Source organism: Syngnathus leptorhynchus, chromosome 7, assembly GCF_054491065.1.
Source record: "Syngnathus leptorhynchus isolate UIUO chromosome 7, UIUO_Slep, whole genome shotgun sequence".
Taxonomy (NCBI): Eukaryota; Metazoa; Chordata; class Actinopteri; order Syngnathiformes; family Syngnathidae; genus Syngnathus; species Syngnathus leptorhynchus.
Window position 1 is genome coordinate 6462435 of NC_141201.1, and position 565510 is coordinate 7027944.

The 565510-nt window shown below is 40.5% G+C and overlaps 38 protein-coding genes, 3 long non-coding RNA genes and 1 other non-coding gene across 78 annotated transcripts; 23 read left to right on the forward strand and 19 right to left on the reverse strand.

Moving 5' to 3' along the window:
* The first annotated feature begins 744 nt into the window (after positions 1-744).
* Positions 745-3536, forward strand: fzd9b (frizzled class receptor 9b). The gene has a single exon (XM_085917099.1). The coding sequence runs from the start codon at positions 1030-1032 to the stop codon at positions 2821-2823; it is 1794 nt and encodes a 597-aa protein (XP_085773225.1). The 5' UTR covers positions 745-1029; the 3' UTR covers positions 2824-3536.
* Positions 3537-12278: 8742 nt separating this feature from the next.
* trnai-uau (transfer RNA isoleucine (anticodon UAU)) lies at positions 12279-12372 on the reverse strand. The gene is made up of 2 exons: positions 12335-12372; positions 12279-12314 (listed from the first exon to the last, which is right to left on the reverse strand). It is a non-coding gene; the product is annotated as a tRNA-Ile (tRNA).
* Positions 12373-15324: 2952 nt separating this feature from the next.
* On the reverse strand, positions 15325-26112 carry baz1b (bromodomain adjacent to zinc finger domain, 1B). Of its 3 annotated transcripts, XM_085915538.1 has the most exons (22): positions 25338-26112; positions 24444-24560; positions 23496-23640; positions 23129-23321; positions 22675-22796; positions 22354-22551; positions 22086-22274; positions 21918-21981; positions 20688-21830; positions 20397-20552; positions 20151-20289; positions 19933-20060; positions 19743-19854; positions 19536-19634; positions 19270-19447; positions 18967-19149; positions 18612-18759; positions 18348-18495; positions 18161-18270; positions 17724-17854; positions 17514-17620; positions 15325-17347 (listed from the first exon to the last, which is right to left on the reverse strand). In XM_085915538.1, exons 1-22 carry the CDS (start codon positions 25454-25456, stop codon positions 16699-16701), a joined length of 4578 nt encoding a protein of 1525 aa, XP_085771664.1. In that variant the 5' UTR covers positions 25457-26112; the 3' UTR covers positions 15325-16698. The 3 variants fall into 3 exon arrangements, with proteins under 3 accessions (XP_085771664.1, XP_085771663.1, XP_085771662.1); XM_085915537.1 differs by having other exon boundaries at positions 20688-21981; positions 25338-26111; XM_085915536.1 differs by having other exon boundaries at positions 19743-20060; positions 20688-21981.
* Positions 26113-27469: 1357 nt separating this feature from the next.
* bcl7bb (BAF chromatin remodeling complex subunit BCL7B b) lies at positions 27470-29171 on the reverse strand. The gene is made up of 6 exons (XM_085915540.1): positions 29012-29171; positions 28532-28607; positions 28360-28447; positions 28092-28250; positions 27847-27950; positions 27470-27751 (listed from the first exon to the last, which is right to left on the reverse strand). The coding sequence occupies exons 1-6, from the start codon at positions 29101-29103 to the stop codon at positions 27680-27682; spliced, it is 591 nt and encodes a 196-aa protein (XP_085771666.1). The 5' UTR covers positions 29104-29171; the 3' UTR covers positions 27470-27679.
* Positions 29172-41581: 12410 nt separating this feature from the next.
* hip1 (huntingtin interacting protein 1) lies at positions 41582-54649 on the forward strand. The gene is made up of 29 exons (XM_085915539.1): positions 41582-41743; positions 41912-41968; positions 42842-42922; positions 43319-43395; positions 43644-43705; positions 44716-44856; positions 45067-45124; positions 45240-45315; positions 45832-45975; positions 46162-46259; positions 46653-46725; positions 46847-47030; positions 47254-47342; positions 47419-47535; positions 47821-47922; positions 48786-48980; positions 49073-49220; positions 49298-49384; positions 49493-49600; positions 49734-49870; positions 49966-50076; positions 50181-50239; positions 50358-50451; positions 50650-50750; positions 50939-51044; positions 51223-51346; positions 51474-51535; positions 52234-52351; positions 52810-54649. Exons 2-29 carry the CDS (start codon positions 41927-41929, stop codon positions 52812-52814), a joined length of 2799 nt encoding a protein of 932 aa, XP_085771665.1. The 5' UTR covers positions 41582-41743; positions 41912-41926; the 3' UTR covers positions 52815-54649.
* A 1218-nt stretch (positions 54650-55867) lies between these two features.
* LOC147054447 (uncharacterized) lies at positions 55868-61273 on the forward strand. 4 transcript variants are annotated; one of them, XR_015066656.1, is made up of 4 exons: positions 55868-56090; positions 56183-56236; positions 57200-57708; positions 59349-61273. It is a non-coding gene; the product is annotated as an uncharacterized LOC147054447 (long non-coding RNA). The 4 variants fall into 4 exon arrangements; XR_015066657.1 differs by having other exon boundaries at positions 55868-56120; positions 57200-61273; XR_015066655.1 differs by having other exon boundaries at positions 56159-56236; positions 57200-61273.
* ypel2b (yippee-like 2b) lies at positions 60003-66030 on the reverse strand. 3 transcript variants are annotated; one of them, XM_085916037.1, is made up of 5 exons: positions 65848-66030; positions 62189-62420; positions 61910-61953; positions 61381-61489; positions 60003-60144 (listed from the first exon to the last, which is right to left on the reverse strand). In XM_085916037.1, the coding sequence occupies exons 2-5, from the start codon at positions 62303-62305 to the stop codon at positions 60055-60057; spliced, it is 360 nt and encodes a 119-aa protein (XP_085772163.1). In that variant the 5' UTR covers positions 62306-62420; positions 65848-66030; the 3' UTR covers positions 60003-60054. The 3 variants fall into 3 exon arrangements, with proteins under 3 accessions (XP_085772163.1, XP_085772164.1, XP_085772162.1); XM_085916038.1 differs by lacking the exon at positions 65848-66030 and adding an exon at positions 65429-65514; XM_085916036.1 differs by lacking the exon at positions 65848-66030 and having other exon boundaries at positions 61910-62315.
* Positions 62304-73555, forward strand: LOC147054449 (transmembrane protein 120A-like). The gene is made up of 13 exons (XM_085916400.1): positions 62304-62381; positions 70949-70987; positions 71121-71239; positions 71342-71452; positions 71609-71668; positions 71737-71832; positions 71915-72004; positions 72093-72158; positions 72252-72313; positions 72396-72488; positions 72587-72651; positions 72869-72937; positions 73295-73555. The coding sequence occupies exons 1-13, from the start codon at positions 62304-62306 to the stop codon at positions 73406-73408; spliced, it is 1062 nt and encodes a 353-aa protein (XP_085772526.1). The 3' UTR covers positions 73409-73555.
* Positions 66983-70251, reverse strand: gdpd1 (glycerophosphodiester phosphodiesterase domain containing 1). Its single transcript, XM_085916035.1, has 10 exons — positions 69810-70251; positions 69600-69642; positions 69390-69525; positions 69061-69106; positions 68762-68883; positions 68534-68623; positions 68298-68431; positions 68043-68102; positions 67857-67908; positions 66983-67708 (listed from the first exon to the last, which is right to left on the reverse strand). The coding sequence occupies exons 1-10, from the start codon at positions 69946-69948 to the stop codon at positions 67574-67576; spliced, it is 957 nt and encodes a 318-aa protein (XP_085772161.1). The 5' UTR covers positions 69949-70251; the 3' UTR covers positions 66983-67573.
* A 621-nt stretch (positions 73556-74176) lies between the features above and the next one.
* On the forward strand, positions 74177-86245 carry porb (P450 (cytochrome) oxidoreductase b). The gene is made up of 16 exons (XM_085916720.1): positions 74177-74331; positions 76651-76832; positions 80081-80129; positions 80284-80412; positions 80506-80658; positions 81397-81521; positions 81664-81753; positions 81949-82047; positions 82262-82378; positions 82498-82616; positions 82766-82947; positions 83104-83253; positions 83330-83597; positions 83898-84043; positions 84289-84374; positions 84607-86245. The coding sequence occupies exons 2-16, from the start codon at positions 76654-76656 to the stop codon at positions 84749-84751; spliced, it is 2037 nt and encodes a 678-aa protein (XP_085772846.1). The 5' UTR covers positions 74177-74331; positions 76651-76653; the 3' UTR covers positions 84752-86245.
* A 304-nt stretch (positions 86246-86549) lies between these two features.
* On the forward strand, positions 86550-93302 carry taf15 (TAF15 RNA polymerase II, TATA box binding protein (TBP)-associated factor). Of its 2 annotated transcripts, XM_085916655.1 has the most exons (16): positions 86550-86697; positions 87352-87385; positions 87465-87498; positions 87581-87668; positions 87761-87833; positions 87959-88095; positions 88176-88368; positions 90672-90706; positions 91213-91245; positions 91366-91475; positions 91689-91818; positions 91893-92006; positions 92078-92147; positions 92232-92320; positions 92412-92553; positions 92951-93302. In XM_085916655.1, exons 1-16 carry the CDS (start codon positions 86688-86690, stop codon positions 92988-92990), a joined length of 1332 nt encoding a protein of 443 aa, XP_085772781.1. In that variant the 5' UTR covers positions 86550-86687; the 3' UTR covers positions 92991-93302. The 2 variants fall into 2 exon arrangements, with proteins under 2 accessions (XP_085772781.1, XP_085772782.1); XM_085916656.1 differs by lacking the exon at positions 90672-90706.
* A 291-nt stretch (positions 93303-93593) lies between these two features.
* mmp28 (matrix metallopeptidase 28) lies at positions 93594-102299 on the forward strand. 4 transcript variants are annotated; one of them, XM_085917197.1, is made up of 9 exons: positions 93746-93811; positions 94873-94949; positions 95034-95219; positions 95350-95549; positions 98287-98520; positions 98739-98984; positions 100077-100229; positions 101039-101206; positions 101289-102299. In XM_085917197.1, exons 4-9 carry the CDS (start codon positions 95414-95416, stop codon positions 101681-101683), a joined length of 1332 nt encoding a protein of 443 aa, XP_085773323.1. In that variant the 5' UTR covers positions 93746-93811; positions 94873-94949; positions 95034-95219; positions 95350-95413; the 3' UTR covers positions 101684-102299. The 4 variants fall into 4 exon arrangements, with proteins under 4 accessions (XP_085773320.1, XP_085773322.1, XP_085773323.1 ...); XM_085917198.1 differs by having other exon boundaries at positions 93754-93811; positions 95140-95219; XM_085917194.1 differs by lacking the exon at positions 95034-95219 and having other exon boundaries at positions 93594-93811; positions 101289-102298.
* A 2697-nt stretch (positions 102300-104996) lies between these two features.
* fam124b (family with sequence similarity 124B) lies at positions 104997-109317 on the reverse strand. Of its 3 annotated transcripts, XM_085916350.1 has the most exons (8): positions 108816-109312; positions 108428-108459; positions 107933-108142; positions 107273-107668; positions 106996-107192; positions 106669-106834; positions 106054-106579; positions 104997-105931 (listed from the first exon to the last, which is right to left on the reverse strand). In XM_085916350.1, exons 1-7 carry the CDS (start codon positions 108884-108886, stop codon positions 106101-106103), a joined length of 1551 nt encoding a protein of 516 aa, XP_085772476.1. In that variant the 5' UTR covers positions 108887-109312; the 3' UTR covers positions 104997-105931; positions 106054-106100. The 3 variants fall into 3 exon arrangements, with proteins under 3 accessions (XP_085772476.1, XP_085772477.1, XP_085772475.1); XM_085916351.1 differs by having other exon boundaries at positions 104997-106579; positions 106669-106744; positions 108816-109317; XM_085916349.1 differs by having other exon boundaries at positions 104997-106579; positions 108816-109311.
* A 610-nt stretch (positions 109318-109927) lies between these two features.
* cul3b (cullin 3b) lies at positions 109928-118593 on the reverse strand. The gene is made up of 16 exons (XM_085916348.1): positions 118308-118593; positions 116196-116393; positions 115591-115704; positions 115321-115481; positions 115096-115210; positions 114659-114887; positions 114041-114186; positions 113377-113553; positions 113136-113306; positions 112847-112954; positions 112577-112701; positions 112266-112362; positions 111812-111946; positions 111492-111678; positions 111158-111303; positions 109928-111077 (listed from the first exon to the last, which is right to left on the reverse strand). The coding sequence occupies exons 1-16, from the start codon at positions 118368-118370 to the stop codon at positions 110946-110948; spliced, it is 2304 nt and encodes a 767-aa protein (XP_085772474.1). The 5' UTR covers positions 118371-118593; the 3' UTR covers positions 109928-110945.
* Positions 118594-121487: 2894 nt separating this feature from the next.
* On the reverse strand, positions 121488-226176 carry pde2a (phosphodiesterase 2A). 4 transcript variants are annotated; one of them, XM_085917151.1, is made up of 34 exons: positions 225888-226176; positions 225624-225759; positions 222750-222902; positions 211465-211730; positions 186186-186276; positions 140160-140249; positions 139705-139793; positions 135654-135763; positions 135209-135264; positions 135011-135070; positions 134663-134819; positions 134082-134134; positions 133272-133346; positions 133123-133164; positions 132861-132929; positions 132651-132781; positions 130626-130737; positions 130498-130537; positions 129954-130017; positions 129716-129797; positions 129282-129456; positions 128673-128785; positions 127466-127543; positions 127243-127365; positions 127099-127169; positions 126270-126392; positions 126091-126178; positions 125642-125689; positions 125125-125199; positions 124947-125046; positions 124321-124433; positions 123678-123716; positions 123472-123578; positions 121488-122362 (listed from the first exon to the last, which is right to left on the reverse strand). In XM_085917151.1, exons 4-34 carry the CDS (start codon positions 211521-211523, stop codon positions 122128-122130), a joined length of 2868 nt encoding a protein of 955 aa, XP_085773277.1. In that variant the 5' UTR covers positions 211524-211730; positions 222750-222902; positions 225624-225759; positions 225888-226176; the 3' UTR covers positions 121488-122127. The 4 variants fall into 4 exon arrangements, with proteins under 4 accessions (XP_085773277.1, XP_085773276.1, XP_085773275.1 ...); XM_085917150.1 differs by lacking the exon at positions 222750-222902 and having other exon boundaries at positions 211465-211667; XM_085917149.1 differs by lacking the exon at positions 222750-222902.
* A 1569-nt stretch (positions 226177-227745) lies between these two features.
* arap1 (ArfGAP with RhoGAP domain, ankyrin repeat and PH domain 1) lies at positions 227746-256110 on the reverse strand. 8 transcript variants are annotated; one of them, XR_015066651.1, is made up of 36 exons: positions 255955-256110; positions 254691-254802; positions 251177-252225; positions 248893-249056; positions 248641-248729; positions 248483-248565; positions 247579-247758; positions 246780-246849; positions 246562-246682; positions 246259-246443; positions 245997-246103; positions 245078-245277; positions 244708-244793; positions 244386-244568; positions 239180-239354; positions 238771-238905; positions 238534-238669; positions 238359-238461; positions 237387-237579; positions 237263-237308; positions 236992-237158; positions 236499-236711; positions 236306-236411; positions 236056-236203; positions 235745-235828; positions 235472-235549; positions 235238-235355; positions 234693-234806; positions 234476-234621; positions 234305-234387; positions 233659-233718; positions 232149-232212; positions 231780-231938; positions 231359-231425; positions 230476-231265; positions 227746-228984 (listed from the first exon to the last, which is right to left on the reverse strand). XR_015066651.1 is itself a non-coding variant. In XM_085916032.1 (35 exons), exons 3-34 carry the CDS (start codon positions 252181-252183, stop codon positions 230493-230495), a joined length of 4797 nt encoding a protein of 1598 aa, XP_085772158.1. In that variant the 5' UTR covers positions 252184-252225; positions 254691-254802; positions 255955-256110; the 3' UTR covers positions 227746-228984; positions 230476-230492. The 8 variants fall into 8 exon arrangements, 3 of the variants coding, with proteins under 3 accessions (XP_085772158.1, XP_085772159.1, XP_085772157.1); XR_015066653.1 differs by having other exon boundaries at positions 230476-231425; positions 236992-237155; positions 247579-247734; XR_015066652.1 differs by having other exon boundaries at positions 230476-231425; positions 247579-247734.
* A 2027-nt stretch (positions 256111-258137) lies between these two features.
* stard10 (StAR related lipid transfer domain containing 10) lies at positions 258138-267342 on the reverse strand. Of its 3 annotated transcripts, none has more exons than XM_085915861.1 (8): positions 267153-267342; positions 266900-267016; positions 266607-266769; positions 262463-262610; positions 262271-262374; positions 260360-260477; positions 260188-260240; positions 258138-259458 (listed from the first exon to the last, which is right to left on the reverse strand). In XM_085915861.1, exons 3-8 carry the CDS (start codon positions 266763-266765, stop codon positions 259252-259254), a joined length of 789 nt encoding a protein of 262 aa, XP_085771987.1. In that variant the 5' UTR covers positions 266766-266769; positions 266900-267016; positions 267153-267342; the 3' UTR covers positions 258138-259251. The 3 variants fall into 3 exon arrangements, with proteins under 3 accessions (XP_085771987.1, XP_085771986.1, XP_085771988.1); XM_085915860.1 differs by having other exon boundaries at positions 266936-267016; positions 267153-267341; XM_085915862.1 differs by lacking the exon at positions 266900-267016 and having other exon boundaries at positions 267153-267341.
* A 1032-nt stretch (positions 267343-268374) lies between these two features.
* clpb (ClpB family mitochondrial disaggregase) lies at positions 268375-288157 on the forward strand. 2 transcript variants are annotated; one of them, XM_085915858.1, is made up of 17 exons: positions 268375-268533; positions 268596-269008; positions 269127-269178; positions 270873-270959; positions 275250-275353; positions 276564-276692; positions 279518-279615; positions 280013-280127; positions 283473-283550; positions 284274-284329; positions 284769-284813; positions 284939-285100; positions 285178-285334; positions 285459-285532; positions 285605-285724; positions 286498-286602; positions 286869-288157. In XM_085915858.1, exons 2-17 carry the CDS (start codon positions 268864-268866, stop codon positions 287064-287066), a joined length of 1725 nt encoding a protein of 574 aa, XP_085771984.1. In that variant the 5' UTR covers positions 268375-268533; positions 268596-268863; the 3' UTR covers positions 287067-288157. The 2 variants fall into 2 exon arrangements, with proteins under 2 accessions (XP_085771984.1, XP_085771983.1); XM_085915857.1 differs by having other exon boundaries at positions 268375-269008.
* LOC147054460 (uncharacterized) lies at positions 284481-289643 on the reverse strand. The gene is made up of 5 exons (XR_015066635.1): positions 289514-289643; positions 289264-289360; positions 288274-288359; positions 286434-286548; positions 284481-285550 (listed from the first exon to the last, which is right to left on the reverse strand). It is a non-coding gene; the product is annotated as an uncharacterized LOC147054460 (long non-coding RNA).
* Positions 289644-295715: 6072 nt separating this feature from the next.
* phox2a (paired like homeobox 2A) lies at positions 295716-297246 on the forward strand. Its single transcript, XM_085915859.1, has 3 exons — positions 295716-295938; positions 296486-296673; positions 296764-297246. Exons 1-3 carry the CDS (start codon positions 295716-295718, stop codon positions 297244-297246), a joined length of 894 nt encoding a protein of 297 aa, XP_085771985.1.
* Positions 297247-298403: 1157 nt separating this feature from the next.
* Positions 298404-315929, reverse strand: inppl1a (inositol polyphosphate phosphatase-like 1a). Its single transcript, XM_085916094.1, has 27 exons — positions 313816-315929; positions 310565-310628; positions 309818-309965; positions 309658-309739; positions 308992-309138; positions 308724-308814; positions 308307-308396; positions 307927-308025; positions 306941-307091; positions 306699-306805; positions 306384-306486; positions 305996-306192; positions 305510-305627; positions 304890-304986; positions 304235-304373; positions 304054-304153; positions 303639-303727; positions 303439-303520; positions 303252-303341; positions 302906-303019; positions 302384-302560; positions 302104-302259; positions 301906-301990; positions 301618-301704; positions 300500-301250; positions 300169-300302; positions 298404-300071 (listed from the first exon to the last, which is right to left on the reverse strand). Exons 1-27 carry the CDS (start codon positions 313992-313994, stop codon positions 299975-299977), a joined length of 3774 nt encoding a protein of 1257 aa, XP_085772220.1. The 5' UTR covers positions 313995-315929; the 3' UTR covers positions 298404-299974.
* Positions 315930-316091: 162 nt separating this feature from the next.
* Positions 316092-318172, reverse strand: folr (folate receptor). Its single transcript, XM_085916095.1, has 5 exons — positions 318022-318172; positions 317253-317388; positions 316959-317147; positions 316671-316806; positions 316092-316500 (listed from the first exon to the last, which is right to left on the reverse strand). Exons 1-5 carry the CDS (start codon positions 318024-318026, stop codon positions 316229-316231), a joined length of 738 nt encoding a protein of 245 aa, XP_085772221.1. The 5' UTR covers positions 318027-318172; the 3' UTR covers positions 316092-316228.
* A 617-nt stretch (positions 318173-318789) lies between these two features.
* Positions 318790-320385, forward strand: anapc15 (anaphase promoting complex subunit 15). Its single transcript, XM_085916204.1, has 4 exons — positions 318790-319033; positions 319110-319169; positions 319453-319596; positions 319685-320385. Exons 1-4 carry the CDS (start codon positions 318914-318916, stop codon positions 319730-319732), a joined length of 372 nt encoding a protein of 123 aa, XP_085772330.1. The 5' UTR covers positions 318790-318913; the 3' UTR covers positions 319733-320385.
* Positions 320386-320403: 18 nt separating this feature from the next.
* tomt (transmembrane O-methyltransferase) lies at positions 320404-321481 on the reverse strand. The gene is made up of 4 exons (XM_085916403.1): positions 321220-321481; positions 320913-321109; positions 320687-320809; positions 320404-320601 (listed from the first exon to the last, which is right to left on the reverse strand). Exons 1-4 carry the CDS (start codon positions 321479-321481, stop codon positions 320404-320406), a joined length of 780 nt encoding a protein of 259 aa, XP_085772529.1.
* Positions 321482-322356: 875 nt separating this feature from the next.
* sfrp2l (secreted frizzled-related protein 2 like) lies at positions 322357-324627 on the reverse strand. Its single transcript, XM_085916561.1, has 3 exons — positions 323895-324627; positions 323609-323689; positions 322357-323461 (listed from the first exon to the last, which is right to left on the reverse strand). The coding sequence occupies exons 1-3, from the start codon at positions 324556-324558 to the stop codon at positions 323070-323072; spliced, it is 1137 nt and encodes a 378-aa protein (XP_085772687.1). The 5' UTR covers positions 324559-324627; the 3' UTR covers positions 322357-323069.
* A 1695-nt stretch (positions 324628-326322) lies between these two features.
* Positions 326323-329507, forward strand: lamtor1 (late endosomal/lysosomal adaptor, MAPK and MTOR activator 1). Its single transcript, XM_085917262.1, has 5 exons — positions 326323-326554; positions 327517-327659; positions 327738-327815; positions 328096-328219; positions 328337-329507. The coding sequence occupies exons 1-5, from the start codon at positions 326513-326515 to the stop codon at positions 328427-328429; spliced, it is 480 nt and encodes a 159-aa protein (XP_085773388.1). The 5' UTR covers positions 326323-326512; the 3' UTR covers positions 328430-329507.
* A 785-nt stretch (positions 329508-330292) lies between these two features.
* On the forward strand, positions 330293-337881 carry bco2b (beta-carotene oxygenase 2b). The gene is made up of 13 exons (XM_085915752.1): positions 330293-330438; positions 330556-334181; positions 334277-334475; positions 334548-334759; positions 334860-334975; positions 335079-335181; positions 335268-335396; positions 335563-335723; positions 336189-336356; positions 336436-336573; positions 336738-336920; positions 337053-337163; positions 337433-337881. The coding sequence occupies exons 2-13, from the start codon at positions 334145-334147 to the stop codon at positions 337547-337549; spliced, it is 1674 nt and encodes a 557-aa protein (XP_085771878.1). The 5' UTR covers positions 330293-330438; positions 330556-334144; the 3' UTR covers positions 337550-337881.
* Positions 337882-340806: 2925 nt separating this feature from the next.
* sorl1 (sortilin-related receptor, L(DLR class) A repeats containing) lies at positions 340807-372013 on the forward strand. The gene is made up of 48 exons (XM_085915751.1): positions 340807-341128; positions 345999-346115; positions 346826-346960; positions 347560-347721; positions 348816-348883; positions 350697-350877; positions 352188-352286; positions 352410-352579; positions 352744-352936; positions 353106-353223; positions 354980-355053; positions 355307-355395; positions 355869-356047; positions 356484-356670; positions 357217-357345; positions 357658-357743; positions 358152-358324; positions 358563-358694; positions 358883-358974; positions 359279-359525; positions 359607-359745; positions 360217-360390; positions 360497-360610; positions 361493-361615; positions 361939-362058; positions 362244-362369; positions 362750-362860; positions 362958-363089; positions 363325-363456; positions 363583-363717; positions 364028-364180; positions 364289-364456; positions 364872-365000; positions 365230-365356; positions 365600-365769; positions 365921-366033; positions 366276-366380; positions 366723-366789; positions 366887-366969; positions 367046-367136; positions 367394-367581; positions 367814-367933; positions 368079-368243; positions 368325-368499; positions 368801-368907; positions 368997-369189; positions 369475-369687; positions 369894-372013. The coding sequence occupies exons 1-48, from the start codon at positions 340808-340810 to the stop codon at positions 369959-369961; spliced, it is 6693 nt and encodes a 2230-aa protein (XP_085771877.1). The 5' UTR covers position 340807; the 3' UTR covers positions 369962-372013.
* Positions 372014-384492: 12479 nt separating this feature from the next.
* On the reverse strand, positions 384493-435835 carry LOC147054470 (uncharacterized). Its single transcript, XR_015066596.1, has 3 exons — positions 435613-435835; positions 411247-411301; positions 384493-384734 (listed from the first exon to the last, which is right to left on the reverse strand). It is a non-coding gene; the product is annotated as an uncharacterized LOC147054470 (long non-coding RNA).
* A 2738-nt stretch (positions 435836-438573) lies between these two features.
* On the reverse strand, positions 438574-442045 carry LOC147054471 (filamin-A-interacting protein 1-like). Its single transcript, XM_085916633.1, has 5 exons — positions 441671-442045; positions 441356-441532; positions 441112-441290; positions 439778-441040; positions 438574-439693 (listed from the first exon to the last, which is right to left on the reverse strand). Exons 1-5 carry the CDS (start codon positions 441878-441880, stop codon positions 438574-438576), a joined length of 2949 nt encoding a protein of 982 aa, XP_085772759.1. The 5' UTR covers positions 441881-442045.
* A 700-nt stretch (positions 442046-442745) lies between these two features.
* LOC147054472 (alpha-2-macroglobulin-like) lies at positions 442746-459166 on the forward strand. Of its 2 annotated transcripts, none has more exons than XM_085915546.1 (37): positions 442746-442888; positions 444822-444949; positions 445037-445217; positions 445659-445818; positions 446415-446467; positions 446946-446966; positions 447143-447308; positions 447410-447494; positions 447574-447703; positions 448106-448223; positions 448307-448416; positions 448497-448664; positions 449232-449456; positions 449911-449974; positions 450148-450293; positions 450367-450516; positions 451588-451731; positions 451809-451899; positions 451974-452124; positions 452477-452702; positions 452853-452979; positions 453070-453191; positions 453283-453334; positions 453943-454026; positions 454148-454324; positions 454827-454902; positions 455054-455210; positions 455290-455364; positions 456032-456194; positions 456657-456844; positions 457227-457439; positions 457779-457903; positions 458206-458296; positions 458375-458443; positions 458529-458634; positions 458803-458844; positions 459000-459166. In XM_085915546.1, exons 2-37 carry the CDS (start codon positions 444864-444866, stop codon positions 459002-459004), a joined length of 4347 nt encoding a protein of 1448 aa, XP_085771672.1. In that variant the 5' UTR covers positions 442746-442888; positions 444822-444863; the 3' UTR covers positions 459005-459166. The 2 variants fall into 2 exon arrangements, with proteins under 2 accessions (XP_085771672.1, XP_085771673.1); XM_085915547.1 differs by lacking the exon at positions 442746-442888 and adding an exon at positions 442978-442996.
* Positions 459167-459312: 146 nt separating this feature from the next.
* tbcela (tubulin folding cofactor E-like a) lies at positions 459313-468754 on the forward strand. 2 transcript variants are annotated; one of them, XM_085915549.1, is made up of 11 exons: positions 459313-460186; positions 461350-461402; positions 462510-462668; positions 463084-463223; positions 463419-463600; positions 463676-463793; positions 463869-463932; positions 464629-464755; positions 464834-464950; positions 465070-465181; positions 465387-468754. In XM_085915549.1, exons 3-11 carry the CDS (start codon positions 462518-462520, stop codon positions 465591-465593), a joined length of 1218 nt encoding a protein of 405 aa, XP_085771675.1. In that variant the 5' UTR covers positions 459313-460186; positions 461350-461402; positions 462510-462517; the 3' UTR covers positions 465594-468754. The 2 variants fall into 2 exon arrangements, with proteins under 2 accessions (XP_085771675.1, XP_085771674.1); XM_085915548.1 differs by having other exon boundaries at positions 463676-463932.
* Positions 468755-469351: 597 nt separating this feature from the next.
* On the forward strand, positions 469352-491888 carry usp2a (ubiquitin specific peptidase 2a). 6 transcript variants are annotated; one of them, XM_085916663.1, is made up of 14 exons: positions 469352-469563; positions 472613-472718; positions 476680-477487; positions 485383-485433; positions 486547-486670; positions 486794-486905; positions 487013-487123; positions 488547-488611; positions 488689-488792; positions 489086-489166; positions 489243-489321; positions 489691-489795; positions 489927-490047; positions 490549-491888. In XM_085916663.1, exons 3-14 carry the CDS (start codon positions 476741-476743, stop codon positions 490631-490633), a joined length of 1785 nt encoding a protein of 594 aa, XP_085772789.1. In that variant the 5' UTR covers positions 469352-469563; positions 472613-472718; positions 476680-476740; the 3' UTR covers positions 490634-491888. The 6 variants fall into 6 exon arrangements, with proteins under 6 accessions (XP_085772789.1, XP_085772794.1, XP_085772790.1 ...); XM_085916668.1 differs by having other exon boundaries at positions 489089-489166; XM_085916664.1 differs by lacking the exon at positions 472613-472718.
* A 459-nt stretch (positions 491889-492347) lies between these two features.
* LOC147054475 (TLC domain-containing protein 3A-like) lies at positions 492348-495368 on the forward strand. Its single transcript, XM_085916289.1, has 5 exons — positions 492348-492627; positions 493012-493095; positions 494074-494293; positions 494377-494472; positions 494586-495368. The coding sequence occupies exons 1-5, from the start codon at positions 492503-492505 to the stop codon at positions 494847-494849; spliced, it is 789 nt and encodes a 262-aa protein (XP_085772415.1). The 5' UTR covers positions 492348-492502; the 3' UTR covers positions 494850-495368.
* Positions 495369-498132: 2764 nt separating this feature from the next.
* Positions 498133-500237, forward strand: LOC147054476 (ceramide synthase-like). The gene is made up of 5 exons (XM_085916074.1): positions 498133-498390; positions 498823-498906; positions 498986-499202; positions 499290-499385; positions 499479-500237. Exons 1-5 carry the CDS (start codon positions 498269-498271, stop codon positions 499734-499736), a joined length of 777 nt encoding a protein of 258 aa, XP_085772200.1. The 5' UTR covers positions 498133-498268; the 3' UTR covers positions 499737-500237.
* Positions 498485-506103, reverse strand: gemin4 (gem (nuclear organelle) associated protein 4). The gene is made up of 8 exons (XM_085916072.1): positions 505511-506103; positions 503026-505014; positions 502423-502582; positions 501757-502027; positions 500985-501665; positions 500431-500644; positions 498964-500389; positions 498485-498872 (listed from the first exon to the last, which is right to left on the reverse strand). Exons 1-6 carry the CDS (start codon positions 505524-505526, stop codon positions 500435-500437), a joined length of 3327 nt encoding a protein of 1108 aa, XP_085772198.1. The 5' UTR covers positions 505527-506103; the 3' UTR covers positions 498485-498872; positions 498964-500389; positions 500431-500434.
* dhrs13b.2 (dehydrogenase/reductase (SDR family) member 13b.2) lies at positions 505789-509650 on the forward strand. The gene is made up of 8 exons (XM_085916073.1): positions 505789-506098; positions 506608-506784; positions 506861-507136; positions 507268-507597; positions 507757-508104; positions 508181-508273; positions 508372-508391; positions 508493-509650. Exons 1-8 carry the CDS (start codon positions 506053-506055, stop codon positions 508505-508507), a joined length of 1305 nt encoding a protein of 434 aa, XP_085772199.1. The 5' UTR covers positions 505789-506052; the 3' UTR covers positions 508508-509650.
* A 6444-nt stretch (positions 509651-516094) lies between these two features.
* Positions 516095-530885, forward strand: smtnl2 (smoothelin like 2). Its single transcript, XM_085917142.1, has 10 exons — positions 516095-516171; positions 516427-517251; positions 526300-526381; positions 526960-527217; positions 527289-527351; positions 527428-527488; positions 527554-527703; positions 527779-527902; positions 529813-529964; positions 530187-530885. Exons 2-10 carry the CDS (start codon positions 516628-516630, stop codon positions 530311-530313), a joined length of 1641 nt encoding a protein of 546 aa, XP_085773268.1. The 5' UTR covers positions 516095-516171; positions 516427-516627; the 3' UTR covers positions 530314-530885.
* Positions 530886-531443: 558 nt separating this feature from the next.
* Positions 531444-533805, forward strand: sebox (SEBOX homeobox). Of its 2 annotated transcripts, XM_085917065.1 has the most exons (4): positions 531444-531604; positions 531833-532038; positions 532170-532178; positions 532699-533805. In XM_085917065.1, exons 1-4 carry the CDS (start codon positions 531502-531504, stop codon positions 533383-533385), a joined length of 1005 nt encoding a protein of 334 aa, XP_085773191.1. In that variant the 5' UTR covers positions 531444-531501; the 3' UTR covers positions 533386-533805. The 2 variants fall into 2 exon arrangements, with proteins under 2 accessions (XP_085773191.1, XP_085773192.1); XM_085917066.1 differs by lacking the exon at positions 532170-532178.
* A 2967-nt stretch (positions 533806-536772) lies between these two features.
* On the reverse strand, positions 536773-539367 carry vma12 (vacuolar ATPase assembly factor VMA12). Its single transcript, XM_085916674.1, has 6 exons — positions 538509-539367; positions 538228-538301; positions 537823-537912; positions 537685-537727; positions 537329-537441; positions 536773-537189 (listed from the first exon to the last, which is right to left on the reverse strand). The coding sequence occupies exons 1-6, from the start codon at positions 538690-538692 to the stop codon at positions 537094-537096; spliced, it is 600 nt and encodes a 199-aa protein (XP_085772800.1). The 5' UTR covers positions 538693-539367; the 3' UTR covers positions 536773-537093.
* Positions 539346-545926, forward strand: poldip2 (polymerase (DNA-directed), delta interacting protein 2). Of its 2 annotated transcripts, none has more exons than XM_085916672.1 (11): positions 539346-539562; positions 541446-541527; positions 541792-541889; positions 542037-542136; positions 542805-542880; positions 542957-543064; positions 543209-543345; positions 543763-543789; positions 543889-544014; positions 544444-544523; positions 544626-545926. In XM_085916672.1, exons 1-11 carry the CDS (start codon positions 539384-539386, stop codon positions 544738-544740), a joined length of 1128 nt encoding a protein of 375 aa, XP_085772798.1. In that variant the 5' UTR covers positions 539346-539383; the 3' UTR covers positions 544741-545926. The 2 variants fall into 2 exon arrangements, with proteins under 2 accessions (XP_085772798.1, XP_085772799.1); XM_085916673.1 differs by having other exon boundaries at positions 541452-541527.
* Positions 545927-546535: 609 nt separating this feature from the next.
* On the forward strand, positions 546536-563277 carry lrrc75a (leucine rich repeat containing 75A). Of its 2 annotated transcripts, none has more exons than XM_085916342.1 (5): positions 546536-547721; positions 552313-552441; positions 555205-555317; positions 561320-561593; positions 561794-563277. In XM_085916342.1, exons 1-5 carry the CDS (start codon positions 547473-547475, stop codon positions 562373-562375), a joined length of 1347 nt encoding a protein of 448 aa, XP_085772468.1. In that variant the 5' UTR covers positions 546536-547472; the 3' UTR covers positions 562376-563277. The 2 variants fall into 2 exon arrangements, with proteins under 2 accessions (XP_085772468.1, XP_085772470.1); XM_085916344.1 differs by lacking the exon at positions 546536-547721 and adding an exon at positions 551045-551108.
* The last annotated feature ends 2233 nt before the right edge of the window (positions 563278-565510 follow it).

The window sequence follows — 565510 nt, forward strand, 5'->3', positions numbered from 1 at the left end:
TTATAATTTTGCACCCCAAAATACAAGATGCGCTTTTTTTTTCTAGTGTATGATCTCAAAACGTTAAAAAAAATCAATATTTCTAAAGTTCTTTAGCCTTAAAGTTATCTAAGGAACAGCTGACGAACTGTTACCAATAAATCAGTGTCATGTTAAACTGTCTCGAACAGTCGGCCTTCTAATAAAGACAATATGAACTTGACAGTCAATTCAGTGCTGCGGGGCAAGAGGCCAAAATTCTCGAGTTCCAGTTCTGTTGGAGAAAAGATCAAATGCTCCTTGCAACAGCTGTGACATATGCATGCTCTGCATATTCAACCACTAGATGGAAACAATTGTCCATACTGACTAACTTCACTGTGTAGCTACTACTATGTGGCTTTCATTTGGATTTGATGCAATGATTTTCAAACATCCTTATCATCTGGTGAATAAAACAAAGAGAAATTTCATTTATTTCTAAGAGAGAGAAAGAGAGAGAACTAAGTTGCAGATATTATAGATCTTATATTACTCCATAGATATTTATGAAGCAAGAGCGCATGCAGTATTGTCACACCAGAAGTATTTGAGCGTCCCCCGCCATCTGTGCAGTCTTCCCCCGCGTGGGGTGCCTCCGCTGAAACGTGAGAGGCACGCAGCGGACTCACGCCCCCTCCTCTCCTTTCCCCCTCCACACCCTCTCCTTCCCCCCCAGACACAAGCCCTCCACCACGGCTCTCCCGTCTCAGTGTGCGGCAGGCAGCCTAGAAGCGGCAGCACAAGCAATCGAAGACCGGAACGCTTTATCCGTCGTCTCCTCTCGCGCTGCGGAGCTGACTGTCATGTGAAGGACTCCCCCCTCGGCTTTTTTTGAAGACTTATTTTGAATCGTTTTGCTTCTTCTTCTTTTTGAAAAATCACGGACTTTTATTCAGACTTGGTGTGATTTGAAGTGTTTGCTGAACGGAGTGACTCCAGCTTTCGATATGGGGAAATAGCGAGGCTCTGACCCTGTTCCAGCCCCCCCACTTCGATCTTAATGTATATATGAAGCGACCTCTATTTTTGACCTCCACGATGAGCATGGATGGTTGTCCGCTGAAGGTGGTGATTTTTCTGTGGTGCCTGCTGGTGATTTCTGGCTCCAGCTTTGAGATTGGCTCGTACGAGCTGGAGCGAGGAAGACCGGCCAAGTGCGAGCCCATCACCATCCCCATGTGCGAGGGCATCGGCTACAACCTGACGCGCATGCCCAACTTCATGGACCACGACGACCAGAAGGAAGCTGCCATCAAACTGAATGAGTTTGCCCCTCTGGTGGCTTACGGCTGTGACGTGCACCTCCGCTTCTTTCTGTGCTCCCTCTACGCACCCATGTGCACCGACAAAGTGTCCACCTCCATCCCTGCCTGCAGACCCATGTGCGAGCAAGCGCGGGAAAAATGCGCCCCCATCATGAAGAAGTTCAGCTACACCTGGCCCGACTCGCTGGACTGCTCCAAACTCCCCACGAGGAACGATCCCAACGCTCTGTGCATGGAAGCCCCCGAGAACGAGACCAGAACCGAGGGCAAGAAAGGTGAGGGCATGCTTCCTGTGCCCCCTCGGCCCCGACAGGCGGGAACCGGCGGCGGGCGCTCCTCGAGCGGTGGCGGCGCCGGCTCCTGCGAGAACCCCGATAAGTTCCAGTTTGTGGAGAAGAGTCAGTCGTGCGCGCCGCGCTGCTCGCCTACCGTGGACGTGTTCTGGTCCAGGCGAGACAAAGACTTTGCCTTCATTTGGATGACAGTGTGGTCCATCCTGTGTTTTGTATCCACCGCTTTCACCGTGCTCACTTTCCTACTGGAGCCGCACCGCTTCCAGTACCCGGAACGGCCAATCATCTTCCTCTCCATGTGCTACAACGTCTACTCGGTGGCTTTCATCATCCGCTCGGTGGCGGGCGCCGAGAACATCGCCTGCGACCGGGAGCACGGCGAGCTGTACATCATCCAGGAAGGGCTGGAATCCACAGGGTGCACCATCGTCTTCCTCATCCTCTACTACTTCGGAATGGCCTCCTCCATCTGGTGGGTCATCCTCACCCTCACCTGGTTTCTGGCCGCGGGGAAGAAATGGGGTCACGAAGCCATCGAGGCGCACAGCAACTACTTTCACATGGCGGCGTGGGGCATCCCGGCTCTTAAGACCATCGTCATCCTCACCATGAGGAAGGTGGCTGGAGATGAGCTGACGGGCCTCTGCTATGTGGGTAGCATGGACTCTGGGGCGCTCACCGGCTTCGTCCTCATCCCCCTCTCATGCTACCTGGTCATCGGCACGTCCTTCATCCTCACCGGCTTCGTAGCGCTCTTCCACATCCGCAAGGTGATGAAAACCGAGGGGACCAACACAGAGAAGTTGGAGAAGCTCATGGTGAAAATCGGCATCTACTCCATCCTCTACACGGTGCCCGCCACGTGCGTCATCGTCTGCTACTTCTACGAGAGGCTCAACATGGACTACTGGAAGCTGAGAGGAAGGAAAGCCACGTGCGGCTCCTTCAACGGCCACGCCGGCGACTGTTCTCTGCAGGACTCTGTGCCCACCGTGGCTATCTTCATGCTGAAGATCTTCATGTCTCTGGTGGTGGGCATCACCAGCGGTGTGTGGGTGTGGAGCTCCAAGACCTTGCAGACGTGGCAGGGTTTATGCAGCAGGAAGCTGGCGGACAGGACTAGCAGCAGGAAGCCCTGCAGCGGTGTCAGCTGCAGCAGCACCCACTGCCATTACAAATCGCCCGCCGTGGTCCAGCACATGGCCAAGACGGAATTGCATGCAGATACTCCCACTCATGTCTGACACACGCATGCACGCAAAAGGAGCTGCTAAAAAGACACCTGGGGGGGGCGGGGGGGTCAAGATGGTTTGCAGAAAGGGACATGTTCAGTATTGCTATTAGCCATATTGTTCCGTGTAGTGGACCGTTAGAAGCGATTGTGGGATTTTTCTTCTACAAAGCAGCACAATTAAATGTAGAAATCTGTATAAATGTTTATTTATTGTAAATATATTTAATTTAAATTCATCTTTTTTTTGCCCTCACCCGATGTTGTGTTTGGATGCATTTATTCAAAAGAGATGAAGTGCCTTTTGTAAGAACACCGGCTCTCGACTTTATTTTTGGATGACAAATAATAAATTTGTAAAAGTTCAGTTCAACTCCGAGCGCCTGGCTTGTTGTCGTTTTGGAAACAATTTTGTCGCCTCTCGTGATGAATATTTCAGAGTTGAATGAGAGAATTAATATGTCACAAGTGAGCGCTCATGTCTTGTTTTGCTGATTTCTCTCTCTGGGAATGTCTCCGCAGCGGCTCTCGTCTCCAAATGCGTCCCAGAGGCGTCTCCGAAGATAATCCTCAAAGAGACTCGCTGATGAAAAGAGGGACAGACTGTGGCAAGAATGAACGTTTGCATCACGCCTTTTTTCAAATGCAGCAGCAGTGCACAGAAGAATATGTTTAATTAATAGCTGGTTTAATCACCGCTGTTGCTCTTTGCTGCTCTGCTTGAGCCCGGGAAAACGCTTTGATCATGCAAGACGCATCACAGGAGCATTTCACCCTCATTGCCTGGCACCATTTTGGCACCACTTCTCATATTTGTGTGATTTGAGCAAGATGATGTAAGATTGGTATTTATTTGTGGTTTGCCGTCGTGTCGATTGTGCTGAAGCTACTGAGCGGCGGCTAAATTTCCACATAAAACTGCAAGGCATTATCTTTATTTGACCCAAACAATGCACCTTTTATTCTCACGTTGAAATAATCACGAGAAAAAGCCACGCTTGGCGTTATTTTCATGATGAAAATAGCCCAATTTGGGTCCTGCAAATAACTTCTCGGTAATGACGCCAATTTTATTACACACCTCCATGTTGGCGCACGAGCCGTCAAATAGAATAAATAGTTTTGCATCACAGGACTTCGACAATTTAAGCACTAATGTGAATTACAACCATAGTAAAACAGTTGGGGGGGGAGGCTAAACATGATTGACAGCAGCGAGACCGATTGTTTCATGACTGTGTAGCGTATTCGAGTGATAGCATGGAAAAACATGATAACCAGGACATTATTTTTATGTGGAGCGCCATTCTGAGAACATTGCCTTCAAGTTGGAAGCAGGAGTGGAGCATTTGCATTCCAGCAAAGTTAAAGTATCATTCTTGTATGACGGATTGTTCGCTACGCATTGGAGTTTATGTGTTAATGAATTCTAAATTCTTAGTTATAAATCAAAAAAGATGTCAACTAGGTGCAGTGTTCTGTGGATATGTGTCATGCCTGAGTTAGCCTCAATTACTTTCTCCAGAACAAGATGGGAGGGGGGCGAGGAAGGGGGGGGGTGATCATCCTCCCCTTTGTGTGTTTTATTACCGGGCCAATGCAGACAGCGGTTCACGGCTTGGACTCTGGTACTGTGCAGATCACATTTAACTATTAAAAAGAGGTGTTTTGCTTGGAGGGAGTTCACAGCCGGAGACTCGGTTGGTGGTGTTTAAGCCGCATGTTCCACTTCATGGATGCCTGAACGGGGGCGCGTGCTCCGTCCCAAGATTACACTCCAGTGACATGACCCGGAGAAGCCCAGCACTTGCTGTGTGAGACACAAAGCAGCTTGTTCCACCTGCAGCCAGCACTTCAGATAAGACTGGAGCAGTTGTTTTTGGACTCACTTTCTTCATTTGTTTCAGCTGAAGACATAAATTGGAAATGTGCTACCGGCTCGGGAGGAACTTACTTGACCTGGTTTTTTTTTTTCGCCAACTTTTACTGCTCTTTTTTAAACTGTGTCATTTTTAGACAAAAGCACAGTATGTTGTGATGAAATTTAGTAATTAGACATTAAACAGAAGATTGAATGTTATTGGGCCAAAATGACATCTGCTAGAAGTAGGCCAGGCCCAGGTCAAGGTATTCTATATCAGGAGGTACATGTTTTTGGTACTTATGGTTGATAAACTAAGGATTGATACAAATGTGTATTTAATAAACGTTCATTTCACAATTGAGTCACTGCTCTGTATTTAATACAAAAAAAATGTGAATAATTCCAAAGAAACAGCGCCATCTATCTTTAATCTCCTTAATAACATGAGATAAGCAGGATGTTATTGTTTCTTTTTCCACCAATATGCTCTCAATCAGCACATACATACTGTCGTTCCAGCTCATTAGAAGCTAAATTTAGTTTCTCGTTTTACCAAAGGAAGAGAAATCACACAGCACAACATTTCAGATAGACGCAAAAAGGAAGGTTCAGTCCAAAAACAGAGTTTGTTTGAGCTGCGGCTACTTTGGCGCCAGAGACGTGTCTGCCGGGAACACCTTCAAAACTCTCACACACACACACACACACGAGTGTACACAAATACACACACACACCTGAGGTCTGCAGTTTGGGAAAGGAGCCATCCAATCATCACTAGGCTCATTCTGGAGAAAACTCCACCCCAGAATGTCCACTTTCAGCCTGGATCGAAACATTTAGTTTGGCTGAGACTCCACACTGTTTTTCTTCTCTTGCTCTGGCTCACGCAGGAGGTTTAATAGTGTCAGCATCAATTGCACTGGGCAGCTCATTTGTCTGGGTCAAAAGTTAAACTAAAAGTTAAAGGTGGTGCACTCCCTCGTAGATCTGTCAGAGAATGTTTCATTCTATCTACAAGAGTCTTCAAAATGTACTTTGAAATGCAGAGTGAGATTATTTGGATTAGGATTAGCAACATTTGTTTGGATGAAAATTCTTAAAACACCCGCAGCAGTTTATCTGCTGACACCATGTTATTGTCTGCACAGGAGAAATCCACGCAGCTGCTCATGGGTCTGATTAAAGTCCATCATTATGGCATCAATGTGCCTCCCTCATAGACTCCATCCCTTTGCCCCCTGGAAAGAAAAAAAAAAAAAAACAGGAGAAAATAAAGCATCCTTCATTGGCCTGCCCTCCCTCCCCCGGCAGTCCCCCCCCCCCCCCCCCTCCTTGAGCACTATCCCTTTCCTGGCTTGTTTTGATGTGCAAATGAGTTCATTGAAAACCTGCAGGCCCCCAAAGAGACGCTTACCATGAAAATGTGCTAGTCGGAGAACACCCGAGTTCACACAGCTCGTCACACCACGCAACTGGACTCTAATTAGACACCCAGTCTGCCACTGCTGCTACACCGTGACCCCCCCGCCACTCACACACACACACAGTGACTCCCATCATGCCGCACACACAAACACTGACGCAGTCATCTCAAAGGTGAATCGTGGGTGAAAGCACACTGGCGTAAATTTGGCTTGACATTGATTTTCTGAAATGAGGATCAAGAGATCAAATTGTTAGTTTGAGAGGTTGTCGCATCAGAGGAACGGAAGCACACAAATATGGGAAGTTTGCTGAAAGGCTTTGAACGAGTGTTCTGATTAGCAATGGCACTTTTAAATTGATATATCAATTCTTCTTTTGGGTCGAAGATTTCTCATTTTATATGCTGTCTAAAAATGTTTAAAATGGTTTACCCAGTTTTGGATCAAATATACAAACCATTAGCTTGTCACTATCATTATTCACTTTTATTATTTGTTTTGAAAGCTTAAATAGAGAAAAAAGTTTTTTCAGTGCAAATATTCTGCTTCATAACTGAACTTGAGCTAATTCAAAGTTTTTGCTCACCAACATGAGTTTCAAATTTCACTTTTTAAACTCTGAACTCTAATTTATTGAGATGCACCTGTATTTGGAAAATGTCACCTGGCATTTACTTTTAGTTCAACTTAACGTGCATCTAAAGAAAAACTTTCAAATATGTATTCATTGTATTTTTTTTTCTTTTTTCAGAATGATACTTTTCTCTCATGTCCTTTGATCAGAAAGCAGAAAACAGAGAAGTAAAACTGTTTCCTCCCTCTCTGTGGCTGAGTCTGCTCTCTGAAGCCCACAGCCTTGCTGTGATCACTCTTAATCTCCTTTGCCACTCTGCTGCCATCTCCCCACATATGCATTCATCTCATTTCCAAAAAGGCTTCTCTGCCTCTTCTTCCTTTCTAATTAGGCAGCGTCAAGATTTCACAAGTCACGCTTTGGTGAGGAACAGCAGGAGAGCGAGGTGGCTCTTTAGGAAGAGGGGGGGGGGGTCACCGACGGCGAATGTTTGTTTGAGGGTTAAATCACGGCGGGCCTTTCATCATGTTGTTGTGTTGTATGATCAGAGCTTTGGGATTATGTAGGTCAGACATTTGAGAGTGAGAGCGCCGCTTTTGTTACTGCCATTTTTTATTCAGTTGCTAGGCAGCACCAGCTCTAATCTCTTGTTCCAAAGAGTGTCTCCCCAGAGAAAAAGCCACGGAGCAGGAGTTAAAAAGGATGAAAAAAAATGTGAAAAACAGCATCAACAAAGAACACAAACGCAATGCAAAGGGGCTGCTTTGGGGGGCTGACTAAAAGGTGGGAGTGGGAAAGGACAGGACGTGGGCGTTTGGAACTTGTCATGTGAGGCCACGGAAAATCACTTTTTTATCTCAGTGCCATCGATTGACTCAACAATTAATCACTTCACCGCTACATCACAATCTTCATTCATCTTGACTCAGTGATGCCACCAGGGCCATCCCAGTCAGTGGATGAGCACCTGAGTTAGTTTGCTAACATTAGCTGCTGCTTTTTTGATGTCATTTTCAGACATTGAAGAGAAAATCCACAGACATAACTTCTTAGAAGGTAATCGTACATTTATTTGGGGGTCACGGAAAGAAACCACAACTACAAAGTACGATGCGGCCTGCAAACGAAAATGAGTTTGACGCCGCCTTGGTATAATAATATTAAAACGATCAAGTCCGAGAGATGCCTGAATTTAAAAGCGTAGCGCAAGGGGGAGGTCACACTATATTAACTCCCACCTTAGCATTTTTACATTTGTTGATAGCAACGACAACTTTTGCACATATGTGGAAATGGACTTCAGGCTTAGGAGTAAAGCTTACGGTTAAGAAGGACGGTTTAAGTGGTTGGTTAGCCGGAAATAAAATGGATCAGAGGCGCTTGGATTTGAGGCTGGCTTGTCTGTGAAATGCGTCTGCTGGCTCAGTGTAGCTGCAGTGCATCCTAAAAATGTGCTCTTGTCACACACAGTCATCAAAGGCTCACCCGTGGGCTCTGTGTTCTGACGGAGGAGACACAATCCTGCCTGCGCAATGCATAGATCTGATATTCTCCCTTGCACAGTCTTTGATTTGGAGTTTTCAACTTTTTGTTCTTGTCTGCTTTTTTCCCCCCCACTTTTTGACTTGGTGGTTACCTTTCAGTTTGAGTGGCTTTCTTCCTGAAGTTTCTAGACGACGCTCAAACTTGGAGCTGACTCCCGTGTCGCTTTAAACCATTTGACTGCTTTTAATCATCGTCTTGTCTTGTTAACGCTGACAGTAAATGGAGCTTTTAACTGGGAATAGGTTGTTGTTTTTTTTGTCTTGAGTTTCAGATGTGTTACAAGAGTGAAAACTTGGTGTCATTTATGTTCTTGTAGAAGAAGAATATATAAAATATCACTTCGTTGAATGAATTTTATATTCAGTTGGCTATTCCATTTCTTTATCCCAATCCAGAGTTTCCCCATATCGGTAATATGCCATCTAGCATCCCCTGTCAAACACACAAAAAAATTACAATTAATCTATTGCTTTAATAATAATAATAATAATAATCATCATCATCATCATCATCATCATCATCATCATCATCATCATCATCATCCAACCATCCACAATAATAATAATATTAATAATATTTTTTTATAATGCAAGCTAAGCTGTTCCATGCAGTGGTAACAGTCCTCTGGTCAAACAGATATAAGTTTACATTTTTGCCAATGATGCAAACATTTGGCTTTGAAAGTTGTATTCATACCATGGATGTAAATTACATGAATTAAGCAGTAGACACATTTTGGTCAAACATTCCGTCTGAACAATATAAAAGTCCTTTTTGAATAAGCTCCCGCGTTCCCATGAAGGATGTTAAGAGCTAATTAAGGGATAGGCGATGGATGGAGGTGGTAGCCGTGGGGAAGAATGGGGGGCCCTCATTGCACGGCCGGCTGAAACTTGCTTTGTGCAAATGAAACTGTTAATGAACGTCTGCGCATGTTGTGAGTAACCAGTGAGGTTGTCCAGTGTTGTTTGTCTTTTGTGGAGCAAATGAGACAGAAAATTCAATGGGACACTTTGGGACAGTTCAAACACATTTGGCGCATAAATTTCCCATCATCAATTAAGTTTCTTTTTCCGGCCAGGACTGTTGACTCAAGCTGATCACTGTACATTAGCCAGTCTGTGTGGTAAAAGGAACCAGCTGGGGCCACTCACACTCAAACACTGGACCTTTTGTCAAAAACTCAGCCCCCTCGCAAGTCAAATATAAACCTTGTTTCACGAGAGAGATACTCAGTGCGGAGGCAGATATTGTTCCTATTGTGGCGTGTCAAAGCTGACACACCAAGTCCAACACGGTACTGAATAAACTGTGGTTTGTGTATATTGTGTAACCGTAAGCTGTGGAAAAGGAGCACAGGCAGCAGTCTGTGATGATCTTGGCTGCCAGTAAAAAAATTGGCACGCAAAGCAAGACCTGGAACGGCAGCCTCCGCATGCGGCCCTTCCCCTCAGGATAAGAAGTTCTAGTCAAGCAGGGGGAACCAACCTGCAGGGATCAGCCTTCCTGTTCGCACCCCGTCACGCAGACGCGGCGTTGTGTTGTTACAGCACGAGACATTTCCTGTGCTTGTGTTAAGGGTTTGCATCTGGCCTTGTTTACTAGCCAGGCTACAGGCTCATTAAGAGCTCCTAGGCGGATGTTTGGCGGCTCAAAGCTTATTAACAGGCTTCAAACCAGAACCCAACTGGGCAGCGTGTTGTAATGCTACAAATGGTTTTCAAAGCACGGACAGGCAGGCCCATGTAGTGCTCATGTGTCCCTCTTCCATCATATTGCATGTCATTGAAGTTCCCCCCCCCTTTGGAAGTCAAAGATAGTAACAGGCAACTCTCTTCTCCTCTTTAATATATTCAATAAACTTCATGAATGGACCAAAACCAACATGACTCATCTGGATACTTTATTGTAGTGATCACTCCTCTTTTGTCGTATTTCCAAACCAAGCAACTGAATATTACCGACAGTCCCAACTGTATAGTTCCTGTTTTAAAATTCAAATTATTTCCTGAAAAACAGAACACAGCAGTGTTCAAGTTTTTTTTATTATTATTATTATTGCTAAGCTCTGAATAATACATTTGTTGGAGACTATATTTAGCCACAGGTTACTAAATGTGGTTCTCCAGTGAATAATTACAGGTGGTGTATGCAAAGATGACGTCAAACCTGATAGAAGTGATAGCTCAGGATCTGCATCGCAAATATGACTTGGCACTTTCCATGCACCCTTATAACGAGGAATGTTCTTCCTGAGAGTTTTAGATCGTATGTTTACATGATAGTTGTTATCCTTCCTACCTGTGTCTTCTCAAAAGTTAGAATGACGCAAGTCCTTCCATTTTCTACAGTGTCAAACTTATTGTAGTCATAGTTTCCTTCGGAGGGCCATTAAAATTGATAACCCAAATAAATGTATGAACGGCTCATATTATTAATTGTATAGGCAACAAACTGATGAATAACTACTTTTCAAACCAGAGACTAATATAAATTGTTCAAATATTTAACAAATATGAATGGGAATAAAAAATGTCAGCAATATCTCTATTTTATTTTAAAGTAAAAACAATTTGTTATTTTAGTATTGACATATGAATTCGATATGAATTTGTCTTCGCGGGCCATATAAAATGATGTGGTGGGCTGTATGTGACCCCCGGGCCTTGAGTTTGACACCTGTGTTCTGCACTTCAAGCAAAAGACAAAACACAGTGCAGCAGAGGACAAAGCGAGGAAGGATTGAGCGACCTTCACCTCCCTGCAAACACGCACGCACGCACATACTATGTAACGCTCAACATAATCAAACACTCACACGGCGTGACACGCAAAACAACCAAACACTCATGTGGGGCTGCGCTACTAAAACAAACCCCACGCTGGAACCCCCGAAGAAAGTGGCGTTGGAGCTGAAGGAGGCGGATGTGAGGACAGCCAAGAGCTTTGGCTGTTTATGCTGAACAGCCAGAGAGTGGGAAACGCACGGAACGCGATCCTCATGTTTTCCTTACCCCGGCTAATCCGACAAAACGACAGACGAGTAGATTCCCTTACAGAAAAAGCTGCCACTTAGATATTTATCCTCGCAAAGGCAAACTTCAGACCCTGGCGGGCTCTTTTCATATGAGTGGGTGTGAAACTTTGTAACATTTATTTGGGTGCACGGTTTTAATTAAAAAGGGAAAAGTGATGCCCGCCAGGCAACCTCCTCCAGATTCGTTTCTCCTCTGAGCTCCATCTGAGCATGGACTGGAGAAAAAAAAAGTTGTTATGAGAGAAAAATGAGTCAGATTAAAAAAAAAAAAAAAACGACGGAAGGAATTCACAAGATAAGATACAAGGAGTACCTTTGGGTGCTCAGTATATGGAATTTGTTTGCTTCCTCCATTTTGTCGGTTACACGACATTTGTCAGCTCAGCGATATTAACTTATTCCAAGATTTTTGAATGATATGATTTTCTACTTGGTGTTAAATGTGTGTCAGAAAATGAGTGCCCTTGAGACAATTTTGTGCTTGTGTTAAAATACTGTATATTGCATTGTGGTCACGGTGAGAGCAGCCGTTCACGAGTGAGCTCATGTTATGTTCTGCCTCTGGATACAAGTACTAGGCCCACATTTATGATCTGGCACATAGAATTCCTTATCATGTTACACTAAAAAAAAGCAGACTGTATGTACAATGTGTTTATAGCAACACAGGTAATAAAACCAAACCTCCCATCTATCATTTGTGATTGGCTCGAGTACAGTAAATGTGTCTATGAAGCCTTGTGTCGTAACATAATTTGTTTTTTTTTTACATCTACATTTGCAATGCTGCCAAACCTCCACCCTTCCTCTATGTAAAAAAATAATAATACATATACTGTATGTGAAGTGGATTACAAAAGAGCTATATTGTCATTGTACAAGTGATTCACAACGAAATTAAGAGATTCTAACCGTGGGAGCAATTCAGGGTTCGGCGTCTTACTCAAGGACACTTTGACATCAGCGATGAGGATTGAACCTGTAACCTTGGAGACAAACACTGAGCGACACGGCCTTAAAATTCTGCTCCAGGTGAGGTTCGAACTCACAACCTCGGCATTGCTCTACAATGTACTGTCATATAAGTACCGCGCGCTAACCGATTGCGCCACTGGAGCTTGTGTGAATACTTTTGCTATATACTGTGGGCCCTTGTCAACCATGCATCTGCCTCCCCTGATTTGGACTCCTGTCGCCATCGTAGTGAAGGGCCACTCAACCTGGGTGGATATTCTTTCGCTCACATCTGCTATGAATTTAGCAGAGGCCAGCCATTCAAAGGCTCCTTTATGGAACCATCGGCAGCACAACAGCCGGCCTCCTATTAAGACCCAAGCACACCTTTTGCACACACATTGCCCGGTTGACATTCACACTTCCATCGAAATGGATACATTTATGTTATGATGTGTCGCACTTTTCAGTTCTGTTGCTGTCTTTGCCTTGATGGTGTAAACATATACACACACACCTCCCTTCTTTTTCACTCAAGTAAAAATTAAGACTGAACTGAAGTTAGCCCTGACAGCTGCAACTTTTTTTTTTTTCAAGTGAGTCATTCGCCGGAGAGACGAAGGAGTGGTTAGTGGTCCATTGCACACTTTAATCTATTTATTGCGGACGCCCCCCCCCCCCATCCCCCCGCCACAAGGCATATGCACACTGTACGACTTCAGAAACATGAGATGGTAGAACAGCAGGCTATCATGTACTGTAACTACTCTGCAGTACAGCAAGATGGAGAAAAAGGAGAAAGTTATACACATACAAATGTATTTGAATTGTGTGTTTACAAATTGCTTATTCTCTTGTTTTTGCATTTTGGCTCACAATGGAAATGTTCTGCCACCCTAGTAAATCACAATTAAGGTACTAGAAGTTAACTCTATTCATGGGATCAACATATCTCAATGGCTTTTTGTGATATATTGTGTGTTTCACAATTAAGGATTAATGACAAGATGCTAATTGCAGAAACACAATGTGGGTCGGTCAGACAAACAACTTTTGATTTTTGCTCTGCACTCCAGAATTGAGGTCTATTTATTATTCTTTCCTCTTACATAAAACATTGGGATATTTCCTTATTGAAAAGAAAAAGGGAATAAAAGCGTGATGTGGTTGATAGATGTGTTGTGAAAAGGAACTGAAGCACACAAGCATTGGAGTAAGTTAATTACATTCTGCTAAGCTTTAAAAAGAATTGCGAGATATATTTTGGAGCTTGACTGAGCAGGAAGATGAAGCCTCAGTATGAATCATGAAAGGGCCTCATCCCACTTATTACATCGACAAGTCTGACTGCCTTTCATCTCTCCCACAGCACGCTCATCCAATTGTTTCCGCCACCGTATCTGGATCCCTGAGTTCAAAGAAATCCTCGGGTGACTGGCTTTATTCTCCCGCTTCCTTTTGCTTATTTGCTTATTTTATCAACATGTTTCAGGAGGACCCACAAAGTTGTGAACAGCAATACCTTGCACGTAGTGTAGTCGTTTGATGCCAGGGCCAGACGTGTGTGCATCGTCGTGTTGAGAGGATAAATGACTGATATGCAAATATGCTGTTTTGAGGGGGTGGTGGGGGGAGTTCAGTCTAAGAGAAGATTTCTTTCAGACGAGTGCCGGATCCCTTTTGGGATGAAAACTCCCGAGAGAAAATGGCATCCTCTGAACTCCTCCGTTTCTGCTCTCACCCACTTTTCTTCCTTCGTGTTTTGGTTATATCATCAAAGCAAGAGGAAGCACATCAGTGGAGAAAATTGGGGGAATTTTTTTTTTTTTTTGAAATAATGCATTAATAATAACATGCACTTGCAAGCAAAAAGCAGAGGGAAATTTAGGGCATTTCACTTCTCGGTCATGTGAGTTGACACGTAGTTTTCAGGGCACCTTTATGCTCTGTAAGGGAATGTGTGACTTCTTTTTTTGGCACACTGTTGACAGAGCTCAGTTTGCTGTGCCTTAAATCACATTTACGTTCAGAGCTTCATCATGACATCTTGACTCTCTGTGATTGGTGGGACAAGTTGTACGAAAAAGCCATAGGCTTATTGTGACCCCAATTTGGATTTGCATTAGCTGCTTTAGAGCTACATTTCTTCAACTCAATGAGGCCTAGGACAAGGACGAGCATTATTTTTTTTCTAAGAATTCCTTTACAATTTAAGTAACGCTGACTTCTGATTGACAGATGTGATATTTTTATGAACTAAGTTGCATAGAAAATAATTGATAGGTAGTTGCGGTTGCAGTTGTGTATAAGCATACTGCATCACATCGAAAAGTTTATTCCTGGATATCACCATTTATCTATACAGTTGCTGAACAAATGACCCAAAATGCTGATATGTAAATGAAAAAAACTGTAACACGTGTCAATAAAATGAAGTGTTATTTTTGAAGAAACATTTTAGATACAGCTGTTGTATTAGATTTTAGAATTGGCAAGTGGTAGCCTGTTGTTGTCTGTTTTGTGTTGATTATTTTCAGAATAAAAGAAGCTAAACATGACTGTAGAGCATTTAGCATCATGTCTGGCAAGTCAACACACACTTGTTCTCTCCTCACCGTACACCACAACTGACTTTGACCTCAGGTAAATATTTGCTGGGCAACTCACTCCTCCGCGTCCACAACCACATGCCCTCGTTGTCAGTTTGTGCAGAGTTCAGAGGTCAATTTGAGCACAGCCAGTGGTTTTTTTTTTTTTTTTGAGAGCGGACCCACCTGCTGCTAATTTTCACTTCTTTTGGAAGCAGAGTCCATTTGAAAGTTGAAAACTGCATTCATTGCTGTTCTTTCCTTCAAATGAATTGACAAAAAAAAAAAAAAAAACACTGAATTTGTACCTCTTTAATCGCTAATCACAGTTAAGCCGCTGTTTTGTCCACTGCATAAACTTTTAAGGCTTTGGCTCCATTTGGTTTTCACCATAGGAAGAAACTTGTTTAAAATACATTTTTTGGAAGGATGAAACTATCCTTCCAAAAATGTATATTAATCAAAAATTAAACTATAAAGGAAGTCACTCAAATTTTTATTTATTGACAAATACAAGGACAACTCCAGTCTTGCTCATAGCCTTTATTGGAAAACCTTTACACATAATTACAACTTAAATCTGCCTAAACTATAAATACACATATAAAAAGAACTGTGTAAAAGAGTCAGCTCTCAACTTGAGGGGGCAGTCAAATTTCACTCATTGGTTGTAAGAATGGAGTAAAGCAGAAACACCCAAAAATTAAGTCATGAGGGGGAAGAAAACACTACGAAGAAATTACATCACAGGATGAACACGGGAAAGCTATAGGGCAGCGTCTAGGCTGGTCATGTGACAGAAAACCTACACAGGAGAATATTCAAGTGAAGTGTAAATGACATTTTACATTCCCTGTATAAAAAAAAAAAGTGGCTACATAGGCATGAGCAAAACTGTGACTGAATCTGAAGACAGGAGAGAAGCGCCACCTGGTGGCTCACTGAACACGTCCACCGAAGAGCTGCATTTTGATTGTAGTAAATGGTTGCTGAGGTGTTCTGAGGTGTTCTTTACAAAAAAATCGGCCACTTTTGCCAGTAAACAGTTTAAAAAAAAAAAAATACCAAACATGTTCTCTGCACAAATAGAAGAATCCTGATTGAACATTGATGCAGAATCCTGATTTAACATTAAACGCAGATTTGCCTTATAAACCCCAAATGAAATGTGCAAAAAATATTAACTCTTCAAAAATACCCATATTTGTTGTTTTACAAATGTTTATGCACATTTTTATCAAAGTGGTCCTGCAGTTGCTGGCTTGTTTGGTACATTTGACACAAAGTAGTGCACTTCACAGAACCTTGAGGTACCGCTTTGTTTTAAAGTGGCAGGCCACTACAGAACAAAAGATCCAAATGATGACACTTGCATTGGTCAGCCTGCTGGTTCCAAAGTCACATTTGGGCAGTAAAGTACAACGGCAGCATGTGACCAAAGGATTTGCGAAATTAAGAAAACAAATGTATTGTACAAAATTTGCATTTGACTGAGGCCTCCCGCAGAGATATTAAGTATGTCATTGTACATGATTTAAAGTGTTCATGGTGTGCATAAGGGGTTGTAGCCACACGTACACCAACTAGGTACCCCACTCAAAGAATGAAAATCGCTGCACAACTGTGACATTGGGACATTTTTAAAAGCCCTACGAAAGTGACAAGGCTCCATGTGCTTCTTGTCCATGTCTAATTTTTAAATGAGAGGAAAAAAAACAAAAACAACCCACCAATAATACAGATTACAAATATAAATCCTTTTTGAAAATTATGAACAGAAATTCAAGAAGACAAAGAGTCATTGTGAAGTTTGATTCCCTGCTGGCTGATGGAAAGGAGTCTGATCACTTGGACAAGAAATAAAAACTCAAAAAGAAGAAGAAGCCAAACACACCCTGGGCTTCATGAGCGCTTCTGTCTCTTGGAATGTCGCTGTCGACCCGGCACCTCGTCATCGCTGCTTTCCTCGTCGACCTCCAGCCGGCCCCGCTGCTGCCGAGTTCTACGAGTGCTCCGCTCACTATTGCAATCCTGCTCCCTGTAATCCTTCCTGGCTGCTTTGGAAGCGGTCCTCTTACTTCTCCTCTTTCCGCTGTCCTCCTCTTCTTCATCCTCGCTCTCATCATCCTGTGCAGCTGCCCGGGTGTTTCTGCTTTTCTTTGCGCCTGACTTGCCATTCTGAATTCTTTTCCGCGCAAGTGCCCGATCCTCTTCCTCCTCTTCTTCCCCCTCCTCTTCTTCTTCCTCCTCAGACGATACGGGAGCTCGACTGACGCGCTTGCGTGTGCGTCGTCGGAGGTAGCTGAGGCCGGGTAGCAGCTTCTGGAGCAGCTCCGTGAAGGCCGTCTCTGTCTTGGTCATGCAGGAGAGCACGGTGCTGCCCTGCTCATTGTACTCCTCTGCATTGGAGAAGACCAGCTTCATGTCCTCCATGAAGTCTTGGCCGTGGCGATAGGAGCCTTGGCTGAACTTTTTCTGCATGGTCTGAAAATCCATGGGCTGCGAAATGATGTCCAGATAGTCCTCAGCTTCTTCTGTGGACACGGGGTCCCTGAGTGGAGTAAGAGCACCCAAGGTCAAACCGTTAGGAGTATGAAATCACTATTATTGCATATTATACGTAGATTCCATTTTCATCCCAAAAGTAATGTAGACTGCTTAAGAACGGTGGGGAAAAAGGTCAAATGACTGAAACACCAATCACGTCAGTAACTCACCTGAAGGGCCAGCTGTATCGAAACTTGACCAGTTTTTTAAGGATTTCCTCACATTTCTCCAGCTCCAGTGCTTGTCTGCGCACTCCTGACTGAGAGCTTTGGCGAACCTTCAGAAATGTCACATAAACAATTCATAGTGTTCAGAATTTTGAAGAAAAAAAACCCCACACAGAATTGCAGAGAGAGAGAGTACAAGGACTGGTTTCTCACCAGTTCATCGATGTCTGCAGGGCTGCTGGGGCCAGTCCTCTGCTTGCTGCTCTGACTAGTAGAGGACGCCTTCTTTTTGGGTTTACTTTTCTGCGCGGCTGAAGTTTGCTTCCTCTTCTTTCTTGGCCTCACTGTCAAGCAAAAATAAGATACAAATAAGACGCGTTACTCTATCGGGGAAATGGTGCATTTTGGATGCTGGGGGATGTTGTTGGAAGTCCTTGGGAGCTTATGGCACCCCCATTATACCACCCATGACAAACAGGTCGTGGATTGTCTAAACTGGTTTGGATTGTCTGCCTTTTTTCTTTTCTTTTTTTAATTGAGTGCAGTTTCACTTCCAATGCAATACAGGAAAAAAAATAGCAAGTTCATTTTATTCTCCACCCACTTTGTGACCACGTCTAGACTAAGTGTTCCTTTTTTCTCATACTCACAGCTGTGGCCCATGGCCTTGTATTCACACTCTTCCTCATCCTCTTCCTCCTCGTCAGAGTCTTCCTCTTCACACTCCTCATCTTCTTCATCGCTGTCTTGTTTGTAATTCCTGTAGAGGACAACTCTATTGCTGACAATTTCACGGCAGCGGCGGTTTGAAATTTGAAGCAAAATAGTCACACTTGCCTTGAACGCGTGCCCCGTCTGGCCAATGTGGGCTGACAGGCCGTGCACAACCACTCGCCTTCAGGAATGCGGTGCAGCACTGGCCTCAGGCAGAAGAGATGGAAAGCCTTGTTGCATTCGTCACACAGGATAAGTTTCTCATCATCACCTGAGAAGGATTCAAAGTTTGACTCTTTCAAACAAAGACGACTTTAAGTCATTCTCTCACAGTACACTAAAGTATGTTAACGCACACAATTTGGCGAGACCAATTTATCATTTTACCTTTTTTCCGACAGACTTTACAACGGGCATTCTCGGCAGACATGTCCCACTTGATGCAGGCGTCCAACATTCCTAGCAGCACATGCATGCGGGAGAAGGTTTGGGCTTCCCGGATAGACGTCCTCCACTTCTCTAATGCTGTTGCCACCTAAGGGGGAAATATTTGAAATAAACAAAAGTTAGACCGCACCTGGTTATTAAATAAGGCTGGGTGGCACAACAACAAATAGCAGTAGGCAACGGTTGTTTTATGTGGCAACACTTGACATGTGAAGCCAGATTCAATTGGCTCGGGGGAGCGTTTCGATCCCAATTCAATTTATTTTTCTTTCGCTATTTTGACCTATTTTCTTACCTTGGCCTCCTCCGCCAGTTTCTTTTCCTCATCCACCTCTTCGGCTTTGCTTTCTTCCCCTCCTTGCTTCCTCTTCATTTTCTGCTTGGGGGCCATGAATCCTTGCAAGAACTTCTTGATCACACATGCCTGAATGGTGATGATGGACTCTCCTAATTCTTTCAAGTTGTCCATTTTTTCCAGCTGTATGCAGATGATACAACGGACAATCAATATCAGGTCATTTATGCAAAATTTGATGACCACGCATGATGTCAGACCTTCGTAACTGCAGGTTACCATACACAATAAAAACCTGCTCACCTGATCTTCCATGTCCACGTCATCATCAAAGTAACCCAAGCCACCCTTCAGGAGGCGTGAGGCTATCTCCTGAATATCACTTCGTAAAAATTTCAGTAGCTCCGCATCCTCGTCAGGGACTCCTAGACCCACTTTGTCCTTTCGGGTCAAGTTGATGGAGTGTATGATGTCCTGGTAACTGTTCAAGGGCAATAACAACATAGTTACTTACCTACAAGGTAGATAGAAATAGATTTACAAGCGAAATAAAATACACAACTATTCACCTGCTTTCTATCTTTGCCTTCAGTTCACTCTCTCTAACTCCATGAGGATGTAGACTGTCCACCAATTCTTCCAGTTCGGCAGGACTGTCACAGATGAACCTGGCAATATTAGGAGATTAGAAATCAGATAGGGCTGGGGGGGGGGGAAAACGATACACAAATTCTGAAACCAAAAGGCCAAGATAGAGTTGAATGTAAAAGACTAACCAGAGATTCTGTCCCTGCTTAGGACATGTCGTTTCTATACAGACGTCCGTTGCTGGCCCCAGTTGGGCTCCTTCATTATTAGCACCATCCACGCTTCCATTGTCATCAGCCTCTACAAAAGGCATTTTGATAAGTTTGGCATGCTTATGGCTACAGAAATATTTTCTTCCTAATGTCCCAGCAGCCTCACCGTCGTCCTCGTCATCCACATCAGGCTCGTTTTTTTCCTCAAGAGGTGTGAAGCTATAGTCTATGCCGTCATGCACCCAGCCTTTCTCGATGTAGAGTCCAGGAACAACATCAGAGAAAAACCAATATCTGGAAAAATGGACATATTATATTATTATAATATTATAGTCGATTTTGTCATGTTTGCCAATATTTAATGGTTAAAAGAATTCCACTGACCTGTTGTGATTTCTGTCGGTGCCCAGTGGAGTTCTACGTAGGACCAGTTTGGCCTTTGTTATACCCTCTTGAAAATTCTTCTCCATGGTCGCTCTTTGTTTGCGTTGTCGCTCTTCTTCGGCCGCCACTTCCATGCGTTCTTGGGGATGACAATTTCGAAACAAATGAGTCCGCGAACCCAATTGCACTTGCCTACTTGACTGATAAGTGAAGAAGTGAGTAAGCATCAAGGAAAGCAGGGCTCACCTTTGTTTTGTTTGTCCATCTCCTCTCTTTCTCTCTTGGCCTGCATGCTCATGAGCTGCCTGCTCTTGACGGAGCTGATCATGTCCACCAACTCTATTTTTACCTCTTTTTTGAGCTCCTTCTTTGGATCCTCCTTTTTTTTCTTCTCATCTTGAGCTGCGAAAAAAAAATCAACCATGTTTAATAAGCGATACCAATGTTTTATTGAAGGTATTTTAAATTAAATCCATTTTTATAATCATCGATGGCATTTTCAGTTCACACTTTGGTTCTCATACAATTGCAATTTACCTTTGCCCTCAACCTCTTTTTGCTTTTTCTTCTCAGCCTTCTTGCGATTGACTTCTTTCAGCATTGCCACGCGCTCCTTCCACAGTTCAGCGGTGCGTTGCTGCATGCCATCCACGTGGTCTTCCACCGAGTACGTCATGAGAATGCGGTGGCACAGGGCTACCAGCAAGCTGACTTTTTCTTCTGGCTCAAGCTCAAACACCTCGACAGTTTCGAGCTTTTCCAGAAACTCGCTCGTCACCACATCATCGAAGCCGCTCATGGCCATGTCCACGGACCCCTGACCGCTCTCCTCACCTTGAGCATCAAAAGGACGCAAGCACAACCTCGCCAACTCCGATACAGAGTGCAAGGTAAGGGGGATCTCCGATAAAGGGATATCGAGCTCGCTGTAGCCCTCTGCGAGCTCGTCTTGCAGCAGCGTCTGAAGCAGCACCACCAGCACGCGGTTCAGGTAGTGGAAACCAGAGCGTACGCCGGCCAACGATTCCATCAGAGCCGTAGATGTGATGGGATACTTGTCATCTGGCATAAGCAGGCCTGCGTAGCAGTGAAGGAACTCCACGACCATAGCCACATCCCCAAACAGGGTGTTGGGCAGCCCCTCGGGCATGTCGACGAGCTTAAAGGTCGGCAACGTCTTGCCACCTTTGATTTCCTGGTCCTCGTATCGACGGGACTGTTCGAGACGGAGTAGCATTTCCCTCTCGCGACGTTCCTTGGCTTTTTCCCGAAGTTTTTCTTTGAGATCATTCCGCCGCTTCTTCATTTCTTCTTGCTTTTCCTCTTCGCTCATGGCTGCCCAGCGTTTCTTTTGCTCCAGTCTCTCCCAGCGTTTTTCAACCAACTCTTTCAGCTCATCGGGTAGTCTGCCACGGTCATCTGGTGACAAGGCCTTGGCAGCCTTTGAGATGAGGCCAGAGAGAACACTCTTTTTGTCCTCTTTGCCGTTGTTCTCCTTATAATAACGAAGGAGGTGGAGAGCCATTGGATGTAATGGCTTGCCTAGTTTGGGAGTGCCTGTGGAACTGCTGCGAGCTCGCTTTTTGGGGCTGCCGGCAGCGGGACTCTTAGCGAGATGCAGCAGGGTCATCTGCTTCATCTTAGGTGTCTTGGAACTTGCCTTTGCATCTTTTCTAGAAGCTTTAAGAATATTCTTATCACCACTCTTTCCAGGTTTCTTTCCGGATTTTTTCACAGTTTTCAGACTAGAGGGACCTGAGCTTTTACCTTCTTCTTTCTTGGTGGTTCCAGAGTTCTTTACTTTTAATGGTGAACCATTCATTTTTATTTTCTATGTTCGGGGAAAAGCAGAGAAGACACAAGCACATTAGCGCTTTAAAGAGGAACGCCCCAAAATATCCGGTTGTGTCAACGTTGGCATGCAATAAAACCTACCTGCACATGACCCCAGATGGTGGGACTAAGGGGCTTCCCGAGAACATCTTTCTTGCTTTTTCCTTTCTTCTCCCCTTTTTCATTTTCTATGTGCTCTCCTGGTGTACCAGGTGTCTTTGACTTCTTTCTAGGTTTACCTTCAGGAGAAGTCAAGCTCTTGCGCTTGGTAGAGGGATTCCCTGCTAAAAACTTGAGTCAAACAAAAGTGTGAGATGAGATGATATCATTCACAACAGTATAAAGAAGAAATTACCAGTGCCGTTTGTACCTTGTGTGGGTCGAGAAGAAAGTCGCTGAATTTACTAGGCAAATTAAACTTTTTCACCAGTTCATCTTCAACCACCCAAGGTGCACTCTCCCCCATGCCCAGCCTCTGCGCATAGTGTCTGATGAAGTAACGGATGATCTCTTTGGTCGGCGGGCGCTCCGTTCTGAAAAGACTGTCTGCTGGCACAGCACTGATTACCTGCGGCACCGGTCAGAAAGATTGGTCTTCTTTTAGTGTTTACGTATGCAACAAAACATTTCAAAGACCACATAAATCATTGTCTTTGTTGACATAAAAACAAACCAAGAAACGACAACATACCTTGTCCTCACTGACGAGCTTGACGTCATACTTATGAGGAAGAAACTTGGGAAGCGCCCACCTCTTCTTTTCTTCCTTCATGGCAGTGGGAAGTTTTCTTGGTGACCGCCGTGCCCTATCACCTGAAAAAGAAGAAAACGGTTCAGTAATGAAGCAAAACCAACAGTAAAAGATGCATTGCGATGTTTGGCTGTGCACATTTATTTATTAAACAGATTAGGATTGTGTTTTTTTTTTTTTTTAATAAACACTTCAAACACACAAACAAGCATGCAAGGAGAGTCACAATAGGGCTCAAACATGTGCTGTATACGGAAGGGGTTGATGGCTTGCTCAAGGGCACCTTGATAATGTATTACGAAACATTTTGCTTTTGTCATTCACATTTCCAAAACAATCCTTAAAACCTGTAAAAACATTTTCAAAGCGCTCAGCTCTTACTGTTTCTACTTACTGAGACTCTCTCTCCTGCTCTCCTCCTCTCTATGGGCAGGTTCCTTCCTCTGGTTTTCTTGACTGGCATTCTCTTTGTCACTGGATGGAGAATCACATGCACCTTCAAGCTTCTTCTCTGCAGCTTCACCCTCAGGGTGCTCGAGAGGATGGATCTTTGCCACCTTCGCTCGTAGACTTTTGTCTTGGCTCACCTTAAATAAAACATGTTCAAAAATATAACAAGCATCAAAATGTGATCACGTTTCCGCTAACTGGGTCAATAAATAAATAAACAAATAGACGAACTAATAATGGATCAATAAAAATAGTGCTTGAGAGGAACTATCTTTCAAAACGTACAAGAAATAACTGCAAATTAAACTGACCGTGAAGTCACACTCTTCGTCAACAGCATACTTTGTGAGGATTTCTAACCAGGCCATTTCAACCAGTTTGTCTAAAGACACTGTGTTGTGGTGGACCATCTCCAGGATGGGCTTCTCAAACCAGTGAGGATATTCCTCTTGAAGCCTGCACAGATAGAACAGTTAGCCCATTCGGTGGTTTGTAATAAAGAAACAAAAAAAGAATATGCATTATATTCTACTATTAGTACAATTATGTCAGAATAGATTCACGGTGGCCCGAGACCACCCATTTTATCGGTGTGCAATATCAGAGAACACCCATGTAGTGTTTATGCAAACACAATAAGATCCTTCGTTGGTGATGAGTTATGTAATTGTCTAACACATACTGTCTAAGCTTGCAACTGCCTCATCTGATTTATTTTTGTTGACCCTTAGTTCTAGTTTAATTAAACAAGAGAGAAAGAATATCACTTGGTGTTATTTTAAATCCAGCAGCTCCTGATCTGGAACAACCTCTTCATCACCACATTGCTGTGCTTTGTCATAACGTATCATTTCCCCTCATGTCTTTCTACTCTGTGCACTCTGTTCTTTTAAAGTGTTAATTTCTATTTCGCTGATTCTAATGAGCGAGCTTTTCTAAGACCAGTGTGGTTAGAATGACTCAATCACACGCACATCCTCCAAAATAGAAAGAGAGGCGGAGCACCAGCTTTATCCAATCACAGAACCGCTTTAAGCCTCATGACCGTCACTGGTCTGAGAGTATGGCTTTGTCTTCACACTTCTAAAATATGTCACAACACTGAATTTAAAATGAGAGATACTGGAAATTGTGGATACAATTGCACCCTAGTCAATTAAAGTTTAGTCTCATTGTGACATCTGCTCTAACTATCTGGGTCACAGGCACACCTCTACCACTCAGAATATTAAGAAAGTAACTTATCAATCAATACTTACAATTCTGTGACTTCTTGTTCCTCCTCCCATGCTTCTTTATGCGTCAGCTGAATGCTTCCTGTACTCTTGCACGTCCAGATGCGTTCTTCATACCTCTGCAAGCGGGCCTCATACTCACTATTAACATTTTGTCAAGGACAACTTCAGCATACATGACCCATCTAGGATTTGTGTCGTCACAAACCATATTAGTCAAAATATGAAGGAGACAATTAACTTGTTAAGCACTTGAATGTTGTATTCAGTTCGATGAAACAATAAGTCTATAGCCAGAAAAATAAATGTGCATAAGACTCACATTGAATTCACAAAGTATCTAATGGTTTCACAGCGTGAAAGCTCATCTGCAATTTGTCACTGGAGACTAGGTGTATTTTTTTTTTTTTTTTTTTTACTCAAGTGGGAAATAAACGGTACCTCAATAAGTCATGCACACGTCTCTCTTTGGAACTTATGGTTGCTATATCACACTGAGCCTATGCGTTAACATATGTGAACGTGCTATTGTGACATAACACCTACATTAGCATTGGGACTAGCATGCCCGGCTGGCGATATTGGTTGACAGCCGATTCGCAGAAACTAAAAGTAAATGGAACGCTTGCGGAACATATCCAATAAAGTGACTAAACATAACAGATAGATCTAATAGGTTCTAAGGGTCGGGATTTTGTTTTTAGCAATTGTTAGGCTAACACTCTTGTCAACGAGAACAGTGCATGAGTGAAAGCTAAAACGACAGAAAATGTCAGATCATAACAAATAAACAGCTGCGCGAATTTTTACAAGGGTATGTGTGTTGTAATACCGTCATTAAGAGAGAAAATGCTCAAATAAGCTACTGATGTACGGCCCCAAGTCGACACGATTAACCGCATCACATTTGGAGGATACTCTTTGTTCCTGAAGGCCTCCTTGGTGTGCTCGATGATGTAGACCTCCTCTCCCGGGCCTAGCGGCTCGGCTAGCGGCTTAGCTAATGGGTAAGGCTTCCGACCCAAAAGCGGTGCCATTATAAATCAAATGGCGGTCGCGGAATCAAATAATCACTTTAATACCAGTGTAAAAATAATACGACCTTAACTTGTATCCCGGTGGCTGATAGCATGTATCACGCTTTTACCGGTAGGCCTGTAACTCAACGTGTAGCAGCTAACGGGCTAGTTAGCAGCCCGGATTGCTATCGCGTTGCAAAACAAAACAGTGTCCCCTTCTTCCTCGCCTCTTCATCGAATGCCTCTTCTCTGCTTGAGCGGGGACGCCATAGCTGTTGAAAGTAAGGTTCCAAATCCACAAAGTTTTTTTTTTTTTTTCAACTCGTGTCGAGATATTTGGCGAACTTTTATTTTCCCGGTTGAACTGTCAGGATGCAATCCGGTCCCCAAGTCAAATTCGCGGCAACAGCTCCACAGTCCAGCAGGCGGTCTGGCGCGAAGAGCAATTCGCTTATCAACTCAGCTGGACACGCTGAGGTCTCGATCTTTCTTTTACTTTCCTACTAATCCTTCTTCGTTTTACGAAAGTAAAACAATGCTGGTAATGCTTGAAAATAATGTCTCGAAGAGGTTAATTCCTTGTCGAAATGGCGGGAGTTTCTCGAACACCGGCACAATTTCGCGCACCCTCAACTCTCCCGGGTCGTTTCCCCGGCAGCAAGCGGCGTAGCAACCAGGCCCCGCCCTTCCTTGGCAGCCATTGGCTCTTTTTGCTAGGCGCTCTCGTAATAGTGGCCGGAAATGACGTCCCATTGGCTAACCCAACAATTAGACCATGCCTACTGTACATTGCATTTCAGACTTTACGTTCAGTGGCTGAATTAACTGTAACTGTACTTTGGTTTATAATCAAGTTGTTTCATAAATTAATAGGACAGCCGGTGCCATCAAATGTAAGTTGTTTTTCCATCATATGTTTAAAAACAAATCCAAGTTTAATTGAAATGAAGCCAGTTTATTATGGTTTAAAGCATTTCTTTAGACAAGCGCAAATTTGATACAGTAATAAATATTTTTTACAAAGCATTTTGATCTTTTGTTAAGCCAAAAAGATGTGCTCGCCCATAGTTTTAATATGTCTAAAAGCATTAGCTCCACATTTGTCATTTTCAAAATGTACTGTGACTAAAAACAACAATGCACATTGATTTGGAAATCCACAAAGCCAAACGTCAAGAACATAAAAGTACACTTACAGCTATAGTTTCAAAAAGTGTCTTTTACAATACGTAAATACCAAGCACAGTTCACTGCCCATGTTCATCAGTTTAAAAATGAGTCAACACGCTTTAACATTAGCAGGGAATGTTGCGTTGTCAATTCAGTATAGCAATGAATAGCACTGCTTGTTCTATCTACACTCACCTACCACAATATTAGGTGTTGCACAATCTAATGACCAGAATCAAAAATGTCTTCACATAGAAAATAATGCTCGTTTTTGTGTACAGTGCCAAATACACATTAAATTGCTGATTGTAATTTGCAGTGCTAAAATTCTTTCATCACAGAGGTGTCTCTAATCTAGTGCAGTTAAGACCACAAGGCCACAATTGCCTGTTTTTATGATGTAATTCATCTTTAAAGTGCTGTGAACTACAATAATATTGTACTATTAAATTACATTTGAAAATGGTTAGCTTAGAATATTATCTCACCATAAAGGCCGATGTCTTCGACTAGACTGCATTGCTTTAATATTAGTTCATAGCCAGCTATTATCCCCTCCCAGAGTGACATTTGCATTCTGGGTTTAAGTAAATGGACAAACAGGAGAAACAAAGCAGTCTTCAAATATTACAAGTGTGGTCAAACAAAATCTCATTTGTGGTTCCTTTTTAATCTAACAATTTTTATCTCATCCTTGCATGTACATTTGAGCATCATGCATTCTGTGAGAAGCAGACAGTCAAAGAGTCCAATCCTGCTGTGGCCCAAAATGTGGAAGTTTGGAGTATTTGATGGAGAGATGCTTGCCCACTTACAAATAATTGACAAGGTACTCACACGCAAGGCACTAAACCAACACTGTTGCATAAAATCTTCCCACTTGACTGTGAATCCAATACTTGTAGTCTAGTACAAATAATGTGTGCATAGAGCATAGAATAGATTGTGCAGGCGTGCCAAATGAAGTGCAAGGTGAGTGTATGTGAAGCATACAACAAAGCCTTAAAACCTGAACGTTGAACACTTAGCTGAAGTGAAAATAACTATGGATAGGTTTCTTCACATTGTAAACTATCTTAACACTGCATTTTCTCCTGTGCAAATCTTCTTTAAAGGAGGGGCTCCTGATTCCTCAGATTCCTCCTGTAGAATGAAAAAAATGGTGGCTTAACATCGCCTAACTGAGACAAAATTGTTTTGGCGCGTATTTAAACCACTTTAGGAAAGTGGTCTGAAACCTGTGTGTGTATGGCGCTTCGTCTGGCACTTGCTGATGACAGAAGGTCCTCCTTGATCAGAGTTGGGGGCTCATCTGCTCCATCCTGTCCAGAGTGAACTGGATCTGGATTCATTAGGGTACAACATCAGAAATTAGATGACGACAGTGAAAAAAGTCCCCGCCCCCTCCCCCCAAAAAAAGAAATACTAAATCTACTTTTCTTTTGGATAATTGTGTTAATCTATGATAAAGGTATTGACATACCATCTACACTCTCTTGACCAAGCATTGGTGGTTGGGAGTCTTCAGTTCGGAGGCTAGAGGTATGCGGAGGGCTAACCTGCTGCGAGCTAGAGTTGCTGCTGCTGTTATCCATTTTAGGATGGTAAACATCAGACAGAAAGCTCTGGTTGCTGTTTTCATCTGATGTAAAGAGAACATTCATACTGAGCATAAAAAAAAAGAAAAACTCTTGCATTTGGTCCTATTTTACTTCTCATCTTCAAACTATTTACCCCCCCTTGAGACTCACCAGTCAAATCTGGCAAAGAGTTAGTGTTTTCAAGGACCACGTCTTTTAGCCCTCTGGCTTCTCCACCAGTAGATTTGGTGCGATAGATCTGATATCAGAAGTGAACAGTGATACAAGTCACGCACACATACATAGTTGAGTTTCCTCAAAGAACACATTATTGAGACGCCACCTGCTTTGTTTCTGTCACTGGCACCCACTTGAATATGCGCAAGGACGTGTCTCCAACTGTCACCCATTTCTTCTCCCTGGAGATTAAGGTAGTTGTGCTATTTTTAGACAAAAGCTAACAATGATCTCCTCTAATCGGTTGAATTTGATCCTCGACATACAGAAGATGGCCGCGTTTTCTGCCTACCTAGGTACAGAATTGATCGCTACAATGAATGTCACACTGATAATTATTCATGTTTATTACCGTCATTGTAAAACGTCAACTGGATCTTGTTGTGCAGCGATGCAGCCATATTGACAGTGCATGGCGGAAAAAAAAAACCGATAGCCCCGCCCTTTTTCCCCCAAAACGCGGACACCGATTGGCTACAAGCTATGTCAATTATCTAACTTTTCCGACTGAAGTTAGTTGAGCGACGTAGCAGCTAACGTCTGCTAAAACATTTCCTCCATATTGTAGTCTAGACAGCCAACGTACCATTTGCGCACTTTCTCGATTGCGGCCAGAACCTTTTTAATGTCATCCTTGGCGCGACTCCGGGTCTCAGCGCGGCCTGAACGTCCCGACATCTTGACGCTGATACTGTATGAATCATCTAATGATGCATGAGGAAAACTTAAGACCTAGCCCCTGCTTTTCTATACTGTGGTAGTCTCGCGAGAGTTTCATTTGAACACTTTATCCTATCACCCCCCCCCCCCCCTTCTCTTTCTCTCGCCCAGTATTTAAAGTACAGTATTCGATATATTAAAGTACACATACTATGTCCCATTTTCATCAGACCACTGTGGTGGGGATGATGTCACGAGTTTGTGTAGCAATTATCGTAAATTGGCACTGGTTGTATTTTAATTTGGTAAAAATATTACAAATTATTTTCTTACTTTTGTTCTGGTTTGTAAATTTAACATGCGGATGAATTGTGGTAACGTTGAAATCAAATCTATATCCATGTATTAATATAGGTTCCAGAGATGCAAAATCTATGTACATTATTAGTATTCGTTATTTTTAAGAAATTAATCTAAAAAAATAGTCTATGACGTATACGTTGTCGGGTGTGTTAATGGACATGAGACGGACTCGCCCACTAAAGTAGCTGACATGACAGAGTTCAGAATCAAGGTAAACTTAAAAGCCATGTGCCAGATTACTTTCGATTCTTTGCCATCATTGCCTCTTCCATCTTAAAATGAAGGTACAGTATGATGCTCGGCTCACAAATATAATTCGTACATCGATTATCACAGCATAGGTATGCGACGTTAGCTTGCCATTTGCTAGGAAGACTGTTATGCTGTTTTAATTACAAACCTAGCAGTCACCAGCAAATATTCATCACATGAAAGTATTTTTAACAACGAAAAAAGAGAGACTGAGTACAGTACAACTTTTCTTACTACAATAGGAACCACCATCTTGGAAATTAAGGATTATGGGGGCGTTCAAGTGGTATGTTTTTGCTACATATGCGTGTATTCATGGGAAGAACCGCAAATAGTATATGCTTCAGTCCTCAACTTGGTCCATTTATGATGTTTCTCCAGGTGAGGGTAGCATTGAGCCATGTGGAGTGGAACTGTAGAAGTAACTGTTTCAAATCAGAACTTTATCTGGTATTTGAAATATGCTGGAAAAAATAGTCATTTACTTGTAGACATCATCCCTGCATGTTACTATGTTTGTCAGAGGCAGTAAATTTCAGGCTGCTCTAATAAAATACTAATTAAAAATGAACAATAACGAAAAACTTTTAAAAACTATTAATTAGTAAGGCTCATTTGGAAACGTTGGTGGCCAATTCGATACGGAAAAGTGGCAAAATATATTCACACAAATACATACAATCATTGTAGATGGAACCATAAGATAGCGACCAATCAGAAGATCCTATGTGGGCGGGAAGTGTTCTGCCTCCCACCGCTGGGAGGGATCTGCCCGTTTCTTGAGGGGAAAACGTCTCCGAAAAGCGATCTTAGCCACTAAATGCCCATACGCTGGTATTTTTAAAAATATATATTTTGCACGGGATTCTATTTTTTTAAGCGGTCAGAGGTCGTGCACGTGTGTTTTGCTCGCTGCACGCAGCAATGAGCATGTGGTGGGATTTTGTTAAGTCAGCAGAAGGTGAATACACTAACTCGTTCCGATTTGGCAGTTTGGCCTCACAAAGTAAAGTCATTTAAAAAAATACTGTAATTCAAAGCACAAACCCACCATAAAGAAAATGAACCTTTTAGTTTTCTTTGACCGTTATCACGAGCCACATATATTTACTACTTCTTTGGTAACTCCTAAACAATCAACAGCAGTGTTTACTTAAGCGCACCAATGGGTGTAGACTTTTATTTTGAAATCACAAGGTGGAAAAAGCATTCACTATTGTGGCGTGTACTCGAATCACTGCTGTCATTGACATGGGTGTTATTTTATAGAGGCCAAATGCGCCGCCGAACGGAACGACAAGTCCAGTACAATATGGACTTCCCTCCGCCATAGTTAATGTAGCTTTCTTGTTTTTACACTCGAGTTTCTTAACGTATTGTTGTTCCGTTGCGGTGTTTTGATAGACGATGGATCGAGTAAAAAGCTCCATGCAGCAAGTACCCAACGCCATCCCTAAAGTGATTCGACGCACCGGAGGAGCTAACAGTCTGGAGCTGGAGAGGGAAAACTTTGAGAGAGGGCAGGTGTGTTACACAACTTGACAACACATTTTCTCGCCTGTGTGTTACATTTGCATTGTATACTGGAGATGGACGATTACATAACAAATGTGTCTCAAATTAGGGAGAACCTCCTCATATTTTATGACTGCATATTTCGCAGACTTTCTGTGCTAATCATGTCGGTCCGGTGTTCAGTGTCAGTCACTGTGTGTGATCAGCAGATACCAGTGAGTGTCCACAACAAAAGAGCTGTTGAAATGTAGGTCAGTGGCCTTTCGAATTCAGATAATTGTACTGTTTAGCCTACCAGCTGGATACAAACCATGTAGGAGCTTTGCAAATGACTTTCCACCCTCACTACACAAGGATCTATGCCTAGTCAGACTTGCATTATCATAAGGGCAATGAATGAACATGTTCTGTTCAGACAAAAAATGCATAGCAAAAACAAAGCTCTAACTTGATCACGCACGCTCCCGATGAGTATGCAGGCTGCTGTTGTGTTGTGGATCCTGCTGTTTCCTGCCTGGTGTGTCCCCTGACTCGTTCCCACAGACCAGGCACAGGGAGGGGGGGGGGGGGGGGGGGGTTAAGTAGGTCAAATGAATCAAGGCAGCCAAACTGCTGTGATAATTCCGATTATAGACAGTATTTTAGACAACAGCTATCTGGTTTGCCTGTGCATAGTGTGTGTCATGCAGTTTGACCCACGGCACCACCTGCACTCACATTTTGTCTCAGGCAAGACAGCAGCAGCACGGATTAGAAGGATTGTATGTTCCAAGCCACGCATGGTCACTAGGTCACTGTCAGGCTCCTATGTAGCATCCTATGGAACATTAAATTTCTAGCACTTATTTTAACGTTCACTGGTGAAGTGCATTTTATCCCAGCACCTTTGGGTAAGAGGCAGGGTGCACTCTGCTCTGACCATGATCCAATAACAGGGCTCATGCTGTAAAGACAAACATTCACATCTATGGGCAATTTTTTAGTCTTGATGTTTTTTTTTTTTCTGCTGTCTGAAGAGACCAGTGCAAGCAAGAGGAGAACATGCAATGATGCATGATAGGGCAGTATTTCCTTAACCTTTAGATTGGACTGTGGCGTCCTTGTATTCTTGGCATACTACATGTGGAGCATCACAATTGATCGAATTTGAATCGTTTTGGCAGCCATGATTAAATTAACTCGACGATAATTAGATTGCAAATGCAGGCTCTGCTGCATATCTAATGAAGTATTTCCTCAACCACTAGGGGCAGAACTCACAATGAAGGTTTCATTAAGCAGCCTAAAAACAAAGCAAACTCACTCTGCCATAACCCTAACAATATTGATAAAAGATTTTGGCTTTATTGTTTTGGCCGTAATCTTGCAGCGCCGTGTACTGTACATGTTTATTTATTTATTTTTTGCCTCCTGGTTGATTTTTGACTGTTGAACTGAAGCAAGTGATGGCAGGAATCAACGAATCCGCTTTTTACTTGGCAGAGGATCAACTAGAGATAATCCATCTGATCTGTTTTGTTCTAAAGCCACCTAAATCTGTTGTGTAGTCGATTTCACCTCTTTTGTTGCAAATCAAATAAATCTCTTGTGTGGTTTAGATCTCTGCCTTGCCTGCGATTAAGTACAATCAGAGGAAATATAGCGTTTGTACGAAACCTATCAGAAGTTTCGTAAAAAAAAATGTCAAAAATTATAAGATCGGTCAATGTGGTTTACATAACTATTGTTTGACAAAGAGAGTCACTGGCATTTGGACTGTAGTTGAGATGATTTGAGACACAATGGCAAACAGTAGCTGCTTGTGTCCACCAGTTTAAATCCAAAACTGTTGAGCATTGTTAGTCTAGTGCAAGCCCACACAGGGATTGGCACTGTCGTGGCTGCTCAGTCCAGCTCCTTGTTAATCATTTCTATTTCCTTTTCGACTTGGTTCGAGTCAAGATGCCAACAAATGTTTTGTCACACTGTTATTAATTGGCTGATATTATCTAACTTAAATTCAATTTTATGAACTTGTGCACCAAGCTACGCTCTACTGAATGATAATGATAATGTTAATGTTTTTTTTTCTCCCCAGACATCTTATGTTCTGTGTGTGTGTGTGTTTGGGGGGGGGGGTCCTCTATTGTTTGTAAGTATAGGCATATGTGATGTAACTGCTTTGTTTGTTGTTTATGTTGGAGATGTTTCGTCACCCGTAGATTGCAAAACAGCTCCGTAAACTATTTTTTATTTGGGCACTTGTGTAGGTAGTAATCTTTGGATACATGAACCATAATTAAAGCTTGTGGAAGGCATCTGGGGCACGAGTTTTGCAGCTGAAGTTTGCAGTGTGAACCACTGGCTAACATCACATTGTGTGTTGCAAAATAAAGGCCTTAAAATTAGACTACCTACCAGCTAAGGATGGGTTATTATGGGGAAAGAAATGAGGAAATTGGCCAATGTACACGTGTCAGTAATCCAAAGACAATTTTTCATACTGTATTCACTGAACTTACAGTATGTGCAGAGAAAACGTTTCAACACGTTTATTAATAAATGTCCTTGTTTACATCCTCTAAATCAAAATACAGCGGGGTTACAGATGGATGACTGTGTATCCTCAGAAAGCAAGCGTGAAAGAACAAGACTTAAATGTACTGAGACAGCAGAAACAGCAGGCAGTGATGGTGGCCTCATTGCACTGACTGGACACAGAATAGAAATGGTGAACAGTGGCCGATCATTTTGTGCAACAAAGTGCACCGATGGGTCCCTGGTGACTCGAACACTGACTTTGCCTTTCTAATTTCTTTGTACATACCATTGTCTTATATTTCTTCTTGTGTTAAATTTCTTCTGTGGATTTTGGACTGGTACCTTTGAAGTGCTACACTCATATTGTGTAATATTTATTATTTGATGTCACTGTTGTTGGACTTTGCTTCAGAGCTGATAGGAAGCGATAAATGAGAGAAGGAAGCTTACTGTGTAGGAGTACACAGTGTTTATAAAAAGTCAACACACCGCCGCACAAATCTCATGTTGAAAAGGAGTCTAAATATTTCCTACAATTTAAAGTGTGCCTCTGATTAACCCCGATTAAAGTTTAGATGTTCTAGTAAGGGTTTGTCTGATGTTGTTACAGTCGTATGATCCAGCACAAGTTAGGGTCTGAAATGTATTTAAAACAATCATTATGTGGAAATTCAACATTTTGGTATAGGACCTGGCTAACGTGGAGTTTAAAAAAATCTGTTGTGTTGGTCAAAGTTAAATTATAACCCGAATCAAAACCTAGAGGGCATAGAAAGAATTTTCACTTTTTCAAGGTTGAGGATCTCCGAGAATCCAGATGGGGGCATCATTTACCTAAAGTTGCTCTAATGCTATGAATTGAGTTTTTGTTCCTGAAGCTTCTACACAAACAACAATCCAACAGCCAGACAGAAATGACATACCTGCTAACATTCTCGTTACAAACCTCATACTTTTCCTTGTAAAACATTCCAAAATGCTCACAGATGGCTGTTCACATGCAGAAATGATATTGTATACTCAGAAGTCTTTAGAGGTCACATTTTTGTAAGGATTAAAATATTTTGGATACATTCAAGGGACAGTTTCTAGTGTAACAGGTAAGCAGGGGAAAGCAAATTAAATGCATTCCTCTTTTTCCGGAAGATTGTTTTGGAAAGCAAAAATAGTACGCCCGTCAAACCCCCCCCTACCCCGCCCCCTATCTTTACAGGACCCCTGGTGGGCCCCGGAACCCAGTTTGAGAACCTCCGGTTTCGAGCCATCCTCGTCTGCAACCTCCCGTGCAGCTATTGTCTCAAATAGAAGCGGGCTATTTGCAAAATAAAGCTAACACGAGAGTCTGTGTAGGGACATGTTGGCGGGCGGGATGTAAAATGTGCGGTCGTCCTCGCTGCTCGAGTCCCGGACACTTCAGTTTCTCCGTGGTCGCATGTTGCCTGGAGCTTGCAGGGAGAAAGAGAGAGAGCAGGGACGCCGAAGGAATAAAGGAAGGAAGTGGGGACAGAGAAGCATTTTAATACCAAATCGGGACACATGTTGAGCTAACGTCGCGCTCCTCCACCCCCCACCCCCACTTCTTCTCCCAAAACACGTTCGTTGCCTCCCCGCTTCTCGCGTTTGGATCAAGCCAGCGGATCTTCGGGCCGCCGCTGTCGGGAAGGACCATGGATCTCAGTAAAATTGTAAGTGCTCAATGGTAGATGGATTTCAATGTCATTGGAGACCGCTATAGGACGGCGTTGTTTTTAGGTGGAAGGTAGGCTGGCGTGTAACAAGTCAAAGAAGGTGTTCCTCTTTGCAAGTAGGGGCTTGTTGTCTACATGCAGCTAAATGTGCCAATGAGAAGTTTTGCAATTTTATTGTGGGCTAAAAGACATGCATGTGCTTTTCAAAGAAAAGAGACCCACTTCTTCAGTTAAACGCAAGAAGCATCGATCGTTGCCATCACGAGCCTAACAGCACCACAGAGCATCCCTGTGTTATTACAAACATGAGGTTTTTGCTGCTTGATGTTTTGCTTCTCTGGGTCTGTTTTCGGGTAGAAGAATAAAATGCACTTTAAGTGTCCAGCTTGTGGTGTGAGGAGAAAGTAAGGAACTGACAGACTACTGCAGCAAATTGGTTAAAAAAACAACAACCAGTCATGTCCAAACAAGTTCTAACTTGCATGAAAGCGAATCTCGAAGCAATATGCGTGTGTTTTAATCTACTACGACACACACACAACAAATCAATGCCAATGTTTTACTTCCGTTCTCACAGCAAAAATAGTCCTATTAAGCAATCAAATTTTTTTCTATAGTAGTTCAAAATAATTTTTAAGGCAATGCAATTTAAGACAAAGAACAGTGAGTGTATAAAAAATAAAGCAAGTGAATACGTGCAGTGTAATTTGAAAGGTGGTGTATTATAGACATCTGGAAAAAATGCATGACTTGTGGCAGTAAATGCTGCGATGGGGACAAGCGGGCCGTGTTCTGAATACACTAGAGCAGGTGCATTAAGAAACAAGAGCAGCCTTTCATTGGAAACATGGATGGGATGTGCACTTGTAGGAGTGGGGGGAGGATGGGAGGTGAACGAACACCTACAACACACCTTTTTTATTCCACTCAAAGAGGGAGGGCTATTGCTTGTGTGTGAGCAGATGGTATAAGGTCAAATGTACATAAAGGATCACGATGACCACCAACAACAACAAAATGCACGTTTTGTCGACTAAGTCTTTAGTAACAAGATAAGGTGAAGTGTACACAACATCTGCTGTGATAGCAATTTATGTTATTGTGAAAGAGTTTCATCACGAATGCAATTCTCACAGCTGGATGTTCCTTGTGGTTGTCTGTGTTTTGGTTATTGAGTTTGTCTAGATTTGGTGTGGAATGAAAACAAGTCCAATAAATACGTTGCCAGTGTTCATAATTCCCATAATGTCGATTGCGGTGGGTTTGCCACAGGGAGCATCTTAGTGCCTGTGGGAACCAGGTAGCCCACAGGGACCACCTGAGTAGCCAGTGGGCCTATTCTATAAATAGCTCATCAGTGATGGGACATTGTGCTTCAGCACGGTAATGTTCTTCTCGACCTGTCTCGTGCATTGTGAGCAAGCGTGTTGCCATGGTGAAGCAGCCACAAGTTGTCCTGCAATATTCTCTTGCCTCTTCTCATACATTCAATGAAGCAAACGCTGCAGGATGTCACTGTCAATGTCCTGGTTGATCCAGGACCCCACTCTAAAGCGGAAAACTCATAGTTCGGGTTTTAAAGGTATCCGCTGTGATGCTAGTCCTGGAATGTTTCTGACACACTATCTCTAACTTACTGTAATGTATTGCACTTATGTGATATTTGAGTTTGTTCAAATGTTCTTTTGGATTGACCAAATTTAGTTGCAAACTATCATGTGGGAACTATGAAAAAAAAAAATGAAGCGATAAATGCTGTTGATGTTGTGACTGACTTACCACATGCTGGTGCCTCCCCACATCACTAATCCAAAACGGCATACTCACAGAAGATCAAATTCATTGGAGGTTTTATCGATGCTACGTGATGTCTTTTACACTTGCTGGGTGGTTGTTGGTCACAACATAATTCCAATCATTTCCTGTGTGTGTGTGTGTGGGGGGGGGGCACACCCACGCAGGGAGTCTGTGATGGATGGCCGCACGTGATTGGTGGTGGGGGTGCTTTGACAAAGTGGCCTGAGCAGCTTCATTGAGCTGCACAGATGTTCTTTTTTTATGATGTGTCCACATGACATCAACAGTCCTCCCACAAGTAAAGCTTTCGAGCCTAGGCTTCACTCGAGGCTGCAGAAAGACATCCCATTAGGAAGGGGGGGGGTCATAAACATGCCGCAGGGGTGTCTGTCTAACAGTTTAATTATGCTCAACTCCGGCCGTCTGCACCGTTTATCTATCTTTAACTAGCTTCTACTTGTCTTCCATGTGTGTTGCCAACATTTGGGGTACTTTAAATATGGCACATTGCCATATGTTTTCATGCCTTTTTTAATAGGGTCTTAAGAGCCAAGACTTGAATGACATGATTTACAGTGCGCTCAGTGTGGGTAATTCCCTTCAGACTTCATACATTAGCTAAAATGACCTTGTGATTAGGTCTTAAATCAACATCGAATGTTTCCAAAGTGGTGATGTTGATTCTGTGTTGAATGGTATTGCAGCCTTTCCTGTTTGTAATGACTTGTGTGAGTTTTTGCAAGTTCCATTCATTTGGGTTAAGTACTCCAAAGCGGACTGTTTTCCACTACCTTCCTCTCTTCAGTGCTCGCCTTTCAAGAGGTGCGGAGTGACGTTGTAGGAGAACGGATGTTTGTGGCGGATGCAACAAGTAAAATGGTCCTTAGACAAGCAACACAGGGGTCTCTTGTTCAGAGGAATGACTTTAACATGGAGTGGAGTCGCATTTGGAAATGCATCATAGACCCACATTGATTTTTTTTGTGTCATTTTTTTCCCCCCCCCTGAAAAGAACTTCTGATTATGTTGTGTGTGTTTGAGAATCGCGTTGTGTTTTGATATGAGTGGCATGTTGCAACAGGAAGATGGGTGTGTTATGTCTAAAAAAGAATGACTAATTGTAAGCCAGCCAACCTAATTTAGCTGTGGTCTAATTTGAGCCCACTCAAAAGGAGAGACCGAATCGCTCATGTTGTTGACCGAAGAGCATTTTTAAAACAATGTCCAAGTTTATATTTTGCTATGCCCCTTTGTGTGATACCTTGTCTGTAATGATGAGCTTAATGTAAACCTACCTGGAGAGTCTGCAAGCAACGTAATGATGACGAGGGATAGAAGTGTTTCACTCTGGTGAACCTGCCACTGTCTGGGGGGGGATTTAACATGATTTTTAGCTTGAGAAGTGGAGCAGTGTATTTTTCAGCCAAAGCTGGCCAGGAAATGGGCAGTGCTGGGTGTGTCAAGACAGGAAGCATGACAGAGCACTTGCAAACCTTTAGAACCACAATTTTTTTTTTGTTAAAAGACATAAAACAGCTGATTGGAAAAAGTGAGAATTGGTGTCATTCATTTACGTTTAGTTAGGGTTTGTGAGTTTTGAAAGGGATGACTTTTGCCAATGTAGCTTATAATGTGCAAAATTGTTGAAATGTGGAAAAATGTCTCATTTCATGTTAGATATTTTTCTTGACCATCAACCAGTTCCAGACTTCCTTAATCACCAAGTTCTAAATGTAGTATTTCCAATTTAATTCAGTTTGCCACCGCCATTAAAGTTATATTGTCTTTGGATACAATATCAACTGAAAATATTCGGATGAGATGTTGTTTTTCCACAATCATCAGTACTGGAGAGCATTCATTCCCCATGGTTTGAATTAGAACTCACAATTGCACAATAGAATGAGTCACTTTGAGGCAAAGAAGAGACTAACCGCACTTAACTATCTTTCCACTTATCTATACCTGGAAAACAATTTTCCATATCAGACAGTCAGGGTCAGAGTGAGAGTCATTTTCAACTCTGGACTTTCCCACTTCACAATCTTTTCATGACGATTAGAAGATTATTTGTGTATCGGTCTAAAGTAATTTACCATTCCCTCCAAGAATATTCATATTATTGTGTATTTGATCAAAAATCTCAATTCCAGTTGAATGTGCTTCTAAGATCTGACACTGACTTTCTGATTATCACACATAATCACAGACTGAATCCACAACATCCTTTTTTCATCCCATGCTCTGAAAATCCTTGAACCTTTTCACAATTCTACAAAATATTCTGTGGTCATATAAGAAGACTACTGAGTTGTTGCATTCAGTAGGCAGTTGATACTTCCTCCCTGTAGCAGTACAGCTAGCCTACCATCAGCATAACAATGGCTTGCTTTTTTATGCTTAATCAGGCCTGCAAGGACCAAGTTAACGTGGCCTAAACAGTTGGTTTTACAACTATGCCTGAAATAAAATGTTCTAAAAAAAAAAAAATGTGATGGTTACCTAGAAAGTCATTGGTGTATCAAGTTTTTTAAACGGGTAAGGAAAAAAATAGAGGCAGACTGGGAGTCTTGGAAAAAAATAAAGATGAAGTCGTGAACAAGGGTAATCCCCCCCTTTTTTTAAAAAAAAATCATCACAAACCACAACTCACCTCTAAATATTTTATGTATGTATTTTTGTTCCGTCTCTTCGCTTGAATTTGGCAGTCAGAACATCAGTTGCAATGTGAGGAGCTAATTGACTATTGATGCCAGTCAGCCTCCTCAGCCAATTCAAGGAGTCCTGGGCAGCTGCCTTTCTCTTTCAACCCAAAGTACAAAGTGTCTCTGTGGACTAACTGGGTCATCCTTTTTGTGGGAAGTAGTTGCAGTGGGATACTATGAGATTTTAAATGGAGGTGAAAATTCATCCAAAAGTTTAACTTGTGCAAAACACATGAGAGCTCACATAATAAGATATTTCTGTACAAGCTGATGGAACTGAGCTTGGTCCTCCTCTTGTGATCTTTACTTCCTCTCCTGACTACTTGCATACTAGCACATAGCAGCTTCAGGACATCTGTGGGATGTGAGATTATGAAACCTCCCTCCCGTGCTCTCCTGACCCCAGCTGCCGTACAACAATTAAATATAAATTCACAGAATGCCATTTGTGATTTATTTTCTCAACTTGACATTCCGCATTGTCTTTTAAAATCTCATACTTATGCATCATAAGAGTGATTAAGCTCCTCTCCTAGTTTGTGCAATCTTGCAATAGTACCAGACCTTTGTCTGTAACAGCTTACCGTCAAAGATTTTCTTTTTGCAGAACAGGAAATTGCATAAAAGTATCCAGTAAAGCATCGTAAACCCCAGGAGCACACAGGAACAAATAGTTTACCCCCCCCCCCCTACTTTCAAATCAACAACCACAGAATTTATGTGTGGGCACGAGGTGCTTCCCAAAATAGGATGCATATCAACAGAGTTTACTTCAGGTCATTTTGATAAGCCTCCCCTTCAGATATTTAGGGTTTATATCTCATTTTAGTGGTGACTTTACAGTAGAGTCAGGTAAACTGTCTCAAACTGTTTGCTGTCAGGCTACCATAATCATCCAATGCAGAGAAGAGCTCAGTCGGGCATCTCGGCTGCTGCCTTGAATACCAACTCGACAGAAAATAGGTCAATCACCTTCACTCAAACTTCACTGACTCTCAATCTCTGGGCATCTTGAAAGAGAAAAGAGACTTTTGTGAAAGATTAAGGGTGTCAAATGAAACGCATAAAAGTTTTTGAAAATGTATATTTTGGCTGACTTTATATTTCCTCTTCCTCACAGGCAGTCAGCATCAACAAGGCCATCAACACACAGGAGGTTGCTGTCAAAGAGAAGCATGCCAGGAATATCCTCTTATTTTGTCTGCACACAAATATGTGTGTGTGTGGTGAAGTTGTGATTCCCATGTGACAGTATTCTCCAGTTGAGATTATGTTAGTGTAAGATCAAAACAACAAATTGAGGCTAGCCTCATCTGTGCTGAAGCTAATTTAATCCTGTGGGAGTTAAAATAGAAGGCAAGACAGTTTGTGCAGTTCTGGATTTCATTTACAGTAATATAGAGCAGCATGAGATTCAAATGAAAGTTCTTGGATTCTTGCCTGGAACTATGTTGTACTAAACTTTGTACATTGAATCAATGAATTACAAAGCCGTGTTCCACTGAACCATTGTTACGGTTAGCAGTTTTGATGCCAGTCCTCATTGGGCTAAATTATTATGAGTCAAAGTAGCCGCTAACAACACTGCGGCTGTTAGATTTGGGAGAATTTTTTTTATTTTTGAGTTTGTCACAATGATATGAATATTGAAGCTGCTGGTCCTTGACTGTGTCACCTTGCATTTTGGGGACTCATCATGAGAAAGGAGCCCACACTTTCTGGGCAGCGGTCAACCGGCTTCCTCTCTCCAGCAATGCAGTCCTTTGCTGGAAGTTCTGCCATGTTTTTCACAAGCTACTACGAGACGGACATCCAAATGTACGTAAAGACGCCATCGCTTTCCACCACTACATTTTTCCACTATGTATTTAACTCTGAATGCCTGTAATTTCTTCAAATTGGAAGTAATCACTCTTTTTTTTTTGTGTGTGCTGACTTTTTTCTCCCCCTCTCTCCTTTCCTGTGTTGCTGTTGCCACCGTTCTAGGTGATAAAAGACTCTATGAGGAATAAGGCTGATTTGACGGATATGAGCAGGATGTGGGTAAGGAAGCGCACCCGACTGTCGGTTGCCATCAGAGCATGTCGCTGCTGTTGATTGAAATGACAATTAAGACTTGACCAAACAATATGTGGTGTTGTTAATGTAAACATGCCGTCTAATTCTTTCGAGGTCTTCTTCTTTTCATTTTGAACAGTGGGAAAAAAAATGGATTGTGATGGAAGGGGGACCTTTAAAATGTAAATCACAAGTCTGAAACCAAAAATACATATGATACTTTTGGAAATACCGACACTTCCTGAGTTGTGACCAAAAGAGCAACATGTGTGAAAATGTTGAAGTGGAACGGAAGTTGCCTGCAGGCGTGTAATTCACTTGACTGCTCCAAACATCTAATTAACTGTGTAGTATCCGCAGTACTACTTTAGCTGCCAAGTGACAGACTTGTATGTGTCTGCACTCCCCATCACTCACGCAGACTCATCCTCTGGCTTATTTGGAGTACACTCTCGGTTGAGTCACTGTAACCTTGTTTTGGAATTTTTCCACCACATTTTGGGAAATTGAAATCTTAAATGTAATCAACTGGTGAAGAAGTGTAGTTCTTGTAGAGTATTTCAACTTTGCTCCCATTCTTGGAGCAAAGAAATGCTCTTACATATGAGAAGCAACTTAACCAGCTCCAGTTAACTCATCCTATTTGAATTCCACGGTTTTAGTTCTGCTCCAACAGAGGAAGTTGCTCACATTTTGAATGTTAATTAAACAGCGCCACAGGCCAATGTGTCATCTCAAATTTCCCCGTGTTCTTTAATCAGCCAGCTTACTGGCCAAAGTCGGGAGATACTGTTTCTACCTTTGGCCATGTCTCCATATGTTGATCTCCCTTTGTGATTCAGCCTCTTGTACCTCCAGGGTCACCTGAGTGAAGGCTATGGGAAGCTCTGCAGCATCTACCTCAAACTGCTCATCACCAAAATGGAGTTCCACATTAAAGTGAGTTGGCATGGCCTATAAAACCCAATGAGACTCTCTCGTCACTCATTATCTATGCCTGAAGTCTGTTTTTATTGCCATCGTTTTGCCGTGGGGGCAGTGGGTCCTCACAGAACATTCCGGCTGCGATTCTAATGGCTTCTCAAGGATCTATAAATGAAGCTTCCTTTAATGGGACAACTGAGGCGAGTCGTTGATAAACAGGAAATCGTGAATATTGCCTGATTGGGTCTCTTTGTTTTTTAATGCTAGGAATGTAAAGAGATGGAGGAGCAGGTTTTCAGCAGGAGTGCAAACCTCACAATTATTGTGATTCAGTCACGTGTCAATCAGATGGACCATGGTGTGCCACTCGTGTTATTTGAGCTTCCACCTTTTATATGGTTTCTCTTTCAGAACCCTCGGTTCCCTGGCAACCTGCAGATGTCAAACAGACAACTTGAAGAGGCAGGAGAAAATGATGTCAACAACTTGTAAGTAAGGCAAGCTGTCACATTATTTACAAGATGGATCCCGAAAGATCATCTTTGGAATAGTCAAACGTAAAAACAATTGAAGAGAGGGTGAAGAGGAATGTGGGGGACAGATCAATATTTCAAGATTAGTCTATTGATATGTATTGAATATTATTATTATTTTCTCTGAGGGAAAAAAACTGAATTTAATCAAAACAGAACCTTTCAAGTTGTGTGACGTGCGTTTTTCTTTGTGTTCCCTCCAGCTTTCAATTAACAGTGGAGATGTTTGATTACCTCGAGTGTGAACTCAACCTCTTCCTTGGAGGTAAGATCTTTAGGACTAACAAGATAGTCTGCTGTGAACACGCATTCATTCGGGGCACAAAGTTCCAACTTGGGCAGACAGGAGGATTGAGTGATAAAGTTCTAATGCTGTACAAAAATAGATACTTTTATCATCAGAACCGTGAGTGGCTGCAGACTGTTATTGTCGTTGGGGTGACTCATCATAGGTGCAAGTGTCTTACAGTATATGGACATATTATAGCTAAAAATAGGCTGCAGGGATGTGATGTGTGCCAAGAGGAATTGCTGGCAAAGCTGCTCTCCTCTTCTCCTAAATGAATTGAAGGAAATTACATTCTGGTTTCTTTTTATCATGGCCTTCAGTCTGCATCCTGTGCATAGTATTTTCACACAATTCCTTTTTAGTTGGGGCTCCTTAGAGAGGAGTTTCTCATTTCTGATTGCGAATGGATGATTTATCAAGGCATAAACACGTTATCACGTTAATGTTCACTACAACACAACAACAGCCTTGTGACAGTTTTCATGTTTAATTCTTGCCGCTCCATTTTTAGTTTGAGAGTGTAGCTCAAGTCTCTCCTCTCAGTTCTGACCTATTTCCACAATGTTTCATCATTCAAGGTTTAAGAGGCAAGTCCAATTTGTCTGTGTTTCTGTACAAAAAAAAACATGTATTAATAATACTGAATGTTTTTAAATCAGTGAGGAAACCACATTACTGCCAGGTTCTCAGGATTTGGCTTCACGGATAATGGGTAGGAGAGCTTTAATGATTGAGGGCGAGCGAGAGAAGAGAAACAATCTTTTTAGTATTGACATTACAGCTGCCTTTCTTTTAGACTCTATTCCCAACCTTTTTATGGAGCCAGGACTTTGTGATAATCAAAGCAAACAGGGATATCTCTTCAGATTTGCGTTTACAGGGGTGTAACTAACATGAAAACCAGCGGGCGGTAATTGTAAAGCTGAGATATGGCGTAGCATGTGTCCAAGCTACTAAACAATATTGTTTGTGTTTCTCTCTCCCAGTATTCAGCTCGCTAGATATGTCTCGGTCAGTTTCAGTGACTGCTGCAGGCCAATGTCGTCTGGCTCCGCTCATTCAAGTCATCTTGGACTCCAGCCACCTATACGACTACACAGTCAAGCTGCTGTTTAAACTGCACTCATGTGAGTAACACGTAACTCTGGCGTTCACTCAATTTGTCATTCACTTATCCTTGTAGTTCTCTATTAATTTAACACCATACTTTAGTATATTCAATTACAGTCTTGGTGGTTTAAAAAAATTGATTCATGTAGAGTGCATGTAAAGTTGGTGAGGATGTGTTAACTGATTTGTGTGGGTGTGTGTGTTTATTTTTATTTTTTTGTATGCAGGCCTTCCAGCAGACACTCTCCAAGGCCACCGAGATCGCTTTCAGGAACAGTTTAAGAAGTATGTACGGCCAATGGTGCCCAAACCAAAACCTTGTCGGTCAAACACATAAGTAACCGCTGAGTACGCTGCTCAAATTTCATTCTCACACACTTTAATTTTTGTCTTATTGCAGGTTAAAGAGTCTGTTTTATCGCTCCAGTAACTTGCAGTACTTCAAGCGGTTGATTCAGATTCCACAGTTGCCTGAGGTGATGATTGACATGACACAAATGTCCATATTAACTGTATGGAGAAAAGTATTTGAAAATGATCAGCCATTATCAGACTACAGTAGAGTGAAATGTTCTTTTGTATTTTGTCCTAAAAGAGTTTGACCGGGTTGAGGTCAGGGTTCAGTTGAGTTTTTTCAAAATAAACGTCTTACAAGCATAGCTTTATGAACCTTGCGTTTTGCACTGGGCACAGCCATGCTCAACTAGAAAAAGACTGCTCTAATATTAGCAATATAATATTTCAAAACTGAATCAGAGGGAGCTTTTCCAACTCAGACTGATTAATAAATAAAAAGGTCTGTCCAAAATGTCTTAAACACGTCCATCTTTTCGCCGTCTGAATTGATGGTAGTTTCAGATTCCCAAGAAGTATGTTCTTTTTGCTCAGTATGTTGAAAAACTGGGCATGGAAAGTCAAATATGCATTTTTATTTTTCTTGACACCAGAGAAGCCAAACAATATTTTCAAATGAATGAAATGTTTTCTCTCAGAATCCTCCAAACTTCCTACGTGCATCTGCCCTGTCAGAGCACATCAGCCCCGTGGTTGTAATCCCTGCCGAGTCGTCTTCTCCAGAGTCGGAACATATGGTGGAAACTGACGACCTGGTGGACACAGACCTCCCTGTCCTTCCGGTAAAAAGTGGAAAAATGTCCAAAGAGAATTTACAACAAGGCAATGAACCAACAACAATGAGTGCTGAAGTAATGAATCACTTTTTGTACCCAATTCAGAGCTCTGAATGTTTTCAGAGCAATTTATGTTGTAAATTAAGCGCTTTGGATCTTCCCTTTTTATATCTTGTGGCTTTGACTTCTTAGGCTCCAGTGGAGACAAAATTTGATGACCTCTTTGGCACCTCTGCTGCAATTGACCCCTTCAACTTCAACAATCAGAATGGAATGCGCAAGGATGATAAGTACGTTTTTTGAAGACATTGTCTATACGAAACCTTTGGTCAACTACTGTAGATGCGTACAGTACTTTTAATGCTAAAATATACTGCAACCATCATTCATTTAATTTTAAAATGTACTTTATTTTAACCCCAAAAAATTAACAAATGTTTCTTTATATTATCATTATAATTGCCATTATTATTACAAATGTGTCAAACCTGAAAGCAATACTTGGAGATTGTGCCAGTAGCACAAAACTAACTACACTAAGTCTTTACAGATGACAGGAACTATTTTATACATTAATTTAATTGATGATAAATACATTCTCAATTTAAAAAACAAATTTAATGGTAGAAAGAAATATTGTTGGCGCTTTTGATTCACAAGCGTTGTCTTTCTCTATTCGCTAGAGACCGACTGATTGAACAGCTGACAAGGGAGATCCAGGCCCTTAAGGACGAGTTGGAAGCATTCCGATTGGAGGTAAAAAGGAATACCCTCCTCCCCAATCCGTAATTTAATCCAAGTGTACGATAAATGTATATTTGCTCAGGATTCCCTTGATAAAGCAACTGTAATTCACCACCATTTCTCCATCTGCCAGAGTGGACGCTTATGTCAGGCTTTGAGAGGCCGTGTCAATGAGCTGGAGGCAGAGCTAGCAGAGCAGAGTCACCTCAGGCTCCAGGCAGCAGGGGAGAGTGAGTTCCTGATAGCCGAGCTTGATGACCTGAGGAGGGTCAGGCAAGACACAGAGAAAGAGCAGCGGAGTCTGACGGAGATAGAAAGTAAGCCCCCTTATATTTTATGACCTGATAGTGTGGAGACAGATGTTAAATGGAGTAAAATAATTCTGAACTAGTGACAAATATACTAGCAAAGTACTGTATGATACACACATGACCATGAAGCTGAAGATGTCAAAGAAGGTTTCTAAAGAATCAACACAATATTGGAACAAGTGAGAATAATAGATTATTATTCCTTACTGTATCCTTGGTTACTGTGTAGAAAAAGCTCAAGCCAATGAGCAACGCTACACCAAGCTGAAGGAGAAGTATACAGAGTTGGTACAAGGCCATGCTGAATTGCTGAGGAAGGTGAGAAAAACATCTTTGTTCGTATTAAAAACTCCTTTTCGTTGTGACCTAAGTTTTTGTTTGTTTGTGGGTCCAGAATGCAGAGGTGACCCGGCAGATGACGGTGGCTCGGATAGCGCAGGATGAAATAGATGCAGTGAGGAAAGAGATGCAGGACAAGGTGAAAGCCGCTCAAGATTTTGCAGACAGACAGGTAGGTCACCTTAATTTTGCTTGTTAGGTTTTTTTTTTTCTTTAATTTATTTTTTAATCTAGCTCATAAATTGGCTTGTATAATATTTTTAGCTGTGATTCCCAAACACTGTACTGTAGCAGACATGTATTGTTAAAATTAATATGGTGTGCCACGCAATGTCATCTAATTGGCCAAGTTTGAAAATTATAATTGAATAGCTGTGTAATGTAAAATATATGCCTTGGCTCAACATAGATGGGGAAACATTGATCTAAAAAAAAATGTGACATTTCATTAACCCAGGAACGAGCGCAGCGGGAGCACGTTGGAGAGTTGCAGAGAGAGCTGGAGTCCAGCAGGGCCGAGCTGGATTCCCTCAAGATCACCATGGGCTCCTCACAACAGGTCTGAGGTTATTCATCGTGACAGCAAAATCAACCTGCTGTCCTTTAAGCCCTTTGTCAAAATCGTTCAAAGCAACGCATGTTGACCCAAAGATTTGTGTATATATAAAAAGGAAGAAAAAAGATAAGATATGATTCATTTGCTTTTACGCTATGTTCAGTTCACGTCCCCCTAAAATATAAACAAGTGCATGAACCTTTGGTTTTTTTTGTACTCATTCAGGTATAATTCTGGTTGTATATTTTCAATATTCTTGGTAAATTAAAAGTAATTTGCTCTCAATAAGAATGCACTGGAATTCTGATGCTGTATTGTCAAAAAGTCATAGTTTGTAGAAAATATGTCCATATATATATATCTATCTATATATAAAAATTTTTTACTGTGTCGACAGCCCTACTTGGGGACCATCTGTGTCACAGCTCTCATCATGTTAGACCCCAATGCCAATTTACTTCATTTCCAAAATCAGACTATTTACTCACTCTGTAAGTCACTTCCATATTTTTTGTGAGCTCATTCCAGCGATTTGCAAAGCATGTTCACAAGCCCCTTAAGACACACAACATGCAGGATCTGACGAAACTTCACTCTGTTGTCATAGTTTGTTCTGCCAAGTTTCACAACCACACTTTCCCACTTGACCGCAACGCAGTGCTCTTTGGAGACTATGCACCTAGCCACAAACGATAAAAAAGCTGTGGTGTTATAATCTATGTTTACAACTGGAGGTCACTTGAGTCATCAAGTACAACATTCCCACAGCCTCACATTGTCCTGGTCAAGACTTCCCATCAAATCGTGTTGTTTTGCAATTGTTCTTATGTGCTGTAACACATCGTTTATTTTTTATTGTTTTGCAGTCCAATGAGGTGCTCGGCACTCAACTGGCTGCGATGGAATCTCAGAAAGCAGTACTCGTTGAGTCATTGTCCAAAGTGGAGACGGAGCTTGCCGTTCAAGGGGAGAAGCTTGAGCGTCTACAAAGTTCATTGGCCAGTGAAAGGGAAACTGGTGTGAAGACAGCCGAAGCTCTGCAAAATCAACTTAATGACAAGGTCAAATGTTTGTTTTAAAATCAATAAATAAATTGGAGAGGCCATATCGCCCAGCCTAAATGACAGGAACACGGATGTTTGTGTCCCTATAGGAGAGCAGGGAGCAGGCGTTAGAAAGCCAACTAGTAGCGGCCCGCTGGTCCAGTCTGCAGGGGGCTGTTGAAGAAGCAGAGAGGATCATCCAAGACTCACTGGCCCAGATCGATGACCCAGCCCACATCAGCTGCACTAGCTCAGCAGGTTACCGCGGGGTTCTTATTAGTGTGTGAGTGTGCGTGTGTTAGTTAAGTAACTTCCAATAATGCCTACCTCTGCAGACTACCTGGCATCCAGATGTCAAGCATCCTTAGACTGTGTAGAGCAGCTCCATCCTGCCAGAGACGCCTTTCTAGCCGATGACACAGGTAAGCAGCTTGCTAATATTGAATGTTGTCTTGCATAGCATACTTCCGGGGTGCCAAGCCCACGAGGAAGTGAGATAAATTCTCTTTTGTTCTTTTCTTATTACACAGGTGTCTCTCAGTTGCTTAAAGTGGTGACTCAATGTGGCCACCTAGTGGGCGACACCATTGTTCAAGGCAGTGCAACCTCTCACATGGTGCCTGTGGAGCAGGCTGATGGTAAAATGTTTGATTTATTCTACCTCTTATGCCTCATGCAAATCAGCCACTGCTCACCTCCTTGTGTTTTTTGTAGCCATTTTCATAAAATGGTAACTAGGATTTTGGTTGTCTAATGTGCATTCTGTAACAGTTCTTTCAGAAAGTGTGAAGGCATGTGGTGCTGAGGCTCTGCTTTTGTTGGGCCGCATGAAAAAGAAGGAGGACATAACAAAAGCAGACAACTGCAAACTAAAGGAGGCACTCCAGTCCATATTGGCTTCTGCAGAGGTTGGTACTGGTCTTAATGTTGTTCTTGTGTGCTAGTGACCAATGGCTGCAATAATGAAAACTTTGACTTATGATGTCTTCAATCCTGAATTCAGAAACTGCGTCCTCGAGGTCTGGAACTGCAGCAGGGAGAGCTGGGAGATCTAGTGGAGCAAGAAATGGCAGCCACATCTGCAGCTGTGGAATCAGCTGCCGCAAGGATAGAGGTGTGGATCACAAGCACGCACTTCTTTACAATGAGAACCGATAATCACCAGTTTCACTTTGCAGTCGTACTAGCTTGAAAGTTCTCCCCTGTGTCCCCCTATAGGAAATGCTCAACAAGTCTCGAGCAGTTGATACAGGCATCAAGATGGAGGTCAATGAGAGGTAATAAAATTAAATCTCAATATAGTAATATATATATATATATATAATATTTTTTAATTGTCAATTAACTTGTGACAAGTCCAGTGTCAATATTGTGTATCCTGTCGCCTCCTTTCAGGATCTTAGCTTCGTGTACAGAATTGATGACAGCCATCAAAGCTCTTGTTCTGTCCTCCAAAGATCTGCAAAGGGACATTGTAGAGAGTGGCAGGGTACGTTTGGATTTTATTTGGAATAAGTTTGAATATTATAGCTTACAGGTAAGAGAAACCCCAAAATGTAACTTTTCAATAAACCAGACCATTGATAATCATTTTTCAAAAAACATTCAAGATGGTTTTTCCCCCCCATGTAAATAATAATAATTGCCCTTCACTTGAGTTGAATACATTTCTCTATTTGTCCACCAGGGCGCAGCATCCACCAAGGAATTTTATGCCAAGAATTCTCGTTGGACGGAGGGCCTGATTTCTGCTTCTAAAGCCGTTGGATGGGGCGCCACTGTCATGGTGTAAGTAGTATCTGACTTTCAAATGAAATGACTTTTCAAGAGGTGAATGAAGGTCTGATCTCAACAGGAACAAAGCAAGTGAACCCGATCTCTTGTGTAACATTGTAACCACCACTCCCGCTCCTGTTAACGTTTGAATAATTCATCAGAAGACTAGAAATGTAATCCACTGTGTTTTGTCATTTCAGGGATGCGGCTGATCTTGTGGTGCAGGGAAAAGGGAAGTTTGAGGAGTTGATGGTGTGTTCCCGCGAAATTGCGGCCAGCACAGCGCAACTTGTTGCTGCTTCAAAGGCGAGTCCCAAGTGCATCCATTCATCCATCATCTGAACCGCTTCATTCTCACAAGGGTCACGGGTGCGCTGGAGCCTATCCATGCCATCTTTGGGCAGCGCAGACAAATGTTATGTTTGGGTTCATAATCATAGGAGGAAGGTATTCAAAATATGCTCCGTGCTTGTGTTGTCCCCAGGTTAAAGCGGACAAAGACAGTACCAACTTGCACCGCCTGCAGCATGCATCCCGAGGCGTCACCCAGGCAACTGCCGCTGTTGTGGCCTCCACCAAGTCTGGGCAGTCCCAAATTGAAGACAAAGGTAAGCTTGGGTTTTTTAGCAACATTGTAAGTCTAACCTTAAGTAGTGTATCATTCTATATTTGGTACTGCTTACAAACAATTGATTTTTTTTTTTTTTCTTCCCTTTGCCTCTGATCGCTTCACAGATACAATGGATTTCTCAAGCATGACGCTCATCCAGATCAAGCGACAAGAGATGGACGCCCAGGTTGGCAGCAACATGCACACACCAAGCAAAAGTCAAAACGATAAGCAGACCTGTTTAGGAATGTGCTCATTGTTCCACATTTGACACTTCATTGTTTTTCATCCACTAGGAAGTTGAACTTAAAGCTAGACAAATAGCACACACAAGCAAGTATGTCTGTGGCTGCCTTTCCCCCCCTACAGTGAAAGGAAAACTAAAACGGGCGGACCTTTGTCACATATGCACAAGCGCCCACAAACATTAAATAGTGAGCTGCTATTGGTAGAGTGCTTTAAGCATATTTACACGACCTTACTTTGAGTAAATAAGATCCTAAAACACACTTGAGCCACTCATCAGTGTTCTTTTTTGTTTGCTTTTTTGGTGAGCATTTTCACATGCCAAGAAACTCCAAACAACCAAAATTGTAATGCAAAGAAATGAAAATAGATGGATGGATGGATGGATTATTTGTTAGTAACTCACCAGCCATTAGAGCCGTGAGACCTAAACAGTAATGCTGTTATCCTAAATAAAAAGACTCCTTTGTTCACTCTTTGTCACTGCCCAGAACGTAATTTCCTCTACATGACTCATAAAAATAACCCTTTCAGAACTGTTGGTTTTCCACTGTTTGCAAAGGGAAACTTTGTGACAAGGCTGTGTCTGTCCTCCCCCTTCGTTCATGCGTGCGTGTGTGTGTGTGTGTGTTTGTACAGGTTCTGGTGTTGGAGCTGGAGACGCGTCTGCAGAAGGAGCGCGAGCGTCTCGGGGAGCTGAGGAAGAAACACTATGAGCTAGCAGGGGTAGCGGAGGGCTGGGGGGGCGATGAGGAGGGTGAGGGCAAGACACTAATACATTGTGGAATCTTTAAGCCAGTGTTTCTCAATGTTTTTGGTTTTTTTTTGGTCCAAGGCACATTAGGTAACTACATTTTTTTGTTGCTGTTCTGAAGTTTAATTGCACATCCACTACAGTAGGTGGCAGTGGTGTGCTCATTGTCAGTGTGCACAGTATACAAAATGTAAACAGCTATTCCGAAGATTATTTTTATTTTTTATGCCTTTCAGTTTATATTACTTTTATTATTATTATTATTATTATTATTATTATTATTATTATTACAATAACCAAAGAGTACAACTAATTTTGTCCAAGTGCGACCCTTCTGCCATTTGGTGTGTTATTTGTTGTAATTAAATAATTTTGTCGAGGTCAACACTTTTTGAGATGTTTTTGTTGGAAGTCCAAATTGTAGAAGAGACCTTTAACCTTGCTGTTTTCTTCCCCTGCAGGTTAAGATTGACCCCGCCCCCGTCATGGCCTTCGTCTGGAAGAAACTTGTATTTATACACTCTTCTCCATCTCTGTCTGGCTAGTTTTCCCCGCTCTTGTTTGTTTGTTAATCAAGCCAAATGAAACGGTGCTTGCTCTCTCACATCCATGTCTGGAGTCTTCTGCGCAGACGTCGGGCGCCAAGGGCTCAGCCACAAGGAACGATGCTCGACTGGAAGGACCACCCGAATTCACAGACAGCATCACACCTCCTCTTCAAACAGAGTGTATGTATAGAGCAGTCTATCACTTATTTATTATCTGCGCTCCATGCTTCAAATTAGTAACGAGCACACTCAACTGATGAACGCTAGTTGCACGTCTCGAAACGGCAAGGACCAGAGATCCGAGCCCACAAATTACGTCAGTGGAACAAAGAGGACTAAAAAAAAAAAGCCTCTCGTAATCAAGTGTGCTTACAAGTCGCACGAGCTGGAGTTCAATGTGACGGATGTCTCAAATTATTAGGTCCACAGCGCCTCAACTGGACTCCCTGCCTTTTTGTCACTGTAACAAACCGGACTGTTCAATCATGCTGAACTGCCATCTTAGTTTGTTTTTTAAATAGTCATAGAAAACTGCTCCAAACTGCCGTGGGGGGGGGGGGGCCCTCACAACTCTTATTCTATCTAAACCATAAGAGATCAAAAGTAGCATTACGCACACGAAACATGATTAATCGACAGTTTGCAGTTTGAGTAACTGCAGGAAGAAGGGATATGTCTAGCTGAAAAAAAAAAAAAAAGCAACAGCACATTAGGCTCTGCCGCCTTTTTTGTCTAGCAAGTCTGCAGAGATTCATTTCGTAAACAAATAGTTTTGTTTTTATAAAGACGCCTCTTATTAAAGAATCCGAGTCATTTTTTGACAAACTACAGCTTCAACAACACACTTGGAGATCAAAGTCCAGAAATGATTCCTCTGTTTTTAATATTGAAACATCATCCAACTCGTACGCTTTTTTTCCCCCTCCCTGTGAAATCTTCATTACCTGTTGCCCTTTATAAATATTTTCAAAGTTCAGGTTAACTAGTCAGAGTGCTTCCTGCCAGGATGCCACACCACAGCGTGTGACCTAAGCTTCCCGCAGACCATGTAGCTCTGTATAATTGTCACACACACACACACACCTCCAACTGCATCAATATTTGTCTTTCACTGAGTCAGCCTTCATCTCATCTGAATAGAGGGAGTGCAAAGCGGTCCAGGCCTAAACCAATAGGTGTCATCTTTTTGTCATTTAACACGGAGCCTCGTGACCATGTTGCGAAATGAATGAGCTTTGTGTGTCTTAAACTTAATTGGGTCACCGAAAGGGGGTATTTAAATGCCGATGATTCTTCAACAACTGTAAGGAGCAGATGATGTCGTTTTTAGAAAAAAAATAGTTTTAAATAAGACAAGGCAAAGTAATGATTAGGCAAGTGTTACTGCAGTGTTGTGATTCATACTTGCTTCAGTTGTGGACACATCACATCACACACTTGTTGACAGTAAATCAAATAGGAAATACTTTGCCAATGATATGGAGATGAACTGAAACGCACCTTGTGTAATGAATGAGTGTATTTTTTTTTTCTTTTTTCTGTCAAAATATTCTTTATTAACCTGTCTCGGGTCCGACGTCGTACCAGCTCAGCCAGCCTTTCAAACTGCCTCACACTGTAGTTAAAGAAACTACTCACTCACATAGCGACATTGACATGAGTCTTTGTATCGTGTACTAAATCTATGTTGGTGGGTTTGCTTTTATTTTATTTTTCAGTTTTTAAAAATAAATATTTCAACTTGTTAATACAATCCAGGGTGTGTGTGGTTTTTAGTTGAATTCTGCATTGTGATTTTTTTAATAGGTACACAAGTGCCTGTTGTGTTCATGTCTAATTCAAAGCCAAATTCTAATGCACCTTTATTGATTTTTATCTTTTTTTTTTTAAGGGTGCTGTTAGTTTCCCACTAAAAGCATCGACTCCTTTTTAAGTGCTGGGTTTTGTTTTAAACTCAAGATGCAGCTGCAGTTAGTGACACAGATCAACTTTGTAGGCTTCCTGTTGCTCAAGTGTTGTGTAATCTGAAAACAATGTCCAGATGACACAATACTTCTCTTCAAGGATCAATATCACCTTTATTATTGTTAACATTGAGTGGGTATCCTCAATCAACATATGAGTGTCATTGTAACTCGATTGCAACTGACCTGATTCTCTGTATACGTATAAAGTTGTGTGTATAAAATCTGAATGAGCAGCTAGCTACCCATACTCAAATGTGAAGCTGAAGCATTTGTTTATTTCAGTGGTTCTTCCAGGGGAGCTGCTGTTAGGCAGCTCAGTTTAGGACTGCAGAGACTATAAATAGATCAGCTTGTCTTTCTCCCAGGCGCCACCCACCACATTACCCATGTGACACAACAGCAGCCCTGCATACTGCGCTGGTGCTGTATGCAATCACGTCACAGGCAAACATCCCGCTTGATATAGTGAAGGCCCTTAATCACTGAGCTGGTCACTTCATGAAGACGATAAACCACACAATCGAGTTACTCTACTGTAAGTCGATAAGTATTTGCCCAATGGTAGCATTTTCATGAATTTGCCTTTAGACACTAAAATCTCGGGTTTTAAGTTATTTTAAATGGCATATATGATTAAAGTCTACATCCTCCACAAAATTATATAGATTTTTTTTATACTATTCGAATGTTTATGATTACTGTATATAAAATTGAAAAAAACTTGAAATGCTTTCTTACTCTGGGAATACAAAACACCTTATACTGTTATAAAAACATGTTTTATAACCAGAGGAGGACAAGTTCGACACATTAAAATTACTTAATACTGGCGGAAGCATTAATGGCAAACGGATAGAAATTATTTACAGTTAATAACAAACATGGCCTTCGAATCTGATCAAATCATCATATGACTTTGTTGATGACTGATTCACTCTTGTTTTCCAACCAGGGGAGAGACTGAAAATAGATTAACTTTCTCAGATAAATTATGAAACAGACTCTCGTCTACAGTCTATCTAAAAATAAGCTGCATTTCGTAATGCTTGGATCTCATTGAATGCAGTGGTTATGTTTGTCAGAATCAATTTTCAACAACTGCTATGACTGTAAAATCTAATAATGCCTAAATTTCATGTCTAGTTGCCGAAAGTACTCGCAACCAGTTCTGACTTGAACCTTGAACGGAATGAAAGGAGCTGCAGTGAAGAGTTCTCTAGAGAAAAGGTCGGATTACCTCCCAAGGAGTCGTCACTAGTAAGGCCTTTGAATGCGTCATTAAATTGTCACTGCAGACCCTGACCTGCCAGATTTGGCAGATATACTGTGGACAGGAAGAAGAAACACATTCCCCTCTTTGCTGATGCATGCAGGTAAAAACAAACTACAAAAAGACAGCACTTTCCTTCCCCCAGAGGCAAATGATTCCTTTCATAGAAGAGATGGAGCTCTCGGCTGCTCCAGGGCTCTTTATTGATTAGCAATGTCTGGAAATAGAGTCACTTGGGTACAAAACCCAAAAAACAAAGCGAAAGACCCATCCATCCATTTTCTGTACCACTTATCCTCACTAGGGTCAAAATAAGAGACAAAAGTGGAGAACTGGAATCTGCAGCTAATTTAAGCCAGGCTTCGGTTAAAGTGATAAAGTGCCCCTTGTGTCATGTACAGAAAGAAAATGAAAGCAATTCATCAGAAGTTGCATCGTGACATATAGTATTAGGTTCTTCTTATGAATTGTTTTACGTCTGTTTTTGTGCTATTTGGAAATGAACAATGCTATAAAATAAAAGGGGGGGGTCAAATGTCTGGCCTATGGACCGTAAATGGCCCTTCAGGTGCTCCAATCCGGCCTATGGGGATGGAACATATCTGATTTTTCAAAAAAAAAAAAAAAAAAAAAGACTGTTGTGCTGCTGTGTTCTATTACTTACTGTTCAAATAATAAAAGGTCATTGAACTAACTTAAGCTAGTTATAGCCTAACAAACACTTCTGTTGTAATATTGCTTAGATCACCTGACAAAAAATGTGGCAAAAGTGCACCAGAGTGACCCAAATGGCTTCTATTATTAATCATTTATGATGGCAGTGCTCAAGTTGGGGCAGACTGAATGTCTGCACATGATGATGTGCTGCTGTTTGGATGAAAGAAGGAACTGGAATGTTTCCTCCTGCGGTGATGGAGACATGAAATCATTTTCATCTACATGCAGACATTCAAGTGCCATAAAATGTGGAAAGAACTTCTTAATCACTAACTGACTCCACCATCGTTAGTTACACTTGTAAACATGAAAGTCACATCAGGTTACTAATCACTTTTTTTTTCTGCAGGATAAAGGAGAACACGTTGTCCGTGTCCTGCTTTGCTCGACTTACACGTCACATGGAATCAATACGCACCACGACGAGCCAGACAACCAGCCAGCCAGCCAGCCAGCCAGCCAGCCAGCCAGCTAACTCCCTCCCTGCCCTGGATTTTCTACATGCAGACAAATGTAAACAGAGCGCAACAGTCCGGTCAGTGAAAAAAAAAACACAGGGCCAGGATGAGCATGGCACATCCAGGCGGCGCGTGACTCCTCTCTCTCTCTTCTGCTCTGCTTTCTCACTGGGAATGAGGGGAAAAAAAAGAAAAGAAAAACACAGTGAGATGGGGTTGCTAGGAGACCCGGCCCGATGCAAACACTGCACCATCTGCTGCGGAGAGATTTGCGGCGGTTAAGCCAAGTCGGACCGAGCAGGACGGAGAGCCCCGGAGTATCGTTGAAAACAACAACAAAAGGAAGACACAGTTCTTGGACATGCAGCGTGGGAGGGGGGCAGGAGAGACAACACGGCAAGTGAGTGGAAACTGATCATGGAGTAGGAGGCATAACAAGTGCAACATGAAATGAAATTCATGTGTGACTAACAGGTGGGACTCTTTTATCGCCCACTCATCATCCGCCTCCACATACATGTGCAGTAGGACACTCATGTACTCATGCAACCTACGCTCTCAGTGTTTACCTTTTCACTAAGGCCTTCTGCCCCCCCCCCCCCCGAACTCCTCGGATAGTAAAACAAAACAAAAAACAGTCAGATATCAACGTCGCATTTTATTAGATGATGATCATATAACATGAAGTCAACGTCGGCATCCCTCTTTACAAAAGACATTAAAATTGTAACATTTTGGGTAAAAAAAAGTCTTTTTGTACAGCCAACCAGAGAGAAAGCCTGACATGACCCTAATCAAATTCATTCATCATCGCCGGAGTTTTGTTGATCAAACATGACACATTGACATTATTTACATATTGTAACACGGAAGTTGACATGAATGGTATTCCTCATGGCAAATACAGTCAATACAATAGATTCATATATTAAGATCTGTTGTTGATAAAATAAAAAGATGTCAAATATATATGACGGACAAGTACGATCCACAGCCTTGGCTTTCAGCTATACACACCCTCGCATTTCTTTCCCCCCCACCCCAAGCAAAATGGGATGTTGTGCTTGGTTAGGTTCATGCTGATGGGTGCTTTCTTTGGTTGTGATGGGTTTTAAGATGACCTTCTACTGCAGAGGTTGGAACAACTGTCACTGAAAGATGACACATTCTACCGCTCTTCATCTGGATCGGATTTAGGTCTCCTTTGGATATGATGCAGATGGATCCGAAACGGTGCCGTTGGCAGTAACTCTCTCAGCTGGGACCAAGCTGAGACTCAAAGCCAACTGGCACTTTAGATCATGCATACTGTATACTTGTGGTGCATTCCACCAGATGGAAAATCCAATGGATTCACTCATTTGAAAAAAAAAAAGCAGGTTTCCATCAGAGAAGCACTCCATTCGAAGAGGACTGAGGAGCTGCTCTTTTTGCGGGTGGAATATCGAGTCGAGTAAGGGCGGCAGACACGAGTAGAAAAAAAAAAAAAGAATCTCAGAACATTAGGGAGAGAAACCCATGAGTCTTCTCAGAAAAAACTGCTTCATGTTGCCAGGTGTGTTCTTTATGGAGTGTTAGGACCACTTAAACGTGACAGCAATAGATTGAACGCATGTAAATGTCACCCGCTGGAGTGTGAACACAAAAAAAAAAAAAAAGATAGTATAGTATTCAAACTATAGTTGGACATAATGATCATTGCCCTGGGAATTTATATCAGTTACATTTGTGTGTGTGTGTGAGTGTAAAGCAGATGAACATAAAGTCAGTCCAAGTCAAGGAAGTCATTTCCTCTAAATTGCCATTGCACAAACACGGCACACACCACTATGTGAATCATTAGCTTCTTTTTTTTAGCATCCACGGTACATTTCATTGTAGTCATGGAAATAAAAGACATGAAATGTCATAGCATTTCTCTACATCATGATCACAGCTCACCATCCAACTGAAGCTTTCTTGCCTAGTCAGCCTACAAGAGAACCATGGGGACCACAACGAGATCTTTTCTGTGCTTACCCACGGAAATCTAATCCGCAGGTGACTTTGGAGGGATTTCAACCAGAAGAGAAGCTGGAAGCTGTTTGTCATTCAAAGGGGCCGCCCTGAGCTGGACCGGCTCTCAGCCAGAAGCCGTCGAAGCTCCCGCATTACTGGAACACTATCTTCCACTCACCCCACCCTCCTCCTCCTTTTTGGGTTTTAGTGAACGGTCCGCTGAGCGTCAATCCCCGCACCCGCCTGTGCCAAGCCTCATCACTGACCCAGCTGGCACCGCCCCAATCATGTCGATTTGTTATAATCATCTTAGGTCATCGCTATCAGCGTGGGGTGGGGCAGAACAGCCGAACAAGGCTGACTGCTGGTTGCGTTTCCTCTGAGCTGGTTTTGAAACACAAGCGCGTGCTCTAGTGGTGCGCGAAGATCCTAAAGATACAGAATCGGGTTTCGGTAAGAAAAGGAGAGCTGTCGTCTCATCCGAGGTCAAAGGTCATCCGCCGCAGCTTCCCGGCTTGGATGTCAACGACCTGACGCGTGTGAGTGTCGGTGTGTGCAAGAGGCGTCGTAGGGGAGGAATGGGCAGGGACTTACAGAGGTTAATGGTAAATCAGCCAAACCAAAGTCACACACTCACCCACTGCAACCCCCCCTCCCCCCCCTAACACCCTCCCCGCCCTCCCCCATCCATCCATTCACCCAACCCTCTCCCCCTTCCGCTGTGCTCGTGTCCCGGCCGGCTTGTTGCTCAGTCCCAGCCGTTGTCCTTAATCATGTGGGCCAGCTCGATGATGAACTTGCCCTCTTTATACTTCTGACTGCTCTCAAAGGCATGTTCCTGGAAGAGTCCACAACAAATTGGTTGTCATTTATGTGGCTTGAAAGACTTTGGACAATTGTCACATAACTATACTGTGAATCAGGGCCCAGTTTGGAGCATATGTTAAGACCTGGCCGGTCATGTGACCATACTGAGCCACAATGACTGTTGCTTGCTAATCCGTCATTTTCATCAAGTGCCATGTCACAAATCCCCAATTTAACGATGGCATTGTTGTAGCAAGAAACCAAAAACGGAATAAATCTAGCAACCAAAAGTCACAATTTGAGGATAATCGTGTTAGCAGATACAGAAATGTATTTGACTGCGCATTATTTTGTATGTGTGGATTTGAAGTGACTTGATCGGATTTCTGTTATATAAGGGCAGTGGGTCAAGGCCCCGTCACAGAACTTTGATGACGGGAGAAAAATCAACATAGCTGCAACTGATACCTATGTCTTGACCGCCGACCCCCAATTACACGTGTGTGGGCGTGCACTAGCCATGTGTTCTCCACCTAGTGGGGTCGGGACGGGAATAGAACCGTGGTCGAAAAATTAACCGCCCGTATCTTTGACCAGGGAAAATGTTCATCCTGGGAAAGTTACATATGGAGGTGAAGCTCAATGGAGCCCTCTCAGGTGCTGAACAACAAGGATATTGTGTGTTCGTACGAGTTCACCGCCAAGAAATACGCTCACGTGTCCTACAGTGTAAATTCTCACCTCCGTGCTGACAGAGTTCACCTCTGACAACTCAGTCAGAAGGAAGATAACATGTGTGCTGCCTAATTCATTCCCTTGACATGCGACCTAAAATACCACCCAGGCTAAATAAATACTGCAAATGTATTTGGACTAGTTAATTGTCTTTGACATTAGCGGAACACATTGGTTGGGGGGTAACGCAAAGTATCTCGGAATGTAAGATTGTGTCTGTCTTGGCAAAATAAATACTTGATTTAGTAAAAAGAAAAATACTAACGTTCAACCAGATGTCATCTTATTACAGCAAAGGTCATCAATGCTCTCAAGTTACATGTTATACTTTATTCCCAAGCTGCCAAATAGTGCCCCCAAAGATAAATAAAGATGCCTATTACTGAACCCTCCCTGCAGCTTCACTGATTCCGAATGAGGAGGTGGTCCAAATATAATAGGTGTAAATAAAATTAGGACCTGGCTGTTAATCACCTCGCAACCTTTGAAGCTGTTTGCGTGCGGTACTGAAAAATCAGCCAAGGGCACTCACGTATTTCCAGCCCAGGGTGGTCTTACAGTTCTCACAGTAGATATCTGCCACGGCGTGCAGGCCTGTGAGCAGAACTCTCTCCTCTGCAGGACCACACCCCACGTTCACCCTGCAAGAACAAGAATGGGTCCAGACAGAGAGAGCGAGTGAGAGAGAGAGAGACAGACAGGAGCGAGTTCTACTTGCTCGCTTTCATACAGAGTGTAATGTGCACAGAGTAAGTGAGTCACTGAATCCCACCCACTCGCTTTCAGAGCATTGACGTGAATATCCTTATCCCCCCCCCCAGGACTTGAATATCCTTATCCCCCCCCCAGGCACGCTTGTTCCGTCCACACTGCAGCTGAAAAACAACAAAAAAACAATGTGCCAACCCCGCCGCATCGCAAACTTCCTTAAATAACAGCGTATGGAAAACGGCTCGTCTCCCGAGGGGTAGCGTGCGTTGGAGCTCATTTCCGAGCAGCCCAAGTTAAGCCAATTGAAAGCAGATGGAAAGAGGAACAAAGAACAAAAGACGGACACTCACACTGAGTTGAACAGGTAGGCTCTGCCCTGGCTGCCCTGGAACGACTGCAGAGGAGAGGAAAAAAGAAAAGCGAGATGACACACATCCGTCCCTTTTATATTGCTATGATGGCCAGAACTGTACAAAACATTCAAACATGGGAAGTGTTTTAAATGCTTGCCGTGTAAGATGGAACATATTAAACACATCTGTAAAGCCCCCCCCCCCTTTTTTTTTTTTTTTATTGCGCCATTTAAATGCAATACAGGTGCTGCAAAATGGCTGCCAGTTGCCGGTTACCTTGGAGATGAGCTCGTCATGGTTGGCTAAATGGGCCCGGCAGTGGATGCAGCTGTATGTCCGGTGGCAGCTAGGCAGGTAGGCCTGGAAAGTCTTGGAGCGCGTCATTCTGACCATGGGCGGTGTTGGCGGGCGGTGCAAGAAGGGACTGCCAGCCCAGGTCGGCTCACAAGGGAAGCACCGCAACACACAGGTGAGGGCCGTGGTGGGCGCTGGGTCGGGAGGCAAACACCTGCCAGCGGAGAGTTTTCAAATTGGATTTGCATGATTCTTTCACGATAATGACCAAGTTGTTGGCTCCAAAAGGCAGATTACGACTCAGTTTCAAGCCAGCTCCGGCAGGCTCCAGCCATTTCCGGACCTCCTCCCCGAGCAGCTGCATTGGAGTTGTTTGTCCACAGTTGCAGGCACACTTCCCATTTAGCCAACCAAAGTAGGCAGGAAAGCTAGCTCACACAGAGGTCTAGCATGAGGCTACGGAGTTAATCTGCTTAGCCGAACACAACTGTGAGCCTCACGCTGAACTCACTCCGTGATACCGAAGTGACCAAGCCCTTAAAATACTTGTGTTACTGAGAAGATTAGTGAACTGGCCTGGACGGACTGTTCCATAGGTTTGGCCAAATTTGCATGATCTAGGTAAAAATTGAGTGCACCAAATTGGTGTTGCATGGCAAATCAGACTTTTCTGTAGTCAAATTAGAAAATTCAATCCAATTTATTTGACATCAGTAGAATCATAGAAGCTCCGTTAGCTAGAAAAATGATAAAAATGGCATGCTTGTTCCCCAGTGTAAATTCTCACGAGGTAGAAGAGCAGTCATTGAAATCTAACTACACGCCACTAATGAGAACGCAACGAGCCGCACCATTTGGTGTCTCCTTCCTGTCGGCCTTAAAGGAACCATCTGGAAAAACTAATAAAGCTCTGAATGGAAGGGATGGCTGTCAGTCCAGGAGAAGTAGAAACAAAGGCCATTTTATTAGCCTCCTGAAATCTGATTGTTTTTAATACTGGCCACAAACCAATAAAGTTTCAAGTGATGAAGGGAGTGGGGGATTATATCCTGTACATGGAAATAAATAAAGCCGAGAGACATGCCCTTTTTGCCTTTGTCTGACTTGGTGCAAGCTGAGTGGGATGGGGGCACAAAGCGGTGCTCAGTACAGATGACTGTCAGCCCTCCCCCATCGCTACCCCCCCCCCCCCCCCACACACACACACACTCACAGGCAATGAAAAAAATGTCAACATATAGTCAGAAAGATGTTTAATATGTCTTTATAAGTGTATACTGTATATGTTCACTTTAACCTATCTGACCTCTAAGTCTGTTTAACTCAAATCTCCGTCGCAAACAAATGCTGCAATCATTTGTAAGCTTCATCAGAAATCTGATTTGGTTGCTTTGTGGGTGGCTCCCATTGGAGCAGTTCCATGCATGTCCAGCTGGTAGAGCACCCGAGGGTAGATTCACAAGACGCTACTTAACACCTCTGATTCCCTGAGGAGTAGCAATAAAATGTTGTTGAGGAGATGGGACACCTGGACCCAGTTTTAGTCAGGGTCGACAGTTTTCCAATGTCGTAGCATTGTCATGACTCAAAATGATACATCTTGATTTATATGTGTGTTTATGTCAATGGGGGGAATCCCATTTGTAAATTGGTTTTGAATTTAAAAAGTTTTCATGGTGGAAAATGATACAAGGAAAAATGGTCAGCAACTATGATTGCTACCAAACACAGAACCTTAGATTGTCATATTGGTGTTTGTCCACTTCCGATCATTGTCTATTTTCACCCCCCCCCCCCTCCTCCTCCTCCCGCTTGTGTTCTCTTTGTCTAAAGGCCTCGCCTCACAATTGAATTAGTTTTTTGCTGTGCTGCCACTGTCTATTCATCAGTCCTACCGTGAAATCGTTTGAGGTCACAGCGCTGGCCGTTCTGGTCATTTCGGAGTGTCATCACAAAAGGCTACGTGCCATGAGTCTCCCTGGCCGAAAGGGTCCTTGTATATCCCAACAAAAAAAAAACCTTTCTTATATAACCCACTGATGCCGCCGCCGACGACGATTGAGGCAAAGCGAGGCACGCGAGTCAGACAGTGACAGAGAGAGAAGTAGAAGCGTGCGTTTCATGCTGCGCACGAGCTGCACCCACGAGCACAAATCAGCACTCTACCTACTTTTCATCGTGTTCCTCAATCGGTGTTACCCAAGCCAGAAGCATACAGCAGAATGACATCGCTTTAACTCCCCGCATATCTCATACGAGTGTGATGATGCTCAAGAAACTCGGCCATAACTCATACGGAGAAAGGCTGCCATTATCACTGGCCGAACAGATTTCATAAATCGGTTCACGGAGCATCAATCAATTAGCATTCGGCTAAAGGTGTTGTCATCAGTGTTTGGCGTACACTGCTGACATGGCTGTAAGGTAGTTGTCAGACTGGTGACGTAGTGTTGGTGTCATCGCATTGGACACATTTTCTTGAATAAAAGTGCAGAGGCATCGGTTTTAGTGTGTTTCGAAATCAAAGGTTGAGCTGGAGTGAGAGCAGAAGATGCAGTGATCATGTATGCTTGTAATGTGACAATATTGTTTGTTATTGTTTGCTTTTCTTAAAGGGACAGGCACTGGAAATAAACATTCATTTTTAGCATTTGCAATATGATATATTTTTTTAATTATCTTCATTGTAGCATCTGTCCCTACTGAAATAAACATGTCAAGTCAAATATATTTAAATAACTCCTAATAACATAAAGGGCTTCACATTAACCAGTACTTAAACAACAGTGAAGTTTTGACTGACAATGTGATTAATAACAACGGAATAGCTGCATGATGACGCAATATGACGAGGCTGCAAGTTTTTTGGCAACATTAAAACTTGTGCAGCGCTTTAAAAGGTTTTGGAAAAGCCTGCCCAAAACGTGCACTGGAAGGAAAGCCTATGCGCCACCATTTGGTGTTACGCATCAATGAACACAAGGAAATTGTGAATTAGTGGGTTCGCTGAAAGCCTGCAATGTGTGTATTGGATTGCCGACTGTATGAATCAGGTCACAGGCAGTGGCACACTTTATCTGGGCCAGAACTTTAGCCACCACACGGAGCCCAGATGGCAGGGATGCCTGAGCTCAGCAATCCTGTGTGCGCGCGCACATGCACGCAGACACACATGACATACACATTCACACACGCACGCACACATTGCCACCCGACACTCACTTGAAAAGCTGCAGTGACCTGACAGGTCACGTGAGAGGGCCATAGGCAAACTTGCATCGATCACGGATGGTCGAGGCAATGGAACGTTCACGACAAATGGCCGTGTGCACGGGTACGGTGGCGCACGCGCTAGGGACGGACGCCACAAAACAATATGTGAGGATGAAGTGGATGACAGTGTAAACGTCACTTAAAAGTCGAAATAAATCAATGTACAGTTATGGGACGAGCCAATAAATGGATAATATGTTTAGGGGGAGATTGCCGATTGTGTTGATAAATATCTGTAAGCACCACAGACTTTATGATCGGACATCGACACTAGAATAATCTCCATAGAATAACAGTGATTAAATGCAGTGTGCAGCAAGAGATGCACTAAAGTGACAACAACAACAAGCCATGACAAATAGTTTTACCTTTGTGGGGGAGAAAAAGGAACCTCCGCGTAGACTAAAAATGTCGCACCTCCTCGTTTTCTTCGTGGCAGGGCAATTTTAAATGTGTATTGGCGCTTCTTCCCAGGCAAAAAGATTTTCTCGTCTTCTTGTCTCTTGTCTCTGCTCTCTTGGGCCCTGGCAAGTCGTGCATAGACGCAATGTTTTGACGCGCAACGATGTCCAGCACAGTTTGGAGGAGGAAGGAAAAGAGTCTAGACATTGCCAGCCGGAGCAAGAGAGTTACCCTCTATGACATTCGCCTTCGCTGTAAACAACTATAACAATTATAAACGAGAAGTCGTATATATTTTTTTTTTTTTTAAATCGTTGCAGCAACATCTGTGGTGTGTCAACATACACGTGCACAAAAACAATTATTTGGTGTATGCAATATATTCCTGGAAAAGAATTAAGTCCGATTTGCTGAAACGAAATTTTGACATACATTAATGTATCATAAGCTGTATTAGTACATCTGTTGCTTTTAAAAGCCCTAACATGAACTGTCCAGGCAATGCTAATTTCCAATCACAAAATATACAATTTCATTTTAACGAAGAATCAACGGTGGCTGTAACTAAATTGCATCTGACATATCTCATAAAACATCAAAACATTTTTTTTAACGTCAGGGATGAAGGGTGCCTATTTCAACTTGACTGTTAGATCTTTGGCAAGGGATGGATTGAAGACTGATTGGCATGTCAAAAGGCCAATCATGTAAGTAAAACAGCATAGCAACACTGCGCTCATTGGTTTAGAAAGACAGCTCGTTAACTACGAGTTTATTGACTCTAGGTTCACATTTAACCGAATCATCTCGTAAATGAAATACATTTTTTAAATGAAGAATTATAAAGAACCGTTTTCTTCATCAGGCATACAGTAAGTTTTGATTAAGAAAGCCTGAACGTGTTTATACTGGTCATGACGCATTGTTTTCTGTCAGGACTTTACCATCGTACTCCTTTATGTCGCGCTCTCGCCCTCTAGTGGCAGAAAACGATACCAATTTCTGTGGCGGTGTCACTAGTGTTAAATTGATACCATTTACCATATCAATACCAGTTTCTACAGTGGTACGATTATATTTACACGAGAAATAGACTTCTTTCAAAATAGATCGCGTGGCTTTTATTGTTACTAAAATATATACTTACATTTATGTAGGTGAGACACCACAAACCTTCTGTCACTTGTGTAAACACGACAAAATTCAATTGTCAACATCACGGTCAAGTCACAAAAATACCAGTGAATAATCAAGTGTGCATGCAACAATCAAATACAGCCATACAAATAATATACATACATGACATTTAGATGTATACATTTCAGTTATTTTAAGATCTGCAATACAGGTACATCATAAAACAGGAGTGTACGCCATCAATAAATACCAATGAATATAAAAGCTGAATTGACAACACTTAACAGCAAATGGCAAAAATCCGTTCGATGATAACGCAAGATGCTCGGGTCACCCATGCTCTCTGACAGTAGCTCAATTCCTATCCTGACCAAGTTAAATAAAATTCAGTGTTGTTATCAGTGCACACACGCAGGTAGATTTAAAAATGGGACTGTAAATTGTGATTGCCAGCTTAATTTGCTGGTGTTTTTGCGTGTAAAATCAACTATTTGAGAAGCCTTCGCTCAAACACAATTATTCTATATTGGGGTTGTTGATGCGGCTACAGAAAAGTCACTGAAGCTTGGAAAGGCCATTTTGATCCAAGTAGTCTTTAAGCTTGGTGGGAAAATCTGTCATAACTCCTGTCGCTCCCAAGTCAAATGCCCTTTGGAAGTCTTCTTCATCATTCAGCACCCAAACGTACACCTGAAACCAAATGCAACCGCAGTATTTACACTATGGTATTTCGGAACATATAAACTCGATGTTTCCATTGCATGCATAGAAAATAGGACAGGATGGGTAAATAACTGTGAGATATGGTTTTCCCAATCAGCCAGTTTTCAATCCTCACCTGTATTCCCCGAGCAGTGAGATGCTTGAAGAGTGCTTTCCTCATCAACAAGCTACAAAGGGAAAAAAAATGTATTGTGCATTAGCAAACCAGATAAAATAGCAAAGGATGATGTCAAGCGTAGCTAAATCTGACAATGAGACACAAAGTCCAATAATAACTGATTTACTGACAAAAGTCACTCACCTGTCTGCCATCCAGGCGATGAGGCGTTGACTCTTGGTTATTCTCTTTGGATCATAAAGTCTGTACATTGAAACGTTGATTACAAAACAGTTTTAAAAAAGGGTATTAAGATGTAATTCTGTAATAATAATAATAATAACAACACTGATGTGGTAGTGTAACAAAATGTGGGGAAAATAAATGACGACAAGTATCTCTGGTTATGTTTTATATCCAAACAAAGATTCTGTCTACTTTTCCATCCGTAATACTTACTTGTTAACAATATTGGGCATTGGAATCTCTAAAAACTGTTCCTTTAAGGGAACAAAAGGGAGAAGGCCAGTATAGAAGAGGCCCAACAACTGCAGCACTCTGGGAAAGCTAAACAACACAGGAATGCGAGGGTTCTGCAAAACATGAATCCAAGATGCTCAGCGATAACTATGAAGTCTCACAGCCATTTGTTTTGACTGAAGGGTGATGCGGAAGCAGCAGACATACAAACGTACCTCTTTGTAGCACTTCCTGACTATCTGGTTGCTGGCATTGCCCCACACCGTTAGATGCTCTCTGTCATATTTTACTACCAGTTCGGATACCTGCCACACAAATAGCAAAAATATGTCGACATAATCTGAGCGTAGAAGGAAATGTGTGTAAAACACTGAGCTGTCACAGACAAAATTAAAGAGGCTTTCATAATTGCTCTAGAGGAACATCGGTACACGCGTAGGCACCTTCTTGATGAGCGTGTCGTCGTTGACCTTGATGTCAATGTTGACGGGGGTGTTGGGAAAGGCTTCAAAAACATCCTTGAGCAGAGGAATGCGTTTGTCCTCTCCGCCCTCGCAAATACACTCTGTACACACAAGGACACGTTGATAACAGGGTCAGTTTCAGACGACGTGACGGTCGAGGCCGCTCCGACGATATAAAAAAATGATTGTCATTATGTAATAGAACCTGTGTGGGATGTTTATCGCTTAACAGTGGCGGCGGTCTGATGAATTGCTCCGACAGACTAGTGAGCACTCACCCCTTTGAAAGGTTACAGGCAGCTTGCAGAGGTATGGTGGCAACTCCTGCACAGAGCAAATAGCATAAAGCAGAGAAGGTCATTAGGTCAAACATGGAGGTGAATTGAGTGAGTAAATAACAGCTAATATTGAAAATGGAAAAAAAAAAAAGAATGAATGTGTAATAACAATAGTAATGACAAAATGAGTCAGATTTAATATTTTGGTCAGGTGATTGTGCACATGTGTATTGTTCAACCAGAACATGGACACATTCAACTTGCTATAAAGGGATTGTTTTTATGTTCTTGTGGGGGAAAAAATACTTTGTTCTAAAGCAGCTACTTACCGCATATGCCATTTCAGAAATGCAGGCATTAATACCAGTTGATCGCTGGAGATGTGGATCATGTGACACCACAACCTGCTCATCCTTGGTCAGGTGACAGTCAAGCTCCAACATGTCTGTGCCAAGAGCCACGGCGCTGAGGACCAACGCACACACACATTGCTCATCTGCAGACTTTCACCTGGCGCTGTGGTTCGAAGTTCAACTTACTGTTTGAAAGCCGCCATTGTGTTCTCAAGGTTCTCCGCTGCTCCTATCATGCAAACAAGAGTGCCACAATATTAGGAACATCAAACTGAAGCAGCTTCATTGATTTTGAAGAACAATTTCCAAGTCTTTTACTTTTATACTTAAGTGACTTGTATCATCACACAAATTAAATCATACACTTTAATGGAGAGATTACCTCAACTCACTTACCTCCACGATGAGAAATATGCTTACTATGGAACCTTTCCTTCTTCTTCCGGTGCAGTAGAGTAGGACATTTGAGCAGCAGCGCAGATGTGAGGACGTAGCCCGTCACCGTGGACAGGACGTAAACAGCAGCACTATACATTCCGCCACAATTACCGGGAAGGCGCACACGAATTGTTACGAGCACCCAAATGTCATCAAATTGTTTAAATACATTTCTGAAGTCGTATTAGATGGCAAGCATCCCAGTCAAGTTTATCAGGTCTGAATCTCGTAATGTCCCTTCTATATGTAAACATCGATCGTTTCAGTCCCGGATCTAGTTGGTAAATGTCCAAATGTGTGTGCAGAGTATTTATCGTTTCGGTAAGTCCGCTTCTTCCTTGTCCAATCAGTTGTGTGTGACAGTCCGATGTTTGCGTAATGAGGCTCTTTCTTCTTCTTGGACTGCGTAAAAAAAGGGCGCACTAGCACCCCGTACTGGATGAAAAAGGTAATGAATTGCCCCAGAGTGGCGACCGGTTCATTTGGGTAAAGGTTAGGGTAAGGTCCCAGTTCATACTAAAGAAAACCAGCCCAAAAATATGATATAAATGTAGCTTTAACAATTATGGACAAAGAGTTCAAACTTTGTTTTTATCATCAAACCATGTCACAATTTCCCATTTGCTAGAAATTCCTGCAACTCTTTCAATGTTGTGATCAGCCTACCTGATCAATTTTCTTTTTATTGTTTCATCAATTTTGGAGGCTTGACACATTCATGATATCACCGTTGGGCCTAATTTACTGCACTTGATAATCTCTTCCATGGTATATTTAATTCTATGTGATTTTGTAAAGATTACCAGGCCGTTATAAGTGTGTTTAATAATAGCACACAGAGCTAAAAAGAGAAATTCCATTTGAACAATGTCTGAATTTTCAACATGCATACCAGTCAAAGTTCACTCGGTGCAATAAACCATCTATGATAATGACACACACACCCTGACGAATAATACTTCGCCACATTATGTGCTAGCCATTTAATGTGGAGAAAAAAAATACATATTTACATTTGAAGCAAATAATTTGGAGTCAATTTAAGCGGATAGAAAATGACTCACAAAATGGCGCAAAGTTTAACAGATGTCCTCCAGCAGTGCGAAAGTCTGGAAGAAGAGTATCAGCATGCACAGGTAAGTAAGCATAAATAACCCTTTGTGCTTCATGTTAAATATTACATGTTTATAGTTTTGTAGAGGAAATATCAGCAACATCAATTAACTGTGCACAGTATAAATTCCTGAAGTTGTATTTGTTGACAATCAGGAGACACACAAATTATACCTACAAAAACTGGATGAGATTTCCAAACTCCAAAAGAGCTGTTCTTCCTCCATTTGCTGTCACCAAACACGACTCAAGGAGATGTCCTCTCTTGTGAAAAAGTAACTGACAACAACAACAACAACAACACAAACTTTGACCAACACACTTAAACTCAGATGTGTCGGCGATAACCCTGATGGTCTTTTTATATCATCAACCAGGTGCAGCAAAGGACAGTCAGAAGAAGATGTCCTTGGTGGAATAAAAGAGAAAATAAAGATGCAAACCAATGCTTTATTGGAAATGGAAGCCTTCCTCCCAAGAAAAAATGGGTGACAAATTCAATGAAGCTAACCTTGCTAAAAATACAAAAATTTAGATAGATACCGAAACATATTGCTCCTAAAATAGATCAAATCATATTCTTGCATTGTATTCCTAGTTATATTAAAAATGGGGGAGTGATTCAATATGATTTTGTATTTCAGGCTGTACCTCAGTTTGGTTCTAGGAAATGTGAATGTCACTCTGCTCAGCAAACAGTTAAAGTAAGTTTTTTTGTTCTTTTTCTTTCTAAAAAGTTATTTCTACTTTGAACATTTTGAAAACTCATCAGATTTGCCTACAAAGACGAATATGAGAAGTTCAAGCTGTACCTCACGTTCATCCTGCTGCTATTTTCCTTTACGTGCTATTTCTTTACAAACTACAGGTAAGCATTTCCAGAAAAACTGTCCTTCCCATATATCAGTGGAACATTTATATTTAATTTCTATATATTTCTATGGCTGCAGATTTCTTGATGCTATTCTCAACTTCCTGCTAGTGTGGTATTACTGCACATTAACAATCAGGGAAAGTATCCTCATCACCAATGGCTCCAGGTCAGCTCTATATAAAGTTTGGAAGAAATTCTACTTTTAAAAACTTCATTTTGCAAATGAATTCTCCCCCATCTTGCCGAGATTACAGAATTAAAGGCTGGTGGGTTTTCCATCATTACATCTCAGCTTTTCTGTCTGGTGTAATGCTGACATGGTGAGTAAATGTGTGAAACACATGCAGACTATCTTTGAACTGTGTCTTTTTTTGGCACTACATAGTTGAAATGTCCTCCTTTCTTGACTCAAGGCCAGATGGCAACTTGTACAAGATATTCAGGAACCAATTCCTGGCTTACTCACTGTATCAAAGTAAGGTCAAGTCTTTGGAAAAAGTCAATTAAAGTAGATCTTTCTGATGCTCTCATCTAAACATCTGCTCATGAACATGCAGGTTTTGTTCAATGTCTGCAGTGTTATTATCAGAGTGGATGTCTATACAGACTCAGAACACTGGGAGAAAGACACAACATGGATCTGACCGTGGGTGAGGTCATGGTCATTGAATAAATATGCTGTCTGCATCACATAGAAAATCATTTTGGAACTTTAATGTAATGCTGACATGTTGATTTTGATTCTTAGAAGGATTTCAGTCATGGATGTGGAAAGGGCTGACATTTCTTTTGCCCTTCCTGTTTTTCGGTCATGTGAGTATACTGTCAATTGAACATCTGCAAATGAGTTTTGCATGAGTTTGCATTAACAGTTATGCTTTGTCATGGTTTCGACAATCGAGTGTCTTGCATGTTTACATGATGAACTCGAGTAAGGTTTGATATTTTTGTGTAACATTTGGCGTCTTCCAATTTGTTGTATTTGTCTCACATAAAAACACACACCATTCTAAAACCTGTTCTCTTGTAGTTCTGGCAGCTCTTCAATAGCCTCTCTCTCTTCAGAATGACTCAGCTCCCAGACTGCAAAGAATGGCAGGTCAGGACTCTTACAGTCCAGTTTTTATTCTTTCTTATTGCTTTTGTTAAACATTTAGACTCATTAATTCAAAAAGCATGACTTACTCACGGTATATTTAGGCGACCACTTTGAGTTGAAATGTAGTTTGGACTTCCAAGTTTACTTTTCAAGATAAAAAGCTCGTTCGGAGTGCGCTACAATGTTTGAGCAAACCAAATCAAGATTTTGTATCTGAAAGTCTCGGACTACTCTCTTTTTTTTTTGGTAGTGGTCAGTTTAAGTTATAATTATCTTAATGCCTCTTTATTATCTATGTTTCAGAACGTGGAAATCAACCAAAGCAGTAATTCACATTCTTTCTATAATTAATTCCAGGTCTTGCTGTGCAGCCTATGCTTCTTTATTCTGTTCATGGGAAATTTCTTCACGACTCTTGCTGTGGTTCATCAGAAGCTTAAGAGGAGGAATCAGAAAACCAAGATCCAATAATTCACAGTGTACTAGTAGTTTATCTCATGCAGTGTTCTGTGGCACACTAGTGAGTAATTAAAAATCATCCAATTTTACCAATAAGTTGCCATGAGATTTTTGCAATGGAAAAATGTATGTTTTCGCTACATTCGAGATGTAACATGATCCGCCTTGTCTGTTTCACTACTTAGAAACAAAACATGAGCATCACAAAAAATAAATCATTTAAAAAATATATTTGTATGCAGTTTTTTTTTCCTCGAAATACCATGTTTGTACTTGAATCTCTCTACTTTAAAACTTTTTTAGACTAGGTATTAGGAATTAAATCAGCGTAAATCAGAGTATGGGTAAGTACTTTTATTGATTTTATAATGCATGACGCTGCACTTTTTTCATTTGTTTTGGTGATGCTTCTTCACTGATTTAGACTGCTAATGCGGATAGTGATGGGGTAATCGCAGACTGGGTTATTCGTCAAATGTGTTAGGAACATAAACACTCACAAATTTGGAGGACAACTTTGAATAGTCAGTGTCTTAGTTTGTCAGTGATACACAGTGTGTTCTGTTGCCTAGATTACATAACCATGACCCCTGCTCTCAAATAGCTCAGCAGTTATATATTATGGTAGGTTACAATAGTATAATGACATTAGGTAATGGGTTTCTAAGGGAGGGGTCGTCTTTTAAAACGCATCATCTTTCAGGTGTTCGAACTATAAAGAATACTTTTGATGCCACACACAGTCACGTGTATTTTTGCACTAGAATAATATACTAAAGTGCAAAAATAGTGCAGAAACGCCACGTTTTAGGGAATTAACTTTGACTACCCAACGTGCGCACCCCCGCTGTAGGAACTGAGTTGGTATCGTCTCGCATGGCGTAAAGTTTCCTTCCGCGTTGTGAGCACTGAACGTGAGTTTGAGAGGCGAGGAGGTAAGCTTCAATATAGACTCTTATTTATTGATTAATCTTTATTTTGAGTAAGTGGCAGTTAAATGAAATCACATATAGGGTTAATACGATCAATATAAGCCTTAATACATTGAGTAAATATTCCGTTTTAGACCCAAAATAGCTTAAAGATGTGATGTCTAGTTACGCAATGTGAGGCTAAAGTAAGGTTTTTGCTATCTTTGTTTGCAATGAACACCTTATGCCATGTGGTAGCTAACAAATTTGTCACCATTCTAGTGTTTTCTATGGCGCAAATTTGTTTTTGAGCTAGCTAGTTGCTGAAATTGTGTTTGTGTACCTTAGCAATTACATGCAAATCGAAGTGGTTGAGAGTAACGTATTAACATTTTATCAGCACGTTCACTGTTGCTCAAACATATGTTATATTTGATCTTGTGGATGAACTATGTCACATGTGTCCAATTCATCGTTCTGTTGAACACACCGATGGCAAGAGACTTTTCAAGCTTCTTTTATTGAATTTTAATTAGCAACAAACCGAAGTTTCACATGATGCTGAATCCATCCCTTGTTGGGATACTTATCTATGAATGAGTCCTTTAACATTTATGACTGGTACTGATTAGTGCTTCACTTTGGACTAATGTGACTGATATCCTTGTGATTTTAGTCACAAAAGGTATTTTGGCCAAATCATATCGTTTTATGAATGTATTAATGAATCTAGATTAAGATAATCTATCATCAGAAGTATTCAAATTGTTTCATCAAATAATGTGGAGGTACGCACCATGTTATACTTGTTTTTGAATTTTTAACCTCAGAGTTGTGTCCTAGCATTTCTATTAAATAATCCAATGCTTGTAAAGTCAGTTACGCTATGCAAGAAAAACTGTTATTTTTTTCGTTGTTGTCGTGGGCTTGGAAGGAACTACTTTGGAGTTGGAAGGAATAAATACACAATAAAGTGTGAGTGTGAAAAAATTCTGAATTGGAATTGTCATCTGTTAGCATCTCTATACAGCAAGGTAATTGATTCATTAAAAGCAACTTTCCTGGTTCTTACGTGTAAGCACACTCTTGTTCAAATACCAGGCTGTTATCATCAATCAATAAGAATTCAACTTTACTTTCCTCTAACACTTTCTTCTTTTCACAGCTTAATTTTATTCTCTTCTCGTTCACATTGTTGTCGTTGTTTTCATTTTCCCAAAACGGATTTATTCTGGCTTCAGTCTGGTGTGTGCTCACTTTCTATTACCTTTGTACCCCTTCCAAGGCTGACAGTCCTCTGTTGATAATCTTTAATAGGAATTCATACTATGTCCTACCCTTTAACCGATATTATGTGAGTGCATTTGTTAGTGGGTGTGCCAAAACTGTGCAACTACGCTTCCGAGAGGATTTTGTTAGCGACATTGGGATCCAGTTTCTGTGAGACATGTTACTCTGGCACCTTGTAGGTGGACCTTGAGATAGAAAATCAAAGCATGAAAAAGTGAAGCTATTCAACAAACAGTTCCCAAGTGGTTGCGTTCAGCAGAATTTTAAGCACACGTTTTTGGACTTTGCAATTCTATAATTCTATAGATCTATCAATTCTATTTAATAATTTGGAGTAACATTTTTTTTCTCAGTTAATTCCGGACACGTGACCCTGAACAGGATAAACTGTTGATGTATGAATGAATGAATGGAAGATGAAAATGGGCAACTGTCAAGTCAGCCTGTTTTGTTTTTTTTTTGTCTTTTTTTTTTTTATATATATAAATAATATAAATACAAAGGTTCACCCATGGACTTGAAACATGAGCTGAGAGCAAAACATCTTGCACTCATTAAAAAAAGAAAAAAAAAAAGATCTTTTTGAAGCTGGACTGGAGATTCCTGTTGCTTTTCAGCCAATTGTCTTGTAGTGCTTGCACAAGAGCAGCCATTGTATGACGAAAGTAAAGAAAAAAAAAAAAAAAAGCTTTGGCCACATCTGTTAACCATCATATTACCCAGTGCAGGTTAACTGGTTCTGTGCCGCTATCCCTCTTTGTTCACTTGGACTATTTCTTTCTAGAAATTATACTCCCATCTCCCAACTAATCAATCATATTAGGTATTATTGACTCAGGTTTTTAATTATTATTAATTAATTAAGTCACGTAGCCCAAAATGAATATCATGTAGCTTTATTATAACAGAACAAAATATTTTGATTTGTCTAAACCAAAAGGATTAATTATTGACTTTTAGTTTGCAGAGTATGTCAGTTAAAATGATTTTGTGATAAATTATAATGATTTTAACATTTGAGCGATTTTCTTTTTTTTTTTTGTTGTTGTCTAGAGGATGGCAGACATGGACCCCACCACAGCCACCCAAACAGAACCCATGGCCGACGAGGACGAGCCTCTTTTCAGCAACCTCGACCTCTTCCTCTTCTCTCTGATCGTTGGCCTTGTCATCTATTGGTTCATGTCTCGCAAGAAGCCCGAACCCATCCCTGAATTTAAGAAACTTGAAACAATGTGAGTCATCTTCGCTTTAATTTTTTTTTTTTCATTTTGAGAGTATTATCAAGTAGTAGTGTCTCCTGTGGGGGAGCAAAAAAAAAAAAAATCTTTCAAAGGAACATCCACTACATTTTTGTTAATGTTTCATGACTATGATGATCATCTGGTTCAGTAGTTCGAAATCTCATCCAAAAATCTGTTAAAATGAGTACAGTGGGGTCATGGTTGGTAGATTATTGAACTGGTTGCACAAACAGTGCAAACTGCAATCAAGCAATGGGACTGTCCCATAATTGTTTTAACAAGTGACATTAGAAGAAAAGTTGCACAAGAACTGTGAGGGAGACACGCTGCATCGGAGGAAAGTGGGAAGTCAAATTTATCTCATTCAAGGGGCTCACTGATCTGAAAGTCTAATCGAAATTGATCCATTTCGTGGTCATTTCCTGTTCCTGAAGGAAACATCCACATGGAAGCACTTCAGGCCCGTGTTTGTTTTGGAACCCAATTTGTCTCTGTGTCATCAATTCAATACACATCAGAGTTCTCCCGCGTTAAGCTTAAACATTTGCCTTCAGCTTTCATGTCGCGTTAAGCTTAAACATTTGCCTTCAGCTTTCATATCATCTTTCTTGACTTTGGGTCTGTCCCCCCCCCCCTCCCCCTTATGTCAAAGCTTTCCCTGGATTGTTCCCTCCTTACGTCACAGCAGACGAGGGATGGAAGCTCGGTTTGTTTCCACTGAACTCTAAAGGAACTGGCTGCGTTTGTAGACCCTCCCCAACCACAACACAAATGACTTAACCACCCAAAACTATGCTCTTTGAGCGGTTGAGGTTTTCGTCACCGAAAGAACGGTCGAGTTTGTGAGCTCTCGACTTTGTTGGTCACGAGCGGAATGACCATCGGGAAGCATTTTTGTTACTTTTTGTCCATCTGTGGAGGGGAGGGGCTGCAGGAAGGGAGCATAAAATGACACGAGCGCAAGCAAGGATGGTCTGCTCTCCCATTTAAGAGCGCGGCGATTACCCAACTGTTTTGGAGGAGGCGTAGTCTCCCTGTATTTCCTGCGCTTTTGTTTTTTGGCCCCGAAATCATGCGAAAGTTGCCAGCCGAGCTTCTTTTGTGATGGGCCTTTACAAAATTTGGACGTTGGGCAAAAAAAACAAACAAGAGACCCTTTCTTCACCCTGACTTACTTTTCCCCTCAATCTTTCCCCTCTCCCCTTGCTTATTCTTTTGTGTATGTGCGTTCGATGAGCTCCTCTACTATTGGGCCTTGTCACAAACGGAATCCTTTTATGATAAATGAGGTTGCCATAGCAATGGCATTCCCCTCTCTCCTCCAGTGATGTGGGGGCGGGGGACAGAAACCTACCATTCAGCTCGTTCCCCGCTTTTTTAGTGGTCCACGGAGGAGTGGCTTTGCTTAGTTGACTAGCCAAATCCTGAGAATGGATCTTGTAGACTTTTTCGTGCCTAACACCTTTCAGGCCGGAGAGGAAAAGGGGGCGGGCCGGAGGGGGAAGGCTTTTCAGCCCCAGAAGTGGTTCAGTGTGTGCTGGTGTGAGTCAAAAGTGTGGGTCTGCAGCTTTTGCTACATTTTATGGGAAAGTCAGTTTCCCACCATTGTGTTCAGACACTGACAGTGGCTGCAGCGTGCATGTGCCGTGCGGCTGAGTATGAGAAACAGACTGGATTCAGAGAGCAGCACAGGAAGAGGCCGAGAGTTCAGATAACACCGGAGAGGTGAAAGCAGAGTGTCTTCCTCGGGCTGGGCTCGTTTTTTTTTTGTCTGCTCGAGGCTGCCGAGCGTTGACATCCTGCTATTAAAGACGGAGCCTGGCGGTTCACGGTGCCTAGTCGGAGGTGATCGTGGCTGTGCTGAGCCACAGGGCTACATGCCATGGGCTGTGTTTTCTCCCTGCCAGAAGACAGGAGAGATGCTGCCGAAAGGTCAGTAACCTGCTTGCCTATCAAACGGTGCACGTTAGCCGCGAGAAGTGAATTCCTAATGTGGCAATAATGGCTTAAAAAATGTCCCAGTGTTTCCAGATATGGAGTAATCATTCAATGATTTTTTTTAAACCACTAATTGCAGTGTTCATTTGCCGCCAGTAATGAGTCACTTCAAAAAAGAAATAGAAAAGGTTGGCCTGACATCGCGGCCACGCTGCATGGGTCAATGAGCTTAGATTGCTTGTGATTTAGGGCTATACAAATAAATAAATGAGCTTTTTTTTTACGTCAAAAGTGGCTCACAGTGGGTGTTTGAAATTGCGTCATTATACATCGGACAATTAACTTCAAACTATCCTGTAACTTTCATGTGTGCTGCGATTCCATTTCATTTTGTGACAGATAGACATAAGAATGTCAAAGAGGGGGGGGGGGGGGCTCATGAAAGAATAATATTTGAGATGGCTATTGCACAAAAAAACTCAGCTTTAAGACTTTCTTATGAGATGGCTGCGTGTTTTCAATGCGCTCAGGTTTGCTGCTTTTTATGCAGACATTTCCAAGACCATCCGTTTATGTTCTTTGACTCTTTATTAGATCTGACAGGAATGCTTGAGCTCGGGGGCAAACGTCTGCTTTTAGATTTCCATCTGGAGTTATCTTTGCTCCCGAGTACAAGTGTTAACCACGGGAGACTGTTTTATGGCGTGTTTGGCATCAGATTCTCTCGCTTGAATTCTAATCGGTTTCTTACGTTTACAGTTGTCTGGCTTAGCGGGGTTGGGGGCTACATATGAGCGAGCATTGTATGATAGCTTCATATATTCCGTTGACAGATAAGTCATGAACATCTTCATGTTTAGTATTCAATGTTGTTGTAGTTTGCCTGATGAATGATTGTATGTGATTAATAGTGACGTTTTGAAGGGAAAATGAGTATCAAATGAGGACTCGAAGAGTGGCACAAACAAGTTGAATATTTTTGTGGCACCACAATCCCAAGGGGAAGATAATAGTGCAGGAAAGCACATGAATGATGTGACTGAAAGAGGAGAACATGACCTGTGTGACCATTGAGAGGCTGGCTAGCTGGCAGGGTGAGGACCTTGATGCTCAGTGGGTCAATATGTTTGGAGTATTTTGAGCACAGACTGTGTCATGTTTCTGATATGCTCACCAAACTTTGTGACTCTGTAATGCAATATAAATACAAATAAAATGTCATGAAATAATGGTTACAAAAAAAGTTCATAGCTTAGGAATATCACATCAGCTTTACCATTTTAACATTTTGTCTTCTCCAGAGCACCCACAACAAGAGAAACGAGTTTCATCGAGAAAATGAAGAAAACGGTAAGTTCTGTTCTTTCCAACAATGTCACAGTGAATTGGTGTTGGAGATGAAAGTATTGGCGAATTTGTTGGTAACAATGCAGGAGTGTATTGAAGTGGTCGATCTATTTTTGGTTCATCACAACGTTTTTTTTCTGTCTATTGTCTCCCTCAGGGAAAGAACATCATTGTGTTCTACGGCTCCCAGACTGGCACAGCAGAGGAGTTTGCCAACAGACTCTCCAGAGATGCTCAGCGTTACGGCATGAAAGGAATGGCTGCTGATCCAGAGGAATATGAAATGGTAACTTAAAACCGTATACATGTTTCTTGCTTTTTTTATTTGAATGCATTTCAGCAGGGGAAACTTACTTAACACTTTTGTCATGTTCTTCAGGGTGAACTGTCTCGTTTGTCTGAGATCAAAAACTCGCTAGCCATATTCTGCATGGCCACCTATGGAGAAGGAGACCCGACAGATAATGCCCAGGATTTTTATGACTGGCTGCAGGAAAATGATGACGAGGACCTCTCCGGACTCAACTACACGGTGAGGTCTATTATAGCGCTGTTCCACACAGTTCAAGTATGAACCGGCATGCTAATGTTTTTTTAAAGGGTGATTCTGTTTTTGCCCAACTCTGAAGTTGCTGAATGTTGCTACCATTGTTTCTGTTTGTCTCCAGGGTTACTCTGAAGAATTCAAACAATTTCCTACTGAGAACGGACAATTATTTCTAGCCCATTGAGAGGGATACATTGGATTTATAGTCACTGCAACCACAATAATTTTCTAAACTTGTGTTACCGTTAAATTTGGAACGGCTTGACATTTTTCATCTTTATAGCGGTACATGAGATTTAATTGGCCATAATTTAAATGTCCTTCATTTCTTACATTGAATTATTACTTTTTGGGCTCAATGTTAGTTATGCATTTCAGGCATCCATTTAATGTTTTTAAAAACATAGCTGTGAGTACAGTATTTATTAGTGGAGCTGCATCAGAGATGGGCAGCTTTGATCAGAAGAATATTTTATGCGTACCCCAGTGGACCAGACTGAGAAATGCCAGAGAATAATAATCACAGGCATATACGGCGAGCATTCATTCAGTTATTTGCATTTCCATGGTAATTTACATGAAATAACAGACAGAAACTTCCATAATGAAGAGCAACACTATTATGTACAGTATATTGGAGAACAAAACAGAGACCGAGGTGTAATGCCTTGCAAAGATGCCAATTTCAATGCCTGATGGGAATTTCTTTTTTTTTTTTTGCAGGTATTTTCTTTGGGCAACAAGACATATGAGCATTATAACGCCATGGGGAAATACGTGGACAAAAGATTGGAGGAACTTGGGGCCAAGCGCATCTTTGACCTCGGTTTAGGAGATGATGATGCCAAGTAAGTGAGAAAAAAAAAATCATTCCTTTCCATTTGTGATGATGTTAAGGGTTTAGATTTCAGAAATAATTATCAGGAATATTTTTGACTGAGTCCAACTTTTAACTTTGGCTTGCCTGACATTTCTTTGTTTTTCTCTCAGTTTGGAGGAGGACTTTGTCTCGTGGCGAGAGCAGTTTTGGCCAGCTGTCTGTGAGCACTTTGGAGTGGAAGCCTTGGGAGATGACTCAAGGTAACATTTTTTATTGTTCCTGTTCTTTTGACTAGATTGTTACAGGTAACAGGTACCTTATCTTATCACATAATGTCACAATAGAAACAATTTATACCTTTAGTATGTGCATGATTGTCAATTGTTTGTGGAAAATAAATACATTTATTTTAAGTTTATGTAAAGTATAACTTGAAGTACTGTTTGGTCTCATAGCATCCGGCAGTATGAGCTGAAGGATCACCCTGACATCAACATGAACAAAGTGTTCACCGGAGAGATTGGCCGTCTGAAAAGTTTTGAGGTCCAGAAGCCGTAAGTACTGTAGCAGAAAAATCAGCCTTCAGCAAAGTTTACTGCAGGTCATTAAAGACTTGCTGCCTCCTAGTGGACAAAATATGCACAATAAAATGTGTTGAACTTTAAGATCAAACCAAGAGGAAAATGTAACTTGTGATTTGACATTTCTTTCCTAAACATTTTTTAAAATCATTACTGTGTGGCTAAATTTGTGTACTCTGATTGACAGGCCGTATGATTCTAAAAATCCCTTTTTGGCCCCAGTCACTGTCAACCGTCAACTCAACAAAGGTGGTCAGAGGCATCTGATGCACCTTGAATTAGACATTTCAGGCTCCAAGATCAGGTGAGATTTGCGCTTGATGAGTACACAGTACTGCTTAAATGAAGCTGATAAAACGGAATGCTTCTCATGTTTCTATCATATGGCCAAAGTCTAATGTGATTATAATAACGCGATTGCAGATATGAGTCGGGAGACCATGTGGCTGTTTTCCCTACTAATGATGCAGCTTTGGTGAATAAGTTGGGACAAGTCCTTGGTGTGGACCTTGATGTGGTTATCTCTCTGAACAACCTTGATGGTATGTTGGCATTGAAATGTGCTCCTCCCTTCAGTTCATCATGAAAAATTCCTCTGTTATCTGCACTTGTACAATCAGCTCATTTGTAAATGCTGCAATTCATTATGAATGTATAACTAATGTATGCATATCAAATCTCGGCTTTTCAGAGGAGTCCAATAAGAAGCACCCATTCCCTTGTCCAACAACGTACCGCACAGCTCTGACTCACTACCTCGACATCTCGCACCCTCCTCGTACCAATGTCCTCTATGAGCTGGCACAGTATGCTTCGGACCCCAAAGAACAGGAGAATATGCGCAAAATGGCCTCCTCCTCTCCTCAGGGCAAGGTCAGTGTGTGTGGGTTGTTTTTTTTTTGGGGGGGGGGGACCTTGAAAATGCTCAGCTCGGTGGCGATTGAATAAAATAATTTTTTTGTGAGCCTGCTGTGCTTTTATCATTCATTCTTTATTGAGCGTTGTCTTGTGTTTTTTGTTTCTTTTCAGGCACTCTACCAGAGTTGGGTATTGGAGCCCTGCAGAAACATTCTTGCCATTCTGGAGGACATGCCCTCTTTAAAGCCCCCCATTGACCACCTGTGTGAGCTAATGCCTCGTCTCCAAGCTCGCTATTACTCCATAGCCTCCTCCTCTAAAGTAAGTCCATTTTTAATAACTAGATGAATGAAGCACTTTCGTTCTATGCACAAATCGTATCTTCCTTGTGCCACAGGTTCACCCGAACAGCGTCCACATCTGCGCCGTGGTGGTGGAATACAAGACCAAGACGAACCGTATTAACAAGGGAGTGGCCACTAACTGGCTGAAGAATAAACTTGTCACCGACAATGGCCACAAATCTACCGTTCCCATGTATATCCGCAAGTCTCAGTTCCGCCTACCCTTCAAGGCCAGCGTCCCGGTGATCATGATTGGTCCTGGGACAGGAATCGCTCCCTTCATGGGCTTTATCCAGGAGAGGGGCTGGCTCAAACAGCAAGGTATTTATAGTTGTCGTCTGGCCTCGGTTGTCTAAACTTTCTAGTCAGTCATTTGCCTTCACAGATAAGCGAGTCACCAGTGCCATGAGCAGTAACACAACTCAATACCATCACAGATGCTGGCTTTTGAACTGATAACAAATCTGAATGGTCCTCTTTATTTTATGGCCTCAATTTCTTGGTATTGGTGTTTGTGCTTGATGCCCATTGTGTAAAATCGAGAACCGTCAAATAAATGACAAGTGTGAAAAAAAATAGCTAGCGCATTGTTGATGTTTTGTCTATGCTGTGTGTGTACAGGCAAGGAGGTCGGGGAGACAGTGTTGTTCTATGGCTGCAGACATAAGAATGAAGATTATCTTTACCAAGAGGAGCTCGAGGAGGCTGAGACGAACCAAGTCCTGACACGGCTTAATGTTGCCTTCTCCCGAGACCAGGAGCACAAGGTACAATCTGAGACGCTCCTATCCCTTGCTTGGATAAGTCATTCTCATGTGACTTTAGTCTGACTTGTTCTAGTTTGTGTAACAGCACACAAGATCAAATTTTTATTTATTTTTTTTATTTCTGTGAGTGTCTTTAATCTTCTATATGTTGTATAGTTTGTATGTACAGACTTTATCTTTTGATATCTATCTGCAACCAATACAAAGTTTTCTTGTTTGATTTATTTCTTTTTTCTACAATTAAGGTTTATGTGCAACACCTCATGAAGGAAAATAAAGAGGACATCTGGAAGCTCGTTCACTCAGAAAATGCCCATATCTACATTTGCGGGTATGCTTTATTCATCGTTAGTTCATGGTTTGAATAATTGACAAATTTTTGTTATTTTGTTTTTTTGCCAGTATTAACAGGAAATGAAAAGATGTATATGCATTAAGCTACTGTGCTGTGAAAATTGTTAAAACCGCTATCTCCTTTGTTGATGGATATATGAAACTTCACAATTAAAAAACCCCTGAATGCAAAAAGACCACAACTCTAAGCAGATGTGTCTTGATTTCAGGGATGCAAGGAACATGGCGAAAGATGTGCAGACAGCCTTCTATGAGATAGCAGAAGAGCTTGAAGGCATGACACGCACGCAGGCCACAGACTACATCAAGAAACTGATGACCAAGGGACGATACTCGCAAGATGTGTGGAGTTAAAACTCACCACCCCGGCCTTAATCTCACTACTCAAGTGGTTGTTTTTAATTTGTGGCTTTTTTTTTTTTTTATTGTGACTGAATATGAAAATATTTAACATTCTTTCATTGTCATTCTGGTTCATGAAGCTAAAGATGGAAGCCCAAGCTCTGCAGGTTATTTTGGGAACTCATTGCACAGATTTAGCCGACCACTCATCTATGAAATATTGTGTGACTGGATCCCCAGCACTTGTCCTCCAGCTTCCTAAAGCACTCTGCGGGTCCCCTGTGCTGTGAAAATTGACTGGCTGTAACAAAATACTCAGGAAGGTTTCCCATTACTCTTTAAATAGGAAAGGAACACGATGCAAATGAAGTTACCGTTTTAAATCTTATCATGATGCATTTTAGTGAGTGAATTTGCAAAGTCACAGTTTTTATTTTATACACTCTTGAAAGAGTGCAAGCATAATCACTACAGTCGACCCCCACTATTTGTGGGGGAAAGTCTTTGAATAATTGATGCCCATTGAAATGCTTTGCGGGAGAGAGAGAATTTATCTACAGATCTCCAAAAATTCTTCAAAAAAACACTGATAGACATTTTATGTATGTATGTGATGTATGGGGAAATTGGAGGGGGGGGGTTCCAAAGAAAAATAAACTGAAATATGTCAAATTTGGGGAGAAAAAAAAAATCTTAATTCCCAGGTGCTAAACCGCAAGTATACGGTAGTTGACTGTATACATTACTTTCCCTCAGCGACAAATACTATCAAACATGTTAGAAAACATGACGATTTTAAGGGACATATTTTTCGCTAACTGACTGCACAATTTAATGTTCAGCTTTATGTTTTGTCAAGGGACTTCTACTGCTTGGTCTAATCAGTAATTAACTTGAGATGCAGGTAGGTGATGCAAAGGGGATTCTTTACTGTATTTTATTTCATGCAGCATGCAATTAAAAAAAAAAGAGAATGTATAGGTACAATGATAAGTGTTAGAGCTTTTTAAATTTTGTCCAGTAACAGTGTCTGGCCTCGGACATGTTTTTTTTTGTTTTTTTTTTAATGCATTTGACTGAAAAAAAATACTATAAAGTTTGTCCAGTGGCAGTGACACTGGAACATAGCTGGTTGTACATTTGAATGCAACTGATGTATATATTGTCCAGTCGCTTATGCACCGTAATATAGAGAAAACATTTCTGTCTACCTGCTCTATGGGTTCCCTGCAAATTTTGTGTCGTATGGATTTAAAGATGAATAAAATGCCATTCTGCCAGCCAGCTAGAGTGCAGCCTGTGCCTTCAAAATATTGCTTTACAAATTGGATTTGTAAACATCACTTCAACTTTTTTTCTTCTTCTTTCTGAATGTTTCATGTGCTTTAACCAGGCTGAGACACTTTACTGAGTACTGTCACTTTTGTTCATTCCTCTTTTTTGCTGAAATTGTTTGATCTCAAGGCCTGCCTTTTCTAAATATGTAAATTAAATAAAATTTGAAAATTTGTCATCTTGATTTCTTTATTGTAATTTAATGGTAATGAGCCTTACACTGTAAGATATGTTTTGTTTACTATACTATATTTATTAGTAACTTACATTTGGCTGAGGACCAGTCCATGGTTTAACTTTGTCTTTAAAGCCCCTAATTAAAATAAGAAAGACAATATACATACTGGTGTTTTGGAAATCTAAAACTATACTAATGTGTCGAAATGGGCCATGAGCTATGGTGCGCGGTACTTATCTTTGGCAGTAGGTGGCAGTAGTACAATAGAAAGTTGGATAACTGACGCCTTTATGAAGTGATCGAAGAAGAGTACCCATTAGGGAAGTGAAGTAGGTTGGCCTAGCACCAGCACCCAACCTAGCAGCGTTCGATAGTCACCGGGTGATTTTAATAGATTCTCTGGAGAAACACGCCGTCCAATTTTAGGATAGCATAATGGCCACCGGTAAGAATCCCATTATATATTTGAATGACATTTGGATTGAGTTATTCCATGTGAATTCAACATGAAAATAACTAAATAACTGGCCTGCTCACCGTGAGGCCTAAGGTGGTTGGGGGGGTGCGTCTACTTCTTGGGTTCGTCCTTTTGAATTGCAGAACTACATCAGTTTCGATTATTCTAGCTTTCTTAACTTTTTGTTGAGTAAAATTCGTTAATTTCACTTCGTCTGCGATTTTCAACCTGCGTATTCCCACTAAATATCAAATATGCCTGGCAATGGCGTTCTTCCCGAGGCGCCCGATGGGGCTGCATGAATGTCTCTTTGTTTATAACTCAGCGTTGTCTCAAGGTTTAAAGTCGACACGTAAACGTGAATATCCATATTGGCACAAATATGCAACGCTCCATTTCAGCACGCACAATCAGTGAACCAGGTGCTCAGTTTGTTAGAATCCGTTCGTTTTCTGTTTGAAAACGTTACCGTCAATCCATGATTTAGTCGTAGCCGCATTTGACCGCCATTTTCACCGGAACAGCGTGATGGGAGGCGTGCTCAGCCTTTGGGTTACTTGACTGAGGATTCCTTTGACAACTAAGAGCTTTCTACTTTTCTATTTGTTATTTGAATATTTATCAAACATTCCACTCTTACAGATTCTGGTTATGGACAGCATGGTGGCTCACAGGGGTAAGTTTCCATTTCCATCTTTTCATGTGAAGGTTGGAAATCTTTAGGAATATTAAGCTATCTTACAATTGTCTTGCAGTTATGGCTCTTATGGTGGTCAGCAGGGTGGACAGGTAAGATCTAATTTACCCCTTGATTATTAATTAAATTTATATCCAATTGTATACTTAATGTCTCATTGCTCTTATGTTACAGAGTTATGGTCAAGGACAAGGAAATGGTGGAAGTAGTTATGGGGCCCAAAGCTATGGTGCTTATGGAGGTCAGCAATCTGGAACACAAGGTGGGTTGTATAATGATTCATGTACAAACAGAATTGACTTTGTACAAGACCAAATGATGCCAATTGTTTTTTTATATGACTTTATTTGACAGAGGGATTTGGCCAGTCCCAGGGAGTTTATGGGCAGCAACAGTCTTTTGATAATTTTGGCCAGGATTCATCTAGGTGAGCCTGTTAATAACACAAAAGTTGAACAAGATTGATTGTTTTTATTTATTCACATTCCTTTCTATATGAGGTGAAGCTAACCTTCGCGTTTTGTTAACGGATGTCTTTGTGTCATTGTACAGCGAGAAGTCATTTGGACAATCGGCGTCATATGGTGGTCAAGGGCAAACTGGAGAGAGCTTTAGCCAACAAGGATCATTCAGTGCCCAGGGACAAGGTGGTGGAGGTGGTGGCAGTGGTTACGGAAGATGGAGTGAAGGTAAAGAAGTCACTGTATTTGTCGATTTTTGTATTGCTGAAGAACAGTGGGTCTCACTTGTCTTTCTGTCAATATGGTAGGCGAAAGTGGTGGACAGGGTAGCCGGTATGGCCGTGACCAAGGAGACCGACCAGAAGGAGGCGGTGGTTACAGAGGCCGAGGTCGTGGCGGCTACGACCGAGGCGGTTACGAACGTGGCGGTTATGACCGCAGTGGTGGCTATGACCGTGGTGGCTATGACCGTGGTGGAAGAGGCGGACAGCCTGGTATGGGGTAAGTTCCACAGTGCCACTGCATCTAAGGTACTTTAAATGTTTTGTAAAGTGGAAACACAACTTCGTCCATCAAACCTCAAATCAAACAGCATGCATTAGGCCTGAAAACCTGACTTCTATATGCATCTTTTAATATAGTATTAGCTTGTATACAGGGGGTCCTTGGTTCACGATGGCGTTCTGTTATGATGAGGTAATCTCAAGTAGAAACGCGCCATAATGGAGTCGTAAAATCGCAATTACAGTGAACGCGTTTTAGCTATAGGACGATTGAATGAAAAATGGTAAGTACCGTAGTGCCTTGTGACACAGTCGTCCTTCTATGAAAACAAAACCCTTTTATGGTGTTTGTAACCTTGACATTTGGTATAAAAAAAACTCAGAGGCTAAATATGAACCAGTCAAATGGAAATTTGCTAAATATGGCAGAAAATGTTTGTTTTCTCGTGCCATGCCCGCGACAGTTGTTATCCCGAGGCCCTCTGTATGCAATACCCTTGTAAAGGTTAAATGGTCACTTCACACTCAGAACTGCTGACTTGCTCGCAACTGCATTTAAAAAAAAAAAAACAAAAAAAAAAAAAAAAAAACCATGTTGGGTGTTGTCATTACAGGGTTGTATGGTAAAACAATTGTGCCTACATGACAGCTTTAAGCAGGGATTTTATCAACATGGAATAAACCATAATGCCTGCCATGGAAGACAATTGGTGGAACATGTTTCACACATTTTAGATTTGGGAAAACATTTGATATCTTATTAAGCAGCTGCAAGAAGGCGCGGTAACTGTGTGCTTTATTTGAATATAATTCACTATGCACAGTTAATTATCCCTCTTCTTAGAGAGGCTTGGACTTTTTTTCTTTCCCCCCCCAAAAAAAGATGGTTTAGCCAGTTTCATTTTTGACTCTGCACAAGGTTCCTAGTGGATATCAGCAGTTTCATGTTATGGTTTTGTCCAGATGGTGAAATGTGCTAAATAGAGCACGAGTCAGATCAACAATAAACTGTCAGCAAATGGGGATGTGAGAAATGACTGTTTATCAATTGTGACCCAGCATGGCAAAATGACACGCAGTGACCCATATTTCCAAAATCATCAGGTTTAATAAAAAAAATAAAAATCTCAGCCTTCCAATGATAATCCAACTATTGCACTACTCTACTCATAACATCATTCCTCAGAGGTAAATATAACGCACTCCCTCTCAGATGCGTCTACGCTAGGCCGGGATGGGTCAAAGTTTGACAGCAAAGTCCATGTGTGGATAGCATGAAAAGAAAAGGGCCAAGGATGCTGCATACAACACCACACCATTATTTCAAAGGACACTGTGACTTATTGAACAAGGTAGAAGTTTGACATACTGTACCAGTACAGTATTGCCTCATATCTTGGAATCTACCTGTGAGTTCCTACTCATTTTGCTATGCCAGGTCACAATTAACGAATTTTTTTTTTTTTTATATATATATTTTAAAGAACTTTTTTTTAATAGAAATTTAAGTTGGTAAACACCGTCACGTGAATACATGACATGAACCCACAAGTCTGAGACTTGCGCAAATAAAACTGCACGGCCAGGGAGGAGCGTTAACATGCCAATAACTCAGCCTTTCAAAGGTTCCATCGAATCTAGAGAGGAAGTGTGAGAGAAACACTTTGGTCTGTCCGCGTTCGGCAGATCATGTAGCTTTTGAACAAGGAACTCTTGGCTGAAACACTGCAGTTAGACCTGGAGCGACGTCGTCAGCTGCTTCGCATTCAACAGGTTTCATTCAACTATTGTATGTTTGACAATGGCCAACATGTGTGCTCTGTTAACATGGATCTACATTTTATACTACAGGTGTTGACAGTGGTTGAACTATAACAAGGACCTCAGTTAAAGGATGTCAAAACCGCACTCAGTGGAAGATTGCGTATCAAGCCCCTCTCACCAATTTGGCCTCTTATGTTAAAAGACAAATTTGCCTGACGTTGCTATTTCGACACCATCTAATTTCTTTTTTTTTTTTTTTTTTTTTTTTTTTTGGATGGAAAACAGCAACAAGTATCAAATTGGTTAAACTCTTGTGACCAAGCGACGTGTGATAACTGCCTTCACACGTCTGCCTGTGTCAGAACTACCTGGTCATCTTGTCCACTGATAATTGTCAAAAACTAACACTCCTCGTGTGAGACATTCCACGTAGTCACACACCCTGGCAGGAGTGCAAACTGGTGGGATGTAGGGGAGCTTTGAGCTCCTGGTTGGGACAAAGGAAAAGCCATCAATTCTCCAATTTTTCCTCTGCAGAGGTGGTGACCGTGGTGGCTTCAAAAATTTCGGTGGTAAGTGACGAGCATCAGAACTGTGTCGGTGGGGGAGGAAAGAACTTGAGTTAGCACAAAAAGGAAACATGGGGTTAAAACAACTCTGAATGCCACCAATTTCATGTCAAGATCGCAAGGGCTTCAACTTATACTTATTTGGATTTCTCTTTAGCCTACAGATACGGTAACAGACATGGGGCCTGAGATGTAAAATAATGGTAATGGTTGCATGAAGACAACGCTTTATTATTAACGTGGCTGGTGGTCCTGGGATGAAGAGGTAAAACTGTCTAGAAGTTGGTGGTTAAAAAAAAAAGAAAAAAAAGAAAAGGGAATGAGTCCGTTTCCCATTGAAAGGTGACTGTGAGCCTACGGTATGAAAACACCAAACACAGCTGTAAACATGGACTTTCTTAAATTTCTATATTGCATTACTCTGCTAGGATGTCATTGATGAATAATGAGAGTCCAGATGTTGGTGATCCCTTGCTCATGTGCTTTTGGTCCTCTTACCTGTTTTCCAGGCTCTCGAGACTACGGCTCAAGGGATGAATCGGGTAAATATTACTTCTGCTGGATTGTATTGATTACACTCACTATTAACCCGAGATTGAGTTTGCTTTTAACAAAATAAGCCGAGTTGATTGAAGATGCTCATGTTGTCTTTTTCTCCACAGGTGGGGATCAGGACAACTCTGACAACAACACCATTTTTGTCCAAGGCCTGGGCGAAGAGGCCACGGTACAGGAAGTGGGCGACTTCTTCAAGCAAATTGGCATTATTAAGGTATTGACTTTGTTGTTTACACTGGCTAACCTTCATCTTGCCATCCTAAATGTTTCCGACTGTTGTGTGAGTGGTTAGCAATAGTTACTTGATGCCTGAAGGGCTGACAGTCAAGTTTACTTAATATCCCTTAATGACAAAAAAGTCCCACCTCAGATCTAGAAGTGGGAAACTCCAAACGGAAGTTGAAATTGTCCATTTTGGTACTTCCAGGTCAACAAGAAGACTGGTCAGCCAATGATCAACCTCTACTCTGACAAGGCCACTGGCCAGCCAAAGGGTGAAGCTACAGTGTCCTTTGACGACCCGCCTTCTGCCAAAGCTGCCATTGACTGGTTCGATGGTAATGGCACCCCCATACGGACCAATTTCCATTCCATTATTCGGTGTCCTCTAACTCCCGTTTTGTCTTGGCAGGCAAAGAATTCCACGGCAAACCCATCAAAGTATCATTTGCCACCCGCAGAGCTGAGTTCACGCAGCGGGGCGGAGGACGAGGGGGTGGAAGAGGAGGAGGAGGAGGAGGAGGAGGTCGGTGGAGGTCGTAGGAAATCTTTCACACAGCTACCCTCGGTATTAATATTTTCCCCTTATTGTCTCAGGATTCAGAGGTCGCGGTGGTGGAGGTCCCAGCTTTGACATGAAGGGAGGAGACTGGCCTTGTCCAAACAGGTTTGTGTGCAATGGACAACATCCATGTACGTGATGCTCATCTCTGATTTACTGACTTCTTCCTGTCTTTTGTGTTGAGCTCAGCTCGTGCGGCAACATGAATTTTGCACGGCGGCAAGAGTGTAACAAGTGCGGCGCTCCCAAACCTGGAGATGCTGGAGGCGGATTTGGAGGTGCCAGATTCTCTTTTGCAATCGTCACCTGCTTCTTTTTGTGTACCTGCGTACATATGTGGAAAGTTCAAGCAAATCATTTGTGTTCCAGATCGTGGAGGCAGAGGTGGTTATGGTGGCGATAGAGGGGGTGGATTCCGCGGACGTGGAGGATTCCGGGGTGGAGACCGGGGTGGCTATGGTGGTGACCGTGGTGGTGGTGGATATGGAGGGGGATACAAAATGGGAGGAAGGTTGGTGTTTTTATTTTTTCCTTTTGACTGAAATTCCTTTCTGTTGATAAAAAAAAATGTTTTTAGAGCTCTTATTTAACAATTAAAGTGAAGGAGTAGTAACAACAGCTGTATGCAGTCATGTGCCAGCAGAGGGCAGCATCCACTTGATGGATAAGCTCCTTAAAATCAGTGAAAGCCCAAATTGGTGTTTAATATGAAAGGCAGCAGTTTTTTACTGTATGTTCTGCTGTCGTGCGTGGGGAATGTGAAACTTAACATAGCTTCATGGCATTTCATTTGTTACCTGTTCAAACAAATGCTGGATTCATGATGTTTCACGCTTTTTTTTTTTGGTTGTCAACTTAAATATAAATCCTTATTCTATCTAAATATGAATCTTGAATCTGTCTTTCAGAGGTGACCGGAGGGATGACAGAAGAGAGCGGCCATATTAAAGTGTTGAGCAGATGAACATGACTCCAGCCACAGAGTCCACCATAGTCGGAGCTTTGTCAAAGTGGGATAAAATAAAGACATTTTGACTTGGGCCCATTTTTCATAGACTGCAGCAAGTCATGAATATTGTTCAATCTATATGTGCGGCAATTTGTACTATGACGAAGACTCACTGGCTGTGGCATGTGCTCAAAAAATGTTTTATTTTCTTTGTACGTGTGGTAGACTTCGTACCTTTTGTTTTGTATGAACGGAGCAAAATGTTTTACTTTGTTTCTCTTCTCCCAACAAATATTAAACTGTGATCTTTCCTTTTGTGTTCAGTACTTCCATTGCTTTATTCACTGGGGGAAAAAAATATGAAAATCTTGATAAATAAAATAATTTTGAATCTGGAAGTTAACATTTCCTCATACAAAATTAAACAATTTAGCCACCAAAATATAAAGATAATTTTGGATCAACAAAGCACAAATATGTGGCGAGGTTTAGAATAGTCAAAAGAAGCTCAGCTGATCGAGTAACGAGAGGGGCGGGGCCGCCCCCCCCCCCCCCCCTTCTCGGCGCCTACTCAAGTCACTTATCACGGGGATGGACTCTAGATGGCCAACACAGTCGTCCAGCTTGTTCCAACCTAACAACCGCTGCTGTCATGAGGGGTCCGTCTGTTTTCCAGTAATGCGCCGTGTGCCGACACGGTGGTCGCTCCACGATGAACCGGTACCGGGCTGGAAGCAACGCGAAGCCCGCCTGGTTCCTGGCTGTGACTTTTTTGATCAGCGTGCGCAACACCTGCGGCTCCTCGCTGCTTGACCCAGAGGTACTCGCTTGACCGTCTTACCTCATAACGCCTTGTTGATTTTATTTCTTTAGACCAAGGGTTCAGGTTCAAACTTTTTAACCAAATGTATCATGTTTATATGACAAAAGAACACTTCATTTGATTGATACAAAGTTTGTAAAGAAATGAACATCATTTGTCGTTTCTGAATGGCCGACATTATTATTATTATTTTGACCCACCCCGTTACAATTTCGGAGCTCTCCTGGGTCTTCATTAACCTAACCGTCACACCAACACAGGAAATGCACTTGCTGTTGTTGCCTTGATTGTGGCTGTAGTTAACTTTTTCAAATCCTCCAGTATAACACTTAATAATCCCCAAAAGTATACACAATAATGCAAACACAAAGCACATCACAAGATAATAAAGTATTATGGTGGTAGTTTTAAATAGCGGTCAGTGTTTGCACAAATCTTTCAGACCCCTTGCGAGAAAACACAAAAAAAACATGAAGGCCTCCAAAATAAATGAATACATATAGGTCACATTAATGGCCAAAGTTATGAAATCCTTAATTTTGGTCTCACAATAACTTTTGAATAGGGGTGTGCAGACTTTCTGTTTTGTTTTTCAAGCCTCATCTCTGTGCTCCTTGCATGCTTACTTCTCCCCGCCATTAAACAATACCCTCTGGCATCATTCTTTGCGTGTAGACAGACAAAGGGACGCTTATATTGTACACATTCCTTCAACCACATCTGTAATCACCAAGCCTGTGTTAGTGTCTGAGCAAGCACTGTGATTAACAAATCGTAAGTCAAACCTAATGCATCACTCTCTTACCATGTACCAAGTTACTCCTTACTTTGTGTTTGCGTGCTTATGTGATTCAGAGAGTAGAGGGGCATGCCACGGAGTTCTGATGGGTGGTCTAGTTACACACCATAAAACAGATTACATCTTCAGGCATGACGTTTGACTCATTGGGGAATGCAATTCTTACTTTATTTCCTCATGGGATAATTTGGGGGGAAATAGTGTAATATAAGGTTTAGAAATAAGCAATATTTTTTTTGTTTTGTCATATGAATTGCAGGTATTTCTCGAAAAATATGGCTACCTTCACGATGACAACTTCATTCACAATGCTGTCGAGATGCAGGCAGCGATCCGGTAAGTTATAGTCACACAATCATGATGTAATGTGACAGATTTATTTGTGGCGATGAGAGCCAAATTGTACCCTGTGCTAATCAGTGGGTGGAGGCTCGACATGGTAAAAGGCCCCCAAGCTCTGTAAAACCCTCCGCTCACTCGTATCTAAACTACAAACATCTCCTGAACCTTTCCTGAACCATCCAAGAATTTCAGGAACCTCGCCTCCTGGGCTGCTCGCTTGCTTGTCAGTACACAGTAATGGAAAAAGATTGAACATGCTCACAGGTAGGCTTAGACTTGGCCTCGGTTCAATAAAAATATGCAGTTGATGTTTGGCTGTAGGGCGATTCATGTTATTCAAATATTTTTTGAAGAAAGTAAGTCTTCATGATGCAAACGTGTGCTCTCTTCTCAGGGAGTTCCAGCGGTTGTCTCGCCTACCAGTGACAGGTGAATTAGACAGCGCCACCCTCAGGCAGATGGCCGAACCGCGCTGCGGCGTGTCGGATAAGGGCAGCCAACAGGTGTGGGCCCAGAGGGTAAACGTTATCTTCACTGCAAGGAGTTCTGCAGCAGGACCACCGTGGCGACGTAGGAAGCGCTTCGCAGTAAAAGGTTGTGTGTTTATTGTCAAACGTGCATCGCAGACGGGGGGGGCGTTTTTGTCCCTGCGCAATGTTTTTGTGCGCTGCAGCGGGCCTTCAGGGAAATATCCTAATGTTCTGCTTTGAATGTCCAGTATGTAAAAAGAATTTATGGTCGGGAAGGTCAGTGCAATTCAACATGACTAAACACTGCCGCGTGTTTAATGGTAGTTTGTAATGACCTTGAAACGGGAAATTTCTTGCAGATGTTTTGAAATAATGTCCTCTGTTGCTTGTTTAGTGTACTTTGAAAAACATTAGTGATGGTTGCACTTGCCTGCTCTCCTAAAAGTTTACACATGCACATTTCCTGGCCAAAAATTAAAACATCAAGACATGGACAGAAATGGTCATTTCAAATAATACTCTGTGAAGTTTGACTTTTAAATGTATTAATTAAAATACATCGCCACCTTCTTAAGAAATGAAAAAAATAAGAAGAAAAAAATGAATTCTACACCAAATTTCCATAATCCATATTTGGTTCCTTTTTTTTGTGCTTTTTTAAAAAACAAGCAAACCAAAAAGATTCAAGCTATTATTTTAGCAAGGTGAAAATTGCTATAAAGTTGTGGTCACAACGTTTTTTATGTGATTAAAAAATGTAATTAATACACTTTTTCGAGCATCATCCTAATATCTCCTGAGAATGGGTTGGAGTGTTTATGCCCCCCTTGCCTTTCCTCACATCTCCTCTGGGAGTGCCCTTGAGTATGGTTGCCTTGGAAACCAGCGGTTTGTTGCTGCAGCCTTGTGATGTGTGAAGTCGTCACATTCCCCAGTGGCACATAAAGACTTGGCTAATGTTTGGGGAATGCACTGATGGCTGATGTGCAGCTCGTTGCCTCTTCATGTTGGTACCTGACATGTTCCATCTGGCAAATACATTCAACAATGTTTTGCTCAAGTGTGGCCGTGGTTGCATCACAGCCTGCATGTATGCGAGCAATTGCTTCTTTGAGCTTTTTATACAATACTGTATGTGGATGGTTTAACTCTAGTATAACCAGCGGGGGACTCCATTTAAGTCTCAAAAATCATTTCAAATAATCCACTCCAGAACTGAAATGGTATGACTAATATTTCAAAGTTGTCATTAAGTCCAATTATGTTGATCTGTAGCCACAAAAGTCACTCGTGGATTACAAAGAATCTTGAGCAACTTCAAATTATTAAAAAGGTTGATTTAAAAAAAACATTTTAAATTAATTAAAAGAGTGATTTTATGATTATAATTTTTTTTATTGATTTAAAACATTTCCCGGAATGCACATAATGGTGCATAACTAGTATTAATTAGTGTAGTATACTAAAACTAGTGCTCCTCAGGAACACAACATGATTTCACTTGCATTGATTTCTCTCCGTGTGAAGTAGCAAAACAAACCTTGACTTGTGTGCTGGGCTGGATTTGGATTTGGATTCCCACTAATATTTACAGAGCTAACATTCCACCCACCCACATTTTAGATAAGTGCTACAAAAGTGATAAGTGTATATGGGAACCATGGAGCCGTCGCTGCTTGGGCCCTAATAATGACAATATATTTATATATCACTTTTCAAGCAGTCCACTACAAAATGCTTTACAAACAAAAAAAAAATCCATAAAAGCAATTGAACAGACAGACATGATGAAATTACGGAATGAAACGTGTTCAAAATGTTCTCAGTCCTCTTTCTCTTCCATTTTCCACAAAGTTAAGTCAGTTAAGTTCACCCATGTCAGTTGTCAGATCGTACCCAAACAATAAGTCCTGTTATCTGCTCATCGGGGTCACTTCTTAATGTCAGCGATAACAACAACGCCGCCGCAACACCGGGCATCATTGCAATTGCTTCCATAAGGGAAGTGGAGGAATGTCGTGTGTATCTGACTTCCTGGCTTCACAGCTGTCCACGGGGACCTCGCGGTGGGCGAGAGAGAAGGCGCCTGGACTCAAATCATACATACTCTAGCCTACTTATCAACCCTCGCCTTTTGGTAGCTTGTTCTTTTGTTCTGTTTTCTTTAGGCGACTGTGTTGTTCCATATTTGATCAGTTTGAGAACATCACCTTTATTTGTCATTCAGCAATTGGTTGAGACCTTAATGTGATTTTTTTTGTGTGTGTGTGATGTGTAAACCTTCATTGAAAATCAATGATCATTTAAAACAATGCGGAGTTATAATGGAGAAAAAGTTGCACATTTTGATCATGTACTTGAAGCTTTTCAGTATTTGAAAGAGGTCATAATAATAATGGATTAGCCTCCACTTCCACGTTTACCCCGACGTTACGTCATGCAACTTGACAACTGCCAGAACTCCATATCGTACAGTGGACAAATCAACCTTGAGTTGAGATACTAAAAATCTTGAAGTCTTAAACAGTTCCTCGCTCACCGCCAGCAACACGTAAATCTAAAGATTGTTTCCTGTCATGTAGCCGCTGTGTCTGCGTACTACGGGATGTGTACTACATGCCTGGCTGCGTTTGTGTGTTTGCACCGGTTGCAGATTGTCGTGTTGTGTACACTGCAAGATTGCTTGTGTAAATGAAAAAAAGCATCTGAATGTCCCGTCTTTCCGCCACCTCTGTTTCGTATATTTATGAGCGTATGCACTTAGAAGATGTGTGAGCTGTGATAACCTGAGACATTTAGTCAGCTTTTAACAGATCATATTTCACTTGAATTCACGTCTCATTTGTTTTTGATTTATGTAGCCGACAAGTGGTACAAGCGTCACCTGACCTACCAGATTGTAAACTGGCCAAGCCACCTGTCACTGGGCTCAGTGCGACTGGCAGTGAGCGCCGCTTTCCAGCTGTGGAGCAATGTGTCAGGCTTGGCGTTCCAAGAGGCCCCACAAGGGCCCGCAGACATCCGGCTGGCCTTTTACGAGGGCGAGCACAACGACGGGACCGGCAACGCCTTTGACGGGCCAGGTCTGGGACAAAGTGAATTTCCTCCTGATAATTATTAGAACCTCCGCAATAGATGGAATTTACCGTCTTCTCCGTTTTGATTTTGTGCAGTATTGTTTGTTTTAGTTGTGTTCATAACAAATGTTATCTCAAGGTACTTTACTTATAGTGTAGGCTTAGAAACAATATGTTCCAGTGCAGGGGAATGAGAGGAAGAAAATGTGACCTTGTGTGACATCTTTGCCTTTCAGGGGGAACCCTGGCTCACGCATTCCTGCCCCGCCGAGGGGAAGCCCACTTTGACAAAGCGGAGAGGTGGACCCTAAACGGACATAAGGGCCATAATCTGTTCATGGTGATGGCCCACGAGATCGGACACACTCTGGGTCTGGAGCACTCGCCCGTGCGTCACGCTCTTATGTCGCCCTACTACAAGAAGCTGGGTCGCAATCTGGTCATGAGCTGGGACGACATCCTGGCCGTGCAGCAGCTGTACGGTGAGATGACACTCCACAGGACCACATTTGACACCGACCAAATCATTTGAGACCAGGTTATCCTTAGTCCATGATACAGAAAACCATTTGTGACCATTTTGCTCAGGTAACAATTGGCAAAAGGTGGACTTTATTTTTTATTTAAAAAAAAATTCTGTATATCTTTTATATATTTGTTTGTACTCCTGTGTTTATTTATTTTTCGATAATTAAAAAAAATATTTGTCTTTACTTTCACTTTTATTTAATTTTTTCCTTCTGGCAGTTTTTGTCCTCCATAGTATAATACAGTCATAAATAATTACTATTAATTTCCAAATTGCAATATAAAACAAGAGACGATTGGACATTCTGTCGTCTGCCTCCTAAAATGCTAGGTAGCACGTCACCTGACATTTAGTGCACAGTTCCAATCGTAATTTTACCACATACTGCCCTGAAGCTATTATGATGTTTGAAACGCGTTCATTCTTGTTTGTTAATTCAGAAACACAGACAGACACACAAAACAACTTTCTGGTGAGGTAAAATTGTTGTTTTCTTCCCACTGTTTTAAAACAAGCCAAGACATCTCTCCTCTTTTCTTCAAGTAGCTGAACACGTCTTCCAGGTATTTGTGTTCAGGTACAATCCAGCTGATGGCTCACAAAATAAAAGCCGTGTTGATTTTCGTTCTCTTTCAAAGTAATTGTGACATCAACAATGTCACGTGTGCACATTGCAGCTGCTTCCACTTCAAATGTAAACTGACAAAGACAAGAAACACAGCTGTGAACATGTCATAGCTGCTTCCAGTTGTGTGTGTGTGTGTTTGTGTGTGTGTGTGCGCTTGAATAGTAATAGTAAACAGAAATGTGAGGCCATGACAATACACCTGTGTGTCTGGTGTTGCTGACCTCTAGATTGCACGCAGTAAAAAAAAAAAATGGAAGTGTACAGTTTTGAGAATCACAGTCCTTATAAGACAATGTTTTGTTTTATTTAAGATTTGTTGGGAAACATCACAGTAAAGTCACGAACTCTACTGTAAGCGTTTCTCAGGATCCTTGGCAATTTTCAAAAGTTTGATGCCTTCTTTGATGCACGTTTCAGGTAAGCCGCAGGGTGATCGGCTGGTGCGGCTGCCAGGTGAGGTTCTGCACGCTTCCCTGCAGGAGTGGGAGTTCATGGATGTCCACAAGGCTGATGAAGGCAGCGGTCCGCCTCACTACTGCCGGTCTGGTGTGTTTGATGCCATCACTGTGGGTGAGTTATGACTAGGAATGAGACGGAACTATCATCACTTACAAAGTATATTGCCTTATATGGGCCTGTTTGAATTTTTAGCAGTGTAGCAGTATCTACCAAAAAACAATTTGAGAATCCATTTTAATTACATTCAATTGAATGCACTACAGAGACAAGGTATGTAGCAAGAAATGTCCCAAATGCTTATCCAAGGAAAGGTAATGTAACACCCATGGCCTGTCTGGCTCAGCTTTCTTTTAAGCATTGTGCATGCATAAAAAAAATAAGTGAATAAAAAAAAAAAAGGCACTCATTTTGAACATTTTGTCCTTCTAGTGCATTTATATGTAGGTTGAAACGAATTTGCAGGTCATTGCTTTCTGTATTTATGAACGTTTGTGGTTTGTAGTAGTGCTACTGCGCCCTCTGCTGGGAAATCTTTGGAATGACATTCAATAATGACTCATACGTACTGCATGCAGTAATGAATGAGCCAAAAAAAGAATAAAACCAATACATTTGGAGAAAATGAAAACCAAAAGCCTTACTATCCATGGTCACTTTTTTTTCTTTATTATAAAATAAAAGCCTTACTACACATGGTCAATGTTTTTTTTTTTTTTTACAAAAAAACCCAAACCTTACTATACATGGTCATTCTTAAAATTAAAGCCTTACTTTTTATGATCACTTCAAAAAATAAAAATTCTGACAGTGTTTTCAAAAAGAGTATTTTGCGTGATTTTACTTTTCTTTTTAGGGTCACCGAAGGCTGGCGTATATCCCAGTCAATTTCCTAAATATATATGTTATTGTGTTGAATCCAGACCCAAACGGGACAGTGATGGTGTTCCGAGGCAGCGCGTACTGGAGCGTCTCAGCGGAGGGGCACGTGAGCGGCCCGCTGCCTCTCCGTCAGCGTTGGGCTGAACTCCCATCGGCCATCGAAGCGGCCACCTTCTCGCCTCTGGACACAAAGTGGTACTTCTTTAAAGGTACTCGCTTCTTTTTGGGGATAAAGTTGATGCATTGTTGTGTAGGTCTGTTTGAAAACATTAATTGTTATCTTCTTGTCAGGGAGGCGTATTTGGCGCTACACGGGCCAAGTACTTGACACAGGCTTCCCCCGGCAAAGCACTGATTTGGGCCTACCTCGCCACTTGGATTGCACCTTCTTCTATGCCCCTCTGGGTCATATGGTACTGCTTAAGGGCTCCCGATATTTTGTTCTTAACCTGCAAACCCTGAGCCCAGAGCTCTACTATCCTCGCAAGCTTAAAGACTGGACTGGTGTACCGCAGGGTACCAACGGGGCGTTGAGCCGTCCGGATGGGCGCCTCTATCTTTTCAGGGAGCGACACTTCTGGAGGTTTGACCCAGTAAAAGTGCGAGTCACCAGAGTGGGCCAGTGGGCCAAAGAGCTGAGTTGGACTGGTTGTAGTAAAGCTACTCAAAGCAATGAAATTCTTTGACCAGTAGAGGAAGCGCTACTAAGTGCTTTATCTTGTTTTCTGGGACATTTGAAGTAGTTATGTGGATTCCAGTTCTTTTAAGTGAACTGAATCTTTAATCAGTTCACTCTAAAGATTTGTTCAAACGAATCGTTCAAGGAATCGCCCCCCCCCCATACACACTGATCCGTTTTTGTTGTTAATTTTTTACTTAAATAATACACAACTAAGCAATACACTTCACAATACACCAGAGAGAAAAAAAAACAAAAAACAATAAAGTAAACACGGTAATGTTGACAACAACGCACACATTTTTCTCTATATTACAACATCCCGTGTAAACAACCCATATACCTCAAACTACAAAAAATAAAAATAAAATAAAGAATAATTGGCTCGGGTAATTCACACGTTTCTTTCTATAATACAACACCTACACACTGATTCGTTGGCAATAGTCTCTCACGAGTGTTGGCTCGTGAGTGAACGATTCGTTCAAAGCAACGATTCTTTTCACTTACGTGTTTTTAAATAACGTGTATACATATGTACGCCTAAATATTGTTATCCAATGTATCTACTGCAATTTCACATTAGATTGCTGGTTTGAAATTTATTTGTATTATTATTTTAATAAACATTTGTGTTAAAACTTGTCTGGTGTTTTATTCCTTGTTTTTATATTTGCCAATTAAAACATAATAATCAGACATTTGGTTAACTACTTTATATGACAATGTGTTTTACGTTGTTATATGAGTTGGTGTCCCCCAAAATAACAAATGTCGGCATAACGTACCTAATGAGTGTCCGAGTGACATCACAGATCATACAGCCAATCAGAAAGTGGGGGTGAGGGCGGGTGTGGCACTTTGACCGTCATTTTTCCCTAATGAAGTGGCCTGTGATTAGGAACCCCTGAAAATGGCGGTGTACCTAATGGAGCGTCCGTGTGACGTCACAGATCAACCAGCCAATCAGAAAGTGGGGGGTTGTTTGGGTGTGGCACTTTTCACTTTCATTTAAATTTTGACCATGATTTTTCCCTAATGAAGTGGCCTGTGATTAGGAACCCCTGAAAATGGCGGTGTACCTAATGGAGTGTCCTTGTGACGTCACAGATCAAACAGCCAATCAGAAAGTGGGGGGTTGTTTGGGTGTGGCACTTTTCACTTTCATTTAAATTTTGACCATGATTTTTCCCTAATGAAGTGGCCTGTGATTAGGAACCCCTGAAAATGGCGGTGTACCTAATGGAGCGTCCGTGTGACGTCACAGATCAACCAGCCAATCAGAAAGTGGGGGGTTGTTTGGGTGTGGCACTTTTCACTTTCATTTAAATTTTGACCATGATTTTTCCCTAATGAAGTGGCCTGTGATTAGGTACACCTGAAAATGGCGGTGTACCTAATGGAGTGTCCTTGTGACGTCACAGATCAACCAGCCAATCAGAAAGTGGGGGGTTGTTTGGGTGTGGCACTTTTCACTTTCATTTAAATTTTGACCATGATTTTTCCCTAATGAAGTGGCCTGTGATTAGGTACACCTGAAAATGGCGGTGTACCTAATGGAGTGTCCTTGTGACGTCACAGATCAAACAGCCAATCAGAAAGTGGGGGGTTGTTTGGGTGTGGCACTTTTCACTTTCATTTAAATTTTGACCATGATTTTTCCCTAATGAAGTGGCCTGTGATTAGGAACCCCTGAAAATGGCGGTGTACCTAATGGAGCGTCCGTGTGACGTCACAGATCAACCAGCCAATCAGAAAGTGGGGGGTTGTTTGGGTGTGGCACTTTTCACTTTCATTTAAATTTTGACCATGATTTTTCCCTAATGAAGTGGAAAGTGAAAAGTGCCACACCCAAACAACCCCCCACTTTCTGATTGGCTGGTTGATCTGTGACGTCACACGGACGCTCCATTAGGTACACCGCCATTTTCAGGGGTTCCTAATCACAGGCCACTTCATTAGGGAAAAATCATGGTCAAAATTTAAATGAAAGTGAAAAGTGCCACACCCAAACAACCCCCCACTTTCTGATTGGCTGTTTGATCTGTGACGTCACAAGGACACTCCATTAGGTACACCGCCATTTTCAGGGGTTCCTAATCACAGGCCACTTCATTAGGGAAAAATCATGGTCAAAATTTAAATGAAAGTGAAAAGTGCCACACCCAAACAACCCCCCACTTTCTGATTGGCTGGTTGATCTGTGACGTCACACGGACGCTCCATTAGGTACACCGCCATTTTCAGGGGTTCCTAATCACAGGCCACTTCATTAGGGAAAAATCATGGTCAAAATTTAAATGAAAGTGAAAAGTGCCACACCCAAACAACCCCCCACTTTCTGATTGGCTGGTTGATCTGTGACGTCACAAGGACACTCCATTAGGTACACCGCCATTTTCAGGTGTACCTAATCACAGGCCACTTCATTAGGGAAAAATCATGGTCAAAATTTAAATGAAAGTGAAAAGTGCCACACCCAAACAACCCCCCACTTTCTGATTGGCTGGTTGATCTGTGACGTCACAAGGACACTCCATTAGGTACGCCGCCATTTTCAGGTGTACCTAATCACAGGCCACTTCATTAGGGAAAAATCATGGTCAAAATTTAAATGAAAGTGAAAAGTGCCACACCCAAACAACCCCCCACTTTCTGATTGGCTGTTTGATCTGTGACGTCACAAGGACACTCCATTAGGTACGCCGCCATTTTCAGGTGTACCTAATCACAGGCCACTTCATTAGGGAAAAATCATGGTCAAAATTTAAATGAAAGTGAAAAGTGCCACACCCAAACAACCCCCCACTTTCTGATTGGCTGGTTGATCTGTGACGTCACAAGGACACTCCATTAGGTACACCGCCATTTTCAGGTGTACCTAATCACAGGCCACTTCATTAGGGAAAAATCATGGTCAAAATTTAAATGAAAGTGAAAAGTGCCACACCCAAACAACCCCCCACTTTCTGATTGGCTGGTTGATCTGTGACGTCACACGGACACAGGTGTACCTAATCACTTCATTAGGGAAAAAGTTTAAGTGACAGTGAAAAGTGCCACACCCGCCCTCACCCCCACTTTCTGATTGGCTGTTTGATCTGTGACGTCATTCGGACACTATATTAGGTACGCCACCTTTCAGGGTTCGTTCTTGAAGATTCACGAGTGATCGACAGACAGAGTTGCTGCTATGCCAGCCGACACGTGATACCGACATTGATGTTTTAATTTTGTATTTGTTGGATTGTATTCCTTGTACATGGAAAGACTTCAGGGGGAAAAAAACTTAGTTTACATATTTTAAACACAAAGTGATACAAAAATGAAATGCAAAGATGTGCAACTGTACCCATGTTTGAACAATAGTGTAGACTGTGCACTTAAGTGAACACAAGTTGCTCCAACCATGTCACACATTAATATTTGAAATACTTTATTTGATGGACATGTATAATACTAGTCTGTTGGTGTGCAATTTGACACAACTTAGCAAACATAACTGTGAAGAGTACTACAACAATAAGGTCTGGTTTTGAAGGTTAAGAAGCAGCACTTTGAAAACAATGATGCATGTACAAGCACAAGTTAGGAAACAATACTTGACATCAATAGTCACAAAATTCATTTATGGTAGACCTATGAAATAAATAAAAATATGTTTTATCTTGGAATTCATTTCTAACAGTTCATATTGAAATACAGTCTATTACACCCGCAAAGTTGGTCATCGAGTGCATTTTTTGTTCACAATGTATTTTACACATCTCCTAAACATAAAAACAATACAATTTATTATATGTAAGAACAAATACTGCAAGTATTTATTTTTGTACAAACACTATTCGCTAATTTCCATGACAAAGCTGCTGTGCTGTTTGTTTGTCTGTTGTTATAAAGAGTTTTAAAATGATTTCCTATTCATAGAATAAAACATTCAAACACATCATTAGTTCTATCTAGCTACCCAAAAATCTCGGACCACCCATTTTCTATAGTGCTTCTGATTAAGGTCATAACCTGAGGGTGCGATTGAGCCTATGTCACTTGACTTTGCGTGAAAAAAGGATAAACCCTGGACAAACAACAACTTGCACAATAACATTAAAACAAATTGGACTGAAAACTGCCACTGCCAGGAATTGAGTAGGCACTTCCCAAGTCATCTGTATTAACCATTGTGACCCCAACGACTTGCTAAAAAAAAAAAAAAAAAACACTTGGAAAAATGTGTTTCCATCATGTTGAATGCCAGCTGTGGAAGGGATCATTAAAAGACGTTTATTTTACATTATTTACTTTGAATGTACTGTATTTAATCATACTGGTAAAACTTGTGGGATATTGATAATGTACAGTTGGAGGCAGGATTTATACCTTGAATTCCTTGAACAACGGGTAGGCAGCCCTAACTACTGTTGTCTTCAGATGAAGAACTCAACGGCCGGATCCTCGGAATTTGCGTGCGATGACGGCTGCTTGGCAAAAACCACTGCGGCGGTGCCACTGGCCTCGACGTAAGAGGAACCAGTCGCACGAGGCGATCTTAAATTCCTGACGTTGTCGCCGCAAGGGGCGCAAGAGGGGCTCCGCACTTTGGCTGAGGGTGTCCGAGCTTGACACAAACTCAAATGCTCCACCGGTGAAGAGCGAGTCAGGTCAGCGGTCACAGCGATGCCTGTGTCCACGTTGGTCTCCCCCTCTTCTTCGTCCTCCTCCGGCAGTAGACCGGACAGCGAACGGGTGAGTGAGGGGCGCAGGGGGGAGTCGGAGGAAAGGGGCGGGCCCGGGCTGCTGCGCTGGGATGAGTAACAAGAGCTGCCCGGAGGAGAGCTGCAGCGGCTACCTGATCCTTGGCTCCCCGGAAGCTTCTCTAGAGTGGTCTCTCCCATGACCTTTGGACCTGCGGACAAGTCACGGCCACTCAGGACAAGCCACATTGATGCATCTCGTCGGCAAGTGACGGGCCGGTGGCGACTGCAGCTTTCTTACCGTGTTTGTGGCTTTGCCAGGTTGGCGGAGAGTGGAGGTTGTTGCTAGGTGAAAGGTTTCGGGCGTGTCCTCCGCTCTTCAGTTGCATGGCCCGAGGAGGCACGGCGGGACAGGTGAGGGGGAAAGCACAGGTCAAAGGTGGCTTGGCTTGGGTTAGGGTTTTCACCTACAGCCCAAAAGCAATAGAGGGATTACAATAGAGGGATTTTCAAGCAAGATAAGTGAGCAGACATGGAGAATTAACAAACATACGGCAGCTTTGAGGGCTTTAAGCTGCTGTGATTGACACACTTGAATGCACGGAGTTGTGAGCTTCTCGTGACCAACCTGGAAGAGAACCTTGTTTCCGTCCAGGTCTTCGGTCTGCCAGCGTGAGGTGCTGATAGGCGTACAGGGGTTGGGCAACAGGGGCACCAACTGGCCAATTTCATCCACACCAAACTGCAGCACGGCAGAGTTGCATGGCTCCACGCGGACCCCCGCTGACACCTGCTTGATTGCCAGCTGCAGGCTAAGCCCAGGCTCTGTATGGAGCAAGAAAGCACATCGTTGACAAGCCCGGATCCAGAAATCCAAGTTAGCCGTGAAGAATGGCGTGTCTTGCCCGTGTGGAGGGTGAACCAGCAGAAGCCCGTCTTCTGCTCCTCGGCCTGTTGCTGCAGCACCGTCTCATAGAAGCGCACGGCGTCGTCGTAGTTATCGTAGGCGCTGTTGAGCGTCACGCGCAGGATCTCCCCGCCGCAGTGCACCGGGCGGACCCCCCACACGGGCATCCCCGCACCCAGGCTGTAAAAGTCCCGACTGGGCAGGAGGTAGGGCCGCAGCAGGGCGTTGACGGCCGAGCTGCCAGAGGAGATGTGGAGCCCGGCTGGTTTGCTGCCGGAGCTCTCAGTGTGGTGGTACTGCCAGGGTGGCCGCTGGAAAAAGTCCAGAACTTTGAGGATTCGCTCTTCTCCATAGGCCTCGTGGAGAAAGAAAGTGATTGCCAGAGAAGGGGAGCCTAGAAAACAAAATGGAAAGCCATTGGTGAACGGAAAGTGAGTCATTTCATGGTAACCTAAAGACTACCCATCCATACATTTTTATAGCCTGAAAGATGTCGTTTTTCTAAGCAAAGCTAAATCATTGATAATGCTGTGTTTTAACAAATTGGGTACTCATGGACGTTACCGATACCAACTGCCGATACCAGCCAGTACATTCAAAAGAGCGAACAAAATGTGCGGTTTAGGACTTAAGCACAGAAGCTCGGCATGACCCCTACCAGCCTGCGAACCGAGACGAGCCTGGCCTCTATGGGGTGAAGCCCTCTCAGACACGTGGAAGATGTGGAGACTCGGGCAGAGCCAGCGGAGCAAACGGTCCAGGCTGTGCTGCAGCAGCAGAGACTCTCCAGGGTTGGCCAGCAGATGCAAGTTGAGAACTAAGAGACGCTGCTGGAGCTGCACGCGGGCTCGCCGGCTCATCAGCTCAGCTAAGGAAGAAAAATTCAAATATGACGAGTCAGTAGGAGCTCCATGCAAATATTAAACAAAGTACAGTAGTTTGTGTACTACATGGAACATAACTATCACAAAGGAAATGCTACTTTTAGCATTACAATATTTCAAAAGCTTATCACATAAATGCCATTGGTGTTTGATTGAAATTTTAAAATGCAAATTTTCTAGATACAATCTCATGTCTCATGATAATCACACGAAATGAGCCCGTCTTCAGTTAAGCTGTTCAGGTTGGAGGAACAATGAAGTACACTTACCCGTAGTTGTTAACATCCTACTGGAGTCGGAGCTAAAATCAAACATAAGAACATCATTTAAATATTGAAAACAACGTGCCTCCATCTTGTGGCTTTGGACACCTGCAGCTTCCGTCAGGTCGCCATGACAACGCATTGTTAGCTATCAGGAGCTCGTAAACTTCAACGACAATGAATTTAAATGCAAACAATGCGTACACAAGAGGCCTTACATACGCTTTAAACGCGGAGCCGGGGGTAAAGATAACTTTTTTAATGTTGCAAGATAATGGAAGGAGATTCAACAAAGTTACTTTCCATTGTGGCTGCGGTTAAACAGCGAAATTGACTAGCTGGCGTTAGCCCGAAGCTACCTTCAAGCGAACCACGAGCAAGGGCTTCAACTCACTTGGTACTTTCAGCTCCAGAGTCCACGTTATCATCTTTTGTCCTCTTGAACAGCACCGCTTTTGACAACATGGCTTAGCACACCATTTACACGCAGACCAAGTCTCAGCGAGGACTGCTGACACGCTGCAGTGCAAGAAGAGCGCATCCTGGATGATTTCTTCCAGGACCGACCGACGACTGACCGCTGCTTGTTGCTTGCTCCCAAAGAATGGGAGCAGAAGTGGGGCGATGACGTCACTGGGCAACCAGACACCGTTCCGTTCAACTAAACACACTGTAATGTTATTAACTCGACTAGCCCGCATAAAGAAAAATAGTATGAATCGTCCATGTTGAGTTATAGTTGAGGCTAGGCGAAAGGAAACGGCTTGAAGTGTTAAAGCCGTTGTTAACACGGAGAACAGATGGCGTGCGACGAGACAAAAGAGTCCAGACGGCATGTACAGATTGAAAAGTGCATGGAAGCCTTCATCTTAATGCCATTGTTAAGACCTCGCTAAGAGCATTACAGCCCACTTTTAGCTCGCTTTTCGGAAAACTTTAGTTACCACGTTCACCGACCACAACATTAGGTACATCAACACTTGGAAAACAAAAAGCCTCGTTACTTCAATAATCACTCTGTGGGAGAAGTTTGGGGTGATGGAAAACAATTCAAACGTTGTTTATTTGATTTGATTTTTTTTCTCCTGTCTTGCCGCTAAATAAAAAGCGAATAAAACAATTAGTACTACTTTAAAGATTGAACCTATGCATTAATCAAGCAATAATTTACTAAGTTAGATGGAATTTGTACTTCCTTTATTTTGCTTTGTAACTTCACATCCACTGACTTTTGCCAACATTTGCTTGACCTTGTGACCTCCTTTGCTAAATTGGAATATTTGTATCCAAGTTAATTCAGTGTTTTTAAAAATTTCAAACGTGACTAGTGTACTTGAAAACAAACCGTTACCGAGTTGCACTTGGTTGGTGAGATTCCTGCAGAGCTCCTCCATTGTAGTCAGATGAATGGGTGGCTCTCTCTTTATGGACATTTAATTGATGGTTGCAAAGCCATTTGACATGTTCTCAGCCCTTCATGTTGGAAGAAGCTCAAAAGAGAGAACATTTGTTTTCTTCTACATTTATTATGATGAAAACAAGGCCCTGTACAATCCACCTTTGCAGTGAGTACAATAATTATTTTACAATTTGTACACATTAGAACATGGTGCTCATTAGGTTCCACCCATTCAAAATGCAACCAAGGATGAACACACACACACGCACACAAAATTATTGAAACCTGCACCACAGGGATTTAGCCATTCAGAAAGCTGGCGCCATTTTGTGGTCACTCATACAGGCCTGAGTCATATGCTGTGATGAACCAAAACATCTCAAGGGACTTTATAACTGTCTAATACCCATGAAGGAACCGGGTGATAAAAATGTGGTGGTATAGCCTCTGAAAAATATTGGATGTGAGATTGGCGTTTAACAGCATAAAGAGGAGCAATGAACTACTTTCAGGCAATGAACAATCTCAAAAACAAACCGATTTGCAAAATAAATTAAGCACTTGTCAAGTTTTCTCAAGTACTCAAAGTGAATTTGACTGCTATCGCTGTAAGCCAGTAAACACTTTGCCCTCTTTGCTCCACTTCACGTCCTCGGAGAGGGGAAAGAGTGTCTGTACAGCCATTGTTGTGCCACAAAACACAAACATAACACAGACATTAACAATTAAACAGGGGCGTGAATGCAAACGTTTTCTCAAGTCTCTGTGTAGCCACAACATGTCTGCTTAGTAACCACCGAGCAACACTCCTCCTGCAACCTTTTGAACAAAAAGGCTTTCAAAATTCTCTCCAAAGGCCACAAGAAACATACTTTTGTACAAAACCAGAACTTGCGGCCGTTTTTGTTAGCAGAAGAAATCTAATATTGCTAGAAAACTTCCCCATCGTTTGCATGATATTTTTTTTTTTTCTCCTAACATTTTTTATGGAAGAAAGGTTAAACTTCCCAGTGTATCCCAGAATCAACGATGAGAGCACTTCCAAGTTCACTCAAACGCATAGCAGTCCACAAAAACAAGGCTCGCTGTTTCTCCCGTCTCTATGGTGCACTGAATTCACGTGGTTTACGCTACATATGTGTACACTTTGCGGTCCTCCGGCGTTCGTGCCAAATATTCCCTCTCAATGAGTCCTTCAATACGCTTCTTGATGACTACGGGACTGGGGAGGAATCGTGCTCGCAACTGCTGTGTGACCTGAGGAGTAAACACAAAAAGCGGTGAGTAGAAGCTCAACTGTGCTTTTTCTCGAGAGGAGGCGAACGCTAGCAGCTCACCTCTGCTACTAAGACATTGTGCTGCATTTTCTTCCTCGACTTCATGATGCGAACAATAGCAGCTTCAATCTCGTGCTTCCTGTCATCGTCCACCTTCTGTCGGGTCTCTTTTCTCTCTGGGTCGGACTCCCCTTGTTTAGCAGCCACTAGGGGGCAGACATGACGTGTACGGGATCAGCACTCAAGGATGACGTTGAAAAGTATTTCACAAGCTTTGAATTGACTTGATGCATCAAGAAAAATCTTTATGTGACCCTCCATATAAAAAGGGGAAAAAAAAGATTCCCCTGCTCCTTAATAGCACAGCTCTTATTAACTTAACAGATTGGTGTACCTGTCTGGATTTTGACCCGATGCAGTTTGGAGGTAAACTGGTCATTGACTGTAAACACGTGACCATTCTCAATCTCCTTGGACTTGGGCTCCTTGGTGAGTACTCTCTGAGTGGGCTTCCCACAGGCCAGCGACTGTAGCGCCCGCACCAGCTCCCTCTCTGGAATATCTGTCTCCTGCTGGATCTCCTACACGGTTGGGAGACCAACAGATGGACGCACACATTAGAGTCCAGAATCAGCCATAAAGACACAACACATCCGTGTTCTTAAACTTGTACAAACGAGGGGGGGAAAAAAAACTGGAAAGACAATTGATGACCTCAAAGGTGGATTTCTCTCTGTTGTTGAACAGCATAAGGATGGTCATCTGGAAGGTGGACACCTGCAAGATGTGCTTCCTGGTGTTGGAACCAGTTACTTGGGCTCCCCCAACGCCGACCTCTGACCCATCCTCCTGTTGACACAAATTCTGTTATCACTTCAGTACACAGCAGCTATTCATTTGGTCTCTTAAAACATTTTTTCCCCCCCATTTTAAAATTAGTTAACAATAGAGGTTGAATTTTACTCAGCTGTACAGTATCATTGGAAGGAGAACGTGCATGTGAGGCTGCCTCTACGATGCATAACATACAATTTGTTGCATATAATCCATCAACTGTGCGACCAGGAACAGAGCGTGAGAAAAGTCAAGAAAAATGTAGGAATCAAGCAAAGTTGATGGCCCTTGAAACTCTTTGACTTTAACGTAACATGCCATGTTTTACACATACCTTTTTAATGGGCCCGTAGAAGGTGGCGTTTAGATCCGCAGAGCCCATGTGGTGCTGCAGTGTGAGTTGTCTGCCGCTGTGCTTCCCAAGATAAAACCTGCATGCAGAATGAAGTCACATGAGGTAAACGTCAAAGAGCAGCCACGGTGGCTTGGTTTATCTCCTTTATCAAACTCCACCGGTTGTACAATCTGATCTAATTCCAGCCATCTCGGGTTGGATGATTTCAATCATTACATTTAAACAATGCTTAAATGTTAACAAAATGGGGAGGGAAAAGGCAGAGAAAATGACCCGTTCCACGGACTGACCTTCTGAAGACTTCAAAAGCATGTCGAGGTGAAGGGGGGATATTGCATTTGGGTGTTGCCGACTGTGTCGGCCAGTAGCCTGTTGTCAACACCCTCACAGTGAGATCGACCCCTCCGAGAGACACCTGAGGTTCAAACACAGGCGGACGATTCATTTGCCGCTAAAGGCAATTGCATTTATTTTGACTTTATGTCTTTACATAAAGCGCTAGATTGTAATATATTGCTGAGATGTTATAGGTTGAATTATGGCGTTATGTGTCTGCTCACCCCGGTGGTCTGCAGATGTTGTCTAAATTCATCCATGGTGGTGTTGGAGATGCTCATATCTCGGAACATGCCTTCCAGTTTGGACGTGAACTGACAGCCACACTCAGTCTGAGAAAAAAAATGACCAAAAGCATTAGGTTTGGAAATGGTATATAACAATACTTTATGAAATGCAATTGGCTGAGTATTGCCGAATTATTCTGTTGTATTTGCAATATAGAGGGGGGAAAAAATAAACACATGTCCAAAGGCAAATCTTACTCCATGCCGGTCGGTATATGTCACACACCTTGAGTTTGGAGATCATGTTCTTCTCCGAGTCATCCGACACGCTCTTGTTGGTGAGCAGCCTGCGGGCCAGATGTTGCTTGTAGTAGCGCTCAAACACATCCTTCTCCTGCATGAAGCGGAACAGCACCATGGCCTTGTCTAGTATGGACTCCACCTCCTGCTCCGTCAGCTGGAGAAAAGCAAAACAAAATGAGCGCGACGACGACTCTTGTGGACAATGAGGCGACAATCGTGCTCACCCCTTTTACTCCTTTTTTCAGTTTGTCGTCGATAAAGAGTGAGAGGTACTCGGGCGAGCGCGAGTTGAGGTTGAGGAAGTACTCAAAGTCGCCAGCAATCGTTTGTTTGAAGAGACGGTCGTTACTGAAAGATTCCTGGAGGAAGCGGTCAAAACGCAGCTTCAGGTCCAGTAAGCCCTGTGGAAAGGAGAGAGAACCGAGAGGACATACAATCAAAGAGACAGTAACCTCACATACTGTTAGAAAACACCATACCCAAAATACCCAAGTTAATTCAAACGACGCAACGTGGGAGGTTAGACACTACATTGTTTATAGAGACCACAAAATTGGGGGCCGTTGGTTGGATCCCAGTTGAATTCTGTTTTGAGAAGACTTAAGATCCTGGAATGGATTTGCACGCATGTGTTTAAGATTGACCAAAACACATTTCTTTACGTTGACTTGCCTTCTTTTGTTTATAACCACAAAATGAGAGCGACTCAGGCTCTCTGACTCATGTCATAAATGCAATCAAACCTACTGAACGCCAATCATCACTACGCTTCATTAAAATTGCATTTACGCTAGTATCAGATATAATTAAAAACCGTGGCGACCGTTTTATTGGCTGGGATAAGAAAACGCTTGCAAGTTGGAGTGGCAGTGTGCTGCTAAGGTGTACCTGGATGTAGTCCACAGGGTTCTTCCCTTCTCCCTCCTCGGAGACGAGAGCCTTGCCTTGCTCCCGAAGGTACGAGCTCATGCACTCGCACATGGTCTTCAGTCCATTTGGAACTCGACTGAACAGCTTGTACATACACGCCAGATCTGGGGATTGACGCACACAGGAACACCACATACATTAAAACGGGAATTTTAGCAGCTGACAAGCACTTTTAATATACAAATGGGTTTCTAATTTGTGAGAATTCAGAATATAGCGAAGCTAAAACTAATTGTTTGCTCTACGTTCAGTCAGATTATGCACGTCTGATGTAAAGAGCGCCATTTTTTTCCCCGCCTCCTCACTCATGGGCTTCTTGTGAGGAAATCCAGTAGGCGCTGCATTTGGTTTGAGCCTGACACATCACTGAGCACTCTCATGAGATCATAGCCGTGGGTCGTTGAGCAGGCGGACTCTTCCAACCACATCCTCCCACTGTTTTCTTAACTTTCTTTCCTTAGTCAAACTACATAGGCTGCACTCATTTAATTGACTAGAAATTACACGTAAACACTCCACAATTTAGCATTTGGAGACTATTTTTGCTGTTGCTAGCAGCTGAAACAGTTCACTTACCATCAGTCTTGCCATTCTTGAGCATGTGGACCAAACCAGAATTCTCCATCTCCACAATTGTCTTCATGTGCTTGGATATGAGCTCCCGCTCCACTACCTTGACAATGGGCTCCTCTGTGGATTTATCCAGGCAGTGCATCACCCGCTCAATCTCCTCGTTAATCCTGGCCTCCACCTTCTTTATGTACACACTTGCACTGTTTTCTGCAAGGAACTTCTGGCTCTCCATCTGAGAGAAACATGAAATGCAACGTTAGTGGGCCTCATGGGTTTTCTTTTATCTATTCACTCTATTTAATATTTCAGTTAAATGATTATGTGTTCAATAAAAAATAGCGTGATTTTATGACATTAAAGAAATTTCCCCAAACCAAATATTTGGAGAGGTATCGAGTGAACAGCACAGCACGGTAGACCATTGTATTGATTTGACAGACCTGGAAAAACTCTGCCGACATTTCCAAGAAAGGTGCTTCAAAGTCCTCTTCATAAACTGATCTGCCTTCAAGACCAAGGATCATCAACATTTGGCAGGCATTTCTGATGGCGCCCCTAATGGAGATCAGAAGCGGAGCCACCATTAGATCCATTGCCATTAGCGCCAAATCAGTTCTGTTCACTCCAAAAGAAGTAATTGCACAAAATGATGTTTGATCTTCTACCTGTCCACCACCTCCCCTTTCCTTTCACGTGCGATCATGTCCAGTAGGGTTTGTCGAAGGTGGTCTCTGATACAGCCGTAGCGGACAACCTGATCTCTAAATATGATGAGACCCAAATTGTAGACATTCTCTACGTTATTCTGCTGCACATATACTCGGTCCTGTGAACAAGTAGAAAACAAAGAAGTGTGTTTTTGATGTGCAAACTAAGTGGCGGGCAGTTTCCAGGTGCTCGGTCGATGAGGCTAAAAAAAAACAAAAAAAACTGACCATGTACATCAGGATGTCCCGAATCATCACCATTGCAGTCTGATGATCATTCCAAGCCTGGTTTAGGGTTTGGAGGAAGTTATTGTTCAGAGAGTTGAGGACATCTTCTCGTACCTTTGAGGAGGAAAAAAAGGAAATTAAAATGTGGATGTTTCCGCATGCTATGCGATGAATGTGACCACATTTGAAGAGAAAATAGCAATGCCTTCCTTAAAAGAGATGACACTTTGCTATATCTTACTAGCAGACATTCAGCAGTGTGATAGGAGTCCCTGCAGTGTGACTCAGCAGAAAAGAAAAAAAAAAAAAAAAAAAAAGAAGAAAAAAAAATTCAAACGTCACAGCAGAATTTAAGGTCACGCTGACCTCTGCTATTTCTTTCCTACTGGAGTGTTGATGAATAATCACAGGTGCTCCTTCAGTTTCGTGAGATCAAACTACACGAACCATTTTCACATCCACACAAGATGTCCTGCTGACTAATCTGATTAGGCAGTCAAGAGGAATATAGTTTTCGTATTAAATGGAAAAAGTCTGTCATGAAAATGTGCGGACCTACTGTGTGGAAAAAGTGATAGCGATAAGTACAACCATGTGTATCTTACTTTGTTGATCAGATGTTCTGTGACAACCTCCCGCAGGCCGGTGTAAAGCTTCTCTCCGTGTTTGTGGAGGACCATGGTGTAGGCGTTTCTGTAGAGCTCCTCAAAGCTCAAACCACTGTTGTTCTTCCTCTGAATCTCCTGAATGGCATTCTTCAGGAGGTCCCATATATTGTTCACATACTTCTCATCCATGGTCATCTGCAAGGTAATAGTATGTCAACGTTTTCGTACTTCTAAGCGAGTACTTCAAGTATGTTTTGTCATAATTCATAATTAACGATATTCATTTTCAAACATGGATCAGGTTAATGTCTCAACTTTTTTTTGATAAATCTCTGCTAGTGTTAGTGTTTTTAAATGATAATTTCTAGAGCGTTCATAGAACATCACCATGAGAGCTATTTTTACAATAGCCCCACAGGCTATTCATGTGGTGGGCGTGAGCAACCTGGTGCCCGCGGGCATCACAATGGTGACCCTTGATTTAGTGTTTAATTACCTAACATACATGATAAGGGAGCTTTTGCATTCAATGGTCTGTCTGACTAAACTCACCTTAATTCATTCTCAGATTGTTTTCTTTTTAACGTTGTCCAAACATTTGGTATTGGTTGGGTTATTGAACAAACAAACAACTTATCAGGCCCCGCCCATACATATGTATGTATGTATAATATATGTTATATTCATACAACCCCTTTGTACAGAATTAATGAGCTAACTTAACAAAAGTGTTTACTCCAGTAAATGCAGCAAATGAGAGCTTGCTCACGTCACAGTCATATTATGACTCATCTTAATTAAACTAACAGTTCACTAATAAACAGACAGTTGCCTGTTGTTGCCGAAAACATTAGTCTAACCATCCATTTTCTTTTACGCCTATTCCATGGACCGGTTACTAGCCAATTGCAGAGCACATATAAACAAAACCATACACACTGACAATTAAGGAATACATTTTGGGTCTCCAATTAACCTATGATGCATGTTTTTAGAACGTGGGAGGAAGTGCAAAATAGCACAAGAACATTGAGACCAGGGTAAAATTGACATATGAAGGCCAGAGCCTAAATTCCAACCCTAACCTTTGGACAACTGTGTTGTCTACATACTCCAGCATTTTACCTATTGGAAAAATTAACCACAAAACTGTGTGAATGTGAGCTGAATGCCTGAATAATAAATCCAACTGCGATTTTTTTTTTTAATAGGAGGGTGTGGGGGCATTCACACCTTTAGTGTATCTTGCCAAGAAACAAGCCCATACATACACGATACCACTGGGCCTTATCAACAGGTTCACCCAGATCAAGTTAACGACAGTTAGTGTGAGGCCACGGTCACGCAGTTCAAGCCATCAATAGAACACTAACAGTAGCCAGAAATCCATTTGGATGATATACAAGCTCCCTCAGCGAGTTCCACGAATGAATTTCTACTTTGTTAAATGAGGTCAGCCGAATACGAGGTCTTCCGATGACTTGCAGACAAAGGGAGTGTCAGGTGGACGGTTAAGATTCCTCCAACACCACTGCAATTTGAAAATATCGATCTACTGAGTTAGTATCTTGTATCCATTACAGAATTTACAAGCCCAAAACGATGCTAACTGCTCAAATAATTGTTAGCGTCGATCTAAATGTTGTGACGCCTGTTTATTCATGTACGTCGCTGATGGGCAACCTGACATGATAGCGCACATATGTCAGTTATAAGAAACGTTCAAGTAAAGTTGTATCGGCGTTGGACATTTTATTGTCAAAGCCAAAATATAACCAAAACAACAAGTATCACGAGTCAAGCTAGCGTTAGCGTCAACGACCCATCCGAGCGGCGAGCTAACATTAGAGAGCTTTTCAAGCTAATAGACCAAATAACAGACATGAAACGCTTTGATGAAAGGTCCTCAATATAACAATCCACATATGTCAGCAAACGAGCTACAATATGTGTATGGAGAGAGACGACATTTGACGGTGCCGCTGTTTACTCCTAGTCATCTCCAGCTCAGCTGGTTAGCTTCTTAGCTAGCAGCCAGCAGCCTCAAACCACGGCGATCGAGTCAACCCCAGGCGGACGGGCATGGCATCGTCTCCGGCGTCCACTTACAGGAAAGGCCCGTATCCTCATTTTGGTGTCCTTCTTGGTACCGCCTTTGCTGAGATTGGACATGGTTGCCTCGTCCGTGGGCTCTGTATTCACATTAAAAAGTTCTCCAGGGAGGGACAGGGCGACTACTGGTTACCGGAGCCGCCAACTAGCTTTCACTCGACCTCGGAGCTCCGCGTCCCGGCGCAGTAAGTTTATTGTTGACAGCCAAATTCACCAGTAGTACTTGGCTCAGCAATGGCGGACGGGCTACAAGTCTCATTGCGCAGAGCTCACGCGCTCCAACTCACGCGAGATTTGCAGACAATATTGCAATATTGAATATGTATGTACGTATTTTTCTACATCATTTGTACCAGACGTTGACGTTACATACGTTGGTATGGTTATGTATTCAAAAACCATTTAAGTTTTTATTTTTTACCTGATGGTTGAATTTCTTACTCAAATTGCACAATTACATCTGCAGCATCGTAAGTTAATGAGTTAATGTAATTATTTCACGCTATTAAATCAATTATCTGCAGTGAGATGTGTAATCAGAAAAAAGTGCTTTGTGTGTGTGTGTGTGTGTATATATATATATATATATATATATATATATATATATATATATATATATATATATAAAAAATACCCAATAATTACTTCTAACTACTTATATTATCATGTGCTCCTCCCCAAAACTTTGTTGAGGCCACTTTTGTGTATGATCAGCGATGTTATATTGTTAACTTGGGATGTTTGCATTTTAAATTCGAAGAATGAAGCTTGCACCTTCTGTTCTTTTAATAATGCTCTGTGACTAGGAGTGTAATTTATTGGCAGTTTAAGTGAAATCCTTATCAAATTGCATTGTTTTGGGGAAAAATGCGCTCATATAGAAATATGACCAAATTAGTGTCATAGCTTAGCCACGTCAAAGCTCTCATTTACATTCTCAGGCTCGAAGGCCAAATAATGTTGCTTGCTAAAGCAAATCTTGTGCATAAACCTCTATGATTTTTGCTAAACTCGACCATTTCATTTATACATTAACTTGAACTGTTATCCTTGACTTTTGATTTAAAAATGGATTCTCAATTTGTTGTGATGAGGTTATTATTTATATAGTTTTATGCCCCTCTGAGGGAAACTCTAACTACACCACTGACTTAAAAGAATAATAAAAAATAAAAAAAAGTGACTCACTTATGTTAACACCTTTCATCACATTTATTCCACAAATGAACTAAGTCATCCATTTGCCGCCCATCCCAAATATATCATTGTTCATTGAAAGTCAAGCTCTCAGACTCAACAAAACAGCAAAAAAAGAAAAGAAACAAATGACAGTATTTTGCTTCGTGAAAGCATCTTTTATACAGTGTCGGAATAGATTGGGTTTCTGTTTCAGAATACACGGTTTTCTTTTCTCGTGTCTCATGAAAGTTGTTTGGAGGGGAAAAAACTCAAAAGAAGCACTTTTAATTACATAGAAAATATTTCCCATTGTTAGAATGATAGACATTGTAACATATCCTTCTTGACCCCTTCCTATTTACAGAAATCTTTTTGCCACTGTTACCATGTAAGTCACAGATGAGTATTGCGATGGCCTTATCGCAAGTTAGAATCCTGCTGCTTTGTAATGGAGACAAAGATTGGCTTTAAACATCGAAGGGGACATTTCAAGGCTGACAAAGATGTAGCAGAAAAACAAAAAGACATTCAACAATTGCCCACGTCATTAACTATATAATTAGACAATGAAGAAATAAGTGTACGTTTGACGCTGAAGCTCTCGGCCAAGAAGTCCAAATTCTTCACCTGTCACAAATAGCCCTGACTGTAAAAGCGACACAATGACAGATACACACTCCAAAGTTGAGATCTGAACTTTCTGAGGCATTCTATCATTAAAACAGTCACACTTCACTCACCCTGACCTCAAAAGCCTCAGCCAGCTCAAAGCTCAGGAAATAAATTAACAAGAGACATTTCACAGGCAGACATTTCATATTGCACATGAAAAAGGCAGATGCTTCAGATGAGCTTACATGGTATGGAATCATTTAAAAGAAAAACTCGAGTAGGAGGGAAAAAAACTGTTAAAACACATGTAATATATGCCCTTTGAAAACATCTTAGTAGAAAACCCTAACCAAGGCAGTCAACTCATACCACACACACACACGCACACGCACACGCCCTGATTGCATTATTCTATACTTTCCTCCACCCCGCTGGCATTATTGGGAACATATCATTTCAAATGCGCTGAAAAGACTGCACTAGCTTAATTGGAATCTCTCTTTCCCTGCTACCCACACAGTCACACTTTTTATGCACTCATTTGGTCATGAACTCTCTTCCATCTATCCACGCATGCACACACACGCAGCCCACATACAGTGTTCTCCATTACAGATAGTTATGTTGTGTAACTCAGTGGTTGGCTTCACAAAAGCTGCAGCATTTCCTATTTAAAACAAGGTAAAAGTGGTGCAACATTTAACACAGAACTCCCAACATTTCTAAATGAGGTACAATCTGAGAGCTGAAAAAAAAAAAAAAACTTTCAAAACTTTTCCTTTGGGAATAATTTCATCGATGGCTACATCTCTGATTCCTTTCTTTCAACCTCACTGACAACACTTGACCAGTAATAACAGCCAAATGATGATTTTGATATTTGAAACCAAAACAGGTGAAATGACAACTGTCTTTACAAAGGTTATTTCACAAATCTACATTGTCTTGAGTGTGGTGGTCCTTCAGTCAACACACTGATAGTCAAGCTATGCCTATAACAAATACACAATAATAAACAGGCTCTTATGTTTCAGTTGGTATATATTAAAAGCTCTAAGAAAGGCAGCAAAGATGCACAATAAGGCAGATCCATATGACACACTTGGTGGAGCACACTCAGCTATGGCTCATTTACACGACAGGTGGGATGGATCGTTTTAAAGGGCTTCTCTTCATCTATATTGATTCTGGGAGGATAGTAAGAAAAAAAGTTGGCAAATGATGGTGAAGACATTATTAAATCAATTGTGGTGTGCGTTTGAATTTCATTTTTATTTTTTTAATGTACTATGACGGTAGTTGGGGAGTGATTGTCAACCTGTTTTGCCCAAAGGCTTGAGAAGTCAAAGCAAATTGCCCTTGTGGATTTTTGTGGCAATGTAGGAATGAAATGCTCTATTGTTTAATTCCAACTATTCAATACAAAAATATTCCTATTATATTGAAACATAGACTGCGTTGTCACTTTGAATAAATTAATAGTGACGAAAAAAGTAAAAAAAAAACAAAAACCAACACATCACAAGCACTCTTGAATTGATGGCAGTCGCTTGTGTGCGAACGACGCTCGGTGATTCGAATCAATATCCACATTCATGGAACCTGACACTCAAATAATAAGCACTTTATGTTTGCATGACAACATATCCCCCCCCCCAAAAAAGGTTTCTGTAAAGACAGACGTTCATGTGTGTCATTGTGTTTGTACAATCTTAATCAGGATGAGTACTGCACGTATGAACTTGTAAAACATCTCGTTGAAGTTGTCACTGCACCGACTTCTGCGCTCAAGAACTGGGCACATGAGCAACATGAAGCATGTGATCACCAAAAACCACTTCAGACGTTTCAGATCGATCGTCTCATTGGATTTTTTTTTTAGAAATGTTCTTCTGTCCGTTCTGCATGGCTGCTAAGCTTCAAAGTGACTGACCTCCTCCCTCTCAGGCCACTAAAAGGTGTCCTCAGCCTCTTTATTGGACCACAAAAAAAACAACTTCATGACCCCAAAGATGGGCTACTAGTGTCACTGGCCGTGCCCCCCTTCACAATCGTCAAGGCAGCCGTTAAGGCAGAGGTGGTCGCTTCCGAAAGCGCCCTGGGACTGCAGTAGCTCATATTCCTGGTCCAAGAAGTCTAGGCTGTTGTTGCTAGGCAACCCCCGGATGGTGAACTTGTGGGACACTTTGGTCCACTGCTCTCGATTCGCCGCCACTCTTTCGTAGAGCTCGGTGGCCCCAGGAAATAGTTCAGACAGCAGCCTAATGGAACACAATGAATGAAAGAAGTCACTTTTAGAGGTAACTGAGGTGTTTTCATTGGTATACTTTGGAGGGACCGGGACAGATTGGACGCTAGAGAATCTAAAGTACAATTGAACTAACCTACAGCGGGCACGCAAGCATTAAGTACACCTGCACAATATTTTGAGATGCAATACAAGAGCGTAACTAAAAAGTCCACCTTTACAAAAATAATACTTGGTTTTGATCATTTTTGAAAACGACCATCTTCTGCTCTCATCATCCACAGATTTTGGAGAAAAAAAAAAGCCCACATTATAAAAATCAAGACTAAATAATGATATATAAAAGTTAACTCGACCCAACAAATACTCTGGTAAAGTACAGCTACCTAAACAAAACTACAGGGACCAAGTATTTGTATTTTGTTACTTCTCACCTCCATAAAAGCGGCACAATATTAATCATCTTAAAGTATGATAGAGTGCAACATTATGAGTTTTATAGTGTCTACAAAGCATCTTATTTAGATATCTTCAGTATTGGATGTCATTGACCTGAGCAGGTTTATGTACTGCGCAGACATTGTAGCCATAAAATGCGGCGCCACCTGCTATACACGGATTTGGCCAGTAGGGGGCAACAGAGTTTAAAAATCACTGTTTAATATCATCACTGATATTGCTTCATGTGTTGGCAGATGGTGGCTGCATAATCAGCCAAATGAATCTGAGCCAAAAAAGCTCTCTCGTTTAGACAAATGCGAGTCCAACATTTATTCTCCTTTTCGGTCCTTTCTGCCAAGCTTTGAGAAAATTATCTCGATATTTGGCAATAAACGCTCCACTGTGTTCACATTTTACTTTGGCTCTTGCTTGGTACTGGGGACCGAGATGCTGTTTTACATAATTACACAAATGGCTTTTTTCACTGATCTCCTGGTATATTAACGAGAAATGCCCATTTGCACATGACCATAGCGCAATTCACTTGATAACTTTTGGATTTGCTAATGCATGTGAAAAAAATAGTCCTAATTTCTCCACCACTTTATTGAATTTATTAAAAAGTTTTGTTTTGAAGGAGATTCCAAAGTTGACCCTGATCGAGTTTTGTTTGGTACGCACTTGTAAATGGGCATGGCGATGTGCTCCATGAAGCTGATCTGTAGTTCTGGGATGTACGCTTTTTCCCTGTCCATCATCTCACTGGGCCTGTTCCCCATGGCTTTTTCCTATACACACAGCCAAGATTTATTGTGTTAAATCACACAGCCTGGAGACAACTTGATAAATATGTCAAATTTGTTATTCAACAGTGTCCGGGCACATACCAGATCTCCTTGAGAGAAGAATTCTTTATAGATAAGTTCCTGTAGATAACACAGAGTGATGTGTCATTGTTCATTCAGCATACTTTATGTACATGATACATCATTTTCTTTTTAAAAAGTGTTTAACTAAAGCATTACCAGGGTAGAAATTATTTATTTTATCTATGTTTTAGAATCAGTCCATGTTGATTTAAAGATGGACATCCCAAAAGTCACATAAAAAAAAAAAGGATGCATTTTCCGTGTTTGACCCTTCTGGTTTAAGTAGTGTCATGGCAATACAGTAAAGTACTGTAATACAAATAAAAACCAATATTTTAGGTCTGTTTGGATTCAGTCAGGGATTTGGTGTTGAAAAGGGGACAGAGCAAGATTAAACATAATCCTACATGCATTGCCATCCCTTGAAATAAAGCACTACATGCTGGTACACAACTAAGCAGTTGGTAATCTCTTATTTTGTCAGAAATGATTTAGTGTTGCTGTGTAATCACGTATATTCGAAGGAATGTTGATAACACTGTTAATGTGCTAGCAACACCTGCATAATTAGTTCCATGTCATTAAAATGAAGAATTTTAGCGACAAACTTTGCTTTACATCAACATGTTACATGCATCACAAAATAGAAAGAAACACTAACAGCAATCTTGCGAGTGGTTTTCCAGCCCTTGGTTTGGTCTGACAGGTCACATGATGTCATCAGCAGGCACAGCAGCAAAGAGTGGTGGGTACTGCTTTTAGGATCATAACCATCTAAAGCCATCGACGCACAAACACACAGTCACCGTATTATTTCAAAGGTAACATTTCAATGCAATACAATCAATTTCTAAAGTTTCCAACTCCAAAAAAGGAAAAAAACAACAACCCTGTATGGCCATGACTGACAGGCAGGCACTCAACATTTTGAATGCTTGGAAATTGGCTCCATTTTGTAGACATTCAACCAGGATGACTTTTAATTGATTGCATTCACTCTGAAGTTACACATCACCGGTCAAGAGGTAATAGGCAATTATAGAATGCAAAACTACAGTAAGTTACTGCTTGTGCAAGCTCAAGTAGCAATCTGCTAGAATGTTAAAGGTTCTCACTTTATGTTGTATTCATATTTCTTCTACACTATATCCAGTTATAAAGTGTTTTTTGGAGTAATTCGGGCGCTGTTATTCTAAGTAAATAGGCTCACACTGCCGATTAATTAATTAAAGGTTAAAATAATAATTGATGATGATGATGTCACATCCCCCACCATCTGGTACCCACCATCAGCCATCTTCTGTAAGTCTCTGAATATGCGAAGGTGATGAGCCAGGTCTGTAGCCAGAATGATTTCCCTCATCAAGTCTAGCATGCGCTGGTAATCCTAAAATCGGCACAATACGACACATCAAGTTAATAACAGTGAACACAGATACATGTAAAGATTCTTTTTAGATGGCACCTTTCTGGAGAACTTCTCAAAAATGTTGCAGCCTTGAGTATTCAGAATGGCGATGGCCTGTGCAAAATGATGTCTCTGTGAAAAAAAAAAGACAAATAAATAATCCTGAAAGGATCACTGCGAAATCATGTTAAAAAAGTGTACGTTATGACCACTAGATGTCGCAAAACACACAATGACTCCCGTTTGCAATTGAGCTTTAGAATTATTTTCCCCATTACAAATAATGAAAAGTGTCACAATAATTTTTTTTTACACACAATTACAATTTTAAGCAACACTTTATCACAGTTCACTATCAAGTAAGTGTATAAAGACCCAATACAAGTAACCATCAACAGTTAGAGAAGAGCTGCCTTGTCTCATCTCCTGTTCATTTGTCTTTGGAATTGTTATTTCAATTTTCCTCAAGCTCTTGGAACCAATTCTGAGTCTTGACTGTACACAAAGCAGTAGTCTAATACTATATGGCATTCACAACATGCCTACATCTCACACATTCCTGCTGTGCCTTTACCTCCATCACAGATCCCTCTGAGCTGTAGAGAGCAGCCAGCACAGATTGCTGAAAATAGAGACAGTCAACAAATGAAACACAGTCTTTCATCGCATATGTTGCATTGATTTAAAAGCAACAAGAGCCTCCTAGCCCTCAAGCCATAAGCCTTTCATTGAAGACTGTGAGTCGCTTTTACGATGAATCTTGAAATAGCAAGTGAGTGTACATGATGAGGGTGGAACATACAAACATGCTTCCAATCACAATGACAATTTTGTGTCTCATGGAGGTGAGACACAATCCCATAGGGCATCACTGACAAACACTTTTTGTTTCTACTCCTACTCATAACCCACAAGTGGAGATGCATTACAAAATTTCATTGTATGACTCATGCTCAGGAGGTGTACTCCTTTTAACCATCAGTGTGCGTCATTGCATCGACTAGTTTAGATTCATGTTCTCACTGAGGCCACTTGGAATGAATTGTTGGTCCCGCGATGATCCAGGTCATGGCACAGACAGGAGACAAAGAGAGCTAAAATCTCTATATCCCTACAAATGAAAGAAGGGGAAATGGATTTCATAACAGGCAACAAGTGGCGTGACTGTCAAGGCTTATTCTGGGTCACGGGTGGAGACTCACTCGAGGTAGTTGGACAGCCCAAGGTTTTTGTAGAGCAGGTAGCAGAAGTGGGAGACAGAGAATGCGTGCATCCAATTGTGGTAGGGCGGGTCCCTGTAGCCTTTCTTGACCATTAAACAAAACCTATAAAAAGGAAATAAACAAGAATTCAGAACAGCCAGTGTGAGATACTCCTCTTCATCTATCATTAGATAAAAAGCTGAAAATCACATTTGTAGTGCTTCAAGTGCTGCAAAATTATGAGATGATACAGGTAGTCTTCAACTTATGAACGTTCGTAGAGTGCCCCCCCGCCAAGACCAGATAAATGGACTTTAGGGATTTTGTTTCCCATATTTTTCCTCAGCTGCTGTACAGAACATGAATTGAAGGTTTTTATCAGCATTTTCTGAAGAATGTTTTGGTTTTGTAACACATTTTTGTTTCGCAGAACCCTTAAGGTATCCATTACTGTATTGTGTGACAATTTTATTCATTTTATTTTTATTTAATTTATATTAAGACAGTATATGTGTAAACAGTATCTACTCTGTATAATCTAATTAATTTAATACTTTAAATATTATTTATAATTATATATATATAATTTAAATATTATGCAAATATTATTTGTTTTAATTTAAAAAAATACATGTAAAAATATTTGATAACATTTATCTACAGCTAATTAATTTAATACTTTAAATGCTTTATATGTTTGAATTGAATAAAATTGAATTTCAAAACAAAAAGTATTGACCTACAATTCGACTCATAACCTCCCAGAGCCCATGATGTTCCTAAATTGAAGACTACCTATACTGCAAATACAAGGCTGAGAATATCCAACCTGGCAAGAGTCTGCCTGTCGATCTTGTACGTGTTGATGAAACCCATGTCTTCAAACATACTGAGGACACACTGCAGACACACACGGCAAAATCATTTTCCTTCTATTTGTTCCATACAGCTTGACTCATATTGCTCTTCTTACCATCGGTGTGGTCTCATCAGGTAGCGAGCGCGGCGTGTAGGTGAACTCAGCAAAACAAGGATGGATCTTCTTTACCGGCTCAATTCCTACTACCAGCAGTTTACACACCTCGTCCTCTGAAAGCTGTAGCACACACACACTGAATAATGTTGCGTAAAACAGCACCAAGGTTCAAACCAGTGGCCCTCTGTGTGAGAGTGAGCTCCATGTAATTTAAGTTTACCTTCATATGGTACTTCATCATTTCATTGGCCAGGTGAGATCTGAACTGTGCTTCATGGACCTTCTTGTACAGCAACGACTATAGACACAGCAAATAGTTACTACATAAATTGCATCTTTCACAAGGCCCCACATTTGCACTTTATCCTTCCTCTAAAATTAATGTGTGGAGTAAAAATGCATTTGACCTCTCACAATCTCAGATGTATTTTCAAGTGAAGTGAAAAAAATTAATTCATTGCTGAAAAGCAGTAACCTTCCACATTGAGGACATCCAAATGACCCTCTTTTTTTTTTTTTTTCCATCTTCCCCGCATTCATGTAATGCCTTTAAAATTCAACCTTCTCTACCTTCAAGTGCCAAAAGTAATAGAAATGCATTCTCACATTATTTTAATGACCTAATCCACTTTTGCAGATCCATGGTCATTCTGTAAAACTTCCAAACCGGAGGTCGATTACATTTCGGTGTAGTCCTTAGCACGATTAACTGTTGATGAATCGTGCAACTTGCTCTTGTTTAAATACTAAATGAACTGCCTGGAGGGCAAATATTTTTCAAACTAAAAATCATACAGTTAGACAAACTATCAAACACCTGCAGTCATTATAAATCATACATTGGAAGAATTTTGAATATCAAGGCGAACCTACTAAATTTATTCTACAATATTTATTACATCACTGATGGGTGCTTTTATCATTATGACTGAACTATAAAGTCATTCAAGTCCATTTCAATAAATTAGTTGTTCAAATAAAAAAAAAAAACCCTCACATTCTTTATTTGTTTCTCACGTAGGCTTTATGAGATAATCCTTACTAACGCAAGCACTGTCTTCAATATAATCTTTGACAACTCCATCAGATTGAGTTTAATGGGTGTGCAGCCTCTGCACTACAACATAAAAGCTGCTTGCTTCTATCACGTCCTGGAATCTCTTCAAATTTCCCCGGAGACCTCCATTCGCGCTCGACTCCGACTCTACTCGACTCAGCATTTCCCTCTGATCTGATTCTGGCTTATCAGACAATATCGATATTCTCAAGTGCATTCAGCAAGGTACTAATTTACAGCCGTGATCACGGTAAATACTGCAAAAATAATTTCCTTGACAAGCCAATCAATCAGAGGATATGAGCAATTTGAAATCAGATAAATCCAAATTCCTTGTAACAGTTCAGTAAATGTGTGAGAAGAGACTTACATGGGCAATGCTAATACCACAGTAGATGGAAAAAGCTGTGGCCAAATCCTCATCAAAGCGGTTGAACCACGGCCCGTTCATTTTATTCACCAACTCAGCAACCCCGATCACCTCTGAGGAATATTAAGGGGGGATTACAAATAGAGGTAAGTCAGATCATCAACATGCACGGGCAAAGGTGAGCAGGATGGTTTCTAATGAAGGAAGAAGATGAGTGACAAAAAAAGAAGAAGAAAGTAACAAGGTTGGGGAAACTGCACACGCATAAAAATCCTGTCAAAAGTCTTTCTTGAAGCTTCGAAATGATAACGTACAATTGACATTATTTTCGTTGTTGATTCCTGGAGGTGTTCTAGTCTGTTACAAAATTCATACTTATTTTTACATTTTCACCCGCACCTAAAAAAAAATCATGAATTCCAACTCTGGATAAAATATTCAAATCTACAAGACAGCTCTAGGTTTTCTACCTCGACTGACATGAGGCAGATACGAACAGAAAAACTATTCCCTCAGCATGGGTATTTTTTTTTAACCTTTCCAAAGTCGAGCAGAACTATCCTGGGACACAGTTTTTTTTCAAGAAGAGAATTCTAAATCACAGCTCACCATCGTTCTCATCTTTGATGGGGAAGCAGAGGATGTTGCGAGTCCTGAAACCGGTACTGTCGTCCACACCACGGTAGAAAAGAGGATGGGAGTAGGCGTCCTTAATATTCAGGATTTGACCTGTGGTTGCCACATGGCCTGCAATACCCTGATCTGCTGGGATACGGAATTCCTTCTGCAGGGAAAGCATACATGAAACCTTGTGTTACATTTCATCCATAGTTCTTTCTCAACCATCTCCATTCAAGTCTGGCACTGTCAACAAACAAAATCAAAGCAATTGAACAAGGGTGTGTAGACCTTTTATATTCACAATACACAATGACTTAGTTGTTTCAAATGTTGACATTACATTCAATGCATGTCAATGTGGCCATAAGAATAAAAACTAAACTAGGCTAGGTCATCCAACTGCAGATTGTTTCAAAACCTACCTCTTCATCACTAACCACACCACCGTCAAACACTTTGGCCACTAACTCGTGGCTATGGCGATCCAGTAAGAACACTGAACAGCTGAAAAGACACACAGAGAAAAGTTCAGAGAAGGACAAAGCCGCCAAAATGCCATTTATTCCATTTCATCTCAGGTCATTTTGGACCCTCATTAAACGAGGCAAGATAGCATTTTGCAAAAAGGGATGAAGGCATTCACACTGTTCGCTGACTTACATCTCTGCACCACTGAGGTTCCTGGCCTCCACTATAATTTCCTGTAAGAGCACTGACACATCATCTGAAAGTATAAAGGAGAGGCAGGATGAGAGGAAATAAAAATAAAATGGGAGGGGAAATTACAGCAATTAAAGGACTAGATAAATAATGGGAGATTGAAGCACGAGTAACGGTGATTCATTTATTCGAGCCGATAAGCTTTTTTGTTAACAACGCTCGATGCCAAGAGGTGGGTGCCATTTGTTTCACAGATTGATCGAATCCGCTGTCGCAGCAATCGTGATGGCTGAGCAAAGACTAATTGTACTGATGGGGCTTACTGTTTAAGACATTTGAAATATATGAAGCCTTCACTTTTAATGCGCTTGTAATTTGATGGCTGCGGGTGTAAAATCACCTTTAGCATCTTTAATATTTTTCTCCATTACACGCACCATGTGTTTCATTTGGCACTTTTTTATATGTGTCGGACATTAATTTGAAATGTTCTGCAATGTCCTGTGTCATGAAATACAGACAGGAATGCAGAGGAGCATCATACCCAAATGTGTGAAGAGATTTTTGGCCACTTGCAAGAGTGCCTATGTGGAGAAAAAGTATACAGAAAAAACTTCAGATTGTGTATTAATGCATACAAATAGGATCGGTGTTTGTGCATGGGCATATTACCTGGCACTCTACTTTCAGTTTCTGTTCCTTCTGGAAGGCCAAAGTTGAGGTGAGGACAGTTGAAGTGTAGCAGAAACAGTGTTGGATGGCGTGCTCGTCCGCCTCCGTGTGTCTGTGGGCAACATGTGGACTCGGTTCTTACGTGAACATTTACGACAAGCCAACAAAGAGGATAAACCACTCAATGAAAAACATGTGTCCTTTCGAAACATAATCCTCCGTTTTTCTACACTGCCACAGAGGTATGATTATTTGACGCATAATTCAATCGTTTCAGTGGAAATACATCAGCTTCGTTTGCTCCCGTATCCAATCAAGTCACAAACTTAAACAGGCAAAAAAAAAAAAAAAGATTTGCTAACAGATTCTGACCTCTGAGATCATTGCCTGCAGTTGTCTCTTCTTGTCTAGAGAGGGCAGTGGCACATTATTGGGCAAATGTAAATTGTGAAGAATAGCCCCGGGGCTTTCTTGCCCTTAGCTGTAGCCTTGTGGGAAACCTGCGAAGGAGGCATGAATCATATCCAACCTAAAACATGCCTCGGAACAAGAGAAATGAAGTTCGCTCCCGTAATAGAAACTAGCCGCTGTCTGTGATTGACATGTGATAGAGCACAAGGCAGTGGTCTTGAGTCTCCTCCCCCTCTTTCTTTCCTTTCTTTAAACATATACTGCATCTTGTTTCTTTCTTCCCACTAGAGAAAATAGCCTTGAAGTACATGGAACAGATTTGAAGGCCAGGCAGCTCTGCTTCCAAAGACCAGACACACCGAGTACTCTTTCCACAAAGGAAATGGCACACAAAGAGCTCACCGAACGTACAGTATAGCAGCACACGCTGAGACGCTTTCTCGAAGGCTCTTTGTAATTTGTTGAAAAGAAAAATTCACAAGCAAGATTGGTCTACGACACCAATTATATTCCAAAGGCTAATAGAACTGCTACAATATGACATTTAAACCCGGTAAACTCTCGGCATATAGATTATGAAAAATTCAATTTCAAACACCATCTTCATCCCACTCTGCAGTTGTGCCTCAAACAAAATTATGTTTGTGTTGACTACTTGTACACTCCAAAAACAGGACGACCAAAATATGTTTATTCATTCATCCTTTGTCTCAGGGCATTTAAATCTAAATTTAACACTTAAAAGGGGAGAATGCCTGACTTTGGTGGAGGCACAGTCTGTTCAGTTCTCACTCAATGCTTATCTGTCTCTAGATGTGCCCTGCAACTAACTGTCAAGGGTGTAGTCCGGCTTTCGTCTGGTGTCGGTCCACCTCCCCATGACCTTGAACACGATAAGCCGTATAGAAACAGTAAGGATGTTGAGGAAGTGAGGAAAAAATTCACAACTTCCAAAATCCTGCGGTTGTTACTATAGTAATGAGGTACCAAGAAATGAATGGACATCATTTTTGTCCCATCTAGCGCAGGCTGCAGAGCGAGTGTGTTTATAAAAAAAGCAGCGTATACGTGTGTGTATGTCTTGTTAGTGCAGTTAGAAGAACAGATACGGAAAACTCCGATATAGGTGACGGATTTATCCGGCACATAGGGAGAGGTCAGATTCCTGCCAATTACACGTCCACACACAAGTAGGGAGCTGACATATCGCCCAGCTTGATACGATCTATTCATGTGGGCTGTGCAGTGCATCCTGCTGGTTTGGGGGATTCATTGAAACAGCAGTGAAAACATCAAGTGAACGAATGGTTGGTCTGTTTGCCATCACAGTAAGCTTGAAAATACGGAAGAATTTCAAAATGGAGAATTTTTCATGTGGATTTTGGGGAATGTATGGGAATTTAAAAGAATGGAATAAAGTGCAGGATTTCCAGTTACAAAAGAGAATTTACATACAGAATGAATACATAAATATTCAGCTGCAAAAATATATATTTTTTTTACAGCTTGGTGATGTGTAATTAAGAAATAGGATCAAGACAAATCTGATTTAATTACTGTCCTATTCAAATAAGTTGGAATGATTAATTAATTTTGATTCAGCCACTAACATACCTCTGTCCACCCTGCTTGTTGAAGGCGCACGCCAGAGCCACCACTTGGCCCGTAGCCCTGCTCACAACGGGGACGCACAGCATGGAGGAGATCTCACAGGCCAACATACTGGACAGCTGCCTACGCTCCTCCTGAGGGATTGAACCAGCGTGCACCCAGAATCAACACGCAAAACTGATAGACAGTTGGAAAGAGATTATTTTTCCTTACAGCACTGATGTCTTGAAGCGTAATTGACTTCTTCTTCTCGACAACCTGACCGAAACGTCCAAACATCAGCTGTAAACAGAAGGGGAAATGATTCGTCATGTGAAAGGTCAGCTATTTGATTCAAACAGTTGGCATAAAATCACAAAAAGGTGTGTTACGTAATAGAACTTTGAAGTAGCTCTCCTAGCAAATCCAGGTCCGATTGTGTAATATTTTCTGTACACACACATCACTCACTGACAAACATGATTGCTGGCCTCACCGGGAAACTGATCTCCTCCTCCAGAACTTTGTCTCCAACTACCTAAAGGTCAGAGGATATCACATAATTGTAAGAGAAATCAATACATTTTTCAAATGAATCACAAAAAAAACAGCTGTTGACATTTCATATTCCTTTTGTGAACGTACCTGGCAAAAAAGCTGGTGGTTGTCCTCAGACACTAACAGCAGACAACAACACTGTGACCGAGTCTGCTGCTGCAGCTACGTAGACACAAACACACATGAGAAATGTTAATATGGACACACACGGCAATATATGTGTGTGTGTGTGTGTGTGTGTGTGTGTGTGTGAGTGTGGTAGACCAATAAATCATCAAACGCACAATCAGGTTCAATTTACGTGTGTCCGTCCGTCTTACTGATTTTCCTCTTACTGTAATTTGGTTGCCCGTGCACATTAGAGCACACACACTGTATGCGTGCACATCCACCCACACGTTCCGATATCATAATGGCAATGTATCTTCACACTCCTGTAATCCACAAAGCTGGCTTCAGGACAAGATTAAATGCCAACACACTCATCCCCCATTAACACACTATTGTACAAATATAAGAAGGCCCTTTGGCCCATTTTCCCCAAAATAAAATCCGATGAGAACCACCACAAGCTCCCCCCAACAAATAGATCATTCTTTCGAAATAACTTTTTTTTTTTCTGCTAATTGGTCATCTCTTACCCATTCTCACCTCATTTCTACTTTAGAACACTATGTGACTTTCTCCATATGTTCTTCCTTTAATCTTCCTTTCAGTCCACCAATCAATCACATTTCTCTTTGTTTTACGACTCTGCATGGATGTGATCAGCAGGTTAACGTCAACATCTGTAGTGTTATCATAATTTGTGGTGCAGATAGGAAGGTTTTCATGTTTGGCAGGTATAGTGTGTATGTGAACGTACGTGAGAGTGCATGACTGATGACAAGCCCTTACATAATTGATGACTTTGAGCTGGAGAGACGCTGCGTCAAGGTCATAGAGCTCACCTACAAGACAGGGCAGAGAGGAAGAGTGATGACTGTAAAAACAAAGAAGAGCGAGGGCAAAGAAGGAAAGAAAGGAAAAAAAAAAAAAGGTCCGAGGCAGGAATGCAGAACATGTACGCAATTGGACAGAAAGCAATCCCCAGAGAGAGGCTCTGTGACAGAGCCAGGTCAGGGAGGGGTGAATAGGAACCGGCAAACAGATACGGGAATAATGAAGACAAGTGAAGAGTGCAAGGAAGGAAGAAGCCAAGGTTTGACAGAGAGGCAGCAAGACAAAATGTGGGCCGAGACCCCATGGCAACTCTCATTTGTTGATAATTAGAGATGAGCAAATAAAGCTGATCTATGCTTGTGTTCCTGGGAGTAGTGTTATCAAATTCCATTATGCATGAAGTTCTTGTCTTAGCAAAAGCCTTCAGTTTTCTACACCCAAGTTGATCAAAATTCATAGATCTCTTAATTGGCACGTCACGCTCTCTTTGGATTTCTCACTTCACTCTATGTGTATGTCCGTGTATGTTGACGTACCACAAAGTTGGAGGATGTTGCAGTCCAACTCGCTGTAGTCCTGGTCTGAGACATTGAGGTGCAACAATGCATTGTGGGATTGAATAGGAGAGGGGCTGAGTGGGGGCCTCTGGTAGGACGCCTGAACCAGATGGACGCGGACGCATGCCACCGAGGCCTGCCGTGTCACGCGCGAGAACAAAAAAGCGGTAGGCTTACCAAAAGGTCGTTCATGAATCGATACCAGTTAACTTTCAGATGAGAAGACAAAACTACTTGAATGGGTTTATAAAGTACGTGCAAGGTTTTTTCATATGCCTGATATGCATCATGGAAAACAATAAGGTCAAAACAAGAACTGTTACGTACATGTTTTTCCAGCGTGTTAAGATGCGCTTCATCCTGATCGGAGAGAGGACTACAGCCCACCTACAACACATATAAAAGCAAAGAACAACATTCAGTGCAATCTACTGTCTATCTGCAAATATCTTATGTGACACTCCACCAATAAACATCAGTTTTGATTCACCATCCTGTGTGTGTTTTGTAAAAGCAAGGACTGACCAGTAAGACAGCGATGGCCTTGGTCCGCTCTTGATCCAAGATAGGAATAACAACAGCTGAGAGGAAAAACAAGGAAGGAAAGAAGGCAGGAGAGAAAGAAGATATCTTCATTTAAATTCACTCCTTTGAGCACCCTTTCATTTTCCCCTCTATGTCCTTGTCTCGTTCTTAATCTTTTTTTTATCCAGTTTTTTTTTTTTCGTGTAATGGAAATGCGTGAATGGAACATGAAATATGAATTCAACAAGGGACACCATCAACGCCCTTGCGCAACACTGTTATTACCCTCTTTGCAGAAAGAGAAGCGGCATCAGCATATTATTGAAAAAAAATAAAAAAATAGACATATTCATGAAGCTGCAAATTTCTGAACATGTAGGAAAATAACTACATGATCCATTTGTCCGTTTGTCCATCCATCCGCAATTTAATATTCTCTACATACCTCTTTGGTGTGCCTTTAGTGGGGCTGCAAGAGAATGTTTGTACTTTTCTGGCACTTCCGATGAAGGAAAGCCGGCACACTGACATCGTTTCAGCTGCTCGACAACACTCCTGTTAAGAAAAGAGAAAAGCTTTGATTGAAGTAGAACAAATGCAGTTAACTCACAGAGAGCCAAAGATCGACTAAATCTAGTCTAATCAAATTTATTTATATCGCCCTTAATCACAGAAATGTCTCGAAGGACTTCACATGCCCACAGTTGACAACTATCAACCTAAATCCCCTAAAAAACTAAAAAAAAAAAAAAAGAAAAAACTGGAGAAGGATTCTAAACCTTGAGTAAGACATTTAGAGGAGATGGTGATTGATTGATTGGTTTGAAATCAAAAGATGAGATGAGACAAAGCGCTCAGCTTTTATTTCTAGGTATTTCCATCTTGAGGATTCCTAACAGTTGTTTTACTTTCAAGCTACCTTTTCTTGGTATATCAGTGATTTTTTTCTTCTTCAGAACATTTCAAAAGCTTGTATTGGAAATGGAAAATACAAACTTGTTGTGATGCCTCTCACTGATTTTCCATCTTCTCTCAGCTGGTTTTGCTAACCCCAAAAAATATCTCATTTATATGCCATTTACACCTCAAAATAGTATTTTTGTAGTCTTCACAAGCAAAACCTAAATGTAAATCTGAAGCTGACTGTAAACATTTCGCAATATGACAACATTTTACGCTTCAATCGCTTCCACGCCAATATGGAAATGAGTAATAAAAAATGTAAGAAGGTAAATTCATCATCATCTGTGCTTCATTTAATAATGTCCCGAACTCTCCAGCAGTGACTCACACAACACAAAACACCCATTACATGCTCAAAGCGTCTGAATTCCGCTTCTAGCGTTGCACTCAAATGTGTATGGTGCATTGACTTTTAAATGGCCATTTATTTCAGCTCACCAAGGATTGGTCCGTTTCAGTAAAAAAAACCATTATTGGCGTAGTTTACGATGGGACTGCCCTTTACGTAATGCCCGGCTTTACTATACGATCACACATGGGAGGGCAAAAGCTAATGCAGTGGTTCCGATGGGAGGTCAACTCCACTATCATTTAGTTGGTACCTGACAGTAAAATGGGATTAGACGGGGAAAAGACTTGGATTGAGATGGCATGTTTACAGCGGTGCAGTCAAATGCCATCCAGATTACAATAATGCACCTTTGAGTGTATGTGGGAGTGAGGACTTCATCATGTCATCAACCACACCAGGGTGGCTCAAATGACATTGAATCCTGCTTAAATAACACTGTGAGCTTCTTTACTACACAGCTATCAGTGAAACACACTGAGGGTGTGTTACAAGTTGGAGACAGGGGTCACTGGCCTTCTTGGAGGTGAGAGCTGCTACTCATGAATAGGTCCTGATTGATTGATTGATTGATTTGGCGGCGTATTGTTAATATCCATTTTTGCATTTTAAGACAGGAACTAATTCAGATTCATATGTAGAATATATAACTACACACATGACATGTAGAAACCATTTGGTCACATTGGTTTACATTCGTTGGACAACCTGATTAATATATATAATTTATGACATTAAGACACATTTTCATTTGAAATATAGTAGAATATATAAAGTAATGTGTATTAGTCAACAGTTGCTTATTTTATTAAGTAAATCCCATAAAACTGATATAGATGGTTTAACAAAACAAATACTAAGAAAATTTGGAATTATTGTTTAAATTGCAGAATCTTATAGTTTATTAAATTGTTATTATATGATATTGAATCGTATAAATACTGTATTATTTCTTTTGACTTTAATGTAGTTATTGCTACAATCAGTCACACTGCATGACAAGAAGATATAAAGAGCTCAAAAAACAATTCCACACAAAAACTGAGCAAAATTACGTTTCACAAATGTTTACTGAATGTCATACACCTTTCATATTTTTAATTAACGCTAACTATTAAATGCAACACTTTCATTAAGTAGTTCATCGATCCCTAGCAATTCAATTATTTTACCCAGTCTGTGATGCTAAACTAAGAATGAGGTTGCTGGCACACATTTTGCAGCAGTAAAAAAACGAATTCATTTTGAATAAACATGAAACATTTTTCAAAAACACTTTTCATTAACAATTTCATTACCAGTTTAAGAATTAATTAACAGCACCGACTGATGTCTGCAACCCCAGGCCAAATAAATTTAGCTCAGCCTGGGCTAGTCAATTTTGACCAGTTTCTGGTTCTATACTAATTTTATTAGATATTAATTTTACACCGTTTGCGTGACCGACCTTGATGATTATTTTCTAGCTGTGTTCTATAAAAAAACAATACGTTTATATTGCACAGCTGGATAGCTACAGTATTACCTATATGTGTTCGTCAAGAAGTTCTAAAATTAAACATGAGCGGTCAAAAACTTCAAAAGTAGAAAACTTTCAGATTGTGCAGACATTGCACGCGAGCGAGCTGAGCTTCTTCAGTAAATTTTCAGAAATTTCTCCCAACTTGGTAAAACATGAAATGAATACCATGACAACTCCTGTGTCCAGAGTGCCAGGCGAGCGCTAGTTCTTGGATTAAAACCAGCTCTGACAATGTGTCTGCCTGAGGAGAAGGTGACTTGATTAATGCGGCTCGCAAGCTGTGAAAAAGGCCTGCAAGAGTTTAACCCTTTCAAATGCACTCATTAAAATTCTTAGAAATTCTAAACTTTAACCCAAGGAAATTATTCAAGTACAACAAAAGACTATTTCTGGTAAAATAACTTTTTTTTTTTCCCCAAGTCAGGGGTTGTCAACTGTAGGTCCGCGGCCCCCTAATAATCAGTGGCGTTATTGCAGGTGGTCCATAAAATTGAAAATGGAAAATAATTGTAACATTTTTAAAACAACAATTATTTAGACTTGATTAATTTTGTGAATCATTTACCTATCCAAATGATGTCAAATGTAGCTGAGATTTCCAAAATAGACATACAGATACAAATAAATACCCTGTGTAGGTTTATCCTCCTTTGGTGCAAAATAAAATACTATTCCGCCAAAGCAGTGGTCCTTGAGTTGCTTCTTGGTTATAATGGTGGTCAAAACCAGTTAAAAAAAAAAAAAAAGATTTAGACAAATTAGCATCTGCACTCATTCTCGCCTACGGACAACACGGAGTCTTCACTTAAGTTGCCACACGTTAGGTTCCAAATATTTTTGACTCATTTGTGTCAGTAATCGATATAATCTACTGTGAACTGTAATCACGTTAAGATGAATGGATAAAATAACCTCTATTGTACACGGGACGTGTGTGTACCATTTTTGTGCGTATGTGTCACAGTGAGGTGTTGTTAAAGGAGCCTCTTGTCTGACAAAGAGAGAGTTTCATCAATAATGTAGTGTTGGGTTTTAGCGCATGGGTAGCCACGGTAGTAGCACAAAGCTTCTCGAGAGCACTTAAGACGACATTAACTGGGGCCTCTTTTGGAACTCGAGCATTGTCACCTCCACGAGCCCTGCAGTCTTCCAGCCGCTGAAGACGAGGGAGTGGAGCATCAAGTAGAGGAAAGTGGAGCGGACAGATCGAAACTTAGAAGGTTCAATACCACGATCAAGTGCCTTTGGCGTCTCGTCACAATCACTCAGTCATCATGAAATGTAGCAAAATGATGAAATGCTGAGGGCTTATTAGGGGTGGCCAAATGACCACTTCATTTTATACCCAACAAATCCCAACTTTTGACAGTGAATTGAGGAACACCTTATGGCGTTCTCGTGTTTCTCGGCTCCTCGGTTGCTCCGAGGTAAAAGGGGAAACGTGGAGGTTGTCATGGCAGACTGAGCGGTATGAAGCGAGGCCAGCGTGTGACGTGATTGAGCGTTGAGCAGCTCATAATCATCCTTCTTCCCTCCCTTATTGCAATGCCTCTCAGGGCACCACCTCTCTCGACAAAGGCGCAGCAAATCAACGCACAGCAGTCAGCCACTCAAAGAAAACATCTGCGGCGTGCTGCACACACACACATAAACAGCACGCACCTGATCTTGCCCTCCTGTGGCAGCTCGTGCGGCGGGTCGTCCGACAGCAGCCTTGAGTTTCCATCTAGTGTGTACACACATACACACTCCTAGAATGAAAACCACATTTATTAGAAGTCTGAATTCAGACTTGTGTTGGACAATGCAATAATCTGGCCAGCAATGAAGTCTATTGGAAGAAAATGTAGCAGAATTCAGAGCAAGAAGAAGGGGGAGAAAAGACCAACTATGGAGCTCTTTGTTCCCAAAGAGCAGAGAAAATGTCCGAGTATTGTTGATCGCTCTATTTGTATGTGTGTGTTAATGAAGCAGTTGTTTTCATATTTTTTCTCTTTTCTTTTTACCTATGGATGTGGAACATGTGATTCACTATAATGTGATTTTTCTGTTCTTATAAAATTGGCATTAACTCCACCACTCAAATTTGAAATGTGTGTGTGGTTTTTTTTTAATACCGTGTGGGGTAACAGCGTCTGCACGCCATCTCGAAGGGCCACTCGCAGCGAGCGCACATCGACAACGGCTGCCAGCTGCAGCAGAGCATCCTGTGGAAGGAGACAAACATATGCCCTTGTTTCTCTTTTGGCTCCTCATTACAAATAAACATCGGGATCTTAAAGTCGGAGCCCTGAGCTAAAGTTCTCTCATTTGGTGTTATGTGCAAGTTCTATGTCACAAACTACTTAACAAGCTGCAAAACTCTCTAGGCTACATTCAAACACTGACACATTGGAGGCACTTAAAAACTATTTTTGAGGATTAGGTTTGCTCTCCTGGACATTTGATGAATTTGATGCATGCACAGTGAAAACCAATTCACTCGCAGCGTTTCTTAAAAAAGGAAAACACATAAATATTATTATTATTAATGATAATATTAATATTAACATATTAATTAGATTATATCTTAATAATTAATACATGTATTGATATTAATATAGATATTTATTAATATTATTACAAATAATAATATTTGTATTAATATGAGTAATAATAGTAATAATAATGCATTTAATCCATGATGCATTGCACACTGGTGGTAATCTTTTCGTGGTTCATCGTCTCTTTAGAACAAGGTTAAAGTGATCATCAGGGCAACTGGGATCTAATCAGTGCTGAAACAAACAAGGAAGTTTCTTTTTGTTCACAAGCCTAAACATTTAGAGCTGATCAAGTTTCAATATCCTCAAAATTAGAGTTGATAGGAATGACATGAATAAAATATGTGGCCCAATGAAAAACAGGTTTGTGCAAAGAATCTAAAAACAACTTGACTCTGAATCATCCCAAGCATGATAACAGACAAAATCTTTAGTGATAAAAGGTACGCAATCGGGCCTTTCTTTTTCCCTAATAAAAGCGTGCTCCCCTCCCTTTTCAATTTCCTAGCAAAGAGTGGAAAAATCTTGATGAAAGCTTCATGCATATGCAAGAGGCTGCTTATCCATAAAGGTGTACGATTAGGTGCTAATCCCTGCGCTGCACACTGTTGTCCAGGACTTTGTAGTTTGTAGAGAAGATGGCTTTCTTTGAGGCTTGTTTCAGTTCAACGTCTTCAAAGCAAATTAAGATGGAAGACAACACGTTTCGACGTTGCCTCGAGAATCTTTGCATGATCGCGCTCCAAAAACCTGAGCAAAAGCCTGGGTCACAACTTCAACTCAGATGTTGCACACTGGGTGTCATTTATTTTTATTCCTTCCACTTATCACTCTGCATTATTCCAACATTTTAGGGAAAGTGCATCTCAGCAGGACATCAAAATCTGATCAAAGTATTGAGAAATAGTGGAAGAAATCTAAGATGCTTAACACACAGCTGCTTTCTAGACGGCGAGCGGGGTGAATATAAATAGGAAAGTTGAACATCATGTTCAAAATATTGTCTGTGAGTGCCAGATCATATTCAGCTTGTCCTGATAAAGCTGTGTTAGTCACAGAGAACATCTTGTTTCTCTCTGGAATGCCTGCAAGGCCTTTACCAAGGATGTCCAAACTTTAAAAACTCCCCCTCAACCTATTCTATCTTCTTGTCTGCCACTTACTCGCACTCAGAATTTTTAATAAACAGGAAAGACAAGGACGTGTGTGTGCGCATGTGTGTGTGTATGGGAAGGGAATTCTGCTAGGCGGGGTGGGTCAGAGTGTGAAGGATGCGAGCTGAGCGAAAAAATGGGAGTCGAGGGGAGAGTTTAGCCATCCCTTAGCTATCTGGTGCTTTTTACATATGATTGAATGTGATTAGCTTTGATCACTCAATCAGACGGCCATGGTGGTGTCGTAATGAAGTTGGACCTGGGCTAACCACAGAGAATGGCTTTCAATCAGAGTGGGTTGCATCATCAGCCAAAGAGCATGAAATGCTTGCGGAAATCGTTCGAAGGGATGTTTGATTGGAAACGGAGTGCAAACTAATATATTATCTGTCACTCTTGGTCTGTGAACGCACGCATTACCAAGTAGAGCTATGCTTGGGTAAATGTCAAAAGTCTGTCTTATGACCTTTCGCAATCATTTCTCACAATAACCCACAACACATCTTTTATATCAAATCATCTGCTAGTCACGCCTCATCAGATGCGCTATTATTTGTCAATTTAATGAATAAGGGCATTTCATTTTTCAAGGACTCAAGGAATTTAATTTTCATACATTTTCACGATACGGCACAAAATAGCCCACAAAGTCCCACGATATGTGAAAATAAAAAAGCAATTGGAATAATTAAATAAATACGATACTAAGATAAACACGATGCTTATTCATGGTTTAAATTGTGTGAAAAATGATGCAGAAGAATGAAAATGCAAGAGGCTTGAATTGCTCCTGGTATTGACAAGGTCATGTTGTACTCGACAAAAATAATACAAAAAGAAAAGTTTTGACGTGCAGAGATAAATAGTCATAGGAAGTGAGGGGTGTTGATCTTGAGGCTACAGAGCATTGTTTGACGTTAACAGTGCTAAAAACCTGGCGGAAAGAAGCTGCTCCTCCCCCGGGTGATAAAGCTCCAGATGTTCCGTAACCTCCTGCCTGAGGGAAAGGTATGAAAGAGGGTGTCTTTGGTTGAGGGTTATTCCCCACAGTCATCTGAACAGCCATTTGAAGAGATTTAATTTTTGGAGCCCTCAGTCCTCAGAAAGGTGTGCTTGTAATTTGGACACCAATTCCAGCACTGCTCTGCGGTTCTTGAAGTCCGCCATCATTCTACTTGGTCGTCTTCATACGGATACAGAGCGCTTTGCGCCAGTCCACTAGATGTTTTATTTCCTTTCTGTACACAGATTAATCATCATCCCCAAACTTTATGACATAAATTTGGTAATTGTGCAGAGCAGTTATAAGTCATTAGTGTGAACAGGACGGGGCTTAGTACATAGCCCTGGGGAAACCCGGTGCTGAACTATGAACTGTGTCTATATTGTCTGAAAAACCTTGACTTATTGTTCCAGAAAATCATGGTCGTGTGGATATTAGTACAAATGGAAGGGGCAGTCTTCAAATTTGTGAACAGAGAAAGAGACATCATTTCATTACGCTAACAAGATTATGTTTTTTTCCAATGCCATTTCATTTTGAGTTAATTTGGACAAAGCTTTTATCGGAATTGAAAATGCCATGACAACGCTATCATCTCCTGCTAACATGATTATGATAATGGTGTATTGTCCTTATTGTATTTATTTGCTATTTTATCTTTTAAATAGATATTTCTTCTCGACAATTTGCTTCTGCATGAGTAACCCAAGCCTCAAAATCGAAATGTTAAACTGAATCATACTAATACATGAAGTAATTTGTTGGCTTTGTCTTTTCCTTGCCATAAAATTGCCTCATTCCATCTCTCCACGCTTTCCTCACATATTTCCTTTGTCTGTTTTTTTTTTAATCACCAGCATTTGTCATCTCACTAAGAGCTATGACATTTTGGATGGCACCTCTGATGAGCACAACTAAACAAATCCCTCTCATTAGGATTTTATAGCCTCCACCTACTGCCCAGAAATTTACCAATTCTGTCACCCTCATACACACAGTGTTATTTGTGCCATGTGTACTGCCCAAATAATCAGGATTGCAGAAAAAAGATCACAGTGAATTCTTCAGACACATATTCTGTTTGACTATTATTCACTGAACATCCCGTTAACGCAAGACCCTCACTTGAAATTGTTCACAACTAAAAAACAAAACTGGAAAAAAAAGAAGAGATGTGATCTGAGAGATCACATGGAAGAACAAACTGTATGAAGACCTTTCATTGTGTATATCATGATATAAATTCGAGGGTAAAAATGTCTTAATCTCATAATAAATCAATAAATGAATAATTTCTGAACATTATTGTCCTTTACTGGAGCTAAATTGATAAAATAAAATGAAAGAATAAAATAATAACATAAACTAGAATAACATTTATTGTGCAAATGCCAAATCAAAATCAAAAGTGAGAACTCGGGTGCAAAAAAGTGCAAACCAAAAATAATTCATTCATCTTCTAATTCCGAACCACTAATCCCAATACTTCTAATATTTCAAATTAAAAGAGTACAACTGGCTTTTTAATTGACTACTTTACAATTCATTGGAACATATTTAGTAAAGAAAGAACATGCATCCAATTAGAGAACTCGCATATCAAAACGCTCATACTCGAATAATAAAAAAATAAAATAAAAAATGAGAAAAGTTGAGAAGATATACATCAGCTGAAGTACATACTTCTCCCGTAAGAGCCACACTCAGAGCCCACCTGAAGAGCAAATGAGTCTAAAATATCGACGGGGCAGGTGTAAAAATCTGTCAACATAGCAGTCAGCACAAGCGTGTGATAGCGGACCAATGAGGTAAAGAAAAATGTTGCTTTTCTCCCTTTCCCTGAACTACTATCATGTCATTTCCAAGTTAATGAAAAACGAGGTAGACGTCTAGAGCAGCTCTGTGGGGACAGCTACCTCTGCAAAGTTTAATCAAGTCTACACCTGGGAGCGCACTAGTGGGCGCCATGAAGCCCGAAAAAGCTCGGTATAATGTCAATATAATTTCCCACTGCGGAAGAGTAGTAGGAATATATTTGTACAGGCAGTCAATATTTTCCCAACTCATATAGCTGCTCGAATTTGGGTTTAGTGTTAACTTTTCACTTTCCCCCATCTTCCAGTTTATTTCTTCCATAAAACAGGCAGTTAGCACATCTGCCACACTGTTCTTAGTTTTTTTTTCTTTTCTTTAAAATTGTTTGTAGGTGTGAATGGCTGTTTAGATGTGGCCTGCGATTGGCTGGCGACCAATTAATTTCATCCACTTGTCACCTCAAGTCAAATGGAATATAGGAAATAGAAAATGGCTGTTTCCATAAAACACCCCGAGGCGTATGCCTTTGACGGCTCATCCTGATGGCTTTTACAGACCTAGAGGTATTCGTTAAGTTTCATATCTCGTCAAAAGTCGGATGGTGAAAGAAAATGACACAAATAGGAACATTGTTGTCGTTGGCCACTGTGGGGTAGGCTCATCATATGAAGCAATGAAGGGGGATCCAGACAGCTCGGGTGCTCAGCAGCAGTGAGGAAGGTAATGTGCATGCTCGAAATGTAAAGAACTACTATTAATATACTCCGATAACGAGATGATGCAGGAGAAACGCCAGTGAGCAGCACAACAATGCGTGATTTTCATTGCTATTTGACTGGCCTCTATTTATCCGAGATCAGGAATGAACAACTTAAATGATGGAAGGGGCAACACTTTGTCATCAGCGCTACTGGTGGGCATACTCACATTCCAAACACAACCAATCCAAGTCTGCCATCTAGTGGTGAATGGGGATATTACAACTTAAACCTATACAATTGACCGCATTATTTGTAGGAGATATTGATCAAGCCAGCCTGCAAATACTAAAAATCTGTGTTTAACTAACACCCATAGACATGAAAATATATTTTTCTTCACTCGACATTTTGGCTGCATTTTGTTTTGAGTCAGCACATTTGTCCGGAATATTCAACTGTTACTAAATTGCTGTTTATGCTCCATTTGTCAACTCTCATCAAGTGCAGATATGCATTATTCATTGAATTCAACTAAACTCACAGTGTAATGCTAATTTTGCAACACAATGTTTTTTTTCCAAGTTTAATTCAAAGTCAGTAAAAAAAAACATGAGCTAATATTTAACAAACGAGCAAACATGGTGATGTTTGAATTTTAGGATTAGTGTGGGAGCCTTGAGGGCCACATTTCTTATCTACTGCACTGTTTAAAGAGCTGTTTTACTTATTCAAATCTGAATTTCAACAGCTTGTCATTTTGACCTTGATCAAACACCTTGAGGATGAAGGGCAATGGAGACAGCGTACGATTATAGTCACCCTCATTTATGCCAGAAGATTTTTATGTAAATTTCATCCACATGATCAGATTAGCGCTGAGATGCCTTCAAGGAGATCTTTAGTGTTCACTCCCTCACCAGCTGCATATTTATGCCGGGGACATTCTAACAATGCATTTTTCTTGCATTTTTTTGGTTCAGAAGTATTTGGACTGTGACATTTTCTTTTAAACTGTATTCTGCTAATATACACACCACAGCAATAGTGCAAAAAAATAGATGAATGTGATTTAGGTACATGACTACAATATTACTACTAATACGTCTTTATCCAAATAAGTGCAGACATCACTCTTAAGTTGTATCAGTTACAAAATCAGATATGCAGTCTGGGGGGGAAAAAAAAAAAAAAAAAAAAGCAAATAGCACACACCGAAAGACTCATGTCCCCAGTGCAAGGTGGCCGGAGGGACCTGGTAGTGATGCAATGGGTCCTGGTTGTTATTCCAACAGAGCTGGGTCTCCAGTAGCATCACTAACATACTGGAGACACATGCACTGTAGAATACAGCCAAGCCATGAAGACAGGCCCCTCCACGCTTGGAAATAAATAAGCATGTTTTTACTTTACTCCTCATCAGAAAAATCCATCAAGTGACCCCCCCCCCCCCACACACACACACACACCCTCACCAGAAAAATCCATCAAGTGACCCCCCCCAAGTCACCATCTAGTGCACAGGTGTCAAAGTCAAAGCCCGGGGGCCAGATATCATTTTATGTGGCTCGCGAAGACAAATTGTGCATCAAATTCGTGTGTCATTACTAGAATTGCAAATCATCTTCACTTTTAAAAATATCTTCTTTTTTAAATATTTCATCAGTTTTTACTCGTCTGATTTGAAAATGAGTTATTTGTCAGTTTGTTTTGTAGCTTTTACAGTATATGAGGTGATCATACATTTATTTGGGTTGACAGTCATAATGGCCTTATGACTACAATGCGGCCCGTAAAAAAAATGAGTTTGACATCCCTGATCTAGTGTAAAGGCAACTAGAAAACCATAATGGTGTAAAACAATGGCATAAAAACATAAGTATTGTGTCGAAGCATCCAGCATTTTTTTAAGCACGCATAGTGTTAAATGATCAATTTTACAACATATTATAGCTTGTGCCAGTTAACTAACATCAACCTTGCTTTTAAATTCCAATGCATGTAAAGAGGAAAGGTGGCAAGAACAAACAATCAGTAACACAATTAATTGACATTGAGTCAACAACTAATGCAACCCTAACCCCAAGGGGGAATAGATAAAGTGCAATTTTCTGACGGAAAAGAAAATCTGCCAGCCCTTCTCTCTTTGTGAGGCCTTAATCTCCTAGGGAGACAAACAGAGACAAGACAGTTGTTTCTGTCTGGCTTCATCTCTATAAACCTTTAATTAAAAACAAGCAAGCAAAGGGTGGGGGTGGTGGTGGTGGTGGTGGTGGTGGGGGGGGGGGGGCAGATGAGATATATGACAGCCACTAATTGCACTAGCCAGTAATTTCATTTTCTTCACTACTTGTTCCCATTGGGGTCAAGGGTGAGTTGAAACCTATTAAGACCCATATGGACAATGAGAAATACTAGAAATAGTCATGGAATAAACATGGAGAAAATCTGTGAAAAAATGTGTTGAAAATGTGGGTTATATTTCATATTCAAAATTATATAAAAAAAAATTTGCATCTCTGGAAAAAATACAATAATATAGTATATATAATATACATATTTGTTTTGAAGCAGAACTTCCAAATGAGATGTTATTCCCAGTGTCCTTACGACAGTGAGCTGATCTCATGTTGAATAAACAAGCCATGTAAATTGAGTCAAACTGTGACATGTTAATCATGCTGACAAATTAATTGGTAACATTAAAGGATAATGTGAAGTGAGTTGTTCATTATTGTGAAAAGCCCACAGACAGAGAGACGTCTGACTCCAGCCCTTTCAGATCAAAAATTAAGAGCATTTTAATGCGCTATGTGTCATGAAGTGAATTCACTGCCCTAAATTCAGGCTGATTTTATTACCTACCTACTCATCTTCGTTAGCTATTATTATGGGGAGGAGGTATTTAAACAAAAGCTTTTCTTCATTATCTGCTCACAATTAAAAAAAACAACAACTTACACAAAGGTTGTTCATATTTTTCTTACGTGATATATGTTTTGAATTGAACTTAACCCACTTACAATAATGCCTCATTCCTTTTGTAGCCAGCCTAGTCTGTCGCTCCTCTTTAGACCTGTTGATGAGTGTGAAATTAATGTGAGCAAATTAATTCGTCCCATTGCTGCCGCATAAAGACGTGTCATGTTTCATTCGCTTCTTTGAATGAACAACATCGCTTTGTACTGGGTGACTCTTGCGCTCTTATTAAATTCGGAGCTTGTCATTCTCCATGTGATGTTACGACAAAGTAAATCATTGCCATCACTGATGACAGCTATCTGACGCTCATGATGCCATTTTACGCTTAGAGTTGAATTGTGTTCAACTACACTATAGGGACAAAAACATTGAGACAAACTTTCAACCATTCTTTGGTGTCATATGCACATACAGAGTTTAAGGACCGATCGTGTATCAGGGGAATAAATAAGTAGGCTTGGCCGCAAATTTGCTCCAAAGATGCCTGGCGCCCACATTTCATTCTCGACAGAACTTAAAAAATGTGTCAGAGCTCGAACGTAAGAAACGTGGCGCACCCCATCAGAATGTGTCATGCCAGGAGGGAACACGGTGACGTTCGTGGTCGACCGCAGGCTGAACCACTGTGCACCTTAGAGCCTCGGGGGACTCAGCAGCCCCTTCCCCCTCAGCCTGTCACTGACATTCTGATAGACCATGAGAATATTTAGCAAGACTTGAATATAAAAGAAGAAATTGCCAGAATCCCACGGTGCACCGACGTCCGAGCAAACGTGAAAAACAAACGTTTTATTTGTTGACTCCAGCAATGGTGCCATGAAATACAAAGCACCACCTCACATTTCAAAGCGTTTGATTATAAGGATTTGTCACAACTAGACAGGCCTCACCTCAATTGCTAACAATTGCCAATCGGGGCTGTCTAAAAAAAATCACCGCTGTGCACAAATGACCTTGTGGAAAGTGTATGATTGGAACCTTTGTTTGAAACAATGCTCGGGTGTGCTTAGAGTGTGAGGTGACTTTAAAGAGGAAGTCAACCCCGACATTTTCTTTGTAATAATAATATATTTTGTGCGGCGCAATTAGTCGAAACAGAGTGTTCTGATTAGTTTTGTTTGTGGAATATAATTGAAACAGACAAAATCCACCTGTTTTTATCCCTCTTTGTTACTCTCAAACTTTTCTTTATCTGTAATAATTCTGGCCAAATCCTGCAATTAACATCAATCCTTCCCGTTGCTGACTTGTCTTTTGGATCTCATTGGCTATCGTTCGTTCTCGGTTGCAGGTGTTTGGCTGTCTGGCTCTCGTTGTATGGCTATTGTTCTATTTTAATCACGCTCTTCTGTTCAAGTCTTGACAACCACGTGCTGTCATCGTTCACTTGGCTTCCCTTCACACTCAACTTCACTCTCCATCCATCCATCCTTCCTTCTTTACACCATATGTATATATTTATAAATATACAGTATATAAAGGCAGAGGTTCACTTATGAGCCCTTTAGTTACATGTTCAAGAACTTCCAGGATTTCCCAAGTATTCAACCATAAAAGGCCACTGCCTTGGAAACGGACAGCAAAAGCAGATTAGTGGATCTCCATGGTTACAGTTATCGTAGTTGGATCTTGTTATTGTCAAATGCAAGTCTGTCGCTCTCAGTGTTGACCTGAAGTAGTCCCAATTTCACATGGAAATCATTTTTGAAATGGTGTAGAATTACTTCTGCACAGATCAAAACTGATGCAGGTGTTACTTTTGGGAATGGGAATTTACTGGGTGATTTTGTAATTTTTGCCTCTTCTTGGTTTAAAAGGGAATACTGAGTACCACATTTTGTTCTTAATTACATTTAGTGTTTCTTAAAGCCTGGAAGTTGTTATTTTACAACACCATTAGTTTTGTGTAAAATCTGTGATACATATTTTTTTGTCAACTTAATGAACATCCTCAGGACAGATGATTCCATTATTTATTTTTTTTCCTGTTGTTGGAGTCAGCTTTCATGTTTCCTCTTGCGCAAAGAGAGCATCTCAATCAAAACTAGGCTGAATGTGTCATTGTCTTCACAGATAATGACATTGGGAAGAGATAAAATGATTCATAAAAACACCAAAAGTCTTTTGTATGACTTCATGTTCAACAAAGTATTCAGAAAAAATATGTGGCTTTATTCACCAAAGAGCGTTAGGGTTAGTGTTGCACAGAAATTCAACACATTTGGAAATTAAAGCTAATTAGACACACACCACACTATGGTGAGTGTTTGTGTATACACACAAAAAATGCAAAGTGACAAAAAAGCTCATAAAGACAAACAAGGTCCAAGCGTAGCAAATTGATTGAATGTTCAGTGCCAGTCTTTGGAGATTTATAGACTATCTACTGTACGTGTGTGCGTGTGTGGCTGTTCCTGTATCGTATCAGCGCGCACTGTGCCATTGTTTAGAGGTAGAGAACATTTCCTGTTGAAAATTCCAGGATGGACTCCTCACCGAGCACTTCCGTGTTTATCTGTTCTCTTGAAGAACACGCACACAGAGAAACACAATGTGGCATCTAAGTGACCTTTTGACCTTTCACCCGTGCCGTGAATCAGTGTGCGCCTGCACTGGGTCATCTCCTGTCCCCAAACACCATTCACACCCTTCCTATGACCTCGTATTTTCCCTTTTAAACCCTGGTGGGTCCTCCATATATCAACATAAATACTCTCCAGAGGTATTGGAACAGCGAGGCGAATTTCTTTACTGTCGTGTTTGTGTTTGACATCAAAAAATGAATCGAAAACTTATTTTTGAAGTTGTGTCATTATATTTTTGATTGATGAAGGAGGTTCCAGGTAGCTTGGTTGCATCATTTTTTCTTCTTCTTCTAAATATCCAGAAAAAATATTCATTCTGCTGCTGCCAACACAACACTTAGTTACATCAGTGATGATTAATGAGCCCGTCTAAGAAGAAGCCATGAAAGCCCAAGCTGTGACATTACCTCGACTGTGTTTAATGTTCTGTCACACGGGAAAACCTGTTCCAACATAATAAGGCATAAAGTTCACGTTTAGGATCATGGGCAGATCTTTCCTTGTTTTTTTGGGGAAAGGTTCATCTTATCAGTGGACAAATTCCAGCTTGTGGAAGCCTATGTACTCTTGTTCATCAATAACCCAATAAATTGTGACAGTCTCACTCGTGCTCTTTGGAGGTTATAGTTGATGTCACACTTGTTTATTTCCTTGTATTGCTGGTATGTCTATTGATTGCGCATTGGCTCTGATTTGCAATCAAAGAATAAATCTCAGTTCTTACCAGAGCTAGCTATTGAATACCTGGAAACAAAACTCATAATCTCTTGTTTGATACTTTTGATATCAGCATAAATACAATCTACAATTTTATATTTGACAGTTACAGCCTTGTCATGTTGCATTTTAAAGTTATGTATAAATAATCAAACTAGAGAAATTCATTATGCAACATTCCTGGCACATCACCCAAGGTTACTGTTGCAGTTGGCAACGGGCAGAACTCACAAGTGTAATTATAACCCCCCGATAGCAACAACATGATGTGAAACATGACCGAGAAGGCTAATCGCATGCTGGCAGGATGGGTTTATTAATTGAAGTGAGTTTATTTTGCATACTGAAACATCAGAGGAAAAATGGTTGGAACCAAATAAAAATGGAATTTCTGATTGGCTATGAGTTGCTGGTAAAATCCTAAAATGATGTTTGCCACCTTTGTCTCTTTCATACCGAGGTCTAATATCACTTTCTGCTTATGATAATAATATTAAATTAATATTTCTTTTTCTAATGTGGACTCGAAGTACATGTTTTACATCAGAGGTAAATATTCTTTTCTTTATAACTATCATAAATAAATTATATATTTTTTAGCATTGTTTGAATAAGAATGCAATTTAGAATAGAAAAAGTGAGTCTTTCAGTGAGTATGCTAAACTGCATTTCTGATTCCTCATAACTGAATTTCTTGTGGCTCTAAAAGGAGGACAAACAGGAGCTAACTGAAAGGAAGAAAAAGGTCATGGTGGGTGAAGGTAACGATTTAAATCAACACACACAGGGAAGAGGAGGAAGCGGATGAGGAGGGGGGGGGCACAGAGACCTATTTCTACTAAGGCTAACTGTGCTCTGACAACGAAGCACCGGGCACTCGATCAATGCTGACCCCGGTGGTCACAAACACGCATGCACACACACACACACAAGCAGCATGAAAGTGCGGATCTGACTAAAGGATTCCCGCCACGGACAGTGCAGACTGGACAAAATATGTGCCGTGGTATATTTACAGCTAAAACATCCAAACACACAAAATCGTATATTCCCCATCTTTGTGAAGACGTGACAAAATCTCATTTGGATTCAACGCTCGTACAAAGTACAATCATATCACGTAACCGAGCGGTGTCAACTTAAGGGTTACAAGACAAACTGTTTTAAGACAGCTGTACACATTGAACACATATTCATGCACTAAATCTTCGGTGAAGTCTACTCCACTGATTGGACAAGAAGTGATTGATCGGGAGGTTAGTGATGGATGGCCGTCCCTTCATTAAGAAAGCGCCGTGGCTCCATAGTGCGAGCGAGATCCTACTTACAGTTGAGCGCCGTGTCCTTGAGAAAAATAATTCTTCATTCAAAATCCCATGGTTTATCTTTCATATTTTTTTTGCCCCCCCCCCCCCCCCCCCCAAGCAGGAAGATTAATGTAACTGCAATGACACGTGCACAGGGACACAAAACCGAGCGAAGTGGCAACAAATAATTTTATATTAGTCAGATATTTCTTATCGGCATATTCCAGAGGTCCTGTTTTGAATTTCAAACAGACAACATCCACTGTGTGAAAACGACATTGCTTTCACATTTAATTCAAAAAAGCCGCTCGCAATTACTCTGTCAACCATTGAAGAGTGCGTTGCTGAGCTCAGCACAAATTGTACAAGCGAGCTATGCATACTTGTGACATGCAGATGCATATATATTTTTTTCCAAACAACATTTAACCTTGTAAATGGTGCGAGGATGTTTGCACTTTCACAGTTAGGAAAATTACAATATGTAGATGTGTGAGGTTGGGGAAAAAAAAGATTGCATCATTGAAATGTGTGGCGCTCATTTAAATACAAAGATGTCACACATTTGTGCCACTCGCATGCGAACCGAGGTAGGCAAACTACATGCCATCATAAATATTAATATTTATTTTCTGTCACATTACATCTACTGGCACGCCCAGAGACTAAAGTATTTGTACCCTGTTATCAGCCAGGCTAATTGCATGTCTATTAACCGCAGCAAATTCACAGCTGTATATGTGTACCGACTGTTTACGTTTGAATGATGCGATCTGCATTTATTTATTTAATGTGCTACTACACAGCGGATAACACATTTTGTGTCAAAGGTGTATACAGCATTTGCAATGTACACCCTCCGGGGCGCCTTAAGCTTCTAAAATACTGAATAGCACACGAGGATAAATTGTTGTAATCCGACTTTACACAAATGTGAACACATTTTTAAATATCAAGTAAAGCCAAAATTGTTTATAAAAAAAAAAAAAAAGAGAGCAAGTGCAGGGTTAAGAGGATTAAGTAAATAGTTTACAACGCAGACACGTTTATAGATTGATGCAATTGCACAAGGAAACGGTAAACAAAGTGCTATGCAGGACACTTGAACTTTAACCCTGGCTGCGATCAATTCCCCAATAAACCTGATTGCGAAAATTGTGGTGCAGGTGGAAAGAGTAGCGAAAGAATAATGGAGAGGGGAAAGAGGACACAGCAAACAGGATCTGTAAAAGGGGTGTAGCAATTCCCAATTAAGAGTACTTCTGTGATTAGGATCAACATTGAAGTCCCCTCAGACTTTCGTTCAAACTTGTAAACAGTATGTAGCAACCTCAATAATGTAAATCTGAAGGATTGCAATTACTTTGATATAATGCACAATTAAAGGCAGTTTAATAGTGACACAGTCTGTCTGCTGTATTTATAACAGGACGATTTCTTTCCAATATTTTATAATGTTGTTTTTTTTTGTACATCCACCCCTTCCACAATTTCCCTGCCTGGTGGCATGGGGTATCCAAGGCTATTTTAGGGGATCTGCAAAAAAAAGATTTAAAAACCCAACAAATTCTTCAGACAAACAATGACAAACATTCATAATATATGTTGCCTACGGGGGGAAATGTGGGGGGTAAAAAAAATTCCCAGAAAAATCGTAAAATACCCAAAAGTCAATTATCTGGCCTGGCACCTGGGGGGTGTCCAATTATATTTCAGAAGGGGCCAGTGCCCCCATATACCTCCTCTCTCCAGGATGTTAGATCGATAGATAAACAGGAGATTATTGTGGTCAAATTAGGGTGAATCCAACGCTTCACCCTGTTGTCTTATTCATAAAAAAAAAAATGAAAGCAAAGGCAGCCATGGGAGCTCATTAAGCAGATCAATCAACACTGGTCTCATCTGTGTGCATGGTTGACGGGTTATTGCATATCCTTAAGCTTCCACTATTTTCTAAATTGGTTGTTTAACTCGACATATATTAACTCATTTTTCACTATCCTCTCAGAGCCTAACAACATAGTGATGTCTGAATATTGCAGAATCAAATCCTCACGTTCACACTCGGATGAGCTTTCCAAAGGTGTAGTCATTATTTAATTGACATAAATTTCTACATCATAGGGAAGGATTTATAATTATTGCTATGAATGTAAGCAATTTGACTGAAGAGTATAAAAATACACTTGCATGTGCTGGCACGGCTCTCTTCCAGGCCAGCTGGTATGTGATGGCGCAACCATGGCAACAGAGGAAAGCCATAAGGGGCAAAATGTCTTGCTAACAAATTGGTAGACATGTCTGTCTTTCTATCGCATCCTTTTATTCAGCTTATCATCTTTGTTCTGTGCTATCATCCATTCATTCGTATCAGTCAGAGTGTTATCTCTTACCTGATAGTAACAGGTCATCAGCAGAGGAAAGAAAGAAAAACATAAATGAGCAAGACAAGGAAAGAAAGAAAGAAAGACAGAGAAATACAGCAGTTAGTAGAGAACAAGGTCATTAAAAAAAAAAATCACAATGTGTGTTTGACCGCTTTGAAATTTGGTCTAATGGGCTTAAACGAGAAGCTTTGTGGATAATAATGACCTAATAAAAATGCAAAATGTTTGTGTTAAGTCTATAAAATTCAGTGCATGCTGTTGGTGGGTGGTGTTGAGGTGAATTACGAAGATTGAAATCTTTCACTCATAACCTCGCACAGCAGGTGTTAAATTGCAATTTCACTAACAAAAAGAGCAGAACATATAAGTCATGTTTTTCTTTTTTTTTAACGTATTCCAAGTGGCCATCCTGCATAACAACTTGAGGCAGCACACCTGAAAAACTGCTAAAATGTTTTGTCATAGGTGGCGTGGCATGACACTTTTTTTTTTTACGACTTTTTTTGTGACTGGCTTCAAGTCAGCACTTGATCATTCAGAATTTCCCGAAATTGCATTGATGAATCGACCATATGCCAAGATAATAAGACCAAATGTGATAGACCAGGAGGTGTCATCACAGACTTACAAAATGAAAACATTTTTTTTCCTCAAAGAGTGTTTGGAAGTATTTATTGTTCTATTCTAATGTGCAAGGGAGGAAAAACGTCTGCTGATCGGTCATTGTTAAGTTGAGAGTGTGCAAATGGAATGCGTGAGGGTTTCACATTAGGACCTTCTAGTCACTTGTCATTTTCTTCTTGGTTCTTATCAATAATGCAGTGCAGTTGGGAAGAAATATTTCCCAACTGTATCTTCAGACTCACTTATCAACACCTTCCTTAATGGCCTTCTATAGGAGACAAATGTGAATGCTCCAGCGCCACTTGCCACACAGCCATAAGGGCATACTATTATTTTGTTGTTTGTTTTACCAACAGAGCAAACTCCTATGGCTTCATTCGTCTAAAGATCTATAAAAAGATTTATTTTTTTATTTTTTTTAGGCCCTTTGGCAAAAGCGTTGTTGTGGGATACGACAGGGAGGATTTAAAGACGGCTGTGTTTTGAGTGTTTTTTTCTTATTTTTTTTATTCACTGTCAAGTTACAGACCAACCTGGGGCGATGGTGTCTCACTCTTTATGTTCATACAGCTGTTGTCCTGCCATCAGCAAGAGCAATCCAAATTAGTGTACCTTGCCAAACTGTGTCTATAGTACTAAAGGTATTCATGAACGGTCTGTTATTTTGTTCTTGAAGCAAAACAAGTATTTATTTGTTCAAGCGACCAGAGGTGTCAAATGATCGTTGTAAGCTAAACTGTAGCAGGGTTTTTACTTTTCGGGATTTGACACCGCGTCTATTAAAATAGATGCCGCTGTAAGAGAATATACTCCAAGTGCTTATTTTTTTTTTTGCAGTCACTTTTTGTTTTAAGATATAATTGAATACTGTCATTGTTTTTGCACATCTGCATTCATCTTCAGGTGTGAGTGAATATACAACATATAATGTGTAGGTTGGCAGGGTCAACTCTAGAGAAAATGGTCCATTGAACAAAAATCGCATTCCACCGCCAAGGACTCTCAGCTTTGACTTTTGCCTTTTCTATGGAGCTTTACGTAAAACTGCTGAGCCCACACACACATACGCACACACACACATATACATACACACTTGTAGAAGAGAGGATAGAGAGAGATGGAGAGCAAAAGTGGAGGCGGTGTGACTAATCTTCTTTTCCTCTGTTCAGAAAGACTGGAGGAGATGAGTGTGAGCTGCAGGAATCGTTTTGATGGGGAGGATTACGACTCGCACATGCACATAAACAGGTACCTCCTTTCTGGCTCGCAGACATGTAACCAAACGAGCCAAGTTTGGCTTCATCATTTCTCACACGTATTTTTAACACGTTGACATACATTTTTTTGCTCTCACACAAACAAATATCCAAAAGGCACCTGGCATTAACGTGCATCATCCAACCATACTGTTTGTAGAGGCAGCAAGATTTTAATTACACCTGCCTTTCATTTGGCGTTCCTTAACATAGTTTGTCACACCACTTGGTCTTCTAAGAAAAACACTGAAAGAGTCCATGTCATTCAATTTACATGTTTCTAAGGGGGCTTAGCACTATTCCCCACATCAATGGGCTTGAGTTCAATTTTTTTTTTATACGATACATTTGAATGCTGATTTAAGCTGCAAGTAGGAATGCACCCTTGTATAAACTGTTCGTGATTACTCGTACTGATAAAAAAGTGCTCCGATACTAAAACGCTGATACAACTTCACCAGCCTGATACGGTAGAGATGGATGAAAACACTCAACTTCTAATTATGCTCTGTCATTAAATGAACTGCTCCTTTGATTACGAGTCATTACTTGTTAAAGATGTAATTAAATATCACTTGAGTTGTCCGGCTACAAATTCATTTTAGAACAAAAATACAGTGTTACGAGCTGTGTAACTGCCACATATGGCTAGACTGTTAAAAACATACAGTTGGATGTTAAAAGGTCAGGATTAAAAAACTGTTATTCTTAAAATGTTGATTGAAGTGAAATTTTTGCCATTTGCCAGTAGTAAAATAAAATTCATATAGGTAATGATATGCAGCACTGTATTAGCCCATCTGTCATTCTTATCTCGAGTATCTTGCGGCCAATTCTAAACTGTCAGCTCCACGTTTGTCATCGATCTATATTTGTGAACACCAACTAGCACCTCCTCATCTCATCAGCACCACCGTTACTGTTCATTATTCCTACCTTAAAAAAAAAAACCACCTTCGCTGTGGCTCCACTCGAGTATCTATCAGCTTTCATTCACCACCTTCTGCATCTTACTCCTCGGGAAGATTCCAATTACCTTCTAATATAGAGACTTTTATTGACCGGAGAGCACACCTAAACTCTTCCTCTGTTCTTAACAGAAGAAATGTCACTCGAAAAATTCAGGTATTTTTCTTGTCGTATCATAAAAAGTCACACGGAATGAAATCATCACCATCATCAGAAAATGGGTTTATGCCGTTGATGAATCCAGTAGATAGCCTGAGGTTAAACATATAGATATTCACCCTCCATTATTCACACATCAGTCACACATCGTGTTCATCTGACGATGCCACAAAAAGAGAAATGCGAGCACGATCTAGTTCTGGTACGTCTGTTTCCTGTCAGATCAGTCAAAGAAATAGATGTCTCTGATCAAACTGTCTTGTAGCAGTCAGTCTGTCTTTCATGCACAGCCGTGTGTGTGCTTGGAAGATCTGATGGCTGTTCAAATACATTGGATGCAGTCTTGCCTTTCCCACTGGATCAATGGTAAAATGCCAAATACATAATTAACATTTATTCTATGTTCTGTGGCGATAAGCAAACTAATTCAGCTGACATTTGCCTCAACTCAATATTTATAAATTTTATCTTCACCCTTTTTTTTTTTTAATAACAGCTTGATTTGTGGAGAAGAAATATCTGAATCGTTCCAGTAAAATGACAAAATCTAAGTAGGTAAGTGGAGAAGAGATTATTTGTTTTGAAAATTTAAAAAACCTGCAAAATTTTTTGAAAATGTGTATTTTATATGCTTCACCCACACACAACTTTGATTCCAAATATTTTGTGTCCTTGCTCTGACAGAGAAATAATTAAATGTTCAATCATTTCTAAAGTTTTTTCACGTGGGTGCGTCGTACGCTTTTCTGCCCATCTGTTCTACGTAACCAGCCAAGGCCCGAGAACGTGACATATTCCAGGGATACGTTCTTGTTACTCTTCTTTCAGACTATCTTTCAAGTTCATTGAAAGCAAATTGGCACTTCACAGCAAATCGCATTCAGCAAAATAATATGCTCAAGCAGGTTTCAAGGTTCTTAGCAGCCTGCAAACAAAAGCAATGACAAGACCATAACTTTTACTTTAGGATTTGCTTTTCAAATATTTGATCCATTATGTGAAAGTCAACCAATTGTCGGGAGGTCGTCAAGCCACTCAGGTGACAACTAAAACCTCTTTCAAAGGCACTGCCTCTTTATAAACCAAGCTCAAGGCTAGAGAAAAAAAAAATACCCTGGACCACATCGCCACCGAGGGATTTCAAGTTCTGCTAGTTTTAACAAGTATATCGCAGTTGTTTACGTGTACAAATTAATTGCGATACAGCCTTTCTATGTTCTTTCCATTTGTTTACTCTTCCACGTTAATTGCACTATATAATTAAGGACCATGCCATTGCCTGGCAACTAGTCCGTGATGTACACCGAAGCAACAGCTTGGATCGGCTTGGAAAGGCTCCAGCGGTAGCCATGACCTTCACGAGGGCTTGCGTTTTCTAAAATAGCCGGATGGATGAAATCGAACTAATTTACGTATGCCAGGTGACACCGATGCTCCCTTTTAGCTCAAGCGCATCAAAATATGAAAACAACGGTTGGTTGTTTGGTAATTAGTCGAAGCTATGCAGTTGAAGGGAAAACTTTGTGGTAAAACTTAATTATGAAGGGCCTGATCAAAAAGTATGGACTGTTTTAAAATTCTGATGGCTTGCTTGATTTATACAAAGTTTTTCCTCTGGGCAAATCATTATTTTAAATGCCTTCGTTGATTAAATGTTCATGACACTGATTAAACTGCGTTGAGTTCGTTGAACAAATGAAGTTTGATTTGCCGACCGACTACGTGGATGATGCCATTTGTACTTATTGATGATTATCTCGGGATCAATTGTACTGTCACAAGTCGAAGGTTTATCATCTGGAAATGACTAAATACCATTTGTGAGGCAATAATGTAATGGAAGATGGACAATACTGTAGTCCTAAACTGATTGATTAGCTAAATCTTGGCTCCAATCTGTCATTAACTGATGTGGACATTTTGGCAGGCTTTCAAAACCATGGCTCGATTAATATCACATACGCAAAACAATACGAAGCCATCAGTCAAACTCGTCTTTGCAGCCCAGAGAAACCATATTTAGCTACTTGAGTGGGTGTTTAAAGTGATTCCTCCCTGACAATCAATGATGAATTATTGTTTATCATGATTAATTAATAGGGATGTGCGCCAGATCTTGAGAATTTACTACCATTCAAATCCTTACGGAATCACTCTCTTTTAAGTTGGACGTGTTTTTCTTACAATATTTGCAGCAGTTCTTTGCATTGAATACCTGCCTGGGGCTTTCTTGCAGTAATACATTTTTGGACATATTTTTGACATCATGTTGGATGAGTGAAAGAAAAGAAACAAACATTAATTGAATTCTAAAAATGCGCTGTATCTAGAGTGAGCTGATTGTTGTGACTCAGAGGTCAGCGTAGTTCTCCCCCACTCACAGCAGCGCTGGTACTAATCTTTCACACCCACGAAACCCGCACTCACTATTAGATCTTTGCGCCGAGCGGGCAGCAGTGTGGAAGGCAGAATTAGGCTCGGCAAAACAAATGCACAGGAACAATCATTTGCATAATTATTGGATCCATCAAGCTGTTCCACTGCAAGGAGGAGAGCGTCGATTAATTCCTCCATCTGCTTTCATTTTCCTTAGTTTGACAGAGACGTGGGTAAGTGGCGACCTGTGGACTGCATGTGGCACACAACCTCACTCAGTACCGCCTGGAGGTGGACACCATAAATCAGGCGGCTTGGTGACCCGTAATGATTTAAATCATTTATAACGGCAGCTTGGCACACCCAGGTGTTGTTAGATATGGAGCCTACCCGATTCGGCTGAAAGGGACTCATTGCCAAGGTCGGGGGACCCCATATTGCGCGTTTTTGCATCGTTGCCAATAAAGTTTGGCAAGATTTGCCAAAATGTTTTTGTTTTGTTATTTACAGCGCAATTGACAATGAAGTGCGTACATTGGTGGAGCGAGAGGTGGGGCCGGGCGGGCACTGCTCCCCTCCCACTGAAATATGCTGAAATAAGGCACCCAGGTGCCATTTGCTTTTTTTTTTCTGATTTGTATAGGAATTTTTATATTTATCAGTGAAGAATTTTAGGAATTAGTATTATTATTATTTTTTTTTGCTTTGTCAGACTATAATTTTCCTTGCCATGGTCCCCATATGTAAAAAAAAAAAAAAAAAGAAATCCTAGCTCTGTAGTTGAAGAAATTACATATAGAGAAGCATTATGTATATGTAAAAGAAATGGTCATACATACCACCATACACCATCACACACACACACACACACACACACACACACACACACACACACACACACACACACACACACACACACACACACACACACACACACACACACACACACACACACACACACACACACACAGACACACACACACACACACACACACACACAAAGAAATATTTCCATGATAATAAGGCTTTCTATCATTCCAGCACCAATTGTATGAATCTCCAATCATGTCACTCCTGATTCTGTTCCCAAGGTGACGGCCGGCAATATTACAGCCCTCGTGGCCGTTTCTACGGTTACAAGGAGATGACTAAACAGCGAACAACAGGTGTCCTTTCTCTCCTTTCTCGAGATGCCCTGCTTCCTCTTCTATCCGCTCACTCACTCACTCACTCACTCACTCACTCACTCACTCACTCACTCACTCACTCACTCACTCACTCACTCACTCACTCACTCACTCACGGCATTTTTTTTTTGGGCAGGGATCAAATAATCACATTTGATATTTTGGTTTGAACTGCTGAGCTCTTCTCGTAAGAGCTTACAGCACTCGAGCCTTAGCAGCGGGACTGTGTGAAGCGAAGTGGGGTAGTGTGGCAGATGGGAGGCAATTGTAATCCACAACAGCAGCTTGTGTAGAGATGCTTCTTGCATTGCAAACAGACCATTACAAAATGGAACAATGTCTCAAAAGTTAGTCGTTTCTGTAATTTTATTAACGATTCCGTTCAGGGATCATTTATATTGGAATTGTACCACAGAGAAACAAAATGGACCAAAAGGTAATGAGTGACTGATGTGCAGTCACTTTTTTTGACAGCAATGACTGTTCAATTTCTTTTAGAACTAGTATGACCAAAAAAAAAAAAAAGATGAATTGATAAATAAATAGGGATCATTATGATGATTTAAGATTGTTTTGACAGTTTTAAAACACCGGTAATGAAAACTAAAATCACTAGAGTGTACTTCCACATTTTATTAACAGGAAGCAAGATCAGCACAATGACGTAAAACAACAAAAGCTCTGAAGCAGCATTGCGCAAAAACCACCCACAACATGTTGCAGCACTTTGCAAAGCTTCAGGAGAGATGAGCTCCATATGCTTTGGACACTGAATGGAGAAACGGAAAGGTCACATGACTGTAGCGTGTGGAGGTGAGGTCACAAAGCTCAGGCGGACTGATGGCAATTTGATCAGAGAGGGTCGAGGACACTGGAAGTGTGACGCATGCTTCAACATGAAAACAAAGTAGTGATGCAGAGTTCACAGAGCACAAGTGCATATACAAGTTTTTAGACTTGCCATTTCACCACTTTTGATTTTATTTCATCGATTTACAACACTGCCGGAGGAAGCTGTGCTTAGAATACTTATTATGGAATTATTTAATAGAACATCTCAGGTTCCACATAAAGCTCAGCTGTAGTAGTCCTCCATTCCTCTCTTATACTGGTCCAGGTCACAGTGAGGCCTGGAGTCTATCGCGGCTGATTTAGACAAAATGCTGACTACACCCTGGATTTGTCGCCAGGCAGTCGCGACGTGTTTATGAAGGGGACATTAGCTGGAAATTGTGTCACGGCAGCTACAGCAAAGGCAGTTTTCTTTGGCTCGTACAGTATTTTTAAGAGTGCATGCACTACAGGCCCGAGTGTTAATCAAAACCAAGGTAGAGAATTTTTTACCAGAAAGTAATATTATCGTACGTATCTCAATATACTTTTATGCACACCTTGAATATTTTGTTTAGTGATTTTCTTCCACATTGACTGCCATTTGAGTGGAACATAAATAAATAAATGGAATAAATAATACAAATAATAATATTCAATAAATTGACAAATTAATAAATAGAAAAAACAAATACATAGACAAATAATAAAATAAATAGACAAAGAAATAAATAAAAGTAGATTAAATAAATAAATAAACAAATAAATAAATAAATAAATAAATAAATAAATAAATAAATAAATAAATAAATAAATAAAAACACCACATTTTTGGGATAAATATTACAGGTGTCTTGATAACCTCTAGTTGAAAGCCTTAGAGCTGTGTATACTACAATCAAAAGAATAATCACACTTTTATGCTGTATTACTTGTTAAGATTCCACTTAGGTGCTCTTTAGAAGAATCACTTTCATTCATTCAGACGAACAGATGTTACAAAGAGTTCGGAAAACAGCAACTTGATATATTTAGCATTTACGGTTCATTAAATTGCTCCAAGCAATTAAGCAGTGAAATGAACCTCATCATATGTCATTTGCCTCCCACCAAAACAGCTGCATCTCGCCATGATCCCCCAGCAAAGGGGACGAAAGAGACGCTCAAAGGCAGAGGGAGACGGCGAAATAACAGAGGGAAAGGAAGAAAAATGAGCCGCTATGAAGGTGGACAAAGACGCAGGTAGAAGTCGCATAAAACTGCAGCGATAATAGTCGAAATATTTCATTTCCTATGGAGAGCTTAGAGGCTGAGGTTGCAGTAGCACCTATTATGTTTTATCAGCCTCAATAACAAAGACAAACACGCTATTCAGTTCACCATATCGCGGCAAAATTAAGCAATAAACACTATACACATGCATGTGCGCACGCACGCACGCACGCAAGCACACACACACGAGGCCCTCCATCACTTAGCCTTCTCTTCTGGTTGAACCTGACAATTGGGCTCTGTTATTTCCATGGAAACACAGAGGAGGGCTGCTTGTGGAGGCATGTGTATAAATATACTAAACCCAACACACACGCGCAAGCACACACATGCACTGAGAAAAAGAGCTTATCACCGAATGAATTTAATTCAAGCAGAATAATTCCGAAGATTGCGTTTCATCCAGTACGTCAAGCCATGCAAATTCTTAATAATCAAAATAAACAAAAAAAATAAATATATGGCACACTGTCTGACTGTTTTTAGACCCAATTTTCATCATGGGAGTCACTATCGATTGCGATGCCTGCCTTCCTCTCCTTACGTCTGCAAATCACTAGATCAGGCAGACAGCGTACGAGACCGACCGAGTGACTGACTCAATTGTACAAATCAAATCAGAAGAGACAGCCACAGAGTCATTTGGATGTCACAACAAAGTCACATTCAAAAAATAAAGAATAAACAAAAACATCTCCAGTCTTTGTCTGCTTTTTATGCATGGTTATACCTCTATTTTGTCTCCATGTGACAGTGACCTTCCTACTCCCCCCTAAGCCCAATGACTTGAATTAAAAAGTCAATATTATCCCAGAGGGGATAACAAAGCACCCCCCACCCCCCGTGGTTCACCCCTCTGGACACTTTCAGAATACCAAGTCAAAAGCATTAGAAGTCGATAAAAACATCTTTATTGTAAAATCCTTACAAGTTAGAAATAAAGTCTATGACAATAAGCTTCAGACTTGAACGTGAAGCCAGTAGAGGGGAGATCTACATTTATGTGTGATATCTGCAGAGGAAAAGTATTTGCCCTCTGCTCAAATTGTTTTCCCATCTTATTTTTAAGATAATGAAGAAAATGTATCAATCAGTAAATAAAGTTTTAAAATGGTCATTTTATTGGAAAATTTATGTTTTCAAACCACGCTGGTTCTGTGTGGATGACAAAACGATTGCCTTCTAAACCTAATAACTGGTTCGGCCACCCTCAGCAGCAGTAACTGAAATTAAACGTTTTCTATAACTGGAAATGAACCTTTCTTAATGTTGTGGAGATTTTTTCGCCTTCTGGCCCTTGCAGAATTGCTTTAATTCCGCAACACTGGAGGCTTTTCGAGCATGAACGGTCACAGCATTTCAATTGGATTCAAGTCTGGATTTTGCTAGTCACTCCAAAACATAGGCTTTATTTGTTTTCGCCATTGGTCATTCAGAAATTTACTTGCTGGTTAGTTTTAGATCATTATTATGTTGCAAAACTCAAGTGTGCTTCAAGTTGAGGTCACAAATTGAGAGCTGAACTTTTTAGGGCAGATTACTCTGGTAAAACGCAAAAAAATCAATCACAGCGAGACATCCTGACCTGAAATAGTTCAACTTTTGTCTCGCCATAGAATATTCCCCCTAAAAGCTTGGGAATTATGCTTTTTTTTTTTTTTAAACTAAGATGAGACTTTATGATCTTTTTGGTCAGTAGTGATTTTTACTTTGGAAAAATAGGAGGCCAGCAGTTTGTTTTCCTTACTAACCACCATTTAAAACTGCACTAAATGCTTGAGTTATTTTTGTCTGATATTGACATTTGTTCTATGTATGATCTCCAGGCAGTAGGATTCAATTTCATGCTTTTTAATACATTAAATTGTGGCTCAACAAGTCTATTTCACTTGAGACATCTACAAACCTCAATACAGATAACTAGAAATTCATGAGGTTGAATTTGGGACATTTTTTAGTCCCTTTAGCGATAATTGTCTGGGCGCTGAGCGTAAAGTTTAATTTCCATTGGAGAGAGATTTAATGTAGAGCGCTAAAATCCACGGAGGTGGTCTATAAAAAGATTGATATCGGATAAATTGGATTGAGCAAAAGTTAAATGACTTATACACACATCAAAATGTTTGCGACGCTTTGTGCCCGTCCATTTGTTTAGACTTCATATTGCCAATTGAAAATAGGTCCAATTTACCCGCACGCGTGTGTATCTGCATGTGTGAGGCGGCAGCTGCTGTGTCTGTTAGCGCTCCCTGTGATTAAATCATGCATAATTAAAGGTCTGAAAAAGACAGGGCAAGCTGGAGGAAAAGTCGAGGAGGGAAGAGAGGAGTGAGAGTAATTGTGTTCTCTGGGGGTATTCATATGATTGCTGAAACAAGCCCTAAGCTAATACCTTCATGACTTCAGTTGCTTTGCAGAGAACATTCCATGTCACTCCATTATTCTTTGATTTTTTTTTTTTTTATACTTAATGTCTTTTCGCTCCTCTTTATCTATTTTCCTTTGGGTTTACTATTGTACTTTAGGCTGTGAGTGCTGCACAAAAAAAGACTTTTGAACTTATTCCGAAAACTTAAATGCCCGTGTTTTGTTTGAAGTATCTTTATCTACTGCTGTTTCTGGCCCCAATTCTCAGTTTCCAGGTGTGAGCCCACTATTGAAAACAGCATTAATAATGTGCCAGTTGAGCCAGCCGAGTGTAAAATCCTAACACAGTGGTGAATTTAAAGCCTCTTTGTCAGTCATTTCCTTCACATCCCACGTCACCACTCCATCTTAGTAACATGCGTCACAGTGGCGCATGCCGCCGTGTAATGTTCAACATTTCATCCACAGGCGTCGGCGGCGTCTCTTGTCCTCGCATTTCCTCTCTTTGAACGACTTCCTAATGTGCACATTTGCGTATGCCTATGTCTTTGTTACACCACACACAAGACGAGCGCTTATTGTTTCTCGTCTTTTTCCGCTGCTGACTACACAAAAAGACACACACTACAGTCAGTGCTATTACCAGTGTGGTATAAAAAGATCTATTTGAGTGATTTTACATTTCTGCCTCTGCCAAGAAAGTTGCTTTCACTTATATGTGTAATTAATTAACAATCACTTTCAAACTAATTAATTGGATACTTGCCACTGAAGTCCTAATAATGTCTTGGCACACTAGTGTTACCATTGTACTCATAATTATAAAGTCCAGGTTTACTGAGGCTGAAAATCGATTGTTTAAAAAAAAAAAAAAAAAGTTGATTCCAAAGAAACCAAATGAGAAAAAAAAAAAAAGCTGAAACGGAAGAAATTAGAATTGTTGCACGCGCGCACCCATGCAAAGTCTTGTTGGTCAAGGTGGAATAAAGTGCATTGAAAAGGGTTATCATGGTCATACCCAGAGACACTGAAATATTATCTCCCCGTGCTTCATTTCCCTCGTGCCGATAACTGGAGATGCCGGAAAAAGTCATTGAGGCTCACTAGCTCAGATATGAGCAGTCCCCGAAGACCTGAACCGGGGTCGAAACTGTGCCTGTTTCAATCGACCAGGCAGACATTTCGAGAAGTTCCCTAAGGGTGACCATTTTATGGTTACCTTGGTTGATACAAGGCGGGAAAAGGGAAAGCGACATGGATGGAAGCCAGTATTTCAGGCCTGGAAATAACCGGAGGGTTTGCTTAGTTCAGCCCATTAGTCACAAATCACCAATACTTTACAGTAGTGCCAAGACCACTTAAGATTGATTTCCTCCACTTTGCTCCTCTCCAAGCTGTCTTTGGTTCTAATACATTCCTGTTCTCCACTCGGCAAAGACCCAAAAGGCCTTGAAATGAGTTATCGCGGGCAATGTTTGACTTGGCAAAATATAACTTCTTCTTTGAGTGCAAAATTATTCCCGCTAGAAGCTTTAAGCATTTCTGTTTATATGTGTAGGTGCAGTTTCACAGAAAGCCTCAACTGCAGCCTCTATCCCAAATATTAAAAGCCTCTTTAAAAAAAACAAACACTGGCAAACAAGATACGGTGCGCTAGCTGGATAGCGTTTCCAGGTTGCGTTTGTCTCTGTGACTTTTAAAGTGAGTCGTAGTGACACTTGTGCTTTCACTACCTCAACAGGTTGTCTGCAGAATGAATGGAATGACGGTCCAGCCCAACAGGTGCGGCAGAAATAAAATAAAATAAATAAAACAAGCAACTCCAAGAGATTGTCATTACGAAGCTTATATTTAATGACGTAACATAACAAATTGATAGTCTTTAACAGGTTATTGCCAAACACCAATAACTAAATGACATGAAATGTGCCAATGACATTTTGTAACTTCCAAGTCAATAAATAATGCAACCCACCAAAGTATAGTTTTCAATATCATTCAACTCTGACAATATTTAGTAATTAGAGGATTTCTTTTATTTCCAGCCTTCGAAGCAACAGATAATAACATTTTAATACCTTCCATTCTCTTCATAATCCCACTCAATTTGTCAGACATAACAAAAAGATATCATCAGTAAAGAATGAAAGCTTTTTTCCATAGTTCCTCAAGTCATTTGGAGAAAAATTGGTGCATCCAAGTATATGCATTTTGCTACAGCTCATTACCTGATGTTATTATCTGTACTATGCCAGCGTGTGAAACCTCTTCCATGTTGAAGATAGTTGTAAAGGTAGTTTGTGTTTAGAATTTCCTCTCATGCTCTTTACTCTTTCCTCCTTGGAGGCGAACTACAGCTGGGCCACCAGTGGCTACACATGCACAAAATATATATGCATAAAAACATCAACACATACTCAAAGCTATGCCTGAGATGTTTTCTTCAGCACAACGCACAACATTTGCATTGGAAGATGGTATGCATTTGTGTTTTCTGTCCGCATGTGTGCAGTTGCGTAAATATATTTGTTTGTGTGTATGGCAAGAGACTTTTGCAGTCTTGGATTGGCAGATGCTGTGGCGGCAATTGTTGCAGTGCACCTCGCGTTGGCTCCTGGCCCAATGCCATTTCTTAGACAAACACAACCACAATGCATACACAAACACACAGTTCTCATTTGTGCCTCATAATTCATAAAGGAGGGATCGAGAGAGATTGAAGAAGAAGCTTATTAAAAGCAAATGTGTGTATTGACGGCCGGGTTTCCACCTGAGCTTTCAACTCATTGATCCTTGCGTCTCTTCATTCTATTCGCTCTAATTCCTTTTTTTCATTTGTCTCGTCCATGTGGTCTGTTTGAGTTGTGGTGTCAGATTCCTCATCCATATTCAGGGCTGAGACCATCTGTGTGCCTCAAAATACGCATGGACTGGCATGTCGGTCGAGCTTACAGCCAGCCAGACAGCGTTTAAGGACAATGCTGGTGTGGCTTTGAGTTGAAGAACATCACGTTTTCTTCTGTCTATGCAGCTTGTGGTGTAAGTCACATTTAATTAAGCGATTGTCTTGCTGAACATGTTCAGATGAGAGCGACTGTGGCTGTCATCCCAGTTGGCGAAGAGGTGTAAAATGGAAGCGAGCCCTGAGTGATTTCTTAGAGGATGTTTGAGTCCGGTGGTTGGGAATATTATGTCAACAGCTGACAGAATCATTCATGGAGTCAAAAGACTTGCAGAATGTTTGCACAGATTAGAACGCAAACACAGACAAATAAATGACGCGGCAGAGAAATAACAAAAGGCTTTTTGTGAGCACGAACGACACAGCTTACATGAAAGCTCTTTGTGTTTCTGAAGGAAGAAAAACAATCTGCGTGGAGTCACACGGATGGCGTACAAACTGCATCACATTCAACATGAGATCTTATGGATGGGACTTTTACGCTGGTAGTAGTACAATAGCCCATTTGGACTGGGAAGAGGAAGGTTGGCGATAAATGGCATATAAATAACGTTTCTCACATATAGAGAAACAAATATTCAGACCAAAGAACAAGTTAAGCAAACCAACGTGTTTTGGCGTGTTCTCTAATGACCTCTAACAATCTCTGTCCACTCATCGCTGTGTGTTTCCACTATGACTTTTTCTTTCCTCTCCTCTGTCTTTCTCTCCGAGTTTCTCTGCAAGTTCAACATGTACTCACTCTTATTATGAAGCCAATTAGTGTATGTGAAATAGTTGCCATGGCGATAGGTTCTAATAATAACAGACACCCCCATACCGGAGGCTGCAAAGCTGCACACATACATGTCTTGTGCATGTTACATACAAGAAAACATATGAGCAAGACAAGCCACAGATGTACGAATGCATTGAGAAAGTCTGCGTGATTAAACATGCATCCATACTTTCAGCTGTTTTGAGAAGTTGAAGGATTGAAGGTGAGCCAATATACTGTGCTACTTAAGTGACTTTTATCAAATGATTTTTTTTTATTACTCATTAGTCAAGTGCTTTAAGCAGTGGCTGTATGAAGAAAAAGGGTGCTGCAACACATGTAGAGCAACAATATACTAATACTCAAAGGGAATATGTTCTTTATCTGCGAAAAATGACTCATAAACTTACTCTCGCCAAGTAGAAGGAAAGCAGCAATTAATTAATCATGATTTTATATTTTAATTTTTTTAAATTATTGCATGAAGTAAATCTGATTGCCCTTATTAACAAAATGTTTTGTCACTTAATGGCATTTCCATTTACTTCATTTGTGAAAGATGCTTTGAATGCAAGGGTTTTTTGTTACAAGCGAGGTCGCGGAATGAATTAAACCTGTATCTCAGAACACCAATGTGGATGCCTCAAAGCTGTTTATTTGGCATTGTTGGGTTTTTTTTTTTTCAAAACCCATAAATTCTGTAGTCACTGTGGCCTGAAATCTTTCAGCGGTTGCTGATAACTATATGGCGTAACAAAATGCTCACAATATCGAGAGAGCCCTTGGAGCAATTTCCTTTACGAACACAGCAAAGCTGCCTATGTGCTCTCAAAGAAGGATTTCCAGTTGAGATAAACACTTCAAGTTTTCCACGAAACCACAAGCATATTCACTCGCTTAAATAGAACAGAAAATATTAAAGGAAAAAATGTAAATTTTGCAGAAGCAGTTTTCAACATCAGTGCTGGTTCTTAGAAAAATATTTTCTTGAGCCGACTGATAAAAAAAGTTGAACAATCATTCTTGAGCATGGTCCCCTCACAAACAATGCTTGCCAGTATTACCGATGACAGTAATAATACGACTTTATGAGACAATTCCAACAGTCTAAAAGTTCAGGTTGATTTAATGAGAAATCAGAATGAACCAAATTGATTAAAAAAAATTACAACAATCAATCATGTACATTTTCTGTTAAACATCCGCTGAGGAAACTTATTTACAAACATCTCAAAATTCTTTTTTAGACCAAGAAATATCAATGAAATTCAAATCACAATAGTAAAGGCCATTGAAAAAAAGGCCCATAATTTCCAACCTTTAATATTAGCATATTAATATTTACACCAAGGGAAGGTCAGTGAGGTTTGTGGGTATGTTGAATGAGCAAATACAGAGCGATTCATTTTTACTATGACATTTGTACAGATATTTTTTCCTGCCCCCTGGGATTAATTAGATAGACTATGTTATCTCTACATAACCTCCACAGCAAAAAGGTGCTTGTGGTGCTGGGATCAATGGTGGTGGCTTGAAAAGGAAACAAGCAGCTTGAGCTCTCTCTGACGCCCGTGACGCTATTATGACTGATGGCGCGGTACCGCTTTGCCAATTAAATGGAGGGGGTTAGTATTGCAAGGTAATGGAGATGTATACTGTATAGGAAAACATAAATAACAAATTTAGACCTTCCTTTAAACAGTCCAACACTTTTAGAAACGTGCCATACACGAAAAAAAAAACCAGCACCTTTTTTTTCTCTATGAAACTCGCTTGTTCTTTTTGACATAGTGCCGACTTGTCTGCTGATATGATTGTGTTGGAGTGACTTTTCAAAGATATCTGGACTTTAGGAAGAAAACCCTTGGTTTGTTCAGACCAAATGTCAAGCAGCTGCTAGATGTGGCAACCCTTTACAAATTTGCTCAAGGCAGTACGAGCCGAGGCTGTCTAGACTTGTCACACGAGTAGCAAAACGTTTTCAATTGAAGAAAGCATTTTGACCTACCTCAGGGCTTTACGATTTAATATAGGGGCAAGTCGGAAAAAGCCATTAACTCAAGTTCGTGGTTCATCCATTGATTGATTGATTGTCATAGTAACCACAAGTTGCCCATTCTAGTAATCTATGATACCGATGGACAAGGCAGATCACTTCTCATTCTAGCATGAGGAAAAAAAAACAGATCCATCCATCCATCCATCCGTCCGTCCGTCCGTCCATGCGTCCATCCATCCATCCATCCATGCGTCCATCCATCCATCCATCCATCCATCCATCCATCCATCCATCCATCCATCCATCCATCCATCCATCCATCCATCCATCCATCCATCCATCCATCCATCCATCCATCATGACTTTGGGGAACTAAGTCAATGACAGGGAACTAATGGAGGCAGACAAACAATCACACTGCCACAGGCAATCATCCACACTGTCTGCAAGAAAACCAGCACAGTCAACCACTACAACATCAGTGACATTAATATTTGAAAACAAAACAACAACCTAAAACATCAAAGAAACGACACAAGACCAAACCATTGCTTCATTCTTATATAGCTGATATCGATCCAGTGTGCCTTTGTTTGAAAGCCCCTGAAATAGCATTAAAAAGTAACAAGGGGAAACGCATACTGCCCACGGGCATGACATCGTTTTTGGAGTTCTGCACTTGCACCGAAATAAGAGCCGTACAATGGCGGTAATACTTAAAGCCCCACAATGCTAAAACAACACAAGAAGAAACTATAGCGAAAGCAGCGGAACATAATACACAATTGAAGGAAAGTCTTCATTTTAAAGTCCCGAGCAGCTGTTCTAAGCCCACGAGATGTGAACTGTGTTGAGCTAATCTGAGGGGCAGCTGCGATTGTTGCACTTGTGATTCTTGTGCCACCATATGGGCCTGAAAAGGAGATAAACAATCAGAACAAAGAGGGTGGGGGTCGGAGGTACGAGGGTGTCTCCAACTGCCCAAGCTACACGCGCGGGTGAAGATATTGTGCGCAAGGGGAGTTCTCGCAGTTTACCTGCCACGGTCACAGCGTATCTAATTGTGTTTTCTCAATGTCAAACTCAGCATGTGCTCCGACCGCCCTGATTTTAATGCAAAGGAGGGATACTGCTACTGTTTGAAAATAAAATAGATTGCATGGAACGGTCTGCGTTAAAAAATATATATATATATTATCAGGGCAATGCAATTCACCAGATTTTTAGGTGTTCATCTAAGATAAATCACTTCAATTTTTGACAGTGCTGTAAGTAAATTAAGCAGTGGCGCCAACAAAAAAGCACGTTGACAAACACATTTGAAATGTTTCAGAACAACAAAGAGCATTATGATTCATATCCCAAGTTGTCGACTAATATACAACTAGCTTGTTGAAAGTCAATATTGGATGTCGGTCAAAAACAGTTACAGTACATTGAGAGCTAAATGAGACGCTACATTGTGATATTGATATTTTGTCCCAGAGCGATTCTTCTTGCTTCATCTCACCCAGGCTGATAAATGTGCAGCTTAAAGTGACTGAGGCTTTTACTGCTATATCAACTGGAGAGCTCAAAGTGTCAAAACACTGCACCATTTGTTTTTTGCGGGTGTAACTCACGCCAAAGACAGTGAACAGAGGTTGACCCTGGCGGGTTAAATTAAAACAGAACCTCATTAAAATCATTCCCTAGGTATGTTGCTCCCCTCCATATTTAATATGCTGTCACAAGCTGTAACACTAATCAAAAGGACTATTTATAAAACAGTGGCAGGGCATCAAAATGAAGTCCACCTTTGTCATGTTTTGGACTGTCAACATTTTGTACAATATACAATTGGAAACGTTTGATCAAATCATAAGACAACATTAGGCTTATTGTGTATTCTATTGTGGAACAATTTTAGTTGTCATTCAAGGGAGACTTTGGCTTCCTTGTTTAGCCTCAGGCTTGGTGGGAGCTGTGGGCTCACCTTGCACAATGACCTTGGAGTCTGCTCTCAAAGGTACATTTACATGCGAGCAAGTAAAACAGGAGTGGGGGGGGGTTCTCATTCATGGGCCTGTAAAAAAAATAAATGAGAACTGAAAAAGAAAACATGATCGTGTGCAGCCAGGCCAGTAGTGGTGCCTTTTAAGTGCATGTGATCTGGTCCGTCATTGTTGTCTTGTGTTTTCACTTGTGACACACTTGCACATTCCCAGACTGAGTGACCGCTGTCACACACAAACAATAACCGTACACTTTTCAGACAAGACTTGAAGAGCCGGTGTAAATGTTTGCATTTTCAAACGAAAGATATTTCTTGATTTATCCCACACGGGAAAAAAAGTCTTTTTGGCCCAAAGGTCTTAATTTGTATCCGTTTTCAGTGAAAAATGGCCTCACATAAATCATCACTAAATGTGCAGCAGTCCCTCATTTTGTTACCATGACAGCTGCAGTGAGTTGGAGAGGAAGAATTGGACAATCCTACCAAGAAGGGACAAGAATTATGGTCTGTGTAATTATTTCTCTTACTATCCTGTTAACGAAATGTTATTTTCTAGTAATACAGCATGACACGTCAAGTCATCTGTGATTAAGATTCTGGTTAGATTGCTATGAGCTTATTTACATAAAGGGCAGAAGCCATTAGTAACAGTCATCCATCGTCATGGCTAATTAAAACAACAACAACAAATAATGGCTGGTGGATTTCTGACCATTTTCTAACATTAGGTTGTAAAATACATTAAAAAAATGTGTCTCTTGAAAGGAAGCATGTCATTCTATTTAATCAGTCTACACATTTGCGTTGCATTTTCTTTACACTTTTGGCCACCACATGTACTGAGCAACGGAAACTAAGCATGATATATTCTTTCTCATTCGAGCGTAAGAACCTGGAACTTCTTGTCCGATCTTGGTGACATACGTCTTTGGTAAGGGAACATTTCATTTGTGAGGTCAACGGGGAAAAATAACAGCATGAGGCATCTTCCTCTATTCGTTCGTTTCACAGAAACACACACACAAACACACATGCACCTTGAGTACTAATTTAAAGTTGGAACTTTCTCAATTAATACGAAAAAAAAAAGACCCAAACACCCACACGGACCCAATCAGTCTGGTTTCCAAACATGCCCTTTTCACCGTAAGAATCCGAGGCTGTGCACAAAATAATTGAACAGATCATTTATCTCACACAGCTTCACTTTCACTTCTCTCGGAAAATATCTGTCAACTCTAAGAATGTTTCCAAATGACTCTAGTAAGAATTGCACCCGAAACGTTGTAGTTAGTCGTAAACGGATTACAAATCGCAGATTTCAACTGGTGCTTAAATGTTCCAAATTCCCGAAACAGTTGAAGATTTTGCGATCAAAATTAAATTGACTGATTCCAAAACTAAATCTAAACAAATCAAGAGGTTTCTGAGAATTGATTTTGGTGGACGTCAATTTGAATTGCTTTTTTGGGGTCCAAATTCTCATGAGAACGCAAAAGATGCCTGATGAGAGAATAATTGTGTGATTTAGCAGTGTGCTATGAATTGCTCACACGCTGCTTGTTTGTCCCACATTTTCTAATTGCCTCTTTCGCACCCTGTCTGCTTCATGTGCGATGATGTGAAGTATAAGCTTTGAAGAAATGATCTCACTCAGTAAATTTAATTGAGGTCACATTCAATTTCTCAATAAAGTATCTTGACAGGAACATAAAAATACGCTCAGGCTTCTCCATACAACTTGATGACAAGGCGACAATGGAATAAAAAAAAATAAAAAATGAAACTGCTTCGAAAAAAAATATCCAATTCTATTGTCCTTGTCTGAAGTTTCAGTTCCAATTACTGTTTCTGCTCTGAAATAACACATCTTCACTTCCCATCGCCCACACACCGGCACGACTGCATGACAGTTGCCACGGTGATAAACATCACAGAGAACGAATAACGACCCAACGGGGAAAAGAAAAGCATATTCATTCAAACTCATCCCTTTTGCTTTATGTCATAACCTTTGTCTCGATCTTTTATCCTCTTCATAACATTGTCCTTTTTTTTTTATTTATTTGTAATTTCTCACCAGTCTTGTGTGTGCGTATGTGTGCTCAGTGTCAACTTTTTAAAAATGTCCACTACAGACAGTCCTGTCAGATTTTAACATTCATCACAGGGCACGGCACATATGCACGCATGCACGCACACATACAATGAAAGCGAACAATGTGGAAAGCAGTTCGAAAAACAGCCATTGAAAAACTCACAATGCATTCATTTTTATTGGAACGGTTCAACACACTTCCGTGCCCTTGTGCTGAATGGCTATGTTCAGGGACACTGTTGCTTGAAAGATAAGACTTGAAAAAAGCTGAAGATTTAATGATAAACTGAAGATTGTGGCGAAAAGTAATAAAAGCCCAGGGAAAAATTTAATTTAATATTTCAGCCTATTCATCACAGTACTAATAAAATATTCCCAAAACATGAATTTAAGTGTTTAAATAAACCGAATCACGTAACAGACAGTTCAGTCGCTGAAATTTTGCTAATTTATATATTAAACATAATGATAAATGCATTAATAATGTGAAATGCAGGACACACATTGATAATGGGACAAAGAAATATTTATTGATCCTGAATTTGATGCTGACACCTCTGTAGCAGCTGGATGGTGAGCCTTTTTGAGGTTAATGGAGCAAAAAAGCATGCCTTGAAAGATTTTGACACATCTTGCCTCTTTGCTGACAGAAAAAGACTTGACTAAGCTTGGTTGGGCCACATGGGGACAAGTTCCCATCAAATGTAGGAGCCGATCAGATCGGCTGGAGCTCGAAAGGAAATGACATTGGCTTTAAAAGCAAGTCTCTTAAAACATTTTTTGCAGCACCCAATTGTGCCCAATAAATGTGTATTGCACAAGGACGAGGAGTCTCTATCCCTGAGATAACAAATCTATTTTACGAATCAATAAATGTATGCAATTTATCCTGCATATCTGTATAATCGATGTAGAGTATTTTGAAGGATTTCTATTAAAGCAATTCATTTTCACTATTTATTTTTTGTTCCTTTCAAGGTGGCTCAATTGATGAGTCGTCACTGAAAGAGAAATGTTTTACACTCCGTCTGGTGTGATGTCACCAACTTCACAAGCTCTGGACACAATTTTTCTCCACAAGAATGCATTTGTGAAGCCAAGTCATGATTTCATCATAGCGAGCTTTGAATTTCTTACTCTGCGGGACTTTGGGGGTCTCTTTATTTATTTATTATTCATTTTTTTTTTTTTTTACAAATCTAGTGTTGGACAAACAATGAAAAACAGAATAGGGAAACAAGGCACATGGACCAATGATGGCCACATGATGGGAGGCTAAGTAAAGCCAAGGAAAAGAAGAAAGATGAGAGGAGGGATAGGGGGTCTTGATAGATGAGTAATGTCACTTTCATTTCCTGAGCAGCAGGACAAGAGGGTCCTCATTTTATAACTGTCCCACACACACATTCACATTTTCGTGGACACATTAGAAAGTGTCTCGCCTTGATAAAAGATTGAAGCTGAGCCGCAGATTATGGTTGGAATGGATAACATGTCATCTCATTGCTGTTTGATTGAATAGAAAATGCATGTTGTTTAGCATGCAGCCTTCTGTCTTAGTCTTTGCTGGCATTGAGTGTGTGTGTGTGTGTGTGTGTGTGTGTGTGTGTGTGTGTGTGTGTGTGTGTGTGTGTGTGTGTGTGTGCGTGTGTGTGTGTATGCCTACTTAAGATGCTAACGCCAGGTGCTGACAAGTTTAAAAGCCTTTGATCGCAACCGGAAATCTGATTATGTCAGCATAGTAATAAGGAGCTGTAACAAAAATACGCCAATAAATCATAATAAGGCAATTGTGCTTATTATATTACAGGATATTTCTTTTTTTTTTTTTTTCCTACGTGTGGCCTCACAAGATCTAATGCTTCAGCCCGTCCGTCCGTCCCTCCGTCCGCTTCCTCCTGTACATACACAATGAGCTTTTTATGCGACGCGCATCGATGCTTCAGCTAATTTCTCAAGGGGACACTAGCATTTGTGGAATAATCAATAGCCACCTGTCTGTGATTGGCTCATTAATATCCGGATAACCATTAACATTAGCGCTTTATGAGAGGCAGATAAGTGACTATGTGGGTTTCACAGAAGAGTCAAGTGTAATGAGAAAAGGACCTACTGTACATAGATGCAGTGCTGCCGTTGGAGAACAAGACGAATAGAATCGGACAAGGTGCAAGGAGTTGATAGCGGGGTCGAGCCGGGGATCGAGCAAAGACTTATTGTCTCTTCAGCTAATTAACAATACTTCAGATGAAGCAGCAAAGTGCTTTAATCGAGAGAAGCGCTCATGGCAGTTTTGTCGTTAACACCTGAGTCCATCATCAATTCAGATGTGTTTTTATTCCTTTATCCCAGTAAATCACAATCGTTGTGAAGTGTGCCATTCTGTTGCCCTAACTTTTGAGGCAATCACTGCAATCAAACCACTTCCTTAATTCAGTGTGTGTGTGTGTGTGTGTGTGTGTGTGTGTGTGTGTGTGTGTGTGTGTGTGTGTGTGTGTGTGTGTGTGTGTGTGTGTGTGTGTGTGTGTGTGTGTGTGTGTGTGTGTGTGTGTGAGAGGGAGTGACGTATGGACACAGACAGAAAAGTGCTTGGCAAAGAAAGCGTACAGCAGCATGATTGAAAAATAATTGCAAGTGTGCAATCCACATTTGTTCAGTTTCAAAGGCTCGCTCTATTGTTTTGATTTTTACCAACTGGCATGGTCATAAATTGAGTTCATCATCTTGTATTTGATCTGCTTTTTCGTACGTGCGCAAGAGCATGTACTTTGAACTCTTAAAAAGTTTTTCTTTCAACTGTCATTTGCAATGTAAATTTAATGTTATGTAAATTTTATTAGCGAGGATACAAAAAGTTCACTTTTCAATTGTGTGAAAAGAATGTGGAACTAATCTTGAGTATGCTCCAAAAACAAATCCGCCTTTCTTCAATGATGACATATTTGAAGTCATGGTTTCTTAGCTGACATCTGATAGGAATTTAAAGTGACAATGAAAACTCAGAGCTTCGGCAGTATTTTAGTCGTTGGTGATAAACATCACTGTATGATAAGACGACATAATCATGCGCTGGCCATTCATTCATGGCCTTCATAAAAAGTCATAGACTGGATGCAGTACATGTATAAGTCTGCCAATGTATTTCTCTCAGTTTGGTTTTGTTCAAAGAAGTTATAGTGACGAAATGCAGAAAAAACACGAAGCACCAGCAAGCTCGATCTGCCATACAAATAAGCCCTCTACGGGTTGGGAGGAGCATTTAAAGAAAAGACATTGGATCAATCAAAAGCTTAGGAAGCCATCATCCTCCTGATATCATTGCTTACAATTTTTTTTTTTTTTTTTTTGGATCCACAAGATCTGAGTGCAATGAAAAAAGCTTGTCATATGTATATTTTAAAACCAGCTTGACAGTTTTTTTAAGTTACCAGGCCATTTTGCTTAAGTATATGTAATGTCTAGAGTAAATATACGCCAATATATGTTTGTCTCGAGTAAATTTGTGTTTGTACTCTTGATTTGTTGAGTTCAAGTAGGACCAAGAAAGAGCAGATGGACAGAACATGGAAAGCAAGAGTGCTCATTGACACATTAGACACACATTCTGTTCTACACGGCTGTCGAGTGGCTCGACAGCTCCTCGCCAGCAAAAGAACCAAAAGCAATTTTTTTTCCTGATGGGCTTTGGTTTAGAAAATGACAGAAAAAAAAGAAATGTCGGTTGTACTAACATCTTGCAGCAATGCAAATGTTTGCCATTGTTGATACAGCCATCAGAACAATGAAGCTCTTGTATCAACACTGGAGGTGACAACAGTTCTAATTGCAGGCAACAAATCCTTAGCCAAACACTTAGAAATTGTTTCCTACATGCTTGAGTTCATCTGATGACAAAACATTAATCCAGTGTAAATTTGGAGGCTAATCAGAATGGTTAGTACATACAGTACATGTCTGGCAGAAGAGGTTGGAATACCCGATGCTCTTCCTCGGATGTGTGTAATTTCTATCCCTTTATGAAAAAACGTTGTTTGCAATTTGACATTGCATAAAATGCAAAAACGTAAATCGATGATGATTCATTTTTTGCTTTGGTCAGCAATGTTATTCACTGATTTCCATAGTAAAGACAATTTTTCTTTATTTGGATCAAACCACAAAAATAACCAGTCTGCTTTTATGGATGACAATATGTTGCTAGGTGGGAATTGCAAGGTTTTGCACTCAAGGTCTCTAAATGATGAATCGATCCTCAAAAATATTGATTAATTTGATAATCGTTTGACAGGTGGGAAGAGCTATTAGACAAGTTAGGATGAGAACAAACTGTCAAATAATAAATCAGCAACATGAGAATATAAGTAAGAGCAGAAAAATAAATTAACAAATGTCTAATTGTAAAGAAAATGGCAATCAGAAGTGTATTTCTCCTGAGAGCGAACATTAGCATGACTTGAACAGTGGCTAGTCACGTCTTTCTCGCGTGTCCATCAGGGTCAACAAGTTCTAAAAATCGGCCGTGTGAGAACTTTGCTATTTCTGATGTGCTTTTACAAAGGACTAAAAATGAGACAAAAGCGGCTCCATGTGTCTTAATTTGAAAAAGTAAAGGTCATTTGGGAAACAGACTTCAAATTGTGCTGCCACTTAATGTCACGACCCGAACATGAATTTGGATTTTTTACTTCTTACAGTCTATGAAAGGTCGGCAAAATGATTAGTGCAGTGAGTATACACTCCAAAAAGTATTTCAATCTGTAGACCAACCACAAAACAATCTTCAAAAGCTGAAAATTCTGCAGATGGAATAAATTTACTTTTTTCTTTGTGTTTTTGAGCCACTTCTTCAAAAGCCTCAACAGAATCAAGCCAAGAGGGGAGTCTTCTTTTCTTAACCTCTTAAGGTTAACAACAAAGGTTGAGAACAACCTTAAAGATTATTTCTTTTTTTTTTTTTTGCGTGTTTGTTCACCATGGTGGGGTAGATGACTATATTGACGGCACAGGCAGCTAGCTCTATGGAGGCTCATATTTCCCTATTCCCAGTTTACTGTCCGTTTGTCCACTGGGATGTTTAAAAGCCACTTACTGCACATGTCTCTATGTCCCTACTGGCACAATTGAGCTTTTAGAGTAAAAGGTATACAATAAACCAGAGGGACGCTGACCTCTCAGCCTATGGAACATTTCAGGTGTGACTTTGAGTGCATTGGTGCAGAGTTAATAAGAGTGCAATCTTTGTCGGTGGTGCAAGTGACCCGGGCGACCAAAGGCTAGAAGACTTAAAAAACACACACGCCACTGTAAACAATTTTATCCTCCAAGCACATCAATGGTAAATACTCTTGGTTGGCACTGTGTGCAGGTTAAACTATAGGTGAGAGCAGTGTGAGATTGGACACATAAAAAAGGAAGCCCCCCCCCAACCCTTTTAAAACAGTCCCCTGGGGAAATCACGTACAGACATCAACCTCACTTGAAGTTCTTTTCAACCACTTCCTCAGTTCTTTTCTTCTCTGCCTTTTATCCCACCCTGTATTCAACATTCACTAATTTTATTATTACAATGGAATGGCGGAAAATTAAACGGAGCAGGCAGATAATAGCACCCAAACTAACCTCTAACTTGTTCAGTGTTCATGAGGATGGGTGGGGAGAGAGAGAGAGAGATGCAAGCTAAAGATATAAAATAGATGAAGAAATAGATATCTCGATCGAGATACATACAATAGACAAACAGATAGATTGAGCAATCAATCGATGCTCTGCCTCTGCACTGATGACTTGGCGAAGAACTATTCTTTATTTAAAGAATGTGGGAAGGCCGCCCACATCAATTCTATACACTCGCCTCTGCAACAGTGAGATGTGTGTATGCCTGTGTGTGTGTGTGTGTGTGTGTGTGTGTGTGTGTTAAAGTGTTAAAATGACCATTTGGAGTCCACAGAGACATTTGAAAGGAGATTTTGAAATCTTGTGACTAACTGCTCTATCTTTGGGATTCTATGAACTCCCTTGCCAACTTTTTTTCTACGTATCGTGAAGATTTTTAGTGTTAATATAGTTATTTAGTGTATGTAATTCTGAACCTTACTGATATAAGAGAAAGAAAGTGAAGCTATAAAGGCTGAGGTGAAATTATCTGATGAGTATTGTTTTAAGTTGACCAAATAACACAGCAATCACTGTGTTTTTCTTTTTCATGTCTCTCTTTCTTTACATGCAAATTATTGGAGCAAAAATTCTTATTTGCAGTTGCAAATGCGCAAGTCGGATCTGATGCACAATTTATTATTGTGAAATAAAGCGAGACACCAAAACACCACATCCATTAAATATTGAGCTGGGTATCTCAGGTGAAACACAAAAAAGTTAATATCCCACAAGGATCCACAACTGATAAACTTCAGCAGTTTGAAACGTAGTTCATTTATCAAAGAAAACACCAACACCACTGCTGACACACGTACATACGTGTGCAGCTTGCATTTTCAAATTTGTGGGTGCTAATTTGTTGAAAGTGCTGCTGATGTGGATCATTTAAAGTGAACATCTCAAATGGGTAGACCCCTGAATGTAAATAAAGCATGTGCATCAAAAATATTATTCTAATTTTTTTACATTATTATATATATATTTTTTTTTTTTGAATTTTTTTCCTGATTGCTGGAGTTGTTGCATATATACAGACAAGTTATACCAATGCAGAAAAATACATGACTATGTTTTGTCACACACGATTGAATGGAAATTGCCCCCGTGTGCTTTTTCAAATCAAAAGCAGAAATGAAAGTGCTTCACAAACATGATAGACATAATGCTGTGTTATGCTTTTTATGAACAACCCAGCAGGCCATCAGGCTTCAATTAGAGGTCTTGTATGTGGCTAATGTGAATGCAAAAAAAAAAAAAAAAAAAAAGGTTACCTCTGTCATATAATTTAGTCAACACCATCATCACCAGCATAATCATCATCATCATCAGTGACGGATATAATACGATTTGTTTTCTTTAAATCGACAGATTGTATGTGAAATTAACGAGATTAGTCTCAGAGTCAGTTGAGAACTAATTGGGTAGGAGGAAATATGGAATCATTTGCAAGAGACTGCATCAATATTTGAGCTGCGTCCTGTTTTTTTTTCTTGATGAAGACAATGAAGCGCTTCCTGTTCACCCAGTGAATATCAAAATGCAAAAGCAGATGACACTGAACAACCTTGCACACAAACAGTGAAGAAAAATGGCAAACTGCGAAGATTTTAATTAATTAATAATTAATGTATTTAATGTGTGCCACAGTAACTTTTCAAAATAACTACGGACCTTTGCACTTAGATAAAGTTTTCATCTGACGTTTTCATTCTTCAGTTTCCTTACCATGCATAAAGTAAAATAAAAATTTAGTAGGGATGTTTGATAGCACTTTTTTTGACAGATTGTTATCAGACTATTACGTTTTTCAGTGACCACCAAAATCAATGCTAGTACTTTTGATCTCTAAATTTTCTCCCAAAACAAATTATATCATTTTAAAAAAAATACCTTTATCCCAATATTGTGATTTTCTGCAAAATTGCATTAAACGAATGGCGATTTTCTATTCTTCTTATTTCTGGATCCTAATCATAAAAACAGCCACATTAGGGCTGTTGGCTTCTAATTTCTAGTTCCTGATCATAAAACTGAAAGTACTGATACCGGAACCGATACCAAACTGACAAATTTTTGGAATTCTATCCGTTGACAAAACCTTGCTAAAATTATGCATGCAACGAATTAGATTTAGTTCAAGGAAGCCCATCGGCAAGTAAATGGGCGAAAAAGGTCAGCATATTTCTTGTAGATTAATAAGCATATTCACTGGCAAACATTTGCACAAAGAAAGGGCACCACTATGTATATACTGTAGATAATAAAAAACATCATGGAATGTTGCAATTTCATTTGTATGCATGAAACACATCCTCATGAAAGCACATTTGAAATGAATTTGTTTGGCCGCATTCCGCATTCTTCACACTCTCTTGATAATTATGGTGCGACAAGTGACACTGAAATCATTAGTTCATTCGCTTGTACACTTGCGTCATCAGAATTTCATTTCACCAGTTTCACATTTTTTAACTCAACTCAAATCAGCAATTCATTATATCGACTATGTTTCATACTGTCAAAGACAAACGCAGTCAAACCTCGCGTGAACGAAGCCACATTTTCGGGCCACAAAGAAAATATTTCAATTTAACTGACAAACAGCTTCGATGGATGACCTCTGCCCCCTAGGAATCCATAGATGGCGGTTCCACTACATCCATATTTCCAGCTCTAAGCGATATCCAATGCAAACTTTTATCTTACTGAATTCCAGCTTCCAGCTTACACACCAGGATGTTAGCACCACACGATTCCTTGACAAATTAATCCCCACATCTGTTCAGTTGAGGGCTGAGAAGAGATTAACCTGCCGCTTTTGCTGCCTCATTGCTTCAAGTACTCATGCAAAAATGTGTACACATGTACAGTACATACAGTATGCACAAAGACCCTCCTGCCAAAATCTTAACATGGGCCAATGCACTTCTAATCCCCGGGTCATGCACATCTTTATTATTTTCAAATAGATTTAAACTGGCATGACCAGTAATTACACATCTCCGAGATCTGAACATGTGTAATTCTTCGGGGCAACACCAACAGGTGGCGCTGAACGTGAGTCAGCGGGCAGCCGCTTCCAAGCATTTCACGTCATGGTGACACCTTAGCAATGAACCAAAAGCGGAATGCTGTTAAACAAGGTTTTAAGCGTCATCGCTTGGCTGTGGATATACGCATACGGAAGCTTGACTCACGCCAGCACAGTAACCGCATACAGCAACACTACAAATATACCACACACACACACAGACACACAGACACAGACACACACACACACACACACACACACACACACACACACACACACACACACACACACACACACACACACACAGGGCTACACGTATAAAGGTTAAGTCAATTAAATAAATACAAAGCCAAGCTAACTTTACAGACAAGCAGCAACTGGGGGGGAGTAAATGTGTTGAAATACACTGGACAGCCATAAAGTTAAGCACCGTAACGATCACATTGTATCTCTCGTGTGTAAATAAAGCATGTTTCATTTACATGCGTCTCATTGAGTGTGTATCCATACAAGTCATTCAGTCTGAACGGAGAACGATCACACGGGCAAACCAATCTATTTTCATTAAAGCCTCTTTTAATTTGAATTACAGATGCCAACACACTTGTTGCGAGCGTGGCTAGAAAACGCAATTATTGTGCTAAAATGTGTGCCAGTGTGTGTGTTGGGGAAAGGGGTAGGATGGGGGGGGGGGGGGGGTAGAACAAAAAGAGAGGTCATTTTAAATTGAATGCCTCAATTGTATGACATATATCGACTAAACGCACGAAAGGAGTAACAGAAAAAAAAAATATTGCTTGTATTCCCTCCGGAGGTTTGAATAGACAGATCGAATCAACACAAAGGCTCGCATGCACGCACACACATACATACACAACCACACACGCACACACACAAACATATTGACATGATCGCGTAACCATTCACCCAGCACTCAAACAAACATTGGTTTTAATTTCCTCCAGCTCATATTTATGAGCATTTTGTCTTTAATGATTCTTAGCTGCACCCTACTCTACAAGTCCCAACATGCGCACACATGCAAAACACACACTGTCTCTTTCACAAACACACACACAAACACACAACACTCTGCAAGTGATAAGAATCAAGGGAACAAAAAGGCTGCAGCCACACAAGCTCCAACTTACCTTCTACGGAGAAAAAAAGTTTGGTGCTCCACAAATGAACAGCCTGCATGTGTGTGTTTATATGTGATACTGTAACAGATTTCCCAAAACTGTGTTTCCTAATCTACCTGTGATTGTGACAGACTCGATAAGGGCGAAGAAAATAAATAAAGGCAAGAGAGAAAAAAGTGCAGAGCATCGGGCATCCTGTTTGAGTTCCTGTTTTGAGACCTGGCAGTTACGTGGCTACGAGACAATTAAGCGAGGAAGACTGCGCTCTTACCTGGACCTGTTCAGAAAACGTGGTGGACTGTCTGCTTGTCAGGCTAGGAGCAGAACTCTCCTCCGGACGCAGTAACACTTGCTGACCTCGTCTGCAGGTATCAAAAGAGAAAAGTCAGGACACATGCATATATATATATATATTTTTGGGGGGGGGGCAGCTGTGCACGCCGATAAACTGCTGTTAAAACAACTCAAACACACAAAGTAATCTGATAAGTTCTGAGCTGAGGAATGCTGGAATTTAAACACGTGTGTAGGGGAATTCAAGGTAAACGATGTGTGGTGAGCCCTTACAGGTCCTTCCCCTTCTTCCTCTCCAACGCGGTCATGTCATCTCCACCTGTCGTACGCAGAGAGAGCGCCGGGGTCACACACGCATTGGCGCACGCGGCGACGCGGTGATGCTCGCACTCGCAGCAGCAGGCTGGGACACACACTAGTGCACTGACACCACGAGCGGCGGCTCGCAGAGCTCAGAGTGAACGTGCGCTCTCTCCTCCTCCTCTTGCCTCCTCCTCCTCCTCCTCCTCCCACCCCCATCGCTCTGCTCATCCTCAGGGTCTTACTGCCTCCATCAACCTTGCCCGTGTTTCACTTTCTTGTTATTGTTCCAGCTGGATAGCCATCAACACATATGCACCGGCGACAATTTCATGCAAGGGAAGAACCCACACATCTGGGAAAAGCCTTACTGAGAATTTTCAAATCATGGGTTAATAATTGCCATCAATAGAACCACCATTACTCAATACCCCAGAATCCAGGCAAGAACATTTATTTAGATTTGCTATTTTGTTCAAGCTTGCGAGGGGATCAGGAGCCATTTCCAGTTTACATAAACTGAGAGACACTCCCAGTATTGCAGGGCAACTGCGAATGGGGCATCGGCCAGAAAATGAGCCTGCATATGCAAACCACTAGACTACAAATCCCCCCCACCCCGCCCTCCGGGGGCAAATTTCTCAGCATTGCTACAGTATTCAGAGAAATGACTACTTCCAGATTGTCTGTATAATTCCTACAAGTGCACCAATTACAATGATTGCAGATCATGCTGTTGCACGCTCATGTTAAGGTAAGAGTCTTTTCTGTGACTGCTTCTTATGAAATGTTATTCCAGAACACCAGCATGTGTTGGCTCCAAGCAGCATACACAAAGCTAAACGGTGTCGCTCTTAGTTCATCGTATCAAATGATAGAGCGTGCACACATACACCTCCAAAGCAAGAAGACGCCTGTATATAGATGGACTGGGTGTCCATCTTCATCTGCTGTAGATCTTAAAACAGCCTCCTTCAGGAATTAAATACTTCATCTGAAGAGACCATTGATCACAAGGCTTTCATTAAAACAAGCAGCTGGTGTCGCTGCTCAAAAATTCACTCACTCACTCACTCACTCACTCACTCACTCACTCACTCACTCACTCACTCACTCACTCACTCACTCACTCACTCACTCACTCACCCCAAACCACAGTGCTGTAGAGCTTAATTAGCATAGACCTAAAAAACAGTGAATAACCTTGGTGTGTGTGTGTGTTTGTGTGTATGTGTGTCAGGGGGTGGGCCGTGCATGCATAACTGTGCATGTGATTAGTTGAACTAAATCAACATGTCATCACAAATGTGTGTTTGTCACGAGTAACACACACAAAACAATGATTGAAAGTGCACATGTATAAACCTGTGTGTGTGTGTGTTTTCCCATAAAACATTTCTGCGATTGAAAGCTCTAAATGGTGAAGGTGCACTCAGGGGAAAAGGGCTAATCTACATAATGGTGGAGCTATATTAACGGCAGCATGATGCACTCTGTCACACAATTTGACATCTCATCCAGATAATCCGTTTTTTTTTTTTTAATAGTCCTTGTAAAAAAAAAAATACAATATTTCATTGAAATGGCAAACCATGCTCCAAATTATTATGCATGTACATTTTACAATGGAGGATTTCCCACAGGAAAACTGTTTCTAAATACAAATTTTAAAAAATGTCAACCGTGATCCACCTCAGAATTTCTACCATCTTTCTCAAACAGATACTGTGCATATATGCTTGAGTTGAAATTCATCATCTCATTGGCATATTTCAGATTGACAGTAACACTGGTACGTTCAAAATTGAATTTAAAACCAATTGGGCCTCTTCGATACTGTTGAAAACCAATCCTCCATGGTTTATTACATTCTCCGTGACTGTAGTTCATCCCTGCTTGATAGAAAAACAAATCTTAAGAGAGCATCTTCTGAAATTGGAGAGTGGAGCCCATTTCAGATGGCTATGGCAGAAGTGCATCTGAGAAGAAGCTGCAACTGCCTAAGGAGCTGAATAAGGTACAAAGCACAAGTAGATAGGCAAGAGTGCAGCGGGACAATCAGATCTAGAATAAGGAGCTTTGCGAGGACAAAATGTTGCACTTATGTATATGATTGCCGCGAGTTAAAAAAAGAAAGTCAAGCACCACCGTTTATAAAATCCGCCGCAGAGTGTAAATGACTTTACCTTATTGTTGCACGTCATGTATTTCCTTGAACAAGACAAGGAGTAAAAAAACAGGAAAGCAACAAAGACACGCCCTGTACAAAGACGTACGCATGTGATGTGGTCATTTGAAAAATACACAGAGGTTGCCAACTCGGAGCCGATCTCACAGCAGAGGAAAACCAGAATAGTGCTCAGGAGAGTGGCGACATTACCAACCGGTAATAAAAGTTCAAAGTGAAACGCTAACCATGTTTGTGCGGATATATTCTGGCAAGTGGCACTTTCTGTCAGCAGGGTGTGATCTGACAAGAATGTCAGGGGCAAGTTTTTGTGACTCGATAAAAGTGATATTGTACAGATCCAATGTAGAACACATTGCGGATGTGAGAATTTTCCTCTTGTCATGTTAATGCGTTGAAAAACACACTGGGTGGATTTTTTTTTTTTTTAACAAACAAGGGAGTGTGGACGGATTGTTTTTTTTGAAATTGAAATATTCATTTTTTTTAAAAGCCCAGCTATGCGTAGGCCTTTGTAAAGCGCTTTGAGCACCATATGGTGTGGATAAAAGTACGAAGTAAGCGCACGCCATTTATCGTTTACCATTCCTACGCCGTAAAAAGAAAAAAAGCCTTAAAAGGTGAACTGCGATATACCGAGGGAATCTTTGAAACCTTAACGATGTGAGTTCAACCTTTAAGAATACAAACTAGACCACATGTATTTTGTTCTACAATGATCCAAATGTTCATGAACTGTATCTTGAGTGTATGCAGTGGCATAACAATGTCAGTAGTCAAACATGACCTTTGTAACGTTTTTCTTAGAAGTATCTTGGTTGAGCAGGTTAAAAAAAAAATAAAAAATCAGGCCAAGGGGGATAATTAAGACATTGCAGAATATAGTATAACAAGACAAGTGATTATACAGGTTTTTCGCAGCAAAATGGACACATGTTCAGCTGGGTATGCAATATGATCATACCTTTGGGACACGAATGACCGTGAAGTCAACCTAGTTCGGGTCAGGTTTGACTCAAAAGGCTGTCAATCACAGGCAAAGTGGTCAAATATCCAGAAAATACCTGTTTGCCATTTGAAGCGTGTGCCAGTTACCATAGTTGCACTCAACGCATCAATTTTGACTGAAAATGGATAGAAAAAGGTTTTGTTTTGAAGGTTCATCCATATGTTTTTGCGTTTTATTACCGGGTAAAATGATAGTCTTTGGGGAAATGGACATGTCCATTAAAATTCAGAATAGGTAATTGCCAAAACAACAATGGTGGAGCGGAGCTCAATTATAGCGCTGGTAGAGCGAACAGAACAGAAAAGATTACATATGCCAAATTTGAAATCCACATACCTGACAATGACAGTAACCCGAGACAAGACTATTTCCAACCTTTCCAATATTACATATACGTATCTAATAGACCTTTCCAACAGTGCGGTAAACCTTAGACTCACCAGCCAATCATAAGGCTTACATTTAACGACAGACAATCATTTTACATTTACATTTTCACTCTGTGACCCCACCGGGAGGAAGCTGAAATACCACCATGCTATTAACCACATACACAAACGCGTACTTCCTCCAGGTATTTGCTCATTGCTGCTCATGTCAAAAGTAGGCAGTGAAAGGAATTAGCAATAAAAATAAAAAGACAGGGAGTGAAATAAAGGTTGCTTGGCGAGGATCGAGACAGGAGAGAATGATGACAAGGCTGATAATGAGCTGTTGAAGGTTGTACGTGGGGGGCCGGACCCTGCCACTCGGCGAACCCTCGGGAAATGATAGCCTTGGCTAAAAAGCTAATAGATGTCACGGCTTACGCAATAGGAGGCGCCAAATGGAGGTATGCACAAACATGGAGTGGAAGGAGCTCTGTGAATACTTCCAAAGAAGTAAAGGTAAAGACGTTAAAGATTGCAAGACCAAGGCAAAGAAAGCCACTTGGCAAGCGAAGAGCACCAGCAAGCGAGCAAAAATAGCGTGGGTGAAAAAGAAATCACTGCGGCAACAAAACCGCCTTTGACATTAAGTGAAACATCATCGCTGGAAAAGAGTCATGCAGGGCAGAAACACACAGAGGAACTGCAGCAAACACAAAACAAAACTTCCATTTTGTTATTTTTCTGACTTGTTTTCGGAAAACTACCTTGTTACTACAATGGTGGGCAACAGATTGTCACAACACTCAGTTTGTCGGGTGCGGGCGAAATAATTATACATTACGTTGGGGTGTGGGTCGTGGGAGGTTATTTTCACAAACAGTCAAAACCATGATTATCATCCGACTTTAATTCAAAATGAGGATACGTTGTTTAAATAGATTGGACGGATTGGTCCATCTTCTGATCAGATAGGACCTATCAGGGCTGTCAGACTCATTTTTGTCACGGGCTACATTGTAGTCATAGGTTCCTTCGGAGGGCCATTGAATGACGCCTGATAGTATATATACACAATAGGCTACACAACAAAGTGATGAATAACTAGTTTTGAAATCAGAGAGTAGTAAAAACTGTTAAAATATTTAAAAAAAAATATTGATAGTAATATCTCTATTTTTTTTTACGTGAACGAGATTTTTTTATTTAATATTGACACACAAAATCGATGCACAATTTGTCTACGCGGGCCACATAAAATGATATGGCGGGCCGTATCTGGCCCCCGGGCCTTGGGTTTGACCCCTATGAGCTAGGTGATGTTATCTTTTTTTTGGATCATGATCGGCTCAAAAATTCCAATCATGTGAAGCCTAATTTTAACATCCACATCTGACATGGTTCAGAGTCTTCGGTCACTTTTTTGTTTCATTTTCACATAAAAGATAATTCAACCAATGATAATTTGCTGTCAAAGAAGTGACTTTGTATTTGATGCATAACATTAAAAAATACCTTTGTATAAAGCAAATACATTTTACAGAAGAAGCACAGTAATGTTATTTTCCCTTCTACCAATTTGGACTGAGCAGAATGTATGACTGGAGTGGTTTGAATGGGTGCTGCAACTATTTTTAATGACACCACAAGTGCGTGTGTGATGATGTGTGTGAGAGTGCATGAAAGAAAACAGGAATGGCTAAGATTGGTTGTCATGGTACCACATGTTCCCGAGTTTCAAATATCATGGAACAATTTATTTCATACAATTTCCGTTTCCTAATGAAGCAGTGAATCCATTGCACTTACCCTGGTGGGTGCGCACACACACACACACGTACACGCACACAGACACACACACACACATTCGCACACTCATAAACAGCTTTATCCACTCAAATCGCAACCTTGACATTTTGTACTGCACGAATGAAGAATCTGAAGTGAACTGACAGAATGAATAGATTAAAAACAGAAAAAAAAATGCATTTTCAGATGGGAAATATGACTTTAACTCATAACAACATTCTTCAGTGACAAAACAGATTAAAACTTCGAACTTTTGACAATGTCCACACCAAGATAGAGATTTGTTATTAAATAGATTTTTTTCTATACAGTTCGGTGTTTTGTTGGCACATAAAAACTTACAATGGTCATATTTTGACATGTCAAAACTAATCCATTCATAGAAAACTAATCGATTTTCAAACTTAATCGACAACTATTTTAATAATCGTTTCGCAACATTTTAACTTACAATTACAAATCCTCTAAACCTCGACAACAATTTTTTTTAGTAATTTTTGTCGTCATTCATGAAGACAGATTTATTGTCTTTACTGTTGAATTAAAACTTGCAAAAATCTGCTTTTACTTTGGAAAACATTGACCTCATCAGTAACTGAATTTGTTTCAAAAAGGTTGGTGAGTAAAACATCAATCCCTCTTGTGATATTTCATTCTTTTTTATTTGGTTTTCAATCACTAAGTGATACCAAATAACAGTTAGTTAACACACCATAAATAGGGAAAATAGTTTTGAAATCTACTTTTATGTAAAACAAAATTGTATCCCATTAATCGATGGATAATTGTTAGAATATTCGATTCTAAAAATATTTGCTAGTGACAGCCCCAGTCACATTGATTATCAATCTTTAGGATATGAATAAAACTATTTGAAAGTTTGGGACTGGCGGAAGAACCAGAGACAAAAGTAATGAAGATGGGGTTTGAGGATTTGTATTTCATCATGTCCCGAAATGATGTCGACCTAATAATCCAAAAGGTCTGCTGAAGTATCAACAGGTTAATTGGAATAGATCGGAGAAGAACAAAAAAGATATATATCACAGAATTATGCCAGCTGATTACATTAGCATATAATATGAGTACTTGAAGTGATGAGAGACACAACATGGGATATAATGGTTGCCCAGCATAAATGTGTGGCCTGGCTTCACTCAAAAGCAGCGGGAGGGAGGGAGCAGAGAAAAACGTGCACGCTGACATGAGGTACATGGCCGGCTCATTAGTGAAAAGACGGCACATTGGCAGAAAGTCCTTCCGTGTCGCAGGCTCAAGTCAACAGGTCGCCACAAAGACACACAATGGCAATTATGGGTGAGACAACACACTTCACGTCATGACAAGTATGTCAAACGTGCACACATACACGTCCCCCCCCCCGTGCACACCCATGTCCAGAAAAACATGAAGACACGAGAGTCAAACATGTTTAACCTCGGTCATCTCTGATTTCTTCTATCCTGTTTTCACACTTCTCCTTCCTGCTTTCCTTCCTCCAATTATTTCCCCCGTATCTTTTCTTTCTGTCCTTTCAACATCTCTGGTCATTTCAATTATCTGTGTGTACGTGATGCAGAATGTTTGATAAAAATAATAATCATAAATCCGTACTGCTGTCAGAGTGCCTCCTAGTGTAGATGTAATAAAACTACACTTAATACAGAGATGACATTGATAACAGTATATATTCATACATGATTTGTTTATTTAAAGTCTTTTCAAAGCCCAAAACTGGTTTCAGTCTGGTTCAGAGTCTGAGTACTTCAAATGGCAACTGGTTTTAGCTTTATGTTTGCGTCTTTGGCTTCATCATTCACACATTTGCAACAGTGACAAAACAAAACACTTGTTTGCCACTCTCTATGCACCTTGAAACACAAAAAAAAGGGGGAACTGCTTTGGAATTTTTACTGACGTTGTCGTTGTTTACAACGTTCACCGAGCAAAAAACAGAAGGCCAACTTCTGCACCGATCATTTGAATGCACCACATCAATCACGATATGACGCCACCTCCAAAACACAAACTTTAAAGTCATACAAGGCCGCCACTTTCTATTTTACCCACTAAATAAGGGTTGCAAAACATTGATGGATGGCTGGATGGATGGACAGCTCACTATCGGAATACTAAAGAGCACACTGTTTCCATATCAAAAAGAGGCGCCTGCCTAAAAAGGGCATGAAACAAAAACATAAGATATTCCTTTATTCATCCCACACAGGGAAATTCCATCTGCACCCCCACAAAAAAACATGCCAAATATAACACACACACAAAAAAAGAAAACAGGGGAAAGACAAACAAGAGGGTCGTTTAATCTACTGAGAGGCTGGCAATAACTAGGCCAGATTTAGAGAATTATTTCTATTTTCAGTCTGGTGGTATTTGCTCTTAGGTGAATCTTAATGTCTGTATAAGTTGCAGACGTGTTTAGTTTTAAGTCTTAACTAACTGGAAGAAGCATTTGCATGCATTTCCCTATATTGAGCAATAAACATGAGGTTATGGATCAATGGAGTTTTGTATTAGCTTTGCATTTTTGCTTTTATATTTAACAGTATTATTTTTGAACGATACAACAGAAGGACAGCTTTCAAAGTGGAAGCAGTTATAAATAATTGAGAATATTTTTTATCTCCTCTCCATCTGTTCATTACTATTTTATCATTTATATTTATATATATAAAGTAGATTTGTACAAGCACTATGTTTAATAAAGGCTTCCTTATGCCAAACGTTTGACCCAGATATAATTCAAAATCTAAAGAACTGAAAGCTTCCCTCATGTCAAAAAACTAGTTAAACCTAATTCGCTGTACCGTATGATTTGAAATATTATTTTTCCTATTTTTCTGGCAAACTGTTGGGCAAATCCTGCCTGTTGCCAGACTGAAGAGCACAATGTTCCTTTTTATTTAGTAGGTTATTTATTTTAAACTCTTGCCTTAGGCAACTTTCTTCCTTCCCTGAGCAAACCATTTCGAAAACAGCATCAGTCCATTTTGCTATAGAGTTGACCCTCACTAAAGTTGCGGGTGGTCTGGGCCCTATCCACGTTAACTTGGAGAAAAAAGGCTAGCTTCACCCCGGACTAGTCGGTAGTCAATCATAGAGCTAAGAAATAATCGGGGGAAAAAAAATAACTCAAATATCTGATGATTTATAGATTGACATTGACTTATTTCATATAGTATACTGTATAGGTTGTTGTTTTCTTCAGTGGACTTCACTGGATAATAGTCTATTACTAGCCAGTGTACAGATTGTATTGTGAGAGTACATAGCAAATCCTCTGGAGCAGACAGATTAAAGAAAAAAAGTCCCTACGATTGAAAGTTTTTATCTTGTGATTACTGCAGCCTGGCCCTTCCTTCGTATTGCCTTCAGCGTCAACTAATGACAAAGTGTGACAAAGTGGATGAAGCAGTGCGAGAATGCAGTGTGTGTGTGTGTGTGTGTGTGTGTGTGTGTGTGTGTGTGTTTGTGTGTGTGCGTGTGTGTATGTGGCATCCAGCTCAGAAGTGCTGGTGAAATCATCCCCTTATATCACTTTCATTTTGAGCCCTACAGCTGTAACCTGTGCGCCATCCATTTTTCATTGTAAACACGGTTTCCATCTACTGGCAATGTTTCTCAAGTATGTGTTGTGACAGTGGCAAAATGATTTGTGAGGGACTCTTGTGACCTCCTATATTAGATTCCCCTGCCTCGGGATCAACACCTGCTTCCTCCAACAGATAAGCAATGCGTAGAGGTATTCGCACCAATGATTGGAACACGGGCAAGGTGATGTCATTATCATCCCTATAGACATATATTTAGAGTGGCAGGATAATGACACTAGTAAACACACACACACACACAAATACAATGGAGGCAATGATCCAAATATTTCCGACCATGCATCATCATTCGTGGCATAAAAGTTCAGCTTTTGCTCAACACATTGTGCACACTTTTTTTTTTTCTTATCTGTCTGAGATCAACTAATGAGGAATCCAGTATTTGAAACCAACTGCTGCCATGGCAACGTGACCATAACAATTTCCTTCTCCTTTCATCAAGATGCCCTCTCTCCCCCAGAAACTCTCAGTCCATAATCCATTTGGATTTCCTTTTGCTTCGCTTTTCCTTTTCACTCCTTCTTTTGGCATTTTTATAAGTTTTGATGTCTCGTGTTTATCTTTCTGTGCTTGATGCATAGAGTAAAAATCGGAATTAAAAGATAGGAGGACATTAAATACTCATCAACACTCTGAAAATGCAAGTACGGTATTCATGTGTTTAAAATGAGCATCAAAATGGCAAACAAGATGATTTAATTGAACATGACGAGTTGATCGTGTTCAGTGGAAGAGTTCCACCCTCTGTGATCCTAAAAGCAGGAAATGGAGGGTTGGAGTTTCTGCAAAATTGGAGCCAAGACCAAAAAATGTTACCTGGTCTGATGAGTCGCCATTTCAGCTGTGATATTCGGATGGCCAGGTCAGAACTAGGTGTAAATAACTTGAAAGCATGGCTCTATAATAATTACTGTTTCACTCAGGCTGAAGGTGATGGGGCATAGTAACGGTGCGGAAACTATTTTGGGCAAATCAGGACCCCCTGCAGATAGAAATGTACCATCATTTAACTTCCATTTACATATTTTTGCAGGCCATTGTTATGTTAACAATTACCTGTTTATTCACAAATCCTTAATTACTATCCCGTGTAAATATCTTGATATAGTGGACTAAACAATTCACTCAGTCGATAGAAATGCCTTCCTTTTAAATTTCAATTTGTCATTGCGTTAAAAAAAAAAAAAAAGGTGTCCTTTACATACTCTTATCTTTATCAAAGCTTGCTGGAAAAGGTCATCTGAAAAGCATGGAGGCATAAAACATGTTCTGCACCAATATGCTGGCAAGTAATTCAAAATTGAACTAACTGTACCTGTCTTAAAATCACATATAACAATACTATAGGTGATTTTTCTTCATTTTTGATTCATCCCTAATTAAGCAATCACTGTCATCAATGTCAGAGGCTACTTAAACACCACAGCTCCCTCTTCTGGTCACCCATTTGAAACCAAATTCATATAATGCCACAAATTGGCATTGCACGAATGGAAAGTATTCAACATTCTGTCGCACCTTTAAAGTATGACTTCCAATCTATTCACAATTGCCCATAAATGTTGCTAAAATACACAAAGCCACAGCTAAATTTGCTCCCTAATGTGCGCTTAATCTTACAGATGGCAAAAGAAGAGGGCTTTAAAGGATTGTCTTTCACAACATTGCAAGGATCACAATAATAGTGCTTAGTTAGAATCGTTGCTCGTGGACTGGTGGAAGGGGGGGGGAGGGGATCTTCTTTCAATTTTCCCTAGCCTCCATTTTTATGGACAACTACGTGGATTTGACAGAAAGAGTTTTTGTACACGATTTACTTTGTGGAAAGGCTCACCTAATGGTGACGATTGTTTATTTGCAGTTTGTTTTGGAGGGTTAGTAACTTTCCTGAAAACACACACGACATGGGGAAGGACATTTCAGTCTGAACCTCAAATGGGCTCTATTTGAGAGTGTAAACAGGCTGACAACAGATTCCCAACTCACTTTCCTTAGCTTGTGTTTATCTATTTCCTTATCCACTTTTTACTGATCTCTCTTCTCCTTGCCCCCGCCCCCACCCAATCACCATACTAACGTCTTTTTCTTAAGTACATAGCATTTATTTACTAAGCTGACAACTCCTGACATTAATGGAAACAGTGGCAAACATCAATGAAGAATACTGTCTCAAAGAAACTAAATAAGCCCAAGCTATGACAATCATGACATTACCTTCCTTTCTCAAATCTTTAGGTTGTCCATTATTGTGGTAAAAAAACGCTCTAAAAATAAAGATGCATTGGCGTGTCTTATATTGTCAAGTTTCATCTTTGTCTCCCTAAAACTTTCGCACAAATTTTCAAAGAGGTACTTATTTGAAGCAAATTCCAACCACATTGCATTAGTAGCATCTTCACTTTTTGTTCATGCAGAGCTCAAGACTAAAAATTTGATTTCCAGCTTATGTGGATATGTTTTTGGAAGTAAGATCATTTTAGTGTAAAAGAAGGGAGTGATAATTAAAAATCACAGTGATGTCATTTTAAAAAGATCCCAATTGAATGCCTTCTACAAAAAAAAAAAAATAGAGCCGTACTGGACAAGCTGCTGTGTCTATCTATCCTGACAACTTTCATTGTAATAAATTTTAGCATTATTATGAGAATAATGGTTAAGCTTTTATGACTTGAGCTATTAAGTCCCAGTCATACATTGGGGACACAGCAGCAATTGTTGCTAACAACACATCTGTTTGGGTCTCGGGCTTTATACCACCAGCTGCTGGTGCATCATGCTAAACAGCAGTCTGGTTATTGTCCTTTTGTGCAGCCACTCTGTAATAAAATCCATGCATGATTTCAATTTGATTCTGCAGTTCATGCTGTGAATATCCATCGAGAGCTACAAAATGTCAGGTAAAATCATGTCACTTGTGCGAGAAAACAATTTAATGTGTATTTGTATGCCTAGAATATGCAAGAGGTTTAATACCGGTATCCTATCGGCCATGTGGCGTATCATTACTAATGAATTGTTATTATTATTGATGTACCAGAGAATAAAATGTGTGTCTGTATCTGTTTGTCCAAGTAAACAGCGTGGTGGCGTTTGGAGCGATAAGGCTTCAGCTAGTTTGTTGGTTCAGCGAACGTGGGACTCTGCCGATAAGAACGCGAGCCAATGTGGATGGACAATTCTTGCTTAACAAATAGATGGCAAGACAATATCCGCTAATGTTCAAAGACATCAATAACATTTAAGCCTGAGTGAATGCGTAACCTGAATTTTTCTCGGAAAGATCTCAAGATTCAAATCTGAAAATACAAATCGTGTGATCACGCAATATACTGTCCACTCATTGAACCATCATGAAAGTGGTGTGGGTGGTTCTCAGAATGTATGGTCCAGTTTGGTAGTTTCTTCCCTCCACAATCTATCACAACTTTTCAATGTTTACATATTGCAGACATACTGCAAAAATAAAAGAGTTTGCAATTACTCAATTTTATGGATGAACAACAGAAACATGATTTCTACACTGAAAGCACACCAAAATGATTATGAAGGCTGCATCCTGTGGGTCATCAAAATAACTTTGCTGATCTAACAAAAAATGATGTAATAATCTCCAATGACTTGTGTTTCAGTAGCAAAATAAAAAAAAATGCTAGCAGCCATGATGTAATCTTTTTTGAAGAAAAAGCAGGTCAGGGAGGGCCAAATAGAGAAGGAGAGAAAATACAAGGAAAATAGAACAAAGGTCCGCATAAAAGCTAACTAAAAGAGACTGAAAAGCGAAAGCAGAAGCCAGGAGCAAATTTAATAAACATTGAAAATGATGAAGCAAGTATCAGACTCCAATAATGATCGAGAAGACCAGCACCACACACAGAGAGAAAGAGAGAGAGAAAAACAGAGAAGTAATTGAAGCGAGACACAAAAGAAGTATGAAATGCGGGATTGTGGAAATAGCAGGATATGATTCACACATAAGACCCAAAAGACCCATAGTACACAACAACCTCTCTTACTAATGCACAAATAAATCTGTCAGCACACCATATTTGGCTCATGCACACATAATCTGCCATCCCTTACAGTATAGGGCCGGAATGATTTGCCACGGCACGGTAAAGAAGCTGAGAGAATTTGGCAGCTTTAGTGATTTACTTGCACTGGTCTGGAATTATTGAGCCCAGTTTCACTTCATTGCTGGCACTTAAGTCTTCATTAACAATGACCAGAGACAAACTCTGGCCACGGGTGCACTGCATGTAATAAAATATCCAGTTAAGATAAGCACAGCCAATTGCACCCGTCGTTTTTAGACACTTGGCTTCGTCTAACGAAATTCAGTGTGTGAGCCTGAGTATTTCTGTCAGTGAGCCGGTGTGTGCGTTTCTTCACACATATGTTTGCATCAACTGACTATTACTATGATATGCGATGGCATTTGAAGAAAATCTGACCCCGGTTGACGTGACTGAAGGTCAATAAATGCTAATAGCCGCACGCCCACGCCTACATAAACGTCAAATAATACTTCCAATACAAATTCTCTTTCCTAACTTAAACAGAGGCCAACACAGAGGTTAATAATGTGTTCAAACGTCGTATGCTGGGAGTCATTTGTCTCCATTAGTTTCCTGAGAGGGACAGCTTGCTGATAAGCAAAGGACTGGCATTTTACACAGTCAGAGCCATTTATTATTAATAGCTGTCATTGAATTATGGAGTAAAGAGGGGGTGGGGGCAAAAAGAAAGGGAACCTCATTAGAAAGGGTAATGATCAGAAATAAGTCATGACAGCATCCTAAAGTCTGTCCAAAAAAATGAACTTCAAACTATTTACAATTCAATTCGCCACCTATATTGTAGTGATAAGTCACTACGCTCAAAGAAATTTCAATAGATTACATAATTGATTAAGAAAACGGCCCACTTTAAATGATAGGGATTAGTTTGTGTGTCTGTGGTCATTTGAATCAGCAGGGGACTTTTCTTTTAGACTCATTCCTATTCACACAGAATTAATTGTGCATGCTCAAAGTGTAATAATTCATGAAATGAAGGTCATGAGCAAACATGACCACATAACTGCACACCACACGAATGACCCGTATTGAGTTATACATATTAGAAAACCAGCAATTGGCTTGCGACCAATTCAGGGTGTATGTCACTTCTTGCATGAATTCTGCTGAGATAGGCTCCAGCTCACCCATGATCCTATTGTGGATAAATAATATACAGAATAAAAGGATGGATATTTAAAATCCTGCTTCAATGAGACACTGGCAAACTTCAGTGGAAAAAAATAAAATGGCAATGCATCTATCCAAGACAAATAATTACATTCTGGTCGGTCAAACCCAATCCGATGTAGGTCACCGGTCCTAGAAAATATAAAACCTTTATTACCTCTATGTTTTGAGTTACAATATAATATTCATCCAAGCATAAAAAGCTACTTGTGTATAATAAAACTTCCTAAAACTGGAAGTAGACTGCTGAAGGTGGTTGACGTTATGCGTGACACTTTCTTTATTGTCACATACAGTAAGTGCAAAAAAGAAGTTGCTGCAAAGCAAAACAAGCATCTTGTGAACTCAGCATAAAATGTGATGGCGCATGAAGAACACCCGAGGTGGTGATTAACATACAGGTGATTAAAGTACACAGAGTGAGCATTACAGTGTGCACTCGAGCGAATTCTTTTTACATTAACACGGGACACAGCTGTTTTTGCAGGTGCCTTTTATTTATTTATTTATTATTACTGACGACATCCTGTTGTCACCATCATTGTACTATATGGAAATATTGCATAATACTGGAAAGCAAGCACAATGGTAACTATATTGCAGCGTAAGTTCCATTCGAGGTTCTATAGTCATCATCATACCTTCGATGGTAGACACAAAAAAAAATGTGTAAATGCTTGACTAAATGCGGTCTTGCTGAAAATAAGATGACATTTTCCATAATCTCATGGTATGTTTTTAGAGATGTTTGCTTATAGCACAACAGTATCATAAACTACTGACAAAGTAGCTCCAGATGGCATTAAAATGTTGAGCGCAGATGAGCACACATTGAATAGGAACAAACCTTATTATATGACCAGTCCCAATAAGAGAAGAGAAGCGATGACGGGGAAAATATTTCATGACTGTAAAACAACTTCCAAACCAGGCTGAACAACCCCACCAATGCTGCACATGTTACAATAACAGCACCAGTGTATGTAGCATGGAAACCAGTGTTTATGTCAGCACTGGTGTCTGGTTGCTGGTCAATTAGCTTTTGCTGTTGTCTAATGGGTCTGTGCGTCCTTCCTGTTGGGGAGTGTGATGGAAGACACTGCTACCAGTGACTTCAGCATTAGCACACAATGTGTACACAACTGTCAGGAAACGATTTGGGAGTTCACTAGGCGAGCTGGTGGTTGTCGGGGAGAATGGTGAAATAGCCATCTCGCTCTACTTACTTCCACATCATATCCATAATTGCCACCATTAAGAAAGATGATTCCTGGTTGGCTTACGGGTTTCCATTGTTTAGATTTTAAGACTCAGCGGAGATGAGAATGTGTTATTCCACATGGGTTTGTTTATAAAGTAAGGCTCATTTTAATTAGTCCAGGGTGTATTATGCCTCTCACCCAGGGAAAGTAGAATATGAATGGAAGAGTACCCAGTCCATTTTTTTTTATTTAAAAAAAATATTATTTTAAAACTGGAATAAATAAACCATGTTACACAGTGTTATGGGGTAAGTTATAATGGGACATAAATGAACTACTTAACAGAGCATTTGCACAATTTGCTCTCAATTCAACGGAGAAACTATTAAGAACACACGGTGCAGCAATATGAAATAATTAGTACAATAAAAACTAGCACACAAACCACGAAAAACATCACATAATGATGGGATTGTTCATGTGGTGACTTTTATGATCAAAATAATTTATCATCAACAGTCAGCTTAAAAAGAAATATCGAGTTTGGCTGCCCTTCATCAACAAGCAGCTCAAAAAGAAGATTGGATTGTGTAATACTCACAAAGTTGTTTAGCAGCGCTATTAGAGCACCGAAAAACATATCTGAATATGCCCTTTCACCCCCCCAGGATCATCTCCATAAAAAAATCAATAGAATTCTTGCTTGACTTCATAAAATCCATGTATGAAAGTATTATTACAGAAAGAAATCAACAGCTTTAGACAACACTACCAGAGTGCCACCAAATAATACAAAGTAATGAAAAAAAAAAAAAATCAATGGACAAAATAAACTGGAACCACCAATGATAATACAAAGTAATACAAAAAAAAGTGACAAAATCAAATATCAGTTTCTGCCTCCACCATGTCACGAACTATGAGAGGAGCCACTAAAACTGACTGCAAATCTGTGTTCATGCCCACAACGGCGCAAACTGCCTGTTTCTAACTGCACCAAGCTACAAGTGGAAAAAAATACAAACAAATGGTGAAGCCTGCCACCCGGGCACAAATATAAAGCCCTAGATGGTAACAATAGTTAACTATTTTTTACAGTTCCTTACGTTAGATCTTATTTAATTCATCTTGACTGGAATAGATTATTTCTAGAACATGTCAAAAAACAACTAATGATTGCTTTTATTGCTTATAACATAGAGGCTGGCAAATCCCCTCAGCCACTTAACACTACTGGAAATCAAAAAAAAAGAATCCATTTTCCAAATGTCTCTTCTGGTTTATTGTTTGGTGAAAGGCGTAGTGTCTGTCACTCCTCTTTTTAGTCAGTTCCCTGTTGTCCACTACCCAGTGTTCCAATTTGGGAAAGGTCATTCAGCGTTCAACTATAAATAAATGACTACAGGGACTCAACAATATAGTAAATCAAGAGCATGAGGAGAGAGAAAGTGTGTGAGCGTAAGGAGGCAGATGGAAGCAAATGAGACCAGAGAGGAGCGGGATGCAGGGATGAAGCTCGCTGGAGAAAGAAAGGGTGGGAGAAAGCCTACTTGGTCTCAGTTGTAATGTATTATGTATCAGAATGGGAATGCCAGCAGGAAGCAGCATATGAGGGTTGGGTGTTATGTGTGAACAAAAGGGATTTTTATTTATTTATTTTTTTTACATAATATAATCACTAAAACAGAACTTCATTGGTCAATTTTTTTTTTTTTAACTAACCGGAAATTGTAAATGTTGAAGTAAAATGGGAGTCACATGATGCCACCTACACTCCTTTGAGACACAGAAGCTGTTAAAAGTAACAGATCACAGTTTAAAAATATGGAAGGGGTGACCGAGACTACGTCAGCTGTCACTGCCATTGGGTGGAATTTATACCTCAGGATTTAAAAGGTGTTACTCGAGATGTTGCTATAATGGTTGAGTGACACCACATTATTCACCCTGAACAGAAAGTTATCCAAGCTTTATCTCGACTGTAAGTAGTAAGCTGACACAGAGGCACTGAGGTGGGAGAAAGAAGCTTTCATGTTTGTTATTGATTCAACTCAAGTGAATATCAACCCAGGAAGGAACACAAAAGTGTGGATGAGATCATCAAGCACCACGGGTCCATCTACAGAGTGCAGATGCTATAAATGCTACAATATGAACCCTGAAGCCAAAGAAATACAGACAGATGGGGAAAAAATTATAATTTTGCCAAATGTTTAGTTTTGATTGATAAATGTAGATCTGATCAGGACTCAATCACTGCTCTCTTCAGACTTCTGCTTTCCTCTTTTGTGCTCATATGGAAGTATACAGAAACAGTTCAGACCAAAATTGTTCAAGAGAAAAAAAAAAAAAAGACTCTTCACCCAAGAGCATCCGTTGAACAAAGTTAGTTTGAGGACGAGATGTTTGTCCTGACTGGCCTCTTTAAATTGTTTGTGGCAGTATCACATTTCAGACAGCCTATTTAGAAACAAACAAGGGGTGCCCCACTGCAATCATGCCATGGAAAAACTAACAGTTTGAGATTCAACCCCTGCTGAAAAACAATAAAGGAGGCAGACAAAAAGAAATGGCGAGTAGGGAACGATCACACTGTGGTATAATGCCAAGCTTCACAAGGTGTTTACTTGCAGAGAACAGATGCCATGAAAGCAAGTGTGCCACCTCTTAAGACACGAGTTCAATATGTTCCTCCACGAGGACACCCTTCAGAGAAAACTTTAGGAAGGCAGAATGGCGCCATCAAAAACTTAAACTGGCCTATTTCCCTCGAGAGCTCTCAATAAAACTCTCTCCGTGTCGACTTTGATGTCGAGAAAGACCCGACATCACCGAGAGGTAAACACCTGTGAGCTGAGCGTGGAAAAAAAAACAAAAAAAAACAAAGCGAAACACAACCGCGAGGAATCAGCGGTTGTAACACCTGCTGTAAGCACAACACAACAAATAGAAAGCACATCAAACACATGTTTTAATGTCTTCCATTTATGGAAAAGAGTCCAACTTCACAAACGGCTATATGGACATTGGTGCAGCCATGCTTCAATAAATGTACAGTACATAGAAAACACTGCCAGACAGCCTGCTGGCTTTTTTTTTTTTTTTGCTTGACTTGACGAGAAACTTGAAAGTAAAGCAAAGAGAGAAAAAAAAAAAAAATACGAGCGACCAGAGGATGGAAAAGGAAGAGACAGAGTAAAAGAGCCTCTGGGGAATTACTGCGAGAGTGTATGTGTGTGCAATTGTGCATGCATGTGTGCTTGTGCATGTGTGTGTAACCCAAGGCTTCTGGGCAATAGTGTGAAAAGTCACCGCAAAGGGTCATTGATGACAAAAGATGAAATAAAAAAAACAAGAAGTGACATGCTGACATACAAAAAAAACACAATCAGATGAAAATGAACTACCCACCCGAAATTGCACGTATTGGATGGCATTGTACGTAACTGTTTACATTTTGTTCAAGCCACCAGAGGAAACTCCGGGACATTCTCACTCAAATATGTGCGACTCACATGGCCGGCTTAATGCTTCCTCTGCAGGTTTGTCTACACCTCATTATCCCTTCTTCAGATCACTGCACTATTTTGGTAATGATAGAATCATGGGTACGTCACATCATTATAACAGTACTTCAATTTGCCCATTACTGATATCCATTAAACTCGACTCATATGTTCAGTACATTTCCTTATGGTACAGTAACCATAACCGACCACTTTATTGGTGCTCCTAAGGGGGTTAATGGTATCGAATTAAACCAGCATTTGACGAAGCGCAAAAACATCCATCCAATTTCTTCTGCTTATTCTCTGTCACGAAGGCAGTAACCAAATACTATGTTTACACTAATGTTCCAGGCAGAACCCAAATGTACTGCTCTGTGGATTTAGGCTTTTTTTTTTTTTCTGTATTCAGCCTTGCCGTGTTTTCATGGTCACAGGCTGCTGAGTCCCGAAGGCTAAAATGTGCATGACTGTTCAGCCAGAAGTTTAACGAGATGTCCCCTGTTAGTGTCTACCAATATGTTCTCAATGATGATTTGATGGCGTCCTTCACTTTTGTCACATTCTGACCAAGGTCTGACATGTTTTTTTTTTTTACATTCTGTCAAAAGCTATGAAAGAATCAGAGCACATTTGTGGCTATGGCAGACTCCTGCTGCTGGGACATGCTAGACTCAAACATTTCACACAATGGGCACAAAGAGTCAGACCAGGATTTGTAAACCATCATTTCGACATGTGCCATGATTGCATGCGGTTACTTTACACTCTAAGCTTGCAATGGGAAGCGTGACAAAGCGTGGAAAAAAAAAAAAAAAGTGCATCAAATATGGCAAGTGTGATGAAACTCTAAAGGATAATGAGATGCTAAGGAAATTCACATGCTTCCCCTCTAAATCCAGACCACCTCCAAGTTTTGTTTCGCCGTATTACGTGATGTCAGGTTTTGTTGCAGTCATCAGGTTTTAATAAGGGGAAGTACGTTTCTCTTCTGCACTGTGATTTTCATTTTTCTGACATCTGTGCAATCATAGCCCATTACAATTGGCTTCCTCCCCCCCAACATCACCCCACATTGTGTCAAGTCCTTTCCTATTCTTTACCGTGACCTGAAATGTTTTGGTTTAAACAATACAGAGAATTCAAAAGCACCTGGGTGAAGTGGAAATGTAACTGCTTTGTTTACTGATCAAAATGGATAACATTTTAATTAGGACTAGTTTCGTATGGTCATCAATCAGGTTACCTGTGACACTATCAGTTGCCAGGCAACATTCTCTTTGGATGAAACACCTGCCCATTATGTATCGGACCATCTTTGCAAGCTACTCTTTGGATGAAACACCTGCCCTTCATTTGTCAAACTATCACAACAACCTCTTTCTGTCACGCCTGTCAGTTTCCTCGTGTCTGGCTGCTGGGATTTCACGGACGGAAATTGGTCACTGGTTGGAATGATGAAATGTCAAAGAAGATGGACGATTAAAGCGAGTGGCAAATAAGGTGATAAACAAGCTTTTTTTTTTGTCATTCGGATATCACTAATAGAGAAATACAACCGGTGAGAGATAGACAACATCCTTTTTGTTAATTGAGTGGATTGGCAGACTAATTACAGTAACGTATGTATGTTCAAACTTTACCTTTGTTTTTCATTTCAATATTATTTATGGGCTGATTCAACACTTTTGACATTTTTGGAACTGTAAGCATCACAACGCTTCTGAATGCCACAGTGACAGCTTGTCACTTATCTTTAGCTCAGTGTATGCCAAGCACACATACACACACACACACTTTATATAAACATATGACATATATAAATATTCTAGTTGAGTACGTGCAACAAAAAATTGCAAAAAGACAACTAATATGACATTAAAATTTCACTCAGCACGTATGTGCCCCAAAGAAAATAGATAAAGTGAAAGTAATAACCGAACTTTCAACAACACGTAGAGTGGGAAAAAAAAAATGCAAATTTTGAAAGTAGAGTGGAAGCAAACCATACAAGATCATTCATGTTTACAATCTCCACCCGTGATTTCAATCACACTGCTGGAGGGTTTTAGGGCCTGTTTGATTGAAATAAATGATTGTCCTCTTGACAGTGGCTGTCATTTTAATCTCTCTCGCTTCTTATCAGCGGCTGCTTCAAAGAATATCAATTGTTCAAGGCCACTTGCAGACTCTCTAAACAGTGGGCCAGACACGTGAGATCCACTTTGACCCTCTCAGTTTGCCAAACTAAAAAAAACATGACCTTGACCCTTGACAACGCACAGCAACATTGAGCGATGGGGCATTGTCACAAATATTATTTGACACAGATGTCATGCTTTTATCACATTATACCATGTTGACTTCAAATATTTCCTCCAAATCTAAACATACAACATTTTTACAAAGTACCTGCTAATCAGTAGTTGCTGACAAAATCTTCCAAAGTCATTGAGACATAAAGTTGCAACAGATTATTTGATTTCTATGAGAATCTATACTAATCCACTACATTCACGTGTCAGAGGGTTGTGTGTGTGTGTGTGTGTGTGTGTGTGTGTGTGTGTGTGTGTGTGTGCATGTGTCAACAGTGTATCGAGATAAGAAAGCTGCCAGCAGATTCTGGCGCTTGGACCCCTTGAAGCTGTCAACCTCATTTCCTGGTGACACCTGCAGACACACACACACATATTACTATATAAACGGTAGGCTACTCGTTCGGAACCTTCCCTCTTGGCCCATTACGGCAATAAATCTGGAATATTCTGAAGCCAATCGGTAACACTAGCTTCTTTCTTACAAGATGTGTGAGACATGTGGTTTCTATTTTTGTGTTGAACACGCAGTAGAAAGCATAAAAATTTAAATAAACACAATTTGTAGAACAACAAACACAAATCAGAAATAATGGCACACAATGGAAAGCAAATGCTGCCAAATACAAATCATGTTGTTATACTTTTGTAAATTGAGTCTGTATACACAAGCACAAAAAAAACAACAACACTCATTTGGATTTCATCATCAGCAGGAATACCACAATTCAGACTGCTGAAAATGCTTGCGAGTCAAAATATCTATTTGCCATTATTTGCTTGGATTATTTGTTAGTTGGCTTTTTGTTTGTTTTAATGAGCTGCAGTGCAAGTGGAGGTAAAGCTGCTAGTGGCTTGCAATATTTCCTCCATGTCACGATTGTAAATACTTTGGTCATCGGTCAACAAATGACACTTGGCTTGGATGTTAAATGCTTTTACATTATCACGTCTAGATTAAGGTACGCACATTGTGGACCTGTTTGTGAATATATTTTAAAATGGAAAATACACATTTGTGAGGAGATTCTGTTATCAAAGCTGTCGGTCCTCAGTGGAATATTTTTATGCTGCCAACATTGTTTTTGTAAATCCATATTATAGCTGAAATGGGACATGCACAGTTTTGATTTAATAACGGGGATGTACATGCAAGTCTATAAAAGCTTTTCAATCAAAAGTTTTGTAAAAGTGTTCTATTTTGTGGATGGATGTGAGCAAACACACTCTGCCTTTTCTTTCACTCACAACATCTCTCTCTTCCGGCTCTGTCCCTTTTTTTTTTTTCACTCAGAATATTTTAGTATTGATGAGGCCATTACTGATGATAACATACCAATGTCAGCATCTTTTTTTTTTTTTTTTTCCTGCTGTCAAATAGACACACAAATATATGCCCACTCATCAGGAGTCAGGTTACAACTACTGCTGTATATGCATTTGTGTGTGCCAAGTGTAGAGCAGAGGGTGACTTCCTGGCAGTCATCCAATAAATAATGATAGTTTACGAGACCTTTTACATACACACCTAGTGGCACGAGAACACAACATCAGACGGCTATTAAGACGATGAAAATGACCACAAAACATTTCAATTGAACTCGAGTACAAACTGCTGCCAACAAATGCAAGATCCAAACCAAGACCATAAGCATGTGTGTAACTTTTGAAATTTCCATCAGTTGCATCAATCTATTCGTATAATCGGTCTCACAAATCAAAAATGTATGAATATTGAAACGGACCTTTAGGAACTATTACAACATAGCTGTGAAACAGAAGATGGACCGTGTTTCCCCCATAGCATAAGCGTCTCATCAAATATTCAAACAGCATGCAAACTGTCGGGATTCCCAACATACGTAACATTTGCTCTCAAGTAATATAACAGCATCATTTTCCTTGTGAGCTTCAGTGTCATCCAGTCAAAGCAATTTATGCTCAAGGGGAAGCAGGTATACGCAAATTAATTGTAATGTCAGGCCTGGTACATTTCATTATTCCTCAGGAAATCTGCTTGCTTCAGGGGAGGGTGGTGCAGATGATACTTGCGACTCAGCAATCCCCAAAACATGTGTCCTAAACTAGGGCAACTCCAAGCGAACACCAGGGGTTATTGAAAAATCCTAGAATAGGGACATCAAACCATGTTATGAGGAAACCTCATAAGCATGCAGTATTTGGCGAGTGTGAAAGGCGTTTGATCAGCCTCGTGCTTTGATCGCGCGCGACAGCTCACCTGAATCAGAGCAGATGCCTCCATTCATTTAGGAGCAGGTGCTTCACAGGAGGATTTCAAGCAATAGAAATTGTGTTTGCCAACAGGAGGGATTTATTTGAATCATCTGTTTAACACATTGCCTTGACATTGTCAATGTGTGCCTCTGAGGAAGAGCAGGCCAAAGTAACAAACATTAAAAATAAACTTGTCTTCAACAATGACAATCCACGCATCATGGCAATGTCAAACTGCTGCTGGCACACCCACTAGGGCACCATCGCCATTGCGCTGCCGGGAAGTGAAAATGTAATTGAATTAGGAGTTTGCATAATGTTTTCCACTGTTTTACAACAACTTTCTGTAACATTGTGAAGTGTGTATACATTATTGTCAATCTATGTAGAAGATGAAGTCACTATTGAGTAGGCCTGGCTTAAAGAGACTGTGTAGACTTTTTCAAAACTTATTCTTTTCAATTATTTGGAACAAAAAAATTCTATCACATCAAGGTATATAAATAAATAATTGTACGTCTAGTAATTACAATGATATTATATTGATCATGCTATACCTTACAGGAGGTTGACGTATTCTGTCGTGATCTTTATGCAACGGAAACCCAAAGGAGACAAATTTAGCTAATGTACTTCTTCAACCTGCAATAACTACAATTTGGATAACAAAAGCAATGCACTTTCTTGCGTGACTTGAGGGAACACTACAACTTGTTAGTGATGAGCTTTTTCTTGCACTTCTGCTCAAAAAATTGTATTCCAAAGCGTGATGACTCGAAGCATTGTAGTGTGCGTGCTTCAAAATGCACTTGCATTGTTGCATTCTATTAATTCACCCCTAGATGGCATTGAAAAAAATTCAACACACTGTCTCTTTAAAATATTCATTTTACTTTATTTTCAGTTAATTGTTTCAAAATGTCAACAAAGCCATGGCAGCACATTGTTTTGATGGCGTAAAAGATGAGCAGCCGTCGCCTGCTCTAAAACAATAGGCAACATTTTTTCTTGATTCTTGATTTTTTTTCTTAATTTCCCGCAGTACGAGCATAAATAGTTAATGGGGGGGGGGAAGTGTTGACTTGACTTGACTTTTTTAATTGTGCCAAGTTGAACAAGTATTTGTATTTTGTTCAGCCTTTATTAAAAAAAAAACTTACATCAGTTAAACATTCAACATAATCTATAAGCCTGTGGGACTCACGGGAGTGATAAAAGTCACAGAGTAGACTCTGTGGGAATATTTGAGGGGTGACAAAGTGTGATGTGGAGTTTTTATGGATCTGACAGCTGCCCTCGCAACTCACATGGTGCTGCTGTCAAGGGGGGGAATAATGACAGCCGATCAAACAAGCACCACAAGGGGCCATGTGCAAGTCAGCCTCCTTGAGAAGAATCCGAGGAAGTAGCAGCGACACACAAACACGCACATCGTAGTGGCTGACTTACATGTCGGTGGAGGGCGGTTGGCTACGGCAGAGCAGCGCGTGTCCGCACGCTTGTCCCATGGCGCATCCTGCCTCACCAACCCCGCTTGACCCAAAACAGCTGCAGTCGTGGAGGGAGGGCGAAGAGGAGGATGGATGGAGGGACGGCTGGACGATTGTGTTCGCTTGATCGCCTCCTCGCCGCTGTCCACTTCTTCTCGGTGGCTGCCGTCTCTCCAGCGAGGAGAACGCAGGTTTAGTCGGGACCGGGTAACTAATGTTTGAGCGCTTGTGCACGAGGACGTGAAGCGAGAGAGAGAGAGAGAAAGAGAGAGAGAGAGGGGGGGGAGAGCGAGAGAGGGAGGCAGAGATAGGGAGAGACGTTCACGGCCACATGGAAGCGTCAACCACCCGTCACCCATTGTCAATTCTGAGCCATGCAATTGTACTGGAATAAAAAAAACCAAGCTGCCACGCACAGGTAGACAAGCGCGTCTTCGAGTTATTTCTTGCGTCGAGTTTTAAAGTGTGACAATTCCAAGCTTCTGCAATCCCCACATAGACAAATGTCTTATCAGGTCCTGCCAGCAGCTTTTCATGAAACCACATGTTGCACTTGACTCATACATAAGTGTGTGTGTGTCAATGATGCAGTTCAAACAGGCTCTCCACAGCACAAACACACAAACGCACATTTATAAGACAAGCCTCTTCCATATTGACTGTCTTGGAAGAGAAATTCCAAAACTAATAGAGTGGTTCTCAAAGTCACCCTGGGATATGCATTTCCCTATTGTTGCATTTTTAAAGTGGTTAAATGAGAGCAATAGAAATATAGATCTTGTTCAAAAATATGTTTAACTTCAATATTGTTGAATATTATTAACCTGGATGACATAATGTGTACGTGTTCAAAGTGCATTTCAGGGCAAATTATTGATGAACACAACTGCACAGAGAAAAAAATAATCAAGTGAAAATTGTCATTGCTTTGAACTTGCATTTGCACCTCTGCTAGTTTTCGTTTGTGCTGCAGAGAAATGTTACATGGTCTCAAATGAGTTGGAATATGCAAAAGCATATCTCGGGGCATGACATACTCTAGGGGTCAGTTCACAATTACTAATTGTCTAGGTCTAGGAGACCCAGGGGTTACCAACGTGCCCAGTAGCCGGTGAGGAGCATGTGACACGAGTACCCCGCTGGGCTGTTCTAAAAATAACTCACCAGTCATAAGACATTGGCTACATTTCCATGGACGCATTTATTCAGATTAAAAGTTTCGGCCGAATAAAAACATTTACACACCCACCGCATTACAAATATTCTGATCGGATCAAGCCGATTCCGATCAAGATTTGATTCTGAATGGCAAAATTTCTTTGACTAAAATTATGATCAGATGCACTGTTTTCAAGGAGACTAAAAATATTGATCTGACAGACAAAGCAATGTTTTGTTGACACCACGCTATGCGTCTGCTTCTTCTAATACCATTTCAGATAGATTTGCTCATTCTGTGCATTTCCAATTACTCCCCCCGATTAGACCTCAAGCACATCCTGATGTTCAAACATTGCTTGAATGGCATCTCTGTCTCCCTTAAATTAGTCCTGTTGCATCTGTTCATCATCCTCCTCCTAATCATCTTCTCAGTATGATGGGATCCCCCACGAGTTCCCCGCATTGCTCCACCAAACTTCTCCCTGAGCGATCAGCAAATGAGCCGTAATTGCAAACACCTGAGCTAAGGTTTCCCGATAATGTCGCCGTTGTTCAGCGTCTGTCAAATTAATAACGGGATGTTTATAGCAGACCTTTTATTTTATTCCCATTTTCCCCATGTCTTCCATAGTCTCATATTTCCCGTCAGAGTTGGAAATAATAAACAAAATGTTCGATGAGAGCTATTGGACAGAGAAATTAATACCTATTGCCCAATTTTCTGAACTAACAAAAATCACAGATGGCTGTGGGTGTGTTTTGGAATTTTTCTTGTCAGTGAGCAAATCGTGGACATGTTTGAATTCACACAAGGTCTCAGAAGACACCGTTAGCGCATCTGAGAATAAACTTGCGATTCTAGTTTCTGACAACTCGAATTCCTGTGTTAAGTAAAATTATTCGACACGCTTCATTTAGGGTGCAGCAGACCGTGTGGTTATTTTTAAGTTGTTGAGTCTGGAGGAGAGTCGAATCATTATCTAAATAAATTAAATTGCATGTTTCCCAGATGACATTAACGTAGAACTCGGAAACACCTGAACAACATCAGAATAAAAGTTCTTCTTAAAAAGAGAACACAGAAAGAATTATAAAAAAAAAAAAACAATTGGCACAAGTCTACCGAGGTGTGAAACAAATACAATTCCTCTTCCCTTCATCTCTTTCACAGCAAGTGGGCGAGTACGTGCATGTAAAAAGAACTGGAAAGGCTTCAAAGCCAAATCCAGAAACAATGAGGATGTTGGCGTGATTTTAGGCTTCATGAAAGAAGGGCTTCAAAGTTACTTAAGTGATTATCTTTATTCAAGGATTAAAATCTTAGGAGCTCAATCAAAAAGACAATTTAATGAGATTTTTTTTTTTTTTTTGTGTCCAACAAAACATGATTGAATCTGCCTCCATTAATACAACACTTCGTTTCATTGCGTGACTGCCATAATACCAACTGCCTGCCAGAGGGGAATGACGTCATCCACGACCAGTTAATTGTGTACCGTGCCTTCGTTTACATCCACCTGATTTGACGCTCACACTCACTCTGATCTAGTACATGCCAAGTTCCATATCTGCTAAGCACAGGAGGAATTAGCTGGCCTGGAACACACATTGCCCATTGGCGCAAAAGCCCTGCTGTGTTTAGATGAAGTTTTCTCCGAGTTTCACAGCTGATTACCTCCTGCCTTTGTTAAGTGCTCTCCACACGGGATGTTAAAATGATTAGCTTTATTAAATCAGCATTTAGTTATGACTTTGCATGTGCCGTCATCTTCCACACAGCCCTTAACACCTTTGATTAAGTAATTCTTACCATTCTTAACGCTTTTGATGATATTTCTGTCTGACTCAAATTCTAACTGTCTTCAATTAGATTTTTTTTTTTTTTTGAAGCTCCAAGTCTGGTACTCTTTATTCAGTTGTTATGGCAACCCTGAGAACATTATTTGGAATAATGCTACACGTTTTACCTCTGCAGGCTGAGTCTCATTTATCCTGCTCCGGGATACTTAAGTCATACAATAATAGACGGAGTGCTATGGTGTCTTTTATGTAATATGTGTGGAGCATTACTTGTTATTTTCATTGTAATTTTTTATTGGGTCTCTTTCCTTACTTGTTCACCCATCTGGTTGTAAGTTTTTTCTTATATGAATTAAAAAAAAAAAATGTCCCTAAAAGTTTCAGAAATCAGATTTATGTAAATACACAGAAGTCAGCCCAGATGGGCTCTAACTAACGAAAACCCCAAACTCAGAATAAAAGGTACAAAAATGCATTATGGGTATAAATGCTACATCCTTATACGGCCTGAACATGCAAGAAAAGGATAAAGGTCCTTCCAGTAACTCGGGCGACATAGTGTGACAGCAGTGTCTGAGCGCTGCGCTTCAATAAAGTTCAGTGAAGCTTATTTTTATGAGGTGGGACATTCCTGCTGTTCCAGATTGTCCTCAAGCATCCCTCGTCTCGTAAATCATACGATGACCTGCAAAATGCTGTTGATTTCCACTCTTAAAATGTCTCTGAAACTAAAGCAGCACATCTACGTGAGCCTGAGCAGGCTTCCCCTTTCCCATTTCTTTTTACCTACAACTAAAAATAAAGATCCTCGTGATTTCCCGAATCAAATTAATTGAAAACCATAAAAGGGTCAAATGTGGAGCTGTATGTTTGAAATTGAGTTGGTTCACTAGCCTGGCTTCAATTGCCACTCATATGAAGCGAAAGGTTATCTGTCTCAATATATGCCCCCCACAAAATTGAGCCGGCGCCTTCTTGGGATAGGTTGCAGTTCCCCAAACCAAGGCTGCATGATCACATTTCGTTTTATGTCCTCATCATAACAGATGAATGCTGTTTAATTTTGCAGCACAGCAAAAGTGTGTCACGTACTAGCTGATTGAGATCGCCTGGAGCGTCGCTCTAAAATCAGCTCCTGAGTTGATTACATCCAAATGTCTTCAGTGCTTACTGACATTTACAGGCAGCCCTCATAAATTGTTTAACAACTACAAACTGACAAGACTATGAATCATTCAAAAAGTATTACCTGATGGCTTGCGAGTTTTCCTCTACAAAATATTCATTCCAGATATCGTTCGTCGACAGACTGTGGTTAGAGTTACAGCGTGGGTTGTAAATACAAATTTAAAAACTCAGCCAATTAGAGAGACTTCAGAGTTGTTGGTGAAATGAATAATTGTCTGTACCTGTCCTTCAGTTGGAAGTGCTTCCAATTATACACAAGAGGCCAAATGAGGCAAAGCTAGCTGTGCTGTCGAGCCTTTCATACTCATATTGCAACATTTACCCTCTTCTGTTTGCCAACATACGCAGATATCGGCTCTTGAGGTTAGTGCTTGATTCTGACAAAAAGAAAAACAAAGCCCCTGTGATTGGCTGGCAACCAGTCTAGGTGTGAAGGGCGGATTTTCACGATAAATGATAGATGGATGAATACTAAAGAGGGAAGACATATCATTAAACCCTTCTGTTAGTGCTACAACCCAAAAAACTACTGCACAAAAATAAACCCATCCATCCATTTTCTGAACTGCTTTGTCCCCACAGGGGTCACGGGCGTGCTGGAGTTTATCCTAGCGGTCATCGGGCAGTAGGGGGGGGACACCCCAAACCAGTTGCCAGCCAATCGCAGGGCACACAGAGACAAACAACCATCCGCACTCAAGGACAATTTAGAGTCTTCAATCGGCCTACCAAGCCTGTTTTTGGGATGTGGGAGGAAACCGGAGTGCCCGGAGAAAACCCACGCGGACACGGGGAGAACATGCAAACTCCACACAGGGAGGGCCGGAGGTGGAATCGAACCCGCACCCTCCTAACTGTGAGGCGGACATGCTACCCAGTGCCCCACCGAGCCGCCCGCAAAAATAAACATTAATTAAAAAAAGACACACAATGCAGTCTCCCAGAATACCATGGCCTGAAAAATAAACAAAAACCAGCTTTTGTCTCTCTTGTTTCACGTTGTGCCTTTTAGACACTTCTCAGTGCGTGTATCTAGTCCTCTATCTTAATTTCCTCCTTTCACTGCCTGGGCTCTGTTGAATCCCTGTTGGGTGTTAAAGGCTTGTTAGCCATTATCCTTGTCGCTTTCTCTTCTTTCCACATATGCACATCTCACTGCTACCTCAACATCAACTCAATCTCAGGCATCTTGTTTCTGGTGAATTTATTAGTGTCATTTCTCAAAAACAAATTTCCATATTTGGAATATCCTTCCCCCAGAGCCATTTAAAAATAAAAAATAAAAAGATTTGTTCTTATTGATATATTTTTTTTAGGGAAGGGGGGCTTTTTGCACAAAACATTAACATGTATCACCGTACAGGACTTAGTTAAAATGTAATATCTAAAGAACAAAAATGCAGCATCTACCTTCCCTCAAAAGTAGTTTGTTTATTTTTATTTAACCTTTATTTACCCAGGCAAACAAGAACAAGTTCTTATTTAACGCAACTCCCCTGGATGTATGAAAAATATATATACCGTACATCTTTCCTGGGTTTTCCTAAGCTCCCCTAAACCTCTGATCCTGGAATCGCCACTGCCTAGATCCCTTCCATGTGCCTATCCCTCAGTAAAGCTCTCCTGGCTGTGTGAAATTCTCCAGCTCATCCGGTTTAAATCAATTTCATCACACTATTGGTCATATTTCTGTTTGTGTGCATTTTCCTGCATCTCTCTGCATGATTTAGAACCAGACTGTTATTTCAAATCTTGGATATTTTTTTAAAATAAATAATACATTTCACTGAGGCTTTAGTATGTTGATATAAGTGTCTATAATTATTCCACAAAATACAGTAATTGAAGGGAATTGTTTGGGCAGTCACGTACAGTGGTATATGCTGAGAGACAATCAATCAAGAGCTCAGCCAGGCCCATTAGTCGCTTTGGATTAAAGAGTCGCAAGTATAAACTAAATGGTTTGTTTGGGAGACCTCGGGCAAGGTAAAATGATGTGGTCGCTACAATTAGTTCGTTTGAAATGGAAACTTTCCTGAAGCTGTGTTTTGGAAAACCTGCCTGCACATCCAACAAAACCTGCTGTGTTTTAAGTCACGACCAAGGCAGCTGACCGTAGTTAGTCATGCATGCTAGCCAACAATGACAACATTTCTTCAAGCCTCTTTTTTACACGGTGTAGTTGTAGATAATATCACATGTATCATGAGGCTGTTTTTTTTTTTTTTCTTTTTCTCAGGGTTGAGGCCATGTATACCATTCCGCCATCCACAACCTCTTTTCCGTCAGGGAAAGGTTCACGGTAGTCACTTTTTTTGTGGACCAGCAACCATTCATCACCTACCCAATTGAAACATTTTTGGTTTGCTCCAAAAATAAGTGCAAAAATGTCAATCTATCTGTGTGGCCTAATATTAAATTATCTGTGCTGTGGACTGACTGTAGAATTCATTCTGCAAGTGGATTTGTCATCATAGAGAAGTTGGTGAACTTTTTCCAAAACACCACAGATGATTTTACAAATAATAGCAAAAAGAAAAGGTCAAGTGGACGTTCTAGGTATGACTATAAAAAAAAAAACTCAATTGTGGCAACCTGTGACTCAATGTCAATTGAATACTACACGCTTATGTCACAGTGTTGCGCAACATTTCGCCATCATCACAATCCATTTTTTATAGCCTGAGTTTCTGTCCAAAAAACTTTGAGCATCACGCCTCGCACATCCTGCACCGACTGCTGTGATCTTCACCATCAAGCTAAGCTTACTCGACACCAAGTGGTTGACTCAGTTGTCTCTTCATCGCCACTTTTAAAACTTCTGTGCCACTCAAACTTTTGATGACTTTTTGATCCATCTTTAAATATCTTAACGGTTTGGCCTTCTCTTACTCACGCATATACGAGCCGCTCAGCCAAAATCTAAAGGCCCACACAGCACACTGCTTTCCAACATCTCAGACGAGATGCAAAAGCTTTTCTATGGTAGTCCCTGTTTTGTTTCTGGAACATTCTTCCTTTTAATATTCAATCCACATCGACCCTACAAAAGGTTAAATGTCTTCTTGAGAATCACCTCTAACACAAACTGAGCTTGTTTTGTTTTATGAGGTAGTTTCATTGAGTTTGTTTTTATTGCATTACGTTTTATTGGTCTTATCCATTTTTCTTTCATTTATTGGATTTCTCTTTTAATGTGTCTGGTTTGTTTATTGTACAGCACTGTTGGCAGGAAGAGTTGCGAGAGATGTGCCACATAAAATGTTGCTTTAATTTCTTAATATGAAAGCAATGTTAGTAATAATACGGCCTACAAAAACTATTTAAATGTAGATTTCCTGATCATGTCATACTCATGCATTTGCCAGCCACTTGTTTAGTCATAATTATGTCAGTCAAATCATGTTTTTAATTCTCTAAACTGTGTTTCTCTTCAAACGATGTTTGAGAACCTAGTTGTCATTTATTAACTGGCAATGAAACAGTTGTAATTAGCTTCCCAAAACAATGGAAGCGTGTAACAACAATAATTATCTTTGCCACTCTTGCAACTGTCGTACGGATTTAACAGCGCTTGTCCAAGCACGACGTTGTCAACCTTCAGCATCACCCGATGAGTGTGTCATTCTGTTGACAGTTGGGTATGTCAACTTGTGTTGTTGCTACGGCAACACTCTCATTCACCTCAGAAGTTCTGAAGTCGTGATAACTCTTACTTTTGTTTAATTTAATTTTCAGAATGTCAAGCCTAAGAAAACACACAAGATGAGATAGTGACTTGCAGCACTAAAGTCCAATAATGTTAATTACATTAGAACCCAGAGATCCTGGTATAGAATTTCAACAACGATCCTACGTAATTTCATTTTAATCTTACATCTTAATATTGGACCACTTGAACGTCAAATTAAAGTCAACATTTCATTTTCTTCAGTACATAAGAATTAAATGACATGGTCAGTTGTGTGTTCTAGGATTTGTGTTTTGTGAGGCGCTATCAGAGATTTTAAATACACATGCAAAAATATTCACTTTCAATTATTGGCATCAATGACCTTTGGCAAAGATTTTCTACTAGGAAAATGTCAGCCAAACAGAAAGATAGTTATGAGATCACCCATCAATCAAAGTATCAACACACGGAGGGTAGCCATTTTCCATTAATGTCCCCAAAAATCAGTCGGGACAGACTCCAGCTCACTTGCGTCACAAATTTAGGATCTTCAGTGAACCTAACCAGCTGGATAGAAAACCATGCAAGTTGTGAGTTTGCAGTTTAACATTCCATTTGCCTCATCTGTTCTTCTGTACTTGTGTGAGTTGGAGCTTAGGGAAGAGCTTTGGGTCTTTGGCCGCCAACGTGACAGGCGCTGACCACCTCCTGGACAGAGTTTGCTGCAGCTGCTTCTCTGATGGATGTTTTGAACAGGACTTCTTCCAATTTGGTGTCCTAAAGTTTACAGATAGACTGAAGGTTAAACTCTTGCTGCTATGATTGGGCCAGTCAGGCCTGTCAGGCAGTTTCCCAAAACCAGGATCCAGCCATCCATTCACAGTCCAGTCTCTGTTTCAGCTCCATGCCCAGAACACTCAGTGTGACAGCGGGCTGATGAAATGAAAGCTTCACTTTCCAGTTTGGCACGGCGTGCCGTCACTGGCACAACGAACAAGAGCCTTGTTATTTATTTTAACGTTATTTGTTCACGTTAAAATTCTGGCCAACAATAACATCGCTTTTAACTGAAGTCATTAAGGGTCAGCTTTCAAGCTTGAATGAATAAATCCAAAGCATATGAAAAAAAAACAAGGCATACCTGGGAGGACATTAAAAAGGAAAAAAACGTGATTGGTTAGTTGTAGTAGTTCTTATCACATAAGAGATAAAGCCTAAGGTTAACTGCCTACTTCAGAATTTTATTTTATTTATTAATTGGAGAATTTGAGGGGTGGCAAGTTTTTCACATCTCTTAATAGATGTTACACATCAATATTATTAAGAACACCGTGTTTAGATGAAAGGGGGCAAATATTATTGTAAAGAGAAAGATTGATTTAATTTCCCCTTTAAGTGCAAAGTAACATCCATAGACAAATTTTGTGTGTGTGTGTTGGAGAGAGCGAGAGAGCTGAACAAGTAATGAGGTTGAAGAGAGCAGGATGACGCTAGTGATTTTGCAGATGAGGGAAATGAGGAGAGAAAAGAGGATTATGTGGGAATGTCGAACATTCTGTGAATATTTAAAAAAAAAAAAAAGGATTGGTAAAGAGAATAGAATATGTAACCACAGCACAACCACATATGTGCGTGTGACCAAAGATCCAATCTATGCTATTTTCAAATTGTACTTTTGATATTACAGTAGTGCCCTTCCCTTACACTGTGTAGAGTTCCGTCCTTTTTCCAAACAGCTTATGTAACATGGGACTACGTAGACATGTGCACAACGTCACACACACACGCACACACACAGGCCTGTGGATATATCAGCATGGGGTCTATTTTTTCCAGTGACACTCATGTTGCTTTGTTCTCAACGGGATAAAGGTGGCCCCAGAGAGCATACTGCAGATCCCCACCAAGAATCGCCACCCTATTTTCTACTTCTAAATGTCTCACCTCAAATACATCATCAGCAATTTGTGCTAGCATAAAGTCCTACTGTTCAGTTTGGGCACCGCTTGGAACATGTTACATCATTTTAGGTTAGATTTAGCGGTATTGAACCCAATCAGACTTAATTCTCGAGGTACAAGGTATTATGTGCATTGCACTTTTAGAGAACGGAGGCTCTTTATATACTTTGTATTCCCGAAACGCGGACGGCAAGGTTTGTCCTGACCCATGCAGGGAGAAGTCTGATCGGGCTTGACAGGGTCAGCGTTGTGTTAGCAGGTACTTGGTGCCAGCTCGTCTGGGCCTCTTGATGAGAAGACTATTTCAGCAGTCACAGAAATGCCAACGGCAAGAGCCAACGTGTGATGTGTCTACAGTAAGTTCTTCAAATTATGTCAGACCACAAAATTTGCCGCAGGACGCAACCGGAACAACAACTTGAGCAGGGAAAAGCCGAGCTATCTGCGTATTTAGAAATGTGTTTAAGAAACTGGATATTGCATAGCTAAATATAAAAAAAATAAAATCAAGATCAGGAAAAAATGGCTGTTTTCTTGTTCATTTTAGTTGTGTAGTTAGCAGGATTAAAACATTAAGCAATGTTCATGACCTATATAGATTCAAAGCGAGTCTTGCACAAACAACAATATGTCAAGTGGAGGTACTGAGTGACCAAATTGAAATGGACATATTTGAATCTTGAGGCGTTATGTTAATCTGACCGTGTTTTGACAAAAAAATGCTGTGCTATTTTTAAACTCTCATGCATAATATGTGATAAGTGCACCAGCCTGTTAACATCACTACATCAACAGCTGTCAACATCTGCACTGCTTGCACATCACGTCAATCAGGTTTAATCAAACTGTACAGCGATTAAGGGCAAATCCAAAGTTTCACCCTAATAAATCTCTTTTTACGCACACACACACACACACACCCCATGGCACTGAGTGACTAATCTACAATTAGCACTTGTCTCCCAGGCAATTCATTCTTCTTCCATCCATCCATCCCTCCTCTCCCTTTCTTTTATCGATTTCCACTCAGAGAAGTTGAGCTTGTTAGGGGGTCTTAATACCAGCTGTACTTATTTTTCTCTTTCCATTACATATTAATCGGAGGCGCTACACAAGCTGCCAGTTGCCCATCATTCATTAATTTTCCATTTAGTGACTACGGAAAAGAACATCATCTATAATTAGTACAGTTCTGTTGTATATTTTGAAGGGATGGAAGATCCATGCTGTCTAAATGTTTTGTTTCAATGCCGAGAATTCTTAACGTGGTATTAATCAAGTGATTATTTCCATCCCCTCATACAGCAGAAATATTTTCTGTCAAAGCTGTTCTGCATGTTTTTTATTGACCAATAACACCTTCAAATGCTTAGCAACAGACACTAAATAGTCTGGTTTTAAAAATATTCATTTTAGGCTAGATTTTCTGTCTAACATTGCATGATACAATGCTGAGAATACCTTCACTTGTTTTTGTTGTTTTGTTTATCAGCCAGCAAACCGAGGTGAACTCATCCTGACCAGTCGAGAGGCACCGAGAACATCTCTGAGCTTTCATCGGTGTTCAATCACGCGTGCATGCTGGCTGCTCAGGAAGGGTCCTTTTATCTGCCCCTAAACACACCAGTGCATTTTTTACAACACCACCTTTACTCCATTGGTCCACTTTTAGGATTGATTCTCAGTTCATCCTGTCTTACATTTGTATTGATTTGACCATTTCTACCCCTTTGTGCTGTTGTTTTTTTTTTAATGATTTGCTTTAAAATCATACTGCTCTGCCCTTCGGTTTCTAGCTCCCAGAAGGCTTTCATATGACATTCGCTTCTGCGTTTCAATAACTTGCACTCTTCCCCCCCTTTACTCCCATGTCCTTCCTCCCCCCCCGAGAACATTTGCGCTGACTGCTTCGGGGGAGATAACGCTTGTGTCAGACAGACACTATTCTGCAATTCCACTGTAACTGCTACACGCAAGAAATAGGCACACTGGAAGATAAAGTTAAAAATAAAATAGAGGCGAGAGGTAGGAAGGTGCTAAGCTATGCAGAGATATTTTGAAAATATTTGGTAATTTTTCAAACATAAGATTTTTCCTTGTGTGTGGTAATTTACACTGTCTGTATTGTGCATTTCAATCAAATGCAAAGGGGTAAGTTCATAGCTAAGAAAACTTTGACCAAGTTAGAAGTCAATGTTGTCTCTTTTCCATTTCCAGGTTTGCGATCTGCAAGTCAAAAACAAAAACCTTTCTTTCAAGCACAACCTTAAAAATTAAAATCAAACGTCGACATCGTGTTAAGGGTTTCACAAGCTTTATCCAAGCAAGACCTAAAATTCACAAATGGGGTCTTATTCAAGTCAAGTCATGTGACTCAAGTTCTCCACCACTGCCTCCGCCTCTCAATGGCAAGGCCCATCATTCACACTCATATTCACACTTTCAGAAATCAGAGGCTTAATTTCATCTAACATGCATGTTGCTCAATTTGGGAGAAAGTTGCAGTAAACCCAAACACAAGGAAAACCAGCAAACAGGTACGGTGAGATTCAAACCTCAGATTTGTGAGGCAGTCTTGGTCGCTGTGCTACTCATTTGTATTGACGTTGTAATTATGTGTTGGATTAAGCCATCTCTTCATCTAAGACAAGATGAAACCACAGTAATAGTCTATATTTTTAGTTCTCGTTCCAATCAGCCTCTACCCAAGCTCGAACAGGGCAGCGGACGAGAATCATCAGTCAGAATAGATTGAGAGACTGGTTGCCATAGAGACCATGATAAGGACCTTTTCCCTTCTTTGTTTGTCAAGGGCTAGTAATTGGTGATCAAGTTGAAGGGCCAGGCCAAAGGGAGGTAATCAGACTCAGCACAGCCTGGTGGCTTTTGCACAACGGAGGAAACACTGCAGGACTCGGGAAATGTGTGTGCGCATGTGTGTAAATTCTCGGATGTTTTCCTGACTGTCAGCTGGAAGTGACTGACAACAGTGTTAATGAACGAACTGTATGATGTCCCACACGACTGCCAGCTTGAGGCAAAAGACTGTAGGAAGAAAAAAAAGAACAAGAAAAAAAGGAAAGTGTCTGTCAGACACCCTTCGTTTGATTTTGACATTTGTTCTCTAGCTGTCATTTAAACACTTTTGTGCATTGATGTACATTGTCACCACATGTTGTGACTTTCTCATAAATGAATGAAGAGAGATTGAAGATAGCACCAGGTGAAACTATAAGGGAAAAACAACATTGATTGTAATAGTGCAAAGGTGTGCTTAACAATCTTTTGTTTTGCTATCTGCTTTTCTGTCAGTTGTCCAAATATTTTGAAGATAAAATAACTCACCAAGGCCCAAGGAAGGTTGGGCACCAGTGATTGATTTATAAAATGGCAGGCACACCCACTTTATAGCCTAATCACAGTCTTGTGATCACTTCTGTGGGTAGAAGCAATTTACTTGCTCAATCCTCAGGCTCCAATCCTGATCATTATGGTAACAAAATCAATATTTGCCAGGGGTCCAGCATAATGGGTATGGTGACCAGTAACTCATTTCATGAAAATTGTAGCTCATTACATCATGACAAGAAATAGGGTGGATAAAGTGTGCTAAAAATCTTGAGCTTGTGTTACAAGAAAACATGATTGGAAAAAAAATGTGTAGTAGGTGTGCACGATTGTTCACTCTGATTCCTTATGTATCAGAAATCTCATCTTTTTTTGTGATATTCTATCAGAAAGTCAAGCTTAAATGTAATATCTTGCACCAGACAGAAATCCCTAAAGAAAAACCATGCGGGGTGTCCCACTGTGCTCAATAGAACATCAATGCTTACGTATATTTCACACACACACTTGCCATATTGCAATCTTTTATGCAATCACACAGGCCAGAGACGACATTCGAATAAATGCATTGCGTCACTCATGTAATCATTCACAAAACACTTGCTAAACTGTCAGAATACACTGCAAATCCTCTGGTGTTACTTCAACACCCAGTGTGTTCATTTTAACACCGGCTTTATGCATCCTGATGTTTAAGATATAAAGTGTTAAATGTTCAACAACTACTATTTTTTGAAGCAATAATATGTAGTCTTGACGCTATTGAGTCTCACTTAATAAAATATTTGAAAGTTTTAATTCTAATCACTATACTTTTACAAATGCCAGTCCAGACAACTCTTCCAAAACAAAATGTTATGTTCTTTCATCATTTTCGTGTGACAACTGCCGATTTTGCTGATACACAAAACACATTCTCATTCAAACCCAAGAGCAGTCTTAAAAAAAGCCATTGTTTTAGTAGGTAGTGACAACACAAGACATCACCTGGTCTGGATAGTGTAGCATCTTTCGGTGCCTTATTTGGACACTTTGACAACTGCCTGTTTGACCATCATGGACAAGCCTTAATCTCCTGATGGCTGTTTGGATGGTGAGCGGTCTTGCAGATTCAATGGGCCACCTTCATAAGAAAAACAGATGAATATGGACAAAAAAACAATTAACACTACATACGCAACGTCATTTCCTATAGGCAGACATATCTAAATTTGAAAACCCAAAAGTTTTTTTGGGTGACTCAATACTCACATAAATTGGTGAGGCCTTGTCTTCCAGATTAGGAATTCCAAAAACCGGGATGATGTAGACATGAACTTTTCACATGAACCTTTCAATGCAATCAAATTGCAGGACACTTGGCTTTTCATAGTTACATATTGGGGAAAAATGTTGGGGAAAAAACAAAATGCATAGTGTTTGTGTCCTGTGCAAGTTGCCTACACCTGCTTCAACCAAACAAAACCTCTTCATGAACCCGATTGGCCGTGTAGCTAGCCCATGTGACAACGTGAGCTCACATAAAATACAACTATTGGCCAATCTGTTTTCAAATAAATCGGATAATCAGAAAATTCAAGTGGAAACCAAATTATGAGGCCTTTTTTAAAAATCAAATACCAGAGATGCCATCTTGCATGGAGGAGAATGATGCTGAAAAAATGGTCTCAACTCTAACCATTCAACTTCAATTCTTACTTTTTAAATTGACACCAATCAACAGGTGACAGCCTATTTTGGCAATTTATCAATGTTATATCCTTGACTACTATTTTAGTTGTGAGGGGTGTTAATGCAAGCGTGAAACAATGTCCCTGAATGGATTTGAAGTGCATCGTCAAAGTAGTCAAAATATGGCTTGCTTTAACACGTTTAAAAATATAGTGTTTCATTTACTTTTTCTAGTGTGTGAGTTGCACAATAAATTTCAACACTTTGCTTCTTAGTTGGATAAATGTATGAGAACAGTCACTAAGGAATGCTTAAAAATGATTTAAAAAAACATTAAGTTGTGCTTTGACAAGTCTAAACTAGTTTAAAGCATCAGGGAGGGGTGAAACGGTCTCTCAACATTGTAAACTGAGGGTGCATTAGTGTATAGCATGAATAAAATATTGTTTTTACATTTTCTTTATTGAATCAATTGAAAAGGATGAGACATTCTACCAAAGATATTATCAGTAACATAAAGGAGGAAAGGGGGGGGGGGGTAAAAGAAAGAAACAATAAACAGAGAAGACACATTTAGAACTCCTCCTTCCGCAATCCTTAACCAGATAAGCGGTAGGAAAGATTCCAAATTGGCATCCGTACAAATGACAAAAGTTCCATTTGTTCAGCGTGACGCAAAATGTGTGCTGCTGACGCTCAGCATGAAGCACAGGTCACTCTCCCCACACTGTTCCGGTATTGTGTGCAAATGAAGGGCGCAGCCGCCCACAGGTGACCCACGAGAGCCCAAAGCTCCCCCCAAAAAACTCACTTTATCTCCATCTTCCATTTGTCTCCACTTTGAACACCTCTGGTCTGTCTTAGTGCGTGTGATTTATGCAACTACCGCTATGACCTATATAGCAAAGGCCATTTGGAATGCACGCGTGCATACAATTATGCATCCCACTGTGTTCATCCCCAGTGGGTCTCCTGTGCGTGCGGAAAACGTGAAGGTCTCCTACTGTGCGTGGGTCCCTAGCGGGGTTCTCCGGTGTGTGTCTTGAGGTACACACTGACCCTAATGTGTCACTTGTGCTTATAGCAATAACCACATAACCGGTGGACCACCATGAATCACTCAAAAGACACAAACCTCTGCAAAGACCCCCCCCCCTCCCTTCCCCCACTTAACCTTGCATGATGACTTTACATACATCCCTGTGACATTCTACTCCAGGCTTGTCTATAGGCTCCACTTAATGCCATGAAAGCCACACGCCAGGAAAAGTTTGTCCAACAGTTGTCACATTGGACATACATCATGTTCCCAAGGGCCAGGTTGACCTCACACAATTTGCATTTTACAAACACAGTGGAATGTCCATTCATCTTTTAGCGAGACTTTTGTGCAATCATTTTATGCACAAGCTGGAACATACACACACAAATTTGGCATAAAGTGTTTATTAGAGTTCAAGAAATAAAATAAAAAAAGAACTGGCATGATTTATTTTGACAGTCAGATGAAAATACCTCAGCAGTGTCTACCAATTACTGATCAAACAAGTGCTTGATTAAGGATAATGTATTTATATATATATTTTTGCAAATTGACATTCATGTTAAAGTACACACATGGAAGTTGGAGCTACCTTTATTGATGGAGAACAGTAAAAAAAACAAAAAAAACAAAAACGACTTGTAACAAGTATCCTAAGAATAAGATGACAGAAACATTCATCTGTATTAGGTCTCAGAAAATTAGAAAGGCCACAGTTCGCTCGGAACACTCGACGTTTGATAGCTTTAGTGAGAAAAACAACTTCCAATTTGCATCTCATTGTTAATAATGAAATTGTAAGAAGTGGGGAGGAAATTGTTCTAATCACGTGGATTGACATGAGGGCTGTTAAGCGACAATAAACACATTTCACACAGTTGCCCACCCCCAACACACACACACACTATAGTTAACAGTGTAAAAAAAAAAAACAACAACTTCAGAACTCTTCATCTTGCGTCCACTGTAACCCAAATAAATAATTCACACGAGGGCATTGACCTAAAGGTGGCGATTTACAAGCAAATGCTGGACAGTCAAGAGCAGTCAGACACAAGCGATTGTTTCGGCATGAGACATTCATGCAAGTTCACTAATATGAAGTAGTGGGGGCCTTGAAATAAGTGACAATAAGAAAAACAAAAATCTGGACCACATTACATGATGCTTTGCGTACAATGGCAATGATTGCATTTTGAACTGCAGGGTTACCATAACATATATTTATATAAAAAAAAAAAAAAGAAAGAAAAAGAATTCACTAAAATAATAATGGCACCAAAACAGTGGTGCTTTCAAGCAAATCCTTCAAAACAAATACACGATTGCAATGAAAGTTTCCTTCGGGATGTGCTTCAAGGCTTGTGGTCCATGATGCAATGCAGTAATGCGGAGGGCGCACGTCAATGCGCACTTGACTCTTGCCATGTTGGAGGCCATTCAGGAGCCCATCAGTGATGAAAACTCCTCCATCAAAGTGTCCAAAACACATTCAAGTATAAACTTCAACTGTGCAGGGAGAATCGAATCATGTCTCTCTTGTCCATTCACTTTTAGTCCACTTGACTTCCTCCTGTTTCTTCATTCTGGTCACTGGAGAGTGGCGAGGTCGCCTGATAACGCCAAACACCTGCCCTGCAAAAAGATATACAAGCTGTAAATCTCCTCGGCTGCTCAAAATCCATACGTCAGACATTTCTGAACCATGGTAAGAATATACGAAGGTTTTCAAAACATCAACACAACTGTGACACTCCTGCTATAATGTTGTGGCCCTTGCTACAGTGAATATAAAAAGTCTACACACCCCTGTTCAAATGGAAGATTTTTGTGATGTTTAAAAAAACAAAAACAAAAAAAAAACAAGACCAAAATAACTTTTTTTTTCTGCCAATGTTTTTTGACCTATAAAACCAAATTAAAAAAGAAAATCAAGAAAGGAGATAAACAAAGTGAGAATATGGTTAAAAAAGTGTGCACAACCTCGTATATCGTCAGAATTCCTCACCAACTTGTGTTAAATGGGAGTCAGGACATGCCCGAATTCCATTTCAAGTGCCTCAGTTTAAACACAAATAGAGTTCAGATCTTCCTGTTGGCTTTTCCTGACATTTGTTACCATATCTTAAAATCACAAAATCCTGGAATATATCCTCAGCATTTTTCCGAAAGCACGTCAATGCTTTATCCCACTGGGCATCTAATAGATGAACTCCACATAGTTTTGTTGAGCTTTTCTGTTTTTTATGACATCATAACAGAAGCCAGTGATGGCAAACAGGGAAAATGTGACCGGAGAAGCACAATTAAATGTGCAGCATCTCGGCCGGCCATGGCAGCTGCAGCGCAATAACCCGCTCAGGGCACACAAAGGCTGCTTTTTCATCTTTGATCTCTCTAATGTTGGCCAAGTGCCATCAAGATGGCTCTGCTGCTCCTCAGAATAAAGACCTACAGAGACGTGAAAAACAGCGATGAACATTTCTGTCGGAAGGGAGGTGGGGGGGGGGGGGGGGGGTGACTAGAGCTCATGAGATAGAGAAGCAAAACATGAGGAGGCTAACCTATCATGAATGTTGGCAAACAAGCTGGACATTTTCCATTGAAATTCCAGCTGCACGAGTTGCGCTGGCCTTGACCAGGGGGATGGGGATGGGAGGGGGGGTCTTCGTCATGGCGATTTACATACAGCAAGCCTGCTTAATGTCTCATAAACAAAGGTGGCCATTCTGCACACATTTCTGTACAGGCTGCCAAGTATTAACAATGATCATATTTTACGCACTACAAAGTGAGCCGTATTGTTTACGTATAGAAGGCAATGTGTTGGCTGTGCACCCTCAAAGGCCTAATACACATTTTATTGGTTCCACATTATTCATTAGCATGCGTAAAATTTGATCTGTGCAATTTTAAAGGCGATAGTGTGACCCTGGAATAAACTCATTCAGCATATATTAATTTCAACAAAAGAAAGAAGTGCTTCGAAGTCTAAAGAAATAAGTTTGATTAAATATGGACGTTCCACTACATCTATCCTTGTAAATTATGCACTGCGACATTGCAACGCATCTAGATGTCGTGAATAAACAAAAGGGAGCAAGCGTTAAAAAAAAAAAAACGTACCTTCCTTGTAGACTCCATTATCGAATGTCTCTAAACAGCTGTAAGATACATGGACAAATAGTTTAGACCAGATAAAGACTGGAAGGCGGATAGAAAATGGAAACTTGGCAGTAAGCCCCAAACAAGCACACATACCATCTTGAAGAATTTGCTTTGACACTCATATTGCTCAAGTAAATGAACATGCATTCAAAACACACTGAGAACTTTCACATCAGTTTGTCAAAAACACACACACACACACACACACACACACACACACACACACACACACACACACACACACACACACACACACACACACACACACACACACACACACACACACACACACACACACACACACACACACACACACACACACACACACACACACACACACACACACACACACACACACACACACACACACACACACACACACACACACACACACACACACTGAAGCATGGATCTAGCTTCCTAAAGCAACTAATTTCAAACCCAAATGTACGGCTCAATGAATGACAATCGATCGAGATCATGTGAGCCTGCTGTAGTCTGTTGGTCGTGAATCAGAGCTATGGGATGCCTAGTAAGAGCAGAACTGACATCTGCAAGGTGACATTAACCTTTCACTCAAAATAAAAAATAAAAAAAACGACAAACAAACATAAAAAAACAGCTGGAGCAGTTGATATTGATGCTGCTGGAGTGCTCTGGTGGTGGAACCCAACAGAGCTTCAGAGATGATGTTTGTCGGCATTCTGCCAAGTCTACAAGGCTGCAGGGTGCTATGGCAGCAGTGTTCCTGCGGGCACGAGATCCTTTTCATTGTCTCGGCCTTTTCAAAGCCAACTTGGCAAAATTGTGACAGAATAACTTCTCTGCTTGGCTCACACACATACTCCGCCAACGACAATATGAAGAGGATGCAGTCCATCCTTCTCCTCCTTTCTCTGGTGTTCAGCCTAGGATGCAAATTAGTCATCTATTCTTGTGCGTTGCCAAATGGGAGCACCTCTTGCTTTTGGTATCAAAACTTACAGTTTAGGAAGCAAGATCCAGTTAGAATGCTTAAATCATATAGGAATCACAGCACAAACCCCAAACACGTGTCTTATTGGATGGATCATTTCCATTTGAAAAGTTACCCCGTACAAATGCACTGAAACCAGATGATGAATCATTTTGGATTGAACTACTACACACACGCTACGGACCGTGGTTGAGGGTTTGAGCACCAGCATCTCTGAATCAAGCAAGCAAATAGAAGCCGCCGGCTTCTGTTAAGATTGAAAGCAGTGATTGGTACGTTGACTCACAGCAAGCGGATCTTGGCTGAAAGCTGCTACGCTGTTCCGCATCTCATTCTCACTGCCACGCAGCGGTATCAGTGACACGTTACCGTGGCGCGTGTCGGGCGGCGCGCGGCTCACGCGGCTCGGCTGGAGTCCGTCCTGAGGCCACACGTCGCCGTCATTCTTTAAAGAAGAGCAGCGTGGTGAAGCACGTGAGTGCACACAGTGCAAAGTCAATGCTTTTGACATTGGTTATGACCCGCAGCTTTTATGTGGCCGTTGCCCTTCATTCTTCATGCCCTTCATGTTGGGGGTGATGCATGCACAAATATCATAATGCAACATCGGGCATCCATCCATTAGAATGTGTACGTGCGAGATGAAAACGCTAACCTGAATACTCAGAAAAGTAGCGTACCACTCCCTCATTTCAGGCTGAGTCTCACAGCAGAGATACCTGCAGAAATAAAACCAGATAAGATGTACCATTGTGTGTAGTAAAGCCTATTTGAAGAATCCTTTTCATTTTAGTGGGTTAGGGTGCGCTTGTGTGCTCGAAGGTTTTATGCAACTCAGGTTGCCATCACGCAGAGCAATGAGTCATCAGCTATGAATAAATAGTTTTTAATTAAACATGATTTTGGCTTTGAGCACATATTTGGAATAAACATGTATTCAGTTGCTGAAGACTAGAATGGAAACACAGATTGAAAGAAAATTGAGAACAAAATTGGTGAACACAAAGGACTGAAGTTTGGTAAGTCAGGTACCTCGCGTGTTGTATCTGCTTCCTACCAAACTTTTCTCATTAGTAACAACACAGCTCATTAAAGTTTGCACGACACACTGTGCACACACTGTGCACATTTATTGTGGCATGCATACGTTTGTTGTTTTTTTAGGATCCTAATGATGCTTTATCAAATGCTAATGATGCAGTGGCATCTCCAATCCATTGCACGTTATTCCTACTCTGATGGGTCAAAAACGACCATGATGAAAATATTAGGTCGTCTAGCTATAACGGCAGGAAACTATTTTTTGACTATGATTATTTTTGACAATTTACCCAATGTAGGAAGTGAGCAAGTCTTTTCACGAAAGCCAACATGCCTGCTTTTTTAAATGTGTGAGTAAGCCAGAGATACCGAGAGAAAATCCAAAAGGAAACATTAAATTCCACAGATTTGAATTTCAAAAGAACTGCAGTAGTGTTAGCCCACGAGTGTAAATTTTGGGTGCCAAATACGGTAAATATCCTTCATTCTCCAGCACCACCTTAGATATATTCAAAAAAAAACATCAACTCCCTCCTGCTCCTTTCCTCCCCTACTGATATTTTTGCAGAGTAACATGATGATAAAAGTAAAATAGATGTTTTCTTTTTAAATAAATTAAGCCAATTGCAGAATGAGAGCAGCATACCAGACCATTACTGGAGATATATTACTGACATATATTGTTGTTGACAGGGTGTATCGAGCACACTGCAACTGGAACACACTAATGCATACATTGATGAACACACGTTACCCATGTATATTGAACGATGTACTCTACGGTATCTGTGTTACACTCTGGGTGCAACATAGATCATACGTGCGTGTGCGTGTGTGTTTCCTGGGAAACTGAGAGCTATTTTTTAATGTACACAGTCAACAACCCCCCAGTGACACTGCAAGTGTTTACTCGTAACAAAACAGAATTATAGAGCCTCAAGCAAAAAAAAAAAGGGTGACTCGTCTAAAGCAGACCCGAGGTAACACCTGCAGTGATGTGGTATTGTGCAACAGGAATAAAATTGGACGTAAAAAAAGTTGGGTTTGAATTTAGTGGGAGAACTTTGACGAAGAGTCGCTGTAGTGAATGTAAACATCTGTATATGTTGTTTACCGCGACTCACCACTGCTGTCTTTCTGACTTCTCTTGTTTCTTGCTCTCGTAGACCACAGTCAGGCCCCAACTGCAATCAGGAGCAGATTAGAAGAGATTTAAAAAAAAAAAAAAAAGACAGTGGTTATTAAAAAAAAAAAAAGCCAGTGTAGTGTCATTTTTGGAATCAGCCTGCCCTCTAGAGGCCTTTTGACACCCTGTTAGCTAGGTCACAATATTGAAATACATCTTTGATCATTATTCCGTGCAATTATGATAAACAGTCTAATTTATGAAGGAGGTCACGCAAAAGCACGATTTTTGTATTCTGCAAATGTCATGATTTCAAAGTCAATGGAAATCCATTACAAGTCAGTGGCATCACTGAATTATTCCAGAGCTGAGTGTGTAGAATTTATTAGAATAATTTTGCAGTTGGAGGTTAAGCTTCATATTGACACTGTTACTGGTGGGCATGGCGGCTTTGAGCTGTGGCTCATCTAAAAAAAAAAAAAAAAAAACTGCCTTTTCGTCACACTTTAAAAAAAACAAAAAAACAAAGTGGTCAGCGCAATTTGTACTTCTACGATCGAGTGTACAACATTGGTGTCAAACCCAAGGCCCGGGGGCCAGATACGAGACCGTCATATCATTTTACGTGGCCTGCATACACTCACCATGTTGGAGGACGGAGTTTCTTCTTGATACCCAAGTAGACCCTCAGGTTCCTGACTGGCCAGTCACGTTCCGGACGGTTACTCTGGAAGGGGGACAAGAAGAGGGGAGGTCATTGAGAACAAGGAGTATGTGGAAGGATGTGTCTGCATGTGTGCCTGTGCCAAACTCACTCTGACTTCCTTGTACATCCGAAGTGAGCTGGAGTTAAGGATGAAATATCGGTCATGGAAACTGCCAGAGGACAGCCCCAACCCAAGGATGCTTCTCTCCTCCCGAAATTTCATCATGCCATGTTTGGATGGGTCAACCTTACTGGCTGGAGGGCATCAGATGAGTTACCATTTTTAAAATGTTCCCAAAAATGTGTATTGTGACAAACTTGTTTACCCAGGTAGATGATCATTGCCTCCATCGCAATGTGCTTCTTGATGAGAAGATGGGAGTCAGTGCCAAAAGAGTGAAGGATGGGTAAGACTCTCTCCCGATAGTGCAGAGGGCGTTCTGCGAAATAATCGGGTAGACAGGATGATGACAAACAAGTTTTAGTTAAATCACAGTATTGGGTCAACTGGAACTACAAGAGACACAATCATTTCATTCATAATCGTTTCCCACCTACATAGCAAAATTAAAAATTCTTCTTCAGTGTTTTAGTGCCCAACTGTTACAGACAGCTCATCATCCATTTTTTTTTTCATGAATCAGGCCAATTTTTTGTTTTGTTTTTTGTTACTGGCATTTGAATAGCCACCTACAGGCTTTCCGGTGGTGAACCAGATGGCCACCAAGAAAGACTCTCAAACAATAATACACTGTTGCATCTTGGAATGTTGCGTTTGTGAGTTATTTCTGCTAAAAGCTACTCATGTGAATTCACATTACTTTGTATTTAACGATTAAATGGAAAGCGCATGCTGTGAATTAAGTCTCACCCATTTCTTCCTTGTCGATGAACTCCCAGCAGTTCCAGTACTCTTTGTCCTTAACAGGAATGTTGCGTCTGTCCAATATCTCACAAGTCAATTCCGCCGCTGTCATAGAAGCAGGGATCTGTGGAACGAGAGTAAAAGTTGCAAGTTAAACCATACTAACGTCAGTCTTTCATAGACAATAATAAATATATAGAAATAATAAATATAAACACTTGATCCTTTGCTCAAAGCTACCTTCACATGTTGCTCAGTAGTGTCCTTCTTTTCCTCCAAGTAAACTGTGCAGATGAAATGCCCGCCAGGTTCGGTGCTCTGAGGTTTTCGGCAGACACATGGAAAAACATTAGTAGTGGAAAAAAATACATTCACTTATGCACATCGACAGCGCACGTCTGTGCTTTTAACAAATTGTGCACTAATCATGGACATATTTTAATATCATGTTAAAAGTGCACAGTGCAGCACTGACCATTAAATAAATAAATAAATAAAATGCTTGTGACTCACAGGAAATTTGGTGTTTAATTTCTCGCGCACTTGGATGATAACCTTGATCTCTTCCAGCTGCTTTTTGAGCTGTTGCTCATCCACCTACAAAGTAGCAGCAAATCAGCAACGTTGTTACGTCAGGTCAGGGAAATTTAGATTAAGAATAATATCATGACGGGTAACAGCGTCAAAGTCTAATTCTTGAGAAGAAATATCTACATTCAGCTAAACTCGGAGGAAAACTAAATAGGAATTTGATGATTACATATGCACTGCATTTTAATGTGATTAAAAAAACACCATGGTAAATTCACTTGACTGCATCTGACCTTAAAGATGAGTGTGTAGTACTGGATAAGGTCCTCGATGGCACGGCCTGCCGTGTAATCCTTTCCGTCCGTCTGGAACAATGTGGGACCAAACACTATGGCCAAGTTATGGAGATTCATTTGGTTCAGCTCGGAGAACCGCTGCACACTGGAAGATAAAAAGCAGGCCGAATGTTGGCTTGGCTGTGTGCGTGTGCGTGTGTGTGTGTGTGTGTGTGTGTGTGTGTGTGTGTACGTGCGTATTACTCACCAGTACAAATGATTGATAAGAGCCCGTAGCGTTGCCCTGTTAACACGAGGAAGTTTGTTCAAAAGCGTCTGATACTGAAGAATTTTCATACTTTCATCCTGAATGGCTGGATCAAGCGAGAGGAAGGAAAAAATGCGATTGGATGAGAAATACTTTCAAAAGTCTCTCATGCTGCGCAAGTGGTGAAACTTACCAGCCGTCGTAAGCCAGGTACCGCCGTCTTCGGATGTGAAAAGCCCTTCTTCTAACTCCCTGAAGAAGCGTTTGAGAGTGTTTGAGACGTCGTCCACCTGGTGCTCGCCTTCCTTCAGGCGGAGGCTTCGAGCATCTCGACGAAACCTCTCGCACAGAGCTGCGACGCGCGAGTTCACGCCGCTCTTGCGATATATCCCCTCGGACGTTAAGCCTACAGGAACCGCATTGCGATGGAGATGTGAGGATTCGCAAAAAAACAAATTGGAATAAACTGCAGGTGTATTTGGAGAAAAAATATATCTCGATATGGCAATTTGTGTCCTGCACGTTCACATTTGTTTGAATTCAAAGTCAAATCGAAACCACTCTACACTCTGAACTGGTCACAAGTCAACAATTTGTCATCATTATCTTTACGTTAGCCGTATAAATGAAAACAATGAGTGTACTACCACGTGCTTCTGTCTTTTTTTCCCCAACGGCTCACTCACCGCACTGCGTGATGTAGTCGATGCAGCTGTGGACGACGACTGGTATGTCTGTGTCGGTCAGCTGCTGCTGACTCAGAGTGTCGCCTCCACTCCCCGCTGCAAACTGGATGGCAGAACACCAGCCAGCAAAATCCAACTTCCTCTCTCCCTCTATGTACAGTGTTCTTTTAGGCAGAGAGAGGACATAAACAAATGAAGAAAATAGGAAAGGAGGACAGAAAATGGAAATGTAGTTCTACATTATACAGTTTGACGGCAAAACAAGTCTCACCTTCCTCTCTCCACCAAAACTAATACTTCATTATCTTGTTGAATTGCTGAAAAAGACAAAAGAATCGTGTTCACAATCAACATTCAGATTGTTTGAATCTTTGGAATGACTCCATTCAACTCACAGAGCTCATTAAGCTTGCGAAGGTGTATCTCTTCTTCCTGGTTGTCATCCAGGTACGCATGAAGAGTGGAGCCCACCAAAGCAAACCAGCCCACCTTGGACGTTTGGAGGTTCAGGCCATCTTTACATTTTAGTCGCCCAATCCGCTCAAAACCTAATCTCAGTAAAGGCTCCGCTCGGGCTGGGATGAAGCTCTGGAAAAAAAAATAAAAATAAAAATAAAAGAAATTTCCAAGATAGATCATTTGGAATAAATGCTCTCCTCCTCTTAGCTGAACATCGGAACACATTGCAAAAGTCAAAGTTAGGTAATAATAAAGAAGGCTGTAGTGGTTTGCTTGTGGAGAAGGGACGGGGCTTACTAGAAATATGGTCCTGAGGTCACTTTCGTACAGTGCGTTCAGTCATACTGTCTTAAAGGCGAGACAGGCAGGAGCCATGGACCGACCCAGAGAGCATTGCAGTTGTGTTTCCCATGACAACCAAAAATTTTAATTCAATACAAATCCCTCTATTTTGAAATAAATCACAGCGTAGGGGAGATATCTCACGCGAAGCTTTATCCGAAAATTAAAAATGCATTAAAACTGAAGGATAAGCCATCTCACTATGTAAAGCGCAATTTGAATTGTCTCATGAAATGTGCTATACGAATAAACTTGCCTTGGCTTGCCTAATGCGATTGTGTTTTTTAATCCTTTTATTATTCTTATGAGTAGTTTTCATGGCAGTAAACAGCAGTGCATTCAATGTTTGAGGATTTAGGATTAAGAATAATTTAAGACACCAAATACTTCCATCAATCACAGTCCCATTCATAGTAAACATTTTTTTTTTAAGCATATCATTTTGTTACTCAAGAACACCAGTTTGGGAGAGAATCTCGAGCTGTCGTTAAAGTTGTTCTCAACGGAAACAAGTAGCAGCGTTTCCTTCCTCCATACGGTTCACACTGGGTCAATAAGATGGTTACCTTGGCAATGGACTTCACCCATTCTTTGTGGCTGCATGGGTCATCGGTGCCAAAAAGATAGAGACGATCTGATTCGGAGTAGAGCTCGAAGGTGTGCTCATACCTACAAGGTGAGAAGAGAAGACTGCTCAGATGTGTGTTTTTGGCGTAAAACACAAACAGCAAATATGCATACCCATGTTTGTCAGGTACATCCACAGCCAAGCAAACTATTTCTGAGGCTCTCAGAGCTCCATTAGGATTTGAGTTCTTGTCACTCTCGTAGTAGCTGAATGTGCCATCATTGAGTGTACACCAGCGGCGACTGAATTCTGCACACAATTATTAAAGATGTGGAAAACTGCAATATCAATATCATACAATCCACGAGACAATTTTGGGTGGAAATCGATACTGTTAACTTCTCGCATACCTTCTCTGGCTTTGCGCTCTATAATAGGCCGAGCCATAGATCCAGTCTTGAAAAGGAAGCCATTGTGATACACGCTCGTTGGAGCTGAAAAGTGCACCTCTTCCATGCCTCCTTCCTCCTCTAACCGAGGAAGATCTGTGCAACCAAAATGTGAGGCAAAAAGGTTTTCCATTAACAGTAAGAATTAAACCACAAAGGAACAATTATATTGTCAAAGCCAATGCAGTATAAATGTGTTATCTATTTAGTGGAAGTGTATCAAATATATTTTATTTGATGTATTTTACGGCTAGAATTGTCTTTTTAAATGTTAGCAGGTAGAATAGAATAGCAAAAATGAAGATCCATCGTTGTAATGAAAATAAAGGCTGGCCCTTTATCACAAACATGCAGTCATGCTCTACTCTACCTGTGTTCAGATTGTGGCTCAGTAATACAGCTTGCAAGGGTTGAGAGAGTGTGTTGGCTAGGGAAAGAGGGGTGGGACAATTGGCCATGCCAGTTGAACAATTTACATCAGCTCCGCAGAAAATCAGGCTTAATGTCTCCAGCACATCAGTGGACTGCACATTTATGCACAATGCCTGTGGAAAAGGAGAAAAAAAATCAATGATGAATGCTTAATATGGTCCATTACTTGTATTTCCTATATTTCTTTTTGTGTGAACTAAATGTGAACTTTGTGTGCAGATGTGATGAATTTTTACATTTGTCAGTTCATTATTTGGATCTAGTTTTCAGCACCATCTTGTCACCTTGTTATAATTAGGAACATAACTCTAAATGGGTGTTTACATGAATTGTTGTTATGACATTAAAAGTGATATCACATTGACAAGCACTTTGTCAAAACATTTCATCCATGTAATGTGTTTCAACCATATGCTCATGATGGCATATTTTGCATATTACAGTAAAATATAGCATAGCAGAGTAACTGGGGGGAAAAAAAAAAAAAAAGCAGAAAATTAAGCACAACTTAAGACCGCAACATTAAAATGGTGACGGGTGAAAAGGGTAAAAAAAACAAAAACAAAACTAATCTTCTGCCCAAGAAACGGATTCATACCAACAGGTGACAGGGAACCTCAACGCTCGGAAACCAAAACCATAACTGTCACTAGCAGTCTAGCACGGAAATTACTTTCTCGCATCACGAGAGGCCTGCATTAAGAATATCGTGATTATTTGTCTGTCCTCTGTCATTTACGATCCAATTATCCAAACAGGCCTCCACTCGACCTTGAAAAGGTCTTGTGGAGAAACAGAGACATGAACTTCACACTTTGGAATTTTATTTCAAGAAATCTGGCAGTGTATAACGTAAACTAAACACTATTCAAGTATATTGATTTTTTTTTTTTCACTGTGCCATTTTACAAAGTTGATTGCACGGATCACTCATTGAACATTTTAGAAAAATAATTACAAGTGCCCAATGAAACCGTGAGGCTGACGAACAAAAACTGAAGCAGCTCGATAATTGGAACATAAAAATAGGGGAAAGCACTGAGAAAACTTTTCTATTTTATGACATCCTAATCAGGCCCACAAGCACAATACTCATTAGCTGCTAAGCTTCCAGTCACACAACATAGACGGACATCCCGATCTGATCAAACACAACAGTACATTAGCATAGCAGCTGCTGAGTGATGATAACCCAGCCACATAATTCTCTGGTTATGTGTTTCAGTGCAACTAAACTAATTCAGCCCCTGGACATTAATGTGATTGCTTGCATGCTGAATGTAGGTTAGTGTTACATATCAATAACCTTCGAGAGTAGGGACCCAATTAGAGAAAAGCACAACCAGGAAATGGCTTGTTTGGCTGTGTAAATTCAGACGCCCTCGAAAATCTGCTGCCTCGGAAAGAAAATGAATGGAATAACACACGCACACACATAGAGGGAGGAAAGATGGGGCGGGAATTCAAGAATCTTCGTCAACATCCCCAGAGAGGGAATGAGAGAAACACAGCGATTTTATCTGGGTGTGTCTACAATCACATAACTCCATCTGGCTGCTTGGAGAGCAGAAGGAGGAAAGTTAGAAATGGGACTAAATAATGAGGAAGGGGACAGAAAAATTAGTTTGGAAAGAAGATGAAAGCTTGAGATTGAGACTCATTAATCAGACACTCCTTGTGCTGGTAGTGAATGTCATGCCCGCAGATGCACACATTCTGGTGCACACATCCATATTTCTTACATTGGTCCAGATATTAATTCCAGATGACGAAAACTTTTTTCCCCCCCCCACATAATTTTCCACCATTACCTCACCTGAAATAGTTTATAGAGTAGGACGGAATGACAAGGAGAAATAACAGACAAAAGGGGTTGGATTTAAAAATGGAGTGGGCAAAAGACAAAACAAAGAGGAGGAGATAAGATAAAACAAACATGAAGTGAAAATGAATATATAAAAAAAAGAGAGAATGGCTTTCAAATGAGTGAAAAAGTGCAACTTTTCGTCTTCTGTTTGCAAATTCTCATCGGAATGGAACCATACAAAAGTTCCAGCATCACCACCTTGCAGATTCGCCTTTCGTCACAGTCATCCACAGTACACAATTTATTTTTCTTCTTTTTCTCTTTTGAGGTGTTAATGATGGCTATCTTTGACCTTTTCTTTATGCAAATCTAATTTCCTTGAGGTACTTTCTTACGGTTTCTTCCTCATTTGGTCCACATTTGTTTTGCTGTGCATTTTCTCTATGCTTGTCTTTGTCATGTCTGTGATCTGTTTTGTTTTTCTTCTACAAATTCACATAATTGAATGAACATCCTCTAAGACCGGTGATTTCATTTTTTTTCCCCCGTGGCTCATCCATAGACAAAATTAGATAACATGGGCTGGCTACTTGTCACATGTATAATGCACATCGGAATTGGCTCTCTGAAATGAACCTATTACCGTTGAACAGTTGGCATGACAGCGGTAAACCAAGGTTAAAAAAAGAAGAAAAAAAAAAAAAGAAAAGGAATGGCTGACAGCAGGACCGGCTAACAATATGCCAACACCATACAGCTCATTACCCCATTCAAGAGAGTCTTGGGCTCACTTCGCCATAAAGCAAGAAAACAATTTATTCTCTATTATATCCGTTCTACTACTCAATCAAACCGTTTTGCTAGTCTATTGATAACAAGGCAACCAACAAATTTAGCTGAAAACATAACCTTGGACTTTTACACTTGGTAGAGGTAATAAGACTTTTTTTTTTGGAGGGGCTGTTTAATTGAATGTTGTTGTTTTTTTAATACTTTGCCTTTGTCGTTTAGCTGCATTAAAAACGCCAAACAGTTTAAAAATGTATGACAGTGATGTATGCCTCATATAAAACTATTTGACATTCCACAACAACGATGCAATATTACATAATTTTCAAATGTGATCTCAATTCACTATCATGCGTCATGTAGCCAATGCTGTGCCAAGCGAGGGCACGCCAACGATAAATGTGGGTCATAATCGTATTTGGGAACAGCAAACGGGACTTTAACAAACTTTACAAAGTTTTAGACAAATGCAACAAAAGACACACTGTCGGATGAGAACTGTGTCTTGATTGAAGTATAGCAAAGCGCACACACACACACACACACACACACACACACACACACACACACACACACACACACAGTCAGTCTTATGTTAGAACTTTCTTTGTTAGCAATGCATATTCAACAATCATTTTGGACTGATTAGTGCAGGACGACGGAAAGTTTACTAACTGGTGGCGAGGACAGAAAGCTGAAGAAGGGGTTGTGAAGCACTTGTGAAATTGAATGAAAGCGAGGAAGCACAATGACCTCCATTGACAGAAGAGCCAATCATCCACAGTACACACACAAACACTCACTAACATGCAAAATATCCCTATGCACGCTGACCTTGCTCAGCCCACTCCAGTAAGAAATAATGCAAGCACAAAGGCTGTAATGTTAAATCACTTTCAAAGTAGTCTCCAATCAAAGACAAAATCAAATGCTGCCAGAGATCCAAAGTCCATTTCAACAGATTCCTGAGTAAACTCAATAAAACAAACAGTCACTCTTTAAAAAGGCCCAATTCACATAAACACACACTGAAATACAACATACACTTGCAATAAACCTAATCTTACTTGTTGGCTTCCGCACAATCTTCCCTCTTTAAGGTGTTACTTGACAAAGTCCACAATTCCAGGAAGAGGTACGCTACTTTACATCACTGAAGTTTGAGACTAACTTGAAGGAATACTAGAAGCACTAAAAATCAACCAGCATTTGAGAGAGAAACTTTCTTTGGCAGTCACAGGCCAGCAATGAAGAGCACAGGAGGAGGAGGAGGCGGGATTAGAGCACATTCCAGCTCGCGCAGTGAGTAGTGATGTCACATTGGAGAAAGAGAGAAAAACAAGGAGAAAGGAAGCTGAGATGTGGGAGTAAAAAGGCAGAACCAGATGAAATGGGTTTTGGGCTTGACTTTTAAGTTTTCTAAAGAGCTGCAGATGTTTTGCTTGACCCCTCACACAGTGCCGACGGTCACAGAGACGATTCCTCGCAGAGAGGCTTCTGGATTCCATTAGGTCCAGCATTGCAACAAAAACAGAGAATTCAAGCTCTCAAATGACAGCCAGCAAGACAAACAATGAGAGGAGAAAAAAAAGTGAGGACTGAAACAGAGGAAGGCTAAACAAAGAAAAATCCAAAGAAATTTTGTGACTCTTTTCATTTCCCAAACGTGTAGCGCACATACACAAACACATTTCCACTTAATCTGGTGGGGGGAGTACCCAGTCAGGTGGTAAATGTGAGTCACTCCCAAACTCAATGAGAGCAGCCGTCATTGTTTGCGGTTAAGTGGGTTAAGCCACATACGAGCGAGCCAGCTGGGTTGCAAATACTGGCACATTCATCACACTAACGGAAGTAAAACTTTTCTTTAATGCTCTTCAAAACAGTTTATGATGGTGTAACGATTATTCATTGCTCCGATCACAACAATGTACGATTATGTTATCAACTGTTTTAAAACACTTCAAAATTTGCTAGAAATTAGTACGCAATTGTGATTCAGAAGCTACATTTATTTTCGCGTCATCAAATCGGTTTGACTGAGAGTCGAAACACGTGGGAACTTATACAGTTTTTTTTTTTCTTACTCACACGAGAAATATTGCTGTCAGATTGAGTGATGAGAGTTTTTACTTTGGATTTTGACAAAAGAAAACATAATGTGGTTAAACCGGTCAATCATTTTAATAAAAGAGGGATGCAAGAAAAAAAAAAAATCCATCTGATGTGTATTCTTGAAATATTCCGCCGTAGTCTACGTGTTGCATTGAAATGTGAGCCTCCGAGGGCAAACATGGCGCAGGCGACACTCAAGTGAGTGGCAGCGAGGGTGTTGACACATACATACCGTAAAAATGGCTGGAACGTAGATGAAGTCAACATGTCGAGACAGCGGTCAACATCTAAATCCTCCCAGTATATATCAACGCCTGCCTAAATGTCTGAATCCCCCCCCCCCCCCCCCCCCCAAATGGCCTCACTATATGCTCAAGCAATGCACATCTTTCGAAACAAAAGCGAGTGAATTTAAGAGGAACGTGCAACTTACGTTATTCAGCTCTCTCTGGTTTCCGTATAAAGGGTGATACTTCCTATATTTGCCATGGCGGTACTTGTTAGTGATGAAACGCCGCCGGTCGTCGCTGCAGCTCGAGGGCGACAGAGCTTCGCTAGGTGGGACGTTTGCTGCCCAAAAACCGTTAACACGGTTGTTGCCAAGCAAAAGGAACACCTGCACAGGTGTGGAGGGGGGATACAATACTTTGACACTGTACGTTCTCCTGGTAGCGTACACACTTGTCATTTATTAGTAGGGCACGACCCAAAGAGTTTTTCAAATTTCCATCAAACGGAACTGTATGTGTGTATACCTGTACGAGTTCTTCGGTCCAAACCTTCCTGTCCATTTTCAGACTGCGAACCTTCGAGATGTTAGGCCCCAGTCCTCTGTGCTCTCCTGAAACACATGTACACATCAAACATTCCAACTTTGAAGGAAACCCACATGTGTTCTGTGACATACTAGTATGAAATACTTTTGTTGGCTCCAACTCTTAGATCAAGAGGAAAGTTTCCCCCCCCCCCACACACACATTTGTCTTATATTCTCGTATCACATCAAAAAGCCATACATTCCTGATATACTGTAAACACATTTGGGAAAATATTCAAACCATCTGGACACCAAACTTCTTTCTAATTATATGAAGATGTTATTCTCTAATCCCAAAAAATGCAAACCTGCACATCGCTTGCAGATCACAACACACAAGTTGATGGCCGCCCATTCCGGCTTGGGGGCGCCGCAATCGGCGCAGGAACTGTTGCTTGGCTCCGCCCATATCCGATCAGCAACCTCGCTATTGGACAAGGCCTCACCTATGGCATCCCTCATTGCGTCTACCCACTGATCTTTCAGTTGCTCTGACTCTGCTACGAAACTGCGGACAGACACAAACAAACTTCGAAGTGTTACTGCAGCCATCGCAACATCAATGTAATCAAGTCATGGGACTCAAAAAAGTCCAAAGTGAATCCCTTCAAATCTTCTCACGAATGACTCTTATTCCACTTTTGTCTGGCTAAATATATTGAAGTTGAAAACCAACTTCCAGATATACACAAATAGATGAAGTACTTCTTTTTTTCAGGCCAACACAATGTCTTTTCTCTGTGTTGAATTTAAAAACCTTGTATCCACAAATCATTACAATAAATGAACAATCACAAGACTGACACACTTTTGATTACAGGTCAAAACAAATCCTCTTTGAGGGATTGGATTTTGGACCAACGTATTCAAATACATTTTTGAAATTATTGATTTAAGATTCAACAGCCAACCAAAAATATACTGGTCATATGACAAGGCACGTACAGTTTCCACATCCTGTCAGGCTGAGTCTTTGCACAGTGGCCGGTGACGTGTCAGACAGTAAATGTCTCTTTCTCACACACATACTCACGCACAAGCACGCACACACGCACACACGATCGCAAATAAACCACACAAAGTAAAGGGAACTTCTCAACCACTAACATGATCTGATACGAGCACTAATATATAGAAAATAAAAATCATGCAGTTCAAAAGTACAAAGTCAAGCGCGATTTGAAAAGAAGGAGAGCAGGCATTGCATTTTGTCTGCACATACAGTACCTGAAAATGCGGTAAGGTGTCGTGAGATCAAAACCGCGTCGATCAGTGACTTTAACATTTCCTACATTCATCTCAATTGATGTGATGCCCACTCCAATACGGTAGTCCTAAGGAGAAAAACAATAGAGGTAGTTGAAAATCAGTACTCAGACCGTTCATGCATAGTATAATAGTAAACACACACACACAAAAAAAGCCTTCAGAAAGTACTGAAAATCTACAAACTAGTTATACAAGAAAAACAAACATTACAACCACGCACCTCAATATTTTTATAGAGAAAGACCTTGTCTGAAGCCACAACCGTATATAGTTTGGAGCGGAGACCTTTGAGCTCTAAATAGCCTTTAAACTCAGGAGTCAAAGGTGAACCAGGGGTCAATGTGCTGCGTCTCTGGCGCCCTCTTGTGCAATCCTGCAGCAAATTCACCCATTCATTTCTCTCAGCTGTATGCTCAAGAAGCGTGGGGGGAAGACATGCACAAAAACAGTAAAATAAGTTATAATTGCACAAGGTACTATTTAAAAAAAAAAAAAAAAAAAACAGTTCAATAACCAGACTTACCGTCACTTTCAGCTTTAAAGATAAATGTGCGATTATTTGTGATGACCTCAAACTTAAGGTCTCCCACACTTGTCACATTAGTTATTGATGTTGTCGAGATGATTCCCTTAGAATAGACTTGCTGTAAAAGATATCAGCCACACAAAAAAAAAAAAAATCAACCATGCAGAAGAATATCAAAACAGAACGGAGACATGGCATTGTCAGCAAGTTGTTACCTTGTCATTGTCAAAATATCTCAGGTAGTCAACATCCAGCTTTACCCATCGTCTCTGATAATAAAGGGCCCTGTGTAGAAGCATACATATAGAAGAAAAAACTCAAAGTGCAAGAATGTGATATCACACACACAAGTGACCACCCTTTGACCTCTTCTTGATGGTGACAAAACGTTACCAACTTATCACAGACACTTGGACTGAACGATTTTAGGAAAGATACTGAATTGCACTTTTTCTGACAAATGTGATTTGGATTCAAATGACAATTTTGATCAAATCAAGCTTCTGTGCGCGATCCACTATGTACGTGTCCTTTCTTGAATTGTTTTTATGCCTATGTGCGGCGGCCTTATAAATAAAATGTTTATTATTATTACCCTAACATTTTAAACATGAAAGAAAAATGACATCAAAACCTTGAAAGCTATTACTTTGACTGTGAAAGTGAAATATTTACTATTAAAAGACATAAAACACAAAACATAAAAATCGTCCAGCTCCGACAGACAACATTTTAGGGGAAGACGAATGTATTTTGCAAATGGCAAGGCAACTCCACAATTTTACAAGTGTAACATCCAGGTGCCTTCATACTGTCCATATCGTGATGTTTACACATGCATCAATAGTATGCAGTGCTCCATGTTTAACATATCCACACATTGTGCAGAAGGCACAGCCAAAAGTTGATTTGAACCAATCATAAGGAACTGCAGACTACGCCTCGTTTCTCGATATCTGTGCACCTATATTCAATCTTTTCAGAAGAATGTGAATACTGTACAGTATGTCATACCCCTGAGGTGGATTCTTGTCGAGCCAGCCCATCTTGATGACAGCGGCGAGCTGGGAGCTGTCTTCTTTAGGGGGGGGCGCCGCCAGTCTGCCAGTGTTGGGCAGAAAGATGCTGCCTTGCAGGGGGCTGAGGCCTGCTTCCTCCCACGTGCTAGGACTACAGATGAGCACAAATGAGCACCTACAACATGACGTGACACTAACTTCAGCAAAGCATTGCCCTCAAAATAAAACACCAATGCTGTTTGTGGCAGAAGAGAAACTACAAGTTTTTCCGGTCCGTTTGTGTCAGAAATTACAGTCAACCTTACGTACACTGTAATCAAATTCACTTTCACTTTGGGGCCAGTTTGGAGTGAATTCCTGACAGCAGTCATTTCAAGTGTGTCTCACTGCTTGAGGAGGCCAGTACGCAGCGGTACGGATTACCAGCATACCATTTTGGCCTCTAGTTTACACCGTACCTCTGCCTTCCTCCTTTGCTTTGGCAATTAAGGTACCTTAAATTAAAAAATATATATATACTATTTAAAGTTTTTGAGCATTTCTTCCCCTGACTCTAGTTATAGTTTATTTGGCATGTGCGCCATCATATACACAAGAAGCTGCAAAAAACTTGCCATCAATGCAAAGGCTCACTTGAAAACAAAATTTCTAGAAAAATCACAAATTTAGGACGCCAAGCATTACCCCATCATTGTAGGTGCATTCAAATGCAGTTGGACATTTCAAACTCTGACATTAAATTTAATCTATCTATCTATCTATCTATCTATCTATCTATCTATCTATCTATCTATCTATCTATCTGCTAATTAAAGTACTAGTGTGCCTGACTTTGTGACAAACAGCAATTGTGTGTCTTTTGGAATGTGTAGTAAATATTATTTTCGGGTACAACTTACTCATCATCTTCTAGGAGTTCGTCATCACTGCATAAAGAACTGTACCGCCCCTTTACTGTCAGAGGCACTTGCAGGGACATTTCCTAAAGGGTGAGACTGTTGTCATTCACACAGGTTATAAATGAATGCAATTCCAACAAAGACCTCAAACCTCATACCCTGTCTAAAAGGTTCAATGGATGAACACTGGCATAAGATGTGTCCGGTTCTTCATAAATATCAGAATCGGAATCTGGTGGGCACAACGCTAAAACAATCCAGACAATTAGGATATTAGCAGGACTGAAACAACATAAATGCATGCACAATACTTTTTAAATACAACAAAAATCATGCACACACAAAAAAAGGATATACCCAATAGTATAGATTCAGAAAGTGTAAGAAAGATAAATATTCATAGTGCTCACTTGTTTGAGGAGGAGGCTGAGGGACTCCTTTAGCAGGCACGGCTATTTGAGTTGCAGCTTGGCTTGACTGTTGTGTGACTTGTTGAGTTTGCGGAGTCATGATGCGAGGTGGAAGCTTTGGAGTTTGCTCTTCAAGGAGCCCATCGGTCTTGCTAGGAGGAGGACTGGGGGACATAGAAGAACAGGAGCGGTCACCAGAGGTTTGGGGACCAGAGGAGTCTTGGAAGATCACCGTGTCGGTAGGTTGGGTAAAAATTCCCCACAAACGGCTGAGTCTATACATCCTATGTTGGAAAGAATCCTTTCAACAAAATGTTCTGTCGATGCTCATTCCATTAGAGAGAAAAAAAATGATCACGCTTCTGTACAGAGACTACAAAAACAAAGGTCTTCAGACAACTTCCTTCCACACAACTCTGACAGTTGCTCTTGAGTCCACGTTACGAAAAAATATAAACCCCTGCACAACTTGTCTCTCCGTTCTTCCGCCCTGTCATATTTTCTCTCTCTACCTCTCATGTTGACAACATGTCTAAACCTGCGTCCTCCTATGAGATACTACGTGTAAACAACATACCATGGGATCCAATGTCTAAATGTTGGAGAGAAACAAAACATGAATATTCGATGATTTGTTTGACAAGAGAGACAGATTTGACTCGAAAGAAATACCACCCATTTCAACATGGTGAACAACACGTGGGGTATCTTTTGAGGTTTTTACAGTCTCCCTCATGTGGTTCATGTCTAAAATTGGAAAGGACAGCAAATCACTTTCACTTTTATGTGAAATTAAAATGATAATAGGACAGCACAATGGAGTGATTAACAAATCTCCCAAAAGGATTCTAGTTCCTAAACATATGACGAGTGACATGAAGACATTTTCACAACAATGGAATTTAGACCATTGTAATTGAGCAACATGACGTCATACTAAGCATGACCACTCACTAAAACGTCATCGTGTCATCAGTGTATGAGTCCTCTCAATATGCTTCCCAAAAATAGGCCCACAATAACGGGAAACTGGACTTTTGACATAGTTCCTCCTATTTTTGTAGAGGAAGAGCGCCGAAAGAAAGGCATACACTTATTTTGCTAGAAATCAGTAGCTGCATATTTGGAGCCTTTTTTCTTTCAATTGTGCATTTACACAAACAAGCTCATTTCGGTTTTCATACAATGTAAATTGATGCCTTAATGCTTGTGTCGAATTCAGGGGGACATTTATAGAAAACAGCACAAAGCAAAGACTAAGCAAACAGTTAAATCCTTCTATTTGACACACAACTACAGAATGATTTGTGGCTACCAACATTATGCAGCAATGCAGCTTGTGGCACAAGTTTATAAAAAAAAAATAAAAAAAGAAAAATCGAATATATTATCATGTTCCATTTATGTGTGCAGCCCCCAGAAAAAAAAACATGCATTATTTTAAATCCATTAAAATTGTACATAGACTGTCTTAGGTGGTTTTGTTCTAAGATGAACAAGAAATCAGACCAACTAATCTGAAAATAGAAAACAGCAGAGACTTTATACCTTCCTTGTTTGAGATACGGAAGGGAGAAGGTGACAAAGGAACGATGAAGAGACATCGAGAATATGAATCAAGTTACCTGTTGTTATGGTTAAAACAAAGTCCTCTTCTCCTTACGTTGATACGGTTATTTTAAAAGACACGCTTCTCAGTAATATGAAAAACAGAATGAGAGAGAGAGAGAGAGCGAGAGAGAGAAAGAGAGAGAGAGGAGGAAATGGCCTTTTCACCAGAAAAAGGGAGGTGGAACAAAACACGCTGACAACGACAACAGGACAACATCAAGAGCCAAACTGTCAAGAAAATGAAACCAACTTCCCCATCCATTACCCACTCTCTTAATCTCTCCATGTCACTCACAGGGTAGTTTGGAACATATTTTTGTTCTCTATTGTGACTTCCTTTTTAATCGAGAGCAGTTTGTGTCCAACTCAAGAAGAATTACATGAGAACCATTACCAGCAATTTAAAATATCAGCAAAAAAAAAAACAAAAAAAAAAGACATTTTTGGACATTTTCTCAACTTCAGTGTAGGTCGTTAGCGCATTGTGTCATTGTGTCCAGCAGGTGGCAGTGTTGTCTCATAAATATTTGACTTAGTCCACCTTGGCCTGTTACATAATCATCTCAGAGGGTCATTATTCTTTGACCTTCATTAAATCAAAGTCCAAGTATTTGGTCTGAACCCTTGACAACCGTCGCGATAGAGGTTATGCTAATAGGAGTAGCAAACTTACCTTTCAATTCTGGAGGAAGAAAGTACTGGGTGCCTGCTTGGTATTTTTGGGGGCCCTCTTGATGGTGCCGAGCCAACTTTTGGAGGGAGAGGCGGAGCGTTTCTCTCTTCTCTGGGGAGAACGGTGAAGGCCACGGGGGGTATGGTTGGCATTCTATCGCTTCTTGAATCTTGAATGGACAGTGTTCGGGTGTGATGAGCCTGAGGTGGCTGGACAGTTTCTCGTGTGACGTTCTGGGTTGAGGTGAAGGATGAAGACCGAATGTGTGCAGCTGTGTCTTTGATGAGCAACTTGGTGTGTTGGGGTGAGGTGGGGCTTTGTGCCAGGGGTGAAGGTGTCAAGGTCGTTGTGAAACGTTGTGGCGGGCAGTTCAAGGTGCTTCTTGGGGGCACTGGCGGCAAAGACGTATCACAAGACGGATAAATGAGGGGGCTGGAATGGGAGTCCGGCAAGGCTGGAGCACTGGAGCGGAACCTTGATCTCTCTTTTGGTACTGGCCTCCTTTTCTCGACATCTCCATCTGCCTTTTCGTTATGTTCAGGACTTACCGGCTCCTCTGTCCCTCCAGTTTTCTCTTTCATCCTGAATGCTTGTCTATCCCTCGGGATTGGTTTCTCTCTTTCTCTGGGTGCAGGTTCAGGGGTATGCGCATTTTCTTCCTCAGCTTCACTCACAAAACGTTTTTCCTCCCTTCCAGATATTGCTTCCGCAATCAAGGGTTCATTCTCCTCCATAACTTGCTCGTGCTCTGCTCCCGGGTCCTGTGCAAAGATTGAATGCGCATCAACTTGCAGGGAGGTGACATCTCGAGTTTTGTTCAGGCTGGCCAGGATGCGTCTCCGGTGGCCCGGAAGAGATATTCCCATCTGCTCCAGCTGATCTGGTGTGAGCTGATAACATTCCGCTAAGGTCACCAGACCCGCGGTTTGAAACGCTTTGGAATACTGTTCGAGACGAAGCCCGCATAACCAGTCCCACACGGTGACTTCGGACTCAGGGTGAGACATGGCAATGCAGTCTTTCACACTTCAGCTCACCGTCCATGTAATCTGTAGAAGAGAGATCAATTTAATGTTTGAGGATTATTCCATTAGGCAGCCTCTGAAGACACACAATCACAGAACACAACAGAGACAGGAAGTTCAATTTACACCACAAACATCAGCGCACACACAGCTTGTCCAGTTTACGGCGCGCTACTCTCTGCGGGCCAAATCGGTTATGAATGTGAAACCAATATTTATATATTGCCTTTGAGAACTATTTTTAAAAAGCCGTGGGCAGCAAGTTAACAAGAAGACACATTGTCTGGCCTTTCTATCGTGTCGATGATGGAAGTCACTCAAAATGCATTGCTGCCGATATCAATCAGGCGAGTCAGGGTTGCCACGGCAATGACACTATTCGCTTAATTAAAAGCCAGTGTGCCAAATAATTGTACCTGGATAGTAAAAGGAGAAATGGAAGTGGAAGATAAAGAGACAGGTATCCATCCCTTGCTGCGATTGGAGAAACAGATACTACACAACTGTGAGTTAATGTTGAAACAAGTGCAATTTCCTGTCAGTTTTGTACTAACTTGAGTAGGACAAGTTTTCTGAACCAAAAGCCCCTTCTTTCAGTTCAAATTAAAAGAGCTAGATTTAGTGTCTTGCTCATTAAAGGGGATGTCATCTGAAATATATTTTTAATTATGTGTTGTGTGCTGACCACTAGTCAAAACACAGTCTTCAGAATAATGTTTCGTTTGTGGAAGATCATGGATGCCAGGTCTCAGATGACAAACAATCACAGTGAGCTGTGATTGGTTGTGACTTTTTTTTTTTTAAAGCCACATTTAATTATTTACTTTTGGCCGTATTATTCACAACTCTCTTTTATGTGATGTGTCAAATTTAGACAATTTCACTTTAAAAGGACTTCAATTTGTTAAATTCGTACCAATCAACTGTGAGGCCCACATCCAATGACTTTCCTGACCCCTCCTGTTTCTTTGCTGAGTGAGTCAAAACTTAGTCGCTGTGAACCACAACTCAAACTGATACCGATCTTGGACTGGGGCGATCAAGCATTTATCCAAAAATGTCAACACACTTCTTTAGAATGCTGAGGTCAACATTGGGGTTTGCTAGTTGAGCAACATCCTACATCCTTTTTGCAACGTCCTTTACCTCATTATGTGACAATCCCTTCTAGTTTTCTCCTAGAAGTCTTTTGCTTTCTGCACATTTCAATTAATTTATGTCCCCACTCTCTCCTATTGTCTTGATATTCACCTCCCACTGCATCGCTCTCGGACACAAAGCAGCCAATAACAGGATCTCTGTGTGGCCTTCACAATGAAGCAGTCTGTTGCTTGGGTACACATGCGCGGTGAAGGAACACTTGTAGCCTCTGGTCACACATTATATAACAAGCAATCACTTAATAATGCGTGTGAATAGGTGATGGGGGTCCCTGAGGCAGTGCTTCAGGCTTCATAGCCTCTTTTTTGACAAGTATGCTGAGCCAGGATGCACGCACATAACTCAAGACTCTCTTTTTAAACACATCATACAAATGACAAGAGGAAAAGTCAGCGTGTTTCAGGGCTGAAAAAAACATTCTGTTTGAATTAGCGTGAAGGTGCAAGCATGAAACACATTCAGTCATAATATTGGGTATACTTGTACAATTTAATGACATAATTTTGTTCAAATTTTTGTTGTGAAGTGTGCCATGTAAATAAAGTTGTATATTTTGTAATATCAATAGTATTTTTCCTCTGGATGGTTGTAGTTTATGTTTAGCTCACTTGAGATTTGTTTCGAGCTAGACTTTTGAATAACCTTCATAAAAAAAAAAAAAAAAAAAAAAGGTTTTGTAATCCATTCTATGCATTTTTATGTACAGTGAAGTCGGTGTGGCAATGTTAAAGGTGCTCTCTTCTATTCTGAGTTCTGCAAATAAGCCTTGCTGTGGTTTATTGCAGTATGGCTGTAGCCTTTAGTCATTTTCATGTTGGAATGATGCTCAGGATGGCGTGTCACTGACGTTCGTTCGAATGAAAGCAGATCATCAGTTGATGAGATCAATGATTGCTTAGATCTACTATTCTGCCATCAGCGCCATACAAATACACCACCTAACCTAAATGAATTTTAAGAAGTCGCATATCATGCGTATATACGGGAGTATGGTTCAATGTATTTTATTGTTGCTTCTCTTTTTTACATGAAAGTTGTATATCATAGACAGAAAATTGTATTTAAACATTCGAAATCTCAATGGTTTTTTTTTCTCTATTAGTTTACAAACTATATATAGCAAATGCAGAAACCGTAGTTATTCATCCTCTTTTTGTTCTGGTACATTATTACGAAAACAAGAAAAGAACATTTTCTCATTGTGTTATATTAGCTACCGAATGCATTAAGCTCCACAGTTGGTTAGTCATGTGATTCCTATCAGATGTTCAGAATGGCCACACAAAATACAAAAGAATACTCTGATTGAAAATGAGTAATTCACTCACCCCTGGTCTTGCTGCTCACTTTTAGCCCACTTTCAAGCGCATCTCAATGATGAGTCAGTGTTGCCGGTAAAGAACTGCATCCCAACAATGTCCCAGTCTAGTGAGCGTGCCACTGTGTGCGCGAGAAAAGGCACATGCTTCTTACTTCTCAGTCAACAACATTTCAAACTAAGGTTATGCAATCACTTGGTAATGTGTGCACATTTCCACCAGTTTGGACAGTTTCACATTGAATAAGATGAGAAAGTGTGACTGAATCAGGATCAGGTCAATGCAAAAACTACAAAAATAAGTCTCCAGGCCTTTCTCGTGAGCCATATATTATCTTGCCTAGTGTATATCTTTATTGATTTATTTTTAAATATTGAATTCAGCTCAATTAGTCACGTCCTATGTATCCAACATTATCTTCAAGAGTTCTTTATTTAACCTGCATAGATGTACATTCTGCTTGACCTGCCCCTCGATTCCCGCAACAGCAAATGTCCCCTTTCAAAGTTTCATTGAATGACTCAACCCTGAGTAATCCAATGAGTGGATGTGACGGCAATGGAATAGAGAGGGGAAAAAAGGGAATGCACTTTTTTTTTTATCTCAAGGGATAATAAGCATAATGTGTGTTGTGTTGTTTAATTTACTTATTTATGTTTGTTTGTTTGTAACAATTCAGACTCTTAACTGCTTAATTTATGCGAATGCAGCAAACCCTAAATAAGAATCAATACATTCAATTTAGAAACCACCAAATGAACGTTTTACCAAAGCCCCAAGTATATTTGTCTTTCTTTTTCTTCTTTGTTAACTTTCGACCTCTTTACATGCGCGCGCACACACACAACACACACACACACACACAAAGTTGTTGAATACATTTCAATAAATTCAAAAATGTACTGCATAAACTGTTGCGGTGACACCGCCTTAAAAAAAAAAGTCCACTTGTGAACATACGTCATCATTTCATTGACATGCAATAGCTGAAATGATGCAGCGACTGGGGAAAATCAGAAATCAGTGACGCAAATGAGTGTTTCCCCCCCAATTATTTTGCAAGCTGCTTAAGCAGAATGAATTCCAATGCGGATCAACGTGCTGTTTGTTACAAGTCCACTTGCTCGCCCTGACAAAAAAATAGTTTGTAGTTGCAATCAACCTACAACACTGGCGATCACTATATGCAGAATCACACTTTGTCGCTTATTACTGTTGTGGTTTGCAAGTTTGGAGAAAGAAAAAGAAAAAAGTTGCAATTCAATGGCTTTACCGTTTTAGTCACCCGGCCGAGTGAAGTAACTTGTACCAGCATCCTCAACAACAGAGACGCCAAATAGTGGTTAACTTTTTCTCACGGATGAAACAACACTCACAAATACTTCACAACCACACACTAATCATGAGTAGAATTAAGATCGAAATAAAGTTCCGTTTAAGTATTGCAAAACAAAAAAATTCTAACGTACCGGCAACGCGAATGTCTTTTATTTTTGGACGCCCCGAGAAGGAGATTTCCGCCGATGTGCTTTGCGCACTGGAGGTGGTTATAGTGGGAGCTTCAGATGGTCAAAAGGTGATCACGTGACCGGTGAGAAACCCAGGACCACAAACCAGTCCAAAGCTTGGACCCATCATGAAGTTTCCCTTTTTTCCCCCCCGTTAAAAATACACACGTCTCCGTTACAAAATAGGAAAACAAAACATTTGGAAAAGGCGAATACCGCGAGTGTCATGTTGCTTTGTGAATCCATATTTGTGAATTGCGTTGGAACCTTTTCTGTAATTTAGCATTTTTTTATTTATCGAATGATAATGCTCATTAAATAAGAATAACGACCAGAAACTGTTTCTTTAAAACGTGCAGGGTGTAATTCAACCACAGGAGGGCGACAATACCCTGTCTACCTGTCAGTGGATCACCAGCTCCCTGACCAACAGGGGGCAGCGTGTGAGGCTGGGGACACCCGGACCACCAATACTGGCGCCCCCCCCCTCCAGGGGTGCGTCCTCTCCCCACTGCTCTTCTCTCTCTATACTCACGATTGTTCCTCAGGCGACTCTTCTGTGAAGCTCCTGAAGTATGCGGACGACGCCACTCTTATTGGACTGATCCGGGACGGTGACGAGACTGCGTACAGACAAGAGGTGGAGCGGCTGGTCCACTGGTGCAGCCAAAACCACCTGGACCTGAAGCCGCTCAAGACCGTGGAAATGACAGTGGACTTCAGGCGAGACCCGTCACCACTTTCACCCCTCACTATCCACAGTCCTACTATTCTCTTGGTGTTTCTACATGACTGGATCTCCACGATAGAGTTGCTTGAAAGTGGATCTGAATCTTCAGCTACCCTCAGCCACTCTGTTCTGCAGAAATGTAGAATGCCTCACTCACAGACCAATTGATAAAATAAGCAATACGAACGAAAACTCATGATTCATTCATTTACTTGTTGAATTTAACACGTGAAAGGTGGATGCTCGCTCGGGGGGGACGTCTTTTATGGTGTATGATTAAAATACCATCTAGAGAGAAATCACTTTTGGAAATGACTGCAGTACTTCTTTGAATGAAATGAAAGCTACATGAGGTAAAGCACCAAGTGACACTTTAGTGGAGACTAGAGACGATTCAAAAAATGGTGGGAATTAATGGAGGGTGAAAATCTGATCAAGACAAAGACACAAGATTGGAGGGAAGTAGAAAGCAAAGAATATGGCAGAAAGATGTGAGGAAAGCAGCTAGAGTAGATAAAGGAGATGGGGGGGGGGGTTGATTAGTCATCACCCATCCATCATCCTTGGTGGGCTGAAATACTGCAGGGGTGGCAGTATGACACATACACACACACTCAGAGGGATTCTGATTGTCACGCTTCTGCCCTGTTTCCTACTGTGGAGATAAATGGAACACAACATGATGATGCCATTGAGCCACATCCTTGTACATACACACACACAATGTTGGGGTCTCATTTAAACAGAGACAGACAGACAGCTGCAGGAAGACAAAGAGAACACTTCAGTAGAGCTGTACACACCTCATTCATACTTTATTAAGCGGCGCATATATGCAGGCATTGCGCAAAAGGGGGGGGGGGGGGGTGATGTGGGGGGGAAAAGGGCATTGAAAGCATTTTTACCCTGACAAGCAAGTTTCTCCGTGACATGAAAGTGCCATCTCTCCAGGTTTTGATCACAGCAGGGTTATCATGCCAATAGATTGAGGGACTCCTAAATTTAAATCTAGGCCAGTGGGCACAGCCTCATGCATTCAGTGAGTGATTTGAATGTAGTGCTGGTCACTTTAAGGATTTTTTTTTTTTTTTTTTTTTTGCATGCAAGTTTCCCTGAAAGAAGGTCAAAGCACATTAATATATGGGCCGATGGAGGGACACAAAACACATCCAACAACCACATGATGCAAACAGACACAAAAACGACTCAAATGTCAAGTGAAGTTTGAAAACCACTGTAGGGTTCTGTATTAAATTTGTAGACATACATTCATACATCATCTTTTGAGGAGCGGAAGAGAAAGAAAATGTGTATTACAGCTACATTGTTACATATTTTTCTATCATTGTGAGGTCATTTCTGGTGGGACATTTTGGCTGCTTTTTACAGATTTTGTGTAGTTGAGCATGACCATGACTGCATCAGGGCAATCCTATTTAGTCATTGCTTTATCGACTATCATTTCAACCAAGTTGGGATTTTGAGTCCTCTCAACTGTACATCTTTTAAACCTGTGGAGTCTCCCTCTGCTGGCCATTTGAAAGATTGCAGGTATAAGGCACTTCCACATCAGCATCACCTATCAGTCCAGGAGACTGCTTAATGCTTTAACAGATTTTAGTTTAGATTAAGATTTAAGACGCTATATCAAACGGAGTCCTCGCAAGTATAGAAAAGATGTTCTTTGAGTTTCGTCGTGAGCTTCAGCTGCCTCCTGTAGTACACCTGCATATTTCTTGTGTGCTTACAAAATATAACTACAACTCATGACAGAAAGACAAAAAGGAAAACAAAATGTGTACGTCTTTTTTTTGTAAGCATATTTAACTATGTATGAACTGTATTTTCGCAAATTGCTATTGGAATTACATCATTTTTATTTTTGCTCAGGTTTCAATACGACAGAGGCTACCGTAAAAACATCTAGATTGTAAATTGACCGAAAAGATGGTTTTTCCATACCAATGTAATTTGAAAACATTTCAAGGCAAATCGCATTTACAGACATTTGACGGATATTACTAAGTTGTAAAAAAAAAAAATACTTGCGCCCCATCGCAAGTGGGTGTGTGCAGCCGTGAATGCTTCTGACATTGGCAAAATATGCGTGCATGCATTATGTAGGAAAATATGGAGCTGACTTTGTGAAATGTTCATTTGCATCCAAATGTGCAGTGAGCATGAGTAGATAGATATACTAGTAGGGTGCGCGTGTGTATGAATGAATCTACATAGCATATGTGTAATTGTGTATCTGGCGTGCATGTATCCCTGCATTGATGGATGCGTGCGCATGAATACATGAGCCAGGTCTAACTTGCGTGTGCACCAATTAGTAGCCGTCATCTCTATCGTGGGTCTCAGACAGGGAGCTCTCGTCAATATTTTCCAGGCTCTCGGCATGCTGAATGCTAAGCTCGGAAAGCGGGATGCTGGGTAATGTAGTCTGTTCGGGGTACAGCCAGGGCTTGAATCCAGGGTTGTGCCTCTGCTTCCAATCGGAATACTTCAAACACGCTTTGTTGATCGACTTCATTGCCTATGAAGGGAAAAATGGAATCATAGCAAAGAATAATTCATTTGATCCTGGGCTTGTGAACCGCCCAGGATCACTCGTGATATTTACAAGCTACTCAAAGTCTAATTCATTGAAAAGAATGAAATCAGACAAGTGCTAAAACAACAAAAAATACTGATGAAGAAGTTCAATTTGTGCTTAACCTATTAGAATAAATACGACAGAGAGAAAGCTACTCCTCTTGATATGCACTCTTTGTTTACTATAGAGCAGCTCAGGATGAACATTTGTATATCGGCATTAGCTTCTTCATTTCATTCCGTTTCTTTTTCAACCATATATCTAAGAAATCCTCACTTACGTCATTGGCTGGTAGTGAAAGTACAGTTTGATGAGCTTATACTAGAACACGTAGATTGGTTTGATTTTGTTTGGTTGATGCCGGCCGGCAATAATGCCACATTGTGACCTCTGCATGAGCTTGTGTTGCATGTAAACAGAGGACTTGAAAATCAAAAGTGCTTAGCCAAGTAGCTGTCTGGCACGGAGGCAACATAACAGCATCAGCATATAGAGTGAGCTGGGTTGTTGCTTCTAACAACCCATCTGCCATTCTCTCACCAAACGCTATACACAGTATCATTGTTAAAAATGAGGGGAGGCCAGATCTCGTCTACAACCACTAAACCTGACAGTTTTGTCCATAAAACACATTTTTCTAGCATCTCTATTAAATTGTAGAAGACTTACGCCCGGTGCAAGGAAGTGGGAAAACTTTTTGACAACCCACTTGGGTAATGAACCTGGGGGGGAGAGAAAGGAAGAAAAGAAAGAGTGAGCAATGCAGGTCGCTGAAGATGTGAATGACATGCATTCAAGTGTTGTCTGCATTTTTGCTCAAAGTGCATCATAACTTTGTTACCCCGTGGATCTAACTGTGCCATGTATGTGAGGACACAGTTGTTGGGCCCCTGGCTTTGCACCATGTAGCCAGTCTGGATGGACACGGCTCTGACCATGTCCTTTTTGGGAGGATATTTCTGGAGAAACACAAAAACATACAGATTTATGGTTTTGACTTTTTGTCCACATAAAACACAGCTCCTAAGTTTGATGAAACGTATGCCACCGCTGCCTCCTTTACTTAGATTTAATATCTTCATTTATTATTCAGTATGATAAAGTAGCCAGTTGATAGCCTGTGCTAATTGGAATAGGAAAGGCCCTGAAGAAGAAATCAGATTAGCAGAAAATAGCTATCTATTTTTGGCGCCTGCCCTTGTACTGAATTATTATATGTTGCTTCACAGTTTTTGAGCTTAGTCCAATTCAAGATACCGCCTGCTAGCTTCAAATTAAAAAAATGCAATTTTTAGCTCCAACAACAGATGCTGCATTACAGGAAGCTCAAAACAACATTTCAGGAACATCTCCCATGTGATTTTTTTTTTTTTTCATTGTTATTTTTTTTAAATAAAATCAAATTACAGGATAACATGACAGAGACAAAACTATTGTAAGTCTGATAGATCATCTGAGTGAAACAAATATTTGTCCTAATAAATTATAATTCCATGAACAGTGAATGTCAAGCTTCTGCAGAGATGAAGCTGCTCATCTTTGTCACATTCGAGCACAGATGCATCTAAAACCACTGACCATTGAATGGTTTACCATCAGTGACCATTTGTGCTGTTTCCTGTTTGATGGAAAGTCAGAGCTTGCCATTCGCATCACGTGAATGCCATTTATTGACCTTGGCAATGCGTGTGTGCCTCAAGTTGACAAAATCTTATCATGTGTCCTTGCCTACTCGTGTATACAAAAATAAACAAACGTTATTTGGTGACGGAATGTGATCCATCCTTCTTCATGACATTGCAATCATAATATCTGAAGATTACAACCATACCGTGGAAAAAATCAAAACCTAAGGCTTGGTCTCAAAAAAACTGAACAACCTACCCATGATTTTAATACCGTGGGTACTTAGCTGACATCAATTCCAGAAATTAAAGCACAGAATCACATAATCTGGTTAGAAGTTTCCCAAATGGGACTGTTGAATAAATATACAGTATAGTATAGCAATTCTATGCAACATAGGGGACATCGGGACATAAAGCACACAAACTCTGTTCTTTGGCGGGGGGGTTTCCCACCCAGGAATGCGGAAGGCGAGGTGGAAGTGAACAGCTACTCATCACGTGAGAGCTCTTATCCTTGTGTAAACATTTCATTAGTGACTAAGACTGAATGGCAATGGAGGCAAATATAAACCTGGGCACATGGAGAGACTTAAGTAAGCCTGGGAGGGTCTAAGAAAAAAGTATACAGGCAAATTATACGGTTGTTTGTATGGAACAAACTGGGAGATTAGCGTCACCAGCTGGCTACTTCCCCGGTCATGTGATACAAAAATCGAGTTCCTGGAGATTTGTATAATGCCCAACATTTTAAAATACAATCGTATCTGCAGGCTCGGCAAAAAAAATAAGAAAAATAATTCTTGAAACTTGCAAATGAACTTTTTTTTTGTTTTTTTGCATGAAATAACTACCTTGGGAAAAATGTTGGACATTTAAAACCTGGCTACAGGCATTTTTCAAGTAATCTAATTGAAAAGCAAGAGGAGCTTAAAACACGCTTGAGTTATTCACGAAAACATGCAGAGATGCACACGACACATTCGGCTCAAAAGCTTGCTGAACTGAACCGCCTTGATCCAACGCATCCAGCGTGCACTCGTTTGTTTCACTCGGCTACATTGGTATCTCCACGCGCCTTTGGGTTGCGGCAACCAACGTGACCTTATGCCTGCGCGTGAACTTACCGCATGTTTAACCGAGTAGTTCATGATGATGTAGTCTTTCCCCGTTTGCAACCAGGAGCGAAGCGTGACGACATCTCGGTTACGGAGCGGATTTGGACATTTCCCTGTTGTCAAATTCAGATGCACAAAACCCCTTGTGATTTTGAGTAGGTTATATTAGACACGTGTGTCGAGCTCATCAGTGGAACATACATGAATAATACCCAACATCTGCATTGACTGTAAGTTTTCCAATATCAAAGGTCTCGATGACGTTTGTGTCCCATTTTCTTCTGTACTCGATGTCGTGGAGAACATCATACATGGTCTCAGCTGACACATCCTTAGTGACCATCCGACACTGTATCAGAAAGAGAGAAAAAGGAACATGCGATCAATTCATTCATGGGTAAGTGTGTGTGTTCGGCGATCACGTACAGACGCAAGTAATGAAGCGGGCATTCCAAATTTGGTGAACTTAGTATGATGTCTGTCTTTAAGAATGATTGAAAGTCTGTACACAATGGTATTACATTTTAAAATATGGCTTAAATACATTGTTACTGTATAATTCTATTTGTTACGCGTGGTTATCCCTAAAAAACAACGAGGGACTACCTGTTAGCTAAAGAACAGATGTTTAAAATAGAAACAAGCTGAGGGCAGATTGCCGCTGTTACCACAGTTACAATTCCGGAGGGATTTTGTGTTAATAAGAAGACAAAACAAAAGCAAAGATACACTTCAGACAAGGACACGTATAGAGTGCAAAAGCCGTACCAACGGTAGAAGAAGTGGTAATTGAAACACTAGTGAGACAGAGTGAATCAGAAAGAAAAGCATTGACTGTCAGTGCCTTTTGGTCCCCAGTCATTTTATTACAAATCAGACCAGAGGGGCTTGGGGAACATTCTGCTCTTGTACTCCGTGGAGGATTAATAGAAGAAAAAGGGAGCTCTCTTTCATCGTCGCTTTCTAGTTTCTAGAGAGTGGAGTTTCAGCTCCTCCGCTTGAGACTGCTTAGGATGCTTCTTGGATGTTCCAGGCACATTCCACTGAGTGGAGGACATGAGGAAGACCCCGTCTCAGATCCACCCAGAAGAGATGGACAAAGCAGGTGGGGGAAAGGAATGACTAGGCTTCTTGTTGGCCCGGCGACCCAAGAGGAAGAGAATGGAGGGGTGGATAATCAAAAGTCAATTCAACACACCTTAACTCCGCCCTCAAAAGATTTAGTCATTTGATGCTCACTCAACTGAGCTTTCGTAAGGTGGGTTGACATCTTGGGTGTTGCTGGCTCACCGTAATGCTGGTTAATCATTTGGAATAACAAAAAAAAAAAAAAAAAACACCAAAAAGCCAAAGAAAAACTAAACATGCACTCGAGAATTCATCTTTGACTTCTTGAGCGACTTTCAAGTGTTGTGTGACTATTTTTATTTAAAGTGGTTGTAAAACCGTAGGGGCATTTGGATTTTGCAGCTGCCACTGCAGTTTACTCCAAAATACAGTGGCATTTGCTTTAGCTGTAGTTGTCATTTCCAAGACAATTTTTAAATTCCTTTTATCGATTTGCTTGGTTGAATCCAGGAGAGACAAGAGTGGAAGTTCACTGAGGTGAAACGACTCGAGGAGGAAAGAATGGACGTCAGTATTTGCAATCCAACTGAAACGGGCGGAGCTTTAGAGAATGTTACACTGAGCTGTAAGAGATGTTCTGGTCAGAATGGAGAAAAACAGCCCAGCAAGTAGCTTAATTCGTTTACGTTTTAATTTGGTTAGCTCACCAGATGAAGCAAGGAGACAGTGATGACTTCAAGAGAGATAAACCGATGATAGTTACCCAATGTACTGGAGTGTTTTGGGGTTTGTCAGTGGATCTTCAAGCCCATCTTACTCACTATCCACTCAACCATCCATTTTCTATTCCACTTATCCCAATAAGGATTGCTGGAAAATGGAACCTGTCCCAGCCGTGCTCAGACAGACAGAGTTGAAAATATAGACAATCATTCATATCTAATTTTTTCCCATTACTGAGTGGAAACTGACCCCATGATACAAGTTGAGTCTGAGTCCAAGCATACAAGTCAGGCTATTGAACCACTACCAGGGGAGTCCTAATCTAGTCCTCGAGACCCACTATCCTGCATAATTTAGATATTTTCCTCCTCTATTTGCCTTCGATGACTGGATATGGACAGCCCCGCATGACACCATCGGGGACTGCCCAGTGCCCACTCACGATAATAAATGATAGTTGACCCTTGCCTTGCATAACCACTCCACGCAAACCATGACTCATCAAAGTGTCTGCGCTTTTCACAAGCTTCATTTGGCGCTAGTACGACATTTGTGGGCAACAACAAATGAGGGGGAAAAAAAACAGATTTCAGCCTGTGAGTGAATCAGAGGCTCCCCTCAAGAGTCATCAAGGAGGATTCCGCCTGTATGCGTATGGCAGAAAAGCAGCAGAAATGATTTAGCACATTGGCCAAATTACAAAATGTAAACAAAACCATCTTGCGACTCCTCACATTGTTGTTGTTTTCTGTTTTCTCTATGTTAAGTGTTGGATGATAAAACTGATGTTCATGCCGAGGCTTCGTGATGAATAAAGGTACTGTAACGTAAACATAGTACTGTACGTTCGGTGACTGCGCTAACTGTGTGATGTCAGAGCTCAGAGAGCAAAGCAAACAGACGATAAAGTGACCATGAAAAATGCATGCTTCCGTTACACTAGCATTTACATTAGCACGCCAATATAGGATAGAAGCACCGCCCATATGTGGGCGTTTGCACACTTCTTTGTTGGCTGAGCCTGTTCTGTCAAAAAGGATGGGGAAAAAAAAAAAGCATGAATAAATAGCACCTTATTGTGTGCACACACAAACACGGAGCTGCTGCAAACATGATACACCTTCACTAGAACAGCTCCAGGATGTACCTGGAGGAATCGTGCTGGATAATGAGAATGCTATGCCCTCCTGACTGGGAAAAGCCTGCTGTTGCTGTTCTTGCACACAAAGATAACGCCCTAAAGCACACAGACGCACTTTATTCAACAAAGTAAACAACCGTTGGCTGGATCACACAACCCTGACCCGGATATAAGAAATGGCATCGCGGGTTTTAACTTGAATGGAAGCCATAAAGGTTTTTCAGAATCAGTCTACCATAAAAGCATGCAGTAGTCAAGGCACATTTGAAGACAAGACAAGTTTTCGACAAGCAAATTCTCATTGCAATTTAAAAAAAAAAAAGGTCATGTGCAATTGCGGTACAAGGTTAAAGATGTACATTAGATAATAGAGACCACAACAAACTACTAAAATGACGCTTGACCATTGAAAATCCACAGATTTTTCTTTATTTTAAACCCCCCCAATTCTTCCAAAAATGCTGGTAAACTTATAATGTGCGTTTGTGCGTTATGTGAAGAAAATAAAAAAAATAAGAATGAAAATATGTTGAACAATTAAATCTGCAAACTAGGTGAATCCACAGGCACCGTGGTCCACTGCATTAATATTTATTAGGGCTGTAACAAAAACTATGTCTATGTCTGCTTAACCTTTCAAAACGTAATTTTCCTCCTTTATTGACAGTCAGCATGTCACTTTATAAGAGATGTTGCACTTAGTTTTTGTGGAAAAGATAAACATTTCAATTATATTTATTTCATAACACTTCAGATAGCTATTTATTTGTTAAAATCTTCATTGAACTTGATCAAATGTGCTGCTGACCCTTGGAACCGCCTGCACTTTTGTTTTTGCTCTTTTTGATCCAATTTGCAAATAATGATGTCAATTGTTTAAAAAGAGAAGGTGAAAGTAATAAATCAAAAGTGAATCTGAAAAGCTGCTGTTTAATAAGCATATGCTCATTGGCATTTATGTATTGGTTTGAATCCTAAAAAAATTATGGATGCCAATATGTTCCTTTTTACTTCAAATAAATATTCTCCTAAAATATCTGTTATCATCCTTCTTAATCACCAATAATCGATATCAGCCCTGAAAAAAATCATACCGGTTGGAAGGGGGATGGAAGAGTAAAAAAAAAAAAAAAATCCATTTGCTGTCACTTCACGGTTGAAGAAGTAAATTTCTCTGCATACATGCAAGATAGTTGGCGGTCATTCATAAATAAATGAGTGAAGTCGAGGAAGTAGCACGGCATGTTCATAGAAGCATTTTATAAGATCTTTTGATATTGTGGAAGTTGATCTATATTTTCATAGCCGCATTGGGGCAGCTAATGTTTGCAGACGTGCGTCATGTTGCTCAACGGTTTCATATTTGCATATTATACACGCTATTCTCCTTTGCATGATGTTGCGTGGACTTACCTTAATTTTATGGACAGACTTGCCCTCCTCCAACGCCTGGCTCCATACGGCGATGCCCCCCTTGTTGTAGGTCACAGTCCAACCTTCCTCACTCAGACACTCCGACTTGAAGCTGGCGAACGCCTGGTCGTCCGGGATGGTAACGTTTCGTCCAGACATGTCTCTGTCCCGGAAGGGGTGAAAAGATATTGGGACGCGAGCGGGTGCTTCGAGAAAAAGAAAATGTTTGCAAGGAGTCTCCCTCCTCTTGTGTTTAAACAAGTTAACAAGCTTAATTCAATTTAGCGAGAAACCTGCAGAGCGGTCTTGTGATGTGTGCGCATGCTCACTCGGGGAGGTACAATGAAGTAGTCAAATAGAGGTGTGGACACCGCCTCCCTCCGCCGCGCGCACAGGTGACAGTTCGAGTTCTGCGTCGAGAAAAAGCACCGAGACGGTTCGGTCGAAGCTTGAGTTTGTTCCAAATAAGTTTCGCTCGAGCAGCAGTCCTCAGAAGCAGCCGTTCTGAAGACCAACCAGATGGTTACGTTTCCGCTTGACACTCACCAACGCACTGTGGCTATCGCTGCTTTATTTCTTCCTTCTTCACTGGTCCTGTGATGCTTGGTTCCAGTTCTCCATCCCTGCAGTCGGTGATCGTTGGGAGGATGCGGCGTGAAACGAAAGAGGGAGTGGGAGGGAGGGTGACAGCGCTTGGCTTGATCCACGTCAGACAGACGACGCAGAGACGGCTTCAACGGGAACGCCTCCGAGTGATGCATTTAAGGCGCCTCGTAAATGTAGTAGCTGGGATTCACCCAATTGTTCGCTCACCGATGACGTTGCACTTGACTGATACGTTTTCAGGGATACCCATGCTTATTATGCAAGACAATAAATACCCCGAGCTATCAAATGGCTTGCTATAGCAATAAGACAACCGTATTCCGAAAATGATTGCATTTTGTATTGGACAGAATCCTCTTTATGCTTTTAGAAATACGGAACAAACTGCCACATGCCAAGAAGAAAGAAGACAAAAGATTGGGTGACCTCCATTGTTACACTTTGATTACTTTTTACTTGTAATGATAAAGGCTATTTTGAATGTCTGTGCGAGTCATTGTGTTGCAATGAAACATTTATAAACTCAGTTTTCTGTCAAAAATAAATAATGGCAGTCAGTATTAAACTTGAACGTCCACATCAAACACTGTTGCACTATATTTGTTGAGAGAAGATTTTTTTAGGTGACGACGTGCTTGCAATGACAAATTTACTTTCAATGTGACCTAATGAAATGTCTGGATAAGGTGCAAGTTGATTTATGATAAGGGAGCACGATGTGCTCAATGATTCATGGCGTGGCACACTAAGTCTGCTGCTGCGACATAAAATGTCCACTTCATAAATGAAACCTCTACTGCTTGGTGGAAGCTGCCGCCCATTTTACAGTAGCTATTTTGAGATTGCATATCTTCCCCCGAACATTATTTATAAGAAAACGTTTCGTGACTAAATCATATTTCATGGGCATACTAGTACACTGTTTACCACATAAAGGCACACAAATAAGAGTTGGGCGAATTACTCCTCTCCATTTAAAACCTATTTCAAACAAACATATTAAACTCATGTTTTGGAATACGTACGACCTGTCATCTTGATCTTTTGTGAATTGGCGCCGTCTAGCGGCTGTAACATAAAATAACAGCGTTGAGCCAATGCACATGCGTACATTACTGTATAATAGACGCAACGAGACTCAATATCCCACACTGCACCGCGCCATTCGAGCACTATCCATTCGAGGATGAGGGAAACGTTTGAATGCGTGTGGATGTTGTAAATAGCTACACAGTAAAGGCACTCCGGCGTCACCGTTTCACTCTGCACGACATCTGCTTGTCGTGCTTAACTTCATTGGCCGTTTTCTTCCCAGATCCGGGTGAGTTCTTTGGCCATGTTATCGTCTATTCCCACTAGATTGTTGACACGAAGGTCGCGAAGCCTGTCACCGTGCAGGCGCGTTCTCCAGACTAGTTCGAGCGCCTCTGCGTGTCAGCCCATAATCAGAGAGCCACCGGTGGATAACAACCGCAACCCGATCGTGTCCACCTCCCGGGTGTCAAGACGGGGGATTTTGGCTGATGACATCGCTGCTAATAGCGTCAACCAGTCGGTGCAGTATCACCACCTCGCCCCTAGATGGCTGTCAAACCTCGAGAACCGCCGAAGCTCTTGGGCCGCGCTGGCCAGCAGAGGGCGCAACAACAACATGTACTGGGAGGACGCTGGTCAGCGAGCCGGAGGCGAGGATGGGGGTTCGAGTGGAGGCGCCAGCCCGCTGAAACTGGCCTCTGCTGGCCTACTGTCTGCTACTGCTGTGGCCTTCTGCCTGAAGAAAGACTCTGATGACAAAGGTAATGTAGATTAGGTGCCCTGATGTAACAATACAACTCATTTTCATCAATGTTTTCATTTCTGCACGTTTGTATGTATGTTATATTGGTATTATATATTATATTTTCACTCTTAAAGGTGATGCCCTTTTGGAGGCAGCAAGAACCAATAACCCCCAAGATTTGGCCAGGTAATGAACTTGTTGACTACACATCATGAGGAAAAAGTGTGCTTGCTGCTCAAATGAGTTGTGGTGTACTACAGATGAGCAACACAGCACATGAAAGTAATTATGATTTGTGCCAAGCATCCTAATACCAATACTAGCTTGTGAGAGCCAGCATGGTTTGCAGACTTTCAAAAAAAAATAATGCTCATTTTTTCATTCATAAATAATTACTAGGAACTGCAGCACTTCACTTTTCTATTTGCTCTTCAGCCATTTGGACTGATGATTACAAGTGAATGTGAACTGAAGGATTTTCTTGTTATATCTTGTCTATGTTTTGTATCACCTGGGAACTGCAATTGTAGATTAATTCAATAAGACTACCTACCAAGTCACATGGCTATGAAAGCATCATGTTGCTGCAGTTTTATCTGTAAACCAGCAGGTGGCAGAAAAGCCCTGCAGATATTGGATTTACATTTTTGTTTCTGGGACTCCAAGAACTATTTCTCATGTCTAGATTTTCAGCGACATAAAGATAATTAATTCTGCCTGTGAAGTAATTGTACTGTTGTTCTTTAGCACTATGTATACTCTAGCAAATAGAGGTCACTTGCTCACTTTATTTACTGCAAAGTAAAACCTTGAATAAAGAAAATATTGTTATTTGTAGAAATGTGCATAATGTGATCATGTATGACATTTAGAATAACTTGCATTAATTCCATAAGTGTATACAAAATTGGCCAAACCTAATGCAGGGATAGTATTTTGCATATATACAGTGTAGATCCAATTGAAGAACAAATAGGCAACAGGCAACTGTATCGGGCACTATTATAATGAATAGAGGGCAGTAAACAAAAGCAAAATTTTCTGCTTCGAGATAGTTGGCCACTTGTTTGATCATTTGTAAATATCAGAAAATGGCCAAATAGGAGTGCAGTACATATTTGATGGTGCCGTAGAATTTCCCACGTGTCTGTGTGTTTATCTGTGCGTGTCTATTTATAAGCTTGGGTTACCTGTGCACATGTGACAGATGGTTTAGGTGAGAGTGCAAGCAGACAGATGTGTTAAGTGCTTTGAGGTTTTTCCAAGAATGTCAGGGGCCAAGGTGTGTCTTGGACATGTAGCCATTACACTGAGAGAAACGAAAGATGACTAAATACAGTATATTAATTTCCACTTATAATATTTGACTCTGGGTCTTTGGGGAATTCAAATTTTGGAGACCTATAATGTTATAGCAAATATTTTAAATGTTTTAATCAGAATATCCCGAGGAAAACTCAAGGTGGTGTGTCTTGCAAAGCAGAGCGCAGTAGTAAATCATTTGTCCCCTGCCCAAGGACTGCCAGGGAGCGAAACAGACCCAGCGAATGGAGTGCAGATTACATGGAGGCCATAGTGTTGACTGTAAACAAACACTCTGTCTGCCTGTACGGCATTAGAGACGACAGATGGACACACACACACACACACACACACACACACACACACACACACACAGACACTCTCCCTCATTTAGTACGCTGTTGCAAAGTACTTGATGGCAGACCCTCAGGCGCAGAACTTAACACACACCTGGGTTACACACTTACTGGGCAAAGGTAGAATGTTCTGGTCCCCTGGACACATTGACTTCCCATAATGTTTGATGTTGATTATGATATAAAAATAAGTATTATTCTTTCTGATTCATGTCTCACTAGACTGTTGCAGGAAGGGGTGGACCCAAATCACCGACACCGTCTTGGTTGGACCCCACTTATGGTGGCTGCCATTAACCGTCACCACAGGTGTGTGTTTATGTTTTTGACTCAATAGACACAAAATTACGAGGAAATGATCATACCTGATGTATTTTACTGAATGACTGACTTTTTTTTTTTTTTTTTTTTTAGAAACTAGAAGAAAATTAAAGACATAATTTTAGTGTTCCAAAGAAATATATTTTCCTTAATGTTGTTTACGTTGAATATTTTCTTATTTTGCACCAAAAAATAATCGAAATTTCTTGACCTCAATTATTACTATGTTGTCATTTCCTATTGTTACAAAACAGAAAATTACAGTGACAGTTCCCGTCTTTCATTTATAATGCTATCTTTAATTTAGGAGTTTTGTGGCTATAGTGTGGCATGTAATTATGATTATGAATACCTCGTTTAACTGCTAAAAAATATACTATATTTATTTCTTACTTTGGGAACGTATCGTACAAGTTTGATGTAAAGCGTAAGAGATGTGGAAACAAAGAAAGCATCAGAAGGTGGTAGTGGTTTGAATAATGTCATTCATGTCTTGGTGCCCCATCTCCGAATCATCCAGCTGTCTGCTTGACTTATTGTGTGTCATGTCCCCGCTTGCGTTGATACAGCAGGTCCTCAGAAGTGCAACTTTGAGAGTAACAGAAGGTCTTTACCCGGTCCCCCGTCTCTCGGTCCAACAAATTAAATTAGCCTGCTGGCCCCCAGAACACACACAACACAGAGAGGGGCCGAGGTTAAGACCAGGCCAAATCCAATTTCAGCAGATCCCCCCCCACCCCACCCCTCTATCAGGACTCTGTGGTCATATTTTTTTTTTTCTTTTCCAGATACCCCACCTGCTTGTGAGAAACATAATGTGTAGCTCAAAGGTGAACCTAACACGAGATGAGCGCTTATACGACCGAGTAACAAATGGTGCTGCACAGTCCCCTTATTGTGCTGTACATTTTTCTCTTTGTTGGATTACCGCTTTTCTGCATTGGCTATTACGCTGTTTAAATATTCATCGGGACTTATTTTTACATACACATGATTTTCAGTGGCCTCATATGACTTTAATGTTAGAGCATGTAAACGACGCACGTGTTGAGTGATGGCCAGCGTGTGTGACGTGTTAATGATGCGGTGTGTCAACTGTTTTTTGGTTACAAATTTGATGTTTATGTCCATACTTGGCTTGGATATGTGTCACAGCGTGCGTTATGAGTGCTATAACTCAACCGAGAGATGACACTCGTCGGTTTTTTAATCCCGTCCGCCAACCCCCTAGTGAGCCGTGACTGCTGCAGGGAAGACGGAGCTTTGCTTCCCCGCACATCCCTCACGCAGCTCTCGCTGCTCACGGGGCGCACGTACACAAGACTGAGTAAGCGTGAACGTTCATGCACACAAAGCCACGAAGAGTTTTTACTCAATATCTTATAGGCCAACTGCCTATTACTCAGTCACACACGCAACTTTATTTGCAGCAGTTAAGTGAAAAGCCGGGGGAACATAACTCATAACCAAGGTCTAGCCTGTAGCCCAAAAATTATTCCTGCCCAACTGAATGTACATTGGACAGAAGTGTCAATTCTTCAGACCAGTTATATAGTTGCGGAGTATCAACGAGACATTCAAATGTAAGTGTTGAGATGTGACTTTAACAGAAAAGTGTGTGGTGTGTGTATGTGTGTGTGTGTGTGTGTGTGTAAGAATGAAAGGTCAGACATTCAGTGGGTGGGCATGAGTTGACTTGGCTTTGATGTGGGGTTAAATCGGGGAGGCGCAAGGCCTGGCCCACTGTTTGCACTCTTTAACACACAATAGCCATCTCGATCTCTATTTCGCTACCTCTATGGTTCCCTCGCCGTATTCACGTGCACAATGAGCGCTTAGCCGGGTGTAACGCCTGTGGGTCGTCCCGAGCTGTCCACGGGGTGGCTGGATGGAGGGAGTCGAGATGGGAGGGTGGACTGAGCGAGCGATGCAGTGGTTCTCTTCTGGATAAGTGGTAGATATCTAATGGATGGATAGAAGTAGGGAGTCACTGAAGGGCAAGGAGCAACAACGGAATTCTCTCATGTATGCAATAGGGCCCACAGGAAATTTACAAAATAATAAAATGACGTTAATATAAAATGTGGGTCCCGAAGCTTTTGTCACTGGTTATATAAAATGAATCTATGGTTTGTATCATTTCTAACTTGAAATGTTCTTTGTCAAATGCTTCAGCGAGCTCTCGGTGCCTGGTTAAGTTGAGGTCCCCTTAAGGTGAAAGGTCATGGTTTTGGCAAGTTGTGCATGAACACTCCTGACGGACCAATAACAGAAGGCAAATAGGAGGGCGTTGGCCTCCGAGTGACAAAACTGTCATATTTTTTTAATCTGATCCCTTTTCCTACACAACTTATTTGACTCTCCTCATTCCCGGCACCTAGTTGACCTCGGGCGTGTATTAGGTGAGGGAGGGTCAAATGAGATCCAGCGTCTGGGCCAGGTGGTCAGAGACATGGATGGTCAGTTCGACTCGGGTGTCTATTCTATTGCGGGTGCGAAGGAAGTGTCTGCTTCCTGTCTTCCCTTCAGGGCAGGGGATACAAAGACCCCCAGTGACTTGTTTGGCACCGGTGGAGTCCAAAGTTGGAATATACCAACTTCAGCACCAGCGTATTACATGAGGTGCAATGCCATACAAGGACGCTTCGATTTTACAATGGAGCCATTCGATTTGGTTGACTTCGACGCAATCGCAGCTAAAACCGTTTTTTTCCGATTCAAATCAGTTTTACGTGTCGAATAAAATACTTCATATATCTTCTAAGCATTTGTCTGCCAAAGAGGCTCCATTCTTAACCTTGCGTGTTATATTATCTTGTCATCAAACTGATAATATGGTAATTGGATGTCTCCAACTTTAAACAATTCCTTGTAGGAAGCGAGTTAAACCTAATTAACCTCTGCATCTCCTTTGAATCGGCCTCAAATGAGTGCTAGAACTTCTCCCAAATAAAGTTAGTCACTTGATCATCAGTTAATTAGCAAAACTACACAAACTCTGTTTCAAAAGCTCGTTAGGTTTGGCAGCATCCTTCTGATAATTAAATCTCCTCCTTTTATCTTTTTTTATCTGCCCGTCCATCTTTTCATGCATTGCCCCTCCTTTGCCTCCTCCACAGCTTTCCACTCTTTATCCTTGGCTGTTTACCTTCCTGATGCTATTAAAGCTTTTCACGCCACCTCATTTCTTTGCACAGGCTTGCCTAGCTTCGTGTGACCAGCCCTCTTAGGTTGCTGCCTGTGAGGATGCGGCCGTGTGTTTGTAGAAGTGCTTGCAAGGGTGAGAGAAGAGCCCAACGTGGGTCAACCAAACCAGCCCCCCCCCTCTCCGGTCACAGGGATACAGTAACAAAAGAGGATAGTCCTTTAGACACCCTCGGCAATGTCAGACACAAAGACGAAGATGACAAAAAGTCTATTTTTCTCTTTCGACCATCTTTTATATGTTGCGTTTTGTGCTTGTTTACGTTTGTGTCTCAAGCTCCAAGTCACCATTATTCATTTTTTTTTGCGTACCTGAAATCACGTCACAGTGAATGGTGTTGCCGAGGTAGTGCGTGTCGGTTCCCAAAGCCGGTCGGTACGCACCAATGAAGGACAACACATGTCCATACGGGGCCGGAAACTGGGCCCGACCCTTTGCCCCCTACTATATACTCTTATGTACATATGACGAGGCAGACTAGTGTCTAGTGGTCACTGGGCTGTAGCCGCCGTAACGAGACAAGACAAGAGGTGAACCAAGCAAAGCGTCAAGGCCAATGTTCTTGTCTTTATGTCTGCCTTGAATGAGTGTTGCAGGCCTTTTTTCCATATGCATGTGCTTGGTCTAGTCGCTCGATCCGCATCATTAGCAACAGCATGGGTGGGATTATGGAAACCCATTAGACCACATAAAGTGATTTTTTTTTTTTTTTTTTTTATGCAACTTTTGTAAATATATTACGGTATCAAATCACAACAATTGTGTCTGCATTTTGGTATGGACAAACGCTTGGGTTTTTATTGTGAGAATGTGCACCACCATGAAATCCTTAAAACCGATGCAATATTGCTTTGAAATATTTACGATAGGCCGATTTGAAATTTTCTGTCAAGGAAATGAACATAACTCAAATGATGCAAATAGGGAAATATGTCTGTCTGGTGTTTATCATTTAAAATTATGGCACAGCCTTTGTATAAAAAAAAAATATATTAGTGGATCTTAACGTTAGCTCTGTCACTGTGTTTTATTTGTATTCATTTGATTGAACATTTTTCAATTTTTTTCCCCAGCGTGGTGAAGGTTCTGCTCGAAGCTGGTGCTGACCCAAATGCTGGAGATGACTTCAACAACGTTTATGACACTTCAAGGGAGAGAGGCATCCACTCACTGGAAGGTAATATACATATATTGCATATATACGACTCGCAAGTGACAAGTACGCTACGTTCGATTTTTGCATAACGATTAGCATATCTGCACGTTTTATTTCCTGTGTATTATTCATTGTATATGTTTTCTACTTAGTCGTGCACGTTATTTGTTTTCCTCCTGAGCTGCGCACACAGTCACACATCCACAAGGCAGGGTGGCACTGACACACGCTTCGTCCCCTCCCCGGCCCGCCCGTGTTGCCTTTCTGCAGACATATTTATATGGGATATGTATATTGCAGACATTTATATGGCTGTCAGGTTTGAGTCCACGTGGGGCCAGCACAGCGTGGGGAAGCGTTTCCCAGATGCACACTGATGGATGGGCTAGGGGGGCCTCTGCGACGCTTTATTGAGTTAGCTCTGATTATCCCGCCCTGCCCCTCTCTCTCTCTCTCTCTCTCTCTCTCTCTCTTTTTCTCTCTCGTTCTCTCTCTTGCACACACACACATTGCAGAGAGGAACTGTTGTTGAGAGTGAGATGCGGGAAGAAGAAGACTGATGAAGGACAGGAGGAGGAAAGGAATGGAGAGACGGCAGGGAAGGAGCAAAAAAACGTATGGTGCAAAGTTAAAGATGGAGGACACCATGCAGTGATAGAGGGATGCAGGATTGATGGAGTTAGGTGGAATGATGAGGAAGCCAAGAAATGGATGAGACAAAGTTATTGGGATAGAGGGTGTGGGTGGGAGGGTGGGGGGGGGGATGAAAGGAATTGATGGATGCCAAGGAGGAGGAGAAGAAGGTGGAAAAAAAAATAAAGCAGGATGATTGAGTGGCAAAGATGTGTGCTCTTATGGAAAGGAGAAGTAAAGAGAGAGCAATATATGTTAGTGAGCACACAGCTAAACACGAATCCCATCCTTGGGCCGAAATGTGTGAAAATGAACTCTTAACGTGAGAAACGGGGAAGTTAATTTTGTCGTCGCCGCTTGCTGCTGTCATTAGAACGTACTGTGGAAATTACTTTTTAAGTTGGGGAGAGTTCTTATGGATTGAAACGCTCCATCTAGTCTGATACAGTTTTGCTTTATTTGTAATCATCTATCAATTTATCAATCACCCAACCTATGAGAACAAGTCTAGACGTCAGGACTTGCTTGCAAAAGTCTCTCAAATCAAATTCAAATATTTCCTGGTCATGTTTCGCTCTCTCTCTTCCTCTTGCTGCAGTGCTGGTGTCCAGAGAGGACGAGTTCAGCAGCCGGCTCAGCAGCAGGGCTGGTTTCCGTGGCTGCTCAGCACTTCACTACGCTACACTCGCTGATGACCTGGGCATTGTCAGCATGCTTCTCCAATTTGGTAATGTCACACAACATTTCCATATTATGAATCTTTAGCAGCGTTTGTATAAAAAAAAATACAAATAAATTGGGGTTGAAATATCCTTAACAGCCTCCACCCAAGAAAAACATCTTAGCTCCGCCACTGCGTTTTATTATTACCACTTTCCATCTTTTGTACAACTTTTGAATTGTTTTTTTTTTTAATTCATAATTGTTTGGCCCCATTCAACTATAGAAGATGCTCTGTAGAAATAGAATTTGCCTCTTCTAGTGTGGTACCGTCCGTCTCTGCACATTGGCAGTCTTCCACCACTTGAACGGGTACATCCCTTGAGTGAATCCATAATATTACAAAGCACATTTGAAATTGATCACTTGTTCATACGGCGTTCTTTTTCCACCCCCGGCACACTCGCACCTGTCGTTTGACACACACGGACACGCACACATACATTCATAGACCCTGGAGGCAGAATATCCCCCTCTTAGTTTCCAGGCGAGCAGCTCTTAAACAAGCCAGGCCTAGTTGAACTGTGACCTCCGCACAGAACATGCCCTTGGGGTAACACCATACTCACAGTCAGGAAGTGTGTCTTTTGTGTATGTGTGCCGGAGCAAAATGTCTTTGTCCGTCAGTGATTTAAACCCCGTCTATGTATTCATGAGCGTTCGTTCATTTGGCAGTAATATGTCGATATTGCGGTTTATGCCATTTGCCTTTTACTGATTTTAACACTTGTTTTTTTTTTTTTGGGTGAAATGACATCACTATGCAATCTCTGCACCATATCGCGAGTATTAATGTCTTGTTTATATTCATGATGGATGGTGCGTTCAAAGCCGCCCGTCCCATTTCACCCCTGCCCCTGTGAGCACACTTAAACAAATCACCCTGTGTAACTCGATCACATGCATTCCCGTAGATGCATTTTTGAATAATAATAAAAAAAAAAAAAAGGTAAGAAGTTTCACAAAGCCAGGGCATTTGTTTTGGACAACAATTGAATTAAGGCTGGGTTTGACTGTTTCCTGTTGGGCCCCATCATTGCTTGCTTGGCGCCACTATCGTGACCAATAACCATCTGGACATCACACTGGCCACAAACAATGCCACACTGTCCATTTTTTTTTTTTATTTTTTTTTTCCATAAAGCAGTTTCTGAGATTTGAAACGTGTTCTAAGACAACCAGAACAATCTACTTGTGATTGATTGGGGGTAGCATATTTATCCCTCACATTAATTTCTTCATTAAAAAAAAATGGTCAGGGTCGTTAACAGCTCTCTTATCTTCAGTGTATAGCATATTTTCATTTTTCAATACGACACTACACACCAAAAAAAACTTGGAAAGCCACAGCTTCGGGACATTTTGATGTGTGTGCCATGTATGTACACTTTTGTGTGTGTCCCATACATTGTTATTTCCCCTGTGTTAGTAAGTCCATCCTACCATAGTTGCCTTGGGTTTGCTCTTTTGGCCTTAGTCGGCCCTTCACTCACATCTCCATCCATCACAGTCTCCTGGCTTCACCCTCGGGTCCCTCCGCACAACCACAAGTCCCTCTTCCCTACCTGGAGAGTTTTTCCCCAAGGCTCCACATCAGGCCTGCGGCCAAGGGGGGGGGGCTTCTGTTCTAAAACGTCTCTGTAGGTGGTGGTACGGCGGGCACACATGCTCCGAGACGCACACAATGCGGATACAAGGACACACACATACATACACATGCACGCACAAAGACCAGCAGGGGCTCTCTCCTGCCAGCTGCTGTGAAAGAGAAGGCGGAGGAAATAGGAAAGGGGAGGGCGACCCTAATAGGCATAACTAAAGCACTCCTAATGAAGGGATCCTGTGTGTGTGTGCGTGTTTTGGAGTGTTCAACTGTGGTGTGGTTGTGTGTCGTTAGTGTTGATCCAGTTATAAAGTGCTATGGCCCAGAGGGTTGGCCTGATATTAAAGCCCCAAATGATGCTATTTATTATGTTGTGCGTTTGTGTGTGTATCTGCGCACACCCACCTTATTGCTTTCCTCCCTCATGTTTTTAGTGGGGTGTGCCAGTATATTACTGTTTGAATCAATAGCCTCATGAGCAGGTCACAATTTTTCGGGCTTTATCGATGTCGTTATTAGTCTCCGTGGTTGCCGCTCAGACAAACGGGAACACGCTCCATCATCCGTATTGATTGCACACACGGAGAATGTTTGAGTGTTGCTTACTCATCTGATTCTCACTGATGCTCCATTTGTGTACTTTAAAGTGATTACAACCCCCCGCGCATGTCATTTGCATATATGCTTTTTTTTTTTGTCTCGAACGTATGATCCCGCTCTACGAAAAACGAATTTTGAAATGATGTTCTCACTAAGCATTCAAAGTTGCCGGAATGAAACTGCATTATTCAAGTTTTATACTGTGGCGCTGAATGTTTTCTTCATTCCGCGAGTGGATCGTGTGATTGGTTTGGAAGCTTGTGGACTTTAAAGTGAGGGCAGAAGGCAACGCTAACCATCCTCATAGACATTAGCGCGCTCCATACATGCTGCGTCATCACGTTTGACTGCCATTGATGGTCTCTTCACTTCTATCAAGCTGTTTCGACTGAACCCTTCCTCTGCTTGACCTTTGCCCATGTGTCCGTATTTATGTGCTTTGTGTGAAGGTGGACCCCCAACTTGTAACTATTGTGTGTGGATGTAGGGCAGTGCCTCTGTGACCCCCCCCCTCCTGAACCTGTGTGACCCCTTAGGCTGACTTTTTCATCGACATTCGGAACCTGCCGCTGATAACGAATGAATATGTTTAAATTGCCAACCTGCGTTCCACGTGTGTTCACATCCAGGTGGGAATCCTCTCCAGGCCAACGGTTTGGGACACACTGCACGAGCCTATGCCAAAGATGGAGAAGTCAGCACACTACTGCAGGAGTGGGAGGGCAAGGTACACACACACACGGCAGAATGTACAAGCAATTAGAAGAAGGTTGCTATTTCCTGCTCCCTTCATCCGTTTGATTGACGTGCATCACGCCGACACACACAAATACTCATCGGGAGGTCCGTACGGTATGAGTGGCAGCTGCTATGGAGAATCAGAAATGTGAAAGCTGGTAGAGGTTAACTGAGGTTAAAACGTCTTTATGGTCAAATGTGTCAAAGTCACCAATTTCGACAATTTCTCAGTCCCCGTGTGGGTCTTATAGACCAATCTAAAGTGTCTTGTTCTCTTTGACAATACAATGTTTACTGATTGATAGATGTTTCGATCCACATACAAATAAACAGCCCAAATGTTGAAATAAGAGGACGAGCTCAACGACTTCTGTTCCTCCATCCAGTTCAAGGAGGCGCAGGCTCGACGGGAGGCGGAGGAGAGAAGGAGGTTCCCCCTGGAGAGGAGGCTGAAGGAGCACATCATCGGACAGGAGGGGGCCATCAATACCGTAGCTTCAGGTAACTAGCCGCATCTCTGGTTATTGATAGAGAACATTACGTGAAGCTCAACCCGCACGACGTTGTTGCGCAACTCTTCGCAAACACTTGCTGTCGGCCACTGTTTTGTTTTCTTTTGCTTTTGTTCCCCCGCTTTCTTTTCTTCTCTGGCCGGCGGTCCTCGAGCAGGAGGCGGGTTCAGACAGAGCGGTGGATGGCGTAATTGGTTAATTGTGATGAATGCGCTGTCTGTCAGACGCGGTACACAGGTGCTGTGCGTATGCGCGCGAGAGACAGCTGAAGGAGGCCAGGCTCGGAGCCGCCAGTTAACGCGATTACCGAGAGGGGAGACATAGTACAGACCCCCCCCACCATCCTCCCCCGTTTGGCTTTCTCTCTTCAATCCTCCATCTCCATCACACCCACTCCTTCTCCATCCCCCTTCTGCCTTTTTTTCGACATTTGCTACATGGCCTCCATGCTACCTATAGAATCTCCCCATCATTGTTCTCCTCCTCACAGGTTCTCGACTAGACGAGAGACAGTAAGAGGACAAAAGGATTCGGACGATATACTTTTGCGGTTTCTTCTGTTTGGGGAAAATGTGCAATATGATTTTGGGAGTATGTCAGTGGGTAGCTGCGAGGGCCTCAACTCACCATCTCTTGTAGTTCCATCTCAACGGTATTTCAGTCTCCAGTGAGGTTCTTCCATCCAAGGATGCTTTTATGGACTCTGGAAACGTTGACAGTGGAGGCGGTGATTAGTGCAAAGAGGAAGGAGGATGAGTTAGAGCACAATAACGCAGCAGACAGTAAAGAGCTGATATTACACCGGGCATCCAGAGAGGCCTGGTATTGATCCGTGTGTGTGTGTGTGTGTGTGTGTGTGTGTGTGTGTGTGCATGTGCCTTTGTCCGTTTGTGTATGTGTGCGCCCAAGTGAGGCTATGTGTTATTTTTACAATGTTGCAACTGTTTCAGTTTCGATTTTGCAAGCTAATCAACTACCTCCCAAAGGTGGAACCCGAAAACTGTAAACTTTAATACCTTTTGTCGGAGCAAAAGCTTCCTAACAGTAGCTGTTTAATTAACCGGTAGAAGCAAAATGGCTCTTTATGGCAAATGTCAAATAAACCGCAAATGTGTAAGACATAAATTACACAGACCAGATCGAGCTTTTGCTTTGCAGAGCTGCAGTGAATCACGGACGGCTCTTTGGGATGGTGATAAATGGTGACTGTTATCATGGCAAATTGTCCTGAAAGCCATACAAGACGTGGCCACATTGATAAGGGAACAGTTTATTGATCCCAGAGATGTATTAAAGTCACCGAGACACACTTGCACCTACCTACACGCACACACACAGAAGAGGGAGGATGAAAGTCAAGTCATCCATCAGCTAGAGCATGTTATCATCAGTACATTGTAGATATATTTAAAATATCTTCACCGTCAGCCATTTTTTTCTTCTTATTGTTAAAATGGGCAAAATATTAGAGTTGATCCAGCTGTAGATTATTGTACTCGACATAAAGTAATAAACATGATACATTTATGTATATAATCATATTGTTGACCCTTGGGAATTATAAAGGTAAACCAACCTACAGTAGCCGAGGCAATCGATTCGGAAATGCTACACTGAAATAAACGTGAGATTTACTCTCTCGATAAAATGATGCACGGACTTATTTCTACACTCTGACAAAGGAAACTTTGGTGAATGGCCTTCTTATCACACAGCAAGGCCTGCAGCAACACTAGCACAAAGTACAAATACACAAACACAGGAAGGAGGTTAAATTGATCCAGGTTTAGCTCTCAGGGCTAAGAGTTATTGAAGAGAATCATCTAGCTATAATCATGTTAGAGCCGACCAGACCTGCCCAATACACACATCTGTGTGTGTGTGCCTGAGCGAGTGTGTGTGAGTGCGAGAGAGCTCATTTGTTGTGTGCCTCCTTCCTTTCTGTGTTCTTGTCAGGCTCCTCTGAGAAATGTCAATGCGTCCTTCTGTCAAAGTCGCTCTCAATCAGCTAAAACGCACACAGAAGGTTACGCTGTCATTCACGCAGCCATTGATAACACAGACGGAGCTTGTCACGTTTCATCTCGGCGGCCATTTCTGACACACTTGTTTGTTTCTCAGCCTCGTTGTCTGTCTGCTTATCTCCATCAGCCCCCTCTTTATCTCTCTGCCTCCTCCCGCCCCTTTTCCTCCCATTATCTATGTTCCTCCCCGCATCTCACCATCTTTGCCTCCATCATCATCATCTTTCCACCTCTGCCAAGTATCAATTCTTGACAATGAGCATCTATTCTTGGCTGCAGTACTTTATAGCACTTGTGCAGGAAGTAAGCACCACTAGTTTGTCTTGGCTGCAGCAGCTCAAATAATTGAGCAGGAAGTGTTTCATAATGTAATTTTATTCAAGTGTATGTGTAGGTTGCTTCTCCAGCTCTGCACGGAAGAGATTCAGCGCAGTGCACTCTCGATTTTTAATGAAAGGCCCGTTGGGTGTGGTTATAGAGCTAGTCCTTGTGTTCGACTCCAGAGCAGGCAGGAGCAAGGATAGGCTGAAAGCAGGTGGATATTCACACTGCAGGCAAAAGGGGCTGAAATCTTTTGCTTTTTTTTGAAATTCTTTGAAATTTATTTTGCTGAAAAGTGACACAAATGTAGCCGCACTTTCACAAAACGCTACATACGAAATATTGCTTTTTCTTTTCATTATGATCTGGCTTTTACTGCATAGCAACATTAAAAATAAATACTGCACGTTGATTTCAGATCCACTTCACGCAGGAGTCTGATTGCATGATCACGACCTGCCTAAATTCTCCAGTCGGAAACCGCACTGTTGACTCGGCCGCCGCGCAGCTCATCATCCTGCCTTTGTGTACGTGCGAGTGTGGTTGCTGGGGTGATGGCAGGGTTGGGTAGGCACTCCTCTTTAAGCAAACGTGTGTGTGCGTGTGTGTGTGTGTGCGTGTGTGCGTGCGTGTGTGTGAGGCTGCGATCCATGCTAAACTGATTTTGCCATGGCCGCGCCAGGGAGGCTAACGCAATTACTGTTGGCTAATGGCCCCACTGACTGTGTGGGGGGAAGGAGAGGCTTTCTGGAGGTCTCTCGTCTTGCTCTCTCACTGGCTTTTCTCGTCTTCTCTCTCTCTGTACCCAAATGCATCTGACCCGTTTCTCATCCCTGCCCTAACACCCCTTTATCAAAGTTTCTGGGATACCAGCCGCCGTCGGGTCAACTCGGGTCAAATGGGTCTCAAAGCAAAGTCAACAAATGCAAATGTTTCTGATAATAGCCTTCTACTCACCCCTCCCTCCTTTTCTCTCATTCACCCCGCAGCTATCCGAAGGAAGGAGAACGGTTGGTACGATGAAGAGCACCCGCTCGTGTTCCTCTTCCTGGGTTCGTCGGGAATCGGTAAACCGCTTCTATGTTTCGAACCCTAACCCTTCCTCTGCTAGCTTGTTCTCGTGAGGTAACAGCCAAACACTTGACAGCCTCTTAGAGCATGCTGCCAGAATAAACACAACGCTTTCTTCAAAACTGAAGAGTCTTTGTCCTTCTAGCAGAGATAACAGACTGGCCAAGATTGTAATAGTAATTCCGTCACCTTGAAAATTCGGTACACGAATGTTATCGAAACAATCTGTTGCACGCCTCGCCACAATTAGTATTAGTCGGTATAAGTAGTGCAAAGGGAAGAAAGACATTAAGGAATGGGGCGATTGCTAGAAAAGTTCAAGATGGTAAAATGGCAGGCCCGAGAGATAGATGAGGACCGACACGGTTCATATTCTCCGTTGCCCTCAGCGACAGTGACATCAATATTAAACACAGCAACAAGAAACACACATGCACGCATCTGCATACCAAACACAAGACATCAATATCTAATATGAGCCTTTAGATGCTGAGTATTTTCCAGACAATCTTAAAAGTGGCCTCTTAAAGATCGAAATCTCTTTTTAGAGGTCGTCACTGAGATTTAAGACAGATCACCCCTCGTGTCCAGGAAGTGGATTATTTTTTTTTTTTTGTTTAAGTTTCCCCGAAATGTAAAATATTGCTTTTATTTTTTTAAAGAATATGAACTGCTGCAAAGTGTGTTGGTGAATAATTTGAGTGTGCTGTGTTTCGCAGGAAAGACAGAGTTGGCGAAACAGGTGGCACGTTACATGCACAAAGATATCAAAAAGGTGACGTCACGCCTACACGATACACAAACGCATCGCCAACCAACCAAATATTAGCTACAACTATTATCTCTCCTTATGTTGTATAATGTACGGTGAGTGAGTGTGTGCACAAGTCAAAATGAATTAAATAAAAATTCGAAGAAATCCACCTCCTCATATTTTAATCATTGAGTCATCATTTTGAGCTATTGTTTAAAGATTGTCCAAATCTTCTGATTTCAGCCTCTCGAAATTAATAATTCACTGAATAACAGATTCTAAAAATGTTTGACATTTCCATCCCTAGTTGGTCCAAAGTTTTTCCAGCCTGGAGAAATATAGTGTTTTCATTTCCATGGCAGTTATAGGAGCAATTGACCCAGACTCACTGAATCTGCTACCCTCAGTGCACAAAGCAGTTTGTTGGGACTCTCTGAACCAAACCATTGTGCCGTTACAGGGCTTCATCCGGATGGATATGTCTGAATTCCAAGAAAAACACGAGGTACCTTGCTCTTCTGCCTCGATTTCTAAATACTCAACACGCAGTATATTTATGGACACATTTTGTCCAAAGCCTTGAATGTGTCAAGCTAAGAAAATCACTTTGTCCCGTACGTCTGGCTCCAGGTCGCCAAGTTCATCGGCTCACCACCAGGATACGTCGGACATGAGGAAGGAGGTCAGCTGACCAAGCTGCTGAAGGCGTGCCCCAACGCCGTGGTGCTGTTTGACGAAGTGGATAAGGCTCACCCCGACGTCCTCACCATCATGCTTCAGCTCTTTGATGAGGTTTGTGTGAACGAGTATGACCCGGCGCTCGTCTTATTGAAGTTCTAAAAGGCCGTTTGCGGTGGCTTTGCTCCCAGGGGCGTCTTACGGACGGCAAGGGTAAGACCATAGAGTGTAAAGACGCAATCTTCATCATGACGTCCAACGTTGCGAGTGATGAAATTGCCCAGCATGGAATCCAGTTGCGGCAGGAAGCGGAGGAGATCACCCGCAGGAAGTTGGCAGCTAATCTTGGTGAGATGATTATAAATGCTCATTTAAGCCACGCCCCTTAAAGGCACCTTTGTAAAGAGACAACTTCTGATATAGTTCTTGCATTGCTTATCATTTGTGCAAATGCTCATGATGGTTTCCTCAGAGGATGCACAGAAAGGTGATGACATCACAATTTCCAGACAGTTTAAGGAGTCCGTCATTCGACCAATCCTTAAGGTAACTTTGCCCTTTGACCTGAAAGAATAACCCAGTAACAGCCTTTAACTTAATTCTTGCGTTTCTACTCAGGCACATTTCCGGAGGGACGAGTTTCTGGGTCGGATCAATGAAATTGTCTACTTCCTGCCGTTTTGTCACTCTGAGCTGCTCCAGCTAGTCAGCAAGGAGCTCAACTTCTGGGCTAAGAAGGTACTGAGCATCAAGTCTTTGCTTTCATTTATATTGCACAAATTCACTACAGAAGGTAACGCAACGCAATTTGCAAATGGAGTTATGACCTTGAACATCTTATCAGTTGCAAAAAAAACAAAAAACGTTTGCCCATCCTTGACATACATAGTTGTGTGAACGTACATAGGTATACGTATCTAACGTTGGAGACCTCACCCACTGGCTCCTGCAGTCTACGCACGCACTAGATCAATATTATCAGTGCTCATTCTAATGTGATTACAGTGTTTAACATGTGGAGTCTTTATCAATATTTAATTCTTCAAATTACAGCTGCTGTCCTGATGGACAACTCTCGGCCCCGCGGGCGACTGTTCACAAGCTCTCGTTACGATGCAGTACGCAGCACTTGCGCCACTGCCAACTCGTTGAATTAATACGTCTCGAAAGAGCCCAATGAAAAAAATTTACATTTCTTCGGAAAGGTGGAAAATATCATACAGCGGCTCCTTTTTATCATAACATATTGTTATTCAAGTGGACATGATGTGTAGAATTATTTCAACGCAGGTGATGTAGTATTTGTTTACATCATCGTCATCGACTGAAGCGGTTAACGCGTGGAGCTAAATGAGCGGCACTGATCATTACTATTGATTAGCATTTGATAAAAACGCATTAGGGAAGTGTCGATTAGAGCCGGCAGAAATGCTGCCGGACAACTCACCTTACGCTTCTGCATTCTTGTCGTACTGTCTCGGCTTGACCTTCTCTCTCTTTGTTGTCATTAGGCCAAGCAACGCCATGACATCACCCTTCAGTGGGATCGGCCCGTCCTGGACCTGTTGGCGGACGGTTACAACCTACATTACGGAGCGCGCTCCATTAAGCATGAGGTGGGTGCACAGATATGGATCATATGGTAGCGTAACTATCTGAAAAGGCTGAATCCCCTTCACTGAACATGTCAATTAAAAAATCGTTTTACGCAGACCCTTGTGCCCCATCCCGTTATAGCGTGCGTATCGGTGGTTATAATGTCATCAGCCTTGTTCTCGTTTTTCCATCAACATTCCAAACGTGTTCCGGTAACCTCGGACATTCAAAATGTAATTTAGTCCCCACAAAAGCGGAGAAAACAAAGATGTCTCGTGTGCGTTAGGTGGAGCGGCGTGTGGTGAACCAACTGGCGGCGGCCTATGAGCAGGAGCTGCTGCCCAAAGGCTGCATCCTGCGAATTTCCGTCCAGTCCGACGGCCACGAGGAGCGTGGCGCCTCCGGCTTGCGCCTGGAGGTGGTCGGGGAGGACAGCTCGGCAAAGACGCTGGACATTCGCCCTCCGCTCAGTCCCGAACACTAAAATGGTTGGGAAGGTCTTGTCGCATAGCTCACGTCACTGCCCGGCGTTTCACAACACATGTACAGTCGTACCTTGACGCACGAGTGCCACGATGTATTTTTATTAAATTTTTTTTTTTGCCTTTTGTCACAAGCAAAAATGTGAATTACAAGTGAGCATTGAATAGGCCACGCCCCCTCTGACGAAGCCATCCTATCTTGAATTGAAATTCTACTGAATCACACTGAATCAATTGTTCCACTTAAATATTAACATATGTGTGATGAGATCTTTTGAATTTTTTGCCATTTATTGATCAAGACGCTCAAACACCAAGCTGTAAATGGTTATACTGACTCCGGCTTTTGACATCACTCACTTGGCCGCAACCCTTGAAGGCACAACACAAGAGTAGTAATTACATTGTTTTGTTTTTTTTAGTTTTTGTTATATTTTAGTTTTTTTTAACAATGTGGTGCTATTTTTTTTATTTAGAAAAAAAATGTGTGTGTTTAGGGGTTGAAATAGATCAATGGCATTTGAATGGGGAAAATTGGATTAGCTTTGTGATGAGATGACTTGAGGTGAAGTCAAGGTACCGCTGTACAAGCAAATAGAGGAGGAAACTCATCATTTAGAGCAGAGTTGTGTAAGTTGCGCTTCATTCATGTCGTTAATGTGAAATGTCAGATGCCACATTCACAGCGATGATTACAAATGTTTATAAGATAGTGACAAGATTCTATTTATCACAAATGTGTGCTGAGGTTGTAGAAGCTGTGAGGGAAAAAAAAATAACTGATGACTATTATCTCATTGGATGATGATACCAGGATTGTTTTGGAAAAAAACAGGAAGGTTTAGTTGCCCTTTTTCACTTCCATGAACATCAAATTGAATGAAATCCAGTTAAATTATTGCTATGCGGTGTGAATCGCTCCCGATTATGCATGCTAATTGTGAGGAGTTATGTCCACATTAGAGTAGAATATTCCCACAAATTGATGGATCATGAATATTTGATCAAGTGAGATGCAATGGAGCTACATTTGTCACATTTATGTGCACCAGCCTACACGCTGGAAATAAAAGTCAGCACAACAAAAAGCAAATTCCTCCAGTTTTTGTTGTGTGTGTTTGTCCTGATTGACATCGCTGATGGATGTGTGCGTGTGTGTGTGTGCGCGAGCGGGTGGGTGGGAACCATACGACAATAACGCTTGTCTACCTTGTGAGATGACATGACAGGAGAATTTCTTTGGAATTCTGGTGTGTAGAGAACGTCGCATACACTCGGCAGGAATGTCTTCCTCTCTGTAGGGAAGAATTAGCACACAGGGGCATAAAAAAAGGATTCATTCTCTGCCTAGACCCCCCAACAACACCAACAAATTTGGTGTCAACTAGTTCATGATCCACTGCTGTGTTATTTCATCTACATTTATAGTTTTATGTTTCAAATGTTTTTTAATGTAAAATGCTAATTTCATGTAAAATAATAATTTTATGCAATAGGTCTTGTAAAAAAAAAAAAAAGAAATATCAGAACACAGCATTGCAGATTCATTCTCATCTAAATATGACTCGCAATATGTTGGCCAACTTTTTTATATTTTGCATAATATTTGGATGGATAATTGTGTAACTTCGGGCAGCAGCTTACAATTCATCGATTATCTTTTTTCAATGAATCCGATTTTCAAAATAACACATTTTCAATTTCCATCCCTTTATTCAAGAACATTTCAAATTGACAGGGCAGAAAATGCATACCATAAAATGATCATTCCGTTTTTGATTAGTTCCGGAACAAGCCAGAAAATATTCAGAGATATGTTGCTTTTCAAATTAAAACAGTTGTTTACAAATGTCTTTTGAAAAAAACAGTCAACTTTCACGGAGTAGGCTACTATTAAAATCTAATCGTGAGTGGCTGGGATTGCAAGTTTGACTTAAATTTGCCTCAATGAGAATAAGTCTCTCTGAAATATAGCAAACACGCTGCAAAAAAGTAAGCAAGAGACATTTCTCATTGTCTTAAGTAGCTGCTGGATCAGGTTTTGCACTTAAGGTCTGAAGGTGCGCGCGTGTGCATCGATGCAAGCCTCCCCGAGGATGAAGACAAGTCGGGGGGGGAGGAGAAGAGGCTCTTAGTGTGTTTGCCAGGCTATTTCTGACTGCTGCCATTTCTCTGATTAGATTACGGAGAAACACAAACCTGGCTCTCCATCATGCCCATAAGCTTCCCTCCAGATTCGCTCGCTCTCTAGTGTCCACCTTCTGCCGTCAGGACAAACGGAGACGAGTTCAAGGTGCTGCAAAGAAAAAGAATGCAGGAGAAAGTCAAGCTTTGTATGTTTGGTGTTTTGGTGTGTTCAATGTGACTGTGGTTGGGAGCAAAATGGGAATAAACTGCCAAAACAAAAAAGATTTGATGATGGAAACTGAACTGAAGAATAATAATGTACCTGAGTCAACAAGTGTTTGGCACAGAAAACACAACTTGGCAACGTAATGAAAGTGTGGCCCTCTCAGTAATTGCAGTTTTTGGGAATTTGGGCGACGAGTTGTGTTTCCTGATTAAACTGTCATGGCTTCCTCATGGTACGGAAAGTCAGGAAGGACATTTTGACTTGTCGGTAATTGAAAAGCCAATTAAATCCGTTTCTTCAAAGAAACACGGGAGCCACAACTTCTTTGGTCATTTAAAATGAATATTTCTTTTCATATATCAAGTACACACCCGTATGGTACGTTTAAAACAAAATGCCAGCGGATTGGTCATATTAGATGTAGTCATTGTATTCACGATAATTGCCTCTGCCCCATGTATTTTATGTGCACGATTATCAAATGGTGTCCCTGCTCTTAACGTAGAATTTGCAGGCACGTCACTCGTCTTATCAAATCGATTAAGTCCACTCATCAAGTTTTGACTTTATACGTAGGCCCACACTCTCTAGCCATCTTCTCTGGTGCTGGTTCATCTTTTTCGGGGTCGCGCGTTGGTCGCCGGTCCCTCAAATGGCCACACCGTCTCCCTGCCCGCACCCGAAAGGACCCACTCCAGGTAATTTAGGCAAATGTCTTTGTTGCGGTGCAGGATTGTAAAAAAAAAAAAAGTGCGCGCTCCCACTTACGCAAGCACCGGTTTACCTCTGAGCGGTCACGTGACTTGTCCCCCGTGGGAGAATTCATAAAAGGCAAATAAAGGAGAAGCCACCAGTCTGTCCGTCATTCTTTGGAGAAAAAAAAAAGGGTTGGGGGGGGGGGGGACAAATCCATCGCGCCTAATTCGAACCTTGCTCAGGGACAGCTCGCGTGGCAGATTGCAGTCTAATTAGTTTAGCGGGACGTTTAATTCAATTAAGTTTCCACAGCTCGCCGAGGCCCCGCCGCTGGGCTGCTTTGAGAGCGAAGGGGCCAGAGCTGCAGATCGAATTAGCTTGTTTGGAGAACGACTGCGTGCGCCTCCTCATCCTCATCATCCTCGTGCAAGCCCGCCCGTACGCTCCAGCTGCGGCGCGCGTCCGCATGCTGCTCTCCAGGGACCTTCTCTTTTTTTTTTTTCTTAAAAAAGCTTCTTTTTTAAGTAACCTGCCTCTCTGCATTAGCGTCACGAGCCCTGCCATACGCCATCCGCGGTCTGTAGCAAGTTGGTATTGCTTTTGTTTTGATCCAGCGCATAAACACATCTATGATTTCAACGTCAGATATTCATTACAAAATAATCATTATTTTATTATAGCCTATAATTATGCAATTCATTTTGTTTTACATTACTAGATGAGATGTGTATGTGGAGGATCTACATGACACAATGGGGCTTTTTTCTTTTCAGTGACAAATTTGCAATTATTTATCAAAATTGAATTAATTTCCCTGATCTATTTGTCTAACTTTTGTACAGCATAATGTAATCATACATGTCATATGTACATATGTTATATGTAAAATGTACATATGTACAATTGAGTACATTGTCATTGCTGAGTATATTAGATTACATTATTGATTATTATTGCTGTTATTATTAGTTCACAATTATTACCACTACGAATATTATTATCATGATCAAAATTGTTACCATAATCATGATATATACAGTGTATACATACAGTATCTATATTATTAATTTTATTATTAAATGATTCTTTATTTGTTTCTCTATTTGTACTATTCGTTTCACTTTTACATTGTGCAAATAAGTGACCTGTCATAAGAATAGGAACTATGTCATATAAAAAATTCATCGGAGTCATTTAAGGTGGCGATTTCCAGTGTTGAAATTTTGTTCTCAAACAATGCTGAGGAAGCACATCAGCACTTGAACGCAACACTCGCTGCTCGTCTCTAACCTGCTTAGACGCGCGTCTCTTCATCTCCACGCATGCACGCATAGACAGCGTCAAGGTGCATTGCGGTAATTGGGAGCAAGGGACGCGGAGGACATGCGGGGAACATCCCCCCCCCCCCCTAGTCTCCCATCCATCAGCTGAGCCGTCAAATACCGCACCAAGTGATGGGCTCACTTTAACATTGTGACGGCCGACTTTTGATTTGATTTTACGCGCTGTTGAATCAATGAGGGCCGATGACACATGCAGCTTGTAAGCAGCTGCTCGAAATGGATCAGTATAGACGCGCACTGCTGTTTACTGTCGACGTAAGTGGGCAGCAGCTCCCCAATTTACGACGAAGATCCATACCTATAACGCCGTTGTTCCTCACTAAAGACTAACTTTACTGTAAAGGCAGTAGAGAAAAAAAAATAGTTGTAGACTATAAACTAGTCAAACGCCTACGTGACTTTTTTTGCGCTGTACACCACACGTATGCACCGTCGTAAACCGAGAAACCCTATCGGAATATTTTCGAACAAAACGACATTCTGCCTTTTAATTTGATATAATTATTTACGTGCTAAATATAGATCTCACTGAGCTTGGATGGTGTAGCAAATATAATCGACTTTAAATAAGAAAATGTGATTTGAATGTACCAATGTTTTATTCCATTATTATTATTATTATTATTATTATTATTATTGCACCAACGTTTATTAGGTCCTAATGGTCATTATAGACATATGCCACTTGATTGATTGAAAAGCTACCACCATCTACCCAAACTTAGTTTTCATCGACTCTGCCGTCACAAAACTGCAGCCGTTTGTAATATTTGGACTCATTTATCTCAATATAATAACAGAAACGTCGAAACTGGTTGCAGCATGGTGAAGTGCAATTCAAACTGCAATTGCAATATAATAAACTTAGTACAATATTGTTATAAGCAATATTGTGTTGATGAAGGCATGATGCAGACAAATGAAAACTGATAGTGCAGGTGGAGTGGCAAATGAAAGCCTCGAATGACGCGAGAAAAAGAAGGCACGCTCAGTATACCGCCATAGATGTTCATTTGATTGTTTTCCATACAAATATTTTTAAATTAAATAATAATAATAAGTAATAAATTAAAAGTTGGTTAAATTCCAACACGGCAAACGTCAATAAAATTTCAAGTTGGGCAATTCAATAAAAGTATATGAAATAAGCGTTTACATAACTAAGTGCCCCTTTTATTATCAACGGTTGCTTTGTTCCTAAAAACATCAATATATTTTAAAGTTAATCAAACTTAAATGATGATTTTAGCCCCCAATAAAACAAGTTGTGGTTTTTTTTGCAGACATCGAGGCGGGAAACAGCAGCTATGCATGCGACGATGATGTGCTCTTCTTTGAGTTTCCGTGATGGATGGGGCTGACCTGGCAAGGATGAATGACAGCTTTGATGAGTGACACTTTGCCGAGCAGAGCCCCACATATGGGAGCTGACCTCCCGCAAGGCTGCCATTCTTCCATACGGCAATCTTTTACGCGTCCTTTTTTGTCGCACACATCAATCACACACACGCGCACAAGTAGTATCCCCCACACGAGACCTATTTTGTAATTTAACTACATCATACAATCAAACTAAAATGCCATAATTGGTATTATAGTAGAGAACTGCATAATTAAAGAGCCCCCCTTTCCGTGCAATCACCACCCCAGCGGGCCTATATAATCCCTGGAGTTGGGCTCCCTCGCTATGCCCTATTGTGCCCCCCCCCCAACCTCCTTGTTGACTCAGACGTCATGAATGAAAAAGATCCACGTTACTGTTTCCGTCAAACGGGCCCATGAATGTAAAAGTCCAAAGTGAAAACCTCCGCGGAGAAGAGGTCTCCCCCTGTGCTAAAGTGGCGCACCAAAAGGGCGGATTAGTGGGCCTGGAAGAGACCCTCCATGCTTTGAAGGGATTAAATTGAGGGGGGGGGGGGGGGGGGCTTCTGGCTCCATGGTTGCTCTCTTTTTAGGGGACTATGCAGTTTAACTTGGAAACTGTTTAAGTTTCACGGCAAACTCACCTTTGAACCCGTGCATCAGACTGCATCACGGGCCCTATGCTTTGAAAAACAGGCAGAAATAAATTTACAATACCTTGTTCATATTTGTGGGAATTTTGCAATGATTCATTTTGACTGCAGGTGTAATAAAACGTTTTGGAATCATTTAGTGTAACGTATATTATTCGTTGCAGCGGATCTCGCAACGTGAGACGATTACGCCTTCGTTATCGTATATATTTGACAATAAAAAAAAAACAATCATTTCAATAATTACAATTTTATTCCTGAATAATGCAATTGGGTTGCGGTTTAGGGGTGCCGGGTGACCAAAACCTAATTACATCCGCGGTGCATTCACTTTTAGCTAATTCGATCATCTAAAAAAAAAAAGAAAGAAAACGAAAAAATAAGTGTATTGTCAACGAATGGTCCTACAACAAATGTAAAAAATAGCAATAGAATATTCTATTATAATAATAATAACAGAATAGTAATTGTAACACAAGCTAAGAGATAATAAATAAAAGTGTAGTTGACGTTGACAGCACTTGAACACAGATTTTACGTTTTTATTTTATAATACAAAAATGAATCCAAATAATTGCTGCGTAATTATACTAAATCAATAAATAATGAAGGATTTATTCCTAACGTAGTCATTTTCTAAATATGTTACACTGGATGTGTTCATTTTCACCACACTTATACAGGTGTGTGTGTGTGTGTGTGTGTGCGCGCGCGCCAGCGCGTGCGTGCGTGATACTGGATATGACTTATCACATTTTATGACATCGAACAATAAACTTAAACCAATTTATGGGGCGTCAATGTGTTAACGGTGACTGTTCGCTTGTCTCCACGGCCTTTCTCTCTCTCTCTCTCTCTCTCTCTCTCTCTCTCTCTCTCTCTCTCTCTCTCTCTCTCTCTCTCTCTCTCTCTCTCTCTCTCTCTCTCTCTCTCTCTCTCTCTCTCTCTCTCTCTCTCTCTCTCTCTCTCTCTCTCTCTCTCTCTCTCTCTCTCTCTCTCTCTCTCTCTCTCTCTCTCTCTCTCTCTCTCTCTCTCTCTCTCTCGCTCTCTCTCTCTCTCTCGCTCTCTTCCTTCCTCTCTCTCTCGCTCTCGACGTGTCAGTGTCGTCCATCCATCAAAGTGACGCGCAATCTCGTGACGCGTGCGTAAAAGTTATCGGAATCAAATCAAAGCTTTTAATCTCAGCAATCACCGTCAAGTGGATGTTACTCGCCACGTAAAGACCCCCACCGCCCCCCTGACGGTGCTGGAAGCTGTGGCCGAGGTGCGCCCCAAGGAAAAAGTTGATGAAATACATATTTGTGTTTTGCACACGAGGCAAATTCAGAAATAGACGACAAACATTATCACGAGCAAAACAATGAAATCCAATGCAAGATAGGCTTCACGGTGATGCTCATATTCAGTTTTGAATAATGTGTTCATTGTGAAAGACTGGGAATGGGTGCAAATTAAGAGCTGTTTTTAATTCTGCTCCCACGAATAATGTCCAGATTTGAGTGACACTAGTTATTGTTTTAACTAGTTGCAGTTTGCAATCATAAACTACTCGTTAGATTTTTGTTGCCTCGTTTTGCAACAAGTCAAAAAATAAAGGAAGCAGCTATCATTGCTGCCCCACAACAGTAATAATAATACCTCTAATCGTCTTATTTGCGTCAATTAAACCACAATTATTACCTTTTTAATTAAAGTCATCTTTTCCATACAATATGACACCTCAGTATTCATATTGTGACCCGGTCAATTGAAGATAAAATTCAATTGTCATTTGAGATTCAAGTGAACTAATTTCATACAAATAGAGGAGAGCTAACAATGTGATTTTCATAAAAGGAAGTAAAGTGATGTTGAGACCGCAATTAAGAGCTGTCCGTTAATGGACGCAAAGTAAAGTCCAATGGCTTTTAATGGAGCATGCAGCTGCCCTGCGCTGAGTTCGGGGGAGCGCGTGGGCGGGGCCAGCATTGTCATGGAAACAAGACCACCGCCTTGCTATTGTGCACCGCTCTGCCAACTTTATTATAAACAGGCAACGAGCGGCGGCGCTGTCAAACGCGGCGAGCGGCAGCAGAGACGGCAAGTATAGCGGGAGGGAGAGAGAGAGAGAACGCGCGCAACCGGTGACGGGATTTTATTCTAAGACGCAGCAACTTTGGGGAGACGTTGTGCGCGGATAACCGGAGTGACCTTCCCCTCCATCCGTGACTCCCAGCGCCCCGGTGCCGCCACCGGCTGAGCTCCATGTATAAAATGGATTACTCCTACCTGAACTCCTACGACTCGTGCATGGCCGCCATGGAAGCGTCGGCCTACGCGGACTTCAGCTCGTGCAGCCAGGCCAGCTCGTTCCAGTACAACCCCATCCGGAGCGGACCCTTCTCCAACCCGGCCTGCACCCCGCTCAGCACGGCCAGCTGCACCCTGGGAGCCCTCAGGGAGCACCAGCCCACACCTTATTCGTCAGGTACACGCTGAGAAATGAAAACGGGAATTGTCCAAACTGCACAGACAAAAATGTTACATATACTGATTCTATTTGTATGAACATTAAATGTAGTTATTGTAAACTTTACAAAAATTCTCCAAGCCCCCTAAAAAAAATAGTTTTCCATATGAATGGAAATTGAACTGAAAAGGGATTAATTTGATTACCTCCAATTAATTAGCACATTATGAACCATACCATGTGATAAAAATGTACTAGTATCATTGAGTCCTTGCTCAAATAATTAACGAAGTGTTTTTGACCAGTAGGATAAAAATGTTTGACACTATAAATGCATTTCATACTATGGACAATATGTGTAATATTAAAAAAAAAACATTTTTGCATGTATATGTATTGCAGTGATATGCAGATTATAGGTTAATTACAAAAACCTATAGACATCAGAAAAAGGATCTGCTCTGATTTTCTTTTGAGTGTTATATAGCTGTGTTTTTTTTTAATCTGCAGTTTATTTTCCAAAATGTTGACTCGCAACAAATTATTTCTCCCCATCTTTTTCTAGTCCCGTACAAATTCTTCTCAGACCCCTCGGGCCTGAACGAGAAAAGGAAGCAGAGGCGTATCCGGACCACATTCACCAGTTCCCAGCTGAAGGAGCTGGAGAGGGTCTTTGCCGAGACCCACTATCCGGACATTTATACCCGAGAGGAGTTGGCTCTCAAGATAGATCTGACAGAAGCCAGAGTACAGGTGAGACGAGAGGTGGTCTTATGAGATTAGCTTTATTTGACCTCCATCTGAAGTAGTGTGTGTGTGTGTGTGTGCGTGTGCGCGTACCAGGTATGGTTTCAGAACAGGCGTGCCAAGTTCCGCAAGCAGGAGCGCGCCGCCAACGCCAAAGCCAACAACTCCGGCGCAGGGGGCAACACGAACAACTCCGGGAAGAAAGGCGGCGAGACCAGATCTTCGTCGGACGACGACGAGTCCAAAGAATCCACCTGCAGCCCCACGCCCGACAGCACGGCCTCTCTGCCGGGCTCGGCTAACGGCAACCTGGGCAGCCCCTCCAGCCTGAGCCCCAGCCCGGCTCCGGCCAACGGCGGCTATGTCAACGCCTCCGCCTCTCCGGTGCTGCAGGGGCTCAAGGCGGCTGGCTGGTCCAGCCTGGGGCCGTCCAACCCGGCCGTGGCCCAGCCCGCCGCCCAGACTCAGGAGATTCTGAAGGCCTGGCAGCCGGCGGACAGTATGACGGGGCCTTTTGCCGGAGTCCTGTCCTCCTTTCACAGAAAACCCAACGCTGGCATCAAGACGAACCTGTTCTGAAGCACAGATGGAGACACATTGAAGACAGCCTGGACACAAAGGGCCGCCAATCTGACTCCAAACTCATCAAAATACGCATTTCATCCAGGACACTTAAACACTCAATCTTGCCTTCCAACACATACACATGCACTACACATCAGAGCTCATGAGCATGTCGATCAGGTACGAGCCCCTAAGCAGAATTTCAAACATTGAGCAACTAACGACACACAGCTCCAGCATAAGGAAGAGGAGCCCCTCAATCCAATTAGAAAGACCCTCGATTCATGGCTTCCTCCCTCCTTTACTGTAACAAGTCCGGGGCCGTGACCTCCCTCTGTGACTCCTGGTGCTTTCAGGCCCATTCTGCCTTGCCTCACTAAACACTGGCCACTTTGTTCCCAAAGCAGAAAGGAGAACAACTTGAGGCCGCTTTGCATCGGCCACCGATTCCCGCCTAAGCTCGTCTTTCAAGTACTTATTACAGACCTGCGGGGTTTTTTGCTCGTTCGGGACGTTTTGGGGTGATGACGTGTCACATGTTTTTTGCAGCTGATGGGTCCATTTTTTTCTGAAAAGTGTGAAATTGGAAGGAGGGCAATATCATGTTGACAGATGAGGCTCCTATTGTGTCTGTTATATATGACGTCTCCACCGGAAAAAGAACAACAACAAAAAAAAGAATCTGTTCATCTCCAGAGATTGCTTCATTTCTTTGTACTTGTTTGCAATCCCTTTCAGCTGTGATAGCTATTGAAAAAAAAATGTATTTATTAATTTTTTTAAATGTGTCACTAAGGAACTCTTAAATTTCTTGTGAAATTCCTCATAACATTTGGTGAGTGTAAATCCTGTAATTAGTAATATAAAAAAAAAATAGGAATATAGAAGTTGGTTATTTTTATTTTTTTCCTGACATTGCTTACCAGATTGATTTTACTGCAATGCATCTGTCTCAGAAATTCCAGTGAATGAGACCTTATAGCACTACTGATTATTCTAATAAATCACATTATGGAATCAAGACACAATGTGTTCAGTGACGTGTTTTTTTGTATGCATGGTCTTAAAAGTTCATTACATTACCACGCCCTTTCTTTCCATGACGCATGTTGTATGTATGACATCCACAGCATCTCTTCTGCTTTTCTATTACACAAAGGAAGAAACTGAAGTAAGGAAACATGTTATCTTTTAATTGGAAAAAGAATATTATGCAGCTATCCAATTTTCATTAAATTAAAACAGTCATCAGCTAAGAAATGAGCAATAAACAAGACGTGACACACAAACACACACACACACACACACACACACACACACACACACACACACACACACACACACACACGGTAAGGTGAAATGTGAGAAATGTTGACTTTTTAAACAAAGATGTGTCTTATTCCCGATGTAGACATACAATTCAGTATATGAAACTCACCCGTTCATACAACGTAACGTGACATTTGAAGTATTCTTACAGGCCACAAGTTAACGCCCCCCCCCCTCCAAATTAAACACTATAATGGCTTTTAAAACAGGAACTCGTTTAAGAACTAATAAAATGAACTTGGTCAGGTAACATAACTCGCATCGGTTGTATATTTTGAACGGATACTGCAAAGTGTTCAAAATGGATGGTGGCAGTATTTAGAGCTGTTTGGGTTGATGTAGCAGCAGCACCATCTAGTGGTCATTACGAATACTACGTAATGAGAAAAAAAATCCTTTCTTTTTGTCAGTGACCTCTTTTCTAATGTGCAAATGACGGCACGCTCCTTATCTACTATAAAATACCTCGTTTGAACAAGCATTCTTAGGTGACCGATTGTTTCAAACATGACAGTCAATTATTTTTTTAACAGGTTAGTGAACTTTCAAGGAGTTTGAGAAAAATTTGTCTCCATTTCACAATAAATTGTGACATCATAAAGTCCATGAACCTTGGGTAAATTGAGTGCGGACGAGAAGTAGAAACGTCAACCAAGTGCGTTTGGGTGCATTGTGACTGAGCACAGAAACGTGAACCGACATGAAAGTGAGAATCACAGAACACTGCTGAAGTTATCCGCACTCATTCATTTATGATTTGCACCATATTCCCTTTACCCTCACACAAACAAACAATATTATAAATATGATGAAAAACTGAAATTGAAATCCCGACCACTGAAAAAAAACAAAAAAAAACGAGTTCAGTCCACGTGATCGAGGCCCTTTCTGCATCATGCTAATGCAGCTACCGCTTTCACTTTGACTTTTTGTGGCTTGACATTTGCCCTAAGAGGGCTGACTTCCTCTGCTAGGTTGGGACCATTCACGGAGAAATACCTGAGACTTGGCCCACTTTGTCATCAAAAGTGGTGGAGCCCATACAAGGCTTGAAATGTGAAGCCGGAGCAAAAAGGCCTCCATTTTCCTCCTGCTGAGGTGACTCGTGTCAGAAGTACGAAAAAAAGATTTCTCTCCAGTATCGTGTGATTTGTTTCTCATGACAGTAAGCTTTCCTTCTGTATTACCGTGGCATCCGATGACCTTTAAATAAGGCCGCGTCCGCAACAACCAGTTCGAGGGTGTCTGAAAGAGGATGTTGTCAGCAAGTCAAGAGCTAAAACGGAAGTGCACGCACTCTCAGAAGGCACACTGGACGTCAAATGGCACATTTGCATTCAGTTCTGCCGACGTTTGGCCTTGTGGGAAGGCAGCGTACGTTTCGATTGCTTTCGAAAGTCCTCAGAATCCTTAGCTACAGTTTCTGTTGCTGCCTGAGGCTCTCCAGCAGTATGCACTTGTGGGCGGGGTCAAGTACGCCTGCCTCCTCCAGGTCCTCTTCTGTGATGTCACTGCCAAATCATAAAACAGACATTTTTGTCCTTTTTTACATTGTGCACTACAATAAACGAGCATGCGTGTCGGAATGGAGTATCTAAAAGCATGTACCTGAGAAACTCCAGGTCGTCCCAGCCGTTGTGCAGGAGGCCCTGCTCGTATCTCTCAAGTCCCAGTCTTTGCAGCCACTCCCCGACTGAAGAGTCCCCCACAGACAAAGATGAGCTGCTGCTACCCCAAAGTGCCTAAAAGATGCAAAATGATGAATGAAATGAAAATGAATGCTTCTTCCAAACTGAGGACAATCACATGACCCATATCCGAATTTGCTCTTTGTAACAAGTTGGAATTGTGTCACTTGGCAGTTTAAATCTGGCCTGAGTGAGGACAAATGTACTGTTAGCAATCCAGTTAGTTATTTCAGCAGCATTAAGCTTCTCACCTCTTCGGGAAGATCCTCAGCAATACTTTCTGTGATTGCATTTCTGGGTGGGAAGGTGCGGCAGGGGTCCAGACCTAAACCCATGGCCTGCCCCCGAAGGGGAGGCGGAGCCGAGGGAGCGCGCGGAGGCTGCCCCGGAAATTCCGTTTCACTCAGTGTCTTTGCCATCTGCAGCACAGAACAAGACTGGTCGTCCAATGCCCCGCCGCCGATGGCCCCGCCGCTAACAGCGCCACCTCCTCGCCTGAAGTTTTCCTCGAGGGCCAGCGGAGCACCAGGACCAAGCGCCGGGATCTTGACTTCAGCGAGATCCGGGTGAAGTGAGCGGGGCTTCAGGAAAGACGCCTCCACGGCCATCTCCATGGCTCCCTTCGGGAGGGGAGGGGGAGGGAAATCCGGAGGTGGCCGATTAAGTGTGCTCCCTATAGTGGTAGCTCCCCCTTGTGCCCCTCCGACACAAACGCCTCCATCGTCCTCTGGAGACCCCTCCTCATTGATGGCACGCACCGTGTGACCCGTCATGGGCCTGCGAGGGTGCGACGGGCCCGTGGGGGCGCAAGGGGGTTTGGTCCGAGCGATAGCTATGGGAGGTGGACCTTTCATCGCTTGGGGAGCGGTGGGCGATGGGAGAAGCTCAGGTGACATAGCAGCGGCCGATTGATTGGGGACCCCTTCCAAAATATAGTAGGCAGGGTTGTTGTAGCTGTTCTTGCCGACAGACTGATCACCGTCAGACGAATCTTGCTTAGGCCTGAATTCACAAAAGAGAACCGCTGCATGATTAAACACTTAATTCTGAAAAAATAATGTGACTATACATTTTTTCATGCATGTATTAAAGATCCACTATTGTAACCCAACAAGAAAATGGTTTTAAACAAACAACCATATATTGTACTTTCATTTACACTGCATCAAAATCAAAACTTTTGAACAAGTTGCGTGAGAGGCAACTGTCTATTAAAATGTTTTCCAGGTTTGTTCCGGTGAGATGTATAACATTCGTGAGGGCCAGTTGTGGCATTAATTTCAGTCTCCAGCAGAGGGGAACCTGTGTCATAGGACAGATTCTTGTCCATTTTTAAGGTTGAAGTGTCGAATGCTCAACATGCTCTCACCTCGCAGCAGTTTCCTCCCTGCTGCTCTTCTCGCCCTCTTCGTTGACCTTGCCCAGCTCTCCAAGTTGTTTACGAACAATAGGAGGCCTGGCGGAACAGTCGAGTTATGTGAGACAAATAGTTAACAAATGTAGATAAAGTCCACACTACAGGAAGCTCAGAGAAAATGATAATACAAGACACCAAATGTTTTAAAGGCTTTTAAATGTCAGGACATTATAAATATAATAACACACAAGCTACAAAAACAATTTTATGGATGATGCATGGTGATTGAATTATACTAACTTGACATATTCGTGCACCACTCTCGACGACATGGTAGATTTCCCTTTGGGTACGCCCGTTTCATCTTTGTCCACACTGATCCATTCTGAAATCAAATGGAACAGAGATTTCAACTTGGGTATTTCAGCATATTTTCAAATGTTACTTTGCCGCACTTGGGATGGAGGAAAGTATGTCCATTCACACACGTGCAAATACCATAAAGCCTCTCCCTGGTTCCCATTCTTTCGGAAGGGACTCTGACCCTCATCGAGCCCCTGATGTTTCCTGTTTCCTCGCCGCGATGAGACAGGTAGGTGTGGAACTGCTGTGCTGTGCTGCCGATCATCGACTTTAACGCTAACACGCACTCTCCTGGTGATGACACAAACGCACAAGGTCGATCACAGCGATGAAATTCCAGGTCAAATCACAGCACTTGCAAAAGAAAACAAGTGACTAGAACTTTATGGACTCAACGGACACACGGCGCTTATACCATAAGATTCATATCCATCCAGGGATTTCACAGTGAGCAGCAGGTGTTGGTCCTGAAGGTATTCGATCTCCGACAGAAGAGGTTTGAGCGTCGTCAACTGCTTGTTGGACCAGCCCACGCGGAGGAAGTTAATGTTATCGCTACTCTGACTGTCGTTCTCGTAACTCTTCTTGAATTCTACGTTTGAGAGAGAGAGCCAGAGAAACGTGGGGCAGAAGGGGTCGGGGAGAGGCGACAAAGGGAAGGGGAGGGAACGAGAAGTTGGGTGACGTTTCTTTGGAATTTAATACAAAAGTGCAATGAGAGTAGGCAGGCGGAGGTGGGAGCAACATAATGTAAAGGTATACTGACTGCCTGGAATTGGGGAGGGAGGTAAAAAGACACGGAAAAGAAGAAAGAGATGAAGTTCTATTATAACCTCGAGGTAGGAAATCGACAATCTTGTGGCAGGTGAAGTTTGTTAGTTTGTGGGAGATGGCTGTCAGTGTGAATGCAAGTGAGGAAAAGATTGCTTTGTCTCACCTTCCAAACATGTGGAGTAGAATTCGATGAAGAACTTGGTTCTGCTAGCAGTTTTTACAATGGCCTCGATGCTCTCAAATTCAATGTAAGCCTGTTCAGAAGATTTAGGCAGCCCTAGACAAATAAAACAAAAACAAAAAAACAGGAAGTCGTGGGTGCTTTATATTATTTGGTAGAATTCCAGTTTGTAAAAAAAAAAACAACAACATTTACAGAACACAAGAATGTCTCTCTTGTCAAACCCTACAAATAAATTAACCAAGAACTTGAAAACAAGATCTGGACTACACATCTAGGACAGTTTATTAGTTGATGATAATGTTTATGATATCTCTTCCATTGATACCTTTCTTGGAGACAAACTGCGAGGTCACCCCCACCTCAAATGTACCAAACACTGGGGAGTGGTCACTGGTCACAATATCATCGGTGCACCCTAAAAAGAGGATATCATGATAAAGGCATTGGCAGGTGGATTTTAAAGAGAGCCAAAAAAAGACAAAACCACCATGAGATATTGTGAACTGTCTTACCGTAGGAATTGCAAACAATGTGTGTTTCTGGGTAAGACTTCCACAAGATCCTGTCACACCACGATGGGACATTCGTCCTCATCTGACATCGAAGGAGAACAAACCACAACATTATCAAAGTGGCTTGTAATGAAAACCACAAATGAACAAAAGCTGCCTGACATATGAGTGAAGTTTTGTGTGTGAATTTCTGAACACACCCCAGTGGCTTTCTGTTTCTGCCAAACATACGTGTCCCTCGATCCACGCTCGTATCGGTAGGTAGGCGGGAATGAGATCTCTTCTTCAGCTGTAAAATGACATTCATAACATTTATGTCAAATGATATTCAAAGAATATAGTGACACCAGATAGTAAACAACCAAAAAGGTACTTTTTGCTCATCAAAATGTGAGAGCAAATAAGAGCAACATTGCCACATATTAATTATTCAATTCATTGGAATCAAATATTCATATATCATGTATCTTAAATTAGCCCGTTTGGTTGTTTTTATTTTCTATACGACACTTTTCCTAGCATAATCAAATGAGGAGAAGCTGTATAGAAAACGTTTTTGAGAAATGTGCCCAAGCAGATCTTCTATTTGAAAGCTGTAAAGTGAGTTATACCAACCAAAGCGTAAAAACACTTTGTTTTTCTCTCGTTCGAGGTTTAGCTGGTCCACCTTAAGCAGTGGATCAAATTCCTTCCTGTTAATGTAGTTAAGAATCTCCTGTGAATATAGAAACACTAATAATGAATAAGTGAGTTCACAGGCACTCGGCATAATGTGTCTTTACGGGTCCTGCTTCACCTGTATGTCCATGTCCAGCCTGTAGTTGAGGTCTCCAAGCCAGAAGAGATGCGTGAAGCGCAGTGAAATGTCAAAGGAACTCAGCTGTTTGTCTCCAAGTGAAAGCAGGCGCAAAATGTCCAGATAGTTTTGGTTCCTCCTGCAAGAGTCAGTAGACCAGTGTTTCTCAACTTTTATTGAGCCAAGGCGCATATTTCACATTGGAACATTTGTTTACGCCACAACACTTGGCAAAACGATTCACAAAACCTGGTTAATTATGTATCTGCACTTATTTAGTAGAGGAACAATTGATTGTTTTGCCTGTTACTATGGTTGGTAGAGAGAAATTAACAATATATATCAATACAGATATCTATATCCCTCTCTCTATATATATTTACATATAGCGATATATATATATATATATATATATATATATATATATATATATATATATATATATATATATATATATATATATATATATATATATATATACCGTATTGGCCCGAATACAAGACGATATATATATAATTGTATATATTATATACAGGCAGACTGTAATCAAACACAGACTTTAAATAACAGATAATTGGAGTCGAATTGAATATATTTTAAAATATAATGTTTTATATATATATGTTAGATTATGGAAACATTTAAGTGTGGGAACCTTGCAATCTTCTCGTTCCCTGAAGTCAAGTGACAGTTCACAAAACCAAAAGATGTTCCGTTGAACATGAAAGAAACCCCCACAGCGCCTTTGTTACCTAGAAACACGTATAGTAGACCAAACATTAACAAAAAAGATCTGACACTTTCCACACAGCAAAAATTGCATTTCAACAAGATTTTTTTTTTATCAGCATATATCAAATAGTCTTGATCTCATTTTAGGAGAAATTTACACAAATTGCACTTGACAAAATTTGGCATAGCTTTACATGGAGTACTTGTGAACCTCAATTAAGTACTTATGAGACTGCACTATATCATTTCTGTTCTATCTTTAAACTGTGTTCGGGAACATACAATGTTTTAGACTTTAACCAACGTGAAATGCAGAAAAAAAAACTAAGATGAAGACCGTAGCACGTTACTAAGAAAAAAAGTGGTTCCCTAAGGTTCCAACTTCATGGTAACAAATGTTTCATAGTTCATAATGTACCCTGTAATTAAATCAGTCTGATTTATTGTCCTTCCTTTACCAACAGTCAACTGGGATAAGTTTCAGCTCCCTGTTACCCGAACTTGAACAACAGTTTGGAAATGTGCTTGTAGTATTGAAGTTACCAAGTGTATTGGCGATGCCGGTCTTGACGCTGGACATTCCAACATGGCTGATGCGGTTCTCATGTTCTGGCTTCACCAGCACAGCAAGCTTGATATTCCACAGTGTCTGTACCGCGATCTAAAAGCAAATCAAATAAAAGCGAGTTAGGAAACAGTGTCTTTGTTTACCTATCTTCACCAATTCAAACAATCTAATAAATAAACAGGCAGCACATGTGGTTAGTGCCTCACGGTCAAAAGGTTCCAGATTTAAATCTCATCTTTGGACTTTCTCTGTTGTGTTTGCATATTCTTCCTGCTGTTATGTGGATTTTCTCCAGGTGCTTCCCTCCCACATTCCAAAATATGCTCGCTCGCCTAACCGAGGAGTCGTCCGTGTGTGAGCGTGAATTGATGTTTGTGTCCTGTGACAGACTGGCGAACAATCCTTTCGAGAGAAAAAAAAAAAAAAAAGAAAGAAGGATGACGACAACAAGCTTTCCTCACCGGTTTATAATCCAGTTCTGTTTGTTCTTTCAACATGGCCCGTAACGACTCCACCCACTCCCGATCGCACACAGAGTTTTCTTGCGTGCCAAATGCATACAGGTCATGTGGAATCGTGACAGTCATCTCGTCCAGGGTCTTTCCGAGTCCTCGGCACAACACCCAGGAGGCGACTGATTTGGGAGCAGGAACCGAGCCTGACAACAAACGGTGGAAGAATAATTCAATATTTGATGATCATTTACAACTCAGATGATTAGACACAGTTTATGCAGTATGTGAAAAATACAGTATGACAGTTATTGTTGCAACTATTCCACAGAAATATTAGTCAGGAGAGTGTGGTTATTAGTAAAGAGGAAATAGAATCCCTGAAAAAATGTCTCACCCATGTTCCAGGTGCCGATGAAGACAGATATCATGTCGGGCTCATCCTGGTTGGAATGTTTGTTTTTCATCAGCTGTAGCAGCTGGCAAAAGGCCTCCCGCTTCTAAAACACACATAACCACACACGCGTTTCAAAACCAACCTTAAGTTGTAACATTGTGAGTAATTGAGCATAAAATATAAGTTTATTTTTTTCAAATGCCTTACCACAGTGTGAATCTATTGTCTGTGTTATTTCTGTGTTAATGTCAAAATTATAATGTGCAGGTGTTTAGTCTTGGCACTGTGTCCATATATGTGTGTGCATGTAGAGACCTTGGCACTCGCAAATATGAAGTCTTTCCTCTGGCTCTTGTCCTTTTCCTTCTCAAAAACAATGCCCAGCTTATTCTGCACCCGCTGAGACTTGATCAGCTGACGGACTGAGAGGTCAACAGCCAAGAGTGATGGGACGGGAGGAAAAGGCAAAGAGAGAAATAGAAAGAGAAGATCAAATGTTAAAGTACAGTTTGCGCTATCTGTTTTCCTTCATCGTCACTTTGATTTGTTTGGCTTACTTTTGTCATGCGTGAATGTAGTCCAGTCTTCCTGGCTATCCTTCACCTTCTTCATCACAACCAGTCTCCCTCCTTCCACGTCCACAGACAGAGTGTACTTCTGACTCTTCCCTATCTTGGTCAGCTCTGCCAAGTACACATCCAGTTTGACCTGTGAGGCGTGACAGAAATCATTAAATACTAATTTCATAACCAGGGATACAAAGTAATCAAATACAGCAACACTCTCAACTGCGAAGGAATAATCTCGAATTAGACATACCACATTATTGAACATTAGTGTCAGATGAAAGCTCACAAGAATCCTGTTCATTTGAGACTTCGGAAGTGACTCCAAATGTTTCGTTTGAAATCACAGTCATTGCACTGAATATTTTTAAACATGTTTATTTTCAGTGGGCTTTAAAAACCCTTGACTGTTGCCTGTTGCTGTCCCAGAGGGTGAATCAGATGCCACATGTTGAACCCTCTGTGACGGAAATATCTCTATTCCTGTGCAAACAGGAAGCTGTTGAAAAGACTTCACCACAGAGAATGCCAAATCGGCTCAAAGCTAAGTATTGCAAATAAGACATCCCCATTTATCACATTACCATTTTCACAAGAGCCCTCTGTAGTTTTTTTTTTTTTTCCTTCTTTTTTTAACCGAACAAAACTTTGCACTGGGGCATACACTTAAGAACTCAAAACGGTGCCTCATTTCTGGGTAAATGTGAGAACAAAAGTGCCAAATACCATTGGGTGTGTGAAAACCACAGACGATGCTACAGGAAAAGCATTACAAACATCTCTTTGGTCTCACATGACTCGTCTGGGAAACACTTCCTAAAGCATGATGAGCAATCCATGACTTCACAGTCTGCTCAGAGTTCAAGTCTGCAATGCCTCATGAAATCAGAATTTGCAGCAGAAATGTCCTCTCCATAGGACATTGTTGTCTACTTTCAAAAAAAAAAAAAAAAAAAGGTGGCGCAAAGGATTCGTACCTCAAATAGTTGCACGGGGATGGCTTTGCTGTGACGCATGGAGAGAGGAGGAGGGGAGCACAAGGTGGACAAACTCATGTCCTGAAGAGCTTTCAGAGCCTGAGGGATAAGATAAATACATAGATAAACCCGAGAGCACACACACAAGCATTGCATTGTTCTGGGGTACAATGTTGGAGTCAACAAGGAAACTGTTAGCCATTTCCTGGATGTGACCTAATACAGAAGGTGGAGCATCACTTGGGTTGAGACATGTAGCTTGCTCGATCGCACTCGGTTGGTTTCCTTCCCCGTCCCGTGTAAAGGCCAGTGTAAAATATTTGGCGAAGGCACAAATGTGAAGGATTCAAGCCCAACCACTAAACACATGATGTGGTTACCTTCTTCTCGATGGATGACAGGAGGTCTTTGAGAATTGCCAGCTTGGTCACAAGGTTCTCCAACTCCTGGTCTCCACCCTGATTGACCGACTGCAAGATATAAAAATGCAATCGTGCGTTTCCAAGGATGATGAATCAAGCAAGTTGAAATTTGAACGGAGCCAAAAGTCTTCAATAGTCTAAACGCTATGGTTAAGTGTTTCATTGGGGTGCATTGTTTAAATGACAGTATGACTCTTGTTTCACGATTGCTTTATATCCTGAGAGGAAAATGGACTGGAAAGAACATCCTGGTCTCATTAATATTGAAAACAGTGACACTTTCTTATTGTCTCAGCTTTCATTTAACCTTTCTTGCACTGGGCAAATATGTGATCAAGAAATGCAGTTAGACAATGAAAGGTACAGAAGACATACTTGTTGAATCATCTTGGAGACCATGAAGGCACTCTGCTGATCAAAGACTTTTGACAGGATCTCGAGACCAGACAGAACCTTATCCACTTCCCTTTTCATGTGAGGAGAAAGGGGGGTTCACAGGTCACTTGTGTTTCAGCATACGGTATACACTAACTTTTGCAGCAACAATGAAAAGAGTATGAAAGCATTTCCATTCGTCCTACATCTTTTTAATCCGTCCACCACAAATTTCCCCCACGAGGGTGTGACGGAATATCTCTCTCACCCATTGAGACGCTTGCAAGAGGCCACAAGTGTTTTGTTGAGATGAGGCAGTGAGCAGGCTCCCTGTTTGACAGCCTCAAGGTCTAAAGCGTAGCTGCCCTTCAGATACTCATGGGAGATGGTGGTCAGGCCATTCGCTGTTGGGGCACTGAAACAAAATTTGATCTTAAACATTTTTGAAAAGCACTGACACTATAACCCTATTTTTTCCAATGCAAAGTGCTCTATCACATCAAAATTACTATTCATGAACGGCACAAAACTTCTGGACTAGAAACATTACGTGTGAGAACTCATTTTGGGCAGTATTTCACCCAAAAAAATCAACTCACTCAAAATGTTAAGATTATATCTTTGTCCTGCATATCATTCAGAATGCGTCCAAAAAAAATATGAGGCCTACTACATATTTGCAGTTTGGCATCCGAAGAAATTTCGTAATAGATTAGAGCTGCTTTTCATGACAGCTAAACTCATCCGTTATCTAGGTGTCTCTCGACGGGATGTGGCTTGCCTCATTAAGCAGAGAAGGGGAGGGAGGGCTGCGTGTGTGTGTGTGTGTACGTGTGTGTGTATGTAACTGAGCAACTGCACGTGTATTGCAGGGAGGCACACATAGCTAAATAAAATGAAGACAGTGTCGGTGATTTAGTGGTGCACTTTGTACCTGTCGGTGGGCGTGTCTGAACTTGGTGGAGTAGATGTGGAGGCCGAGCGAGGGGGGAGGGGTGGCTTCTCATCTTCGCCATCTAACATTCACGGGGGAGATGTTTAACCAGAAAGCATGACAACACAAGCCATCACTGGGCTTCTATTTGCAGAAGTACCTGAATAGTCACGGTCATCGGGGATGGCGGTTTCCTCTTGGTCAACAGCGTAAAGCAGAGTGGTCACCAGACCCTGACTGGGCTGCAGGTACAGCGACACAAGCTCTGGTAATGTTTTAAATCTCTTGGGCTGCACGCCCTGTGACGTCTGGGAGGAAGACAAACGGAAGGATATAGCAAAAGACACAGGAAAAGAGGAAGTGTTATTTTTATAATGCAGACATGGAACAAACTTTGCTACAAATAGTCTGGTCATGGTCTGGTGGCCCATATAATTCAGTAATTCATGCCGCATAAGCAAATATGACCAGCAGTCTAAATATAGTCATTGAAATCAGGAGGAGGTGTTTTTGGCACATTGCACACAGATTCCATTGAAGCTAGCCAGATGAATCTTGGAGCTGGCAAAAAAAAAAACACCAAGTGTTAGACGTCACGGTTAAAGCAGCAACGTGTGTCTGCAATGTGGGAGAGCGCCATGGTGGCGTGTGCCTGTGAGGCATGTGGGTGGCATGTGGCCATGGTTGTGGACTGCACAGCTGTTGAACGACACACAAAGAGACTGCTGTTGGCACCGTGTGTGTGTGTGTCAGTGAGGGAGCTCAGAGCCAAGCAAAGCATCTCTGCCTGCCTACCAGCTGCTACTGAAGCAAATACGTTTTTTTTGTTTTCTCTTGAGTCCACATGTTGAACTTTTTAAGGACTGAGTGTGTGTTGTGCATGAGTGTGTGTGTGTCTTCTCTGCACCTGCACAGCCAAAAATCCTTCTTCATCCGGGAGGATTCTGTATGTATGGACATGCTTCTGAAACCTGCACACAAGATGAGAGAGAAATACAAATGATTTTTTTTTTTTTTTCAAAGTGTAAAAAAAAAAAAATCATTTCCTCTGCAGTATATATCAGCTAGTTGGGCCGTGTGTGTGTGTGTGCGTGTGTGTGTGTTCTAGAATGGGGGAGGAGGAGTCTGGAAAAGTTGAACCTGTTGCTGTCGATTAAATAAAGAGCAGTCTTCATCCTTATCGTGGCATGATACAGTGCACCATTTTTTTTACACACAGACCATTGAGGTATAAACACAATCCATAGCGGAATAAAATGCTTTTTTTTTTTTATTGAAAAGTTGCTTTCATCATTTCAACCACATCAACCCAAACTGCCATTCTGATTCAAACACTTTGAACTAGTTGTCCATGAATGTTGTGACATTGGGAATGCACCGCCATGGCTGTGTGCCTGCAGCTACGAGCTGAACATCGATGGTTTTCATGTCTGTGCTCAGAGTCTGCTCAGTGGACCGGACGTAATATTCAATTTACCAAGCAAACCTTGCGGGTTGTGTACACTGGCCGTGTCTCTCACAGTTGTGTGTTGACGTATGTGTGTCAAATACTTGAAACAGTCTGTTGTATATTTGTACCTTTCTGTTTGTACTTAATTACAATGTGTTTGGATGTGAACAGAAGCAACATATGCAGTCTCAATCGTTCTAAAATCTGAGCAGATGATGGGGAAAAAAAAAAAATATCCAAATGTTACTCAACAACACGGGGAATCTTGTAAGCATAAATCATTTAGAAACACAGTAGTATCAGATCCATTTTGAACTTTAGTGTGTCTGTCATCCTGTTGAAGGGTGACAAGATTCTCCAAGTGTTGTTTCAAGGGGGAGGGGAAGGAGGAAAAAGACAAACTTTACAGATAAAATTCCAATGCTTGATGCAAGTATGTGTGTGTCTGTGTACTGGTGTTGATAACAACAGAGTATGTTGACAGTAAAAACCCAATCACTTAGCCTTGCCAAAAAAATAGACAAACCCTCACCGTCAGAGCTTCAATTAATTGTTGTGGGAACTTTTAAGCAAGATTGAGTGCCTAATCGAGTTTCAAAACAATGGCAACCCTGAAAGATTCCCAACCTCAAACCGAGGTTTGTATATTTATAGGGCACGCTTTTACGCAAATCATGTTGTAAATTGTTATGACCTATGCACAGAAAGACAAGTCCGAAATGCAACATGTTTAGACGTGCTACGTGGTTACCAAGACAGGAATTTCCAATTTGGTTGGAGCCGTCTCAAACGACAGAGGCAATCACACAATGCCTTTTTATGGATCCATGAAAACTGAAGAACCACAAAGTGATCTAGGGGTAGGGTTGGTGCTAATGGATGAGGGGGGGGGGGGGGGGGGGGGGCATTCCCCAAAAATGTAGGAGTGAAACTCACTCACCCCTTTGTTGAGAACATGATAAAAGATGACTCACAGGAATTGGTCACCATCCTGGTCACCAAAGCAATCTCTCACTTTGGACTATGAACTCTTGACGAAATACGATACGGTACGAGAAATGTTAATGTTAGTTACTGCAGTGGTTAATTGTTTCAAATTGTACTTAGATAATCCAAGTGCAATTATATGAAAGAAATGAAGTTGAGAAACTGAACTTAACACATTGAAAACTCAATTATCTTGAGTGGTGTTTTCCTGAAAGAAAAAAAGTTAGTCGAAATAGAGAGCGACTTGGTTAAGCAGACGTGACGTGCAAACTTTTGAAGATTGGAGAGAGCAGTGTGAAAGCAGACTACTCAGACAACACTCTTCCCTTCAGTGTACCGCCACACATTAGCATAATGGAAACATAGATGGGTCCAAAACCCACATGAAGGAAGTACATGGCTGTGTATGACTCACCACAGGGCAAGTATGTTTGTATCTACTATGCATACAGTATACAGACAATAATAGAGTTCCAATTTGTTGCTGGTTTGAAGTTTGAGGAAGGCCCTTCTTTGGTCAAGCAGAGCCATAAAGGTATGCTTGGCTGGGTATGGCAGAATGTGACTTCTGACCTCAATCTCATAAAACACGATCAATTATTCCGGGGGAATTTGACAAAACCTCACACACAGAGGAAAAGCTTGTAGAAACAGAAAAAAATGATAAAGTTAGATGTTTGTTTGAATTACTAACTGTTCTGATAGCTGGAACAGGATACTGAAATTGAAATTTATTTCAATGGGATTTTTTTATTTGATTTGGACAGTGACATTTATATTGCGATGTGAAGTTTAAAGAAGCCGCGCCGAAACTCTATATTGGTTGCTCGTTCTATAGTTATGAGTTGTGGGCGCTATACGACACAATGTTTCACAATGCGTCACGTGATGCAATTCGACTGTCGTCGCCTGTGCAAGAAACTGCCCATCCAAACTGAGGTGCATGCCTTAAAATCAGCATGGAGTAAATGAACAGATAGAGGGATGCAGGTCAAGTCAATGACACAGCACTATGTCACATGACACACTTTTTAATGCCCGCCGGTAGTCTTGAATGAGTGTGTGGGGGGGCCAATAACGTAGTCATGTGACTTACCTTGTAGTTTTTAGACATGGTATGATACATTTGAAAGGGAAATGAAAAATCACTGGCAGTTGTGAAGTTTGTCTAGATGTGACGACCTGTAATCTGTTCATGTTTTGTTGTTTTACGAAAGGGAGTAGTGGATAGATATTATTTGAATAGATTTATCATTTATTTCTGCCATGAGGACTGGGCTATAATGTACATCCTTCCTGCCAGCGGGCACTGTATTAAAACAGTTCTTTTTTCTTTTTTTTTAACCACGGCTATACAATTTAATAGCAATGTTGAGCACCCACACACTGAGCCAGGCGCCTTGTAAAAAAAAAAAAAGACGCTGCAGGCTACCACATCTAGAAGTAGTGAATGTTATGCTGGAGTTTAAGCTTAAATTGCAAGAATGTACAACCAGTAACAAGACATTAAGATCAAGAAGAAGAAAAAAAAGAGAAACAAAATCAGCAAACTTTTAAGACAGTGAAGGCATCACGCCTGAATGTATTTGTTCACATTCAAGCAGTGCCAAATGAAACTCAAAAAGCAAGTTGGGGCAGAAAACAAGAGTAAACACGATAAGGAGTATTGTTTGTAAACTAAAATGAGTTTTATATTTTTGGAACGATTAAAAGATACTTACAGAACACACAAAGCATAAGCCCCGTTGACACTCTCGCTGTCCCGTACTAGGAAGCTGCCGTCTCTCCCGGCGCGAGCCAGCAGCTCCTCGGCTGCAGCTCGACTGAGGTCCCGATGATACCACATCGGCGGTACGGGCCCGAGTGGAGAAAGCCCGCTGCAGCCACCGCCTCCGGCCATGGCCACAGCCCCTCTAACCGGCGTCAACTACTTCCCAACTTGCACGAAAACCTCCCAGCCTGCCTCCGGTCACGGGGGGGGGTAGAGTTGAGGACCGAGGAAAGTATCGAAGACGTCGGCCCGAACTAAGTACGGCGACACAAGTTTCCAAAGCGGCGAGTGAAGTTGTTTGCTGTGTGTCGTCTCGGTTCCTGAAAGGCTCGGCAATCGCCACCCTCCTCTACCACGGAAATCTGGCTATGTAAATCCACATTGGAAAACGGGGAACAGTGGTGGACACAGCCTACGTATACACACTGTAAACTGTAAACACACAAAAGTCTGGAGGAGACTTTCACAGTAAAAGCTAAAATTAACCGATCACTTTGCAGATGTTTTATTGTTGTAGGCAGCTTTCAGCCCTTCGTCAAAAAACGTGATTTTTTAAAAATCCTTTTACGTTATCTAATGCGACTTGGATCTGCTGTCATTCTTTAGGTCTTTGCACAATGAAGCAAATTAAAGGAACAAATTAAATGACTCTTAGTGATTCGAATAATTTGTTAACCAAAAGCAAATCCCAAAAACTGCTCTCTACATCCGTCTAGTTCACAAATGACGGTCATGTGTCATTGTGACCGGTGTGACCTGCTCAGCGAAGCCATGCGCTGTTTGCTCATCAGCTTGTCCTGCATCCAGCACTGAGGAAATCAACTTTATTTTTTAATACTCTCCGATCCTGTTATGCAATCTTTTCCCTTTTTTTTCCCAGAACATATACACACACACTAGAGGGCAGAGTGGCACAACTGAAAACGTCTATAGTAAGTCCTTGAAAATGTATTGTGACTGTAACTCTAGTGGTCAACAACAATGTAAACTTCCGATTTGACTATTCACAAATAAGTCATATTTGCATGTTCCATTTGCTTAGACACACACCTGTTTGCTTGATGCATTGTTCATGGGAGTGCAGAGAGCATCTTCTGTTTAGTTATCACTGAGCCTGAGGCAGACAAATGATTCTCTTATTTTTTTTGCTTTATTTTTGGGGGCAATTTGATAATAAAGGCCTACCAGAGGAGAAAAGTGGGTCAAATATTAATTGTCAATTACACACAAAGTCGGAATAATGTCTGTCTTGAACTGTTAGGTTTGAAGAAACGATTACGCATGAGTTCATTCCACATGGTGAAATGAGACACAAAACTTCAGTTCAAACCATCATCATGTGCGACATCATGCAGGGACTGAGCAAATCTCACGAGACTTCTATTCAGTAAGCATGACTGTGAATGTGTCTCTTGAGGTTTCTTGGGTTACAAAGCTACCACAGAATGGTACCAGTGATGGCAAAAAGGAAATATATATGATGACAATGTTAAACCAGAGTCCCACTACACATTCCAACCAGTAGTCCGGCAGTGCCCAGCTTATTGCTCCTGTCCGAGCTGCTTAAATGTTAACTTTTTACGTTCACTGTATCGAGGCTGGCCTCGTTTTTACTAGCTTGTCAGGGCCATCTTTGAATCGTCAGATAGTATAACTTTAAACTGAGTCATACTTTGACATTCAGAAGATTTATCGTGCAGGACCTTGACTTTGTCACGCTTACAGTTACTAGCACGTACAGTATGTTAAGATAAAATTGTCTGGATGTGATCATTTTGATTTGGAATTGTCATTTTTAGATAATTGACTGAGTCAAATGTCATGAAGGAATTCCTATCTAAAATGTCAATGCCAATTTTGCAAAATACGCAACATGTATCGGCTCATTTATTTAAACAATGAAATGTTTGTTCTCTGATAATGCTTTTGGATTAGACTCACTGAATGTCAGTGTTAACAGACAATAATTGTTTTATACTTTAAGCCTAATAGTACTTTCAGTAAATGTATGGCTAGTATTTTGCTACTGTTATGTATTTTTAGCTTTTCTTTTGGGGTTTTAGTGTTTCTAGGGGCTGCAGATGAAAAATACCCTTCTTGCTAATTCTGGCATATTTACAGAAATGTTTACCAAGATGTAATGTTTACCAAACTGACTGAAATGTCATCTCATTAATGAAGAGACTGAATTGTGAATTGCACAGAAGAAAAAAAACGGTCACTAAATTTTTCTGATTTGTGGATTTGTTTTCACTGACTAAACCAGATGTAATACCCAGGAAAAAAAATAGAGCAGACACTTCATGTCATCTGTCTAGATTAAGAACCAAGAGGTACAGACAAGTAAATGGATACATTCCAATTTAGCTCAATGCAGAAAGACATGATATAGCCAGGAGTAGCAGCGATGCGAGTGAGAAATAACCAGGTTGCTGAGCATTATTGAGATAATACTCAGCTACCTTTTTGTTTGGGTTTGGCCCAGTGAACCAGAGTTGCATGCACCGCTCTGATGTCTTGGACAGTGTGGTATAAAGGTAGGACTGAGACCAGATTTGTTCACACATGGATTTAGGTGTTGGGTAGACATCAGTCCACGTTCTGCACTTGCTGTCTTCAGGGCATTGGTTAACACCTGTAATACAGAAAGATGATTAGTCATTTTTACTTGGTCATATTAAACACAATATGAGGCTAAGTGCCTTGGAAAACGGATGGACGGACAGATGTATCAGAACGAAAAAAGTATCTTTTAGCATTCGTGTCCAAGAGTAAGTTAGCACGACATTTGTGATGAGAACACACCTGTGCTCCAGTCCCATCCTTTGTGCCAGTCCGTCTTACATGTCATATCATTTTTGCAGTCTTCCCACCAATCATGGCAGTCCTCCATACACAGAGGAACATTCAAGATTCTCTCTTTGCGCCAGCTCTGATCCGCCTGCACAAAATACGAGTAACTCATAATTAACAGGATGATGCATTGTGACACTATCGCTTGACAAATATGAAAATATTAATTTCTACTTCTTGTATTCCCTCCATCTAGTTTCTCAATGTGGATTACACTGACACAAGAACAGCAGCACCCACCAGTTGTATCCAAGGCCCCAAGTGTGGTGAGCATTCGTAGAAGCAAGTGTCTTGGATGAAATGCCTCTTGCATTTGGGGCTCATCGAACCACAGTGGTTCCAGTTGAAGTTGTACAGGTATGAGTTATCTTCATGAGCTTCAGCACTGGTATTTGCTGTACAACATGCATTATCACGCCATGGCACACACTAAAAACACACAATGATCACTTATTGCTATTTATAGTAATTATAAAGGACAGCAAAAAAAAAAAACTGAATGAGTTGTGCACTCATTGCATTTGTTTCCATTACCTGAAGGTAAAGTTTTCCCTCAGGGCCAGGTTTTTCTTTGTGGTGTTTGGCATCAAGACATATATTGAGTTTGTCTTGAGACAGAGAACCCCTGGAGAGGGCCAGCAGGAAGACCAGAAGAACTACCCACATGGCTCTGCAACAGAAAGTCACTGGGATGACCAAACATAAATCATATTCTATCGCTTTATGCAAAAAGAGAGAGAAAGAGAAATGACAGCATGATTATTAGTTCCTCTGATTTTGCTATTAAGAGGAACATGTTTGAATGAAATGAATGTTTTTATTTTACTTTTCAAATTACTATAACTTCCCAATTCCATTTTTGTGGGGTTCCTTTTAGAGCATGTAGTATTAACTGAAGCTATTATATCTTGCTCTCCAACTGCTGCTTTTTTTCACATTTTGTTTTCAGTGAGAATCATTATAAATTCCAGTTGCTCACTATTGTGATTAAACAACTGAGAGGTCAGAGAAGAGGTCTCTTATTGCCACAACTTGTGAAATGCTACAAACATGAACACAAATTCAAACACGTCAAAACAAATGTATTTGAGAGTTTGAACGTGACATAAGCACTAAAAGAACACATAACAGGAAGTCTGTAGAAAATCCTTCCGATAATCTGATGAATTATATAAGAAAAAATATTGATCACTTCTCAAATCACACTACTATCAATGAATATACCTATGCTCTTAGTCGTAATTAAAAAACAAATCAAACCAGGATGGGAAGGTACTTTTCAATGATGAATGAAATTGTTTACCTCATTGCGGTTGTCTGCAAATTATTCGGAAACTCAAGAAATCCCACACCCGACTAGCAGAGAAACTGGAAGGTGTGTGAGCGTCGGCAAAGATGACCTTTTAATATGAGAATGTCGTTACATACAGCACATGCTGAAAGTCCAAAGTCTTCCCATTGGGTGTGTGGGGGAGTGTGTGTGACTGAAGAAAAGAAGACATGTGATTGGAATGTTACGTCTACACGTTTGCTAGTTTAGTCTTATCTCAAGGTGAGTCCATTGGATACAGAGTAAATGTCGGGGTGACCTCAGAATGATATATACTATAGAGAAAAAACTTCGAGCAACCGCCACCAACATTCAAGTGCACATCAAAACCTACGCCCACACCAAGATCTGAAAATCTAAAAACAATTGCATGAATACTTGGGATTTCTTGGGACATCTCCATCACTTCTATGAGGACAAAAATTGCTAAAACAATAAATAAATAACTAAAAATGAAAATAAATCTAAGAATATAATTGGAGCATTAATTTGAAAATATATAGAAATAAAAACATATATACTATAGAAATAACACTAACGTAAACATATAATTGGAAAAAAAAAATTAAAATATGGAAATCAACATAACAAAATATATACTACAAAATGAAAGTAAAAATAAAGAGCGGAAAAAATGTGGGGAGAAAATGTTTTTTTATTTCAGTTCTAGATACTGACCCCTGTAATCTTGATTCCAACTTCCACCTCCAAAGTGGAACCTTAGCGCAACAAAAACCCAACCGGAAGTAGCCGAGCGTCGTTTGGCGAACACTCATAACTTCCGGCATCTCTATTTTGAATTTAAAGACTCAGTCCATGTTAAGCACAGGTTTGCTTCTCTGTTTTGGTGCACCCCGAAGCTGACATGTCCACACTGTTCCCCTCCTTGTTTCCCCGAATAACTGAGTCTCTATGGTTCAACTTGGACCGACCTTGCGTAGATGAGACAGAGCTCCAGCAGCAAGAACAGCAGCATCAAACCTGGGTAAGGGCTTAAAGGACGCATCAACGAGCTGGGGGACAGCTCTTCACTCAATTCCCAATCCTTTCTTTTGCCATAGTTGCAGAGCATTGCCGAGAAGGACAACAATCAACTCCCAATTGGGAAAACTATTTTTGAGGTAATTCTATATTTGTATCAAATAATAATGGAAAGATTTCTTTATTGATTTAAACTACTTCCACCCACTTGTTAGTGTTGGATTTTGTTTCTGTAGTCATCTAATATTAACCAATTTTATTTGTGTCATAACACCTTGAATAAAATGGGGGCAGATGGGGGCTCAGTATTTTTTTATAATACATCAAGTAGGACAACATGATGCGATTTAAAATTATACTAACTTTACTGTAAATGAAAGCTCTACGTGAATGCAGTTGTGCTAATAGTATTCACCTTTGCAGGGAGGGGGATATGAGGAGGAGGAAGAGGAAGATGATGAAGACGAGGAGGACACCGAGGAGGAGTCCGAAGATGAAGAAGACATGCAGGACATGGACGAGATGAACGATTACAACGAGTCACCTGACGATGGCGAGATCAATGAGGTGCTTTCATATGTCACTGGCACGACTCTGGATCTTAAATATGATGGCATTAAGGGAGTTCACCCATTTCTTTGTTTCTATTGGTCAGGTGGACATGGAAGGGCAAGACCAAGATCAAGACCAATGGATGATTTGACAAAGAAAGTGTTTTTTTTACTTCTACTATTCACGTTGGATTTTGTTGACTACAAAAATGACTATGACTACAAAAATGTGGTACATCTAATAACATATTGCTGGTCAATGCTGGACATTGCTTGCTGGTAAAATTGCTCCTGGGGGCAAAGTTTCTCACTGGAGATTTCATATTTCTTGGTTTTATATTACATCCTGTTGAAACCCTTCTCACCAGTTAACCTTGGCCATATCATGTTTGTCATGTGGCACCAACTGCAGCTTCTCCCCTGACAAAACATTTTAGCTGAGTCAGCTATACAACGTGTTACTCAGTTGTAAAGGTTTTGAAGTAAACTCGCCTGATTGTTTCAAATTTTTTTTTTCCACATGTATTATAAAGTCTCTTTGAAACACAGTAAAACATTTTATTTAAAAAAAATTAAGCATTAAGTCATATCATTTTGGATTTTTTTTTAAAATTCATGTAAAATGTAGTTAACATCATCAAAAACACCGGTTTCACTTTCTGCATTACATTTTGTATTACTATTTTGGAAATGTAAGAAGATCGAGGGGTTTTTAGGATTAACCATGCACAGACATTCTCCAATCTGTATCTTTAATCTTTTGTATTGAAAGCTGTGCCGTCCATAAATGCTGGATGGAGGCTGACTTGCACTTTGTATTGGTCTACATAATCCCCTGGTACACCAATTCTGCCATCCCATCCCTGATACCCTTGCTGTACTCCAGAGTGGCGCGGTGGATCTTCCACTCGTACAAGCCGCTCTTGCGAATGTGTCTGAGAAATTTCGGAGCGCCGGGAAACAGCACATTGTCTGCCATAATTATAGATCCTTTCCCAAGTAGACCGGAACCTTCCAACATCTGCAACACCGTCATATCAAAATATAGACATTTAGTATCACCAAAAAAAAAAAAAATACACGTGAAGATATATTCATGTAGCTACCTGCAGATCAGTACAGTAGCATTTCTTCCAGTGGTCCATGAAGACCAAATCCAGTCTCTCCAAACCAAAATCAGATCGCAACCGTGGGATTACTTCATCTGATGGATTGACAATCAGCTCTACCTGAACGATAAGAAAGGCAGCTTTACGTTTCTCACTTCCAAAAGTCAACACATGAGCAGGTCAAATTGACGTCATATCAAGAAATTATGATTATGTCGCTCACTGTATCATCATCAAAGCCTGCCAGGCGGATGATTTTCTCAGCGATGGCAGCATTCCTCTGATCCATCTCAACGCTGTAGATTCTGGCACCTAGTGGTAGAGCCCGGGCCATACGCACAGTGCTGTAACCACAGTGGGTCCCCAATTCCAGGACCGTCAGAGGCCTCTGCTCCAGGAGCAGCCGATCCAGAATCTTTCCTACAAACGAGAAATGCAGATACAGTAGCAGAACCACAAATTCAACCATTGCTATATTTCTAATTCTATTCATTGAAAAGTCACAAGGTTAGCAAGACTGTTGCACTCACCCTTTTTAGGTCCAATATTACTGATGTACTCCACCTTGCTGCACCACTCATCAAAAATGTCCAAGATGCTGTCAGGGTCCCCGGGTATGGCATGGGTGAGAACATATTGGTAAGCCCGCTCCTCACGACTCAGACCGGTGATGCAGTCCTTCCAAAGTCGGACCAGGACCGCTCGGTAGAACAACGCAAAGTAGAAACGATATCGGATGAGGAGCGTCAGCAGGAGGGGGAGGAAAGCCAATGCGATGGCCGGGGACACCATCTTTGTCTCTGCACACCTATCATGGGTTTTAATCAATCATTCATTTTAGGACAAGTCTGTGGTTGCTATGGAAAAGTTAGAAGCGTAACGCTATTACAAGTCAGAGTACCATTCAAGTGATTTTAACCATCCTCGTGATTTTAAAGTGTTTACTGTGATGTTGTATGAGTATGTATTCATTGGAAAGAGACAAACTGCCTGCATGTAATAATATTCATTCAAAATGTATCCATCAATTATCCTGAGTGGGTTTTTGTTCAAAAGCAAATTAACACCTAATTTTGATTCCATCTATCATTTCATAACAGCAAAAAAAAAAAAAAAACACTAACTTACTGCAGACACAACAAACACTTACCTAGTCTCTGCAAAATACGGTTACAGATAAACAGCTCGCCAACCCAGACAAATACTGCTAGAGCCAAGTGTGCATACTGTACGTGTGTGTGTGTGTGTGTGTGTGTGTGTGTGTGTGTGTGTGTGTGTGTGTGTAGTGTGAGTGAAGGTTGGAGACCTGAAGCTATGAATTATTTAGTCATCACGTTCATGTGTTTAGCCCTTGATAGTTTCTAATCTACAGCCAGTAAAATTGGTATAACCAAGTTGCATTATTGCTGTATAATATTTGTCATCAATTCCAATCTTAACCACCTATATTTTTTTTTGGTACCATATATAATCAAGGAAGCAGAGTCACGTTGCCGTGTGAGACAAAGTGAAGCCGACATTGGATGTATCAAGTTAACAGCAGCCGGCGAGTATGTTTGACTTTGAGTCAAGTTTCTCACTTTACTCGTTCAATATGGAAGGTTGAAGAAAAACACAACCATTAAAGGCAACAAACTTTCTTTATAGAATACAAATGCAATGAGTTACAATAAGATCTTCTCAAATTAACAGAATTAACTCAATGGTTGACAAAAAATACTGCAATGAAATGCAAAAACAATATTGAGACATACAGTATAAAACTGTTAATACCATATTAGTGTTCAGTTCTCATTTGCTTATTTCTTATAAATACTGCATATGTTAAAGAGGAAGTCAACCCCAATTTTTTCCCCCCCCAAGAATACTGTTATATGTTCCCCCACTAGTCTTAACACGGCATTCCGATTAATATTGTTAGTGAGACATGAGTTAAGTCGAATGTTTGACCCATTTATATCCATCTCAGAGGGCGGCCATTTTGACTAATGACTCATTATCGTGTTTTAATATGTATGCATATATTTACTGTACAATGAGAACATTGTTGTCTTGCTGCATGATTACATAATTGTGTCAAAGGTACAATACTACCCCGTGAGACACCAAATTAAAAGCAAATCTTTTATGCACGCAGAAACCCACAACAAAACAGAATATTGCAACAACGTTCTTGCAGAATATACACTATGTCTTATGTAGATATTGAGCGAAAACCTTTTAAAATGTAATGAGGGACCATTCATTAGTCAAGTGGTCAGAATGCTAACTTTTCACACTTCCTGCTTAAAAGTCTGTGCATGGTCGATTCATTATTTCGAGGCTTTTTGCAAACGGGACATGTGGAAAAAGAGCTGCTAATGGGTAACAGACCGAATGGCTACAGTTCAGGGCAGGCTTGTTTCATGAGTCCTCTGATGAACTTCTTCAGATCTTTGTCACTTCTCGTCCAGCGCACCAACCGAGTCAACACCAGCCTTCCTTCCTCAGCCTGAGCCAGTGCCAAATACCATCCATCCAGGACCCCGTTCACCTTTTTGTCCATGACCTCCCTCCCGACAACAACACCATCTTTGTTGTCTGCTGAGTCCAAGCCGGGACACGTACAAGTGCCGCCTTCCTGCAGCCACAGAGCATCATGGGCCATCGCGCCTCTAATTCCCGCCCTTTCCGCACCTCCCCCTGCCCATCTCAGGATGCGGCTTCGGGCTAAAGGCACCAGCTGAAGGTCTCCTCCTACTGTTGACACACTGCCCAGACGCATCTTCAATGCTGCCACGAGAGACAAAACGTGTGATTTTGGACACATTGTAAAACAAATAACAGCTCATGTGGATGGGAAACAAAGATGTTTTTTTTTTTTTTAATGGCCTGCTCTCAAGAGTACAGGTTATAGCACCCCGTCATTTCTTTCCTCACCATATGGACTTTGACAATAGTTGTCCTGGATGTCAGTCTCTCCCTCAGCTGCAAGACTGCAGGCTTCACAAATGACACTTCCTGAGTATTGAAAGGAGAGATGATACATGTCTCCATCTGCAGCAGAAATGGACTCATTCCAATGTATAATGAATCAATTAATCAAATCTCGTCAATAAAGCAGGTTTAATTGTTAACATAGCGGAATATTTTCAGAAAAGACAAGACAGTGGACCGCAAATGTCCCCCGGGCCATCGTTTGCATGTTTATTTGCAGCACACAAACCTTTGAGCGCCTCCTCGTGGGTGATCTCCTCCATTGTTCGCGCATCCTGCTCCCCAGTTGGAGAGATGCAGAGCTGGGTCCCGCGTGGAAAGCGGCTGCAGTTGAACATTTCCGGCCAGGGGAAGCCGAAGGCGCTCATGACGGGGACGCAGTGGTCACGCACGGCCTCGCAGAGGCTCCTGCAAGGACTGACCGGCCCGCTGTAATCCGGCACACAGACCGGCGCGAACAAGGAGCACAAGAACTTCTTGGTGTCCCGGTGACACAACTTGGAGACGAGCGGCAACCAGGCAGCAGACTGCTGCTGGGTCTCCCGCAGAGTGTCGTGGCCCAGCAGGTTGGGTAGCCTCATGTGCCGGTAGCCGATGCCGTGGCACAGAGACAGGCTGCTCGGTATCGGCTTGCACACCGACCGGACCGACGAACTGAAGCCGAGCGACGGCGGTCCCAGGTGTACAGACGCCAGAGAAACTCCAAGCATCAAAACAAACAAGAGCGCTTTCATAATGGTTGTTTTGGTCCCAGTGCCAACTAAAGGTGAGATCCACAGCGCTGGAAGCTCTTTCCCTCCTGCTCCCTCCCCTCTGTCGGTGGGCGTAAATAAAAAGGAGAAGGTGTGGAGGAAACTGGAGGGTAAACAAGAGGACAGACGCCTGTTAATCATCACCACCGCCCCAAAAGGTTTGGTGACTACTTCTTGTCTGCAGCCAAGATGTCTGCAAAGCTGCGTAACTGTCGTGATGCATTCAAGTGCAATCAAGAACCGCGTGCATGGAGTTGAAGTTCCGGACATCTGAGAAAAGGGCTTGGAATGCAAAACATTACTCGATGTTCCAAAGATAATTGCAGAAATGATGAGTTGCTGTATTGTTCCCATATTTATTTATTGTGCAATAGATGTAATATATCAATCCCCTCTCCCCAGCCACTAGGTTGTTCAAAGGCCAGAACAAAGGTGTAGTATCAGTCCACATTTGCCCAAAAAAAAAAAAATAAATAGGCCGACTCATGTGGTAATATAGAGAAGTATAAGGTACAATTTAGCCATGTCTGTCATCTAGTGGGGAATGATGATATTACAACTCAAAACTACAATAAAGCCCTGCATATTCATTGTTCAGCAGACGTGGATTTGCATCGTCACTTATTTTAGTTCCTCCTGTTTTTCAAGGATTTTTCCCGTTTCCCCCCCAGTTATTTATCAAATAAAAATTATGAATGTGCATCAGTGCTTTTTTTTATGCAGAATGTTCTGGGTTTGTACCAAATAAAATTGTCTATCCCTGCACTATATGTACAGAGGAGCACCAGTTTCATATATGTTTTTGCTATGGAAACAATCAAGAATTTCAACAACATGAGTGTTTCGATTAGTTAAAATTACAAACACGTTATGTACACGGCCTCTAAATGCTTAGTACATTATGTCAAATGGTTGTCAGCAGCTGTTAATGGAATCATCAATGTTACAGTTCAGGATGTTCTACTCTGTCATTCTGTACTTAGCCTGAGGGGCGCTAAAAAGAAGAAAGAAAACGTGTGAGTTGAGGTAGGCTGCCATGCATACACCAACAAGCCTTATCTTGTCTTTGTCTTTTACAGCTTCCCTATATGAGTTTCTTTTTTGTTGGCCTATCAGAAAATTGGCCATCAGAAAAAAAAAAGTTGATGGGAACTTTTAACAGAGTCAATAAATATTTAATAATAATACTGTCTTTCTACTGTACTGTTTATATAAGAAACAAAACATTGAACACAGTTTTATTTTATTAGACTGTACTTTAATGTATTTATTAACATTGTTAAGATAAAATGAATACAGCAATATGTACAAAATGATGCAAAGCATCTTAAGTTGCCTCTCAGTCCCTGGAATAAAGTGAAGATAAATTGTCAATGTGTGGATGAGTATTGGATGATGATTAGCAGTAGAATATGAAAACAATCTAGATCCGTACGTTGGTGCTGTTTGGAAAACCCACATCTACATTTCAAAATCGGGCAATTAAAGACAGATAAAATCAATAATATCATCAGTACTGTTTATTTGAGGAAGGCGACCCCAAGTGGACAACAAAATACTTGCATCGTCACATAATTTCCGTCTTCACGTTGTAGGGTTCAAAGAAATAAAATAACGAGAAATCAACAAAAACGTAGACTAGACATTTATGTAAGCAATACTAATATAATTAAAAAGAGCGGAAGTTGCAAATTACTAAACAAGACAAATCTGAAGCCTTGTGTAGTTTCAATTCATTTTCTTTCACACAGAAATAGTTCAAGGAGAAAAACCCAGGTGGACAAAAATGGAAAGTATACTAGCATTTATTTATTTAAAAAATAATAATAAAACAATTTGTAAGTCGTATTTTTAGCTCCATTGAGTTTAAAAACAGCGCCATGACGTCACCACCGGATGTGACGTCCTTGTTGTTGCACGCGCAGTGCAGCTGTCATGTGATAACTGCTTCTGCCGAGTGTTTCCAACAGTAGCTGACCAAGCTCACCTCTTTTGATGAAGTCCAAATAACCCTCAAGCCCAATTGTATGTTTGTTGGCGCGGACGGCTGCTTTCTGCGGGAAAACCGGGAAGCCGGAGTGCACCGGACGCTGCCATGGGCTGTTGTTACAGCAGCGACAACGAGTCTGCAGACCAGGTAGTTAGCCGCTTAGCTTGCTAAAACAAGCTCCAAAGATTTTAGTCTGCGATCGTACGAGCACTACTCACTCGAAATGATTGACAGGACAAATGATTGGTGATGTCAGAGGATGGGTGAATATTAAAAGAGGTTTATTCGGCTATTAGAGCTTTTAAAAGATATTATTTAGCATGCTCAGTGATGGCCTAGTTTAGGAGCAGTTTGGTGATTGCACACGGTTGGAAATGAGAACTGCTGAAAGTAAAGAAATCTGTCACGAGTTCTTTGGCCATGTTGGTGAATAGCAAAGAGGAGCGACTCCGTATGGCCACATTGAAAAAAGTGAAGCAATTAAAAACGTTTATTAACGTGGCTACAGTCTTACAAAGCTCACGAGATACTTTCAAGTTCCGATTTTGTGTGTGACTCAATCTCTTCCTCATAATCCGTTTGAGGAAACAGCCTCGTTCGTTCAGAATAGCGATATTAGACGTCTATTTTTTTCCGTCTTTGTCTTGGAATTTGTAACCAGATGTGGCAAAAGTTACTCACACGATCCACGATCTTATAGTTTGGAAGTTTGCATAGTTGTTTTTTTTTTCATTTCTTTTTGACATTTGTTTTTCCATATTCTTTTTTGTTTTTCCATATTCTATCAGCTTTAAATCGTTTTCAGCGGGGGTTTAATTTTTTTTAAATATTTTGAAAAGTGAAAAATGTCTCTATTCTGATACAAATACTTTTATAGCCATCAGTAAGAGAATGTAAGTGGATAATTACCATGTACTAAAATTGGGGGAAAAAATGCAACAATAACTTATTTGTGCATATACACAGTAAAATGACACTTCCGTATAAACATGCACGCTCAAAATAAATCTTATGTAAATATAAAGTGCTTCTGTTTCCTCTGGCACACTTGATGAACGCTCATGACTCACCGATGATCCAGATTAAGTTTGGTCATTTTATGATTGAAGGATAACGAACGCAAGCCGCTGATCACCCACCCAAACCCTGTCAGCAAACCCCCAAATGGCACAGACTGGATCACTCCTACCGTCCCCTCGGCCCGAACAGATGAGCAGGCGCTGCTCACGTCCATCCTCACCAAAACTGCACAGTAAGATCGGGATCCACCCGACAGTTGACTCCGTTTGATCATCGAAGAAGTTAATAAACGTTGTCGTTTGTTGCGCAGGAACATCATCGACGTGTCGGCGGCCGACTCGGTCATGATGGAGCAGCATGAGTATATGGACAAAGCTCGGCAATACAGGTATACTTCAAGCTTGTATGAAAAATGATATTTGACTGGGGATGGAACATATTGAGTTCCATAGGTGACCATACATATTTCTTTTTTTTTTTTTTTTTTTTAATTATTATTTCTTTTTTTTATTGTGGATGTGACACTGACTTTAGCACAAAGTATACAAGAATAATTCCCAAGCCCTAGTTGTGACCTCTAGTGTTGAGGTCCATCACCATAATGTTCTAAAAATACAATTTCCAGCACTATGGGAGGAAATGAAATGTCTATGTGTCCCTCTGCTCAGCACCAAGCTTGCTGTTTTGAGCAGCAGTATGCCCCAAAAGAAAGCCCTGGCTCTCCCCTCCCTCACTAGCCAACCCCACCAAGTGCTCGCCAGCGACCTGGTGCCATACTCGGATGTTCAGCAGGTAATCACGCACACACACACAATTCACTGAATGTGAAGCCCAAAACAAGTCTGTGAGATGCTTTGCTTCTCCTGCTAGGTGCCTTGAAGAAAGATTATAATCGTTGTACTTTTTCAGGTATCCAAGATAGCGGCATATGCCTATAGTGCAATCTCTCAAATCAAAGTGGATGCGAAAGAAGAACTAGTGGTCCAGTTTGCCATTCCTTGAACTGACAACTCTGGGCTGCGTATGGCTCCTCCCATCATTGAGCGTGTCCCTGCCGTGCCTGCAACCTCACCCTTCTCTCCACCCGTTTATCAAATATTCACAGTCGATGCCACGTGGCACCGTAACGGCCATCTCGTCACACAAAATCGCAAAATCAAAAGTCAGCGAGTTGTCAACTCGCATCCACATCACGGCCTTCCCTTGAATCACAAAATAAGCCAAATAAAATGTGCAAGTCCTGGCATTGATCCTGCTAGCTGTTCTTTGTTACACCAAATTTGTTTACCAAGATGAATTTTGGATATCCAGCTGAAGAATTCTGATATTATATACAAAATATGAAAAAAACTTATTGGTAACCATTTCAACTCAATACATTAATTTCTGGGAGGCTAATTGACTGGTTATTATTTTTGCACATTTTCACTGGTGAGGTTGCAATAGGCTTCACTACACTGAAGTTCCATAAAGGTTCTCAATGGAGGCCTATGGTTGGGGGGGGAGGGTTGGGCGAGGTGTGTATTATTTTTTTGCCTTCTTTGTACAGAATTTTCTGGCTAATTCTAAAGCTGAAGATGATTGTAGAGGGTGTGTTTTGGAAAGTTCGCAATTGGCTGTGATCGATGACAACCATTTTTATGAGGTCTGTTTGTAAGTTTCCAAACCGAGCTTTTCGCTGCCGATTGTACTATGAGTGATTTGTTTGTATTAATCAAAAAACTAACCGTTGGAGAAGTGTGGGGAGAGCGTTAACAATCCATCGTACCGCAACAGATCAAAGGATCCAAGAGCTTTTTGAGATTATTTATTTTGTGTTTTTAAACGTACAGAAAACACGCAAGGGAGCAGAGTGAGATGCTCTGAAGGGATCTCGTGCAAGGCTGTGATTGTTTTAGCCGCACATTTGAGCTTTCTGTAATGGGTTCTTGGCATTTTTTTTTCCCCCACGGATATGTTATACTAGCTGAAATATATTTGTAATATCTTAGGCTAGTACCAAAAAAAAATACCCCGTTTTTGTTTTGTTTATTAATTCAATAAAAACCTTCAACAGCTGTAGTGTGTGTGTGATGGGGTTTTCAATGTATTACTGATTTATTACAAATGTTACTTTTGGAGTTTAATATTAAAAAGAGACCAAATGTGTTTGCTATTGAACCGCACACACCTTTTAAATAAAGGTCTTGTAAAACAGTTGAATGCTCGCAAATTGGAACACAATCACAAATTTATTAACTTATTTATTTTGCCTGCCCGCGACCCCCGTGGGGACAAAGCGGCTCAGAAAATGGATGGATGGATATTTCACTTAAGCAAATTCCGTTTCATCGAAAAGTGCTGAGTAGAAATGTACACATGCTCTTTGTGTCCAGGAAGTGCCAATCCATCTCATAGATAATACTTTGCTCATATTTACAAGTTTACAACCACTTGAAGTGCTTCAAGACTGTATCAGTGGTGAACCATAGTTCTTCTTATCAGCCATATAAAACAAACATATGTATGTACATGTCGTTTTTCAAATCTCATAAAAACAGTAAGCATGGCACTTGGGCTATGAATCATTTACACTCACTCTTAGTCACTCAATTTGGAGTGCTCAATCAGCCTACCAGGCATATGTTTGGGATATGGGAGGAAACTAACAAAATCTAATGTTCTATTTTTTGACTGGCTGTCTATTATTACCTGATGTGAAAATTATTACCTTTATTATCTTTTTTTTATTGTGGATGTGACACTGACTTTAGCACAAAGTATACAAGAATAATTCCCAAGCCCTAGTTGTGACCTCTAGTGTTGAGGTCCATCACCATAATGTTCTAAAAATACAATTTCCAGCACTATGGGAGGAAATGAAATGTCTATGTGTCCCTCTGCTCAGCACCAAGCTTGCTGTTTTGAGCAGCAGTATGCCCCAAAAGAAAGCCCTGGCTCTCCCCTCCCTCACTAGCCAACCCCACCAAGTGCTCGCCAGCGACCTGGTGCCATACTCGGATGTTCAGCAGGTAATCACGCACACACACACAATTCACTGAATGTGAAGCCCAAAACAAGTCTGTGAGATGCTTTGCTTCTCCTGCTAGGTGCCTTGAAGAAAGATTATAATCGTTGTACTTTTTCAGGTATCCAAGATAGCGGCATATGCCTATAGTGCAATCTCTCAAATCAAAGTGGATGCGAAAGAAGAACTAGTGGTCCAGTTTGCCATTCCTTGAACTGACAACTCTGGGCTGCGTATGGCTCCTCCCATCATTGAGCGTGTCCCTGCCGTGCCTGCAACCTCACCCTTCTCTCCACCCGTTTATCAAATATTCACAGTCGATGCCACGTGGCACCGTAACGGCCATCTCGTCACACAAAATCGCAAAATCAAAAGTCAGCGAGTTGTCAACTCGCATCCACATCACGGCCTTCCCTTGAATCACAAAATAAGCCAAATAAAATGTGCAAGTCCTGGCATTGATCCTGCACAAATTTATTAACTTATTTATTTTGCCTGCCCGCGACCCCCGTGGGGACAAAGCGGCTCAGAAAATGGATGGATGGATATTTCACTTAAGCAAATTCCGTTTCATCGAAAAGTGCTGAGTAGAAATGTACACATGCTCTTTGTGTCCAGGAAGTGCCAATCCATCTCATAGATAATACTTTGCTCATATTTACAAGTTTACAACCACTTGAAGTGCTTCAAGACTGTATCAGTGGTGAACCATAGTTCTTCTTATCAGCCATATAAAACAAACATATGTATGTACATGTCGTTTTTCAAATCTCATAAAAACAGTAAGCATGGCACTTGGGCTATGAATCATTTACACTCACTCTTAGTCACTCAATTTGGAGTGCTCAATCAGCCTACCAGGCATATGTTTGGGATATGGGAGGAAACTAACTAACAAAATCTAATGTTCTATTTTTTGACTGGCTGTCTATTATTACCTGATGTGAAAATTATTACCGTATTTTCCGGACTATAAGATGCACCTAAAAACCTAAAATTTTCTCAAAAGCCGACAGTGCGCCTTCTAGTTCGGTGCGCCTTATATGTGGACCAAATTCCTAAATTGAAACTGGCCCGAAGCATTGTGTCATGAAATCAATCATAAGTGGCCCGCTGAAGACTATGAATCATGAATCAAAAAGACTATGGATCACTACGTTGTGATTATAAAGTATTTTTTTGCATTTGAAGTTGAAATAAAAAAGATAAAATGGAGAATGATTTGATTTGGATTAAAAATCTGACATGATGCATTAATGGTGCGCCTTATAGTCTGGGAAATACGGTGATAATCATCAAACTGATAAATTACACAAATGCATTTTTGCTTCTTTTTTGTTGTTGTATTCAGTAGTTCATTATCCTTTGTCTCACACCAAGACACAAGCTTGCCTAATGGTAGTTAAACTCGGTTTGACTTCAGTCGCAAATGATAAAAACCATAAAGGGAGTCAGCGAAAAGTCAGGGGGACAAATACAGTGTGAAGAACAGATAATGTTTCGCAGATCACATTTTAAGACTTACAAGGATCCTTCCCTTGGACTCACTATCAGTGTGTGGGGTCAAAGGGTCGGCTGGGCTTGGACAAACCTTTACACTAACCCCAGCTACAGAAGCTAGTGCTAGGGACATAGAATGTCACATCTCTGGCTATGAAGGATCTCAAGCCGGCGTGCGAGGCAGATAGGTTCCGAGTAAACATAATCGGACTCGCCTCCACGTACAGCTTTGGGTTCTGATACCAGTTCTCTCGACATGGGGTTGGACACTCTTCCACTCTGGAGTTCCCCACAATGAGAGGTGCAGAGCAGGTGTGGGCATACTTATTAACCCCACTTTGTGCCTATACGTTGGGGTTCACCCCTGCGAACGAGGGGGTAGCCCTCCCTCTGTCTGCCCGACCAGTCTACATGTGCTTCGTGGACTCTCAGCGATAAGGTGAGAAGCTTGGTCACCTGGGAGGGACTCTGAATCGAGGAGCCAGATGAGGTGGCTCAGTCATATGATTAATATGCCTCCTGGACGCCTCCCTGGTGAGGTGTTCTGGGCATGTCCCACCGGAAGGAGAGCCCCAGGACACGCTGGAGAGACCATGTCTCCCGGCTGGCCTGGGAACACCTTGGGATGAGCAGGAGACAAAGAATTTTGTGCTTCCTTGCTGAAACTGGTGCCCTCCGCGACCCGACTCCTGATAAGCGGTGGAAAATGGATTGATGGGTTACAAGAATCTAGTATTCCACCGTGTCAATTTGCAAATGAAAATTTAGCCATAAACCGGGAGTTTGGTTGGAGATAAAATCAACCACTAAATAGCACTGAAGAAAATCCGTTTCAAATAGCTATTTACAGAAAGCCGAAATGAACGGATAAGTATTTTGGGGCAGAACACTGCTGCCTCTTTTCTACACTTTTACATGCTTGTGTTCGTGCCTACTCCGACTCAGAGTGAGTTTGCATGTTCTCCGTTTCTTTAGTGCAGGTTTTTTTCTACTGTACCATCACGAATAGAATAGGAGGTACAGAAAATGTATTCACGGTACGTATGCAGGTATCAAATGGCACATCTGGAGAAATTCGTGAAGCACCTTCGAGGGAGAAGGTAACAAGTGGAGAATATGCATACCTTCTTCTCTTTCCTTGAGCTTTTTTTTTGTTTTGAATTGAGAAGAGGGATCATACTGTTCTCAATGGTTCAAAAATAATATACCATTACAATTCACTTGCCGCATACTATACATGACCATAGACCAATAATAGTCAATGAAGTAAAAATATAGCGTGTGTTTCCGAAAACATGGAATGACACAGCAGTTTTTTGCCTTAAGGTGGATGCACTAATCAGTCTTTTTCAAGTTCCGTTGGATTTACTGTTTTAAACAAGTAGAACTAAATTGTGGTAAGTTTCTGTGGAGGCACTTGATGACTTTGCAAATTTGCAAATGGCTCAATTGTTTTTCAAGAGTTTTCACTCTAAATTGGACAATGCGGTAAGAAAGCTGCAGGGTATTGATGTCGATGTCTTCAAAATGTGATGAGAAACAGCCATGAGAAACAAATCAGTCATAAAGAATCACAGTAAGTAGGCCAGTTGAATCTAAAAATAGTAGTTCTTTACCAAATTGCATAGGAATCCTTAAAAATGTCCATCCATCCATCCATCCATCCATCCATCCAACCCTGAACCGGTTGCTAGCCAATCGCAGGGCACGTGACGAATAACCAACCACACTCGCACTCATACCTACAGGTAATTTGGATGGGGGAGGTGGAATCGAACCCAAACCCTACAAACTGTGAGGCGGATGTGCTAACCATTACCTGTGCCGCCTAAATATCAAGAACTACAATTTAGAAATTAGAAGAATAGAAAATGACCATTAAAATGACCCCCAAGAGGTTCTGCCACACAATGGCACAACAAAATAAGGAATTATGTACAGTGGATACAATATATCCAGTGATACTACCACTTTTCAGTGTAATCAATTAAAGGAGTGGATAAAATACTTGATATTTGCCGTAATCTGCCCTGAACTTGTTTCGTCGAGCCTTATATAATCACAGTAGTTTGCTGACTTATCTGCCTCGGACTACGTCACAATCCTGGGGACTGCACAGTATAAAACCGAACTCAAGTCTTGCAGAAAGTGCATCACAGGAGGAGCGTGAAGGGGCTTGACAACTTTGACCAGAATACAAATCTACAGCCATGAATACCACTCAGCACCAGAAGAAAAACAAGAAAGGTAAGTAAATCATTTTCTTTTCCAGAAACATACAAACAAATTAACAATGAGATCTATTCATTGTGTCTTGAATGGGTTTTACTGCTTTCCTCCAGCACTTCAAAAACACACGTCCAAGAAGAACATCAATCATTTCACAGATGTGCACGGTCTGCCTTGCATCGAGAAGATTGTGTGCACAGTGTTGGATACGCCAATTCCCATCCAAACAAACATCACGGGCAAATTCCCAGAATGGATCAATGGCAGTTTCTTGAGGAATGGCCCTGGGAAGTTTGAAATTGGAAACCAGAAGTAAGTACTTGAGAAAATTCAATACTATGCAGGTAAAGGTGGAAGCACCTCCTAAACTGTCTTCTTCCTCAGGTTCAACCACTGGTTTGACGGCATGGCTTTACTTCACCGGTTCAAAATTTCCAAGGGGCAGGTGACTTACAAAAGTCGCTTCCTCTCCAGTGACAGTTACCAGGCCAACAATGAAAATAACCGCATCGCTGTTTCTGAATTTGGAACAGTCAGCGTGCCGGACCCGTGTAAAAACCTTTTCCAACGCTTCCTTTCAAGATTTGAATTACCGAGTGAGTACAGAACCTACATTTATTCTAGTTCACATTTGAACAGCCCAAACTGATTTTTTTTTCTCTGTTCTAATATGGAATCTTCTTCTACCTCCTCTAGAGGGGACAGATAATGCCAACGTGAGTTTTGTGACCTACAAGGGTGATTACTATGTAAGCACTGAAACAAACACAATGCACAAAATAGACCCCGAGACGCTGGAGACAACCAAAAAGGTAAATGATGACTTTTACTTTACAAAGTGGAAAACTTCACTTCCATAAATTGAAATTTCTGAGCATTTTCTTTCTTTAAAATTCTTCTTCTTCTCTCAATTAGGTGAACTGGAGCAGTTTCATTGCTGTTAACGGCGCCACGGCACACCCTCACACCGATGTTGATGGAACAACATACAACATGGGGAATTCATACTGCTCTAAAGGTATCGTATTTTCATTTTATAAGATAAAAATCGGTCCGCTTCTCGATTACTCCAAGAACCTGTTTGTGTGCTGTATGTACTTTCAGGGTCACACTACAACATTATTCAAGTGCCTCCCACCAAAAACAATAGCCAAGAAACGCTGGAGGGAGCCAAGGTGCTTTGCTCTATTCCCTCAGCAAAGAGTGGAACACCTTCCTACTACCACAGTTTTGGTAAGCAACAGTCCTATGCTGAAATATATTTCGAAAAAAATGCCACAACACATGTTTTTTTTTTTCAATCAAGTCAATTGATTGTGATTGTTAGCTTGCCAAGAGCAAAATCTGAGTTCCCGGCAAGTTGTCACGGTGTTGAAGTCAAAGCCATCTCTGTCTGCAGCTATGTCTGAGAACTACGTGGTCTTCATCGAGCAGCCCATCAAGATGGACCTGATGAAGATTGTAACGGGCACCTTGACAGGAAAGAGCATTAGCAACAGCTTCTTTTGGGACCCCAAACTCAAAACAATCTTCCATCTGGTTCACAAAAAAAACGGGAAGGTGAGACTCAATGACATCTTTCGGCATATTGCTCCTCAAGCGTATGAAAGTGACTTTTTTCCTTGATTATTGTTTATTAACTATTAATTTATCTTCATTTGGTGTCCTTTAGTGATACAAATACTAAACGATATCACCCGAGAGGGATTGATGATATACTAACTAACCAGTTAGTCAGTGACTGGTTCAGTCATCGTCTTCCAAAATAAAAGATGCTTGCGAATGTCTTATTTTGATGAAACTAAAAATAGTGTTTTCAGAAAGGACTGAAAAAAAAACAATGAATAAATATCAATGAACTAAATATCAAATGTTCTTGACAATTTGAAGTTAAACAATAGCTCTAAGCAAGTGCTTGATTCTTAAAAGAGTTGTCGATTCATTTGATAATAGATGAGTTATCGTTTAATCGATTGATTTTGACAGCTCTAAAGCACTTGTTTTAAAATTCCTTTTGAATTCCAGTTGAACAGCATGAAGTATCTCGCTCAGCCACTGGCAACCTTTCACCAAATCAACGCCTTTGAGGAAGATGGTTATTTAATCATCGATATGTGCGCATCAGATGATGGTCAGGCAATCTCAAACTACAATATCCAGAACCTTCGCAAGTCTGGAGAAGAGCTTGATGAGGTAAGCAGGTCCAACAGATGGTTTAAATACAAATTCTTCTGAATGGGGACTAAAACGATACGATACTATTTCCTTCTAGGTGTATAACACAATGTGTAGAGTCTTTCCACGTCGCTTTGTTCTACCGCTCAACGTTGACAACACGACACCGTTCAAACAGAACTTGAACAGCCTGGCCAACAGTTCGGCTACTGCATTAAGGATCGGCAAGAACAAGGTAGACTTCTTTCACGAAACTGCTTACCTTCACTTATCCCATCTGTCATTGGGCAAGAGGCAAAGTACACAATCGTAGCAATCAACAAAATAAAAAGAATGCACACAAAGCATTTCATATTATTTGTTCCGTTTCATTCATCAAACGACGTGATGTCTGTGCAGATATTTTGTACCCATGAGGATCTCCACGGAGAAGACCTTCATGAGTACGGTGGTCTTGAGTTTCCTCAGATCAACTATAGCAAGTACAACACCCGTCCCTACCGCTACTTCTATGGCTGTGGCTTCAGACACCTTGTAGGGGACACACTGATTAAGATGGATCTTCAGGGTAAACACATGAAGGTGGGTGAAATTCACTTCAGGAGACAGGATCATGGTAATATTAAAATTACAATTTGAGTTTACACACACAAAATCAGCTCAACAGTTCAATTCTTTCTTTTTGTTTTGACAATTTCATTTTTTTTCACAAAGGTCTGGGAACAACCTGGTCTATACCCGTCAGAACCTGTCTTCATACCCAGCCCAGATGCCACAGAGGAGGATGATGGTGTCATATTGTCTGTGGTCATCACTCCAAATAAGGTTGGTCCAGTTTAGTAAAACTTCGCAGGGAAAAACATCGATCGGTTCTTAAAAAAGAAAATCCCGTAATCATTTAGTACCAAGCCACTTCACTTTAAAAATCTTGTGAAATGTTGGCTTAGTACAAAGTGAAACGTTTTCTTCTAACACACTAAAAATCCATTTTAATTTCTCGAAGAATTTTTTTTATCAGCCGTAGGCGCACGCTGATACATTTATTTTATAGAAATCATCAAATTAGTATCGTTTTTTTTGTTTATTGTTTTCAGGACAAGAGTACTTTCCTCTTGGCTTTGGATGCCAAGACATTCGAGGAACTGGGGAGGGCTGAGGTGCCAGTTAATATCCCGTATGGCTTCCATGGAACATTTAAAGCCACAGCATAGCCATTTAACCATTTGATGCTTCATCATATTTGTGTTTCACGCTACATTACAAACTATATCTATGACTAAATAGAAATGCAATAGTTTATTTCAAATCTTGTAATATAAACATTTCTTTTGTCTGTATGTGCCTTACAACCAGTTCAGTGTCCATCCCGTTTCTTACCCAAAGTCAGATAGGATACACTAAAGCTCATTAATGGAACAAACAATTAACATTGTTTCTTCTTCATTAAGTTTTTTTTTTTTTCAGATTTCATTTCTTGTTTGTAAACCTGCACTATGTGCTTGTTTTTCTTTTTTTAAATAAAGAAATCAATGTATTGCCAAAGTCTATAAGCTGCTGTATTTATTTAGCCAAGTTTAGCCAAATGGCAGGCAGGTTCAATCATAAAATATAAGTACAGGACATTCTTGTTAACAATTTGCCAACAATAGTTTGTCTCCACCTTGTGGTGAGCTGATATCTTTGGGATAAACGCTGACAAATTTAGCCGTTTTAACTTTTAACATCGAAAATTCAAAGGCAAAAGTGAATAAGAAAGAAATAATATTACAATCATTGCTGTCACTGAGTTATTGTTGCAAATGAAGTCAAATGAAATACTTTATCAACTTTACTGCCATGTGAATTTCAGGAGTGAATTAGGATCAAGGAACAGTAAATGTTATCATATTTCTCTGTAAAAGGAAACATTGCAAGTATACACTTCATACAAATGAATCTTACAATTGCTGAGAAATCTGAACCAACGTTTGCTTCAGGTGATTTTTTTTCTCTTTTAGAAGGGATTCATGGTTTCGAGCTTCTTGCAAAAGGCTTTCCAGCTCCTTCCTTTGAGCGGTATCCACTGTTGCTTTCTCTCTGAAATAATCCATAAAGTATTTATTAGCATGTAGTATGACCAGGTCAATTATAAGACAGCAAAACTAGGAATATTTTATGGTTACTTTGTTGATATAAGATTGTATGGTGTGGTCATCTAAGAAAATGATTGTGTAACTAAAAAATATTGTTGGCCTTCTGATTCATTGCAGTGGTAACAGAATGGCATGACATTGATCCTTTTTACAATATCTGATGCAGCTGCCATCTGTTTTCCACTTGTTATGAGCAATGTTATGAATTCTGATTTAAATAGAAACAGGATAAGTGCTGCAGTGCAAAATAATGAAGAGGTGGCAAGATCTTTACTGTGATTCCCAACCACTGATAAAGTGCCATGAGATATTAATAGGTGTACCGCAGGAAAGTGTCCAGTTTCACTTAATAGGTCTGAAAATTGTGGTTCTTTTCTTTATTTATGCCAATTTAACGTTCTTCCACTAGATAACAGCAGATGCATCAATATGGCTATGTTGCCACCTGTTTGCATATAACTAAAAATCTCAAAGCTCTTGTTTGGTGGTTTGCCTTGAGATTCTAAATAAATAAATAAGTTGCTTCAGTGACCTACCGTAACATATTGGCAAACTTAGAAAAAAGAATCCTGATATCTTCAACTGCACCTACAAGCACAACAATTCATGACAGTTAAAGAAGGAAGCAAATGTGTAGGCGAGGTTGACTCGTGTCATGTTCCTGGCTCCGATTGTGTTATTTTGTTGGTTACCTAGAAGACTGTTTTGCGTCTTTTATCTTGACATTTTTTATGTAGTATATCATCCTGGGTCCGGTTACCAAATAACAAGTATAACCTGATGAAAGTCTCATGAGATCTTTCAGAATTAATTTGCATTAACGTCAAAGTGCTATTGCAAGATCTTATGTTACTACTTTATTCCAAACATTGTACCTCCATTTTGTGAGTCCTGTCTTATAAAACACCTGATGATAAACTATAGTTTGTACAAATTGCATACCTGCAGTTTCAAGTGAATCCACTGAAGTTGCAGATTTGGAATGACGTTTCATCTTTGCTTGTGATGATTTGTCTACATTTCCACAAGTTTGTTCCATCTGGTTCAAATAAATGAAAACGTTTCAATCCATCTGTTTCATCCATTCAACGAAGCAGTTCCACTTACCTCTTGACTGGTCGTGTATTTATGTCCTGTACTGTGTTTTGTTCCTTTTTGTGACATTTTACTGTAAATTAAAAAAAAATAAATACATGTTGTAATTTGACATTAGCACAACCTCACACGTTAGACTGAAAGCTAAACCTCATTCCACTATCTTGAATAGTTAGTTAACTTTGAAGGACTTCATGGAATTTACATGGTTAATATGGCAACGCAAAATATCCAGTAAATTATTAATAGTCATATACACAGCCTACTGTCGAATGTGTCAATTAAGCTACACGTTTATTACACATAAAGATACTGTGCATATGGATACATACCAAGCTAACAGGCTTCCAACTTTAGTAGCCTTAAAATTAATTTTTGTACTTACAAAAAATGTGCAGATTTTTTGGTCGAAGATTTATCAATAGTTCCTGAGAGACTTGAATATTCCCGCTTAGTTAGCTTACTAGTTTCTATGGCATTATCCATTCCTTGCACACACACTCAGACGAATGTTGATATATTTGATTTAAATTGAGGCATCCGCTCACCTATGTGGCTTTCAAAACACCTTGAAAATGTTACATTCGCACGTCGATATATTTTCGGAGAAATGGAATCCGTTGGTTTACAATACATGATCCACACTACACTCATAATGTACAATCATAAATGTATTTAATTTATTGTCAACGTTTAATTTCTTCCATTTGATGTTGAAATTTAATTTACATGTATGGACTGACACATTTTGACAACATTTCTTATCATAAATATAGAACTCACACCATCAGTTCTCTTATTCTTAGAGGTATGAATTAAATCAAGGGCAGAAAACTCTGCAAGGCGCCAATGAAGTTCATTCAGTAATACTTGATGATCTAAAAACAGATAAATATGAAAAATCCGATCAACTAGATACCTTTTGATAACATTTTAAGAGTATTAAGAAAGATTGATTCTCCATACAAGTGTTGTAGGGTGATGCACAAAAAAAAAAAACGACACAGGTTTGACCACTGATCATGTGTCATATTCATATTATTTATTATTAGGAGCAAAAAAAAAAATGAAAGCAAAACGCACTACATACGGTACAGTACATCGATAAGGTGAGCGCCTCTAGCTTTAGAAGCTGGATTTTTTTTGAATTCCCACAGCACTTGAATGCAACACCGGGCCCATCGCAGCCTGTAGAAGGAGCTCTTTGCGCTTACCTAACCTGAAAACCAAACATACACAAACATGGCGTTACCACAAGCAGACAGGATGCTGTGTCCTCTTCGGCGTTCGCTGTACATCATCATCTTATGGCTTGTAGGAATACATTCGTCAACACTCCATCTTCACAATGACGAGCGCTTCATACCACCCCAACACAGAGGATATTTTACAGTAGATGCAAATAAGGATTTCGCAGACGCAGATGGAGGGGGCAACGCGACTTCAGCTCTACGACTGGCTGCATTTGGTGCTGCTGAAGGCGGCTCGGACCACGGCGCCCTTCCGCCAAAACGAAACCGCCGGAGCGCTAGTGAATCAACCATGCCGAAGGTGTACGGCCAGGTATTGAGATGCATCCCAGTGGTGCTTTTCGAGTCACACCTTTCACGATCAGCGCCACCTTCAATGGTCCTGAGTTGTGTGTCACACTTTAAAGCAAACATTCAAGCCCATTGAAATCATATCGTTAAGGAAATGATGCGATTGTATATGCACCGAATTCATAAGTAGGTCTAAATGCAGGCTGAGTTGACAAGGGCGTAAAACGACCCAGTTGCGATCCCAGCCGAAGACACCGCGATCCTGCTGTTTTTTTTCTAATGTCCCTGTGTTCAAATGGCTGTGCAACTCTTAACCTGCGTTTACCTCGTCACGTATTGTCTGAATAGCAAGCTAGCTCCCAAAAAATCGGATTTGCAACAACAGGGGTATTTTCTGGCAGAAGCGATTCATAATCAGTTTCCATCAAACATATGATTTGGAATTATATTCATGCTTATTTGACAGCCTCTCATTGGGAAAGTAATATCGGGGCTTGGAGATAAGGAGATCTGATCAACAAGGAATACATCATGAGATATTTTGAGGGAAAATGTTTCCTGAGACTAAAGGTTGACTGTCACTCGCCTTGACTAACTCTAACTAAAGAAAAAAGCATGCCATAAAGACAAATGAATGTATTAACAGTCTACTATAGTTCAAATTTTCCTTCCTTCCTTCCTTCCTTCCTTCCTTCCTTCCTTCCTTCCTTCCTTCCTTCCTTCCTTCCTTCCTTCCTTCCTTCCTTCCTTCCTTCCTTCCTTCCTTCCTTTCTCCCCCCCCATCCTAACCGGTCTTGTCTATCAAAGCTTAACCCAATGTTCATGCATATTGGCAAATTATTGCTCAATTGTCAAATTGATATCGTTTTTTTATGACTTATACTGTACAACACGCCAACCTTTTGAATTTATAAAATTGTACAGGCGAATGCTACATCGCATACATCACATCCAAAACAATGATGATTCGTAAGTCATCGTGTCAATATTTGACATTTTTTAATGTTCTCATTTATGTGTATTGATCTCATCACATATGAATGATGAAGTAAACTGCAGATGCCAACACATTGATGTCTGTCTGGTTGGACATGTTTTTTGATGACCCTGCTTCGGGCTTCATTATAGAGCATAAATCTGTCTTTTAAAGTACTACAGATCCTTGAAACATATTTCACCAATTGTCGAACAATGACCAAGCCAGTTTTGAGAAGTGTCACAGTAATTTAGGGAAGCATTAGTTCTCTAGTATGTGACTTTGCCATTTGTTAGAATTGTCCTTATTCCCCTGCATGCATTGTTATTTTAGAAACACTGCAAAGCTTCCTGTTTTTTTTTTGTCTTCGTTTTTTTATAGGTACACTTGTTATTAGAATGATATCAAGTAGCATTTTAAATGAATGCCAACTGCATGAGTTTATGGTAAGGAAGTTGTCAACAGTGACACTGACAACATTTCAGAATCACGCCAGACTGCAAGTAGGGAATTTCCGCAAATAATTAACAGTGTGCCAAAAGTGATTAGAATTGGCTGTCTCAACCACATTTTTTGCGAGTCTGAGTCCATGTCACTTGAATTTGAGTATATGCAAATTTTTGGTCCGATACCTCGAAATTGCCTTATGAAGAACTAGAGAGCACATCCAAATGATATCAACTGACTTTACTTTGTAATGTGAATAAAAGTGTCCCAACTTAATATATTTTTGTATAGCTATAAGTCCTGTGCAGATGTGAATGTGGGTGTGAATGGCATTAGCTGTCTCAATTAAAGCATTCCTCAATTAAAGCCTTCTTAAATTTCATAAATACTGAAATATTGTCGACAACCCCCCCTTGTCCCATATACAGTGGAGCCTCTGTTTTCGAACAATTCGGTATTCGAACAAAACAGTCGAGATTTTTTTGCTTCGGATGTCGGACGAAATTCGGTTGTCGAACCTCGGACCCACATGCCAACTGACTCCGTTCGTTATTACATTTTCGTTACTCTGAGGATTGTATCAACTCTAATCATGCCTTCGAATGAAGCAAGTGGTAGCGGTAAAGCCATCCTAAAACACAAAGACGCTCCTAAAGCAATGCGACAGTGAGCGCCCGGCTGGCGCGCTGCGGGCGGTTGCGCGATCGGACCAAATTAAGCTCCCTGCGCAATGAGGTCAACTTAAATTTTGGAAAGTCCATTAGCACTTTAAAAATATTTTCTAAATTTTAGCGACCTCTCTGTCACAATAATGCGACCAGCGCGGTGTTTTTGTGCGCTCGGCGGCGCGCTACAGTTGCGCGTTCGCCGGTGCGCTGCAGTTGCGCGATCGGACAAAATTAAGCTCCCTACGCGCTGAAGTCCTCTTAAATTTTTGAAAGTACATCAGGACTTTAAAAATATTTTCTAAATTTCAGCGAAGGCTCTGTCACAATAATGCGACCAGCGCGGTGCAGTTGCGCGGTCGGTGACGCGCTACGGTTGCGCGTTCGGCGGTGCTCTGGAATTGCGCGATCGGACAAAATTAAACTTCCTGCGCACTGAGGTCCACTTAAATTTTTGAAAGTACATCAGGACTTTAAAAATATTTTCTAAATTTCAGCGACGACTCTGTCACAATAATGCGACCAGCGCGGTGCAGTTGCGCGGTCGGTGACGCGCTAAGGTTGAGCCTTCGGTGGTGCGCAGGTTGCAGTTGCGCGATCGGACGAAAATGCGCAAATGAAAAAAATGACGTTTATTTTTTTGCTTGTAACGGATTACATTATTCTTTTCCATTATTAGACTTTGTTTCCATTATTTGTAATGGGAAAACATGATTCGGAATTCGAATGATTCACTTCTCGAACAGCCTTGGGGAACGCATTGTGTAGTTTGCAAACGTCATGTCACGAATTTACAGGGCTCCACTGTAATCTCCAATCCTAATTCTTTTTTCAAATGTTTAGATAACTGTGGCATTTTTTCTACTGCAAAAATAATGATTTTTTCATAGATACATATTGTCATATTTATACATTTTAATAGTTGTAGCGTATTACATGCCAAATGTGTCAGGAAGAGGCTGAGCCAAAATTTGAAGAACAACGACCTCTTGACAGTGAGGGGGATGACAATAGCTAAGCATATATTAGAGGCAGTGAAACCCACTCATTAGCAAGATGAATAAGAAATCCAGGGAGGAATTTTAAGGCATTGACGAGACAAAGTTTTGGAAAAGAAAGGATCTGCACACAATTATATGCATTTATTGTGCTTGATGGTATGTAAATAAAATATCAGTTTTTTTTCCCCCATCAAAAATCCAGTTCTAGATTTTTATTACATTCACCACTCTTGCTAATAGAAAAAGTTAATCATATTCGAAACAAGTTTGGGGCTTTGTTTGTTTTCTGTTTTTCTTAGTCCTACAAATTGCTAAACCTCGAGAGACGAGAGACGCAATTTTCATTCAACCATCAAAGATAATGAGTATTTGTAGAAAAAGGGAAATCCTGATATTTGCACCTAACGACAGAAAGCAGGAGCAAGGATGTGTTGCCTGCCAGTCCGAGAGAGATGATGTCATTGCTTGAAGCTGACTGTGCTGCCATTGGGCTCTTGGCCACGTTGCACCCCCCCCCACCCCCCTTCCTTTCACTCTTGTTGAATAATGGAGAGCTTTGAGCTGAAGAGAAGGGAGGTTGGTAGGGGAGTGCAGACTAAATGCCTGTTGTATTACCATGTCCTGTAGTACCAGACGCAGAGCCCCACTACTGACATGATGCTAACTTACTGTGGAACTATGGAAAGCATAGCAGATGGAATTTAGACTTCTAGATGTGCAGAAAAAAAAAAAAGTTAACTTGTGTGTGTGTTTGTGTGTGTGAAGAGATCAATTCGAATAGGTACACTTTAAAATATTTGTGGATAACATATGGATAACATTTAAATTTCAGCTTTGGTGATGAATCAGCTTAGAGTTAAATCGCAATGAAACAAGTACTATACATGAGCTTATATTTAAACAGGCAGGCAATTCATCCGCTTTTGATGATAAGCTGCTGTCTTACGCGAACAAATTGTGCTAACAGGATTGTGTTTAGTTTGTTTAACTCTATTCGTGCTGATATTTCCGTGTTAAGTGTTCATCTTTTGCAAAAGCACAGCACTGTACCGCTGGTATGCTTTAAGTCATCCATATTTACAACATGCCGTGACCTGCCATTCGTTGTATTTGGTGAGCGCTAAATGAAATAAAGTCAAAATGGTAACCAGGTTTTATTTACAGGCATGATGAGAGCCTGAGTTGGGAAAAGGCAAATGAACATTAAACAAAAAAAGGTCTCTTGTAAATTCTTCAGTCCAATAAGATTTATACTGTCTATTGAGAAAGCGTGTCAATTACAAATTATAAGGAACACGTAAAAGGTTTCACTGCTGAAGTCTCCCTTGTTTTGAACTTTGGCTACCCAAATGTGAGGCGGTATCTTAATGGAAAAACAAATTGTCATCTTAAAGGTTATTTGAGTGCACAATATATTCTTTTCTTACAGTGGCAACGTAAAATGGCTGCCCTCTAGGTTCAATCCCAAGGGGCCTATTGTTAGTCCAACAGTGTATATTTTATTGGCAAGAAGTATTGTTCCAATTGAAGAATAATCTGTCTAACACACATTCCTGAACTTTTGTGGCAAGTGTCTTTACGTGTGTCAGTTGTTACTTTTGGCCTATTTAAGTTTGCTATTTGATTTCACACAATACAGGCAGAAACAAAAAAATAGAATCCAGAAATAACAAAAATATTTGACTCTAATTATTGTTGCATAGCCATAAATATTTTAGCTCATACATTCAGCATGCAATAAATCCAAAGAATCACATTTGAACTCAAATTCTCATCATGTTTTCACTACTATTTGTTCTGCAGGCCAGCTTGAATGACTCCCATAACCAAATGGTTGTCCACTGGGCTGGAGAAAAGAGCAATGTCATTGTGGCTTTGGCTCGAGACAGCGTTGGAGCCGTTGGACCCAGAACCAGCTCGGTAAGTTCAACACATCCATGAGTGAAACTTGCACAATCAAGACTTGACTGTAGACTCAGAATACTTTCTGATATCACTCTTTTACATGATTAACCTCCTTGTTTTGTCAATTGATTCATCAGAGCGTGTTAAACCTTTCTTTTCAAACCGGTTTGTCATGTTTCATATGATGTAGTAGTTGAGCGAGACTTAAATAGACAATCTGCAGCATTCACCAGTCACACCCAGACAAATAAGACATAACACTCTACTCTCAAGCAATAATTGAAGAGCTTGCATGCTTTCTCACGTCATCCCTGAGTTAACAATTTGCTTGTTGTTCACTTTACCTACTGAGAAATCGATAGAAATTTGGGAAGGCATTTTAAAGCTGAAATCAAGCGGATATTTTGGGATTTGAATCTGGATATTATGAGCATTATTTCTGAAATACAATTGCACTGTTTATGAAATCAATGAAAATCAAATAACCCTCTCTGGGTTCTTTACAGAGAAAAAAAAAAGTCAAGAAATAAATAACATTATTTGAGAAATAATCCTCTCTGGGTTCTTCACAGAAAACAAGACTCCACAAGGGTGGAATAGAATGTCACGTTCTATGTGTGTATCTAATGGCATTTGAAAAAATTGGCAAAGTTTTTTTTTTTTAATGCATGTAAGTTTTCAGAAAATATACAGCTACTAATGATCTGTTTCTGCTTTGAATCCAGGTCTATGTGTCCTATGACTACGGGTCCACCTTCACGCTTGTCTCTGCAAAATTCCAGTTGTCCGACACCAAGGTCAAGAATGGCAGCACACAGATCATCTCTCAGTTTTACCACAGTCCTGCAGATAACAAGAGGGCAAGTAGATTCTTATTTCTTGTATGACCACATGCACTAGTGAACACAATCAGGTCAGTATTTCATTGACAGAATGTTTCTGTCCTACTGACACACCCTGCAGTAGAAATGTTAGAGATTACAAGTCTAAGCTATCGTTCAAATTTTGAGCTGTCGGTTTCTAAATTGGTCAGAGGGAGATTTTCCTTTTCAACTCGCACAAAAGTCTAACCTCAATCCCATCAGAAACCTTCTAGCTAAAAAAATAACAGTGAGGTAGGACCTCTCATTTAACAACAGTGTACAGTCACCTCTGACCTCACAAATGTTTTTCATGGATAGACTAAAATTCCTCACTGAGACAGTCCAAAACTACGTCGAAAGTCTTCTTCCATAAAGAGCATCTGCTATAGCTGTCAAAATATTTGATCCTATTTTCATTTCCCTTTTGACATTAATAGTGAATGACTGACTAAGCCTGTTTAAACATTGTAAGTTAATGTGCATGTTTTTGTCATTCATTAACTATTGTACATGGTGCATTGCAAAGAATCAAAATTTGTTCAAACATATTTTATATGCAGTAAATTTTAAACAGTTTGTGATTCCTTGTGTTTCAGTACCTCTTTGTAGACTCCACCAACAATTACCTGTGGAACACCTTTGACTTCTGCAAGAGTGTGCAAGGTTTCTCGCTGCCATTCAAACCAACAGACATGTTGATCCACAGCACAATGCCCAACCTGGTGCTCGGTTATGACGGCTCTCATCCAAACAAGCAGGTAAAGAATGACACCCTCTGCCTACAGTACATTTAATATATTAATGTTAAACTTGGAAAGGTTAGAATTTTCTTTCTTGCGTTTTTTTTAAACCAGTCAAACCAAATGTGACATTTCATTTGAGTTTTGTTATATTTGTTGATGAAGGACTCCTAACATCTGCACATCAATTGTGTACAAAAAAAATGCATCATGAAAAAAAACATTTCATCATTTAGTGTGAAACACTTCAGCAGCTGAGCTGAATGGAAATAGTATTGTTGGAGAGAGTATCGTTGAGATGAGTTAAAGTTTATCATGGATTCAAGTTTGTTTGTCAGAGTGCCTTTGGTTCTCCACATTCACTCTGGCCTCATTGAAAACGAAGTCCCCAGTGTCAACAGTACCTTGCAACATGGGAGTGTTTTATGGCAAGCCTTCATTTCCTTCATTAGGCAGTGTGTGCAGTTTGGAAAGGCCTTAAACACATTTTATGAGATGTCAGTCCAGATCCTTAAAATACTACAACACAGTAATTACCTACAAAAATGAAATGTATACATTGTAATATACATATATAATATGATATATTATACATTTGATAATAAAATACAACATTCATTTATATGCATTTGTTGTCTCAGTGGGTATTCAAAACAGACCATGCATATAAAGCAAGAGCCCGTCTGATTTTATTTCCCATCCACAAGAATGCTGACAATACAATTTTCGATGAACACATGTTTAGAAGTGTATGATTGTTATTTCGTTTCTTAGAAGATGTTCAAATATTTATGAGCCACTGACTATTGTCTGTACACATATTTTCCTTTTAAATGACTGTTTCCATTGACTGTTTTTTTTTTTTTTTTATGTCGTCATCATGAATCTGTTTTGCCTAACATGGAGAATGGAAACCCTAAGCACAAATTATTGCTTGCTATATGAAAGCTGAAATGTCTTTCTTCTTGACTTCATGCAGCTAAATAGAAGCTACTAAATAATTCTCCACCACTTACATGTGCAAAGACAAAATGAAGGAATGAGCATGACCTACATTTTTTAAATGCACCACCCCCCCTCTTCTTCTCTACCCCCCTCTTCTTCTCTTGTAGCTGTGGAAGTCAGATGACTTTGGGGAGACCTGGGTGTTGATCCAAGAGCATGTGAAGACCTACTTTTGGTAAGTTAACATCGTATGAGCACAGGCCAAGGACAGCCTGTCGGGGACTGAGATGAGTCAAAACAATGAACAAATACCCTGTAGTATGTTTTGCTTCCAAATAAATTGACTGGAGAATATTGGCTGCATAAGCTTATGGTTTTACTAAATGTAAGAAACGGTGTGCATTGTCGCTAGATATCAGAGATGTGACCAAAATAGTCAATAGTCGGTTGCACTGCTCACCACATGATTGAGGCTTGAGCACATAAATAATTTTAAACATGTTTGAATTATTTTACAGAAATAATGGTTTCAGTTGAATTACATCATATTAATGTGACTGTTTTCCAAAGAGAAGGCAAGTCACTGGCTTAATGATTTGAGTGGGTTGAAAGTTTCATGTTTATACTTTCATTTTGACCCTTTTATGAATGTTTTATCTGTTAGATGTTAAAAAAACATGTTCATTTTCTAAAAATGTCATTTTTATGAACTCTGAACCCAAACTGAATAATATTTACTTGGTGGTCACATCCTTTTTTTCATCCCTATCATTGCTCAACTGAGCTCGCGGATGAGTGAGTAATGACAATATATTTACGAAAGCACATTCCGCTAACTTAACTCATTTTCTAGCTCTAGTAAAGAAATGGACATCAAATTATGAAAGAAAATTAAATGTGCCTGAAATAATGGTTGTGATTGCATCTCAGTTCAATGCAGTAGAAATGAAAACAGCTCAGCTCCAAGTTTGCTGTGCAATCAATAATACCTCAAGTCGTATTGGTAATGAAATGCTCTTTACTGAACAAAGGACTCAATGAAATGCTGAATATTTAAATTTATTTGGTCAGATAATTTCCTAATGCAGGTTTAAAATAGTGTGGATCAATAAACTGAGGTTGTAAAATGAAATTGAAATTGCAACTTGACTGCAAAATGGAACTGATTGCCAATGTGTAATTTTAGCCAGTGAAAGACAATCAAATTCCAAATTAAATTGCAAAATGGAACTGATTGCCATTGTGAAATTTTAACCAGTTAAAGACAATCAGCAAAAACTGTACAGTATTGTCTAGGCTTCTAATTTGACGTTTTTTTCCATGTATTGTACTTTAATTGACCCGTTTTCCAAGATGTTAAAGTAGCTATAGTGTGGTCCAATATACAAAAAAAAAAAAAGTACTCCTTGTTAGTGAGCAAGAATATCTTCTGTAGCGTCCCTAACCTCGGACAAAAGGGACTGGGGATCAAATCCTGGTTGAGGTGAACAATAGCATCCAGTTCGGTCCCTCGACTAGACCTTTCTTTCAAGACCCTTAGAGTTCATTCATTCAAAGTAGGGGACATAGAGAGTGAGCAAATAGTCTGACTTGCACTCTGGTTCGGGTGGGGTCCATAAGTTAAGCATGGATCTTGGACTAAAAGCCACACTTGCAGAGACAGTGCTCCCTCTGTTAAGCTTTTGAGTCTCAGAAGGAAAACACAGTGTTTGGAGCCTTAATATAAGACACAGTCAAGCAGTTGAACTGCTTTGTTTTTTAAGATTTAAACCAGTTCTAGATTATTATTATTTTTTTTGGATGACAAAACTTTTTAGTCAATACAATATGCACTAGGGCACTGGTCAACTTATATATTTTTTGGGGTGGTAGGTTTGAAGACATGTACAGTTAACCAGAGATGGGGACTTTTTATTTGTTGGACTCAAGTTGTCTCAAGTCAATGTTTGGTGGCTTCTGATGTGACTTGGCAAAAGCAAAAGCTTGACACTTGCCTTGGTGATGTGTTATACTCTTTCAACGTGCAATATCTCCATTCTCCTCTAAAGGGGCGTTGAACCCTACGACCCCCCCACAACAGTGCTGGTCCAGAGGCATGAGCCCCAGGGTGTCTCCATCATACTCAGCAGTACTGACTTCTTCCAGAGTGAACAGAACCGCAAAGTGATCCTGGAGCATGTTGACAGCTTCCAGCTCAGGGAAAAGTACATGTTTGCCACCACCGCAAGGGTAAGACAACTTCCATTTCAGTCAGTGTTTTCTGTTTTGTTGTCACATATTCACTGACCTGAACCTTTGTTGTTTGTATAGAGTTGGGCTGCAAAACATCCTCGAGGCACACATTTGCCCAGAAAGAATATACAACAGTACAATCTTAATTAGTAAACAACATGGAATGAGAAGTCCATTTTTTTTGCTTGGCTTCTTTTGTGCAGAGCCAAGGAGAGTTTATCCCAGCAAACATTGGACTCCCACCTGCAAAAAATAAAAATGCTAGTTGTTATTAGTTGTGAATTTCTAAGTAGGGCAGAAATGTAATGTCGACACAGTTGCACGTTGAAGATTACAGAACAAAACAAAGCAGATCGAATAGTAAAGGGAATTAACTTGGATTCTCATTTTTTGGTGGGGGAAAAAAATTGGTTTGTAGAGAAAATAATGTTTCTCTGTAGCCACGGAGCTAATTCTTCATTTTAATGTACACGAATGACTTCCAGTAAATCATGCAACAAGGCAAATGAAAGTATGCACAGTATTTCCTGCTGTTCTTGTTCTACATCTGCACGCATTGCCTAATTGTTTTCATCCCAGCGTTGTTTTTACTTAGCACATCGTGAACTGAAAGTAACAGAACCGCTTCAGAACAAATCAATATTTGTCAGTTGGTAATGTGGAACACATTGCCAGCCTTCAGTGTTTGTGTATTTGAAGACAGTGTGAGGCAGCAGAAAAAAAAACAGATAGTGGAACAGATGGTGAATATGATTTGGATCTCATCTCCTCTCTTGTTTTCCAGGACAGATTTACTGTCAATCTGGTGTGAGCTCAAGCACCCTGTAGCTGTAATGTTTTAGCGGTTGATTGGGGTGAGAGCTCGACTGTGAAGGATTTGTCCAATGTGACAGTAAATATTAGCTGCTGAGCTGGCCAGGCACCTTATGGGATAATGTCTTTAGAAAACATTGAATGAAGATCATTGAAGTATTCAGTTAACTCTTTTTTGTTTTTTCTTCTTCACAAACTTTGCACAATAGTTGTAGGTATGAATATTTTGAATATTTGAACTTTTGAATATTATATTGAATTTTTTGATTATATAGCCTTTATATTCACGCTCAATTACTAGAGCAGGGACTACCAACTTTTTTGAAGAGCTACTTCTTTGGTTTAATACGCAGGGCTTCCAGTGTGATACATACTTGTGAAATAAATTTGTTCAAATGAACTTTATTCTAATATCACTATTTTTTTTAATATGCTGAACTCTTTTCACAATTTTTTTTTTAATATGCTGAATTCTTTTTTTTTTTTCTCATCAGAAATTGATTGGCGTCGAACCGTTATCTGTTCAACTCTGGGTCTCCTACAACCGACAACCAATGAAAGCTGCCCAATTTAGAACCCGACATCCAATCACAGTGAGTCTCTTTTTGTGTGAATGAAAGGAAATGATGCAGTACAAATGATATCCTATGACCTCCTGATCATGAACTTTTCTTCACAATCGGTCCAAATAAGTTTTTTTTCCCTCCCATTAACAGGAGTATTACATCGCGGATGCTTCTGAGGACCAAGTGTTTGTGTGTGTCAACCACTTGAACAATCTGACACACTTGTACATCTCAGACACACAGGGTGTTTCCTTTTCTCTGTCATTGGAGAATGTTCTATATTACAGTCCAGAAGGCTCCAGAAGCAACACGCTCATCAGGTATTCATATTCATTGGCCAATAAATATGTATGTATATAGAAACAAATATCTCAATCCACTTAACAAGAAGCACATGGAAAAATATAGCTCATAGTTTTCCAACCTGTTTTTGTATCATTTGAAACTGTACATTGTATTGATTTGACTTTTTTCAAATCCATAGATATTTTGCTAATGAGCCTTTTGCTGACCTACACCGCGTGGAGGGTCTCAGAGGGGTCTTCATCGCCACACTCGTCAATGGGACTGTCATTGAACGCAACATGCGGTCAGTCATCACGTTCGACAAGGGGGGGACATGGGAGTTGCTTCAGCCACCCACTGCTGACAGTCTGGGAGGGACTGTGGATTGCCAGGTACAACATCCATAATAGTTTACATCCTTAGACTGCACTTGTGTGCATTGAGACAAATGTATTATGACATGAACATTAAATTAAACATTAAAATCTCACTGTTAGATGGAGAAAGTTCGCCTTTCATGAAGCACCATCATTTCACCCTCCTTTCTTGTTTTCCTCTCAGCTCAGTAAAGGTTGCTCGCTCCATCTGGCCCAGCGCTGGAGCCAACTATTAAATTTCCAACTCAGGAGAGTTCCTATTTTATCCAAGGAGTCTGCACCAGGTCTCATCATGGCGACAGGTATAGTCCTTTATATATATATATTATCTTATAATTCTTCAACCATTTTCTCTTTATGCAATACAAATGATTCAGCGGCCCAATACAGGAAACTTGCAATATAAGCCAACCAGTTCAAACGCCTCTCATAGAAAATATTTGCTTCCTGTATTGCTTGAAACAGGAAATGTGGTTTGTACTCCCTCTCAAAGGTGCTTGAGACCTCTTCTTTGGCTTGGCCCTGTTTAAAATGTCATGCACTCAAGAATAAAAATATTATCATGATAGACATTTTTTTGCGGGACTAGTACTCTTCAGAATACAGTAGATTTGATGTTGGTTGCAATTTGAATAATCTTTGCCTCTTTCCATCTGGAAGGATTTTGTTGATGGTGTTTGGTGTCCCCTTCCTCCAGACTGTCCCTCTAATTAAATTCCTACTAATTTGCATGATGATAAAAAGACTGTGCAGAGGAGGGACTGGCATTTTCCGGCACGATTAATTTTATCTTTCTCAAACAGATAGGCTTACACTATTACTGCTAGAGTGCCTACACTAGAGAGGTCACACGCTACGATGACAGACTTACAAAACATTTTGAGTCAACTTCTCATAACGTCCAAAATTATTAATGTTTATTATATTATATCGTTATTTCAAAATGTTTTCTTCAATTTCTTTGTTGTTTACTTGAACAAGTATTTGGTTTCGCAGAGGGAGGTATTGAATAATAACTAGAAAGACCCATTAAAATTACATTGGAGTATTTATCATTGAACTTTTGCCCTTCCCGTTTCTTATTTGAAATAGTATCTACATTCAGATACAGTACAATAATCCATTAGTATAGTTTTCAACCTCGCATGATATGAATTTCCATTAGCCATTTCGTCACACCAGATTTGCGAGAAGTAGCTAAAATGCAATATGAGTAGATTACTTTTGATAAAAGTCATTATTCACTGAGAAACAAAAGCAATATGAGAAACAAAGGCAGTATGTTTATGCTTGCCAGTTTCAACACTCCTGTTGGATTTGGCACAGAGACCTGCTCTGAGGTGTCCCATTGAGTGAATTCAACCAAAAATGAACTGAATAAATCACATCATAGAGTGTGGTCATGCATTGACACAGAAACAACCCAATGTGACCTTGGTAGAGGTCTAAAAATCTTTCTGTAGAACCTGGTAACTCAAAGTATATTTTACAAGTTAACGTAACAATTCAACAAAAAGTAGGTCATGTCACCAAGACATCCTCAAATTGCACTTGGGCCGTGTAACCGGTTAGGCAACTTCAGATGTTGACTACCGTCTAGTGTTTACCAAAGAATTTTGATGATTTAGTCCTTTAATTTAAACGTATTATATATTCCTGATGACTCTTTGCCTAAAGCAAATGCGCTGTGAAATTTTGGTCGATTCTTATCTTTTCTGTCAATTCCTTATTCGAGTCCTCAAATAGGTCGGGCTCAAATACTCATGATAGTTCATCCCACACTCTGTCACGGATGTTTGTATGTTCATAATATGCATGGTTTTGAAATGAAGGAAGAAGCTGGAGCACTAAGCATCCAAATTCAAAACCTAAGATAGAGCATTATAGAGCGGAGCACAATTTGGAAGTGGTTGTTAGTGAGAAAGGAAGCATTAAACCTTCCCGAGGCGTCATCGTGTGTACTCACTCCCCCCTTCTGGCCAAACTGTTGCGTGTGTGTGTGTGTGTGTGTGTGTGTGTGTGTGTAGTTTATGTTTTTTTTTCCTGCTGTTATTACAGGATCTTATGGCAGCAATTTGGCCAACAAACCCAATGTGTATGTGTCAAGCAGCGCAGGAGCCCGCTGGAGGGAGGTTTGTTCAAATCTGACAGTACACTAAAAAAAAAAAAAAAGCATCTTGAACTGCATGCATGAACTCTCTATGGGGTGAAGATGACTAAAAAGTGGGTTTTGTTTTTTGTAAGCAGTTTATTTCACAGCTATTTTAAACAACTAATTTCTAGTTTACAACACAGTAGATGGAGCTTGAAAGCAAACAAAAAAGGTTTGCCTCTTCTTTGTTTTTTATTTACTTGTTTATATTTATTACGGGTCTTACTTTTTAGGCATTGGCAGGTCCTCATTTCTATACATGGGGAGACCATGGTGGTATTCTAATGGCTATTCCACAAGGAGACTCCTGTACTCATCTCAAGTAAGTCCAATTTGTGTGTGTGCGTTATTAGGATGGAGGCAAGATTGATTCATTTTCCTACACATCAGAAAGAAGGGGCTTTGAATTAAAGCCATTCAGAAAACAAGCAACCAACCTCTCTGGGGTTTGAGAACATCAGTTAGTAGGATTGTTTCCTCTGAATCTCCCTCGATGGTTTAATTACGTATATTTGTTCCAAGAGAAACAATAAAAAGCACACAATGGTGGTAGCAATGGGTAAACCACTAACTTGATCAATTTAATGAATTTAATTTCAATTTAATTTGATTACTCTGTAACCTGTTTTCATCTTTATGTATTCTTCAATTGAAATTTTATATTCTACCATTTGGGGATCTGGTGGATGCTGCTGAGTCGAATGCTAAGGAGAGGAAAAAAGGAATTTCCATTCACTTAAAAAAAGATTAAATACAAAGAAAAAAAACAAAAACAATATCACTTTGTGCCTGCAGGTTCAGCACCAATGAGGGCGAGACGTGGACTGAATTTCAATTCTCTGATAGAGAAGTGTATGTTTACCAGTTACTAACGGAGCCTGGGGAAAAAAGCACCATCTTCACCATCTTTGGATCCTACGCCCACCAAAGACATAGTTGGCTCATTCTGCAGGTCAACACCTCTGATGTTTTGGGTAGGTTGCACTGCAAAGGGAAAAGTTTCAACATTTGACGTTCTTAGCAGCATCAGCATACAACACCTATTTTTCATCTCACATTCCTTTCTCACCAGGATTACATATTGTGCCATTTATTGTCAGAATTAAGTTGACTACAAGAATTGTTCCAAATCTTTAACTACGATAGTACTGGTGTCAGAATTATTTATTCCTTGGGGGAAATAAAAGTTAGTGTTTGGGCACTTATCGGGGAAAAGTCATATCACACTGAGGTTTCCTTGATATTTCCTCCCCCTCCTGTAGCAAAACGCCAGAATCAAAATATTAGATATATCAAACATATTGTCTTGATTTGACATTGAGTTTAATTATTGCAATGTTCCAGATGCACTGCCTGTCATAGTAAGAAGAACAATTAAGAAATGGACCACTGCCATTTTCTTTTGTCCAGGTGTTCCATGTTCTGAGGCTGACTACAAGCATTGGTCCCCTTCAGACGATCACGGCAACGAATGTCTTTTGGGCAGGGAGATAACATTTAAAAGACGAACACCACACGCTACATGTTTCAACGGCGAGGACTTCGACCGCCCGGTCACTACGTCAAACTGTTCCTGCTCCCGTCAGGACTATGAATGGTGACGTTTCCACATCAACATACATCCACAGCAAACATGTTTCAGTGTATGAATTCATTATATTTGAAGAATAAGAAGCAAGTCCTCAATTTAGAAGCTTTATAATAACATACTTTGACTAGATGCTGCTTTAATCCTGCAAATACAGATTGACAATGAATGTTTAAACTCAGTGAGTTGATGTGTCAATCCCTCTGACAAAATATTGGCTCTGTTGCTAAAGTTTGTCACAGTTGAATGAGTTAATTTCTCCCCCCAAGTACCATTAGGATCCCACAAATTTCCTTTATTGCAACTGGGACCAAGAACAGTGCCCACTCATTTAAATATTTCATAGACTACAAATGTCTGAGAGAAAATTATTGTTTGGTGAAGTTTACACTTGCTGGCATGGCTGCTATCTAATCGAAATGACTGTTCTTGGTGATCTGATTCATCACTCCTGGAGCTTCCATCACGGCTATAATAATGAGTCAGTTTCAAATTGCATGTTAAAAAGAGGACAGATGATAAGCAAGTTTCGCCTCTTCTTCCTCCTCTTGGCAGTGACTACGGCTTCAAGCTGAGTGAAGACTTGTCCCTGCAAGTGTGCATACCCGATCCAGAGTTTTCTGGTAACCTCCATGCTCCTCCCGTTCCATGTCCTGTTGGCACCACCTACCGCCACAGCAAAGGGTCAGCATTAGTGATCATTTCACATACCCATCTATTTTCTTCGTTTAAAGCTACAGTCAAAAATTTCTTGTTGTTTTTGTTTTTTTAACTATGCAGTTACTTTTCACATTTCACATATTCAATTACTTTTCACATTGAGCTGAAATATAACAATGAAAGAGGAATAAAAACCTAACCCATTTATCTTTACATTGTCATTACTCAACATAGGGCTTCAGTAAAGTTCGAAATCGTGAATATCCACTTCTACTTTGTTAAGAGCACCAACCCTTTGTCAGATGACTGAAAATTCCGTTCTCTGTTCTGCCACAGATACAGAAAGGTACCAGGGGACAGTTGCCGTGGTGGCGATGTGGAAGCCAGACTGGATGGAGAGATGCTACCTTGTCCTGTTGGAGGTAACAGCATCTTTAATTTTATTTTGGATAATGAATTATATTGCCCTGCAACTGCTTGGCAACCAATCAAGGGGATACACTGATCGCTTCATCCCAGTGTTGTCAAGGATAGACTCTAGCTCAGAGGTCCCCAATGGAGTGTGCATGGGCACAAGGACCTCATGAGAAGCCTGCTTGTTCTAAAAATACCTCACCAGTGATAGCGGTTGAGTTGAGCAAGTGCGTCTCAGAACAGAAACACCAAATAAAAAATTTTTCCTCAATGATAGGAATTTTTAGATCATCTGTAGCCAAAATCGATTAGAATTCGATAAATTGAGCAATTAATTGACCCTAATTTGTCTTATTATCCAGTGATAATTCACTCTATCAACTCTTATCATTCATCAATATTTTATGCTCTTACAGAAAGTAACGAGTTCATCCTGTATGCTGTGAGGAACTCTATCCATCGCTATGACCTGGCCACTGGTACAGACCAGGTCCTCCCTCTGATGGGTCTAAAGGAAGCCGTGGCTCTGGACTTTGACTATGATAAGAATTGCCTCTACTGGGCTGACATCTTCCTGGATACCATACAGGTTAGAGTGGCGTCCCTCAGTGACGCAGTTAATTAACAGACATACAATTAGGGTTTAGGATTATCAAGTTCGCTGTGTTTAAAACACGTGAAAAGTGAAAAGAGCACAGCGACTCACTCACAAGGCACATACATTTCATCAAGTTACATTTTTCTTATGTTTTCTCATGCTGTTTTATTTGAAGGAATCTTGGAAAAATTCTTCTGAAGTTCATGGTTAACTGTATCTTCGATTGCAGCGTCTCTGTCTAAATGGAAGCACAGGTCAGGAGATTATAGTAAGGAAAGACCTGCAAAATGTGGAGGCCTTGGCTTTTGACCCCATCAGCAGATTGCTCTACTGGGTTGATGCCGGTGCACAGAGAATTGAGGTAAACGATGTGTATAGAAATTTCTACATTATAAGGTTGTATAATGTTTATTTGAAAATGAGAAATTGTTGTGGTAAAGGAAAAAAAAAGTGCACAAACTCAAAAAATACAAATACTGACTGCATGTAAACATAGTGACTCACTCAGCCATATAAAAAAAATGAAATGCTGTTTTCTGTATGTTTAAGGTTTCCAATCCTGATGGGGATTTCCGTACCACCCTCCTTAACTCCTCCATCCTGGAACATCCACGAGCTCTTATTCTCCTGCCTGAAGCGGGGTAAACATCTTACGTCACACACACAAACACACTAGCGAGGTGCCTCTTTATTTCTAAGGCCAAAATCAGTACAGTATCTGAAACAACACCAAAATGGAAAACAGCTAGTGTTTGCGTTAGGCTTCGTTTATTATAATTCATTGAATTCTTCTGTGATTTTGACGCCGATTGGGTTGTTACTAACATAAGACATTCAGCCACGATACAAGCCACATGCCAATATATAATCGGGGCTTCAATACGTTTGTAACAATGGGGGCCTGCTTGCTGCATGATATTTAATTCATTTTGTATCATCTCACAGTTTGATGTTCTGGACTGACTGGGGAGACAGAGCAGCAGGGATTTACCGTGGTGCAATGGATGGAACAAATGTGTCCTCAATTGCATCAGAGGGCGTCCGCTGGCCCAACGGAATTACAGCTGATGATCACTGGCTGTACTGGACCGAGGCCTTCAGCGACCGCATCGAGAGGGCTGACTTCAATGGAGCCCAACGACATATTCTCTTTGAGGAGTTGCCCCACCCATATGCCATCGCTGTCTTCAAGGTGAGTACTTTTTCTATTTTAGTTTCATTATTTTGAAATGAATGTTTTGCTTTGAGAATATTTTCACAAACTTGCTTGCAGAATGACTTGTATTGGGACGACTGGTCCAGAATGGGCATCTTTAAAGCTCCGAAAACTGGTGCCCAGAGTAATGAGCTAATTGTTGGCCGACTGACTGGTGTCATGGACCTCAAGATTTTTTATAAAGGCAAGAACGGAGGTGAGATACATGTTTGTCTAACACACGTATACAGTGCTTTAATTGAAAAAAAAAAAAAACTGCCCTTATTCTACTGTTTCCAGATAAATTAGCAGATCATTTAGTTCCTCAATAGATAAATAATAGCTCTCAAATACAAATATGAACATAAACAGGAAAGTCACATTTGTTTCAGGCTCATTTTTCGAATGCTGCTGCAATAAAAGTTTGCTGCTGAACTCTTTTCTCTTACCGAACAAAACATACTTTATTTTATAGTGCTAATTTTCAAATGCTGCTTCAATAACAGCTTGCAGCTGAGATCTTCCCTCTTTACCGAACAAAATAAAAATACTTGATTATTACTAAACAAATAAAATTAGCACCACTTGTCGTACGAGGTCTCGCCCCATCCTTGATAATAGTATGTCCTGTAGAATCTACTGAATTGTCATCACCACCTAAAATATCTCTTGAAATATTATGTACCAGGTCACAATGCCTGTGCAGACCAGCCATGCACACTATTGTGTCTACCTCAGCCTGGCTCTAGACACACCTGCATTTGCCCAGAAGACACACCAACTACCACCTTGCCTGATGGACAGCTGCAATGTCAATGCCCCACAGGATACCAGCTTCATAACAAAACTTGCGTTAAAACTGGTGAGACTGCGTTATATGGAAAAACACCATGTGCTACAATCGGTCCGATTATGTCTCCATTAGAAATGATTGACCAATTGCATGTGGATGTGCCTGTCTTTGTCAGAACTAAGCTGTTCCGCCAATCAGTATCGCTGCTCAAATGGCCGTTGTATTAGTAATATCTGGAAATGTGACAGTGACGACGACTGCGGGGACATGAGTGATGAACAGGAGTGTCGTAAGTACACGCTTTCTATCCGTCCGTCCAGCATTCATCCATTCGTCCATCCATTGATTAAAATAGCTTGTCCTCATCAGAGTATAACAATTTAAACTGTTCAATGAATCTACCATGCATGTATTTGGAATGTAGAAGGAAACCAGTGCCCTGAGAAAATCCATGCAAGCACAGAGAACATGCAAAAACTCCACATAGAATGTCTAGAGCCTGGATTCAAACCCAGGTGGACATATAAACTGGTTGTCCGCCATTTTGCCCTGTAATAGTTGTTAAATTATGATGAAGACGTTTGCTGCTGTCTAGCATGGTTTGGCTTTGACAGGGTTTTTATGAGAGTGCTACTCTAGTTACTTCTGTCCTTGCGTGGCCTGTTGGACATTCGATGTAATTGGCTGTAAAAATGTCATGGAGCCCAATCATCCATAAAAAGGGTTTGATGGAATGGTGGTAATGTGTGCTCGTATTTACTACCTTGGAGAAGTCTACTGTAAAAATCTGTGGAGTGCTTTTTGTTTGCGTTTTACTCAACCCAGCGAAGTGGTTATGCTTTTCCTGCTTATGGACTGAAGCTGCGAGCTGCTGCCTTTGACCTGAATTTACAAATCCACCAAATTAGTAATTGTCACAATAACGGGAGTCCCCGAGGCACAAAAACAACGGTTCGTAAGATGAATACATGAATTGGAACACATGAAATTTCAATCTATAATTAAGCGTCATTTATTTGAGTCTTTTAGTTTGGAACAAAATCTGTTTATCAGTGGCCGTTAATTAAGGTGATTTATTATTCGCACATCTGTCTTTTTTTCTTTTCATCTCCATCGAGTGTTATCTTCCAAAAAAAAGTGTGCATCCCTCAAACTGCCCGTATCTCTTCAGCAACTACAACTTGTGACCCAATCAACCAATTCCGCTGCGTCCTCTCCGGTTCATGCATTCCCTTGGCTTTCCAATGTGACCACGAAGATGACTGTGGAGACAATAGCGATGAAGAAAATTGTGGTAAGTCTTAACCTTTATATCCCTGTACTGTAGATTTTAATGCAATGTTTCAAAGCTGGGGTAATTGTTTTTAGCAATAAAAAAATAGAGGATTGCGCTTAATTAACGCTTGGTGTCACTGTCTCTAAAAATAAATTCCAAATGAAAAAATCTTGTGGTGTATTCGGATCTGTTAATTAGTAGAGCATAAAGTTCAAAGCAAAAATGGTGAAGCAGCATTTAGCTATTATGCTGCACACAAAAGGAATATGCTGTCAACAGTAGTGACGTTATCCTTAAGTGTGTATTGTTTTTAAGTCCATGATGATTGTTTTGGCTCATAGATTCTCACGTGTGTGGTACTGGCGAGTTTACATGTGCACGGGGTGTTTGCATTCGTGACGCCTGGCGTTGTGATGGAGACAATGACTGCAGAGACTGGTCAGATGAGGCGAACTGCACAGGTAATGTTTTTTTTTTTTTTAATAATTCACTGATAAGATTCCTCTGATTAAAGCACTTCTAATAATTATATTGCTTTGGCTTAGTCATAATCTTTACCAGTTTGTTTATTATACTCGTACAATTGTCTAAAATGATATCCTTAAAGCTTTCCTCACTATTTTCTCAAATTGTTGTTTCTTTCTAGCTGCCCAACATACATGTGAATCCAGTAGTTTCCAGTGTCATACGGGCCACTGCATACCACAGCGCTGGACGTGCGACGGTGACAATGACTGCCAGGATAGCTCAGATGAAGACCCTCATTACTGTGGTAAGATAAAACATTTACTAACACTAATGTACATAACAGAACACTTTATGTTGCCTAATATCTGTTGCATCACTTAAGATAGGCCACACTTGTTGGATTGTTAACATCTGTATTTTGGTTTATATGCACAAGGTAATGTGAAAACAATTCTACCAGTTGCTGAACCTTACCATTAATGCATAAACATGACTAAATATGTTATTATATATTACCAATTACTATTATTTTGTTCCAAAAGCTCTAATGGTAGACAATTTCAGATACTCTCTGGACAAGTTGCAGGACAAGACAGGATAATGAAACTATATTTGTGCATCATCGCCACAATCATGAAGAAGATTATTATTATTTTCAGTCATATTTACTATTTCATTTTCCAGAGGGAAACAAATGCAAAGGCTTCCTCTGCGCCAATGACACATGCTTGCCAATCACTTCCCACTGTAATGGCGTGAAAGAGTGTCCAGATGGTGCTGATGAGGAATTCTGTGGTGAGCATGGTTAATTGAAATGATTGCAAATTGTGTCGGTTCCACGCATACACATTTGTTAAGCACATTGCACCTTTTTTTGTTTGTTCACCCACAGACCCCTTGTGTACTCGCTACATGGAGTTTGTATGCAAGAACCGAGCCCAGTGTCTCTTTCAGTCCATGGTATGTGATGGTGTCAAACACTGTGAAGATGGGTCTGATGAAGATCCAGATTATGCCAAATGTGGTAAGAAATCTTACATCTGCCTGTTTACCAATTTATTTTTCCATGTATTACCTTGGGAAGAGGTATGAAAAGGAATAGATAAATATCTTTATGTTGAAATGAGTGCACAATCCTGACATACTGATGTGTCCATCAAATGTGGATTTGTGAATGGTTGATAGAAATGAATAAGCAGTATGTTGTGCTTACCTGTAACTATTCAACCTACCGACACCCATTTTGCTTGTTTTGTCAGCCACTCCATCAGAGTTCGGAAAAGTATGTGATGCATACACCTTCCAGTGTGCCAACGGAGTGTGTGTGAGCCTGGACTGGAAATGTGATGGCATGGATGACTGTGGTGACTACTCTGATGAAGCCAACTGTGGTGAGAAGGATTATTCTGGTGTATGAGAACACAGTATACAGAGATGATAACTGGACTAGCTTCGTATTAAGTGGTTTGTTTTGAGTAGCACAAAACTCACATTGGCTGTTTCCTTATATGTTGCAGCTGCTCCCACTGAGGTACCTGGTTGCTCGAGGTACTTCCAGTTTGAGTGTAAAAGTGGACGCTGTATCCCAACATGGTGGAAGTGTGATGATGAAAACGATTGTGGGGACTGGTCTGATGAATCTGAGTGCACAGGTACATGCGTCACCATTTATATTCCACAATATTACAAAATCTTTAAAGTCATAGGTGAACTGGCTCTAAAATATTTTGTCTTTTTTTTTTTTTATTTGACTATTTTTACTTTTTTTTGTACTGTAAATATTCTATTTAAATTAAATATACAATTGGTTGCTGACATTCTTAAAATTGACATTTTTAACAGATTTAAACTGCTAGCATTGATTATTTATTTTGTTTCCATTCAAGCATCCCAGTGGATGGATTTATCAAACATCAACATCCAATCAGCATAATTTAAACACAACTAACTTCCACCCACCAGGTGAAGCAGTTCCTCACACCGTCTCCCCTGGTCCATTGACCTGCGCCCCCAACCGCTTCCACTGTGGCACCGGAGCTTGTATCATCAACAGTTGGGTTTGTGACGGCTATGCAGACTGTCCAGATGGCAGTGATGAGCTTGGATGTCCCACAGGTACTTGGTTCCATAACGTGTTTGCATATCACGTGTATTTATTCTCTGTAAATCATTGATAATAATATGCAACGATGTATTTTTTTTTTTCTATTCTTCTATGTGCAGTTAATGACACTGTGACGCAGATGCCAATTTCCACCCAAGCGCCCTCCTCCCATGGGCGATGTAGTCAAGATCAGTTTCGTTGTCGCCATTCACATGTCTGCATCCCCGACTGGCAGCGTTGCGACGGCAAGATTCACTGTCGGGATGCGTCTGACGAAGCCAATTGTCGTGAGTCTCTCTGTATCCACTCAGAGTCAAGGCTTTCTTCAAGACCAACCTCAGCCAGTCAATAACAAAATGATATTATAGTCACTGAGGAGACTCGGGGAAGGCCTGAAATATTTTGTTGTCCCTCGGGTACCATAAGAGAAAATAATTGCACTGCAGTAAGGGGTGGCTTTAAGATGACACACTCGGGGCTCTGCAATATGGACAAAATTTCATATTCTTGACAGCTATCTCAATAATGCAATATTACTATGGGTTCTAAGATACTATTGCAAATTCTGCGTAACTTTACAGATATTCGTGCATGATAGCATTTCTGTTTCTCCGAAAAGCCTGTAAATAAATGTATGGGCCTGCTTTTGTTTGAAAATGGTGGCAATCAGAAGAATGAGGAACGCTATCACTCTTTTCACAGCCACCCGCGGGCCATTGCTGTGTGTAAACGGGACCCGCTGCGCTGATGGTGAAGCCTGTGTGCTGGACGAAGAGCGATGTGATGGCTTTTTAGATTGTTCTGACCACAGCGATGAGGACAACTGCACCTGTAAGTTCATGCTGAAAGTCTGTACAGCATATGTGAAAGGATTACAATTGTGTTTTTTGATATTTGTATCACTGTCTTTGAAAAGAATATCAAAATTAATGCCAAGTTAGTAGATGCGGAGCAAAGTGCAATATATTTGCAAGTAGGATGTTGACAGTAGAACACAGTCAGTTGTACACATTGTATTGAAATTCAAATAGCAGCTGATGTGGACTCTATTTTCTTCTAGCTGATACTCTGGCCTTTAAAGTCCAGAACCTTCAGTGGAATCCAGACTTCTTGGGGGCCATCACTCTCACATGGTCTCATCCTAAAAAGCTTCCCCTGGACTCCTGCTACTACCTCATCTACTACAGGTATTTAGCATTTACCCACACCCAGCCTTGATGTTTTTCTTTTAATGCAAGTGTAAATGCGTCTAGCAAATGTATAAATATTTGAGATATTTTCTCTTTTGTTATTATTATTTTTTATTATTGAGTCTTTGTATATGACCAACAGATATGGTAGGTACTTGTATTTTAGTTTGTCTTTGCAGCAGCATGAATATCATAACTAGGAAGTCGTGACTATCTCTACCATGTTTATGTGTGTGTTAGGCTTATAGGCACCCAACAGTGGACCATCATGGACACTCACAGTAACAAGATGAGCTACAAACTTACTGTTCTGAGACCAGACACCACCTATCAAGTCAAGGTTCTCACACAGTGTCTCAGCAAGCTTCACAAGACCAATGAAATGATTACCATCAGAACGCCAGAAGGATGTGAGTCTTAGTAAAAACATTTTTATGATCTGACCTACCTTATGCTGAGGCTCAATGTATTGTAGAAAGCAGAATGTGTCATTTTTCAATGTTACGCTTGTTTAATTTTTAAGTCATGATACTTTATTTATAAAATGTATGTTCTCTGCAGTGCCTGAAGCTCCCAGGAACCTGCAGCTGTCTTGTGATAATAGTAAGGATGGTACAGTTGATGTTTCCTGGAGTCCCCCTGACAAAGGAAACGGCCTCGTTCGAGAGTATATCGTACGTTTTTTCCCACTCTTCTCACAGCCTGCAGCTCTCTTTGCATTTTAAAAATGAAATTGATTAAACATGAATGTAGGGTTTAGCCAATTGTCCGTTGTACTCATCCGCTCTCACAGCCCGCAGCTTGCTATTCTTTATTTCACATTTTCAAAGTCAGATTTATTAAGTGTGACAAATAGTTAGAAGCAAAGGTGGGAGGTACTCGTAACAGCTTAAACAGGCGTGTATATGCCCCTCAGGTTGAGTACAGTGAACAAATAGCTATGGAGTGGACATCACAGAGAAGTACCACAACAAGCACAGAGGTGAAGGAGCTGCAGCCAGATATGCGGTACAAGTTCAGAGTAAGCCAAACACACACACACACACACACACACACACACACACACACACACACACACACACACACACACACACACACACACACACACACACACACACACACACACACACACACACACACACACACACACACACACACACACACACACACACTCCCATATCCATCCATCCATCCATCCATCCATCCATCCATCCATCCATCCATCCATCCATCCATCCATCCATCCATCCATTTTCAACACCGCTCAATGAAATTGAAACAAAACAAAATATGGAAAAAGTGAAGTGCTCATAAATACTGTCCAGTTGCACTGCACACAATGTCATGACATTGTTTTTTCCAGGTGGCAGCTGTGACCAGCCGAGGTTTAGGAAACTGGACTGAAATTAAATCTATTACTCCCTTGAAAGGTGAGATTGTTTGTAAACGCTCCATACTGCCAACTTCTGCTAATGTGGACATATCGACAGTTGCGTTATCCTGAGTTTTGCATTTGCTTTGGTGCAGCTCTACCTCCTCCTTCTGTGATTGTCGACAGCATCACTGCGGAGTCCATGAGCCTCTCATTCAGCCTTAATTCCCAATATGAAGTAGGTGCAGCATGTGCTGTGACATTTTTTTTTTTTTGTACCTACAATAACTAATGCGCGTGTACATGTGTTTAAGGTGGAACAGTACATCGTGATTCTGTCCTGGCAGTTTGACTCGCACATGAAGGAGAGCAAAAACTATACCGTCAAGCAGAAGATCCTCAGAGGTACACTATGGCAGGATTTCTTTATTGAGTGAAGGCTTATTATTTATAATATTAAATTCTCAAGGCACCCCACCCAAAAAAAGTCACAAAAATGTTTATCTGGCTCACAATTTTGACAACATTTATTTTATAGATACCAAGCACAGTCGAGCTCTTTTTTTCTAATCATTAAAATCCTGCACTTTTTCTGGGCAGGTTATTTCTGAGACTCGGATGAGACACTGCTTAAATAATTATTGTTTTCTGTCCAACTTCAGCGATGAACCTGACGGCAGGGACGATGTATGAGGTGGCTGTGTGGGCTCAGACCAGAATAGGAGACAGTGCAACAGCTTTGTCTCATCATCAAACTCCTGGCATCCAGCCAGACCAGCCCCTCCTCAAAGCCCGAGCCCTCAACCAAACTGCCGTGGACTGCAGCTGGACCATCACCAATGCTGCACAGGTGCACAACATGTCTACCAGTTCTCTCTCAATAATAGAGCGACGCCTTCCTCCTCATCTGAACCACCATGAAAGGGACAACAATAAAAAGATAACAATGACAAATTATAATGAAAAAACTTTCAAATATAACAAGTCTGAGCTGCTTTTCACTGTTAAATGTCTCATCGTCAAATTACCAACTTTTGGATTCAAAATTTCATGATGGTGTTGACGTGTATGTTTATTTGTAGGTGTACGGTGTGTTTTATGCTACATCCTTCCTGGAGTTGTACCATAGTCCTCATCAAATCCGGACCACTCTTACCAATCTGACGGTCACTGTGGACAGTGGTGAACAATATCTTTTTCTGGTGAGTCTTTTCTTCCTTTTTGCCATTATCACTTGCATTCTTGAAAAAAATGATAAAAAGATTCAAATGTACCCCACATAGTCTTTGTTAGGCTGAGAAAGGCCGAGTCATCTCATCTCAGCATTTTGATTTGTTTCGGCTTTAGGTACGGGCTGTCTCTCCCTACTTGGGTCCTCCATCTGAGCATGTTGTGGTCAAAATGATTCCCAATGAACGGCTACCACCCAGGAATCTCCATCGTGTGAATATAGACGAGACAGAGGTCACACTTAAGTGGCAGCCACCATATGATACACCAAACACTTCTCTGGTACAACTTCGATATGATCGCACGCACCTGAAACCTAAGAGAAATATTATTTCATCTCACGTTTCTGGTCTTTCCGTTTAGACATATGCAATCCATGTATGGGATGCCATCCGTAAGGTGGAGCGGGACTACAAAGTAGCTTCCCAGAACAACACAGTGGAGTACCAGTTGAAAGGCCTGGAGCCCGGAGGACGTTACAGCATCTCAGTCCGTCTCCGCAACATGAGCAAGGAAGCCAGCTTCACTCTCAGCACTGGTAGGAAGCAACCTCATGTTGATTTGTTGGAACATCTAATACATGAATACTCACGGTCTGATGTGTGCATGGACAATTGGCATCTCTTCGCCCATGGATGCCATGTGAATCACTTGTAATGATTAAACCGTTGGAGATACATATAAAAAAATCTGTAGTTCAGCAGCCATCACTCATACAATAATACAGTATGCAGATGTTATGTTCTTTTTAATTCTAAAAATATAGTTTTGTTTTGTCTACTGTATTTGTGTTTGTTTTGGTTGATATTTCTTAGAAATCAATTTTCTTTCTGCTGCAGTTCCACTTCCAGCTCCTGAGGCCTTGAAGATACTGACTGAGAATGACCACGTATTCTTGCTCTGGAAGAGCTTAGCGGTCAAAGAGAAGAATTTCAACGAGAGCAGAGTGAGAGAGCAGCTATTCGGGAATCCTTGCTATGAAAGTAGCCGGCTCTTATTCTCTAGAGCGTTATTTTTAACGCTAATTGTTTCCAGGGGTATGAGGTGCACGTGTACGACAGTTTGACCAACAAGACAAGCTTCCTGGGAAACACTCTGGAGACTTACTTCCGCATCAGCAGCCTGCAGATTGGACACAACTACACGTTCTATGTCCAAGCGCGCTGCTTGCTCAACAGCCAACTGTGTGGCGAGCCCGCAGTCTTGCTGTATAATCAACCTAGAGCAGGTATTAGGGAACACGCTAATCATTTTCACTCCTCCAGAAAGGTTTTGGATTCTTTATTGGTAAAAACAAAAAGTGGTACAGCACTTCATGAAGCTTCTCAACTCCATCATAGTTCCTACGCATCAAGATGGTGCCGAAGTGATATTTAAAGTCAAGTCCATAAATATTGGAAATTGATATAATTCTAATCTTTTGGCTCTTTTAGAAACTGTTGAGAGCAAGTCCCATACATGTGTTTTGCAAACCTCAGAAGAGGTACCAAATTTGCTTGTTTTGTGTTTCTAGGAGCAAGTGAGGCCTCGCCAAGTGAAGGCCACTCTGAGGACATGGCGGCAGTGGTGGTTCCAGTCCTCTTCTTGCTGCTGCTGGGAGTATGTGGCGGTTTGGTGATACTCTACCTCAGACACCGTCGACTACAGAACAATTTTACCGCCTTCGCCAACTCCCACTATAACTCACGCCTGGGCTCTGCCATCTTCTCTTCTGGGGATGAATTAGGTGAGCAAAATGTTTTTATTGATATTGTCATATCTTGCAGGATCATTTTTTTTTGCCCACCAGTAGTAACTTGTTGTATGTTTTAGTGAGATTTGAAGTGTTATCTGAAGTATCACGTTATCTGCGACATTGTCCTTAAAGTCAAGGATAATTAAAAAAGAAATATTTCTCCCAGTTTGAACTTTATCCCTCTCTCTGCTCCCCAGTGGATGATGACGAAGATGCGCCCATGATAAGCGGCTTCTCAGACGACGTTCCCATGGTCATTGCGTAGCGCAGCCTCTCTCCTTTTACGTATTTCTCTTCTCCCCTCCTTGACAGGAAGCCACCTAATTAGAAAGAAACACGAAGAAACGAGAGATAGAGATATTTTTCAAATCTACAATGCACTTTTTTTGGATGCGCAATAACTTATTTTTTATAAGAAAAAAAAAAGAATATATGGAGGTTTGTGTTGGACACTGAGGCATACTGTGAAGAATTTAGCGTTTGTTGAGTACGACGTGAAACGACAAACCCGTTTTGAGTGGTCCATTGCTTAAAGCCAAAATAAGCATCCAGAAACTTAAGTATAGAATGCAAAAAAACATACTAATGCACATATAAAACAAAAACGTGAGTCGCATAAAAAAAAAATCTAAGAATACAAAAAAAGGCAAATGTATGTTTATACAATAACATATCACAGCAAAACACCTTTTTGTCCCATGTGAGCGAGTCAGAATAGTCAACTGTCAATCAAATATCATTGTCTTTGATTTGGGAACAAGCTGAATGTTAAACATTATAAAACAACATTCTAGGGACTGCTTTGTTACATCGATAAACTTGTTTAATTTTGATTTCTCACCACCAGCACACTGTTGTATGTTTATATGTTGACACGTGCCAAAATGATTGAATAATTCCAAGCTTTGGGAGCTTGAATTTCCCTTTTAAGCATCACCTGAATTCATTCGAGCTATCTGTAAATATTGGCTTTTAATACATCTTACCTTTGTAATGCTGCACCATATTATTTTGTAAAATATACTGTATATTTTGATTTTTCTAAAACTAGTCAGTGATCATCCCCAGCCTTTTTGCCATAAATGTAGTCGCCGCGTTTGGAGTTCTCAGGGAATTGTTTTGGGTACCAGCGAAGCACCACCGTCATCCTCCTCATGGGTTAGGACGTGCTGTCCACCCTGCTCTTTAAATGGTAATGGATCACTTGGCGGGTTATAATACAGATAGTAGCCGAGGAATAGATAAGTAGCTGCTGTTAGGATTCACATTCAGAGTTTGAATAAAGATTTTACCGAGCAACCCCACTCCCCAGATCAGATAGTTTGCATGGCTTAATACTAATATCGTTCAAGTGAGACATTTCTTTTTTTTTTAAATATTTTTAAAGACCATGTGTATACATACATACATCCCTAAATGTGTCCGCATTGAAAATGAAGTCACTCATGTCACCTACCTCCCAATTACCCGTCCCCCGATTGTACGTACGGTAGTCTTTTAACTGAAAAGTTGTGTGTAGCCTCTGAGTTTGAGCCGTTGGGTCCTCTGCTTGATTTTGACTTGTTGTTCTTTTTAAGAAGTCTTCATGAATGTATTTTGTAATCATCTCATTTTTCTCTCACTATCTGTGACTTTTATGTGATTGATTCTTCGTTCTTATTACAGTGGGTCTGTAAGAAACCATTCCACAGTGGTCAGCACATGCTCTTTATTTGTTTGTCTTTTATTATGAAAATGCTTCTGGGTACCGCCTCCTCTTTTTTTTTTTTGGTTTGTTTTTGGCTTTTTGGATTGCATTCCACGGCTTTTTGTGTAGTCTTTGCCTTAACTTTTTATTTTTTTATTTTTGTTCTGGCAATGTTTGTTTGCTCTGTTTTCAATTTCATGTCATTTTTGTTTGCGTTTGACCACATAATGCCTTATAAGACTCATCAGGTGTCTGTATAATGAATGATAGAAAACAATGTTGCACCTATATGCATACACTGTCACATTAAGATGATGCTATTTCTTGGGCATTTGTTCAGTTTTGTCAAATCACTGCTTCTTTCCAATTTGCTTTTGGGGGGACACTTTTAAGCAACTTTTAAAACTCATGTACAAAGTGTAATTATTGTTTTTGGCCATTTGCGCCCCACTTGTCTTTGTCAACGTTTGCTTCAAAATGTTGTTCGGCATGGAAATCTGGCCTTGGCCATTTTTGATGATATTGATGTCTTGTTTGCTTACTCAGAGGTTGCAAAAAAAAAAAAGTTGAAGAAACAGTGTGAGGTGTTTTCAAAAACCACTTATGCTGAAATAAAGGTGATTAAAATTCCATTTTATTTATTTGACAATTTTTGATATTTTCTTCTGGGCACTTGGAACATCTGATGGCAAATTCTAATCTTAATAGACTCAGAGAAACATGATTCAACATTTAATCAAAGAAACGTTTAAGCATACAGATATCCTCACGGTAAAGCATAAAAACTGTGCCGTCAGATATTTTTCTCAGTGTGTATCTAAGAATATGCTGTACAGTATTAAATTACACAAATAGAATATCAATTATAACTCCATGTACGGTTGCTCCAGTTCCTCATTTTAGTTGCAAAATATATGATCGTGTTAAGTTGCAAAGATTCAATTTGAACTCATTCAAGCCATCATCAAAAAATGTGTGTGTGCTGAGGGTCAGAGCTCCAACTTGGTGGAAGTGCAGGCCTTGTTCATAAGGTCCACGAGAGGGCAGTAGATCCTTTAGTGCGTTTTGAAACCAAGGTGATTTCAGCATTTCAACTATAATGCAGGAAGATACAAAATCTCAATAAAGGGATTCAATGAAATGCTCATGAAATGTTTGCTACGTGTTTGTCACATTCCAAATTGCAAAACATACATTACATACCGCCTTGAGGTGAGAGGCACTCTGGGGTGACCACCAGCCGATTGCATAGACAAACAACCATTCATCCTCACATTCACACCAATTTATCAGTGATTAACCATTAAGGCCTTCTCTGTTGGCCTAAACTACCAGACCAGAAGCACTGACTAACTAACATGTGTTCTATGTAGTTATCATTATTAATTCCTAGCAGTCTCTTGATTTTCGAGTGTTGTAATCCTCCCACGGCCTTCAAAATCAGTACTTTAGTGCTGGCAGATGCAAATTCAACTCAAGGTCCAGCAAGCCGGTCAGAAATCAGTAGAAACATTTTGGTACTTTGCTGGTGCATTATTTTCACATTTGTGTACATTACTTCATTATTCTTATTTCTGGCAACACCCAGTTTTCCATCATTGCAATTTTTGAAATCAAATACAAGAATCTTTTACCCTCATAAATTTCCACTAATTGTTTAACTTACACATTATGCTAAAATAAAAGCAAACAAAACTTTTGGTTGACGTACAGCCCATACCGTGGTCCATGGCGCACAAAGCTGAGGAAAACGTCCTCCGTGTGCCACTGTTGGGTACTTTATAGCCTTTCCCACAATTATGTGAGCATTTTTTCGTCCTATTATTGATTTGTTAAATGACATCAAATTCAACAAAGTGTAACACTTCCCTTTTTTTATGTGTGTGTGTTAAGAAGTAGTATTTTTTTCACTAACTCAGGCCAATTGGAGACAAGTCTACAACAACAAACCACTTGTCTCACTCTCCAAGGGTTAAGATGTGGGTCAAGAGGTTTTTGCGACTTGCTGGTGTCGAAGGTCAACAGAGTGGAGTTAAGGTGAAAGCCAGCGTTTGAGAAACTCTCTCATCAGAGGGAAGTTAAAGCGGCAAACAACAAAGCGGAGTGTGCTCATCCGGACAAAGCCTACCAGATGACTGCTTTGCCATCAGACTGCATTCAAAGAGTATTGTTGACGTAGTGGACAATCACGACCGCCGTCTCAAAAGTGCATGGCTGTCCGTATCATGTTGACATTTTGACAACTCCACCAGGGCAGCATTGTGACCAAACTTTCCAGTCCAAACTATTTTGTATGCAGAGAGGTTTCGTTGATTACCCAAAATGTCTTTTGCGTATAATTGGGTGGATGACTGTCGAAAAAATAATTTAAATGTTTTTGCTCGGAAGTACATTTGAGTCTGCACTATGTTTGTTTGGCCACATCAATGGTTGTTATACTGTTGGGTCAGACCTCAAGGGGTTGGCAGAATTCTTTTCCATTTACCCTACTTGCTTAAATCACACTTCAGACTTTGTATGATTATGGCAAGCTGTGTCTGATCATGTCACATCGCTTGGCCATCATTTGTCATCACAATGTAGCATCATCACCCTCTTACTGCTAAGAAAGCCCTTGAGATACTCTCAAGGTTTGTTACAACCAATGCTTGTTCATTCAAGGCCAACAAGGTCTTTATCAAGCACTCATTTCCATTTACAAAGTAAATGAAACTACAACAGTCTATGAATATTCATAATGTCATGAATGTTTCTTTGCTGGCTAACTGACTGTTGTACAGTATGTTCGCCTTTTTTTTTGGGTCTCATCAGATATTAGGATCTGCCATGTCAATGTAATCTATCCAGGACCTTCAATCCCAAAAGTGGTGGCCCATGACACATACATACGATTTTTTTTTTTATTTAAACCAATCTTATTTCAGATTCATCATTCTCAGCCTCAAGGTGACCTCTGCATTTTTCCATTCTCTGATTAGTTGGTCAGCGTTAACTTTGCAGCCAACCATTGGTAGATTCATAAACTCAAACCCCACTGAGGGGAGAATGTTTGTAAATACTTGCAAAGGTGATGAATGTTGAGTTCGTTCAAGGTTCAATTTTCTTGTCACAAACAGTTTTTGAACAAATTTCCTTATGGAAAAAAAAATGTGGATGTCAAAATGTACTGCATTACATATTTGAAAGTAATATGTTTCTTTACAACATTACTGACGGTGTAGAGTAATTAGTTACTTCCGTTTGTTACTTTTAAGATTTTTTTTTTAAAATCAGAGATTATTTCAATTAATGAGGATTTCGACACTTAAAGGAAAAGCCAGAATTTACAACCATACTAGCTGTAAAATTAACTTGTAATGAGGCTCTTAACATATTTACTGTGGACTATAATCCTTGACTCTCTGGTGGAAAATCACTAATATTTTTAATGATAACAATAATAATAAGATTTATTTTTTAGTATAAATATTCGAACTGATATTTCTTCAAGCATATAAACAATCCCACACTGCCCATCATAAATAAAATGATCAGTATACTCAAATTAATTTACATACAAACACTTGTGACAAAAGAAGTCAATTGATAATTGGGTGAACAAAATAGATAGATTGATGGATGGGTGAATGGACAGATTACGTTTAGGATTCATTTACACCACGAAGCATAAGGTGCGAGTTCAATTGAACAACTGTAAACGATATATAGAGTACAATTGGTCTAATTTAATTTGCCGTAGCATAACGTCCGCGCACGTCAATGGCCATAGCAACACTGCCTCCTTGCGGAAGGAAAAGCAATTGCCTTTCAGCACGTGAATATCTGTCACCTGTGCGTGTGGATTTCTTGAAACGGTGTGACGTTTGTGTCAAAAATAAATGGGCATGCCCTCTGAGCCATAAACGCAGATTCTACTATTCACGCACAGACTTGAATATTTACAAATGACAAATGCACACAACAATAAAACATATACATGTGAAAATCACGCACATATTTGTCATCTGCAAAAGATTTGTGAAAATTATAAATATATTTGAAAAACATTTGTGTGAATGAATTTGACACAAATCTCTCCCCATATGAGGATGCATCAACCAACACCATTGCTGTCTGGCTTGTTTAAACGTGGAAAATGATTTATTCGCTCCTTCCAGACCAAACTACTTCCTTACATGCAGGTGCAAAGAAAGGAGGGGGTTGTCATCTAACAGTAGAATTAATCATCACTGGTGAGTACAAAATATTGTAATTGTTTGTTTCCAATGTTCTTTGCAAGCAGTGCTATCTATATACGGGAGTGGCAATTGCCCAGGGTGAAACTTCTTCCCTACTGGAAGTTTTTGCTTATGGGAGTTTACTTGTTTTTCTTGTGTAAAGTGCCCTGAGACAATTTTGGTGGGGAATTATTGACGCTATAAAAATAAAATTGACTTGACTTGGCCTAATGCAACAGCAACAGTCACATTTATTTGAGTTAGATGGAGTTTTTGTTTGATGAAATTTGTGCTTCGTGGGTTTTGTTCTATAAAGATTTTGAATTTTAAAAAGAGCACTTTTTTTTTTTTCACTTACAAAGAGTTTAGTGAATGCATGTCTGAAACCTAATTCAGTAACTTCTGCAAGGTTAAGTACCAGTAATATATATTAATGATCAAAATACAAAATCTCCTCTTTTAAAATGATGTACTTTTTTCATTTTTTTTTTTTTAAAGAAAACTAATTAAAAAAAACAATACAATTGAGTGCTTCCAAATTGCTATTCATCAGGGTGAGATCCACCAATCAGGAGATTTTGTGTTTGGGCTGTCAATATTCTTGCACATTTACAAAGCGATTCTGCAACATCTGCTTCATTTATGGCACGAGAAGAAGCAGGACAACATGTTCTGGGTTCTGTGGGGCTCGACTTTGACCTTTGATACATAGTTTGCTGAAATTCAAATTCTTGGGGCATTTCGTCATAACACACAGACACGTGAAACGGTTTGAAATTGTGAAAATGATGCTTAAGATGTCCCCCGTAATACTTTTACTTTGGTAAACAAAGGTTTTTATTCTTAAATGTAATTTTGCAGTGTTGCATAGCTACTCAGTATTTTCATGGTGCTTCTCTCAAACGAATAATAATTTTTAAAAGTGGAACTGGTTTTGATAAGTGAGCCCACCATTCACAGACTATATACAGAGCATGATCAGAATCAGCTTTGTTGACCAAGTTTGTGCATGCCAAACAGGGAATGAAGATGTTTGTGTTCCGCCGTTCCTGCTGTTTAAAAGCATCAACAGAGAAGGCTATAATGTCAAGAGAGCTTTTTTGACCTCACAGAGGTGTTGCATTTCCTCAGGCAAAAGCAGTTGTGTGTCTGATGCGACCCCCCCCATTGCTTCAACTAATAGCGCCCTCCCCTCTTGATGCTGTCAAAGGGTCAGAAGGATAGAGCCATCAAGGGAGAACGGCAGAAAAGATGCAAGGATCGTCTGGGCCATAGATGTACAATGGTGGCTCCCCGTACTTGTTTATAGATGCGCATGTTTGCACGGTTCTAAGTGTGGCCGTGCAAGTAGTGTATTCTCATTTCCATCTATAGTATACGAATACACCCCCCTCCCCTCCCCACTAGACATAAAGGGTGCATTTGTTCTCAAACTTGTGCCATTGTTGATATCCATAGAGATTCTGCTTACTTTCAGATTCCATCAATATGGGCGGGTTGGACAAAGGCTGGACTTATTAGAGCCGTCCGAGAAAGGATGCAAACAGAGGTTCCTTGACTCTGGTATGGCGTTGACAATGGCAGCAGTGTGAGGCTGCCGGGTGATTGATCATTCTGCTGTTTTGCTGTGTGGGATAGATGGCGAGGATGAGATAAAACAAACAATAGGGTGCGAGGAAGTGGCATCATTTTTATATGATGGAGATGGGAGATCTTTTGGATAAATATTTGTATGTATTGTTGAGGTTTTAAAATGATTGTACTCCGGTATTGAAGAAGCTAATGTTAAGTGCCTGACTTTATTGAATATTTGTCTTCAATTTTATGACTTGATTTGTGTTGCGTGTAGGTGTGTTGGATGGCAGATTTCTTCTATTTATACTTCTCATCCAGTGACAATCCATGATTTATCATCATGTTTTTTTTTATGCGTTTGAACCTTTTTAGGATTAAAAAGTAAAGATATTTTTATGTTAAAAAAATAAATAAAAATTGTGGCTTGTTTTCAAGTATGTTAACGGTCAGGGGGGAATCAGAAAGTGAGGAATAGAGGAGAAGATTTGCCTCGTATTACGGGGGGGGGGGGGGGGGGGGGGATCCTGCCTGGAACAAACAGTCTTTTTGTGTTTTCATTAACAACAGGAGACTGTCAAAGAAGAGATCCTCTAAAATGAAAAGGATGAGGGTTCATTGCTGGGGAGAACTTCTCATTACTTAGGAATTTCAGACAACAAAAATTCACATGGATAGATCCATTGTTCTAAGGCAACGTCATGAAAATGTAATCCAAACATACTTCAGCATGAACAAAAGAATAATAAATCATAACAGTTTAGCAAATGGTGACACAATTGTTGTGGCATTGGAGTCAGGAAAGGGTAAACTACCATGTCCTAATATATTTGCAATGCAATCGGCCGGGATTGATGGCCCGTATACCCGACACCAGGCTCGGCTGTAATCTGCCTTTTCTTGGTTCTTGGACAACGGTCCTTTCTTCCATTATCTTGGCCTTTTCTGCTTTCTCTGTAGGTCAGGTTACTAAAAGCAAAAAGGCCTCTTGCGTTTTCTTCTTCTCTGTCTGGAACATCCACTAAGTTTCTCATCCGGCTGTCCGTCCATCCATGATGGTCCCTGTTGAGAGTGTCCATGCCCAATTTCCTAATTTCTGATTTTCCTCTTTGGTCCATCGTTTGAAACGCCTCTGAGGAATTGTCACATGGCCCCAACTTGTAAACCCTTCACCAGATGTGAGCTGATCTCAAGTCATTGATGTCAATGAGGGTTTTTGGATGAATTGCGTTACATCCTACACGACATATATGAAGGCCCGTTGTCATACTTTGCTCTTTGTAGAAGTAGGAGGGGACAGTGTTTTGAGGAACCAGGTGTTGCTGTGTGTGCATTCTCAGTGTCACTGTGTGCATTGTGAGGACAAAGACAGTATTGAGGAGACAGACTTGGAGCAGAGCAGGACAGGATACTCTTACAGACCGCCTAGCATTTGTGCCAAGTTCGCCCTCCATCCACACAACAGAGACTGTGTTCACTTTCTCTCCACTCCCAGCTTTGTTCAGTCTGGCTCTTTCCCTCTATCATTTCCTTTCGTCTTCCTTTTTTTTGTTGTTGTTTATATACGCCAGGGTGGTTTGCCTCAGAGTTGACATCTTGGCTGTGAGGGCAGGCTCAGACAGGTCAAAAACTTGGCCATTGGAAATGTTTGATCTTCCTTTAAAGCCACAATGAGACCCCAAAAGTTTTGCTGCTTTGGATCACAAGTACAAAAGAATTTTGATCAGTTGCAGCACTGGATTATTCTTCTTCAATTTAAAAAAAAAAAAAAAAAAAAAAAAAAAAAATCCTACACTGGGAGCATTATCCCAAAATTTTTGGGCACACGACGATTTTTCTGAAGTAAGATAAAACCTTAGTAACCTACTCATCTTTACCTAAGATTAAGGAATTTGCATACAATGGAAAATCTATTTGTAATTGGTTTTATACATATCGATGGATGATCAAGCAAAGATACTGATTATGCAGTTTGAAACATGATCATACAGAGGCATTATCATGCTCTGGGTTCTGCTTACAAGCCACTCAAGGTACCAAAAGCTGGACTTGCCATTGGCCCCGTCCAAGGACCCAGTGGACTTGTGAAAAGTTTGAGCAGCATTACGCAAAACACCAGATGCATCTTCAGGGATGAAAGTAAATTGACCATCACACTAAGATTAATGACAATCTCCATTTTAAAAGAAATCTTTTAGACCCATCTTTTTTGTCCTGCATGGAAATCCAGACATTGTGTCAATGGGACAGGAATCTGCTGCTAATTGGGAATAGCGGTACAAGATAGAGTGGCAGGAGACACAATGGGCCCACCAGAGGTGGAGATGGACTAACAGAATGGACAACTCAATGTTTCTTCTGACACACAGGCGGGTTCTCTTGAATGGAGGTGCGTGTGGTCGAGTTGACAAGACATTAGTGAGAGTAGAACCAGAAAGTGTGCTGACAGCAGACCAAGCTCTTTCAGATCATGCTGACTGGCCATTGAACTGTTAATTAAAGCTGGAGCTTTGGGACTTGAGACATTAACTGCTGTCTCCTGTCTGAGACCATGTAGCAAATGAAGAGAACCATTTGGAAAGAGATTTTCTTTCCATGTTGTGTGTGTCCTATTCATGAACTGTAGGTTGAAAACTTGCAGGGATGAACAGTCTATTCTTTGGGACTACCCTTGGAAAATTGTGTCTCCTGCTGAAATGGCAACACTTCTCTCTTCCTTTCACTGGTGTGAGCCCACCACTCGGACCACACTTATGATGTTCTTCAACATAAAGTTATCAGAAGCATTCAGCTTGAAAAATGCCCAACATATGACTGATAGGAATTGAGTCTCAGATCCAAGGGAATGCATAAAAGATTGTTGTCGTCTGTAAACACTTGAAAGGAAACTGTATAACCTTCAAAGCGTTGCTTCCAGTGCTACAGACTGAGAAGCATGGCCACCAGCTCTTGATTCCTAGCATCATTTGTTCTGCTGAATTTCTGCAAGCTTCTAGCCACCCGCATGAATGAATAAGACACTCCTGTGTCTGACGTTTTCAACAAAAATGGAAAAACAAAATAATTGTTCAAGATAGTTGATCCAGGTGATTTTGTGCAAACGGTTGTCCGTGATTCCATCTTACCTCTGTAATTGTATATGAATTGCCTTTAAAAGTTATGAAAACCCAGACTCTGCAAGTGTTCCCTTGATAGTTGACCACTCGCCCAGTTCTAAGTTGACCATTTCTCTACAATGAATAGGGATGGCTATCTTTTAATCTACTCTTCCTGATACTGCTTATCGATCCGATGCTTTAAAAGTATTCTTATTGATGCTTATTTGTAACACTTGCTTGATTCTGTCAAGTATCAACAGAAAGCAGGCTGGACACTCAAGAATATCAGATTTTCTTCCTGGAAGAAAGCTTGAAGCACTGACAACTTATGTATTGTCAGACATCAGGGCTATATGACAGAATAAAGGTTGACATAAACACGGGATAAAGCATATAAGGGAAACGGCGGCTGCATAGCAACTGATGTATTATGGAATCCGGTTTATGACAGAATGAATGTCTAATAAAAGGACAAAGCAGAAAAGATCTGCTCCTTAATAACAACTGATACGTCGAGAAACAATGAGTCACTGGTCACAAGGCAGGCAAATGAAAAAAAAAAAATGAAAAAAATGCCAAAACAGAAAAATACATAATGCAATCACCAAATAAGTGCAAACAAATATGTCACTTAATACTTACTCCAAAACGGGTTGAAAAATATGCATGATGTTCGTAAAGAATGAGCGCCATCCTGGATTTCACACAAAAAGAAGTGTGCGTGCGTGTGTGTGTGTGTGTGTGGCAGGTCACATTGACTTGTGTGACGCTTGCATACGTTCATCCAAATTTGTGTCTGTGGTCCATGCATAAGTTCCGTGCATGAGGTTGGATGCCAATCTGTGTGTGTGTGTGTGTGTCCAAGATAATTAACTGTCCACAGAAGCGTGTCATTCCTCCATTGTGTGTCAAAGCGGACCACAGGGGTCCTGAGGAGGAGCGGAAATGCTGAATTAGCTTCACATTATGCCATGAGCTTGTCTTTTCTCAGCTTTTCCGTTTAATTAGACTAACATCCTAGTTTGTTGTAAGGGGGCTTGATGACGCAATATCAGCATTGTCATTTGGGTTCCCCTCACCCCACCAGCCACAGAAAACCTAGAAACCCATACATGCATAGAAATATACTTGCGTAAATAACTGCCACCATCCACCATGATCACTGACTGTCTAGCTCAATGTGTGGTGGCCTTTTTCAGAGAAATGATTCTAGCATTTCTTTTTTTTCTTGTAAATATTCCATGCCGCTTTGCGCCCTCAGATTTCACGCTGCAACATTAACACAAGTTGACACACTGGATTAAAGGCAGACAGCTGGAATGCCCGGGTTCTTTGTGTAGCATGGAGCTCAGCCAAGAGCCTTCACTCTGAGGCCAAGAGAGACCTGGGAAAGACAGCAATGCTTGGAAATAACCACAAGACAGGCCAAGAGGGTGGAATGTACCTGTACTGTGAATAAGCTCAGGGCCTGGTCTGGTGCCAGATAAAAAGGTTTGATGATTGAACGTAAAGGGTGTAAATGATCCGTTTGGGATGTAATTCAACATCCTAAATCATAATTTATTACTTGCAAAACCCACCACACTTAAAGGCATTGAGCATATTGAGCTATAGTCAATGTCATAAACTATATTTCAATGAAGATGTCAAAGTCAACATCTGAATATTCCTCCAATTTTCATATTAATGAACTATCCAGTTAGTTAAATAGTCAAAAGACTGCTGTTCAATCGGTCCAATTTAAAATCACAGTCCAATTTCAAACCCAAGTTTGAGACTTTAGATTAGACTCCAGGGGGTCCAGGTCAACAGGGGGGGGGGGGACTTAGACTGGCCACTGAAATCCCAGCTTTGATATCCTCTAGACAGCACATTAGTAGTCTTAAAGAGAACGCATCCTTTTTGCTCAGCGGTCTATAGATCTGACTTTCATAGGATGGAACCTAGGAGCAGCAATAAAATGAAAACAGCAAGGGCCTCAAAACAGATCCCTGTGGAACACCATACGACAGAGGAGCACTGCAAATAGTCAAGTCAAGTCAAGTCAAGTTTATTTGTATAGCCCTAAATCACAAGCAGTCTCAAAGGGCTTCACATAGACAATCAATTGACAATAATTCTCAAAGCATCCCCTGATCTTAGGCTCCCAAAAGGGCAAGGAAAAACTCAAAAAAACCCTACAAGGGGAAAAATGAGAAACCTTGAGAAGGGACCACAAGCACACACCATAAGCTCGCAGAATATTATGGTCCACCTTATCAAATGCTGTAGTTAGATTCAACAAGCCCAGGCACACAGTCTCTGGTGTCATTTACCAAAAGGACATCATTAAAGATTCGTAACATTGTTGACGGTGCTATGCATCATCTTGATTGAAAAATCTCCAAGACATTAAGTTCATCCATGCATAGATATCCCTTAAAAACATACTGTATGTTCATATAATTCGGATATTTATATTGTACATGGACATAGAGTGAGTGAGAAAGTGACATTGACCTGTTGGGGGATCTCCATGGCAACAGAGCCATCAAGTCACACCTCATTATTGCAAGCTGAGTGTTTGTATTGGCTGGCCAGTTCCGGAATGTATTCTCCCCATGCTAATAGCCTTCAGATGCCATCGGCTCATCGCACTCAGCAGTGTTGCCCAACTCACTCACCCACCCCGCACCTTGACCCCCCACACACCCACACAGATACAAGAACTAGTATTTTATGGCCTGTAGCACAATTGTTCTTAAAGGAGCTCTGTCTGATTTTGCTTACATCCTCAGGCCCTAAAACTAACAAATCAAATAACTGAACTAAAACGAAGCATTTTTTCAAAACCCAATAAATTGTCGCTACAAACAACCAAAGGCAAAGACAAATCCCAAACTACAGTAGTACAATCTTGATTGCAATAGAATTAATGAACAGGTTTACGAGCTATGACATTGAAATAGGTAAGGACTCCATTTGTTCGTTCCGCGATTTGGAAATTCACCTGCTCGTACAGAACTAAGAAAGAGAGAGATGAGAGGGATTTCTAACGAATCCCGTTCATTCTTACTGTAGCAGCCTGTGATTGTGTGAGCGAGACGTGTTTCATCCGCGCGGTTGCATGACAATCTGAATGACGCCCTCCCGCAGACGTATAATAGGGTTTTAGCGGAGCCCTTGACAAATGGTGAGGAAGCAGCTGCAGAACTGCAGGAGAGCCAACCTCCCCCTGGTAAAGAAAACTCGCTGAGAGGAGGGAACTGTATTAAAGAGATGTTTTTGTTATGAGCAAGACATTTTCCAACAAAGCTATCATATTATTTTGCCAAATTCGAGTGAAGACATTTGCTGTGGAAGCTTAGGTAGTGTTGAAACAATGATTGCGGTATGTAGCAATCATCATTTTTATCATTCTCCATTTAATTTTGGTTTTCAATGTTTTCATTTCATTGTCATTCTTCTCTCTGCAAATTGCAACTGTATTATTCAATCTATTGCTTAATAATTGGCAGATTATTGAAATCTAAAATGTGCATGTTATACAACACTGCTTTATAACATTCTTAGCTGTTGAATAAGTCTACAAATTGACATGTGGCTGTGAGTCTCATGCCACCCTTCTTTTTATTATCATTTCATTTTATTTATTTATTTATTATTATTATTTTTTTTCCCGTTTCCGTCTTTCATTCTATTGGGTTTAAAAGATTTTTTTGTGTTGGTAATGCCCAAGATGACTTTTTTCAAGATATTCCAGTTCGTCGCCACAATCCGATCCTCTTATTTTTCAAGCCTTTCATCTTTTATTGGCTAATGCAGAAAAAAACCCCCCAACAAAAATAAAAATAAAAAACCAATCACAGAGATATTAAACTTAAAGCGTGTCACAAATTCTCTTTGACCTACAGTATGATGTGCATGTGATTGACCTTCAAGTTTGTTTGACAGTTTAGGCACATTCCTTCCCCCAAATGTTTTAATTGTACTGGAATTTGCACAGATTCAGAAGCATTTGATTTTTAGATATTAATTTTTGTGACGTTTTACATGTTCACTCTGAACTTGCATGGATGAACTTTTTATGGGCATCCCAGCTTCTTTTCACATACCAAAAACCATGCATGAATGAAAAGCTGAGGGAAAAAAAGCCACACATTTGTGGTAAATAAGTTTCCTTTTAAATGTTTAATATTATGTGATAATTATAAACAAACTATTTCAACATTCAGTTCCAGATTCAAGTGCATCTTCAAAGCACCTCTCTGCTTAAGCACGAGCATAGCAAAAGAGGCCGCGAACCCCCACACATCCCAAAGTCATGTTCATTCACTGTTGGCCAGGCCTTGGCAGTCAGGAGCTAGCAGAGGGCTTGGTTGAGCCAGGATGGGGGACGGGATTTGTGAACGGACCAGTGTCGGACCCCCTACTTCGTGCTGTCAATAGAGTCGCATACCTTGCTGACCGCTGCTGAGGCATAGCCTGTTGAAGGAGAAAAAAAAAAAAAAATCAAAGGAGAGAGGGGAAATGGGTCGGAGCTGGGATTGAGGGACAGGTTTTTTTTTTTCTTCTCAAAATTGCAAGATAACATCTGCAATTTCCTTCCACAGTTTAACCACTTGTTCACTTTTAGCTGACTTTGTCTAATCAATCAATCAGTCAAATTTTATTTATATTTACAATAGCCAACTGGTACCCAAAGTGCTTTACAACAATCGATGAAAGAAAACATAAAACATGATTCAAAAGTGTTAAAAAGAAAGTGATGTATCTAGCTGTTTGTAATTGCTATGTGAGCTCATGTCCTCAATTTTATCCTGAAAAGTCATTTTGTCACAGCAACAACACTACAGTTCCACTTAAATCCTTTACGTTGTTCAATCATGTTTCTTTTCAAATGTTAGAAAGGACACTCATTGAAAGTTTGCTTTTGGAGTGTTTTGTAGCACGACAATGACCCGATGACTTTCTAAGGCATACGCTGTTGAATGTGGTATTGCTTGAGAGACAGAAAATGTGTGGGGACTCGGGAGTGAGAAATAAAGAGGAAAAAAAACATCTTAACCTTGCATTTCTATGGAGGCCTGAAGCTACCAATGTAGAGTAAAAAAAAATTGCACGGCAAATACGTTCAAATGTACTTTTGAGACTTAAGTACATTTGATTGGAACGTACTCGGAAATACGCTTGAACGTACTGGCAAATATGGCCGAATCACAAGTTCAAATAAACACAGATTTTGGCATTGAAAGCACGTTCAGACGGAATTTAGATTTTTTATTTGTCTTCATTAAAACGTTAACTAGAATGGGTTGGTCTGAGCCATGAAACTCCAGTCCTATTCCGGTCCTGATCACAGGGCACATGTAGACAACCATCTATTTACACTCCAATTCACATCTATTTAGAGTTTATTTTGATTCTTCAATGAGTCCAACATGCATGTTTTTGGAACATGAGAAGAAGCAGGAGTCTTTGAAGAAACACTATACACAGAAAGGCCTCAGCCTAAAAGTCTCAAGTTCAAACCTAGAGCCTCTGAATCATCAGCATGTCCTCACATAGTTCTGCAAAAAAACAAACAAACAGATTTAGCCCATTTTGTCATGTTGTTATACCCTAAAGTTGTACTGCCATTACTCAATCTATTTGGTGCCAGGAATTAGGTCACTGTTGTGCATCACCTAAAGTGCAGAAATAGAAAAGGGTGTTGGGCTACTTTTTATCCACATTTCCCTTTGTAATAATTCATCAAAATAAACATGTGTTGATCCAGCAACAAAGTAGAATTAAAGTACAAGGTTTCCTCAGCCTTCTTAGCCTTCGAGGCATTAAAGTAGATGTTTTAGGAGATTGTTAGATGGCCTACAACAATCAAGCCATTACTGTCACATAACTTGTAACAAATCTCTGAGGTTTAAAACAATTCTTATCTGGTGTTATGTGGACGTTGGTTCATCTGGCGAATTTAGGTCTCGTTGAAGCCATAATGGTCATACCCCACTGGGGACTATAGGGTGCCTATGTTTCCTGCACTCATAAGTAGCTCCTCTAAAGTCTGTGTAGTTTCAGGTTGAGCAAATCCTCCCCTCAAACAATACTGCTTCGCTTGGCTAACGTATTGTTCCGCCTGTGGGAACCAACTTCCTATATTAAGAAACTGGGGAGAGGGAGTGAGCAAATGTCTGCTTGTTCTGCCACTTTCCACAGACATAATAGGCTTCTTAGAGTGATGAAAGACAGTGGGAGAAAGATGCACAGTCTTCACACTTCACTGCTTCCCTCTCTTGAGTCCCTCCGTCTTCCTCTATAACGTTTTCCTTCCCCTCCAGCACCCACACTTTTCTTCCAAAAGGGAGTCTTTTGAAATGAGCTCTGAAGGGGGGGCGATCAAAGGTGGACAGATGCCACACACAGCATTGCCAATACAGCCACGCTGCATGGACGCCCACACACACCTTTCATGCATTTCCAACGTCCAGCGTTTTCTGAAACAATGAAATGATACCTTTTTTCTTGGCGTACACATCAATGAATTTGATTGGTTGACCATTTCCAACTAAGGACATTCACCTTACAGTAGGTCTTACAGGATTCCATTGTTCTATGAGATTATCCTTTGGTATGAAAAGTCTTAGGTGTGGTTTTGTTACAGTAATGGAGTCAGAAATAGGTCACGGACAATAATCATAAATAAACGTGCACAACCTTTATAACTAAAAATCTTTATGTGTGGGGGAAATTGAGGTCTCCCCAAGTCCTTTGATTCTGAGGACTGTGAACGGAATGTAGCCAATCAAACATAGAGACTTGGCTGACCAACATACAAGCAGTGGTAAATAACACCAAATATGTCCTGCTTGATGGTTTTTTTTGGGGGGAGAAAAGTAGATTCTCCACAATCAAGAGCCAGATTGATACAGATCGAATGTCTGCGCGAATGTCAGAATCAAGAACCGAGAGCGCACCCTTGCATGCGACTAAAGTCCAAATGATGAACCACTGGAAATTGTTCTAACATAAAAGCGTAAAGTCCAGAAGAAGTACACGAGTGTGTTGACGTTCTTCAATAACTGGACTTACTTGCCTTCTCATGTTTGACTGCAAATTTTAAAACAATCTGTTCATTCAATGAACCTGTTTTTCTGATTTTGAATTGAAACACATAAGTTATTGCATGAAATAGAATTTTCACATTTTAATTCCAAAAACTTGTTGAAGTAACTTTCATTTTTACAAATTTTTATTGGGAAAAATGGAAAAAAAAATTAAACATTAAAAAAAAAAAAGGAACGAGACAATTGGCAGGATTTTAGGCTGATTTAACCAAAGTTTACAGATACTGCGTAAAAACAAAGACGGATCACTTCAAAACTTTTCCCACCATTGCGATCTCTAATCTGTTTAATTGAAGAAGAAAAAAGAAAAAAAGTAAATTAAAAGTCAACAACTGAGATAATGTGGTTGGACAAGTGTGCACACCTTGTAACTGGGGATTCAAGAGTTTTTATTCGCCATATTTGAGCGTGCCAAACAAGGAATTTTACTTGGGTACATCACAGCCTCTGTTCAACATTTAGGTTGCTTTGCTGTGTTCAGAATTTAACAACCACGTTCAGAGTCACACACATCTGCCATCATTTAAAGTGCCTCTGATTAACCTCGAACTAAGGTCGACAGTTCTAGTAGTGTAAAATGTTTTGAAATAGTTGCTCTGTTGAATTTGGTTGAATAACACAAAACGGGGGACTTTATAGATCCACTGTGTGCACTTTAGTTACTAGAAAGGGGGAAATACTCAGCTGGGAAATTTTGTCTGTCTAGACATACAAGCTATAATAAAACCCGGAGCTGTTATAGAGTAGCAAGAGGAAGTCTTTTGGAAGAAACATGGCTTCTCAGTAAAAATAGCCTGTATAGGGCATGTGTACTGAGAGATTAAGCCATCTTTGAAGTCTGCCATACATCAGTTCAAAACTCCCTTCCCCTGTTCTTTAAGCTAATAAGCTTAAATCTTCCAGCTCAACTCTTCCGACAGCCAAGACCATGAAAAAAGACAGAAGAAAAAAAAAAAAACTTTTAATCCCAGCTTTGATGATACATTATGTGCTGCTGAAGAGAACGTTCAAAGTTGCCCCTAAAACTTTAGCGACCGGGAGACTATCAGGCTGCCGCGGATGGAGGAGTCGTTGGTTGAACAAAAGCATGGGCGAGTGAATCGAGGCGGTTCTGATGGGATGTGAGCTTGCTACGAAGCAAATGTGCTTTAGTTGCTATATGATAATTGTATTTCAGACCCAGCCACATTCCTCAGATCTGACAGCAGCAAGTAATGTAAATACAAGCATAAACTCATAGTGACCCCGTGTTCTGCATGTGCAGCAATCAGCAGCTCAGCAAGTGCGGATTAAGCTCCGAGAAGCAAGGCGGCTGAGGGCGCGAGAAAAGGGAAAAATGAAAACAGTTTGGAAGAGGAAGAGGAAAAGAGGATCATAGATGGAGGTGACAAGAGCTGTGAGGAATAGATGAAATGAAGTAAGGGTGCCGAGTTCAGATTCAACTGTCATTTTCCTGCAGAGAGAAAGAAAGAAAGACAGGAAAAACAGCAGTACGAAGATTTGGTTTCTATGGCAACTAGAGGCTATTGGAAACCACTGTGCAAACTTAAGTAAGGAAGGAAAGGACAGCCAATCAGGTCAATACTCGTGTTAAGCCGAAGCGACCAATGTTGGGTCTGATCCACAGCAACATCTCATTTTATATGGCATAGCAAATTTCAGATGAAGTCATTGAGCTTAACGTGGTCTTCGTACGTACCGGTTGAGTCAGGTGTTCAGCAAAGAGGTCAATTGAACATACTTTTTTTAAATTTATATATTAATTCAACTGGTTTTAAGCCTTAGCTCATTGGGAGAAACATAGACAAGAGATACATTGAAAAAAAAGAATATTGTTTATTGCCAGTAAACAGAGGTGAAAATGTAGCAGTGTGGAAAGTTTCATCGCTCATGTCGACCAGGCATTTCTACAATGTGAAAAACTGGACAAGACTTTTAAACATCAAGACAATCACAACCTGTATTGGTTTGATAGAATCCTGAGACGTACAGTTACGATACCAGATGCCTAAATCATTTTATAATTGGGGATTTTATAACACATGAATTATACTGGGAATACCAAATGCTTATTTGATTGTTAAAAAGATCAGCAAAACAACAATACATGCTTGACCTTATACTAAATCATTTCTTTCTTACTATTTCCATTATTGAGAGTGTGAAAATAAATGAAGCATAATTACAAGGTTTGACAACAAATGTTCAAAAAATTCAATTTTGACCTTGATTGTAAGTTGCAACAAATATTTCAATTAAGGGTCAAATCATAATGCATGCTAGGTTTCTATTTTGGTATTATATTTTAATATCCCGAGGAGTCAAATTCACTGCATGTCACAGAGATAAGTAGGAAAATGTGAGATAATCTGGACAAAGGGCAGTTTTTCAGCCATTTGAATCACTGTGGTACCAATGCAACCAGCTCTCTCTACAATATTTGTTCAAGGTATAAAACTTCTAATTGCCTTCTATTGCAGAATAATGTCTTTCTCTAATGCTGTCCTTGTCGTCTGTCTTCATACCTCTTTTACTGAGCCCCATCCTCAGATGGCTTCTGGCCTACATTTTCTGCCGAGCTCTTGAGTGTATGTGTGCGTGTTTGTGTGTGTGCCAAATCTCGACATGGGTTTACTGGCAGAGTGTGCATGCGATGTACGGATTGAGACAGCAAATGAACATGAACAACAACAAATGCAATTTGTGTTGCTTTTAGTCACAAACAAGGGGAAATAATCATACCAATAAAACACATTCAAATGTTTGGGGGGAGCAAAGATAGTTATGTATCATTGATGGACACATTTCTTTCACAAAATGGACAAATGATTCCTTTTTTCCAGGTATACCTTTAAATGTTGCAAATATTTCAAACGTTTTGCTCATAAAATGCAGATGAGGTAGTTTGAAGTTGGGTATTGAAGGCAGATGGCTTGAGAATAAAACAACTGAACACAAAGATGTTACCTCACAACATTTCTTAACAAGGACTCGAGTCTTAATGTGACTCAAAATAGTATCATGAATATATTTTTGACGGGTTTCAGTGTGTTCTAACCAAGCATTTGGACTCTGAATAGAGATAGGGCAGTTTTTTTGCAAAGGTTTCACAATAACACAATAATCTGCCAACGTGCGTACATATTTTCACCTCAAAATCCCTTAGGTCGTTCGCCGGGAGGCCTTAAATGTGCGCATGCCGTGTTCGAGTCTGCTTGTAAATGAAAGCAAAATGAACCCTGCCCAACTAAAAGAAGAACTCAGTGAAGACATTGTGTGAATATTGTCCTAGAGTTGACAATTTAGTGATTTTGTTGCTATATTTACTGACATTGACGAGCCCTCTAGTATCAAAAATGTCACTCGCTGCAAATCTAGAGCCAATATAGACCCGCCCCTCCTACAAGAATACTTTAATAAAGCGCTGACATGAAGTTTAATAACGAATCTTGTCAGAGCTTTCAGACACTCAAAGAGTATATAAATAGATCCAATGAATATAAATATAAATAACTCAAATGGCATATTGGTGTGTGGGGGGGAAAAAAAGTAAATCTATGAACAGAAGAATTTGATTTGAACACTACACCAGACAGGACAAACATGATACTGTTAGAAATTAATAGACTAACACAAACAAAGTGAAAGAGTGGCTACGTAGCGCGACTGCGGGAGGCCGAGATGAAGCGTGGTCAGAGCTGCTCTTAGAGCTCTAAGCCAATCAGAGGTAAGGATACAAATCACCGCGATGCACCGAATATATCCGCAATATTTGTTTTCATAAAAAAAATCCGCAATGTACCGAGGTCGCAATAGGTGAAGCGCGAAGCGGCGAGGGATAACTGTATTCTCTTTTTGTTTATTCTCATAAATATTATTTGTTTGGAATGATTTGTGATGAAGGATTGTGGAATGCGACCAAGAGTCTTTCTTTTGACTTTTTACAAAAACAAAAAACTCAATGATTCACGACAACAGTCAGCTTCAATAGTCTTCAAGATTTTATTGAACCACCATGAAAGTAAGTGTTTTATTTTTAATGACTCAAAATCCAGTGCTCCAAAATATTTTGCTCAGCGTCCTTCAGTACCCATAACAGCCGCAACTTCAGCTGTACCTTGGGATGATGCATAAGAATAGTTTGTTCTCGGTCAAGTATGAGTTTTCTTTTTTTTTTTTTTTTTAGCCATTGTAGAAAATGGTGACTAAAACCATAAATCAGATAAATCCCAAATTAATACAAATAAGAAATTGATAATCCACTCGTCTCCAAAATATGCAGGCTTTAGTGAAGTCCCCTTTATTCCTTTACACCCTTATGTACTAAAGCAATATATTTATGATGATAAATAGTATCAAAATACTTGAAAGGTGATGAAAATAAAATGATGAAAAGGAAAAAGTTTTTTTCAAAATACTACGAATCAGACATGACATTATTGCTTCTAATCGACATTTTCAAACACTACTGATGTCGTTCAAATAAAGACCAGAGCAGTTCCATAGTTCCAATAAAATAAGCCACACGAAACAACGTTAATGTCATGTCTTTGTGGCGACAAACTCAGCCAAGGCTGATCACATCGCCATATTCCCCCCCTGTACAAGATCTATTAATCATCCACTTTTTTTTTTTAACCTTTTGATCGATGTGTCTGTGAACACAGCAATTTTCCAACATGATGATTAAATTAAATCCAATACAATGTGAAGGGCAACTCCACAGACGGCTCACTCTGCCTCAGCACCAAACCCTTGCCTTTTCTTTTTGGGATGAACATAAGCAACTGCTTTGAAGCCGAGTGACCTTCACGTTTGAGTATATTTTGTTTCGTTTGAGTGAGGCGAGCGTAACCCGAATAATCTACTTGTATTGTACGATGGACTTGCTCCAAACCTTTTGACTTTATTGTGGCCCTTTATAATTTCAAATGTTTATTTTGAAAATAAAAACAAAACAATCAACAGTAGACCGTGAAACCCTTATGAACGAAAAGGGAGTGAGAAGAAGTCCAGATTCCTAGGCTGCACACATTGGCACCACATGGCGCCACAACGCCATCTTGTTGCTCCACTCAAAGGAATGTGCACAGGGATAGTGAACAGAAGACCTGCTTGATCCACACAGGCAAAGGGGTCGCCGTCGACATTTCCACCCATCTTGTTAAAAATTCCAACCTTGTGTGCTGCTTATTGACCATGTGGATTCTTGTCCGCGGCAGAGACGACTCTCCGAGTAAAAAGGGGTGTGGCAAAAAGAAACTGCAGTATAGTGGCTGTAAACTTGACACAAAGAGGAACAGAGCACGCATACTGTATTCCCAGCCCCCCCTCCACTCCACGTGTCGATTGATCAATTATTCAACATCAAGGGTAATCCAATTGAATCATTTCACTAAACTCTAGCGACTTATTCGCCGACGGACCGTAGTTTTCATTCATCCACCTGCTGTTCATGGCTGACATGTCCTTGACCAAAAGATTCATCTTATCAGGAATTTTATCAGCCTAAGCAATTAGCTTGAATTAGAACAGTAACAACGATATGACAATTCAATTGGTATGTGTGGCCATACTAATGGCATGAATCTAATATACCTAAAATATCGTCCTCAGGACACATTACAATATTTTTCCAGCTTTGTGTAATGCAAGAAAGTAATCTAAGCATCCCACCTCACTGTAAGTGTATAGTGTATAAATGTAAAAAAACATCGATATAGTATAACAATCAAGAATGGGAGGAAAACATAGAAAACACTGTCACTGGTATTTGACCCTTTCTTTTAAATAACAATGGGAACACATTGTAATGCTCCTATGGTAAATCACAAATGTGAATCGCGTATTCTAAATTGTCTGCGCCAATGTGACATGAATTAAACAAGGAACATTCGTGTTTTAAAAAGCCACCTGTTATCCCATTTGTCTTTGTCACTGGTGAAAACAAAGGAGCTGTCTGAGAACATCAGAAGTTCTATAATTCGCAAATACAAGACCTCCAAAGTGTATAAAGCCATCTCGAAAGACCTTGGGATCCCTTTTTCAACAGTGCATAATGTGATTAAGAAGTTTGACGAGCAGAGAATTGTAAAGAACCTCCCTGTACGTTGGGGGGTGGAGAGGTGGGAAGGGGAGGGGGGGGGGTGATGACTGAAGTCTTCAAAGTTTGGTGCGAATGATTGAAAAAAAACAAAAAACATTTCAAACATCCAAAGACCTGAAGGCCAACTTGGACAATTATGGGTTTATGGTTTCAACAACATCCCATACACCGCACACTGAACCAAACCACAATCCCAGGGAAAATGTTCTCAGAACTGACAATACAAAGATCATCAGTGCGGCACTAATAATAGTCATTAGGAATATATCCCTGTGAGGAATGTTCTATGGTCTGTCTATATGTGTTCTAACAATGTTTGTGGTCAGATGCCTGTTACATAAACATGCTAAGTGTTATCCTCTGTGTCCATGGAATTATCCCCATTATATTTGACCATTCAGGTAGGACAGGCTGTGTGGTTACTTTAAATACAGAACTTGAAATGTTTATGTTTTGTATCACCGTAACCTTCGAATAAGGATAGAAATAGACATCTGGAAGCCTCTTGTTTAAAGAATATTGTCATATCCCGTTTACTGCAGGTCTATTGTGACTTATTACAGTCCTTTAGAAGGCCGTTATGACTGTAAATCCAAGTAAATGCGAAATTGCCATCTATGACTTAAATTGGTGAAGAACTAGTTTTGAAAACAGAGGTCATTATTGTTTGTTCAAATATTCGTGTATTTATCTTATGAGTGGAATTGGTAACACAAAAGGATTGCAGGATCTTTGCAATCTTGGCCTTTTAGCATGACACTTGAAGTCGATGCATATAATTTGCTTTCGCAGGCCACATAAAAAGATGTGGCCTTCAGGACTCGAGTGTGACACCTAAGATATAAGTTGTCATATGTGACATCAACAGTGTAGCAGCTCTTTTTATTTTTATTTTTTTCTCGAGCGTTTTAGCGAACAAACGCCACAGGCTGGATTTAAAATACCCAAACAGAATGTGAATATGGAAACAAATAAAAATGCTATCATAGCAAGCTGATCTGAAGTGCCGCAACGATAAACTGTTTCATCCACATTTGAACTCAATCCGTCTGAAATGCACGATCAGATCATAAAATCAGCTTCCCAGGTGCATACGGCATTATTTCCATCCAATCAGGAGAAGATGACACGCTCGAATCCCCTTTGTGAAAAATTCAATCAAGGATAACGTTAGGTTGATAAAGCAGCTTATTGTGGCCGGTATAAGCCCACTACTCCCTCAGTCTGTCTGCCTCACTCGGCCACGGGGAAGCAACATACAGACAGCGTGTGTGTGAAGGAGCAGAACAATGGAGAAGCCCCCCCCCCCCAAGCTTATCTGCGACACCCTAAGTCCCTTCAGGTAATTTTTTTGTTCACCAAGCTGAACAAATAAAATATGATTTGGATGCAGAAGGGTAGTGGGAAAAGGAGAGTCGAGGCTTACAAAAGCATTACATAAGAGAATTGCTAAAGCAGCAGATTAGCAGCGCAGTGGGGGTTGAAGTTAAAATCCATATTTGTTAATTAACAACAGGCCAGAAATCTCTCTCGGAATCCACTTTGAAGTATGTTGGCGACTCACAGACCAAAACAGTAGGTCCACCTGTGAAATAAAATCCAAGACTGGATATTGTTTGCAGTGGTCATCACAGCCAATGTCAACGACAGGACGAAATGCAAAAAACCCATCTGATAGTCAGTTAAAATCATATCAGGCGGCTTTTCTATATGATTGTGTATATTTAAATTATTCTTGAGTATAGCCGAAACAATTGTCCCTTAGGAGGAAAGATGAGGAAAAATAAGCCATGACTGAGAAGCTATACAGAGACATTTCAAAATAAATGTACAGGATTACAAGCATTTCAATCACCAGCCATACATAGACTCGTGTACGAAAATATATCCGCAATTAATTGACATTCATAAATGCTGCAGCAAAAACAGACAAGCTAAACTAAAGGGTCATGAATTTACTCAATAAAAAAAACAATTGCAAAATAGCTTTGGTGTAATGAAGCAGATCTAAATCTAAATATGAAGGTCAAATGAAACAATTGCAAAAATGTCCATGAAGAAATACCGCACACACACAAAAAAAAAAACCTATTTTACTGGGATGTGTGTCAGTTCATTTTTGTGATCTTCAATGACGCAGAAGGTTCACTGAGGTCAAGCACATAACGTATAGAGCTGTCATGGTCACGCTCTCAACATTACTCTGTGCTGCTCTCAAGTCATACAGGTGAATGCACACACAGGAATCACAAGCAATGGCAAATGTATTACATACACTAACCAGGTCATTAGGTTTCACAAGCGCCCGTTGCTAACCAGCTGTTAAGTATTTCAACTTTTGAAAAATGCCCTTTGGAAATGTATCAAATTCTTCTGCTTTCGTAAGAGCAAACACCTGAAGAGTTATCGGATTACTATTTGAAAAGCAGCGTAAATATCACTGTCATTTGTCAGATTTGATTCATTTACTGTTAGCGCATGGACATTTGATGGGCTTGCATCGTTAAGCAAACTAAATCTATTCTTAATTCTTTCAAGTTGGCCTTATGCCATCAAATCAAAGGTATGACCCAAAATAATTCTAGTAGTAGAACCCTTGTTAAAATTCATGATCTCTTCCAACTTATCCACATGACGTGAAAGCACAAGCCCGCACGAGCACACCCTAGTATGGCTTACTAAATTGCTCTCTGCTTCATGGAAGATGGCGCAAGGTGCAGCAGCCTGATAAGAGAAGCAGCCAAGGTGACATGCCAAACGGGGAAGCGTTCCGTAATGACCGCGCGTTATCGAACGCCCATTGTTCGGTGAGAGGCAGAGACGGACGTACAGGTGATGTTGGCGACGGCGAACCCCTCTCAGATCCCGAGAGCCTAACCCGTGGACATGAAAACACAACGTCACAAGTTAGGGTCTCAGGGACGGAGAGAGACACATGTCCACATCAGCTACACATGTCCTCTAAGCCTCTTACACTGCCGTTCTGCTCCCCGCTCTTTGTTAGCAAACTGAAACTTGTTGTGAAGTCAAATGAGGACGAAGTGGCTTAGCTCTAGCATGCGCTCTTTCTTTGCCAGTAAAAGGCACGCAGCCTTGACAATTACACTGCCCACATACGTTTCTTCAGTATCCAGATCAATTAAGCCCAGCCGTTATCCAACTTTACTGCCCGTGTATACGTTGTGAGAATATACGATAGCAAGTGCCAGACACAACATTGGCCTGACTACCCCCCCCCCCCCCCCCTTACACTTTCACTTCTCTGTCCCTCCCCCTCTTTAGTGGAACAATACAACACTTTAAAAATGCTTTTCCTCCATCAGGTATGGCTGGCTTCATCTAACATAGCAAAAATGTCCCTACTTATCCTATAAACCTGGAATCAGACGATGTCGAGTCATTGCACCACCAATGTGGATGACAAAAAAACCTGCAACGACTCCAGAGAGCGAGACCCCGAATCTCCAAATGACAACCGAGTAGCTGCCTGGCATGTTTAGCACCACTGCTAAACCTTTCAGCGCTCCATCAGAGCTTCTTCAGCGACGTCCTGAGGCGGCACTAAGCGCAGGCAAGCCAGCTTCACAGAGCTCTATGGTTCCATCATGCAAGCACGGTGGTCTAAAGCACAGGAAACAGATGGGGAAGCTGAGATGGAAGTGGGGTAGCAAGGTAGTCACTCACCTCCTTTTGAAACGGGGAACCTCCTGCTTTTTTCGTCTCCTAGCTCAATTGCCTGCTCAGAAGAGGAAGAAGAAAAACAGGCAAAGAGAGAAAGCTCAGATTTAAAGTTACAGCAGCACACCATGGAGATTCCAGGTAGTAACTTTGCTTTCAATAAGAATGACTTCACCAAAAGCCGAAGCATCGTTTCGAGCAGGCTGCTCGCAGCCAGACGCAATAAACCCAAGGAGAGTGATGGCAGAGGCGAGAACGAGAGGCATGAGGTGGGTGCGAGACCGAGCCGGAATGGACCATGTGTACACTCTCTCTCTCTCCCTCCCTCCCTCCTCCCCTCTCTATCTTTGGTGCCTCTCTCCCCTTCTCCCTTTCTCTCTCACTCACAGGAGAAAAGAGAGAGAGGGCGATGTAATTCCGCTTTCTGGAAAATAGGTGGAAGCGTCAGACGTTGAAAAAAGGGGAGTCGAAAAGAGCACGAGTGCTTGCAGCCGGTGTGCGCAGTGCCAGTCAAGCATACCAGTATGCAGCCTCACTTACTGAGGTGGGGGTGGAGAGGGACACAAACACACTGAAGGGCTCTTTTACCTTGCTCGCACCTTCACTACGTAATTTTGGCCCAATTTGAAGGTCTAAAGGCGGGTTGGACACAGACGACGAGCATGCTCACATGTAAATACGTAAAACGGGACTGCTCAAATCTCTTGTCCAGCTTCACTTTCGCTCTTCCGTGCCACTTTCTCTGTTTTTTTTTTTCTTTTTGATTCGAAGTGGAAAGGAGAGAACATGGGGGGGGGGAACCTCTGAGCAACTCCTCCCTCTTCTCTCCCTAGTATTTGTTTTTAACCCCCCTTCATAATAAAGGCAGGAGAGAAAACATGGAGAAAAAAACAACAAGAAAGGGAAGAGAAATATCATCCATTAATTTGCCCCACAGCTGTAATCAGTTACAGCTAGAGGCCCACTCTTTCTTCCATATCAGTGAGCGAGGGAGCGAGGTAAGGAGAGAGGGAGGAGGAGGAGGAAAAGGGGGTGGACCCGGGCTTGTTTTTTTCCACCTTGCCATTGTCACATTTGCACCCTTGAAGGAAATCCTCTGCTTTTCTTTCTTTCTTTCTTTCTTTCTTTCTTTCTTTCTTTCTTTCTTTCTTTCTTTCTTTCTTTCTTTCTTTCTTTCTTTCTTTCTTTCTTTCTTTCTTTCTTTCTTTCTTTCTTTCTTTCTTTCTTTTCTTTCTTTCTCTCTATTTCTTTTTTGCCGTCTTTCTTTCCGTCCTCCCGTGGTCCGACATCAATCCCATTATCCCTTCAGAGAGCGAAAGAGAGGCCGACAGCGTATGAGCGAGAGGGGCTGCAGAAACATTGCAACATGATGTGCTTTGGCTTATAGAGGCTACATATAATCTCCACTGGCTCCCCCAGGCTTTGGCGCGGCGAGAGAGAGAAATGAAGAGAGGAAGGAGAGAAAGAGGAGAGAGGATGGGGGAGGGACAGATGGAGCAGAGAGGGAGAGTGGCGACGTACAACCAACTGTAGCCTCAAATCAGCGACGAGACTTGCACAGTGCGGAAGGCAAGTGTCTGAGATCACACTGGCCTTTTCTATTCTTCTCGTCCTCCCTGACCCATTGGGTGTGTCCGCATCCTAGCTCATCTGGAAGCCTTTTTGATTCGGATCCACGTAGAGCGCTGTCTTCTTGATTTAAGTACGGAAAATCGCATCTGGATCGACGGCACGCTCATGTTAAAGATCCCTGACATTACCAGTTTTAAAACCAGTCTGGATAATGACACATATTTGCGTGTGCTTGCTCACACACACACACACACACACACACACACACACACACACACACACACACACACACACACACGCACACGCACACGCACACACACGCACACACACACGAGTAATACAGGAAAGCTCCCCACATTTATCACTGGCTTTGTGTCGAAATGGAGCACTTCTTGAGTGACATGCTAATATTAGCTGCTTTAATGCCTGCGAGCACACGCATGGGGAGGATATAGTTCATGCATGTACACACGTTACACCTAATTCACACTGACTGCAAAACATCCTTTTGCAGTGTCTGTGCAAAAAACGTAAAGACTGCAATGCACACGACTGCGGTGCAATAACAACCGTGTCTATAGAAAGCTACTTTTAAAATATAAGCCATATTTGCCTTTAGTTCACGTTGATACACTTTTCAGACATTATTTCAGAAACTTTGGTTATTCTACCATAGTTAAATAAGTTTTGTGTTACGTGTTATTTTGTCATGTTCAATACATTTCTATATCATTTGACTTTGAAATGTCCGACTCATGTGAACTGCTGGAATAGGTCTCTGTGTTGTAGATATCCAATATGTTTTGATGAATTGGGGGGAAAAAAAAAAAGTTTGCAGAACGGTTTTATTTAGAAAAATCTCTTTCTCATACGCCAATGCTGTCTGGCTCATGTAATTACTTCAGCTTCATGAGACTACGCATGTGACGTCCGGAAAAACTAGAAACCTCGTACCGCACCGCAATCAGTTTGAACTAGGTGTTATGTTGCTGTGTTTGTACACAAACACAACACTGAATTACAGCAGATTCAAACTACGGTCTTCATATCCCAGAAATTGGTCATTTAGATGCCTCAAAAATAGAAAAAAAATGGTACGATATATTTTGAACACATTCTCAAAGCAAAATTTGAGTGGTGCTTTCAATTTTGTGTTGAATGCATTGCATCTTGTCCTCTACCGTGATGTCTAAAAATTACCCTTGCTATGCAATCAACTAGCATTATATGATTTACTCATTTGGTTGTATAAATAATGGTATTTTCTGTTCTTGCTATCTGAGACACTAAAGAAAGAATTCCCCCTGCACCAAATGGCGACCCGACAGAATCCTGTCTATTCTGAATGTGTTATGTCATAAACAAACAAAAACAAACACGGCAAGCCACAATTCATTCATTACCTACTGCTCTTCCAAATTCCGAGATTTTTGCTTTCATACAAAACTGCACCAAAATGTCAGATTAATTTGTCTTTTTTTTTTTTTTTAATACTTCCAGTAGGTTACGTATGTTCCAGCTCGCTAACTAACATAAAAGCAGCTGAAACCATTCAGTAACACATTTCGACATTAGCTGTGTTCAGGTAACTGAAGACAAGTCACCATTGATTTACTGATTTCATTTCAGTCCTGCCCAAGCATTTGTTATCTGCTGCTGATGGCAAGGGATCAGTCGGGCAGGCCAAATAACACATCAGCGGAGACCCAGATCTGTCACGACATCCCACACACTGGACGAAACAGCAGCAAGACTGCAAACGCACACACAAAAGCAGGACAGGACTGCAGAGGAAGCTCTGAGATATAATAACACAAGCATTCAGGCTGGACAGTGTGCAAACGTGTGTGATGGTGCACACGACAGGGAAGGTGTCCATTTAAAAAAAACAAAAAAAGCCTGGAGTGATTGACATTTGCCACACGACTGAGACATTTTTTGTGTAGACGACCGATGACAAATTTTCAAGACAAGGTTTTCATGTCAACAGGAGACATGAAATCCTCAACTAAAACAGTGAAATAATATTGACACTTACCATAAATGACAAATTAATCTTTAAGGCTGCACCAAATATGAGTTCCCATATTTTATATTAAAAAGTAACTCTTGTTTTTAATAAAAATATGAATCACAGGTAGCGATCCCCCAACAATTAACATTATCGCTCAGGCTAAATAGGATAAGATCCTCATTACAAATTGACCGAACCAGCTACAATATGGTTTGAAATTTTGCATTTTCCTTTTTAAAGTGTTGAAATCATTATTGAATGATTAATCCCTGATTGAAAAAAAAGGAACTTCTAAGTAACACACACAGTAATATTGTAAATAAACATTATTTTGAAAGGCAAGTAACTAGTAATATGTACTATATTACATTTTCAAAGTAACTTGCCCAAAACTGTCGACTAGGTTTCCTCACCCAATAAAGGGTAAAGGAAAGAATTGAATCATGACAAAAATACAAAAATCAAACTGCGGAAAATTATACAAAACACCAAAAGTCATCCATTCATTTTCAGGACCGCTTATCCTCACTAGGGTTGCAGGTGAGCTGGAGCCTATCCCAGCTGACTTTGGCCCAGAGGCGGAGTACACCCTGGACTAGTCGCCAGCAAATTGCAGTGCAATAATCCTTTTAAAAGAACACAAATATATACATTAAAAAAGCGAGTACAATCATACCTCACAATGTGTGCATTTTGAACCAAGAATAAAAATAAGATATGAGAGATATATTGATAAGGTGTGAGAGATGTAGGTAACCGTGTGAAGCGCTTTGAAAAGCGGTATCCGAGTGACAGTCCATTTCCTTATATATTGTTCCCACTACTTTCCGACAAATCGCCATATATGCTAATTTAAGAAAAGCAGGTGATTTTACTTTCAAATGCAATTTTATTTTCAAATTGAGTTACATTTAATGCTAACTAGCTGGATTGTGTAGACCAATAGAGGTCAGTCTTTTGCTCCTAATAAACTGGACGTGGCTAAGGCTAACCAGAGACGGTGGCACAAGCTTTATTGCATCTCCCATTTTCACTATTATGAGAAGAATAAAGGATTTATAATCTGTGAAGGATATTGTAGGTTTGAGGAAAAAAGACTTTACTGTGTGCTTTGTTGTGGTTTTTGATGATTTCACAGAAGTTTTTGAAAGGCTTTTGATCAACAATGGTTTTGTTGATGCTATCATTAAAAAGAAAATTGCATATTGTGACAATTATATCCCAGGAACTGGTTCACATCTTTACTGAACACATCTTTTATTTCCCCTTTTTTGTATGCCACTTGCAAATGCATTTTCCTTTGTTGTCAGATGTCAAAACGTTTGTCATCCCGCAAAAAAGCAACATTTCAACACATTTGCTCCAAGTTTAAATTCTGTGTCAATCAGCAAAAACACATTCATAAAAAGTTTCAGTGGCTTAGAAGCGACTGCATGTTTCCACTCTTGTCAGCGTCATAATGCAAAACTGACATGAATTGAAATGTGTGCATTTAAGACTTGTTGAAATGACACAAATATGCAATTCATTTAGCACTGGTAAATAAATATCCAGCTATGCAGGGTGTCGTGCATGCCTCAGGGAAAGCTAGGAGGTTGTACAGTTATCTCCTATGGTGTAATTCTCAACTATACAACCTACTACCTCAACCTGGCAGCAAGCGGAGCGGGACACCAACTTTATGGCTGAGGCAAATGCCGATTTTGCTTTAGCTTTTCATGCAATCCCGCCAACTGTGTGGATCTTGCCATTTATTGTAATGCTACGCCAAAATGGCTGCACCAAAATGGCTGCTGTGAAAAAGAGCATTAAAACGACAAAGCTAATGATAGCCCGAACCCGCACAGTACTGTGTACACACATGAAATAGTAATTCAGCAGATCAGGAAAAAAAGACGATAGATGAAGTGAATTAAGAGACCAGTTTTTAATATTAGTAATATTGCTGTTAACGATTTAGGTGATGCTGCTCAGGTTGTTAGAGCTACACAGACGCAGACCTGTAGATACAAGCTTGTGGTGGCAATTAACACAAGTTCGGATCTACGGGTTTGGGGCTGTAAGCACAGGAATTCAAACGTCCATTGGTGTGACAGATTGGGAAAAAAAATGTCTATAAAACGATATATCAAACTTGTTTTCCTGACCACAAGAGAGTGGTTGCCTGAGTTATTGCTGGAAAAGTTTATGTGGCATTTTAAGAGCCATGTGGCTTAGCTCAAATAAGATGTGAGAAAAATGTTCGTCTGTAACAAGAATGAATGCGGATGTTTATTTGCCAAAACAAAGATATGAGGTTCTTTTTTGTGTGTGTCAAAGTGATTTCACTTCATTGAGAAAAATCGGTATGACGTTTTGCATACCGAACGATGATGGTTTAGTGTCATTTTTCAAAAAGAAAAAAAAAATCAAAATGAATGGTTTTAAATTAAAGAGCATTTTTAGAATCGAGCTACTCACATACTTTTGATGAAAAAGAAAGTGAGGGCCAATTCACAAGTAGTATTCACAACACCGTACAAATTTGAAAACATCCGCTGGTAACACCAAGAGAGCTGTCCTCCAAGCAACAAAATAACACTTGTAAGACTCCTTACGCGAGCCGCCCAATTTCAATTTGGAGTTTGCTTTCTCCTTCACCTCCCTCTGACTGAATTTAAATGAGACGTCTGACTTTGAAGCTGTTGCCAAGTTGCTGAAAGTATGTTAGTGGGACTTTGTCAGCACACTGAAAGACACCTTGAGATTGGCCCGAACAAAAGAGTTCAGCAGAAGAACCATCTACTCCTGCAAGACGGTGTGTGCCTGCATGTGTGTGTGTGTGTATGTACATGTGTGTGTACGTGTGTGTGCATTTGTGTGCGTGTGTGTGTGTGTAAGGAGGTTTAAGAAAGTCCAAGAAGAGAGCTAACAGGCAACACTTGCAACAGTCGGCATTAAAAAGTGCCAGTGGCCAAACCTGCCCAGCCAAATCTACCCAGCAACAGCGCGTGTGTGTGTGCACGTGTGTTGTTGTGTGTTAGGGGTGCGGTGGTTGAACAAAGGTGAAGTCGTAAGAGGTGAGGAAGAGGCATGCTGTTATCGCTTCATAATATCCGCAGAGTATAATCAGATATGCAGCGCTTGCAGAAATGCTTGCCGCCAGTTGAGGCCCCGTTTTACTACTAATAAAGCACCCCGTGTCAGGAGAGAATATCAAAAAGGAATCAAAAGAAAATGTGGAAACACAGCAAACATAGCTCATAGCAAAACGGAAGCATAGTGACTCACCCGTTTTGCCTCTCTGGCTCTCTTTGGCTTCCAAATGTTTCTTTTCTTTCTAAAGGCAAGGCCTTGGACGCATGGCATAAGCTACGTACATTATATGCAGTCATTTCCAAAGTGACCTATCGAAAAACACAAAACTAAAACATGCACAAAAGAAAAACAAACAGAAAAAAAAAAACAACAGCGAAAGGCGCTTCGGGGAGAGGTTGGGACGGAGTGAGACGAGAAAAAAAAGCAAAGGAGAGGATGAGGGACTAGTCGAGGGGGGGGAAGAAGGAGGGGAAAATTAACAAGAACAGAAAAAAAACAACACTTTTTTGTTATAACCCAAATTCCGCGTACGCTAAATGTCATAGCCATATTAAAAAAGACAACAAAAAAAAGACAGCTCATATTTCCACTTCTATATTGTAAAAGCTGCAAATGCCAAGCTGCCCACAACACAGCCAAAATCCCGGCCCTTTAAAAATGAACTTCTCCCTTTCTCTGTCTGAAACTGTCCTTCATTCTTTTGCAATCTTCTTTACTTGCACAGCTGAATGAAGCAAAAACAAAAAAAGAGAGAGAGAGAAATGGGAGTGTGGAAATTCGGCAAAAGGAAAAAGCAGCCATGAAGCCGTCCTCCTGTCACCCCAACACCTCCTTCCTATCTTCTCTCACCCCTTTCCCCCCTCCTCTCTACTCACACTCCTTTTTCCTGCCCCCCCCCCCACCCCAAACCTCCCCCTCCCACACCCACTTAAATGCAAGAGGGACAGTCCAGTCCAGGTATAGCTACTACTCACTCAGCCTTTCTCCTCCCAAAACACCCTACCTCCCTCTCACACATACACTTGGACTTGTATCCTCTTCTTCCATAGCGTCCCACACAACAAGAAGCAGACTGTCTGCCACACACCACACACACACACACACACACACACACACACACACACACACACACACACACACACACACACACACACACACACACGGACGGACGGACGGACGCAGACATTTCTTGGAGAATTTCCCTGCAGCAAAAACAAATAGCAATTCTTATTTAGCCCCAGCGCACTGATTGAAAACAACGAGGCACTTAAAGCCTTGACTCTTGATTTAGCAAGGCACACATACGCCATATGTCTGTTGTCACTGTACAAAATTGTCTGGCAGTCTCCAAATATAACATATTATTCAATATGGAGCAGAGTGAGTTCTGTTCAACTAGAAGATGAGGAGCCAAAAGAAATGACTGAATCAAATATCTTAAATCAAATCCAAATGTAATGTATAGCAATGTACTATGATTATATGGCATTTAGAGTATTGTATGTTGTAATTTGGAGGATAGATTAGGAATAAAAAATGAGGTGTCGGTGAAATTAGATTGGGCACAACATTTTTGGACATAATTCAAACATTTCTACTCATCTGAAAACGTTTCAATGTATTTCTGGGCCGACATTCTGTCTACAAATGTATTTGTCGATGTCAACGTCACATCCTCAATGACAAATGCATGAATCTAGCCGGCATTTATTCAGTTCTGTCTCTAGGCTTTACAATATTTTTATTAGAAAGAAATGCAAACCTTGCAGTCTCAAGCACAGTAAAAAAAAGAGTTACTATGTCTGCCAGTAACTATTTCCTACAGAACGCTGAAATCCTTAAATCTAACATTAATGAAAATATCATCAAGTCACTTCATTTTTACCATAATAATGAATATTAATTATAAAACATACTTTTATTAACTATTTACTTTCATTTCAAACACAATTTGAATGAGTAAACAAATATTCTGATATTTTTCATTCGACTGTCAAAAGCTTGTGAGAGGAATATGTACTTTCATAAAACATCTGCTCATCCTGCTGTTGCTGGCTGACAACTGCGATCACATCACAATGAAATATCCTCAAGTAAAAATTGAGGAAAGATTCTTCATACATAAATGTACAATTTGTCAAATACATTCCTCTAGGTAGTAGACGAAAGAAGGAGACTTTATTTTCTCTTAAAGCAGATAAGTCGAGATTTATAGACAGTATAACATCTAGACTGCACACAGCAAAATTTGAGTGGGGGTAATATTTATTTGTGTTTAAATTCACAACACATGGGCAAAAAACACAAGATAAAAAAAAAAAACAGGGGCGGAGGTGGCACCTTGTGTTGCTCATGATCAAATATTTTTTTCTGCCCCCCTCTCTTCTTGCCGACATTTTGACCGGACCTGTTGTTGCAACGTTAAGAGAGCAGGGAGCCGTTTGATAGTGTATATTTCTAAAGTTTGCTGTATTTACCTTTTCCATCTTTACTCCTTTTTTTATTTATTTCTTATTCCTCCATCCATCTCGGTTATTCTGCTCACGCACGGCTGCGGCAGACCTCCTCCAATCACTGGCATTAATCCACACCTCAGACCCCCTAACACCCTCTATGCTCTCCCACAATGCACCTCAGCCCCCAAACTTTCCCAAGACACATTTGGCTTCTCTCTATCGCTTACCTCTCCCTCCCTTTTCAGCCCTCTTTCCTTTCAGCTCGTCTCCCCGTGGCTCTTCATCGCCCAGTTTCCTTTGCTCTGGCTCATTCTTTCACAAACTCTCTAAATTTCCCTTTTCTCTCTCTCCATTCAGCCACGGCTGTCAGACAAAAGTATCTCCTAATCTTCCCTATGGGCTATTTGAACTAAAATGGTGGCATCCAACGGACCAACCATGTGATAGACCCCCAAGTAGACGGAGCCCATTTAAATAGTAGCTCCATTAATTTACGGATTTTAGCGATTTCTTTCTTACTTTTGGGTATTACTCACTTTTATTCATGCAAATGGGGGCAGTCGAACAACTTAGAATTCAACCTGTTGGGCCCAGAAGCCCAATGAAAATGGAAGATGTATTTTTTTTTTTTTTAAAGAACATTTATTTTCTTTTATTTGGTTTCTTGTTGGGTAAATGGTATTACTATTAACAAGCAAAGGGGGGAAATGTTCATAGCAACAATAGTACTAAACATTTGGCTTCATGTAGTGTGAGTCATTAAGGGTAAGTTTGCTATCTCTAACTTTTACAGTCAAAGCAGTCCATTGAATTATATATCACGATATGAAACAACATTCTTTTCAGTTATTTTTTTAACCATAAACAAAAACTTGACACGTGTTTTGTTCAGAGTTTAATTTTAAATTACTTTTTCTTTCAAACTCTAAACTGGAAGATTATGGCGCTCGACACCCGATGCCAAGATTTATTAAACTATTTGACCCCGCCTGTAGGCAAACCATGAATTAACTGAAGAAACGTTTTTGAAGACAACAGAATGTTTAATGCTGCGTGAACTGTATTCAAAACAACCCTCGCTCGTCTGGTCTCACAGATGACACTTGACAATTGTGTGGGAAAATGGCGGCAATGCTTACAGCCCATATGTGCAGATACTGAGATAAAGGAACCAAAATCACATTAACCAGGTCGCATATTCTAATTGACTATATTCGCTATATATTTCACATTAAGTGAAAGTCTTTTTGTTTTTGGTTCTGTGGTAGACAGCCAAAATGAATCTTTCGAGTATTTCGGGGTGACTATCCCTGCTCTATAAAATGAGTGTGTGAAATTGCTATTATATGACATTTTTAAATGGTCACTCATTAGTTTGTTCTCAAACTGGATAAGAAAAGACTCAGCGGTTTCCCTGAAAATGCTCAAATATATTTGTGATGACATTTGGCACACCTTTGGGAATGATACCTTTGGACAGTCCAAAACAAAGCTAAGATTGTAGTAGTTTGATTTTTTTTTAGGCTGTTGTGAATGATGAGTCTTGAGACGGAAACTTAACGGGGGAAATTTCGACTTTGACTTTCTTCTTCACCTGAGTAGAATCTTCCATCACTCCAAAAGCATTCCTACATTCCAGTGTTCTCAGACTCTTCTGAGAAGGGCGGAAAACAGAATAGTATCCAACTACCACTTACGCATTATGCTATTCTCAATTCCACTATTTATGTCCCATCCCACTGCCAAAAGAGTGGCCTGCTTTTCGTGAGATGGAATGGCTCAAGGTAGATATAGCATTTATAGCAGTAACAATTATTTCCTGTATGAACTGAATTCATTCCGAGGTAACCAAAGGAAGGACCCTATCTTGGACACTGATGCAGAAGTGTCAAATCCAGTTCCAGAAAGTAAAAACCCTGCCACAAACAAGCTCCCACAAGTAACTTTACCTTTACCTGTCGGTCGGCACTTCTACACTCGTGATAGTTCTCGACATATTGTACATCGTAGACAATCGTTGTTATATGATTGGCGCGGAAAACAGAGTAAAACAGAGAGATGCTCCATAGAAGAGCCATTTGTTGAGCAACTGGGAAAATCCATACTGAGAACTCAAATCAAGAGACATTTATCAAGGACGGTAATCCCCGCAGTCAAGCTTTTGCCAAGGGCAAATATTACCCATATATGCTGGTAACAGGGATGCAGTCTACCAAACAAATGATGGATTTTTTCATGTATGATATCACTGATGCTACAGAAACAACAAGTTACAAAGTTAATTATTTTGGTCCATAATGTGTACTGATCGGTTCCCGGCAGTTTAAATGAAAATACAGCCAAAGTATAGTGCAAGTCTTTCACAGTGGTTTAATTTGAAAAGCCCTCCCACACTCTGCGGAGCAGCATTTGTGCGTCCGAAGGAAAATCATCCCTACTGCACAGAAAAGCTCTCAAAAGAATGTGTTTCAATAAAAAGAATACATGGCAGGCCTTGAATGATGAGAGATAGCGGGGAAATTAAACAAAAAAATTCAATGAGAAATCTGTGAGTGGGCTACAAATCCCACAAGGGGTGAATTTTTTTTTTAAAGCGTTAGTGTGAGTTATTTTTTTATTTTTTTACACTCCGATATTATGAGCTCCATAACTACAAGTTGAAGGTCAGGTGGCTAATAACAGGAAGATGATTTTTTTTTTTTAATTGTTCTCTTGTACTCATTGATATGTTTTCAATTCCCAGTCACGTTTTCTTGTCTTACGTATTAACTACATTGTATGACCAAGATGGTATCTTGTTTGTTGAAATTAATTTGAATATCAGTATGTAACTCTGAATTAATTTATTGTATTGCTCTTTTTTTTGTTTACTATGCAGCAAGACCCGTTTTTACTTTGTACTCAGTTCCATTTGTATTTTTAGGGTTTTCACACTTTCCTTTTTTTCACCCATCACAATACAAATATAGCAGTACGTACCTTACTGCGAGAAAACTATGCCAAGTCTTCTACTGTCCTTTTTTTCCTCCTCTCGCACTCCCTCCCCGACCTTCTCCTGCTCCGCCTCACGATTCCATTTTCCCTTCTTGCCAACCCTCCCCCATTCTGTGTTTGCGTCCTCATCTGACCTGGCTTGGCCTGAATAGCTAGCTGTCTGTGCCCATTTGAATCGGGCACAGCTGGTACTGGCGCTGAAAGCCGATAGCCATTACTGCTGCCCTGCATGTCTGTCTGACATGGAGGACAAAGCCCGAAATGTGAATTTTGCTAATTTCCTAATTTATACAGCAGCAACTCAGATATTTCACGGGTTCTTGCATCCTCTTCTTTTTTTTTTTTTTACCACTGATGATTGGAACACGACCAATTAATGACACCGTTCAATAAATACCAGGAGGAATGTTTTTGTTGCTGACGGCTGGATTTGCAGCCACAGCTTACTTTGCACCAGCTGCTGATAAGTGAAGTGTTCAACACAAGGCCGGTGGGCCACTTCTGTACTGCTACGTCATTTTTGATTCTCTAAAGATAGTAAAGGTTTGCCCACAGTTGCAAGAGAATACTAATAAATCAAATAATAATATATATAATAAATAAATATATTTAAATGATTGACGGAAAATATAGCACTTGACCTCATTATTAAACCTAAATTATGAAACTGTAACTTGTTTGCAGATCGTATTCTGTATCTTACTATAGCTTGGAAATTTAAGATTCTTTCATGGTACTTTTGTTGCCTTGCTGCACCTACATCCAACAGCTTTAGATACTACAGTCATCATCCAATCATCCAATATCTCTTGATTTGTACAAATGTTAGTGTATGAATCATAAATATATGTTAGTTCATCTATCAAGACCTGTGACAAGCAGAACAATTATTTGTTCTTCCACTAGATGCCCAAAGGTACAATAGTAATCATTTGTTCACCTGCCATTCACAGGTAATTAAACACAGATTTCATACTGAAATTGAGGTGAAGCTGATATCAAATAAATGGGTTTGTTTCTCGACTGAATTTGATGAATACTTTGCTGCCTCCCACTGGTTAGAATATTTTCAAAATATGTTTTTAGTCTGAACTAAAGATAATTCAAGTCATGAATGATAACAGACCTCAGACAAAATCTCATCTCAGTAAGGTTAGTTAGAATGTGTACTAGTAAAACTATCAGTATCATTATAAGAACAAGAATAAGAAAATCGACATGTTCAGCAGAATCCTAAAATAAGAAATTAAGTCTTGGCATCTTGGCATTTTCTTATGTCATAATCTGTCACACAGCTTTAACATTGGACAGTTTTGTTGATTTCAATTTCATACTTTATTTGTTTTTTTCTCATCTTCCACTGCATTGTGATTCAATTCAGAGAGATTTTTTTGCTTTCATCCTCCTGTCAAGTACTTGACCAAAGAGTTGACACAAAAGTGTTGAATCTTGAAACGTCCTATTTTCCGATCTCAAAACCCAAGGTCAAAATACTGTCTTCTTTTATTCATGTAAGTTATTTCATTCCATCACTTTCTTGTTACCTTGAAAGTGCCCTGTGTCAATGCTGAAAATGTCCATAATGTTGGCATGCATCTACTTCCCTAACCCTTATTTTTCTCATTTAGAAAAATCCCAGTTTCCCCAAATTCAACCAAAAATTCCCGATTCAATTCCATTGTTCTCATTTAAAGTTCAAAATATGAATTTACCACATTTAATTCACCTTTCTAACGATGATGATGTTTGCTAATGATGAATGATCTTCTACAATCATCTTATAAGATCACCTGCAACATTTAAGACGAATGAGGTTACTTGCCAGCATCAGTAATTCATTTTTTTTTTTTATTTGATTATTTAGAGGGCCAGTATTGTAATCGCAAATAACATTTCCAAAGTTGAGATTCTTCATGTCAGCGCATCCCATTTTGTTTCACAACATTGTCAATACTTGCAACAATCGGTAATTACATACCGCCAGCATGATGGCAGTGCCCTCAGACTTCATACGAGATATTCCCAGAGTGTGTCTGTAATAAACATTGAAACAGAAAACAGTTGCAGTTCAAGAAAGATTTTAAAAATATTCAGTCATATATTGTACAGAAATGCATATTATCTGTACTTAACTAACTCAATTGACCCCAACTGATACGCCTAGTATTTTTCACCCAAGGTGTTTCAAGTAGTCCAAATTATTCATTTAAATGTATTTATTCTTATAAAATGAAGCAGTCCCTTTCTTGCTGTGAGGTAGCTCTGCTAACCACTTTTCTGCCATGCCAAACCATAAGAAACAACCAAATCATGAAGCTCATAAAACCAAAGTCAGCCACCAAAGTCCCACTTCAGAATCATTGTGTCATAACACTTGAAGCAACGCAATCTATATTAGAGTGGAAAGAATGAGGGCAAACAAATGATGAAACAGGAGCAGATATATTTTTAACCATCATGAAATGCACCTTAGGTTTATCGTGCAGCTAACTATAACACACACACAGGCATCATTTGAAGAATGAAAATAATTCTTGCAAAAAATTACAAAACTATCGCTGACTTTCATTCCTCTCATAAATTAAGTAAAAGGAGGTTAAGAGGGGTCTGCATTCCGCAGTCCCTGTCCCTTTAAAGACAATGACCTGATCATCGGGGTAGCTTGGCTGCAGATGAGAAAGTAGTTATTTCAAGCACCCACCAACCCCTCACTCATTTATTTGTGTATGTATTTTAAGAGACCTAAAGCGGTATACTAGATGTCTGGGTACCATGCTGATAAAGCAAGATGGATCTAATGGAATCAAGGGACAGCATATGGGGGATGGGGGGTGGGACAGGCAATCAGGGCTCTAAGCCAGACAGATAGACTTGGGTAGATACCATATCTTTAATGCTACTGATGTTCAACCAAACTGGCGCCCTGGCTTGCTGGCATGGTGCCTAGCGTTCTTCCACTGGCTGGGGGCTTGTATAGTTTGGATGACTCTTGTAAGAAACAGAAAGGAAGTCAAAGGTGACAAGCAGACAGACTGCAGACAGACAGTGGCTAGAGGCAAGAACACACAATAATTCCAGAATAAATTCTGACCGAGTCGATAGAACTGAAATTCAACATTTGATACCCACGTCGGCGGTAAGCTTACAACAAAATCGTGTTGAGACAAAGTGGAGAAGATTGCCTCACAAAAATCCTAACTTCTGCAAAGTTAGTCCTCTGAACATGAATTCGGCACTCCCCATTGGGAAATTGGACCTCAAACCCCAGCAGGACTGGTCCTCGCTTGTGAAATGGCTTGCGCAATCAAGGCCAGCCTCCTTTAGCACAGTGTCTTGCACACGGCCCATAAATGGTGTTTACACTTTCTCAAACGCGACAGTCGCACTGACTTGCATATGTGATGTTCATTAAAATGTGCAATTTTCCTCCAATTGAAACAAAAGTGTGATAGCAGAAAGAGCGAGCATTTGAAGCATTTTTTTTTTTTTTTGTGGGACTCCAGAAACGTTAAATAAGCTGTGGAGTGGAAAGCTCAAAGCACTTTATGTGACAGTTGGCCAGCGGGCCAGCTTCTGGCTGCAGGTGCCGTTGACAACTCGATCCATCAAAGTCGCCTCGCAATCCTGACAGAGACGCATTGATTGACACTCACTATAGATGACAGTGATGACAGTGACACAGATTCCCGCTATAAGGGTACCAATGTTCCTGCATTTATAGCGGGCTCACATGACGGTTATTATTATCCTGTGGCAAAAGGCTTAATGGATGAGCAAATTAATTTGATACTCTCACACGTATGTATGCGAACACACTCCAGTTTCATGAGAAGGTCACTGAACCAGAAGCCTGACAATAATTTTGAGGAACTCATTCTGAACTTTTAGTGGATATGCCTGCTCAGAACATCAGGCCTGGCCATCCATGCCGGATGATGTTGCGGGCATCAGAGCGTTCGTCAAAGCATGGCAATACTTTCACTGTATCAAATGTTCAGTGTTGACCTGCACTCATCGGTGAAAAGAACAAGGTTCCAATGGCAAATCAGACAATGCACAGGAACATGAACAGAATTTTTAAGATCACAGCACAGCATTTGAATCAAATCTGAACTTTGAGTAAACCACTCAAATAACTTTCAAATTATTTTCTTTTTTCTTTTTTTTCCAAAGGCATTCAGAAGTGACTCGTTGGTGTGTTTTAAGTCATTGTCCTATTCCACTTCAGCTTGAAGTCACAAACTAATGCCCAAATATTCTCTTTCAGGATTTTCTGGTAAAAAGCAGAATTTGTGGTTCCGTCGATCACAGCAAATTGTCCTAAAGGAGCAAAGCAGGAAAATGTGATTGTCATGTGGTGTTCAGTTAAGTGTCTTTGTGTTAGGAGTGCAGTTCTGGATGTGCTCTTCGAAGGAAGTACAATGCCATAATGTTTATATTGCTACAGCAATTGGCAGGCAAATTCAAAGCAAATTCTCCACGTTTGTACTGTTGTATAACTTTTGAAAGTATACCTCAGGGACATTTACTTTTAGACCATTAACATTTTTTGTCAATGAGTAATTGCACATAATCAATTTTCTCAGTGGCTAGCAGCGGTGTAATAAACTCCCCCCCCTCTGTTTGCTGCACATTAAGATTAAATATTTATTTCAGGTTGTGTTTAAAGTCTACCCCTATAGGGAAAAAAATGAATCCATTTGTATGGGTTTAAAAACAAATCTGCTGACTCGTTCCAAGAAAGCAACAACTGGAATGATCACCAGTCAATCACGGGGCAAGTCAAGTTTATTTATTTTATATTTGTTGTATTTATTTGACTTGACTTGACTTGACTTGACTTGGGGCACGTATTGTTTGACAAACATCCATTCACACAAATCTTCACGGCTTGTGTCACATTGAGTTTTCAGGTAGCCTAACAAACTAGACAAAGATTTGGAGGTGTCTGTGATTCACTCCTACTTTCTTTCTTCTGTGCCTATCATTTTTGTACTCTCTACAAGGAAAGTGATTACAATGTTGATTATCTACTATACATCTCAGAAGAGTTGAATAAACAATTGTTGTTCCTGAAATCGGCTTATGCATCAAGACGTGCCAGGTCTGTTGTCTGGTCAGTTGGGACTATTGAGTGGCCTTAGAGTGGTGGGAGTGTCCCAGCCCAGATGGCCTACCAATACAGTCAAGAGATTCAATGCTTTTTCTATTCACTCTCATGAACCAGATGGAGACTATTGTAGATTTAAGAAAGAGGTGGCTACGGGGATGTCTCAAATTTCCAAAATGTCTAATTACTGCAGTGGTTTGTTGTAATCTTTTCATGTTTTTTTTTTTTTTGGATACAAAAAGAACCTCCTAGAATGTATTGAAAGCTCCCCAGAGAAATGCTACAAAACCAGGCGGTTTCCCAAAAGATAGGAGAAAAAAGAGAAAGGGGAAGAGAAAGGAGATGGGGGGAAAAAAAAACACATTAAAGCTAGGCAAATGAAACTGTCTGGGTGAGGAGCATTACACAGCGTTTGTAGGAGAGCTGCCTCTATTTTTAGTGTTTGCATGCATGCACATGTGTGCCAGTCTTTCCCTGGTGAGGTGTGTGATGACTTCCTTAAGTCCAGGCTTTCATGTTCAAGTGAGACAGTCTGAGTGTCGAGATATGTCGGCAGAAATATTCTGGCTAATTGAAACACTTCACAAATGAAGCTGTCAAACAGACACTTCAAACAGAATAGACAAAAACAGTTGAAAGAGAGTCTAGAGGACTTTTTTTTTTTTCTTTCTACAGTACAAGCCATCACAGTTTTAGTTGCACAAGCAAATATAGCAGCTATACAGTCCATTGCCAATCTTGGTCAGTCAAGGCGTATTACCGTATGTATTCAATATTTGCAGATTAACCACAGAACCAAGGCCAATGTCATAGTAATCCGAGACATGATTTGTTCTCCAACAGCCATCTTGGAGCTTATTTTCCCCTGGCGCTAGGAAAATCCAATATGTAGCCAGCTCAACATTCAGAGCAGAGAGGGTAGAAAAGAAAACACTTCCGTGTTTTGTGTGCAAGAAAGGGAGACTAGATGGATGAAATTTATGAAACTTATTTGATTAACACATATTGCTATGGCCACGATTGCTAGTTTGTACTATACAATAATGTATAAATATGAATACATAATGTGTAAAATGTGTATATACTGTTTAAAGGTTAAATATTTATATATGATGTTGTATAAATACACAGAGCAGTCATCTAATATTGCGCACAATACAACAATGATAGGCTTAGCATCATATGAAATATTTGGCTTTAAGAAAGATTTTTATTGAAGTATCATACTGTTTAAATTATACAGTATATTTAGGATATACTGTATTTTGCAGCAAGAAAACAGTTATTCAAATTGTTGTTTTTTCATGTTACCCAGAACATTGATCCTAATGCCTTTGAATAAATAGTTTCACGGTAGAATTCCTCCCACTGAATATACAATAGATATCGACGTATCGTACCTGTGTTTGTAAAACAGCTCTCCATGTTTTGGAAAATGGCAGTGAGGCTAAGTTAGGAAAAATAAATGTGGTTGATTAATGAATGAAGTGGTCTGGCAATGTTCTTCTGAAAACCTTGAGAATGAAATGAGAATGAAAATCTATTCCTTTGTGATGTGTGCTTGTGTACGTGCGTATGTGCATGCACGTGTGTGCGCATTGGTCAGTACAGTTTTTGTTTGGACAAGGAGAGGTGAGCCCTGAGAACAGCAGGCTACTGAGTGCCTGCCAGAGCAAGATGTGCTTCAGATAACATATGGCAGTGGGAACTGGATACAACACAAACATATTACAGAGATGGCATTACATGGAATGAAATAATTGTGTGCGTTTGATACTCCGTTTTGATGTGTAAGCATAGCTGCACTATGTGTCCTGTAAAGGTGGTGGCTGTGCTTTGAGCATCAAATTGCTATTTGAGTGTGTCGAAAAGATCTGAATTTAGCATGAAATGTAGTTGCATGATTTTTTTTTTTTTAGCCTTATACAAAGAGGCTTTATTACATTCATGCCCACTGGTCATGTATGGATAAGATGGGGAAAATGAAATATACATGCAAAACCTGCAGTTCACATTGAATGTCAATCATGGAAAGCGCAGCAGAAAATTACTGCATGAAATCTGTGTCTGGGTTGTCCCAGTGGAACCAGCTCATTCTACGTATGTGCATCACATGTCTTGGGCAGCAACGTGAGTGTGTGTGACATTGTGCATGCATGCTTGTGTGTGTTCAGCATATTCATGTCTGCTCAGGTTATGGAGTCAGGAGAAGAGGCAAAAGTGAAGATCATTTGAAGTCTTGGAAATGAAAACATAGGCTGACCTACTGTTCACCCATAAAGTCACATCAAAGTTTCCATAGTTGTGTTAAACCAAATTCCTGGTGGAATTTGCACAACAAATACCAAAGTTCCTTGCCCATGGTAGAAAACAGCTTCAGGCTTACGTCCCCCTTGCTCATACAAATCAGAATCTGACCTCATCATATTCAGGACAAATATACCTTACTGTACAATTGCACAAATCTGAGCATAGACATTTAGCATATGGTGCAATACCTCAGAAGACCTCATGAGACTTAAGTTTAATTTCAGTAGAATCAAAAAATGGATTCCGATGATGTTTTGGGCTGTGCAAAACTTGTCAAAAACTAACCAGATGATTTAAATGCAAAATAGTTCACCCAGTTTAAGAAGATGGACTGAAAATGAAACAAGCTTTAAAGGGCATGTCCCTTGAGTTGCAAACAAACAAAGCGACAAAAAGCACACAGGCAGCGCTAGTTCAAGGCAAACATCACGTCGGTAAGCTTAAAAAGTGATTTAAGGCTTAGGATAAAACAATGTCACTCAGTAAAATACAGACAAGCCTGGAGGTAAATAAGCCAGACAGTATGCATTCTTGTTTGTTTTTCTGTCTGGTATATGTGACACACACACACACACACACACACGCACACACACATGCGCACTTTCAACAGAAAATAGTAAATTACCGGCAGAGAGGATAATTCACTGTTGTTTTATTTTATAACACCCCTATTGTAATTTATTTTCACAGTATAATACTGCGGCAATTTGAAGCCAATTTTCGTATGAAGCCACAACGACACATGAGTCAGGGTGGGATTCAAATGGCGGAATTTTTGATTCCTGGAGGACCCGGCCTAACTCCTGACCCACAGATACAACATATTTTAATGTTCTGTGTATTTGGTGTACCTTCTGTTGCTTCTTCCTCAAACTTAAAGAATTGAATCGTTAAAAAGATGGAATCGGAATGGTAAAAATCTTATCAGTTCCCATCCTTAGCGGTGCCCATCCCCATTATGAGAGATCATTGACATAAATGAACATCATTTATTATTCATAATTACAATTGCAATAAATACAATTTGAGCCGATTTTTGTTTTTATTCCAGAAGTGTGTATCAAACTGGCAACAATTCACAGTCCCCTAAAAGAGGAGTTGAAAAGGTAGCTTTTAGTATTTGAGCTAGAATAATTTCCCCTTTCAGCGCTTGAACAATTAATCCACATATTAATATTTTTCCCGGTTGGATTACTTGTAACTTCCCCTACACCTGCCTCGATCAGTATTGTCTCAAACACAGCCACTCGACTTCTAATTTCTAACCAACCCAAGTTTCCCACATTACTCACATTCCTCCACGAGCTAACAGAAAAATTCAAAACCAAGTACAATTTACTTGTGTTTGTGTCTAAAGCACTTCATGACTTCACTCCTTGTTCCTCATTTCACGACACAACCTCACTGCTCAGCACATCTTGGCCTTTTACTGCACAAACCACAAATCAAAAAGAGACAGAGTTTCTGGCCCCAACTCTGTGGAGGCATCTTCTATAATCTGTTTGATCTGCTGAATCCTTGGACTGTTTCAAACAAATGCCTGAAAATGATCATCAAGCATTTTTTGAACCTCCCTTTTATTCCCATGCCCATTTTTTTTAAATGATTTTATTCTAGCGCCAGTTCTGTTATGTTTGCATCATTGTCTACATAGTCTCTCTCGTTTTCCCTTTTATCCTCTCTCAATTTTATATGTATGGGTTTGTGAAATGCTTGTTTTGAAAAGTGCAATGTATATAAAATAAAATAAAAACATACTGACCATGATAAGGCAACGACTCAGGGAGACCTCAAAACTTCATTTTAAATAAATCATCCGAGTCATCAAATTATAAATCAATTCTTAAAATGCCATGCCCAATCGATTGAGTGAACACATTCCAAATCATTACGGGCGAGCGTGTTATCATTTCCGTCGGAAACAGAAACCCCCGATCTTTGGCAGACTTCCATTAGTGTGACGAAAGAGTCTATCGGACGGACTGAGAGGTTAGTCGCCACTTGACCTGGATTGCGCAGTCGGACAACATTTGTCTGAGTCTGTCCTCGGTCGGAACGAGGCAAAATGAGAAGCAACGGGCAAAATGGATCTTTTCAGCTCATGTACAGATTTTTGAAATGCTAGTAAAAAAAAAAAGATTGTGTTGATGAATTTTAGAGATTCTGAACTATTTATTGACTGACTAAGAGGCAGTCACAAGAAGCTACGCCATATTGCCTGTGATAAAACTCCTCAATTAAATTTCCTTACATCCAGGTCAGTTCAGTGCAGTGTTGCTATCTTCTCCCCAAAATGTACATGATTATATCATAATATATTTATATATTATAATATATTTATATTATCATATTATTGTTTCATGTTAGTTCCAATTTTATTTCAGCTGTGAATCACATATAACTTTTATGTGTTTGTATGTGTGACATTTACGAAAATGTCATTGAAGGAGAAAGTGGAATTTTAATGAGTCGTTTTCCTCATACGTAGCCTACTTTTTGTAAATTGTCAGCAAAAAAAGATGTACTGTAAACTAAATTGTAAATGACTTCCTTTTGCTCAACTTTTCTTCTGGCTTCAGCATGAAAAGTGAGTTTCTTTACTTGTCATTAGATTTTACTGCCCCGTATGTCATTTTGACAGTTTCATTAAAGCATCTGGCAAAAAGCTGAGGATTTCTGTTTGTGTACATGTCAGTATGAATACTTCTCAGAATACATGTCCCTGTTACTCTTTACTGTTTTGTTTCCTTGTGACATTTTTGATTCTGTCTCTCTCTTTTCACTCTTGCCCTTCTTTGCTGCTATTGTCACTTGCACCTTGGTTATAAATGTGATTCATTACTCTTCATGCTCTCTTTTCTTTCTCTCTCGTTTTCGCCGCATTTGTCGACCACCTCCTTCTTTCGTCACCAAAGGGGGAAAAAAAAATATCACTTTTCTGGCTGCTGGTTTGTCCACAGCCTCTCCAAACCGCCTCAATTTGGTATTGGCTGAATGGAGTTTCTGGTATATTGGTATTGGCTGGCCTCCGCAGGGGAGGTAGAGCATGTTTCACTTAATCAATGCCCTATAGTGATGGGGGCTGTTGGCGTTTTAGGTAGTAGGTGTGCCAGACACACAGCACAGCAGCCGTCAGCATTGGCAGCCCTCCATGAAACAGTGCATGGGGATGGCATGACCTTCAGACACTCGGGAATTGACACAAACACACACACACACAATTGCAAATCATGAAGTGAAATGTCTGCAGGCCACACCCAAAATTCACCCCGCCTCCACTGTAGAGGCAGACACAAAGTATGGCAAATAGACATGGCATCACCTTGAGAAGGGCAAGAAAAAAAGTCCAGCTATGCAAGCACTGACAAGGCTGCAAAAGCTGTCATTTGCTCTGAATATTTTTGGGGAGATGGAAATAGAATTATAGAACATAGTCTTCTTTGAGAATATGAATCCGGAGTGATTTTTTTTAAATCCTCCATTTTGCCCTTTTTGTGAACATTGTAAAATGTTTTATTTATGAATTCATACTTAATGCAGGTTTAAAAGAAATAGTGTTTGAGGGATTATGAAGATTTTAACTAAGTTTAATCGTATAAATGATTATTCACAAAAATAATTTTGTCTTAGTGCAGCCCAATAATGACTCGACTACTTGAACTGTTTCTGTCTGATATACAGAATTGTTTTTAAATCAATTACAAATTTATCGGTAATTATACCTCAGTACCATTCAAAATACAAAGTAAAAATTACATACACATAAAAAATTCCTTTTTTTTAAATCCCAGAAAGTATTACATTGAAATAAATTGCACAAAAAAAATTGCTCTGTAGTCCATTTTTCCTCTGCTAGCTCCACCCAGATAAAAAACACCTCCCTGAGCTTTGACCTCGCATCGTCCACCTGCCGATTCTGGCCCCTCCCCTCGCCTCTCGTCAGCCCTACGCAGGCCCCCCGTGTAGTAAACCTATTAACAGACCCTTTTGCCTGTCCAGCTGCTGTGATGAATAGATAGGATAAAACCGGGAACCTCAACATCCCGTACCATTGTTTCACTTATTGCCGAGGGATATATGGAAGGCTACAATATGTTGGCTGCACTTTCATATTGTCATAGTAGATACTAATAATTGAATACACCAAGCTGCCTTCATGGGGATGATCATGTTACATTCTAAATGACATAGGGTGTTTCTTAACAATGTTTATCATTTGATGTGCAATTTAAGTTTGTAACAGTTGGTTGCATTGTATCACTCACTACACGTGAGGGGTTAAATATCAGGAATATATATGATTATAATGAAGTCTAAGCATTCAATTAATATAGCGCTTTTCAAGGACCCAAAGAAGCTTATGTAATGTTCGCCTCTATTCTATTTTTATTTGAAATTGCCTTTCAAGATGACATGTCTGGTGTTGGATTTTATCAAATACATTTCCCCCAAAAATACGACTTATACTCCAGTGCGACTTATATATGGCTTTTCCTTCTTTATTGTGCATTTAACTTTGTGCATCCTTGTTGGATGGAACCAGTATTTTACGGCCAATCCAAATTAGGGCGGGCGTGACATGGAGGAAATTAAAATTAGTCTCGCTGGAGTTTGTGCATGATGATGGCACGTAAACTGAAAGATCTCCACTTTGAGTGGTGTAAGCAATGAAGTGTTTCTATGCACTACCATATGCTGTCCTTGAGCAGGCCCTGACTGTACTCTACACTGCAAAATGCTCCATGACGTTGCAGGAATGTGCTTTCATTTGGCAAGATAAAAACACCTTTTGTCTGATTTCAGCAGGTCATATACAGTAAATGCTGCATAATAAGACTCAATGTCATATTATCGTAAAGTGATGCTTTATGTATGTTCCAAGCAATAGTATCTACAGTCATTCAGGAAATCATGAATATGGCAATGATCTTTGAAGATGTGTGAAGCTTTTCAAACACATGTTTACAATTCGAACATTAATAACGCTTATTACAACCATATCGCCGCCGTTAATGACTGGAGAAATGAGACAAAAGAATGAAGGATTGAAATTGATATGACTAGAGGCAAATAATAAATTGGCTCAAAAGCCTGTAAAGATTTATGAGGACACAGAGAGGAGAAGAGAGAAAGAGAGCAAGAGCTGGGGTTCATCCCGAGTTTGAGTGTTTGCGATATGACTGGATGTGGCTCAGTCACTTTCACGGGATATATTCTTTCTTTACTGACCTCATGTGCCGCCATTCTTTTGCTATTTTTTACTTTGAGTCTTGAGAACAGAATATCAAGGATCATGTTCTGTATTGAATGCACACATTGGTGGTGACAAAAAAAAGTGAGCTTTAATGAATTTGGATGAGAAATGAGCAGGTTATTTCTTAATTTTAATGTGCATGCATTGTCTTTGATGGGTCGCCATTGTAAATGAGAAAATGTTCTCAATTGGCTTACCTGGTCAAACATTGATTTAAAAACAAAAAAAAAACACCAACACCACCAAGATGGGCTGCTACAGCGTTGTACCATGGCACTTGAAGTGCTTGTGCTAAGATATTAGCTGTGATGAGCACAGAGGTCCAGCAACAAAACACCACTCAGGTTCTGATCGTTCGGGCCATTCCTCCCAATTGTGCCCTTTCAGGTCTCACTGTCATTGCCCGAACCTCAATGTACTACCTCAATATATCGGCACCAATAAATTTGCCCACGCCTGCTCTGTGCCTCTCATCATGGGCAACTCCAGTAGAAGAGAGTCATAAAACATTGGAGAGGACTGATGATTCCAGAGCACAAGCTACATACAGGCGAGTCTGAATTTATTTGCCTTGCACACCAGGTCGAGCTCAGGTGCCTTTTCCACGTCCCTAGATCCAGCCATTCTTGGTCTCGTCCCTCATCCAGGACTTGTTTCCCTTGGGGGACCCTGCAAGGGGCATAAAGCCCCAGACATCTCCGAGGGTCCTTGGGCCACTCAAACCTCTCCACCATGACAAGGTGATGACTGGTGGAGAGGACACCCATGAAATATCTCCCACATTTATTTAGTGTCACATCTTAACCTGGCAGCCTTCTCACATTCACATAAAACCCCCTCCCCCTTCTTCCTAACCTGTCGATTCAGATACTTTTAGCATCAGTGAAAAATGACAGAATGTGTTTAATTTGAGATGCTAAACAAAATCAAATTTATAAATATTCACATACAGTACAAATACAGAGTCGATGTGTGCATGTTGTGCATAATGCGAGAGTGTCCACCTCACTTTTCCTCGCTTGCTGAGAGAGGATGGGGTAATCTGCACCGGTTTCCATGGCACCAGACAGACCTTGCCTGGCGAAGGCACGTAGCTTCCTCACTCTATTTCCCCGGAGCCCTCCTCTCTGGAGTGTGTGTGCATGTGTATGTATGTGTGTGTGTGTGTGAGTCTATGAATAGTCTTGGATATTCATGTACGATATACGAATCATGATGCACAAAAGCAAATGGGGAAAAAAATTGTAAATGCAGAGTAAATATTTACTGAGCGCACATTTGAACTATGATGGAAATAAAGCACGTGCAAATATTTGTAAGTACCTCTATTGATTCCACATACAATGATGTCATATTTATAAATTCAGGAGGAAACTGTGCTAGGATTCCTCAAAAGATTTCATGTGTACATCTGCTGAGCATAAATTATATTTTATTTCCCCCACTAAACACACTGGTCACTTTTAATATACTTCTGTTCAGATTTTTACAAATGAAAAAAATTGAATTGATGCAACTCTGTCACGACAAAATACACTAAAACTAAACAAAGAAGATCCATCACAGCAATCGATATAAACAAATAATCCAAACCTTCCCCAAATTTGTTCGAGGTGTACATGTATGTGTTTAGAATATGGCTTGTATACACATCCAGGCTTGTCTTCATTTAATACATGATGTTTAATTCTTCTGCAAGAATTGCTTCCCAGTCCTCATGCAATTGCATCTCTTCATCTCAAAAGGCAATCACTGTATTTAGAGCCACTTTCCTTGCAGCATCCACTGCCAGCTCATATCCATCCATCTATCTCCAGACTCCAGCCTAGCTGAATAATTTAGCAGGCTATATTTCGAGCCATCTGCTTCTCTCTCTTACTCTCCCTACCTCATTCCTCTTCTCTCCACAGCACATTCTCTCCACTCTAGTTGTCTCTCTAAGGTCAGCAATGTTCCACAAACAAAATTCAAATGACAAAATTAGCAAAAACATGCATTTTAGAAGGGCACTTTCAGCTCCCGCTACCGTTATTACTGCCTGTCACTGAATGGAGTAGTACTGTGCAAAAATCAATGCAAGAAAATTCCCTCAGAGAAAAACAGTACTATTGTACTAAAAGGTTCGATTTCTACCGCAGTTGAACCACTTGAGTTTTGAAAGGCTGCTGATTGAGGCGGAACTTCAAAATCTAACAGGAGTGCTATACAAAAAATGTAGCATGGACGGCGTACTAATTAACCCGCAATTGGTTGCTGACCAATCCAGGGTGTTCTATGGTTGGTTGGATGGATGGATGGATGGATGGATGGATGGATGGATGGATGGATGGATGGATGGATGGATGGATGGATGGATGGATGGATGGATGGATGGATGGATGGATGGATGGACGGATGGAACGATGGACGGATGGATCGATGGATGGATGGAACGATGGATGGATGGACGGATGGACGGATGGAACGATGGATGGATGGACGGATGGAACGATGGATCGATCGATGGATCGATGGATCGATAGATCGATTTACATCGATGCCGTCTACAACCACAGTCATAATCTTAATATGAATGCTTCTCTAGCAGACAACATTCTTCTCTTTGTATTAGTTGTCCAGGTGTTTATGGCACCACTGCCAGCAAAGAGCAACACTGCCAGCAGAGGGCGGCAGAACACATCATTACTCATTTTAAGTTAACTTCAATAAATTCAGATGGATGAACGACGTGTTAAGAGTGAAAGTGAGTATGTTCAGCTGAAATTGTATTTTTTTCACAGAGGTGATGAGCACCTCTCTGGTATCACTGAAGACCAGCTTGGGACACTTAGGCAAACACAGTGATCACAGACAAAAGTAATTACTGGTTTAAAAAAAAGATGCTCATTGGCACAAAAAAAAAGATGCAAACAAATAATTTATACAGTTGAGTTTCTTCTGGAACACACAAATGCGGGATTACGGTTTCCAAAAGGTCATTTTGAGTTGAAAGTTAATTCTCATTAATCAACAGGATGGTAGAACCTGCTGTTCAGTTTGTCAGGCAGGATGACCTGCTGCCTGGCTATAAAAATAATCTGCTGATCTACCGTCTGCGATGTGGCAGCCCTTAGGACACCAGCATGTATTACAAACACACCATCTTTTTTTACAACAGGCTGATGCAAAGCATGACCTGCAATGACTGGCTTCATTTATTTATAATCTCAGTCAGACGGCAAACCCAGTGAACTGAAGTGCAATTTAAGTGTGGCAACCAGGCAGACTGCAAGTAGAACAAGTCTACTGTGGCCTTCTTGACACCTTTGTAATCGAATCGCTGATCAGCCGGATGCACTTAGCCCGCCGTCCCCTCACAGCTTTGAGATATTACAACCTCAAGCTGTATCCTGTTTCTAGGAACTGCAGAACGATGTGGGGGTGAACTCACCGTAAGGTAAATTGGGGGGGGGGGGGGGGGGGTGAAGGGGGAAGAGGTGTCTTGTTTAAGATGGCTTCAGAGTGAGGTGTGTATTTGCAGCCATTTGCAGATTTTGCAGATTCCAGCTAAGCTACACGCATTGCCTGCATTTTGCTCAAGTCAGTCAGTTGAGACAGGGATCACTAGGACTCTGACAAGATGGAATTTTATTAAAAAAAAAATAAAGGCTTATGGGCACTGGGAAGAGACTGGTTGGGGGGGCTTAAGGTCACTGACAAAAGGAGGAAGAGGAGCCAAGGCAGAATGAGAAGGTGGTGCAAGGAGGAAGAAGAGAGCGAGAGTGGATGAAGGGGCTCTAAAGGGGGAAGCAAAGGGTGGAAGGCGGGAGGGGGCTGCTGCTGCTTGCTTACTGCTGATGCCGGAGCACAGCACGGCCAGGCTGAACCGAGTGAACTGCAATAGAGGTCAGGGAGTCCAACATTCCTCTGGAACACTGTGTTTACACTGTGTAGCAGAGGGAAAGGCGGTGGGGGCCGGAGAGGGAGGAGCGAGGGGTTGCGAGGGGGACGACGGAGAGGGAAGGAAATCATTTCCCGCTTACACTGTAGAAGGTAATGTGACACGGATGTGGGGGACGCAAATGCATATGTATGTCAAAATGATGTGTCTACGTACAACACACACACACAAAACCACTTTTTTTTTAACTTTTAACAAAGTCAAAAGGAGTCAAAGATCACGTCATGTTTTTTCAAAACGTAATGTATGTCATCCTGAAGGACACATTTTTTGGTTTTACATTTTTGTAAAAGAATGTATAGCATGTATGATTTCCTTTTAGTTGCCGAAACATGTTTTTTTTGTAAATGTTTGCAATAATTATGCGCCTGTTTAAGGAAATGAAAATGTGTTCACCAAACGAGGGAATGGCACAGCTCTTTGTGTACTTATTAAACAAAACATTACATTCATTAAAACAATAATACTTCAAAGAAATCCATGTTGCAGATAACTTCATTGGAAATCGTAAACCTCCTAGACAGTTCTCATTAATGCTAATATGAATCTTGTGGTTTTAAATGACACACAAACACATATACACAGACTGAAATGCACATCATCTCCCACTGATTGAACCCTCCACGCTATATCCAATAATGACAATTACTTTCCCCATCTGCTGGTACAACCAAGAAACTACAGTGCATCATCAGCTTACCCAATCAACCAACCCCTTACAAATGCAGACACTGTTTCCTATTGATTTTCTTTTTACCGTTGTAGAACCTCTACCAGCTTTACATGCTTAAAAAAAATACAGCCTAATTGTGTTAGCAATATTTGAAAGTTGGATTTTTGACAAACATACAGTAAATGCTTATTTCAAACAATGCTGTTAGATGAGTAACTAAAATCAAAACATGACACTCCTACACAGTATGGCGCATGCCACTTATTGATACAGTAATTGCACATAGATGTTTTTTTGTATTTTACCACTGTTTCCCCACAGTGGTTAAAGTTTTTCCACATTCTATTCTATTCTATTCTTGCAACTGTCGAGAAAAAAATAAAACATGACATTGCAAATGTGGTGTGTACCAAAACAAAACTGATAAAATAGTGCTTCATCAAAAGAATGTTGAACAACAATAATTAAAAAAACAGCCAAGGTTTAAGTACAATAAACTTTTAAGTAAAGAGACTTACTTTCACTTTCCGAATTTAAAATTGAGGGAGCAAGTAACGAGAGTGGTGGGAGATAGCCAAGGTAAGTGAGCCATAAGCGTTCAAACAAATTGTGTTGACAATTTCTTTCTCTCTTTCACCCTCACTCACTTCTCTACCTCTCATCCATCCACCTTTCTAAAGAGTCAGGCCCTTCCTATTTCTCAATGAGAGGCAGAATTATTTTGTCTGAGCTGGCACCTTTCATATTGAGTATTTTTATACCCTCAGTAGTTCCATAGATGTCTGTTGTCTATTATTATTTACTGCAACCTGTTGTGTGTCTTTTCTACACCCGGGAATGCGAGGAACGTCATTTTGATGAATTTGTATGCCCCGCACATGTGAAGAAATTGACAATACCTGTAAGGAGAAATGAACCAAACAAGCGCATCATGGCTTGTCTCATCATGAAAATCATTTGGATCCGCCAGATTTTATGCTCGAGCGCAGCTGCACCGTCTAGAAATATAGAGCTCTCTGTCTCTTCCTACTCTCTATCATTCCATCCTTAATTTTCTCGTGAATGTAATTTTTTTTTCTTCTAAATGTTGAATTAAACCTTTGAGTAAAATAATCATGAAATAAAAATAAACCAAATGCATGTGTATAATTCTTTGGGCATTTGTTTTGTTGGGGGTTAAGCAGATGTTAAACCATTAGTCAGTCGATCAGTCAGTCAGTCAGTCAGTCACCTGACTCGTAGTTAGCTATTTAATTCGTTTTTATTCAAAAGTAATTCATTGAATTCAGTTTAATTCCAATCTAATTAAATGTTACACTGCTCTAAAAGCAAGTAGGCAAGGATGGCTGTTTTGTCAAAATTATCATTCGGTTTCGATTTGACAATTGGAGCTGAAGCTGCGATAAACACATCCTTGATGTATTGAATTTAAACTTTGATGTGGAAAAACACATTAGAAGAATAAAAATAATCAATACATTTGTTTTTCTATATCACTTTTCTCATTCAAGTGATTGTTTGCAAAAGAAATGTGACACTGCTGTTCAGAATTGTCACTGAAAAATCTTGCATCTGTCCGTCGATCCATGACATATAAAGTAACTAATTTCTATTCTCTATACCACTTATCCTCATTCACATTTATTTTGACTCTGTTAGTGTTTTGAAGATTTATTGGCTGACCTTTAGCTTTTGACGCCCTCTGTACATTTCTCGATTGACTTGTGCAGGGAGCCTGGGTGAGACTATGAATGACACAGTATGAACGATTGTTTCTTTTCTTTCTTCTACTGGCAACTGGAAATTATTGGCTGGCTGTTAGATTTAAGAAAGAGTGACATATAGATAGTAAGAATTAATTTCATGTTTGTTCAGGTACAATTTGCAGGAAATTGAACATCTTAATTACATTTTGTCTTGTTGAACTAAAACTAAACTAAAACAAGTTTCTATAGTAGTTTCTATAATAGTTTCTTCCTTTAATAACTCAGACTAAATTTACCTTCTGCCCAACAAAGCTTTTTAACTCAAACATAGTTCCTTGAAACCAATTTACATCTTTCATAACAGACAGTGCTTTGGTGCCATCTTGTGGCACATTATGGCATTTTTTTTAAAACTGCCATTAGGTGACTTTTTCCACTCATAGTTACTGATTACTGTTACAGTACATTTGAAGCTATGGTTGATGTGTTGTGAGCATGTGAATTTGTTACTCTGTGATGGTATGGGTAAATCAGCTTTTATTTATTTTATTTTTTTGCTGTTCATTATTACTACCTTCATTTATTATAGTCCTCTTTAAATTTGTTGAATAAGTCGCAGCCGATGTAAACAGACAAACATGATTCGCCGAGAAATCAGAATTGGGTAGTAAACCCCGCAGCGTAAAACAAATCTAAGCGTCTACAGTCCACCAGGAGCGATTGCCTCTGGGATCTAATGTGCAGGTACGCCTGACTGTCCCTTTTTCCTTTCAGCGAGACACAATGGAGCAGCAGCACACAGCCTCCTCGAGGGAGGTTAGCAGAAAGGCTTTGGAGATGTCGGCTGACCACCAAAAAAATAATTACTTGTCACTCAAAGGGTGGGGGGGTACAACCATAATTTTACACCTTGAAATAAGGTTGTCTTGGGGATAGTCTGCTTCCTTTCCTTTCCTGCTCAGGTTTAATTTACAGCATTTTCAAAAAGCACATTTTCTCTCACTGCGCTTTCTCTTGCAGTCTGTGCTACTTCCTTACTTTCATTACAATCCAATGCCATCTTATGTGCCAGTCATCCATGTCATAAAACAGGCTCACGCATGCATTAATTGCAAAAGTAGATGCCATCGTATCAAAAAGGACAAGCCATAAATCAGTGTTTCCAGTCTCTTGAACTGGAAACAGCCTCATCTTCTCTTATGATAAGAGCTGACGTTTAAGACATCTGGTATACATATTTATGGAGAATGTTAGTTATAAGTCAATGCATTACACTGTCTTTGTGACAAGTGGAATGGATTCTCCAAAGTTTTACCAGTTACTTGCTCAAACATCTGCAACAAGTTTTTAAGTTGATATATTTTAAGAAGCCCTACACAGACAATGTTTTAGGTAATGTCGTTTGTGTATTTTGTAAAAAAAAAAAGTATATATATATATATATATATATATATATATATATATATATATATATATATATATATATATATATATATATATATATATATATATATATATAATAAATAAATACATAAATAAAAGTAATAATTCCCTGTATTAAATGATAAAATTAACACTAAAGGTTTCTAAACTGCAAACTTTGGAAATTACAAAATCCCACAAGTCAGAAAATCTGTTTCATTCAGCCAATTTTAGGGCACATAGAGACAAAAACATTTGGACAATCGGCCTACCATGCATGTTTTTCAGAATGTGGGAGGAGAAATGCAAATCCCAGACATGAAGGCCGAAGTTGGAATCAAACCCTGAATCCATAAACAGTGAGGCAGACTTGCCAACCAGTGCGCCGCCTGGTGAAAAGAATCAGTTGCTAATTTCATAATTCTTCTCAGCTCTGCTTTTAGATTGGAACATGTGCACATGACAAGACCGAAATATAGATTTCTGCTTATATGTTCGTCTCATATGCCTCATTTCAAAATAAACATTCTCTGTGGTCCTTGGCCCAATGCCAGTCAGTAGTGAAGGAGCAATGTTCCCCCTCCAACACCCCCCCACCCCAAAAACAGAATAAATAAATATGCCTTTCCTTCAGCCCCATGTCATGAGTACATTCTGGTCACATTTTGAAACATGTCTTCCTTCCACAGGAAACTAACTATAATCAGACACGCACTAGTATGTGCAGTGTATATATATATTTTTTTGACAATCAAAAAGTGATGGACATTAGTTACGCCCCTGATAGTTTCAAACATTGGTAGAATCCTAAAACCAGATGCATTAGTAAAATCGAGCAATATGAAAGAAAAAAAGACAGATATGCATAACAATTCAAATGTCCGCTCACATGTACCCAAGAGGCCCAATTCTAAAATCTCCAACCTTCATAGCTCGTCACGCCCACTACCTATGGGATTAAAGGTTTTAAAAGAACTGGATTTTATGAACGGAAGGATTTACTTTTTGTTCTGCAACTGCTCTGTAATTGCTTCCAACGTTGCAGTGTTAAAAAGACAGGCAGCATTGGTTCTTTCTACAAAGAGCAAATCCTTACAGTTAACAGGATTTCTTAGTCTTGGCCTCTCACACCAAATTTTGGACTGGACTGCAAAGATTGTCACTGTGCGTTTAGATAATGTTCCGCAACCTCTGAGCTCTGATCAATTGGTATCAACCGCTTTTTTGTGGACAAAGGATTTTTGATTTGGACTGGTGTCATCCATTTGAGTCCCATCTGTTTAAGCTGTTTGATATTATTTGTGAGAAGTCTTCACTACTCTATACTTGTGTCAATGTTCAAATTTCAGAGATTGACCAACATTTTGGCAAAAAAATAATTAAGTATTTATATTGTGTAATATTATGTATATATAGTGCATTCAATGACCACTCACAAAGTAGTACCGTATTTTCCACATCATACGGCGCACTTAAAATCCTTTAATTTTCTCAAGAATCGAAGGTGCACCTTTTAATAAGGTGTGTCTTTTGTGTGGACCGAATTCCAAAATCTGGAAATGTTATGTGGCTGCCGACACAAGGAAGTAATATGTAGACAGCGATCGGCAAACACTATGTGATACGCAAATACGTAAAATGACAACGATTAGCCAACCAGAGGACATTACGTTTTATGTCAAATACGTGATCCTTATTGTAAGAGAGTTTGTAAAAGTTCCATCCATCCATTATCAAACTTCACACAGGGAGGGCCGGCGGAGGAATCAAACCTGCAACCTTTGAACAGTAACGTGCTACCCAGTGCGCCACCATGCCACCTTTTCAAGTTTTGGCTCGTAATCATAAGGAAGGCTTTATCTGCAAAGGCACACATGGCCATGTCCATGATTGTAAATACTCATCCAAAGAACAGAAATGCAACAACTTCTTACTGTATGGACCCAGTGTTAATTGAAAAGTGCAAATGCCCCTTCAGCCTTCATCAAGGCCAAGCCAGGCCAGTCCCTGTGCACAGCGCAGAGCAAGACCAGACTCACAGGGGATTTCATCTGAATTCAATTTCACCTCTGGCCTCAGTGGCGGCAGCTTGAGCCGTGGCTCAAACAAAGAGCCGAGCTTCACATTGAACGTGAGAACCCCCTCATCTTCTGACCTCTATTACCATATGAATGGGCCTGAAAATGTAACTGGAAGCAAAGAGTGACAGACAGGAATGGGAGAATTCAGGCCAAAATGGCTCATTTTCAAATCACTCATTACCTGTCATGCCCACCTGGGATTACAATCTGTCGCCCAATGTCACTACAGATGTCAATATGAAGGTGAATTAAAACACACATGATAGTTTCTTTAGATTTTTAAATGACTGCTTCTGGTTAAAGAGAAATGAGAACAAACTGACAACTCTAGTGTCGTAGTCCTCGAAATTGAGATGTTTCGAGATCGGTCTTGCGACCGCCTTTTTTAGTCTCAATCTTGTCTCGGAATTGAAAACATTTTTATTCGGTCTTGTCTCGTTCTCTCAGACAGGGCGGACTCGGAATCTTTGATCAAGATCAGTCAAGACCGAGCCAGTACAACTTTGATCAATGGGAAAACGTGAACAGTGTAAAACACAGAAATCTGGTGCTGTGCTTGTTTGCCAGTGTTACTTGGAGACTAATCTCCAGCTCCCAGGAAAAATAAGGAAAAATGTCGACAAACTTGTCAGTAATTGAGTTTGATTTCCAAAACCAAATAGATTTCATTTGCCAAGTGAAATGTAAGCAGAAACACATGCACATCCAACAATGATTTGCAAACTGAAAGAAGCATTTCACCGTAATTTCAACAATTACTATTTTGGCCTATCATTCGATGAGGAAAAAAATGAACACAATATTTTTTTTTTGGGGACTGATAAATGCTCATTTGCATGCATGCTTATTTACACACATCAACATTCGCTATCGCTCCTTTCCTCGCACATGTACCCAAACACGCACACACATCGACAGTTCTTTTGCTCTTGTTTAAATACAGTATGTTCAATATGTACAAAACAAAACACTGGCGTGGGTGATAAAGCACGACCAATTCATTAATATTTACGATATGTATTTGAGATTTTGAGAGTGCTCACTGTCAGAAGTGACAAGAGTTGATAAAATGGCAAAAGTAAAACGTGTCTATATGTTATTGCCGACCACTTTTTATTTCATTTTCTGACCCCAATACATTGAGAAGTGAAATTGAAATGTTTTCTCATTTTAAGATGGAACCCCAAGGAACCATCATCCAGCTTTAGATCAGTTTGTGCTAATGCCCTCCCACACCGTCAAGTACTATTTCCAAAACACGCACATTAGCTTATGTCAAAGAATACAGTAAAGCAGAGCAGTCATTAAAATAAAGCACAAAACTGGAGATGAGAGACACACAGCACACAACCATGTCAATCACTTTGATCATTCATCAAAAATGATTCTATATCTGTAGTTTGCAACAAAAATCCTCTTTATCTTAAACCCCTAGAGCTCACATTAAATCTCTGTATCTAAACCTTTGAGCATCAGAGTCAGTGGTGATTTCTCACATCTCAATTACTTTTGCCTCTAGAGGGGAAAAAAAAAAAAAACTCACTTGAAGCTTTGTTTGGCTCAATACAGAACCAGCCTCTCCATCATCCAGCAACCCATAAGCTTTCCTTTCTATTCGCTGATCATTAAACTCTGTAACTCTGTAAAAGCCCCTTGAGGTTGCCTTTTTGAATGTGTGCCATGTTGAACAGGCTGGAATTGAGGATCCAAGACAACAGAGAGAGAAATAAAAGTCTATAGACTAGAGCTCCAGGCCAGTAAGACCCCCTATGTGTGTATGATAATGTACCATGGTTGTAGTTTCATTGTAATGAGTTGATAGAGTCATGATGATGACCTGTCACGACCGCAGAGGGAGGCAGGCTTTGGCAATGGGACAAAATCTGAAAGGGAGGTCAGAGGGAAATCATAGCACTAGACTTGATATCTCCATTCAGAAGCTGCACTGGGAACTTGGTCACACTGAATACAGCCCAATTATTTCAATACGTCCACGATGTTGGGAAGGGAAGACCACAGAAAAGGGTCGGAGGAAAAAAGGAGGGGGTAACATTCAGTCTGGCATGGCGAGGGAGGTAACAAGTTCACGGCCCTTTCAGAAAACATGGCTGCCTGCCGCGTGATGGATCATGAAGCCTTAGATTGGCCCTCACTGGTGGGAGCCACGGGAAGAATGCATGGGAAACATCTTTCTGCCAGAAACAGGACTAAACCTGCTGTTCAAATAAATGACCTCCGAAAGGTTCTGATGTATTCAGCTAAAACATGACATGTAATATCAAATGAAAGCTTCTGACAGCTCTAAAAATAAGGTCCTTTCATTTTTAAGACATAACAGTAATGTAACACCAAGCAGCACAGTGGATTTTTTTAGACACCTGACAAAGTGATGTGTCACTTGTGAAATGATGAAACTATTTTTGAAGTATTTCAAATTGGCAGTACAGAAAAAGCATAAATGTAAACCAACTATGAATTAGTTATTAGTTTGGCTCATACAGGGATGATTCAGGATTTTTTCTCTCCTGGAGCTGAAGATGGCCTCGAGGTGCTGAGAAATAGATATATTTTTTAGGATTATAATTTATTTATAGATATATTTCTGGTTGGGTGGATGTATTTTTGAATATCAAGTAAAACACCGGAGAGGCTTAACAGGTTCTACACAGATTTCCGACGGGGCTACAGCCTTTCCATTATCCCGGTGTACCACGGCTGAAACCTGCCTGCACAATTTGCCAAACAAAATGGATGGAATATCACTATAGCCATTAGCCAAAGAGTCACAGCTTGTTACAACAATACCATTTGGACAAACTACATGGTTGTGACATCAAATAAATGTACTCAGCTGCCATATGTAATCAGTAATGCACTAAATCCTGGCCTTTTGTAAAAAGTGCGAACCACAGAAAGAGGAATCTGGCCTATCCGTCATTATTGTTTGGCCTTGGCAGAGGTTTGCTACAAAGTGCTCTTATATAATCCTGCTTTAACTGTTTGGTTCCCTTTAGGTGGTTTGGCCCACTTCCAAATCCCAGGAATAATAAACCTGCTGCCAATGAGTCCCCAGGAGGCCAATGCTGTCATCTAGTTGTCAGTGGCAAGGAATGTTGCAAAAGCTACTGAGACAAAACCTGACTGGGTGTCACTGAAACAAAGCTCGGGTGAGCTGGTAGAGAGGTCAACATTGAGACCACAATAATAAGTGTACCATTGTGAAAATGGAATCCCCAGCTAATCTATGCTAATCCATTACAGACATTAATATTGTCAATTCACAATGACCATACCAAATTACATTAATGGATTTAGGAGATTTAGGATTAGGACTGAGACGTCTCAAAGCGGATTATTAATAATACAAATACCATACAGTAAGTAAACAATATTATTCACTTTATAAGAAAAATCTGAATGTAAATAATGTAAAATCATTTTGATTTAGCCTATCAAGCAATCACAACCAAACTGCAAAAACAATTACACAGTCTATACTATATTTTTGTAACTGAACACAGATATCCCCATGAATGAAAGGCAAAATGTTCATCTCCATTTTAACCTGTGCTGTAGTCTCCCACGTGATCACTCAGCAAACTATACATCTGAGTTTCCCCCTCATCTCATCCACGTGCTTCAAAGTTGGTGAGTTTGTCCACCGTGAACACGTGTATGCATGCAAACAATGGTTTTAGCATGCTGGGCACTGGAAGAACAGAGCAGATTCTATTATTTGTTTTGTTGTATAACATTCAGCAGATACTTGCACTACTATTAGGAAATGAATTCAGAATGATGACTAGCAGGTAATGGATATGAGTAGTTGTTATTTTCTGGGTACTGACCTGGACGGCAGAGTAAAGACAGCGGCGGTAAGACCCTCCTCATCTTGCTTCACTTCTCAGATTTCAAACTCCACGTCCAGCCTCTTGAAGTTGGTCTGAGGTGGCAAAAGGAAGGAGTGAGGGGAAAGGATAAAACAGGATAAACTCTCCTCATCCTTTCTTTTTTTTTTTCTTGCTGTCTTCCACCAGGTTTCACATCCTCTTGCTCAGCCATAGCACACAATTGTCCAAATACTACAGGATAAAATTAAAATAACAGGAAGAAAGGGAGGGAGGGAGGTACTGAGGGAGGAAAGGTAGAGAGTGAGCGAAAGGAGAGCGAGCGAGGGGCAACAAAAGTATATGCAGCCTCCCTTCAAATATAGAGGCTGGATTTCGGGCTGCAAGCCGAGCTCTACTGGGCATGCTCACAACTGAGAGACACACTGTAATGAACACTCACTTCCTTTCTTGTCCGTTCCGTTCTCCCTTGCACGATCACGGCTCTGTCTGTCCCTACCCCTCATCTCAGTTCTTTAACACCCGGGAGTGAAGAATACTTCCTTTCAGGTCTAAAAAATTATTGGAATGATAAAACATCACTTTGCCAAAACTTGACCTTTGAATCGTGTCGTAAAGTTACACACCACCACTACGACAATTACTCATGATTTACTCATTAAAATAAGACTCAAATGTCAATGCAACATCACTAGAATCATTTGGATAGTAAATGTGATACTTAAATTTTGAGTAGCTTGACATAATTATTGCAGAATCAAATGTGGAGTTTGGTTGATCCGGTTCATGCTTGCATCTTTGAAAGCTTACTGAGTCTAATCAGCTAACTCATTGGTCATAATATGGAAAACGAGATAAAATGCTTATTCAAAAACTGATTAAATAAATATTTCATGTAGGAAAAGGAAACGGCCCATATTTTTCTTATATTATACTTCCCGGGGTCTTTCGACTGAAACAACAATGTAATCCTGTTGACATCCTGAGGGGAGACCTATCCATCCGGACTGTCTGATGGGTGGCGATAAAGGCCAGGTGGAGGAGGTCCAAACGGCTGCAGACTTGACCCAGTGAGGTCAGAGGTTACGTGAAGCAATCGGTCAACATGAAGAGAAGTCGATGCCACAGCTTGGACAAGCCAGAACCGCTCGTGCCCGGCTTGTAGCGACTGATGGAGTGGAGGAGAGAAGGGGAGAGTAAACAAGGAGAGTTTAAGAGATGTTCTGCATCAATCGAATAACATAGAGGAGAATTCTTTCTTTGGCACTGTCAGAAACATTGTAACCTACTTGCTGGCCCCTCCCACCTCAATATTGACTCATTAGCCCTCTCACCCCAAGTCTTTAAGGACGGACCTCTGACCCCAACCATTGTCCGAGGCTGGCTGATCCTGACGAGGGTCCCAATACTTAACAAAGTCCTGCCATAACCCCAAATTGGATGCCCCATGGTTACAATTTGCCCGAGTTCAAATTAAGTGGGTCAGATAAACACAATGATCATCAACTCTAACCCAACTTGTGCACCCAGTGAGTTCTCGAGCCTTATGCCCTAAGTGAAAGGCTAAAGAAAATGAATAGATGGTTTGATGGATGTTGGTGAAATTATTATCTGTGAAGGAAACATTTACAAGCACTGGCACGTTGATTTTCAAAGTTTGTGTATTGAAAACCATTAGGTGATGTAGTGGACTGTAAATCTTTTTTTTTTTTTAATTCAATGTTTTACCAGGTAAGCCAATTGAGAAAATTTTCTCATTTTACAATGGCGACCTCAAATCAATGAGTCTATAGACAAAAGTGTTTGTGTGCGCAATTTTTAATGTGTAGGATGGATAAAAATAAGCGAGTCATCTAAAATGGACAATTAAATGTTTTTCTTCTTCATCAAAAATGAACAATTAAAAAGTTTCCCATTATCTTATTTCTAGGCATCTTGATTAAATCGGTAGCTCAGGGGAAATCAGAAACTTGTCAACCGCAGTAGTTAACAGTTCAATATTTTCTTTGGATTTATGACTTAAATTTCAACAAATCAGTCAGTATAATATATTGTGGAAAATCTGCAGGGGTCTGGATTGAATCCCTGGCTACAATGTTTGGTGCGGCCTGTAAAGCACGACCAAGTCAGATATAGACAAAACGAGCATTCAATCTGATGATCTGTAGAAGATGTTCTAGACATCTAAATTACCACCTTGCAGTGTCCATGCGGCAGAGCTCAGACATGACACTTTTTGTGGTACACTAGCACCACCATTTGAATTTAAGGCAAATTGCAGCAGACAATTTTCCAGACCATAAAATCACTCCTTTCAGCATTGTCTCACAACAATTATCGATGGACATGTACACAAAATAGTCTACAAAATATTGGTATTTATATATAAAGTAAGTATTTGCTGATGAATGTGAATTGTACCTGTAACATTCTGTTTTTCCCCTCAGGATCAAGAAATTGCATAAAAGGATTTATGTAATGCCCAAAAAAAAACAAGGTTTATATGGTTTTGCAACAACACAAATGTATGTTGCAAGTGTCTGTCGACTTGTTTAAGAGGACATGCAAAATCAACAATGTCCATTGTTCCAGTGAAGATGGGAGAGTTACTAGCAATAATAAGTGACCTACTCGTGTTTCTCTTAATTTGGAAGAATAGCTTTCACAAAGTTCAACCGGCCATCAAAACAATGCATTGATTTTATGAACAAAAGTCTGTAAAAGAAAAATAAGGGAAAATTAGAAATTTAGCAGCCTGATTTTAATCTTTGTACATCAATAAGACACAAGTACGTACATATTTGGGAGGTTTACTTTAAAGCAGGGGTTTTCAACTGGTTTTGTCCAAGGGACCACCATTATGACCGAGAAGCAACTCAGGAAATTGGATTAGCGAACCGCTACTTTTGATATCAATAAGCAAAAAATACTTTTGCCACCTCTGGACTTGCGATTGCGCGCTCAAAGTTGTGGCCGCACTCTCCCCACAGAGGTCATTGACCTGCACGTGGCGGCCATGATGGGCGTAATGCTTAAGCTGCTGCTCATTTTGCCAACTTCGGTCTTTGACCTTGCTGAGATTGGCTGGACACGTTCTCTGTCCTGCCTGTCGGTGGTCTTCAGGCGGATGTGAATTTTCCTGTCCTCCGTCGTGACCACGTTGCAGCTGACAAGCGCAGCCGAGGCGGCGCCGGACCGCTGATCGGGACCCACGGTGGTGACGGAACCACCCGCGTCCCCGCGCAGAGGTTCCGGCAGAAGTTTAGGGGAAGCTCGGGCCGCTGGGCCGGTGCTGACCGTGACGATGGAGAGCGGTGCCGGGCGGCTGTCACTCTTGTCGGGTCTTGGGCTTGTGGATATGGTTGTTATGGTAACAGGGGAGTGCGCCGGATCAGCCACGTTGCGTGTTTTGCTTTCTGCCGCGACGGCGGTGGCCTTCGGGACCATGGTGATGCGAGGGGGGCGAAGGCCGAGTGTTGGGATGACCGTGGAACTGGAAAAGAAGTCCCGGGCCCGTGGGCCAGCGATCTCCAGGGTGGCAGTGCTGTTGTTGGGATTGGGCGTGACCCGGATGTGAAGCGGCTGGCCTGGCTTCTGCGAGACAGACACTTGAGGGGCGTGACCTTGGCTTCGGTCAGGGGCCATTCCTATCCCAGTGACCTCGGGTTCGGCTATGGCGGGCGGATGGCGTTCTCGGATGGCGGGCTTTTTGAACTCGCGTTGCCTAAGCTGGGTCATGAGGTGTTTCTCCTCCAGGACAGACTGGCGAATGAAATCGTTAGCAGAAGCTGCGGGCGGGGCATCGGTCTGCGTGGCCGAGGATGCCAGACGAGCTTCTGCCGTCCTCCCCGCGTTGAAGCCGGGCCTGGAGACGCGAGCGTAGCGCCTCCCGGCTTCTAGTTCCCGCCTGAGGTCGGCCGCCTCTTGGCTGGCGCTCTTCCTCCCCTCCTCCTCCTCCAGAAACCTTTGCTGGAGGACAGAATAATCGGATTGCAACTGGGACAGCCGGTCCTCGGTGGCCATCAGTTGGTGGATCTTCTCTTTCAAAGGCGCTTCCAGATCTGAGCTTTTTGCCGGCTGACTGGGTTGTCTGGTCATGTGCTCCACCAGCCTGGAGAGTTGGGAATTGGCTTTCTCTCGTTCCGTCCTGAAATTCTCCTCCGGCAGTTCCTCTGTCTTCATCAAGTACCCCTCAACCACCTTCAGCCGCACGAGTCGGCTACTGAGGTTCTCCGTTTCCTCCGCAAGCTCTTTTATTTGACCTTCCCGGCCCGTCTGCTTCTTTTGCGTCTCATCCATCGTGGCTTTCATGGCGCACATGTCGGTATTGAGCTGGCGACATCGCTCCCGCTCCGTCCTAAGTTGACCTTTCAAGTGCTCGTTTTCTTCACTTGCTCTGGTCACTTTGACCTCCGCCTCGGATTTCAATCTGAGGAGGTTTTTGCTCTCATCGATCAGCTTCTCTGTGACTTGACTCACCTTACATTCTTCAGCTTTCAACTTGCAAGTCAGCGCTTCTCTTTGCTCTTCTTCCTGTTTCAGTCTCTCTGCCATGTTCTTCCTTTCATCCACCAGAATGACAGTGAGGGACTTGAGCTTGGCGAGATCATCTTTGAGGATGATCTCTGCTCTCTCCAGCTTTGCCTCCAGGGACTCCAATCCTTTGAGTCGTCTCTTGAGCTTCTCCAGGTCACCTTCCAGATCGCTTGCGACTTGTTTTTCTTTCTCCAGCTTGGCGCACAGTTGCAAACATTCCATCCGACTTGTGCCGAAAGCCTCCTCGAGTTTCTCCATGTCAGCCATTCTCCTCTGCAGCTTGTCCACCTCCAGCCTCAGCTCCTTGCTGACGTTCTCCTCGTGTCGCAGCCTAATTGCCAGCTCCCCGCGCTCGCTGATCTCCTCATGCTTGCCTTCCAGCTCGAGCACTTTCTTCCGCAGGCTTTCCAGCTCAGCCACGGGGGAGGAGTCGTGGCACTCGTCCCTCCGAAGGTCTTCGCCCGATCGCTGCCTGTTGCTCTTCTGCAGCTCTTCCATCCGGTTGGTCAGTTGGTCGAGCTTCAGCCTCAGCTGTCGGCTTTGGGACTCTTGGTCGGACAGTTTGGCCGTCATCGCCTCTTGCTCCAGTTTGGAAGTGGCCGTCCTGTGCTCCAACTCCGCCTCCAGTTTGAAGACCTTGAGGCCATCCCGCTTTGCCACATCGGTGACATCCGCCAGACGCCGCTCTTTGTCCCTCAACTGCTGAGCAAGCTCTCGGACCTTTTGGCTCTGCAGGTCCAGTCGTTCAGCATGCGTCTCTCGCTCGTCCACCAGCATGAGGGCAAAGGACTTGAGCTGGAGCAACTGGGCTTGGAGCTTCTCCAGCCGCCTGCTGTGCTCCTTGTCCTTGCGGGCCTGGTGGGCCTCCTTCTGCTCCAACAGTTGTTTCAGTCTGAAAAGTAGGAAGGGCTCGCTTTAGCCAGCCGCCGGCTTTGGCCGGCCGCCCGTCCGGCCGGTCCTCACCGCTCCCTCTCCTGCTCCAGCAGGTTGGTGAAGTCGTCGCTCTTATTGATGAAGTCGGCGTGTTTGCTCTTCTCGCTGTCCAGCTCCATCACGGTGCGGCGGTGACATTTCTCGGCCAGCAGAAGCTGCTCCAGCATGCGGCGGTACGTCTCCCTCTGCTTGTCCTCCAGACGGTCCAGCTGACCGCAGACATTTGGCTTGATGTTAGAAGATGCTTATTGTGTTTTAATTGGATGCGTATCACCTGGGCCATGGGTGTCTTGTACACGTCGTCCGCGAGGCACCAGCGGCGGGCAAACACGCCGTCGTCCCTCTGCAGGGCCCACTGCACTTTGGCGGGAACGGGCCATCCGTATCGGGACTCCAGCTTCTCTGGGCCACTTGTCGCAGAACTCATCAGATTGATGAAGTCCTCTCGGGCCTGAGCGCACGTGCACACATACACACACACACACACACACACACACACACACACACACACACACACACACACACAGACACACAGAGAGTTTCCTTCATTCGCGTCAAGATTGCAGGCATTCCTTCAGACGAGTCCCACCTGGACTTCACCTTCCATGATTCCCAGCAGATGAAGCAAATCCCTCTTGGACAAGTTGATTTTTCCACTTTTGGGTTCCAACTCTCTGTCCTCCGATTCTCGTTGGACGTCGGCATTCCTCTTCCTTAAAGACTCTCCTATCGTTTCCTCTTGCTGCTTTGCGGAGCCTTTGGATGTTGGCTCCTTGGGTCTATCGTCTTGGCTCTCCATGGTCTAGTTCCTGGATCGCATACTGAGCTGCTGGAGTCATTTATCAGTAAGTCTTTGGCCGATGACATGACATCATCCAGGTGACTTGACTTCCACACGTTAATGATGACATCGTGACTGATCCGGGTTTTGTGTGTGTGTCTGCTGGGGGCTTATGCTGATGTTGTTGATGAAAGCAGTTGGTGACTCAGATTGCAAGAATCCTGCCAGTTGAGCGGCAGCAACCATGTTAGTTATATATAACTCATCAGACTTCTATTTTCATTTGGCGTTCTGTTCCACAGACCCAAACAACTTTGCTGTTTCTATGACGACACACCCCGCCCACTTGTCCTGTTGCTGTCCTCGAGAAGAAACAATTTTTATCGGGGCAAAAACAAAATAAACATTTAACTTGGGTTCCGTACCACATGGGACATGTATTGATACTGTAATAGGATACCCCTGGTTGTCGTTCGGAGGCTACGTTCATTGGGGCAGCCTCAGGTGGCCCAAATATCGAGCATTTTCTTATTAGGTTGTATTTCTGTAATGACAAAGCCAGTGTAAAGACTCTTAATGTAAATATGACTTTAACAGACTAAACACAAATATGATGTGCAACTATATATTGAAACATTTTTTTTTTATTCTGCTCAACTTTGTAACCAGGCTCATGTCTTAACTCAAAGCTTCTTAACAAACACAAAAATATAACCACATCCACAAAAACGTAATTATGACAAAAGAATAGTCATCAGTAAATCAGGGAGATACGAGTATTTAATTGAGTAAATCATCCACCGTGTACCAGCGCAGTCCTCTGTCCTAAGATGGACGACCAGTGGCGACCCTGGAGACTCCGCCTTAAGCCTTTGAGCCTCCCTATAGAGATCTGTGGAACTGTGGGCTGGAACTTGCAATTGTTCTAATCACACCTGTAGCACAATTAGTATTCACTTAAGCACTTTACATGATAGATTTGGCCACCGTCACAAGTCCATCGTGGTTCTTCTTGGGTGCAAACTGGTGAGTAAAACTCACTTTCTTTCCAGGCCCTACTAAATAAATTAAAACTGGCTTGCTACTTCAGTATTTCATCAGGTCATTTCCAGTGGCTTAAGTCTGTTTTTAAAGGTGAGTTATTTGCATTCATTTCAGATTGGGAAACAAGAGTTGATAAAGACATCTGTTGATCAATAAAACGTCACCAAACATTTTCAATGTGTAAGCGTAGCAAAAAAAAAAAAAGAAAGAACCCAGGTAGTATGCTGGACAGAGATTCAAAATCTCAACCTAAGGTTCAAACTGGCTAAGTTAATCATTTTAGAAACTCATTCAGCAAAATGAGTATTCATGTCAAAGCTGTTGTTCAGTGTAAACTTTGACATGATTGAACTTTATGGAATGGATGAGCAAGTGTTTGTTCTGAGTGTTGCAATTATCAAACAGTTTTTGACCTGTAAACTTAAATTGCCAAATAGGCCTTATTTGGCTTTGCTGACAATTATTACAGAATGTACGTTCACTAATAGACTGGAACCAACAGCACAAATACGCTACGCATAGGACTCTCACGTTTTCCTTCATTTCTTTGCTTTGTGTACCGGCTTGGTCATTGCTGTCCAATGGGAGCACAGATCATCACAAGCGTGGCTGTGTTTACAAAGTATACTTCGCTTGCAAAATGTACAGTCTGAATAGGAACCGTATCAAACAAAAAAAATTAAGTCCGCTTTTGGTCCGGACCAAACAAGCGGACTAAAGGACTTTTCTGGTCTGAATACATCCTTAGGCATCATGCATTTGACTGCAAGCTCCATTTCCGTATTAAAGTGACTCACCATTGTTTGACAACTTTAACAGTTGCAATATTTTTGTTCAAACCTACTCATTTCTCCTAGTAAGTTTGCGGGAAGAGCTATTTGCGCAACAAACACAAACATACCCCACTGAGTAAAGGGCAACATTGTAACAGTTGCTCTTTGAGAAATAGTGTAGCATTGTATATATAGTCGTTTTTTTTTTAATGCCACATTAAATTGAACTTTCTCATCATACTGAAGAAGAAATAGGACATAGTGTATGGATAATCATGTTGTTTTGTTTTTTTCTTCTGGTTATAATCTTTGAAGGTTGGTGGCTGGTGCCCATTAATCAGCTTGTTTTGAAATGGCAGTACAGTAACTGATTTAAAGCAGTCAGTACACTTTGGGATGGGAATGAAATCAAGCTGGATGTCATCGGTGGCGAGCAGTATTCTGCGTAATCGAAATGCCACAATATCAGGCTTGAACAGTACATTTTGTCATTGTTGTCATTATCTCAGTTTCTCAGTGTGCTTCTCGCCTTAGTGCAGTGGCTCCCCAGTTAGTATCTGTTTGAGGACAAGGTAGGCTCTCTGCACCTACTACTTTTGTTTTTTATTTATTTTTATTTTGGCTGGGTGGTAAATTATACTAGATTCTTATGTATCGGAAGGTTCTATTTTTTATTATTTAGTTTTTGCGTGCGGAGCGGCGGTCAATTTATGGTTCTTTTTTTTTTTTTTTTTCTCCACTCTCTTCTCACAGTTTTTTTTTTATGGAAACGTGCATTGGATGTTTATCAGATTTTGAAGGATTGTTTTGGGGAGGTTCATTCTTGCTTGTTTGCAATGTGGCTATATTGTTCAAGCACATCAGCAAAGTTAAGACTTAAAAACTTCATTGTGTACAGTATTTTAAATATTTTAAATGATGTAACCTTATTTAGTAACTCTCACAACAATAAGTAAACTATAAGTTTAAATTCCAAGTCTTTAGATTTGACCACAAATCTCAGTTTAAACTAATCTAAACTAAAGTAGTTCAAAGCTAATCAATTTTGGGTAGCTTATTTTCCCCCCCCCTTTTGTGTGAGGGCGGAGGGGGCGTTTGGAATACGCTTATGTGTAACTTGTGGGTGGGTGTTTGTTTGTCAGTGACTATTTAGCAGATGCAGACGTTGATCTTCTCAGTCAATCATGGGTGGTGTTAGGAATCAGTCATGGAGCTGGACATGGTGTGTCGTCTTGAGCTGGATGTTTGTGGCTGGGGCAGAGGCTGCCCCGTAAGTTTTCTGTCCTAATGACAAACATTTTTCACTTGTCTTCATTTGACACAAAATGACACTTTTTGTGTGTTTTCATGATTGTAGAAGTTACCTGGTTGGAATTCCTGCCGTTCTGGAAGCTGGAACTGAAACCAGTTTCTGTGCAAGTCTGCTCCACCCCAATGAGACTCTGACCATGAGTGTTTTTTTGCACTCTAAAGAGGAGAACAAAACTCTCTTCAAAGAGGAATCCAGCAAAGACTTTCATACGTGCCACAAGTTTAAGGTCAGTTTTTAAAGAAATCTATTTGGTTAGTTGATGAATCTGTCAAGATTTATATTCCCCAAATATCTTGGTCATATACGGAAAATGAATATTGACACATTCAACGACAAACTCCCTATTTTCTGCTCAGCAATCTATCAAAATGGTTTTGAAACTGACTTTTTATATTTTTTTTTTGCAAAATAATGCATTTAAAATTTGTGAAAAACTTTACCATTTCAAAAAGTATCCTTTTTGGGTGGAGAGACGATACATACTGGTGTTTGATTATTACCATTACAGAAATAAAGGTTATGTCCATTAACAAATACTATTTATCACCCCAAATAAATAAAAAAAATCATCTTTGCTATGGCATTAATTGTCTAGACTGTTTTGTTTGTTTTTGACCAGTTTTAACAGGTCGAGCTATTTGTAAAACAAAAATATTCTCTCATCCAGGTTCCTGTTCCTAAAGAGAATGAGGAGGTGCAGCTAATGGTTGTGGAGGTACAAGGTGCAACTTTTTACTCAAGAGAGGTCAAGAAAGTCATGATCAAAGTGTACAAACCGATGACCTTCATCCAGACTGATAAACCCATCTACCTCCCAGGACAAACAGGTAACTGAGCAAATAATACATTGCCTTCGATCAAGTGCCGCCCTCGCCTTTTTCTACCGATCGTTTACAAACTTTTTTTTTTTTTTTACTGCACCAAACATTCCGTATGTGCCAAAAACACCTTCATAGTAGAAGAGTCACATCTTAATCAGTTTGTCATGTTTTTCATTGGCAAACATTGGATGATTAGATGAATATTGCACATTCGGATAAGTGAAGTATCTTACAAAAAAAAACACCCAGCTTTTCATGCCTAAATAAATCAGTTTGCTTTTCTTATTAATGTTAAATACTTAGTTTGATACTGTAGCCCCACAGTTGACATCAAAATACTTTAAATGTCTTCACTATTGATAAATGAGTTTAATAAACTTTGAACTTTTCAAGTACATAAAACAGCAATTCCCGAAAGTGTTTCATTTCAAAAGTAAATATAAGCAAAAAAATATTTTCTACTTGGCTTAGGTTTGTTTTTTTTCTTTCTTTTGTTTTTTTTAAATTTGTTGTGGGAAAAACTGTTGCGCTTTTTAAAATACAATGGCAACCGAAAAAGTACCCGTAACAAGGTTTTAATGATCTGTCCATGCTTTTCTCAGTGCAGTTTAGAGTTGTTTCCGTGGACAGCAAGTTAAGACCTGCCGTTCAAATGGTGAGAGTTTGATGCTATTTTCCTGTCAGCCTCAAATCATATGTTTGTCTCGTAACAAAATATGCTGGATGTTACAAACTAGCTACTGTGGAAGTCGGATGAAAACAAGCAATGTAATGAAGTGACAATATGGATGTGCTCACTGCATTGGTGAGAAGCACATAACTTTTCACCCCGTTTCTTAGAGTGTTGAACTGTTGAAGTTACTTTTGTAGTGTACATAAATGTGACTATACCTTCACTGTAATGATTTTGAATATGATTTTTTTTTACACAAACTAAATGATTTCTGATATTGTAAGATTTTTTTTTTTCTTACTGAGTGTAAGATGTACAATTACATGGAGGATTATAGCCATTTATTGTAAATACTGGTGAATGGCAAAAAAATGAATGGTGTAATTAGATTTTTGTCACTATGTAAATTTGTTTTTTTTCCCCACTGGTTCTAATTGCATTGTTTTTTTGTTTTTTGCAGTACGATATCATTGAAATTCAGGTAAGTGAATGAATGTTAAAGTAAGCTACAGTGTTTCCATTGTGTTGTTACTAGTACAGGCACAATTAACCACCAAGCCACTGAAATACAAAAACTCAATTTTTAAGAACTGTGATTTAAATGTGATCTTTTTTTTTTTTTTTTTTTTTTTTTTCCTTCCTCCCTCAATGTTACAGAATCCTAGCGACAGCCGTATTGGACAGTGGCTGAACAAAACATCCAACAGTGCAATATTGCAGCTGTCTTACTCCTTGAACTCTGAGGCACGGGAGGGAATCTACCAAGTCATTGTGTCAATTGGCCAAAACAGACAATACCACAGCTTCAAGGTGGAGAAATATGGTATGATAAATTCCCCTTTTACTCCAATCCTTTCTTTTTTTTTTTTTTTTTGATCGATTCGAACCAAACAACCCTGTACCAACATCTATATTTGTCTGTAGTTTTGCCGAAATTCGACACAAAAATAAATGGGCCAGATGAAGTGGTTATTGTAGAAGATGACATCACCATTGAAGTATGTTCAAAGTAAGTGTGCTGATAGTGGCTTGAAATGATGTCCCCTATTTGACTGACTGACACAAAATGGTTTGATGCTTTGAAATAGGTACACGTATGGACAGCCTGTGCCTGGTAGTGTCAAAGTTAAGATGTGTCGCCCAATCTCCCCGTATCTTTACGGCGACTCAAACGAGGACCTTCTCGTAGCTCCCCCCTGCTATGAGGATACAAAACAGGTACATTTACCAAGAGCTGAAAGAAATGTCACTTTTACCCATTTTAAATTCATTTTAACGCCTTGGGTTTTCCCCATCATAAGTATTAATTCACATAAGGACTATAAATCAAGTTTAAAATTCATGATTTTATGTCATTCCTGATTTCTGTGCTCCCCTTTGTCTTACTAATCTTTCCATGTAATGGATAGTTATAATAGATTCTGAATTTGCATCTTTGTTGAAATTTGAACACCTTTTCTAAATGTACGGTATTACAAGTGAAATGCTTGGCTTACAAGTGGGGGGGACCTTTCATGGTCATTTCTCAAATCATAAATTTTAATTGTGGCTGAATACAATTGTGAAATTGACTGAACTCAGAGACCCAACTGTATAACATGTACAAATTCTACTCTCTAGACCGCCAAGACAGGCTGTGCCACTTTTACTGTGAAATTGTCCACTTTCACAAAAATTGACAAAAAGGCAGTGCAAGATGCACTCGATGTCATTGCGGAGATGACGGAAGAGGGGACGGGTACGTGTTTACTTTTGAAACTTTGCACAGAAATGTATGATTATTCCTGGAAGAATAAAGATTTTTTTTGTCTGATTGGACAGATATTATAATGGCGCAAATCAAAAGAATACAAATTTCTTATGTAATTGGAAAGCTTTCATTTAAGGACACACCTAAGATTTATGAAGCCTCATCAAAGGTGGAGGGTAAAGTAAGTGCAAAAAAACACTTGTAATTGAAACGCGTGAAGATAGATGATCGTGGTCTGAGAGTGCTTTGTGCTGGCCACAGGTTCAGGCGGTATACTACAACAATACTGCCGTTGAGGGCATGGACCTGTACCTGCTGGAGGGCAGCAGGTGGTCACCAGTTCTCCGACAGAACCTCACCACTGATATGAATGGCTTTGCCGCATTCTCGATAAACACTGCCGAGGCTCAAGGGGACATTCGCCTCTACGTAAGTATCAAGAGTCAATGAAATTGTGACCATAAAGGCATGTCCATTCTTATACTGTGTGTATAGTATACATGTGATGGGAAAATGAAGCTTCATGAACCAGTTGTTGTATTGTTTGGCTCCTCTAGATGGCAATGTTGGTTTAGAGTGAGAGTTTTGAGAAACGGCAAGTCAGTGGGCTTTCAGCTCTTCAGTGAACAGAGAGTGCCATCTAGAGGTTTAAGTAAACACAACAATGGCTTCATGAATCATCGTGAAGCTTCATTTGGCCATCATTCATGTATACATAGCTACTATATAAAGTCTACATACTAAATGAAAAGGCTGAACTCTCTAAAATCTTTCCACATCCTGCTAATTGAAACTGAGCTCATTTAATTGTTTTTGTAACCAATAACTATGTTCATGAATTTCAGATGTTGGTGGCTACATATAAATCAATAGCTTGACCACATTCTTGCATACCGTTCTGCTACTTTTGACTTGAAGCAAATTAACTGCACATACAAGATACTGTTGCAAAGCTATTATCGCTCAACCGATATGTTCTGTTTTCTCTAAATTCAGGTTAGTGCTGCACCAAACCTGGATAATGGCGATCAAAACCCATACTATGAGAATGGAGAGCACACAGTTTCTCCAGTTCAGAAACCTTCTCTTGATGTAAAGACTGTCAGCTACCTAGTGGTGAAGAGTAAGGATGCACCAATTCCTTGCGACAAAGATGAAGATGTCACCATCCAATATGTCGCAGCCGGAGAGTCTCAAGGGACTGCCGATCTTATGTATCTGGTGAGTGGAGTTAACGAGAATGTTAGATTTGAAATTGCCTTTGTTGTTTCTGTGAGAAGTGATTGACTGACAATAAGGACAGGGTGTACTTTACTGCTTTTAATGTCTGTTACATATTTTATGTCGCCGTTGAGGTGTTTTTTGAATATATATTTATATCACGTTTACCACATGGTTAAGTTAATTTGATTCTGGTTAACATACTATCCTTTCGGATGCATGTATTGGCATATAGTTTGTTCTTACGTGTCATGGTAATTGCCACAGTAAACTGACAATGATGCTAAACTTTTTTTTTTTTTATATGATTTTTATGGAATGGTTGGAATAAATGTTTCACTACTAATACCATTGACCCTGGTAGTATCAGCAGACCATATGACTTTTGAAAGTTGTAGAAAGCTAGTCATTCTTGTCTTTGTCCTTTTTTTTTTTTTTTTTTTTTTAAATCCAGGTGCTTGCCAGGGGAGCCATTGTTTTTCAAGGAGTAAAACAGTTTGCTGTTGAGGATAAACCAGGTGCGCCATATCATTCTATAGAGTTCAGAGAAGCTTATAAAATGTTGCACAAAAGCATTCTGCCAAATTTACCGCAAACAACTCAAATACCAATATCCTTACCGTAGTGTTTCTTGATTCCTGAATCTTCGATTTTTGTCCGATAAATGTTCCTAACCAAATTGCTTTTTCAGTGACCGAGGGTGAGGTGACTTTCCAGTTGAAAGTTTCTTCAGAGATGGCACCAGATGTCCAGATCGTTGCATATGCTGTGCTTCCCAGTACAACCGTGATTGCCCACAGTGCACACTTCACCACTGAGAAATGCTTTGGTAACAAAGTAAGTGTTGTTAACCCATTACTGTTTGGATGGATGACCCGATGGTCATCAAGGGTGTTTATGTGTGCATCAGGTCTCTGTGGAGTTTATGCCATCTTCAGCTGTCCCGGGCGATCCAACAATTTTGCAGCTGACATCTCAGCCCGATTCTCTGTGTGGGGTGAGCATTGTTGACCAGAGTGTCCTCATCAAAGAGCCTGGAAAGACCTTAGAGGCAAATAAGGTAAATATACGTGTCTTTTATGGTATTGTACTGTAGATGAGGGCCGCGGACCGATACCGGCACCACAATACCATTGTTTTTATGTCGGTTATATCATTTTATTTTGTTGTATTTATCCGCCATACCTTAAAAGCCGGTGGAGATACCACCGCGGACCGATACCGGCACCACAATACCATTGTTTTTATGTCGGTTATATCATTTTATTTTGTTGTATTTATCCGCCATATCTTAAAAGCCGGTGGAGGTACCATATCCACTTGGTATTCATATCATTTTGGAAGACGTCGCGGTATATGATTGGCTGGAAAGGCTGCGGTCGGTTTGTTTTGCAGAAATGGGATTGGAGTTCAAACGCGGATGATTTTTCCGAAGAAATTTTGATATTGTGCTTTTGACATTTAGTTTTTTTCCTAAGGTTTTTAGAAATTTTCGTTGCAAAAATCGTGACGTCATCAAACACCTGTTTGTGAAAATATTGTCTGACATTAAAACGGTTCGTGGTGCTAAAAAAGGTTGGGGACCGCTGCTGTAAATGTGGATGGAGGTCCTGAGTTGAAACAAACTCCAGTTTGATTTCACCTTGATAAACCAAGTTCCACCACTTCTACACAGCCTATTTTGTGTTTGGCTTTTTTATATAATGCACGAGCCAAGGAGTCCCTTCATTATCATTTTGCCTTCAGAGGCATGTAAATTTTGCCGGGGTGTGGAATTTCATTTACCCGTACTCATAATGCACCAAATTAGGTGGTTTACAAAAGAGGATGAAGAGGTAAAAAGAGACTAGCAAGATGATTGCTTTTATCCCAAGTCTCATTTTCTTCTTAGAATAAGATGAACACAAAAATAAAATTGGTCCGAATTCTGACTTTAAATCAACGTGAATCGAATGATCATCGTGTCCCCCTTTTTGCTGATGGTATATTATCCTCGTTTCAGTTGTCCCTTAATAGTGAATTGAAAACATTTTTGCAGCCAATGTGAGGATCTAAAAATTGACACTTTTTAATTTCTTAAAACTTGAAGTGTGTGTGTGGTATTTTTTTTTTCCCCCTCTCTACTTGCCAGATATTTGGGCTGTTGCCTGTCACAAAATCAACACATATTCCATACAAAGTTGAGGATCCAGAGGAATGTTTACATGTCAGACCTAAAAGATATGTTCGACCATTCCCTGAGCGTGACATTGATGACCCTCACACAGTTTTCCAGGTAATTATCACAATTCTGCACGGACAAAATGAGCTTTTTAGATACTCTTTATTTTATGGTTTTGTTGATTCTCCTAGAATAACGGTCTGAAGATGGCGACAGATTTGTCCATAAGACTGCCATCTTGCTTGAAGTATAAGGGAAAAGAATATTATCACAATCCCTACGGTGAGAAAGATGTATGCTGAATATTTTTCAGCAATAAATTTGTGCTCTAATGATGAAATACTTTCAACTTCCAGGTGTGACTGCATTAAGATACCATGCTATGGATGTGATGTCTGCTCCTTCTCCTGTTGGTGGTTTGGGAGGCAGAATGGGTAATATCGCCCCAATTCAGTCAATCCGCAACTTCTTTCCAGAGACTTGGTTGTTCGACATGGTGGAAGTCGAGTGAGTGTTTGTCACAAGTGCGAATAATATATCAATTATAACATTTTTATATTTCGAAATGATCTTTTGGATTGGTATCTAATAAGATACACTGACAGTTTTGCAGCGAAATTTATGGATGAGCTGGCATGTTTAAAAAAAAAAAAAAAAACTCTGAAGTCACAGGAAAAAAACTTAATTTACAATTGTACAGAATTCAGACGTGAACCTGTAATGGTTGTGTACAATAATAATCACATGTTAAGACGCATGATTGATTACACATTTGCAGGCACTTGTTCATCTTGTGTTGGTATTCATTTACTTCTCATAACATCATTTAGAATGTTATTTTACTTTTTGTGCAATTCAGCAATTCTGGCACGAAGGATGTGGTCCTAACTGTGCCCGACACTATCACCACATGGGAGACGGAGACTTTCTGCCTTTCCTCTCAGGGTTTTGGCTTGGCTCCTCGTGAAAACTTAACAGTCTTCCAACCTTTCTTCCTTGAGCTCACTCTGCCATACTCCATCAAACGCGGGGAAGAATTTGAGCTGAAAGCCACAGTCTTCAACTTCCTCTCCAAATGCATCATGGTAATGACAAAGTTGATCTTAGCCAATTCCTTTAGCCTAGATGTTTTATATAACAAGATCCAACTGGAACTAATCTAATAATGCAATGACGATCAATGCAGTAGACCTCTCGCAAACAAATGATTCTTTTTAATATTCATTCATCAATAGGTTAGTGTGACTCCAACCCCCTCCTTGGAGTACACCCTCACCCCAGTCGTTGGTGAACAGTACAGTCGCTGCCTATGCGCCAATGAGCGCATGAACCTCAAATGGACTTTGGTTCCCTCAACATTAGGTATGTTGTATCCTCATGCATACAGAGGATTCTGCTTCAACATAAAAATCTGTAGATATGAGTTTGACCATTTTATAATTGGTTGTTTAGGGGTTGTCAATGTGACTGTGACTGCTGAAGCTGTGCAGTCCCATACTTCTTGTGACAATGAGATTGTGAGCGTGCCAGAAAGAGGTCGTATCGACGTGGTCACAAGACCTCTCATTGTGAAGGTCAGTTTTTGTGTGTCTTAATTTGGAAGATTTGCTGCTTTCTTACATACCAAATGCATGTAGAAACTTGTTGGTTTGTTTTTTCTCCAAGGCTGAGGGAACAGAGGTGACACAGACCCACAACTTACTGCTTTGCCCTAACGGTCAGTTGAGTTTTATTGCTAACAATTAGAATAGATTCTTAAGAAATTAAAATGTACTGTTATAAAACTCGTTCTTATTCTGAAGTAAGCAAACATATTTCTCAAAGGGCTTTTGATACATGTATACTTTATCAACTTGTATCAATTCCCAGTTCTGTCCTTTACATTTTCTAAGATCAGTTTCAGATTAAATTTCATTCAAATTGATTCATTGCTTTGACTGTAAAGAATATTTACTTGAGTTCGATATGTACAAGCATCCCCTGAAAAAAATATTGGCTGGAAAAGCATTTGAAAAAACCATGCCGAATGTTCTCTTGTTCAACGGGTCAAGTATTTTTAATTTCGTCTTAGTCTGTCTTCTAAAACATTTGGTCAAATTGTGCATTGAATTCTTTTTAAATAACGCCTATTGTCCTGTAAGCAGGACATTGCATGTTTACAGCCTTCAACAACACTGGCCTGTTTATTGATGTATTTATTTTTTCTGGAGTAGTATTTGTATCTTCATTTTGCTTTAGACATACTGAAGTCGTGAAATGAAGCGACCATTTTACCTCTAGCATCCAACGTATCACTTTGAGCTGAATTATCCATCTTCTCAACAGGAGGAGCTATCGCAACTGAAACTGAAACAAAGCTCCCTGAGAATGCAATTGATGGATCAGCACGTGGTCTCGTATCTGTCCTGGGTAAACTATTAGTTTTTGGTTTTAATTGACCAACTAGAGTAATTTGAATGAATTAATCATAGTTCATGAATCTGCATTTTATCCAACATAATTAATAAGCGATGAAACGGTTTTTATGCAGGTGACATTTTAGGCCGGGCTTTGAAGAACATTGATGGCCTGTTGAGGATGCCGTATGGCTGTGGAGAGCAGAACATGGCGCTGTTTGCCCCAAACATTTACATACTCCAGTACCTTATAAACACACATCAGCTGACACCGGCCGTGGAAGAAAAATCTCTCAAATTCCTGACCAGTGGTGAGTCATCGTTGATAGACTTTTGCATGAACCTGACATAATCTTCTTTCCTCATGCCTAGTTTTTGATTTTTTGTTGCTCATAGTACTCCCCACTGTCAATTAGGAGTGGACATAAGACAATAATCTAATTGGTAGTTGATTGTGGTTAAATGTGACAATGTAATGGTCATTTCATGTACAGTATGTAAATTATTTCTTTTTTTCCCCCAATTGTAGTAAGAGCTCAGATAGGCTTTTGCGCATACACACAAGAAACTTTGGCAAAGGGGGAAAAGTGGAGCTGATCAAGAAGATCAACATTTTCTATAGATCTCATTATGGCACCTAAAGGTGTAACATGAAAATATGTAAATAAGTATTAGATACTGCATCCAAAGCATCTTTTTACTTTGAATTGAGGGAAATTCCTGCCAAAGTCAATTTATGCCACCAGACCTAATTGTATGTAATCCCCCTCATGGGGATCAATAATGTACAATGTCCTTGTTTTTATTACTCAGGCTACCAAAGACAACTTAACTACAAGCATTCCAGTGGTGGGTATAGCACTTTTGGGACTGGTACGGAGAACACTTGGTGAGAACATGAACATTATTACCATGCGACTCGAAAATACGCACTTGCACAATTTAAAAATTCTTTCTTTGATACTTTACACTGTGGGTCAATTTAAGCTTGTGTCCACACGTTAAGCGATTGACTTGTTCCCTTCCAACCCCCCACTCAGGTTGACTGCTTTTGTGATGAGATCTTTTGCCAAAGCCAAGTCTTTCATTTACATTGATCCGATGGATATTGAAAGTTCTCAAAGTTGGCTTGAAAGCAAACAGAAAGAAAACGGTTGTTTCCAAATTTCGGGAAAACTTTTTAACAACAGGATGAAGGTATGTTTTTTTTTCTCTTCAGTATTTATTCAGATGTTATTGTACAGCAAAGATCTCAAGTGATGGTTCCTCTCTACAGGGTGGAGTTTCTGATGAAGTGACTCTCAGCGCTTACATCACGGCTGCCTTCTTGGAATCGGGTAAATCTGCTAATGTGAGTAGCTTTCACCCATGACATCGCTTCGCATTTTTGACAAAAATCTTAATTCCAAAATACAATAATTGAGATCATATTTAGGGACAGAGAATCGTTGCCTGGTAGCTTTCCGCAACCGCCACCCAAATAAAATGAATAGTAGAGGGGCCTGAGCTATTTGGGGAAATGCAATTATTTGTAAACCTTGCAATTCCACACAAATCCCGTGTGCAGCAGTATTGCATCTCAAACTGCCAAAGCCAATTTAAGACATTTGGCACAGACTACGGACTTGTAATGCTGATAACAAAAAAAATAATCATTTTTTGACATGATCTGTCACAAAATGGGGTGGATTCAGTCTGAGAATCAGTTTTTAAGTCTGTCAAGCTGTCAAGCTCATTTTTTCCAAGGGCCGCATCATAGTCATAGTTTCCGCTACACAACAAACTGATGAATAACTAGTTTTGAAATCAGACACTAGTAAAAATTATTCCGATATTTTAAAAAGATGAATAATAATAAAAATTGCTAGCAATGTCTCTATTCTTTTAATAATAAAGAAATGTGTGATTTTAGTCATGACACAAAACCGATGCAAAATTTATTTTCGCTGGCCACATAAAAGGATGTTGTGGGCCGTATCCGGCCCCCGGGCCTTGAGTTTGACACCTATGTCTTACAGGATGCCACAGTGACCCAGAGCCTGTCTTGCTTGAAAGACTCCCTCAATGACCTCAGCAACACTTACACGACAGCTCTGCTGGCCTATGTCTTTACCTTGGCTGGCGATAAGAAGACTCGCGCTCAACTTCTGGAGCACTTGGACACCGTTAAAATACAAAAGGGTGGGTCCTTGTTTATATGCAGTATTTTGAACAAAGTCACAATTGATCTTTTTCAGTAATGATTTGTTAGATTAGATCTGTTGCCAACGTCCACCACAATCCTTGGTGGGATGCTCGTAGACATGATTTCTTAAGGAATACTTTTTTTCTTTTCACTCAGGCGGTGTAATACATGCATTTAAACTGTTTCTTGGGGAAACTATTGCATCAAAGTCAATAAGTCTACAAAGTTATAACTTGGATAAAACTTGAATTATATCGAAACAGACCGTTAAACTGTTAGACATGTTAAACTGTATAAACAAACTGACTTGACTTCTTGCCTTCATGCCTTGTCAATGACAAGCTTTTCAAAAGATGAATGCAATTACACTTTGGTTAATCCTGAGAGAAGTGTAACCTTGACAACCAAGAGCACTATTAAATTCCATGCATTTTGGATGTCTTTTTGTTTTTTGTCAGATGGGTTTACTCACTGGTCCCAGAAGTCAACAAAAGCATATGAGTCTCTATCCGTCGAGATCTCCTCCTATGTGCTGCTGGCCAAACTTAGCAGTTCTCCCACTGCTGAAGAGCTGGGTTACGCCTCCGGCATTGTCAGATGGCTGACGAGCCAGCAGAACTATTACGGAGGCTACTCTTCTACTCAGGTGCACACGCACAAACATCCTCTTCGAATTGGAGTTGGCTATAGTATGCTTGCTGTGGTCTACTGAGTTCATGCAAGAGTAGATATTGCGCTTTGCATGGTTTGTATGCTCATTGCACGGCTTTCATGGAAATGGAGAAGTATGATGGGTAAATAGAAATATTTAATGTATTTGCATAAAGATTTTAATTTTGTACCAATGTTGGATCTAATCGTGGCTAAATTTTTATAAATCAGTTCTGTTGTATTGTGCATGTTCGGCAAGTGACAATATTTTTTTTCCCCCCCCTTTTTTTTTTTTCTTTTCTTCCAGTCAGATTTCCTGAGAAGTTGTACTATATGGATATTTAATCTACTGTGTACATGTACTGTTTTTGTCGCAGGACACAGTGGTGGCCCTTCAGGCTCTGTCTCTTTACTCCACTCTGGTATTTAGTCCAGCGGGTGACAGCACAGTGACTGTATCGTCTCCCAGTGGCCAGAGTATATTTGGAGTCAACCAGAATAATAAATTGCTCTACCAAGAAGAGGTTCTCAAGGATTTTACAGGACAATACAGTGTGGAGGTGAAGGGGACTGCATGCGCTTCAGTACAGGTCAGTGAACACTCGAGTTTTTTTAACCACTACTTGGTTTAAAAACATGTACAATTGAAGTCGTAATTTACTTGAGTTCCAGATAAAACCAAACTGATATTTACTGATATATTAAAAGTAATGTAATAAATGTATTTAAAGGACATACAGTATCATGATGGGCTAGTTTTCAAAAACAAGGTCGCTTTATTTTTTTAGCTCAGGAAAATGAAATTGGCAGTCATTTCCAACACTATCTTTGAATGAATGTGTAAAAAATAATAATAATAATAATACTTGACTCTGCCCCCCTTTACCCAAATCAATAGAATGTTAACTTTTTGTCCATGTGTCTTCTAGATGACTCTTCTCTACAACATTCCTACACCCACTGACGTCACTACGCTTAGTGTCACGGTGCAGACTGAGGCCAACTGCACCAGCCCATCTGGCAGACCAAAAGTCACCCTGAAACTGAAAGCTCTGTAAGAAATCAACATTATATCCCAAGTGCAGGACTGTGTAGTATATAGCAGTGGCAATGGCGGCTTAAGTTGGCAAACAAAATCGCACTACATTAGACACCAGTCACAGACACCAGTAAATGACCAAGAGAATCATACAAAAATAATTATTTTATCCCAAAGTGTAATTCTTATATTTGATCAATCTCAAATTTAAATATTTTGTTTTATATTTATTATACATGTTTGCTGCCTAACGTCCCTGCTTAACTATATTTTTTAAACTGCGCTTTCATTATTATTTTTATTTTTTTAAACCACAGATACAATGGGGTTGAAAGCAGTACAAACATGGTGATTCTGGAAATCAATTTGCTGTCTGGTTTTCAAGTAGACCCAAGGTCTTTCCAGAGAGTGAGTGACGAATTAGTAGAGCACTGTACGGTAATTGACGTTTGTCATTTGACTTATTTGACACTGCAATCCCAACAGCTCAAAGGCGCTTTGCTGGTTGATCGTGTTGAACAGAAGGAAGATCGTGTGCTTGTGTATTTGGAGGCTGTGAGTAACGAGTGCTGAGTATCAGATTTTAATCATTTTTTTAACCAATTTTAAGATTTCATGTTGCCGTTCTCTCATCTCACAGCTACCAAACAAAATACCAATAAACTACAGCTTGGAGCTGATCCAGGAAATTCCAGTGCAGAAGCTTAAACCAGCTGTGGTTAAGATCTACGACTATTACCAGCCAAGTAAATCATCTACTCACAACCAAGTCCGGGCAGACAAACCTTTAAACATGTCTACCAACTGCTTGACTGTGATCCTTTTTGCACACTTGCAGCTGGATTGTTGAACATGTTTAAATTGATGCTCTTTTCTTTTTTTAACCACTCGTCCCCTCCTCTTTTGTTCCTTAGGTGACCAGGCAGAGACAATTTACAATGTTGATTGTAAAACAGGTAACAGAAACCAAATGCATTTCTAACAAAATCAACATGTTACCTCATAAGATCATGTTTTAATTACTATAGTGTTTGAAATCAATTTAGTAAGGATAATCACAATGAATGTGAATGTGCATATGTTGGTTAAATTGTTTTGTTTTGTTTTCCAGCTTGAAGCACAGCCGGTGTCGCATCCATCACTGAATCACCATTAAATGAGCCTGTATTTTGATAGTTTCTGTAACTCCATGTCTGCTGGTTTGATAACATGACACTTTGAATGACAACAGTTCAAAATTAAGCTACAGATTTGAAATAAACCTATTGAACTGTGAAACTGGTGATCTGATTACTAGTCCCCCCCCCGCAACTTCTTTGGTGTGCAGCATGAGGCAGGAATAATGATCCTACAATCAATTCCTCTGAGTACACTATAACCTATAAAGGTTAGGATTGATGACATCGTAATACTCGCAATGTCCACCAGGAACATCATGACATCTCTTCCACAGTAAGGGTTAAATAATAATAATAATAAAGGCAAGCAGGACATGATTGGTTCGACAGCAAGTCAAGGTAAATCCCTCTCCATGGTAATGTTTCGGATTAACTCCACGATAGCGCCGCCCACTGACATTGATGGGCATGTTGACAGAGGACAAATTCCAGAATCATTGCAACATAAATTGTGAAATGTTTATCCATTCAGGTAAGAAAAAGTGTATGTTTTGTGAAGTTAAGATATAGTGCATTTGTTGGGGCTCTATCTGGGCCGACGGAGAATAAATTCAATATGAAAATGTCAAATGTATGCTTCTGCCTGGAGTTAAAAAAAAATAAGTCATATGATCTGAATCTAACTTAGTTTACCTTCTGATGTGAAGCATCACAAAACTACAGTCTTAAACTTTATTAAAATAAGTTGACAATTACCAAAAATGCACATTTTAAAAAATGAGTTGCCGTCCTTGCATGATCCTGCAAATCAGTAAATAGCAATAGAAAAGGTATGAACATTGTATAATTCGAAATTGGCAGTTTACATCTTGATTTACGGTAATTGTAGTGTATCCAAATATTGATGATTACATTAGCCCCCTCGTGTATTTACGGTAAAAATACATTTCATCCAGGACGCCTTATATTTTTATTTCCTTTGTTACTTTAGAAGAAGATTATCTATAATAGGATGAAATACTAATAAACAAAAAATATTACGGGGCTGCATAAGGACTTTGCCACCCAATCTGGAACCAATGCGTGGAAGACAACAAATGACGTCACTTCCGGGATACTGGGAAGAGCAAAAGACAGCTGGGATGTTTTCATCAAGGGGCATTGAAAGTGATTATTAAAGGTATGTTGAATAACAACCTTGTTAGTAGCCGATGAAGGCGTTCTCTCGGAATGACTTCATCAGCTATATTTTATTGATAGTATGTTGTTGCAATTCGTTTTGATATCAGAAGGGGTGATGTGAGGGGCTAAAATAAATATTTGACCGTAAACTCCCCTTGAAACATGTATTCATCAATAACTGTCTGTCAATCAAACATGTCATTCTATATTCGCAGCGAGATTGTGATATGGGCTCCATTCAAATTGATACCAATTCTGCGATGTACGCGATGTATTGATTCAGTTCTACCATTGAAAGGCGTCGTTGTCAATTCTTGGGAATTTCAAAGACTTCAATATTATTTCGGCCAAAACAGAACGGCAATATTTGTCTCGACATCCCTGAAATTACAACTTTTATTGTTTCGTTGCTCCTTTTTGTTGTCTATCTGCTCACCCAAATAAGGAGCAGTTGGTGCATCCTTTGCCTAGTAGCTAAAAAAATAAAAAATAAAATATATGTAGTAAAATCACTATATTGTCCAATGTGGAAAAAGAAGACAAAACTTTCATGGCTCAGCCTAATTTTCCATATACCAAACAGCATAGTTTTAACAATGAGGTATATTATTATTATTATTATTATTATTATTATTATTTGCATTTCTGTGCAATGTGCTTCAGGGCCACATTTGATTCATAAACAGACGAGCCAGGTTATTGTATATTAGGGTGCGGAGGAGATAGTTAAAATGCATAACATTGTGTGAAAGTTTATTACAGTATAAAATATTCCAAGTTAAAGTATTCATTTGTGTTTTGTATGAACCAATATTAATGGTATCCTTGCATGTTATATAAAAATAGTAACAATTTTTAATGGTATATATGATCTACATATAAATGGCAAAATGAATGCTACAACTTTTACAGGACTCTTGATAATGCAAATTTTCAGTGGGCCGGATTAAAAATATTACCACTCGTGTTAAAAGAACAAGGAAAAATGCCAAACTTGCCAATAAAGAATCAAAAAGTATGCATGGAAGGACGTGCACTGCAATGATTGTCGTCCCTTTATTAGTCAATAGTAGTAGTTTGTATGGCCTCACAAACTGCTGAACTCATGAAAAACAAATGTATCCATAAAAGATTATTTTACATGGTGAATTTCTTTGACAGCACCAACAGAAGACAGCAGTGAAAAAAGTCAAATCAAAGGGAAGATTTTTAAGGTAAGATCCTCTCTGGCATAACTTGTGAATTGCAAAGCTATTTGAACAAACATGTCAACAATTGTAGTAAATCTAGATAAGTGATTGTCAAGTAGTAAGTGAGTCTCAAACCTATTATGGGTTGTGTAATCAGTTTGCAAACACCCAATTAAGAAAAAAAACGTTGTCATTGCCTTTTATTTGGAAAATAACATTGTTTTGACTGGCAAGCATCTCAAATGTTATTTCAGTACCAGGGGATTTACACCATATATGTCATTTCGACTTTACTACTTAAAGGTGCAAAGTAAAAATACAACAGAAAAATTACAGCAACATTTCTTTATGTTGGCAGAGTAGCAGCAGTTTGCTTTCAGACATTACCACAATTTACCAGCAAGCCGTTTTATTAAATCAGGTATTGTAACAAGATCCGTTTTTTTTTTTTTTTTTGTCTGCTGGTCTGATGGGCCACTACATAATGTATGCCTTTCCACAGCAGATTCCATTGCTGTCTCATTCGAACTCTGCATCATAACAACCTCGCGACTCACACTCATAATTTTAAGTCGTAAAAAAACGCAGTATAGTGTTTCATATTAAAGTCACGAGCTGGAATATCAACCATTTTGTTTCAACAGTTCAAGGATATTTAAATGGCATTGCATTTTGTTTGCTGACTAATCTCGAATTCTATTCAGTAATCGTGATTGGTCTGTACAAGCCAGACAGAAATGATGACTGTCATTTCACTGTAACATGTCAGCCAGTGGCACTTAAAGCGTGTCCTTGCTTCTGAGTATAATAAGACATTGATCCGTCCATTATACAAACCACTTATCCAGTTCAGGGTAGCACGGTAGCATGAGCCCATACCAGATGACTTGAGGTGAGAAAGGATGCACGACCTTAACTCATGACCTTGCAGTGACAAGGCTGACACATAGAGACAAGAATTCAAACTCACTTGAAAGCCTACTTCCTTTTTTCTCACCAAGTCATGTTTTTGGACCATAAAAGGGAGCACAACCAATAATAAACCCCGAAAAGACGTTCTTTTTAGATATTTTTAGCGCTTGTGATCTATGGTGAGTCGTTACTATAATTCTGGTCAAAACTGTTCCAAAGACAGAGCAATGGAGTCACCAGTGTGCCAGGATGGCCGAAGCTTTGTGGAGGTGATCAATGAAAAGTACAGTCCAGAAAACTTTCCTTGCCGTCGAGGGTTGGGCATCGGGGTAGTGGTGGTGGTGCCCACTGCATGTCCCCAAGGGTCCCCCATGAAAGGTGAGCTGGAAAACGTGTATATCTAATCGATAGAGATCATATTGTGCTCTTCTGATCACGCTTTCTTTTAGTGAGCTAATTGTTTGTGTGTTGTAGTTGTTTGCGTCATTCCTGTTGTAATGAACAACTAAATATTACGAATATTATTGTAAAAAAATAACTGAAAGGGAACACATTAATTGGCCTTCGTTTAAAAAAAAAAAAAAAAAAGGCAGATGCTGATATTCATCAAAATTGGCGTTGGCGATAATTAGTATATCCCGCATACATATACTGTATTTCATTTAAGGCATTTATTCTGCCATAAAGTCAATTAAATCACCACAAATGACAAACGTGCTTCCCTCCCATTCACTGTAATATATTTTACAAATGTAAAAATTTGAGTCATTGTAATTTTCCATATTTGTGTTAGACCGCTTGAATTTGCCCAGCGTGTTGGTGTTGAATGGATGTGGAATCACCAAGGCAGGAGACCAGAGTGAAATTGCAGCTTTTTGTGCCCACGTCATGGAACTGGATCTATCCCATAACAACTTTCAAGACTGGCATGAGGTGCTGTCTCTGGGTCTGTTCATTTATTCATTTTCAGTATTTCCAGAGAACACAGAAATGATCAAAGACAGGGTGATGCATATTATAATATCGCCCATGAGCTCAGGTTTTTTTTTTCTTTTCTCCGTTTTATGTTAGCACCCAATTCAGTAGCAACAGAAAAAAAAATGTCATATCGACACTACCTCTTTTCAGATTGGAAAAATTGTTTCAAACATCCCCAATCTGGAATTTCTTAATCTGAGCTCCAACCCGCTAGCAGGGATGACCCTTGAGCCGCAGTGCGCTGAAGCCTTTTCTCGGGTCCGACGCCTCGTCCTTAACAACACCCAAGTGTCCTGGGACACTGTGATGCTGCTCACCCGTGAGATCCCCGAGTAAGGGACGCACTAATGCTCTTACAATACTGAAGTGATAGATGGCTGCGTGGAGTAATCCTTGTTGTCTCGTAGGCTCGAAGAGTTGTTCCTGTGCCTTAATGAGTACAGTGGCGTGCGAGGCTCCAGTGTAGTCTGCCCCAGCCTCCGCCTGCTGCACATCACAGACAACAATCTACTCGACTGGGGTGAAGTACGCAAGTTTGGATCAATGTTCCCTGGCCTGGACACTCTGGTCATGGCCAACAACAATTTAGCGTCTATACAGGACAGCAAAGATATCCTGCAACGGCTCTTCCCCAACCTTCGCAGCATCAACCTTCACAACTCAGGTTTGTGACTCAAATCATGTTTGCTGGGTGAGGATGGTGTACCTCACTTAAACTCTGAGTTGTCTCTGATCCTAGATGAGCATAAAAAATGGAAGGACATTTTAAGATTGGTGTGTAATGCCTTCACGTAATGCTGATAAAATTAGCAAACTCATCATGGTATCTAGAAGCTTGGTACAGCTGTTCCTTCTCCATTTCACCTTTTAAGCTCTGCTACGTAATTTGTATCCAAGGAGATCCTGTGTTCAGTCTATTTTTAGAGAACATATGCCAATAAAAGAAATGGTATAGCTAATGTTGAAATTAAAATATCTGTCATCATAATATTAAGCCAGCAATAATTAAGGTCCTGAAATCCATTTCACTTACTGAGGTGTCTTGCGCATTGTTTGCAAAGATTAATACTTTTTCTCAAACTAATAAACCATGCAAAATATTTTGAATGGAAATTGCAGTGGATGGTGTGACAACCGGCTAGAACGATCATTATATCGATATGATTATGTCTAGGAAAAAAAAAAATCTTCATATTTCTGCTTGCCTATGATACCTTTGCAGAATTGCCTTCACTACACATGGACATTTACGAGAAACTTTCCAGAAGTTTACTGGAAAATCTAAAGTTCTTGGCAACCCTTCAAGCAATCAAAAAGTAAATTTATAATAGTACTGTACGTCTCCTTGAAATGTGACTAGGTCTTAATCGATGGGAAGACATTGAGAAACTCAACTTTTTTCCGAAACTGGAGGAAGTGCGATTACAAGGCATCCCCTTACTGCAAACATACACCAACAAGGAGCGGCGCAGCCTGATGATTGCACAGTGAGTCCAATTCAAAACAAATCCAGGAAACTTAAAAATATCTGTCTGATAGCTCCAACGTGATTGTGAACCTTTTAGGCTTCCCTCTATATCACTGCTGAATGGAAGCCTTGTAACTGAAAGCGAGAGAGAAGATGCCGAGAGGTTCTTCATCCGTTACCACTTGCACTGTCCTGAGGAGGAACTGCCTCGCCGGTACGTGTACTTCCTCATTAGAACCTCTATGCTCACTTACCTGTAGGCTTGCATAAAGCAAAGCTCTAAGAGTAGCTAAAGTGTATTGCTATTTAATCCTCTCATCTTCTTTGCTGAAGATACCATTGTCTGGTAAACAAGTATGGGAAGTTGGAACCTCTGGCTGAGATCGATCTCCGACCACGCTGCCATGCTCAAGTTGAGGTTCACTGTGAAGAAAAAGTGGAACAGGTCTGTCACTTGCACCTATGTTTTTCCCTTCAAAGTTTGGAGAGCAAGTATATTGTCGTCACAGCAAAGTATGACTGGACAACTAATCAAATTGTAGTAGAGTGGTTAGATTAATGACATTATTTTTCAAACTCATTCCACTCTACTTAAAAGCGAGACATTTAGTTTAATGTCTGAAATGCATGACCAATGTGTATTTTTTCAGCTAAACATCCGTTTAGACCAGACGGTGGCCGAGCTGAAGAAGCAGCTGACGTCAGTGGTGCAGCTTTCCACCAACAGCATGAGGCTCTATTACATCGACAGGAACAGTGCCTTTGGCCCGGACGAACTCAAGTACAACACGCGAGCTCTTCACTCTTATAATATCCAAGATGGTGATGAGATACTTGTTGTGCCCAAAACCAAGTGAACCACTGACTTCCACTTGGCCATTTTCTTTACTGAACATTTAGTTGGATTAATTGGAGATTGGAAAATGATTAGAAAATCGATGTATATCTCGAGGCTCCGAAGCCTTCGTGATAATTTGAAGAGTCGAACGAGGATGAGTTTCATCTCGGTTTCTCAGCAGTAGACCTCAGGTAAGCTGCTAGGATGCCACTTTGGGTAGGATTATGTCTTTATTTACTGTATTAAGTTATAGTTTATGGCATTCGCAAAGTGCAGGAAATGGAGGACGGCTCGAGAAAGGAAACTTGCAGGCAGCTCTGAGCTTCTGATGGGATGGCACTGCCGCAGCTTTCTATCTGCATGAATGCACCACAACTCCATCGGCGAGTACACATCACTTGTGTAACCAAATTGTGGCAAAAGCTTCAGTGAACCATCACGAAGCACTACTGCTGATAATAGAGAAAGTTTTGAGAACAGTATTGTTTCACAATTTCACAATTGTGACTTAAACAGCATCTGAAACACATCTTCATCCATTTTGTCCTATCGTGGTTTATTTAATGCCGGTGGTGCAAAACCATGTTGACTCGTTCTCCCAAAATAGATCATTCTGTTCTGGAATGGGAAAAATCTTAATGGATGGATGTTATTTGAAAATAAGACATACAGTGGAACCTCGATTGTGTGATTTAGTATGTTCCAAAAAGGTTAGACTGAAATCGAATTGTATGACACCCAAAGCAATATTTCCTATAGGAAATAATGTAAATCCAATTAATGTGTTCCAGACACCCAAAAATATTAACAAAAACACATTTTATAGCTTGTGACTACATTGTGAGAAACAAAAACAATGTGAAGAAAATATAAAGGACAACTGAATAGGAGAGATGAACATTTAACGCTACTTTTAACTTCTTTCTTGAATTCTTCGGTGTTGGCGCAGACCTTTCTGATATATTGTGTAAAAAGACTTCAACAGACAGCCTGGTATAATCCACAATGCAAGCTTTTATGAACAACTCAAGGCAATGACAAGAGTTCCGCTCTGCTCAGCAACCATTAGAGCATTTTGGTCATCATAAGTGTAACATCTTGTTAAATGTGAAAAGTGACCCAGTATATTATTATACAACTCATCACACTTGCTTTCGAGCCATGGTGGCTATTGGCAGTCGCACTCAAATTATTTATTTGTTGAGTGAAAATGAAACACCATGAGGAACTATTATAATACTGCATGCTTTCAGTTTTGACAGGATGTTACGTCAATGTTGCCTGGGCATTACAATTGACTTGGGAGAGTTATTATCTTGAACACGCATCCATTTTTGGAAATACTGTAAAAAAAAAAAAAAAAAGGTCAAAAACTAAGGCAAACAAGGTTCCACTGTATTCTAGATACATTGTATTGTCTTGGAATTGATCTTCCATAAGCTGAAAATCATTCCCACAACTCTGTGGAAAAAGTTCTTGCATTTAGTATCATGACACCATTCTTTGTGCACTAAAGGTCCATCTTATCTTTTATTATTCCTATAAATTGCATATCATACATTTTTAATTCACTCTCAATGGTGAGTCAGTGGAACAAAACCACTGACCCAATCTCTTCTCAGTTTTCTGAGATTTTTGTAGAGAAAAAAAAAAAAATCATGAAGCAACCATTCATGTGTTGTGTGCTGCCCTCTACAGGCTTTGCCTCAAAACTCATTGACGCCTAAACTGTGAGGTTCAATTGGACCTTCCAATCCAATGAAAGCCTGTGCAGTTTGAATCTCATGACATCTAATTTACATACTTGTAGCCTCTTATTTGTTTTTTGAGGAGTAGCACCAAGTATGGTATTTTTAAGTACATTTTGAGAATTATGATTAAAAGCAACACACACACCAAAAATATTGGAACAGTGAGACCAGTTCCTTTAGTTTTGCATGACAATAAGAAAAATATTAATTAGTTAATGACTGTGTAGAAAAACTAACTGCACTCTTAAATAAGTCCATGAAAAAGGAATGTCTCGGTTCTCTAAATCTGCTCATGGTTGTTAATGCTCAGATTTACGTTCCTCCATGTTGCTGCTTTCCATGTTTTTTGTGAGATACATTTTGTTAATTCTCATTGAATATTTGATTTTCTGTTTATTTGAACAACTGCACTTACTAGCAACTAACAGTTCCTGATTGTGAGCAGTTTAATAACTATGCGAATACATGCTGCATTCAAATCATATAGCTGTCGCTGAGTTCTGGGAACATTTGATAAACACTTCTGCTTCAGCTTATTTTTGGTATGGTGTTTTATACACCACAGTATCCAATGATATTTGCTTTAGAACTTAATAAGCTTATACAGTATTTCTTATTTAATAATGCCAGTGCTGTACCTGAATATCAGGAAATATAATCAACAAAGCTAAAGTGTAAAGGTATGGCACTTGCTTAGAGCAGGTTCAATGTTCATTTTTGAGTTAGTGATAGTATAACGTGAACCACAAGTTCTTGCACAGTGAGTCCAATAGTTAAATGCAGCATCAGCATCTGAGTGTGGATCCGAGGATGTAGTGTTAACGAGCGAGCGGTTAGTGTGATGTACACAAATATTTGCTGGATGGATGTATTTTTTTGCACCAGGCATGGTTATTGATTATGATACGTTTGCAAGGATGGTTTTAGTGCTATTCCTGCTGAATAAACTTCACCCAAATTTTGTAATGAGCACTACATGTAATACTTTTCTTCGGTTTTATTCTTTTTTGTTTGTTTGTTTGTTTGTTTGTTTGTTTGTTTGTTTGTTTGTTTGTTTGTTTGTTTGTTTGTTTGTTTTAAATCACTGTACTTTCTCCTTGAACCACATACAGGGTCAACCCTGAAATGCTTGAATTAAAAAATATATATTATTAAAGATTCACAGTCACGTAGTGAAATCTAAGGTATTTAGCATTTACTGCAGCTTCTTCAATATTTATGGGTGGGGAGAAATTTAATTGACAGTGGTCCAACAGTATTGACAGTCTGCCACATTGAGGAACATGACTATGATGTTATCTAATGAAAATGACTATTTTGCACTAATTCTTTATAGTCAATGAAATACACCTATATTGATTCATGAAGCCTCATCTATGATTTTTTGTTGTTGTTTAGTTAAAAAAAAAAAGTGAACGTGTGTGAAACATTTCACAAATGCAAATAAAAGATACTGCCAGATCAGCGTGGAAATCATATGTATTGGAAATGTCGGGAGGGGGGGGGAACAATTATCAATCGATCCATTTTCTGAAAATCCTGCAGTTTTACAATTGTCCAGTTTATCCCCGTCAATTCAATGTCAAGGTGCATTTTTACATTATCAATATTTTTGTTTTTGCAACGATGTATATTCTAACCATTTAGATTTGTTTTTACCATTATTTTCTTAACTCCTCTTAAGTAAACACATTATCCACCATTAGCAGATGAAGATTAACTAAATTAAAATTCTTCAGACTTCAACATCCGTTTCTTAAAATTCGCTGGGAAATTATCATAGCTAGAGCTCACGTCATGTATCGGCAGAAAACACATATCCCATCAGCACATAGATACATTTCAATCATCTTTCCTTGAAACCCTGAATGCAACATATTTTCTAGTGAAAGAAATCTGTAATGTTTACGTTCATCTCCATGACGACGGAGTCGGGGGCGGTCCGCCGCCGTGACTCGTGACGTTCTCTGAGAAATATTAACCAATCAGAATCGAGCTACGCTGTCGAAGTGACGTCACAGTTAAAGGGAACCTTCCGTTACTTGCTTGCTGAAACTCTAACTGCATTGAAGAAACGACTGGATTCCAGCATAGGGTTGATTAAACGCCCAGCACTGCGGTCTTCCATCCAACACCAGCGTCCACTGCAACTTATGTAACGGCGAAGAAATCAGCACAATCCCGCTAACGAGCTACTTTTGGGGGGCGTTTTACTGCCGTCGCATCTTCCACTGCTGGGTGAGTAAATACGGTTACCATCACGCCAATAGAAGCTGGCGTCCAAACCGAGTCCTGAAAACCATGGAAACGTTGCGAAATGAATTCCTAACCTCCCAGACCTCACATGTAAACGTAGATCGTTTGCATGAAATACGGCCGATGAATTCCTCAAATGGCAGAAAAGTCCAAAAGTTCTGAAAATCGTCGAAATTGGTGTGCAAGCACTTTGCGATTGTTTGCTTGTTTTTTCCTGAGCGGTTACAAATGTAATTTTGGGTGCCATTAAAGTTTAGTCAAGCGCTCCTGTTTGAAAGATGGTGCTGCGTGATTCTAACATTTTGAACAGGATGTGGCTTAGTAAAGTTAACGCTTGCTACTAAAATACCCCGGGAGCCGCGTTATCAATCGGTAATGTTTAATCAGTCTCTAAACCGTGAACCATCACTGTATGTGGTTGCATGAAGTCCTAACGCACACGAACCACCTTCCCCGCCCCCCCTAGTCTGATATTAGTCGGGGCCGGGTACGTTCGAGTAAATGTGTTCTTCACGAATTAGTTGCAATGATTACAAAATCACGATAAGAATTGACGTCACAACACTAGTCATCATCATCTTGTAAATTGTGCACTTATTGTAGCGCAGGCAATGTTGTGCCATCTTCTTTCCGTGTGCCATGTAACATTACACCGAGTCCAGTGCCTGCTCACCACATTGCCACCGTCCTTTTCCACTCACGTCATTTCTTCTCTATGGTAGCACAATAGTCGGATTCCACTCCAAAAAATGATGTGGCCTGAATCTTGAATCAGGCCCTCCAGTATGGATTTTCTAGATAGAAAGAAAATATAACTCTGGATGCAACTGTGTTCGCAATTAACCAATCACATTCAAGCTCACATTAAATGGGAGCCAGCACATCATGTATAGTGCATCTGATAGAGTTCATGATGTTCTTAGGTTGTTCTGCCTTTTTTTGGAGTCAGATCTTAGGGATATCATTCTTCAATGATATCAGAAACTGGATGTCCATCCAAAACTGAAGTAAAGAATAAATCTGGTCAGAGAGACTCCCAAGAGGCTCATCACCAAAAGTACACAATATCTATCAATAGTGAAACATTGTGGCGGCAGAATCATTCTGTTTTTTTCTCATCTGAAATTGGAGCCTTAGTCATGTTAGAAGGATTTATGAATATTTCTAAATACCATTCAGTGTGCGTAAAACATTCAGGTTTCTGCTGAAAAGCAAAAAGAGCAAAAAGCCCACCACAGCATCCAAACTTTATTTGAGAGATATGTTTAAATGGTTGCAGGTCTGTGTTGAGTCAATTAGATAAGAATTTATCATAAATTTGAATGTGACTACTGTAATTTCTAGACTATAACCTGCACCCAAATATAAACCGTACCAGCTAGAATTAGGGGGAAATCCTGTTTGGCCATAAATAAGACGCACTGGACTATAAACCGCAGGTGTTTTCATGTTTAATTTCCACATATAAGAGAATATGCACAAATCATACAATATAATAAAAATCTTTACAAAATTCCATAGATAAGCCAAACTGGCTTGTGCAAAAAGTAGCACTTTATAGTCCGGAAAATACGGTAAATGTGTTTAATGCTAATGTATACATATATATATTCCTTGTTATATTTAGTATATGTTGTTAATATATATAAATCCAAAAGAGCTCAAAAACTTGGCATTTTAGGAGAGTTATATATAGCCTGTAGTAGGGCTGTCACTATAGAATATTTTTCCCAATTCCTAAAAAGTGAGCGAGAGGGGTGTGTGAACACACTGCAGTCATGCTCGGTACATTCATTCACTTAATTTACTTGCTATGGCAACACTTGTTTTGAATTTGAATGACTTGGAAGTCAACCAGCAGACAATTTATGTTCTGCTTTGGAGGCTCCACTGTTCTTCTGTCAGTGTTATCGCATTTTACTTAGTGGTGTGAAGTTTGAGTTCAGTGCAAATACAGCAGCTATGCGATTTGCAATACCATGGCATTATTTTACTGCCGCAAGCTGACTCTTCTTATTGAATTGTATCTCCTGTGAACTGCTGACTTTAGCAGAGTGGGCATCTTTTGTTTGTTTGCCCAGCTCAACTCGAATAAGGCGAAATGCTGGTTCTTTAAAAGCAAATTGGAATGCGTCCGAGTGTTGAGTGACCCGACGAGGTCATAGGTGTCTGCTATATTTACCAGCTCTGTAACTTGATCCGTGGCATTCTGGATAACTGTGCTCATACTATCCTCTCACTCCTCTCGAGCAAGCAGCCCTGTATCTGCCCATTGGTCGGACCGCTCAGAACAACAACGGTGAGGACCTGATAAAGAGACGCTTTCATTTCACACTTATTGTTGTTTTAGGTGCCCGTTTTTCTCAGCTGTTGGCTACGTCTTCCGAACAAAGCACAGTAACGAAAGACGATGAGGGATTATCTTCAAAAGTTCTTTCGTTTTTCCTGCCTAACAATAGACCCCTAACATAGGGGGCAAGATCATGCCCTGAATAGTGAAAGTAATGGATTTCTACCTCTGGTGGAGGAATGAGTCTTGAAAATAATGTTTAGCGATATTATAAAACTTTTTCAGATGGAGTCTTGGTATTGTCTTTACCTGAACTTTATACTTTTATGGTGATTTGATACATGCATGGCATGCAAGTACAGTGTATGTCATTAGCCATAAATAGATATTTATAGTTGCTGAAGCAATGTCAGCCTGTTGTGAGAGACACAAAGATGAAAACAGTGGGTCTTTGGAATCAGGTAAATTATCTTGTCTCAAAATTAGGGCCGGGATCCAAAATGACAAATCTATTTTGATTGGCTGGTCGATTGTCTCGGAGACACAACATTGAAATGACTATCAAGCTGTAATAAATGTTTCTCTATGTTCCATGCCATCATTTTGCACTATTGCCATGACATTGAGATGTGTTTGATTAAACTTTGGTTACTTGGGAGGAAATAATTCGTGGTCTAAAAACTTTGTATATGTTGCTGTTTCACAGCCTTGTTGAGTTTGTGTGTCCTTATGTTTCCTCAGGTGGGATCAATGTCTCAAAGCCTGTGAGTGTGTGGACATTGTGGGTCAGTAAAAGTAGGGCAAGTAGCCCAGGAGCCTTCGCAGTCTATGGGAACTGCTACGGCAGGTAACCATGTCACACACACGATTTTAAACATTAACACCTTCTGTAAGAGTTCACTGGAATAAGATGTATGGCGCATGTACTCGGGTACTGTCATGCAATACGTTTGCATGCATTCAAGAAAATCAAATTACTGCATTAACTCGAGTTAAATGAGACAGTTGAAAATGCATTTAAACTTAACCCTAATTTGACTATGTTCCACTTTTTCAAATTTGGGTTGGACAGTGATATTGGATTGGAAATCAAAAATTTCAGGCAGCTATACTCTTCTACTAATTGGCACTTTCTGCACACAAAGCTAAAAAGGAAATACAGAGATGCTACATGAACATGAAAAAGGGAGACTTATATATGCATGGAAGAAAAAAAAATGTTTAGTGCCTGATAAATGTTTTAGAATGACTATGAAAATATACTCGGCTGTGTTTACATCCACAACTGTGCAAATTGCCTGGTTTTTAATTGCGCCCAAGCACTGTGTTACCGGGAGAATACCAAAACTTTGTCAAGCCTGCTTCCATGTAGATTTTGACAGCTTGAAAACAGAGGCCATAGAAAGAAGTCGAATTAAATGGAGTCGGGCAACTATGCCAATTCGCTCACTTATGTGGTCATGTCGACATGGATGGACGTACGGACATACGGATGGATTGATGCTAACGTTTTTTGTCAAATGTTTGTCCATCTTGAACATTTTTGTATTGGCACTTAAGTTTGCCCTCAGTTTGATTCACTTGAACTCATAACCAGCTCATTCTCGACTTGAGTGGGGCTAAATACATACGATGCATTGTGTTGAAACTGTTGCTGGGAATAGTTGGATCAAGTCCGCCTGTGGCTCTTGAGATCAAGTAGCAAAGCCAAGATTGTGAAGCAGTTTGCAGCTGATGACTGAAAGCAAGCAATGAGGCGTCAGGGTGGCCTCAGCAATGTCCTGCTCACATTTCAGAATATATATAGACACTTGTCAGAGCCGAACCCTGCGCAACTCAGAGGCTATCATCAGAACTTCATATGTTTTTTTTCTTTTTTATTATTATTATCAGGGGTGTAGAGAAGTGGTGTGCAGGTGCTCGCTGCACTGAAAACATTCAATTGCATCATTTAGTTTCAGGGCCAGCCTTCAAAGTCAAGTTAGCTGCCACAATTGTTTTGAGGCCCAACTTCCTGTGTGGAGTTTGCATGGTCTCCCCGTGCCTGCATGGGTTTATTACGGTTTTCTCTCGCATTTCGAAAACATGCGTGGTAGGCTGATTAACCTCCAAATTGGCTGTAGGTGTGAGTGTGAATGGTTGTTTGTCGATTTGTGCTCTGTGATTGGCTGGTGAGCAGTTCAGGGTGTACCCCCGCCTACTGCCCAAAGTCAGCTGGGATAGGCTCCAGTGAACTGTATTATTTTTTATCGTTGTAGTCCTGATATGTGGTTGTGATTAGGAAATAAAAAGTGAAAACTGGCAAAGAGCTTTCACTTTTATAGTGCTTTTCTAACTTTTGTACTCACATGTTTTCTAATTCACCTACTGATGATATATTTGATATATTGGTCAAGGTCCTTAAAGTGTCAACAGAAACACAAACACAAAGGTAGTCATGGAAGCTACCAACTTGCTCAACGAATGAGAATACTCAAGTATCCAGAGAGTGTGTCTGTGTACTGTTGTTTTCCCTGGCTACTCTCATCTCAAAAGGAAAATCCATCGTGTTCTCTGACTGAGAGAATTATTTTTGGAGAGCCCGAAATCAGAAGATTTGGACAATCACTAGTAAAAGAATATCTCGAAATGATTTCTCAATTAGGCGGCTCGGTGGCGCACTGGTTAGCACGTCCGCCTCACAGTTAGGACGGTGCCGGTTTGATTCCACCTCCGACCCTCCCTGTGTGGAGTTTGCATGTTCTCCCCGAGCCCGCGTGGGTTTCCTCCGGGAACTCCGGTTTCCTCCCACATCCCAAAAACATTCTTGGTAGGCCGATTGAGCACTCCAAATTGCCCCTAGGTGTGAGTGCGGATGGCTGTTCGTTTCTGTGTACCCTGTGATTGGCTGGCAACCGGTTCAGGGTGTCCCCCGCCTACTGCCCGATGACCGCTGGGATAGGCTCCAGCACGCCCGCGACCCCCGTGGGGACAAAGCGGTGCAGAAAATGGATGGATGATTTCTCAATTATTGAAATACGAGGCGATCAATTTAACGGTAAATAGACTGTTATCTACACCTATCTACATGCTGTAGTAGATATTAACCTGTCAAACAGTACTCCACACAATCACCAGCTTAGCCTGGCCTGCATTTGTGATTTGGCCAGCAGTAAATGTTGGCTTATCACCAGAATGCCACCTGCCTGTCGACTCTATTTCTGAATTATTGATAAACATTTGGTTCGAGAGAAAGCCTAAGAAAGGGGAGAGGAGAGAGAAAGCGTCAGACACCTATTAGGAATACAAATCCTGCACGACAGAATTTGGTTTCATGGCAGCATTGAAAAAGCAATCATAATTGACTTATTTATTTCCATCAACATTTAAAGCATGTAGTAAGACAGAGGTTTGGGGGTGAAAACAAGTCTAAGCTATTCCCAGATCCCTTTTTGGTTTTCTTTGACAGTGCATGGTTTTATTTTAAAGTCCACTAAACATTTACAGCTAAAAAAATGTTAATAGCCAGAGTATCACTTTCCTTTGAATTTTCACAATCAATCTATCATCTTAATTGACTTTAATTTTAGTTTCCACATGCATCCCTTACTTCAAGATAGAGAATGATTTTAAATGAGCAGCTGCTTGCTGGTGCCTCATGATGCATTTTACACAGATTCATCACCATAATAATTGACTCGTGAATGATCAAAATAACAATTTGTGACATGCCGATTTCGATCCGATCGTGACGCGCACCGCCATTTTTTGGTCATTCTTGTGTTAAATGCATGCGCACAGGCTAAATACAGTCTTCCCATTTGTGTGCAACTCCTCCCACATGACGACCAGGCCAATCTAAATATATTCGTCATTTTTTAAAAATTTTTTGTGCAACGAGGGAGCAATACGGTGAGTTAAATTTAAAACACGAATACATCAAGAGATACTGTTAGCTGATATCAGTACATTTGTATTGGCTATTTTGATACATTTAGTTTCAAGAATAGTCTTAATAGAATCATCTCGGCTTGAACAGACATGTTTTTATATTACCAGTTGAAGTCATTAGCGGAGTTAAACAAATTTATTTAAAAGTGACATTATTGTTTAATTTCCATATGAAACCAACACGTCCATGATGGTTTTAACGTTGTCTTTGGTTTCTTTGCGTCTTGCACACTCGTCTCCATCCAGACTAAAATTGTCTTCACGCGTCATCACACGCGACCTTTTTACTCCAATTTACAGTTTTAATTTGCACGAATTACAAATTACGTGTACTGTTGCTTTTAATGACTACATCAGAATATTGTTTGTTTCAACTGAGAAAGTCTTTTGGGAGCAATCAGGAGTGGAGCTCACACAAATTTACACACACACACCCAATGGGTGCAATAAATTATAGTATTCATAATTATATCAATAGAAACTAAACGGACAGTTCATCACGAAAAAAACAAACAAACGCGAGTGGGCTCTGGTCTTATGTCTTCGCATTAAGACGCAAGGCCGTCCGTTCCGTGGAAGTCTGCGGGACTTGATTCGGTAGCACGTTTCGAAGTGACGCGATGGGAGGTAATTCACAACAGTGTCACGCTTCGGGATTCTATGTACTCAAATGGCATCGTTGAAATGAAATAAGTTTTGGCTGTTTCAAAAAAAAAATGACGAGCATGTGTGTAAGTGTCCATTTGATACTTTATTGTAACAATTTCATCAAATTAACATTTTGTGAGAAGCTGAAATGATTTTTTTTTCTCTTTATTGATTGATTTACGAGTAGCTGATCAAGTGATCCCTCTTTTGTGTGTTTGCTGTGCCTACAGTCAATGCAGTCTTCCGCAGGCCCTTTTTTCCTGTGGCTGAGAACCCAGCAGCACCAGCACCATGTCCCACGTCTCCTCCACTGCCAAGCGCTACGCTGGCCCGTCCTACAGCAGCCATTACAGCTCCTACAGCTCCCCCATAACCTCAAGCCTTAGCTCCTACGGTGAGCGGAACAGGTTGTCCTCCTACAAGTCCCCTGCCTCCACTACCTCGTCCTCAGGTTACACCTCTTCCAGCTATCTCGGCAGCTCCACGGTTCGCAGCCGGAACTACAGCACCTCCCTGGACCCAGACCGGGGCCGTGTCATCCCACGGTCAGACATCCTTGGAAGTAGCAGCAACCGCCGCAGTGAAAGCCTCAGTCGAACCCCTGTCAAGAGCTATGCAGGTTCTGGACTCAGTGGGGGGTCAGCCTACACAACGTACAGCTCTTACTCTTCAGCGCAGTCCAGCTACCTCTCTTTATCACCGGTGGCCTCCAGAATGTCGCTTAATCGACGTAAATCATCATCCCAGAGTGACCTAACCAGGGACTTGGCTGCTCTGGGCCTAAATGACACCTCCGCCGCTAGCCCATCTTCCTCCTCCAGCGCCTCGAGGAGCTGTCGCTCTCGGACCAGTGAGGTGGCTAACACTTATGGCACTAACTCACCGGGCCCACCACGGAGCACTACTCAGGAGGCCGTCTCATGGAGCTCCACTAAGGAAGGCTTCAGTTGCAGCAGCAGCAGCAGCAGCAGATTACACAGTTCTTCAGTGTGGGAGCCAAGCACGAGTGGAGTAGGTCGCCCCACTCGGGACTCCACGGTAGGACCATCCTTTTTCTTCCTCACACTGAATTGAAATGATCCACTGATGGTACTGAGGTCTTCACGTGTACAGTGGTCGTATTGGTAAATTTGAAGGCAAAGAACAAACGAAATACGAGATCAGATTATGTTGCCAACTGAATAACAACAAGATAATCATATGCAAACAAGGCTACGTAGAGTAAGTGGCTGGGAACAAATGACCTCTTAACCCAGGACTTTTTCTGACCCCATGCAATTAGCTAACTCACACCTCCGATGAGCTCAGTAATTTATAATTAATTGTATACACGTTTAAATTTCAACAAGCAGACGTTACAGTACTATTGCTGCAATAACTTTAAACGCCACTTGGTGAGAGTATTGAGCTGTGATTGCCTCCCTGCTTCCTGTCTGTTGACGCTCTTACAAGGATGAGGAGTTTTACGTTGTTTTTGGTCTTATATTTGTTTTATTTTACAGCTGAACAAATTAATGCACTTCATATGTTCCATAGAAAAGGTCACTTTTAAATTAGAACAATTTGGTCCAACCAGGGTCATTCTGTTGCTGAAAAATTCCACAGGAGTCTCCCACACATTGTGTGTTTAAAAGCATTTGTCAGCATTTAATGTTCCCTACGAAATATTGATTTAAAATCCATTCTCAGTACAAATTCATCAGTTGCACCTTACAACGTATATGTATTGTTGTTTTCTAATTCAATTGACACAATGCAAACCAGTACCAATTCTGTCCTCTAAGATCAAATTGCAGAGACTCTCATTCAAACTTATTTGTTAAGCCGTCTTTTCAGATCTTTGGCTCCAATACTCTAGCGTAAGCAAAAATCATGCATACAGTATATGCTACATTATCTCCCTTCTTACATAGGAGTTCCCGTGGAGCAGATTCTTGTCTCCCACATATAGAGAGGTGGAATAAGTTCCATGTCTATTTGTTGTGTACACAAATAGATTGTAACATGAGATTCCTGTTGGGAAGACTACACGTCCTCTCCTGAAATTTACTTTGACACAACAATTGTGTAATCATTGTAATTTACAATGTATTCATTAGATTTTCAAATGAAATTTGAGGATAAACCTAAGCCCTTGGGATTGATAGTTTATTGCCAAGCTCTCTTGACTCATTTTCAGTCAAACGTGTTTGGGATTGATAGCTTTTTGCCAAGCTCTCTTGATTCATTTTCAGTCAAACATGTTTGTCATTTGACCGTGTAACAACACAGAAAGAACACCAATACGATGCCCAAATTAGCAGTGTATGTAAACACAGTATCATTTGTCAAAAATTGCCTTGAATATATCTGAAAACGTCATATTGCTAAACATAAACAACCCCTTATTATAAGGCACAACAATATCATGGTCATACGTGCTAATTTTATGGTGTTGTGGAACTGATTGACAAAAATATTATTGCTATCCAATGATAGATAGATAGATAGATAGATAGATAGATAGATAGATAGATAGATAGATAGATAGATAGATAGATAGATAGATAGATAGATAGATAGATAGATAGATAGATAGATAGATAGATAGATAGATAGATAGATAGATAGATAGATAGATAGATAGATAGATAGAGTTTCAGTAGTGTGTAAAAGTCCTGCACAGGATCACTTGCATTTTGTGTGTAATTTAAAAGCTAATGCGTCATCTTGCTCAGAGTTGGTTAAGTGTAGGTGTCTGCCATGATTAATCCATACCCGTGTGGTCTTTGACCACAGCCTGAAGCCAGCCCCCCCCCCTACCCCTCCTGCTGAGGTCTTTACATCAGTGCGGAGGAAGCTGGTCTCTGACGTAACGGCTTGGCCGAGGGAGGGCGATGGATGACGCGTGTGGTGGGCAGGCTCTGTTTAGGGGCGGATCGAGCGTGCTGTCAAACGGAATGAGATTCATCTTCATAGATAGTGGCTCTGTTTATGTGAATGCTGGAGTAATAGCGGATTTTTGTGGCGTTTATTTCTATTGTGCTTTTCCCACCCTCTCCTTGTGAATTCACAAGGTGCGATTACTATAAAGAGGAGGTTTTGGAAGCGCTATCCATTCGGCGTTTTGCTTTTTTGAATGAATGACAGCGGGCAACAGAACACGACAGTTTTCGCGTTCCAGACAACCGGCAACTCGTCGACTCGCGTCTGTGAGCCGCGGCTCCATTCTTCCTCAGCATGCCCAGCATGAGACAGACATACACGGTGACCGTTCCCGAGGAACCGCCGGCAGCCGCGTTGCCCTTTCTTAAGCAAGAGATGCGGAGAAAAGGCAGCATGTCAGGCTCGGTGCTGGTCTCAGCATTCGTGGGGCTCCTCATTAACCAAGCCAAGGTAAGAAACGGACGCAGCGCCCTACTACGTTTCGTAGTTCTGTGAAGGCGCCACGTTTGAGTAAATAGATCGTAAATCATGTTTTTTTTTTTTTTTCTAGTTCGAATCTAGCCCAAGTAGGTTTAACAAGCAGTCATTCAGTTTCGTTGCGAGGATCAGTAAATACATGCTTTAACGAGGTTGATCATTCAGAAAAGTCACGTTGTCACGATTGCTTGTGTGTTATGTATTCCACCGAAAACGGTGTCAGGTTAACGTTAAAGTGAGTCATTTTGCAGAGGTAAGCCGCTGTGTTAAGCCTCTGTACGCCACGGTGCCAGGAGCTAACAGTAGGCCCGCACTAACGGGTCACTACTTATATAACTGCGCTTAATCCTCACCATCGGGCTACACTACAACTGCTCTTACTATACTGCTCTTATCTGTGAGGCTCTTTGCTTGTTGTTCATTGGCCATAAAGAGAGAAAATATATCAATAAAAAAACAGGGATTCCTTTATATTTTTGGGTGTATTGCAAAATGTACAGTTGCCAGATATGATATCATGTACTCTAAATATTCTAATTCATGATCAATGACAGAACTGGTGAATCTCGTGAGATGGGGGAGGGACATCTTCTGTCATGTTTACTTGATAACGTTCGGATTCAAATGTCTCAGAGGGACACCAGTGGTGTGTCACCAATTGTGTCACCTCTGCAGTTATGTTGTGGGAGCATTCATGTTACAAACACGTAATGTCTAATAATGAATCTCATCCTTATGTGGCGCATCAAATTTTACCGTTACAGTCAGTGTTAATGTGTCGGTTAAGGTTTAAAGGCCTAATTAACACAAACGTTATGTTGCCATAAAATGTATCCAGTTTAACATAGTAACTAGTCTAGTATGAATCAAACATCTGCTTGGCTTAATGTATGATGACTAGCATATACTTTTAAATGCCCCGGGTCAATTTGAAATTGTTTGCTGATCCTGATCAAATAAACGTAATTGTAGGGTGAACAACTCTGTTGTCATAAGGGGAGGAAAAAAAGTTGCAGTGCGGTGTTGAAAATGTGCCAGCTTCTGTTATGTAATGTGAAATCATATTAGTGTGGCCTCTGGAGCTAGCCAGTGATTTCAGCTTGGTTGGCATGCTTAATGTTTTGTTGTCACTGTGCACCTGCCCCTCCCACCTTCACTGCTCCCTCCCCTTGTCCACAACCAGCGTGGCAGGGGAACGTGCTATGTTCTCCCTCTGGCGTGTGTGTGAGTGTGTGTGTGTGTGTGTGTGAGAGGTTGCCTATCTGAGACATGTGCATGCAGCTACATGAGGGTGTGTACAGTGTTCGTGTATGTTTGTTTCTGGACATGTGCAGCAAGCCCCACGGGACACCGGCATTGGAGATAAACAACTACATTCAGTTTGATACTGTGTCTTACCTCTGTATTTGCTTATTGATGATATGATTAATAATAATATAACCCACATTTGTGAGATTTTGATATTTACAATCTAAAATGTATCATAACATCTTAGTTTACAACATACACTACACAAAATGATTGCATTGATTTGTTAAAAAAAAATGCTTTGTAACAAAACTGCCATAAAAGAAACGCTCCAAATATATGTGTGAAAAGAATATTGCTTTTCCCCATGAAGGTTTCCTGAACTATATAGTCAGAGGTTCACTGCATGTAGTTTTCTTTTAATTAGGATTGATTCACAGTCCAATGATATTCATTATTACCCGATGGCCCTCTTTCAAGTAGAGTCACATGTAAGTAGTTGTGAATGGCAAGAGGATTTCAATATCCAATCCATTATAATATGTAGCACACAAGGCAATGTAACCATTGGCTGCATTTCATATGTGGTGCATGGTGTGTACCCAATAATAAATAGGGTATTTCCTCGGAATCATATTTTCAAGGACGCACACTGCAGTCACGCCAAATTGGTAAGTCTGTCTTTTAAATGAATAACACAGCCATGCATACTTAATACAGTCGGAATTGTAGACTAGAAAGATAACATGATTTATCGCTTTTCTCATTAATGTGTTGTGATTAGTCTTGCAGTATACTGCAAACTCATTAAGGCCAAGAAAAGTAGCCATTCTTCTTAGTAGGATTGTGCTCTTGTATCCGGAATTGTGTAAATGCGTGAGACGTTGAGCTGAGCTGGACACTGGTACAACAAATACGATGCCTGATGCAACCCTCTGTTTGTTTTCAAGGGCAAATAAAAAGACACCTTTCCCAGAAAGTGTTCTTGCGAGCATTCACTTGCTCCGTCTCATGTGCAAGCACACACTTAAAATGACCAAGTACACACGTGGGAGTTTTTACTTAACATTAGCAACATAAGTAGCCTCAGAGGGAAAGAGAGATATTGTTGACGATACCCTGCTGCCAAAGTGAGAGAGGCAAGGCAGAACAGATTGTTCTGTTGCTCTGTCTCATGCTGTTTTGCTAGCCGATCCGCTGTTGGTGGTGGGCACTGCCAGGTGGACTGAGGCGTTCTGTTGTTTGCTTCGCACACAAACATATTAGAGAGGTGGGAAACTGTCACTTATTATGGCTTTTGTCCAAGGGGACCATCATTATAACAAAGAAGCAACTCGGGACCACAGCTTTGCACCGAAGGCGGCTAGACCTACATAGGCTATTTATTTGCATCTGTATGTCAATTTTGGGAATCTCAGTTACATTTGACATCATTTGGATGGGTAAATGATACACATAATTAGCTTGAAAATAAATCAAGTCGAAATAAAAAAAATTATTATAGTTTTAAAAATATTAGTTATTTTCCATTTCCAATTTCGTGGACCACCGTAATACCGCCACGGACCACTCGAGGGTCACCGATGACTGGTTGACAATCCCTGGTTTAATATGTTAGATTACACGTGATGACAGTTTTGCCAAGATCCTGTATACCTATTATTCCTTTCATACTGGTGGGTGAACTTGTAGCCAAGCAGCAAAGTGATTCATTGATTAAAAAGGCTGACTGTAAAAAGCATATGAGGGGAACACACCTTGCTACGACCTTGCTGTGATCCATTTTCTCCACTCCAAAATAACCCTCCAGCAGATCTTGATCTTTGAATTAAGAGAGCACAATGATTGGACAGATTATACTTATTATACCTTCACGGTCGGGTACCGGCCGAAAGGACATTTTGTATGTCCCTTATTTCCGTTCAACCTGATTCCTGGAATGCCTTTCTGTTCCCAATGCTTTTAGGCTAAAAGGGGCCGTGTTTCTAAAGTAGTTCAGCAGTAGCCCACGGTGCTTTATGGCATTTATGAATGAAGCATTTATATTAGGTCTCCTGGTGGGCCACCTCTTCAGTGTGCAGTATGTATACATCTGCTTGTTCACATGGAACTACTGGAATGTAAAGTCATATGATCCCTCTTATGATTATCACTTATCTTTCTGTCCATGCATCATTCCTTTCAAGCAGTAGTTTGAAAATAGTTACAGAGTATACAGTGTAATACACTGTCAAATACTAAATTGAATGGGTGTGTGGTGCAGACTCAATTGGGTGGCCAGGGTACAGAAAGAAAACTAAGAAAAAAGGTGTGAGGCAGCCCTAGTAACTAAAGAAAACTCATGCAATAAATATTAATCATATTACAAATGTGTTTATTTACATGATAGGGATATAATTCATGGTTTTAATTTTGTAATCTTGCTGATAATACTGCTCCCTGCCCACAGCCACGGTGTGTGTACATGAGTTTAATCCACCACACACACCATTGCTGCTTTAAACTGCTTACGTCTGAGAATCATTGGAGCATTTGCATAACGGAATTAGCTGTCATTATGGTCATGCTACTGGCTGGGATCAGAGCAAGAGCCAGCCATTCCCATTCATGTACCAATCCTTTTTGACGTGCTACTTAGGAAATGGATATTGAAGTGTAATTGCATTTTCTTTTGTGTCACATCCTGTCATTAACATTGAAAGGCGGTTTCAATCACCTTGGTAAAAGCTGCTGGATTTTTTTTCACCTTGAAAGTGACCTCGTTCATATGACGGCTTACGTAACAACTGCAATAATTCTGACTGTACATCACTGAGAAAGATTATCAATGTAATGAAATACACATCATCAGTGATGCTGGGAAAGTTTCATTCTGTCACTTAAGAATTTAAGACCACATGATTCGCTTTGTATTCTGGTCTAATGCCAATGAACCTTCAAGTTGTTTTTTTTTCATTGAAGGCTTGTAAATCACATACACTGCGTCACACGTACTCCACTCTCAGCCCTCTCACTGTAATGTCCTCTAACACTGCATCCTATTAAAAAAAAAAAAAAAAAAAGATAAGAATAGCGTTGCTACAGAGACAGAACAGGGATTTTTTTTTTTTCCCCTAGCTGTGACGTCAGCTCGGCTTAGCATCAGCCAATAGCAAGAAGACGAGGCGGCGCAATCTGGCCATGGCATCAGTCAGCACAGTATAGCCAAGCGTTCATCTGTGGGTGCATGTGTTGATGGGGCAGTGTCTTATGAAATACAATTTAAGGTGTCCAAATAGGATTGCCATGATGGAGTCTTTATTGAGGCTTGGTGAAAATGCTCCATGCACGCACCATGAAAACAATTCACCATCATACTGCAAACATCAGTGGTCAGGATATGATGCTTCATTTATTTTATTAAGATCATTGTGTTGTGCTGCAAATGTTTTATGATCATTTTTACATGAGAATTTTCACGGTGTTACATGATCATTTTTATGTGTTTATTTATTTTTTTTTCCCCTGGAGTGGCAACAATACACTTCTGTAGACATCTGTCCTGAAAGTGTGACTTCAAGCTCGGCATCTTAGAACAGGGCACATTCCTTATCCACCCCCCCTGACTTTGTGTTAGTTCTAGCCATTCAATTACGTAACAACTGCACTTGTGTAATGGAATTGAACAGCATTAAGTTGTACAATTTTGCATTCTGTTAAGACTGTGAAAATGTGCCAATACAACACATGAAAAAAAAAAGAAGCCTAAATCCCAATTTCATTTTGAAAATGTTTATGGGTTGGAGCTACTGGATAGAAATTGCTCAAGGCTATGACATTTTCTGCTATTTTCTGTTGCTGCAATCTGAGAGGGACAAAAGATCCCCCCCCCCTCCCTTCCCCCAATTGCGTCACTCACTTAACCGTCATTTACCAACACAACATCCAGACATCCCTCTTGCCATCCATTTTCTGTCCCACAAGAAGCTGAAGCCTAGTGCTGCAGACTTGAAGTAATCATTCGATTAGATTCATTTTACCAATGTTTTTATTGCAAAAATATACAGTATATCTCAAAGCATTTCGAAACATGAAATTAAATGATCAACATTATATGTGTGCAAAACTTGTTACCAAAATCAAATGTATGTGTAAAACATCATTCAAATGTTTATTTCACTTAATGTATATATATCATTACAACACAGTACATTGTTTTATTTATTTAAAAAAAAACTATAAACTTGTCAAATCACAAATATGCCTCCAAGGTTTTGATCTTATCTCTGCGTGATGTTTTCCAGAACTCAAAAAGTGCCCAGGGACTGGTTGGACTGAAAAATCTGGGAAACACAGTGAGTACAGCTTCCATTTACAGTAGAAATCATTTGACATGTGTATCTGGTAAAGTGAGAAATTGTACAGACTTGCAGTTAGTGTGGTGTATGTTATCGCTTTGTTGACATCCGCCCACGCCGGAGTGGGGGGTCTGAAAGACTATCTGCTAGGCAACAGGCTTTTGTAGGGTTCCGAAAATAAATGGGATTTGTGTGTTGCTCTTTTTGTGAGGTTAGCTCATCGGAGCACTATGAACTCTTGGCCAAGGAGCACTCTTTCTCTTTGCCTTTTACCGGTTTGAACCTGCCAAAGTGCATATTGCCTTTGTGCCTGTGACCACACGTTATAGCAGTGTATGCTGTAGAAAACGTTTGTCTCCATGAGAACATTGCGACTGGAGGTGTTTATTTTGTGCCATCTATCACAAACTGGATCAATGTCCACTTTTTATGTATCAAAGTGGATACAATATATCAGATATCTGCTAGTTACTAATTTGGATTCACACAGGTAGAGATACTGTCCTCCAGCAGCTATCCGTTATGTATTACCGTATTTTCCGGACTATAAGGTGCACCTTCAATGAATGGCCCATTTTAAAACTTTGTCATTATATAAAGCGCACCGGAATATAAGGCGCACCATTAATGTATCATGTCAGATTTTTAATCCAAATCAAATCATTCTCCATTTTATCTATTTAATTTCAACTTCAGATGCAAGAAATTACTTTATAATCACAAAATAATGATCCGTAGTCTTTTTGATTCATGATTCATCGTCTTCAGCGGGCCACTTATGATTGATTTCATGACACAATGCTTCGGGCCAGTTTAAATTTAGGAATTTGGTCCATATATAAGGCGCACCGGACTATGCACTGTTGGCTTTTGAGAAAATTTGTGGTTTTTAGGTGCGCCTTATCATCCGGAAAATACGGTACTTAGCAATTTGCATGTCAATTTGGAAAATACAAATCTTGTCCATTGTTCACATCAACACACTCTAGTTACATTGAAATCTGAATCAAGAATGAAAACAATTTTGTGAAACACATCAAATTTTCCGACTTGTGCATCAGGGGTTATTAGCAGCTCAACATGTGACATTTTATTTTGGTTTCTTTCTAGTGTTTTATGAATAGTATCCTGCAGTGTCTCAGCAACACACACAGTCTGCGAGACTACTGCCTGCACAACTCGCACCGCAGAGACCTTAACAACAACAGCCGTACCAACACGGCCCTCATGGAAGGTGAGAGAGACTCAGAACTCAGACAGAAACGTGTTCCCACTCTTAAACTCTGGCTTTGATTGCAGTCTCTCCATTTGCAGTTAGATTGCCCAATACAATTCATTCTTGTGTTTATGTTGGTAGAGTTTGCCAAGCTGATACAAACCATGTGGTCGTCAACCAGCAGTGAAGCTGTCAGTCCGTCTGAATTCAAAACTCAGATCCAGAGATACGCTCCCAGATTTGTGGGATACAAGTAAGCCTTTTTTTTTTTTTTCATATTGTCTTGTGTATTTCTGTAGGCTAGTTTGTCAAGCAGTGAGTGGAGGTCATTGGCATTGAATTATCTATTGTCTTCTCCAGCCAACAGGACGCTCAAGAGTTCCTGCGCTTCCTCCTGGACGGCCTACACAATGAGGTCAACAGAGTGACGGTCAGGCCGAGAGGCACTGTCGAAGATTTTGATCACCTGCCGTAAGTATTGTGAGAGATTACAAGCATAGAATGCATGTCGTCTCCCAACGAGGCACAATCTTGTCCATCACTCATGAGCCTTGTTAAAGCAGAAGTTAAATCCAAAACTTTCTTTGCAATATGTTGTGCTCACACTGGTCTAAAGATGCCATTCTGGTTAATATTGTGTTTATTGAATTAAGATAAAAAATGTGCTCTATCCATCCCAGGTGGCTGCCTTTTTGTCCTGTACTGCCACCTGCTGACAAATGAAATTGATGTCAAAACGCCTTTGAAATGTCATGTGGCCAAACCTAAAAAAACAGGTGACCATTGTCATTCGTAAGCTGAGCCAATGGGCATTGTGACATCAATTTCAGTCAACAGCAGATGGCAGTCCCTTGAAGGGGATAAAAACAGGCACGTTTTCCCCTCAATTCTTATTACACAACCATAATATTAACCAGCATACTGGTTTAGACGAGTGGGGGGCACTTGCATAATGAAATACTATAGTAAAGAGAATCATCATCATTGTCTTCATACATCAATAATAGTAATAATATTTCTACTTTGAAAAAAAAGTTCTCAGTTGGAAAATGTGTTATTGAATATAATTAATGAAATTAGTTGATTTTTTTTAATGTGGCAATCAGGGTGAATTGTTTCAGTAACATATAGTCAACTGTAACAACTGATAACTATAGGATAATGTGGAATCACTTTCTGGATCCCACTCACAGTTTTTCAATGAATTGCATTATGAATAAATGTGTGCCCCAAATAATAATGTAAAAAAAAAAAAAAAAAAAAAATCAATTGCCTATTCAGTTTCAGAAGAAAATTCCAAAAGTTCAATTTTTTAACATCATTATTATTTAGCATCCAAAATTTTAAAATTAGCTGTAGGTGAAATGTAAACATTTGTTAGTTTTTGTGTGTATTTGTAACACATGATGCAAAATGTGTCACGGAGCAGTAATTGAAGGCTATGTCGGTTTCTGGGTCTGCGCTGGTCAGATTAATGCCCTAATTCTTTTTGGATATTATTATACATTACCTAACTGCTTGTTTAAGGGTCAGTGTTAATCTGTGCAATTTCTCTCTGCTGTTATCAAAATTTGATTTCATTTCCCCACACATCGGTACAGTATGCATTTGCATCATTAAAGGTAAGGGGCTCACAATGTTCCACTTTTAAGCATAGAGTAGCACAATATAGTTTTTTGTGTAGGGTATGATGATTAGTCAACAAAGAATTGCCACTGACAGTCAAATATCAATATTGGTTGGAAAAAAAAGGGCCAATAAAGTGAGTTTGGAAGGGGTATTGCAGAACTCTCGCATTTGTCTACATGACTATGTAAACGTATCCAACATGAACTGTTTTGTCTCTTCCATGTACAGTCTGACATTAAAAGTGCATTGCATTGTTCATTATCAGGGATGAGGAGAAAGGGAAGAAGATGTGGAGTAAATACCTGGAAAGGGAAGACAGCAAAATCGTTGGTAAGCTGAACTATATCATTTTAGCATCAATGACCCAATGCAGATGAAGCTGAGGTGTGCAATCTTTTGTCTTTCAGACTTGTTTGTAGGACAACTCAAGAGCTCTCTAACCTGCAGCCATTGTGGTTTCTGCTCGACTGTCTTTGACCCTTTCTGGGATCTGTCCCTGCCAATTGCTAAGGTTTGGACACTCTATATGCCACACAATGAGTGCAGGGATGTTTTATTATCGACCACTTCGACACACCCTTGTTATTGAATAGTGAATAAAAAATGCCCCGCACTATTCTTGCAAGGTACTTCTCATCTATCAACTTGACACCAAAGCTCCAACAGAGATGTTTTAGATTTGAAAATCATACTGTACATGAGATCTGAAAGAACATCTTAATTCAAACTCTAATTTTCCTCTCTGAATCTGTTTGTGTGTGTGTGTTTGTGTGCTAATGTCAACGCATCTATGCTTCCACTCAGAAGGGCTACGGTGAAGTGAGCCTCATGGACTGCATGCGGCTCTTCACCAAAGAAGATGTCCTCGATGGAGATGAGAAGCCGGTACGTTTCGGTACAGAACAGCGTCGTACTTACTTTTATGCCAATACTTAGTTGCATTGTTTGGTTTTCTCCACAGACGTGCTACAAGTGCAGAGCAAGAAGAAGATGCACCAAGAAATTCACAGTACAGAAGTTCCCCAAGATCTTAGTTCTGCGTATCTTTCTGCTACACTTTTAGTTCGACCTGAAAGCTTGGAGAGTTTTTGCTATGTTCAATTATGTACATAATTCAAGCCCAATTCATCAACCCAAAGATTTTCTCTTATAATAATATGTTGTATGTGCCCCCACTAGTCTAAACACAGCATTCTGATTAATATTGCACTTATGGAATTTGAGTTAAGCGGCAAAATTAACTCGTTTTTAAAACGGTTTAGCATGTTTGGGTATTTGACTGCAATCAAATGTTTAAGTGTATTGACCTGTGATACCACTAGCAATATTTTATATAATATTTGGCATCAGTGCTGTAAAGAAGTGTTTTAAAGACAGAAAACATGCCTCCTTGACTACTCGATGTCCAGACCTCAAACGCTTCTCGGAAGCAAGGAGAACCAGCAAACTGTCGACCTTTGTCAATTTCCCCATGAAGGATCTTGACTTGCGAGAGTTCGCCTCCGAAAATAGCAGTAAGTTTGCAAAGAAAATAGCCTACTTCTCAAATGTATGCATCCTCTAAAGTTGTAATTCAAGGATATATATATATTTTTTTAAGGAACAAAACCAAACTTTTTTGCCCTTGTTTTCCGTTGTCTTTTAGTGCATGCAGTGTACAACCTGTATGCTGTGTCCAACCACTCAGGCACGACAATGGGGGGTCACTACACAGCCTACTGTCGCAACCCTACATCTGGGGAGTGGTACACCTTCAATGACTCCAGGTATGCTTGAACTCTTGACCTTTATGAAGCACGTGATGACTAGAAGAGTGTTTCATTTGCATCTTTCAGACAATAATATCCCTTAACTTATTGTTTGTTAAGACGATTTCTGCACACCTCTATTCCTAGGAAGTTTTACCACTCAAGCAAATGATAAAATGCTTGAGAATATTAAAAGTTGCAAAGTTAAGCAGTTTTATTCATCCAACATTGATCTGTCCATGCAACTTTGTGGGGATGTACAGTATGTAGTATTCATCACTGTATGAATTTATTTTTGCACTTTATCCAGTTTTTCCAAAGGGTCACAAGTTGCTGTGAATATTGGGTTGATTTCATAACATAGCTCACAGCTATCTGCTGCCATCTTGTGTCCAAACTGCACAACGTTTCTTTCTTTGGCAGAGATCTGACTTTTGACATGGTTCAGGTTGTCATCTATGCTTTAATAATTAAGACCAATAATACGTTTCCTCTTCGGTGACACTTCTCCCTCTCCAGAGTAACGCCAATGTCCTCCAGCCAAGTGCGCAGCAGTGACGGCTACGTCTTGTTCTACGAGCTGGCTTCCTCCTCGCGCATGTGAATCCTGGCAGGCGACGACGATAGGCCGCAGCACCACTCTCGACAGACAGTCGGATGTAAAAACGAGCGACGTCGCGCGCACAAAGGCTTGCATCCACCAGGATGGAGGCTGGCTCTCAGCAGAGACGGCGGGAGAAGGGACACACAAGAGAACGTGATCACCAGCCCTTCTTTTGCTCTCGTTGTCTGTTCTCACCGTTTTCATCCAGGGTAGAGATGTGTGTGTATGTCTAGTATGTGTGTGTGGGTGTGTGTTAGACGGACACAGGGCAATAATCCCATTGACCTGAGGAACCCATGAACCTCCATCTCCCAAGTCTTCTCTATGCACCACAAGCTCAACTCCTGACTGCGCCTTTATTTTTTTCTCGGTTGCCTCAAAGCGTTCAAATGACTTGCAGGTTTTTTGGGATCTTTTCTGCGTTGGAGAGTTTTTGTTGTTATGTTGTTATTTGAGGTTGGAAAATCGTTTTAGCACATCTTTGTCGCTATTTTGGCAGCAAAGTTGCATTCTCGTCAGGGTTGGCTCAAGGTTCGATTTGTACTTTTCTTGTCACATGTGCGACAAGAAAAATCACAAAAATTGTCGGCGGAAATCTGGAGAACGTTTTGCAAGCATTTGCAACCTTGAACAAGCTCTGACCTAACACGCATTTTGCTACCTTCGTTAGCAGTCACAAATGTTCTCCCTTCAGTAGGCCTAAACCGTCCTCACGTTGTGACTGTAACAGGAATAGTCAGCCCACTGGCCACTTCCACTGCACCAAAACACTCCTTTGTTTTTCGACAGCATCATCTTCTTTAATTTTGCTCGAAATATGGCTGCGAGGCCGGTGGCACTCTGAGCATCGTATGTCTGAGCTGTTTTTTTCTCACAAGGTTATTTTATCCATCTTTGCAAAGTGTTGTGAATGAGTGAATGACCTGGCATCTGAAATGGATTCATCAATACGATAAAAGTAAAGCTTAATTCCTCATCACTCCAGATGAGATCTTCCTCTCCTGTTTCATGCCATTGAACAACAAGGAAAGAATGTTTAAAGAAGACAAAAAAATTGATCTGTATATTTTTATAGCCTGATGCAATATAGAGAATGTACAACTCAATGGTGCTGAAGCTGACCCATAACTGTTTTCATTTGGTTTCGTTACCAGATTTTGAGAAGAAAAAAGATATTTATGCTTAAAGGATGTTGTAATGATACACTTTTTAACAGTGGAGTGGCAGTCAAAAAATGAGTAAATATGGTATATGGATATATATGAATAAAATTCCACAAAACCATGCTTTTAGCATTTTATTTAACGTCTTCATCTCTTTGGCTTATTTTAGGATTTTCCGACAATTGTCAAAATTGCTGTTCAACTCAGCAGTCTTAAAAAAAAAAAGTCCGCAATAACTCAAGAAATATACCGTATAATTAACGTAATATGAAATAAGGTTTGGTCGTCATAATTTAGAATACAGTTGATACACGACCCATTTCATAAGGTCACGGAAATGGCAACAAGCGTTATATTTAGACAGACGCCAGCACAACAAAAGTTCAAGCGCCGACACAGACGGAACAGCACAGAACCGCTGTCAAAAGCGTTTCGACTTCATACACATCGATTACGTTTTCAGCACCGATTAATAGCTAGGTCACCACCATACTGGATGTGGCGTTTCATTGTATGCAACCATTCTATGTTTTGTACGATGTACATACGTACTCGATTGTTGCTCTACCAAGGCAAATTGCCACATCCAATATGGCGGCAATGTGACGTAACGCAGCGACGGGTTTACCTACCTGCTCAAGGCTGGTTCGTCTGATGCTTCCCCTTTGCAGAGAATGATTAAGTTGTTGGACGACACGAGAGTAACATGACGTTAACTGCCTTGGCTAGTGGTGCGGTGTTTTTTCCTGGTTTATTCTACGGGCTGGGGAAACTACTCAAATGCAATTTCAAACATTGGGATGACGCAGACGTTGTAACCATCAGCGAGAGGTCAGTACTTGAAACTTCATTGAGCAAGTGCAACTTGGTCGCGGGTCAGTTGCAAACATGAACATCAAATTATCCTTTACCTGAATATGGAGCAATGATTGTAAAATATAGGTTAAATCTGCTTGCCATTTTTGTAAAACAATATGGTACTTCCTTATTAGTCGGTTTACGACGATGAAATTGCACGCGACGTGGTCTGTCACATTCCTTATGAAGTTATGATGGCACTTAATATTTGTATGGAAAACATGTTAAGTGCATTAAAGGTCATACATTTTTGTGCGGCGTCCACCGTGCGCATCTTCTTTTGCGGCGTGATGACGCAACTATAGTTGGCTGAAAAAGAAATAGTGAAGAAATAATACATTCTTTTTTTTTCCCCAGGCTTGTTTCTGCCATCCATGCGAGCATTTCTACTGTGACTGGAATCACAGTGGTGTCATCTTGCAACAATGTCATGACTGACAGGTAATTTCAGGTAATATGAGATGAATGGATCAGTGGAACCTCCACACTCAAATCGGAAGGTCAACCAAAGAGAGGGCACGGGCGGAAGTAGGAACAAATTCATTGGAAATATAAAGAGATGCAATGTTAAATGGGAAATACATACAAGTTTATAAAATTGCAATCTACTTTATTTCATGGTAAATTCCAAACTAACTGATGAAGAAGTGGTCGACCCGCCTTGTATTCAAGTTAAACGAGTAGTCTACTGGTTGAACCTGTTTCTCCGGCTAATAAACAAGTGGTGGTTGTATTTCAAAAACAGGCTTTGGCAACTTCTGTCGTGTTTATTTATTTTATCTTGTTTAATATTTTCACAAATATGAATTGCAGTTCTACTTCTTGTGAGTGTGAACACAGAACCCACTGAAATGCGATTCGAACCGTGAACTTCAGTACTCTGATGCAGACATGCAAACCACCACTCCCTGCACGGACTGCCCGAGAGAAAACATTTTCTTGGCATTAGAAAAATTAGCATCACAGAATAGAATCCATGAGTGGAGGTTCCACTGCACGTTGCACTGGAGTCATTCATGTGTGATTTATACCAATTATGTGGTCAAATATGGAAAAATGCAACTTCTTCAAAAGTTAGTAGGGGTCACTTAGAAATGTCCTTATTTTAAAAATAAAAAATAAAAAAATCAATGAGGATAAGATTAAACTAATCAGGAATACACTCAATACATTGTTAATGTGGCAAATGACTATTCTAGCTGCAAACATCTTTTTTTTATGCAATTGCAATTGTGTTAGAAGGCTCAAACCGTAAAAATCATTGTGCGGTTAGGGTTTTCATGGAAAAAAACTAAATTGTCTGGGTGACCCCAAACTTTCAAACTAAATCAAAATATAATTGAAACAAATATGTGGCTTTTTCATTTGACCTTTTCACGATTCACAAATCTAGTAACAAAGTCTTCTCATTCTATACAGTCACTGGCTGGTCAATGAGTTCGTATTGTTCGGCTCATCCTTTATGACCACCGACCTCTTTGCCATGTACCTGAGCCACTATCATATTCAGAGGGTCAGAGGTCAGAGCTGCCTGTACAACAACCACTCTCTGCGAACGCTGAAGGCTTTCCTCTACAAGGACTGGCTGCTTGTCCTCCATCACTTGGTACTGGTCCTGCTATTCCTTCCCATCGCTTTGGTAAGGATTTACTGTGTTCAAACAACGGGATTAGTCTGTGTCTGATTTCAACACTCGTGTCATTAACTTTATGTGCCGTTCAGTTTTTCAGAAGAGGACTAGGCGATTTCTTTATTGGGTGCTTTTTCATCACAGAATTCAGCACACCTTTTCTCTGTTTTGGAAAGATCCTCATTCAGGTACACAATGCATGGTCAATATTGAAGTTCATTCACCGATGAGATGTAGTTTCACAACAAAAGAGCAAAATTGTTTTATCTGTCTGAGTCTTCCTCTTCTGTCTGGGATCCAGTTGGGCCTTGACAACACCAGGCTGCACACAATCAACGGCATTCTAGTCCTCTTCACGTTCTTCGTGTGTCGGATCGTGATCTTCCCCTTCATGTACTGGATGTACGGGAGACAAGTTGGTATTCCGCTGGACAAAGTTGCCTTCCATCTGCCCTGGCACTGCAACGCAGGCAACCTGACCATCTTCCTACCCCAGATCTACTGGTTTTACCTCCTGCTGAAGAAAGCTCAGCGGCTGTACAATAAACATAGGAAAGAGCATTAACTCAAAACAGACCACCTTTGTTAAAATAGTTGTTTTAGATGCACAAGGTAGTGTAAGTCAAGCTATTGAAAGGAAAACAAAATTGTTTACAAGTCAGACTAGGAACTAAGAATATTACTGTCAACATTTCTTAGCACTGTCAGTCTGCTTTTCTGTTACAGCCAGCACTGCACTTTTCTGGAAAAAAAAGAAGATTTTAATAGTTTTAGAATTCATTTGATATAAAGAAAGTAAAATATAAGTTAATACATTTAATGTATTATGATTATTATTATTCATTTGGTGTAAAAGTGGAGAATCGTTTTACCCATGAAACTCATTTTACCTTCTGAAGAAAAAAGCCCCCAGAAACAAGCAAGAACTGAAAGAGGCTGCAGTAAATGCCTGGGGGGGGGGGGGGAATCCAATGAAGAATGCAAATGTCTGGTGAAGTTAAGAAGGTAGTGACTTTAAGTTTATTTAATATTGTTGATGATAATACTTTCGCTCACTAAATAAATGGTGGCTTCAAACAAAATGTGCTCTGCTCTGATTTTTTTTTAACGGCATCTAGGTATAGATTCAATAAAATAAAAATATCAAATTCTGAACTATTGTCTCATATTTTTCTTTTGATTTGAAACCCAAATAAACGACCTTGCCGTTCCAATACTTTTGGAGGAGACTGTAACTTATACGAAAATGTAATTTTTACTTTTGTAAATAAATGACAAAAATGTGATTAGTAGTCAAGGTTGTGGTGATAACATGTCCATTATATCCATATTTTCTGACTGAAGGTCAGAAAATGTACGTTAATTTAAGTTTGCTTTTATTGTGAAAACAATTGTTTTACACACGTTTTTATTCGTCACATCCGTCTACCAAGTTGCGTGTGCGATAGTGATGTGCATTCCAGTTGTTTTAAGTGAACTGAATCTTTAACATCAGTTCGCTCAAAAGATTCGTTCAAACGGATCGTTCAACAAATCGTCGCCCCGCCACACACACTGATCCTTTTTTTAATTTTTTTAATATAAATCAACTAATCTAAAATCATAAATAAAAGTGCCACACCCAAACAACCCCCCACTTTCTGATTGGAAGGTTGATCTGTGACGTCACAAGGACACTCCAATAGGTACACCGCCATTTTCAGGTGTACCTAATCACAGGCCACTTCATTAGGGAAAAATCATGTCCAAAGCTTAAATGAAAGTGAAAAGTGCCACACCCAAACAACCCCCCACTTTCTGATTGGCTGGTTGATCTGTGACGTCACAAGGACACTCCATTAGGTACGCCGCCATTTTCAGGTGTACCTAATCACAGGCCACTTCATTAGGGAAAAATCATGGTCAAAATTTAAATGAAAATGAAAAGTGCCACACCCAAACAACCCCCCACTTTCTGATTGGCTGGTTGATCTGTGACGTCACAAGGACACTCCATTAGGTACACCGCCATTTTCAGGTGTACCTAATCACAGGCCACTTCATTAGGGAAAAATCATGGTCAAAATTTAAATGAAAGTGAAAAGTGCCACACCCAAACAACCCCCCACTTTCTGATTGGCTGTTTGATCTGTGACGTCACAAGGACACTCCATTAGGTACACCGCCATTTTCAGGTGTACCTAATCACAGGCCACTTCATTAGGGAAAAATCATGGTCAAAATTTAAATGAAAGTGAAAAGTGCCACACCCAAACAACCCCCCACTTTCTGATTGGCTGGTTGATCTGTGACGTCACAAGGACACTCCATTAGGTACACCGCCATTTTCAGGTGTACCTAATCACAGGCCACTTCATTAGGGAAAAATCATGGTCAAAATTTAAATGAAAGTGAAAAGTGCCACACCCAAACAACCCCCCACTTTCTGATTGGCTGTTTGATCTGTGACGTCACAAGGACACTCCATTAGGTACACCGCCATTTTCAGGTGTACCTAATCACAGGCCACTTCATTAGGGAAAAATCATGGTCAAAATTTAAATGAAAGTGAAAAGTGCCACACCCAAACAACCCCCCACTTTCTGATTGGCTGGTTGATCTGTGACGTCACAAGGACACTCCATTAGGTACACCGCCATTTTCAGGTGTACCTAATCACAGGCCACTTCATTAGGGAAAAATCATGGTCAAAATTTAAATGAAAGTGAAAAGTGCCACACCCAAACAACCCCCCACTTTCTGATTGGCTGGTTGATCTGTGACGTCACAAGGACACTCCATTAGGTACACCGCCATTTTCAGGTGTACCTAATCACAGGCCACTTCATTAGGGAAAAATCATGGTCAAAATTTAAATGAAAGTGAAAAGTGCCACACCCAAACAACCCCCCACTTTCTGATTGGCTGTTTGATCTGTGACGTCACAAGGACACTCCATTAGGTACGCCGCCATTTTCAGGTGTACCTAATCACAGGCCACTTCATTAGGGAAAAATCATGGTCAAAATTTAAATGAAAGTGAAAAGTGCCACACCCAAACAACCCCCCACTTTCTGATTGGCTGGTTGATCTGTGACGTCACAAGGACACTCCATTAGGTACACCGCCATTTTCAGGTGTACCTAATCACAGGCCACTTCATTAGGGAAAAATCATGGTCAAAATTTAAATGAAAGTGAAAAGTGCCACACCCAAACAACCCCCCACTTTCTGATTGGCTGGTTGATCTGTGACGTCACAAGGACACTCCATTAGGTACACCGCCATTTTCAGGTGTACCTAATCACAGGCCACTTCATTAGGGAAAACTCATGGTCAAAGCTTAAATGAAAGTGAAAAGTGCCACACCCAAACAACCCCCCACTTTCTGATTGGCTGGTTGATCTGTGACGTCACAAGGACACTCCATTAGGTACACCGCCATTTTCAGGTGTACCTAATCACAGGCCACTTCATTAGGGAAAACTCATGGTCAAAGCTTAAATGAAAGTGAAAAGTGCCACACCCAAACAACCCCCCACTTTCTGATTGGCTGGTTGATCTGTGACGTCACACGGACGCTCCATTAGGTACACCGCCATTTTCAGGTTCGTTCGTGAAGATTCACAAGTGAGTGACAGTGTTGCTGCTATGCCAGCCGACACACGTTATGGCGACATTGATGTTTTAATTTTGTATTTGTTGGATTGTAGTTGATGGTGTTATTATACCGAATGTGTTTGTGTTTGAATAAAAGGTTGAAAAAAATGCGTTATGCCGACATTTGTTATTTTGGGGGACCTACTGGTTAGTCATATGAACTGAAAAAAGAACGAATCACTTTAGAAAGTGATTCGTTCACTGAAAAGATACGTTCTTTTGAACGAATCATTCACTCATGAGCCAACACTAATGTGCGAGTAGTGCGTAGTTATTGCTAAGTGCGTAGTTATTGCTACGCTTTTCACATTTTGGCGTTTTGTAAGGGCGACGCCACCGATCATCATGTTTAAAACGTTGGCTTGTGGAACTGTGACATTTGCTGGACTTTACTTTGGCTTCAGAAAAGTGTTCAGGTGGACTTTCCCTCGCTGGACTGACGCGGATGTTTTGATAGTCAGCGAAAGGTCAGTTCATTCGTGTCACCTTTACGCATTTAAAATGGTCTTGCACCAGTGAATTCTACACACACACACGAGAAAAAAAAAACATGAGCCTTAATTCAATTTAATGCATGGAGTCTGCTCGTGTTAGTCTGCGATTGACTTTTCCTGAGGCAAACATGCTCAAACAAAGTCTGCTCCCTCACCAGTTAGGTGAGCCATTGCGGTTATTCATAAAAGAATAGCTGGCAGACATACTGACAAGTACTCAGTTAACGACTAAACAATTATGGATGGTACTGTTGCCTTAATTTGGCACAACGAGAACAAAGCATACAAATAGTGAAAAGAAACTCGTATTACTTTTTACAAAAACATGCATGGTGTAGGTGATCAGCACCAGCCAATAAACAAAACAGGTCAGTCTGGCATTGTGATCGTTGCTGCTGTTTTCAGGCTCCTTGATGCTATCCACGCTTCCTTGGCTACTGCCTCAGGAGTCATCACTGTGACATCATGCAAACATGTCATGACAGACAGGTAACTTTAGATGTGACTTTACAATAGCAATGTGACTTTTATCAAACTCATGCTTACGAATTCTTCTGGCCATCCGCAGTCACTGGGCGCTGAGCGGGTTTCTGGCATTTGGATATCCCTACTCGGCCATCGATCTCTATGCCTCCTATATGAGCCACTTCCATACGCACAGGCTCAGAGGGAACAGCAAGTACAACAAGCACTCGCTGATGACCCTGAAGATTTTTGTCTCCCAATATTGGTTGACAGTGCTTCATCACCTGGCAGTGCTTGGTATTCTCCTCCCCATTGGCATGGTAAGAATTTTGTGGACTCAAACGTGTTGGTTTTGAACACTCGTGCCATTTTTACCACATTCAGATTTAGAAAACTTTGTTTTTCAGTTCTACAGGAGAGGTCTGGGTGATTTCTTCATCGGATGCTTATTCATCACGGAACTCAGTGTCGCTTTCGTCGCCATTTCGAAGATCATCGTCCAGGTACATTGACATCATTGGGGCTTGTTACAGCACGTCAATCAAAAACTTTATTTGGCAGGGTGTTAACTTAAACTCCTCCTGTCTTATTTCCAGGTGGGCCTCGAGAACAGCAAGCTGCACAAACTCAACAGCATCTTAGTCCTAATTACGTTCATCCTTTGTCGGATCTTGATCTTTCCCTACATGTATTGGAAGTACGGACATGATTTTGGCATCCCGCTGCACAAAGTGCCTTCTCACCTGCCTTGGCACTGTAACGTCGGCAACGTGGCCGTCCTTTTGCCTCAGGTGTACTGGTTTTACCTCCAGCTCAAAAAAGCCCAGCGAGTGTTCCGACATAAGAAAGACTAACCCAAAACAGAGCGCCTGCTGCTTTCACATCCACGTAAAAATTCAGGGATGCATTGGGGCTTTTGAGTCAAACGAATGTAAAATGCATACACGCGTCCTCAACATACGCTTGAGTAATTTGTCGCAGGGCTTTCAACGGTTAAAATAATTCATTCTATCGTATTTTCAGGCATTAATAAACTGTCATGTATTGAGAAACAAATCTCTGAATTTGCAGGGACTTGAAATGATGTCAGTTAGACTGGTGTATCTACCTCTTGGCATCCATCCAACAGAATAGGTTGTGGCTTCCTAACGAGCTTTGTCTCCAATTACAGAAGCCAAAATTTCACAGAGGTGAACTGTGAGGAAAAAAAGAAACAAGCATGTCATTACTTCAAGATTTTGTTTTTGTGCCATGTTCTATGGGTAGTGTGTGGGATTTGTACAATGGATGCCTTGGCTTAATGGCTGTGGAATTGTTGCATTTCAATAAAAAATCATGCAATGGTGATGATATTCCTTTCATGTGACCTTTGTATTTTTTTTATCATACTTTTTTTTTTTTAGACTTTCTTTTGAAACAAATGGTCATACCAACAAATATGTGTAGAAGTAGCACTATAGAAAAATAAGCCATTCCATGTGAGCGAGCAAAAAAAAAAAAAAAAAAGGTCATCATGCGAGTTGCCATGTGAGCAAAAAAAAAAAAAAGGTCATCATGCGAGTTGAGCTATCTTCTGCTGTAGAACAGACTTCATCTCCTGGTTCTCCAGGTTGTCTGTGATGGTGTTGAAGAAGTGCTTGATGTTCTCGTTCTCCAGTGGGCTGCTGCTCTCAGGGAAAGCGCCTGCGATGGCCTGGTAATGACTGAGGATCTCCAGGCTGGACAGGAAGAGAGGTTCACTCTGGCCTCCTGGCATCATCACCTTACAAAATGAAAACGATCAATCTATACGGCTAATCTACTAGTTAAAAACAAGAAAAAAAATCAGTGCAATAAAGAATAAAGAACACCCCCTTGGCATTCTCAATTTAGCTGATTAGTGCATTTTCTGTGATCTCCTGAAAAGCTAACCTATTTGTTGCTATTAATAATAAAACAAAATATTGCTTAGGTGTTATCTTGTTGATGCACTCACGAAATATCTTTCTTTGTGTGCAGTAAACTTGTATCTCTTTCTTTTTCTCTTACTTTTTGAACAATAGTCTCATTTATTGGTATGTTCCTGGCAGTATCTTAAAAAGATAGACTTTAACGCTTCTTACCTGGATGTGTTGGACATGACAGAAGATCTGACTGAGAACGAAAAGGACTTCCTGACTGGGCACTTGCTCAAGAGTCTGTGCACTTTCACTTAAATCTTCCAAACAGTCTGGAGTTTTGACCGGGGTACAGGATACTTCTGAGACTTTGAGTTGTGCAGCATGTACTTGAGTTGAGCCTGTCAGAGCGCCGGATACGGGTAGGGCTAATTTAGCTTTCAGCGAGTTCATCACCTCCCTCATGGTGTGTGCATATAATCGAGCCACGTGAGCCCAGCCGTCTCCTGACAGCCAATGAGAACAGCTGGAACCACAGAGCAGCTGTAGCGCTCGAAGCATAAGGACCGAAAGGCAGAGCTCATAGGAAAACTGCCTCAAATCCAGGAGAGGCAGGAATTCCACGTACTCCAGTGAGAAGGGCACATGGAGGCGACCTGCGGTGATCAGCTCTTTCAAGGTGCCAAGTAATCTGCTCCATTGGAGAACGGAGCACCATGGCATGGTCTGGGTCAGCGCCACCAGCAGGCCCTTACTGAACATGCTGACGTGTTCCGACCGGCGCTGATCCAGAGCCAGACAAGACAACATGGTGGACTGAAGGGAATCTGACAATGCGCAGCACTCCATCCATGCCAATAGACCGGTGCCGTGTCCGTACTGGGGCAGGTTCAGAGCCGACCACTCCTAAAGATAATGGAAGAACACGTGCGATGAAGCTCACCTTAACATATCATCATGACAATTCCAAAAATTAAAAAAAAAGACAATATCCCACCTGTTCAGGAAGATCACAAACAGCCAACAGAGAGGAGGGAACTTCATTTTTGAAATGCATACCCCACACGGGTTTCAGGTAGAAGTAAACCGTCCAGTCCAGTCCTTTCATTTTATTATGGAGCCAGAACACAGCTCTGGACCAGCGACTTAGGGCGGCTTCAACCTGGGTGCCAACCACCTGTGCCAGTGTGATTAGTACAGAGGTCAGCAGCTCGTTGGTTTCCATGGACCAACGGTGGACAGTGCTCCCGAGTGGTTGCTCCCAACACCTTGTAAACGATATACGTCGGGAATAAGACAAGGTCAACGGCTTGTAATTTCACAATCACTGAATTGCGACAGTCCAGCAACAATTTTTTTTCAATCTCTCAATGCAATTCCAACACATACTGGTACATACGTTTTCATTCATTACGCATTTGACATAAGAAAAAAACATATTTTTTATCGACAATAATGATTTGATATATTATCATACTTTTCATGGGACCAAAAGACACTTGCATATGTGTATGTATATATTATTTCACCCCGTTTTTTTTTTTTTTCTGTCTAATTTTTAAATGAATCACAGTACTCTTGCCTATGCGCCTGGCATAAGAGGTTCGAGGACATTGTACGTCATGAAAATATAATCAACTGAAACTGCAGTTTTTCAGACAACCTGAGAGCCTGGTCCTGCAGCTGAGCCAGGATGAAAAGCAAAGGAAAGGGTGAGCATTCCAACACCCAGTGGGCTGAGGAAGAGCTTACTTCCTGGGTATCCACACACAAGGCAGCATGGAGAAGTTGAAGGCTGAGTTTGAAATCAACAGAGCCATTGCCTAGAGGGAATATAAGCAGAGGAAAATTGAATACTAAATGGGTGCTGCAACCAAAAACTTCACACTTTAGTCACTCTTAGCCGTACATAACATACAGACGTACATATAAATCCATAATGATGCGAAAATTAGTTAGCTCACGTTATTAATGTTGAAAGGGTATCAACTGACTGGCATGATAAGAACGTGTCAAGAGACTCTTAGCCAGTTGTGTTAGCGAGATATATGTGACAAATATAGCATGGCCACGCCATATAACAAATTTACATTATAATGAATTATTGAAGTCAGAAGCAAGTCAATTTATCTTGAAAAAATTGTTTGGTTGTAAAAAAAAAAAAGAAAGAAAAGAAATGAGTTGGGATATTCTGGCTTTGTCCCATGTGTCTATTATACTATGTCCTCAGCTATTTCCCCATCACACACCCAAAGCCGAGACTCACCTGAGCAAGCTAAATTAGGCAAGACGAAGACGTTGACAAGCTCCTGAGGTGACAGAAGGCTCTCTTTTTCACCTTCACTTGTAGCTACCGGCACCATTAACAGAGCCGCAAACTTGTGGAACTGTTCCTTTTCATTCTCTGAGAGTGACCTGGCGCTTGTTACTTCCTGCAGGCACCTGCAGAGTAGATGTGTGGGATTTCTTCTCCCTTCGCTTTCCTCTTTGCATTGCGTCAAACCTCCAAGGCCGGGCAACTGCTTCAAGATCTTACTCACGAGGATGAAGGCCCCTTTATTGAAGATAGCAGATTGGCAGCAGGATCTCAATGTTGCCTCGGGGTTCTGAAAGGCCACCCTGGCCACTAAAGACACGGCTGTGCTGAGGTTGCCCTCTGCCGTTGAAGCTCCGCCTCCTCCCTGGATGATGCAGTTGAAAGCCATGTTGAGCTCCCGTTCAAAGCTGGCAAACAGAGCAGAGCCGCCTGAGGTTCCAAAGAAACCCTTGCTGGATGATTTCAGAGTGGCGGCCAAAGCTTTATTCTTGTCTTCCAAGGAGAGCGCAGTGAACACGGCCGTGATAACTTTGAGCAACCTCTTGCTCCAGCTCACACCAAAGTTCTCACTTTGGAGTTGACTAGAAAGGGTGGAGGCCAGTTGAATGAGTGTGTCGCACTGCTGGAAGGCTCTTTGGTTCTTTTCAAGGCACTCCAACCATTGCTGCTCATCACAGGCCAGCCAGCTGGTCTCACTGGCAAACAACACAGTGACATCGTGGTAGTCCTCCAGACGATGACTGATGATGGTCATGGCAACTCTCATACTAACCTCAGAGGAACTCTCAATAATGGGAAAAGTTAGTGATTCCAGCAATCCTCGGAGTTTATTCTTCTCAGCCTCTTCTTCTCCTGTCATGTCAGCTTCTTCTAGAGCCGCAAGCATTCTGTGGACACTTTGCTGGAGTTTGAAAGCTGCGTAGCTGGCAGGAGAGCTGCAACACGCTTTCAGCAAGTCATGGTTTTGCCAGAACTGGATGAGTTCTGACGCACTCTTGAAGGCTTCAAAAAGGCTTAATCTGCTTGGCTGAAACTTGGATGGGGTGTAAGAAGCTCGGAGGTCTTGCTGTGCCTCCTGTAAAAGCTCTGAAGTCAACTTGTCATTGTTCTTCTCTCTGATGCTCATGGCTTTGGACAGGAAGAGCAGCTTATCTTTGATTGGAAGGATGACTGATTGATCCGTGAGGAAAGTCGTGTAAAGAGAATCGAGACAATTGGAGAGCGCATGAGAGCAGTGCTCTGGTTTCGATATGGCATCTTTCATATCTGTTAGCATGTGAAGGAGAATGTCAAGGACGTCAGTGTTGTTTGGTGACGCTGTTGAGTCCAGTTTCATCCTCTTGGCAGTGTGACGAGTCAAACTAGCAGGTTGAGAAGTAAGATGAGCAACTCGGCGAGCAAACAACACTTCAATACTATCCTGTCCCTCAGCCAACTGATCTTCTCTGCTTTTCCACAGTTGCCACCACAACTCGAGAAAGAAGTGGACATCATCCTCACCCACAGGGTTGCTCTTCATATGTTCAGAGAACCGTTCTAGCTCGGAACACAGCTGATGCCGTGGAAGACACAGCAGAAAATGAGCAAATGTGTCTGCAGCTGACAAGGATTTGAGCAGTTCTACCAGAACAGTGTAGTTGACCTCTGGGAGGGGATTCTGGAGAGAGAAGAAGGGGCTCTCCCTCCATGCTTCCTCCATGTCTTCACCATGCTCCTTGCTCAGCAACTTCAACCACACGACACAAACTAGCTTTTTCCTCCAGGAGGCAGCCTTGCTTTTGAGATGACTGCCAATATTGTCCTCGCCACAGATTTCCCTCACAGCGGCCAGGACCGGATTGCCCACCTTTTGCCAGTCACATTTCTGAAGGGAGCTCAGGGATGAAGGAAGACACAATTTGTCAGCAAGGAGGAAAGATCCCTGAAGAATGGCCCAGTCTGAAGAAGAAAAAAAAAAAAAGAGAGAGATAGGAATTCAGGCATCAGTACTCCAATCATAGACTCAATTTTAACATAAACTCATAATCTTTAAAAGAATGACGATTTGTCTTCATACAGAGGCCTAGAGTATTTTTAAAAAAAAGATTTGCATTTCTGTTATATCTGGAGTGTATATGCTAGAAAATTATTGATTTTGCAGTGCATGCTTAATTTGCAACAATTCATATAAAACAAAACAGATTTGGTGTGCTCTTCGTGCAAAACTGAAACAATCAATGCCACTAAAGTGTGACACCAGTCATTCCGTCTGTCAGCGAAATAACAGTAATGTTAGTCATTTTAACAATACTCAAGTATAAAGTATAGTTTGCATTGGTAATAGTGCTACGTACATTTCAGAGTACAGGATTTGAATTCGTACGTCTACACAGTCATTTGTACATCAACTTAAGAGGATTGATAAAGCTATTGGTGATCTTTGAGTCAACTTTACCTTGATCCATGGTCATGTCGGATGTTAAAAATAGCTTCTGTCAATATATCAATTTGTAGTGAAAATGTGTCACAACACAAATGTATTTCCTTGGTTCAGCAACATACAAACAGTACCTGTACATCGTGACATAACATGCACTTCGTTAAAAATCACGATTCAAGCGTGCGAGTAAAATGACGCTTCCGCTGTCTCTGGTCAACGAGGCCAAACAAGAGACGATTCCAGGTGCTGCTGGTTACATACAGCGCTACCCTACGGATTTTATGGGTACTACACCAATAACAACCACGGAAGTAGCGCGTCAGTTTTTGTTTTTTTTTGTAGGAAATTAGGATTTACGCTCTGCCCATTTTTAAATATGCCAGCACCGTAGCATTTTGTTGATCACCTCCTTCAAATACTGCACACAAAGCTAAATGTCCATCAAAAACGTCACGCTGTAGCTTTTACGTGGCGTTGTTTCCTTCAAAATGAAAGTGAAACTAATCCCGATACCTTGTGCTCGGAAAACAGATTGAAGGTATCTTACCTTTAGAATCATGTGGTTACTAAAGTTATCGACTTTATTCTTACTTCTATATGCAGGTAAGTCAGTCAACATTTGAAGTTGTAACTCGAGACAGAGTTTTCGCGGAAATTCTATGCAAGACTGTCGCATAAACTGTCGCTTTTTTTTCTTCCTGAGCGTCAAACTGGGTTCTCAGTCTTGGTGCTGCAACACAACTACATTTATTTATTTCCCTTGATATCCAACTTAAAGTCAATGTCCTCACAACTAACTTCATCATACGAAGACGACAACTTTATATTCTGTGACGTAAAATTGGGCACTAATTGACAACTGCTTTGTTTTGTCTTCCTAATACAAAACCCTGATAAATGATATTTAGTGACTAGTTGCATGCAGATATCAACTAGTGTACAGTTTTACCTCACTAGCAACATGGGGGTGCCATACTAGTTTGCATAAGATTGTCCTAGTAGTGTACAGAAAATAGTAGCTGGCAATAGTATGCCCGCCAGCACTGTGTGATTAAAAATACAAAATTGTTTTCTTTCAAAACGACTGTTTCTTCTTTGTTTTTTTTTTCCAGGTGCTCAGTGTGCTAATCTGCTGAAATGGATTCCTTGTATGTTCACCGACTATATCGTTCTCGTCAATAACGAAGGTGCGCGTGATGTTCAGCTCCTGCATAGATCCAGCATTCTGCAGTTTGGGAAGTTAGGAGACAGTCCCGTTAATCCTCGTGCCGTCACTTTCCTTGTTATTGGTGAGGCCTTTATTGGCATATCAGTAACACCCATTGAAAGGCACCACCTGACTCTGTTGTTGTGTTCTCCATCAAGACTCCAAACTGGACTTGCAGCGCCATGTGGGGGACATTGAAGTGGATCTTGTGAATTGTGACATTCGTAGATTCAATCCAGACAATGTCCATTTGAAGTGGCCGGGCCAGAAGTCCAATGAGTACAATTCTTGGTTCGCCATCACTCTGACCCACAGCAATGGCTTGTTCACCATCTCGAGTATCCTCAAACACCCATCTGAGCCCCCTCCCTCGGGACTGGAGGATATCAGCAATTGGCCTGCGATTGAGGACACCCAGACGCTCAATACTAAAGGTATCAGTCGATATTGATGCCTAATTGCCGAACTATCATGCCATTTAAAATTGACACACCAGAACCAAGACCCCACATTTATTTATTCTTGCCAGTGTTTTTAACTTCCTGTCACATTTTTGCATTTCCAGTCGCGATGATCATGAAAACACTAACTCCAAAGGTGACATCAGGCCTGCGGTTCCAAAACAAGCTCCATTGCCAATTTGCTGCCGACCACAAGAGACCCAATGTGAGCGTGCAGTGGTACCAGCAGTACCATGGCGAACGACGCAAGCTCTTCAGTCATGCTAGCCACTCTGGGAAAAGTGAAGGAAAGGGAGTTGAACTGAGGAATCTAGCAGGTGGTGACCTTTCTTACACTCTTCCCTTCACTGAAGTCAAGCACGTGGGGACATATGTGTGCTCCGTGTCAGTATTTCCGCTGTCTTCCAGCCTTGATATAGATCTACGTATTCAAGGTGAGGAACAGTAGGACTATCAATTTTTTTTTTTGGGGTCCATAGTCCATTATTGTTTGAATAAATAAAATAGCTATGCTAAGTAATGTCATGTATGGAAAACATTGCTTGGTAAGATGCTACTCAATGCAAAGCTTTAATAATGTACTTTTTTTCCAGAGTCTCCCCGTGTGTCCATCAGTGTTGGTCCCAAGCTTACATTGCAAGATGGTGAGATGAAGAAGGTGGTTTGTGAGGCAGAGAACTACTACCCTCTAGACGTGCACATCGACTGGCACGTGCAAGACCCGGCATCTTCGAGCCAGAGAATCGGCGCTCCTCTCCCCAAGGCGCTTGACAATATCTTGCTCTCCAGTCACAAAAACAACATGGACAAGACCTTCTCGCTTTCGGGTTTCTTCTACCTCGAGGCTTCGCACAGACACTCAGGGCGTCAGTTTACGTGCACGGTCTCCCATCAGTCTTTGCGAATACCTATTAAAAAGAGTTTTGTTTTGATTGTTGAAGGTGAGTCGCATCATTTGCACAACTGTTCTTCTGTGGCAGCGGACCAACTTCATCATGTCGCTATTTTATCCCACAGAACCTAGCAGCTGGTTGTTCACGCTGAGTGTTTGCAGCATTTTGGTCCTACTACTGTTTGTCCTGTATGTTATGCTAAGATACCTCTACCAAGGTGAGTATTATTTATTGTCTTGTCTACTACATCACCCTAAGTCAATATATGTACATGAGCTCAAAGACATTAAAAGGACTCCTTGTTTTTCTCCACAGCTAGAAAATACTCATTGCAGGTAAGACTTAGATTTTGAATACACTTCTGAGTTATCAACTGTCAATAGCAGAAACAATGTTTTTGATGTCAGTTTTGTGTTGATGTGTCTGTTCTGTGCAGAAAAAGCCATATTGATTGTACCTCATGACAGAGCACAACAGCGGGCAAAGCACTCCCGTCGTTTTACCAATGTCGGAAGAAGAAACAATTTGCATTGGGAGGTTACAGATACAGAAAAAGAAAGAAGCAAAACAAACACTTGGGAAGTGACTTTTTTTCTTACCACTAGAGAGAGCCGCCGTACTACTAGTGGTACCACACTGGTGATCACTACAATGACGTCACACAAGATACGCTGAAACACAAGATTTGGTTGAATCTGGCATGATGTCACACATGATGATGCTTTGATTATGAATTGTTTTATAATATTTTTTGAGATGTAGTTTGCCCTGGAAATGTCTGTTTAACATGAAGTTGTACAATCTTTCTAGAAGAAAACATGACACATAGGCTTTACATGACACTAGGTACGACTTTCACCATCGCAATGAAACAAACATCTCAATGAAGGATGTCAAAATTAATTAATAACTTAATGATCATTCAATGTATCAACATCTATTTTGCTAATAGATTGTTTTGAGACTTTGTTATTGTCTGAAAATTGTCCAAATCCTCTTAATTTCAGCCTCTCAACAGTTAATATTCTTTCTGTTTTCTGTACTGAGTATGGGTTGAATCAAAATAAAACGTTGCCATAAGACAAACATCTGCTTTTACTTTGGTAAACAATGCTCAACATTTTTCTCTCTTTTGTGACCAAACCAGTGACCGAATTATAGTCAATTCATGAATACAAATGGCCTGTGAAAATGATCGTTATTTGAGTTCGTAGTATGAATAACCTGACATCTTGAACCTGAAGCAACCTCATCTAGTGGCCCTTCTAAACTTTTAAGAAAGGTCTAAAAACCCATTTATTCCGGAAAGCATACTGTTGCTAGTTTTTAATGATATTTTTTATGAATTTTATTATTTTAGTGTTTGTATTATAACTTTACCTAGTTTTATCTGTCCTGTGTTCTCTAACATTCTGCAATTTGCCTTCAAATGTAAAATGCATTCTAAATAAGATCATTATTATTATTATAGTATATTATATATTATGGTATATTATTGTATATTATTATTATTACTATTAAAGAACAAGTTGAGTTTGTATTATTACAAAATCGGATGTTTGTCGTACTCCTTTGTGATGTATAGAATCAATCAAAACATTTCCACAGGAGTTTGAAATGGGCCTGCTCCATGATACAAGTCTTTAACTGGTATTTGTGAAAGATTTGTTGAGCTTTAGGCTTGCCTGTAGAACCTCACAAAAAAGATCAATATCAAGACAAAAAAAAAAGTAACCGCACCTGTCACAGTTGGGTCAAACAGCATTGTTTATCACTCATTTATGGGGGTACGATAAACACGAGCTGTATTCATTATTATAAATAAAAGGAACAACAATTAAAAAAGCGTAAAGCAACTTTGAAGTTGCAAATAAAGACATCTTGACTTACGTTCCAGTGTGAGCCTGAGCACAGCAATAAACTGAGCGTAAGTGTTGACCGCTTACAGATGTTTGTGTTAGCCTGTTGCCAGCAGTGAGTGCCTCCATGAAGGGACAACGTGTGCAGCCCAGGCGGGATCTCGAGTGTTCGGAGAAGACAAACAAAGCAGAGCAGTTCACTATCTGCGTGGGAAACAGAAAATCGAATTATTCAACAGCTGATCAATCAACTTGTGTGGACAGACATACAAACAACACCAAGACAAACAGTTTGGGTTTTTGTGCAAAACTGAAAAAATGAACTCCTCATTTAGTACTATTATTATTATGACAAAATGCCAGCGTGTTCCTAGAATATTATGATATGATCAATACTTTGGATGAGCCTTACATGAAAGTGATTGGTTTGTGTTGAATAATTTGACTCCTAAATTCTGTTGCTCACGAAACATGGATTCATGATTTTATACATGTTGTTACTTGTTATAGACCACAGAAAATGAATTGAATCAGAATGGAAAACTGGAATACTAGTTTTATGGCATCTATAGGCATTTTTTTTCTGTCGGGGCGAGGGGATCAATTAACTTTTGATATTTGGGGCAACTGTCGAGTGGTTCAGCACAACTTGTTCTCTTTCTAGGACCTGATGTGGATTCAAAAGTTTAGTAATACATATAGTTTAATATTGGGAGACCTGACGACACCTATGGAAGTGAATATGGTGGGAATCGCCCCGTTCTGCCAATAACAGTCTCCAGTGTTATCAGAAGAGTTTTCAAAGAATCTGGAAGCATTTAGAAAAGAAAATTGGTAAGGTAAGAGGTTGCTGATGTTGGATAATGGCTCACAATCTCTCTTGTAGTTAATCCCTAAGGTTCAGTTTTATTTTAAAAACATCTCAGTCAAAATCAGGCGACAGTCATATGTGCTACTATTTTAAATGATGTACTTTTTTTTTGCTAGTTAAAGATGGCGGGATAAACTTTTACTTAACTTCAAGCCCGTCTCTCACGTTTCTTTGCTTTGATTCTGTCTCAATGTTTTGTGGGACTTTATTGGAATTCTCGTCTTCCCACTCGAGTTCAAAACAGAGGTCAAAGTACACGAGCCCTTCAACGTTTAACTAACTACCCTCTCGAATGATGCTGCGTCACTTGTCTGCTTCTCCTTTGTGAGTTATTATGACACATATGTAATAACACAAGTGTCATTCTGAAGAAAAAGCTTGTTTAGAAAAGCAAAGAGTCTAATTGCCGTCTGTATTCTGTTCTGTCTGGCGGACCTCAACAAACGCACTGCACTTTGTGTTCCTGCCAATTTCTCTGGTGAGGTCGGGTTGCAAATCTCTCCAAGTAATAAAAAAAAAAAAAGCAGGGAGGGGGTGAGACGATGAGCTCATGTTAAAAAAAGAAAAAAGCTCATACATGCATTTTCTGCTTGAATAAGCAGCAGCTATGGATGCAGACCTTTTCAGCTAAAAAGGAGTAAAGTAAAAAAAAGAAATGTGATTTATTTGTTTCAGGCCAGCACCCATATAAGGCTGAGATCATGATGAAAATGTTGCATTCACTATATTCACATAATAATAGGTTGTTCATTTGCAAGATATGATATTTGAGGCCACAGAGAGTTGATTATTTATTTGTGTTCCTTTCAATGTTTTCAAATGATAATAAACATGATAAAATTGTACTAAAACTGAACTAAAACTTGCAAAACTTAAATTGAGGCAATTCATACTCTCAGACCTTATTCCTGAGACTTAAAGTTGCAGTTTTGATATCTCCATTCGATTTAAATTCATTTTGATAGTACTTAATCACAACAACTACCAAAAAATTGACATAATAGTATAATAATAATAATGTCAAATATGTTTTTAAATGCAGAGGAAAAAGTTGTCAGAAAAAGAGACACTAAAGCAAAGTACATGTCAGTACCACAAAAATTAACTATTAGTACATAGATCCTTTCTATATTTCTGCAAGTAAGGGATTTGAAATGATTTGTACATTTTTGCAGGTGCAATGAATGAGCAACATTTTGCTGTTCTAAGAAGCTTTTCAGAAATTGGAAGTCAACCAGTGTCAGGGAATGGATTGTGGAGTTCGACTTCATATATATACTGTTTACAGATTGAGATGCTGGACAGCATTTTGTGCAGTGTCTCACATTGTGATTAATGACACATTGTAAGCTGCATTGCTGCCCTTGTGTTTACATGAAAACTGATCGTGACCTTCAGAGACTCAAGTGCTTTCACTCGTTTACTCTTTATCTTGTATACACTTACCCCGTCCTCGTTTAAACGTCCTCACCAAATGCGAGGCAAGGTCACGCACAGACACACGCACACACACGTGGCACATTGGCTTTCAAAATGTCATGGATATAATTCCAAGATGCTGGCATTCGTTGAAGGAAAAAGCAATAAGTCTGAGTGTGAAGAGAATCCATGGTTACGTCATTCTGCTATAGAAAGTGCTGTGAACGACAGTGACAAGTTGTGTTAGCTATCAACATACGCAATCTGATCCTCCAATATGTCAGTGGAACTGCACCACAGTTCTCATTGTGTGTGTGTGTTTTTTTTTTAACCAGTAACAGCACATCAACTGGTTATTTATACTGGACTTATCCCCTTGTTGTTTGCAGAACTTGTATGGAGGTTGTCGTTTGGTTTATTTCTCCATTGTATACAGCATCAAGTAGTCAACACGGTCAACACAATAAATTCGACTGACGTCAATGTGACAGCGCCAACGTGAGTGTCCGATACTCGATCTATCGCAAAACATTTCCCACAAGCTTCTAGGAAATAGTTTGACTTCCCCTTAGTACTAAACCCGTTTCTCTTGTTAAATGATCAAAGACGTCGGGTCTGCATTTTCCACATTTGAAATAAAATCACAGACGGAACGGTGGTCTCTTCTTTTCCGAACAGTACCTTGATGTACACTGTAATTTAGAAGCGGAAGTCAAGCTACTACTTAAAGAGAAACCGCAACTGGCTTTTGACGATATACTACATAAGGGAGATGGATGTACTGACAGGTCACTCAATTTAAGTTTGGGTGAGTCAAACAATCTCTATGTCATCAGGCTAACTTTTTTTATTTTTGCTTTTCTTCCAGTGTGCGAGCAAGTCTCCATTATTACAGTCATCTAAGAAATGCATAATCAGTGACCCTTACATGACACAGAGGTGTCTAATCTGTTTGGTGTGGATGGAAAAAAACAGAAATCTTGATGTTTTTTTTATTTTTACATCATTAAAACTACTAAAATTCATTGGCAAACAGTATTTACATTATTTCTCTCGTACTGTACTGTCCTCTATGTTGAATGCTTGTCGGAAGTGTGTTTACACGACTTTACAGGCGGTGCAGAAATACTTGCAATCATGACGTACATTCGTCTCTGCGGGACAAACTGTTATCCCTTTGAAAGTTTATGGTCTATGAGGTGAAGTCAAGAGTACATGTTTTCATTTGCTGCCATGGTCATGTAAGACTGACGCAGAAAGGGCAGTGGAGGTGTTTGTGACTACCCTTACCCTTCAATGAATGCTTATTAGGGATGTGGGGAGGAAGAATGTGGTTGGTTTGGAAAAATACTGTTGCATTCTCGCCAGTTGTGGTGCCATGGTCAATAAATGACAATGTATAAGCTTCAAAGTTGGCCGTTTACGTTGTAGTCACACCTCATTTGTAGAAAGATAGAAGCAGATATAGAAGTGTACACAAGAGTCGATTCAATTTTTTTGGTGACAAAAAATAAGAGCAATCATCTTTTTGGCAAAGTAGAACACACATTATTTTCCAGAATTTGTTTAAACTGCACTAATACTCACATTACAGCAATAAGCATCAATGACAAAGAACACTAAGTATACGGGATTTAAAAGCATTTATAAACCAAAGGGTTAAATACAATGAAAAGCAAAGTAAATAAATAAAAAGTCACTTTTTTTGAATCACTATTAAAATGTACAGTGCAAGAACAAGGTTTGGAAAATTTTATAGTAGACCTTTCTGGATTTAAAAGCATTTACATTGGGGGCTGACTTAGTTTTTTCTGAACAGTGTATTCAATTAGTCTGCAGCATAACAGCAAATTGCTGCTTCACCATGTTTGCTCTCTGTTATGACAAGCAGATCAGTCTCCACAAAATGAACAGTTTGTTGTTTTCTGTGCACACTTACAGTAAAACACTTGAAACATTGACCCATATTCATATTAACTTGAGAGTCTTGTGTTCAATTTCATAGCCAAAAAGAACCTCCTTCTTGACCTTGTTGTCAGTCCTCCATGAGATATTGTATCATTTTATAATTTTTTTGGGCATATTGCATTTTCATTTGAAGAGTCGCCTTTTGCTCGGACTCCAAAATCATTGTTTTTTTTCCCCATACTTAAATGTCTTACAAATTTACATGTGAACTTTCATTATACACTGTGGATTGAATCTTTTCAAATCTTTCTGGATCATTAACACACATTTCTGGGAGGCAAAAATTTGACGGAAAGTTTGCTATTTGTAGTTCCAGTAATTGGATTAGACAAACAAAAAGTATGTTGTTTTTTCATTTGACAAGTGAATCATTGTCAAAACAATCAAAGAGGCAACTTGGACGTCAAGAGACATTTTTTTTGACAACATCTTGGGATTTGATTTCATCCCACGCTGATTCATGCAGGTCATTCATAGGACCTGCTGACTCATGGTTACCGGAAAGAAGAGCTTCTCAGAGTGGGCCCGCAGTAGTCTTAGTCTAAGCACCTCAAGGGATAAGAGTAGTTTCATTTTACAAATAAACTCAAACTCATTTTGATAGCTCACTGAGTCATGATGGAGTCTCAGCGTGAGTCACAGGCTTTGCAAGAGTATCAGATCATGTTTACATAACTTTTATATACTGTATTTGAAAGGAAAAAAATCATACATAAATATTGAAACGTATATTTTGAAATCATAAAAATAAATACAGCTTGTTTCTTTTCAAGATACATTCCATGTCACTTACTTTGCAATTCAATTCGATCAATGTATGTTTTATCTTATCGTGGTTTACAATACATGCTACATGATCAAACTGGGGGTCACACGGCTTAAAATCAATCACAAGGACTGATAAGACAACAAAGCCTATCAGGGCCCACCTTATGTAGTTCAAGCATGACACTCGCATAGAGGGGAAAAAAAAAACCCCTGATGATTGATGAAAAAAATACTTCATGACCTTTGAACTCCTCTGGTTCGTTGCTGTCTGTATCTCAACGCCCCCCATCTCAAAGCTCTCGTACTGTTGAGACATACTCCTTTTACTACACGCAAACATATATGGACACACACACACACACACACACACATACACACACACATAAGGCTATCTGGTGTGTGGAATGTTTGCTCTGTTGGGGTCTAGTTACAATGGGGGCGGGTCACTGGCCATCGATCTCATCTTGGGATCAAAGATCACTATGATGGTAAAGATCAAGTAATGAAATGAAATAAATGTGTGAGGTACTGTACGTTTAAGCCATCATTTAAAACTACTGCCATGCACTTGAAGTGATTTACAGTCATCGCACTGCAAGCCTTTATCACCTGACTTGAGTTGCTCTATTTATCTGAATGAAACACTGTAAGATCAAGTGGATGGACAGATAATGATGGCAGAATAGCAGACGGAAAGCAGACATACATGCATAAGGGCAAGGAATTTATTCTGACAATTTGACTAAAATAAACTGATAGATATGGTTTGTGTGTGTGCGTGTGTGTGTGCATATATATATTTATATATATTTTTTGTGTGTGTTAAGCAATGTATCAACATAATGTCATGTATCTTTTTAATCATGTGCTTTTTTTTCTCCATTAAAAGATAATGAAATAAAGGAGATGGATAATGAGAAGTAAGGAGAGGTGCAGAGAGGACAAAAGTTTTTCCAATAGTTTACACAGTGATTATAAAGGAGACCCCCGCCCCCCCCACCACCGGCCCCACCCGCTCTCCCCTCCCCTAAATTTATTACCCTCCATGTTTCCTCACTCCTTTGCCATCCTCCTCCTCCTTGTTCCCTCCCCTTCTGTTCCCTCCTCCAGACAAAAGCAGAGCTCAGCCTGAGCGTTTAAACAAACCAGAGCCGGCAGTGAAGAGCATACACACACACACACACATGCAATGTCATACAGCTGTGATGTGTAACACAGAATGAGGCTGAGGTAAGTTCACTGCAGCTGTTAGTGAAGATTACCTCATTGCTGTGTTTTATGAGACTTATGAAACATGAGGAGAGTTTATGTGACTCCTTGAGAAACACATGTTGCGTTCTCTTTAGTGCGTTTGGGAATTGTGTCGGAAAAATTTAGAAATACTCTGAATGGAAGACCATACTGCAAATCTTCTGCATCTAAATCTACAGGAACTGTATGCAAAAGGTCATGACTTCCTGTTTTTTCTATTTTGCAATCTTTCAGAAGACTTATCCACACCTGAAGTTCTCTGGAGAAGAGGCGGCTCATGACAGCACTGCAGGAGACATTAACCAGATCAGACCTTGGGCCGTCCCCCTCACCTTGCACCTTGTGTCCGTCAGTCCCCTCCCCTCCAGCCAGTTTCTCAGAAAACTAAAGCCCGACAGTAAACTCCAGACTCAAAGATTTTCATCAGCTGGCTCAATGGAAGCAACAACCCTGGCTGAGATGGGAGACTTGTGTCATCCTCGCTCCTCCAGTCCCGAGGGGGAGACGGTGTGTGAGGCTTTGGCTCGTCATGAAGCCACTCTGAGGGAGGCCATTAGGGAGATCCACATGGATGTCACTGCCTTTAAGTTAAACATGGAGCATCGCCTGGAAGACACGGTCAGCCTGAGTGGGACTCTTGGGCGAGCCATGACTCAGCTTCAGCAGGAGAACCGAGAGCTCAGAACTCAGCTGCAAGCCCTAAGACGACAGGTAGAACTTCTCAGCGGGATGAGCAGTCAAAACGGCAAGAACCACCTCAGTGACATCCAAGCCAATCACCGTGAGGTCAAGGAGGTGATCTGCGGTAAGGCTGAATCTCCCACTCAGAGTGTCAACCAGCCCTGCACCCCGGGGAGCCGCACACAGACCTACAACGGCCAAAGCGGTCACGTCAACGCTACATCCAGCGCTCCAACGTTCTCCACGTCCCCCAACTCCGGCAGTCCCCCCATCGCTTCGAGAGTTTCCGCCATTGTGGCAAGTCCCGTTTCAAGTAACAGCCCGTCCACTGGCCGCTTCTCCAGCCGGGCAACATTTGCAGTCTCCAGCAAAAACAATGTAAGTGACCAAACATTATCATTTGAACACACAAGTATGTTGCAATTAGCACTCAATAATTTGCACATATCAAATCCTAGTGCATGTTTTATGTGACTTCTTCCAGATGTAACTTCAGAGGTTGCTCTGCAATTGAATTGGATTTCATTTTATTTTTGGTCTCTCTACTTCACTTGCTTCCATCTCCAGGGAGTGCCCCTGTGCGTGAACCACTGCTTTATTGCTCTTTGCCATATTTGTACTGGTTGACCACAATTGGGTGAAATAGACAATGTAATATGGATGGCAATTAAACAAACAATACCCTGTAATCCAGTAATTGCAATGCAATTTTCTAAATTGAGAAAGGGCTGCTTTGTGGTGAAGTGGGCAGATTCCAAGTGGAGCTGGGGGTGTTTGTGTTGCGGTTGCACGGATGTGTCAGTGAGGTTAGAAAGCAGCAGTCCACCATACGGACAATGCCAAATGTGATACTGTTGTAAAGTATTGTTAGTGTGATCTGTGAGGTTAGTGGTGTGTTATGCTTTTTGTATTCTTAAATTAGGTAGACTTCAGATTCCAATAAGGGAAGCACAAAATTCTGGAATGTCTTTAGTGGTTTTCTGTTTCATTGTTATGTTGCGTTTGTCAGCTTTTTCCAAACATTTCTATCTTCACCAGATAAACAGCTTCCGTCTAACCAATGTTATCACGCTGCACTCATTCACTACCAGGAAGTCTCATGTGTTAGCAGGTTTGCTTCTTCTTCCTCTGTTGGACACACATTTCACATTCACTTTTTTTTCTAACCTTTTCAAATCATCAACTCTTCAATCACAGTCTAGTGAGAACCCAGTATGTGTCTGACTTTTCCCACTTTTTCTTCCAGTAAAAGTGAATACTGGAGTTAATAGATCTTCCTTTGCGATTTCACAATTCATCTTGCCTGTATTGCTCATCTCCATGGATGGAGTGGAACTGTTTTTCCCAAATGATGCAAGAAGATGGTAACAATACACAATTTAGCTATTTGCGGCACAAAAGTTCAACACTTCATTGTTGTACCATGCTAACTAGGTACACAAGCAAATTTCATTCATTTGGTCTTTTAGGTCGACTGTTGCCTCACTGTAGCCTTTGGTGGCTACATTAGAGGAATGTTATCTGCTGTGGAATCATGTGACCAAAGTAAAACAAAACAAGGCCACCTTTGTTTCCTTGACTCTGCAGGAGATCCCCTGCTGTCGGTCAAAAGTTGCACCGCGTGTGCTCGGCTACTCTCGTCGGAATAGTAGGTTTCATTGAGGGGGTTTCTCAACAAGATTACCACTCTTGCTCTTCCTGTCTGAAAGTGATGTGGATGACGTACGTAGCTGCCGTTCACTTGGCTGTTCAGACAGGTCTGTTAGGCTTGAAAGTTTTACACACAGACTGCAAGCATTCTTTATCATCAATCCAAGGTGAATGTCTGTGCCAAAAGTTATGTGCACAGGCCTGTTTGTCTCTAGCTCACACGCATAAGGGGAACAATTTTTAAATCAACTTGATTCAATGTGTCTAATTGCTGATTTGATAATAATGATGGAGACACATCTCAAAATTGAATAATGAAGCAGGGTGGATGTGAACCCTGCGTTCCCTCTAGAGCCCTGACGTCGAATTCTTGCTGAACCTTGTTTAACTTGACAAAAGTTGTTTGGAAATCAAAGTAAAAACATTTCTGCAGGCATTCTAGAATCTTAGAGTTTTCCAGGAAGAGTGAGAGCTGCAAAGGAAGCAACAATTCTTTATTTTCAGTTCCTTTCAGATACTTTTTTCTTTTGCTTCATCCGTAGTAACTGTTAGATCAGTAGTTAAACGCTCTTGGGAAATTATTTCCCCTCCCCAAATACTATGCATCCATTTAGATTTTTTTTTTCCAGAATACTCTAAATTGATTGAAAATGTACTTGCATTAAGTTTATCCTGCGAACTGATTTCGTCAGCCTGAAAGTAGTATCATACATAATTGTCTTTCATTTGAATTTTTAATGACTCTTTGAAAAACTTCTGTTTATATTATTTACCGCGATTATGAAATGATTCACTACAAATCAATGTTTCTGATATGGTCCAGCACAAAGGTAGTGGAGGGTATTCTGGCTAATTTCTAAAAACATGTCCTGGCCTCCTCACACGCATTACGTCAACTGGGATAGAGTCCAGCCTCGCAGTAACCCCGCAAATGATAAGCTATACATAATGGATGGATATGTGTGCGCAGTGGACAGGGTTTCATTAGCCGAACGTTAAGCGACTCAATGGAAAATCAAGATTAGCTTTCCCAGGTCAGAGGGTTATCTACTGGTCTCAATCAGAAGAGCATTTAGAAGCTCTTGATTTATGGTTTGCTACAAGACTTGCATTATATGTTACATAAGAGCTGAGAGGAAAATGTTGAGCTTGGAGGCAGTTTTTAACTATCCCTTAACCATTAGCTCCATCTCTCACTAATATTACACAACTCTTCTCTCTGATGCTTATCTGCACACAAGCAGCATAAAACTTGTCACTAGCTAGTGGAGAAGACATTGATTATTTTCATGGAAGTTAAATGTACTGATCTCAGGAGAAAAGAAAGAAAATTATTTACTTGGCACTGAGAATGTGTACAGACTCGCCCATATATGGTTTTTGGACTTAATAAGAGGAAGAAGTTGGAAAGCATCTTAAAAAACTCATTCAGTAGGCTACGCCAACCACTTCCAGCCATTCTTGCCAACAGAGATCGGTTAGGATCTGGTCAAACCTAGGCTTTGAATATTTCCGAGACTAGACACACAAACAGGAACGCAATTTCGTCCGTTAGTACTGTTTCTCGTTTTGCGGTTTTGTGCCAGTTAACAGTTGTTCACGGGTAAACTTTTCTGCTTTCCAGCATTGGATCGATTTCCATTCAGTGTGTCGGTGTGAATGGTTGTTTGCCAAATATGATTGTACTCTGCCTTTTACCACAAAATAATCAGGAAAGGTTTTGGGTCACCAGTGACAGGATAAGTGAAGAAGAAAAAAGGGGTGGGTTCTTTGATACAAAAATACATTCATACAGATCTTAGACGTCTTGATTGTGGGTAAAAACGTTCATGTTAATTATTTGACTTATATAACCAAAGCAAACGTTCTGAAGCCTGCAACTGGACCATTCAAGGGAGACAAAGTCAAACTGGGAGACTCTCATGAGATTGTACTCCACCGGTCATCTTTTGAATGACGTAAGACCTACTGACTGTTTTAGTCCTGGACAGGTTCCTCTGCTGAACAGGGAATGAGCAGCAAAGATATTTATCTTCATAAAAAACTGAAATCTGACATTTACAAACTTTCCCTAGAGACTCACTACCCAGTCCCCATATGACTGCTGACCTGGGCCAAAACTCATCCATCCTGTCCATGAGGCCTCCCCTTCCCCCTTCTTTCTGAGATTGGCTGCCTCCAAACATCACTCTCTTTTACGGCTATATATATACTAATGTGTAAAAAGCATTTACTGCCAATTTCAATTCACAAAAAGTCATATCAAGAAAACTCACTCAATGATGGACGTTTGGAAATGTTACAATCAAATTTGAAAGAATTGCACAGCTGAGACTAGTGTGGATGTGTGTATACAAAGGGGGGGGGGGGTAGTGGCGTGGGGTAACAGAGGTATGTGGATACTCCCTGGCTACCCTAGGCTCTCTTAATGACTTCCAGACAATAAGCTGTGTTACCGTCATCATCGCTGTGGAAACAAGTTAATAAATGACCTGCCAGTAGGACACCTTGAATGCCCTCTGGACCCACTACTGCTAGAAAGCATCAATATGTCCAATATCAGAAAGTAATAGTTCAACCTTAATCACTAATTGGAAAAATTAGGAGAAGTATTCAAGTTAAATTAAGAGTCCTACGTTTGCCAAGCGTGAAATAAGACAAGATGTTGTTTTGATCACCTCATTGGGTTACCAGTATGAGCAGTGAAACAGTATCTCTCTAGGATTGTTCGATCAGTGGAGGTCTACGCTCTTTTTACTGTGAATTTGAAGGCATGACTTCTTTTTTGTCATTGGCCAGGCTTACTTGGTAATGAGTGTATTTCACGCTGTTTCTGTTGAGTGATGTACTGGTCAATTAGAGGTGAGAGAAGTGGGGGGTGGGGGGGTGGATCTGACCTTTTCAACAAGTTTCAACAGACTTCTGAAAGTTCCTGCTATTTGGGTTAAGTAAAGAAAAACCCAATTTGTTGTTCAAAACAATCCAACGCCAAAAGTTGCAGGTTGTTTTTCACTTTTATCGTGGCAAAGTTATTGTCATTAGAGTGTCTTTGAACTCAATGTTTTTTTTATGAAGATATCATCAACCAACACAGAGCACATAAACACATACATAATCGTGAACTGGAATGTAAAAGAATTGATAGTTTTCAGAATTTCAGGCAAATAAAAATCTGAAAATAATTGTTTGTCTGTGTGTGTGTATATATATATATATATATATATATATATATATATATATATATATATATATATATATATATATATATATATATATATATATATATATATATATATATATATATATATATTTAGCCCCATGCATTAATACTTTGTGGAGCCAGCCACCTTCCCTGCAATCGCAGCTACGGGGACCCGTTTTATCCAAAATCCGGTAAACCACTGTCAAGGTTAAATCAAGGATCAACTGTGCAGAATGTGTTCGGTAATGCCTCTTCGTACATGTCTTTTCCCGTATGCAGGAGGGTCCCGGTTTGTCATACTTTCCTGATCTCTCAGCTAGCATGTCAGATTCTCCCTCAGCTAACTGCATCATTGCCAGGAACTGAGAATCACAGTGAGTGAAGGCTGGAAGGAGGGAGGTCGACTGCCAAGATAGCCCAGATAGGGGAGTTATGCTCTATTGTTGCCATATGTTAGAGATACTGTGTACTAGTAGGGAGAACAGAATTGGAAAATAAACTCAGTAAGGAGGAGGGAGACACAGAACGAATTGTTCTGCACAAACTATGAACCGACCTACAACACACGATGTAATAATTAATACGAGCATTTTTAGTAGTTCAAGAGCTCTTTGGAGAACTTCATTTTTTTCAGCACATTAAGAGAAAATATTGCCTACAAGCCTAAACTGGTAAAAGTAGCATCTGGAAGGTGTAATGTCATTTAGTTTACGTTTCTGCAACATACATCGATAATAATGATAAAAGTAGCTGAAGCTTGGACCCAGAGCTGCCTCAAAAAAGTAAACATTCATAAACAGCATAACAACTTGAATCTATAATTATGAGACAGTGGCAGATAAGGTACATTATGGGGAATCCCTCATCAGTCTAAGGCTATGCCAACATACTTTAGAGATGAATCACAACAAGCCCGAGCCGGCCCTAACTATGAGCTCTATCAAAAAAAACAAGCTTAAAGTCTTTCATTTAGTAATTTGCTCCACGGAGGATTCGCCAGTCTCATACTGTATGCATTTGCACATATGAAATAACAGTCATAATAATTCTTGCTACAAGACTGCACAGTAAGAGGGCTTCTCCTTTACCAACACAAATATCTGTAGGCAAGAAACTCTCTAAGTTTATGTATCTTGCACATATTTTCCATCTCAATGCAAAGGGTAGCTATAGACATTTTTGATTATAAATTGTAGGTTATAGGAATGTACTTAAAAAAATAAGTGGTGTATCGGATTCCTCTTCACACTCTTTAGAGGAGATTATAAAGCCACGTCCTCATTTCCCTTAATCTGATATGTTTACAGGAGTGTGTGTGTGTGTGTGTGTGTGTGTGTGTGTGTGTGTGTGTGTGTGTGTGTGTGTGTGTGTGTGCGTGTGTGCGTGTACATGAGGTCCTACTTGTGCTTTCACTGCACCGTAATTCAGTGGTGTTGAGGAACCACATTGCTAGAAAATTCAAATCCCCAGAAAAACCTGTCCTGTCACCTCATTTTGGAATGACATTCGCAACCTCAACCAGTTTTGCAAAGTCAGCGATAAAAGTTGCAGAGCTTGAAGCAATGCACTTCTTAACACAAATTCACACGTATACTGTATATTCCGGATGGCTTAAAAAGTCACTGTTAAACAGGCATTGGAACCATTTTCTAACTGGGATCAGGTTTTTTTTATGCAGTCCCCCATGTGTCATACTAAACAAAGAATAATTTGATGAATGATGATCCAGTGGTTAGTATACATCTGCCACACAGTTATGAGGTAGCAGTCCAGGGTGCCTTGTTCCCAAAGTCAGCGAAGCAATGTTTCAGATCACCTTGTGACCATCATGAGAAGAAGCACTTTAAAAATGAGATGGATGGATTACACTTGTCAGATGACACACGAGTTGTGATATTTCCTTCAACAAGGAGCCTAGCTCATCAAACACTCTGCTAACCGCCCCCATGCCTTCACGGAGATACCTGTCACAGCTAAACAATATCCTTTGCCTAAACAGGATGTAACACTCACCATGTACCCTCATACAGCCTGTTTAAACACAAGGGCTTCCTAGTGAGAGCGTTCCCGTAGCAACAGTCACTTGTGTGACTCTTGCAAACAGTTTGCAAAATGTTTGGTCTAAACTGGAGTTTCTCTGAAAGGGATTGATGAAAGTGGTTGAAAGAACATTAACACGAGGTTGGATACATGCAGACTTTGGAACTAAGAGTTTTTGCAGAATATATTGGACTGGGAATTGAATTTTTAGCATGAAGACCACCCGATCCTTCTCTAATTGTAGCTGAAAATAGTCAAGAGTTTTACTGATCGGAGAAAGGGAAGAATATTTGAGGTCATTATGATTCATAAGTATATTTTGAGTCATCTCTGAATGGAGAATACCTTCTCGGTAACACTTCTGGTAAGTGAGTACCACAAACATTCCAAATGTTGGGTCAAAGAGATGATTGTTTGTCATGGAGAAACTGGTTTATTCTGGTGCCATGACAAGTTCTACTTTTAGCGACTTATCAGCAGAAGGCAGACACTGCAAAAGTCTTGCATGTGCCAGTAAGGAGGAACATGAATGAACCAAAAAATAATAATAAAAATAAAAGATTATTATTCAAACCTGGCATTGATAACAAAATGTTCATTTACATAAACACAGAGCACAACTTGTTTAGTTTTGTCATTTGAAAACCATGATGCACGATAAGAAAATGGATAGACCTCATAGGGAAACTGTAATTCTGGAGGAATCTGTAAAATACTCTGACATTTTTCTCCTTCCTTTGGGATGCATTACTGTATTGGAATGACTTATTGTTGAATTTATTGTTGGATAACACTGATATATTTAAAGAACGTGGGGTAGGACTCGATACATGATTTTATTTCTTCCTGCTCCCTTTTGAATTTATGATGAAAATTAATGTGCTTTCTCTTAAATCTTTCCTAGCTTTCTATTACACTATTTTATGTCAATTATTTCCATGTTCACGAAACAAATACATGAGCAATTACAAATGCACAAGCATTTCTGGAAGCATTCCGAAGCAGAATTTTTGAGATATTAAAGTTAGACACCATCCATCTGCTATTTTCTTTTCTAAAACACATTAGTTCTACTCACTCTAGTTATATAATTTCGACAATTCCCATCGTCATGAGAGTAGAATAGTGGCACGCATGACAGGTGCGGTATGGCCTCAGGTGTCCTGTCATTGGTACGTGCCATGTGAACTGTTGCAAAGTATTCTGCTGGCAAATCAGAAGTTCAGATAATGGAAAGAGTTTACAGGAACTGGAGCCGCCCAGCTATCGTGTTTCACTCCTCTGACCTGCATTGGATTTTTGGCAAGCTCCTCTTTCCACAGAACACACATGCAACAATTTGTCTGTTTCCACTTTGCAACCATGTGCCTCTAACTCATTTAAAGATATTTGAGTTTCCCATATTGGTGTCGATGATGTCTTATAAGTACAGTGATTATGCACCTTATGTGTTGCTACTTGGAGGAAACTTGAAGAAGCTGAGTGCTTCAGCGACACTGACGCTTTGATTGTATGCATGGTGACAGCGCAAATCCGGTGGTGAAATGATCTCCGCCAAACACATTTAACTCCACTCTGACAGTTTCAAACATAAGCAGCTGTTCACTTACCTCCCTCATGACTACCTGTGGTTGTACTTCCTGAAAGCCTTTTGAAAAGCTCTTTTATATACTTATGTCATTTTTGACATGGTGTAACCCTGGGAACATATGCACAGCTATCAGTTGGCCTGGCCATTGATTCCTGTATTGCCAAAGTGGTTTATTATCATGTGAATGCCTGACTTAGAGATCCAAGCTCCAAATCATCATTTTAGGTGGCCCACGAAGACAAATTGTGCATGGAATTCATATGTCAATTCCAAAATGTCTAATTGTTTTCACTTTAAAACATATAGAGATATTGGTAGCAATTTTTATTACCATTCATTTTTTTAAATATTTTTTATTTTTAAATATTTGATTTGATTTCAATATTTCATTTTTAAATATTTGAACAGTTTTTATTAGTCTCTGTTTTGAAAACTAGTTATTCGCCAGTTTGTTGTGTAGCCTATGCTATATACGAGACATTCATACATTTATTTGGGTTGACAATTTTAATGGCCCAATGTCTATGATGTGGCCCACGACAAAATAAGTTTGACACCCCTGCTCTACATGTTTCATAAGGAATTCAATGATATCGAAGAGAATCACGTTAGACACATCCGTCATCTTTAATTATATCTATTTTGCACGATTATTAGAAAGCGTCATCATAGTAGGGATGGAACGAAGAACGCAACCACTTAGGAAGGAGCCTGGCACATTCATTGAATGATTAATTCATGTGTTTCATTACCTAAAGCATCTGAATCTAGTAATACACTTTGTATGATCCAAATATGACGCACATACAACATTTTTTCCACATTTCATCCATCAATTATATTCCTGGAAGATTGGAGGTTTACACAAAATCCAAATTGCACTAGTCACTGGTTTGCAATGGAAGTCATTAAAAAAATGTGTTTTAATGCATGTGTGTTCCAGAGTATCGAGCGAGAGGAGCCAATCGAAGTTGACCCGGCCCCGGCACATGCGAGCCTGGAGAACGGACACGCTGCACCAACAGGTACCCACAAGTGTTTCTCATCATGCCATTACATCATGTTCTCCAACTCTAAGATCAAGCACAAAAGTGACGTCATGCCATTAAGTGAGAGGCTTTTAAAAAGAAAAAAAAAAAAGCTTGACTGACTTCATTGCTGAGGATCACTTTACTAAGGGATGTTGAGTGCTAGCCTGTTAAAATAGTTGAGTAATGTTTTTTTGTGGTTCTGGGAGACATTTGTCAAGTCTGGCAGATTAATCCCAGACTATTTCACAGTGATGTCATCACTGTCAGTTCTCTGCTAGTTCTCTCCTATGTTTGGTTTGGTTAGAGAGGCTCAAACATTAACGCTCACTGGACTGAATGATGGGAATGTCAGTTCTAGTCAAGGTTGTTGTTTTCACATTTATTTCCAAATTCCAATTTTTTTTTCACCTGCTTTCACCATACAGAAAATTGTGCCACAATGAATGGGAAGCTAAACATGTACTGTTTGAATGGGGTCACCGATGCATACGGACAAACATTCACAATATTTGCCAGAATCTATCACCATGGATTTCTTTTTTTTAAATGTAATGTTAATTTACTCCAATCAGAACATTCCTTGTTGCCACATGGAAAGATGTCTCCACTCAGAGACTTCCCACATGAACACACAGCCCCAGTCGCCATGCGGATGGCCCACTTCCCCATCACGGCTACCACCAAGACAGCAGAAATCAAGACTTGTCCAGATTCTCCCAGTAGCCCCACATCTTCTAGTTCCCCTCCAATCTCAGAATCCTTCCCGCCCAGCCAATCAACTGCTAGCTCCATTCAGCTTCAACCACGTGCAGAATCCCCGGTTCAACCAGGTGACTCTATGACAACCTTAACCAATATCTACTTTGTAAAACTCCAGACTAAACATTCACTTTGCTTTTAGTATCTTCCATGAAGACGTGGACCACCTCACCTATTCGAACTTCGGGAACTTCGCACCTCCAAGGTGAGGATTGCAGACAGACAGACATGCCCAATGACACCACAGTTACAATTGATATTCATTATGACTATCTTTGCAGAGAAAACGGTTTCACCCTCTGCTAAAACTGTGACTTATGCAGGGTTACCTCAACATGACCGGTTAGTTCAAATGGTTTCATTCATGGTTTAGGTTTGGTTAGTGTAAGACAATCTGTCCCCTGCAGGGATGACAACGTTGTAAGCAAAGAGCGATCTTTCGGGTACGGAGGAGAAAGGAAGAGAGAACTGGTGAGGTCGCAGACTTTGCCAAGAAACATTGGAGCTCAGACTCGACGGTCAGTCTTCGATAGGTTGGACACAGACATCAGTAACAGGTAAAGAAAATGCTTCTGTTTTAGGTTGTGTGAAAATGATGGAAGAGTACTCACGTTTACTTGTTACCTGTACAGTCGCACCAAAGTCGTGGAGTCCAAGCCCAAACTGAAGCGCTCCCAAAGTTTTGGAGTTTCCAGCGCCAGCAGTATCAAACAAATTCTTCTTGAGTGGTGTCGCTCCAAGACCATCGGCTACCAGGTATTGTGCTGTCAATCAGATTTAGCATTTTGAGTGAGAGGAGGGTTTACCCTGGACTGGTCACCACTTATTGATAGGGCATATGTAGACAAACAAAAATTCTATGCACATTTGGCAATCTTGTAAATGACACTATTCTCTGTGGTTTGTAAAATTTAAGACACTTTACAGGGACATTAAGTTCAATGCATATGGAATTCATCCTTTCACTTCCTCCATATTGAAAGTGAAAATGAAACCTAATCTCTGGAACTCTTTGTAGGCGATGTCAATGAGCATGAAAATTTGACTTGCAGCCAGCATGGGATTGGTTCTCACTCAATGACTGTGTGAAGTATATGTTTCCTGTAACTGACTGATGACCTGACGATCCAGGGCTCCAGATGAAGTTTTTTTTTTATATTAGGAGCACAGTGGGCCCATAATGTGAAATTTTACAGGCGCAAGTAGATTTAGGGAAACACACCTTAAAACACACCTTATACATAAGTAAACATACATCCCACTCTTTTTCTCTGCTGACACATGAGATGAACTGTAGCGCAGATGTTTGTCAGCAATTCAAAATATTCAACAATAGTTATATTATTATTTTCAATTTAGTTGCATTGTCTCATATTTCGGATAGGCTCTTGCTCACCTGTGTCCTTGAACAAGGATAAACAATTTAAAAAAAAAAGATGGCTGGAGGTATACTAGTTTGAAAATCTCTCGGTGAATGCTATAAACTTAATGTTAATGTGTTAAGTTAATATGCAGTGCACAAAAGTGAAAGTGTTTGGATACATGTGTGTGTTTTGTAACTGTGTGTTTCTGGGGTTACGGAGTTTGAAGCATTTGAGGTCATGGCTAAGTGTTTTGACACATTTTGCTACACTGTTACCCGGCAGCCTGTGCCAGCTGCTCCATGTGGCTTTCGTTATCGTCAAATCGGCGTAGCCACGACTCTTATGGCTAAGAGGAAACACTCTATTGTTCATATGATGACCTGACATGTTCCATTTCACTCAAGCATAGACAGTATTTTCACTCGAGACAAGTCTGCAATCAGTTAGCGTTCACTGCGAAGAATCATGCACATTGGAGTTGAACTTATACACATGAAAGGGGTTTCCTTTGTCCTTACGGAAAATGTGGGCTTTCTCAAATAGATGGGTCCAGTAATTCAAATTTATGAACTGTTGAATGAAATAGCCTGATGGTGCCTTTTTTATAAAATCATAAATTGTTGGACATTTAGAATTTGTATGTACTTAATTCATTCTGTAACGCTGCTTGGGTTCCAAATCTCAAAACTTTCCTTTGATACAGCGTACTAATTGGTTATATGCTCAAACTGTCATCGTTCGTAGAAATAATACTTTTTCCTTTTTGTTTAAGTTACATATTAATGTTTCTAATTGTCAGTGTAAAGTGTAAAGAGAGGTTTACCATAATTTCATTAAAAGATGTGTGGCAAACACGTAGGGATGGAACAGGAAATAGTTTGTGGACCAAAAGGAGTTATTTCAACAGGCAGCATAAAAACTGGTGAAATTAATTTGCAGCCAGTGTCAATTGTCATTACCAGTTCTGGTAGTAACATCCACTTTTCCTTTCTGTCACTAGTAACAATTTGTGATGGCATGGGGAAAAAAAAAAAAGCAACACAATAGACTACATCTGCGGTTTTGTCTTTGAATAGCCATTAAAAATGAAACACACACAATGAAGATGAAAGCAGAGCAGAAACGTGACATCTATCATATTAATGTGAAAGTGGGGAGAGTTTTATGGCCCAACTGTTGTCTTCTTTTATCTTCCATTGTCTGTCTTAAATAAGTCTTGGGTTTTTTTTTTTTTTAGTCGTGTTGTGCACACACTTGCAAAAAACCTTAGCAAGCTTCCTTTTCATCTCCTCTGTTCTGCAGAACATAGATATTCAGAACTTCTCATCCAGTTGGAGCGACGGCATGGCTTTTTGTGCTCTGGTCCACTCCTTTTTTCCCACCGAGTTTGACTACGAATCATTGTCACCGGACAACCGCAAGGAGAACTTTGAACTGGCTTTTGGGACGGCAGAGTGAGTATATAAATAACAGTAATCGTAACACCGCCGCATTCATTCGTTCATTTTGAGAAAAAAAAAAAACAAGCCATGCAAACTTGGATTAAACGTATCACTCACGCCACTAAAATACACAGCAACATGTTTTTTTCAGCTGTGCAGCAAATGTAAACTCAAATAGATTGTAGGATTACCAGCTTCTAATAATGCTCTGTCTTTTTCTGCCTTTGCCTGCAGATTGAAAGCTGGCTGCGACCGGCTAATCGAAGTGGATGACATGATGATTATGGGTCGTAAACCAGATCCAATGTGTGTATTCACCTACGTTCAGTCCCTCTACAACCACCTGCGCAAGTTTGAGTGACACTCAACCACGGCCATATTGGTGGCGTGACCTTTTCCTTTCATAGCCACTGAGGAACATAAAAGCATTTCCTCTCTGACCAGGAAAAAATTGCAAAATAATTCAAGACTGGGCTGCCCTCGTGTGGTAAATTGGAAAACATTTGTTCCCGTTTGGGAGGACTAAGCTTTTAATAGTGTTTGTGTGTGCGTCCTTGTGTAGCTGTTATCCAAATCAATGAAGACACCACATTATTGAATTTGTTGACTATATTTAGTTTGTATAAGTATTTGTTGTTTGTAAACTTTTTTTATTCCCACATGATGAGTATGTTAACCTTTGACACTGCACCAGAAGAGATACAATTTGCAGGATCAGTGAAAATTTGATATGTACGTAGGTATTCAAAATATTAAAAAGCATATGAAACTGAGTGTTTGTAAAATTAGACTGAATGGTGTCTTTTATTTACACACTGTATGCTTGGATATTGAGACATGAACATTTATTAAAACCATCAACTGTGAGCTGAAAGGCTTTTACATTTTCATTTTCGATGCTACTTAATAAAATAAAATTATTATTTTTTTTCAGTGGACTGTACTGTGTACTTTGTGAAGGTACCAAATTGTTTTTGTTGTTGTGAATGCATAAAGACAAGGAAAACAAAGAGTAGTTTGCTGAACTACAAATGAATAATAAAAACATAACAGAAATATAATAGAAACAACAATAAATAAATAAATAAATAAATAAATAAATAAATAAATGCTTTTAGAACTTGTGGCTGGTCAGAACTGTGGTGTCCAAACACCACCATTACATTACATTACATTACATTACATTACACTGAATAATGGAGGCCATTTGACTTTTGCATGGCAGATTCTAACAAAGTGAAGTGATTGCTATACTAGAATACAGTATTGTCCATCTATTAAGGGACTTGCAAAACAGCATGATTTGATTCTCAGTAACTAGAGATTAAAGTGGGTGTTGTTTTAATACCTGGATTTTGAATGTGTGTGTGTGTGTGTGTGTGTGTGTGTGTGTGTGTGTGTGTGTGTGTGTGTGTGTGTGTGTGTGTGTGTGTGTGTGTGAGTTGGGGGGGTTGTTTTCTATGGGTATAAAAGGTGGTCCCCAACCTCTTTGTCAAATCATACATCAAGTGTCCGAGGATCAGCGGTTGATTGTGTTTGTGCGGCGATAATGGCTTTGTTCATGGATGCACATTTCTCAACAGTAAAGCAGGAACAGAAGGAAGATGTAGTGGATCTCAAAGGGTTATTTGGGGAACAGGAACAATGTAAAGGTAAGCCAAAACAACATCTGCAAAGTCATTTTTAATATGTATAGTAGATTTTTAGAAATAGAGAAAGGGTATCATTTATTTTTATCATCTCATACGTATTTGAGACCATTAGCATTAGTTAAAATGACATAACATAATGTAAAACTTGTCAATAAAGAAAATCCGATCTAATTTACACACCAATCATAAACAACTGATTGATGAACTACTTTTACCTTTTTGCTCAAGACGTGCACAGTGAGAGCATCCCGCTCGCCTCAGAGCTGGATCGATCTGGTATCCTGAGCGAGGGTCCGAGAAAAAGGAAGCGGACCATCTTCAGCAGAGCTCAGCTGTCCGAGCTGGAGCAAGCCTTTGCTGTCACTCCTTATCCTGACATCACCCTCAGGGAGACACTGGCTGCACATACACACCTGCCTGAGAGCAAGATTCAGGTGAGTGCACTGCATCTTTTGTAAAAAAAAAAAAAAAAGACTTTTTTGCTGGTGTTGCTAATACGTGAAGTGATAATACATTACACATTTTTATGTGAATTTTTTTTTCTGTCGTGGAGATCCACGTTCAGTTCATCACAGTGCTATAACAACAACTCTATTTGTGACCTATATTACACCGCACAAATCAGCTTTTTACAATGTACACAACCGTTCAAAAGTTTGGGGTCACTTAGAAATGACCTTATTTTGAAAATAAAATCGCTATTTTTCAATGAGGATAACTTTTAACTAATCAGGAATATTTTTTCTACATTGTTGATGTGTTAAATGACTATTCTAGCTGCAAAAGTCTGGTTTTGAATGCAATATCTTACACAGGTGTATGAAGGCCCAGCAACCTTCCCTTCAGTGTTTTAATGGTCTCGTGCGTTTGCTAATTGTGTTAGAAGGCTAATGGATGGTTAGAAAACCCTTAAAAACTCTTGTGCAGTTATATTTTTCATGGAAAACACAAAATTGTCTGGGTGACGCCAAACTTTTGAACGGTACTGTACGTCTGATTATTTTTTCATGATGACGGCCTACGTACACACATGTTGTCATGAAAATGAGCTGAAGTCTTATAATATGGAAATTGAGAGTATAAATCTTGCATAGGTGTGGTTTCAAAACCGAAGAGCCCGAAGTATCAAGACTGGGAGACTACCCAAGTCTACCAAACATGTTGTGGCAAGTAGGGGGTTTGCAGCATCCACCTCTGGGGTGGTGACTTCAGCTTTTCCATCCCCATCCACCTTGGCAGACATATTTAGACCGGAGCAAAACCAACCCTGTGAAGACATCCCACAATTCTACTCTGACTGGTTCCAACTTTACACCAATCAGTCTACACCATCCACTTCAACGCTCCACTCGCAGCCCACCCTTGGCTGCGAGAAACAATCAGATTGTCGTCTCTGGGAGGAGGAGTGGCATCAGCGGCCACAGCTCGGATCAACCCTGCCTACTTTTCTTCCCGGTTCGTTGTCACATCCCATCACCAGGCAACATCACCATTCTGCGTCGAGCCACTCTTACCAGGCCCTCAGGAACCTCAAAGCCCAGAGCATGGTTCAGTCTGGGGCTCATCAGGCGCTATACGGGGGTGAAGCTGGAGGTCACCTTTCTGTTGACCAAGTTGTTCCTTCTCACTCTCAGCCAGCGTACTGGGACGTAACTCAGGGCCAAAGACATCACCACCATCATCATCAACATCACACACAAATGGGACCACAGACCTCTATGGGGTACATCTCAGACCTAATCTACAATGCTGCTATAGTGACCAACTTCCTGGAGTTTTGATGAGGTGTATTGTAAAATTCAGTTATTTTCCCCTTTATGTCCTGCGTCTAAACACACCAAATACACAAACTGAACAAAACATCGAATAGTGTATGCTGTTGTTCCTCTGGCCTTGTGTTAATGTTCCAGTTGTCTTTTAGATGTAGTTTGAGTTAATTTCCTTACAAAAAATGTCATACCAAATATCATAACTAAGACTCAACTTGATGAACTTTAAAATGGGCAATAAAGTATGACAAATTTAATAATAAATACATTATCATATTGCTCTGCAACCTGCAAAATTGAATGTAATCCTGTAAGTGGCATTGGGTGACTTTCAAGTTGTTCCAAAACATTTTCACAGTGAATAAACTGAAGTAAATTAAAACCCATGTGACAATATTGTGAGGAAAATGTTGTAAATTATAATCATCACAAACAGAGTAGTTAACAATTGCATAAAACTACTTTGTAAACACAACAAAAATAAAGTAAAACTACTCATTCTTTTCGGTATACTTTCACTGACATTGCTGGAACATAATTTGTGGTGCGGTATTTAACAAGTATATTTACAGTTACATTTGCCTGGTAAAATCAATGTGTGTGTATATGATAGTAACATAAGTGCATATCTGTACTGAGCAATAAAAAATGTCACAACAGTATGCTGCAATTTGTTTCAGTTTTAGTTTGATGGCTGTCATGCATTGCCTATCTCACACTGGTGGCATCACAAAAAGGAAAAATTGTTTAAGAAAAAATAAAACATTTAACATTATGGAGTTAATCAGTCAGATGTTTACGGAGTGTCTCACGACACGTTGGCTTCTCAAAGAGGGAGGTCTGCGCTGCTTTGGGAGTGAACACAACTGACTTTAGTCAAGTCCAATTAATTTCTTATTTCTTTTAATTGTGGAAAGTTATTTCAACATAATTGAGAGGATAGATTTTTTTCCCCAAGAAGAAACATTTGTTTTTCGGGAGGTCAAAGCATGCATTTATACAGATAGGCTGGGTGGTGGTGGAAAAGAACTTCACTGACAGCCACCTGGGATCGATAAAGATTTCATTCCACTCACATATTGATGTTAAGAAGTCCCTTCAATGCACAACGTCCGTGTGTCTGCGCATGTACCTCTTTTTAAGAGCACAGCCTGAATTTAAATGTACTAAACACACATGCCTCTGCAGGAACACGTTCCTCTTGAGGCAAATGTTCAAGATATAATGCACCTTGAGTCTGTAGCCAGTAACTGATAAAACCTCCAGGCCAACCATAAAATGGGTAGTGGGATATAACCTTTGTAATTATTTTATTCATTAGACTTTAACTTAAAGGTTATTAGCGCAAAGTCAAAATATATGGGTATATGAGAATATAGCTCGGGAGCTTCGAGCTTACCTTGACCTCAGACAACCCGCGCGGTTGAGCCATGACGTGAAAGCGTTCAACCCAGCAAAGTTTTGTGGACGTCTCGGTAGTAGATTCTCACTTTTTGCTATTCAATGTGATTTACTAAAATGCAAAAAGCAAATTTTGCCTCATCAAAGACGATGCAAAACCACTTTTTTTGGAATGTTCATCCTCAAACTTATTTAATGTAATTAGAAACAAACGATAAAAACGACTTGACGGGTCTTTACAATTATTACCAATCAATAATTCAATACTTTAGCAAGAAAAAAATCAAAAACAAAGCCAGCATGGATAAGCTCCAGCTCATTTGTCACTCTAATGAAAACAAGTGGTGTAGAAAATGGGAATAATATTCATTTGGATCAATGAATCATGAAACAGATTTAATGAAAAACAGAGGACTAATTGAGAAGGTACCCCATGAACAAAACACAACACAACACATTTCTCCACTCTGGAATCAAGACTATGTGTTGTTCTCACAGCAGCCAACTCTTTTTATGATCTACATTGTTTTATGCCGTGTTACATTATACTGTGGCCCACTGAGAATTATTTTTCAAAACATCCTGATTAAAATCACTCCTTGTGCAGGGATACCACAGAAGATAGTTGTTTTCTAAATCTCTCTACTCTGTAAGTATCATGAGGGTTATATAGAGTAGGCAGGCGGAATAAACTAATGAAAATTAAAGCCAAAGCTTTGGGGTCTATCAGCTTACAGGTCCTGTAATTATGCCTGGATTTAAGTTTTGAAATATTACATGAGAAGTATAATACATACACGAATATGACGGATGGACAAGACAGTCGTGCAGTGGACAGTGATCTCCGCATATCACAATCATCTTTAATACCAAATAATCTTTCAATAAACCTTTAATCCGGGTGTCAAATCTCAGAATTCAGGAAAATACTTTTGCCCCTCCAGATGTAGTTACATCTTTTAATCCTCCCATTTATGCGATAGGACCGAACAAGAGGATGCCGGCATAAAAATATGTCCAAAAAAAAATAAGAATTTAAATGTCAAGAAGGGATCAGAGATCATCTGAGTCGTGTTTGAATTGTTTTGAAATTGATTATGAACAGTAATCTTTCTATACGTGTTGTTGTCATTGTTTTTCCTGACCCAGCGACCTTATTGGCAGTGGTGATTCAAGGCTTTATTATTAATACTAGTGTGTTATTAGCAGATCTACCCTATAGCAATAGCTTGTGAAGTGTTCTTGAGATGTATTCTCATTGCATAACTTCATACAGCACTTAACTAATTAAAACGAGCTAATAAAATACACATAATCTAGAAGAAGTTTCTGGTTGGAAGGTATCAAATGGAACAAACAATAATTGCTATATAAACTCTTGTGGAATAAAATTATCCAATTTAATAACCAAATTAATAGCTTATGACATTGAGTATAAGTACTGTTGTTTTTGCTGAATTAACTAAAATCAACTACCTAATCATCATCATTCAATTAGAGTCAGATACAGATGCATGGCTTTATTAATATCATCAGAATCAAAAGAAAATCACAGGTGTTCATTTATTCATGATAATTATACTTTCTATTTTGGTTTCTACGAAAAAGAGAGAATAAATAAAAGCAGTAAAAATAAAATATTTATCAAATAAAATAGCATTAAACAACACACGTCAACAAACAGACTAAATATTTTCATCAGAGCTCCAATTCTTAATGAGATTCCAAACATGGCTTTTTTCCCTCTAGCACATAAAATGTTCATAATAATAATAATAATAATCACATAATAAAGTATGTAATATTTATATATATTACGAATACTGTATATGTATTATTTATGAATTAAGGTTTAGGGTCCGCAACAGGCAGATTCTTTTTCCTAAAACATTATAACCATAAATTAAACACATGGTAAAATTTCTAGTGTTTGTATCTGTAAATTTGTATACTTATATGGGTCAAACTTAAGAAAAAAATCACTCAAAGAACCTGATGTGCTAAAAAAAAAAAAAAAAAAAAAGGCCTAAACCGAACCCTATTTTTTTAAACCAGCATCAAAAATACGCTCAAAGCCATTTCTGATTAGGATTTTGCCGAAAAACTGCCCTATTCGCAGTTGTGCTTTTTCAGCAATGCCATAAACTGCCATAAGAGGGTGCCAAAAACCCTGCCTAATAGCAAAGTGGAAATTGGTGTCGTTTAAATGTGAAGACTCTCTTGGTCCATATAATGTTAATACAGTGTGACCTTTTTAAAAGGCTGCTCTTAAATGGAGTTTCCCTTTTTGACTCTAGTGTAGTTCCCTTGTTTGTTGTGCTAGGGTTCACCGAGTTCCCCCTCCATGGTTCGGACCAGGACATACAGCTCAGCTAGCCCCACTACAGATGTTGCGATCACGGCAGATATTACTCTCTGGCAAAAAAATAAGAAATTATCAAGTCAGAATTAAAATGCTTTTGGATACTAACATAACATTTGAACTTTGGGGCACACCGGTTTAGCTAAGCTTGCTGTTACAGAACAAATCGAGACAAATAAGACAAATTCTTACCGCTGTTGTTTCAGTGAATAGGTACTGACTGCCCATGTAGGAGCAGGCAAATGTAGCGATTACTGTCACCAGGAAGTTGAAAACAGTCACAACCACTGCTTTAGCTGATCGTACTTTAGAAAGAGAAAATATGAACACCGATCAGAATGTACGACACCAATATAAGAATATTTCAATTGAATATATTCCAATGTTATTTTCACAATTTAAAAAGTTTTTAAGATGCCTTAATAGCATGCTATATACCAGAACCCTGCAAAACTGAAAAGCCCAACGCAAGCAAATACGGGTATGACAAAAGTGAATTTGAAGATATATCCCCTACAAGTGATATGGAAACTCTCCAACACACTAACCTTGCTGTCCCAAATCTGCCAGTGTTCCATTACGGTTCATTTCCTGCACAGGAGTAGAAATGTAATCATTAGGCTAGAGTTTGCAATGGCGATTAGTGTGGGGGTGGTGCCTTCGAATATGAACACAAAATGATTTACCTGACTGTTTACGTTACGAGTCATCTTATTGTATTCCTCGTTTGCTAGTCTGGCTTTAATGATTTCCAAGCGTGCGACCAGCTCAGGGTTCTGCAATTAGAGAAAATTATCTTATTTGTGTTCAATGTTTATCCAACTCACTTTGATTTAAAGACGCGTTTCATCAAACAAGTGGTGTAGAGGCTGAAACATTTAATTATACATTTTGCAACAATAACGTTCACACATACTTGGTAGAAGATTTTTCCTTGGAACATTTTGGGACTGAGTCAAATAAATATTCAATCGGGGAACATATATACACCGTATTTTCCGGACTATAAGGCGTTCATTGAAGGTGCGCCTTATAGTCCGGAAAATACGGTATGCCAACCTTTCAAGCTTGATAAACTGCCATCGACTTACTCTGGGGGGCTTCACAACCTCCGGCAGGTGAAATGAACTATCCTCCAACAAGTCATGCAAATAGAATGGATGCCCTAGAAAAAAGAACATTATAGTGTAAATTCACAGTCATTCCTTCTGAGCGTCACTTCTGGGAAAAAAACAAACAAACATATTTCTGTGCTTTATTTTACTGAAAAGTAGGCACATAAATAAATGCAATTGGCATGGAGAGCAAGCGACAGAGAGGACAGAAACGGAGATATAATGTAAAAAAAAAAAATGCGGCGACATCACATTACCTTCATCTTGAAGATACTTTTTCAATTGTCGCGCTGTACTAAATGGCAGGGTAATTTGCCCTTTCTTTTCAAGTAGATTACCCAGTTGTGTTCTCAGCTCTTCGGGCAGAGACGAATCCGTCTGTTCCAACAGTCCTGACACTCTATTTCGGAATTGATCTCCAACCACGAACGCCGAAGCCATAATTTTGTTTAACGACAACACACAGAATATTCAATGGGAATATGCAACAATGGGAGACGTATATGACTGTAACGTTAGAAAGCGGTGCAAAAGCTCAATATGCAAGTAGCCATGTTTTTACCCCGTGACCAGATGAGGTAAGTCTCACGTGATCACTCGTGTAAAATGATTTCTAAATTACAAATTCAATATGGACAACAGAGCATTTTACCATGTTTGGTAGTATTCTATTTGATTATTTGGAAGAAAATGAACGATAATTTTAAATTAATATCATGTTTTGCACGTCTCGTTCCGGGTGAATAATTTTGATGCCTTCATGTTTCCCCGTATTTTTTACAATTTATACATAATTTAACGACTTTAAATCCCTAACAAAACGCCGTCAGATTGAATTATACAGAAATAATATATTTGAAAAACATTATAAGATATTATCCACGTATATATTAATGGAATCAATAAAAGGCTAATGGGGAAAAACTCATCTAGTAAGTTAAAAAAAAAGCCATCGTATGGTGCAGGCTTTACACTGACATGCTTTGACAGACTGCTGAAACATGTCAGTGTAAAGGACGCTCGTAATAAACATTAGTTCCAATTCGTACTATTTTCTTTGTCCCTGAAGGCAACATCAGTGCGTACGTACAAACGTGCATGCGTAACTAAAAGCGTGCCACCACCAACAAAGATGGCGGCCTGCGCGTTACGTAGAGGTTTGCTGAGCACTTTCAGTAAATATAACAGTAAACGCGCACATAGAATATTAAGTATGACTGACAGCAGGTTCGAAATGTATAAACCACAGTTGGAATGCCGAGCCTGCGGAATGTACGGTGTCGCTCAGCAGAAGAGATTCATGTCGTCACGGTAAGACACACAGCCAGTGTCCTCCTCCTGTCAATGCTAACAAGCTAAAGACCTAGCTATGCACGAGTTTCTAAAGATTGTATCGTAGCAAAGAAATGTCAGGAACTGTTGTCATGTGGTCAACACATTCCAAACTTATTTATAAATACCATCATTATATGTCTCCCAGGGCCTATAAAACTGGCGTAGTTGGCCTGTGGCATTCATTGGCATTTATCCAGTAGATGTGGTAATGCATGGCTTGACCGGAAGTACTTTTACAATGTTACAACGTTTACCCAAAAAACGCGTATTAAGTTGTTATAACATTTTTACCAATTGTTTTTTAATGTGCATTGATTTTGGTAGGTGTTTATAACTGATACCCCGATAGCACTATCTTGATATGTTCTCCCTTAAAATTACATGAAATGAATGACAGTTTTCTGGGATTTTTATTTTTCTTTATTCGTAAAATACACATTGTAAAGACAACACAGTAAAAAAAAAAAAAAAAAAAAATAAAACAAAACAATTTTACATTGTTATAACGGGGTTTGTGTGTTACACATTTGTGGAGAAACTACTCAATTTCGGAATGAGGCTATAACAACACATTGGAAAAAAATGTAAAGCAGCGTTAGTACTTTCCAGGTTTACAAGGTACAGCAATATTTGCATCAAACTTTTATTTTCCTTTGAAGTGACCGAACACCAAGGTTGAATCTCATTCCGTTTGTTTTCTATTTTCATCTGTGTATCTGCCGCCAAGACTTAAAACTAGCTCATCTTGAAGTATTGCTTCTACTGCCAAGTAATAAAATCCTCTTTGGAGCATAGCATTCACTTTTCAAAGCAAATGTAGTGCATTACATTATTGCAATGGCAGCTAGGTTAGAGTTGGATATTTAACATGTATTTGCTATCTCTATGACTTTATCAGTATTAATTCCCAAATAATACTTATCTAATACTATGGAAAAAACCGGAATCCATCAGAATGACAATGAATCCCTACTCTATCTGTTGTAAAGATTAGCTCTCTAGAGAGTATGCATGTTTGTGAGCAGCTGTTGTTGTCTCTGCTGGTCAGTATGTGTTTGTTAAGGCGCAGCAGTGGAGATCTAATGGAATTTGTGACATCTGACAAGTCAAGGTGTTCTGCACAATCTTGTCAAAGTTATGATTGAGATTATGACTATAGCAGCAAAGCAGGATTTAGCCTCCTCTAGGGATCATGTAGATTGCTTCTATAAGAGGGTATCTTCTAGAATAAACAAAGCTGGCCCCTGCATAAAATCATCACTTTGGTGCAACAATGAAAGGAAAAGAACACAAAATAATCAAAAAGATTCTTTCTTACACAAGAGAGTCGTTTACACAAAACCAACTGTAAGCATGACAACTGTGTTTTTGAAGTGAGAGAGGTTATTTAAAATTATGCTCAAAACTGGTTTATGTATTTCCTTTCAGTATGAGGAAGTATGTCACAACCCAAACATCAACGTCTACTGCACGTGGACTGTGTCCACTGAATTTAGATGCAAGTCAGACATATGCTATATGCAGAGCATTTAAAAAGTCTACACACCCCTGCTCGAATGCCAGCGTCGTTTTTAAACCTTTCTAAATATTTTTTCAACATTGTGACAACGTGATTGTCGACTACAAAATTTCCACTTGTGAAGCGTTTGCTTTGTATGGTGAGGTGCCCTCCAAACGCTTTTTAAATGGAATAAATAATGGAAAATAGGACTGCTATCATAATCACGATCATTTTGTTCAATATTGGAATCACGATTATTTACACGATTATGTTTTTCTCACCCCATTATTATTTTGTGAATGTATCCTCATTGTTCAAACACAAACCATGATGAATTGACATTGCCTGTATTTGGCAGGAACAGGCCTGAAGGGAAGATTTTGGAGACGGTTGGAGTGTTTGAGGCTCTAAAGCAGCACGGCAAATACGAGACAGGACAGGTAAAAACTTGCGTAGCCATGTTTAGCTACCACACTTTGGATGGTCGCAGGGTGGATGTCAACAAAAACATTCTTGGTCCATATGAGATTATTTAGATTTTTTACAGTTTCATTGTACCATTGTGACAATAATACATTTTTTCACTGTAAGTGTGATGCCTTGCTAAAGACATTTTGGTTTCATTTGATTTCTGATTATTTGAGTCTTATCCTTGGTAATATTTAATGTGACATTGTGAACCAATACCTTTGTGTTGTTCTCAGCTCTTTCTCCACAGCGTCTTTGGCTATCGAGGTATTGTCTTGTTTCCATGGCACGCCAGACTGTACGACAGAGACATCACTCCTCCCATGTCTGACAGGTAAAGCCCCCACCGCCCAATTCGAGATAACTGGTCTTTGATTAACAAAGGTGTTGCAGCTTTATGCAACATGTTGCCCCTGTCATCATGTAAACACAATGCGCTTACCTTTTTTTGTAATGTATTTTTATTATTTTTTACTTCTAGTAAGCCTGAGCCTCCTGGTGGCCATGGCTCAAAGGAAGTGAAGGGGAAGACTCACACTTACTATCAAGTTCTGATTGATACTAGAGACTGCCCTCACATTGTAAGTGATTCTGTTAAGCAATGGTACTTTTTCAGTCATCTCCTAGTGTGACATTGTTGCTATTTTTGTGGAAAGGTCATACGTAGACTACTGTATATGGATTCAATAACACCAAATGCTCAGTTTTGCCCTTGACAAGTTTTCGTGTCAATTACATTTTTGCAACATGGATGATGGTGGGAGCACATCTGCTAAATGTCTAACTTGTAAATAATTTTACTGATGCATAACAACCAGTAGTTGACATTGTTGTAGATATGAAATCCGCACTGTTTGTGATTCCACTAGTCTGCATTTTTCTTAAGCCTTATTATTATTGCGGTAGAGTACACATTTCATTGTTTTGAGGTTTTCATTTACCAACACAAGCAAAAACCTATTTAAAAATGCACACTGTTTATTCTATGGGGTTTACCACCAATGATTGATTCGTCTCATGAGAATCACATTTAGCATCGTGTGGGGTTTACCGACAACTAGTGGTTGCACATTGCAAATGGCTAAATACTGCACAAGATGTATATGAGTGGTTTTAACCGTATTCTTGCCTCATCTATGACTCTTAGCATGTGACGCAGCTGATAGCCTCTTTAAAAGATTGTTGTTTTGTGTGAGCGCATGCAGACACCCTATTTATGGATGAATTTTGCTTCTGTTGCATTTAACAGTCTCAGAGGTCTCAGACAGAGGCAGTGACGTTTCTGGCAAACCATGATGACAGTAGAGCGCTTTACGCCATCCCAGGTATACACCAATGCCATTTGTGATCTATCTCGCCCCCGAATAGCACTTTTTTAATCTGTATCTCTCTTCCCATCAGGTCTGGATTATGTGAGCCATGAAGACATCCTGCCATACAACTCTGCAGAGCAGATCCCCATTCAACACGAGCTGTTTGAACGCTTCCTCATGTACAACCATGCCAAATGTAAGCACCTACCCAGTCTTGACTTGCCAAGCATGTTGTTTTCTTTCTTCTGTACTTCCTATTACTTCTGGCTCTGCCATTTCTATCATCTCATTTGATATAGCTCTGTTCCTCGGTTAACTTGTCCTTCTCGCTCCGTCGTAGCTCCTCCATTCATTGCCAGGGACACCCTCAAAGCATGGCAAGAAAAGAACCACCCTTGGTTGGAGCTGTCGGACGTCCACAGGGAGACCACTGAGAACATCCGGGTCACCGTAATCCCTTTCTACATGGGCATGAGGGTAAATAAGGAGCATGCAGTACAACTCTTGTCCAGTTTTGTTGCTGTGGTCATGGCGTGAGGCTTTGGGTTTCTAGTGAGACTCTCAACCTTTACTATTTACACTTAAATCTCGATTTTACACTGACTTTGGGGTCCAGAATTTGGGAACCATGTTAACCCGAAAGCGCATTGTATAGAAAGTTTTGGTTTTTTAGAAAGGCGTGTTTTTAGGCAGCCAAAGGAGTCTTTTGTTGCGTTAATTTACGCCAGCCGAAAGGGTCCGTTTGCTGTCTGTCACCCACACACATTGAAGTCTGTTCTCATTATATTAAGAGAAGCAATACTCGGATGACAATATAGGAACCAATTATCAGCAATAAATGAGGGATCACTTTGAAAAATTATTTTAAATTGTGGTATATCTCTATCTCTTCAGGAAGGCCAGAATTCTCATGTATACTGGGTGAGTAGTGGCAACGATTATGCGAAGCCCCATAAAATAAATAGTGCATGAACTAGTCTGAACATTTTTAATGCATGTACTGTGTGTCATCTTGTGAAGTGGCGATACTGCATCCGTTTGGAGAACATGGGCAATGAGGTGGTTCAACTAAGAGAAAGACACTGGAGGATCTTCAGCCTGTCCGGAACCCTGGAGACTGTCCGGGGTCGCGGCGTGGTTGGCAGGGTCAGAGCAACTCACTCACACTGACTTGACACACAATGCTGAATCTTTGGTGTTCCTAAGCGGGAGGGACAAGTGATTTGCAAGTCTAACAAAATAGTGATTACACATCTAACAAAATAAAAGATCAAGTCACACCGTTGGAGTGGGTTAGTCGAGTGATTTATTTTGCAAAGATTTCCGGCAACAGTTAGTCACTCATGGAGCCCGTGCCTCGGCCCACCTCGTGTGGCAGGTTGTAAAGTTTCAAATTGTCAGCCTGATTGTTTTCAGATGCAGCATAATCTTTCTGCGACAAGGGCATTTAAAGAATTCTCAAAAGAGGGCCGATTATATGAGTGTCCCCCACTTGAGGCAAACGGCAATAAAATTGAATAGACATCACAGTTTTTTTGTCAGTCTTGTCATTGTGGACCTGTTGTGTGATTAAAGGAGCCAGTGTTGTCCAAAGAGCAGCCAGCATTTCAGTATAGCAGCCATGTCTCTCTACAAGCCCCCAGTGGTCACATGTGGTGAGTTTTTGTTCTATACGTGATGTAACCTTTTGTTTAACAGTTTTTATTCCGCACTCCTCTGTGCCATTAACATTGCCTACTTTTTTTTTTCATCTTCAGGGGAACATTTCGTATCGAAAGGACTGATGGCTCCCATTTTGATGTTCGCATTCCTCCTTTCTCCCTGGAGAGCAACAAAGATGATAAAGCCCCCCCTGCAGGGTACACATTCTAACTGCGAGTTGTCGCCCCACCCTGTGGTTACCTCTGCCTTTAGTATCGGAAAATTGAGTCAGGTTAAGGAAAGAGACTACCATATATAGGGTTTCTAGAGCTTCCAATTGCACACCCACATACCCCATTTTCCTGGTTGATTAAATACAAACACGCATGGCAGGGTTAGCTTGATTTGAAGCTGACTCAGTTTGGATAGGAGAGAAAGAAGAAGACAGGGAAGGGTGGGAAAAAGTGCTGCCCAGCAACTCATGTTTGGTGTCAAATAGCGGAAATATTGACCTGCTTTTGAGCCCTTCCTGCTGGGGTTGTGTTGCCAAAGAGAGCAATTGCGGCTGAGTGTCATCGAATGACTCCCCTCTGATCTTATTGAAAACATAATGCACCAGTGTGGTGATTCCTCTTTTCCTGTTAACATTTCTTTACACGGCTTTTCTGTTGAGCTGCGCCTGTCGGATGTTCTTTTTTTCAAAATAAGAAAAATATCTGATCAGTTTACAGAACCAAAGCATTCACACTTTAGAACCTTATTCAACAGTTAACACATTGTCACATAAACTACTAATTTAAAATACTTTTTCGCAGGTTGATCTTAATGTGTAAATCCCATTTGAAAAAAGTCTTTGTGAAATAAGCTCTGATCTCTGTGAAGTGGCTGGGGTCATTTTTTCCAGTGATTACAAGTTGGGACTTTAATTATAGCTGCGCCCATTTGAGACGAGTCACCCTTCTTGGGTATTGTTACTTTTGTTTGAACGGAGTCGAAATCCCATCCGCTGGGAATCACTGAAGTTTAAGAAGACGGTATGTGTCAGAATCGAAACAAATGTTCTACCTGTGGTGGAAAGAAGCAGTGTTGTCTGGTTCCATCTTTAACAAGTGCGCCATCGATGAAGCAAGCGGGGGGGCAGCAATACTCCTGCAGTGTGTGAATGTGTAAAATAGCTATTTTTATCCCTGCAAAAAAAATAAAAAATACGGATGCAGGCTTGTAGACACAGTGAGCATGTCTTGCATTCAGGCCAACTGCTTAACATTGAACAAGACTTTGATTGAGCCAAAATTTGTCTTGGTACAAAACCAAGGACTTTTAGATAAATGCGTTTTTGTGAAGTGATTTGAAACTCCTGTGATTACTATACTGTAAATAAGAATGTTATTAAAGGCAAATATGTTTTGAAAAATAATTAATGTCGCTTTTCTGTATGCATGCGTTTAAGTGTCTTAACATTGCAATGCGTTTTGCTACCACCAGGTGTCAGCGCCTATTCGTGTTAAACCATGTGCACGTGAAGTTGTCATTATTCTGACCATGGTCAGTTTTGATCTGGACTGGCAAAAGTAGAAGTGCAGATACTTGAGATTTGAGCGAGAGAGAGATTGCTCAAAACTTAAATTTGGACTCGTGAAAAAAAAACAAGTACCGACGTTTTAATCTATGGAAGTACAGAAGTAAAACTAAAATTCTACCCGTTTTGATAAATTGGCACAAATGAGAAAAATTACTTTGCAGTATACAAAATAGGTTTGTGTTCCTATCGTCTCATTGTTTTTAATTGACTAAAAACACGCTTCGTTTGATGAGTTTTTTTCTCAATTATAATTACCCAAAACTATGCAAATAATGAAAACACTCCAATAATCCACATATTTATTCTGCATTCAGAAATGTATTTTATTCACTCAGGAAGCCAGACGCATACGGAAAACTGCGAAGTTTGACAAGTTCATTTGATACACTTCCATCATTTCAGTTACCTACGCTGTATTCCCTATTAAAACAATGAAGAACCGGTAGTGCCCTCTGCTGGAGCAACAACGAATGGTGAAGAGTCGCCAATGATTTGTGTCCGTTAGCGCTGAAAGGTAATACTGCAAGCAGTCTCCACTTGGCAGTCTTATCTGGTTTTTAATGCTGTACGAAAAATATAGTAAATATAATTTGAGCCCTGAGATCGCCATTCTTCTGGAATGAATAATGGGCTAATAATCCGCTGGAAACTTGACGGTGCTCTCTGCCTGGAGGCGGTTGGGGGCGTGCTTTGTGCACCCGAATCGGGGGAGGTTGTCATCCATAATTCAGTCCCAACCCCAAGCACACCAGGTAGTCCACCCACCGCTCCTGCTTGGACAGACGGTCAAGCCTCGATAGCACAGCGTTCTATTGCAGACGACTGACCGAAGGTTGGATCACAGAAGTGGAAGAGTAGCGACGAAGAGTCAATCGTCGCTGAAGCGTGGACGTAAACATTGCCATGCCCTGACTGTTTCCTGCACCACCGCCTGCCTCCCTTCCGAGCTGCGCTCCGGGACAGCGAGGCTCCGTTGGCGTGGCTGAGATGAGAGCACAGCAACAACAAGACATCCTTCTTGGATGTCAATCAAAGCCAAAACGTTGTGAAGTTGTGTTTGGGACAGGAGACTGCGGCGTTCTTCGGTTCTTCTATGTGACGTGTGCACGGTGAGCGGGCCATGCTGCAGGCAGCATCTTCCGATCTCTTCCCCACTTGAGCTGCAGAAACTACTTCCTTCTTATTGTTGTTTTCTGCTGATGTGCGACGATGGATTGTCCATGCACATTAAATGTGCTTTCATTACTAGCTGCGCAGACTGTAGAATGGAATCAGCTGCAGGGCACTCTGATGGAAACATCCCCCAAATCTGTCTCTGCATGACCGACTGCCCGGTGGGACCAAGCTTGTTGTTATCACTGCTTCCCCCTCACACAACACCATGGGGGGCAAACAGACCAAGGGCCAAGATGCTGGAGGAACCAGCCCACAGCACAGCTGGAGGCGGACCCCCACCAAGGAGCGAGGGGACCTGTTTGCCTCCCTCATGCTGAGGTCAGGGGACAGGCTGAGCCGCGGTGCCACTCCGCCGCCTTACCAGCGGCGAATCGGAATGATCCAGGAGATGATGATGATGGCCAAGCAGGGTAAACACGACGAGGTCACGGAGATGCTGAAGACTCTACGGCAGGTAACGCCATTCGACTGTTTGCTCAAGTTTTGTCTTTTTAATCACAGTCAAGTCAAATTTGACCTGTTTGACACCAGACAATTAGAATTAAAAAAGTAAATACCCTAAATGTCATTATTAAACACTCTGAAATATGCTGATTGTTTCCCCCGAAAGATCACGGAACATAAAGACAAATCGAACATTAGAACTGTCATTCTAAGTTTATGGTTCTAGATTCAATTAAAGTTGAGTAAAATTTTTTCACGTTAATCCTTTGCGTAGTGATAAGAAACTAATTGGTGATGTAATGTAAAGGGATTGAGGTGAGTTGCTCATTTTCATAGAATTAATAACACCTACACGCTTTTAAAATTTACAAGTATTTTAGTTCACAAAGTGTCAAAAGGTTCAACATTTTTATCATCTTTGCAGCATCTACGGTTCACTGTTTGTTGTTCTTTTGTTTGTGAGGAAATATATTCATACAGTATTGTTACAGTCGCTCTGACATGTCAGCTTGCTTGCTAGCTGCAGTCTTTTAATCATAAATAGTAATCACATTTTTTTCTGCATGGAATTTGTGTTCACGACTTTGCACATATCTATATCTATCCATCTATCCATCTATCCATCCACCATCCATCCATCCATCCATCCATCCATCCATCCATCCATCCATCCATCCATCCATCCATCCATCCATCCATCCATCCATCCATCCATCCATCCATCCATCCAATCACTTTCTCATCAAAGTTGACTTACGCCTCCAAAATGCGTCACTTCTTAAACGCTGAACATTTTGAAAATGGAAGAGTACACCAAATGGCGCCATCTGCCCATTGTTTGCCATTCAGACAATTAAGTGGGCGTGACGGGCGCTGTTTTATCAACCACTTATGTTTGCAAATGGACTGGTTAGGATTAGCTCTATGAATTCTACCTCGCAATGGCATCCTAACATGCGACATGAAAAATAATACAACATTTCAGCTCAACAATGCTCCAGGAATAGAAACTGACAGCGCATCAGACATTAACAGAGAGAGCTATAGTTTTCCTGACATGTGTATCCTTTGTCCGATGACTCCCGATGGATCCCTGTTATTGCTTGAAAGGCTGGGTTGCAGAAAATAAACGAGTGTGAACCCGATGCACTCCAAGGAAGAACGTTAACAACGAGGTGTGATCACACTTGAATACTATGATAGGCAGGCAGGGCCATATTGTCCTATTTGGCCTGAGGTTTCTTAGTTAGCATAGGAAAACCCACACAAGCAATAGATGAAGGAACATCCGAGTTTACTTCTCACTGGTTACTAGGTTCCCGTGCATGTTGCCCGGCAGCTATGGCGGTGCGGTCAGTGCAGACTTCAGCCTAAGTAGACATTGATTAATCATGAAACAGGTCTGTTAGCAGCTAATGATGAGGCCGCCTTCTTAATCACTGCGCTGCAATAAAGCTGCAGCGATCATCTATACGCCTTTTCCCTCTGGGATGTCTCAAACATCTGCTTCTGTTGGAACCTCCAGCTTTTAATGTAAACTTCCAAGGTTGTTACTTTTATATCTTAATTCGTACAGCACTCAAAGTGCTCTATAAATAAATGTGTGAGGATGAAGATTATTATTATTATTATCATCTTAATGCTAACCAGGAGCTTGACTGAGATATAGGAGTCTGAAAAAAAAAATTACAAATATTTTTTAAACTAAGCCAGGTTTGGAATTTAAGTACAACTAACGAGTCAATATGGACTTTTTTTTATGATGCTATCATTTGAATGATTTCACAATTCAAGCGAACTGATGGGAGGGATTAAAGAAAAGTCTTTTGTCATAATGAACTAATATCCTGTATGGTAGATTAGATGGATAAAGGGTTGACATGTGAACTTTAGCAAAGGTCATCATGTGCTGCAGTAATGGGTACGACTCTCCACTGATCTTTCTCTGTCGCCGTCATCCTTGATGTTGAAGGGTCAGCTCATACTCGTCTCCTTACCATAATTAGTTATCTTGCATTTCCATTTTCCCTAGATATTTTACGAGGGTTCAGTTAATAATGCACTATATACACCATTTGCACAATATACCCGGGCACGTGGACCAAATTGATTGCACCCTGCACAGATTCACAGATTTTAATAAAGCTGTCCCAAATCCTAGCCGATCCTCCAACGTACATGCGGTGTCGTTTTCTCTGATGACAATTTTTATTTCGAAAAATTCATGTCCACGGGGACAAATAACATAATATTCAAATAACGACTGCCGTTTGCATACCTGGAAACATCAATGAGTCATACATTTTCAGGAGGAGGTCTTCAGAGCATGAGAAGCCCGGCAGCATATCAATACACACACACACACGGTGCCCAAAGTACTTTACAATGCCTCACATTCACCCATTCATACACCAACGGGAGGCTATTTATTTTGTGTTTGGATGGAAACCCTTTGGGTGAGACTCATGGAAACCTTAAAAATTGTCCGTTCATACTAAAACCTGACTGTTTTTCTTTTCAAGTGATGCAGTTGCAATTCTATCAAATTATTTCCATTATTGGCACAACTTTTCAGCTGAGGCCATTATAGCACAGATAATTTGTAGGCCAGTTGAGCTTCTCCATCCACCAATTTGGCTAAGAGCTTTGGAAACCTTTTTTGGGTAAATATATTGCCTGCAGACTTCATAAGCAAGTAAAGCAAAATGAAGCAAAAACACGGTGAGTTTGAAATGTGATTAAGATAAAGAGTCTGTTTATATCTGGACACATGCTTGATATAAAATAAGACGTGTCCATTTAACACAGCAGGGACACAGCATTAGTTAGCACTCTGGAGCAACAGACACCTTTCCTGCTGGGCGTTTGAGCTGTGAGCATCAATGTTTATGTCAATCAAAGCTAGCCTTCAGTCGTGTCGTGAAGGTGTCTTAACCACTCAGCCATGGCTGCATCAACGACATTATTTGCAAGCGTATCAAGGTTTTTTTTTTTCGAGTCAGCTGACTCACACAATAGTTATTTCTTAAAGCATACAATGCATGAATAAACTGGCTTTGACCCCAAATATTCATACACAAAGACATTCTTTCTTTCAATACACCTGAACCTTGATTCATATCCTTTGATTTCACACGGCTTTCTGTCTGATGTATGTAATTATGAAAGCACCTCATCCACATAGTCATCATTCACAAGTCAAAGAGCGTGGCCGGACACAATAGTAGAATAAGTAGCTGATTTGACCTCAAATATAGGCTCCAACAATGAGAACCAAGTGTGCCATGCTATGAAAATCAAAGCTGGAAAAATGCAATTGCTGCCACTGTACTGTATGTGCCTTGATTAAAATCAATTATTACTATTGTGGAACGTGATCAGCTCGTCTCCTTCACAGGTAAGATGCTCTGTGTGGAGTGTAATTGTTCTTCCTGAGCTTGCAAGGATTGGCTTGAGAAGTCTGTCTTTTCCCCGTATTCCAAAAAATATCTATGCTTGTTATATTTGGAGACTCTAAAATGCCCAAAGGTCTCATTTAGATTGTGAATGATGATTCGTCCACTTTGACATGCCCTGTAATTGAGTGCCGACAAGTCTGTGGTGTTCCCTACCTCTCGGACAACATGACTGTTATAGATAGAATAAGTGGAAGAAAATGACCGAATGAATAAATTGATCACTGCAGTTTGTCAATTTCCCGCTTCAGTCCTTATTTTCCCTACCAGTCGATTTCTAAAGGGCAGTTATTCTATTTTGGCGGCTTACAAAAGCATCTTTCGCCGAGTCAAATTGAATGAACGTACAATAGAAGACTGAAAATGGACTGAGGATACAAAGAGAACCAAGAATGTTTTCTATTTTGTGCCACCACTACTCGTCAGAGTATTTGAGGTAATCCTAATGGATGTACAAAGGCCATTTTGTATGGGATGTTTGTTCCATTTAAGTTGACTTCAAATAAATCCTCCATGCCTTCATATCCGCAGGATCCACCGAGATTTGCAATAATTATAGCGTGAGAACGTCCAATTTTTAAATGTACCGTACTTAGAAGTCATACCTTCAAGTGTTTCATGTATTTTCTCCTTTGTTTGCAATATAGCACATGAAAATCATTTGACAAAGTGGATTTTTTTTCTGTTTTTAATTTTCACACGTTGGCCATTTCATGTTTTCTGGAGTTTACACATTTTAAAGCAGGGTAGCTTTTATACTGGTATCAGATTAAGTGAATCTATTTGCATAATTAAAAGTATGTCATACACATTTACCAGACAATTCACACCATCCAAAATAGGTTATATGAAAAAAAATGGTTCTCCAAGAATAACATATCCTTGTTTTGATTGACACTTCCAGTGAAACGCCCAAATGTTTATCACAAACAAAAAATGTGATAAATATCCACATATGTGTCGTGAGTGCTTTTTTTTTCATGTACACTGTGACTGTGTGTTTTCTTTTCATGTTCAGTGACTGATAAGATTTACTCATGTGTGTGAAATGAGTTGCGTAACTATGACGTCTTCTTTCCTATAAGATGTTTGATTGTGTATAATTGCTGTTGCCAATCTATATCGTGTGTGTGTATGTGTGCGTAGGACCTGGGCATGGAGTCGACATCTCTGGATGACGTATTATACCGCTACGCCAGCTTTAGAAACCTTGTTGACCCCATCACGCATGACCTGATCATCAACCTGGCACGTTATGTACACTGCCCAAAGACGGTAAGACACAAACAAACACACACATGCGCACATACACACAGTGCTCTTCCCAAATATTGCCAATTTCATTAAACCCGCCTTTATACACCCACATGGGCTAAAGTGATTCAATGCTATCAGCTGATCTTGTGATTCATTTTGTCTGATGTTATTAGATTAGAAGATTGCTCTAAGTGGTTGTGCAGCAGTGTGTGTGTGTGTTTGTGTGCGCATCAGGGGATTGCAATTTTTTGTGTTTGTTCATTCATGTAGTTTGGGATGTCATTGAAAGAGAGTTAAAGATAGGGTGACAGCTACCATACTTGATAAAGAATGCGGGAAGGAAGAAGGAGTGATGAAGACAAAGATAGAGATTAAAAGGCGACCTATGCTGCAACTGGCTAGCGTGTTACACGAATGCCCATTACTGCATATTGTCATCATGACCTAAGAACAACAAATCATAAGGTTCTTTTAATCTTTGGCTGGGTTTAGAGCGATAATAATTGATTGTAAGGCAGCTTTTACTGTAGTCAAACATTTTATAATATTCATATAATAATAATAATAATAATAATAATAATTGAATGTAAGGCAATTTTTACTATCGTCAAACAATTTACACCACTAAGAAATATCTTAATTATGTGTGTGTCCAGGTGAATGGATAAAATGGATGGGCAGCAATTAATTACAGAGATATCTCAAAGGACTTCACACACTCATTGGTGGCAAATATGAACAACAGCCCCTGATCTTAATCCCCAGGAGGGCATGGAAACACACACAGAAAAAAAAACATCTGGGAAAAATAAGAAACTTTAAGAGGGCGCAGAATGGGTTGTCATTGTATATCTTGAGACAGGATCACTTGATAGATTTTATTTTGTTTTATCAATAATGCAAGAAGCCAAGAAAATGAAAGCATATGTAGGTAAAGAAGTATAAAGACAGAGAGGAGCTTTAGGGTGGAAAAAAAAGACTATAAAGACTCAGCAAAATATCGAAAAGTGCAAGCTTGAGTTAAATACCACCGACACAAGAGCCTTCACATTTATTTAATTACAATCCACTCGATGCAGCTTTAATAACACAAGGGCATTTACCATAAGTGCTGGTGTAAATCATGTCTCAACCAAGCCGACGCAATATAAAAACGTATTGAAAGATTGAGATTTGCATATATAAGAGAATATTCACAAATCATACAGATCATGAAAAATCCATAGATAAGTCACATTGGACTATAAACCACAGGGTTCAAAGCTTGTGCAAAAAGTAGCTGCTTATCGTCCGGAAAATACGGTACGGGTTAATCGATTATTAAGCTAATTGTGAGTTGCAGCCAGCTTTCATTGTCTTTGCTCCATTCTGACTTGTGTGAATTACCTCTGCTAGATTTCCCACAGGTATATGAGCCATACTCATTGGTGTGTAAAATGCTGCTGTCATGCACGGTTCACAAAAGATAGACTGTGTGATACCAGACATTTCAGGCGCTATGACTCAGACATCATTTTCCCCCAAATTAAAGCTAAAACTGGAACAGTGAGTCCAAATTATTGACTTTTGACAGAAAACATTTGGTTTTGACGTCAAAAAACAGATGACATTTCAGATTCAGTCGTTCTCTAAAGTGTATAAATTCAGATTCTGCATTGAAGGTCTTGGCAAAATCACCATTAGATTCAAGACATTCACACCAGCACCACTGTGCGTCTGTGAAGACTTCATTGTTGAATGTTCATTGTGAATGACATCTTGTGTCCGCCAATTTGTATAGGCCCATCTCCTATCTGCTATATCTTCTCGAGAAAGCTTTGCATTGAAAGCCTGTAAAGGCATCACAAAAGGCGAAGCGTTTGGTGACGTCGCTTGGTCTCAGACGTGATGCAGTTATTGCAAACACAGGATTTTCAACCAAATAAAATAATGTAAATTACCTCTTCCAATACATAATCACATCTCAAATTTGATGTTTAATTCCCCCAAATATTATTTTTGAAATTGTAAGTTGCCATTTTAAGGTAATGAAATGACATATAATGTATTTAATGTTGCAAAGCATGAGGCCAGTGGGCTCCTGCCATTCATCAGCCGTAAAGGATTGAAACCCCCATTTTTTAATTCAACGTTGTGTATCATATCAGACACACACACAGACACACACACACACACACACACACACACACACACACACACACACACACACACACACACACACACACTCTTGGTTGACAGATGTATTTGCCAATTATTTGCTCCAGTGGTGCATAAATCCTACTTCTCACAATCTCAGCTCTCTACTGTAATGTCATGCTCATTATGCGTCCCCTTGTCAGTCCTGTGTGAATTGGATGACTGGCTCACTGGACTTTGACTGACAGCACCACTCTGTGTTTATGACTGTTGATGAATGCTTCAAAGTTTATTGTACTGTGCCCGAGGTCATTTATGTTTATTTTCAACCTTATTTAGAGTTCAGACCACATTCAGAGTGTTGACCCAAATAATGATGAAAGGAAAATACTGTATATGTACTGTATTTCTTCACAAATATATATATATATATATATATAAATAAACATATAAATAACAAATATCTTGTGACTACATTTGATTATATAATAGTTCAGTTTATTTTACAGGTCATTAACTTTCCAATTTGAAGGCCTGTTGTAGGCTAAGAGCACAGTTGAAAGTTATACCAGATTTTCCCCTCCAGTAAGAATTTCTTCCACCTGTTGTTCTCCATCACTTCATTCTATTGTTTGTGTCCAGTAGGAGGGGGACTCTCTGGGGGCCATGGAGAAGGTTTGTCGTCAGCTTACCTACCATCTCAGCCCCCACTCTCAGTGGAGAAGACAAGGCCTGCTCAAAAGGAAACCCCAAGCGTGGTCAGTACTATTATTATTATTATTATCAAAAATAATAATAAAAACAAATTAGAGCAAATCTGAGATTTTAGAAGCGTGTCTATTCGGGTGCCCAAAGAGTAGCTCCCAGCTTCGAAAAAGATGGTGAGCCCTGTTCGAAACTTTAAAGCGCATCTCATACGGCCAAGTTAAAGACAGATTACTGGCTACATCTTGAAAGAGAGAGAGAGCTCTGCTTGAACTCATCTTTCACGGATTTAGCGCTTTTTGTTAAGAGCCTCACTGATGCATAGTAATTTTAATAAGATGGTTTGAGAAATTTTGTGGCAGATTATAGGCCAAATAAAAATGTACATGCATGACTTGCAGAACAAAACAGTCCACTTTAGCATGCTTATGTGACAAAGACTGTTAAAATCGTATCTTCATTTTCCTAAAGCCTTTCTCTCCATAAGGTTCTTAATCTTCACAACCAATTCTTAATCTTAATCTTCACAACCCTTAGTTCACCTTTAGTCCTAATGAGGACAAGCACTATAGAAAAGGAGATTGTTTTGATTGTTTTCTGCGGCCGATGTTCATGGGAAAAAAAAAACCCAACCCAAACATGATTACAATATAGAAGGCAAAACAATCGTTTTAAGTGATTTAAGTGATAGAACATTGAGAATTTCTGTGACCTGTGATTTTTACCATGCCAGCATCCATTTCCGCTGGCAAATGCATCCAGGTGTGAGCAGATAGCAGGTGATATCAGATTTAAAGAGAGAAAGCGACAGAGTTTGCCAAATATGTTAAATTATTCTGCACTGATGAGCGAGATTTAATGAATTCAGTGTTGCAGGTGTTAGCGAGCGACAAGACCGGGCTGGTTTAACTCTAAAGAAAAGGAGACTGTTTTCATCATGAGCCACACAAGTATAAATGTCCTCCCTGCATACTTTAATATACGTATATGAACAGAACCTTCTTGATGCAATTTTCACAATGTGCTTTGCATTGTCGTGAAAAGCGGCAGCATTTTTCTTTTGCATTGTTTGCAAGTGACTGACTTTGTAATTTTCACATGCTGTCATGGCAACACTATAAATGAGAAAACACATTTGAAAGCAGTCCATTGAAGTTAGAAATGTATTCAAATTTATTGCAGAGGAACTTGACTATTGCTAGGCTATCAGTGTTAATTACTCTAAATTGACGATGGACATTTTTGAGGAAGCAGAATTGTGTGAATAGCTATCTCTGGAATTGAAATTTTTGGACTAGATGTGAAAGATAACTTTAAGAACATTGTGTGTATTGTGTACCACTCTAATATGAGTCTCTTGTGTAAAATTATAACGTAAAACCCTATTAGATCAAATTAAATCGCAAATTTCCCGTATTGTGGGACTAATGAAAGTTATCTAATGGAATTGAGAGGAATTTGTAATTGTACTCGTGTTTATTTGCCTGCTGAGGATGTTTACTCTAGCTATTCGGATCCCACAAAGTAGCTACTCACATGTTGATTTGGCAAGTGTTGGAATTTTTAATCCTAGCAAAGGTCTGAGTGTGCTCGTTTTTTTTTGTTTTTTTTTTTGTTTTTAATAAGGTCTCAGCAGAGTTTTTTTTCCTTCGCTGATATCAGTTGAGGCCCGTCATCTTTCGTTGTGCTTTGTCATAAATACGAGTCTGCGGTTAAGCGTTGAGCCTACAGCGTCAGACAAGGGAGCAAGCAAAGGTGTTTTGGGATTGATGGGGTTCCGGTTCACACAAAAGCAATCAATTCACAGTCCATCTCCTCAACCTCTCGGACACTTCATCGATTTTTGTGTCCTTAAAAATGCTCAGTTGGATTAAGAAAGTTACCTTAAGTTCTGGAAGTTGCAGGGTCGGTTAAAATGTATTATCAGGTTGGGGAAGTTACATCAAATGGTCGCATGCTGACTTAAGCCTCGTACACACATTTTTCAAATCCTAAAAGATTCTTAATTTTTTACACACCCCACACTTGAAGATAAAACAGAAAATGTCTTTGCAACAAGAAAAACTGTGAAGATTATTAAAACAATTGGTGAACGTCTTTGCAAGTGTTTGTTGGTGAACCGTGAAGAAAAAGATCAACATTCAAACCCTCGCTAACCTTCGCTGCTCAGTGGGAGGAAGGCGTTCGAGTGCTCATTTGTGGCGAACTAAACAGGAAACTGCAAATTAAATCATTCTGCCTGACCCCGGTCAAAATCATTTGAAAAATGTGAGAGGTATTCTTAGTTGTGATAAGACTCCTTTCATAGAAGCTACCATTGATTACAAAGGTGCAGTGTGTCTATTGGCACACCAAGAGCCTGTCCACAGTTGTGTGCCATCAATTTGTGGCTTGTTTGTCTAGACAGAGGCCAGGAGCCAGATCAGTGTTTGTGCGTAAGCGTAATGGTATTTGCTACACTCTATTGTCTGTCATATGGGAATATTTTTTCAGTCTGACACAGTACAGAGCAGCCATCTGTCAGCAGCTGTATGTACTTCTTTCTCAGGAAACACACAATTTTATTGGATGTATTGCTTATCCTATCACCATAGCAAAGGGTATTTTTTTTTTAGACTACATACAATTCAAATAAAGTCTTGCCATGAACATATGTGTGTTATCAGGTTTGTGGAACATACTCGTGTTATCAGGTGTGTGTTTGAATTCCTGTCCGCACTCAAACATAAAGTCTCAAGTCCTTATATAGACAAAATGAACACGCATTCCTGACTTGCTATTTATGGGAGAAAAAAAACAATGTGACAAATTCCACTGAACTTTCCATGAATCGCACATGTAGTTTTCTTATTGACAAGCATTACTGACTAAAGACTCATGTGAAACAACAATTGGATTGATTTGAAGAAAACATGCAGTAAATTGGTCTTAAATTGGAAAATTAAGATTTGTAAGAACATATTGTATGTTGAATTGATATGAAATGGTGCCTATGCTTCAATGTCAGAACAAGGAGAGGAGAAAAGAAGTGGCCTGTCATCCTCTGTGCGCATTCACCAACTGACTGGGTGATACATGATCTCGGGGAGACACAGAGGACGCAGCAGACCAAACCATATCGTGCACAATAGGATAGAGCAGAATTATCAATGTCACCTTCAAATCACTGAGGTGCCATTTAATGTAGTTTGGAATATTAGATTCATGTCTTTGGGTTCCCAAGGCACCACCTTCTTTATTGCGCCTCAAGTCGACCATATTATATATTATTTACAATTTCAGACATACCGGTAGATGAAATAGTGAAGATTGTGATAAACATTGTAATAAGCGACACACAACTTGCAGGATCCATTCGCTTCAATAAGAATGAGATCATAGCAGACAGTGACATTGGCTCAAATGGACACTTTGCAATTAACTAATGGTATTTCAATTAAATACAAATATTGGATATATGTTCAAGGTAGTACCTTGTTTTAGCAAGAAGCAAAAAAAACATAATTAAACATACATTATTTCATCTTGCAGACCATGCAATGCTGAGCAATTCTGACCTTCAATAGTGTGATCAATGTGCCACAAATCAGGCAACTAAGAAAAGAAAACGGAAAAAAATTGTCATCACACAATTAATCAAACTAGTGTGTTGAATTTCCTGTCCTAGTTTAAACAGTGGGGGAGATTAAAATAAATTAGCATTTAATAAATAAAAGTTGATTAGGTGCTAAAAGCAGATTCATTATCACTATTTGATGTGACAGCAAAACTATATTACTGAGTGAGGATTTATTAAGATTTTATTTTCACACACCAACAGTAATTATCATGCAACATTTTTAGAAATACTTTCTCACTTCAGTGAAGTTCCTACGCTCCATTTGAACAATGCTTGCCAAGAACCTTAGTTAACAGCCTTTAATAATCTGATGGTGTTTTTTCCTGTGATAAATCTAGAAATAGAAACCATATTGTTGTTCATATTATGCGCCACAAATGATTGTTACCAGACATATTTTAGAGGCTGTAGGTGTAAGCAAAACATCCTCAAGCCATCTGTCTGTGGGTGTAGTTTGTCACAATGTGGCTTCATTGCTGTGAGTGAGATCTAATTGAAAAAATATTTAGAAAATGAAAGTTCATGTGAGTTGAAGGTAGGGGCACTGGAGTGGGAAGCTAGGTCTTTGACAAAGTAGACTTTTTTGAGTCACCACTGGTGAAAACTGAAGCATAGTCTAGTCTTTAACTTGATCAGCAATGCATGCATTTGTTTAGGCATTTGTGAGTGGGCGAGAGGAGAATTTCTAAGCAAGACTCAAACGACAGTTAAAGAAATTAATGTGATAAACAGACATGGGCATAGAGTGTGACTGTTTGTTTTGTAGATTGTTTTGCCAAATTGGGAAATTCTCACTTGTGATGGTTTAGTATAGAAGAGGCAGAACAAGCCTTTTTCATTCATCCCAAAAGTGTCGCTTGTTTTGCCAACTCTGTAGAGTTGTCAAAATGATGCATGCACTTGCGATGATGGTTGAGTTGGATTTGATTCCTCGTGGATAGCTCTGCATTTATATATTTCTTTTCACGAGTGTGTCGTTGGAGAAGTATGCCGTTTCTCCACCCTAGGGACCAACATGTAAGCTTTGTTGTCAAGGCTGTAGCCACTCAAAAATAATAATCCAAACATAAAAATCCTCACTTCAGTAACTTTCATAAACACAGTTGAAAATGAGTAGTAATAACAAACAAATACATAATTGACATACATAGATTTTTTTTTTTTTCAGTTTTGTCAACATCAGGGTTATCTGTATCAAGTTGATACATTATTTGACCTTATTTTAAGGTATTGGTACTCGTGACGATACCAATATTGACAACTCTCATGGCTATGTTATGATATGGAACTAAAGGCATACGTACGTATATATAAGACAGATACTCATTAAGATGCTTCAGAGGTGCAGGGTTCGATTCCGACTCTGGGCTTCCTGTGTGGAGTTTGCATGTTCTCCCCGTGCCTGCGTGGCTTTCCTCTGTTTTCCTCCCACATTCAAAGAACATCCATGTTAGGTCAATTCGCCACTCCAAATTGCCTGTAGATGTGATTGTGAGAATGAATGGTCTGTATGTGCCCTGCGATTGGCTGGTGACCAGTTCAGGGTCTCCCCGCCTACTGTCCAATGTCAGCTGGGATAGATTCCAGCACGCCCACAATACCCGTGACGAAAAGCGGTTTAGAAAATGAATGGATGGATCGGGTGCAATCTCCAAAAGGCTCAATTGTTCACAAGCAAGAAAAAAAAAAACATTTTGCATGTATCCATCCATTCATTTTCTGTGGCGCTTGTCCCAATTCGTGTCGAGGTTGATTTGGAACCTATGCCAGCTGGCTGATTTGCATATGTATTTTTATTTATTTATTAGTTTTACATTCTCATCTTGCATGCTGCTGTTTGGGGGGATTTGCAAGCCATGAAACGGAAAATGTTCCGCTCAACCTTTTCATTTAGCAGTGCAGTATATCATCATATATCATCAGCTCTTTGTGCTCAGCTCACTTAATTCTCTGCCTATTCCAGTTATTTATAGCCCAGACCATGCAGTCGGAGACTACAGTTTTAAGTGCTACTCAAAAGCTCTTTTTCATTTGCAAACTTCAGTGTCTTAAGCTCTGAATCCCCTTAGTGTCAAACTTTCTGCGCATCCCCACAGTACATTAGCACATGTAGAACTGTAGCAAAACTCCAAAGTTAAAAAATAAAAACAATAGTGGTTAGTTTTTAATAACACTGTTTATCCGTTACCTACTTTATTATTATATATTATTATCATTATTATTATTATTATTGTTGTTTGCAGTGGTGTGCCACGCTGGGTAATATTTTGATTATCTTGGTTATCACTAACTGATCACTTGAAGATTGATGCACAAGTTGGAGCATCCTGTAGTTAGGGTTAGTTAGTTCAGGTCTCACCTGTAGCCTAATGAATCAATGGTGACTCAGTGAAGCATGAATTACACACTGTTGTCATGTCATTTGTCTGTTTTTAGTCTAAAGGCGGTGCTGTCCACACCTCCATCCAGCGGAGCTCTGGATCTGTCCGGCATCCCTCTGGTAACTCGCGACATGGAGCGTCTGTGTGCGCACCTCCAGCATCACGCTTCCATAGTGGTTAGTTTGGAGCTGGGCTTCACTGAACTTACAGACGAGGCCTTCCTCGTGCTCCTTCCCACTCTGGCTGCCCTGCCTCGCCTGGAGACGTTGGCAATGAATGGAAACCGGCTGACCAGGACTATTCTGAAAGAGCTGACGGATGCCTTGAAGGTATCATTTATTGTCATATTGCCTCTTTGCATTAACTTGGATCTCTTGGCATTTTTTTGTGTTCGATTCACATGAACAATGTTCCTGTGCTGACTCTTGAAATCAGCTCCCAGTCTTATTATTTAGTATGACAATACTTATGCAGTGATTGAGTTTTACACAGAGAAAAACTGTGACAAGTAGATGTTTTTTCTTCCTAGGATCCCAACAGTTTTCCAAGTGTGACATGGATTGACCTGGGAAACAATGTAGACATCTTCTCCCTGCCACAGCCTTTCCTGGTTAGCCTGAGGAAGCGCTGTCCCAAGCAAGGCAACCTGCCTACCATCCTGGAGTTTGGCGAGAGTCAGGCCAGCGAGCCCCCTGAAAGGCTAAATGCCATCGGTGAAGACGAGGAGACCGACAAGACTGAAAGTATGGGAGAGCTGCAGTCTGAGGTGGAGGAAGAACTGGACGGTGAGATGGAAATAGAGGAGATGATGGAGGAGCTGCTGGACTTTGACAGGGAGGCGCAAGGGAAGGAGGACGAAGACGAGAGCATGTGGACCGTTGAGGAGCAGAGGAAAGCGAGGAGGAGAAGAAGGACACATGAAGAGTTAGACAGAAAAGAGAGACTGGGCCGGATGGCAGTGGTGGCACTGGACGAGGACGACACCCAAAGCCACTCGTCCCCGTTGTCTTGCTCCAGCCAGTCACAGCACTCCTCTGCAGCTGTCGAGCCAATGAGAGCAGAGGAGGACGATTTTGACAACGTGACTGACCGATCAGAGCACTTGACCTGATTGCTGCTCCTTTCTCCTCTTGGTTGGAATGATTTCTCCTGCCGTGTTGAGGTACACGTGGAATGAGGCAAGGAAAGACTTGCTCCCAGCTTGAACAAGCCAGATTTAACCAGCTGAACCATTGTGGGCAAACTATTGGACAAAAACTATCCTGACAGGATTTGTCAGCTATAAATGACAGAGAGAGACTAATGGATAAAACCACTAATTAATTAATAAGCTTTTTATTGTAACTCACCCTGTTCAGGGCTTGAGGCAGGATCATAGTACCTTCATGTGCCTGAAATATGTCCCATTAATGGTTAGGTGACAAAAAGAATAAAAAGTTAAAGTTAGTCTAAATGAGGAGAAGTCAGTGGCTGATTGCTTACTGTTTCTATTAACTTTATAATATATATAATTACATCCATGCATGCTATCCTCTGAATTTCAACAAATTAATTTTTGCACCTACCTTGCGTGCATTAGGTTCTCATGTCAATGAAAAGCTTTAAAGAAATGTACATGTGGGCTGATGATAGGTCATTTTGTAGTCTGCTGTAGACTACTAGTAATTGTGGACGTAAACAGTGATTAGATTTCATTCAGACGCTTGTATAGGAAACTAATAATAATTGTTGTGCTGAGTGTCACGCTTCCCGATATTTATCAATCTTATACAAAATTCTCTATAGTCTGATATCTGATACAGTTAAATTGAGTGGCGTGATCATTTTACTTCATGTAAATCAAAAATTTAGGAGCTTTTTTTAAAATTTCCATTATAGCAATGCTTCTTGCCCATACTTTTGCAGTATAGCATAGAAAAAAGCCTGTGTCCCATTTGTAAGGAACATGCATTTGCGGGATGAACAGCAAAACGGAGAAATGTGGGTTGCAATGTAAATTGTGCCAAATTTTTATGATGGTTTTAAGGGGGGGGGGGGGGGGGAAGCTGTCTAACAATATGAAGGAGAGTTGAAAGAAGTGTTGTTAAAACAGAGAAATAAACAGCAAACACCACTTTGTGAACATTTTAGTAACATTGTTTTGGAAAAACAACTGTTACACTATAGTATATATTAGTCAAATATATATTAGTCAAAGAGAAACTATATGCTTCTTTCATTATTTTTTTTGTAATCGTGTTCTAGGCTAGTTACATTATGTGTGACGTTTGTATATGTGCGTCAAGTCAAATTCGCAAACTTGGACAATCAAGTCGTCTGTAATTCGGATGCTTGCTTATGTATGCAGAGGAGGACTACTGTTGCAAGTAGCTGATGTGATTATGTCACCAGCAAAGGTTCTCAATCTTGACTGACATCACAAGTTCATGTGCAGAGAAATGGGTATCATGAATCCAAACCAGAGGTAACCCATTTTAAATCTTAGGGGTGAACCTTTGGACTAGAAATTCAAGAAACCTCATGTTAAAGATGAAGTCAACTTCCAAATTCTTTTCACAATAATATGTTGTATGTTACCCCACAAGACTAAACACTGCATTCTAATTGATATTGCGTTTGTGGAATAGAAGTTAAGCAGCAAAATTCTCCTGTTTTTATCCATCTCAGGGGACGGCCATTTTGCCACTTGCTGTCGACAGAAAATGACATCACAGTTGCCAGGTCTTGTAACAACAACCAAACAACCAAACTTGCCAAACAACCAATCACGACTCTCTCCTTAATTGTACTTTCAAAATCAAATGGCTCAAGAAAGGATTATCTGCCCCATGAAATGGATAAAAACACGTGAATCTGCTTAACTTCTATTCCACAATGGAAACATTAATCAGAACACTGTGTTTCGACCAGTTGGGCTGCACAGAACATATTATTCCAAAGAAAATTTGGACGTTGACTTACCCTTTGAGGAATGTTAGCTGTAACAGGAGGACACCACAAAAAATCTTGCATGGTATCAAGTTCCCCAGAGTATTAATGCTGCTTTTATTGTTTGTGTTTTAATTCAAGATCCTGATACTTGCAGAGAAAATCTTTAGCTTTATCATACAGTGGGTTCTACCTTTCCCCTTTTTTTTTGTGGTTCTTATGTTAACGGTGACAAATCAAGGCTTTCCATGCAGTTCACTTCTACATTGGGGTTGAAAAACAAGCTGTACAATTTCAGCGCTATCCTCGAATCTACCTGCAAAGATTCTTCCCTTTAATATAAGCCATGCAACAAAAAAAAAGTGTTCATATCTGGTAATCCCACCGAGCCCTTTAAACAGTCATGATTGTAAACATTTGTGAAAATGTACATATAGCCACTAATGTTTGTTGCATTGGCGGTGTTAAAATCAAATTTCAAAAGTCATACCAAATGATTTTATGTAACCTCTGAATAAGCGATGCGAGAGTCTATCCTCAGGTTTATTGTTTTGAAGACGCGGGTTAGACAGTTAAGTATAGTTTCGCCTTGATGCGACTGTCAATCAAATATAGACCTCTTCTGATCGTTAGCTTGTCAGTCAAAAAAAACAGAGGTATTCAAATGTGAGGGCTGTATAACTGTCCTGAGAAATTTGGGGTCCAGTGCCTTGTGCAAGGGCTCCACAGTAGTGCTCAGGAAGTGAAATGGCCTCTCTGTAGCAAGCAGTCCCCCCCCCACCTATCATTTATTTTTTGAATGGGCATAATTCAAGACTAAACTATTGGCAACCCAAAATAGTCTCGAGATTAGAATAGTGTCTCTGTGTTGACTAGTACTTACTGTACGTGTTATTCAACTGTATTTCTACCATTGTAGCCACTCTAGTGATTGTTTGGTGATTTCCTTTCCCATGCTGCACTTTGCTAACTTGTTTTGCCAAGTGGCACAAGGCACAGCAATTATAACCATATGCATCACGACAAGCAAAATGATTACACGATCTTATTATTGGAAGTGGTGAAATGACTGTGATGTTTACCTCAGATGTACATAGAGGGTATATATATATATATATGAATGATTTACGGAATGTGGGGGTGTCACAATGCACTTAAGGTACACCTGCACAATCGAACGAGTTGAGAGCTTTATTAAAAAATACAACCTCTACAATAATAATTATGCTCACTTTTGACTGACACTGTCATGAATAAATAATGTCTTTTTTTTCAGTGTGGGTCTACTTTTAAGTGGTATGGACCTTGGTGTCGTGCT

What these genes read in the sequence shown, in the direction of transcription:
- phox2a (XM_085915859.1), top strand. Translation starts at nt 295,716, where the DNA reads ATGTATAAAATGGATTACTCCTACCTGAACTCCTACGACTCGTGCATG. An exon ending in GCCCACACCTTATTCGTCAG is followed by an intron (nt 295,939 to 296,485) that starts GTACACGCTGAG and finishes ATCTTTTTCTAG; the next exon opens with TCCCGTACAAATTCTTCTCA. An exon ending in TGACAGAAGCCAGAGTACAG is followed by an intron (nt 296,674 to 296,763) that starts GTGAGACGAGAG and finishes TGCGCGTACCAG; the next exon opens with GTATGGTTTCAGAACAGGCG.
- taf15 (XM_085916655.1), top strand. An exon ending in GACTGGCCTTGTCCAAACAG is followed by an intron (nt 92,148 to 92,231) that starts GTTTGTGTGCAA and finishes TGTTGAGCTCAG; the next exon opens with CTCGTGCGGCAACATGAATT. An exon ending in GGATACAAAATGGGAGGAAG is followed by an intron (nt 92,554 to 92,950) that starts GTTGGTGTTTTT and finishes TCTGTCTTTCAG; the next exon opens with AGGTGACCGGAGGGATGACA.
- lrrc75a (XM_085916342.1), top strand. Translation starts at nt 547,473, where the DNA reads ATGGGGGGCAAACAGACCAAGGGCCAAGATGCTGGAGGAACCAGCCCA. An exon ending in TGCTGAAGACTCTACGGCAG is followed by an intron (nt 547,722 to 552,312) that starts GTAACGCCATTC and finishes ATGTGTGCGTAG; the next exon opens with GACCTGGGCATGGAGTCGAC. An exon ending in AAAAGGAAACCCCAAGCGTG is followed by an intron (nt 555,318 to 561,319) that starts GTCAGTACTATT and finishes GTCTGTTTTTAG; the next exon opens with TCTAAAGGCGGTGCTGTCCA.
- folr (XM_085916095.1), bottom strand. An exon ending in TGGGGCCTTGGATACAACTG is followed by an intron (nt 316,807 to 316,958) that starts GTGGGTGCTGCT and finishes TATTTTGTGCAG; the next exon opens with GCGGATCAGAGCTGGCGCAA. An exon ending in AGGATGGGACTGGAGCACAG is followed by an intron (nt 316,501 to 316,670) that starts GTGTGTTCTCAT and finishes TCTGTATTACAG; the next exon opens with GTGTTAACCAATGCCCTGAA.
- arap1 (XM_085916031.1), bottom strand. Translation starts at nt 252,183, where the DNA reads ATGTCTCACCCTGAGTCCGAAGTCACCGTGTGGGACTGGTTATGCGGG. An exon ending in CGACTACATCACGCAGTGCG is followed by an intron (nt 236,712 to 236,991) that starts GTGAGTGAGCCG and finishes CGGTTCCTGTAG; the next exon opens with GCTTAACGTCCGAGGGGATA. An exon ending in CTACTTTTCTGAGTATTCAG is followed by an intron (nt 231,939 to 232,148) that starts GTTAGCGTTTTC and finishes TCTTCTTTAAAG; the next exon opens with AATGACGGCGACGTGTGGCC.
- mmp28 (XM_085917194.1), top strand. Translation starts at nt 93,704, where the DNA reads ATGAACCGGTACCGGGCTGGAAGCAACGCGAAGCCCGCCTGGTTCCTG. An exon ending in CGGGCCAGGTCTGGGACAAA is followed by an intron (nt 98,521 to 98,738) that starts GTGAATTTCCTC and finishes TTTGCCTTTCAG; the next exon opens with GGGGAACCCTGGCTCACGCA. An exon ending in GGCCGTGCAGCAGCTGTACG is followed by an intron (nt 98,985 to 100,076) that starts GTGAGATGACAC and finishes TGCACGTTTCAG; the next exon opens with GTAAGCCGCAGGGTGATCGG.
- ypel2b (XM_085916036.1), bottom strand. Translation starts at nt 62,097, where the DNA reads ATGTGTTTAATATGTTCCATCTTACACGGCAAGCATTTAAAACACTTC. An exon ending in GCCTACCTGTTCAACTCAGT is followed by an intron (nt 61,490 to 61,909) that starts GTGAGTGTCCGT and finishes TTGTTCTTGCAG; the next exon opens with GGTGAACGTGGGGTGTGGTC. An exon ending in CCACCCTGGGCTGGAAATAC is followed by an intron (nt 60,145 to 61,380) that starts GTGAGTGCCCTT and finishes GGACTCTTCCAG; the next exon opens with GAACATGCCTTTGAGAGCAG.
- anapc15 (XM_085916204.1), top strand. Translation starts at nt 318,914, where the DNA reads ATGTCCACACTGTTCCCCTCCTTGTTTCCCCGAATAACTGAGTCTCTA. An exon ending in AACAGCAGCATCAAACCTGG is followed by an intron (nt 319,034 to 319,109) that starts GTAAGGGCTTAA and finishes CTTTTGCCATAG; the next exon opens with TTGCAGAGCATTGCCGAGAA. An exon ending in TTGGGAAAACTATTTTTGAG is followed by an intron (nt 319,170 to 319,452) that starts GTAATTCTATAT and finishes TCACCTTTGCAG; the next exon opens with GGAGGGGGATATGAGGAGGA.
- usp2a (XM_085916663.1), top strand. Translation starts at nt 476,741, where the DNA reads ATGTCCCACGTCTCCTCCACTGCCAAGCGCTACGCTGGCCCGTCCTAC. An exon ending in CCCAGATTTGTGGGATACAA is followed by an intron (nt 486,906 to 487,012) that starts GTAAGCCTTTTT and finishes TGTCTTCTCCAG; the next exon opens with CCAACAGGACGCTCAAGAGT. An exon ending in TGTCCCTGCCAATTGCTAAG is followed by an intron (nt 488,793 to 489,085) that starts GTTTGGACACTC and finishes GCTTCCACTCAG; the next exon opens with AAGGGCTACGGTGAAGTGAG.
- gemin4 (XM_085916072.1), bottom strand. An exon ending in GCCTAATTTAGCTTGCTCAG is followed by an intron (nt 502,583 to 503,025) that starts GTGAGTCTCGGC and finishes TATTCCCTCTAG; the next exon opens with GCAATGGCTCTGTTGATTTC. An exon ending in GTCATGTCCAACACATCCAG is followed by an intron (nt 500,645 to 500,984) that starts GTAAGAAGCGTT and finishes TCATTTTGTAAG; the next exon opens with GTGATGATGCCAGGAGGCCA.
- sfrp2l (XM_085916561.1), bottom strand. Translation starts at nt 324,558, where the DNA reads ATGATTAACAGGCGTCTGTCCTCTTGTTTACCCTCCAGTTTCCTCCAC. An exon ending in CCACGAGGAGGCGCTCAAAG is followed by an intron (nt 323,690 to 323,894) that starts GTTTGTGTGCTG and finishes TTCAATACTCAG; the next exon opens with GAAGTGTCATTTGTGAAGCC. An exon ending in CTATTGTCAAAGTCCATATG is followed by an intron (nt 323,462 to 323,608) that starts GTGAGGAAAGAA and finishes CTCTCGTGGCAG; the next exon opens with CATTGAAGATGCGTCTGGGC.
- tbcela (XM_085915548.1), top strand. Translation starts at nt 462,518, where the DNA reads ATGGAGTCACCAGTGTGCCAGGATGGCCGAAGCTTTGTGGAGGTGATC. An exon ending in CGCAGCCTGATGATTGCACA is followed by an intron (nt 464,756 to 464,833) that starts GTGAGTCCAATT and finishes TGAACCTTTTAG; the next exon opens with GCTTCCCTCTATATCACTGC. An exon ending in GTGAAGAAAAAGTGGAACAG is followed by an intron (nt 465,182 to 465,386) that starts GTCTGTCACTTG and finishes GTATTTTTTCAG; the next exon opens with CTAAACATCCGTTTAGACCA.
- gdpd1 (XM_085916035.1), bottom strand. Translation starts at nt 69,948, where the DNA reads ATGTATAGTGCTGCTGTTTACGTCCTGTCCACGGTGACGGGCTACGTC. An exon ending in ACGACACGCTCATCAAGAAG is followed by an intron (nt 68,624 to 68,761) that starts GTGCCTACGCGT and finishes TTTGTGTGGCAG; the next exon opens with GTATCCGAACTGGTAGTAAA. An exon ending in TCAGGAAGTGCTACAAAGAG is followed by an intron (nt 68,432 to 68,533) that starts GTACGTTTGTAT and finishes CATGTTTTGCAG; the next exon opens with AACCCTCGCATTCCTGTGTT.
- sebox (XM_085917065.1), top strand. Translation starts at nt 531,502, where the DNA reads ATGGCTTTGTTCATGGATGCACATTTCTCAACAGTAAAGCAGGAACAG. An exon ending in GGAACAGGAACAATGTAAAG is followed by an intron (nt 531,605 to 531,832) that starts GTAAGCCAAAAC and finishes TTTTTGCTCAAG; the next exon opens with ACGTGCACAGTGAGAGCATC.
- LOC147054471 (XM_085916633.1), bottom strand. Translation starts at nt 441,880, where the DNA reads ATGGAGAGCCAAGACGATAGACCCAAGGAGCCAACATCCAAAGGCTCC. An exon ending in TCATGGAAGGTGAAGTCCAG is followed by an intron (nt 441,533 to 441,670) that starts GTGGGACTCGTC and finishes ACGTGCGCTCAG; the next exon opens with GCCCGAGAGGACTTCATCAA. An exon ending in ACAAGACACCCATGGCCCAG is followed by an intron (nt 441,291 to 441,355) that starts GTGATACGCATC and finishes GTCTGCGGTCAG; the next exon opens with CTGGACCGTCTGGAGGACAA.
- vma12 (XM_085916674.1), bottom strand. Translation starts at nt 538,692, where the DNA reads ATGGCTTCGGCGTTCGTGGTTGGAGATCAATTCCGAAATAGAGTGTCA. An exon ending in AGGTTGTGAAGCCCCCCAGA is followed by an intron (nt 537,913 to 538,227) that starts GTAAGTCGATGG and finishes CTCTAATTGCAG; the next exon opens with AACCCTGAGCTGGTCGCACG. An exon ending in TATTCACTGAAACAACAGCG is followed by an intron (nt 537,190 to 537,328) that starts GTAAGAATTTGT and finishes TTTTTTTGCCAG; the next exon opens with AGAGTAATATCTGCCGTGAT.
- clpb (XM_085915857.1), top strand. Translation starts at nt 268,549, where the DNA reads ATGTTATCGTCTATTCCCACTAGATTGTTGACACGAAGGTCGCGAAGC. An exon ending in AGGCATCCACTCACTGGAAG is followed by an intron (nt 275,354 to 276,563) that starts GTAATATACATA and finishes CTCTTGCTGCAG; the next exon opens with TGCTGGTGTCCAGAGAGGAC. An exon ending in TGCTTCAGCTCTTTGATGAG is followed by an intron (nt 285,101 to 285,177) that starts GTTTGTGTGAAC and finishes CTTTGCTCCCAG; the next exon opens with GGGCGTCTTACGGACGGCAA.
- LOC147054449 (XM_085916400.1), top strand. Translation starts at nt 62,304, where the DNA reads ATGGGCGGTGTTGGCGGGCGGTGCAAGAAGGGACTGCCAGCCCAGGTC. An exon ending in TCTGGTGTAATGCTGACATG is followed by an intron (nt 72,159 to 72,251) that starts GTGAGTAAATGT and finishes TCTTGACTCAAG; the next exon opens with GCCAGATGGCAACTTGTACA. An exon ending in CAGACTGCAAAGAATGGCAG is followed by an intron (nt 72,938 to 73,294) that starts GTCAGGACTCTT and finishes AATTAATTCCAG; the next exon opens with GTCTTGCTGTGCAGCCTATG.
- poldip2 (XM_085916672.1), top strand. Translation starts at nt 539,384, where the DNA reads ATGGCGGCCTGCGCGTTACGTAGAGGTTTGCTGAGCACTTTCAGTAAA. An exon ending in ACTCCTCCCATGTCTGACAG is followed by an intron (nt 541,890 to 542,036) that starts GTAAAGCCCCCA and finishes TTTTACTTCTAG; the next exon opens with TAAGCCTGAGCCTCCTGGTG. An exon ending in CTTTCTACATGGGCATGAGG is followed by an intron (nt 543,346 to 543,762) that starts GTAAATAAGGAG and finishes CTATCTCTTCAG; the next exon opens with GAAGGCCAGAATTCTCATGT.
- bco2b (XM_085915752.1), top strand. Translation starts at nt 334,145, where the DNA reads ATGAATACCACTCAGCACCAGAAGAAAAACAAGAAAG. An exon ending in CGCTGGAGACAACCAAAAAG is followed by an intron (nt 334,976 to 335,078) that starts GTAAATGATGAC and finishes TCTCTCAATTAG; the next exon opens with GTGAACTGGAGCAGTTTCAT. An exon ending in CTGGAGAAGAGCTTGATGAG is followed by an intron (nt 336,357 to 336,435) that starts GTAAGCAGGTCC and finishes ATTTCCTTCTAG; the next exon opens with GTGTATAACACAATGTGTAG.
- sorl1 (XM_085915751.1), top strand. Translation starts at nt 340,808, where the DNA reads ATGGCGTTACCACAAGCAGACAGGATGCTGTGTCCTCTTCGGCGTTCG. An exon ending in GCTCTCATCCAAACAAGCAG is followed by an intron (nt 347,722 to 348,815) that starts GTAAAGAATGAC and finishes CTTCTCTTGTAG; the next exon opens with CTGTGGAAGTCAGATGACTT. An exon ending in CATGTGAAGACCTACTTTTG is followed by an intron (nt 348,884 to 350,696) that starts GTAAGTTAACAT and finishes TCTCCTCTAAAG; the next exon opens with GGGCGTTGAACCCTACGACC.
- hip1 (XM_085915539.1), top strand. Translation starts at nt 41,927, where the DNA reads ATGAGGAATAAGGCTGATTTGACGGATATGAGCAGGATGTGG. An exon ending in ACTCAACCTCTTCCTTGGAG is followed by an intron (nt 43,706 to 44,715) that starts GTAAGATCTTTA and finishes TCTCTCTCCCAG; the next exon opens with TATTCAGCTCGCTAGATATG. An exon ending in AAGATGGAGGTCAATGAGAG is followed by an intron (nt 50,240 to 50,357) that starts GTAATAAAATTA and finishes GCCTCCTTTCAG; the next exon opens with GATCTTAGCTTCGTGTACAG.
- lamtor1 (XM_085917262.1), top strand. Translation starts at nt 326,513, where the DNA reads ATGGGCTGTTGTTACAGCAGCGACAACGAGTCTGCAGACCAG. An exon ending in ACAACGAGTCTGCAGACCAG is followed by an intron (nt 326,555 to 327,516) that starts GTAGTTAGCCGC and finishes TTATGATTGAAG; the next exon opens with GATAACGAACGCAAGCCGCT. An exon ending in ATCCTCACCAAAACTGCACA is followed by an intron (nt 327,660 to 327,737) that starts GTAAGATCGGGA and finishes TTTGTTGCGCAG; the next exon opens with GAACATCATCGACGTGTCGG.
- cul3b (XM_085916348.1), bottom strand. Translation starts at nt 118,370, where the DNA reads ATGTCCAATCTCAGCAAAGGCGGTACCAAGAAGGACACCAAAATGAGG. An exon ending in TGAGGATACGGGCCTTTCCT is followed by an intron (nt 116,394 to 118,307) that starts GTAAGTGGACGC and finishes ATTACCTTGCAG; the next exon opens with ATGACCATGGATGAGAAGTA. An exon ending in ACCCTGTGGACTACATCCAG is followed by an intron (nt 113,554 to 114,040) that starts GTACACCTTAGC and finishes TCCTTTCCACAG; the next exon opens with GGCTTACTGGACCTGAAGCT.
- dhrs13b.2 (XM_085916073.1), top strand. Translation starts at nt 506,053, where the DNA reads ATGTGGTTACTAAAGTTATCGACTTTATTCTTACTTCTATATGCAG. An exon ending in ATTCTTACTTCTATATGCAG is followed by an intron (nt 506,099 to 506,607) that starts GTAAGTCAGTCA and finishes TTTTTTTTCCAG; the next exon opens with GTGCTCAGTGTGCTAATCTG. An exon ending in CGTCACTTTCCTTGTTATTG is followed by an intron (nt 506,785 to 506,860) that starts GTGAGGCCTTTA and finishes TTCTCCATCAAG; the next exon opens with ACTCCAAACTGGACTTGCAG.
- fam124b (XM_085916350.1), bottom strand. Translation starts at nt 108,886, where the DNA reads ATGTTGTCAAAAGCGGTGCTGTTCAAGAGGACAAAAGATGATAACGTG. An exon ending in TCGTCTCGGTTCGCAGGCTG is followed by an intron (nt 107,669 to 107,932) that starts GTAGGGGTCATG and finishes TTTGTTTTCTAG; the next exon opens with GCTCCCCTTCTCTGGCAATC. An exon ending in CTGGTTCACCCTCCACACGG is followed by an intron (nt 107,193 to 107,272) that starts GCAAGACACGCC and finishes TGCTCCATACAG; the next exon opens with AGCCTGGGCTTAGCCTGCAG.
- smtnl2 (XM_085917142.1), top strand. Translation starts at nt 516,628, where the DNA reads ATGGAAGCAACAACCCTGGCTGAGATGGGAGACTTGTGTCATCCTCGC. An exon ending in CGGACACGCTGCACCAACAG is followed by an intron (nt 526,382 to 526,959) that starts GTACCCACAAGT and finishes TACTCCAATCAG; the next exon opens with AACATTCCTTGTTGCCACAT. An exon ending in GGGAACTTCGCACCTCCAAG is followed by an intron (nt 527,352 to 527,427) that starts GTGAGGATTGCA and finishes CTATCTTTGCAG; the next exon opens with AGAAAACGGTTTCACCCTCT.
- fzd9b (XM_085917099.1), top strand. Translation starts at nt 1,030, where the DNA reads ATGAAGCGACCTCTATTTTTGACCTCCACGATGAGCATGGATGGTTGT.
- baz1b (XM_085915536.1), bottom strand. Translation starts at nt 25,456, where the DNA reads ATGGCACCGCTTTTGGGTCGGAAGCCTTACCCATTAGCTAAGCCGCTA. An exon ending in AAAAGAGGTTGAGGGCAAAG is followed by an intron (nt 20,553 to 20,687) that starts GTAAATTGCAAT and finishes TTTTTTTCGCAG; the next exon opens with CTCAAGATGAGAAGAAAAAA. An exon ending in ACCGACAGAAATCACAACAG is followed by an intron (nt 20,061 to 20,150) that starts GTCAGTGGAATT and finishes CCATTTTTCCAG; the next exon opens with ATATTGGTTTTTCTCTGATG.
- LOC147054476 (XM_085916074.1), top strand. Translation starts at nt 498,269, where the DNA reads ATGTTTAAAACGTTGGCTTGTGGAACTGTGACATTTGCTGGACTTTAC. An exon ending in AAACATGTCATGACAGACAG is followed by an intron (nt 498,907 to 498,985) that starts GTAACTTTAGAT and finishes GGCCATCCGCAG; the next exon opens with TCACTGGGCGCTGAGCGGGT. An exon ending in TTTCGAAGATCATCGTCCAG is followed by an intron (nt 499,386 to 499,478) that starts GTACATTGACAT and finishes TCTTATTTCCAG; the next exon opens with GTGGGCCTCGAGAACAGCAA.
- porb (XM_085916720.1), top strand. Translation starts at nt 76,654, where the DNA reads ATGGCAGACATGGACCCCACCACAGCCACCCAAACAGAACCCATGGCC. An exon ending in TTTAAGAAACTTGAAACAAT is followed by an intron (nt 76,833 to 80,080) that starts GTGAGTCATCTT and finishes TGTCTTCTCCAG; the next exon opens with AGCACCCACAACAAGAGAAA. An exon ending in TCGAGAAAATGAAGAAAACG is followed by an intron (nt 80,130 to 80,283) that starts GTAAGTTCTGTT and finishes TGTCTCCCTCAG; the next exon opens with GGAAAGAACATCATTGTGTT.
- tomt (XM_085916403.1), bottom strand. Translation starts at nt 321,481, where the DNA reads ATGGTGTCCCCGGCCATCGCATTGGCTTTCCTCCCCCTCCTGCTGACG. An exon ending in TAATATTGGACCTAAAAAGG is followed by an intron (nt 321,110 to 321,219) that starts GTGAGTGCAACA and finishes TCTCGTTTGTAG; the next exon opens with GAAAGATTCTGGATCGGCTG. An exon ending in CAGGCTTTGATGATGATACA is followed by an intron (nt 320,810 to 320,912) that starts GTGAGCGACATA and finishes CTTATCGTTCAG; the next exon opens with GTAGAGCTGATTGTCAATCC.
- bcl7bb (XM_085915540.1), bottom strand. Translation starts at nt 29,103, where the DNA reads ATGTCGGGACGTTCAGGCCGCGCTGAGACCCGGAGTCGCGCCAAGGAT. An exon ending in CAGTGACAGAAACAAAGCAG is followed by an intron (nt 28,448 to 28,531) that starts GTGGCGTCTCAA and finishes TTCTGATATCAG; the next exon opens with ATCTATCGCACCAAATCTAC. An exon ending in TGGTCAAGAGAGTGTAGATG is followed by an intron (nt 27,951 to 28,091) that starts GTATGTCAATAC and finishes TAATGAATCCAG; the next exon opens with ATCCAGTTCACTCTGGACAG.
- pde2a (XM_085917149.1), bottom strand. Translation starts at nt 226,006, where the DNA reads ATGAAAAGCCAAGTGTCCTGCAATTTGATTGCATTGAAAGGTTCATGT. An exon ending in CGTTTTCTGAACAGGTCCAG is followed by an intron (nt 140,250 to 186,185) that starts GTAAGAGCGCAG and finishes CTCCTTCCACAG; the next exon opens with GATGCTCTGCTGCAGCTGGC. An exon ending in AACCTCAGTGGTGCAGAGAT is followed by an intron (nt 129,798 to 129,953) that starts GTAAGTCAGCGA and finishes GTGTCTTTTCAG; the next exon opens with CTGTTCAGTGTTCTTACTGG.
- stard10 (XM_085915861.1), bottom strand. Translation starts at nt 266,765, where the DNA reads ATGTCTGGACGAAACGTTACCATCCCGGACGACCAGGCGTTCGCCAGC. An exon ending in AGATGTTGGGTATTATTCAT is followed by an intron (nt 262,375 to 262,462) that starts GTATGTTCCACT and finishes ATTTGACAACAG; the next exon opens with GGAAATGTCCAAATCCGCTC. An exon ending in ACTACTCGGTTAAACATGCG is followed by an intron (nt 260,478 to 262,270) that starts GTAAGTTCACGC and finishes GTGTTTCTCCAG; the next exon opens with AAATATCCTCCCAAAAAGGA.
- LOC147054475 (XM_085916289.1), top strand. Translation starts at nt 492,503, where the DNA reads ATGACGTTAACTGCCTTGGCTAGTGGTGCGGTGTTTTTTCCTGGTTTA. An exon ending in AACAATGTCATGACTGACAG is followed by an intron (nt 493,096 to 494,073) that starts GTAATTTCAGGT and finishes CATTCTATACAG; the next exon opens with TCACTGGCTGGTCAATGAGT. An exon ending in TTGGAAAGATCCTCATTCAG is followed by an intron (nt 494,473 to 494,585) that starts GTACACAATGCA and finishes TCTGGGATCCAG; the next exon opens with TTGGGCCTTGACAACACCAG.
- LOC147054472 (XM_085915546.1), top strand. Translation starts at nt 444,864, where the DNA reads ATGGGTGGTGTTAGGAATCAGTCATGGAGCTGGACATGGTGTGTCGTC. An exon ending in GCTGGGGCAGAGGCTGCCCC is followed by an intron (nt 444,950 to 445,036) that starts GTAAGTTTTCTG and finishes TCATGATTGTAG; the next exon opens with AAGTTACCTGGTTGGAATTC. An exon ending in TAAGACCTGCCGTTCAAATG is followed by an intron (nt 446,468 to 446,945) that starts GTGAGAGTTTGA and finishes TGTTTTTTGCAG; the next exon opens with TACGATATCATTGAAATTCA.
- inppl1a (XM_085916094.1), bottom strand. Translation starts at nt 313,994, where the DNA reads ATGGCCGGAGGCGGTGGCTGCAGCGGGCTTTCTCCACTCGGGCCCGTA. An exon ending in TCTCCAAGATGATTCAACAA is followed by an intron (nt 308,397 to 308,723) that starts GTATGTCTTCTG and finishes TATATCTTGCAG; the next exon opens with TCGGTCAATCAGGGTGGAGA. An exon ending in TACATTCACGCATGACAAAA is followed by an intron (nt 306,806 to 306,940) that starts GTAAGCCAAACA and finishes TTGACCTCTCAG; the next exon opens with TCCGTCAGCTGATCAAGTCT.